Below are 576,716 nucleotides of genomic sequence, written 5' to 3'. Positions count from 1 at the left end.
ATGATGAGGACTCTAGCACTGAGATATTCCACTCCTGAAACCTTCCTGTCTTAGCTCCTAAAATGGTGACAACCAGACCTGTATGCTCCACTAAGAAGCTTCTCCAGAGAATCTGAGCAGCCCATAAGAACTAAAGAAACTGATGTCAAGGCTTTGCACCCTCATCAGCATGTGGATCCTAGAGACATCTTGGTATTACACGGGAGTGCTTGGCCAGGAACCCCCTCATACGCAATGAAGGGTTCCAGGACATAAGCAAACAAAACAACAACAAAACCAACCAACCAAACAATACCAGCAGAAGCAAAGGTAAGAAGTCTAACTCAAGAGTGAAGATAGCAAGCAAAAATTACTCATACTTTTTTGTCTGAGTTTTATGTCAGTTTGACACACATAAGCTAGAGTTATCAGAGAAGAGGGAGTTTAATTGAGAAAGTGCCTCTAAAAGATCAGGCTATAGGCAAACCTGTGGGCATTTTCTTTTCTTTTTTCTTTCTTTCTTTTTTTTTTCTTTCCATTTTTTTTTTTCTTTTAAAGAAGGTGTTTCTCTGTACAGCCTTGGCTGTCTTGGAATTCTGAGATCCTTCTGCCTCTGTGGACCACCACACCAAGATGGGCGTTTTCCTAAATAGTGATTGGTGTGGGAGGGCCCAGACCAGTGTGGGAACCACCCCTAGGCTGGTAGTCCTGGGTTCTACACAAAGGCAAGCTGGGCAAGCCATGACAAACAAGCCAGTAAGCAGCACCCTTCCAAGGCCTGGGCATCAGCTCCTGCCTCCAGATTCTGGCCCTACTTGAGTTCCTGTTCTGACTTCCTTCAATGTTGTGTAAGCCAAATACACCCTTTCCTCCCCAACTTGCTTTTGGTCATGGTATTTCATCACAGCAATAGTGACTCTAAGTAAAACACTTTCAGAGGTATTTCCTCAACTATGGGAGGAAGAGGAGGAGGAGGAGGAGGAGGAGGAGGAGGAGGAGGAGGAGGAGGAGGAGGAGGAGGAAGAGGAGGAGGCAGAGGAGGAGGAGGAGGAAGAGGAGGAGAAGTTGTTTTTACAAGGAAACACTTAAACTTGGAGAGCAAAGGCGTTCTTGGAACTTCAAATATAATCACAGAGGCCTGGAGATGTCAGTCACTCGGTTGTCCCAGGGTTTTGTGCTTGCTAGGCAAGCTCTCTGCCAACTGAGCACCATCCCCACCCACAAAAGGTGTGAATAATACTATGTGGAGCCTATACATTAACAATTCTACTAACAGATTTCCTTCTATTAGTCTTTGGGACTAATCCTTTCTTGTTTCTTGGGTTTGTTTTGTTTTGAGCAGGGTCTCCCTATGTAGACATGGCCGATTTGGAACTCCCTACATAGACCAGGCTGGCTTTGAACTCAGAGAGATCTTCTAGCCTCCTGTGTGCTGAGATGAAAGACATACTTGACCATGCTTTGCCTTTTTGGAATCGTATTTGAAAATGTTATTCCTCCCAGCCTGGTCCTTTATTCCCCCTTCCTTTAGACTTTAGTTCTCTTCACTCTTTTGGAAAATATCTTAAACTTTGAAATCTACAAACACTGGTGAGGAGCTGGGAGTATGGTTCAGTGGCTAGAGCACTTGCCACTCATGCATGAAACCATAGGTTCAGCTCCCAGTCTGCTGTAAACCAACTGTGGTAGCACAGGTCTGCAGTTCTAATGCTGGAGAAGCAGAAGCAAGAAGATCAGAAATTCACAGTCATCTTCAGCAGTATAGGGAGTTCAAGGCCATTACTGCATGGACACAGGAGGAGCTATACTTCTAAAGCAAAATGTATCCATTTTACTTCCCTACTTAAAATATCTGGTGATTCATTGTTACCAAATTGCTGTGTTTGCATCTTGCAACAGTGGCTTTTTTTTTTTTTTTTTTTTTTTTTTTTTTTTGGTAACCTGGTCCAAGTATATCAAACACACATGCCTAGTCACTGCCGAACCACACAACACGTGACAAATCACCTCCCTCTGTTCTCCACACTTGTTATCAATACTGACAGGTTCTTCGTACCCTGAATTATTCAGGGTGTGTCCTGCCCCGGTTACTAGGTAACCCAAGCTCACACTTGTTGCTTGTTCATTCTTACTAGCTTAATTTTTATCTTCTTTCATTTCTTCGGACTGAAGCAAGTTTGAAGCCATCTGAGATGCATGATGGGTTCCAGACCAAGACCACCCAAGGTTACATATCCATGAGGCCTTGTCTGAAAAAAAGAAAAGAATTTAGGTTTGCTAGGCAAAATGAGAAATGCCTGTAATCCCTTGGAAGGGAGAATCAGGAGTTCAGAGTTATCATTAGCTATATAGCAAATCAGAGGTTGGTAGGGTTACATAGAGTCTGTCTAAAACAAAAGCACAACTGAACAATAGTTACTTTTATTTAAAAATTGTAAAATTAGTGATTAATGATAGCTAGGTGTGGTAGCACACAACTCTAATCCTAGCACTTAGGAGGTTAAAGCAGGATGAAGTCAGGGTGGAGGACAGTCTGGTCTACATAGACATTTCCAGGCCAGGGGGCTGGGGAGATGGTTCAGTAGTTGAGATTACCGGGTGCTCTTCCAGAGGCCCCAGCACCCACATCAAGTGGCTCACAGCCTTCTGTGACCCCAGCTCCAAGGGATCTGATGTCTCTGACCTCCGTGGGCACCTCCACTCACATGTAGACACAAACACCTACAAATAATTAAAAATGAATGAAAACATCTTTTTTAAAATTAAAAATGAGTTTACTTTTTTTTTGTAAGCTTCGACTGGATGATATTTCATATTCTCCATTTGCCATGGAATGGTGGCTTAAGACACATACCCCCTTTTCATTCATTAATTAATTTTTTAAAAAATCTTAAAAAGCTCCAGGCCGACAGGCAGTGGTGGCGCACACACCTTTTTTTTTTTTTTTTTTTTTTTTTTTTTGGGTTTTTCAAGACAGGGTTTCTCTGTGTAGTCCTGGCTGTCCTGGAACTCACTCTGTAGACCAGGCTGGCCTCGAACTCAGAAATCTGCCTGCCTCTGATGTGGCACACACCTTTAATCCCAGCATTTGGGAGGCAGAGGCAGGCAAATTTCTGAGTTCAAGGCCAGCCTGGTCTACAGAGTGAGTTCCAGGACAGCCAGAGCTACACAGAGAAACCCTGTCTCAAAAAAAAAAAAAAAAAAAAAAAACCAAAAAAAAAAAAAACCAAAAATAACAACAACAACAACAAAAAAAGTCCAGGCCAACAAAGGCAACATAGGAAGCCTTGTCTCAAGAATAACTTTTATTGAGATAAAGCCTCACTGTATATCTTCAGCTGCCCCTGAACTCACTGTGTAGACCAGGTTGGCCTTAAACTCAGAGAGATTTGCCTTCTTCCTGGGTGTTGAGATTAAAGGTGGTGCCACCACACCATTAGTAATTTTACAAGACAACTGTCGCCTACATAGTTCTATATAGATTGAAACATTACATGACACATGACTGAATAGACAAAGGTACATTTCTTTACAGAATGGGAGTTGATACTTTAAATGAGATACACACTATAAAAGTTGTCAAACATATAACCTTATAAAAAAAGCTGTACCAATTGGTGTTTTTACCAGTTGGACACAAATGCCTGCTTTCTGTAACCTAGACTTAACTGGGTAGTGCTGGTCTCTTACATTGGCCTCTCTAGTACGTAAAAACGTTTTCTCACTGACACATTCATTCGTGATTTTAAACCATGGATGAATTTGAAAACCCTATACATCAGCTGGTTTTGGTTGTTGCTGCTGGTGGTGGTTGTTGTTATTTTGTGTGGTGTGTGTGTGTGTTTGTGTGCTTGCATGTATGTATATATGTGTGTGATTATCACATACATACTTTGTGCACAAGGAGGCCAGAAGTGAATGTCAAACCCCCTGAAACTAGAGTTTTATGGACAGTTCTGAGTTCATATACAGGTGCTGGGAAACTGAACCTGGGTCCTTTGCAAGAGCAGCAAATGCTTTTAACCTCTGAACCATCTCTTTAACCTCTTGTTGCCGTTTGGTTTGTTGTTTCAAGACAGGGTTTCTCTGTGTAGCCTTTGTGTCCTGGGACTTGCTCTGTAGACCAGCCTGACCTCAAACTCACAGAGATCCTCCTGCCTCTGTCTCCCCAGTGCTGGGATAAAAGTGTGCACTACCACACCTGGCCCTTTTATGGCCTCCTTACTTATGGTTTTCTCCCCTACTCCCTAGTTTTCTTTTAAAATACTAAGAATATTCTTTAACTAGGCATGGGGTGCACACCAGAAGCAGAAGGTAGATGGATCTCTGCAAGTTCAAAGCCACCCTGGTCTGCAAAGTAAGTTCCAGGTCAGCTAGAGCTTCATAGAGACACATTGTCTCAAAACAAAACCAAAACAAACCCCCAAAAAGGCTCCTCATCTTTTACCAATCGGTCCCATGTATTTTCCCTGGGTTGTTCTTTAAAATTTATTTTCATTTTGCGGCTATTTGGGGGTGTCTTAAGAAATATTTAAAATGTATGTTACAGTCTTGTTTTTAATGTTTTCTTCTAATGTTTTAGACTTGAAGTCAGTAGACAACATTTTCAGAATCTGTTTATCAGTTCTTGCAGGAACACAGTGTAACCAGCCTGGATCCTCGGGACGAGATCATGGTTGTATCAGACAAGCTCTTTCCGAACTCCTTGGGTCAGTCTTCCTGCCTCTGGCCAGGGCCACTAAAACAAGCACACTAGCTTCTCAGGCCTGTTGTGAATGCTGCTTTGACACAAAGCTTTGCAGACAATTCAGGAGAACACTCACATCTGTTCTATTCATTAGCATCGTTCTGCACAGAGAGAGCACTTACCGATTCTTTTTCTCAGCCACGTTTGCACAGTTGACGTATTAGATGCCACTGGGGTAACACAACACCAGTTTTGTGAAGCTTTAATATTTGAAGTAGCATATTTTCCCCCCTTTATCTTTAAAGAGAAATCCATATTTCCCACTTGAGCCACCTCCCTACTTTTTTTTTCCTCAAAAAAACATTATAATCCCTCAACTTCCACATTCCCAATTCTTCTTTCATGGGGAGTGTAGCTGGAGATGGTCTTTCCTTCTTTCTAGATAGAAGTGGCTTTGTCCATCTCCTGCTGGATGTAGATGGTCCCTCCATCTTTCCGTGGGATGTTTCATCCCAGTTCTGCAATTCTCTGAATTCTGAAAGGAGTCAGGACAGTGAGCCAGCAAAACACATTTGCCCACAAGGCTTCATTTCCCAAGCAGTCCTGCTTTTCTGTAACTAAGTGCGACCATCCACCATCGAGTCCACAGGCGACGTGCCAGTCATTGTTCATCAGCAGAAGCCGTGTTGCTGGGGGAGAAAAGAGAGACAAAGAGACAAAAGGTCTTTGTTTTAGATTTGCTGGGAGTGGTGTCTGTTTCTTCTAACTACTGACAGCTTGCACACAAGAAGTTAAAATTCAAGTTAAAATTCAACTGAAACCTGGTACTTGCTTGTTATCCCAGAACCTCAGAGGTGGAGATAGGAGAATCAGGAGGCAAAAGTCAGCCTAGGCTACGTGGCAAGTTTCAGGCCTGTACGTGAGACTCTGCTCCAAAACAGTTCAGTTGAGAGGGAAAAAAAAAATATTTCGAGTGAAGCAGTACTGGAGCATGCTTTTTAGAGTTCAAGGCCAGCCTGGTCTATAGAGTGAGTTCCAGGACAACCAAGGCTACATAGAGAAACCCTGTCCCCAAAAAACCAAACCAAACCCAAACAACAAATATGTATATATATATTAATATAATTTATATATTGATAATTTATATATTTTGTATTTATTATATATTAAATTATGTATTCACTATATATTGCTCTATTGTAGAACTCTGGCTTGGGCAAAGTCCTGGGTTCAATCAAAACACCACAAAATTAATGGACAAATAAGTAAAAGTAAGTCAACTGGAGAGAGAACGCCTATAATAACATGTACAGCACGGTGTTCCTCGTGGTGGAGAAGAGGTGTCACTCTCCAGCTCAGCTCTCCAAGACATCACAGTGCTGGAGCTGTGTTTGTACTGATGGTAAACCTCTACTGTCACAGCGGCACTTGGAGTTCTCTTTTAAAATTCGGGGGCTGAACACAGGACCCTGTGAGTATCAGGCGAGTTGTCTGCCACTAAACCACATTCCTAGACTCAACTTTAGTATCTTCGCAAAAATGAATTAAACAGAGAAACCCTGTGTTGAAAAATCTAAACAGAAAAATAAAAATTAAGGAAATTGAAAACAGTTATTCCTAAAACTCCCTCACCCACGGTCTGTCCTGTGTTTAAACAACCCACAGTCAGAGCCTGTAAGGCGGCTCCTGTGGTTAAACTGACAACTTTCAGTCTCTAGGACCCTCATGGTAGAAGAAGAGAATCTTGCCTCCTGAAAGTTGTTCTCTGATCTCTCGATCTCTCTCTCTCTCTCTCTCTCTCTCTCTCTCTCTCTCTCTCTATCTCTCTCTGTGTGTGTGTACACTGTACCACTTGTGCACACAGACATAAATAATATGTTTTTGTTTAAATGATTATCATCCAACCTTTCCCATGGGGAGTATTCAGTACACATAACAAAAACAACCAAATAGCAAGCCGCCCCTCACCCAATCCCACCGCGTCCCAGCAGCCAGAACTTCACAAGACCAAGCACAGGGTCCTCCACTGGAATCTTATTGTTGCAAAAGTGCTGCAGAGATGAACTGCAGGTCAAAATCCATTCACAGGAGGAGATGAAGGGTAAATACTTGTTGATAAAAGATAGCTGTGGAATCTGCAAGAGTGGTGGCTGGTCCTCAAAACCACCAGACCTGTAGGACCAGAACAAACCACCACAGAGCACAGGCAAGAAAAGGACTTGCAACCTCCTCTCCTTCAAACACCAGAACCCTGAGAACCCTGAGAACCCTGAGGCTACAGAGGCCACTGGGTCCCCTTCTCTCCCACCCCCCACAAAGCACCACATGGAATTTGCTAGTGCCAGAGGGATATGAGAATTTAACCTTTCAACTCAGTGCAGCAGGTCAATCCCTGGGGATCTGTTTTATCTCATAGTTCCTACTCTCTAAATTCCAACCCTGTTTCTGGCCTTTTAAAGATGTTAGGGCTGGTTCTTTTCTCCGTCTTGTTCATTATACAGCATTCTTCCCTCTTCACCACATCTCATATGCTCTTCCTCTTATTTTTAATCTTTTCTTACTTATTCCTAATCTTTCTTTTATCTTTCTTTCTTTTCTTTTATTTTATTTTCTCTCCAAGACAGGGTTTCTCTGTGTAGCCCTAACTGTCCTGAAACTCACACAGTAACAGACTAGCCTGACCTGGAACTCAGAGATCCACCTGCCTCTGCCTCCCAGTGCTAGGATCCAAAGCATGCACCCCCACCCCAGCTGTTCTCACTTTAGAGTTCACAATCTCTAAAATCTGCTGGCCCTGTGGGCATCCCAACTTCCTTACCAAATGCTTTACCCACCTTGATTTTTTTCCTTCTTTTCAAAGTTGACTAATATCTAATCCTTAGCCTTACCCACCCTACTTTCTTTCCACTCCTAATCTTATTAACTAAAATGTGTGCAAACCCCATAATCTCCTTGGTTATTTGTCCTCCAACAGTTACTAAGGCCGAAAGGGCCACTGATGTTACTGGGTTAGAACGTTTGCAGAGCAGTGATAAGCAGCCATGGCTGTTCTTCAACTCGATAGCGACCTCAGGGAATACTATAGAGCTAACCAGGCACTCTCAAGTTCCTCAGCTAAGGGATTGTTCTCTGAATTACACACTCACTCAAAACTACGTAGTCAAGTCTTGCTTGAACATTTCAAATATTTCAACTCTAAGAATATGGCCATGAAGAAAAAAGTTGAGCAACAAAGTAACAGATGTTTAAATCCCAACACAGTAACATAAGAAACAAGAAAAAAAAAAAAAAGTCAAGACACTATAATCCCTCAAAAAAACCAAGAACCCTACAATAATGGTATCTAGTGAAAATGAGTTACATAAAATCCCATACAGAGAATTCATAATGGTTATGAGTATGTCAAAGACACAGAGCTGCCTGAAAGAAGGTAAATCATGTATGATCTGAAAGGAAAGAGAAATTCAACAACATAAAATAATTTACGCTGTTCTCTCTGATCACAGTGGGATCAGGCAACAAAAACCCTGGAGCACACACAAACTCATGGAGATTAAACAGCACACTATTCAGCAATGAATGGATCTTTGAAATAACAAGAAAAGGAAATAAAAACACTCCTAAAATCAACTAAAAATAACAACAACATACCAAGCAGAATCTATGGAATACAAACGAAAACAGTCTAAACGAGGAGGGTTGTGGTTCGGTGCTCAGTCAGGGGAGTCAAAAAGCAAGAACTCAAATCAGGAACTTAATGGTACACCATAGAGCTCCAGAGAAGGAAGAACAAAGCAGACACAAAATCACAAGATGGAAAGAAGTTAAGATTAGGCAGAAATTGATGAAATGGAAACAAAAGAAGCAATACAAAGATGCAGACTTGGTTCTATGAAAATATAAACAAGATACTCAAAACCTTAGCTAAAGTAACCAACAAAAGAGAGAAGGCTCAAATTTTAAAAATTAGAGATGAAAGCCAAGCATGATAGACCACATCTTTAACCCCAGCACCTGGGAAACAAGGCAGGTAGATCTCTGAGTTCAAGCCCAGCTTGGTCTATGAAGTGAGTTCCAGGACAGCCAAGGGTACATAGTGAGACTCTGTCTCAAACCCCACTTCAAAAAAAAAAAAAAAAAAAAAAAAAAAAAAAAAAAAAAACCATTCACCCATGATTAAGTTGGCTTTATTACGGACAATAGTACAGGTCTAATATGCATAAACCAATACATGTTATGAGTTACATAATCTCAAGAACAGAAATCACGTGATCATCTCCATAGATGTTGAAAAGGTTTCTGACAAAATCCAACTCCCTTCACTTTAAAAGTCTTGAAGGATCCTGAAGTAGGAGTATATCTCAAGATAAGAAGAAAGCAAAATGGGAGGAGCTATTAACACGTGTATATCTGAAAAGCTTTGCGTTCAGAGAGTAAAAAGTCATCTTATTACTCAATAGGAAGAATATATGCAATGTCAATTAAAACATTTTAATCATGTTTTATGTATTTCATGTTTTGTATTTGTGCCATGAATATGTGCTTTCTCCCCCACCCCCATGTGTGCATGCGTGTGTAGGTCAGAGGACAACTTGCTAAGTTGGCTTTCTTCTATTCTATGGGTTCCAAGAATTGAACTCAGTTTGTCAGACTTGGTCACAAGCTACCTTTCCAGCTCCACAACCAGATTTTTGTTGTTGTTGTCATTTTACTATTTGTTTTAATTTTACGTATATGGGTATTTGCTTTCTGTATGAGTATGTCCCAAGTGTATACAGTATCTGGGGTGGAGGGAGCAGAAGAGGATGTCATACATGGTTGTTACCCACCATGTGGGTGCAGGAAATTGTACCCAAGTCCTCTGTAAGAACACCATGTGCTCGTAACAGCCATCTCTCTACCTCGTAATTTGTATTTTTTACATTTTTATTTACATTAGTATTCTGCCTCCAGGTATGTCTGTGTAAGTGTCAGATTCCCTGGAACTGGAATTATAGACAGTTGTAAACTGCCATGTGGGTGCTGGGATTTGAATCTTGGTCTTTTGGAAGAGCAGCCAATATTCTTAACTGCTGAGCTGTTTCTCCAGCCCCATGTAGTTTGTATGTTTGAGACAGGGTCTCACCTTATAATCTCAACGTGGCCTGGAACTTATTGTATAACCTAGATTGGCCTGAAATTCATGGCAATTCTTTTGCCTCCACCTCCCAGTACTAGAACTAGAGATGTAAACCACCGTAGCTCTCTTGCAAGTTCTTATCTTACAAGGTTATAAATTTATGATGCCTGGAAGGAAATCAAAATTCAAAGACAGCGTATATGTTTGTATCTGAGCTGTTCTTGTCCTTATCAAAATTTGGAGGGTTGTGAGCTAGCTCTGGAAGCCAGAGCTTGCCCAGTGTCTTCATTAGTGTTCCTTGAAGACCAAAGGGTTTATTTCAGCTTACAACTCTGATCACTCTCCATCACTGAGAGAAGCCAGGCCAGGAGCTCAAGGCAGAAACCTGGAGGCAGGAGCTGATACAGAGCCATAGAAGAGGACTGCTGATTGTCTTGCTCCTCGTGGCTTCCTCAGCCTGCTTTCTTGTGCACCTCAGGACCACCTGCCCAGAGTTTGTATGACTCACAGTGTGCCGGGCCCTTCTGCATCGGATATTAACCAAGAAACAATGCCCCTCAGGCTAGTCTGGTGGGGACATTTTCTCAGTGGAGGTTTCCTTTTCTCAAATGTCCTTTTCTTGTGTCAAGCTGACAAAACAAACCAAAAAACAAAACACCCCCAAACTAGTCAACATAGCCAGCAAATCTGACCACCTGGGGTGGATCCCCGACTTGAGGTGGATCCCTGTCAACCTGTAACAGAGACAGAACCTACTCTGACCTGCACATGTGGGCTGAGGCATGTGTGTATCCTGTCTCCTGTAATAAATAACATTTAGAAATCAGAAGGCTCGAAGGTCTGGGAAGTCGCGATGAGACCATGACAAAGGACAGTTCTGTGTTGCTCAGTTCACAGACCTACGAAAGGGCAGCTGGCAGCAACATTGTGGTTCTTCGGGTGGAAATCCAAGGACTATTCTCTCTGCAGTCCTCACTTATGTTGCAATCCTTTCCACCAGTGTTTCAGAATGTGATCTAACTTAGGAACAGAAGCAATCAAGCCAAGACAAGGTGACAATGGCTTAGTGGAGACCCTCCTCTAGAGACTAGTCATTTGTGCCTGCAAGTTAGGCACAGAGACACCCCAACAAGAACACCATGTGCTGACAAAGACAGATACTGGAGTTTTCCATCTAAAACAAGCCAAGCCAAGGACTTCAGCAAACACTAGGAATTGGAGCTAAGGAAGAGCTTGCTTTTCAGCTCTGGCCAAGGAGGGCTGCACACCCAGAAGAGCTGGCCTTTGTGTGCGGAAGGAGGGGTGGTACTCAACTTTCAACATGAATGTGTAGCTCTTTTCTTCACCATATGCATTTGTTTGTCTCCTTGCAGAACTTTCCCCAAACCCAGAAATCTGAATTTCCCATTGTTTTGGGAACGTCCGGAATGAAAGCGAACAAATTTTGATTCTTACCTTCAAAAGCTGGTGATTTGTCACAAGGTCAAACATATCAGGCCAGAAGAAAAGGAGATTAAGAATTTGAGGCAGTGGTGGCGCACGCCTTTAATCCCAGCACTTGGGAGGCAGAGGCAGGTGGATTTCTGAGATCGAGGCCAGCCTGGTCTACAGAGGGAGTTCCAGGACAGCCAGGACTACACAGAAAAACCCTGTCTTGAAAAACAAACAAACAAACAAAAGAATTTGATCTCTCTCCCCCTGTCCCCCAACCCCAGTGAAAAGGCACCAAACCTAAACACAATGCATTTTCTTCCTTCCTTCCTTCCTTCCTTCCTTCCTTCCTTCCTTCCTTCCTTTCCTTCTTTCCTTTGTTTTATTTGTTTGGTTGGCTGGTTTTTCAAGACAGGGTTTCTCTGTGTGGCTTTGATTGTCCTGGAACTCACTCTGTAGACCAGGCTGGCCTCAAACTCAGAGGTTTGCCTACCTCTGCCTCCTGGGAATGCTGGGATTAAAGTCATATGCCACTGCTGCTGGGCTTCACAATGCGCTTTCAGCCTGGGTTGAGATCCAGTTGAATTTGTAATTAATTAGCAAGATTGTTTTCCATATCAGCATGGGACTCAAGGACAGAAATTTAAGATTAAATTGTTAGAAAAGTTATATTGTGTACATACTTGCACTTCCAGGTCCAAGTGGGGCCTTTAAAAAAAGCACATTAAACTTCATTCAGTTAGTTAACGTGTGTGTGTGTGTGTGTGTGTGTGTGTGTACGCACACACATGAGAGCACACCCATTCTTTTGTGCATGCCATGGCACATGTATGAAGGACAGAGGAAAACTTGCCAGAGTTGGTTCTCTCCTTTCACCCTGTGAGGAGTTCTGGGGATTGAACTCAGGTCTTCAGGCTTGGTAGAGGCGCCTTTAACTATTGTGCTTTCTTGCCCTGTCCCCTTTAAAACATTTTCTATTGCATTGTCTCTACTTTATTATTGAGTGTGGGTACACTTGTGCCACTATGCACATGTCAAGGTCAGAGGAGAAGTTTCAGGAAACATGTTTTTTTTAATCCCCCCATGTGTGAGCTCGGGATTGAAGCCATGTCACTTGGGGGCAAGTACCCTCAACACAGCTATTCTGCTGGCCCATCCTGCTCCATAACACTGTTCTTACTATGTCTCCCTCACCTCCATCTTTATTCTCTGATTACACTGTGAACCTTTCGACATTCCCTTTGGCTTTCCCTCAGGGACATCCAGCTACATCACAAACTACTTGGCCTATTTTGTGAGTTTCTGCCTAGATCCCAGGCAGCCTGTCTGTTTTCTAAGGCTATTTTTTTTGGCTGTTAGATCAAAGTGTGTACATTTTTTCTTATGTCATTTGTAGGATCATAGCCTTTCTTCTTGATAAGCCCTTTTCTCCCTCATGGTGTGAGAATTCCTAGTCTGTCATCTGTCCATTCCATAGCCCAGGAGACATCTTAAGGTCTAGCTCTTAGAGGGCTGGCAACAGAAACCTCTTTCATCAAGACAATGTGTACACATGCATGTAGTGTGTGTGTGTGTGTGTGTGTGTGTGTGTATGTGTGTATGTACAGCCTTGGGTGTGGTCTTCAGAAACACCATCTACTTCTTTTGAGACAAGGTCTCTCATTGGCCTAGAGTTCATTAATCAGACAAGTACTGCCTGGCCAGAAAGTCCCAGGGATCTCTTGTCTCTGTCTCCCCAGCACTAGAGTTATGGGCATGTGCTACCATGATGTGTGTTAGTTACTATTAATGTCATGATGATGTATTGGTTACCATTAATGTCACGATGGTGTATTGGTTACTATTAATATCATGACAGTGTATTAATTGTTATAACAAAATACCTGACAGAAGCAGCTTTATGGATGTAGGAGGAGCTAAGGTGGGAGGAGTAAGGAGAGGAAGAGGAGGAGCTAAGGGTGAGACAGAGAATGAGAGAGGGGGACATGGAGGCTGATGTTCACTTGTCTGTAGCAATCAAAGGTAGTTGGTATATCTAGGTTGGGTATTGGGTTACACCTCTGATTGTAAGGGCATCTTGTTATTGATCATTACCAAATATATAAGCCTTTGATTAATCTTTAAGCATTAGAGTCTCATTTTTCTACCCGGCCTGCATGGTTGGCGGGATGGTCTGGGCAATGCCCAGCCTTGCAGAGACAGCATGGGAGATTTGCAGAGCCATCTCCCATGCTGGCTTCTCGTGGGGGCAGGGCTGGTGTTTCTGGCTGGCCGTTTCTAGCTGTGGCACACACATGGCCTCTGGCCACATGGTTGAGCTATGCAGAGCCGCTGCAGCTTAGCCAGTTGGCTTAACTGTCGGCTGCTTTTTTAAAATAATTACTTCAACATAAGGAAGGTTATTTTGGCTTACAATTCCAGGGAACCCAGTCCACCATGGTGGGGAAAGGTTTGGTGCAGGAGTGTGAGCTGGCTGCTCACACTGTGATCTCTACCATGCAGAGGTCCTCATCTTGCCTTCCTTTGTGTGTACTCCAGCCCATGGAGTAGTTCCACCCACATTTAGCATGGGTCTTCCCACCTCAATTAACCTACTCTTGAAATATCCTCCCAACTCCATTCATGGATCCGTCTCCATGATGATTCTAAATTCCATCTACTTCACAGTCAAGCTTAACTACCACACCCTGGATTTGGGAACTGAAGTAAGCACGTTACTGACTGAGCCATCTCTCCATTCTATAACAAGTGTTCTTTTTTTTTTTTTTTTTTTTTTAAAGATTTATTTTTTCCAGGCAGTGGTGGCGCACGCCTTTAATCCCAACACTTGGGAGGCAGAGGCAGGTGGATTTCTGAGTTCAAGGCCAGCCTGGTCTACACAGAGATACCCTGTCTCAAAAAAAAAAAAAAAAGATTTTTTTCTATTTATATGAGTATACTGCAGCTGTCTTCAGACACACACTAGAAGAATGCATCAGATCTCATTACAGATGCTTGTAAGCCACCATGTGTTTGCTGAGAATTGAACTCAAGACCTCTGGAAGAGCAGTCAGTGAGCCACTGAGCCATTTCTCCAGCCCACAGCCTTAAAAGGATGATTTTTTCATGAAGGGAATACCCTGTCTAAAACCAGCCCTCAAACCTGTAACTTTGGATCATTCTCCAAAGAATACTACTTGCTGCATTACTTTATGTATTGCACTCTGGAAGCGCCCCCTGGTGGACATATACAGTGTTGCTTCTAATGTTACCCACTAGTCACAAGGGTTACTGATCATAACCATCGCTGGAGGGAGCTCAGGGGTGAACAGAGCCTCCAGCAAGGTCCACTTTGTTAAGCAAACCAGCCATTATCATCTGTCTTAATGCCACCATATCTTTTCTTGCTTCCTTACCTACATATTTTAACTACGATACAGTCGTTAATTAAAAAAAAAATGTTCATTTCTCCAATTCTTATTTTGCTACCCATGTTGTTTGCTGCTTGCCTGGAGTGATGATATTTCAGGGATCAATTAGTTGTGGTGGCAAAATCGTGTAATCCCAACACTTGCAGGTGGGGGTAGGAGAATCAGGAAATTAAGGCTATCCTCAGCTACATAGTAAGGAGCCACCCTGGGCTACATGAGACTCAATCTCAAACAAAACAAGTTTAGGAAGTATATAGCACTCAGGTGCTAAGCAATATGGCTGTTCTCTATCAGCACAGAATAAGTCCAAACAGGAAAATTTCTAAACCAAAATCCCATAGCTCACACATGATTTGAATATGTGTGTACATAAATCATGATGTACATTCTCAGCGAAAAAGTAAGAAATGCTGCCAGGGTTCCTGTCCTCGTAGCAGCTTCCTCAGGCACAGGCACAGCCTGTTGCTTATAGGAGATGCCCTTAGTGTCCTTGCAGACAATCCTTTCCAATAGTCATTACGAAGCCTCTGATGTGGTGCTTTTCCTAGTCTGGGCTCTAGTCAGGTAGGCAGGATGCCTTTGGGAAGGCCCAGGGCATGGTGGCTATGGTCCACACTGGCCATGTCATCTGAGCCATCTGAACTAAACTGTAGGACAAAGAGCATGTGGCAGGCCCTACACAAGGCCGACATCGGACTCCTGGCTGTGTGCACAGCCCAGAGAAGCGAGGCTTCACAGAGGGGATGGGGGAAAGTCAGGCGCTGGCTGCTTGATTGTCTCTTTTTTGATGGCTGTGGGGTTAAATACTTCTGGAGTCATGGTCCCCTAATTAAGTGGTGGGCCCCACACTACAGAAGGCTTCTCAAATCTGTCTTCTCCTCCTCCTCAATCATTCTGACCAGTGAATTTTACTTTCTCTACAAAGGAAAAAATAGCAACTAAACCGTGGGACCTGAGGATGAATCAGCTGTTACGAGGACTTGCTGCTCTTATATAAGGCCGAGGTTTGATTCTGTCACCCACATGGTACTTCACAACTCTCTGTAACTACAATTCCAGGAGAGCTGACACCTTCTTCTGGTCTTTGTGGGAGGCATGTGATACACAGATCAAAGTAAATCTTTATACTGTACCCAGAAATATTTTTAAAAAAATCTAAGAAGTCTCAAACATAGAGCACTTGAAGATTAAAACTTTTTATTTCTTTTAAGAATTATTTATTTATTTTATGTATATAATTACATTGTGGCTGTATTCGTACACCCCAGAAGAGGGCATTGGATCCCATTACAGATGGTTGTGAGCCACCATGTGGTTGCTGGAAATTGAACTCAGGACCTCGTGAAGAGCAGTCAGTGCTCCTCGCCACTGAGCTATCTCTCCATCCAGTTAAAACTTTTAAAAAGATTTATGTTTTATTTCAGTTTATATGCATGTTTTTATACCTAAGTGTGTGCCACGTACATGCAGTTACCCACACTGGCCAGAAGGGGCATTAGACTCCCCGGCGCTGGAGTTGCAGACATTTGGGAGCAGCCACGTTGGTTTTGGGATAGCAACCTAGGTCTGGAAGAATATCATGGAACTATCCTTTTATTTCCACACATGAACTCTTTTTTAAAAAATATTTATTTATTTTTATGAGTACAGTGTCGCTGTCTTCAGACACACTAGAAAAAGGCATCAAATCTCCTTACAGATGGTTGTGAGCCACCATGTGGTTGCTGGGAATTGAACTCAGGACCATCTGGAAGAGCAGTCAGTGCTCCTAACCACTGAGCCATCTCTCCAGCCCCTGAACTCTTATCTTGAGAAATGTGAGATCAAACTGAAATCCCTATTTCTGAGTTTAGACAAAAGGGAGTGATCAAATATTGAACTTTTGAATTGTCACCTCTACTGAGCTGTGGGAGCTCATAGTACAGCCTTTGCCATTCTTCCCTCCTTGTTCGTCTGTGGTTTGGTGAAATACCACATCTCCTTTTCTTGTCTAGCCACGAGATGTACATTTGAATGTCACCTTATGGAAAGAACACAAATAGACAGCTATCAGAATTTATCTAGTGGGGTTGGGTAGTTCATTGATAGAGCACATGCCTATTATTTGAGAAGTCCTAGGTTCAAATTCCATCAGGAAGACGGAGGAGGAGGAAGAAGAGGAGAAAAAGAAAAGGTTATTTTGTAGCTAATGATTTCCAGTGAGAAAGTTGTTTTCACTTGCTTGCCTGGGATCGAATCTAGAGCCCTGTGCTTCTTAGACAAGTATTGTGACACTTGGCTGTATATCAGCCCTCTCATGAGGTGGGGGTTTTAGTTAGAGCCACTATTGCTGTGAAGAAATGCCATGACCAAAAGCAAGTTGAGGAGGGAAAGGTTTATTTGGCTTTCACTTCTACATTATAGTCCATCATTGAAGGAAGTCAGGACAGGAGCTGATGCAAAAGTCATAGGGGCAGAGTGTTGCTTACTGGCTTGTTTCTCATGGATTGCTCAACCTGCTTTCTTATAGAATCCAGGATTACTAGCCCAAGGATAGCCCCATCCACCAATGAGCTGGCTCTCCCTCATCAATCAGTAATTAGGAAAATGCCCTACAGGCTTGCCTACAGCCTGATTTTATAGAAGCATTTTCTCAACTGAGGATTCCTCCTTTCAGATGTCTCTAACTTGTGTCAAGATGATATAAAACTGGCTAACACAGTGGGGGGGGGGTGCCCTGTTGGAGATTGAATACAGGCTCTCAAACATGCTTAGGCCAGTACCCCGACCACTAAGCCCCTACTGTATTTTGTAATTCTCTCTGTCTCTCTGTCTCTCTCTCTTTCTCTCTCTCAAATTCATTTATTATGTGGAAGGTGGGTTTTGGGAGATAGTTCTCTCCTATTCTGTGTGTCCCAGGGATGACATTCAGGCCACCAGGCTTGGTAGCAGGCACCAGGTAGCTGAAGAGCCTACTTGCTGGGGCCTTGTTTTGTTTGTTTGTTTGTTTTGTTTTTGTTTGTTTGTGACAGGGTCTTTTGTAGGCCAAGCTGACTTGTAAGTTACTATGTTATCAATGTCGACACTGAACTTCACATCCTCCTACTTCCATGTCCCAAGTTCTAGGGTTACAGGTGTGTGCTGGCACGCCTGGGGGTCGGCATCTGAACTCGATCCTCCTGAAGAGCAGCCTGGTCTCTCAGTTGTTGTCTGTGTTGCCAGCTCAGGATAACATATTGACTCCAGCCTGTTCTGTGAATGAAATGGAGACTGTCCAGATATGAATCTTGTCTTGTTGTGGGGTTGAAAGACCAGTAATGTTGATGAAGAGTTAAACAGCTTACATTCTGGAGTGCTAGTGCACTGAAGTTATTTGGTTGCTTTTGACCCATTTGCACACCTTGGAACAATTAAAGAACTTCCTTAAGACTAATAACTTGAGCCAGGCATGGTGGTGCACAACTTTTATAACACACTTGGAAGGCAGAGTCTGGATGATCTTTAAGAGTTTAAGGCCAGCTTAGTTTACATAGGTAGTTCCAGGCCAAAAAGTGGGGGAAATCCCAATCCACCACCACCACCACCACCACCACCACCACCACACCACCACCACAAATATTTGGGGTAGGAAAGCCAGCCCAATTGTTAAGAGCACTTACAACTACTTGTAACTCCTTTCCAGGGGGAGCCAATGCTCTCTTCTGGCCTCTACTGATAGCCCTCCAACTTCTTTACACACAGTTTAAAAAATTATTTTTAAATAATATAATTCTGATAAGTGGAAAAGGTCTGTCTGCCTAACCAAGACTCATTTTGAATGTTGACTAAAGATCCGTTCCATATCATGCTTGGATGCCTGGGTAGCTCTGTGGACTCTCAGGTTGGTGACAGGCAGGCCAGGAGGTCTGTTGAGAGTCTCATTCCTGGGTTACTCACAAGGAAGAAGGAGGGGAAGGAAGGAAGGGGGAAGGGTGGGGCCATGCAAGCTGCTTGGTCTGTCATCTGCTTTGTGGGTAAGGCTGTGGAGGCCTGACCCTGGAGGTTGAGAATTCAGCTCGACCTCTAGGCCTGTGATTCCGGCCTGTGTAGGGATTTCTTTCCTCTTGACAGAGTCCATTGTCTCACCTCACCAGATCAGTGGTAACCATTGTGCAGGCAGTGGCTTCTCATTCTTGGAATCCCCTCCACTAGAAATGTTCCTCAGATGAGTGAATCTGGACTGTGTTCCATAGCTCTACAGTTTGGCTGGTTGTGGGTTATTTTTATTTGTTTGGCTTTGCTTTTCTGTATTTTTGAGACAGGGTTTCTCTGTGTAGCCTGGCTGTCCTAGAACTCACTCTGTAGTCCAGGCTGGTCTCCAACTTAGAGTTACTCCTGCCTCTGCCTCACAGTGCTAAGATTTTAAAAGCCACCACTCCTGGTGGGACTTTTCAGTTGTGAATTCCCCTCCACCAGACAATTATTGCTTTTCTTCATGGATTTTCCTTTTGTCTGAAGAGCTAGTACCTCAGTGACAAAAATCATATCCACCCAGTGTACAAGGCATTCCAGGTAATGGGATGGCGGCATACAATTTATGCCTGAGGTGAGATATATTCCACAAATGTGCCTGTTTTTCAGATGAGGAGCTAGCAGGAGGTTTGGCTCAGTGGTGGAACAGAGTGTTTGTCTCCCCCCACCCCCTGCACTGCTCTGGGGTGTGTGTGTGTGTGTGTGTGCTTATGAATGGAAAAACAGCTATTGGGGGAAGGGTTAAGATCTGTGCCTTTGGGGGCTCATTGCTTAAGAATGCATACTGCTCTTCCAGAGGGCCTGAGTTCAATTTCCAGTGCTCCTGTTGGACATTGCACAACCAGCTCTAGCTCTAGCTCTAGGGCATCTACCTCCCAGGGCACCAGCACTTGTGTGCACAAACACACACAATGAAAAATAAAGTAAGTCTGAAAAAAGTGGCTGGGCAGTGGTGGCGCTCACCTTTAATCCCAGCACTTGGGAGGCAGAGGCAGGTGGATTTCTGAGTTCGAGGCCAGCCTGGTAACAGAGTGAGTTCCAGGACAGCCAAGGCTACACAGAGAGACCCTGTCTCAAAAAACAAAACAAACAAACAAACAAACAAACAAAAAAGTGAAAGAAAAAAGTGTTTTGCCCTTCCTAAGACAGGTATGGTGGCAATGCCTCCAAACCCAGTCCTGAAGTAGGAGGATCCCAGGTTGGAAATTCTGTGTCACACACACACACACACACACACACAGAGAGAGAGAGAGAGAGAGAGAGAGAGAGAGAGAGAGAGAGAGAGAGAGAGAAGAAATGAGACAAAGAAAGTCTGCAAATTTTGAGCCTAAGACTTAATTGGAAGGAAAAATGGGTCATGGGGGAGGGGACAGGGACATCTGGTTGTCAGAGAGGCCATTTTGTGAATCATGAGAATGGTATTTTTAAGGTATTTCTTCCTCATGGTTAGAGGAGATTTTCCCATGCAATCAGTGAGCAGCTTGCTTTTGGAGACATCAAGGCACCATCTTGCACCTGGTGGATTTTTCCCCCTCTGGTGATAAGGGACAGATGCACTTCGTACATGGTTGACAGAGGGTTTCTGACTTCAAGGCTTGAGAACTTGACAGGTTCAGTTTGGATTTTTTTGATGTTTGGGGTTTGAGGGTTTGTTTTTTTTTTGTTCTGTCCCCTGCAAGGTCACTATTTTTATTTGAGTCTGAGCTGAGCTGGCTGAGTTTACTCAGAGATTCTTTTCCTTTGTGTCTCTGATCAGGTAACCACACCTTGTTAGGGTAACTTGCCCCACGACCCCCACCCCCAGACAGGTTTCTTTGTATAGATCTGGCTGCCCTATAAGTCAAAGGCCAGGCTGGCCTAGAACTCAGAGGTCCACTTGCCTGTGCCTCTCAGGTTCTGGGATTAAAGGCGTGAGATACCACACCCAGTTTAGGGTAAATCTAACAAACTAAAACCAGAACATCTAGATTCAGGAATGTCTTTTAAAGAGAAAGCCATGGCTGAGATGTGGCTTTGTGACCGACCTGTTCCTCAGCAGCAGCCAACAGTGGTTCCAGGAGCAAGGTTAGGTGGACCAGAGCTCCAGCCTCTGTCACAACCTCTTCAGAGAGTTGTATGAAGGGGGTGTATTATTTGAGTGAGTGTGTGTGTGTGTGTGTGTGTGTGTGTGTGTGTGTGTGAGAGAGAGAGAGAGAGAGAGAGAGAGAGAGAGAGAGAGAGAGAGAGAGAGAGAGAGAGAAACAGGAGCTTTGCAAATTAACAGGAGACCAAAACAGGAAAAATTATACCTTGCAATGTTAAGAGCTGTTTGCACTTAAGACAGTTAAAAATAAATTCCTGCCGGGCAGTGGTGGTGCATGCCTTTAATCTCAGCACTTGGGAGGCAAAGGCAGGTGGATTTCTGAGTTCAAGGCCAGCCTGGTCTACAGAGTGAGTTCCAGGACAGCCAGGGCTACACAGAGAAACCCTGTCTTGAAAAACTAAAACTAAACTAAACTAATAAAAATAAATTCCTATTTGTCCTGTGTTAAGTCCTTGCAAGTTAAGGTTTATATTAGTAATTAACAAGAAGTTCCTGTTTGTCCTGTCTTAAGTCCTCGTTAAAGAATAAGTTGTTTGCCTTGCAAAATAAGGTTTCTGTTTGTAATTAAGAGTAAGTTAGATCTTACATCTGATGTAAACTGCTTGCAACCCCATTCACATGACTTAATCGTTGCCTTTGTTTCTTCCCTTTCATTGTATCTTTCTAACAATGTACAATAGTCAAGTCTCTGGCCCCCCTGAGGGCCTTATCTCTCCTAGAAAATGGGCTTCAAGAGATCAGGACGACAGCTGCTCTCTCAAAGCTGGACTTAGGGTGAGGTAGCTATCTGGCCAGTCCTGGGTGTGTCTCAAATTACAGCTTGCTTTAAGTGAACAGTTGTGGAACTGGTCTTTCTCATTGGGATTTTCAGATTTAACAATAAATCGATGGATATAAAGATGGGTGGACGGTTGGATGCATGGATGGATGGATGGGTGGGGCGGGAGTGTGGGAGCTTGCTACAGCACCTCCATGAGGTCTAAAACTCCATGGAGCCAGTTCCCTCCTTCCACCTTTATGTGTGTTCCAGGAATCAAACTGAGATTGTCAGCCTCACACAGACAAGTGTCTTCACCTGCTAAGGCAGCCTCCTGGCCCATATTGAAGTGATTTGTTTTGTAAATTCAAATACTCTGGAAAGGACACACCGAAAAATTCATTACCGTGGCCTTTGGGGTGGGGAACTGAAGGGTTGAGATTGAGGAGACACAGAAACTGGACGGGAGACGTAAAGGTTCTTCAGAAAGAAAGGATGGCGTTGTGAGGGGGCAAACGTGTGAAGGGACGTTTTGTTAAAGTAGACACAGGAAGACTCATGCATGAAGGAACATTTTACTGAAGCAGACACAGGAGAGAGGATGTCGGGCTAAAGCAAGCACGAGAAAGGACACACGATGAAGCATTCTTTGCTAACTACACGCATGTATTGGTCTGCCTTACATTGCAATGTTGAGCTGCATCTGTCGGGAACTCATAGAGAGAAACGCACCAAAAAAGTCTGGTTGTGTACGGCAGTTTCTTGCAGATTCCTTGGACATGGGCTGATTGGATGCAGGTGCTAAGACAAGGCACATGGAGGACATGTTGGAGGGTATGAATAGGACTCCACAGAGTGACAAGAGAGAGCTTGGCTCGCTGGTACAGCTAGCTGTGCAACCCTTGTGGGTCTGAGTCTTTGTTGATCTTCACTTCCCTGAGAGAGGCACAGCCTAGAACTTCTGGGGTCCCTCAGGATCCCTCCTGCTGACTCCAGCTAAGACTGTGGCCTGGCTGTCTCTGCTAGGTTATGCCACTGCTGCTGATTCATGTTTGCTCTGTACCAAGCTGGACTGCTGGCGTACCCATGAGGTGTTTGTGAGTGGACTGAGCTGCCACTGCTGACGTGTGAACTGAACTGCCAATTTCCAGACAGCACAGAAGGGAGTTGCTCCTAAGAACCTTTCTAAACAGGTCCACTCCCCATTATCCTTTTTTTTCCCCCCACTACTTCTGGTGGGTGGTGGGCTACAAGAGAGATTAAAGTGGTTAGGAACCATCATTAAAAATAAGGTTTGAGGGCTGGAGAGATAGCTCAGTGGTTAAGAGCACTGACTGGCCAGGCAGTGGTGGCACACGCCTTTAATCTCAGCACTTGGGAGGCAGAGGCAGGCAGATTTCTGAGTTCGAGGCCAGCCTGGTCTACAGAGTGAGTTCCAGGACAGCCAGGGCTACACAGAAAAACCCTGTCTCGAAAAAAAACAACAAAACAAAACAGAGCACTGACTGCTTTTCCAGAGGTCCTGAGTTCAATTCCCAGCAACCACATGGTACCTCACAACCATCTGTAGTAGGAGCTAATGCTTTCTTCTGGTGTGTCTGAAGACAGCTACAGTGCACTCATATAAATAAAAAGAAACAAATCTTTAAAGAATCAAAAAATAATAATATTTAAAAATATTTTAAATAATATTTTTAAAATATTAAAAAAAATAAGGTTTGAAAAAAATGAAAGTTACATTAACCCTTTCATTGTGTATGTTTGGAGCTTCACATCCCCACATAAGTATATTAGGTTCAAAATGTATTTAAAAGAGCAAAGCCGGGAATTGTAGCCTGGCCAGGATTTTGAGTTCAGGCCAGCCTGGGGTACATAGAGGCACTTTGTGAGAGACAAATTCTTGGAATTTAGGCAGTATCTCTCGCTCCCCCCAATACTCCTTCTCTACCTCTGACACTGTGCCCTTCTCTCCTGTCTGCCAGGCAGATTTTAAGGCAGGTTAATCAGGCCAAGCACATGAATAGACTGTCTTTTTTTTTTTTTTTTTTTGACTTATTTATTTTGTATTTATGTGAATACACTGCAGCTGTCTTCAGACACACCAGAAGAGAGCATTGGATCTCATTACAGATAGTTGTGAGCCACCATGTGGGTGCTGGGAATTGAACTCAGGACCTCTGGAAGAGCAGTCAGTGCTCATAACTGCTGAGCCATTTCTCCAGTCCCCCAGGCAGATTTTTCTAGATGCAAGGTGGTGTTGGAAGCACTTGGCTCACGATAAACCACACCAGGCCAAAGGTTTATTCAGGAGATAGGGCAAAGGTGACAGCAAGAAGAGGGCGGGACAGAGATTGAGAGAGAGGTCAGGGGGCTCTGCCTATTTATATGGATAGTGCCATAGCCTCTTGCAGGTAAAGGTGAGAGGTGAGCCAAGTGGATCCTGGGAATGTATGGCAGTTGCCTTGGCAACAATGTGGGGGTCACCTAGATGAGATGTCACTGGGTTCGGAGCCTGATACCAACATACCTCCCTTTTTCTTACCATAAAGAGACGAAAAAAGGTGGGGGAGGGGAAGCCGATGGTGAAAGGGGAGTAGGGGGCACCATGTCTCTTTAACTACTTCCTGCTGTGTAGGGGTGCAGTCCATTTTGGGGTGTAGCTGACTTTCACCATCGGGGTCCACTTGGTAAACATTTGCATCAGGGTCCTCTGTGGACAGCGGCTGGTAATCCTGTAACAGGAACTGATTAATAGTTTGGTTAGGAATTTTTTTGTATTTGTTGTTGAAGAAACGTAGAAACAAGATTAATGAGGCAGGAAGCAAATAATAATTCCAGGAGAATGACCAGGAAGGGTGTTACAAAAGGGAGTATCCACTTCCATATGGGGTTTTCGAAAATCCCAGAACTTTAGGTCTCATGTTCCCTGAAATTCTGCATGTCTGACTGTAACTCCTGGATTTTATTTCTCACTATCTCAGATTGGTTGATGTAGAAATAGCATTCTTCTTGGAGGAACGGGCTAAGACCACCTTCTTTAGCTCTCAGGGTATCCAGCCCCCATTGGTTCTGAAGCACCACAGCTGCCAAAGAGTTGATCTGTTTCTGGATGATAAGCATGGTTTCAGACATTTTTTTGAAAATTGCTTTTAAACTCGAAAGTGAATTTATCATATTGGGTCATGGAAGTCGTTATCCCTGCAATTCTAGTACCAGCACCTATGGCTATTCCTGCAGCGACCAAGAGTGGCATGACCTGAACCACCCTCTTATGTTGGGCAGCTATCATATCTACAACTGGGACTGGCAGGGGCTCATTTCCCTGGATTACTCCTAGTTCAGGGAAAAGGAATACCAACGTGCAAACTCCTGACCAGCTGGTGGGTAGGCAATGATATACCTGAGTGCCACAAAAATTGACGTGTTTTGGACTGCAGGAAACTGTGGCAGAGATGATATATCAAGGCTTGTGGTTTTATTGTAGTCTACGGAGCTTAGCGTGTCTACAGAGCATGTCTTGGAGGTCCTAAAACAGTTTGCCATGCTAAAGAAAGGGATAGAGGAGAGGTATGGAGTCATAGCAACATTGGAGTCAGGGCAGCTGACAAAAGGAGAGGTGAGGTTTCTTGGCAATATCACCAGAGAGGCTGTAAGTGGCACTTGTGAGTTAGTTCCAGGGGGAACACATAGCCAGCAATTTTTAAAGTAACCAGGTCGGGTGACATTAAGGAGTTGGTAAGCTGAGGTCAAGGTCTGAAGCAAAAGGTGAAATGTCAAGTTAGAGCCATTTATGAGGGGTGATGTGAAAAAGGTAAGGGCCTCAGAGGAGTGTTTGATTACTTCTCCTACTTTCCCAATATCCAGGGGTTGGGCAACTGAGACATATTTTCTCTGGATGCGAATAGTACTTACTGGGGACCCGGATTGATTTTTATGGTAGAGTTTACCAACAACTCCTGTCTCTCATCTGAAATCCCATGGGTCTTGTATGTAGAAAAAGAGTGTCTTGAAGTATTGGTAGAAGAAATGATTGGTCCATGATCTTAGCATATGTATCTGACAAGACCAATATGGGCAGCCCCCATAATCATCTGTTCATTTTCTACAATAATCTTCTGTCTGGTCAAAGAGAAAGCAAGTATAGAGAATATAATATTTAGATAGGATAACAGATACAGGGATGATAGCAGTTTGGATTGGTTCCTGGCATCCAGCTATGGAGCAGTTTCCTGACCCTGTTTGGAAAGACTGCTTTTTATCTGTGGGGGTTTCTTGAACCTTGAATCTCCAGATGTAGGGGCTGTCCTGGATGGAAACGAACAGCAGGGGAGGACGAGATACCCACGTCTGGTCCAGTGATGTCTGAATACCAACACAAGGTAAGTTGGCTGTTTCTTCTGCCAGTTCAAATTTGTTGACTACCTTCAGTGAGTTTTCACTTTTGTAATTACATGTACTCTGAAAGTTCGATTGTGAGCTGATTTCTCTCTCTCTCTCTCTCTCTCTCTCTCTCTCTCTCTCTCTCTCTCTGTGTGTGTCTGAGTGTACATATGTGCATCACTTGCATGAAGGAGCCCACAGAGGCCAGAGAGTGTGTCAGATCCCTTAGACCTGGAGCTACAGATGGTTTCAAGCCACCAGGTAGGTGCTGGGAGCCGAACCCAGGTCCTCTGCAAGAGCTACAGTGTTCTGTACCACTCAGCATCTCTCCAGCCCTGTGGGTTGATTCCGTCCCGTGGGAGGTGTCCTATGCTCCTGCACCTCTTTTATCATGGTTTCTTTGTATTCTCTAAATCGTTTTGGAACAGTGGATTTAAAGTTTATAGGCCTCAAATCTAGAGCTCTCTTGGACATTTTCCATCCAGTTCTTGGCCCTGTGCATGTGACATCCTTTCCAAGATAAGTTTTTGTTCTTTGTATTTTTTTGATGATTCTCTTGAACTAACTCTGTGGCAACTGGGTTCGCTGTGAGTTACTAATTTTTATTTTAAGGCATGTATTCATAGGGCAACATCCTGATCAATATAATTTGGTGGTCAGCCAATAACCCCTAAGAGGAGTTCCTTATGTCATGTGCTTATGTCAGCTATCCTTTTGTAAGAGAACATGCCTGCAGACTTGAGACAGTTTACCAGATAGCCTGAGTTCAAATTTAACAGGAAAGAGGTTTCTGGGGCCTTCCCTGTTACCTAATCTTTCCTGGGTATGTGATTAGCTTTGTACGTTCAAAAACCATTTAGATTCTCTGAAATATGCTGAGGTTTTTACTTTTGCTTTTAATTTTTAATTACTTTGTATGTATCTGCTGTGTTTTGCCTGTACACATCTTGTGTTTCAGAAGCATGCAGTGCCATCGAACGCCAGAAGAGGGCATTATATCTCCTTGGGACTGGAGTAACATTACATTGAAAGCCTTCATGTGTGTGTGCTAGGGATCAAACATGGATCCTTTGGAAGGTCAGCCAAGTTCCAGAATCCATGAGGAAGCTTTTGAAAGCCCGTGGTTGTCAGGTTCTGAAATATGTGGTTCATCTTCTCAATCTCAATGACTTGCTCACCCCAACTGGAAGCAGAGTCTAGAAAAAGTTTTTGTTGTTTTGGTTTGTTTTGTTTTTTTTTGTTTGTTTTCTTGAGACAAGGTTTCTTTGTATAACTTTCCTGGCCGTCCTGGAACTCGCTCTGTAGACCAGGGCAGCCTCAAACTCACAGAGAACCCCCTGCCTCTGCCTCTTCAGTAATGGCATTAAAGGCATACACCGCCTCGCCCCTCCCCCCACTAGATAACTGTGTCGGAATAAGACTTTTTTTTTTTTTTTTTTTTTTTTCTGTTCCGCTGAGTTCTGAGTCAAATCAAATAGTTACAACTCCCAAGGAATAGAAAATTTCCAGGCAGCTGCAAGTTTGAACAAATATTGACTGTGCTCACGTTGTTTCTTTTAACTAAGCCACAAGGTGTCTGGTTTAGCCCCTCTGGCTTTGTGGCCGGCTCCTGCAGAGCTGCTGAGGGAGAGGTGCTGGACAGCACCCCAGCCAAAAGCTAACGCAGCACAGACTCCCGGGGTTACCAAAGGCTCAGTAATTACCAAGGTCAGACAGTTTTCAGTTTGTTCTTAGGCTTTGGTTAATTTCCAAAGTTCCCAAGCAGATTTCAGAGGCATTGTGGGTAGTTTCATTGCTTTTGTGAGAGAATGTGTATCCACCGAGGACCCCGCTCGGCTCTTTTGGAAGTCAATCTTCTGGTTTTCCTAGAGCTCCAAAAGAAAGGTTTTATCTTGGGGGCTTGTTCTGTTTCTTAAAGACTTATTTACTTATTTATTTTGTGTATATGAGTACACCATTACTCTCTTCAGACACACCAGAAGAGGGCATCGGATCCCATTACAGATGGCTGTGAGCCACCATGTGGGTGCTGGGAATTGAACTCAGGACCTCTGGAAGAACAGTCAGTGCTCTTAACCTCTGAGCCATCTCTCCAGTCCACTCACCCTGTTGTCCTGTTTCTATCTAACTTGAATCAGGCTATAAACCTTTTAAAAGAAGTTGCAGAAGGGCAAGTGAGTGACGTTTTTTGAAAAGTTAGAGAAACAACTTCACAAAGCAAGGAGGTGACTCCAAAAGGAGTTGCCAAAGACTGTGATGAATCTTTTTTTAAAAACGATTACATTTATTTAGTGTGTGTGTGTGTGTGTGTGTGTGTGTGTGTGTGTGTGTGCTGACCCATCTGGAAAACATGTTTATTGCACAAGCCAGGTTACTTCAATTCAATCCCAGAACAGAATCTGTGGTCCCAAGTACTGTCAAGTTCTCTGTACAACAGGGTTACCTGAAACAAAACATAGTGATACTATTGGGTTTGGAGGGTTTTGTTTGTTTTTGAAACAGAGTCTATGTAGCCCAGGCTAACTTTCAAGTTCCTGTGAATCTGAGAATGACCCTGAACTCTTGTTTGTCCTGACTCTACCTCAAGAGTGTTAGCTTTACAGATGTGTATTACCCTGCCTGGGTTTAAGCAGTACTGAGAATGAAGCCCAGGGCTCAGTACAAGCCAGGCAGCCATTCTACCAACGGGGTCTTCATTCTTAGTCCTCAATTTAAAAATTACATATTGTACTGGGAATTGAACCCAGGGCTTCACTCTTGCTAGGTAAGTACTCTGCCACTAACCTACATCCTCGGCCAACACCTTCACCATTTTGAAATGTTGAGACAGAGTCTGGTAAGTTGCATAGACTGGTCTACGTAGTCCAGGCTGGCATTGAACTTGTGTTCCTCCAGCCTCAGCATTCGAAATAGGTGCGATTCTTGCCCCATTGGGTATGGGTTTGTTTAGTTTTTGTGTGCTTGGTTGGGTTTAGAGCTAGTGATTGAGGCCAGGGCTTTGTGCATTTCAAAGAAGCATCATCAAGCTACATCCCAGTCCCATGGATCCATCATCAGTGTCAAAAAGCACTGTGGTTTTCTTGGGTAGAATGCTAATATATTTTACTTCATTCTTGCCTTTTTTTTTTTTTTTTTTTTTTTTTTTTTTTTTTTTTTGCTGTTGTCCCTTTGTTTTTAAATTTTTGAAACAAGGTTTCTCTATGTAGCCCTACCTGTCTTGCAACATAGTTTGTAGACTAGGCTGGCCTCAAACTCACAGAGATCTGCCTGTCTCTGCCTCCTGAGTGCTGGGCTTAAGGCAAGCACCACCATGCCTGTCTCTTGCCTTTCATTCTTCCCTGCAGTTAGTGGAGTCAATCAACAATGCTTGTCCTCTAGATTTCTCAGTCTGTACTCCGAGACTCGGTTTACATCGTCCCCAGTCATTTTATGACTTTACCACTGAGACTTGTACTGTGCCTATTTGGGGTCCAGGTGGTAATCTAACATGAAATCTTTGAGTTATTGAGACAGGTCTCACTTACATTTAGTCTGACCTTGAGCTCCTGATCTTTCTGCCCCCACCCCCTTGCTGAGATTACAGGTATACACTACCACATCCATTCAGCTCGAAATATACTTTCTATAATACCTGTTTATCTATTTTTATTTCATGTGTATGAGTATTATGTGTATGTGAATGTCTGTGCATCATTTGTGTTCCTAGTGCCCACAGAGGCCAGAAGAGGGCATCAGATCCTCTGGCACTGGAGTTACAGATCACTGTGAGCTGCAGGTGCTGAGAGCCAATTCCAGGTCCTTAGGAAGAGCAACAAGTGTTCTTAACCACTGAACTTTCTCTCCAGTCCCCTTCTACAACATTTAATATGTTGTCCTCTGAGGATCGAGCAGAGATGAGGAAAAAGACTGTCTCTACACAGTGGGTTAAAATGATCAAAGGAAAATTAATATCAATGAGAATACACATCAGAGATGGAGTGTGTGTGGGGGGTTGTGGATCCCAGTGGTAACTTCTGCTTAATAACTGTCATCCTGTACCCAGTGCTGCAGCAAACCCCATATACAGTCATGTGCCAGCTAACATTTTAGATGAAGACAGACCACTGTACCATGGTGGCTCAGGAAGACTGTGATTGGGCTGAAAGAGTCCCACTGCCCAAATAATACCCCATCCTACAATCAAGTTATTTATTTGTAGTATGCATTGCTTGTGCATGTGAAGTGATGCTGGTGTGAATAAACCTGCTGGATTGCAGGTCAAACACAAGTGTACACATGCACGGGCGTGCACCACACATGACACCTGATAGTGGCAACAAACGATGGTTACTGGCTTTATTAGTTCATATACTTTAAATTTTTTTCCAGGTTGAAAATTAAGCCCAGAGCCCCACACAGACTAGGCAAGTGTTAGCTTGGTTATTTTCTTTATCATCATCATCATCATCATCACCACCACCACCATCACCACCACCATCATCATCATCACCACCACTTTAGGGTGTAGTCCCCTTTGTAGAAGAATGTTTATTGCAGACTAGTATGCCACATGAAACCAGGAGCTGTCTCATCTCTTGGTTATGCCTCATCTGTGGATTGCACTGAGAGGCTGAATCACCCAGGACTGACATGTCCAATCACACTCTACAGTGTTTACATGACAGAGTCGCCTAACAATGCACTCAGTTCTCACAGCCTTTCGTTAACACCACGTGACTCTATACCTGTTCCCAAGAGTGGGGTGTGCTTTCTTGGGAACTAAGTGCAGGAAACCTCGGTACAGGCCCTGCCAACATGCACCAATCACAGGAGCAAACTCTTCCAGAAAAAAAAAAAAAAAGCTAGCCCACATGCGTATATATGTGTGTCATGTGCATGCCTAGTGCCGTACATCCCCTGGAACTGTAATCATGGACAGTTATGATCTGTCATGTGGGTGCCGGGAATTGAACCTGGGTCTTCTAGAGGAATAGGCAGTGATCTAACGGCTGAGCTATTTCTCTAATCCCTGGAATTTCTCTTAAATTAAAAATTTTCTTTTAGATTTATTTTATGGGTCTGAATTTTTGCCTGCATGTAGGTGTGTGTACACCTTGTACATGCCTGGTGCTCTCAAAAGTCAGAAGAGGGCATCGGATCCACCGGAACTGAAGTTAGGATGTTTGTGAGCTACCACGTGGGTTCTGGGAATTGAAGCCGAGTCCTCTGAAGAGCAGCCAGTGCTCTTAACCACCGAGCCATCTCTCCAGCCCCCATGATCTCTCTTGATCTTGCAATTGATAGTTCCTGAAGGTAAATAATTGCGGAGTTGAGGACGGACATGGGTGACACAAAAGCAGAAATGTCTATGGTAAAGTCCTCCCCTGACAAAACATCTCATTAGAGCTGGTAGCTCATTGCAACACTCGAGAAAGCTCCTTATCTCAGGAATGTTTTCCCGCAACTCGGCTTACACCATCAGTAATGACTCATGTATGTTCACAATGCCGAAGCACAGACCAGAAAATCCAAATGAGAAGACATATACACAGTATCACAACAACAATATAGTCTTGTTAAAAAAAAACATATATATGTGTGTGTCCATGCATAAATACATAGCAATCTGTAATGTCGGAGGCCCCTAGGTGTTGGTTCTTGCTTATGAGGCTAACTGGCCCACAAGCCTCAAGGAATCCTCCAGTCTTAGTCTCACACGCTGGACTTATGAACGGCTGTTTGTGGGTTCTAGAAATTCGAATGCACATCCTTTACCCATTGAGAGCTTTGGTAAGAGCTGTACCTGCTGAGCCATCTCCTCAGCCCAATTTGGTATTTCTTTATTCATGTATTTATTGAGACAAGTTCTCCTCTGTAGCCCCAGCAGTCCCAGAACTACACAGCCAGGCTGGTGTTGAACTCATGGTACGCTTCCTGCCTCCACCATCTAAGCTGGAATTACAGGTGTGTGAGTCTCTCCATTCCCCCCAAATAGACCAGCAATTTGAACAAACAATTGGAAGAAGCCCACACTGGCAAACTTCTGGAGGAGGTGACCCATGCCTCCGGTTTCCTTTGAACTCTGTGCAGGATGTTGAATTGTTGAACTGGTTATTACAGTCCATGTAATGAAAGACTCCATCAGCATTCAGGTCAGAGTGAGAGGCCCTGGGAAAACAAATCCAGAGAATTTTTAGTTATCATGCCAATCTAATCAGGAAATGGAAAAGTATTTTTAATAAGGAAAAAATAGGTGAATAGTTTAGGTATTGTGGGTCAACAGGCACAAACAGGGTTCTTGTGTAGCTATTCACACGTTTTAAAATGTAATAAGTTAAAAACATAAAAACTGTGCTTAATGTGTAGATACAAAAAGTCAAATTAAAAAACAAAACCCAAACCTGAAGCTGCTAGGCTGGGTTTGCCTCCTGAGACGCTGTTTGTTGACTCATGACTGTAGCTTTATCTTACCAGACAGACACAGATAATGAGGCTACATGGGGTCTGTGATTCTGAGACAGAAGGAAAAAAAAATAGGACTGGAGATATGGCTGAATGGTGAGGGCTTGCTTAGTCTGTATAAGGCCCCTAATAGAGAAGAAGAGGGAGGAGAAGGGAGGAGGAAGAGGGAGGAAGATGGAGGAGGGAGGGAGGGAGGGAGAAGAGGAGGAGGATAACATAGACATAGTTGGCATGGTGGGGGCTCCTTGGAATATTCTAGCACTTAGAAGGAAAACTACCATGATTTCAAGGCTGGCCTTGGCTCCACAGTAAGTTTAAAAACAGTTTTAGACCAGCCTGGGCTATGAGACCCTGCCTTGAAAACAAAGCAAAAAAGACTGTGAGCCAGATACTGTGGTGCATCTATAATCTCAGTACTCAGGAGGCAGAGACAGGAGCATTGTGAGTTCAAGGCCTAGGCTCCACAGCGAACTCTTGAATCAGACAACATACAAATAGACAGGAGTGTAGCTGTGGAGGTGATGTGGTGCTGCATCCCTGAAGGCTCAGACTGGGAGGTGAGTTTAAGCAAGATCACTGGAGTGCATGAGTTCCAGCACAGGCTGAGCAGCACCACCAGGTTCCATTTCAAATGGGAAGACACAGTGGCTCTTGGATGCTCTTCCTCCAGACCGAATGAGTCAGGATCTGTACTCAGTGGGAGTACTGGAGGGGTTCAAGATCCCCAGGTACTGTATAGCATTTTATATAAAAGGCTATTTTGGGGTCCATCTGGTAGGTTCCTTCTCTGTTTTCATTGTTCTCCATCTTCTGTGTATGTCAGCAATTTTAAATCATGGTCACTGGGCTGGAGAGATGGCTCAGGGATTAAGAGGATTTGGGCCCCAAATGTGTTTCTTGTAACCACATCGGGTAGCTCACAATGGCTGTAAATCTGATGCTAGGGTGATCTGCTACCTTCGTCTGGGCTCTGAGAACATGTGCACACTCACCTTTACATGACCAGCACACGAGGGCACACGTGTATATAACTAAAATCAGTTCTGTTCTGGTTGTCCTTTACTGCCTTTCTCCTGTTCCCAGACAAGGGTCCCACGTGATATTTGTGTGTTGGAATCACAGTCTGTTCCTTGTCACCTCCCACAGACCTCACTTCCTCACATATGATTTGTCCACACTACTCTCCTGGAACATCTTGGGCAGAGGTAAGGAGTAACCCCTTTGGATACATTCATTGGATGATATTTCTGCCTTCTGCAGTACTGAGGGGAGTTGAACCCAGGGCCTTAGTGCATGGTAAGTAAGCCCTCTACCACTGAGCCACGGCCCCAGTGAGTGATTTCAGGTGATAAGTTGTCTCTGTATCACTTGATACTCCTGATCATGTGTGCTTCTGAAAATCTTCCTCTGGCTTTGAGGACATTTTTTTTTTTTCATATTTTTTCTGCCTCTCTAGCCACTCATGACCAACTTCTTCTGGTTTCACCCAGATTCTAACCCTGTGGGAGGCCTCAGCAGGGAGAAGGCTTAAACCATTTGTTAAAAACCATTTTCTAGCCTCAGTATTCTCTCTCCACTGTGGGAGATCACCCCTGTATTCAGCCATGCTTAGTAACTCCAGCATCTACCCATGAGATGCCAGTAGCTGTTTCTCCCAATTGTGACAGCCAACGCTGTCTCTAGATGTTGCTAATTGTTCCTTTGGGGAAAACACTGCCTGTAGTTGAGAACTGTTGGCTTTGAGATGTGGGTTGAAACCAGGAAGTGGTGGTGCATGCCTGTGATCCCAGCACTGGATAGGTGAATCTCTGAGTTCAAGGACTGCAAGGTCTACAGAGTGAGTTCCAGTATGGCCAGGCATATACACAGAGAAACCCTGTCCAAAAAAAAAAGAAAGAAAGAAAAGAGAGAGAGAGAGAGAGAGAGAGAGAGAGAGAGAGAGAGAGAGAGAGAGAGAGATGTGGGTTGAGAATGTAGCTTAGTGGCAGAGCTCTTGCTTTCCCTGTGTGAGGTCTGGGATTTTCTCCCCCGTAACTGCAGAAAAACAGAAAGAGAAAATCCATCTGACTATCTTGGCAGACACACAGGCTTGGCAAGGGTTTCTAAGAAAGTTCTTTGCTTTAAAAAGAGCCAGGGGACCAGGAGGTGGTGGTGCATGCCTTTAATTCCAGCACTTAGGAAGCAGAGGTAGAGGCAGGTGGATCTCTATGAATTCGAGGCCACCTTGGTCTACAGAGAGAGTTCTAGGATAGCCAGGGCTACACAGAGAAACCTTGCCTCAAAAAAAAAAAAAAAAAAAAAAAAAAAAAAAAAAAAAAACCAACAAAAAAAAACAAAACAAAAAACAAAACAAAACAAAACAAAACAAAAAACCAAACCAAAAAAAAACCAACCAAACAAACAAAAAAACAAAACAAAGAAAAGAAGGAAGAAAAGGAGAAAGGCAGAGAGAGAGAGAGAGAGAGAGAGAGAGAGAGAGAGAGAGAGAGAAGCTGGGGGGGGGGGCTGTTTCTTTCACATTACCTGGCAAGGTACATAATGTTGGAGCTGCAGGTGACACTTGACATTGGATGAAGCAGGACAGATTCTGATAGTGTCACTGGATCAGTGGCCCCACCAGCCCCACTGCTTTGCTTTCTCTGGATTCCATCTGGATCCCATCTTCACTAATACACCTTCCCAACTTGCTCGTCTCCTTGTCTCCAGGTATCTTCGCTTCTCTTTGTGTCTCTCATTGTGCTCTCCTCAGAGGGACTTTGCACTCACACTCCTTGGCTTTCTGTTTGTTTCCCCAGAGGATACTGACTTTAACTCTTTCCTTCTCCACATTCAGCCTGGGGGACAAGACCATCACCGCTGTCAGGATGGCCCAGCTCTGTATCCACCTGATATCTTACAGATATCTGTGTGCAGCTGAGGTGTCCCTGGAGCACAGAAGAAGAGACATTATTTTGCTGGGATACAGCAACCTTTCCCTCACCTGTGGCACAGTGGTCCCTGGGACTGTTTCTAGGTCAGGGGCTGGAATAACCCCAACTTAAACCTTGTAACTGGTTGTAGCACCTCTCTTATTAAGGAACTAGAATTGAGAAGCAGAAACAGGAAATTCAGACAGGGCAAGTCTTTGGAATTGAAAGGACCAGTAGGCTGGATTCCCTTCCTTCTCTGCACCCAGTACCTGGGAAAGTCCTAGCTCACAGGAGGTGTTCAGTAAATACTTGCTGAGTGAATGTGAGCCAATGGGCAAGTAAAACCTAGTCATCCAAGGACAGCATAGTTGAGACTTTACAGGTGCCTAGAGAGACAAGGAGAGTAACTTCCTTGGTCCCTGATCAGTTCCATCAAGATTCTCATTGCGTCTGGTTGGCTTCCTGACCGCTAGTTCCACAGGACACTCAGGAATCAGAATACCAAGTCCCATTTTGTTCACACTGTTCAAGAGGTTTAGCATACATTGCCAGTTTCTTCACATAGCAACAAAGGTCTTAATCTGAGCATATGACCCGCTCACACAAATGAATTAATTTCTCAGCCTTCTGTAAATTAGATATGGTCATGCGATTCAGATCTGGTTGACAGAATCCTAGCAGAAGTTTTCTGAGTTGGTTCTGCAAAAGGCACAATGTTAGACAACCCTTGAATGGCTGCACACGCCTTAAAGATCAACCTGATAGAGTGGTTAGTGTTGTTAAAGATCAAGTTGACTGATCCAGAGTCTAAGCTGGAGGAAGACAGGCATAGAGACTCACACTTGTAATCCCAGTACCTAGGATGCTGAAGCAGAAGGATCTGAGATCTGAGGTTATCCCAGGAAGGAAGGAAGGAAGGAAGGAAGGAAGGAAGGAAGGAAGGAAGGAAAGAAGGAAGGAAGGAAATGAGAGAGGGAGGAAGGAAATGAGAGAGGGAGGAAGGAAAGAAGCCTGGTGTGGTACTGTGGGGAGTCGAAAGAAGGCGGCTGTCATCCTTGCAGCCATCTTGAGCCATAAACCCTGACCAGAGACTTGATTGCATTAGCCTACAACAGCTGAGCACACTCTGATAACATCTTGCTTTAGATACCCAGGATTTTCCCTTGGGTGTGTGAGACTTAAAGGTGTGTGACTAAGGGTGTGACTTAGAGATCAGATTTAGAGACAAGACCTAAGGACATGATTAGACTTAGAGGCGTGGCTTAGAAGTGGGATGTATAAAAGGCGAGAGAGGCAGACAGAAGAGCATATCAGAGGAATCGGACACTTCAGAAGAGTACAACTTGGAGGGAGAACAGAGAATTAGGCATTAGGATTAGAAGAGTACAACTTACAGTATAACTCGGAACTAGGAATTAGGTTAGAGAGTACAACTTAGGACAGTACAACATGGAGTAGTTATTAGGCGGCATTAGGTATTAGGCACTTGGAAAGAAGCTTGGAACTTGTAGGCAGTAGGGACTAGGAACTAGGGACTAGGAACTCAAGACTTGGGACTTAGACTAGGAAGAGAGACTGAAGAATAAACGGGATTGAATCACACTCTGTCTGGTCTCCATTCCTCGAGTCCGTCCTCTCTCTCTCTCTCTTGCTGAACCCCGACCCGCAGACTGGAGCAGCTTGGGGCAGTGCGGGCTAACAAGTTAGTCCCCAAAGCTTTTGGCAGTGCGGGTCCCAACACTGACAGGACGGTCCGAGACATTTTGGCCTCCAAGCGTGGGGCAGCTCGGGCCGCGACATGGTACAGTGCTTGGGAAGCTGAAGCAGGAGGATTGCTGTGAGCCCAAAGCCAGCTTGAGCTTGATCAATATCAAGACCCTGCCTCCAAAAGAGCAAACAGTACAGGCCAGGCACGGAGACTCACACGAGACTGAGTGAGACACGATCTCAGTATAGGCCAGGCATGGAGACTCACACGAGACTCAGTGAGACACGATCTCAGTAAGATAAATGAATAAATAAACAAACAAACAGAAAAGGAGAAAAGAGAAGAGGGAGAGGGGCTGGGGCTGGTGCAGCTCAGGGGCCAAGAGGCTTGACCCTCAGCACCACCAAAGAAAAACAAGGGGGACGGTGCACAAACCCTTTAACGCTGGGTGGCTAGGGTGGGTCCCTCTGTCTTTTGGATTTGAATCCCTTCATTCCCACACGTCCCTCATATCCATGCCAATCCACACATCAGAAAACTGCTTGAGGAGTGTTTTTCTGTGTCCCTTTACACACAGGGCAGCCTGAGGTCAGATTCTTTTCCTGCAGCACTATCTATCCTACCCCTGGGGGTGTCTGACCTGGGGCTTGCCTCCTCTGCATAGGGTTAGGAGCTTGGCAGCTGTGAACATTCTGCTGATATTTTCCCTCTAAAGTTTCTCAGTAGGCTTTGCCTTGTGTTTCAGGTCTTCAGCAGTTTCCCCGAACCTGCTAAAGTATGCATGACAGGACCATCCTCCTGAAGGCTCTCTACGGCCATTGCTCTCCAATGCATGGGCAAGCCTGCCATGTGACATGGACAGTCAAAGATGCCCAAGCCACATCCCTCCTGCTGACACAATGGCACCCATCCGTGCTGCCCATAGAGAATTCATATTTAACAAATTACTACCCTCCTTGAGGAATAATACCTTGTTCGGGATTATAACGTTTCAACCTTGCTATTTTTCTATAATCTTGAGATCATTTAAATCATCTCTGGAAACCTTACTCAGAATCTGGATAAGCTGTAGACACCGCTGACAACCACCAAGACTCTCCAGCACAAGAAAGTACAAGGAAAGGACACTGCCTGTAATCCAAGAACTGGGGAAGCAGAGGCAGTAGGATTGGTATGAGTTTAAGGCTAGCCTGGGCTACACAGTGAGACCCTGTGCCAAAAATTCTGAGAACCAGAAGAAAAGAAAAGGCCATTTGAATACGAGTTACTATTCAGCCCCCATCTCTGTGTGCACTGTCTCCTCAAAGTAGAAAGAACGCTATGGTGGATTTATTGAAATACTGAGCAGTTTATTGCTTGGTCTCTCTCATTGTGTGTGTGTGTGTGTGTGTGTGTGTCTATGTGTGTGTGTGTCTATGTGTGTGTGTCTATGTGTGTGTGTCTATGTGTGTGTGTGTATGTGTATTTTTGCTTTGAGACAGTCACACAAAGCACAGGCTGGTCTTCAACTCTGTCTGTAGCTGAAGCAGTCCATGAACTTTTGATCCTTTGCCTCTGTTTCTCAGGTGCTGAGATTTCAGGCGTGCAGCAATCTACACAGATGTCTCTGGCTTCCGGATAGTAATTCAGAAATAGGGTTTTAGAAATTCTTCTCTACATACATAAAAAACCCAAAAGAAAGATATTTTTTATATTGTATTGCTGAAGTTTGGGGCTGAAGTTTGGGGAGAAAGATAGGTAGGGTCAGAGAATGAGTAAGGAGCCTGAATTGTTAGGGAATGCATGCCTAGGCTCTGGTCAGTATCTGAAAGAAAAGGGACTCTGTAGTGTTGCCTGATGGGAGCTCTGCAAGTAGAAAAGTACCTTGAAAAATAAATGTAAAAGTCTGGACATGGGGCACTTACCTGAAATCCCAGTACTTGGGAGGTACAAGCAAGGAAGATCAGTTCAAGGGCCAGCCTTGGCTACATAGCAAGGACAGCCTGGGCTACATGAGTTCCTCTGGAGGAAAGGGAAAGTAAAAAGAAAAGGAGAGGGAAGGAAAGCGGGAAGGTGAGAGAGAGAGAGAGAGAGAGAAAGAGAGAGAGAGAGAGAGAGAGAGAGAGAGAGAGAGAGATATACTGTGATAATAGAGCATATTATATAGATTCACTCATATTTTAATTAATTAACTAATTAATTAATTAATGGCTTTTGGGGGCTAGGTGTTATAGCCTTGGGTGGGCTGGAACTCCATATGTAGACCAGGCTGGCCTTGAACTCATAGAGATCCTCATACCTCTGCCTCTTGCGTGCTAGAATTAAAGGTGTGAGCCACCATGCTTAGCATATAGATTCACCCAATCTATTTGAGGAAAATGCCCCGGGAGAGAATCAAGGGCGTGCTAAAGTACTGAGTACACAATATCAGATTTACAATAATTTTAATTTAAAGCTGACATGTAATACCTCCGTTTTACCAAATATTGAAAAATTAATCTCAAGAAATGGGTCGTTCTTTTAAAATATTCACTTAGTTGTCTCCACACATGAAGTCCACATGTGAGTAGTGACTGGGCCAGATGTTGAGTCACTGCTCTGTTCTGGCATCAGCTGAGGTCGACTTTTCCACCCTTTCTCAGGACACATCAGGACATACTGTTCCCTGCAGAACCATGACATTGTGTGGGCTTATCGCTCAAAATCCCAGAGCACCAAGACTGATGCCTTATGACACTGGGAAAGTTAGACTGAAGACCTAAAGGCTGCTGCCTACCCGGTCGGCCTAAGGAAACCAAGTTTACCCTTTCTGCACCCGAGCCCCACGTCATCCGGGTGTGTCTAGTCAGCTCTGACAGTCAGAGGCAGGCACAGAGTAGACGACCTTTAGAAACAGCTTTCTACTTGCTTCTGTTTGTTTTCTAGTTCATCTGTCATATAGCCTACAGATTATTCCTTTTTCAAAATCTCATTCAGAAGCTGCAAAAAAATATATAGAGAGACTAATATAATAACCACCAGCTGGGTAGAGTGGATATGCCTGTAGTCCCATCTCCCAGAAGGCTAAGGTAGGAGGATCAGGCAGAGCTCAGCAGTGTCAAGGCCAGACTCTCCCTCACTTTTCCCGGGTCTGCAGGGAAGTTGGTTAGGCCAATGCGTGTGGCTTCAGAACGTCCTATAAACTCTCATTCTGCCCACAGATTACCATTTTCCAGTGGCCTGTGTGCAGTGGAGTTTAGGAAAGGGGTCAGTAGGTTGTTCCCTACCTACAGCAGAGATGGTAGTGAGTGAGCCAGGAGTGAAGGCTGCTTGACGGGTCAGCCGATGCATGTCTCATAAACCTAAACGAGCATCCCCGTCTGCTGCTGTTAAGAGCTGTGAATGGGCCATACTCTCCTATTAGTTCCACTATTTTAGGGGTTTCATTTTTATTAGTTATATGAGGGGGAGCATGGAGTACAGAAAGCATGACTGGGTCTCACTGAGCTCAAATTATACAAGCAGTTGCGAGCCACCTGTTAGAGCTGGGAACCGAACCTGGGTCCTCTGCAAGAGCAGTATGTGCTCTAACCACTGAGCAATCCTACCTATTGCCTATTAACTTTTGAAACTCAGTGTGTGTTCATGTGCATGTGTGTGCATGATTGGATGCCAGTACTTGACATCAGGTGTTCTCAATAGTTTCTCATGTAATTTTTTGAGACAGGGGTTCTGACTGAAACAGGAGCTTGTAGATTCAGTGAGACTGGCTGGCTAGAGAGTCCACAGGATCCTCCTGTGTTTGCCCCACCTCCCACACCCTAGTGCTAGAGATGCCTGGGTGCCTAAGTTTTTTACACTCATTCTGGGGACTGAACTTAGATCCTCACGCTTGCAAGGCAGGCGCTTTATCACCTGAACCATCTCATGAACTGCCTTCTTCTGTTTTGGTTTGTTTTTTCAAGACAGGGTTTCTCTGTGTGGCTCTGACTGCCCTGAGACTCACTCTGTAGACCAGGCTGACCTCAAACTCAAAGATCAGCCTGCTTTAGACTCTCAAGTGCTGGGATCAAAGGCGTGCACTTCCAGTGCCACGCCTCCCCCCCCCCCCGCCAAAAAAATTATTTACCTTTGGGGTGTGTGTGTGTGTGTGTGTGTGTATGCGTGTGAGCTCATGTTTCCCACACCACACGTACACAGGATCCTGTGGAGTCAAAGAGATCATCAGATCCCCTGGAACTAGAGTTACAGATAGTTGTGAGCTGCCACGTGAGTGCTGGGGTTGAACCTGGGTCCTCTGCGAGAGTAGTCAGTGCTCTAACCACTGGGCCATCCCTCCAGCCTCATTCATTGCTGTTTTCATATAATAAAAGCAACGTTTTATTTTTCCAAATTAACTCTTACCAGTTGCACAGAATAATGGGTTTCCTCAGGACTAATTTTAATACATCTATGGATCATACTTTCTTCCTCCTCTCTCCCTCCCCTCCCTCCTCCCATCTCCTTCCTTTACTCCCTCTGCCTTGAGATCATTGCCATTCCCCCCCACCCCCAGATCATAGGTGTGAGAGAAAACATTATTGTCTGCTTTCCTTAAATTTGTATTATCATGTTAATTATACATAATAAGTTTCATTATGACATTTTCATACATATACATAATGTATTTAGAACATATTCAGTCCCCTTTACCCTCAGCTTGTCTCCCTCCCTTTACTCTCCTTCCTCTTCCCAGTTACCAGCCCCCCTTCTACTGTGATGTACCCACACTTTTTTGTGAGTGACTCAATAGTTTCATTAGAGTTGTTTACAGGTGCGTGGGTAGGAGTTTGTTTATACAACATGAACTCCATGCCAGTGCCTGCACCACGGAGGAAACCGTCCTTCCCTTGAGCAACCATTATCTGCATATAACTCTTCAGGAGAGTGTGGGGTCTCACGAGCCCCTCCCCCTTCCCTGGCACGATATTAACCAGCAAGATCTTGTGCAACTTCTCTGAGTTCAAGAGCACAATGGCCTGGTCATCCTGGAAGCCAGTGTGGCCACTGGTAAGGGTCACATCTTGCTTTGACGGTTGGTATTGCTGTCTTGCTGCCGGTAGGGAGGGCCCACAGCTGAGGAAGACGGTTGATGGCATGTCTCTCCTCTGCAGCCCTCAGAGATCCTTGAGGCACATGAGAGGGGAAGTGGGGAGGAAGCTTTTAACTCAGCTTGTTTTCTATGTCTTGTGTCTTAGTCACTGTTCTGTTTCTGTGAAGAAACACCTTGACCGAGACATGTAAAAGTAATTATTGGGGGTTTTCTTAAGACCCCTTTGCTCCCCCCCCCCAAAAAAAAAAAAAAAACCCAAACTGAAGGATGTTTCTATGCTTGCTCTATCCCATTCTGGCTCCTGATTAAAGACATGGAGACCTGGTATTTTTATTAACAAGCTTCAAGCACTAGCTGGGCAGGTTCTGAGCTATTCTAATCCGTCTAGGCTGGTACTACCTGGCCACATAGTCATTTACCTGTAATCTGAGTCTTGCCCTGGCTTGCCCTGGTCCCATGTTGTCCTCATAGCTGCTTTCTCATTGTGACTGCATGGCAAAGCCTTCTGGTCCAGCCACATGATCTCTCTACACCTTTTCCCCCTCTTCCTCTTCTCCCCCTCTACTCTGATCTCTCTGAGACCTCCTCCTCTCTGTGATTGGAAGTCCTGCCCTATGTTCTTCTACCTGGGTAATTGGCTGATTATTTATTTTTACTTAACATTGAGACCAGAGATGCTTGACCATGCCATCATCGGGAATGCAAACAGATGTCTGGGCATAGAAATCAGCATTTGAATACACAGTACACAGAACCATCCTCCAACATTTCCCTTTTTTAGTTCAATAAAAGATTCTTTCTCTTATATTAATAAACTATATACAATAAGAACAATTATAAAAAACTTATCAAATAAAATTGCATTCAAAATGTCCAGTCCATTTATATTTGGAAACTTTGGAAAAAATATTATCTATCCTATCTTGGTGAGTTTAGAGTTCTGTACTGAAATAATTTTTTGTGTTTATTGACCTCAGAATATCTTCTTAGACCTCAAAAGATGTTCTCAAGCCAGGCAGTGGTGGCGCACGCCTTTAATCCCAGCACTTGGGAGGCAGAGGCAGGCGGATTTCTGAGTTCGAGGCCAGCCTGGTCTACAGAGTGAGTTCCAGGACAGCCAGGGCTACACAGAGAAACCCTGTCTTGAAAAAACAAAAACAAAAACAAAATAAAACAAAAAAAAAAGATGTTCTCAAATCCTAAACAATTTAAGCTTAATTGTGAAACTACAACTATCTAGTCTTCAACCCCCATCAGAGACCTGAGAAGGAATAAATATTATCTGAGTATGTAGGAAGTGCAGAGCAAGCAGCTTCCAAAACCACAGAAATGACAGAGGTGCAGGCTGCCTGGACAGTCCCCCCCCCCCCCCAATTTCTCTGTGTCATCAGAGCATCATCTTCAGCCCTCTGGCTCAGAATATATGACAGAGTAGTTTTCGAAGCAGGAATTATGATGGACTACTTACCTTGTCTTGGCAAAGCTTGGCAATTGACTTCGCTGTGTCCATGTTTGTCCACAGCTTGGATGGCACTCTATCTGTGGTTGAAGCAAATATAGTTTTTTTGCCTGGTGGCTAGCTTGCAACATGTGAAGCAAACTCCAAAAGGAGGTTCTTTGATGCTCATTGTCTTTGAAGTAGAATGGGGGTGCTACCAGGAGCTGACATATCTCTGTTATGAAAAGTCTTTTATTAATAAAACATCTTTAAGGCCAGGCAGTGGTGGTGCACGCCTTTAGTCCCAGCACTTGGGAGGCAGAAGCAGGCGGATTTCTGAGTTCAAGGCCAGCCTGGTCTACAGAGTGAGTTCCAGGACAGCCAGGGCTACACAGAGAAACCCTGTCTCGAAAAACCAACAAACGAACAAACAAACAAACAAATCTTTAAATGCTGTATTCTGTAGATCTCTGAGGTTTTTGAAGACCATATGTCTATCTATAGTATATCTGAACAGGCAAACATTGCTTGTTTCTAGGAAAACCTATTTTTGTAATTAAGTAAACAAGTATCTAACATGACCATGAGTTTGACTGACTGAATTCTAATTTCACTCTCTTAATTATCCTAAAAACAGTTTGTAATGGCAATTTTCAAAAGGACCAGAACTTCACATTGCATTTATTAATGAGTTGCATCAAGTACGTTAAACAAGAGATGAAACATGAATACAGTAGGCAGTAATAAAATATAATCTTAAATCTGTATCAATATACAAAGTCCATACCGAATGTAAAATATTTGGCTTGTTAATGCTCTTTGGTCTAAAAGTAGATTCAATAACCCACCCTTTAATTCATTCCTATATCATCCTTTTCCCTTTTCAACCCTTCCCCCTGATTTCCCCTAACCAAAAAAAAAAAAAAAAAAAAAAAAAAAAAAACCTCTTATAAAAGAAAGCATTAGATTGGAGGGTGGCTTACTGGCTCAGATGCTTAGTTCTTTATCGTCGTGGCGAGGAGCATGTGGCAGGCAAGCGTGATGTTGGAGAGGTAGCTGAGAGCTACACATCCTAATCTGAGAGCGAGGGACAGAAAGGAAGAGAGACAGACCAGGTCTGCCATGGGCTTTTGAAACTTCAAAGTGCACCCTAGTGACACATTTCTTCTAACAAGGCCACACCTCCTAATCCTTCTAAGCATTTCAAAGAATCCCTCTCCTTGGTGATTCAGCACTCAGATATATTGACAGGGAAAATCTACCCCATGTTGGCAATGGCATCCATCTTAAAAGAAAAAGAGCCTGAGAATTTGACCTGTAGCAGAACCCAACCTACACCTGTGTACCAGGAAGGACCCCACAGCTTGTCCTTTGTCAGAGTTACTCCCTAGCTACTTCCTAGCAACAGTCAATTAAAGATTAGTCTGATTGTTTCAGATGTACTTTCAGACTGTTTGTAATGGTTTTGCTTCAAAGCACCCACCTGTTGGCTTAAACACCTTTGCTTGCTCGCCATTCCCTATAAAACCTTATTCTAATGAGGGCTTGGGGCTGCTCCACCTTCCTGTCATCAGGGTTGGTGGAGAGCAGAAGCTTGAGCCTGTAATAAAGAGACCCTAATGTGCTTGCATCAGAGTTGATTCCTTGGTGGTCTCTTGGGGCTTTTGAACAGACATGGCAATATGTACCTGTGGGGCCACTCTCAGTCAAACCACCACATCCTTCATACAAGGCAACAAGATCTTACTAGCTGGTTCTAGTGGGTAACCCACACCAGTGGCAATTGCCTGTATTGTATTGGAGGCTTGGAGGCCTCCTCATGGACTACTGGCACTGAGAGTTTTGTTTAACAACCTACAGCTTATTGATTATCTTAAAAAAATGGTACTAGGTATTGAATCCAGGGTCTGGCACATTCGAGGTAAACTCCAATCTTTCTGTGTTTGGCTTGTTTTACTTAATGGATGAAACAGTTCAATATTTTCTTACAAGTGACATTCTTCTTTATGGCTCAATATTCTCCTTTGTGTATACACCAAATTTTCCTAATATGATCATCTAAGGATGGACACCGACCGACTTGATTGTTGTAATTACCATTGCAGTGAACATGTACATGTTTTTATGTATGCTGATTTCTTTTCTTCTGAATGTGTATGTGTGTGTGTGTGTGTGTGTGTGTGTGTGTGTGTGTGTGTGATATAGCTGGATTGTCTTAGGATTTTACTGATGTGAATAGATACTATGACCAAGGCAACTCTTCTAAGGACAACATTTAACTGGGACTGGCTTACATGTTCAGAAGTTCAGTCTGTTATTGTCAAGGGAGGAACATGGCAGCATCAGGCAGGTATGGTGCAGGAGGAGCTGAGAGTTCTATATCCTCATCTGAAGCTGATAGAAGACTGGCTTCCATGTGGTTAGGAGGAGGGTCTCATTACCCACCCCCACAGTGCCACACTTCCTCTAAAAAGGCCACATCTCCTAATAGTGCCACTCCCCTAGCCAGCCATATTCAAACTACCATATGGATCATATAGAATTTATTATTATTATTTTTTAGTGATTCCCCATCCTGTTTTACTCGGTTACATCTCCACCAACAGTGACAAGGGTTTCCCTTTTCCCCAGATCTACTTGAGCATTTATTATTTGTTTATAATAGTTATTCTGACAGAATATGTGAAATAGAATCTCATTGGAGTTTTGATTTGCATTTCCCTGATGGGCTAAGGTGAGATCTAGAGTTTTGAAACAAAAAGCTGAACATTTAACATACTTTTCCTGAGGCCTAAATACAAGCAAGAAAGGGAAGGGTCACGGGGTGGTAGACATGTCTGCGTGTGCAAGACTGGTAAGCACAAGAAACCAATAACTAACACTTAAGAGTTTAAGTGGCTGGGCGTGTTTCCTCAGGCCTGCAATCTTAGCACTGAGGAGGCTGAGGCAGGAGCAGTGCCATGGGTTCGAGGTCAGCCTTGATTACATGAGTTCCAGATCACTGTATGAGGCAGAAGAAGATGGTTTTCAGAAACACCAAAACCACAGTAAGCAAACAAAAATAACTTTCTGGTGATGATGTAGATAAGCAAGTCTAGAACAGACCAGAATGGCCACGTGGAATGCGAGCAACACTAGAGCAGGCAAACCCCTGTAGTTCCCCACTAGGAAGATAGCCCCAGAACCGCTGCAAGTCTGAGGCCAGCCTGGGAACAGCAGGGATGGGACTTCCTCCTGACACCGGTTCACCTATGGTAGCAGAATGGTGGCAGGGGTCAGTTTTATATCTCTGGATCTCAGAGTTCTGTTTCTGGATCTCAGAAGCCTGTTTCTCTGTCAGTAGCTCTGCTAGTAGGAATGAGTCCCCTGTTCCCATGAGCTCCAGCACATGTTCTGACACCTCATTGGTTTCTGGTTTTAAGTTCACTAATGAACCAATCCTTAAAACCACGGAGACAGAATGTGTGGACTGGCCCAATGTGGGCCTGTGTACCAGAGGCTTTCTATGGAGATCTCCAGCCCGGCCAGGAGCGAAGGTTCAGGCAAAGGGGAGAGAGTACGAGCAGGGAGGGGGAATCTCACTGCCTCTGCCACAGCTACAGCTGCCTCCACCCCTGTCTCTGCTGTCGCCGCCGCTGCCGCCTCAGTTGCTCCAAGATGCTGTACCCATCGCTCTGCACTGAGTCAGGCCGGGCTGAGCCTGCGAGAGGCCAACTAGCCAGCAAGGAGTGAGAGAAGCTCCTGAAGACCTTTCGGGAGAGCAGATCGATCTCTTCCCAAGTGGCAGTGTTACAGCTCTTATGACAGAAGCTCTCAGACGATGGAGTAATTCTTGCACACCTTTGTTCCTTCTGGACAGGATTCTTATAGTTTTGGGGGTGGGTCAGGATCTGGCAGCATATACGTCCTACTGGCTTGGTCTGAGAGCTTGGGGATACTTTATTTACATGTGGGAGGGCCTGGGTTGCTGTTCCTATGTGACTGATGGCCACAGACCTCTCTTCGGGGGAGACGGGTATTACGGGGGCTTGTAGCTATGTGAAAAGAGCCAGGGGCCGGGAGCATGGCCAAACTCCTATGATCCCTTGTAGGGGACCCTGTGGGGTCACCGGGGTTTAAAACCTGTGCTCCACCAGGTACCCAGCTGCCTCTCACAGTTTACTGCCCCACAGCCATGTTTCCCAAAGCTGGAGGTGGGCCCATTACTCCTCAGCCTCTTGGCCTCAGAATGGCACAGGGGGTGTTCACTTAGAAGAAAATAGATGAATAGTTGCTGGATAGGGAAATAAAAGGGGCTATCAGAATAGAACATACTTTATATAAGTTTTAATTTATGTAAGTAGGCAAAGTAAAGCGTATTATTCTCATTAGAAATGCATCATTAGTCACTATCTGTGAGTCTTCTGATTTGTGTTGGTGTGTGTGTGTGTGTGGGGGGGTGTTGTTTGTTTTTGTTTCTTTGTTTGACACAGGGTTTCTCTGTGTAACAGCCTTGGTTGTCCCGGAACTCATTTTGTAAACCAGGGTCTCTGCCTCCCAAGTGCTGGAATGGAAGGCATGCGCCACCACGGTCAGCTGGTGGTTTTTTTTTTTTTTTTTTTTTTTTGTTTTGTTTTGTTTTGTTTTTTTGGTTTTTTGTTTTTTTGAGAGCCTTATTTACAGGTTCTACAGGAAGCACAGATACTAGTATACTAGTATACCCTTCATTGAAGACTGGTCCTCTTGGACCAGCACAGCGTTCTGGGGAAGAGGGGATACCTGCCTGGCCAGCTGGATCAGCTCAATCAGCCCTGCCAGATAATGGGGTGGCAGCCAAATTTCCCTCACACATATGCAGTTTGAAAAACAATCTTATGTATCACAGCCTGGTTTTGAACCAGTTGTATAGCTAACTAAGGATGACTTTCAATTCCAGATCCAGTTGATCCAGATCCTGAATGCTGGGAATACAAGTGTAGGCCTACTTCTGGCTCCTTTTGTTTGTTTGTTTTGTTTAAAGGCTCCAGGGTCATGGGCCCATAGGCAGCTCTCTGCTCTGCCCCTATTCTCGGTGCCGAGATTGAGTGTGCCTGCACTCCTTGTGTGGCTTCACAGCTCAGGAATGCAGGCGTGTGTACATTTTGCAGCAGGCCATTTTTGTCATGGTTGTTTTGGTGGAGGTGGAGCAAAGGTGGCTGGGTGGTGCCATTATGCAGGTGCAGCGCCACCTGCATATGCAGGTATGGACTCTTTCTGGATGATGCAGGAGGACAGAGTGCCTGTGCCCTGCAGCTGCTTGCCTTGACTGTCAGCATTTGAACGGGGTGTTTTCCTAATCTTGGTTCTCAGCCTCCACCTTCTGACTCTGGGCTCTGCCTCAAGGGTGTGGCTTTTGGCAGGGGAAAGAGGCTTCTTGGTATCCACTCTGATACTTCATTGAAGAAAAGGATGCTTTCTTTTTCGCTTTTCCTTTTTTTCTCTTTTTCTCTCCCTTCCTTCCTTTATTTCTCTCTCTTTCCTTCCTTCCTTTCTTTCTTCTAATCTTTATTTTAAGACATAATATCTTATATTGTCTGGAATTCTTTTGGGGGTTTGGGGAAGGTTCATGGGGATGTTAAGACCCACGTAGGATCTCTCTGTGTGGTCCCGGCTGTTCTGGAACTTCTAGCTGTCTAGACCAGGTTGGCTTAGAACTTGCAGTGATCTTGACTGCTTCACCTCATTACTGTTAGCTCCTCTGGAAGCAATCCAGTAGAAGTTCCTTTAAGGAGTCACCATTTGGATGACTCAACAATGCTCTCCACTGCCTTGGAAGTGATACTAAACCCCAGAAAACACTGAACCTCTGGGAACAGACTTTAGCTGAGATATACTGACATACTATTGTTCCCATATGCTGGGTGAATGCTTGTGCACAAACCGGTTTATTTCTAGTTATTCTTGTTTTAAGTGGATATTTAATTAAATGTTACATAACATGTACAATGTTAATGTAGGAAAAATTATTTCTCTTTATGAAAAGAGAATAATAAATTGAATACTTTTGGGAGACTTCATAAAGCTAAAGCAGTCTTTTGATTAAAAAAATGTTTAGATTTACTTATGTATGTGCATGTTTTGCTTGCATGTCTGTGCATGCCTATGAAGGTCAGAAGAGGCCTGTTGATCCCTAGAATTGGAGTAATGGATGGTAACGAGCCACAATGTTGATGCTGGGAGCTGAACTGGGTCCTCTGAAAGAATAAAAAGTTCTTTTCACTGGTAAGTCATCTCTAAGACCCAAGGCAAGTCAATTTTTTTTTTTAAATGCAATTGAGAGTCAGGGTTGGTGGTACAAGTGTGTAATCCCAGCTCTTAAGGAGGCTGAGGCATGAGAATTGCAAGTTCAAAGCCTGTTTGGGTTACAGAGTGAGTCAAAGGCCAGGGTAGGCAACATAACAAGACCCTATCTAGCTCCCCGCTGTTTTTCAATTGAGTCTAGGTTGCCTTTGACATTATTAAGGAACTGAGAATAACTGAATTCTTGGGGAAAATAAAAAGGCACTGATAGCTCAGCAGGGGAGAGTTTCTTTTGAAATTGGGAAGACCTGAATTCCATTTCTCAGACTTGTAAAAAGGCCATGCATGGTTGCCTGCATCTGTAGCCCCAGCACCATAGAAGAGGCAGCAACTAGAGGACTGATGGAGCTTGCTGGCCATTGGCCTAGTTCCAGGCTCAAGGAGGGACCATGCCTCAGGGCCGTGAGGAGAGTGATAGGGGAGGACCCTCAACTTAGCAAGACACTCAGCAGCCTCCTCTGCACCCCACATCCCTGTGTACATACTACACACATGTAACACACTCACTCACACACACCCCACAGTGCAGCTGCTTAGGTTCAGGTGAGGCTACTGATAAATAATTGTTGGTAGAATAGGAAAGTCAGGGGCTGAAGAGATGGCTCAGTGGTTAGGAGCGCTGGGTGCTTACCCAGAAGTTCTGAGTTCAATTCCCAGCAACCATATGGTGACTCATAACCATCTGGAACGGGATCTGATGCCCTCTTCTGGGATTCATGAAGACAGGGGACTCATAAATAAATAAATAAATAAATCTTAAAAAAAAAAGAAGAGAGAAATCATAAAATCCAAGTGAGTTTGTGTTGGAAGCACACAGTGTTTTAAGTTCTTATTCTGATTTAAAGAGATCAAAGCTGAAAGATGTAGACAGCTTTCTATTGGTATGGTTTACAGTAGGAAGGGGGTTGCTGAACACCAGGGGATGCATCTGAAGTAAAGTTGTTGGAGTGTTGGTACTATTAGTTAAGATAAAACAAGACACCTAAAAATCTATGTGACAAAAGTTGTCAAATGAAAAGGAGAGGGCAGACTTGGAAAATAGGAAGTAAGTTTATAACCAGGAGACAGCATCTGGCAATAGAACGTAGAGGACATGGAGGTCTTATCATAGGAGAATACAAGAATAAAGCTCTTGAGAAAATTTAATTTAAAAAAAGTAATAGAAAAAAAAAGACTATTACTAATGGTAAGAGCTGGGGCTGGAGAGATGGCTCTGTGGTTAAGAGAACTGGCTGCTTTTCTGGAGGATCTGGGTTCAGTTCCCAGTACCCACACAGTGGCTTATAAGTGTCTCTAACTCTAGTTAGAGTTACTCTAGTTACTCTAGTTAGAGTTAACTCTAGTTAACTCAGCAGATCTGACAATCTTCTGATCTCTCTAGGACTAGGCACGCATACACAGTACATAGATATACAGGCAGGCAAAACACTCATTTAAAAAAAAATGAGATGAGCTGACACAGCTTATTGTATAAGAGTACTATAGTAGAGTGATTTTTCTTTTTTTGTTCGTTTGTTTCTAGACAAGGTCTCACTTTATAGCCCAGGTTAGCCTCCAGTCACACACAGACTTTTTGTCTGCCTCTGTTTCCTGAGTGTGGAGGTTAAAGCATGCAGCACCATGCATTACTCCTCCTTGCATTTACTTGGGCCAAGCCAAGGAGTTAGAAGGTGAGGTGCAGATGGGCATGGTGGCACTTGTCTGTAATCTTAGCATTTGGGAGGTGGAGGCGGGAGGATCAGGAGTTTGGGGCCATCCTGGGCTAAATAGCAAGTTTCTTTTCTGCTTTTTTCAAGACACTATGCACAACGCCAAGTAACTTTAAGTTCCTTCTTTAACAAAAAAAATTGTGTGTGTGTGTGAGAGAGAGAGACAAAGAGAGAGATGGAGAGAGAGAGAGACAGAGAGACAGAGAGAGACAGAGAGACAGACAGAGAGAGGTGAGCACCTGGGCCATGTGTGTATGAAGAGATCAGAGGAAAACATTTTTGGAATTGGTTCTTTTCTTCAACTTTTAGGTAGGTTCTGAGTTTTGAACTCAAGTTACCAGACTCAGGTGTGTCATGCTTTTACCTGCTAAGCTGCTTACCAGCAGGGAAGTTCGTTCTTAAGTTCAGCCACGTCTCATAAATTGGATGGAGGCAGAAGAAATGTTCTTGTAGCTTAACACAGAAGAGGTAGTGAGCGGCCTGAAATGACCTGTTTCTATAGTAGTTCAGTAACAGACTTACTGAGTTCACACCTTAAAGCAAATGCAGTGTTTAAATTTGACTACACTGGATGTGGCTTGGTACATCTGCGGTCACTGGGAAGGAGGATGCAGGAAGACCACCCAAGCACAAAAGCTGACTTAAGCAACACAGGGAGCCTTTTCCTCAAAAACAGACCGGGAGTGGGGGATACAATTTACTAGTTTATATTTTGAAGGTGTTCTTTGCTAATTTTGTATCAAAGTTTGAAGGGCACATTCCTCGGGGCTTAAGGCTTTCTGCAACAGAAGTTTAATAAATAATACTACTGAGTTAAAACGCTCCATAGTAGAGGCTGGAGAGACAGCTCAACAGTTAGGAGAATTTCCTGCTCCTGTAGAAGATTCTTTTTTGGTTCCCATCACTCATAACAGGCAGCTTACAACCTCCTGTAAATTCAGTTCCAGGGGATCTGACTCCCTTTTCCGAACTCCTTAGGTGCCTACATTCACATATACACAAACTTCATATATATATATAAATTATTTCAGGAAAATACTTCTCACTTCTTTCTTTCTTTCTTTTTTTTGGGTTTGGTTTTCTCTCTTGAGACAGGGAAAGTCTCTGTCTGTCTCTCTCTTGAGACAGGGAAAGTCTCTGTCTGTCTGTCTCTCTCATACACACACACACACACTTTTTTTTTAAAGAAGGAACTGCAAGTTGGTTGGTATTGTGCATAGTGTCTTGAAAAAAGCAGACCTAAGCAAGCTCAACATGTATTCAAGGATGTCCTTGAACGCTAGGTGTTCCTGTCTCCACTTTTCTGATGTTCTGATTTCAGGCACATACCACCAAGCCTTACTTTTAAATTATTTACACAAAGCTTTCATTATTCCAGTGTTGGGGACTGAACCAAATCCCAGCACATGCTAGTCAAGTATGGATGGTTCCACTGAGCTACTCCCATGGGTCACAGGTAGCCAGTGCCACCGGAAAACTTCTGTTTTTCACCGGCTAAACGCTGGGATTACAGGCCTGCACTAAATGCTGGGATTACAGGCCTGCACTACACTACACTTGGCTTGAGATTCAGGGTCCTCACTGTGTTTCCTCAGTTGTTTGCAGAACCTCTTATCTCAGCTGCCCAATTAGAAAATGAAGTTTTTGTTTAACTTCTTAGAAAATGAAAAAACGAAAAAGAGAAACGTATCACTAAGGAAAAACAATAAATTTAGCCAGGCCTATAATCCTAGCCCTTTGGGAGAAGACTCAGGAGGATTGCTGTGGGTTCAAGGTCAGCCTGGGCTATAGTCTAGCCTATATTACAGTGAGACACTTTCTTAAAAAACAAGTAAGACACAGGAGTTCAAGCTTTTAATGGAAGGTGTGTAAGTCAAGCTAGCTGAAGAGAGAAGGCTTGAATATTCTCATATTATTGATTCAACGCAGCTGTCTGTAGGGAGCATGACATTGATTTTCCCTAACTGGGAGTACAGACAGGACTGACCCCTTTGGCAGTCTGGCCACAGCAGTTCTGTGTGTCTCCCACTTGTTTATGTTCATGTATGATGTGTGTGACAGCAGTAGTCATATTAGACTGACTATTTTGTTAAACACTGAGTTGCACACACAGCGGGGCTACAGTAAAGGCAGACTGACAGAACTTAACTACTTAACTTCTTCTTCTTTTTTTTTTTGTTTTTGTTTTTTGTTTTTTCAAGACAGGGTTTCTCTGTATAGCCCAGCTGTCCTAGAACTCATTCTGTAGACCAGGCTGGCCTCAAACTCAGAAATCCACCTGCCTCTGCCTCCCAAGTGCTGGGATTAAAGGTGCGCGCCACCCCGCCCGCAAGAACTTAACTTCTTGACACACATTCATCTCATCTATTAATGAGATAATGCCCTTGTTAATATCTGGTTGGCTCTAATGAGGAACTATAGAGTTATGAAAAGAAACAGTAGCAAACAGATTAGATTTTTGGTTTTTTTTTTTTTGTTTTTGTTTTTGTTTGTTTGTTTTGAGATAGGGTCTCTCTGTTACGTAGTTCTGGTTGTCCTGAAACTCAATTTGTAGAATAGGCTGATCTTGAACTCACAGGGATCCTTCTCTGCTTGGCGTTAAAGGCCACCACAGCAGCTTTGATTGAATTCTTATACTAAAATTGATTCTTAAAGTACATGTTTAAGAAAAGAGTGTTTAAAACAAAACAAAACAAAACAAAACAAAACAAAAAAAACCCAAAAACCTGAGGCGGCTGTGCTCCTGCCACGGCCCACACATGACCTGCCTGCAAGAAGCCTGCGGGCCAGTGAGAACCTCTCACCTGGCTCATAGGAAGTTAAAAAAAAAAAAAAAAAAGTGTGTCTGCCAATTTTGTTCCTAATAGTTAGGAACACACTAAGAGATCATGAAAAGCAAGCCATGACTTTAAAATCAGCCAATCAGTAGATAAGGCACCTAACCCTGAAGTAGATCCCAATAGAAAAAAATGTCACAACCAGTGGATAAAAGTGGGCAATTTTACAAAGTATGTCGGGAAATATGGCTACTTGAAAGAAGGTCAGCAGTCCAGAGAGATAGCTCAGCAGGTAAGAGCACTTACTGCTCCGGTAGAGGACCTGGGTTTGGTTCCTAGCACACACACAAAGGCTCATAATGTCTTTAACTCCAGTTCCTTGGGTCTGCTGTCTTTTTCTGGCCTCATTTGAGCACAGATATACATTCAGGCAAAACACTTATACACATAAAATAAAAATAAATGGGTCTTAAGGAAAAAAAAAAAAAAGAAATTCAAGACAGATGTAGTGGCACCTGCCTATAACCCCAACACTCAGGAGGTGGAAGCAGGGGATGAGTTTAAGACCATTTTGGGGTTATCTAGAAATATTCTGGGCAAAAAGATAGGGAAAACCAGGCAAGGCAGGGCTTCTTATCAAGATCCTATATAAAATTAAAACAAAAAATAAACAAAAACCTAAGGAGAACGAAGCTTGACCTGTGTGACTATGATCCAGTCACTTGGGAGGCAAAGGTAAAGGGATCAGAAGTTCACAGTCATCCTCAGCCACAAGTTCAAAGTCATCCTCAGCCGCATGTCTCTCCAAACAAAAAACCAAACCAACCAACCAACCAAAAAACCAAAAAGGAGACAGTGGTGCATGGCTGCAATCCCAGCAACCCATAGGTGCAAGCAAGAGGCCTACCCTTTCCAGGCCTTCCTAAGCTCAGTGAACCAAGTCAGATGTGTGTGGTGGCATGTCCCTGGAATCCAGGGACTCAGAGACTGAGGGAGGAGGACTGTTGTGCATTTGAGGTCAGCCTGGGCTACATAGTGTTTTCCAGGCCAAGCCATATAGGGAGATCCTGTCTCAAAAAAGTTATTTATTTATTTTTTTTGAGCAAAGGGCCAAAAGATGGCTCCATGCATACAAATGGTTTTTACTCAGTCTAGTGACCTGAATTCAGTCTCTGGATGGACCCCATATAACGGAGACATCCAACTCTGGAAAGCTGTCCTTTGATCTCCACACTTATACAAACACAATCACACACCCATGTACACACATTTGTGTATTCAAGACCCGGACACAAATAAATAATTAAAATAAAAAAATAAAAAAACCCGCCGGACGGTGGTGGCCGGGCGGTGGTGGCCGGGCGGTGGTGGTGCACGCCTTTAATCCCAGCACTTGGGAGGCAGAGGCAGGCAGATTTCTGAGTTCGAGGCCAGCCTGGTCTACAGAGTGAGTTCCAGGACAGCCAAGGCTAATAGAGAAACCCTGCCTTGAAAAACAAAACAAACAAACAAACAAACAAAAAAACCCCAAAAACAAAGAGCTAGAGAAATAGCACTTGCTGAATAAACACAAGAACCTGAGTTTAAATCTAACACCCATGTAAAGAGTTGGGCACGGCTGTGTCTGGTGCTTTGGGAGTGGGACGGGGTGGCAGAGACTTGATAGTTAGCTCTAGAGCAAGACCCTGTTTCAAAGGAATATGGTGGAGACTGCTAGAGCAGGATATCAGAGTTCTTCTTCTGGTCTCTGCACTAGAGCACTAGAGTGCACAGCCACACCCACACCCACAGCCACACCCACTTCTCATGCCCAGAATTGAACACAAAACAAGAAGAAAAAAAAAAAATCCAAGGCAAGCCAAACCAAACCACAAAAGCTATGATTAGTTATGGAATCAGGCAGATCTAGCTGTCATAAAACCTTCACAGTCAGATGGAGTGGTTGCTTGATTGGAAGTAGTTTAGAGTCAGTTATGACATCATAATTGGAAAAGACAATGAGATACAAGACTTTTTAAAACAATTCTTTTTAGCTCTAAAGAGGAATTAAAAAAAAAAAGAGCTGATATAAAGAGGTAAGTCTGGGGTGGTGGTACAACTTGTAGCCCCAGGAGTTGAACTTGAGCAGGAGGGTACTGAGTTTAAGGCCAGCCTGGGCTACACAGAAACACAGAAAGACACTTGTCTTTTTTCTTCTTCTTCATCTTCCCCCCCTCCTCCTCTTCTTCTTCTTTTTATTTTTCGAGACAGGGTTTCTCTGTGTAGTCCTGGCTGTTCTGGAACTCACTCTGTAGACCAGGCTGGCCTCGAACTCAGAAATCTGCCTGCCTCTGCCTCCCAAGTGCTGGGATTAAAGGTGTGTGCTACCAACCACTGCCTGGCCACACTGTCTTTTAAAAAAGAGAAATAAGTCAGGCGTGGTAGCATAGGTCTTTGATCCCAACACTTGTGAGGCAGAAGGTGGATCTCAACGACTTTGAGGACAACTTGGACTATACAGAGAGCTCTAGGCCATTCAGGTCTACAGACTGAGAACTGTGACAAAGAGTGTGCAGGGTAGGCTAGTGTGTGTGTGTGTATAATATAGAACTAAGCATGGTGGTATTTATTTATTGTTGATATTTTTAACTTAGGCCTCACTTTGTTGTCCAGGCTGGTCTCAATCTCACTGTATAGCCCAGGCTGGACTTAAACTTGTGGCAATTCTCTTGTCTCAATTTCTTGAATGTTAGGTCTTCAGGTGTGTGCCACCATATTAGGCTGAAAGCATGCTTGCATGCAAATGGAGAAAATTCAGTTAAAAAAAAAAAGCAAAACAAAACAAGAAAATGCTGGGCAGTGGTGGCACATGTCTTTAGTCTCAGGACTTGGGAGGCAGAGGCATGCAGATCTCCAAGTCTGAGGCCAGCCCAGTCTACAGAGTGAGTTACAAGATGGCCAGGGATAGACAGAGAAATCCTTTCTTAAGCAAAGAAACAAACTCAAACTAAACCAGTTTTAAAACCAGCCAACTCGCCGGGCGGTGGTGGCGCACGCCTTTAATCCCAGCACTTTGGAGGCAGAGGCAGGTGGATTTCTAAGTTCGAGGCTAGCCTGGTCTACAGAGTGAGTTTCCAGGACAGCCAGGACTACACAGAGAAACCCTATCTCAAAAAAACAAAAACAAACAAACAAACAAAAAAACAAAACCAGCCAACTCACCAAAACCAATAAACTGGAAAACAGAAATGGCAGGAACAAGAATGACTTAATTGTTGATGGGTTTCTGAGGTACAGTTTCCTGTAACACTCTACCAACTAAGATACATTCTTAAGTAGAGAATGGGGCTGGAGTATTGGTTCAGAAGTTAAGAGCACTGGCTGCTCTTCTATTCCCAGCACCCACACGGAGGCTCATAACCATTTATAACTCCCTTCTCAAGGGATCCAAATGTCCTCTTTTGGCTTCCTCTGGTGCCAGGCACACGCATGGTACACAGACATACCAAGACACACATACACATCAAATGAGTAAATTTAAAAAAAGAACTTAAAAAGAAAAGTAGCTGAGCAAGCCAGTAAGCGGTCCTCCATGGGCTGCTGCAGTCCTGTTGGGAGCCAACTTTAGTAGAAAGCGGCTAGATCAACTTTGCAGCCATCTGGAACCATATACCCTGATGAGAGACTTGGTTGTCAAAAGCCTATAACAGCTGAAGCACACTCTGATAAATATATTGTTTATCCCACATAGCTTGTTTTGCTGTTTAGTGACCTCAGCTGTATGGTGCAGGTGGTAAAATGTTTTCACCTGTGTTCTCCTGCTTGTGTATATAAATACCTCAGAATTCCCTTCAATAAGAGAGACATGAGAAAATAGAAGAGAGACTGAATCACACCCTGTCTTGTCTCCATTCTTCGCGTCTCTTGCCCCAAGAGCCACACTCTCTCTTGACCAGAGCACTTAGCCCCCCAAAAGTGTTGAGGCAAAGTGTTGAGGCAGAATGTGGGCCACAACACAGTCCAGCCCCTCAGGTTTATGCCTTGATCTCTTGCCTCGCTGTTTCCTCCCCAAGTTGGTCAGTCAGTGTTTTATCACAGCAGCAGAGAAGCAAACTGGGACAGATAGGAAGCCATGAATAAAAGACCTAGGAGGAATGAAAAAGGAGTCAGAGCTTCAGTGATTTACAAAGGAGGTGTGTGTGTGGAGGTGCTAAGAGGTGAAAGATATAGCAAAGAATGCTGTGAGGGAAGAAAATAGAGTCCCATACTTGAAAAGTGTCTGGGACGGGAAGTTAATTGATTCGAACACTTCCAGATGAGCTGGAGATAACGTGGAGATCGTTGGCAGCAGAAGTTGAAACACTTAGGATGCCTGTGCAATGAAAGCCGTGGAGTTGGAGTTTAGTATAGAGATAACGGTTGACTGGAGGAAATGTGTCAAGGTTCATGATGGAATTGCCTTCTGGTGTACTCTTGGGGCAAAGGTAGGCAAGCTAAGGTGGCTAATCTAAGGGGAAGTAAATAAGCTGTTCTTTCTTGAAGGCCTCGTGGGACGGAAGCTGCTGAAGCAACTCTGCTACCATCTCATTTAGAATTTTACAACTCCTGTATAAAATATGGCCTATACATGTGCACTTTTGTTAGGTTTTGATAATGCTATGATCACCTATTGTAACAAGATGAGATTCCTTCTTGGACCTAAGCATTTTGTTTATTTATTTAGAACAAGGTCTCCTTACCCTGTGAGGGGCTGTCCTGGAACTCACTATGTAGAACACTCCAGCTTCCGATCCAGAGATCCACCGCCTAAGCCTCTTCTAAATGCTCAGATTGAAGGGTTTGTTCCCACCCTTCAAGCCCAGCATTCTTGTTACTCAGTTACCATCTTAGTCTAGTCTTTCTTGAGAAGGTGTTATTTTGGATTGCATCTTAATTTTATTTTGGTGTGTATTAGAATCCCACAGCAGTGAAGTGGAGGTCAGGGAGGAGTGTGCAGGATCGGTTCTCTTCTACCCTCTGTCAGTGGGTTCCAGGGATGGAATTTAGAGGATTGGTGAGAAGGGCTTTTTCTGAGATAATTGAAGATGAAGATGACTTTGAACTAACATATTCTCTCTCTCTCTCTCTCTCTCTCCCTCTTTCTCTCTCAATTTGTTTTATGTAAGCACACTGTCACTGTCTTTAGACACACCAGAAGAGGACATTGGATCCCATTAGATGGTTGTGAGCCACCGTGTGGTTGCTGGGAATTGAACTCAGGACCTATGGAAGAGCAGTCGGTGCTCTTAACCACTGAGCCATCTCTCTCACCCTGACCTTGAACTCTTGATCCTCTTGCCCCTGCTTTCCAAGTACTAGAATTATAGATTTGTATGGGTACATCTGGCCTACAGGTTTATCTATCTACTTAGACCTTTTTCTGTATATTCTTAAATTGATCATGCCTATGGATACATTAATTATATGATATATATTATATGAATAATCATATATATATATATATTCATATGAGGCCAGAGGCCATAAGTTTGTGGAAGTGACACACAGTGGGAGTTAAAGGGAGGAAAAGAAGAGAAAAATTATGTAATTATATTTAATTTAAAAATAAAAATAAAAGATGTATTATATATATAAAATCTCTTTTCTTTCCTCTTTCTTTCTCTCCTCTCTCTTTCTCTCTTTCTCTCTTTCTTTTCTTTCTTTCTTTCTTTCTTTCTTTCTTTCTTTCTTTCTTTCTTTCTTTCTTTCCTTCTTTTTGAGACAGGATTTTTGTGTAGCCCTGACTGCCCTGAAACTCACTCTGTAGACCAAGCTGGCCTCACAGAGATCCTCCTGCCTCTGTCTCCCAAGTACCATCACTGCTGGGGCTACCGTCCTGTCTTTAGTTTTTGAGATGAGCCAATAGTTTTATTGTATGTATGTAAGCTTGAGAATGCCATGTTCTGACTCTGGATGTCTGAGGACAACTTACATGTGCTATTCTCTCCTACTGTGCGGGTTGTGGGGACAATTCTCAGGTTGCCAGGCTTGTCACTGAGCATCTTTACTGGCTGAGGCATTTTGCTGGTTCCCAGCTTTACTCCTGTAAAAAATTGCCCAAGTGTAAGTTAGGTGTGTTACACCCCTTTATTCCCAGCACTTGGGAATCGGTGAGTTTGAAACCTGCCAGGACTATATAGTTGCAGGCTATCCAGGGTTACAATGTGAGATCTTGTCTCAAAAACTTAGGTGTTTGTTTGTTTGTTTGTTTTTTCAAGATAGGGTTTCTCTGTCTGGCTGTCCTGGAACTCACTCTGTAGACCAGGCTGGCCTCCAACTCAGAAATCCGCCTGCCTCTGCCTCCCAAGTGCTGGGATTAAAGGCATGTGCCACCACTGCCCGGCCTAAATTTTAGTTTAAAATAGTTGCCTCTGTTGGTCAGTGGTGGCATAGGTCTTTAATCTAGCACTTGGGAGGCTGGATAGGCAGATCCGAGTTTGAGGCCATCCTGGTCTACAAAGTGAGATACAGGGCAGCCAGGGCTACACAAAGGAACTCTGTCTCAAAAACAAACAAACAAAAACCCAAACCAACAAAACTAACAACAACAACAACAACAACAACAACAACAACAACAACCACACACACACACACACACACACACACACACACACACAACTTGCCCCAATAATTGTTAAACATCTTGAGGGTTGGGTTCAATTCTAACAAATAAATGAATTTAAAAACTTAAAGGAACTGGGGAGATAGATGGCGGTTGGAAGCACTGGCTGGCTTTCCAGAGGACCCAGGTTCAATTTTCAGCACTGACATGGCAGCTCACAACAGTCTGTAACTTCTGTTCCAGGGAATCTGACTCCCTCTCACTGCAGGCAAAACACCAATGTACATAAAAAATAGTAATTTAAAAAATGTTAAGGCCAAGTTATTTCTGAATGCTGTTTTAAGGGAGTGGAGAAATGGCTCAGTGGTTAAGAGCCAGAACTGCTTTTTGCAAAGGAGTTTGGTTTGGAGCACCTGCATATCTAGTTCACAACCACCTGTAACTCCAGTTGTAGGAGGAGCCTCTGGCCTCCACACTCACATAGAGATACACATATAATGAGAATGAAATAACTATTTAATGAAAATCTTAAAAGGAATTGTCTTGGGAGGTATAGGAATTGTTGCAACACCATGTTGAAAGGAAGACCACTGTAAAGATTTTCCTTGTTTGTACTTCCTGTGCTGCTGTATATAAATTTCCACCACTCTTTTGTTACTATTCCATGTGAAATCTCAAAGGCTGTACAGAAAAATAACAACAACAAAAAACCAAAACCAAACCAAACCAAAAAAACAAGTTAACTGTAAGTTGACTCCTTCAAAAGAATACGGTACTAAGAAAATATTAAGTTGATCACTCGAGGACTTATTTCAATTTCGTGGAAATCTGTCTAAAAGCAAGCTTTTTGCTGTTCGGACTGTCAACTTCTGTGTGAACAGAGGGAAATAACCGCGTCCTTAGGGCACGAGATCCTGTTTATGTTCTTTTTCCAAACGGTAACTTAAGATTCTGCAGTAATAGCTGTATTCAAGACTAGTCCGAAAAAGTATTTACGAAGCTGAAAAGAGGAAAAATAAGCAAAAAATACTTTTTAAAAAGTGCTGTAAAGAATTGTTAGGATTTTAATTCGCCGACAGGTCTCCCACAGGACCTTATCGCGGAAAACAGGACTGCGCAACTGGCGATGGAAAATTCCAAGTCTTCTTAAGTAAAATCGACTGCTTCCCTAAACTCCCGGCCGGACATGTCCCACCCAAGCCAGTTCACGCGTGCTATTCTGGTCCAGCGCACAGAGACCAACGACTTTGCAGGGCATTTTCGCGCCATTTCGCTTGAATGAGTGGAAGGTCAAGTCCACCCTTGACCTCTGCAAATTTTCCACAATCGCAGAAGGCCGGAGCCTGCAAAGCTGGCTCTACAAGAGGACCGTGGGGATAAAGCCAGAAGTCTCACTCTAGGGATTTAAGGGGAAAAAAAGGTGACAGATTGAGGCGTTAGCCGCTTAGTAATAGCGGAAAACCCCCAGGGCACAGAAGCCCTCGGTTGGAGAAAACAAACCCGGCGAGGTGCGCGCTCGCGCAGTCGGCGGGCGGAGCTAGAGCAGCGGTTGCAAAGAGATGCGGGGGTGGGAGGAGGGAGGGAGCGAGTTCGCTCTCCTCGACTCCTGATTGGTCTTCCTCAGGGAGCCTGGTGACGTCAGCAGGCGGAGGGGGTGGAAAAGAACGCCCGATTTGTATGGTGGGCGCGGGCGGGCGGGGAGCGAGTGCAACGCGCAGGCGCAGCTGCTCGGCTCCTCTCGCCCGCGACTCGACCGGCCCAGCTCTCGCGGACAAGTCCCGACATCACGCGTCCCCCCCAACCTCGGGGACCGCCTCCTCCTCGTTCTCGGCGTCGTCGAAGATAAACAATAGTTGGCCGGCGAGCGGCGAGTGTGTCTCCCGCCTCGGAATTCGGCGGGCTGCGTGGGAACGGCGGGATCCCGGGCAGCCGGCCATGGCGGGGCTGTACTCGCTGGGAGTGAGCGTCTTCTCTGATCAAGGCGGGAGGAAGTACATGGAGGACGTAACTCAGATTGTGGTGGAGCCCGAGCCGGCAGCGGAGGACAAGCAGGCGCTGGTACCGCGGCGGGCGCTCGGGCTGCCGGCGACCCCCGCTCCCGCCGGCCTCGGGCCATCGGGAAAAGGCCTGGCGGCGGCCCGCGATCCTGCCTCGGACGCCGCGGCCTCGCTACCCGCTGGCCGCTGCTGTCGCCGCCGCTCCTCGGTGGCCTTCTTTGCAGTGTGCGATGGGCACGGCGGGCGGGAGGCGGCACAGTTTGCCCGGGAGCACTTGTGGGGTTTCATCAAGAAGCAGAAAGGCTTCACCTCGTCCGAGCCCGCCAAGGTGTGCGCTGCCATCCGCAAAGGTTTCCTCGCCTGTCACCTCGCCATGTGGAAGAAACTGGGTAAGTTCCCCGGCTTGTGTGGCGCCCGCCTCTTTTTTCTTTTCTCCCTTTCCCCCCCTGGGCTTTTTTATAGCATCAGCACCGCGTGGGCCTCCCCGGGTACCAAGAGCGCTATCCATCAAGCGACGCTGTCCAACAGGGGATGCGAGTGAAGACTGTCAGGCTTGGAGTTCTGGGCGCACCGGGTGGCCTCGGAAACGCTAGGATGGCTTGTCTCCCAGCAACCGCTCCTTGAATTATCTCCTCCCTCCCACGATCAGGGGGCAGCGGTCCCCTCTCCCTTCGCTAATTCATTTTGGTAGCAGCACGCTCGGAAGTGTTTGAATGCCGGCGCCAAATTCTAACCGAGGGATAAATTTAAGAAACGTTTCTACATGGGCCAGGTGAAGGAAGCAGGAGGTGGTAAGAATTGGAGCGTCCCCTTAGCATCTGTCATAATTTTGTTCTTGTTGAGCTTGTTCCTCTTGGTTGCCTCCTACCGGTGGTGTGACTTCTTCAGATTGACCCGAATGGCTCTGTGTAAGTCAATTTAGAAGGGCTGAAGTGTAACATAGGCAGCTTACTTTTGGAAGCAGTTCTGTTGTGGTTGTGTTTTAGAGTCACTCCTTGAATTGTTTATGAGAAAGATGTGCAATGTGTTAAATATTAAATTGGCCCTATTTTAGGGGTATGTGTTAACTTCTTGGTGTGTGTGTGTGTGTGAGGGGTTACTTAGCTAAAATGAATTCAGTTTCCCAAAAGTTCCTAGTAAAAAGCACTCATGTAAATACTCATTGGAGTAGTTAGTAAAAGGTATCTTAATTCCTAAAAGTTCAGTGTAATTGTAGTCCATTGAAATTTTGAATGTTTGTGAGATAGACAGTACTTCTGTATGTAACATAAATGACCAAGGATTATATGGTTGCTTATTCATTACTCTGGGTATATGGTGCATATCTTTATTACAGAAAAGAATTTATGCTCCTGCCACTAAAAATTCTTTGTTTATAGTGGTGTAAGAAAGTAACTATATTTTCATTAAAGAGACAGAGAAACAGAGAAAGCTGTAACAGATTTGTAAAATACACAGTATTTTTAGAAAGGCATTGTCATACAGTATAGACTAGCTGGTTTCAAAGTCTGTTTTCCATCTGTTGGGATTTTTGCCAAGTATTTGATTGACTTGAAGACCAGCCACTAAGGTTTTTGGAGGCAGTTCCCAGCAAATCCCTGGGGCCCCTATCATGGATTTATTTTGTTTTCGTGTGGGCAGAGTAGAGCTGAAAGCATTGTAGTTTATTCTAGAAATGCATTATATTATTGGCTGAAGAGGAATTAAAAGTGGATAGGGAGACAAAGAAGATTAAGATTAGACACAAAGAACTATTACAGAATTCATTTATTTTGCAGTGCACTTGGGGCATGTGAATTTCCCATATGCTTTAAGAATCAAAAGCCATTAATATTTGAATTTTAGCTAAGTGTGGTGAACATGCCTCTAATACTAGTACCAAGGTAGGCGGGTATCTCTGAGTTTGAGGCCAGCCTAGTCTACTCTACAGAGAGAGTTTCAGGACAGCCAGGGCTAGTAGAGAGACCCTTTAAAAAACAAAACAAAACAAAACAAAACAAAAAAACCCCAAAGATCGGAACTTTATTGGAGTGTGGTGGCAGGCCAAGGAGGGTCAGTGCAGGTTCAGGGCCAGGACAACAAAGCAGACTATCACAAAGAAAAGAAAAAGGTTGAACTTTATATTTGGTTTTATTTTAATCTGTTTTGTGCTGGTGTCAAAGTGAACACAGGGTCTCTTACATAAGCGCAGACTCTACCTCTGTGATCCCCAAGTGTCCTTTAATAAAGCAGAGGTCATGCTGTTAATTGTAAATGTATTTTTATACATGCACATACTTAAAAAGCTTCAAAAATACTTTGTATTTTAAATTATATGTATGTGTGTAGATGTGTGCATGTGGGTGAAGATGCCTGAGACAGAAATCAGAGGCATCTGAGAGCTCAGGTTACCGGTGGTTATGAGATGCTCGCTCCATGTGGCTTCTGGGAACTGAGCTCTCAGGAACATGGTACTTCCTGAAGAAAAACAGTACAGCTCTTAACCCACTGTGCCGTCTCCAGCCCTACGTACACTTTTGAGTCACACTTTTATTTTTGCTGAATGAAACCTTAAATGAACTCTATCTTCAAACCTTAAATTTAAAAGAAGAATCGATCAAAACAAGTATTTTGAGTAAACTAGAATCATGATATAGGAAATACAAATTAAAAAATTTCAGTTCTTAGTTTTTGTTCAGCTCTTCATTTTCTACCAATTAAATAAAGTTAATGTTTGTGGCCTGTCATCCACAGGCCAAGTCCCTTTCAGGCCATATTCGGCCTCCCTCTGCACTTATGTTAATTAGCCTTTTTTTTTTGTCTTCTTTGACAAGTTACCTTTTCCAGGGCACATTAAAATATTTCACTTTTAATTGGCATAGTGGCTCTTGTCTTTAATCCTAACAAATGGGAGGCAGAAATAGGTGACTCTCTGAGTTCAAGGCCCAGTCTGGTTTACAGAGCGAGTTCCTGGTCAGTCAGGGTTTCATAATGAGACCTTGTCTAAAACAAAACAGATATACACACATCTAGAAAACAACACCTCCCTCCCTTCCTCCTTTGGGTTGAGTGCCTCTACACAGATGGCTCAGTGGCTAAAAACACTTGTTTTTCAGAAGACCTGGGTCTGTTCTCAGCACCTACATGACAGCTGTCAGCCATCTGTAACTTCATTTCCAGAATGACCTTCCTGGGCACCAGACATACACAGATCACATATGTACATGCAAATAAAACTCATACACATAAATAAACATTTTTCATTTTTAGGCTTACTGCCCTCCAAACCAAAAATATATTGATCATATAGACTGTCAGACAGTATTTTCTTATGTAACACTACAGTCTCTTTTGGAATTGGGCATTCTTGTTTCTTTGTTTATACTCATTGGGTTAATAGCAGTTCTTAAATATTTTGCCTTTTAGACAGTTATTTCTTTGTGCTGGGGACTGAACTCAGAGCCTCATATGTTATGTACTGGGTTTAGTTCTGAGCTATTACTCCAGGTTCCTGTACTATTTTTATTAAGTTATTAACGACAGAGCTGCTGTTTATGTGGGCAGCATCTGTAAGGATAATAATGCATGTCGTTAATTCCAGCACTTGGGATGCAGTTGGATCTTTGTCATTTTGAGACAGCCTGGTCTTCCTTACTAGTTGTAGGCCATGCCAGGTTACACAATGAGAACCTGTCTCAATAAAGTGGTAATAACCAGGCTTGGAGAGAGAGCAGAGGACCAGAGTTGGATTCCCAGCACCCATGTTGGGCAGTTCACAACCACTTACTACTTCAGCTCCAGGAGAATCCAATGCCTCCGACCTTCACAGGTCCCGGCACTCATGTGTACATATCCACACACAGCCTATACACATATGTACATATCCACACACAGCCTATACACATATGTACATATCCACACACAGCCTATACACATATGTACTTATCCACACACAGCCTATACACATATGTACTTATCCACACACAGCCTATACACATATGTACTTAGTTACAAGTTAATATCATCTTTTTTAAAAAGTAAAAAATAAGAACAATAACAAACTCATCATTCCTAAGTATATATTATTTCCAAAATAAGAATTCTCACTGTAAAGGGTCTTTTAATGTATGGCTTAATAGAAGACATCTTAATTCTCGTCTGTTTCTGCACTTAGTTTCTTGTACTATTTGCTTGAAGTAGATTTTTAAAAAAGGACCTTCATATACAGATGTAGTTGGAAAAGGAATGTTTTCTTGCTGTTTTCAGATCATGGAATATTCTGTGTCAAGTGGTTGCATCTTAAGTTTAGTTGAATTATGATCTGACACCCCACTAATGAAAAATTTGTGGTCTTACATTAAGATTCTTACCTCATGAATTCTTACCTCATGTGTGTGCATATGGGGGGGATTTGGAGGAAGGAAGAGGGGAAAGGGGAGATGATGTAATTATGCTGTAATCTAAAAATAAAAATTAAAAAAGTTACTGAAAAAAATGACTTCTCCAACATCTGTCTTGTTTATAGCTCCTCAGTATGGAGTGAACCTGGAAATCACTGCCCCATCTATTACAAACAAAACAAACAAGACATCCTTCCCCTTATCAGACTTGAGGGCTTGTACATGTTAGCAAGTCTTCTGGGGAATAAGTGGGCTACTCTCATTGATGCCACAAGAAAAGATTTTATTGGGAAGCTGTAGGCTGCTCTGCCGGATATGCATGTTCCCAGACTGAGTCTTCCAAACAGCAATTAGAAATTCATCATGCTCTAGCCTGCTCTTCTTGAGAGAAAACTCACTTTGTTTTGAAGAAAATACATATGAAATAACCAAGCTTCTTGTCTTCTGGTAGGATATTATCTGTCACATAGCCCAGGGGCCTTGACTTTGCTTTTCCTTTCTTTGTCTTAGGGGTGCTGGGATTTCAGACAAGTACCACCATCTTTTCTGTCTTCTTTTCTTTTTTTCTTTTTTCTTTTTTTCTGTGTAGCCCTGGCTGTCCTGGAACTCACTCTGTAGACCAGGCTGGCCTCGAACTCAGAAATCTGCCTGCCTCTACCTCCCAAGTGCTGGGATTAAAGGCGTGCACCACCACTGCCCGGCATCTTATTTTCTTTTCATCTTTTGTGTCTTGTTTTTTTTTTCCCTCCTGAGCCACGGTTTCAGATAGTTGAGGGGGGTATCTCAGATTTGCTGCACATGGATTTCTGAGCCTCTTGCCTCCACTTCCCAAAGTTGGGATTACAGCCCTGGGCTACTGCATACTTTTTTTTTTTTTTTTTTTTTTAAAGGAGATAGGGCTGCAATATGTAGCCCAGACTACCTTTGAAGTTTATGGCATGTGTGTACTAGAGGATAGCCTTTGGTATTATTCCTCAAGTGTACTGTCTGTCTATAGTTCCTTTTTAAAATATTTATTTATTTATTTATTTTATTTTAAGACAGGGTCTCTTGCTGAGGTAGAGCTCACTAATTAGGCTAAGCTGTCTGGCCATAGACCCTAGGAATCTTTTTCTGTCTCTTAGGGATGGGATCACAAGCTCTTAGTGCACCTGACTTTTTTTTTTTTAATTAAAGCTTTGTTTATTTTTATGTTTATGAGTACTCTATTAGCATGTGTACCTGTATGCTAGAAGAGGGCATCAGATCCCATTACAGATGATTGTGAGCCACTATGTAGTTGCTGGGAATTGAACTCAGGACCTCTGGAAGAGCAGCCTTAACTGCTGAGCCATCTCTCTAGCTTCCTTCTGCACCTGACTTTATGTAGGGTCTACATCACTTTACCAACTATCTTCCCAGTCCCTTAGTTGTAAAATTTTAATACTGTTGTTTTACCTCTGGTGTGCTAGGCTTACAGGTATGCCTTACCATGTCTTCCCCCTCAAGCCCAGCTATAAGGGTGTGGCTATGAAGAATACAGTGACAGCTAGCTCACTTTGTGGCTTCTGCAGTGACCACTGATAAGGCACTCGAGGTTTTACCAAGCATTGCTTTGTCCCACCAACTTATGAGTCAACACAGCACAAAGGGCAGATGAGCTCTTAGCATCATTATGAGGAACTACTCTAAAGATCACATGGACCACTTAGAGACCAGCATGTCCTTATGTCAGCTTCTTAGCTGAATCTTGAGGTTTCTGGCTGCGTAGATAATTGCTCTACTTGTAACTAAGACTCTTAGGGTTGTCTTTATGGAGCACATGAAGTAAAGCAGGTGCTCAACAGTCAGTTGAAGTTAGTTAAATTTCTGTCTGGTATAGTGATGAAATAAATCAGCTTCTTTATATTTTAATAAACACATTGATCCGTTTGTTACTTTATTATTATGTGTGGGGTGTGGGCATAGGTAAGAGGACAGACAATTGGTAGGAATAGGTTCTTGTTCCTCTGTGCTATCTGAGCTCTGAAGACAGTGCAGGTTGTCAGAAAGCACCTTTACCTGTGGAGCAGGTGCACTGTGCTGGGGAGGAAAGCAGGGCAGGTGTTAGCAGCAGCCCCCTAGGCTGCTAGGGACCAGTTCTGGCCTCCTACATGTGAACATGTGTACACACATGTATGTGTACTGCACATGTGTCCTTATACATACACTTAGACATACAAAACTAACTGCATTGGAGCAGCAAGATGACTCTGGATGGCGGCACTTGCTGGAAAACCTGATTGCCTGGGTTTGATCCCTAGAAACACTGGGCGGAACGAGAGAACTGACTCGTTCAAGTTGTCTTAAGACCTCCTGTAAGCTGTGGCTCACGTCTCCTGCCCACAAAATAAATCAGTAAATGTAAAAAGCGAAAACTCATTAGTGAAAATTTATGCAGCAGAGTTATGTTAGCTTCCTAGGAATGCTCTCTTGAATAATCAATAACTGGGTGGTTTGAAACAATAGAAACTTATGCTTTTATGGCTTTGGATGTCAAAAGTTGGAAATTAAGAAGTAATATGAGTAGGTTCCTTAGGGAGACTCTGCTCTACGCCTGCCTCTGGTGGCTGTCAGCCATCCTTTGCCTTTCTTGGTTTGAAGATGGATGTATCTGTGTGTGTCAGCCTCTTCTTTCTGTATCCCCGTCTTTCCTAAGTGCCTACTCTAATCCAGGATGATCTCTTTAAGGGTCTTAACCTACTTTCATCTGCAAAGACCCCTTTCCGAATGGTCACAGGTTTCAGAAGGATAACAGCCTACTAAAAACATATTTTCATCTCCTCAGAATACCTTCCCCCCAAAATAGCTAATTCCAAAGGAAATAGACTACAATGGAAAGCCTGACAAACACCTCTTCAGTTATCAAATGTAGCAGTAGTTTACATTTTTTAAAATGGATTTATTTTGTAAATAGGGTCTCACTATGTGGCTGTGTTTGTTGGTGAATGCCTGGAATTCTAGCTCAAGGGTCCCTGGAAGTTTGAGTCACTTTGGGGTAAGGAGTGACACCCTTTTTCAAAATGAAATAAAATAATCAATTACCCACTCTTAAGCATTTGTTATAGTAGTAGAAACCAATTTAGGATTAATGATGTAGATTTCTCCTGCTTGTAGGAATTAGGTATTATGAGTACTTACTCAGTATTAGTTCAAGAAAATAAGTTGACCTTTTTCCAGAGCCAAAAGGAAAATAAGAAACTGAGGGAACAGATCTCAGAAAGATCAAAAACCTGGGGACTTGGCCAGATTCTAGGATAGTTTTGTTAAGGTCTTTTTTCTGTAATAGTCTATATTTCTTTCTTTCTTTATTTTTTTTCCTCATTTCATTTTCTAAGTATCATTTGATTTATAATTGTGTCATTTTCCAGGGGTTTTCAGACTTTTTTCTCCCTCCCTCCCTCCCTCCCTCCCTCTCTCTTTCTTTCTTTCTTTCTTTTTTTTCCCCCCCTGAGACAGAGTTTCTCTGTATAGCCCTGGCTGGCCTGGAACTCACTCAGTAGACCAGGCTGGCCTCGAACTCAGCCTCTGCCTCCCAAGTGCTGGGACTAAAGGCCTGCACCACCACTGCCTGGCTGTTTTCTTTGTTCTTTTTGAGACAAGCATTCACTCTGGAGTTCGGTCTGTCCTGGAACTCACTGTGTGTCCTAGGCTAGCCTTGAATTCACATGATGATCTTCCTCCCAAGTGGAGTATTACAGACTTGAGCTGCCATGCTTAGCTACCTCTCACATTGTTGCAATGGATAAACTTTATATATGAATATATATGATCATCTGCTCTGCTCCTTTGTGTTTTACTATCACTGCCAGTCTCTATGATTTTTAGAGACTGTGATAATTGCTCTTTGTATGTTTTTGGAGGAGAGTATTACTGTCACCATGCCCCCAAAGACCTATACACAGTCTAGTCTCTCCAGAATAGGCTTCCTAACATGGCAAGAGCTAGGAAGGAATTTTTGGCTTGTTTTGAGTCCAAGCTTTTCTTTCTTGTGTTGTGACTTTGCATAAGACTGTTGTGTCCTTATCTGTAAGGTGGAATTGATGACAGTACTGTCCTCCTCCTAAGAGTTGCATGAGTATAGTGCTAGCAGGTATACAATATGTGCCCCAAGTTTTACATTTGCCACAAAGTTCACATAGATTTTTGCTTGTTATTTTTTCTTTATTAAAATCTATCTCTTCCCCCTTTCCTCTCTTTCCCACTTCCTTTCATCCATTGCGTGTGACTTAGATTCTTCTTGAACCTGATTCCCTGACTCTTACCTCCCAGGAGCTTAGATTACAGGTGTATGGCACCACTCCAAGCTCAAAAAGGTATTATTATTTTTTAGAAGACTGAGTCTTAGCTGAGCAAGATGGCTCGGGAATGTAATCCTAGCACTGTAGAGGCTGAGACAGTAGTATTACTATGAGTTCAGGGTTGGTCTGAGTTGCATAGCTAGCCAGTGCTATATAATTAAATCCTATCTCAAAAATAGGGCCTAGTAGCTGGGCAGTGGTGGCGCATGCCTTTAATCCCAGCACTTGGGAGGCAGAGGCAGGCGGATTTCTGAGTTCGAGGCCAGCCTGGTCTACAGAATGAGTTCTAGGACAGCCAGGACTACACAGAGAAACCTTGTCTCGAAAAACCAATAAATAAATAAATAAATAAATAAATAAATAAGAAATTGGGGCTAGAAAGATGGTTCAAAAGTTAAGAGTACTCACTGCTCCTGCAGAGGACCCAGGTTTGGTTCCAGTTCTAGGGGATCCAATGCCCTCTTCTAGCCTGTGCAGACATGAGACATACATGTGACTCACAGACTTGCATGCAAGCACCCACACATACATAAAAGTGAAAAATCTTTAGAAAACAAACAGACACTGGAGGTGATTCACTTGCCTAGGATGCACAAGATCTTGGGTTCACTCTCCACCACCACCATAACAAACAAATATTTAAAAATAAATGAATAAAAAGAAGAGAGGTACCAGAGTCTTACCTGGTTCAAGGTAAGGCTGAAATCCCAGTTTGTAGGGAGGTTGAGACAAGAGTATTTGGTGGTTGTTCCCAGTCTGGGTAATAGAGGAGAACAACAGCAATAACAACACTCCCCCCCCCCACCTGCCCACCCGCAAAAAAATGCCCTGTTGCTATGGTACACAGACTGAAGAACAGGGTTCTTTGCAGGTGCACACACTTGGTCAGCTCAGCATAACGTAGCCTTGAACTCAGGGACTCCAGTGAGCCTCCTGCCTTAGCCACCCATATAGGTGTGAAGCTAGTTCTGTTATATATTTATCCTGGATCTGGTGCAGTGGTGCTTAGCCCATGATCCTATTATATTTGTTTGGATGAGGTAGAATGATGGTGGGTTCCCTCTATCCTGAAAAACAGTGAGATACTTTACCTTACAAACAAAACCTTCAGAAAACACTAAAAACCAGGTTTATAGGTGTTTGTTTGTTTGTTTTTGGAAAGCATATGTAAGAGATATTAAAGAACAGGTGGAGGATTGCTTTAGCTCAGTTATCAAACACTATAAATAGATTAGTTTAAATTCAGAACTCCATCTGAGACAAATTATAACATGATAAAGGTGGCATTTCAAGTGAATGTCATTGTTTTTAGTCCGTTGCAGAATGTCTGTTTGTTCATACAGTTTGTTTATGGGGTTCTTTTATATGTGTCTGTGTATTTGTTTTGTGTATGTGTGTGTATGGATACATGTGAAATGGCAGCTTATGAAGTTCAGAGGGCAGTTTGTAGGAGGTGCTTCTCCTGGCCTCATGGATTCCAGGGACTTGGGGGCAAGTACCTTTGCTTGCTGAGCCATCTTTTTAAAATCCCCCCCCCCTTTTTTTTTTTTTTTTGAGATATGGTCTCTCTACATAGCCCTGGTTGACCTGGTACTCACCATGTCAACCAGAGATCCACTGGCTTTTCCTTTCTAGACTATTCCGTTCACCACTATGCCAGACTTCAATTTTTCTTTTTTTTTGAATTAGAGGTTCATATAGCCCAGGCTGCCCTGGAATTCTGTATGTAGCTGAAGATAACCTTGAACTCTTGATCATCCTCCTCCCTCCCAAGTGCTGATATTATAGGTGTGTACCATCAAGTCAGATTCAGAAATGTGATTTAAATAATATTGTGGCTTCATTATTTGCACTGTCTTATTACTGTGACTGTCTTTTTGTACACACACCCATTTTATTTTAGGTGAATTTTGAACATGACTCAATTACTTGTATGCCTTTAGTAAATTTTTGTTTTTCTGAATTTGTCTTTTGTTATTGGTTATTTATTTATTTAGACACACAGGGTCTTTCTGTGTAGCCCTTGTTAGCTTAGGACATGATATGTAGACCAGGCTGGTTGTGAAGTCATCAACTCTTCTGCCTCTGTCTCCCTAGAGCTAGAATTACATGTCTGGCATGACAGATGACTAAATGTCACTAATGAATAAGTGTATATACTGTCCAGATAGAGAAGAGGACATTGCCCGAATTGTACACGTACCTGTATATCTATGCTGGTCTTATTTGTGTGTCCCTGTGTGTTGCTGGGTATTGAATATGGTAGTGCATTCTAGGTAGGCTTTCCATTTTACTTTCTTGAGATAGTCTCACGAAGTTGCCTAAGCTTGCCTTGAACTGTTGCTCCTTCCACTTCAGTCTTTTAGTAGGTAGGATTAGTTTTCTGCCACCGTAGCTTCATGTTTCTATCTACTTCCAAGGAGTAACCATCACTTGAACCTTAATTTTCTGCTGCTTGTTGATGTTTTTAGTAGTTTGATCAGGTGTATTGAATACATTGTTTTTGTGGTATGTCACTGTATATCTCCTTTAGCTCAGGAGTTTCTGAGATTCTTAGACATTTCGTAGAATCCAGAGGGCATCAGGATTGATGTTTATTTTCTTCACCCTTTGTGAGCAGTGCTGCTCTGGCCATGCGTTTCTGCCGTAATGTGTGGTGTATTCCTAGGGGCGGTTGAGGAGGATGCCTGTCTTCCCATCTCGCACAATACCCAGATGCTCCTGTGGTGTTCTGGTCTACGCTCACACTCTCTTCAGTACTTGATTGAAGTCTGTGCTGCTCCGCATTCTGACCACATTTGCTGTGTCATACTTTAAGCAGTTGTACCCATGCTGTGCTCTCTTGTGTTTTACCATATGATTGAAGAAAAATCCAGTGCCTTTGCATGCTTTTTTGTCTGAGTTTTCTCTCTGGTTCAAGGCCTATTTAGGCATATTGTCTTTTTTTCCTTTAGGTGGCCTGTCTGATTTCGGTTGTAGGAACATTTTGTATACTTTCTTTTGTTCTGTGAAGTATTTCTGATTCTGTTCCTGGTAATTTACTAGTGGGTGTACACAAGAGGTCAGAAGGTGTTGGATCCCTTAGGCCTGGAGTTAGAGGTGTGCACGCTGATCCTCACGGTTGAGCAGCAGGTGCTTGGCACTGCTGAGCTGAGCCCCAGCCTGGCTCTACCACACATCTTTAGCCTTTACTAGTTTTCTTGAACTCAATTAAGGAGAACCAATTTATTCCTTCTTATTAACTTTTCTCATCAGACGACTGCCTTCTGCAGTTATCCTAGTATAACTGTGTGCTCAGACTTAACAGGACTCCATATTTGCTTGTGACCTTTACTCTGCTTCATGTCTGCTATGGGGTTACTTTTATATTTTGTCCTTTCAGTAGTGTTTTGGTGGGCAGAATATGTGAGTAAGGGATTCAATCTGCTATCATGAATTTGCAGTTATAGTTTAGTATTACAGAATTGTTGACTGCCACTTAATTTAACTAGACAGTATATAGTTTGGAATTGATTTGAGAGTTCTGTTATTTAACATTTAAGCTTTCTTAAGCAAGCTTCTTAATCATGCAAGGTATTGATTTCTTCACTTGTAAGATGAAATAGGAATAATCTGTTTTTGTTTTTCAAGACAGGGTTTTTCTATAGCTTTGATTGTCCCAGAACTTACTTTGTAGACTAGGCTGGCCTTGAACTCAGACATCTGCCTGTCTCTGCTTCCTGACTGCCGGGATTAAAGGTGCATACCATCACTGCCTGGCTAGAGAATAAGTTTATGTCTTACAGGGTACTGTAAATATTATTTGAAGTAGTATGCGGAATCTTCTTTGTATAGAACCTTGTCCATGGTGTTCAGTAAAGATGGTTTAGAAGTTAAGAGCATATTTTGCTTTTGCAAAGGACCTGCCTTCAGTTCCTAGCACCTACGTCAGGAGACTAACAATTGCCTATAACTCTAGCTCCAGGGAATTTGACAGCCTTTTCTGGCCTGTTTGGGCTCTACACACACACACACACACACACACACACACACACACACACGAATGAAAATATAGGAGGCAGAGGCAGAGAGACAGAGAGGAGCAGAGGCAAAGGTAGAGTCTCTGAGGTCAAGATTAGGTTAGCATGGTCTACATAGCAAGTTCCAAGCCAGATAGGGCTACAGAGTGATACCTTGTTTCCAAACAAAACAAAACAAAACAAAAACAGAAAACAACAACAAAAAACAAATACTTGAATATTTAAAAGTTGTTTAAAAATAAAACCAAATGGCTATTTCTGGAAAGCTACACTATTACAACCAGCTGTACTGCAGAGCTTGATGGTTGCTTAGTGGCAGACTTGCGTGGTGTGTAGGAGGCCTTGGGTTTGCTTCCTAGCAAAGAAAACTTAACATACCTTTGCTTTTCTATGTAGTACACAGAACCAGAAAATCTAGCCTGTAATTTTTTCTCTCAGTATTGGTTTATAGTTTTATTCTAGTTATATTATTTATAAATTTATTGATTAGAGGATTTAATTTAAATCCTCAGGTAGTGTTCTAGTTAGTTTTATGGCAACTTTACACAAGATAGAATAATTTTGGGAGAGGGAACCTCAGTTGAGAAAAACCTTGACCAGATTGACCTGGTCAAGCCTGTGGTGCTTTTTCTTGCTTGATGGTTGATGTGGGAGGGCGCAGCTCACTATAGGCAGTATCTTCCCTGGGCTGGCAGTCCAGGCTTCTCTAAGCAGGCAGGATGGGAAAGCCACGAGGAGCAAGACCGCCATGGTCTCTGCCATCAGTTTTTACCTCCAGGATCCTGCCTTGAGTTCCTGCCCTGACTTGACAATAGAGTATGATGTAGAAATGTAAGATGAGATAAGCCCTTTCGTGAGACTGGAGAGATGGCTCATAGATTGAGAGTGCTGGACTGGAATCCAGAGGTCCTGAGTTCAATTCCCAGCAACTACATGATGGCTCATAACCATCTGTAATGGGACCTGATGCCCTCTTCTGGTGGGCAGGCATGTATGCCGGCAGAACATTACACAATAAATAAGCAAATCTTTAAAAAAAAAAAAAAAAAAAAAAAAGCCCTTTCTTTTCTTCCCAAGCTTGTTTTGGTCATGGTGTTTTATCACAGCAATAAAAACCCTACCTCAGACAAGTGGATTCTAAGCTTTCCCTCCCTCCCTCTCCCTTTTGTTCATTCTGTACTAGGAATTGCATTTAGGATCTTGAGAATACTAGGCAGGTGCTCTGCTACTGAGCTACATCTCCAGTTCAAGATGTTTTTTCTTAAACTTCTTGCTTTATAAACTCAAGTGTTAGCATGCTAATTCAAGATATGTTGCTTTTTATATTCTAATAACTGTTCTAATGTGTATATCTGGAGAAGTAAAATATAAAATGTTTGTTTTCTTATTACAGCAGAATGGCCAAAGACTATGACAGGTCTTCCCAGCACGTCCGGGACAACTGCCAGTGTGGTTATCATCCGGGGCATGAAGATGTATGTAGCTCATGTAGGTGACTCTGGGGTGGTCCTTGGAATTCAGGATGACCCAAAGGATGATTTTGTGAGAGCTGTGGAGGTGACACAAGATCACAAGCCAGAACTTCCCAAGGAAAGAGAAAGAATTGAAGGACTTGGCGGGAGGTAATCATTTGTTTTGTCTGTCTTATTTTGGTTCTGGTTAGCTAACTGTGTACTCTGTCTTTTGTCTCCCTTTTAATTGAGGCAAGGTTTTTTTTTGTTTGTTTGTTTTTTTTTTTTAAAGTAGCCAGCCTGTATGTAACTCACTGTATAGCCTAGGCTGGCCTACAACTTGTTATCCTCTGTTTTAGCTTCCACAGTTCTGGGATTATACATGAATCCTTCCTCTTGCCTCCTCCACTCTCTTTTTTTGAGATAGAATCTTATGTAGCTGAGCCTGATCTGGAACTCTTGATCTTCCTGCCTCTTCCTCCCAAGGGCTTTGGGCTTTGCTGGGATTACATGCATAGGCTCTGTTTCCCTTTTAAAGCAGTTAATCTTCTAGTATTATGAATTTTCATTTGCTTGTTGCAAAAATATATATTCATATTTACCTTATTATTTTGAATTGTTTTATTTATGAAAATGGTTCTAAAGGAGAAGTAATATCTCAAGTAACAGTAGGTAGAATTGCTGGGCAGTGGTGGTGTACGCCTTTAATCCCAGCACTTGGGAGGCAGAGGCAGGCGGATTTCTGAGTTCGAGGCCAGCCTGGTCTACAGAGTGAGTTCCAGGACAGCCAGGGCTACACAGAGAAACCCTGTCTCGAAAAACCAAAAAAAACAAAACAAAAAAAAAAACCAAAAAACCAACAAAAAAACCCCAAAACCAATAGGTAGAATTTTATTGTAAGCCTTTCAAATAAATACTGACATAAGACCTTCAGAATCTGGACAGAGCAGAACAGTTCTGCCATGTGCCTTGCAGATACTCTTTTTACAATTTATCTTTATCATAACCCTAGATATTTAGAAAAGTGTTCTCCTTTTTAAGTCTCCTGGGACATGTATGTGTGTGTGTGTGTGTGTGTGTGTGTGTGTGTGTGTGTGTATCTACACTGAGAGAAAACACTTGATTGACAGGACTGGCCTACTTTTTCATTTTTGCAGAACTCAGCAGTGTTTAATAGGTGACAGCTAGTCTCTCATATCTTCTGTCTTTAGACTGTTGTGGAATGTTACCTTTGGTTGCAATAGCTGGATACACACACATTTTAATATAATTGTTTATTTTTTGAGACCCTATGTGAGCCAGGTTAGCCTCAAACTCACAGAGGTCCTCCTACTTCTACGTTTCAAGTATTGGGATTAAAGTATGTGTCACCAAGCCCTGGAACGAGTAAATGCAATATCTGGAAAGCAGTTTTATTGTGTGTTACCAGCCACGAGGGTTTGTACCTGTAATTTGAGCCCATCTTGGGCCATATAGCATGAGCTACATAGTAGAGATACTTTTCCAAAATCCAAAACAAACATCATCTGTGCACTCTGCCTCTTCAGTGCCCATTCCTATTGTTGTTAAGTACTGATCTGTTCATTGTCATAGTTTTACTTATTCCAGGATAGTATACAGTTAGGACTTGTAGAAGCCCCCATACCAGGTTTTGTAGTACATGACTTTATCATTTAAACACTTGCTCCTGGGGTTCTGTAGCATAGCCAGTCATTCCACTGCTGAAAAACTCTCTCTATACTTGGCCCTCGAGATGAAAACAACTGACTGCACACCTGCTCAGAAAGCTTTGGCATTTCTTGAGGAATCTCCAGACTACATTTTGAGAGCCACCTTTCTAATGTGCATTCAGCTTTACCTTTTAGATTTTAACCTAAAACTTAGAATTTTTAAAAAAATCTAAGCAATGTAGTAGAGACAAAGGCTAATTTTTTTCTATGTGGCAGTGAGCAACTGCTTGGACAGTTACACACCTCTATTGATTAGGAGGCTGACCCGGCTTATGTCTTGATTTTGCTGAAAAATGGCCTTGAGTTTATCTTCTTGTACTTTTTCTGGTTAAGATAAACAAATGTCAGCTCTGTTGTAGGATAGCTTTGCTTATTGTAAAATGACCCTGGAATGAAGGAAGCTTCATCTGGCTAGAGACTTTGCATACACTACACATTTCTATTTGCAAACAAAGCTGTGGCTTCCAACAAGTGTGCAATGTAACTTGTGTACAGACCTTATAGTTAGGTTTTTATTTTATGTGTATGTATATATACATTTGAATGTATGCTGCATATATGCAGGTGACTGGAGTCCAGAAGATTTCCTGGACCTGGAATTAGAGTGCCTGTGAGCCACCAATGAGGCTGCTGGGAACGGAACTTGGGTTCTCTGTAAGAGCAGTAAGTGCTCTTCTGTGCTGGACCACCACTCTAGCCCTGAAGTTACAGTTTTTTGAGAAGATGCTGAATTCCTGGGGCATAGGAAATTTACTTGATTATGTTGGGTATTGGGGCTCATGCCTGCTATCCCAACATTCTAGAGGGTAAAGCAGGATTGCCATGAGTTGGTAGCCAGCCCAAGTTGAATAGTAAATTGTAGGCAGGCCTGAATTACATAGTGGGGCCCTGTTTATTGAAAACTTATCTGTTAAGCCAGCCGAGGTGGCATTTGCCTGTAATCCCAGCATTTGGGAGCAGAGGCAGGGAGACTGCTAGGTTTGAGGTCAACATTATTTACAAAGCAAGTTCCCTTATAGCCAAGGCCACAAAGCAGTCATTTTGGTGGCTACAAAGGGACTCCTGAGAATCTTAAGGATTGCTTTCAAGATTTCCTTTGTCTTTGAAATCGCTGTCTTGGATATTTTTATTATTTTTGTTCTATTACGTGTAATCTTAAATGAATCTGTTTTCAGGTTGTAGTCTGTTGAATCCTATGAGAGATAGTTGAGATAGTTGTACATATACTTGTTTTTTCCACATGTTTGTTTATTCTGTCTTTCACTTACTAGTATTATACTCCTGCTTCCTCCAATTCTCTCCCTCCCTCCCTCCCTCTCTCCCTCCCTCCCTCTCTCTTTCTTTCTTTGTGAGAGAGACACTGTAAGAGTGTGTGTGTGTGTGTGTATGTGTGTGTGTCTGTGTGTGTGTGTGTGTCTGTGTGTGTCTATGTGTGTGTGTGTGTGTGTGTGTGTGTGTGTGTGTGTTAGTTACTTGGGATTGAATTGAGTCTTATACATGCTAAGCAAGCACCCTACTGCTGACTTGTATTCCCAGTTCCCATAATTAATTAATTATTTAAAATTAAAATTTAATTAATTAATTAATTATTTTGAGACAGGGTCTTACTTAACTCTGGCTATAGACCAGGTTGGCCTTAATCTCACAGAGATTGTCTGTGAATGCTTCCTGATTGTGTCACCATACCTGGCCCTCACAATCTTTTAAATTGAGGCTTTTTTTTTTTTTTTTTTTTGCATTTCTGGAAGTCAGACCTAGTCCTTGTACATGTAGGCAAATCTCTGCCACTTAATTGTACCACTGGTCTTTTTCTATACGTTTTTAATATCGGTGGACTGGATGCTTTTTATTTACTTTATGTATATGAGTACAGTGTTGCTCTCTTCAGACACACCAGAAGAGGGTATTAGATCCCATTACAGATGGTTGTGAGCCACCATGTGGTTGCTGGGAATTGAACTCAGGACCTCTGGAAGAGCAGTCAGTGCTCTTAACCTCTGAGCCATCTCTCCAGCCCTCATTATATTTTTAAGAAGATATTTTTTCTTGATTATTTTCTTATTTTTTAACTTGAAATTTTAAATTAAAGTTATTTTATTTGTTTTTTTTTTTCTTTGATTTTTTTTTTAATAGCATTTAAAAAGAAAGTGTAGTTTTTGCCTTTTCACTTAAAAATGCCATCTGGACAGTTGGACACATGCCTTTCGCCATTTGGGAGCAGGTGTATTTTTGCAAGAACTGAGCCATTTTATGATAAGTTATTTCCTGACGTCCCTCAGTCCTGACCTAGGCTGTTGGCCAGCAGTCTTGTTTTTGCAGCCTTCTGTTGATGTGTAGTCAGCTCTGCATGTCAGGCTGTTCCTCTCCATTTGCCTTTTAATACAGAACAACAGCAGAATGTGCAGAAAAAATAGTGTCTTGTAACACTGCTTTGGTTTTAGACTTTTTTTTTTTCTTAAACAAACAGTACCATTATTTGTCTTGTTTCTGACACCCAAGGACCATAATATCCTTGCCAGTGAAATATCGGGAACTCTCAGTACATTTGTATTGGAGACAGCTTACTGGAGTTGCTCTGTGCTAAGGCTCGCCTGTCAGGTGTAGTCTTTTAGAGAGAACACTTGGGCTTTAAGATGGGTTTGGAGACAGAATGCTGGCATTCATTCTCAATGCATTTCTCCTGTTTGATGTTCTTGTGAATGACCGGTTTACTTCATTTTCCTCATTTGAGCTTCAGCTTTGAAGAAACAGAAGAATGCTACTGCCTTTCGTCTCCTACCTCTCCTTGGTTTTAGAACTGAAAGATGAACTTATTCTCAAAGGATGGTGAACAAGGGACTTTTTGCAATTATGCTCTATATTGACATTTTTGGTTAATGTGTTTCAATCTGTTTCAGCTGTACTGTCACCATATCAGAGATGACCACTGGCCACATGGTGACTGCTTAAGTTGAATAAAAGTTAAACTGTAGCATCAGTGTCCCATTTCCTACTGACAGTGTTTCCTAGCACTGTGTTAATGTAGGACAGTGCACATTGACCATTTCCCACTGTTGCTCGGCTCTCCTGGCTTGGCCTTTGTTTCTTTTGCTTGTCCTCTTTAGGTGAACTTGTCTACTCACTCTTGCCCTGTCAGTCTTATCTGGGTGTGTGTGTACCACGGAAAGTATGGAGGTCAGGACAACTAGGGCATTGCTTTCTGCCTTCTACCTTGTGACACAGGGTTTCTTTGCTGTGTTTCTGCTGAATACACCATGCTAGGTGACCAGAAAGCTTCCAGGGATTCTGCTATCTCTGTCTTCTATCTCCCTGGAGGAGTTCTGGGATTGTAGACATCCCTGCATTTATGTCTGGCTTTTGCACAAGTCCTGGAGATCTGAGTTCAGATCGACAGGCTTGCACTGTCAAGTGCTTCAGTGCATCCAACCATCACTACTATCCTTTCTTCAGGGTTTTGTGTTTTTTTTTTTTTTTTTTTTTTCCTTCTGTAGTACTGGATATTGAACCTAAGGGCTCATATATGCTAGCCAAGAGCTTTACAACTGAGCTGTATCCCTAATCTAGTTTTCCAGACTGTGAAGCCAATTGACTCTCAGTGCACATAAAGTTAGTTAATGTTCATTTAGTTTAGGGAGATGGGGTCCTGCTACTCAAATACAATAAACTAATTAGAAGGTGACATGTGGACCAGTGTGTCAGATTTCTTATTAATAATGAGGCTACCTGGCAAATCTGTATGTTGGGCTAAAGGCAAATCAGGTGGGTGCCTAGCATGCTCAAGGCTCAGTGTTCCCACCAATGGGGTGGGGAAAGTCTTCATATCAACTGGTTTGTTTATCTTCTGTCAACTTTTAATTTTTTTTATTACATTTATTTGTGTGTGTAGGCATGCATAAAGGTCAGAGAACACCTTGCAGGAACCAGCTCTTTCCTTCTAATATTTGGACCTTGTGGATTGAACTTAAGTCATCAGGCTTGGTGGCAAGCCCTTTTCCCTCCGGAGTACCTTGCTGCTCCCCTTGGTTATATTTGGAGATGAGATTCTCATTATGTTGTCCAGGTGACCTTAAATTTTATGATCCTCCCACCCAGTCTCCTTAGTAGGTGGGATTACAAGTACTCAGGCCACCACACCTTGGGAACTGGTTTGTTCACCTGGTGTTTGAGCAGTCTCTCTTTGACCTGGCCTTGCTGCCTTGTGTGGGCTGAATGGCCAGCGAGCTCCAGGGATCCTTCTGTTTGCCTCCCCAGCCTGCATTCACCTTACGCGGGTGCTACCAGCACCAGCATGCTTTGCTTTTATTTGGTTCCTGAGGATAGAATTAAAGTTCTCCTGTTTTCACGGCAGGCACTTTACAGACTCAGCTATCTTTCTAGTGCCTCTATTGATATTTAAAAAATAAAAATCAGAGAAGCTTTATGTATGTGTGTGTGTTTTGGAGGGCATGACACAGGAAAATCATGGTTAATTTGAAATAAGGGTATTTCTTTTATATAAGACCCATTCAGTCACACCAGGTACAGAATTAGCAATCATTTCCATTATTCTTTATTATTCTTTGATTTCTTTTTAAAAAATAATTAACCATACTTACAAAAGTTTTAGGTACCCTGAGGTGACTAACTCCTTTTTAACTAACTCCTTTGGCAAAGTTGTAGGAGGATTTTTCTATCCTGTAACTCCCAGATATGTATCTATAAAGCTTTTGTGTTCTTGAGGTCTAGTTTCATGCTTTGAACTACAGAAACATTTACATATATAGGAATCTGTTCTCCAAGGAGGCTCTGAGCCTTCTGCCACGGCCTTCCAGGGGCCTGAGGTCTGAGTCAGCATGCCCAGCTCCTGTTCTCTTCTAACCAGAGACACTGCAGTTGACATTCTTCTGTGTCCCTCATCCCCCAATGGAACTGGAAAACCTATTTATCAGGGCTCTTTTTCACCCTCCTTACTGTCTGAGTCCTTCTGTCCTGTGCTTTTCTTTGGCCCATCCCTTCATTTTCATATTATTTGCAGGTGGTTCTGTTTGGCCTAATCTAGTCAAATTCCTCTCATGTAATTCCTACCCTGCTTTGTCTGTCTTTTTATAGCAAGACTTATTATATCTTTGCACTTGAATATATGTCATTATTTTGTGATAATATAGTCTCATTTTATTAATTTCTAACATATCAGGCTTAGTTGTATTTTAATCATGTAGACTACTTATGTACTCTATTCACTTTTTAGTGTAATGAACAAGTCTGGAGTGAATCGTGTCGTTTGGAAAAGACCTCGGCTCACTCACAGTGGACCTGTTAGAAGGAGCACAGTCATTGACCAGATTCCTTTTCTGGCTGTAGCAAGAGCACTTGGTAAGATGGACTTACATTTGGTAAAATCATGCTGTATTTTCTGCTCTATCTAGTGGTGAAATAGAAGATGATATGGAGAGATGAGGCCTTACATGGTGAGATTAGAGATGATGGAAGTGTATGGTAATACTTTAAGAGCGAGGGAAGAGGTAAAGTCTGTATTGTTCTTTGCTTGTGATTGATGGCTATGGGCTTACTCATTTTCTTCCTTTTCTTTCTTTCTTTCTTTCTTTCTTTCTTTCTTTCTTTTTTTTTAAAGATTTATTTATTTATGTGAGTACACTGTAGCTGTCTTCAGACACACCAGAAGAGGGCGTCAGATCCCATTACAGATGGTTGTGAGCCACCATGTGGGCGCTGGGAATTGAACTCAGGACCTCTGGAAGAGCAGTCAGTTGTATTCATGTTCATTGTAGGGATATTTAGAGATCTGTGTGTCTGTCAGTACTCATTCAGATATAAGCCTGCATGCTTGTCAAGGCTTCATGTTATGATTAAAACAATTTTCAATATTTTTCTTTACTTTAGCCCTTAGTAATCTTAAGCCTCAGAGGTTTGGTTTTTTTGTTTGTTTGTTTGTTTCCTTAGCAAAATAAATTGTTGATGCCAAAATAAAAATAGTTTTTTCCTAGTCTTCTGGTTTTAGAATGAAGATTAGATTTTTTTGTTTGTTTGTTTTGGTTTTATTTAATTTTGAACAGAATGAAATTGGTTTATTAAGTAAAATTGAGAGAGAACTGAGAGTAGGAGAAACTGAGAGTGGGAGAAATATTCTTGTTTTGTTTTATTTTTGAGATCTCATTGTAGCCCAGGTTGGCCTGATATAAATGTATGGCCCTGTGTGGCCTTGTCATCATAATGAACCTCCTGTCTCAGTTTGCCAGTTGGCTGGGATTACAGGGCTTACCACATATAGCTGCGACCACTGAATTATAACTAATGAGATACCTGCTTTGGCTCTTCTGCATAGGGGTGGTTTATCTAAAGAAAATTCTCGGGGCTGGAGATAGAGCTCAGCAGTTCAGAGCACTGCCTGCTCTTCCAAAGGACCCACTTCAGTTCCCAAAATACACATGACAGCTCACAACTGTCTGCAACTCCAGTTTCAGGGGATACGACATCCTCATACAGACATGTGCGGAGGCAAAACACCAATGCACATAAAATAAAAATAAAAGAAAATTCTGTGAGGAAATAACAGCTTGTTTTTTGCTAGATAGTACCCTAGTGTCAGGTGTTTTGGTAAGCCTTGGATGTGTAATGCAGGCAGACTGTTGTCATGTCCCATGTCCCATCTTGCTGGGAGTGGTAGGCAGCGAAGATGTAAATCAAGTAACTTTACATTAGGAAATCCCTTGAAAGAAAGAGACAGTGCTGAACTAACTAACTTACTTACTTTCTTTCTTTCTTTCTTTCTTTCTTTCTTTCTTTCTTTCTTTCTTTCTTTCTTTTAGAAGGGAAAAATATACATTGTGACAGAAATGTCACTTTTAGGGATTATTGTGTTAGCTGCATCTTGGAAGTGGAGAATGGACTAGCCTTATGAAAAATATTTCAGGAGTAGATCCTGATGTGGGAAAGATCATGTAGTGTATCAGGAATTGTCACAGTGCTGGAATTAGGCTGGGCATGTGGCTCAGATTCTAGAGCACCTGCCCAGCATACACATAGACTGGGTTATATCCTGGTACTGAATAAACTAGCTGTCATAGTGCACACATGTAATCCCAGGACGTGAGAGGTGGAGGCAGAAGGATCAGAAGTTTAAGGTCATCTTCAACTACAGAATGACTTTGATTCAAGGTCTATTGGCATACAAGACCCCCTGTCTCAAAAATAAGCAAAAAGGCTTGAGTTGGTAAGGTAGACCTGATGAGTTTTAGTCAAGGCTTAGGTGTACTAAAAGTATTATGGTCTTTAGTCTGGAAATGAAAATTATACAGGTATACACATGCCACAGTGCTCTTGAGGAGGTTAGAGAACATCTCCCAAGGCATCCCCCCCACCCCCCCCATCATGTGTGTGTTGGGGATTTATTTCAGGATATCAGGCTTGGTACAAGTGCTTTACCCACCAAATCACTCATTGACCTATTTTTTCTAATTCTTTTTATAAAAAAATTAAAAAAATTTTTTTTAGATGGGGTCTCTTATAGCACAGGCTGATTTGAAGAATTGGATGTGTAGCTGAACTGTCTTTAAACCCCTGATTGTCCTGCCTCTACTTGACAAGTGCTGCTATTATAGTCAGTGACTATTCACCATGACTGGCTTCAAGATTTATGTCATAAAAGGTTATTTTGATTATAGTTTTGATACTAGATTACTGAAGCAGGGATTGGGAACCCTTGTGGTAGGTCAGCCACAGAGTTGATGACAGTTTGGGGGAAGTTGGTTGCTGGTCTGACAGTTGCTGCTACTTGTGAGCTGTCAGGTGTTTTGGAGCAAGCCCTGGAACCAGAGGAGCTAGGTGCTCCTGGTGTCCTTTCAGCACCCTCTACTGATGGAAAGGGGAATGACTACCAACAGGCAAGCAGCTGCCAGTACCGAAGGCTCCCCCGTTGATCTACCGAAAAGACATCCTGTGATGCTATTAGGGAGCTGGCTATAAATATGTCGTGATGAATTTAAATTTTCAGACTATAGGGATTTTTACTAATAAATTCAAAGCAGTTTCAAACCCCATCTCAAGTACCTTTTGGGTAACTCTCTTCAGAAGCCTGTCATCTGTGTATTGGGTGTGTACTGCCCTTTTTCTGAGTGCCTCTTCCGTAGTCTGCTTTAAATTTCATTTTTTAAAATTTTATGTGTATGGCTATTTTCCTTGCATACATGGTTCTGTACCATGTATATGTGCAGTGTGCCCTTAGAGGCCAGAGAGGGTTTCACATCTTATAAGACTGGAGTTATTGTTGGTTTTGAGCTACCATGTGGATATTGGGACTTGAACTCTGATCCTCTGGAAGAAGAACCAGTGTGTTCTTAACTACTGAGCCATCTCTCCAACTCCTCTTTCTGTCTTCTTAATGCCCATTCTTTATATTTTTTCTCATTTATTTATGCATTTGTATATGTGCATGCATGCCACAACACACACGTGGAGGTCAGAGGACAGTTTTTGAGATACAGTTCTATCCTTCCAGGATGTGGGTCTCAGGGATCAAGCTCAGGTTGTCAGGCTGTTCATCAGTCACCTTAGCTACTGAACTATCTCACTGGCCCAGTGCCTACTAAATCTATATTATCCATATGAGAAATTTCTTAATTAAGAAAGAAGAAGGCACCGGGTGGTGGCGGCGGCGGCACACGCCTTTAATCCCAGTACTTGGGAGGCAGAGGCAGGTGGATTTCTGAGTTCGAGGCCAGCCTGGTCTACAGAGTGAGTTCCAGGACAGCCAGGGCTACACAGAGAAACCCTGTCGCGAAAAACAAAACAAAACAAAACAAAACAAAACAAAAGAAAGAAGAAGGCATTCTCTAGGGAGGAAGTGGGCTGAGAAGAAGATAGCCATTCAAAAGCAAATGTCAACTGTGTGTCATTTAAAAAATATTTATTATAAACATGTTGGTACACGTACTTGGAAGGCAAGAGGCAGGCAGATCTCTGAGTTTGATGCCAGTTTGATCTGCAAAGTGAGTTCCAGAACAGCCGGGCTATACAGAGAGACCCTGTCTTGAAAAAACATATATGTATCTATGTATATATTGACTATTGACTTCTCTCTGTTGGGTTTAACAAGTTTGCAGAGCTGTTTGTGGTGCTGGGGTTTGAACCCAAGGCCTCATATGCTAGCAAGCACTCTACTGCTGAGCTGCACTGGGAGTGCTTTTCAATTTCATAATGGGGTCCTACTGAGTTGCCATATCTGGCTCAAACTTGGAATCAATTCTCCTCCCATCCTTCAGAATAGTGGGATTCTGAGTGTGTGCTACCATACTTAGCTTTATTTTAATAACTTATTTGTTTTTTGTGTGCAATGAAATTACCCATGGATAATTTCCTCCTATTCAATTCATCCTACTGGGCTGAGAAAGAACTCCAGCATAGTATTGGAAGACAAGTGGCAGTCAAGACATAGTATTCTTTTGTTGTTGTTCAAAAAGAATTAATGTCCTTAATTATTTTCTTCTGAATCTGAGGCTCAAACCTAGGTCTTTGTATGTCCTAATCAAGTACTCTTATTTCTGATGTATATCTCTACCCCATGTCATAGTTATAATTTATATGTTTTCATCGGTATTTAAATGGTATGTGGTGCTGAGTTACAAGCCCTGACCCTAAGCTCTAGGTTATTTTTTTGTGTTTCTGTACTTTGAGTATATTATCCAGCATGCCCTCCTATCTCATTCCTGACATCCTCTCTTTCACTATTTTGTTTCCCCTAGATAGTTTCATATCTAATTTCATTCTATAATTACATGAACTTACATATCTGCTTAAAATCTCAGAAACTCAAATGAGAGAGAACACGAGTATTCTGAGAGTGCTTAGTTCATTTTGCAGTTTTCTTTAGCACTACTTTAAGGTTAAGGAGGGTGTTTGCTGCAAATCCCCATGCTGGTTCTTGAGCATGTTGAGGGAATTCTCTTGTTCCTAGAGTGATTGTGTGGGTTTTAAATACTGTTAGTTGTTCTGTATTTATAGGAACGGATCTAGGGACTCTGTGCTTTAGTCAGTGATGTGACTCTCTTGCAAGTAATAGTTAGTGCTTCTTCTGCCCCCTTTCCCTAGGTGACTTGTGGAGCTATGATTTCTTCAGTGGTAAGTTTGTGGTGTCACCTGAACCAGACACCAGTGTCCACACTCTTGACCCCCAGAAGCACAAGTATATTATCCTGGGAAGTGATGGACTTTGGAATATGGTTCCACCTCAAGATGCCATCTCCATGTGCCAAGACCAAGAGGAGAAAAAATACTTGATGGTGAGAAGTGACTTAGTGGTTTGATGTTGTCTGAAGTGTTTGAGTTTTGTTGTCCATGGTTGTGAGTCTAGCTAAGGAGGTTTGTGTTGTGTCTTATTCTTTCTCTGAACAAACTCATAACCATTTCTAGTGACTCTCCTCCTTTTCCAAATGCTTTGCAACTTCTGGGCTTTTCTGTTTCTATGTATTTGTCTATTTTGGATTTTTCCTATACATATGATTATATACCAAATGGCCTTTAAAATCTAGCATTCACTTAGCACAACATGTAAAGTAATGTTTGTTTTCTGGCACTAAGCATTGAATTCAGAATGTAATAGAGGCTAGGCAAATATAGGGTGTCTCCTAGATTGCATAGGCTGACCTACATTTTGGGATTAATTCTCCTGTCTTACTTCCTGATAGTAGAGATGACAGGCATGCATCACTTTGCCTCATGCTCAGTCCTCAGCACCTAATCTGAAATAAAGACTCTAAATGTCAATCCTATCAAACTGAGTTTGTTAAAGCTAAGAGTTGTTATTTCACCATTCATTCTATTACCCAGACTTAGTGTTTTGCAGTTAGTGATCAGATAATAACAAAGATGAAATAACTTGTTGGGTGGTAGTGCACACCTTTGATCTCTGGACTCAGGATGCAGAGACAGGTGGATCTCTGAGTTGGAGGCCAGCCTGGTCTACATGGTGAATTGCGGGACAGCCAGAGCTATATAGTAAGACCCTGTCTTAAGAAACAATAAAAATTAAAAGAACAAATGAAAGAAATAGCTTGTATGGAATTATTTTTCTCCATGGAGCTTTGCTGAGTAGTAAAGTAGATATGCTGAAAAAGTGAAGGGCAGAGGAGTGCTTGACAGTGAGTCTCGATGGCTCGAGTTGCCTGATGGCTCGAGTTGCCTGCCGTGTGAGCCATGTGCCCAGAAGAGTTGGGGAGTCAGCAATTAGCAGGAAACATGGACACTGCCCTCAGTCAGTTTACATGCATACTTTCTACCTTTTGTTATGTTTAGGTTTTTTGAGACAGGCTCTCATGAAGTCCTCTGGTTTCACACTTAGGCAGCCGAGTCTAGCCTTGAACTCTTGATCCTTGTGTCTAAACTTTGCAAGTGGTAGGATTACAGGTGTGCATCCTCATATATGGCTCTTCTTTTAACGTCACTAAAATTAAGATCCTTTTTCCAAATGGTGTATTATAATTTGATAGTGATTTTTCTTTTATGGCACACAAAATGTTGTTTTCTATAACTCAAAGCTTGTGATATTCCATATCTGTAATCATAGTACCTAGGATGTGACGCAGGAGGACTACCAGTTCCAGACCAGCCTGGGCTACACAGTGAGCTCTAGGATGTTCTGGGCGATCTCTGTGTTGTCAGTGTGTTTCCTCCTTCTTGGGCACCAGTGGTTTCTTGGGTAGCTGGCATTCTGGACCAGGTCACTGTGGTGGGCTCCTCAGTTGTGTGGAAGTCTGTCCCTGCAGCTGTTTTTTTCCCTACCATGACTAATTGTCTTATATGTTAATTATATTTATAATAATTTAATTCCTCTTAAAGAAAGATGACTTCTCTGTAACTTTCCTTACTTCTTGATTAAAGAGATAAAAACATCCTTTATAGCCCATCCTGGTAGCGATCCTCCTGCCTCAGCCTTGTCAGTGCTGAGATTAGAGTTTTGTATCATTATACCTGGTGAAACAGTATCTAATTTAACCACCAGATAAAATAAAATTATCTATCTATCTATCTATCTATCATCCATCTTTTTGAGGCAGGGCTTATTAGTGCTGACTGTGCTGGAACTCGATGTGTAGGCTTTGGACTCAGAGATGCATCTGCCTCTGTCTTGCAGTGCTTGAATTAAAGGCTTGCAATACCATGCCCTGCCCTAAACTGTATTTTTAAATGATTATAGAAATTTTAGATCATGTTTGAGAAATTGAATTTTATTAATTTATTTGGCCACACTTTAGCTTTTTTATTTTTAAGTTTTTGTTTTATTGTGTTTATGTATGTGGTGTGTATGCATGTGTGTTGGTCAGAGGGTAGATTAAAGAGGAGCTGGTGACTCCTACCATGTGGGTCTAGTGGATTAAACTGAAGGCCTGGAGTCATCAGGCTTGGCACAGGCACTCTTACCTACTGAGCCATTTTACCAGATCCACCAGGGGTTTAATTTGAATTATATGTAATAGTAAGTAACTGAGAGTTAATGTTCTTCCTTCTTGTTCTCTTAAATATAGGGTGAGCAAGGACAGTCCTGTGCTAAAATGCTTGTCAATCGAGCACTTGGCCGCTGGAGGCAGCGTATGCTTCGGGCAGATAACACAAGTGCCATCGTAATCTGCATCTCTCCAGAAGTAGACAATCAAGGGAACTTCACTAATGAAGATGAGCTCTTTCTGAACCTGACTGATAGCCCTACTTACAACAGCCAAGAGACCTGTGTGATGACTCCTTCTCCAAGTTCTACACCACCAGTCAAGGTACACAGTGCTACAGGGATGGGTGTGTGTGTGTATGTGTGTGTGTGTGTTACTTTTTTTTTTTTTTAATTTTAAAAAATTTATTTTTTATTTTTTTGATTTTTCGAGACAGGGTTTCTCTGTGTAGCCCTGGCTGTCCTGGAACTCACTCTGTAGACCAGGCTGGCCTCAAACTCAGAAATCCGCCTGCCTCTGCCTCCCAAGTGCTGAGATTAAAGGCGTGCGCCACCACTGCCCGGCTGTGTGTTACTTTTCTATTCCTGATAAAGCACAATGACCAAAAACTAATTTATATAAGAAAGTGCTTACTTTGTTAATCTGGCTTATGGTTTCAGAGGGTCAGAGTCTATGAGGACCATGAAAGAACAGCTGAGATCACTTTTTTTTTTTTTTTTAAAGATTTCATTTTATGTGTATGAGTGTTTTGCTTGAATGTATGTTTGTTTACCATGTACGTGCCTGGTGCTGGCGCTGAGCTGCCATATGGGTATTGGGATGTGAACCTGGGTCCTTTGCAAGCACAAGTATTCCTAACTGCTGAGCCTTTTCGCCAGCCCTGAGAGCCCACACCTTGATCCGCAACCAAGAGAGAGAGCATTGGGAATCTCTCATGTCTTTTGAAATCTCAAAGCCTACTCTCAGATACACACCTCCCTCAACAAAGGCCACCTGTCCTAATTCTTTATAAACAATTGTACCAGTTAGTTGTACCAAGTGTTCAGATATCAAGCCATTCCAACACATCTTGTTTGCTTTTGAGACGAAGTCTCATTGCTGTGGCCCATGGTGACCTTACACTGGCTGTGTAACTGAGGATGGTCTTGAATTCCTGATCTCCCTACTTTTATCTCCCAAGTGCTGGGATTACAAGATTTACAATCATAACTGGTTAATTAAGACAGAATTTTGGATTTAAATTAAGTTCAAGAAAATGATGGTACATAAAATAAATCTTAAAAAAAAGGGGAGGTGGTGGTGGCTAGAGATGGCTCAGTAGTTAAGTGCATTGTCTCCTCTTCCAGAGGTCCCGAGTTCAATTCCCAGCAACCACATGGTGGCTCACAACTATTTGTAATGGGATCCGATGCCCTCTTCTGGTGTGTCTGAAGACAGTGACAGCACATAAATAAAATAAATAAATCTTTAAAAGAAAGAAAGAAAGAAAGAAAGAAAGAAAGAAAGAAAGAAAAGAAAGAAAGAAAGAAAGGAAGGAAGGAAGGAAAGAAAATGATGGATCTTTGCTATATAATCCATTGCTGGAAAGAACCCCTTTCTCCTCTGCCCACTTAGTGACACTGAGTGCACTGCCCCTAAACCATATCCTCCAGTTCTTCAAAAGCCATCTGCACACAGGACCAATTTAAAGTCAGGCATATGTATATAACACAACAGAAAAATTATTGTGGTCACTGAAAAATGTTAATACGTGGAACTATTGATTCCCCTCTATGAATCTATGAACGTTGTAAAACATTTATAAATCTGTGAACCACTTGTATATATAATAGTTAATTTAAACTTACAATACAGAGCTTCTTGATATGATCCATGTTATGAAAAACAACACTGAGAAATCAAATATTTTGAGCAAAGTCATACAGAATCAAGATTGAACTGACCCTTAGGATATTGGGTCTTTTTCTTAGCATGGCTAAGAACAGCATTATCTTCGTATGTATTTGTTTGACACATTATTTCAGGCCTCCAACCTGATCCTCCTACCAGAGTTCGGGGATTACAGAAGTATGCCACCATGCCTGATTATTCAATTTCTTAGTGTAAATTAAGATGGAATGCATTTGAGATGTGCTGAGTTGGGACTAGAGAGAGACAGTTCACTGGTTAAAGTACTTGTCTGGGGCTGGAGAGATGCCTTAGTGGTTAAGAGCACTGACTGCTCTTCCAGAGGACTTGAGTTCAATTCCCAGCAACCACATGGTGGTTCACAACTATCTGTAATGGAATCTGATGTCCTCTTCTGGTGTGTCTGAAGACAGCTACAGTGTACTCATATACATTAGATAAATATTATGCTACATCATCTATTAAGTAAATTTTCAAAGAGTCAGTGAATTGTTTTGTTTTTAGATAGGCTGTCATGTAGCCCAGGCTAGCCTTGAACTCCTGCTGGGATTATAGGCCTATTCTAGACATTGGCTTTGGAAGGACTTTTAATTTGGGTACTGTGATTGTGTAAGTAAGTGTCTGGAGTTTATCATTACTATGTTACCTCTTACTTCACATAGATGGCAAAAATACACACGCAATGAGGTGAAGTGTACTCTGTCATCAGTAATTGACAATGAGCTTTTTTTTTTTTCTTTTTTTCTTTCTTCCCCCCTTGGCCTAGTTTGCTTGTTTTTGCACTAGGATAGACCTCAGGGTCTAGTGAATGAAGCATAAGCACTCTACTGCTAAGTTATATGCTAGTTCATTAGTTTTGGCTGGCCTTGAACTTAACGTATAGCCTAGGTTCACCTTGAATCTGTGGTTCTCTTGCCTTAGACACTTGAATAACTATGATCACAGGCTTGCTTCATAGTTTGAGCTGATTCATAACACTGAGTTTTTCTGTGTTGGTTATCAAACCCAGGTAAGCATTCTGCCACAGTTACACCCTTTTTTGTTTTTTTTTGAGACAGTGTCTTTATATATATAGCTCTGGCTGTCCTGAAACTCACAATGTAGACCAGGCTGGCCTTGAACTCACAGAGATTCACCTGCCTCTGCCTCTAAATGCTGATTAAACATGTGCAACTCCATGCCCAGTTTCTTTTTGAGTTCACCACTATGTGAGTGTGGGTGTGCATGCCACAGCGTTCATGTGGAGGTCAGAGGATGATTTTATGCTGTTTTCTCCTCTTGCTTTTATGTGGGTGCTGGGCATTGAACTCAGTTTGCCAGGCCTCATGTTGGAAGCATCTTTATCTTACATACTGAACCATCTCAACAGCCCATAGTACTTAAAAATAAAAATTTTTGTTTATTTGATGTTAGTGTTTTTTAAATAGGGTCTTCTGTACCACAGGCTGGCTTCAAACTCTTTATATACCAGAAGCTGGCTGTGACCTCCTGATTGTCTTGCCTTCATCTTCCAAGTGCTGACGTTACAGGCGTGCACTTGTACACTTGGCTTTCGTAAAAGAGACTTTACATTAGAGGTTTCTTTTCAAGCCAGGCATGGTTGTGTGTGCCTCTCTGACAGCTGGGTTAGGAGGATCATGGGTTCAAGGCTATCTTGAGCTAAGAGCAATACTTTGTCTCAGGAGGATTGCCATGAGCCTAGCTTTACATAGATCATGTAGAGCTAACAGATTAATATGGGTAGTTACATACTAAAGTCATATCTCAGGAAAAAAAGACTTTCCATTGAAAAGTTTAAAATAATAGAACAGAATGACACCTATTACAGTTTCATTTATTTAAGGCTTTGAAGATTTGTACCTATTTTTGATTAGTGACTATGTTTATTACTTTCTTGTTCCCTAGTGTGCTTATGGAGTTGCCATTTAGGCAAATAGAGAAGGGTTCCTTATAGTGTTAGGGATCTAGGCACAAAGTGACTCGTGCTGTACTCTCCAGATCTGGGGGCTTACACAGGAGGATCACTGCAAGTCCGATAGTAGTCTGGACTACAGAGTGAGATACTGTCGCAGACAGCAAACGTTTCTTACCACTGGAACTCTTGGAGAGTTATGGGTAATGTTATCAAGATCCTCTATAAAAAGGGAAAGGAGGGGTGATGTACAAGCAGGATCACTGGTGTCCTAACCCCCAGAATCCATATGTGAGCTGGGCATACAGCAGGAGCATTTGTAATCCTAGCACCGCCGTGGGGAGATAGAATGTAGAGAAAGGGGAATCCATGGAAGCTTATGGGCAGCTTAGCTCGAATACACAACAGAAAACAGAAACAAAGTGACCTTATCTCAAACAAGGCTAGGACCAACACCTAAGGTTATCCCCTGACCTTTACCCATGCCATGACATACAAGCACCTGCATCCACACACATAAATGTACACACACACACATATGCCGTATATGCACATACACACTCAGAAGTATTGTGCACATGTAATCCTAGTGCTTGGGAAGCTGAGATGGTGGGAATCTCAAGTTCGAGGGCAATCTGGAGAGTTTGAGACGATTATAGGCTACATAGTGAGACCCTGTCTCAAAAAAAGAGGGTGATCTATTACTATTCTTACTGAGGTCCCTTCGTGACCTGTTTTTTTCAGTTGATGTCTGGTGTCTAATGTTCATGGGACAGGGAATTACTATCTATCTTCCTATTATGACATGGTTGCTTTACTGTTTTACTTCACAGTTCCTAGATGGATAATAGTCACAAATTAGAATTTAGGAAAGAGAACATTTTTTTAAAAGAACCCTCTGGAAAATTTTCACTTATAGTTTTAAGCTAACTAGTTTTAACTAGTTTTAGTCAGGAAGGCATTTATAGGACTGGGGATCTAGAGTTGAGTTGATACAGAGCTTGCCCATCATGTATGAAGCCCTAGGCTCGATTCCTTGTACTATATAAGCTGAGTATTGGCCTCTATCTGTAACCTAGCACTAGAAAGTAGAGGCAAGAGAATCAGAAATCTACAGTCGCCGGGCGGTGGTGACGCACGCCTTTAATCCCAGCACTTGGGAAGCAGAGGCAGACTGATTTCTGAGTTCGAGGCCAGCCTGGTCTACAGAGTGAGTTCCAGGACAGCCAGTGCTACACAGAGAAACCCTGTCTCGAAAAACAAAACAAAACAAACAAACAAACAAACAAAAAGAAATCTACAGTCACCCCTAGTTATATAGCAAGTTCAAAGCCAGCCTGGGTTACATGACACACTGTCCCAAATTTTTTTCTAAAAAGGCCATTGAGAGGCATTGAGGTAACTTGGTTGATGACAGTGTTTGCTGCCTAAGCTCAATCCTGGGATCTTCACAGTGTGAGGAGAGATCACATGTAACTTACCCACTGACCTCTGCATATGCATAATATGGTGTGTGCACTCTCATATACACACAAGTTTTTTGAGAAGTGTAAGTTAACAAAAATTTTAAATTGCATTTATTTTGTGTGTCTGTATTTGTTCTCACACATATATGCCATGGCAGGACAATAATGTAAGTCTGTAGGTCTTAATGCATTGAATAGGAATTTGCTCTTTCTCACCCCAATTCTGTCATCATTATGTCACATATGTCATGCTTCAATTAAAATTGGAAACTAGTTTATGTAGGTAGGCATTATTTAATTTACTAGAAAGTTAGGATGTCAGCTTAAGTTTTTCATGGGCTTATGTCAAAAAATAAAGATTATATGTAAAATAATTAGAGCTAGTTCATCAGTAGTATATTATTGTACATAAACTTAAAATACAGAGTTTTGGCTGGCAGCGATTATATATAACTTTAATTATAGCACTGGGGAGACAGAAGCAGGCAGATGTTAGAGTTTGAAATCAGCCTGATCTACATAGCCAGATTCAGGACAGCCAGGGAGGGCTACAATGAAAAATTCTGTCTCATTAAACAAATGAATGAATAAGCAAACACAGTAATATGGAGTTTGGGTAAAGAAATTAAAATATCTGGGCGACCCGCGCCCTATTCTCCCAGTTCGAATCCCGCATCCCCCGTGTGACTCTGCCCGAGTCTCATGGGGGGAAAAGAAATTAAAATGTCAAAAGCAATAATTTTGCCCTTTTCTGCATCTGGGCACAGAGTGAATGACTTGGTAGAATGTGTGCTTGTGGCTATTTGAAGGGATCTGTTTTGAAGCCTTAAAATATTTTACTTGGTCCCAGCTGTAGTTGGGAAATAACCTGTGAGCATGTGGTCTTCTCCCCTTGGATACATGATGCTATTTCTCTTGTGATGCGATGGATCTTTCTGTGGTCCTTTGTACTGATTGCCTCTTTGTAACTCTCCACCCCCAACTTAGGGTGAAGGAAGTGAGTGCATGCCATGCTTTGCCATCTGTTTGTTTGTTTTTGAGATAAAGTTTCTCTCTGGGGCCCCGGCTGCCCTGGAACTTGCTTTGTATACCAGGCTGGCCTCAAACTCAGAGATCTGCCTGCCTCTGTTTCCTAAATGCTGAGACTAAAGGTATGCGCCACTACCTCCCAGCTGGTTTTACTATCGTTAACAATCTCTTAAGAACTTACTGTCTGTGTCAGTTTATTGTGCATAGGATAAATATTTTTCCTTTTTTCCCTTCTAGTCACTGGAAGAAGATCCATGGCCAAGGCTGAACTCTAAGGACCATATACCTGCCCTTGTTCGCAGTAATGCCTTCTCAGAGAAGTTTTTAGAGGTCCCAGCTGAGATAGCTCGAGGGAGTATCCAAACTGTAGTGATGACCTCAAAAGACTCAGAGACCCTTGAAGAAAATTGCCCCAAAGCCCTGACTTTAAGGATTCATGATTCTTTGAGTAATACCCTGTCAGTTGGCCTCATGCCAACCAATTCAACAAATACTATCATGGACCAAAAAAATTTAAAGATGTCAACTCCAGGTCAAATGAAAGCTCAAGAAGTTGAAAGAACCCCTCCAGCCAATTTTAAAAGGACATTAGAAGAATCCAACTCTGGCCCTCTTATGAAGAAGCACCGACGAAATGGCTTAAGTCGGAATAGTGGGACACAGGCTTCCAGTCTCCCTACAGCATCACAACGCAGGCACTCTGTCAAACTGACCATGAGGCGCAGACTCAGGGGCCAGAAGAAGATGGGAAATCCTCTTCTACACCAGCACCGGAAACCAGTGTATGTGTGCTGAGATGGGCCTGGGAAGTGTAGGGATCTACCTACCTGCGACTCGAGGGCTTTTTAAACTTGGTGCCGAAGTTGAACATTTTTAAGGGGACAAAATAAAGAGTATACACTCTGACTTTTTGGAATTTAACAGTTTTATTCTGGCCTTGTACTTGCCTGTATTATAATGTGAATTTTGTAGCTGTAGGGAATAAGTTGCTGTAAGATGTGTGTAAATTTGTATCCTTTACAGTTTAGTCTCCTACTCTGACACACAGTAATTGTGACAACAGGGCTAATGTTGAAGAAAAGTCAGAAGAATCTTTACAATTTTAAAAATGTCTTTAAAGTTTTTAAAATGCTTATTACACACTTGTATACACCCCTTGTGAAGAAAACATGACTTTTTAAAGAAAATTACTAAGTGAACTGGAAGAGTGAAGTATTTTCATAGTGATCTGTGCTCCACTTAATGTCTCCTAGGGACCATTAGTGTCTTTTTACAATTACATTGTATTTCACATTTCCTAATTCAGAAGTAAACCTTTCATAGAAAAAATACTGAGCTGTGCTAACGTAGCTGATTTTAGTCTCCTTGTCCCACTCATACTATGCAGTATCTCTTAACTTCAGTAGCATTCTTCTAGAACAGTACATCTGCTGTGGTTACTGAAATCTGTGGCACGGAAGGAGGTGTGTCTGCCTAACACACTACCAGTCGTCCCAGACCAGTGGCATTAGGCCATCTAGTTACTCTCTTCTAGTGTTTGCTTAAAATATGTGAAGTTTTTCTTGCTATTTCAATAACAGATGGTGCTGCTAATACCCAACATTTCCTAAATTATTTTCTATCATACAGTTTTCATTGGTTATGTGAGTATGTCTATCCAATAAATCAGTGAACTGATGCCCTTATGTTGCTGGTGTTTTGTTGGTGACTCTTCATGGTAGGTACCAGCAGCCAGATATGTGATGTAACTGTGCTTTTTTGACTTGAAATACATACAGTGCTCATTTTTATTTTAATACAGAACACATAGAAACAAACTAAATATCTATCAACATGATTCAGTTATCACTTTAAGTGCTCGGTAAAGCTCTGCCTCCATTCCTCGGTGATACAGTAAAACCTAATGGAGATACTGAAGCTCTAAGATTCTATAAACGTGTTCTGTGTGCAGTTGTGCTCTTTAGAATATCTTAAGCTCTTGATTTGGAACAAGAAGCCTCACTGAGGGCATTGGATGTGCCTGAGCTGGGAGAGTGCTTGCCTCACACACAGGAAGCCCTGGGCTTGATCCCACCACTGCATAAACTGGGTATGTTGCACTTAGGACATAGAGGCAGGAGGATCAGGGATTCATAGTCATCCTTAGTTAAAAGTTTTCAGTTAACCTGAGAATCATGAGACAGTGTCTCAAAACAGTAGTGGATAAAACAAAACCAGAGAGATAAATGAGGATCAGGAGAGATAAAAGGACTAGGGGTTTAGTGTGAGGGTTCAGTGTGATTGCACGCTTAACAGGCGCAAGGCCCTGCATTTAAAAAAATAATTAGGGCTTGGGGATTTAGCTTGGTGGTAAAGTGCTTAAGGCCTTGGGTTTGGTCCTCAGCTTTGTTGGAGTGGGGTAGGGGGAGATAAATTCATTAATATTTTATATGTATGATTATTTTGCCTGCATGTAAGTATGTGTACCTTGTATATGCTTAGTGCTCTTGAGGTCTAGGAGGGTGTCAGATCTCCAGGAACTGGATTTAAAGGCAAGTTGTAAACCAGTAAGTAGGTACTGGAAATCAAAAAAAGACCCCCAGGAAGCCGGCTAGTGTTTTTGACTTCTGAGCCATCTGTCTAGACATAAGGCCCTGCATTTGATCCCTAACACTAGCAAAATGAAGACTGACTTGGATATGCTATGCTGCCTACGACATTTGGATACTGTTTTCTGGGATGGCACCGTTGAATAAAGAAACTTTTAGGAAGTGGACCCACTAAGATAACTTTGGGAATGCTCTTAAAGGGAGTTTTAGGAACCTCTTGATAATTATTAAATATGCTAATTGTGTAAATTAGTTGATTCCATTGACATGTCTTCATGAATGTACCCCGTAATTTCAGGTCTGTCTTTCAGCTGCCTTTCCTTACTGCCACTCCCCAGTCCTGAACAGTTCTAGTTAAATTCTTTTGGTTGTCTGGCCTTGGATCTGTAGGTTTGTATTCTTTACCAGATTTAGGAATCTTTTAATTATCAACTTTTCTTGTTAACTTTTTACTGATTCTTTATGAGTTTCACATCCTGCACCTCAGTCTGGTTCATCTATCAGGCCCCTCATGTTCACTTTTCAAACTTGCAGCTTTCCCCACAAATAAAAAAAAAATAAATAAAACAAACAAACAAAAAGAAAAACCAAAAGCACAGAAACCATCTCGTCGTGGAAGCTGTATCCTCTTGTTGCCCTGTGTCTGTGCCATGGAGACCCTGCAGCTTTGGATCATCAGGACTGGCCCTTTTACACATCCCAACTGTTGGCAGATGGTTGGGATTTTGGGGTAGGCCAATTCAGAGATCTAGATCTGGGCCTGGGGTAGTAGCTGAGGTGGTTATCGAGTGGGCTTTCTCTTACCTGCACCACCAGGGTGAGTTACGTAGGAGGCAGGGTCAGCTCTCATGCTCTCTCATGCCCTTCTGAGAAGGCTGGCTCACTGCTGCCTTCATCAGGGCCAGCTCCACTGTGTTGCCCAGGTGAGGTGCAGGACCTATGGCCATCCAATCTAATACCACATTTAAAAAAAAAGATTTATAGCCGGGCGGTGGTGGCACACGCCTTTAATCCCAGCACTTGGGAGGCAGAGGCAGGTGGGTTTCTGAGTTGGAGGCCAGCCTGGTCTACCGAGTGAGTTCCAGGATAGCCAGGGCTACACAGAGAAACCCTGTCTCGAAAAACAAAACAAAACAAAACAAACAAACAAACAAAAATTCCCCATGCCTCCGAGCCTTCTGACTCAGGCACCATGGGAAGCCTGAGGCTTATTTATTTATTTCATGTGAGTACGCTGTTGCTGTTTTCAGACACACCAGAAGAGGGCATCAGATCCCATTATAGGTGGTTGTGAGCCACCATGTGGTTGCTGGGAATTGAACTCAGGACCTCTGGAAGAGCAGACAGTGCTCTTAACCACTGAGCCATCTCACCAGCCCTTATCTTCTTATTTTATTCTTTGAAACAGTCTTGGTATGTAGGTCAGACTCACTTTGGATTTGCTATCAACCTGCTTCAGCCTCTGGACTGCTGGATTATAGGCATGCACTACCACACAGGTGGGCACTTAAGGGTTTTATTTTGTAGTCATTTGAAAGGCAATCTAACACACTAATAAATCTTACACATGCTCAGCTAGTAATTTGTTAAAATACTTGGTAACAATCAGAACAAAGCTAGCTCTGAAAATGGACGCCGTAGTCTGGCTAAGAAGGAAGTATCTGGATGTGGTGTAATGCTTACCTATAGTCTCAGTATCTTGGGGGTTGAGATAAGAAGATCAACCAGGCAGTGGTGGTGCACGCCTTTAATCCCAGCACTTGGGAGGCAGAGGCAGACAGATTTCTGAGTTCAAGGCCAGCCTGGTCTACAGAGTGAGTTCCAGGACAGCCAGGGCTACACAGAGAAACCCTGTCTTGAGAAAAACCAAAGAGAGAGAGAGAGAGAGAGAGAGAGAGAGAGAGAGAGAGAGAGAGAGAGAGAGAGAGAGAGAGAGAGAGAGAGAGAGAGAATATGAATGAGAATATGAATATGATGATCAAGGGTTCAAGTTCATCAGCCCTTTAGTGAGGTCACCTTGCTCACCAAAGTCATGTGCTATCTATTACAGAACAATGCTATTCTGCTTATCAAGTATACTGCTTATCAATGTTATCTCAGAATGATGATGAAAGAAATTCCAAAGCAAATGAAGTGGGAGTGTCTATTCTGTTTTCCTTTCTTCTTTCTCTTATTTTTTGAGGTATTGTCTCATCAGATAGCCCATAGCATGGGCTGGCTTTAAATTCACTGAGGATCTGACTGTGACATCCGATTCACTCAGGTCTCAGCTTCCTAAGCATAGCAATTACTCGTGTGAGCCACCAAGACTATGACTATGACATTCGTTTAATCAGATTGAACCCCATGTAGCCCAGGCTGGCTTCCAGCCTGCATAATCCAGGGTTCAACACGTAGCCTTTCCACCACTACCCTTCTCTAGCCTGTAACTCTGTTCCCAGATCTGGGTTTTGATTTTCCCCCAGCACTTCCCCTCTGTCCACCCACACACATAATCACATTTCCCTCAAGAACTGTGGAATAACAGACCTGGGAATAATTAAAAGTGACACAACCTTCATTGGGAAAAGATTTTCCTTTGCAGGGTGGCCACTGGGGACCCTAGCACCAGCTAGGCTCATGTCCCCTTACTCATGCCTGCTTGCAAGCACATGATCACCTATCTCATTTATATATAGTTATATATATTAAGGCCTTGTATAGCAGAGACTGTCTTGAATCCCCTATGTTGGGAAGAATGGCCCTGAACATCTGGATTTTGTCTTTTCCTTCTATGAATAATGACAGAGAGGACTGGTTTCTTTTTTTTTTTTAAATCACCATGTATTTGTGGGTGTGGGGTGGGATGCTGTTACATGTTTGGGGTGTGGTCAGAGGACAACTTAATTTCTTTTTCTATGTAAGACCAGGGGATTGAACTCAGGTGGTTAGGCTTGGCAGCAAAGACCTTTACCTGCTGAACCATCTCACAAGCCCTAAGAGGTAGTTTTGAGACCCCAAAGGGTTAAACTAGAAGACGAGCTGTACCAGTTCATCACATGGCTACAGCAACTGCCCATTTTCTGACTATCTCAGGAAACCCTAGAAACCCTTCCAGAGACAACTTGCTTAGTCTGAGAGAACCAGAAGAGGAAAAAAAATCCTTTCCTGCTACGATTGTGGTCAACTAAGACATTTAAGTAGCTTGTAGCTACTGGGCTGTATGCCTCTCCTGGGTCCTTGTCCATACTGCAAGACAGTATGGAGACAGACAGAAGCAATGCTCTCATTCATAAACATTCTCATTCATTCCCTCTTCTTTTGTTTCGAAGCTATGAAAAGCTCAGTAAGGGAACAAGTCCCTTATCATTTGGAGAAATGATGTGGTACTTTGAGGGGGAGGAAACTTCAGTTGAGAAAATGCTTCCACAAGGTAAGATCTGGATATTAGGCAGGTCTATAGGGCATTTTAATTAGTGATTGGGGGTGGGGGGAGGACCCAGCCCTTTGTGGGTGGTGCCATATCTGGACTGGTGGTCCTGGGGTCTACAAAAAGGCAGGTTGAGCAAGCCATGAGTAACAAGCTAGTAAGCAGTACTTTTTCAAGGCCTCTGTACCAGCTCCTGCCTCAAGGTTTCTGACGGGTTTGAGTTCTGTCTTGGCTTCCCTCAGTGGACTTGGGATCTGCATGTCAAATAAAACCTTTCTTCGATGAGTTTCTTTTGGTCTTGATGTTTCATCACAAGAGTAACCTGGCCTTGTAAAAAGTCTACTTTATTTTTCCTTTAACCTGTCTGATAGGCAAATGTCCTTTTACTCATTCCTTATTTGTCACACCTAGCTCCCTGTTTCATGTCTAGGCAGGAACATCACGTCCGAATTCCAGGCCCATTGATGATTTTTTTTTAAAAATAATTATATTTTATTAAAAAGATTTTTTTGGGAGGGACAATATTCTCAAACTTGGTGGCACTGGACTGGCTTAGAGCTTGTTATGTACTTGCTGGGATTATAGGCATGTTCTACCGGAATCCCATAAAAAGATTTAGGTACAGTGTTAATAGTTGCTCAGGGGAAAGATAAGGTAGTGTGTGTGCGTGTGGGTTTCTCAAGCAAGAGCTCCCGGTCTATGACTAGTTGAGACTCCAGGGACCCTCAAGATCCTTCCAATCCCATCTTGCAAAGCCCCAGATAGTCTTCTTAGAATCTCTATGGATCCCTGTAATGCCCAACAAGTTCCCTTCAAAGTCTGGGGTCTCTCCATTTCTGGATGTTCACGAACATCCATCCCTACGACAGTAACCATTAAGAACCCCAACAAAGTTTCTTACAGGCCCCTTATTCAGATCAACACATACTCAGCGGCTGGACTGAACACGGACTGTCAGCCTAGACTCCCGGAAGGTAAACACAGCGCCGCGGGCGGGGCGGAGGGCGGGCTTGGACAGTCTGAGTGGTCAGATAAAAGTGATTGGCAGCTGCCACGTCCACGTGCTTTTAGCTTCGAATCAGCTGTCGCGAGAATTCGATGTAAACACACCAGTGTACCTGGCTTCGGGCTCCTCGCTGGAGACGCCTTCCTGAGGTCCGCAGGTGTTTGGTGCATGTAGCGTTTTCTTAAAACAGAAACTCCACCAAGGTGCCTCTTCCAGGCCCGCAGACACGCCTGCCTTTTCTCCCCTGCTGCCTGCATTCACAACCGAACCTGACCAACCCGCTTCACCCGAACTTCCATACTGTTGTGTTTTCCTTCCAGCCCCAGCGGATTGGATGGATTCTGAAGGCGGGTCCGCCTCTTTCCTACGTGCTGGTTGGCGAAGCTGACCTCCAAGGGCGGTGCCGCGCCGGGGCCAGTTTGCTCCTGGGATTGGCTGACGCGGTGGTTCCGCCGAGGCGTGGTAGGAAGTGGTAGCCGTCAATCACGAGGGAGACTCCAAACAGTGAGCCTGGAGCTAGAGAACAGCGTTTACCGGCGGAGCGGCCGGTGAGAGGGCTGACGGGTCCTTGCCTTGGGGAAGGATTGGAGAGGGATAGGGACAGGCAGCATGAGGGAACAGGGCTGACCAGCCCCAGTTGACGGGGGAAGGTGCAGAAACTGGAGGAGAGCTGGGCAAGAGGCCAGAGGGCGGCCGGGGGCAGTAGTGGTAGGGCTTTGGAGGTGAAGTGTGGAGTGTTGTTCCCGTGACTTTGGGGAGAGTGGGGCCCGAGGGGCTTTTGAAGAGCTGTTCTCAGGTGACAAGGCCTGAGGTGGACAGAAGTGGGGAGACTGGTTCGGGTAATAGAGGGTGGAATGAAGATGAGAATACTGAGGGATCTGGTGAAAGGTACTGCCTAAGAAAGGGGTAGCTGGACCAGTTTGGGCAAGGGGTGTTTGGGTTGTATAGGAATGCGGGGATCAACAGTTTGGAGAGTTTTCATATGAGGTAGCACAGTGAACCCTTCTTAAAGTGATGCTTTTAGGCTATGGGCTTTCCTGAGCCTTGTAAGAAATTTTACATGTTGTCAGTCATGTTGTCAGCCCCCCTTTAACCTTAATTGAGTAGACTCTATACTCTCCAAAACACCTCTGTGATTCAGAAGCTCATTAGATGGTCAAGGACCAGGACTTACTTAGACCGTGGGAAAAGCCAGGGGCTCCTTATATCATATGAGTTTATATTTCGTATTTGTTTACACGCTGGTCATTATGTTACAATAGCTGGAGGTTAAAATATTATTTAAATGTGGCTACCCAGTTTTACTCCTTAGTCCTTAACAGATTTATCTGAAGGCACAGTGATATCATGTTATGTGTATTTGTACTTAGGCTCACATGGGCCATCTAGCCTTTACATCGTGGCGGTGCCCTTAAGGTTGACTTTGAACTCCTGATCCTCCTGCCTCTGCCTCTCAGGCATGCATATGCTTCACCACCTATGGCCAGCTTATTATTATTATTTTATTTTCTAAGATAAAAGTAATACTAAGAATCTCAGGCTTACATCGCCCTTGAATTCATGGCAATTCCCCTGCCTCAGCCTCCTGGATTGCTGGTATGTTATGTCACACTGAGCTTTATTTTGTTTTTCTAAGTGATCCTGCATTAGATAGTACTCATTTAGTTCTCCTTCTCTTATCTTTCTAGTTTTGAATTATATAGCAAGAAAGATTCAGCAAAAGAGTGAACTGTTTTGACTTTCAGATATTGGGCAGTTCAAGGCCAGCCTCCATTATAGGGTGAGACCTTATCTAAAAAAAGACCTATCTAAAAAAAAAAAAAATTCCTGGGTGTGGTGGTACACACCTGTTATTCTGCCAGTCTGGCCCTCAGGTCTCTAGGAGTTCTAGGTCAAATGGAGCTAAATAGTGAGTTTCTGGGAAAATTTATAGTATGTCACAGTTTGGAAAAGGGATATTTAGTGAATAATCATATAAAACTCTCCTTTCTGACACTAACGGTGGAATTTTCTCTTTTATTCTGGAAACAGGTCTCATGAATGAAACGATGGCTACAGATTCTCCCAGAAGACCCAGTCGCTGTACTGGCGGAGTCGTGGTCCGCCCTCAGGCCGTCACGTAAGCTGAAGAAAACAGTGTTCTAGAAAACAGTTCCCACTCAGAATATCTGATGAGCTGGATGGTGGTAGCACTTGTCTTTAATACCAGTGATTGGGAGGCTGAAGCAGATGATCTCTGAGTTTTTGGCCTGCTTGGTCTACAGAACAAGTTCCAGGACAGCTAGGACGACATAGAGAAACCCTGTCTGAAAACAAACAACCCCTTCTCCAAAACTCCCAGAATTTCCTTTTGGATAGTGCTTGCTTCTATAAACATTTTTTTGCTTTTTGGCTGTGCAGGTGAAATGAATGTCATTGTCAAGGCCACATAAAAGAACAATTGGAGGGTTAAGTTGACATATTTGACACACATCTATATATGGGGGTGACTGTGTGAGGGTTTGGGTTGCATCTCAGTGCTAGAGCACTTGCCTAACTTCGGGGAGGTACTGAATTTGGTTCCTAGCATCAGCAAAAAGGTAAAAATCTAAAAGTCAATGTAAAAACTTCTGGTTCTGCAAGTTAGTGGGCCACTCAGTTTCTTTAGAGGGTCTTGATCAGTATTTGAGATAGAGTGAAATAGAAATTGGGGGCATAAGTCATAGTTTGAGTGTTCTAGCATATTCAGATCCTGGGTTCCATCTCTAGCACCACAGACAGACACAGACACGTACAAAACAAAGGGAAGTTAGATTGTTGATATGTGCAGAGTTATACTCTCGTACTTATGTATGTGATTACTAAACTGTGTTGTAAAAGTATCTCTTCTAGATCTCAGTTTAAATGTTACATGAGTATTTAAAGGGGATATGTTAGTAGTGACAAGGCTTCACAAGAAGGTAACGTTTTGGGGTTGTTAAATATCTCAGTGGGTACAAGCTTGCCATAAGCCTGAGGATCTGAGTTTGATCCCTGGGTCCCACATGATAGAAGGAGGGGATCCACTCGTCCAAGTTGTCCTCTGACCTCCATATACATGGCCCATGCCCCCCAGACACACACCAGTAAATAAGTAGATAGATAAATAAAAAAATAGTATCACTTAAAAGTTTTAAAAGAAGGTTAACATTTTGAGTTTATCTTTAAAGGTTAAAATTTGGACACTTGGACCCAATGGTGCTTTTTTGGCAAAGACAACAGAACAAAGATAAGGAGTAGGCAAGCTGCTTTTTCTTTGGGATTTTAAAAAAAGATTTATTTATTTTATGTATATGAATACGCTGTAGCTGTCTTCAGACATACCAGAAGAGGGCATCAGATCCTATTACAGATGGTTGTGAGCCACCAAGTGGTTGCTAGGGATTGAACTCAGGACCTCTGAAAGAGCAGTCAGTGCTGAGCCGTCTCTCCAGTCCTTCTTTGGGATTTCAAGATAGGCTCATGTTTGTTTTAACACTTTTTTATATAGTAGAACTGATCCTGCCTTCATCTTTCAAAGCTGAGATTCCAAGTTTGTGCTGCTAATCCCTGCTCCCAGATTCACTCCCAGATTATTATTATTTTTTTGAGACAGGTTATTTCTATGTAGCCCTGGCTGGCCCGGAACACACTATATTGAACAGGCTGGCCTCACAGAGGTTAACCTACTTCTACTTCCAATTGCTGGGATTAAAGACATGCACTGCCATGTTCAGCCATTTTATTTTTTTGAGAAAGGATTTTTCTGTATGGCCCTGGCTGACCTGACACTTACTCAGCCCAGGCTGTCCTTGAACCAGTAGCAATCCTGGCTTAGCCTCCTGGGTGCTGGGATTACAGACATGTGCTATGCCATCTGGGTTTTTTTGTTGTTGTTATTTGTTCATCTTGTATTTTTCAAGACAAGGTCTCACTGTGTAGCTATGGCTGTCGACCATGCTGGCAGCAATCCACCTGCTTCTGCCTCCTGAGTTCTGGCGTTAAAGGCATGGGCCATTATATTCATCTGTCTTTTTTTTTTTTTTTTTTTTTTTTTTTTTTTTTTTTTTTTTTTTTTTTTTTTTTTTGGTTTTTTGAGACAGGGTTTCTCTGTGTAGCCCTGGCTGTCCTGGAACTCACTCTGTAGACCAGGCTGGCCTTGAACTCAGAAATCCGCCTGCCTCTGCCTCCCAAGTGATGGGATTAAAGGCGTGCGCCACCACCGCCCAGCATATTCATCTGTCTTTTATTTTTTAACTGTTTTAGTATGTAGTCCATACTATCTTCAGGCTTATACCAGTCAGCTGTCTTCTGCATTCATAGTGCTGGGGTTACAAATGCAGGCTGTATCTTGTGTGTTTTAAAATTCTCTCAGCAAGCAAGGGACAGTGGCTCAGACCTGTAATCCTAGTACTAGGGAGTCTGTATAGTGAGTTTGAGGGCATCTTGGACTAGAGAGAGAGTTCTAGGCCAGTCTGGGCTATGTAGCAAGATGCTGCCTCAAAAAAAATTGCTTGGAGGGAATAATATTTTAGATTGTTTCCTTTGGGATTTAGTATATTACAAAGGACAGTCTTCACAGACTAAAACGTCTATGTACACAGTGATATCACAGTGCTTCTGTATTCTCTAGAGCTGAGTTTCTTTGTGATATTTGCTGTGGCATCAAGTTAAACATGTTATTAGCTGTGAGTTAGGCTGCTATTTTTATCATCCTTTATAGGTAGGTGAGAGAAACAAAGCAGAGAGGAATTAACTTGTCATTGGGACTAGGCAGGACGGGAGCTGGGATGGAGCCCAGCTAGTGAGTGGGTCTTCAGTGACTTGTATTCTCAGTTAGTATTCTTTGCAACCCTACCATATGGTGTTTACATCATAGTGAGTATTTTTTGTTACATAGATATTTTTAGGGTTAGAAATAATAATTTTGGGTACAGCATCCTGCGTTCTTTTGACAGATAATGCTTGAACACCAACTTCTCCCTTGTACTGGTTAACAGGTTCTGATATAAAAGGTAAATATGAGAGCTAGGCTACCTCCCTTAAGGGAGCCTGTATTCTGCCTGGAGAAATAGATAGGGATGCTGTCTGAGCCTTGGTAGAGGGTGGAAGGGAATACATGTATAAGGGTGTCCCGAGGAAACCACACAGAAGCTGAAAATGTGGGTAGAAGGAAGGGGTATTAGAAGAAAAGGAGCAGATGCCAAGGTGTAAGTAAGACTGCTTCAGGGCAGAGGATGCTGGGTTTTAGGAAACGGAGCTGCCCATGACTGAGGGCAGTGATGAAGAGCGAGTCTGGCAGAGTTGGCTCAATTGATTTTTTTTTTTTTTTTTTGGTTTTTCGAGACAGGGTTTCTCTGTGTAGCCCTGGCTGTCCTGGAACTCACTCTGTAGACCAGGCTGGCCTCAAACTCAGAAATCCTCCTGCCTCTGCCTCCCAAGTGCTGGGATTAAAGGCGTGGGCCACCACCGCCCGGCTCAATTGATTTTTTTGATTTTGTTTTTTCTTAGCCTACTTTTGTGGATGTCTAAGGCATTTTGTTTTGTTTCTGAAGGGTTTAGGAAAATTCTTATTCTTTTCTTCTCTGAGGTAAGGCCTCATAGCCCAGGCTGGCCTTCCTGAACTTCTGATCCCCCTGCTTCTACCTCTCAGTGCTGACATAACAAGTGTGCATTGTCATGTCCACTTTATATGGTGCTGGGGATGGAACCCAGGACACACATGGTGCGAGCCAGCCAAGCACTCTAACGCCTCACCTACATGCCCGACATTTAAACATTTCTTTCTTTATTTGTATTCCACACACATTGGTGCTTTTCCTGTTGTGTGTGTGTCTGTATGAGCATTAGGAGTTACAGATGGCTGTGATCTGCCTTGTGGGTGCTGGAGAAGTAGCCAGTGCTCTTAACCCTTGAGTTTTCTTTCTAGTTCCATTTGTTTTTTAAAATTTGGTTCTTTGAAATAGCATCTCACTATGTCACCAAGACTGGCCTGCAAACTAATGGCAAGCCTCCCTCAGTGCTGAGATTGTAGGTGTAAGTCATTAAATTATACTGAGCCCTATTTTTTTCAGTGACAATTAGATGTTTCAGAAGATTTTAGTATTTTGAAGATGTCATTTTTCTCTCATTGCTTACATCCATATTCTTATTATTTCAAGTTTCTTCAAAGCTGGGGCTTTCATTATGTGATAGTCTGTTGTCTGTTTTCCTAGATGTATAAGGCTCTGATTCCATCCCTAGGACTGCAGAAAGGAAAACAAAATATCATCACTTAATGTCCTTAACAGTATTATTATTTTAAGATTTATTTATTTTATGTATGTGAGTACACTGTCGCTGTCTTCAGGCACACCAGAAGAGGGCATCAGATCCTATTACAGATGGTTGTGAGCCACCATGTGGTTGCTGGAATTGAAGTCAGGACCTCTGGAAGAACAGTCAGTGCTTTTAACAGCTGAGCCATCTCTCCAGCCCAACATGATTATTGCCTCCCTTCCTTCCTTCTTCCTTCCCTCCTTCCCCCTTCCTTCCTTCCCTCCTTCTCTCCTTCCCTCCCTCCCAACCTCCCTTCCTTCCTTTTTTCCTCTTCCTCCTCCTCTTCCTCCTCTTCTTCCTTCCTCCCTCCCCTCCCTCCCCCTCCTTCCCTCTTTCTTTCTTTCTTTCATGCTGGATGTTAACCCTAAGGCCTCGTACATGCTAGGGAAGAGCTCTACCGTCTTATGCTTGTTTTTTTTTTTTTTGAGACAGGGTCTTTCTACATAGTCCTGGCTGTCCTGGAGCTCACAATATAGATCAGGCTACCTTGAACTCACAAAGATCTGCCTGCCTCCTCAAGGCTGGGATTAACAGCATCTGTTACCATTCCTGACTGTTTTAGTTTTTGATACAAAGTTTAGTTATATAGGCCAGGTTAGCCTGGAACTTGTGATCCTTGTGTGTCAGCTTTCTAAGTGCTGGGGTTATAGCACATGCCACTCTACCCTCCCTTTTGTACTGTCCTCCTTTTTGAGACAGGGTTATACTATCCTGGACCTAGCCGGGTCGGCTGCAGGGGCTGATGAGTGAGCCCCAGGGATCCTCCTGTTCCTCCTCCAGTCTGGGATTATATGCCTGCACCACCTTGCCAACTTTTTCTTTTTTTGAAATGTGGGTTCAGGGATTGAACAGGTCTAAGCACAGTAGGCCATCTCCCCAGCTGCTATAAGATGATGGACTTTTGAATATTTGTTCTAATGTCTTCATCTATAGGAAAGTGCATTCAGTTTGTCGCACAGAGGTAAGGGACAGGGTTCATAGCCAATTTAAAGAGAGGTCAGGAAATTCTGAGTTAGCAGCAAGTTTACTCTCTCTGGCTAGGGCATGATCATCCAGCCCTGCCTTAGTTGGGTCTGTCGCCACCAGCCCTCCACAGTTCCCTGTATCCAAGCCTTTAGACATGTGCTTTATGTGGGGACTGCAATAGACTGCACACTTTATGTGCAGACTCATGGGTGAGACGATGGGTGAGACGGCTCACAAGATGAGAACTGGCCTGGTGGTTTTTTTTTTTTTTCCTCCTGTTGAAGTTATTCTTGGTTCTGCCTCCCAGTGATACATAGGATCTCTCTACGTCTTCCCCGTCAGTTTATTGTGATAGTGAATTTATTAGGCTTTGTAAATTGTGCTTCTTTCTGACAGTTTTTGCCTATCTGTCCTTTGCCAGGGAGCAGTCCTACATGGAAAGCGTCGTGACTTTTCTGCAGGATGTTGTGCCACAGGTAAGCATGTGTGAGCACAGAAGTGGTCGTTTCACATTTGGGTCAGAAAGCACTGGAGTCTTGTTTCCTAACATTGACCAAGAGTGAGTAGTTTTGGAAGTCTTATTTTGGGATGCTGAGGATCAGGAGGGTGGGGCTGTGCTGTGGCTGGGAGCTGTGGCTCACTTTCCCGGCAGTGCTAGGAACCAGACCTCTGTAAGTGCTGGTCACATGCTTCTACAACCCTTTCCGTTTCCTGAATATTTTTCCTGTGTAAGAGAGACTCGGGCTTGGCATGTAGCTCGTGATAGGCCATTTTCTAGTGATACTCTTTCAAAGACAGCAAGTAGCTTTGGCAGGAATCTGGTGTATTCAGTAGTATGTAGTAATGCCCACATTTAATTTGCTCAAGTGTTAAACACTAGAAATGTTCAGGCCTGTCGGTCTGTCAGGAGTTCTGAGAGCCCAGCACCTGTATTGTAGGAGGTGTTTGCAGTGGGACACAGATGGCCAAGTGCTGTTCTGGTGGGACTGACTGCTCAAAAGCAAGCTTGCTTTTCTTCTCCATGTGGATGATAGTCCTCCCTGACTGCCACAGCACCTGCACCTGAGCTGTTTGGAGAGGACCTTTCATGGACTCTTACACCAATTTTACAAGGATACCCAGAAAGTTCCAAACTAGAGTTTTAGTTGTATTTGTAAAATGTATTCTTCAAACGAGGACTGTCAGCACAGCTTTATTGTATATAGTTAATTTGAATGACAACAAGCCCCAGCATTGAGGTCTGTGGTGCATGTGAGGACAAATGCTCCCTTTCCCAAGGCACTTGCTTAATAAGTCAAATTGCTTGAACCAAGCAGAGATTATTAATAGCAACAAATCAGCACTGTTGCATTGTAGTGCACATGGAAGGTTTGATTGGTGAGGGGATGCAGAGAGAAGGAGGGACTTTGGAAGCACTGTAGAAGCACTGCTAGTGGCAGTGAGGGAACGGGGCAGCTGCTCAGGGTGGCAGTGGAGGGTCTGATGCCTGCGTTGGCCAGGCTGATGGGGCAGTGGGTACACTGAGGCTGGTGAGCCCTGGTGTGAGGCTCAGTTCACAGAGAGTGATTTTGACAAAGTTTACTTTTACATTTTGTTTGCTTCTACAGCACTTCTCAAACATTTATCAGCAGTTATCAAATACAATACAGGTGAGCTACTATACAGGTGTCTGATGTGTGGCCGAGAACCCTGTGTAACAAGGAGGCAGGCTGATTATTTTTTTGGCTGGAGGAGAAATGCTGTGATCAGAATCTTTGAGGACTCTTTCCTCATTGAGGGCTTGGAGTGGGACAGGAACAGAGAAAATAGGGGCTAAACTGATGGAGAAAATGACATAGTGCATCAGGAAGGAGATGCTGTGAAACTGCCTGTCAACATTTGGTTCATACCATCATGAAAGTAAATCTGAGACATTGATCTAACAATTACAGTGTCCAGCCAGAAATTCTATGTTGTTTGTGCTCTGTCCATGTTGAAGGTGAAACTTGACCAGATAGTGTTTACCTGGCCTTTCAGGCCAGGCCCTGAGCTGAGTTGAAGAGTCTCAGTCTGTTCTTCAGACTTCTGTGCTTTCCTATAAAGTTAAGGTTTTTCTTGTTTTGAAAATTTATTTGTTTATTTTATGTTTATGAGTACACTGTAGCTGTCTTTAGACACATTGGAAGAGGGGATCGGATCCCATTACAGACACTTGGAAGTCACCATGTGGTTGCTGGGAACTGAACCCAGGACCTCTGGAAGATCAGTCAGTGCTCTTAACTGCTGACCCAATCTCTCCAGCCCTAAAGCTGTCTAGTTACTCAGCACTCTGTATAAAGGAACCTGCATGGTTGTTGCTTCAGTAAACCTTTGTTCATCAACACAGTTTCTGTATAATCAATACCCAGCTAAGATACATGGCCAGATATAAGCACTATAGTAAAAGTATAAAGTGCCCAGTTATACCATTGTAACACAGAAGGAAGAAAGTTTATCTGAGCCTGGAGGCTGGGTGTGGGTCACTTGCCTTTAATTCTTGTACTTAGGGAGGCTCTGGCACGACGATCCAGAGTTCAAGGACAGCCTGGGCTGCATAGTGAGAGAAATAAGCAAGCAGACAACCAGGTCTGATGAATCAGATGCTGCTTGAATTGAGGAATAAGGGAGAACGTAAAGGGTGAATTTGGGTAGGAAATAGGGATAGTGGGGTTGTTTCAGGCTGAGAGTGTCTTAGTGATTTAAGAGCACAGCCCTGATGTGGGTTGGCTCTCCATCTCAGGTGGCTGTGTTACTAGCTCTGGGCAAGTTATTGCACCCTTCTTCCAACTCACCGTCCTTGTTTGTACAACAGCTCATTGTATTCACTGCCGGCTTGTGTGAGGTTTAAAGGAAGCTATCTATGTACATAGAGGATAAAATAAAGCGAAACAAATATTAAGTTGTTTCTCTTGGAAGGAGCCTCAGGAGACTGAGAATCCAAAGACAGAGATGTGGGTTTATGGTTTTTATTTAAGAGGCTGCAGCGATCACACGAGCCCAATCAGGAGAGCCCTCTCCTCTTTCTTCCACTTTCCCCCCCTCCCCACTTCTGCTTCATTTTCCCCCCTTTCCTCCCTCTACCTCCCCCTCCTTTTCTCTCCCTCCTCTGTTTCTGACATAGAGTCTTTGTATTCCAGGCTGGCTTCAAATTCTCAGCCCTTCCCCACTTAGCCTCCTAGAGGCTTGGTTACCGGATCTGAACATCACATTTTTTTTTACATGTATTTACTGTGTGTTTATGTTTGGGTGTGCAGGGAGGTCAGAGGACAGTTTTCAGGAGGTTCTTTTTTCTCCTTCCAGCAGTGTCCTAAGGGTCCAGATGAACAATCTTACTGTCCCTTCAACACTATAATTACTTTTTTTTTTTTTTTTAGATTTTTAAATTTATTTATTTTGAGAAAGGGTCTTACTCTGTAGACCAGCCTGGCCTCAAATTCACAGAGATCCACCTGCCTCCACCTCCAGAGTCCTGGAGGGTAAAGGCAGAGGCTAGAAAGTCCTGTGCATCTGCAGATGTCCCTGTACAGAGAGGGTGAGTGTGTTACTAGATACTAGCTCTGTTGTCACCACTCACGGGGTTGGGTTGAACTGATAGTGTTGCTTACTAGGAGGAACCATTTGCTGTGCCCTTTGATCTGCTAATTTCAGTTAGGAATACTTATTTTAAATGCAATACAGAAATGTGCTAAACTTTTACTCCTGTGTGTATAAAATTTTTCATATTTTCCGTGTAAAATTGTAGCCAGCCAAGTGTCAGTGAGCAGTAGCCTTGACTCTGACTGTCATGCGCCTGCTGCAGGTTCCTTTACCCGCTGACCTATGTCCCTGGCCTCTCTTTACTTTATTTGAACTAACTCTGTAACCTTAGGATCTATTTGCCTCAGCCTTGTAAGCAGCTGGGTTTACAGGTTTACAGCTGGTCCCGAACTCTCAATCCTTTTTCTCAAGGCCTCCAGAGTCCTAGAACAGCTGTGAGCCACTATACCCTTGCTTAGTTCTAGTGTCTCAGTGTCTCAGTGCTAGACATTACACTAGGCCTTACACATAGAAATCATTCTCTTCCTGAGCCACACACCCCTCCCCAGCTTCCTACTCCTCCAGCTAAAAACTGGTATCGTCTGCTTTCCGTAGCTGTGATGGAACACTGACCAAAAGCAACTTGGGGAGGAAGAAGTTTATTTGACTTACAGGTTGAAGTCTGTCATTGAGGGAAGCCAAGGCAGGAAACTGAAGGCAGAAGCTGTGGAAGAAGGCTGCTCACTGGCTTGCTCCAGGCTTCCATTCAGCTACCTTTCTTCACAGTCCAGTCCATGTGCTCACAGTGGCCTGGACCCTACACCCCCCCCCCCTTTTTAAATCTTGCATAAATAATTTTTAAACAATTTATACAAAAATAGTTTTTCATAATGTAAGATGTAACAAAACCAACTAAACAAAATGTGTCAAGACAGCTGCAGATGGTGTGTGTGTCCCACTCTATGTTGACACCAGAAGCTTCAGCATTGCAAGGAACAAGGTACCCCAAACAAAAACTACTGATAAAACACTAAGCTTAGGCTTCTAAGAGGATTTCGCCAAAGCTCATCTTCCTTCCCAGTTGGAATGTCTTCTAAAGGCCACCTTAGAAACGGTCCAGAAAGCAGTGCAGCTGTGATACAGAAAGAGCAAAGGAAAACATCTGGCTCACTCATCCCCAAATGGCTGGTTGAATGGCTTCTCCCTTGGCAAGACTTGCAAAACAGAACTGTGTCCTGTAGTCTCCGAAGGGAAATATAGGCCCACTTGTTTTTGCAGTCTTTCCCCCTCCCTTGCTGTATGCCCTCCAACTCTCCATATTTACATTCTTGTCCTGGACTAACTTAGCTTTTTCAGGAGTTTCTTTTCCACTTGCCTAAATTGGACACGCACAGACATTTCAGCTATGAATTGCTCACAGCCTTCCTTGGTGACTTGCTTGCAGTACCTCAGGTCAATATGACAGATATTTCCACAGCGTTTGAAGAAGGACAGGCACTGGTCAGTGACCTTATTGCAGCCTGATAGGTTGATCTCTGTCAGAGAGTCTTGGGTGGTGCTGACTGCAGTGAGCAGGTTGATGGACTGATCAGTGATGTGGTTACAGAAACTGAGCTGGAGCTTGGAGAGCAGGGGCATATGGTGAATAATGAGCCACAGGGAGGCGTCTGTGATGTCCAGGCCAGCTAGGCGCAGTTCTACAATGTTCCGGAGCTTGCTCCGATTGTCCGTCTGACCTGGTCTGTTGTCTGTGGGTGGAGACAAGAGATCCCACATCTGGGCATCTTTTAGTCCTTCTACCCACTGGACATCCAGGGTCCGGAGCAATGGACAACTGGAGCTACAGAGGGCTGAGAGAGTGATCCATGAGCAGCCTGACAGTACCAAGTCTCGGAGCCTAGGCAACCGATTGATGAGCCAGCTCAGCTGCTTCTTGGAGATATTGGTCCAGCTGAGGTCAAGAGAGACAGGCTGACGCCGGATGATGCCACTTAGCATCAGGGGTGTAATGGACTTGGAGTGGTTCAGGTCGATTTGGGTCCACAACTGCTTACAGCAGCACCAGCGGTTCCAGGTCCTGCAGACCCGCATGCAGACACACAGGTCTTGGTGGCTGAGGTAGCTGAAGACTGACATCCACATATCTCTATGCATGACATGGACTCCTCCATCTTCCAGGGGCAGCGAGTCAGGTGGGGGGCTGATGGGTGGTGGCCGGACCACGTAACACTCCATCGGGATGCACTTGGGTGGGGATGCAGAGGGCCGGGCCGGGAGATAACAGAGGTGGGCTGCACAGGCCAGGTCCCAGTGAGTGCCGCAGCTCCTGAGGAGTGCTGTTGAGTCCTTTGCTGAAGCGGTGGGGGTGCTCGAAGTGGCTTAAGGGCCTCTTTGGTTCCTCGTTCTCACTCTCTGGCTCGGACTTGATGGACTTGATGGCCTGGTGGTTCTCGTGGGCCAAGGTCCTCTCTGTCTTTTGGGTCTCGTGGTTGAGCTCCTTGTTAGGAAGCTGCTGTTTCTGGTGCCTCTTCACCTTTTCCTTATCTTCTGGGCTCGACCCTCTTATATTAGCTAGCAATCGAGAAAGTGCTTCACAGGCATGCTCACAGGGCAGGCTCCTAGGGCAATTGCTCAGCTCAAGTTCTCCTTTCCCAGCTGTGGCACAATGACCACCACAGCTGTGCCTGGAGTCCCATCACTGTGAGACTGAGGCAGGCGCCTTGCAGATTTGTTCCAGCCTGAGCTCCAAACCAAATTATCTGAGGAGATAGCTCATTTGGTAAAGTGCTTGTCATGCAAGCATGAGAACCTGAGTTTGGGCCCAGGACCCACATTAAAAGGCATGATGGCAGGTTTGGTGGCAAGCACTTTAGTCCCAGCACGGGGAAGTGAAAACAGGATATCAAGGGTTTGATGGCCCAGCCTTCTCTAATTGGTGAGCTCCAGATTAGCGAGAGGCTCTGTCTCTAAAAACAAATAAGGTGGCTCCTGAGGAAGACAAACACACACATGCATGCGCATACACACAATTTATTTTCTTGTACTGGGGATTTAACCTGGGGTCTTGTTCATCTCTGGCAAGTTTTCTACCGACTTATGTATCTAATGACCTCCCCTCTCCACTTTGAGATGGAGTTTTAGATTACCTGGGTTGGCTGACATCTTTCCTCTCCTCTCGGCCTCATTTGTAGTTTTGGATTTTGCAGTTTGGACCGCTGCACCTCTGTATGATCTTAATTTTTTTTTTTTGTGTGTGTGTGTGTTTGAGACAGAGTTTCTATGCAGCCCAAGATGATCTTGAACTTGTTTGCTCTTCCTGTCTCTTCACTTCCAGCCCTTGTTTTATATAGCAGCAGGAATCAAGCCCAGGGCTTCATGGAAGACAGAGAAGCACCAGCTGAGCTACATCTCCAGCTCCTGAAAACTTTAAATGACAATGTGTTTTATGTGGAGAGATGAGTTCTTTTGTACACTGATGGGCATTGACAACACTCTTTATCCATGAATGCTTATCTTCTAATTCTAGGAGGCTTGCAAGAATTACCTGATGCTTGGGTGTGGAAGCCAGATAGCTGACTAAAAAAGCCATATTCTTGAGGAGTGTAGGTGTTGGGTAGAGTTTGGTTACTCTGTAAGCCTTGATGGTGAGATGGTGATGGAAGGCTTACTATTTATTTATTTATTTATTTATTTAGTTTTTTCAAGACAGGGTTTCTCTGTGTAGTCCTGGCTGTCCTGGAGCTCACTCTGTAGACCAGGCTGGCCTCGAACTCAGAAATCCACCTGCCTCTGCCTCCCAAGTGCTGGGATTAAAGGCGTGCGCCACCACTGCCCAGTGGAAGGCTTATTATGATCACTGTATTTAGGCATCTGTAATTCTGTGCAGGTTAAAAACTTGTCTTTGACTGATATTATTCCTGAACAGACATTTTTTGAGAGTAATGGCATTCCAGAATGCTCTGGTCACCAGCAGGGAAGGACAGAGAGGAGTAGAATTGGTTGAGTTGGTGTCATTGTTTGCTTTGTACTTCTGTGGTATTAGAGCCATACTGTATTTTAATGAAAACATTTCTGTTTAATCTGCAGGCTTACAGTGGGACTCCCTTAACAGAAGAAAAGGAGAAGATAGTCTGGGTCAGATTTGAGAATGCAGATCTGAATGGTATGACTAACTTTTCTGGGATGTGTGTATTAAATGCTCTTTTGGGGCTGACCTGATTTTCTAAAGGGAACCCAAATTCAGTCAGGCTATTTTGTTTATACTAAATAAATTCATCTTTGGTTGGGAATGGTAGCACATGCTTTAGTCTCAGGGCTCACAAGGCCGAGACAGGAGGATCCCTAGTTGGAGATGAGTCTGGGGCACATAGCAAGTCCTGTCTGGAAACCAAACATGCTATAGTGTATAACCATTGTGGTCTTTGATCATCAGTCTGTAGAGCATTTTTATCTTTGGAATAAACTAGATTCCTTGAAGTGTTCTGGATCCTCACACCCAGTACTTCTAACCACCATCCTATTTTCTTCTTTAAGGAAAGTTATTTTGTGTGGATGGGTGTTTTGCCTACATGTATGTCTGTGTACCATGGAGGCTAGAAGAGGCAGTATTTTCCCCTCTAAGTAGAGTGACAGATGTTGTCAGCCACCAAGTGGATGCTGGGAATAACAACTCAGTTCTCTGAAAGAGCAGTGCATCCTATTAGAACCCTGAATCATCTCTCTAGCCCTTCTATTTTCTTTGTGACTGACTGATGTAGGCATCTTATAGAAATGGTTTCATGTTCACTCGCAATGGAGAATATGTCAGAATGTCCATGTTTCTTTTTAAAGGTTGACTAATATCCCACTGTGTGCATGCCACCATCCATTTATTTTATTGTAAACTGGGGTTGTTCAGGATAACATTAGACTTCTGGCCCCAAATAAGCAAGTCTCTTTCCCCAGACTCCTTAGAAACCTGAGTTATGTGAGTAATGCCTTTTTAAAAAAAATGTTGGCCAGTGAACCAAGAGCAGTGTACGATCTGTGTAGTGGACTACCACTGAGCTATGCCCCAGTTTTCCTTTTGTTTCTTCATTTTTTTGAGGCAGGATCTCATTTGGTGCAGCCTGGTTTTGATCGTCTGATCCTCATGCCTTTACTTCCCAAGTGCTGAATTTGCTTGTTGGCTTGGGACTCAGGATGTAGTTCAGTATGGCCAGTAAGTCACAGAGTTTCACTTAACTTCTCTAGTACAGGGATTAAATATGTGTTCCAAGTGGACAAACTGTTTTTGAGACAGGTGTAGCCCAGGCTATCCTGAAACTGGAGAAAAGTAGTTGATGACCTTGAACTTTTGATTCTTCTGCCCCCATGGCCCCTTTTTGGGGTGCAAGGAATGAATGTTGGACTCTTGTGTGCTAGCCAAACATTTAACAACTGAAGAACATCCTTAGCCCTGGACTGGCTTTTCATTTTGAGGAAAGGACTCAATAAATTGTCTTTTGGCCATAACTTACATTGTAGTCCAGGCTGGCTTTTAACCTGCTTCAGTCATCCTTTCTCAGCCGCCCTTGAAGCTAGTAGTATAGGCTTGTCCCACAAGGCTTCCCCCAGCTTGTAATTATGTGAATAGCCATTGGTGTCTGTCTCAAGACTGCTTCTGTTTGGCTTATATCTAGAAGGGAAATTGCTGGAATCCATGTGGTAATTCCAATGTTAATTCTTGAAGGAACCACTATGTTATAGTGCCTGTCTAGTATAATAGGTTTCTTTTTCTTTCTTTCTTTCTTTTTTTTTTTTTACAGCCCCATTCTGAGAGGTATGTCTTTTTTTTTTTTTAAAGATAGATTTATTTATTTATTTATTTATTTATTTATTTATTTATTGTATCTGAGTGTACTGTAGTTGTCTTCAGACATACCAGAAGAGGGTGTCAGATCACATTGCAGATGGTTGTGAGCCACCATGTAGTTGGCTGGGAATTGAACTCAGGACCTCTGGAAGAGCAGTTAGTGCTCTTAACCACTGAGCCATCCCTCCAGCCCTGTAATAGGTTTCTAATAGCAGTGTGCAAGGGTATTTTATTGATGTTGGTGACTGAATCTCCAGGTCATTAAGCAAGAGAGGCACAGTCTGGTATTTAACTGCCCTGTACCCCCAGCTCCTCAGACCTCAGTACATTCTACATGTACTATTTTATTTATTTATTTTAAATGACTTATTTATTTTATGTGCGTTGTTGTTCTTGTATGTGTATATGAGGGTGTCAGATTCCCTGGAACTGGAGCTACAGACAGTTGTGAGCTCTCATATGGGTGCTGGGAATTGAACCAGGGTCCTTTGGAAGAGCAGCCAGTGCCAGTCCTCCAGCCCCTCATATGTACTGTTTTATAATGTAGCCATCTTACTGGGTTTGAGCTGTATGTAGTTTTGATTTGTTTCCATCATGAACAGTACAGAGTGCACACTGCTCACTTGTATGCAGTGCTCCTTCCCTTCCTTATGTGTGGCATTGCTCTCTAAGGTTTCAGCTACCTTAAGTCTGTTAAGGTCTGTGTGCTGTTCTGGGTAGTCTGATGGAATCTCGTGCCATCCTGCCCAAGCCTTTTCCTTTCTGCCTGAGATGTGAGCCACCCTTTGTCTCCATATCCATGCTGCTCATCACACAGCAGCTTCCTGCTGCACTGACCCCTGTGGAGCACTGTAGGGCTGGAGTTCAGATAACCCTTGGGCTCTGCAGAGGGAGGACGGTGCTGTGGTTCTTAGGACCACTGACCCTAAAAGGAGTTGTGATGTCTTTAGACCTTTTTAGTCTTTGTTCTGATCACTTGAACATTTTTGACTTTGTGAATGGAGAAATAAATCCAACTGAAACCTTTAATTGTATCTTTTATCAATATTAATAAAATGAAAACAAGACAAGTGCACTGTCTCCTCCCCGTGGGAGAAAGGAAAACAGCGTGCTGAGTTTTAAGAGTGAATCTACTTATGTGCACACGTGACAGCACACACGGTGACATTCAGTCCCAGGTTTGGTACTGAGCTTGTCTACATCAAGAGTGTCTGACGGATGTCGTTAGAGAAATGTCTGCAGGTCCTGTGGGATGGACAGAATTGTCCTCCTTTTCAGTTTTTAAAAAGATTTTATTTATATTTTATATGTATGAGTGTTTGCCTGAATCTCTGTCCCTGCAGCACTTATGTGCAAGGCCAAGTGGCCAGAAGAGGGCATTGGGTCCCCTGGGTCTAGAGTCACAAAAGGTTGTGAGCTGCCATGTGGGTGCTGCCATGTGGGAAGCGATCTCAAGTCCTCTAGAAGAGCAGTTATCCTAACAGCTGAGTCGGCTTTTTCTCTTGCCCTGCCCTGCTTTTTATTTTCAATTAAAAACAATTGTTACTAAGAGGCCATAACTGACAACCTGAATTTTCTCCCTGGGACCCACATGGTAGGATTGAATTGTCAGTGTTTTCTCTGACTTCCACACACCACGCCCTCCCCCAACAACTAAATGCATGGAGTTAGGAAAAGCAGTGCTGGCTCCAGGCCAGTGTCGAATTATAAACATTTTCTGCCTTATTTTTTCTGTGTACCTTTTTCAGTCCTGGGCTTTGGACTCAGAACTTCAGCAAAGGTAGGCAGGCCCTCTGCTACAGCGTTACAGCCCTGATCCGAGTCTTTGGAAGGATACTGTAGTTCATTTTCTCTCTGCTATGATGGGCTTCTGTATTCTTTCCTAGTATTTTGTCTTGTTTTCATTTTATTAATATTGATAAGAGATATAATTAAAGGTTTCAGTTGGATTTATTTCTCCATTCATAAAGTAGAAAATGTTCAAATGATCAGAACAGAGACTAAAAAGGTCTGAAGACATCACAAGCTACACAATTCCTTTCAGAGTTGTATGTGACTTCCACCATGTTGGTCAAACCCAGCAAGTGCCCCTCTCCTACCTAGCCACCTCACTGTCTCCTCCCCGCAGTGGGAACAGATTAAAAATAACATACTTTGACCTGGAAACTGAATATAGACCCCAAGGTGGCTTTGAATTTCTTAGCTACCAGTTCACTACATCCTTAGACCTCAGAATGGTGGGACTCCAGGATTGACTTACGAGTCCTAGCTTGCATTTTTTTGTTTAGTAAGTAGTCACTTCCAGGGAAGAATTTGGCCATTATCTCCTTCAACTTGTCTTTTAGTGTGATTGTTAGTAGTTAGGACATTCACTGTTAGCCAACACAATGGACAGTGGTTGGTATTAATCATCAACTTGATGGAATGGAGACGCACCCCTACCCCCATAAATGGGCCTCTGGGCGTGCCACTGAGGATTCTTTTGATTAGTTAATTTTTCAGGTCATTCCTTCCTCCCTAAGGGCTCCAGGAGAAGGGAATGAGCAGCTGGACACATTCTTCCCTCTCTGCTTCCTGCCAAGATCAGTTGTAAGCAGCTGCTTGATCTTCCTCCTGCCTTGATCCACTATACCTTGAACTGGGAACTAAAGCCCTTTCTCCTGTTGTCATATAATTTATCAGACCAACAGGAAAGTAACATGAGACAAAGGATGTTTTCCAGCTACACAGCAAGTTTCAGGCCAGCCTGAGTTAGACTTGACTCTGTCTCAAAAGAACAAGAAAACAGCCGGGCAGTGGTGGAGAGGCAGAGGCAGGTGGATTTCTGAGTTCCAGGCCAGCCTGGTCTACAGAGTGAGTTCCAGGACAGCCAGGGCTACACAGAGAAACCCTGTCTCAAAAAACCAAACCAACCAACCAACCAAACAAAAAAACCACCAAAAAAAAAAAAAAAAAAAAAAATCCAAAGCCAAAAACAAAAAAAGAACAAGAAAACAAGCAGAAAATTGTGTTTTTTAAAAAAGTACAGTGTTAACCCTTAGTGTACACCTTTAATCTCAGCAGCAGAAGCAGAAGGATCTCTGAGTTCAAGGCCAGCTTGATTTACATAGGGACCTCCAGGACACCCTGGGCTATACAGAGAAACACCCCTTCCCTCCCCTGTTGAGGCCCACATTCTGCCTCAACACTTTGCCTCAACACTTTTGGGGCTAAGTGCTCTGGTCAAGAGAGAGTGTGGCTCTTGGGGCAAGAGACTCGAAGAATGGAGACAAGACAGGGTGTGATTCAGTCTCTTCTATTTTCTCAAGTCTCCCCCAAAGATCATGCAGCCAAATAACCCTACCCCCACCCATTCCTTAAAGTAAGAAAAGACAGAAGAGATCCATGAGGAGAGTCCCTGGGTCAGGGAGAAATCCAAGCGAGTAGAATTGATCTGGACGATAGCAATCCGCAATCGTCGCATGGTCTCATCAAAATCAGCCGTCCAATTCTGCAATAGCTGCTGAGATAAGGTTCTTGAAAGGTTAGCTACCCGAGTAAAATTTTCATATTGAATGGAGGTATTTATATACACAAGCAGGAGAACACAGGTGAAAACACTTTACCACATGCACCATACAGCTGAGGTCACTAAACAGCAAAACAAGCTATGTGGGATAAACAATATATTTATCAGAGTGTGCTTCAGCTGTTATAGGCTTTTGACAACCAAGTCTTTCATCAGGGTATATGGTTCCAGATGGCTGCAAAGTTGATCTAGCCGCTTTCTACTAAAGTTGGCTCCCAACACTCCCCCCAACTGAAAACCAAAACCAAAACACAGTGTGGCTACTAGAATGTTTAGAAGTCTTTCATTACTATTGTCTTTTGCCTGGCTTCTTTGCCTAGTGTCTGTGTGAGTCTTCTGTACAGTGTAATCTGTAGTAATTCATTATTTTTCTTTGATGGAATTCCATTTTATCTATGTACCATGGTCTGACTATTATTCCTTTGTCGAACATTGGTATTGTTTCCATCTTTTGGCTGTTTACAAATAATACTACTATGAATCAATTTATGCACCTTACCCCAAAGCTAGCATGTGAAATTTGGGTGTCTTTCTCACAGCCAATAAGGAAAAAGCAGGCTGGGGATAAAATTGAGCATTAACACACTTGCCTAGCACATGTGAGGGTTCAATCTTCAGTCCTGCAAAACCCAAAACAAAAGAGAAGTCACTGTGTAGTTTGTCTACTATGTAGACAATTTATGTAGACAACTATGTAGACAGCTATGTAGAATTTACTATGTAGCCCCAGGATGGATTAGAATTTACTGTGTAGTCCAGATTGTCTTTGGTGATCTTCCTGCTTCAGCCTCCTACCTGTTTGACTTCCAGGCCAGAGACACCATTTTAGCCTCTGACTTTTTTTTTTTTTTTTTTTTTAATTGACAGGGTTTCTCTGTGTAGCCCTGGCTGTCCTGGAACTCAGGAACTCACTCTGAAGACCAGGCTGGCCTCGAACTCAGAAATCTGCCTGCCTCTGCCTCCCAAGTGCTGGGATTAAAGGCGTGCGCCACCACTGCCTGGCTTGCCTCTGACCTTTTTAGAAAATTAAAAAACAATTGTTCTGTGTAGGTCTGTCCATGTATGTGCATTGCCTCCAGACTTGAGAGGCTTTGATGCTCTGCGGGTGCAGTTACAGGCTGACTGACATGGGTGCTGGGAACCCAACTCTGCAAGAGCAGCATGTGCTCTTAATCACTGAGTCGTTGTCGTCCCTCAAGTGCCATGCTCTATTGTCCTAACCCAGTCTAAACATTATTAGGGCTAAAAAGTAGTTTTCTTGGTTCATACTGTCTTTTTTATTTTGCTTCTTATCCTAATGCAGATACATCACGGAATCTAGAATTTCATGAACTGCATAGCACTGGAAATGAGCCTCCTCTGTTGGTTATGATCGGCTACAGTGACGGAATGCAGGTCTGGGGCATCCCTGTGAGTATACATACAGAAGTACCTGACTGCCCAGCATATTCTCTGCAGATGTGTTTATACATTACTACTGCTGCTGCTGCTGCTGCTGCTGCTGCTGCTGCTTCTCCTCCTCCTCCTCCTCCTCCTCCTCCTCCTCCTCCTCCTTCTTCTTCTTTGTCTCTGTCTCCTTCTCCTTCTTTTTCTCATTATTATTATGATGATGTTTTTCGAGACAGGGTTTCTCTTTGTCAACCTGGCTATCCTGGAACTCCCTATGTAGACCAGGCTGGCCTCAAACTCACAAAGATCCTCTGCCTCCTCAGTGCTGGGGTTAGTAATCTTTACACATTATTAAGGCCTCATGAAGAGTTAGGTAGAATGAGAGGCAAGTGGCAAGCAGGTCCTCCAAAGGATGACATAGCAGGAGTTGTGAGATTCATAGTATACACAGGTGTCAGTTTTATTCAAGGTAATCCTGTTAAATGAGGTGTTTCTCTATTTTCTAATTTACAGAGGAGTAAACTGAGACTTGGGAGAAAAGTTTTTTTTTCTTTGAGACAGGATTTCTGTTTGTAGCCTTGGCTGTCCTGGGCTCTGTAAGCCAGGGTACATTCAAACTCTCAGAGATTCACTTGCCTTTGCCTTCTGAGTGCTGGAATTAAAGGCATATGCCACCACATCTGGGAAAAGTTTTTGTAATTAGCAAATGTTAACAATATATCAATTATTTTGTGTGTGTTAAAGAATTTACAGGGACCAACAAGATGGCTCAGCAGGTAAAGCAGTTTGTTGTTAAACCTCACAACTTGAGTGCAGTCCCCTGCCCTAATCCCTACAGAAGAGAACTCCTGCGAATTTTCCTCTGACAATTTCACAATGTGACATGCACATGCTAGGACAAATGCACCCTTGCCCACAAAGATACACAAATAAAAATAATATAGATAGTTTAAAAGACAGAGCCCCACATAGTGTTCTATGCCTTTAATCCCAGGCAGAGTCAGGAGGATCTCTTTTGGTTCAAGGCCAGCCTGGTCTATATAGTTTCTGGACAGCTATGGCTACACAGAGAAACCCTGTTTCAAAAGAAAAATAAATAAATAAATAAAGAAATACATTCCCTGCCTCCAAGTAGAAACCTGATTCCTGGAGGTAGGAGGAGCATAGGTCAGTGGCAGAAGGCAGCAGTCTCACTCTGGTACCACTGAATTTACCAGGTGAATTTTAAATAAAATATTTAGGAGATGGATAGACGGCTCATCAGTTAAGAGCACTGGCTGCTCTTTCAGGGGACCTGGGTTCTATTCCTAGTACCCACATGGCAGCTCACAACCACCTGTAACTCTAGTTCCAGGGAACCTGACATTCTTTTCTGGCCTCTGAGGGTACCAGGCATACATCTGGTGTACAGACAAGCATGCATGCAAGCAAATATTTGTATATGCAAAGTAATGATCTTAAAACTTAAAGGACTTTCATTTATTTTGTGGTGTATCCTTTTATTATTTTTTAAAAATATTTATTTTATGTATGTGAGCACACTGTTGCTGCCTTCAGACACACCAGAAGAGGGCATTGGATCTCATTATAGGTGGTTGTGAGCCACTATGTGGTTGCTGGGAATTGAACTCAGGACCTCTGGAAGCACAGTCAGTGTGCTCTTAACCACTGAGCCATCTCTCCAGCCCTGTGGGGTATTCTTGCAATTCGATTTTATGCACATGCATGAAAACGCTCTCTCTGTCACTGTTTCTGTGAGTTTCGCTGTCTCTTCTTTATGTTGCTATTCATGAGCTCTTTTATTTTACCACCTATTATTCTGATTTTTAAAAGTTAAGTGTTTTTTAATAGTACAAATACCATAAATGTCCATAATTTTGATATTAAAGTATTGTATTAAGTGTCTAGATGTTACAGGTTTGTAATCCCAGTTACTTACTAGTCTGAGGCAGGTGGATGGTAAGCAACTTAGTGAGATGCTGACTCAAAAAACAAAACGATGTTGTAATGAACTTGAAGATACACGTGTGTGTGTTTGCCTTTCTGTCCACCTATTTATCTATGGTTTTGGTATTTGAGACTACCTTTGCGATGTTGATTGTCTTGGCAATCTCTCTGCAGCTCAGCTGGCTCAGGCTTGTGGGTGCTCTTTCTGTCTTTACTTAGAATTCTGGGATCTCTAATGTGGGCCACTCAGCCTGGCTCCAAACTATATCTTATGCCTGCATATTTTTGTAGAGTCATCCCCTCTTATCTTTGAAATAGGATTTTACTGTGTACTTTAGGTTGGCTTTGAACTCATAGCAGTCCTGCTCAGCCACCTCAGTGCTTTGGTTAATGCTGTGCAAACACATTGTCCTGCTTTGCTTGGGTAAATTCTATATGTGGAGTTGCTGCCTCAAAAATTCTGAGTGCATTTATAGTTTAGACTTTGTTATTTTGTTTCACTTTTGTGTATGGGTGCCTGCCATGTGTGGGTCGCTGTTCTAGGAGGCCAGAAGATGGTATTGGAGCCATTGGAGCTGGAGTTCCGGGTGCGGTACTTGAACCTGGGTTCTGGAGGAATAGCCAAGTAGCAAGTGCTCTTAACCTCTGAGCTGTCCCTCCCTCCAGCCCTGCCAGTAGGATATGTTTATATTTTTGTTGTTGCTTTTTATGCTGCTGAGGACTGTACTTGGATGCGTGGCAGGCAGCAACTCTACCACTGAACTCTACGTCTCCAGTCCTTCAGCTCCTTTTCTTGTCATATATATGGAGATTCCTGAGGTTAGTGATAGTTGCCTCTCTAATGTAGGTGGGAAAATGACACATAAAGTAAGACAGGAAATGGTTCAGTACTAAGTTTGGTCCTCAACCTCCAAGGGCTTTTTGTCACCAACAGGTGGTGTTTAGAAAAGTGCTGGGATCAAAGGCATTCAGCACCAGGCCTGGCGTTTTTATTTTGTCTTTGTTATTGTTCCCTTAGGTAACATGATATTTTATGAAAACATTCATTAGCCATATCTTCCTTGAGATTTAATGGAAGCGGGAATGCTCTAGAGCAGCCGTTCTTAACCTGTGTGTTACGACCCTTTCACAGGGGTCAAAAATAATTCATTGCTTGGGGGTCCAACCACAGTACCACGTGAGGAACTATATAAAAGGGTCTTAGCATTAGGAAGGCTGAGAACTGCTGCTCTAGAGAACAGAATTTGGCCTAAATGACATTATGGTAACAAACACATTATACTCATATTTCTTTAACATTTAGATCTGAAAAATTTGTTTATGGGCTAGCAAGATGGCTCCTCAGGAAAAAGTGCTTGCTGCCTCGCCCCTCACAGTGAAGGAGAGAACCACTTCCCATAACTTGTCCTGTGACCTCACATAATTGCCCAACACAATAAATAAGTGTAATAACAATTTCAAAAGTTGTTCCACACACTGTTTATGCGTCATTCTGGTTGTAGGAGTATCATGTTGAAGAGTTTGTGGGGACAGGAGAATGCAGGAGAATACTTGCCAGGAACAAGTAGTTTTCTCTTTTGCTCCCCAGTGATGTGGACAAATCCTAGGGCTGTTTTCATGTTGGGCAAGTATTCTTGGTGTACCAGCAGCTCCATTCTTGTCTTTAGGTCATGCATTCAAGGCCTTGCCTTGTTTTTGATTCTATCAAGAGGAAACACACAGGTAGATTAGTGTGACTTCCATATTAATGAGGAAGTGACTCCGGTCTGCTCCACATGCTGTTTGTTTACAGGCAGGACAAAGTGGGTGCTTTGACATGATGGTCCAGCCTGCTTAGTGGTGTTGACTGGATGGAGCACATTCTTTTGATGGAACTCAGTTGGCTCTGACGCCCACTTGTTTTGGTTATAATTATAGGTGTTACTCTGAACAGTTTCAAAGGTAGTTTGTATCATCTCTGAATATCTTGAAAGTATTTAATCCTCCACTTCCCCAATTGTATTTGGGGAGGCCAGAGTGTCTTCTCTTGGTGGACTTGCCCCTGACCAGTTGCATGCTGGTGAGAAAGAAGTGAGCTCACTTTGGTTGTGCAGAGTTTTTAAGGTCATTGTTGGACATTCCCAGGTAACATATTCGGTGAGGTCAGCTACTCCCATTTGAGTGGGAAGGTCCCTCTGCTTATGAGTGGGGCATTATATTTTTAATCTGATTTAGCCTGATCTCAGATTCACAGCCCAATCCAACAGCTGTACATCATTACTTCCCAAGTAGGATAGCAGAAAATAGGGCATGACAGAAAAGTCATTCTTACTTTCATTTGTAAACCAACCAACCTACCTTCCTTTCTTCTTTCCTTTCCTTTCTTCTTTCTTCTTTCTTTCTTTCTTTCTTTCTTTCTTTCTTTCTTTCTTTCTTTCTTTCTTCTTTCTTTCTTTCTGACAGTACTGGAGGTTGATGAGGCAGGTCTCTACTGCTGATCTAGCACTGCCTCTGAAGGGCTGGGCTAGACTTGCACACAGTCCCTTCAGTTTCTACAAAGTCTCAGCATGGAGCCAGAGCTCACTGTTTAACAGTCTACACAGTGAGGAGCTTATGTTGGTCAGAAAGTGGCTTTCACAGATCTTAGCTGATGTCAGCTGATGCTTTTCTTTTTTTTTTAATTGGATATTTTATTTACATTTCAGATGTTATCCCCTTATCCCATTTCCCCCCCACCCAGGAACCCCCTATCCCATCTCTCCTCCTGCTTGTATGAGGATGTGCTCCCACCCTCCCGCCCACTCCCACCCCCACCCCCCCTTCGAATTTCCCCACACTCAGCGTCCAGCCTTCATGGGACCAAGGATCTCCTCTCCCACCTATGCCCGACAAGGACATCCTCCTCTACATGTACAGATGGAGTCATGGGCCCCTCCCCATGTGCTCCCAGGCTGGTGGTTTAGACCCTGGGGAGCTCTGGTTGGTTGGTATTGTTGCTCTCCCCATGGGACCACAAACCCTTTCAGCTCCTTTAGTCTTCTCTCTAACTCCTGTATTGGGAACCCCATGATCAGTCTAATGGTTAGCTGTGAGCATCTGCCTCTGAATATGTCAGACTCTGGCAGACCTCTAAGGAGACAGCTATATCAGGCTCTTATCAGCATGCACTTCCTACCATCCACACCAGCGTCTACCTTTGGTAACTGCACATGGGATGGATACACAGGTAGAATGGTCTTCAGACGGCCCTTCCTTCAGTTTCTGTCCCACACTTTGTCTCCGTATTTGCTCCCTTGAGTATTTTGTTATTCCTTCTAAGAAGGACCGAAGCACCCACACTTTGGTCTTCCTTCTTCATGAGCTTCATGTGGTCTGTGAGTTGTATCTTGGGTATTACCAGCTCCTGGGATGCTTTTCAAACCACATCCAGACTGTGGGTCACTGTGCCTACCGTTTGCATACCACTACCATTGGTTGATTTTAGTCAATTATTTTATGACTGTCAAGGCCTCATGGATGTAGAGACCCATTCACTGAAGTGTATCCCTGGCCTCTTTTTGCTGGTTTTATATCATTCTCCTAAGTGTGAGTCTCTGGCGTGAGAGACTGTGCAGAGCTGAGGACTGCTTGGTGGTAGAGGACAACATGGCAAACGGAGGGTCTGCATCTGAGTCTCAGTTGACCCGACCATCACCAAACATCAGGTTAAACTTCATTTTTTTAGAATTTATTTTATGTATATGGGTGTTTTGGCTGCATGTATGATTGTGCACCATACCTGATGAAATGACTGGGCACAGTGGCCCATACTTGTAATCTGCTACTCATCTGAGGTTGAGGCAGGAAGATCAGGAAGGGGTTCATTACCTTGCCACATTACTAGTTTGAGTACTGCCTGAGATCTTTTGAAAACAAAACCAACGCAGAAAAAGGACATTATGCAGAAAAAAAATTTATGTTTTGTCTCCATTATTGCAGAGCTAGGAGAAAGACTTTAATAAACAGAAATTGACACATAATGTATTATATAAAGAAATAGGATTTTGTCAGTTAAGCTGTACATGGTGGCTCAGTCATGTATTTCCAGATGTTTCAGGAGGCTGGGGCAGGAGGATCATGAGATTAAGGTTAGCTTTGGGAAAATGAGGGGGCCCTGTATCTACATTAAATTTATGAAAAGGCCGGGGACATAGACCCATTGTTTAGCACTTGCCTAGTGCCCCTTGAAAGTTATAGTGAGCTGAGATATGACAAGAGATGATGGGTCAGGCGACTTTTGCAGTAATTTTAGCACTTGGGAGATACAGATGTAGTATCAGGATTTAAAGTCATCCCTGGCTACTTCTTGAGTTCTGTGAACCAGCTTATTTAGAAAGCCATATACCCAAAACCTCAGGTTTGGTGGGTTATACATGTGATCTAGCACTCCAGAGGAAGCAGGAGGATCAAGAGTTCAAGGTCCTGGAGCTATAAAAGGCCCCATCTCCAGAAACAGCCTTTTCTTTATAAGAAAACATTGATTTAGATTTCTAATTTTGTTATTTTAATTTCAGTAATATTGAGATAAATATCTCTATGGTTTTGTAATTTTGGGAGATCAATACAACTAAGGCCCTTGTTAGTTTGCCAAATTGCATTCTTGTAAAGCCATGCCATTTATATGTCCTACTCATTCATTACTCATTTACTTAGCAAAGATTTATTGATTGTCTATTATATGCCAGACTGCATTGAGAAGGTGCAGGGAAAACAAGATGAGCAAAACAAAGTTCACTGTGTTTTTGGAATTTCTATTCTTGGTACCTGGGAAATGGGGAAGAGAGTTAGCAAATGTGTGTTCTGTGTAGATGCTGACCAGACCAGAGTGATACTAGGAGTGCACAGGCACTCAGAGTCTCAGGTGAGCAGGGGAGTCTACAGGAGGGTCATTCAAAGGCAGTGCAAACCACTGGGAGTACACTTCACATTAGAACCCATGAGACAGGAGGCAGGAGGCTAGTGAGTTCCAGGCTAGCCTGTGCTGTACAGAGCAAAACCCTGATTTGGGAGAGTGTGCTATACTCAAGTGGTAGAGTGGGTTAGGGCTTTGATACCGTTACATGGACTTCAAAAATTTACATATAAGATGTAAGTTGAAACATGCACATCCAACATCTGGATTAGGCCACTAAAATTTTATTATACTGGGGCCAGAGAAGTGGCTCTGCATAAAAGTGCTTACTATTCTTTTAGAAAAACCCATTTGGTTCTCACCATCCACATATTTGTTCACAACTGCTTATAATTCCAATTCTAAGGGGGTTGGAATCTTGCATACATATGGTGCATGTAAAAGCACACAGGTACATATATACATATATTCAAATAAAAATTACTGTGTGTTCTGTACCTTATATTTTATTTGCTTATTTATGTGTGTCTGTACGTGTGTGTGCATATAGAGCATGCCTAGTACCCTCTGTGGAGGTCAGAGGATAGTTTGTAGGAGGTAGTCTCTCTTACTATGTGGGTCCCAGAGATGAAACTCAAGTCATCAGGCTTGGTGGCCAAGTACCTTCACCAGCTGAACCATTTGCCAGTGTTTCTAGCTTATATTATTAATTTTTGTGTGTGTATGATTGTTTTGTCTATAGGTGTGTCTGTGAGTGAGGTGTGTGCCCGGGGCTGGAGAAGAGGGTCTCAGGTCCCCTGGGACTGGAGTCACAGGTGGTTACGAGCTGCTGTGCTGGTGCTGGAATTCCCGGAAGCCAGTTTTTGTAACCACTGAGTCACATGTCCATCACTAGCTTATTATCTAGTGTATCTTGTGTATCTTACTCAGTGTCTTATGTATCTTACTTAGTATCTTATGTATCTTACTTAGTATCTTGTGTATCTTACTCAGTGTCTTTCAAAGGAAATGCAGACATCAGCTTGAATTCTTAGAATTGCTATGTGTATTTTCCAGTATTTAATATTTAGCTTAAGTTTCTTAAGTAAAATTTACATATAAATATATGAACACCCCCCCTTTTCTTTTAAAAGACAGTGTTTTAGTGTTTCCTTAGACTTAACAGGCTAACTTCTAACTTACGATTCCTTTGCTTGAACCCTCCACATGTTGGGATTACAGGAATACACATTTCTTCTGGCTCTTTCCACAACTCAAGTACAAGTTTTTCTGAGTTATGACAGGTTCTTGAACCTAGGAATCCCACATCTCTGTCAAGATGAAGAATAAGCTGGGTGAGGATGCTCAGGTGTAATCCAGCACTTGGGAGGCAGAGGCAGAAAAATCCTGGGAAATTTGAGCCTTTTCTGGGCTACCTAAGGAGATCCTGTCTCAAGGAAGAAAGATGTTATTCCCTGTCCCCAATGAACTTAGGCTCCACTCTGTCCACTCATCCTTCCTGTACTCATGTATACCCCACTGTAGATTACTTTTGCCTGTTGTAGAGTTTCTTACACCTCTAGTTATTATTTTTTCTATGGCATTTTCTCTATGTGGTGTTTCTGAGCATCAATCATGTTGTTTCTTTTAATTCTATTAAAGTTTCTCTGATTACTAAAAAGAAAAAAAACTTGTATGTTGGGGATTGACCCTAGACCCACATTCCAGGTACTCTACCACATAGCATCCCTCATCCCCCAGTCCACCTCCTCGGAGCCCTACCCCACACCCCACAGAGCCATACCCATAGCCCACTCCTCCCGCCCACACCTTTACTGGTTTTCAGTTTCTGGTTGTTATGAATATATGAAGTCTTGAGGAATCCTAGACTTATGCATATGCATCCATCTCTCTTAGAAAACTACCTGTGTGGGTTTGCTGAGTCATGTGCTTGGAGTGTGGATAATTTAAGTAACTTGTGAAGACTTTTCCACGGTTACTACCATTTGACATTTCTCATAACAGTGTATGAATTGTTCTACATCCTTGCCAATGTTTGATGTCATCTATCTTCAAAATTTTCTGAGTATTCTGATAGATGGTAACTTGAGAATTTAATTAGACTTACTGTTTACCTGATGAATGATAATATTGAGCACTTTTTGTGTGTTTTTCCTCACGTGTATTTTAGTAATGTTCTGCACAAAATTTTCCCATCAAGAAATGTGTTTTTCAGGGGATAGTCATGGCTCAGTGGTTAAGAGAACTGGCTGCAATTCCAGAGTACCCGGGTTCAGTTCCTAGCACCCACATGGTGGCTCACACGTGTCTGTAATTCCTGTTCCAATGCTTCTGACACCCTCATACAGACATACGTGCAGGCAAAATACTAGTGAACATAAAATAAATTATTAAAAAGAAAAAATGTGTTTTTCCTTTACTACTGACCTAAGGGTCCCAATCCACTCTGGGCCTTAGAGAACATTGCAGGATTTTGAACAGAGGAAGACACTGCTAATTCTAAAAGTGAGAAAGCTGTGGACAGAGCACATTTCAGTGGCAGGAGAGTGAGTCTGATGTGCATGTGTGGACTACAGTCTGGTGAGTGACTTGTTGGTATTGGTCACAACAAAGTTAAGTGCAGAAAACAGTACCTGCTCTCTCTGGAAACTTGTGACTGTTTGCTGCTGCGTGGCATCTGCCTATATTTGTAGTTTTTAGAGGTGTCTGTGCTAGGTAGGAGAGGAAGCAGTCACACATTTGTGCTGTTATAGAAAGGGTGTGAAGAGCACAGTGAATATGTTGTAGGCATCTTTTAATACTTATAGTGGTATTTATTGTTACTGTTTGTGTACTTGGTCCCTTTAAGATTTTGTTACTTTTTTCTTTTTAAAATTTATATATATATATATATATATATATCATATGAGTGCTGTATCTGCATGCCAGAAGAGCACATCATATCATATTTTAGATGATTGTGAGCCACCATGTGGTTGCTGGGAATTTAACTCAGGGCCTCTAGAAGAGCAGGCAGTGGTTTTAACCACTGAGCCATCTCTCCAGATCCCTTGATTCTTTATCTTATTGGAAACTTATTGGTAGTCAGGATTGCATGTAGCTCAGTCTGGTTTTGTTTCTGTGGATGGCCTTGAACTTCTGCCCTAGTACTGAGATTGCAGGCCTGACCACTATGCAGTGTTGGGAATGCCACTAGGGCTTTGTGCATGCTAGGCCAGCATTCTACCAACTGAACTATACTCCAGTTCCTATTTGTGTTCTTGGATTTGAACTGAGGACCTGGTAGATGCCTTGTATCTTGTGTATCATGGAGGGACATTTCTAGCTCCTGTCTAATTTTGTCTTAACACCGAGAAGTCCCTTATGTCTATTGAAACATGCTTGTAGTTAAATGTTAATCGTGCGCATAGGAATAGGATATTGAATTTCGGGGTAGAAATGTTATTTCTGGGAGTATGGGCTTATTTATAATCCTTTATTAACAGATTGTCAAAGCTGTTGTGCTGGTTAGAATGAGAGTGGCCTCTGTAGGCTCATGTATTTGGATCCTTGGTCTCCAGTTAGTGAAAGTGTTCGGGAAGGATTAGGAGGTGTGGACTTTGTGGAGGAGGTGTGCTTTGGGGATGGGCTTTGAGGTTTCAAAAGTCACTTCATTCCCACTTAGAGCTCTCTGCTTGATGTTTGTGGATCAGATGTAAGCTGTCAGCTATTGCTCCAGCACATGCCTGCCTGCTCCCATGCTCTCTGCTCTGATTTTCAAGGGCTCACCAACTGAATTGTAAACTCAAAATTAATTTTTTTTAAATAAGTTGCCATGGTCATGGTATTTTGCCACAGCATTAGGAAAGTAACGAAGACCCTGTTATTAGTAGACTATGATCTTGTAGTGTCAAAAATAAAAATAAATCATTATTTGAGCTGAGTCACACGATTCAGACCTATAATCTCAGCATTGAGGGGGCTGAGGATGGAGGATTGCTGCAAGTTCAAGGCCATCTTAGATTACAGGTGAGACTATGCCTTGATGAACCAGAACAAGCTAAACAAAACGTGTCCACATTAGCAACTGAACATATTGTGTAGCCTGTCAACAGTTTTCGTTGTCCAGGCATTAGGTTGGAAGATTTGTTGTAAGAGGATTATGAGAAACTTGAGGTTTAGAAGTCAGTTTCTCCAATGTCCTGGCTAGCATTGGTGCTGTGTGATAGGAGTTGGCATGATGATAATGATAATAGCAATAATAATAATACCAACAATATTGTGTATATGTATGTGCATGTAAGTATGTGTATATGTCTGTTGTGTTAAGTATGCATGTGTGCTATGGGTGCATGTTTGTGTGTTGCATGTGAGTAAATGTTTAAGTGCTCATGCCTATGTCTGCATTCAGAGAGCAGAGCCGGACTTTTGGTGTTTGCCAGGATAGCTCACTAACTGAACTTAGGTTTTGGAGTAGGCTCGCTGGCCAGGGAGCTCTCAGCTCCTCCTGTGTCTGGCCTGCACTACAGTCACACACAGCACAGTTGGGTTTTTATGTGAGTACTGGGGATTGGAACTCAGGTCTTCATGCTTGTAGAGCAATGCTCCTGTCCAATCTGGGACATCTTTTTAGTCTCTGGTATGGCATCACTTTTGAAGAAATAAAATTGGAGTGCCTATAATTCCAGCTACTCAGGAAGCCAGGACTGGAAGGTTCAGAGTTTGAGAGACTTCCCAATATTTTCTTTCACCTATGTCAAAGACCCAAGTAGGGTTGGGTGTATGGTATACACATGTAATCTCAACATAGGGTGGTGTGGCAGAGGATTGTGAGTTTGAGGCCAGCTGCAGTTAGGTTGTCAAGCCCTGTTAAAATATAACAAACAAACAAACAAACAAACAAACAAAAACAGGAGAGCCAAACATGGGCTAGACAGATGGCTCAGTGGTTAAGACCACTGGCTGCTTTTCCAGAGAACTGGGGTTCAATTACCAGCACCACATGGCAGCTCACAACTCTCTATAACCAGTTATAGGGGATCTGACACCCTCACACAGACATACATGCAGTCAAAACACCAATGCACATAACATAAAAATAAATATATCATTAAAAAAACCTTCTGGGTTTGCTAATGTAGGCTTGCCACAGCTACTTTAGAAGTTTAAAGCCAGCCTGGCAATTTTAGCAAGATCCTGTCTCAAAACAAAAGTTACGAAAGTATCTGGGGATGTTGTTCAGTTGTAGCGCACTGGCTGTGTACATGTAATACCTCCATCTGAATTTCCAGGACCACATAAACCAAAAAACCTCCCAAAATGCTTTTGTAAAACTGGATTTTTTTCCTACTCATTTTGCTCATTGTTTAAATGGCTACTTGGGTTTCTTAACATATTAATAAATATCTACTATTTTAATAAAGTCAGAGATAGTATTCTTTATAGTATTTGAAAGGTGCTGGTTGTGTGGGAGTTATTTGTGGTGCTCTCTAGAGCCTCAAATGTTATTGAACATTTTTTTTTCTTTGAGCCAGAGTTTTCCTGTAACCCATACTGGTGTCAAACTTGTAGCCTTCCCAAGAGTTGGGGTTATAGGAGTGTTTCACTGTGCCTGGTTCTATTTGCACGTGCTTTGGCTCTTGGACACTAGGTGTCACTGCATGTACAGAAAGCAGACCCAGTTAGGCTTTAAGTGAAGCTTTACATACCAAACACTTCAGAGCAAACACGTGAGGGCATACTTGAGGTAAAAAGCAATTAGTCCGTTATTTATTAGAAGCTATATGCCAATAGACCTTGCCACGTTGAGATTGTTAGCCAGGAAATGTTTTTATAGGTTTCATTTGGGAATAATATTAAGTCAGTGATTTGAGTGCATTGGTAAGCAGAAGTTTGGAGTCCATTCAGGGTACCTATGCTGTTGGTGAGCACAGGGCGTAGTTTGTTCTATACCTTTCTTACAGGAAGGAGAAGTGATGGGCAGGTCTGCATTGGGTGTCAGGTAAAATAAAAGCATAGATGAAGGATCATGTTGAATCTGCCCAGATTATTGAACTGAAATAGTTTTCCTATGTTTTTCTTTCTTTCTTTCTTTCTTTCTTTCTTTCTTTCTTTCTTTCTTTCTTTCTTTTATTTATTTATTTTTTTTAGCCAGACTTTCCCTGTAATCCATACTGGTCTCAAACTTTAGGCAGTCATCCTGTGTAACCTCCCAAGAGCTGGGGTTATAGGCTTGTGTCACTGTGCCTGGCTCTATAATATATTCTTAAAATTTTATTAGTTTATTTTATTGATAAGCATACAAAGTAATGAATGTCATTTCTGGCATCTACAGACATATGTCTTTGTTCTCATTTCTTCCTTCCCCTGTAGTATGATTCTTAAGGCAGTCCTTTAGGCCAGGCAGTGGTGGTGCATGCCTTTAATCCCAGCACTTGGTAGGCAGAGGCAGGCAAATTTCTGAGTTGAAGGCCAGCCTGGTCTACAGAGTGAGTTCCAGGACAGCCAGGGCTACACAGAGAAACCCTGTCTTGAAAAACCAAAAAAAAAAAAAAAAAAAAAGAAAAAAAAAAAGCAGTCTTTTAGACAAGCTCGCCTGTGTGTTCTAATAGCATTATGCAAATTTTGCTAATTTGATGTAGGCTGGCTGATACTTCATAACTGAAATTTATCCTAAGTTGGGATCTTTTTTTGAATGAGTGCTCCCCTTCTTTGACTTTCTAAGGATATGTATATGTAATTGGTTTTTGATTATTTGTATGTGGATGTGTGGTGCATGTTGTTGAATGTGCATGAGTGTGTGTTTCCCTGGGAGTGCGTGTAGAGACCCGAGGAGTTAAGACGTATGGGCTCTTTTTCTCAGTTGTTTCTCTGTCTTATTGCCTTGAGACAGGGTCTTTTTGAACCAGAAGCTGCTGTTTAAGCTCTACTGTCTGGCCAGGAGGTCTCCACATCTGCCTGTTTCTGCCTGTTAATGTTGGGAGTAATTGGCATGCATGAGTAAATACGTCTTGAAAAAGTGGAATGGAGGAGAAGGACGGAGTTGCTGTATGTCCCGTGCATACACATGACTCCTTTTTACCAACAGTCTACAGCAGAGTGATGCAGTTAGAGTCTCTGAACCCAAGTTTACATGTTATTGCCACCCACAGCCAGGGTTCATTTCAGTGCTGTACGTGGGGCTTTGATGAATGTGCAGTGACATGTGTCACTGAGCATTGTTCACTCATGTTCTCACACCTTGAATAAAAGCCATCAGTCTTCTCCTTACTTGATATTGTATTTGGCAAATGTCATTTGCCATACTTGGAGTGCCCGTTTCAGATTGGTTTATGTTATATTGCATATGCATGCAAGTTTCCTCTGTGTCTTCTTTCTTGGATTGATAGTTTATAGATGTCATGTACCATTGTAAATATAGTTTGTAATACCACAAGCTATATAAACCTCATGTTTATAGTTTAACTTTTTCCTGTGTATGTGTGATTGTGCATGTAGGCACACAGACAAGTAAGTGGAACGAACGCCCTGGATGAAATTTTAAGGATCCTTTTCTTTCTCACGTAGTTCCCTTTTCCACAGGTAAGACAATCACTGTCCTGACCACAGATTAGCTTTGCAGTTTTAAAACACAACTTAAATTTCTGCAGTACGGAACCTCTTGTCTGTCGTCTTCTGCTCAGTGTATATTTTAGATTCACCCCTTTCAAGCTGTAGTGAAAAGCGGGAATTAGAGGCAATCAAGTTTGTGTGCCTGAGTGACTGTGATGTGTTTATGACAGCTGCTTAGGCCAACACCCTCTGTAATGGTGTTGCATTGACTTCTGAGCACCTTCCAGTCTGCCTCCTGGTGCATGGGTCAGGCTGTCTGAGTGGTTTTGCATTAACATCTACCCCAAGGAAGATCTTTTGACTACAGAAGTGTTAGTTGTCAGTGGAAGATACCATTAGAGCAGCTTCAAAGGCCTGATCCTTAGATTGGTGTGTTCTGAAGTCATGGCTGGGGCTGTGAGGTCTGGATCAGCCAAGGGCCACATGCTGCTCTCCTTTCATTCTCTGGAGAAGCAGGCTGGAGGGAAAAGGTCAGAGCTGCCTCAGTGCTTTTTCAGTGTGTGTGAAAATTTGGAAGTATGAAAATACAAGTAACAGTTCCATTCATTATTTATGTTCTGTGGTTTTCATTCTGTTCCCGAGACTCACTTCCTTCTTGCTTCAAGTTTTGTGTTTTGTAGTGAGTGTCAAGACCAAAATACAGACTGGCTTGCTGTCTCCTTCATGTGGTCAGCAAGTATCTCTTCTTTAAGTTGTAAGTTCTCACAAATACACATCTTAGGTGGTTTTTGTGGTTTGTGTTTTCTTCCTTGCTGGCACACAGCGTCTGCTGTGCAGACACTGACACTCTGGCATCAGCTGAATCATTTGTAGTTGGGCAGCTAAAATAAAATAGAAAACACATTCTCCTCTTGCCCCAGTCATAGGCGCTTGCAGGACTGCCCCTGACCTGTAGGGATGTATTATTCTTCAACCATGCTATCTAAGGTTCGAAATCCTCAAGGCAGAGCTGTACCATATGTAACGCTGGTCACACCTGGTTAAAGCAGAAAGCCTCCCAAATAAAAGCTATTAGGTTGACTTTCAAGATGGCTTCTCACTGTGATGCCAAGACATGGTAAATTCTCCAGCTGTGGTGATCCTCTTGCCTCAGCCTCCCTAGCTGGGTATTACACTTATGTGGATCTGCCTGACTGAGAACTATAGGAGATGCCAGTGTCTTTTGAGGTTAAAAGTTTTGGGCAGTCTTTTTCCTTTTTCCTCTTAATTTTTATAGTGTAAGTATAATCCCATGGTCCATGGAAGGATCGGTTGCAAGATACCACACCCCTTCCAATACATGTAGAATTTGTAGATACCTCTGTCTCCTGTGCAGTACCTCTGTGCAATTTTTGTTGTTGTTGTTTTGAGACAGGGTTTCTCTGTGCAGCATTGATTGTCCTGGAATTTATTCTGTAGACCAGGCTGGCCTTGAATTTAGAAATTCATTTGCATCTGCTCTCCAGTGCTGGGATTAATGGCATATAACACTCCTGTCTGGCAAACTGTGCTATATGCATATAACCCAGCCACATTACCCTTAGTTCTTTAGGTCACTTTTATGTTCTAATACCTAGTACAATGTCAAGCCTATATTGCTAGTTGTTAGGTGTAATGTTAACAGTAATAACAAAGAAGTTATTTGTGGTTAGTACAGATGTACGCACACCTGCTTTGAGATGATGTTGGAATGCAGATGATGCTGTGGGCACACAGGACTGACTGTAGAGCAACAAGGTGACACAGGGTTTTCCAAGTAGAGTCTGTGAGCTGCTATTATTTGCTTTGTGATTGCTCTGGCTACTTAATAGCTAATTAAAATCTCTTGAGTCTGTCACACTGAATACCTGGTCAGTCTGCCTCAGACTCCCTAAAGCTGGCATTATAGGTATGTGCCAGCTCATGCCTGCCATTTTGGCTTCTTTACTGATGATGATGCCCACCATTGCCTTACCCCATAGTGATATATATCCATTTCTCCTTAATGCAAAAGATTTTTGTTGTTACCTTTCAAGGTAAACCATAACATTATAGTTTTCCTTTTCAGCAGTTTTATTCAGTTCAATTATTGTATTCAGTTCAATGTCTTATTGTTACCAGTTTACAAATTGATAATAACACAGTTTTCTATTTATGTGGATTGTATGAGACTTTTTGTTGCTTTATAAATTTAATTAAAACATTTTTAGGTTTTTAAATTTTTATGTTTATGGATGTTTTGACTACATATTTGTATGTGCACCGTTTGAATGCCTAGTGAGCCTATAGAGTTGAGAATAGGGTATCCAGTCCTTTGGAACCAGAGTTGAGTCACCATGTGGCTGTGGGGAACTGAACCTGTGCCTTCTGGTAGAGCCAGTGGTCTTAATCTCTGCAGCCCCAAAATTGAAGTTCTGAAATATAAAATTTTCTTTGTACTCTTTTCTTTCATCTCTAGTTTTTGCTTTTCATCTCCTTCCCCCCTTTGCTATTAGGGAAATATTAATTTTGGGTTTATAATGATTTTCCATCTATTCTATATACATTTAAGTTATAATTTTCAAGTAGTTTTAGGTTTACATGGGAATTAAGCTGAAAGCAGAGTTTCTGTACTAACCTCACTCCATCTTTCTGTTAGTAACATCTCCAGTGACTGTGCTGTGCCTGTTCAGGTAGATGAGCCAATGTTCACTTCGTTTAAGAAAAGAATTTTTATATTTTCATTTTGTGTGGCTGTTTTGCCTGAATGTCTGTGCACTACTGAGTGCTTGGTTTCTTTAGAGTCCAGAAAAGAGTTTTGGGTCCCCTTGGACTGATGTTAACAAAATGCAGTGAGTCACCATGTAGGTGATGGGATTTCAACCCAGGCTTCTGGAAGAACAGCCGATGCTTTTAAACGCTGAGTAAACTCTCTGGCAGTGGTCTTTTCTTGTTCTTTGAGGCAGGATTGGTTGGAACTCGCTATGTAGACTTAGGTGACCTGGAACTGACAGATCTTCCTGTCTTTGTTTCCTTTGAGATTAGAGGCATGTACCACCACACCTGACCGAATATTGATCTTTTTAAAACCAGGGCTTTAAAGCTTAGGTGATAACATTCCTATAGGTCCATGAATTAGGTTGGTCTTAATAATGTGTTCTTTTATATATTTGGACACATCTATAGATATTCACAACAGGATCTAAGAACACTGACTTAAAGCAACAACCTGCTAAACACTATATAAGTGCAGTTATTTGTCATTTATTCGCACAAAAAAATCAGATCCTTGGTTTAACAATCATTTAGTATTAATTATGTATGATATGCTTTCAACACATAACCTTATAATAGTCATATTGCATATTTCAAGGCTATTCTGATGTAGCAAATTTATATATCTAATAGACATAGTCCAGTTGTGCTGACCTTACTGTGTGTTGTAGATGCTCTGCACTCTTAGTTGACACGGGGTGTGGTTTGGGCAGTAAGAATACAACTTTAAGGAACACAGATGTTAGCTATTTTGTTGTCCAAGACTTCCCCAGGTGGGGTTAGAGCTGTTCACTTCACTAGACCACTCTGAGACAGAGATTTTGATTTAAAGGCAAAATGTGCTTGAGATAACCTGAGAAGTTCTTTCTGTGTTCCAAGTCTCATGGCTCACATAAAAATTCAGATTTTAGATGCTGGGGAAATAGCTTAGTATTTTCCATGCAAGCAGGAAGCCCTGAGTTAAATCTCAGGCACCCTGTATACTTGCAGTTCCTGTGCTGGGGAGCAGAGAAGGCAGATCCCGGGCTTAGGCTCAGAGGCCAGCCTAGCCACCCACTCCCTCAACCCAGACCTGTCAGAGGGCGGGGCCTGGGAGCTAGCTCAGTTTAGGATTTATTTAAACCCTTGTCCAGTTTACCTTGAATCCTGTGTATCTCAATCTGGTTTTAACACTGTGTCAGTCCTCCAGCCTCAGCCTCTGAGTGTTGGGGTTATAATGATATGTCGCCATACAGAATCCATTCTGTATTCCTGGAGGGCCTGAGCTCTGCGTCTTCCATCTGCCTTTCAAGTGCTAGGGTTTTAGTAGCGTGACAAGCTTGCTGTTTCTTAGACTGGCTACAGTCTTTAGGATTTTATTGATCTTTTCTCAGGACCAGCTTTTGGTTTCATTGATTCCCCCCCCCCCCCCATTGATTTTCTTTTTTCAGTTTTATTGATTTTATTTCTAATTGATGTTTACTTGTGCCTACTTGCTTTGATTTGGTTCTTTCTTCATTTCATAGGTAGTTTTAAGTTTCATAGTTGGGTCCTCTTTTTTCAACTCAGTGCCTTTAGTGGTATGAATTTCACTCTGTGACTGCATACCACTAGCTTCAATTGGATTTTTATTTTCATTTAGTTAAAAATGTTTTATAGCTCAGTGTGGTGATACATGCTTATAATCCCAGCACTTGCAAGGGTCAGGAGTTTGAGGACAGTGTGGGTTACATTAGACCCTGGCTCAAATAAAAACAGAGAAAATAAACCATAAACAAAATATTTTTTAAAAAATTTGAGACTTTCTTCTTTGAACTTTGTGATGTTTATAATTTGGTTGCTTAATCTCACTAGTGTTTTGTTATTTTCCAGATGTCCTGCTGTTACTAATTTCTTATGTAGTTCCATTGTGGTGAGAGGGTAGTCTGCGGTTTCTGTCCCTTTAAGTTTGTTTAGGTGTATTTATCATCTACAAGGTGAATACCTCAAGTTTTACAGTTTCTTCATCAAGCACAGTGTCACTAAACCAATCCCCCTATGTCAGGGTGGCAGGAGATTGGTTCTTACTGTATTCAGAATTGAGTTAAGGATTTGTCTACTTCAGAGATGCTGAGATGAGTCGCTGCATCTCATTCATGTTCTGCGCTGTCAAATCTGCAGATGTGACACACACAGTGTCACACTTGAGAATCATCTGGCATCACAGAAACTCATTGTAGTAACTGCTCTTAGCTTATGTATTTGGTTTGGGGGCTGACTGGCATACCCACAGGTTGACTTCACGCTTTTCCTTCATGAGCTACATAAATCTCTCCTTTTAGCACTCTATTAGATTGGCTTACATCAATGACTGACTAGAGTGCGACGTAGAAAGAACCCTCATACTTTGCTAGTGGAAGTGTGAATTGATGGAGGACATTGGGAAACAATCTTGTTAATCTATGAAAGCTGCATCTATGCCTACCTCTAATTATGTTTTAAAAGCACTGTTGATTTGTGTTTGTGTCCTGCCTGCTTGTATGTCTGTGCACCACTTGTACAAACTTTTGCTTATTGAGGGCATTAGATCCCCTGGGATTGAGGTCACAGACAGTTGTGATACAGACAGTTGTGAGACAGACAGTTGTGAGAAATCGTATTGGTGTTGGAAATCAAACCTGGGTCCTCTGTGGGAACAGTCAGTGATTTTAACTGGAGCCTTGTCTCCTGCTCTTTTATTTTTTGTTTGTTTTATATTGAGACGGGTCCTCATTATATAGCCCAGGCTGGCCTGGAACTCAGTGGTCCTCCTGCCTCTGCCTGAGTGCTGAGATTAACAGCATGCTTTACCATGCCCAGCACATTTTAAATTTCTATTTAAGTATCTCTGTATTTATATGTACATGCTGATGTTCACAAAAGCCAGAAAAAGGCATCAGATAACTCTATTACAAGAGCTATGTATGAGTCCTGGGAATGGAACTGTAGTCTTCTGCAGGAGCAACGAGTGGTCTTAATACCTGAGCAGTCTCTCCAGCCTCTTTGATTATCTTGAACATTGAAGCAACTATATTAATAGGTCTCTGCAAAGGCCTACATACACAATTCACTGAAGCACTCTGTAGTAATAGTCATAGTTGTGTAATCTGTGTCTAGACGCAACTGTAAAATAGTACAGATAACTAGATCTTACTTAACTTTAATTAAGGAACAAATTGAGAACTTGTTATAAGTAGTTCAGAGGACAGTGTGAAGAAGATCTGGAGGCAGTTAGGGATGCAGGCATATACTCTAATAAATGCAAATCTTATTAATATCCTCTTTGAAATAACATGTGTTTGGGCTGGAAAGTACCTTTGCTGTCTGTCCAGTGACTGCTGGGCAGGGGTAGGGGACTTGCTTTCCTATCTGGGATCAGTCTCCAGTGTCCTCCCTTCCCCTTTGAAGGTTAAAAGCATGCTAAAATTTACTAATGGCAGTTTGCTTTGTGTACTTGGGTCATCCTGTGTTGCCAAGGAGGGTTTTTAGCTTATATGTAAGAGATTCTCCTGCTTCAGCCTTTCAGTTGTTGGGACTACAGGTGTGGGCCTGTGTCTGGCTTAGAATCACTTTCTACAGAACAGGTTCAGTTGTCTTTTTACCAAAGTTTTTTGCTTGTCTGTTTAGCAAGGAGTTGCAGGACAAAGAGATGTGGCTCATGGTAGAGTCCTTCCTGGTGTGTACAAGATCCTGGATTCAATTTCTGAAAACTCAAAAATAATCATTACTGTCAGTTTAATATTGTAAAAATAGCCCACATAAAATCATATAGATTGCTGTGAATTAGATGACCACATGGTGGATGGTAGGTAGTCCATTGGAAGAATTAGTGAATTCTTATATAGTTTTTTTTTTTTTTTTTTTTTTTTGACTTGTAAGATTGTTTGGTGGGATTAGATATTGATCCTAGGGCCTCATGTTACATAAGCATTCCCACACTGAGCTATGTTCTTGCACTGTTTATTCTTTAAAAATTTTGTTTCTCACTAAGTCATCTTTGCTGATTTTTGACATCACTCTGTATAGTCCAGCAGGCAGAGCTTGAACCTGTGACCAAGAAATGTAAGACTGGGGCCTTAGTCTTCTGAGTAAGATTGCAGTAATGCTTAGGAGTTCGGCAGCGTTTGTTTGTTGTTTGCCTTTCTTTCTTTCTTTTTTTTTTTTGGCAAGATTTTGCTCCACAGCCCAGGCTGGTCTTGACATTGTAATTTCAAAGGTTTGAGCATTTGAAGTACTGGGTTATATGTGTGTACCATTATGCCCAGCTTTCTCTGGTGCTACTGCAGTGGCCAGGAAGCTGGAATTCTACTGGGTCCAAACTAGAAATGTATTAGAGGCCTGTCAGTGTGGGATATGCAGAATCATAGTGTTTTCATCCAATGGTAGTCTTATAGCACCAGAGAAAGAAAAGCTTATGACCCCATGCATTGACATGAATTAATCTATTAATCTATAACTGTAGCAATGTGGAAGAGGTTCCATAGGCGTATAGTCCCCAGGTAGACTGTGCCCAGCGTGTGCCTCGTCTTAGATTGTGGTTATGGCCGAGGAGGAATGTGGCTAGCCTTCTGAAGCCTCATAACTCTTTGTTGTTCATTTATTAATTTTTTGTGGAGATAGAGTGTCACTTTTCAGCCCTGGCTGGTGTGGAATTTCTTGTGTAGGCAAGCTTGGCCTCCAAGTTGTGAAGATCCTCCTGCCTCTGCCTTTGGTAGCATTTGCTACCAGCCTAACTCTAATTTTCTAGAGTGTATGTCAGTAGCATAGATGCTTTATGGAACATTTATTAACCTGTACATGTGTAACTAATGACATGTACATTTTAAATAGAAAGCTGCCAGTAAAGTTTGCCAAAAAAGGTCTTTTGGAATCTGTAGTTCTCTGTCTCTGCAGGGCAGGGAATTGTGTCCTGCAACCTTGCTCACCTGGTGAGCCACTCTGTTGTCAGTTGCACACCAGGATTTGAGAGCAGGCTGGCTTCTGGCTGGGTGACCTTCATTTGATTTTAGAATCCTCTGAAAGCTTTCTCCAAGGTCTCCCAGACCATTCTGTATGTGGATTGCTGTCTTTCCAACTGTAATTTCCTTTCCTTCAATTGAGTTGTGAGATTCTAAGCTTGTATGCTTGTATGCTACCCCCTTCCAGTTTGGTATGTAATTTGCATATTTTCACCATGCGAAAGCTATTTTCTATGGTTGGAAAAGATTTTTTTTTCCTACAGTGTGAACAAATCATTCTTTGTTCTCCTTATTGTGCCTTCAAACTGGTACGTCCGGTTTATGCCCTAAACAACAAAAGTCTGTCATCAGAAATTAAAATGCCAGCAGGAACAAAGGCTGAGTCCAGGAGGAGCTCCTGGAACAGTCTCCTCTGTGCCCTCCTCTCTAGCCTAGAGTTCTGGGTCCATTCTCTCTCCGTCTTGCCCTTGCTGCTAGTTTAGTTCATTGAGCTTGCAGCTCACTTTCAGGCTGCAATGTCCTCGTCATTGAGATTCTTTGCCATTTTCCAAGCTTTTTTTTTTTTTTTTTCTGGGAAACCCAAAAGTAATTTTGACTGAGTTAACATTGTTTTGATATTTATTTGAAAGCAAAGTTACCCATGAACATGCTGGATGAAAGTATTAGAAGCAGCTGGGACCCATCCCTGTCTGTCTGTGTGCTTTCTGATGTGAAGGCTGTGTGGATGCTGAGCAGTGCTGTCTTCTCTCTCTCAGTATTGTTCTTGTGTAGGGTTCTCTCCTGGGAGGCTGATACTTGTGACTTACATTCCTCAGTTAGAATTACGCTTCTGATTTCAGCAGAATAGAATAAGGTGTCTAGGATATTCCCTGTTCTCTGTATTTGACACAGTGGCCCCTCTGGTCCCCTTCCTATGCTACACCTAAGGATTCTAGCTCCCTAACTCAGTGCGCGGGCTCGGATAGTAAATGTGGTGGTGCATTTTCAGTTTTTCCTCCTGGTTTTTGTTCTCACCTGCTGGTGTACATTTAAAGATGTGTTCAGGTTAGAATAAGAAGTTTGCTTCATTTTGAAAGTTGTTCATGTGTTTGGATTTTTTTCTGTGTTTTCTGCTTTAGTGTATTAAATTCAGTGAGGACAAACTTATATTGTCATTATGTCAAGAGAGATTTTAAAACACTAGTATATTGAAGTATAGAGGCTCGGGGAAATAAGATTATATATTTCTAACATTAGAATTTTGTTAGAGCCAGAAACTAAATGTCAGTTCGGGCACATGGAAATAATAGTACAGAACAGGAGATTTTGTGTTCACATTGTAATTTGTTATGTGTGTAAATTTCACAAGTGAGATTTATACAACTTTAAGTTTTACCTTACTTTTTAATTAATTTTTTTAATTATATGAAAGTAGACTTAATTATTTTTTATAGAGTAGATACTGTAGTTTTTATAGAGTGGATACTGTATTTTCAAAATGTAATTGCTTGCTCAACATTCTCTGCTTTGCCCTGTTTTGTTTATTTTCAAGAGGTGGGGACTCAGAACTTAACAACACATCTTTAATAGAAGTAGACAATATCATTTCTTAGTCTATTCACATATGTGTGTCAAGAAACCAAAGACGTGGTACATTTTAGATTTCAGAAAAATGTATGATTGCTGTATTTCATGGAAAATTTCACAAAATGATTTCTTCCAGTTTTTTTGTTAAACAATTTACTTCTTATTTGTTATTATAAAATGGAGACTTGAGAGAGCCAGTGTGTTTTGCTCATGGGTTTTGTTATTGAAGTGAAAGCCATGAAGGCTTGTGGAGCTCAGGAACCCAGGCCTGCTCTGCTGACTTCCTAGAGCCTTTGGGTAGGTGGTGCTGTTGTAGCACCCTCCGTGCTGGGTCTCCTCATGGAAGTATTTACAGGGAAGGAAGACCCTGCAGCTCATAGCTCTAAAGGGTACGTAGGAGTGAGGCAGAAGATGTGATGGGAGGTTGGCCAGCCTTTTATAATGGATACATTCTTGGAAGTCTAAGCCACTTGTTGAAGAAAGCCTATTAAAACATCAACAGTATGTATCTTCTATGAGATACTTCTTATGTCTATTAGATTTCTTGAGTTTTTAGGACCAGTTTTATAATGTGTACAGTTTTTTTTTATGATACTGTATATTTTCCCATCAGAGTTGGGTAGTTACTGCAGTGTGCTGGAGATCATATTAATAACACCTCTCACAGTCAGTGTAAAAAGTTGTTATTTGTTAATTCTATTTTAATCTGCTCGTCAGATCAACTAGCAGTTGAAAGGCATTTTTAAAAAAAAAAAAAAAAAAAACTTGATGCACACTAACATACCCCCTTTGCCATTTGAAGAAACAGAATACTGTTATCTTTATGTCTAAGCATTGAGTCTGACCTTACCAAGGGAATGATAAACAATGCTTCAGTTTATATTAAAATCTTTGTTTATATTAAAAGAGATGGCTTCCAAAGTTGCTTACAACTTTATTAGTCTCTTATTCACAGAATATTGTAGTCAGGGAGGTTCTGTTTTTTTGTTTGTTTGTTTTGTTGTTGTTGTTGTTTGGTAGCCTTGTTTTATAATTGCAAAAGAATGTAGCTGATAGATTTTAATCATTTTCTCTAGAGTAACAGTTCTGGAAAGATAATTGCCTTTAATGACCAAACTTGAACAGAACAGGCTCCTAGCTCCCTGTCCCTAACATGGAGAGTGAGCACAGGAACTGCACAAACTTCCATGAAATTATAGACTTACAGAACAGATCTTTTTTCAAGTTCATACCAAGAATGAATTCTAATGTTTTCCTGAAAATGCTTAAGATAATTTAAGATAGTGATGTATTTGATGTGCATGACCAGCCTATAATTCTAAAGTAGTGTGTGTGTATGTGTGTGTGTGTGTGTGTTTCTGGCTAATCACAACAAAATTTGGATGTTGTTTTTGCTTAAAAGTGTTGTGACCCACAGTTTAATATACTGAGATGTTTTTTGCTTTCCCTTACACAGATCAGCGGGGAAGCCCAAGAGCTCTTCTCTGTCAGACATGGCCCAGTCCGAGCAGCTAGGATTCTGCCTGCTCCACAGTTGGGTGAGTGTAGCCCTTAAGAAAAAGCAAATCACTCGGTTTCTCTTTTGTTGGTTTTGGAGTACAGACAGCACCAGTGATAACCCAGGTCTGCTTTGCTGCAAAGGTCTATTCTGTCTCGCTCCTCCCCCAAGACAAACCCTTAGTGCTCTCAGTTGCAGTAGAAATAGGTAATCTTAACCATTTCAATATGGCTGTTCACTTTCTGTTGTGGTTTTGATTTGTCTCCATCCTCTTTGATCTCTATTTGGCCTGAGCCTTTGCTAGCTATTTCTCCAAGCCGTCTGCTTTCTCGGCTTTCTGAGCATCCTTCTGGGCCGCCTTTGTTCTGCTGCTGGCACCCTTTCTTCTGTGGGTATTCCCCAGGTCTCCCCTCGAATGCCTCTCCCTTCCCAGTTGGACTGGCTGGCTCAGAGAGCTTGGTGTTCAGTCTTGTCTCTGCTGTGGGTCAGAGCCTTTGCTGTGACAGAAGGGCAGTGTGGGCTTTTAACCTTGAGACTCTTGCTTTTATGGCAACTGCTTTTTAAAAATGTTATATTAGTGTATAGTCATTGTAGAAAAGAATGAAACGTTTTGACATCTTTGTGTATACAGTGTTTTTTGAACCTATTTCCCCTCCATGTTTCCAGCAAATACTACTTAATGTTACATGTGCTATATTTATGTAGAAAGGTCCAAATGTATGTTTATATTTAATTTTCTTAGTCTTTCATATTATGAGATCAGAAAAAGTATTTTTTCCTTGTTTCCCATGTTCATTAAAATTTCATTTGTGTAGCAAATAATTATATTAATTACATGGGAAACTTTAAAGTTTATTTAAAATAAGGATATAAAATATCTTAATTCTATTTTCATCTGAAAGATTATCCTGAAATTAAATACCTCATTAAGACTTGATGTAGCTGTTAATTCTCTAAATTGGTGAGAGTGATGCTTACTAAAACTTAGAGCTTGTGCATAAATAATTTTAGGGATGATGTAATTAAATTTCTTTAATGAATCAGAAGGACTACTGGACACTACCCCATAGTCATGGATTTTCCTCTTGCAGTTCAGCTGTGTGCCCCTCAAAGCCTTCATCTGTACAGTTCCCCCACCCACCTCCCTTTCTCCTCTCCCTCTCTTCCCCCTCTCTCCCTGACCCGCACCCCTCCCTGCTTGCCCTAGACTTTCTTTTTTTTTTTTCTTTTCTTTTCTTTTTTTTTTTTTCTGTGTTGCATTTATATTTTTGTGCAGTGTTTTGACACGGAAGGTTCTAGCAGACTGTCCCTCTCTGTTTGGAATACTTAGGGTTGTCCACAAGGACTGTAACAATAACAGACTGTTCTTTTTCTCATGTGTAATTAACAGAAGCAGATTTCTGCCTTTTTCATTTTATTTATAAAGTTCTTTTATTAAGTTACTAATAAACATTTCTCAACTTTTACTTGTCTTCAAGTAGCTTTAAATTGCTTTGTTAGTCAATAAATTATTTCTTCCACTAGTAGACTTTTTTAGTGGAAGTAAAGTTTTACAGGATAAATGTACTAACAAAAACTCTTTATATGTCATCTTAATGTATTTGGTTAAGTTTTAATATTTGTTTTTATTAAATGTAATACATGGGACAGAACTCATAAAATTTGTATTAAAAAATAACAGTCCTCCCTGGGGTTGTCTCATCATGCTGTGTTCCTATATTTTGGGGGTGGTCCTTCTGTAGCTTCCTGAAAGCACAAGTTAGGGAGAGCTCTGACCCATTGTGTGAAATGTCTTTATTCTCCCTGAACGCTTGACTGCTCAGCAACTGCTTGGTTATCATCACATTATTTCAGAGTTTTGTGGGCATTAGTTTTGAGTTATGTGGAGGAGTCTGAAGCCATTTTGACATCTTTTCCCTTTTTTGTACCCTGTTACTCTGTCAGGAATGTGGGCCTTGTTCCCTGTTTTTGTACACCTTCAGTGTGGTGATGTGGAGCCTGTAGTTGGGGGAACTGCCTTCAATTGGAGTGCATGTTTTTTGTCACCTAGGTTTTTTTTTGTTCTGTAATTTTAAACCCTATATATGTAGTAGGGATTAAATTCAGAGCCTCAAGCATTCTCAGCAGGCACTGGGCTGCCGAGCTATCTGCCCAGTTGTCCTGTCCCATTTGTATTTTGAGGCAGAGGCTTACCAAATTGCCCATGCTGGACTTGTAGTCCCAGCAAGGTTTGTTTGCTCTATGTTTCTGTAATTTATATTCTTAATTTTATTTTCTAGACTTCCAGGGCTAAGGACTGAAACTCAGGACTGAAACTTGTGCTTTTTAGGCAAGAACTTTCCCATTAAGTTAAATGCCTGACCCCTGAGTAATTCCTTTCTGCTGTCATGGACTTTTATTAAAAAGTGTTCCTTTAGAGCACTCATGTCCTGTTAACCCTCCTACTCCTGCTCTCTGTGAGGTGTGTGTTCTCACAGTGCTTGCTGCTCTTGCATGCTCACTTGTAGACTTTTCATTTCTTTAAAACAACGTATTATGTGTATGTGTGCACACACATCTGCTTTATGTGCCATAGCATAGATGTGGAGGTTGGAGTTGGTTCTCTCTTTCCACCTTTACAGGTTCCAGGTTCTCTGCTTGTTTTGTGTGGTAAATGGCTTTTTGGATTGACTCATCTTGCCAGCCTGTTACATTCAGTCCTCATTAGAGTGCTTGCTAGGAAGTCTTAATGAATATTTGTTGAATATTGTTAAATGCTGTACTCTTGGAAATTAAGGCCTAATTTCTTTGGAAAAATTTGCCCTCTGGCTAAAAACAAAAAACCGAGCAAGTTGAATGTGGCTTCATCCCATAGGAGATGAGCACTGTGGTGGTGTAAGGGTGTGACAGTTAATGGTCGGCCCTCTGGTGCTGCAGGAGGTGTGATGTGTATGGTCTGCACTGTAATGGTGTAATGGTGGGGTAGGTGGGTACTTCTCTGTGCTCGTACAGCATGTCTCTGCTTCTTTGGATACTATTGGGATTTAGTATCTTTTTGAATGACTTATTGTTTATGTGTATGTATGTTGTGCCTGTGTGTAAGCATATGCATATCCATGTGCGTGTAAGTGTCTACAAATGCCAGAAGATGTCAGAGTCCAGGAGCTGTGAGCATCTGATTGATGTAGGTGCTTGGAACTGTCCTTTGAATGAGTAGCAAGTACTTTTAGCCAGTCAGCATGTCTCCTTTCTTCAGTGATCCAACACCTCCCCTCCCCTCCCCTCCCCTCCCCTCCCCTCCCCTCCCTCCCCTCCCTCCCTCCCCTCCCCTCCCCTCCCCTCCCCTCCCCTCCCTCCCTTCTTTCCTTTTCTTCCTTTTTTTGTTGTTCTTGTTTCTCTGTGTAGTTCTGGCTGTCCTTGAACGTACTCTGTAGACCAGGTTGGCTTTGAACTCAGAGATCCATCTGCTTCTGCCTCTGGAGCGCTGGAATTAAAGAGCTCTACCACCTAGCTATCAACACATTTTTTAAACTAATAGTTTTTTGTTTGTTTTGTTTGTTTGTTTGTTTTTTGTTTTGTTTTGTTTTTCGAGATAGGGTTTCTCTGTGTAGCCCTGGCTGTCCTGGAACTCACTCTGTAGACCAGGCTGGCCTCGAAACTAATAGTTTTTAATAATTTGTTTTATATGTATTGTTGTTTTTCTGTATGTATGTCTATGTAAAAGGGTTGAATCCCCTGGAACTAGAGTTATAGATAGTTTTGAGCTGACAAGTTGGTGCTGGGAATTAAACCTGGGTCCTCTGGACAAGCCGCCAGTGCTCTTCACTGAGCCAACTATCCAGCTTGTATCTTCAGTACATTCTTAATGAATCTAAATTTGTTCAATTAAAAGTCACATAAAGCAAGGCTGTAGTGTAGTTAGTTCTGTTGGTGGTGAGCTTGTTCAGCATGTGTGGCCCAGGGTCCTGCAAAACCAGATATGGTTTACACACTTGTAATCCCAGCATCCAGCAAGTGTAGAGAGTTCAAAGTCATCTTCAGCTATGTAGAAAGTTGTATTGCCAGCCTGGGGTGCATGAGATCATCTGTCAAAGAAATGTAAAAAGCTATAACCAATCACTTGGCATTTTTATATTAATAAAATTTGAAATAGGTGGGAAATAAAGGGGAAGAAGAAACTGCTAAAACACAGTCTGTTTGAAAAATGTTTTAATGAGGCTGGGTGGTAGTAGTGCTTGCCTTTAATCTTAGCTCTTGGAACGCAAAGGCAGGCACATCTGAGGCCAGCTTGGTCTACAGTGTGAGTTCCAGGACAGCCAGGGCTACACAGAGAAACCTAAAAGAACAAACAGACAAACAAAACAAACAAAAATACTTTAATGATTTAAGATCTTTTTTTTCCATTTTTCTTTGTTTGTTTTTTCGAGACCGGGTTTCTCTGCGTAGTCCTGGCTGTCCTGGAACTCACTCTGTAGACCAGGCTGGCCTCGAACTCAGAAATCCGCCTGCCTCTGCCTCCCAAGTGCTGGGATTAAAGGCATGCACTACCACCGCCCGGCAATTTAAGATCTTATATGTTAATTTAAAATAATTAAAAAGGCTCTTTTAAGGTCCACATAAAGGTAAATAATACCCTCCAGACTGTTTGCTAGGTGATTCTAGATCCTGTCAGGTTAACAGTTGATATTAACCATTATGGAGGCTCTCCAGCGGCCATGTGGTGACTATGAGACAGGCTTGGGCTACTTGAGACCCTGTCTCAGAAAACAAAAATCTGGGGGCTGGGGTAATGGCTTAGTGTTACAGCATCTGCTGACCTGGCAGAGGACCTGGATTTTGTCCCCAGGATCCCTTTTTGCTAGCTTATAATTACTATCTCCAGGAAGGAAGGAAGGAAGGAAGGAAGGAAGGAAGGAAGGAAGGAAGGAAAAGAAAGAGAGAAGGTTGAGGGCTTGTGCTGTTCTTACAGAGGTTCCAGTATTTAGGAGTGAATCACAAATGCTGTAGTTCCAGCTCTAGGGAACCAGTGCCCTCTTCTAGACTCTGCAAGAACTCTGTTCAGGCACACACAAACACACACACACACACACACACACACACACACACACCCACACACCCCTCAAACAAAAAACAAGAATAAAAATTGTCAATAGTGACCCAATGAGTTATTTCTGGGGAATAGAGCAGGAGGAGATAGGTGTTCAGAGCCTGAGCAGAGCATGTGTAAACTACTTACTGTCACATCAAACAACAACCAAAGTTATGAAAATTCAGCTCCTGGAGTTGAAGGGTCATGTAATTCTAGGTTTCAGGCCAAATTTTTCTCTTTCTTTTTCTTCTCTCCCTTTCTTGCCTCTCATTCCCCAGATACTGAGCACATGTACCTAACAGCTTAGAATATGGATGGCTGGATTTTCCCTCTTATATATTCATGCACATGTAAAACTAATTTATGCACTTAAACCACAGAACCTGTTTTAGGTTCTTTATATATATGGCTAGTGGTGTTTGTGCATGTGTGTGCGCACGTGTGTGTGTGTGTGTGTGTGTGTGTGTGTGTGCGCGCGCGCGTGCTGGTTTTTGTATTGTGAGCCTTGTTTTCTTTCAAAACCTAGACTTTTTTCGTTGTTTCTAAAAACTGTTAAATTTCATCTTTTATACAACTCATTGTTTTTAACTTTTTTCTTACTGTAGTTTTCTGATCTCCCAAACTTCTGTATACAGCTGTATTAGTTATAAGTTAAATCTGTTTTTTGTCATGTTCAAAGAAGAATCATTTGATTTGTTCAGCTGTATGAAGTCACAATTTATGACTAAATTCTCAAGAAATGTTGATGTGATATTTTTGATGTAACATTTTGATGGCTGTGGTTAAACAAATGTGGTTAAACACATGAATGCATACACACACACACACACACACACACACACACACACCCTCCAAAAGTAGGCCAACTGACATTTGCTCACAGTTATTAGCAGTATGTTACAAAGAAGAGGAACAGGCTTATTGACATTTTAAATGGCTGAACTCTGAGATTTGGGGCTTCCCTGATGTTTTCTGCTCTAATTACTTCTTTGCATCCACTGGTGGTGTGTGCTTCTAACACCTCATCTTTAGCATGGAAGCCATGCTGGTTGGGGTCATTTAGGATGATCCGTTTTCCAAGCCTGTGCTTTAGGTGACTCTGTTCAGAGCACAGCATTCCTGAGGCGAATGTCTGCCAATTCTGTTTTTGGTGGGATGTGGTACGTGCATTGACATAAGGTATAACCTATGTAAATGCTGTGTAAATGCCCTTCCTCGGAACTTAGTGACCTGTGTGAATGCTTTTCTGTGGTGTTGAAGGCTGCATGTACACATTCCCCAGAAGCTCCAGTTTACCTCTGTGTGAAATATTTTATTTATATTATGTTAGTGTTACTTTGAGGCCAGATACAGTAGTATCTGTAGTCTCAGCACTAGGTAGACTGACCCTGGTGGAGCTCTGAATTTGAGTCCAGCCTGGTCTACATAGCAAGTTACAGGCCAACTGGGCCTCCATGTAGAGGACTCTGTCTTTTTAAAACAGTAGCTTAGTCTGTATTTCTTTTTCACTGTGAAGATGTAAAATACCTTCAGTGTCTCTGTTACATTTGGAGGGATGTGAACATAAAGGACATAGGGACAAATACACAGAGAAGCCATTGTCTTCCATTACTGCATTTAAATGTCACAAATACAGCAGTGTATTTTGTTTGTTTTTAATAAGTCTCTAGAAGAAATGTTTGACTACTTTTTTCTGGCTTGAAATGAACTCACAGTATACAGTGGCTCTCTCAGTCCAGGTTTAGGAAAACAGGTGTAATGAATGGCTGCTCAATTACTGTGGCCTTAATGATAGTGACCCAAATAAATAGATGACTGTCATGGGTTAAATGCTCTCACAGAGACTGGGTCTTGGTTCATGGACATCTCATTGTTCCTAAAATCTGTATTTGTTTATTGTGACATTTCCTAGGCATGAAACCTAAAAGTCAACATTTGCTGAGTAATAACTTGTATAAAATAAGTAAAATTTACCTTTATTGAAATAAAATGTATTTATGTCAAAATTAATGAATTTGAGGAACATTGATCAATAGACAAGTAGATGTCGTGTCATTGTGATCACAGTCAACATGCAGCCTGTCATGACTGCAGAAAGCCCCACTGTCAACCTAGAATGCCCTAGGACATTTACAACACACAGCAGAGTAAAACACATGTGGGAAGGATGTGGAAAAATTGGAACCTTCAATCATGGTCCTTGGGAATGTATCATTAGTGTAGTTATGTTGAAAACTAGTTTGAAGTTCCTTAAAATGTTATATATAGAGTTACCACATGAACCCATCAATTCTGTTCCTAGGTATACAACCAAGAAGTGAAATATAATGTCCATATAAGAATGAAAATATATGTCTATTCAAGAATATATACATGAGTTTCATAACAGCATTATATAAATTTGGAGATTATCTAAATATTTATCAGTTGGTAGACTGTGGTATGTCCACACAGTCTGTTATTTGGACCATTACTTGGTCATTGAGCAGATTTCTACTTGGTTTTGTGTAGTAGCGCTGTGCACTGGCCTAAGGTAAAGCACTCACGAGAGTCTCATTTCAAACTAAAGTTCTCGTATGAGTTACCAGTGGCTGAGTCATTTCTCCTTTCCTCCTCTTCTCCTTCCCCTCTCTGCTCCTCCACCTCTGCTGCCTCCCTTCCTTTCCCCCTTACTCTTTGATCCTCCAGCCTCAGCTTTTCAAGTTAAGAGCGCAGGCATATATTATCATGCTTGTCTAAATTTTGTATCATGCTTTTGGGAGTCATTTGTGTTGTACCATCTAAAAACTTTAATTTTAATATGTGCGTTTGTGAGGTGCTTGCACATTGACCAGCTGGCTGGAGATGGTCTTTGGGTGTCTTTCTCTGTCATGCTTCAGTTTACTCCTTTAAGATTTGGCTTCTCACTGAACCAGAAGCTGACTGGTTAGTGAGTTCCCAGGATTCACTTGTCTTGCCTTTTCTCCCCATCCTGCAAATACTGGTATTACCTGTAGACACAGCCATGACTTACTTTTTATATCTCTCATTCTCCTTCTTGTACAAGCAAACACTCATACTGACTTAGACATCTCCCTTACCCTGTATTAGTCTTTAGTTCCCATTTCATTTTTGAGTAGTATTCCACTGTTTGGATATGCTGTACTTGCCAGGGTATTTTGGTTATTTCCAGTTTAGTGGTTATGTTAACCTGCTCTTAGTGCTGTTTAATGTATGTATTGATTTCTCATGGGTCTTTCTTTAGAAGTTGGATTGCTGGGACATGTAGGTATATGCTTGGTTTTATTAGATAGTGACAAACTATATTAGAAATCTTGTTAATTTATCAGCAGTGTTTCTTTCCTCAGTGATGTTGAGTTCTTTCTGGCCTTGTGAATCTAGATAAGTGCTATGCCTTTGAGCTTTATGCACTGTTGCCCAGTTCAGAGTTGAGCTGGTTCTGTACTCCAGCAAGTCTTGAACTTGTGATTTTCCTGTCCCAGCCTTGAGAGCATTTGGATCATGGAGATACACAGACCCCCATTGTTGAGGCTCTTTTCTCACATACATGGGGGTACATCTGCACCAGTAAACACATACACTTAAGTAAACATAAATCCCTAAAAAATGGAAGTACTTGACTAATGTTTCTTTTTTTAACTGTGTTTACAAGTTCATAATCTTGCCTTTCCCTGGAAGTCACATGGCAGGACTCATGTAGTACACTTGCTTTCCCCTCGGTTCTTTAATGGAATGAAACATAGTTAACTCTGCTTCATATTTGATAGCTCATTCCTTTCCTTTTAGTTCTGAATAATATTTTATCACAGCCAAGGGTAGTTTATCCACTCACCTATAGGACGACATGCTGGTTTCATCCATGTTTAGCTCAGTATGTTTGTTAGTAGTATATATAACCCCTGTAGGCATTCAAACTTCTACAAAAGTATCCAGGAATTGAGGTTATCGGATGGCAGAGCATGCTTAGTTTTGAAGGAACTGTCACACTGTCTTCCATAGTGGTGACACCATCTTTTTTAGTTGTACAGTAATGCTGCATGTCTGCCCACCTGCTGGTGTCAGCTTGGCCCCTAAAGGAGCCGTGTTGGGCACCTTACAGTTGTAATAAGCACTTCCACAATGACATGAAGCCTTGCTATGAAGGTCTTGCTATGTAGCCGTGGATGGCTTATAGTTCCCCCTCTCTCTGTCTCCTAAGTGCTGGAGTCAAAGGCGTTGATTTTCCAGGTCTTTTGTCCATTTTAAAATAGCTTGTTTTTTGGTTGTTGATTGAAGCTGTTGATTCTAGGGGCTTAGCCTTGTGGTAGAAGGTGTGGTTTGTATGTGCAAGGCTGTGTGTGTAGTCTCCAGCAAATTTACTTCAAAAACCCAGAGAGAAATACAGGACAAAGAAAACACCAAACCAGCCAACTAAACAATAATTCCCAGACTCCAGTTCCTGTGTGTTTTGACCACTGGTTCCATGTCTGCTGTGTTTTCTGCATGTATTTTCTCATAGTTTGGTGCTTTTAATAGTGTACTTTTCAGAGCATGTTAAATCATTTTCCCCCTTTACCTACATGTACTTTGGTCATGTCCATTTCATAGTCCACCCATGCTCCTGCTTCTCTTGCTAGGGCTTCTGGCTTCCTAGCCTTTACTCTGGCACATCTGCTGCTCGCAGTGTGCTCAGCTCTGTGTTAGGACATTCACCTGCTGTTGGTGTCCCCCGACTGCTGATAGCATTTCTTACTTGCGTATTGTACTTGGTAGCATGCAAATACAAAGCTTTGTGTGTCATAGTTTCAAGCTTGGTTTGAGGAGGGGAAAATGAGCTGGCTCTTATAAGCCACTATGCCTGGCTTCAGTGAATTTTGATAGGTGTCTTAGTTAGGGTTCCCATTGCTCTAAAGAGATACCATAACCAAGGCAACTTTAACAAAGGACAACATTTACTTGAGGCTGGCTTACAGGTTCAGAGGTTTAGTCCATTATCATTAAGGCAGGAAGCATCCAGGCAGTCGTGGTACTGTGGAGAAGCTGAGAGGTCTACGTCTTGTTCCAAAGTCAAGCAGGAGAAGACTATGTCTTCCAGGCAGCTAGGAGGAGGGTCTCAAAGCCTATCCCAACAGTGACACACTTCCACCAACAAGGTCACATCTCCCAATAGTGCCACTCTCTAGGTTAAGCATGTTCCAACCACCACAGCAGCTGTACCCTTTGTATTCCATATCTCTGTGAGGACAGAATTTACAACAACCCAGAGCTTTCTCATTTGTTTGCTTTTCCCACCCAACTCATCTCCAGTGCTTGCTTTCTTTTGTTTTTTGATTTCCTTTACATCAGAAGAAACTATTTTCCCTATTTCAGGGGTGGTTTTAACTCTAGACATTTTTCCTTTTTATCTCTGAGTAATTTTCCATTGAATGGTATAATACCCTTACCTCCTGGGATGGGCTTAAGCATGTTCTTTAAGTGAGAATATAGCTATTGTGACATGGGTATGCTGCATAGAGAAGTAGATCAACAATGTAATGTGTGCACTATGAGGTATAGGTGCCATGAAGAAATAAATTGGGGTTCAAAGATAGAATGTGGTAGAAGATGGGGGACAGGGAGGCCTTTAAGATGTGGGGATGTTTTGGCTAAGATGTTTAAGACATAAGTGAGAGTGTTGAGCAGAGAGTAGAACAGGCTGTGCTGTGAAGCAGGAGAGCCTGGGAAAGCCCAGTGTGGTGAAGAGTGAGTAGCGGGGATAGGCATCAAAGGATCATGGTACTGGTCAGAGCAGGAGCAGGGCTGGCATTACACAGTCCCATCTGTCATCCTTGGCATGTGTCCCCTCTTTCAACAGTCATAGTGAACCTCTGTGATATATTGGTGGTCATCCCCTTGTACAAGAGCAGTAAAGAACTGGGTAGTTCTCTACTCAGTTTCAGTGACTCTACTCCAGTAGAGTAGTCGGACATACATTTTCCTCGTTATCCCTCCCTGTTTTTCTCAGTGTCAGAGGCCAGAGTTGAGGTGCTTTCAGGGTTAGATATAGTCTTTGTTGTACAACAATGTGCAGAAACTGTTCTCTCATGATCAGCTAAATCCTCTATATAACAGTGGAGGAAGGAATTGGTGGCTTTGAACTTGTAACAAGTCTAGTCTGTGAAGGAAGGCCTGGTTGTCAGTGTGAAATACAGGGTACCTCGATGGGTTAAAGGACACCTCACATGTGAAGTGCTCAGACGATGTTTTGGGCCAGAGCGATGCTTAGGGACTGAGGGGGACATGAACAACATCACATGAGAGCCTCACTTCAGCCCTTAGACTTAGAAGAAGTCTGTGTCTGCTTTAGCACAGTGTTCGGGTTCACTGGGAGACTAAAAAATCTATGCATATATTTTGAGTATTGAGGGCAAATGCCAAGGTTCTTTCCATGATCATATTTAGGTTGGATAGTTTAAGACTCTCTTATGCCTGGTCCAGATCCATGGAGCCACAGGGTCCTTCTTCCTTCATGTGTCATCCCTCTCTTCTCTGTTGAAAAAAGTTCCTCACTCAACATCTTCCTGTTTAGATAAGAAAAAATATAAGAGGATTATCCCATTTATGTTGGAGATTATTTATGGAAAATCTGGTAAGAAAATAGAAATTGCACCATGCAAAAATCCTGAGAGCCTCTAAGCTGGCACACAAGTTTTTGACAGTAGAGTCATCTGAACTTGCACACCCTGTCTGTCTGAAGTGCTCCTATTGAGGGACTCTGTAAGTGAAGAACCTTAAGGACAACTTGGTCTGTTACAAAGAAAATGATTTCAGATAAAAATAAAAGTACCCTCAGTGTGTGGGAGGTGAAGGCAAGAGGATTCCGTGTTCCAGCATCACTATCAGCTGACTGTGTCCTGAGGTTGAAGACAGCCTGGGTAACATGAGACCCTGGCTTTAAGAGAGGTTTTTAGGATATTTTAGCTGAGTGGTTTAAATGAATTTAGTTGTTCAAAGAAATCCTTCTGGAAAATATTTTCACAGTAAAAATTTATTAGTGAGGACATACTGTTGTGTAAAGTCTTTATATGCAGGACATCATTTTCAACATCAAAAGGGAGAGGCGTAATATTTCATCACCAGTTGGGGTTTTATTTGCCTCTGGATCTGCTTTTGGACTAAGGTAGAAGCTGTTTCTAGTTGATGTCTTGAAATCTCAAGGCTGATTTATGAGCTTAAGCTCTTTGGTTTAAATGAGTTTACAGTGGTGTTCATGATGGGGGATATTAGTTAACGTTTTCTGACAAGCAAACTGTTTTGAATTTTGTTGAGTGGTGGAGGAGGACTTGGTGACTTGGTGTGCAGGCCCATTTTCATTACTTTAATTGTGTGATTTATTAGGATTTTAAGCTTTTTATAAATGTTTTAGTGTTATAGAACAGAATTAAAAGGATTTAGAATAAAAGGAGTTTAACAAAAGGACTTTGCAACAGGATTGCAGTAGTTCTTGTATTTGATGGATTTAGTGAGCCGCATTTCATTTCAATCATGGTGCGTTCTGTCAAGTGCTGTGGAGCAGGTGTGTGCCACGTCATTCTCTATTGTGCATGCAAACACACACACAATTTATATATAAAACATTAATCCGCTCCAATTTAGAGGATTACATTACCGGAAGGCGATGACTCCATTAGGCTCAGGAAGAGTACAGGCTGCTATTATACCCGTAAAACAACAACAACAACAACAACAACAACAACAACAACAACAACAACAAACCCCAAGTGAATAACACACTGTTTATGAGTGTGTAAAATTTATATGCTTGCACTTCTCCTGTTTGTAGAGGGCTTTGCCTTAAATGCATTTAGACATTTTGGGGATCCTTGTTTCTTGTGGTCCAGTTAGTTCAGCTTACATTGACACTTGTAGTGGGCACCTGATAGGCTTCTCTTCTGAGTCTTACAAATTTGGCTTCTGACTGTCCAGGAAGAGCATAAATCTTAGGGGAGTGTTGTGGTGAAGCTTGCTGCACTGTGGCCAGCGGACAGCAGAGGAGTTCTTCAGGTGCACCTTGAGAAAAGCGATCAGTGAAACCAGTCTAGCCAGTTGCACTTTTAAACTTGATGTTTCCTCCATTGAAATGACATACTGGTCTGTACCGGAAAGACCAGGAAATAGACCTGCTGTTGAAGGAGTGAAGGATTGGCTCTATGTAGATGGACTTCAATTGTAATTAATTTTGCATAGAAATAGTGTAGGCTTTGGATCAGTTAAATTTTAACTCATGCTTGGATTTAAAAGTCAGATTATTAATTGTTAAATCCGATTTGTAGCAGAAGCAGAAATAATCCATTGTAAAATATGTTTGAGCAGACATGTTATTTTATTTAAAATTTTTTATGTAATCACATAAAACATGTATTTTGGGGCACTGTGCAATGTTTTGAATTTGAACAAATATTCTTTTTTGTTTGCTCCTTTTTTGCTTTTGTCCTGCCTCACTCAGCCTCCCCTGTGCTGAGGTGGAGAGGTGCTTGGCATACCTGGCTTTTGGTTTTTCTTTTTGGCTCCTCATCCACGTTGAGTTTTTGAACTCAGAATTTGAAGATTTCTTGTGCATAGTTTATAGTATTCTGAAAAGCTTTCTTCAATTTATCTCTGGAGCTTTTTTCAAGTTTAATATCTACTGTTAGAAGTTTCTCAGAAATTTCTTCTCTTTCTTTCCCTACTTTTTCCCACCTTCTCCTTTCCACATCCTCCCTTCATTCCTCTCTTTTTCTGTTTTTATTTTGTAGCTGAGGATGACCTTGATCCAATCCTCCTGCCTCTAACTTCAGAGTGCTAGGACTACAGCCATGAGCTACCAAGCCTGTTTTACACAGTACTAGCAATAGAACCTGGGGCCTTGAACCTTCTGGGCAGGCAGTGCTGACTGAGCTCTGGCCTCCCAGAGCTCCGTCAAGGTTTCAGTATCCATTTCCCAGTTTTTCTTGTCATCACAATCTGCCCATTTCCTGGAAATCAGTAAAGGTAATATTATAATTCTCCCTGTTGAGAATCTCTTTAAAGCTACTGTAGATCCTTGGCTGTCTGTGTACAACTGTCCACGCCAGACTCACAGCTGACTGCCAGCTTTAAAGCTTCCCCTTCATCACCCTGTGTAGCTTGTTTCCTGGAGTCTTCTGCTGGACAGTGCTTTTCTGTCCTTCATCCTGGGGCTGTTCTGTTCCCCAGAGGAGACACACATGATAAAGATCTGACACTAGTGTTTGGGAAGCTCAGAGATGGAGGAGTCCCAGGCATGGGAGAGGCAGGTTCAGTATTAAGCATTAATGCTGTCATTTAATCCTCACTCACCTGGAGCTGCTGGCTCAGCTCTCTAGAGAGCTGCCTTTCAGTCAGTTGGGAATGGGGAGGGTGAGTTAAGTTGTCTGGAAGTAAAGTTTTTGCCATCTGAGAGTTTCTCAAGTAGTCAGTGACAAGCCAGTCCTTTTTATTTTATTTAGATGAGTTCTTTCACATCCAGTCCCAAGTGTACCTGGTATAATCACTTACTGTGCCTTTTATAATCCTGTATATAAAGTCCCTTTAATCTTGTGGGGTGTTTTTCCACCACTGGGGCCTCCAGCTTTTACTTAGGGCTGCTAAATTTGTCAGTACTCATCTCTTTGTAAAATTTGTTGGGGTTATTACATATTTTAAAACTTTATTTAGTAATTGCTTTCCTAGAATTTTTAGAGAGAATAACTTAAGTGCATGTTTTCATCCACCCAGCTTGTGTTCCTATTTAAAACAAATACTAGCTTGTCTCCTGGCATTTGGCTTCTTGTTTAAAGTGAACATAGACACTTTACAGTAAGTTTATATATCACATGGGCTGAAAACCAGAAGGCAGAAACTATTTCCGCACTGAAAAGTTTCTTTCCACTTCCCTTGTCTTCTAATTTTTGTTGTTTCTCCTGTCAACAGTGATTATGACTTTTATGTGCTTTGGGAAGTGTGTACATCAGAATAGATGCTGTGTAGGTCTGTGTCTTTCCACTGTTGTGTGTTCCCCCTTCCCCATTATAGCTGCTGCCTCGACAGTGTTTACAGTCAGCATGTCTTGTTTGCAGCTGTGGGGCATGGACATTTCCCCACACATTTGATTCTTTCTTCCTTCCTTCACTATTTTAAACATTGCTAGAGTAAGTAATCATGTATGCAAGTTATCTCTCATCCCTGAGTGTACATGTAGGATAAAATTGCAGGGGCAATATTTGTGCATTCAATAATTTTTGAATTTATGACTTTGATTAATTAAATTTTGATAAATTTATCAAAATTTGAATCATGTGTTTGACAAATATAATTTCATAGGACTAGTTATATTTTAGTTGGGAAGTATTTAAGAGATTTGTTTTATATATTGTTTACACGATTGTGTGTATGATTGTGTGTGTGTGTGTGTGTGTGTGTGTATGTGAGAGAGAGAGAGAGAAGGGGAAGTAGGGAGGGGGGGAGAGAGCGTGCATATATGTCCCTTGGAAGTACATATGGAGGTCAGAGGACAACTATTAGGAATTTGTTCTCCCCTTTTTGTGTGTTCTGGGGATTTAGCTCAGGTGTTAGGCTTTCCCAGCAAACAAACTTTTATCCAAAGTATTAGGAATAATATATATGAAGGATCAGTTGATAAGCCATCTGCTGCATTACTGTCTATTCCTCTCCTATGAGATCATTCTAGATAAGCTATTAGTTTTATTTATTTATTTTTGATCTAAAGAATCTAAAGAATCTAAAGAATCTTGACCAGGTCAGTGGCACTCAGGAGACAGGGGCAGGCCTTGTGCTCAAGGCCTGCCAGGCTGGTCTATAAAGCAAATTCTAGGCCAGCCCGAGCTATACAGGGAAAGACCGTGTGTCCAAAATAAGCAAACACATACATACATACATACATACATACATACAAGCAAACATACCAACACTTTAAAATATAGCAACTGTATTATGGGGGACCTCCTGACCTCATATAGTTGGTACCTGTGGATTAGGATAGTGTGAGAGACAGGCATGGTAGGGAAACTTGCACATGCTGTGTGATAGAGTTTTGCAAGCATGTTGGCATCTCCCCAAGAAAGTAGAGACAAAAAGAAGTGGCTAGGCCGACAGTCCTGCATGCGGTTGGCATTTGTGGAGCCAAGGATTGGCTTAACTGCACTCAGATTTGCTCGTCTTTCATTCTTTCCTCCCAGTAAAGTAAGGGAGAGTCTGCCATGTGGAATTTCTCTTTTTTTCAGGAAGTATGAAGAGGAAAGTCTGATTGTCCTCATAGCTTTCTGTTCATTAGGTGATTTACATTAAAATCAGCAATATACATTCTCCTAAATATATATACCATCAGTTATAGGAACTTCTCTTGTGTGGTTGAACATCCTTTCATGTCATTTAGACCCATAGTATATTGATATTAAAATAATATATTTTTAAAAGTTTGTTTTTATTTATGTTTATGTGAATCAAATGTATGCCTGGTGTCTGATGAGAAGGCTAGTGTGAGAATTCACGTCCTTTGGAACTGGAGGTACAGAAGGTTGAGAACTGCCATGCAGGTGCTGGAAACCAAAGCCAACAAGAACATAAGTGTGAGCCGTCAGTCTATCCCCGTATGCTGCTGTTTTTAATGTGGGCTCTGGGAACCAACCTCAGGCCCCTCATTCAAGGCAAGCAGCACTACTGAAGAGTTTCTCCAACTCTGCACTCAACTTTATAGGAAGGAACAGTGTTCATTTAGTGTCAGTGGACTGGGATTTTGGCATAGATTTGAATGGCAACAACAGTGATGAGTATTCTTGTGTCATTACTGACTTGAATGGGAATATATGAACTGTTAACTGTTATTTTAATCTCAATCTTGTGTAAATAGTCATTATTAAGGAAACTTAATAATGCATCCAAGGGATGTAGAGGCCTTGGCTATGTAAGACCTTATGAAAAAAACGAAAATTTGGGCTAGAAAATGGATCAGCATTTAAGAGTATTGGCTGCTTTTCCAAAGGATACAAGTTCAAGTCTCAGAATCCACATGGTGGCTTACAGTTAATCATCAGTAACTCCATTCCAGGGAGCAGACACCCTGTTCCACTCTCTTGAGTATTGCAGGCAATGAGTGCGCAGACATACAGGCAGGCAAAAGACCCATATACATAGAAAATAATGAATGAAAAAACAAGAAAATTGGAAACTAGTGTGGTAGGATAGTCTGCACATACAGAGACAGTTGCTGTCTTCAAGGCAAAACAAAGCAAGTTAATTTTGTTGTTGTCTTTTGTTTCGGTGTAGAGGTTAGTCAAATGTTATTCTGTGTATGCTAACCTGGCAGAATTTGTAATCTGAAGGTATTGGGATTAGTCTGATTTCTTGTGCATTTATACTCCTTAACATCTAGCAAGGTTGGTCTAATTTCTTAGGTGATTTTATGTAGAGTTTACTTGATGGACATAATTTTTTCCCCCCACCCTTTTTCAAGACAAGGTTTCTCTGTGTAGCCCTGGCTGTCCTGGAACTTGTTCTGTAGACTCTGAGATCTACCTGCCTCTGCCTCCTGAGTGCTGGACTCAAAAGTGCGTGCCAGCATTTGCTAGTCTTAGGGAACGCATCATCACTGTGAGATAAGTTTTCTTGATCTCACAGAGAATGCAGGTAAGATTGAAACACATGCCAATTCAACAAAACATTTTAAATAAGATATCTGTCACTATATTTAATGTTTAAAATACTTATTTTGTATAGCTAAATGTTATACTGAATACACTTCTGTTGTGAGTATATATATGTACACAAACATGTATAGATATATACACATGTGCACATTGTTTTGTACATTGCAGACAAGTGATGGGCCACTCATCCACCCCATCCTCTATTGGAAGTATTTTGAAGTAATGGGAAATCTTCCAGAGTTTCTCAACATACATTTTGTTTTATGCTTTCTAACAGGTCCTCAAAAGTGTGATAACTTTGCTGATAAAAGACCTCTTCTTGGTGTTTGTAAGAGCATTGGATCTTCAGGGTAAGGATATTTAAGTTGAAGCTTTAAAACATGTAGCATTTGCTGTGATGCATGTACTGCCTTCCTTCCTTCCTTCCTTCCTTCCTTCCTTCCTTCCTTCCTTTTTTTTTTTTTTAAAGATTTTTTTTTAAATATGTATACAGTGACCTGCCTGTATGTATGCCTGCGTGCCAGAAGAGGGCACCAGATTGCATTACAGATGGTTGTGAGCCACCATGTGGTGCTGGGGATTGAACTCAGGACCTCTTAACATCTGAGCCATTTCCCTAGCCTGCACCTTCCTTCCTCTTTTCATATGTGATGATAAATCACAATGCAATCTCAGGGTAAAAGATTGTCAGCATGGAGGAAAGAGGTCATGCATTTGTAGCACATTATTATTATGCATGCTTTTATTGCAGAAATCACTATCAGGTCTTAATAGTAACAATGTTATTTCATCTTATTATTAATTTTTGGCAGTATATTGATGCTGTGGTTTGTGTCTGAGTCAGCTGCTGTAGAGGTATTGCCTGCTTCTCCAATTTCTTGTGACTCTATGAGTACTATTCTTCCTGCTTCACACATTCAAAGCACTGATTTGCTGACTTCATTCAGTTGTGAATCAAGTGCTGTCATGTTCGTGCTGCCTACTGTGAATGAGGGTCTGTTTTCAGGTGTTTTTCTGCTTCCTGCAGGTTTTAAATGATAGCCATACTCTCTCTGGTGACTTTTTAACCGTCTGCATAATTCCAGTTAGGAATATGTTTAGCAAAGCTGCTGAGCTGTACAGAGTTACAGAGAAGTCTGTAGATAGACAGCTCAGAGCTGGTGCAATCTTTCCATGATGCTCTAGTGACGTACGTTTTCTATAGCTTTGACATTCTTTCAAACCAGTTTTCTTTTATAATGATCTGAAATGGCCAATGTATTCACTTGGAATTCTCAGTTGCAAGCAGAATTGAGAAGCATTTGTTCCTTTGTTGGTAGGAAGATGAGCTGATGGATATTAGATAGGCAGCTGGTAGTTGCTGCCATGTGCTTCCAACTCATGGTGTACACTTTATGGGGCTTTGGAAAAGGAAGATCTTCAAATGACATAACATATTTAGACATAGAATTATGTTTAGATAAAATTTTTAAATTATTTTTATGTGTATGGGTATTTTGCTTACATGTATGTCTGTGTACCATTTTGTGCCTGGTGCTTGAGGACGCCAGAAGACTGCGTCAGATCTCCTGGAACTAAAGCTGTAGTTACTTATGGGTGCTGGGGACTTGAACCTGGGTCTTTTGAAAGAGCAGTCAGTGCAGACATCTCTCCAGCCCCTCTCCCTTTCAAGACATGTTTGTAGTTTAGGCTAGCTATGAACTTGATAACATCCTGGGTTGGGATTACAGACTTGAGCCATCTTATCCAGGCAAATAATGAAGTCTCGATTGTTATTACTTATGAATATGGTTAACTTTATGGAATATGTGCTAGGATTCACTAGAATTGCAGTACTGATAATAAGTAAATGTATATTAGAAATACATTTGTTAGACTAGCTTGCACAATACGGATTGGGCAGTATGGCTGTCTCATACTGGAAAAACTGATAAGCCGTTGGGTGGGTACATCAGCAGTCTCAGTCTGGTGTTGAGGGCCTTGAGGATCCCTAGTGATAGTCTAGGCTGGAAGACCAAAGAAGCTGAGATTCTGAATCAGCTAATGATAGCAGCAATAGCAGTAGCAGTAGGACAGATGCACTTACCAGGGAGAATGAAGGCAAGCAGGCAAAACAAAGCTGCTTTCTTTCTTTGCCATCCTTTTGGTTGGGCTGCTGCTGCCAGGTACTGTACACATTTAGAATTGGTCTTCAGATTTCAGATAACTTGATTGGGAAAATTCTTCACAGGTGTGCTCAAAGGTGTGCCTTTTAGTTGATTCCAGATCCAGTCAAGCTGGTAACTAAGATCAGCCATTACAAGTCCACTCCTTGTCAGTTTTACATACAATCACCTTTCCTTATGCCATGCTTAATTTCCAGGTCACCAGAATATAAAAACATAATCCTTTCTAACATGATACAACTATCTTAGGTATGGCTGCAAATGCACTGTTTTCCCTAGAATAGACATGTTACCTTGAAGAATTTTTAGTCTCTTAGTATTTGAGAGCTAAATATGTAGGTATAGATTTCAAATTCTTTACCACTGAAACTGTCTTAATCAATGTTATCTTACATGATAAAGGGATAGAGGAAATAAGCCACATCTGTTTAGCATATTTTTTTTTTTAAACAAAACAGGACAGATTTACTCTTGGAAATTGCAGTCTTCATTTCTATAACTTGTCATCACATGACCTTAGCTGGTATTTATAACTGACATCTCTACTCCCCATTCTGTGTTTCCTCCACATCCAGCAAACATGTCACAGGTCTTGGTTCTTTCACTGGAGTCATTCCTGAAGTGTCGGAGTGGGCCATTTATATTGCCTGGAAGGTGTTATAGTTTTTATGGTTTTATAGTTTAATGCCAAGAGATGTTCTAGAGATCCCCTGGACTCTGAAGCAGCCCAGTTTGTTCCTGGTAGTCTGAATTAGTCACCTCTCCAAACATATCTTACTGAGCCTGTTGACTGAAGTTCATCAGGAATCCATAGTGACTGGGAGAACCTTAACTTTCTGTTGAATGGGATGTTTGCTGTTTCCTGACAAGAGTACTCCTCCCTGTAACCCAAACTTCTATTTTAGCACAAAGTGGAGGGAACAGGAAGCAAAATTTTGCTCAGTGGGTAATGGTGAGTGGGACCATATCCATATTTATTCCTTGATTCCTAGATCTGTGGGTCCTGGCTATCAAGGAAACAGTGCCATGTACTAGATGGTGATTCATAGAGAGACTTCTGGAAAATCCTACCTTGGGTCTCAAGGCTACTGCTACCTAGTTTATTTTATTTTTATTTATTTTTAGTAATTTATTTTTATTTTATGTGCATTGGATTGGTGTTTTACCTGCATGTACATCTGTATGAAGGTGTTAAGTGCTCTGGAACTAGAGTCAGACAGTTGTTGGCTACCATGTTGGTGCTGGGAATTGAGCCTGGGTTCTTTTGAAGAGAAGTCAGTGCTCTTTAACCACTGAGGCATCTCTCCAGCCCCTTAATTTTGTTGTTTAAAAGATGGTATTTCTCTGTGTATTTTTGACTGGCCTGGAAGTTGATATATAGTTCAGATTAGCCTCAATGAGATCTGCCTGCCTCTTCCACTTGAGTGCTGGAGTTAATGGCAGGTGCCATTATAGCCCCTGATTGGTATTCTGTGTCTTCAAAAGGTCATTCTGTGGTTCAAGCTAGCTGTTTCAGGGTGGTAGGGAGCATGGTAAGATTGATAAAAATTACATGATCATGGGCCCAGTGTCACACTTTTTTGCCCATAAAGTATTGCTGTGCGGAATTTTGTGATGGTGGCATTCTGTAAGTTCATAGGACACAGTTTTGGAGAAAGCCTTATGTACTGGTTTTGCTAAAATTTCTTCCCTGGGGGATACATAAAGCAACGTCTTCCTTCCTTCCAAGGTCCTAAATGACAGTTCTGCGAAAGTTCATTCCTGGGAACCTTTGTTACAGAGCCTGGGGTTATATGGGTGTAGGCACAACTTCTCCAACTGGCCACACATTGAAAGCTTACTCTACAGGCAATGAGAGCTTCCCCCATAGTCCCAGAGATGGAGCCCCAGCTTTGGTCTTTCCTGTCCTCTATTCTGGCTCTTCCCCCATGTTGAGTACACTGCTGTCAGTTGGAGGAATCCTCTGAGTCTGATGTCCTACTCTACGTCTCTGTTCAGGGCATCTAAGCCCAGTTTGTATGATCTATTCCTGTAAGGACAAAGTGCTGCCTTTTTTGGTGGAAGTGGTCCAGTGTAGTTAGTTGGCCCCCAGGTTGCTGGTTGGTCACTCCAGGAATGGTAGTGTACAAGGCTCAGTTTTGGTCTCTGCTTGGAGGCTTAGCAGCAGCCATCATTGGGTCAGGTCAGCCTTGGTGAGTGGATATTTATGTTGTTGAGCTCATGTATGGTCTTCACTTCCACACCATTAGTTCCTTTTGTTCATAGGCCTGTTGGGCTGTGGTACGGATGGCTGGAGAGAGAGGCTGACTACACAAAGAAAGGGTTGTCTTATCTACTTGATTGTTGACTCTCCCTCTGCTAACTTACCTTCTGATGAGAATTTATATGGAACACAAATATCTTTCCATCTTTTGCCCAATTGTAGATATCCATGCACATACTTCTTCCCTAAACATTGTTCTCACCAGTTTCCATGGATGGGTCTTCCATGTCCTGACTATCCAGCCAAATCAAGGAAAACGTAACACCATATGCATGTCCAGAATTCTTCCTTGTGAAGATGTTCATTCACCAGTGAGTGTCCTTTAGAGATGTTCCAGAAAGGTTGTAAATGCTTTAGTTGTCCATTTCTGGGTGTTGCCTGTATAGTACTCAGGGTGGTCTATAAATAAACCAGGCCCTGGTCTTCTTCATCTTTAGTCAGCCATTCACAGGGCATACCCCATGAGGCCGTAGGCGTGTGTTTGGAGACATTATAAAAGGAACTGGAACCACAGGCAGAAACTACAGTGTTGACAGGGTGGACTCTCAGCCAGGGAGAGCAGCAGCAAATAGCCAGCAGCAAAGCCGCCCTTTCTTTCTTTGACCTCCATTAATTTGAGCTGCCACTGGAAGGTGCCACCCACATTTTGGGTGGGTCTTCTCATTTCAAGTAACCTGATTAAGAAAATCTCTCACAGGTGTGCCCAGCAGCTTGCTGTTTAGTTGATTCCAGATCCAGTCAAGTTGAGAACCATTCTGTTTCTTGAAGTCTAAACTTCTTTTTATTGCTGTCATTAAAAAATGATGTGATGTTTACTTGGTATGGAGCATTTTATCAGGTCAGAGCATGAAAACCCAACCCATTTATCCAAAGACATGAAGAGGCTATGTAAAATCCAAAGCACAGTGTATGCAGATAACTAGGATATTGACATAGGGAGTAGCTAAGATAAGAGAAAGGGGGTAAAGGTGGGTTAATGGCAGAGGCCTCAGGAAAGGAGCAGCGAAGCTAGGCCTTCAGAATGAAGAGTCTGGAGTAGATGCTGGAGACTGAGTTACTTCTGCAGAGGGTTATGGCATTGCAGGCAGACAAACTGGAGAGAACGGATTAAAAATGACTATGTTCTGTGGTGTGAGTTAGAGCATAGCCATCTGCAGAACAGGTGAGAACATTGGTTGCCTTGGAAGTCAACAGAGACATCAGACAGTCTGGGCAGCTGCCAAACTTTGTACAATACCAATGGGATTGTGAGAGCTTCATGCTTGGAGCTTCTCCTGTCCCCAGCTAAGCCTTTTCCTGTTGGTTGGTGAAGAGGGTCTACCAGGGCCCTTCCCCGAGGCCAGGAGATGCTAAGCTTTATGTGTCAGGCGGTGCCCAGGCAGTGAAACTGCTGAAAACTTCTGGGCATGTGAGTCTCCAGAGCCCATGGATGGTGCAGTGTAAGGCGTCACTAGTGCAGGCTTCACGACTGGAGAGCAGTCACACAGGGTACAGGGCTAGAAGTAATCTAGGGGTACAGAAAAAGCAGGAGGGTGTGGAAGCTTTGTCAGAGGCCTAATCTTGGCTGATTCATGAGTTTAAGTAAACTTTCTACTGAGTCCTTGACTGACCAACTAGTTACTTAGATACAGAGGCAGATCCCTGAAAGCCAGGTTTTAATATAAAGCAAGAATAACGTAGCTGAGTGTTTTGAGATATTAAATCTTGCAAATATTTTATAGTAGTTAATCTAAATATTTTCTAAAATTTTAAGGGCAACAACAATCCAGCAAGTCTCAAAAAAAGATTTATAAGGAAATAAACTCTGGAGAGTAACTCAGCTCTATATTCAAAGTAGCACAAGAAAACCTTACAAGGTGGCTGAAGGTGGACTTGGGGTGGGGTATATGGCATTGAATTCAGAATTGGTGGCTTTCGCTTTACAGATGTTTATAGACATATGAAACTGTGTGTGCATGTGTGTGTGTATGTGTGTGCATGTGTGCACCTATGTGTGTAATTGAGCTCTCAAGAAACTTTGTCTTCCTTTCCAATTTAAAAAGTATTTTTCTTTCTTTATAAACACTGCCAATGCTGTGATTAAGGGATTTGCTTTTAACACAATTCATTGATGCCAGTATTAGAGAATGTCCTAGAGGAAGAGCAGTGTGTCATACTCCATGATGATGTAATTTACTGAGAAATGAATTTTGATTATAAGGGGCGGGCTTATTTCTCAGGATCCTTCAGAGAAATAGAATCAGTAGTGTAAACCTTTTGATTTGAGAAGTTCTTTGGATGTTAACTGTTTTAAAAATTTATGTGTATGTTTCTGTCTGTAGGTGCCCTTGGGAGCCAAGAGAGGTAATAGAGTAACTGCAGTTAGAGTAACAAGTGGTTGGGAGCTGCCTTGTGTCCATGCTGAGAATTGAACTCAGGTCCTCTGGAAGAACACCACTCTAAAGTCTGAGCCATCTCTCCAGCCCCAAATTAACATTGTTCTGAGCTGAGTTCTGTAGCTCAGGCTGGCCTTGAATCCACAGGCCTTGAATACCGCCTGAATTTCATTACAGTGTTTTATGTAACCTTGATAAAGGTTATATTCATTAGAGGTTGGAGGAGATCCTTGGGATAACTGGAATGTGACTTTTTTCTTTCTTTCTTTCTTTTTTCTTTTCTTTTCTTTTCTTTTTTCTTTTTTTTTTGCCATGAAATGCCCTTTACAAATAATGCCTGCCACTTTTAATTCTTCTTGAATTGTGTTTATGAGGTCTAGTGGCATCACAGATTAGATGATATTACTTCTGCAGGCTACACAAGAGTATTCCAGCAGTTTTGCTGCTTCTAGATGAGAGCTGTTCTGCTAGGCCCCAGCTCCTCCACTTGTCTGTCGTCTGGAATCAGTCAGGCCTGTTGCAGGGACTCTTCTCCTAGCTCTCTGCCCCTGGATTTCTGCCTCTCTTCACCCATCAAAGACTGGGTTTACTTATTTTTGGTGTAGCATATGCAAACCACTAGCATGGCACTTATGATGGGACTGGCCAGCAGATTGACATGGGTGATTTGAGACCTAGATTCTAGTACAGGTTGAGGAACTAGGGATTTAGCTCAGTGTAGCTAGCTTGCCCAAGTAAAAGGCTCTGTCCTGCCTTTTGTATTGTTAACGAGCTGTGTGTCTGGGAAGGGGGTAGGAGAAGAGATCATAAAATGACAAAGAAAACTAGATTTTAGTACAGAAGAACCAGTATGATGCTTACATTTTTGAGATTTTGTTTTGGGCTCATAGCTATGCTGTAGAGTGTTTGTCTAGTATGTGCAAAGCCCTAGGGTTGACTCCCAGCACTACAAACAACCACACACAAAAGACTTCTACATTAGTAAGTTAATGAATAAAGAAATCAATTTCTGATTTTAGATTGTAGATGATTAAATGGTAAAATCTATGCCAATATCGTTTCATGAATACTGAGTGTGAAACACTCCTAAGATGGTGTAACCTTTGACCCTCAAGCCATCTTGCATGAGATGTGATCACAGATAATCTGACTGTGGATATCAGGAGATCTTGAGAAAAGAAGAGGACTGAGCTATTACTTTTCCCTTGGCTTCAGATATGGTCTTTATAAGCTCTTGAAAAGTTTAAGTTGTATTAATAAGCAAGAGGCAGCATAAATGTATATATATCCAATATTTATCATCACCTAAGTTCTCATCAGTTAAAAAAAAAATCATAGTTTCCACGAGAGGGTACGGCAGAGAGCTAGTACATTATACACTTGACTTATGCTTAATGTAGTTCTAAAATACCCAGTGGACAGATCTCAGGCTGAGGTCAGAGTGTATATTAGAGTAAACTGAGAATGTACTGTTATACTATCCTGCAACCTCAATTGTATTTATTTGTCTAAAATTATAAGTTTAGTGGTTAGAGAGATGGCTCAGTGGGTAAGAGCATTGACTGCTCTTCTAGAGGACCCAGATTCAATTTCCAGCACCACATGGCAGCTCACAACTGTCTGTAACTTCAGTATCCAAGACTCTCATACATAACATACATACATACATACATACATACATACAAAACAATCCATATAAAGATAGATTAAACTGGGGGAAAATAAAAATAAATTAAAATGGAGGCTGGAGTGATGGTTCAGCAGTTAAGAGCACTGACCAGTTTTCCAAAGCATCAGGGTTCAAATCCCAGCACCCACATGGCAGTTCACAACTATCTGTAATTCTAATTCCAGGGGATTTGACACCTGTACACAGATATACATGGAGGCAGAGCATCAATGTAAATAAAATTAAAAAAATTAAAATGAAAAGTTTAAATTACAAGCATACCTAATAAGTTTGTCCAAATGTTCTATAGAGTATTTGTTAGCGATCATATAGTAGGAATATTTACTTTATTTATTTTTTTTAAAAAAATTTCAAGATTTTTATTTTAGTCTGTGAGAGTTTTACACATATGTATATATGTGTTTCACATATATCTCTGGTAACTGGAAGTCAGAAGAGGCCTTGGTTCCCCTGGAGTTGGAATTATGGGTGATTGTGAGCCACTATATGGGTTCCTGGAACTGAACCCTGATCCTCAAGGAATGCAGCTAGTGCTCTTAACTGCTGAGCCATCTTCTCAGCCTTGGCTCTATTTTTTAGTGGTAGCTCTCACTTGCTACAATACAATACATTCCTGAGAGTCTGTGCTTTCTGAGACTTGGCTGGAATGGATAAAACAGTCACCAATTTCAGAGGAGTTCAACAAAAATCAAACATAAAGAGCTGAAGTCTGTTGTTTTCTCAGTGAAGGAGAATCATTTCCAGAATGTGCTGGGTGAAGAGTGGCTTTAGGAGGACTCAGAGGATGGCAAGGCATTGTGGGTGTTCTACACATTCCCACTAGCCACTCGCCTGCCTGCGTTGTAAAGTTGAGAGTTTGAGATAGCAGTGATGCAGTTGACATGATGATTGCCCAGGGAGCAAGGTGCATAAATAAATGCAGAGAAGTGAGACCCTGTCCCAAACAAAGGAAGTTCATTGTGGGCAAAATTTCTCAGTGAAACTGGCATCGTTTTAATAAAAGCGAATGTAACACTGTTGTTAGAACAGTAATGTGTGTTTGTGTGCGTGTGTGTGCGTGTACATGTGTGTGTGTGTATGTATACACAAATTGCATGAAGGTCAGAGGACATCTTTCAGTCTCTGTCATTGGGTTCTCTCTTGTTTAGAGCTGCATCATCTTTTGTGCTATGGATGCCAGGCTGTCTGCTCCACAACATAGCAACCAAATACATGTATCACACAATGACTTCTGAGTCAGGCTCAGCTTTTCATGCTTCTGTGGCAGACACTTACTGATCCCCAGACCCATTATTGGAATTTTAATAAATATCTTAGCCTTTTGTTAGAGAATATCACAGCATAGGAAATGTCCTCTGCTTCAGTCACTTGCAGGCAATCCTTCCTTGTCTTTGCACTTGCAACGAAGACTTGCTTGACACCACCAATGGATGCTTGATTCATGGCTTCATCCTGTGTGTGCATGGTGTATGCATGTCAGTGGATGAGCGTGTGCCTCATACACTCATGTGTGTGACATTGGGACATTCCTTCTTTGTCTGTTTACAGGGCAGAAATTGATGTTGGGTCTCTTCCGTTGGCATGAATATGGAACTCTTTGATTAGGCTAGTCATGCTAGTCAGTGAGCTACCAGCATTTGCCTGTTGCCACGCACGTGTTTAGAATTGAACTCGGGTTCTCACAGTTTTGTGGCAAGCCCACCACTTTTTCCAATGTTCTTAAACAGGAGCTTGACTACCTCTGTCGTGGTCATATGAGGGTGAAAGATCACTTAAAAAGAGAGCCAGACATCCTTACTTACCAGCCAACCCCAAACTGGAATATAGATATTTAAATGTGTGAAGGATCGCTCACAAGAACTACCCTTCCTGTCCATTGAGCAGAAGTGAATGGTTGTTGTTCTAAGCCATTATGATGATTTTTCACTCAGTAACTGTTTGTATTGAAACTAAAACTATCAGCTCTGCTACTGTCTGGCCAGAAAGGATGGCTGTGGTGACATCACAGCTCTTGCACTCACTGATTGCATGTGTGTCTGAGTATTCTTGATTTTAGCTTACATTTTGTCTAAGCTGTTGTGTAGGTTGTGGGTGAGGGGTTATGAATGAGCAAGAATGGTGCAGATAAAAAGAGAGGAAGGAAAAAGGTTGGGCAAAAGGGACCTCTTCCAGGATTGAAATTGCACCTAGAATAGGAAGTAAATTAACTGGAGAGTTGATGGATTTTACAGAGCTGTTTGTGGGACCTAGAAAATCATCTTGAGGTCATCAGTGGTATTTAAGAAACAAAATATTTGCAGTACAATAAATGGATATCATAACCAATGGCACATTGGTATTATCATCTGAAAGGCTTTTGGTCTTTTGTATTGTGCTGATTTCACTGGAAGATTGTTTGTGGTTATGGAGTGTGTGTATGTGTGTGTGCCTTTGCATTGATGTGCATGTATATATGTATGTTTACGCGCGTGCACGTTCACACACATGATAATTTTGGAATCAGAGGACATTCAAAATATTTTTTAAATGTTTTATTTTCTCATATAATACATGATAACTGCAGCTTCCCCTGCCTCCACTCCTCCCAGTCTCCCTCCTCCAATTCCATCTCCACCAGATTCACCCCTCTTTTTCCCTTCAGAAAAGAACAGGCCTCCCAGGGCCATCAACCGAAGAAGGCATGACAAGACTAGGCACAGACTCTTAGGCTGAGTGAGGCAGCTCAGTAGGATAGTCTAAAGAGCAGGTGAAAGAGTTAGAGACACCATCACTCCCACTGTTAGGAGTCCCACAAAATTACCAACCTAACAATCATAATATATGCAGAGAACCTAGATCAGACCCTCGTAGGCTCTGTGAGATCCTGCAAGCCCTGCTTAGTTGATTTTTGTGTGGGCTTTGTTGTTCTGGTGGTGTTGGCCCCGCTTGCTCCTACGACTCTTGTTTTTCCTCTTCCATGGGTTTGCTGAGTTCCAAGTGCCAGGGACCCGGTGGAGATCTCTAGTTTGGATGCTCTCTGTCTTGTGTTTGGCTATAGGTGTATGCATCTGCTCCATCAGCTGCTTATCAGACTCCTGTGATGTTGATATTGAATGTCTACTAAACAATGGATCACATGATTCACATACTTCGAAAAGGGATTTCCCAGCACTCTTTCTTTTTCTGATAACAATCAGGCTATACGAGTGGGGTGGACTTACATCCTTCCTTCCTCCCTTCCTCCTTTCTTCCTGCTTCCTTCCTCCTTCCTCTACTTTCTCTCTTTTCTCCTTGTCCCTTCTCCCCTCCACTCTCTTCTTTTTATTTTTTCTTTTTCCTCCCTCCTCCTCTTTCTTACACACACACACACACACACACACACACACACACACACACACTTACTTACTTACTTCACACTTCAAACTGTGTATCCTTAGCTGACCTTGACTCTCTGTGTAGACCACGCTGGGCTCAAACTCAGACCTACCTGTCTCTTTCTTTTGAGTACTTCAGGTGAAAGTGGGAAATAGAACCAGGTTTTGTTATATTTTTTGTCTTGAGGCATGGTCCTGTCATGTTGTTCTGGCCAGCCTGAATCTCATTTTGTAGCCCAGGGTGGCTTTGAACTCATGGCAGTCCTCTTGTCTTAGCCTCCTGTGTTTTCTGGGATTATAGGTGTGTGCCACCATACCTGACTTCATATATTTCCTTTTTGATTTATATTTAACATACAAACATACAAAAATATTAGCATGCAGCTAATATTTTTTTTCTCTGAGAAAATTTGAGTTATAATACAATTAAATTAAAATTCTCATGGAACGTGATTGGATTTTCTATCTGATATCTCTTCATTTAGAGCCATTTTAAAGGAAAGGATTCAGGTCACTGTAGATCCACAAGTATAATTATGGTGTTGTTCTCATTTCAGTTTTTTATTGTACGTATTTAAGGGGATTCCCCTCTTCCTCCTTTTTTCTCCTTTTTCAAAGACAGATCTCATATGTACTCTTAGTTGGCCTGAAACTTGCTATATAGATCAGCCTACCTTGAATTTAGATATTCTCCTGCCTCCATCACTTGAATGCTTGGATTTGAGGCACACCCCTTTTAACTGACTGACTGACTGACTTATTGTTAGTGTATGTATGTGTGTGCATGTACACTTAGCTGCGAGCCACATGTGTGCAGGTCAGATGATACTTCCTGGCATTTGTTGTCACCTTGTCCTCCCTTGAGACAGGCTTTCTTGTCATTTCTACCTTGTGTGTCCTGTGTGGTACTAGTCAACAAGCTTTTCAGAAGTTCTGTGTGTCTGTCTCCTGTCTCACTGTAGGAATGCTGCTACCACAGGTTTGAGCCACTACCTTTTGGTTTTTTTTGTTTTTTGTTTTTTTTAAAATAAGTTCTAGGGACTGAACTCAGATCTGAATAAAGATGTTTTTGAAGGAAACTTGGATGTACTGACACAGCAGATGCTGACCCATCAATGGTGAATCTTGTTTTCCTTTCTGCTTGTTCCTTGTTTTACAGTTTTCTTCACAAAGGATTAACCTAAAGTTGGTGCTTAATAGTTAGTCCCCATGCTCTTGAACTCTATGGCTGAATGTGTAGGAATGATAGAAACAATGAAGGCTTTAGAGAAAAGATACAGGAGTAATTTGTAGATGAAGAGCCAGTGGTTCTTGACAGTTTTTGGTCTCGGGATCCGTGATGGAAGTGTGTTAGTGATCCAGGCTGCCATGCTGATCCTGTGAGGATTAAGTGAGGCAAAGTTGTCACTGCAGTCTGGTGTGCATTAGGTGTGGCCATAGTCGTTTATTTGAGTCCCAGGTTAGGAACAGAAGAGAGAATTCACTAGTGGGAATTCTTTTTCTGTATATTGATGAGTTATCTGATTTTGGGTTGGGATAAAAGCTTATGCTTTTTGGGGAGTTGTGGGTGGAGCTTGCTCACCTCTGCTGTTTTTGCTCTAGTTTTGCCAGTCCTCGTGGGCCGAGCTAGGACTGCTCTTTAGGGATCTTTACTTCCATGGAAAAATTGTAATTTGTTTATATTCCCTACAGAAGCTCATGTGTATAATGCTGTACATATATCTTTATTGAGGCATAATTGAAACATGATTAACTGCACCTCCTTAATGTGTGCAGTTTGATACATTTTGACATCTGTATATACCCGTGAAACCATCACTCCAATCAAGATAATGAGCATGGCCACCCCCACAATAGTTTTCTCATGCCCAGCTGTAATGCATCCTTGTGTGTCTCTCCCCTTGGTAGAAGGAGCTTGCTTCAAGGTAGCAAGGCTCAGAATAGCACTTGAATTTTGACTTAGTAATAAACTTTAGAAAAGTTTCTTTGCTGTTTTCTAGTTAAGAATAATTTCAATGGGTAGTTAGAAATATAAAATAAGCATCTTTGTGTTTCTTGCTTCCCTTCCGCTCCATAACCTAAAGGCCCTTTAAAAGCATAGCTTTCCTTTTAGAAGCAGTTCATAAAACTACTAAAGGGCTTGCAGTTCCACTGTGTAATCATTTCAAAACAACAGTTTTTTCAGCCACCAAAAAGGATGCAGTCTTGACATTTAAATAGAAAACAGATTGAGTTTTTGGCTGATACTGCTCTGCTGGTTTAAATGTTGGTTCAGTCAACTTCAGGCTTAGATTACAAGATTTGCAAATTAAAGGAAACCAAACGGGAAGGAACATCTGCATAGATTCTGACTTTGTGGAATTCTACCCAGGCACGCTTATTCTCTTGGCAGAACAGAGCATGTGTGCAGTGAATAATTCTGCAAAGAGATCACTGCTGTGCTTCGATTATCTTAAGGATACAGTGGAGAGAGACCAGCAGTTAACATGAGCAGCATGGTGTTTTCACATGGTTTAGTTTTAAAGCCATATTCCAGGAAGATTTGTGGTATGTGTGTTGTTGTTGTGATGAAGGCCCTCTTTGGTGTCCTTGCTGGTCTTGAACTCCCAGGCTCTAGTGGTTCCCTTGAATATATGGAACAACAGGAGTGCCCACAGCGTCACTCCCAGCAAGATGTTGTGCTGATCTAGTATATGGTATTTAACCAGAATAAAAGCTTTCCAAATGTCACTAATTGTGTTACTTGATGATTTTATTGTATTAGAGAACTAGGGTTTTGAGCAAGATAATTTGCTTTAACTAAGGTTGAAATCTGTTATAATCAAAGACTATATGGATGTAATTTACTGAGTAAATTATAACACAGACATAGTAAAATATAAGGGATCTTTGTTTGCTACTGGGTTAATCATACATTGTGTATACGATTTTAAGATGTTTGTTATAGGTCACCTAGTATGCCATTTAGATAGCAACCTCAAAGAACTGCCTGACTCAAATGCTTGCTCCTTTTATTCTAAGAAAGGGTTTTTAATGTTGTTTCATGGCACAGTGGACACTCTATCATCTACTTCTCCAGCAGTAAGACAAGGCATTGTTTCCACATGGGAAGAAGAAAAGGTTATCCTTACAGGTTGCTTGGCAATTTCTTCTGACAGTTGTTTGCAGGGTAAGAGGAGACATGTGGCTTCTATAATGGATAGAATCAAGGGTGCTGAGAAACATCCTAGAAAGTGAAGATCAGCCCTTGAGAGCAGAGAATTACATGTGCTAGTATCATTAGGGTTAAAGACACCTTCATCTTTGCAGGCAACACGCTGTACAGAGATAAAGAGCCAATAGGGATTGGAACTAATAAAACCTAATAGTGGTATGAGCCACTTTTAAATATCTTGCTCTTCCTAGCTCTCAAGTACCCTCTTTATTCATTTCTTTCTGGTGGCTTTGAGTACCACTTGCTAATCCCCAAATACATGCATGCACGCACGTGCACATGCACGTACATACTCACACATAGTGTTCATTTCTGAGTCTTTGGCATTGATAACTAGGAACAGAATTGCTGGGTGTTGCTGCTTTAGATATATGTAAGTAGTTTTATGCATTTTAGGAACCTCGATTGATCAGTATGGGATTCCAGTAGCCAGGACAAGTAGTGAGTATGTGTCCTTGCCTCTGTTCCAGGAGCTTTCCCATGAGACTGGGTATTGAAATCACGGAGCAACGTCTTTCTATTTGTAGTCACTTAGAATCAATGACCTTTGCTGTTCCCTACCAGCATTCCAGCCACTGAATGCTGTCAATTAGTGTCTCCTTATGTTTGAGAAATGTCAGTTCAACTGTAATAGCACAAAACATGATTTTGTGGCACAGGTCTGGTCAGAACAGATCTTAGATGGTGACATACATCTTCAGTGTCTTTTAGATCACGAGTGGGAAAGAGGTGAGATAGGAAGTTCTGCATAGTCACTTTGTAGGAAAGGTCATCTGTGTGAAGTGCTGGGGCCATGTTTTTTTGTAGGAAAGGTCATCTGTGTGAAGTGCGGGGGCCATGTTTTTACAGGCCCCTGAAGCAGTGTTCTTTTCTGGCCTCCACAGAGCCATGCTGCCCCTTTATGTCTCTGTAGCTCTTACTCACACCTCATGGTAGTGTGGACTGAGTAGTTTGAATTTTGAAAAAGAATTATTTTGTATTTTTCTTATTTTCTTGGAAAACAGTAACAACAACATAATTCCATTCAAAGTATTGTTTTGTGTTCATAAACTAATGGATATTATTTAAAATATATTTTTGTATTCAAAGGTTATTACTGTTATTCTATCATAAGGCAATTTTATTCCCTTTAAGTTCATTGTTTAAAAAGGCATTGGATTGAGTTCTTGACACTGATTTTTTATACTGTCACAAAATCATGGTGGTGAGGGTTGTGGCTTAGACTCTGTTAGCATTTTGTTTTTTAAACACCAATGAGAGTTAAAGCAGAGAGCTCACTGTCCTGTTAGCACGTCCTTATGTGGGTGTGCATGGGAGAAGGCACTTGGAGGCATTGGGACACTGAACTGGAAAAGGGGCTTTGATTGCCCTGTAGTACTTTTTTAAATTTTCGAAACTCAAATGTCTAATATATTTTTTTTATTATCCGCTTGAATATAACAGTTGATATTTCTCTCTGTGGAAAATATGAAACACTGTAAAAACCAGTGAATACCCATTCTGCCTTGACTGTAAGCTCAGTTTACTCCCGAATCATTTTCACTTTTCATGAGAATTGGAAGGATATTTCTGAATAGGTGTGTCAACTTCATTTCTTTCTCCAACAGGGGAAAAGTAAAGCTTTGGGTAGTAAGGACCAAAGACTGGGGTAGACAGCTGCAGTGCATGTCTGTGAGTCAATCGTCAGACAGCAATGTTGGAGGAATGATAACACACTCATCTACCATGAAAGATAAAACTGCTGCGATCGCAGCAATTTTAAATTATTAAATGCTGTAAACGCCATAAAGTTAATTAGAAGAGGAACAAGCTCTACAAAGATAAATGTGTTTTCAATATGATCTGTAGGGAGGGGTCCAGTGAATAGGGAGGAAATTTATTTCTGGCAGGACTCTAGCCATGGAACTGTGGCTGAACTTTTTACCCTAATTACCTCCTGCTAATGCCTGCAGCGGTCTGGAATCAAAGCGGCGCTTCAGGCCCTGGAAATTCTCTGATGTGGCGAACGTTTGTTGTGTGAGGAGGGTTTCTTAAGAAAAAGCAGAATATTGTGACAGAATTAAAAAAAAATTTCTCAGTTACCACCCACCTCACTTGTTGCCTGCAAAAATAGAGTAATTGTTTGCATCTGTGTCTTCCTTTCCCCTAAGAAATAACTGTCATAAATCAACGTGACAGAGAGCCAGTGAGCTGAGGCGTGCTAGACATAGGTTTTTATTTTAATTTTTTTTTTCTTTTCAGAGTTTCTACTTTAAGATTTTGGTCCAAAAATATAAAGAAGTTTTGGGTGTGTGTGTTGTTGTCATTGCTGTTGTTTAAGAAGAAGCCTTCTGCCCTCTTTTAAAAAGGAGAATCCAGGCCCTAAAGTGTGCTTTATGAAATGAATTAGTGTCAGAGTGACCACAGTTTGCTGGCTTAGTCCTAGTAGCAGAGATGGGAATTTGTAGACTCCATTGTTAGTCCTCTGGTGACTGAGAAGGAGCTGAGGAAAAGCTCCTAGTCTACATCCCCTGAGATACAGAGTATTTGTTAATCTTGCAGAGGATTTCTGGCCTCCTGTATACATGCATGGAACATCCTCTGCAGAGAGCATTTCTGTGATGTATGCTACAGGTATGGGTACCAAGGTGGCATATTGTCTACCCTGCTGTCCAGGTCTCTGTGAAGTTGGAGCTCCAGTTTCAGTCTTTACCAGTCTTCTTGAAGGACTGTTTAGGTAATTCATGGTGGAAGGAAGAGCAACAGTGTTGTGGCTTCTTAATGCCAATGAAGTCATCATTTCAGGTAGAAACCTGGTTTGGCAGCCCTTTTTCACCATCCAGAAAGGATGGCTATAAGTTTTATAGTTAGGATGCTGTGAATTTTTTTTTTTTTTTTTTGATCCTGGGCAGTAAACTTTTATTCCTTATAACAGAATATTAAATTTCATTCAAGGCTGTGCTGAGCCCCACATCCATCTGTGATTAGGTTATGGTCACTAATTGCTCCAGTGTCACGGTGGTATTTTGCTTATTGTATAGTTACACATTTGTGTAGCACCTGTGACCATGCATCTGCATGGTTTTGTGTATATGAGGGTATTTCTTTGGACTCCCAAGTTTCAAACCATGTTACAAATAATTACTGTTTTGTTCTATACCCACACTAAGTTGTATTCAATCCCAAGACAATGATATGTGTTCACATTTAGTGAATTACTTCAGAATTAAATTGCTCACTTTAATGGTAATATGTAGCTTACATTCCCCTTGTTATTTTATCTTCCCATGGTTTGTTCAATTCTACCTATCCTTACAAGAGATAGTGAGTCAAACTGATAATATCTCTGTCTGATAAGAAAAGTAACAATATTGTTAAAACATTGCAACAAGCTTTATAGTTACTTATATATCTCTTTCTATAAAATTTTTAAATAATTATAAAACTATTTATTTTAAGACAATCTTACTATATAGTCCTGCTGAAACTCATTGTGTAGACCAGACTAGATCACAGAGATCTCCAGCCTCTGGCTAGAGTGCTGGGATTAAAGGTGTGCACAATTATGCTGGGTGCAAAATCATTTCATGAAGAGGAACTAGTTTTAACATTATATATCCGGGTGTTCCTCAACAGCAAACAGCTAACATTTGTGTATTCAATACTGTTCAGTAGAACTGGTTCAAGTTCCACAGGCATTTAAAGTACTGTTATTCTGGCACTGTGGCATAGATGCTAAGAATAATCTCAGCATTCGGGAGAATTGAGTATGAGACTCTTGGAAAAGAAGAGCAAGTGAATCTGTTAGGCCTCTCAAAAGGTATAGCTAGTGAGCGGTTTTGAATCATGCCCAAAATAGAAGTAAGGCATCAGTGTGTGAGGCACAAGCAGCTCCTGACCCACTATGTATAAATAATTGTTTGTGGGTGCTTTACCTGCAAACATGTCTGTGCACCACTTATGTGCCTCATGCCTAGTAGAGCCCCAAAGAGGGTCTTGGGTCCACTGGCACTGGAGTACAGATGCCCAGGAGCCACCATGTGAGTGCTGGGAATAGAACCTGGTGTGTGTTGATTTCATTTATATTTAGCGTCATACACATTATTAGATTCTGTAGTTTTCAGTGACAGTGGAGTAAGAAAGTAGACAGATTGTTCCATGGTATGTTATACTTATGGTCTGTAAGCTTGCTTTGCAGAAGTTGGTACCATGAATATTCTCATTTCAGCTCTATAATATTTTTTATTTAACTATGGAAATATAAGACTGTTGATGAGCAAAATGATTTCTGGTTTTTATTTATAATAATAGAGAAGCAGTTATAAATTACCTTGCTTACGAAAATAAATCTGAAAAAGATTCTGTCTATATGTGTATGAGATTTCTTTCACTATAACCGATTCTTATATTTTTCTGATTATATTTTATTAGTTTTCACTTTTTCTTTAAAATACTATGACTCCAAATTAGTATACCAGTGTCCTACCTGGGTGTGGGGGTATACACTTGTAATTTCAGCACTCACAAAGAATCCACACAATGAGATCCTCAAAACCCCCAAACCTTAACTGTGAGGCAGTCACATCTTACTGCTTGTTAGACAAGCACAGGCTTACATTCTTTGTTTTATAATGTATTTCTTAGTTATGAAGACTTTTGCGATGGATTGTCATGTTCTACCTCAGGGTTCTGTGAATTGAGCCTGGACAGTTTGTCTGTATGGCAAGTAACCTTAACAGACTGAGACATCTTTCTCTCTTTTACAGAGTCTCACTAAGTAGCCTAGGCTGTCTCACACTTGTCATATGCTTCTACTTCAGCCTCCCAAATCTTGTGATTCTATGTCCAGATTCTTTTACTTTACCTTTTTATGTGTATGAATATTTTGCCTGCATGTACGTCTGTGGACAATATTCATGTTTCATGCCCCAAGAGGCCTGAAGGGGGCATCAGTTCCCTGGAACTGGAGTTACAGAAGATTATATTCTTCCCTGTGGGTGGGTGCTGGGAACAGAATTCTTGTCTTCTGGAATAGCAGCCCACACATACTCTTAATAGCTGAGCCATATCCATCTCCTCATTATTGGTTTTCCATATTTAGTTGTCTATAAGAATTATCATTTAAAATGGGAAAATAAATAGAACTGTTTTATGTTTTTTAACTTTTTCTAGAGTGTATGTGCTGCTGATGTGAGCATTCTAATAGAACTTCCTAATAGATGCATATTGCTTCATTTTATTTAGGATGAAGGAAACTCAATGGATGAATTTCCTAGATCTGTTCTCTCTGGGGGCACGTGTGTAGGATATTGTGCTAATTAATATTTTTATTACTGGTGTAATCTTTTGTCCTTTTCTTTCCATAATTTATTATTTTTATTCACATCACATCTGAGTCACAGCTTCCCTCTATTACTAGTGTGAACTTGTCATTGTTTACTGAAAGGGAAATTTTAGCAAAGGGAAATTTTTAGTATTCCAAATTTAAACTACAGACAGTATTAAGTGTTGTTCATTGTAATAGTTGCTACCTGACTTCCTGGCAATGTGTGAATTTTCTCTGGTTCTTTGGAAACTTGATGCTAATGAAGCTAGGGCTGTAATTTCCTTCTATGTTATTTAGCCCAGGATAGCCTCAAACTCAGAGTAATCCTCCTGCCTCAATCTCCCAAGTTCTAGGATTATAGACATAAACCATTATAGCAAATCTACAAGTTTAGTCTTTTTATGAATAAGGTTTTTTTTCCCATGTCTGTCACCATTAAATGAATGTCAGCAATTTAAATAAATAGTTCATGTTGAGGAACTAAAATTTATGTTCTTGTCAAAAGTAATTTTCACAATATTTTATGCAGAGAATTATTCTATCACAGTTTTCAGTGATGAAGAATGAATCTGATATTTAAAGAAAACATTTCTTCTATGAAATTTTACCATTCGTAGGAGTATGGTAAGAATTAAATGAGATAATACATGGAAAGGCTTTATAGTGATATCTGGGGCCATTCAAGTGCACAGTTTTCATTATTGATTTGAATATAGAATATCAGAAGGTTTATGAGAGAAGTTAGGATCACTAGGGGCAGGATTTAAAATATCAGGGTATTTCTTTCATAGATAGAAATTTACAGAGCAGCTGTCTTGACTTCATTTGTTCATCAGTTCTAAGGTAGACCTTAAAATAGATTTTTAAAGAATGTGTTGTATTTACTGTTGTTTTGAGAGATCATCTTACTATATAGCTCAGGATGGCCTTTACCTGGCATTACCCAGCCTCAGCTTAAGTGCTTTGAGTTTAGGCATGTATTGCCATGCCCAGCAAAAAGAGAGATTTATTTGAAAGGCAAGTTCAAAATATCAGAAAAGTAAATTGAAGGTTGTGCTGGTTAGGTTTTTGTCAACCTGACATAAGCTAGTGGGAATCTGAACTGAGAAGATGCCATCAGACTGGTCTGTAGGCAAGTCTGTTTTCTTGATTAGTGAATGATGTGCTAGGTTTGATCTCCGAGCCTCCATTTACACACTTTTCTTACCCATGGTCTGTAGGTCACATCGGGGACCCCTCTTGCTGGTGTAGTGACTTTCTGTGAGTTAGGATGAAAGTGTAGTGGCATGGTATGTCCAGAAATGTGTCAGACAGAGCAGCTGAAGTCTTCTAAGATGCTTAACAGTAATCCTTTCCACTCACATAAAACATTCTTCATTCATTCAGTGAGCAATTCTATGTCTAACAAAAGAGAACCTCTGCAAGCCCACAACTTAGTGGAAGGCTCTATAAATCTGAGAAATGTACAAATGGTACTAACTGGATTTGTTTAATCTTTTTGATTACATTCTATCATTGAGAATGTTTTAATAATTTTTGCATAAGCTAAAACATGTCCATTTGGATAGCAGTTATTTGATGGAACAGCTTGAACTTGCCTCATTCTCTGCTCTTGAGAATGTTGCAGCTCTTTATCAGTAGGCATCCTCTGCACTGTTTATATGTGTCTCCCTTGTTTACTGAATTGTGATTTATTATGTAAAGCATGGACCCATGGATTGGAAATGCTTCAAAGTGAACAGAAAAACTACAATGTTGCAAATCTTAGTTCCAATATCACTTTCCTAACTACTCTTGTTTGCTCCTTCCTGTTGTATAATATTTTACTTGCACCTTATTGGTCTAAAACTAGGTGAAAGGTTTTTTAAATGTGCTATATTTTATATTTATGTGTTAATTTTATTTCATGTACATATTATACATATAATTGGTATGTAATACTTATAAGTTTTAAAAATCACTTATTCATGTTTATGTATGTGTGTGTGTATGTGCACTCATGCACAGAGCATCAGGAGGCCCAAAGAAGAAGTCCCTTGGAACTGTAGTTACATGTGGTTGTGAACTATCAAGTGGTTGCTGGGAACTGAACTTTGTTCCTATGGAAGAGGAACAAGCTCTTCCTATGAGCTTCCAGTGAGCCATCTCTAGCCTCCAATTTTTATACTTTTAAAATAATATTTGATGGTAACCAGTGTGGTGTGGTATTTTCCATCTGTGGCACCAGGTTATTTCCAGAAAACTATCAGAATCCAGGTGTGACTGTGCAGGCTTTTAATCCCAGTATGTGGGAGTCAGAGGTGGTCTACACAGAGGGGGACACAGAACACCCCTTTTCAAAACAAAACAAAGAATGACTATTTTGACTCTGGCTTCACTTCTAGCTCCCCTCCTGTTTGTGTGTAGAGGTGGTGTTGCTCACTCCTTGGCTTGAGCATTCTTTGTGTCAGCATCCTTATTAGCATGTTTTGGAATCAGCAGGTCTTATTCAAAATAAAGAATTACTAAGTAAGCTAATCACAGCCTTAGCTTTTAATATGACTAAGTTTCCATCTTCCTTTTTTTTTTTTTTTTAAAAAGTACTAGTTAATAAAGAATAAGACCAACACGCTTTAGCTCTTCCAGCTCTGAGTAAAAATACAATACTATAATGCTATCAAAATTTTCCTTACATTTAAAGGATTAGATTTAGTAACACATGGTGAAGATTGTGCAGCTTTTTCTTATTTAAAAATAAGTGTTTCCATGCTTCTTACAATTCCTGGTAGATTTTAAATGTCTTTGCTATTTTGTATTTTTCTTAAACATTGCACATTCTTGGAAAATGTCACTTTCTCAGATACTTTGTTGCACTTTTTCTAATTTCATTTCAATCTGTTAAATATCATGAATGGAAATAATGATGGTCTTTGTAAAGGAAATGGTATTAATTTTTATGATTTTGAAATCATAAAAGCCATATTTCACTTGGCATTAACTTGATGGTCATTGTGTTCCATTTTTTAAAAAGCTGTTTTGCAAACACGTTCCAGGTTACAACATGACTATGACTCTCATGATACCTGAATGTAAAACAAGAGTTATGGTGTCCTAGTAATTCAGAAATAGACTCGAGATAAAGTTTGTGTATTTTATTGAATTTAGGAATTAAATTTAATATGCAATGAGTTGTCATTCCTACTTCCTATTGTGCTTTAAATTATTTTCTTTTATCTCTTTGTCTCCTAATTGTATGTGCCCTTGTGCTGGGGCACATGTGCCTTAGCATGTCAGTAGTGGCAGAAGACAACTTGTGGGAGTTGCTTTCTCCCTTTTATCCTTTGTGTCCCAGCTCCAGCTATCTGGCTTGGTGGCCAATGCCTTTGCTCGCTGAGCTGTCTTGCCTTCCTCTTTCTTAGGCTTAAAATGTCTCTTTACATCTGTCTACTGCCCCTTCTTTGGGCAATATTTAAAATTTGAAGGTACAGTATTAGTTGCCATGGATTGCCTCATGTATTACAAGAAAAGATTCGGAGGTCCTCAGCACAATAATAATGTTCCCAGTCTTAGTGATTCCTTCTGTAGATTCTTGAAGCCTAGTTTATGACCTAGAGATAGATTTTCAAGCCTTCTAAAAAATTATTGCACAAGAATGCTCAAGTATATAGTGTGTTTAACTTAAACTCCTATTTAATTTCTAGCTTTTGGTCTTTTCCCATTTTGGGTTCTTTGTCTTTAATTTAAACTGGAAAATGTCAGTATATTTTAGTGTGTACAACTTATCTAAATGTTATCTCATATATGTTTGATAAAATTATTGAACTAATTAACTTAAATTCACTAATAATATGTTGCTGGCATGAGTTTCAAAAAGTAGAGTGACTTTGGATGAAAACTGTTTGCTGTGCTCTGAGATTTGTCCGTGGACAGCTCCTGTGTAGTGAGCTCTAGGACCCAGGGTTAATTCCTGGCACTACATGGTAAATATCAGACAAGGTGGAACTGCTTATGCTCAGTAAGCATGCTCCTTTTCCTTTGAAAATTGGTTTTTTCTTTTATTGCTACAGTAAATGTCCACATAGGAAAAAAAAAAAGTCAGTCTTTTTCAAAATAGCTTGAATGATATAAGTCTGTTTAGGTACTTTTGAGAATAAATTTTATGTCTAAAATAGTGTTTATTAATAGTTTTTGACGAGTTACTAAGCTTAACCTTATTTGTATGCTCAGATTATTCTTCTCATCAAATATGGTAATCTGAACAAGCATATCTCCACTCCCCCATGCTTGTGAAGTGGCTTAATAACAAGGATTTAAATATTGCTGAATATCACTCTAAGACCTCTGCCCTCACTGGAAATTGAAGTGCATCCAAAGATCGTTTTGTTTTGTTGATGGTTGTGTTTGTTCAGAAGAGGGAACACTGTTACTTAGTGCTGGGCAGTTTGTTAGTTCAGAGTTAATCTTTCTTACTACTTCTGTGTGAGGGGTTCATGCTGGTTTATGGGTTTTTCAAAGCTTTATAGGCTTCAGTCAACATGTCCAAGATTCATCTGGTGAATTTTTAACTTAGTTTATTTCCCTAAACAATTATGGAAGATGTTGTTGTCCTATGATCTAGAGGCTACTTGTAGTGTCTAGAATTGGTATCTGCAGTGTCTCCATGGGGACTTTCCTACACACATCCTTTGGCACCTCAAAATGAGTCTGGTGACAGCCTTTTGGGGTATGAGGATAAATTCCAAGATGCTGAAAATATATTTTTCTCTCTGCAATTTATGTTTAATTAAAATACACCCTGTGCACAGCTCATTTCGTAGGTATTTTAAATATGCCTATCAGCAGTGCCCTTTATGTTTTCCGTTTGGGCATGGATGCTGGGCACTGAACTCAGGTCCTTAAAGAGGACCTTTTTTTGAGACAGGGTTTCTCTGTGTAGTCCTGGCTGTCTTGGAACTCACTCTCTAGACCAGGCCGGCCTCGAACTCAGAAATCTGCCTGCCTCTGCCTCCCAAGTGCTGGGATTAAAGGTGTGTGCCACCACCGCCCTGGCAACCAACGAGTATTTTGAGTGTGATTTAATTCAATAGATGATCCAGATGTTTCATACTTTGATTCTTAATTTTGGGCATTGCATCTTATTCAGGAATACTTCTTTTTCTCCCCCTGAATGTTTATTTATTAACAGCTTATTGTATTCTACACACATTTTTTAAGTACACAAAATGGATGATCACTGTCTTGACTATGACCAGTGTTGAAAACTTCGAAGGCAGTTAGACATGCCAAAGCTTGTTCTTCCCCAGTACTGCTAGGGCTATGGACTCTTGACCAGATTGACAGTAGCAAGCATGAATTCCTTCCCTTGGAACAGGCTTCAGATGTAATCAGCAAGTTGTTGGTTACTATCTAAGAGTCATGCCACCATTGTGCCAGTGGGCATATTTTGCCTGGTGGGTTAGTATTGAACGATAGCCAGCAGGTAGGAAGTTTCCTGGTTGTTTGAAATTGTTTTCTTTATGCCATGCAGCCAAAGTGTGTGATGGTATCATTGACAATAGGGTTACTTATCATCTTTATTTATGGTGGTAACTGAGAGCAGTGGCAGTAGCCTCTGCTTCCTTCTGGACCAACAATTCGTAGGGAGGTTTCTGTGACTGGGCACAAACAACTCATGTCTTCTGGGAGCAACAGCGTCCTCCCTTGTAAAGGATCCACTTCTGGATCTCGCTTCTTGCTCTTATCCCTCTGGCCCCATCCTTTATCCAGAATTTTACCCCTGCCGTTTTTCATATCATATGTGCATTTAGCCCCTCTTGTTTATTTAGGTATGTATATAACTTTTAAAAAGACAGGATCTCACAATGTAGCTCTTGGCCCCACTCAAACTCAGGGAGATCTGCCTTTCTGAGGGCTGGGAATAAGGGCATATGCTCCCATGCCCAGTCCTCAGATTTAAGTTTTAATTGGGTTCTGAGAGAGCAGGTTTCCATATGGCCTACCATAGATTCTTCGGCCTTTCATTTCCTCTCTTCCGTGTTTCCCCTTTGGTTGTCATGTTGAAATCTAGTATATTAATGTCGTTCTCACTTTCTAGGTTTGCCTCATGTCTTAACAGTTCTGTTGTTTGGTCCAGTTGTCTGTGTCTTCCCAAGTATTGAAGCACTTGCTGTTATATCCCTGCCCTCAGTTTCTGTAGCTTTTATTAGCTCTGTGGTTTATTTATTTTTTATTACTCTGTCAGGCATGCACACTGCCTGCTTTCCTTTGCTAAAATTGAATTCATAAAATCCAACATACCCTGCTAATCTGTAGTTCGTTGGAAATGTTGCAGAACAGTTACCTGTTGTCAACCCTCGCTCCTCACACTGAAGGAAAGCACACCCATTTTGAAGTGACTCCTTATTCCCTCCTCCCTCTGGTCAAGGCAGCCCCCAGTCTGCTCTTGTCTCAATGGATTTACCCTTTCAGGACACCTTAGACAAATGGATTTCTACACTAAGATACTATTTCAAGTCTCTGCTTTTTTCACTTAGCAAAATGTTTTTGAGGTCCATCCACATGGCAGAACATGTTAGTACTTTTATTGCAGGATAGTTTTCTCTCTGCTTATCCTATTGTTTATCTGTGTATTATGGGCATGAGTGTGCTCTCGCTTCAGTTATTATGAATAATGCTGTTGTGTGAATGTACCAATATTTTCATAGACATATGCTGTCACTTCTGGGTGTGTGCCTAGGAGTAGAGTTGTCACTTCTCAGATGATACTGCTTTATGTTTGCGGATCTGCCAGCCTGTTTCCCACAGGCGGTCCAGCATCCTCGGTCCCACCTCTGGAAGTTACTTTTGCACTGTTTCACAGCACCTGTTGGAAGCTGCTTTGAGGCTCATGTCAGCTGAGGGATTTCAGTCCCTCCAGCAGGGAGTGCTTGGTTAAGTGGCTGCATCTGTGGTGGCAGGTGAGTCAGTGATGGGAGCATGGGAATCTTCACAGCTGCCACCAGCAAGCTCAGACCCAAGGCCAGAATGAGGGTGAGGAATAAATACCTTTCAAAGGCACACCTGCTCGTGACTCGGTTCCAGCTGTAGTCCCCACAACTTTCAAAATAGTACCATGGGGTTGTGGCGATGGCTCAGTAGCTGTTGTGTAAGTGTGAAGACCCGAGTTTGGACCCCCAGCACCTATGTGAAAGTGGGGTGTAGTATCAGGGGTGAGAGGCAAGCTTATTCTTGGTGCTCACTGGCATGTAAGCTAGCCAAATTGATGAGCCATAGGTTCACCAAAAGACTGGCCTTGCCAAAATAATGGGGAGGATGATTGAGGTAGATATCAAACATTGACCTTTGGTTTCCACATGTAAGTATACACACATGTGCACACACACATAGAAGTATATGTACACGAGCATATGGGCACAAGGTAGAAACCAGGTACTCGGAACAGAATCATATTGAGGTCATTTCAAATTCAATCTACATCACCAACACCTGTGGCCCAGATTTCCAGTTTCTCTTACTGAGAGTTTTTTTCTTTATTTTTTACTTTCAAGAATATGCCCAATCTAGTTAGAGTGATATTGTGCCCATTTTATTGTTTTGAGACAAGATCTTTGGCTGGTTAGTTAAAAAATTCTTTTTATTCATTCAGTTTTTAATATTTATTTACTTTTTGTTGTTGTTTTGAGGCAGGGTCTCACTGAAGCCCAGTTGGATCTGGAGCTCACTCTTACTGCCCAGGCTAACCCTTAATTTCAGGTTATGCTCCTGTCTTAGCCTCCCAAGTGCTGGAGACACAGAGGTTTCCACCATGCTGGGCTGCTGGGCTAGTTAGGAAGCCTTCACAGAGACCACCTATTATAACAAATGCAGTGATTGCTGAAGGGGTCTTAGCTAGGATGACAGCCGATACACTGGACAACTATATGACTTTATTATGGCATCGGCTTCTGTGGTGCACATCTGGTGGGTGGCAGTACAAAGAAGAGCTTGTCTTGCAGCATAGCAAGTTGTGAGATACATTATAGACCCAGAATTTAATGGGAACCTTCTCTTCAGCTGTCTGTAAATAGAATCAAGACTGTCATTGCTGTGTTCTACACAGTTGGGCAAGGCTTTTCAAACGATAGCGCTGAACAAAGGAACATGTCGGGCAAGCACATGGTAATGTCATTGGCAGGAAGATTTTGGCTGCTTCATGAGTTAATAAGAACTCTTACTTTAAAGGATTACTACATTTACTAATGGTTAAGTGGTTCTCTGGTATGTACATTGTTTATAGTGTTGTCTTGTTGGTTCAGTTAGTATTGAAGTGAGGCTTTGTGGCATTTTTCCACCTATCTGGGGATTTTGGAAAAAAATCCTTTGCATGGGGCCAGTGAAGTGGTTGGAATTTCAGTGCCATGAGGACTTCAGTGGAAATGGCACATTGCTTCTTCCCCCTGGTAGTTTCATTGGTTGCTAACTTGTCCCCTTAGCAGTAGAGGGTCAGATTAATTTTGGGTGTAATATTTTAGCTTTGTTAATTTTAGAAACTAAATTTTGAGATTTGAGAAAATTTCTCAGTCTTGAGTTGCCCCGGGAACATACAAGGTGGCATCTTTAGTGCCACGGAGGACAGCATTTCTCCAAAACCAAGTGTTGCTCGGTCCACTTACTGCTCTGCGCCACACGCTCCTGGCCATCACTGATGAACTGTTCTGCAGTTTTACACAGAGAGGAAGCCAGTTACTAATGGGTCTTACTAAATTTTGATTTTGTGCCTGAAAATGACATTTGTTTTACAATTTTAATCGTATTTGTGTATGTGTTTGAACAGTATCTTTGGTTCTCTTGTGGTACAGGGTGTAGGTGTAGGTCAGAGACAACTGGGGGTGGAGCTTGGGTTCTTAGGCTTGTGGCAAGTATGTATCAATCACAGCAGTTTTTTTTAGTTCAGGGACATCATCTGTGCCTTTCTCTTCATACTTTTGAGATTTATACACATACAACCAGTTTTCAGTAAATGCAGGCAGCTTTCTTTCAGTTATGCACAGAACTGACCTCCTGTTTTGAGTTCCCTTGAGATAATGAGCCTTTTCTCTACTACTTAATTTTTGCATCATATTCTGCAGTATTTTACATTCATATATATTATCTACCAATTTTATTTGTTCATTTTGAAATCATTTTAATCCTTTAATCAAATTTAGAAAACATTTCTTACCATGAACATGTTACTAATCTATTTACAAAATCATAGTGTTCTACTTCACAGTATTAATTCTACAACCATTTATGGCCTGGAACTCATATAGATCTGCCTGCCTCTGCTTCTAGAATGCTGGGACTAAAGGCTTGGCTCATCCTCCTGGGCCTGATGCTACATTTTATATTAATTTATTTATTTTATGTATATGAGTACACTGTTGCTGTCTTCAGACACACACCAGAAGAGGGCATTAGATCCCATTACAGATGATTGTGAGCCACCATGTGGTTGCTGGGAATTGAACTCAGGACCTCTGGAAGAGCAGTCAGTGCTCTTAACCACTGAGCCATCTCTCCAGCCCCCTCTGATATGCTACATTTAAAAAAATGAGTTGCCTGGCTGTATTAGTTTTATTTGGTGTGATAACCACTGAATGTATTTCTTGGTATCATGTACTAAGAAAATGTTTATTGTGCTGTTCTTTTCTCTTTAACTTAAAGTAATGTTTATTTTTTAGCACGACACCACCATACTGCTGTGTGGATCTGTATTCACTTCGTACTGGGGAAATGGTCAAGTCCATTCAGTTTAAAACACCCATTTATGATCTTCATTGTAATAAGCGGTAAGTATTTTTCATATGCTTATTTTCAAATTGTAATGTGACTCCTTGACATGTAAAAGGCATGTGATTTCTAGTCAGTGAAACAGTTAAGATTTCACATTGAGTCCTTTCCAGCCTCCTGACCTAGCCATGAGTTGTGATTCAGTGTAGAGGGATATGAGTGAAATTTATATGAACAACAAAATGGAGGATTGTAGGCAGTATTCCTGAGTACAGGAGATCAAGTATTGGGATAGGGCATGTCACTTCATTTTCAGTGCTAAGGTCAAACCTGGTTGTGTATATACAAATACTCCTCCATAAAACTTCAGCCTGAGCCCTTAAGTATTAGTTTGAGAATAATTCTTAGTTTGAGGACTGAGCTGCCCTCTGCCCCCTCTAACTTTATATTATTTTGTTACAAAGGCTAGGCAGGTTGCACAGGCTGGCCTTGATCTTGTTACCCTCTTGGCTAACCCTGCTTCATAGAACTGTGTGTGGAATGTGCAGCCGGGAAATTTCCAAGCTTTCCCAGATTTATTAGACCGCAACATTAGGACATCCTAACTAAGCTTTCCTTATATTATAAATTCATGGAAATTCACACAAAGCAGCAAAACTCTGACTCTTTTTTTGGTTAAAACGTTTGCGGAGCATAAGTTAGAGAGGAAATCAAACAATATGTAATTGCTGTTTAAAAAATAATACCAAACCCTGTCTCGAAAAACAAAAAACAAACCAAACAAACAAACAAAAAAATTAATACCATACTATATGTGTAGCCAAGAGCTCATAGAAAAGCTTCTGATTACCCCAAAATGCTCACAGTCACCTGTGTCTGGACCTGCTTTTCTTTAGAAAGCACACAAATCTGTTAATGCTGCGCATAGAATCACCACAGCTATATTACACAATGATTCAGGAGTGAATGCCTTAACTGCATAGGACAATTCTGAGTTTAGCAACAAGTGTTCAAGAGACTTTTTAGGAGATGATTGGCAGGTATATAGCTGACAGGAATGGTGGCTGTCAGGAATGGTGATGGTTAGCATAGGGTAGATTTGAGCAAACCTGAGTTTACTCAGAGAAGTGTAGGTTATGGCATGAGGTAATCCTCAGAGACTGGGGATTCATGCAGGACCAGATGGGTGTGTGTATGCAAACTCCTTTTCTTAGTGCAGTGGAGCGTTTTCTGGGCAAAAGTGTCCAGATAGCAGATGAGTACAGCCCTGTGGTTCAGGGTAGCAGCACTGATACAGGGGACCCTGCTGCTTTCCTGAGCACTCTGCACCCAAAGTCTGTGGGCATTCTGGGCTGCTTCCACCAAGGGCTCTTGACCTTTTGAGGTCTGACTAGGTATCTCAGTGTATACTTTTGGGACTATACACAAGGAGGTTTATTTAGGGAGTTCTAAGAATGACTTGCCATTGTCATCTCCATCTGATTTTAGTGATGAGACCTCAGTCTGGTACTATAAAGGCATGGGAGAGGAAGTACAGACATTGTTTCTGTGAAGTCATTTCAGTAATTACATATTTTAAATAAAGCAACTATTGTGACTTAAAACATTCTTGGTGCTGTTACACATTTTCCTTTCTGCCATCAGAATCGAATTTCTCTAATCCTGTCAGAATGCTCACAGGCTCAGGTGACAAGAGCAGTGTGAGCGTGCCAGTGGTGACAGTGTGGTGTGGTTACGGTGAGGGAGTGACAAAGGTGATGTAAGGACAGGAGGGAGGGAGGAAGGATCCCATGCTGGGGTGTGGCAGACATAGTTGCAGTTGGAAGCTTTAGATGGACTGAGATAGAGATGCAGCACCCAGCACTGGGATGCAGGGGAGAAACCCTCTTTTGGCTCCACAGCCCACAGTGTGAAGGAAACAGAGATCAGGCACGTCGATGTCAGTCCTGTTAGTGGATAGAAGTAAACTGAAAGCACAGATAGCCAAAGTTTCAGATGTGCTCAAGGGTTAACCCACTTGATGCTGAAAGTTGTTGAGAGTGGCATGCACCAAGCACATATGGTCTTCCAAGGCCAGTCTGTGATAAATGACACAGTCTCATAAAACCAAAAGAGGGGAAGAAGAAAAAGAGATTACTAAAAATAAGAAAAAGTTACTGGAGTCCATGAGCAAATGAAAGAACAGTAGAAATTTTAACAAGAAGCTAGATGTATCTATACATTTCATAAAGAGCATACATTCATGTATACAGAGCCAAGAGAAAAATTATTATCAGGTAAAAACTGAGGCCAATGGTGACAACTCAGCTAAGGGTATGTCCAGAGAGAGTGAGTTCTGGGCAGCGGGCAGCGGCGTGCTGTGGGTCTCTGCATCCCACCCTTGCTATCTAATTCCACTTCTTATTTCACACATGCTTTTACATGGTCTCACTTGTGCAGGATTGTAGGCTACCATGCTTGGCTTCCCACTCTGTGGTGAATGCTGTTTTACTTGTGCCCACACCTGTACATGTGCGACAGATTTCCTTGGCTTCCATACATCCTTCATCATCATCATCATCTTTACCCTCATTAATAATTTTAAGTGCTTGGGATCAAACCTATGGCTTCACAGATGCTACCCATCCTGTTACCATTAGTGTCCTGGCCACATCTTTTTTTCCCCTCAATGTGTAGCTTAGGCTAGCCTTGAACACCTTATTCTTTTATTTTTGCTTCTGAGTACCTGGGATTATAAGTCTGCCCCATGGGCCTAGCTGTCATCCATATTTTTCCATCCTATTGAGATGTCCTTCCAGATACTCATCTCACGATCTGAAAGTAGGAGCTGATAGGTTATTGCTGTGCAATAAATCCTAGTTAATCCTCTCTATTCCCACAAAACCACTATTTTTCCCTAGAAAGACAGCCCAACATTTACCACCTTAGTCCCCAAGCCCAGGGAATAGAGGTGCTGACTCTTCATTAGCTTCTTCAAGCTGATTATGGGCTTTGAGATATTAGAAGAGGAGTGGGGGGAAGAGTAAATTGATAAGCCTCTGATGCTGTGTCTTCACTGCATCCAGATGGAATTCCAGGACCTCAGAGGTTTGAGCAGGTCTGCCCAGCTTGCTTGATGAGTAGATACACCAAGGCTGATCATTCTGCAATATACAATTCTCAAAACAAATTTTAGTATCAAGATAATTTTTTAAGAGGGCTGACATTTTATTAAGGATGTTGGTTCTAACCGCTTTTCTTTTTTCCCCTCTTTTATTGGATATAATATTTACATTTCAAATTTTATCCCCTTACCGAATTCCCCCCACCACCCAGGAACCCCTTATCCCATCCCCCTCCTCCTGCTTCTATGAGAGTGTGCACCCACCTACCCCCCACTCCCCCTCCCTACCCTCAGATACCCCCCCCCCCCCCCCAGTGTTCAGCCTTCATGGGACCAAAGATCTCCTCTCTCACCTATGCCCAACAAGGCCATTCTCCCCTACATATACAGCTGGAGTCATGTGTCCCTCCATATGTGCTCCTAGGCTGGTGGTTTAGACCCTGGGGAGCTCTGGCTGGTTGGTATTGTTGCTCTCCTCATGGGGCTACCAACCCTTTTGGCTCCTTCAGTTTACTCTCTAACTTCTCCATTGGGAACCTTTGATCAGATTAATGATTAGCTGTGAGTATCTGTCTCTGGGTATGTCAAACTCTGGGGGACCTCTAAGGAGACAGCCTTATCAGGCTGCTGTCAGTTTTCCCTTCCTGTCATCCATATCAGCGTCTACTTTTGGTGACTGCACATGGAATGAATACCCAGGTGGAATGGTCTCCATACAACCTCTCCTTCAGATTCTGTCCCACACTTTGTCTCCATATTTGCTCCCTTGGGTATTTAGTTACTCCTTCTAAGAAAGACCTAGGCATCCACACCTGTTCTTCCTTCTTCATGAGCTTCATGTGGTCTGTTAGTTGAATCTTTGTTGTTTCAAACTTTTGGGCTAATATCTGCTTATCAGTGAGTAAATACCATGTGTGTTCTTTTGTGATTGGGTTACCTCATTCAGGATAATATTTTCTAGTTCCATCCATTTACCTAAGAATTTCTCGAATTCATTATTTTTAATAGCTGAGTAATATTCCATTGTGTAAATGTACCACATTTTTTGTATCCATTCCTCTGTTGAAGGGCATCTGGGTTCTTTCCAGCTTCTGGCTATTATAAATAAGGCTGCTATGAACATAGTGGAGCATATGTCTTTGTTATATGTTGGGGCATTTTCTGGGTATATGCCCAAGAGTGGTATAGCTGGGTCCTCAGGTAGTGCTATGTCCAATTTTTTGAGGAACCGCCAGACTGACTTCCAGAGTGGTGGTACCAGCTTGCAACCCCACCAACAATGAAGGAGTGTTCCTCTTTCTTCACATCCTCGCCAGCATCTACTATCACCTGAATTTTTGATCTTAGCCATTCTGACTGGTGTGAGGTGGTATCTCAGTAGAAATCTGTATAATTGTTAAGATGAAGATATAATTTCTTAAATGACACCAATTTACTTTGATTACAAATTTTAAGGTTTTCATTGCTACGAGCTTCTTATTGATATAAAAGTGAGATGAATATTGTTACTCTCATAGGCATTGTACCAGTATAACACATTTAGGAATACAAGGCTTAGACCCAGTTTTTCTTTAACTTTTTTAAACAGATTTGAGATGGTTAGCCTGTGAGTTAAGGGACTATAGCAAATTCATGGCTTGAAGTTTATTGTTAGGGTGTTTTCTATGTTTTATTTAGAAATAGCTGAGTGGAGTTAACAGACAACAGTCTAGATTACCTTATATGGATAGTTGGTTTTCAAAATGTCAGAAGTCCATAGAATTGACGTAACAAACATTTCTGTATTAATGTTCATTTTGATTGGAGACCTGTCTGCTCCTGACAGCTTCCTGTATTGAATTCTAAGAAGAAATTGAGCATCTTTGGAGTTACTCCAGTTGTGGTGAGACAGCCACTAGACAAGAATTGCCTCTTTCCATTTACAGACAAATTACTGTCCAGAAAAGGACACACTTGCAGAATAGTCGACTAATTATATCTGCCTAGACAGAGTAATCAGCCCTTAATAATTCTGCAGCACTAAGGTCTGTCAGATGATCCTGGGCCAGAAGGCAGAAGAACAGATGCTCCAAGGTTTTGTAGTAGAGGGAGTGTCCAGGTGTTCAGCGGTCTCTATAAATTGGCTAAGTTTTAGAAGCTATGTTTTGTGCTTCCCACAATTATAGTTAACTCAGTCATTCTGGATTTCTGACGGGGTTGAAAACTTATAGCCTCATAGCCAATCCTGGCTATTTACCTTGAGAGAAAAGATTTGAGTGGATGGTCTTCAGCTGACAATCACTCTAAAGCCAAGGAAAAAGCCAGGTTCAGAACTAAGTGTTTTAGTTAGGAGAGATGACAGAGGCTCTGGTTAGTCAACAAAATGATGGACTGGATATTAGGACTATCTTGTACCTCACTGGTACAAATTGGCATAATTATGCTCTAATTGTATTTTGAGAGAAAAGTTTTATTTTAACAGAAAGGGTGATATGTAGGAGGAGCTAAGGTGGGAGGAGTACTGAGAGGAAGAGATGGAGTAAGGAGAGGAGGAGAAGAAGGAGAAGAGAAGCTAGGTGATGAGAGAGAGAAAGAGGGGGGAGACAGGGAGTCAGATGTTCATGTATCTCCACCAGTCAAATATAGTTGATATATCTAGGTTGGGTAGTGGGTTACATCTCTGATTGAGCATTACCAAACTTATAAAGCCTTTGATTAACATTTTTAAAAAAATGTATAAGTGCAAAAAGGAAAAGGGGGAATGGGATAGGGGTTTTCTAAGGGGGGGGTATGGGGAAAGGGGATGGCAACTGAAGTGTAAATAAAATATCCAATAAAAAAATGAAAAAAAAAAAAAAAAAAAAAAAAAAAGAAAGTAGGAGCTGTCCTTGTTTGAACTCCGCTCCTGCCATAGTTGACAGCAGTTCCTGTGATTCTATGTATCAGGGTCAGTCTTTACATCCAGCTCACTGAGCCTGCCTTCCAAAATCATTGGCCAAATGTTTGTTCCGCCCACCTCTTCTTTCCTATTTCATATAGAACTTGATTAGTTCTCACGATACCTGTTTCCATCCTGTTCTAACCCGCTGTCTGTACACTCTTTCAATGTCTGCATTCCACCAGGCACTTTTATTATAGTGCCAAAATTTATCCCTTGAGTTTAAGGTGGACATGAATTCTTTCTGCTCTAAATTCTCCTGTAGCCTCCTGCCTATAGCTGACAGTAACATGTGTCAGACCTTTTTTCCTTTCACCTGACTTTACTGAGGGTTTCTTCCTTGACATCTGGTGTCCTGTTTCTTGTAGATGTACAACTTTTTACCTCTGAATTGTATATACACTGGGGTTTCAGTTTAGGCACTTTTTGTGATTTCAGTCTTACTATTTAGTCATTATTTGATCAAAATTAACTGTGTATTGGTCAGTGATTGCTAATGTCTGACGGGGGGGTGGGGGGAGGAGAGTGTGGTGGGGTGAGAAGGCAAGTAGAACATTTTAACAGCCAGATCTAGGACCAGAGCCCAGGCTAGCTAGTATTAAAATTCTTTTTGTTGACCCTTGGGCACTAGGCTGTTTGTAACAATTGTGTTTTGTTCATGTGGTGACTGGAGTGTCTGGTGATGGACCAGGAGAGATCTCTCTTCCTTTCTGTCATCATTCCTGTCAGGTTTATTTTTAAGTGTAGATTTCTTTTATTGGAGCTGGATGCATGACAATAAAGTTGATGTTTATTTGTGTTTTTAAGTAGGGCCCTACTAGACAGCACAGGCTATCTTCAGACTTCCCTGCCTCTTTCAGACCTGCCTTCCTCTCCTTTATGGTGTGTGTGTGTTTTCATGTGCCTGTGAACAGATGTACTAAAGGGAGTGGAGGTCTAAAGCTGATGTCATCCCCAACGTTTTTGCACATTATTAATTGAGGCTGGGTTAACCCAGCACTCGTGGTTCTAGGTAGTTTCAGTAGCCACTTCCCTCTGCCTCCCTCTGGGGATCTCTTGTCTCTTCCTCTGTGAAGCTGGAATTGCATAAAGGCATTGATATTCTTGTGAGTTCTGGGGATTCCAGCTCAGCTCTTATGTTTACACAGCAAGTGCTTTACATTCAGAGCTTAATGCCCTCACCCCTGCCTTCTTCTTCCTTTTTTTTTCAGCACCCATTTGCTTATTTTAAGTTTCTGTCATTGGTCTCATGTACATGTATGATTAGTTTTCTTATTATGTGACTAGTGGCTAGTACCGCAGGGACTTGGATACTCTTAGTGTTTACCTTATCTTTCTTTTGGTTACTATTTGTATTCTTATTCTTCCACTTTATAGTTTTAAGGTATTTTAAAAATAGGATACTTGAAATTATTTCTGTTTTTATATATTGATTTACATATAATTTGATTATTTTGTAGTTTCATGGTCTCTTGATTTTATAATTTTTATTAAAAAATATGAAAGACCATGATGTAGCTCAGCGGGAGTGTTTCTGTTAGATGTGGGAAGGTTTTGCATTGCATCCAGCATAGAAAGAATTTTTAAAAGATAATTTAAGAGGAGAGAGATCACCCAAGCCCCTGCAAACCCTCACAAATAGAGAATTCAGAACTCTTTCTGTGGTTCTGGTAATCATGGATGTATGTGTCTGTCTGTCTGACTGTCTTTACATTCATATCATTGCTGATTTTCTTCAGATAAGATCCTACTATATATAGTTTGATCTCACACTCCTGATTGTCCTGCCTTTGCCTGCTTGGCTGCTGATATCACAGGCATGCTTCAACCACGCCTGGGGAAGAGTCTACTGATTTAATAGGTTCTGGGGGGTTTGTTTGTTTGCTTGTTTGTTGGTTGCTTGTTTTTTTGTGCACTCCGTTATTTGACTTTTTCTTAAATGGTTATTGTGTGTAAGGAAATAACAGGAACCTCTGTGAGGTGCTGGGAAAGCGAGGATGTGAGGAAGGATGTGCTAGGGTTTGGGGCATTCTTTACAGATAGCACAAATTGTGTATTTTATGGGGACAGTGTCTCTGTCTCTTATCTGCACAAGTGTATATAGAACGTTCCACAGATTATGGACTTAGTAACAATGAAACAGCTAGCAAGCAGCAGAGGAGTTTTCAACAGACAGAGCTGAATAAAAATAACAATAGCATAATAGGATTAATAGTATTTAGAATTCTTCTGCATCAGCAAATGGAAGTTTTCTACATTTTACAATACTCATTTGCTATGTTTTTACACAATAAATCATATTATTTTCCTGATCAGTTTTTAGTATTTATAAATTAGTTTTACATGTTAAATTTAAAAAAGATTTATTTGGATTATCTAGTAATAAGAATGATTTTTTTGAAATAATCACTAAGTTTGGGATTTTGTATTTCTATAAGAAATAGTAAACTCTAATTCAATATTTGTGATGTATTTTAGCAATTTTACCTTAGAACATTAAAGTCTTAGTGGAATTATATGTTCCTTATTTTATAAATTATTCCTCTGATTATTTGCAGACTTTGTTCTCTGGAATTATTGTTCATGCTGTTTGTTACTAAATTCTAATATATTGACTCATTGAGAAATGCTTACTTATGCTCAATGGCAAATGTCTCAGATTTTGTTAGGTATGCTGAGAAATTCTATAATCTTTTAGAGCAGTAGATTACATAACACCATTTTATATTTAATGCCGACTTTAAATATCATTGAACACTGCTTTTAGTAAGTACCCAGCTGGTTAATATTATTCATCCTCAATGCTGCCTGTTTAATTTGAGAATATGAAAATGAAACTGTTCGTAGGCCACTTCTCAGTTGTAAAATATCTGTCACTTTCTTTGCTTATATGAAACATTTCATTTTTATTATTTTTAGATTTTTGGAGTCTGATATTTCTACTCTACATATTATAAATATTTTATTGTAAAAGTATAATTTAATTATTTTTGATTTAGTTCATAGAATTTCACATTTACTCACGTTTCCATTCTGGTTTTTTCCTCTCTAATTTTAGGATCCTCGTCGTAGTCTTGCAGGAGAAAATCGCTGCCTTCGATAGCTGTACTTTCACAAAAAAATTTTTTGTCACAAGTATGTACCAAATTGTTTTACTTCCTGTCTTGTGCGTTTGTGTTTTTGTTGCTGACTTGATGCTGTCAACCATGGGTTTTAGCCAGTCTCCTCCTGTGATTCTTGTGGGCACCATTACTTTACAAACTTCTGACCTCCAGAAGGAATTGACTAAGCCATAGTGCTTTCCTGGTCTTTTTGTATCTAGCATAAGATTTTCTCATGCCCTTGAACTGACCAGTTCTCACTGTTTGATGTAGCTGTTTTTATGAAGCTGCTGTCACATCACTAAATATTGTGCATACTTTAAAAAGTGACAGGGTTATGCTTTGTGAAGGGTTCTACATTTGCACTTTTTACTCTTCCCTCTGTCTTGCTCCATGCTTCACTGCTATCAGGAGCTCAGAAATTAGCATAGAGTCTATTTTCAAATTGTTTTCAAACACAAATTCAGTGCTAGGTTTTAAAGAGAGGCAGAGGATTGAAATGGGAGGGGGAGGTGGGTGATATATTGATTAATATTGAAGAGCTGCAATGTGCACACTTGTCATGCTCAGTTGTGCAGGACAGAGACAATATGAACATGCTAACAGGGTTCAGCTAGCTCTCCTGTACCCTAGTGAGTCTGTGACAGAGCAGTTTTTTAATTTTGTTTTTCCTGCAGCAAACTAAATTAATAGTTTTCCCCCCTATTTTTTCTCTTTGTTTTCCTAATGAGTCCAATTTGTATATCTTACAGAAATAGCTTAGTGGGTCTCCATTTTGAAATGAACTTGAAACACAATATAGACTTAATCCTGTTTGCTGAGTAGCTACCCTGTGTCAAGCTTCAGGTAGTAGTGTGTGTAGATATTGTTCCTTTACTATATGGGCAATTTCTTTGTTATAACTGTATTATATTACAGATAATTATATACATCTTATGATATACACAGTAAGATATAATAATTCTATATAGTTAGTACATGTTTCACATTTTTTGGACCATAAAGAATTGTAAGACTGTCCCATCCCCTTATGCCCTTAATTGTTTTCTCTGTCATTTTGTTGTTGTTATTATTATTATAAGATTTCTTCAGTGTTAGGGATCTTTGTTGAGTCCCTTTTAACTTGACTCCAGAGTATATTCCTTGGTTGTTACTTGTCTATCAAATCAGGGTCTTACAACATTAAAATGAAGTGGTGGAGACTAACATGATAGCTTTTCTTTTAAAGGTTTATTTATTCTTAAAAATGTATATATGGGTATGTACACTCAAATACAAGAAGAGGGCATTGTGCCTTGGAACTATGAGGAACAATTTGAGCAATGACTGAGATATGTATCTTTTTGAGGTAATTTTCTTATAGAAACTGCTGTTGTCTTCTTTTTCTCGTCCTCCTCCACCTCCTCTTCCTCTTCTTCCTTCTTCTCTTCCTCCTCTTCCTCTTCCTCCTTCTGGCTCTTCATTTTTTTAAAAATTTGGGCTGCCCATAACTTCATGCATGTGACAGGGTCAGGCTTGTCTTGAACTCACATGTCTCCAGCTGGCTTCCTACCTTAACTTACTGAATTATAAATTACTTTTTAAGTGGAGAGTTAGCTATAAAAATCAGTAGCTGATTTAACATGCACTTTAAAATATACCTTCATTATGGACAAATAATTAAGCCAGGTAGGCTCAGGATATGTTTTATTGGTAGAATACTTGGTTAGCGAATACATGCAGCCTTTGGTATGAGCTCCAGCAACACATACAAAAGTAAATTAATTACATTTTTATATTATTCACAGAGGCGTAATTATTTTGTAACATTCAATTAAAATAAAAAAATTACAATTTTTATTATTATTAGCATTGGTTACTTAATATTTGGATGCACTGAAGAAGCTAAAGTTGGTGATTTGTATTAATGTTATAGTATTATTTATTTATTCATTATCTTTTCCCTTCTTATCCCTTTCTCTCCACTCTCTTCCCTCCCTTTCTCTCTTGTCTTATTCTGTCTCTTCCCTTTTAACAGAATCTTTCTCAATTTATACCCACAATATAGTAAAGTTGCCATCCTTCTGGCTCAGGTAGTAAATATTCCTTACTGTTTTTTTTTCCCCCCTCTGTATTTCTCTGTTTCTCTGTCGCCCCCACCCCACCTCCATCCCTGTTTGTGTGTCTGTCTCAGTGGGTGTTCTTTACTGTATATTTCTAAATGCTTAACCTTGAGTTTCTGGACCCTTGCATAGTATGTGAATTGTTCAGAGATCAGCAAGTGTCTGAAGTGTTTCTGGTCCTTTGTAAGTGGCATACAACTGACCGCTAAGTCATCATTGTTGTGTATTCTGTCGCCAGGGAATTCTTACATACTCTCTCAGAGAATATGTGTAATGGCTCTCATGTACTGGGGATGCCTTAAAGCCTCTATTAGTAGAGATTTCAGTCATCCTGACAACTACTAGAGAGACGAGGCAGGAGGATTTCAAGTTCAAATCCTGTCTATGTAATTTAGTGAGAAACTTTTAAAATAAATAGTAAAAAGAAACTGGGTTTGGATATATTAGGGCATTTGTGTAGCTTGTGTGAGGCACTGGGCTTAGTACCCAGTACTGAAAAAGAAATAAAAAATCCAATCTAAACCAAACCAAACCAAACCAAACCAAACCAAACCAAGCAAGCAAACAAACAGAAAACAAAGAAACCATCAAGTGTACAAACCCCCTTGATTTCTTGTTTCCTACCGTAAATAATGCCAGCTGCAGTCTCTCTCTGCGGTGTGAGCTTCCTTAATAAGTGATTCCCTGTCCCCATCTTATACTCCACTGGGAGCTGTAGTTCTCAGTCCTGTGTATTAACTAGTGAACTTGAGGGATTGAGTGTATGCAAGTGATTTGTAGTTACAAAGATTGATGACATTCAGCAAGAATTAGGGTCATTGCATTACAGCTTCATTAAATAGATTTAAGTCATGATTTTTGGCATGGTGGTGGCTTCTGCCAGAAATTCTAGCATTTCAGAAGCTGAAACAAGATAACTGCTGTGAACTTGAAGCCTGGGCTATATAAGTATGTTCTAGGACAGCCTTGGCTATTGAGACTTTATTTCAAACAAAACAAAACTTAACATATCCTCACCACTCATAAAAAACCATTTCAAACCAAATTCAGTGTTGTTAAATTCTTAATCAATTGGCAAACAGTGCCACTGCATAACATTATTGTGCCTTGTTTGTCCTCCAGTTTCTGCACTATTCCAAACTTTTAAGTAATGTCTTAACTGTATTTAAGTTGATACAGATTTCATGTATTTTTCTGTGCCTTAAATTGGATTGATACACAGATTGACAGAGTTGTTGGGAGGCAGGCACACTGCATTGGCCTTTGAGGCAGCTCATTTGCCTGTGGCGTGTGCCTTCTCTTCATTTATTATACCCACTGTAGTTGATTGATTTTCATATAGTCCAGGGTGGCCTCATCCTTATCCACATGCTTCCATTTTTGGAATGCTGGGATCGTAGGTCTGTTGTGCCTAGTTTTGCAGTGCTGTAGATTGAGCTTGTAGTTTGGCAGGAGGAGGGAAGCTATTTACCAACTCTGCTGCATTTTCAGCCTGGTACTCTGTTCTGAAAGAAGTAGGATTGTACCTTGTGCAGAGTCACAAGATCTCTACTTAATGAGGATGTCATTTTGATCATGCAGACATTTAGCTTCTGAAGTAGAATGGGAAGCTTTTGCATAATGCATTCTTAGCTGAAGGCCTTAGTTATGCATGAATACAATGTGAGCATTGTAAAATGAGCAGAGTCCTCTGTGCCCATCAGAGCGGGCATCATGGGGATTTGTGCCAAAGCATGGATGCCCAGGTAAAGGGAGCTGATAGAGAACTGGTAACAGAGCGCATCCAACAGGACGAGAAAGGAGACACCTGTGTGTTCGGATGTACACAAAGGTTGGGCTTAAGCAGCTGTCCAATGAGGAAATCTGAAACCCAGGTATGATTAGGAAAACAAAAGACAAAGACTGATAGATGTCATTAGTAGTCATTTTAAGGATCCTTTGAAGTTGAAAGGCAGATACAGAGTCTCCAGAGAGACCAGAGTGTCTGATAAACAGTCTCCTTGCATCTGCCTGTGTTTTCAGTTTGTGAAGGAAAGTTATTCTGTGCAGCACTAATGTTATTAGTGTTAGAATGTCTGTTCTTTGTTTATGTTAATGATGAGCAACACATGGAACACATGGAAATGAGTTTAAAGTAGCTTTAAAATGCAAAGTTATAATTTTGGGTAAGAGAAGCTTGCTTGCTTCATATAGTTTTCATTTTGGGAAGGCAAGGCCTTGGTATTTATCCAGGCTGGCTTGCAACTACCACTCCCTACGTTTGTAATATGAATCAGAAAGGATTGATAAAGTCCTGTCTTCTGGGTCAGTTTATATGTTAAATTTACCTCCATGTCTTTGGGTTATTCATAAGGTAAGAGGGCTACCCTGATGTTTCCTGGTCCTGTACAGATATGGGTATGTGCAGATATGGTGAATTAAACTGTTGTTTTCTGTTTCCTGCACATGATTCTCACCTATTGAGTTGCTGGCTAGCAGAGCGCTCAAAAGCATGTTTCATATAATCACAAAACAAACAGAAAATAAAACACAGGTTTTCTAAGCCGATAGAACCTTAAAAGGCCATTAATCAGAGGCATGATGTTTTAGCAAACCCACAAATTGTTATTTAAAGTATGTGTGCATATTTCTGGGTTGCACTCAGATTTTCTTACTCTGATCTAACATTTAATCTTATTTATGGCTGCTGTCTAACAGAGCTTAGCGATATCCTTCAGCCCTGTTTGCAGTCTTCATTATCTCTCCATAGCATTCATTATCCCTCCACCTCCTGACCCTCTCACTGTCTTGGCTAGTGGGAGGAAGAGGCAGGCAGATCCTCAGAGTTTGAGGCCTTTCTGGTTGTCTCAGGCATATAGGCCTGAGAGTATTGAAGTCTTGTTTTCCTGTATTCAAGTTGTACCTCTGTTCTAACAGCTTTCTGGTCTGGTTTCTGGTAAAATTGCATCAGTTTCTTGTGCCTTTAAGATTCTTTACTCAAACAAGAAATTAGGCCAAGCTCACAGCCGCCCTCCTTCCTCAGTGCCCCTAGTGTTCCTCCGGTCAACGATGTGGCCACTACAGTTTTCTGCTATGGGATAGGAGCTGATGTGGGGCTCTTGGATTCTGTCTCTTGATTTTGATTTAAAAGCCTTAGTTCTGGTAATGCCCAGTTGCCTCTGTTTACTTTTTAAAATGGCATTGTAAACATCTTTGAATTCTTTGTGATATTTCAGTTTTAGATCTTCAATCTTGACACTGTTCACTTGTTTGTAGAGTTTAGCTGGAGGTCACAGTTAATCCTTAGTGGAGTTATGCTTATAAGTCTGGGATAATGCTCTGTGGCTGATAGTAGCTATAAAATATTGTTCTGGTGAGCAGAAAACAATTTGCTTTTACTCCACTACTCTGAGGCCCTGGAGCCAAGCCAGTAAGTGTCTTCCTTAGGTTGCAGTCAAAGAAGATATTTAAAAGCATCTAATATCAGTAGGATTGGTTACAGGAGTTGATTTAAAGTTAGATTGTTCAGATTTCCAGTTTTGTTTTTTTGAGACAGTAGTCTTCCCTGGCTTAGCTTAGTCTTCAGTCGTGGCATGGCCTGTATGTCCTGACGTTCCTTTCTGAACCTTCCTTCTTGGCGTTTAAAAGCAAACGTGGAGAATAACTGCCTCTAACACTGTTTTAGCATTTAGATGTCTCATTATAATAGAAACAATGCTAATTTCAAATCTATAAACACTTCATACTACAGAGTAGGAACTTGTGTTTGTGTGTGTGGTCTTTGTATAGTCTTCAGAATGCCCGTGTTTTATGTGCCAGCACAATATGCCTTCAGTCATGACAGCACCAACGTGATTCCCTAGACACCCTGATAGGCAGGAGAGATCCAACAGTAAGGAGAAGAGGGCAAATCCCTGTGAGGCCCTATCTAAGAGTACAGATATAATTAATAGTAGACACATCCTAACACACTTGTTGGTTTCAGCAGCTGGCACTGGAAGAAGTGGATGCTAACAGACTATGTGACATCATCTGGTTTTCCCGCATCCTGCTACAGAGGCATCCTTTGATGTTGCTCTCTGCTCATTGCCCACGTTCCCTCAACCTCCCTTTCTACCACTGTAGCATCATTTTCTTTCTGATATGTTTGTACTTGGTTATAATTGCTCTCTCACCCTTCTTGCATCTATTTTAGGCTTTCTACCCTCTCCAAAATGTATTTTTAAATTAATGAACTTTATACTTAGGAACTTGAGTCATTTCCTTGTAACTTTATCTTGTTCTTTAGGAATTACAGTATAGAGGCTTAGTGAAAAGTGGTTTCCAGGTCTTCCTGCTTTAGTGGCAGGAGGTTACTAGAGATGTGGGGAAAGTATAAGTCATTTAAGAATTAAAATAAGGAATACTGGACTGGGCATGGTTGTGCATGCATTTGACCCCAGCACTTGGGAGGCAAAAGCAGGCAGACCTGTATGAGTTCAAACCAACCTGGTCTACATAGTTCCAGAACAGGCAGGAGTAGATAGAGAGACCCTGTCCAAAAGCTAAACAGATTAACAGATACCATTATTTGAATTTTAAGAGGTTTTTTTAAATTTTTAAAAATTTTCCTCAAGAAGTAATGCATTCATGGAAAAGGTATTATGACAATTCTTAATACTGATTTTTAAAATTTGCAGGTTGTTATCCTTGTCCTGGGCCAAACATGAATCCCATTGCTCTTGGGAGCCGCTGGCTTGCTTATGCAGAAAATAAGGTAAGGTTTGGCCCAGGTGTGGGTTAGTTGTGGTTGACTGTTGATGCTGAATATTGGTATAGTTGGTGAATACTAGCTGTGAGTGTTTTGTTTTGTTTGCCTTTACTTTTACAACTGCTACTCTGACTGTTAAGGATTCATAGCTGGGCCTTGTGGCCACATCTGCTCCAACAAAGCCCCATCTCCAAAGTGCCACTTCCTGGGCCAAGCATATTTAAACCACCACACCTGGGGTGCCCAGGCCAGCTTTATATGGTGAGCCCCAAAATGGTCCATTATCTAATTAGAAATTAGGTAATTTCCTAAAACAGAAAAATTTTATTTTCTTCCTTTGTTTTTGTGACAGGGTCTTTTGAGCTCAGGCTGGACTTGATGTCCTGAAGTACTGGGACTAGCAGCATGTGTCACCACATGATAGCTGTCCTTAAACCAAGGTTTTGTAGAGCCTTTGTTGTTCTAGCCTGGTTTCTGCACAAAACTTTTGCCCAGAGATTTTTTCAATATTAATTAAAGCATTGAGATTGATCATCACAGAAATGCTTACTAAAAGACAGTAGTTTCCAGGAATAATCTTGAAGCCTTTTGCCTTGGCTAGATTGGAATCATGGGACATGGGACAATTCTATTGGCCTTATGGTCAACAACTAGATTCTACACTTGTTGTAATAATTAAAGCACACACAAGGCCTTGTTGGATACACACACACACACACACACACACACACACACACACAATTATTACCTTGGTTTGCCATATTATTAAATGTTGTTATATGTATTTTTACATCTTAAAGCTTTATTTATATACAGTCCAATACAAATCATAAATTTTGAATTACAAAATAAGGTATAAATTCTTCTTAGGCCATTTAGGACTCTACCTGTAAATGTAGAATAAAGTCTAAAAAGTCCTGTTGGCTTTGCGGATTAAAATTCTTGTTTCATTTTTCTTGGTTACTTGGTTATTTTGCCTTGAGAATATATGAAATGGTACAAAATAGTTCTTGACAAAATCAGGATGTGGTGCATAAAGTAAGTACTTTGTAAAGCCACAGAACTCATAAATCAACTGGCCTCTGGAATGCATAGAATCAAGGATGGGCTAATGAAATCATTTTTCTAGATGAAGTCTTTAATTCCTTTTCCAAAATCCTGTCTGCAAAAATTAAGATATTTTGCACGTTACTGAGTTCTCTATTTATACTCTTTCTCCTCTCGGCTCTTCATTTTCTCATAAAAATAGCTCTTTTCAAACGATTCTTTTCAAGTAATGCAAGAGCCGTACAGTTAAGTAGGGTGACATAATGGTGTCTCCTAATGTTTATATTTGTCATGCATTTCCCCTGAGTGCTGGAGACATCCATGAAGAAAGTGTGTAAGCTGTCTCTTGGTACTTGCCAGTATCCTCCCACATGTGGGGGGAAGCTGCACATTAACAGTGGAGCTACAATTAGTTACATACTGTTATGTGGTGAAGCAGCTCCCTTGATAGTTGCATGGCCTTTGCAGACACACACTTGAATGTTTCCTGTCACATACAATGAAGCAGCGTATGTATGCACATGATGAACAGAAAGAGATGCAAAGAACAGCACTTACACAGAGTAGTAGTACTTTCAGTTCTGGGCATTTGGGCCATGAGGCCTACTTTGACATTATTGCAATGTTGAACTGAATTTTAGAAGAGCAGTTTCACTCAGTATGTTTGAGTATATGCATGTGTGGTTGATGTAAGTCAGGTGTCAACTTCTGTTTTTTTGTTTGTTTGTTTGTTTGTTTGTTTGTTTGTTTTTGAGACAAGGTTTCTCACTGAACCTAGAGGTAGGCTGGTGGCCAGCATGCTGCCTGTCTTGACTCCTCACAGTCTGTTTCACAGAGGCATGTATGACCCTACTGGGTATTTTTGTGGTTCCCTGAGGATCCTAATTCAGGTCTCCATAGTTTCAAATGCTCTTGCCTACAGAACCATCTTGCCAGATTTTTTTTCTCCTTGTATTTACTAAAGGTTTTATTTTATTGTTTTTATTTGTTTGTGGTGTGTGTGTGTGTGTGTGTGTGTGTGTGTGTGTGTGTGTGTCTGTGTCTGTGTCTGTGTCTGTGTCTCTGTGTGTATGTGTGGGTATGTGCACATGACTGCCTGAGGAGGCAAGAGATGTTGAATCTTCCTGGAGCCGAAATTACAGGAGGCTGTAAGTTACTTGATGTGGCTGCTGGGAACTGAATTCAGGTCTTTTGAATGAACAATATGCTCCATCTGTCCCCAGGCTCCTTCTGGTTCTTTTTTCTGTGGGTCTTTGTACTGTGGTGTGTGTCTTTATAGAACTCCTCAATGGAAACATCTAGTATATACATACATGCTACCTACATATAGAAATAGGAAAGCATACATATTTGTTCATCTATATATGCATATTCTCATGATATAAAAATAAAATATTGTGTTGATACTTGCCCCAAGTTCTCTTCTGTCCCCACTTCATAGTTGTATGTCTCTTCCTTTACATGGTACATTTTGATGTCTGCATCTATTGTTCAGTTCCTGTAATTCAAAAGTAGTACAGAGGTGCTTACCTGTTCCACCTCAACAGGCAAACCAGAGGCATATCTACTGCCACTGCTGCCTGAAACTGCAGGTGTACACTTCAAGTGTCTTCCTGGGGTACAGTTTGTTATCGTGTGTATGTGTATGTGTATATTTGCATGTATACATGTTCACAAGCGTGTATGGAGCAGAGAACAAGCTAGAGGTGTCATCTCTCTCCCTTTACCATGTGGTTTCTAGACATTGAACTCAGGTGTGGCAACAAATGTCCTCATCTGCTGAGCTATGTCATCAGCTTTCTTATTTATTTTTTGGTCATCTTTTTCTTCAGTCTTCCTCCTTTTTTGATTGGACTTTGATTTTATGTGTTAATGTGTATATTTCCTTTATTCATATTTTATGTACCAATACCATATGTATGTAATATGTACATGTAGCTATTTATATTTTCCTTTTACAAACATAAAAATAGCTTACTTGCTCATTAATGATCATATTGCTTAAGATTATTTTCTAGTCTACTTTGTGGGCTAATTTGGTTTAAAAATGATATATAATTTTTTTGTATACTGTTTCTGACTATATTAGCTATTCTATTTGTCTTTAAATTTTCTTTTAGTCTAATTTAAATATGAAAACATTTATTTTTACTTTTTTGTAATGTTTTTATATATGTATTTACTTTGCTCTTGTTCTGATGGTGAGATGGTTTAGTGGGCAAAGATGTTTGCTGTCCAAAAGTATTTTGGTAACTTGTAGCAGGGAGTAGGTTTCAGCCTTTGCAAAATCCTGCCTTTCTCTTTTTAAGCAGCAGGAGGCAGCAGAGGAAAAATTTTCATACTTCTTTGAGCATGGATGTGTGGTTGAGTGAAGAAGCCGTTCTTTCTATTAGCTAAAATAGTCACTTTCCACATTGTAATTTGTGACAGATACGTTTACTGATCAGACACCTTGAAACCTACTCATTGTGATTCAGTAATAGCTCAGCTCCATGTACCAGGTGTTCTGGTCTGTTATATTCATGTTACTGTGAGGAATGAAAGGATTATATGTGAATCTGTCACAGAATCTGATACACATCATATAAGGCTGCTAATTTTTCTGTATTAATTTCATAGGCCTTGAAATACCTGTCACAATACCACACAGTATCATGCTGTCCTAACACCATGCCGTTGACCGTCTACTTTAAAAATGTTCACTTGAATCTTAGTTATCATCATTTTTGGTAAATATAAGTGTGTTGTTGCCAGTGGAGAATTAGCTTCTGAGTTTCTGCTGAGCACATGAGAATCAAAATCATGATTCACTTTGACAGTTGGAAGTTCAGTCTGTTCCAGGTGGCAAATGCAGTGGCTCTCAGACGTGGACAGTGTGTCCATATGTATCCATTTGTTTATACACATTATATCCACTTTTTCAGGGACACAATTGGATATGCAGATATCCTAAAATATTTGCTTGTTGTTTTGGGTTTTTTTTTTATAATTTTTGTAAGAAATTAAGAGGAGAAAACATTCAATTTGCTAGTATGTCAAATATTTAATGTTAGGAAGTTATATGTAAGTCCTTTGATTATGTTTTTTTAATTTTATTTATGGAAAGGCTGCCAGACCCTGCATCCTACCATTTCAGAGTTTATGAATTCTTAAAGCCTGTTCATCATGTAATTAAAACCATAGTTGAGCATGAAACTGCCTTAGCGGCACCAGAAGAATATATAAAAAGGGGTAAGTGTGTCTCAGCAGGGCTTTTAGCTGTTTTGTCTGTAATACTCGTATGTAAACATTCCCACCCAGCATCCTTGTTATGCTTGTTAAATAGCTGCTGACTAACAGGACGTAGACTTCAACAGCCTCATAGAAAATAACTGTGGTGTTCTCCCCTCCTCATCCCAGCTGATTCGCTGTCATCAGTCCCGTGGTGGAGCCTGTGGAGACAACATTCAGTCCTACACGGCCACTGTCATTAGTGCTGCTAAAGTGAGTACCTCACAAGTTTCTACAAGTTGTGATTGTGTGCAACAATTACCAGGTTTGACTGCTTAATCATGACAAGATTGTCCATTCTGGTTTCATTCACAAGTGTCAAATAAATGTAAGAAGCCCGAATGTTTCACCATTCATAAGAATTTGTGATTTGGAAGCTAATCTTTTGAGGTTAATAGTTCCTTTATTGTGAAGATTGTATGGTTTGTACTTAATCCATTAAAAAGTTGGGTGTATTGCAACTGGATTCAAGTTTGGTAACTAATTAATACCATATTGCAACAAACTGTACATGGTTTAACTGGAGACTTCTGTGATTTGCATTGTCCCATCTATACTGACAGACTCATGGACATCCCTGTACATTTTTGAATATTTTCGAGTCTTCTTGACTTCAAAAATTCCTCATGAAAAATTGAGTTGGTTCCCTGACACATTCAAAGATTCTTTCATATCTAGAGGCTGGCCCCTTGATGTTTGCCCAGTGAATTCTCTGTGTATGTGAGGGTTAATTTTGATGGTGCCTGTTAAACTTTGAGCTGATTATAAGGTATTCTTATAACCACCATCCTTTTGAATTGTGAAGTCTACAACAGAGCAATTCTAATAATAGTGATGACAGAGTGAATCTGAATGACAGCATGTAATCGAAAGCACAACTGCTCAGAGGACAACAGTCTTAAGTCGACCACAGAGCAGGAATCAAAGGTCACACTGTTTCATGTTAAATACAAAAATACTTGAAGATTGTCACAAATGCTTGCACGATGTGCATTAGAATATGTCCCTGGGCCCGATGAGAACCATTACATACTTTCCAGTCAAAAGCAGAATTAGGAAATGTCTTATATACATTTATAGTACTGTATGTTTATATCTCTACTTTTCTTATATAAAAAGACAGTAATTAGGCAAACTCATGAGTATTCCCCCTGCATTTAACAAGGAGACAGTGTTTTGAATGTCGGATTCTTGAACTCAGCTGTCTTGTACTACTGGATCTGGCTGAACATCACTTTCAGTGACCTACTGGGGCTGCAGTTTGTTGTTAGAGGATTTATTTATTTATTTATTTATTTATTTGGTCCAGGAAGGGGCCTGCATTCATTTAAGAAAATGTTTTGTTGTGGATTTATGGAAATGAGGCTTGATGTAATGAATTCAAAATTACAAGTCCAAACCCTGTACATCCCCACCTCCACACTGGGCTATGAGGTGTGTATTCAGGCCATCCTCTTTTAGGCTCTAAGAAATTATGTTCAACAAGTCTTGGTGTCTTACAGTTGTAATGCTTACCCTTGGGAGGCTGAGGCAGGAGAATCACTGCAAGTTGAGGTTAGTTTAGGGTATACAATGAGACCCAGGCCAGCCTGGACTATAGAATGTGTCACTGAGTATTCCTCTGTTTGTCTCCCTGAAGATAATAAATTTAAAACACGTTTGTCTGATTAATTTTCAAAAGGGGCATTTATTATTAATTGAGTGGACTTATGTGTGATAAGCATGTATTCCATTTCTGTTCTGTATCCACAGCTTTACAGGTTAAATTTTTAGGTATATTTTAAATTCAATCGTGTATTAAATCCTGAGTTGTTAAGTTATATTTATAACCAACTTAAATGTCTGTCATTAAATAGTTTTGAAAACTGAACAGTAAAAACATCCATATATAGCACCTATTTATTTGGATTTATATCTGAAAGCATGAATATTTTAAAGTTTCTTCAAAATATTGTCAAATCATTAAAAAATTCATTTAATGGTATTTTTATTGTTTTTGAGATAAGCTTTCATGTAGCCCCTGCTAGTCTCAAACTCAGTATGGCTGAAGATGACCCCAAAATTCTGATTCTCCTCCACCTACCAGACACAGAGTGGTTTTAATTTATATCCTTTCTGTGGGATTTTGTACATAGAGAGAATTGGAGTGTTGCAGTAATTTCTACTCCAGATGATAGTTTTCCCTTGTAAGGCACTGCATATTATCTATTGTTAAACTGACCTTCCAAGGAATGCAGTAGTTTCAATTTTGCATGGTAACTGTATGAATTAGTATAATCCAGAATTTTTCCTTTGTCTTCTTGCTATTATATTGTTGGTATAGGCAGTGTACTTTTTTGGTCCAGAGTGTATTAAATTTACTTGAAATAAAGGGGCTAAGGAGATGGCTCAGTATATGAGATGCTTGTGTAAGCTGGAGGACTGCTATCCCACCTTGACGCCCTGTCACACAGAAGCGCCTCCACTTAAAGGCTGAGTGATAGCCTTGTATGTACTCCATTGCTGGGGAGATTGGAAACAGAAGCATCCTGGGGCCTTGCTTGTCAGGCATTCTGGCCAAACAGCAAGCTCTAGATCCAAGCGAGAGATTGCGTCCCAACCATAAAGTAAGGTGGGCAGCGGCAGTAGAGGAAGACACCTGATTCAGCCTCTGGTCTCCATATGAATTCTAGCCATGGATTCTGCATGCCTCTATATACACAGAGACATAGAACTTCCGAAGATTACTTTAGTGTTCTTTCTGTAATTTAAGGATAAATAATGATGAGGCAGTATGGTGGTGTATACCTGTTGTCTAAGCTATGTGGTAGGCTGAACTAGAAGGTTCATTTGAGTGCATACGCTTGAGACTTCCTGTGCATTAGAGTGATACCGTGTCTGTCTGTTTCTGTCTGAAGATAGAATAAGTAGTGTAGTTAATAAGAAGAAGAGCAATAAGATTATGTCTAATTTTTTAAATGATCACATGTTACCTTGATAAAAAAAATTGATAAGATTATGAAAAATCAAACCTGAGATATGTCTGGCAACTGATATGTGAAAATATCAGAAAACACAAATAATGGCTAGGAGATGGAATACATCACATTTCCTGTGGACTCTTTCTACAGAGTGACCATGAGTGTCATTCTCAGCTCAAAAGTGATCTTTGCCACAATTAACAAAAACATGGCTGAACTCTTTAGCAAGTAAAGCTTGTTAGTCCTGGTTTGAGTTTTATTCCTGTCAGTCTTGAATACCTGCATCTTCACGGTCTCATTTATGATGTTTACTTCCATATATTTTTCAGAAGTTATCCTAAGATTTGTTTAAAAGCTCTATTGCATACAAAAAGAGGTTAATTCTTCTGTTTTAACTACCCTTTACCCCTCAAGAGATAGAACCCTAATCACATTAGGTTCACAGTCACAGAGGTATCCTGAAATCCATCAACCTTTCACTGAACTCGGTGCTATCAACCTACCTTAGTCCCCCAGACTGCTAGGATTACAGGCAGGTGCCAACACCAGCTATATTGTAGGTTCCTTTATGTTTCAATCCAAATAATGAAAGGAGTCTAATCAGGTGGTAGTTTCTAGCAAGGCTAATTACATTACATTACTTCCTAATTCTAAAAATGTGGTAAGTGTGTCACATAGTATCTCTAGAACCTTTCTAGAAGAACAGATTATCCCTAGGCCTGGGTACCCCAACTGGGTGCCTGGATTTCTTTGATTTTTTTCATTCTAGCACATGGTCTCAAAAGTTACACAGTAAAATATGCATGAGAAAGATGACCAGCAAAGTTCTGTCTGCTGAACTTACAGACGACCAAAGCCGAGGGGATCACAATCCCACAAATCAATTACAACTGTTTTGTTTTGTGCTAAAATCTCAAACTGCAGCGATTATAAAACACATTAGTGTTCCTCAATTAGCAGCCAAATGTTTGTTTCAATAATTCACAAGAAATGACTTACACCAAGTCTGTTAGTGTTGTTGAGTAAGCCTGTAAAGGACCAAGGGACCCGGCGCCACAGTGTATTGATGTGAGAGCAGAGCAGGAAGCCTGTTAACCTCTGAGATGCCTCAGCTGCCGCACTCACGCCATCAGTGCTAATGGAGCTGTTCCCAGGCAGGCACAGCCAAGCCTTTATCATGCAGGGCCTTTCACTGTGAACGTGTTTGGTTGTATATCCTCTGTGTTTGCCCCTGAGCATATTGGCTCATGCTTTTATGCCAATGAATAGCACTAGACCTGGGGCATGTAAAAAGTGCAGAGAAGTGCAGGGGAGCAGAGCAGAAGGTAGAGGAAAAGTCAGCGAGAAAACACAAGGAAAGCAGTATGCCTCAGCCATGAGGGCCTGAAGAATGCATGTGCCTCTGGAAAGAACAATGACTTGATAAGACCATCTTTAAAACAAAATGCACCTCTTGAACTTTACAGTCACCAAAGTGTGATAAAGCCATTTAAATTAGAGGTAAGGAGAACAGGGAAGGTGAGTGGCTTGTACATCAAGGAACACTATGCTTTAGAATTGACACAAGCAACATTTTAGCAGTCTTTTGTGACATCTGTAGTCTAGTAGAATGAAGTGTGCACCATTAAGCACTTGTTCCATGGGTAGCAGAAACGATTCTATAGTCTGCGGACACTGGTTGTCTGTCTGTCTTTCTACTTTATTTAAGTAGTTAAGAGGCACAAAGACTTGCTACAAAAACATGGTTTGAGCAAGATATAACCTGGGAATAAAACACTATTGATGGGATGGAGAGAGGTGGTAAATTAATTGTATGATGTCTTTTGCACAATCTGGAGTATATTTAATATATTTAAATTTTTAAAAGTTTCTTCAATCCTTGATTATTTTGAAAAAGTGCTCTCACAGAACAGTATTGTAGCAGTAAGGCAGCTGACCATGTGATTGTAGTAAAGTGTAGACATATTATACGTTCTCTTCCATTGCAGGCAGGTCTGTCACAGGGTCCCCTGCTGTTTTGAACCTTTCTCTGCCCATCAGTGTTCGGTTTCCATTAGTGCTAATGGTGTTGCTCTCTTAAGAGTGTTGTCGTTAATTTATCAGATAACAAGAAGAAACACTGAGAATTTTTATTAAATCAGTTGACCACAGTGGAGAGAAAACACATGAATATAAGACTGTGAGGAGAGAACTGGTAAACACCTATCAAGATTTGATAATTGTAACCAGAGAATCTCATTTGGACAACTTCTTCCTGAGGCTCGCATGGAGAGCTAACTATCTACATAGGAAATTCAGGTGGAATGGGTGAAAAGCAGAGGGGAAGAAACCAAAAAGTATAAACATTGGATTTAGTGCTTCTCTGAAATCAAGAAAGTGTACAAAGTCTTTTTTCCTTATTGGGGTTCCAAGTATCTAATAGGTTTATCTTTATAGTAGTCTAGTAAGACAAAAACAAAACAAAAAAATAAAAAAAAGAAAAGGGCAAATATCTCTGAACCTAAGTAAGTGACTACTAAGAAACACACACATACACACACACACACACACACACACACCCTCAGAGAGAGAGAGAGAGAGAGAGAGAGAGAGAGAGAGAAGGAGGGGGGAGAGGGAAGGGAAGGAGAAAGAAAGAGAGCGAGCATATATTCCTTATTACAGTTAGAGTTATTTTCCCCGTAATTACTTTAGAGGTTATCTCTATTTTAATAAAGCATTTCATCAGTTAGAAGAACTGTTCTTTAATATTGTAGTCTAGACTGCCTGTTCTATGAGAATTATCTCCTTCAAACATTTGTTCTTTGTATAACTTTCTCTATAGTTACTGTCATTACTCTCTGTGTGTCATCTTTTATAGTAGCACAGGTATATTTTAGAGTTATAATGTCTTCCCATTTAGAAATTGAATTACAGTATTTAAAAACCATTGTCACAGGGCAAGCTCTGTTCTAAGTCATATGTTCTAAAACATGTACATTAAGGGGATGCAGTAAAAGAAATATTTTTGTAAATATATAATTGTACCCCTATTAAATGAAATAGCTCTGTGCTTGTAATTATTATCACTTAATTATGGTGACTTTTGGTGCTTTTCTTCCCCTGATCACGTAGAATGGTTGACTGAACATCTGTGGGGTTTATTGCTATATAAGATATTGTAAGAGAATAAAGGCTTGAGGCTAGGAAGTTGACTCAAATGCATATTCTTGTTTTGACTTCACATTTTTTTGTAAGTCATATGTTTTGTCTTTTGTTATATAGACACTGAAAAGTGGCCTGACAATGGTTGGGAAAGTAGTGACTCAACTGACAGGTACACTGCCCTCAGGGGTGACAGAAGATGATGTTGCCATACACTGCAACTCCAGACGGAGCCCCTTGGTGCCAGGCATCATCACAGTCATAGACACTGAGACGGTTGGAGAAGGCCAGGTAAGTACCCCAGATGAACGACATTGTGATATCTGCAAGGTGGAGCCCATATTAGAGTCAACCAAAAGGTACTTTGCCCAAAGCGATTTGTAGTTTTAGAAATCATTTCTTGTCAGATTGTTTTCTCCCATTCTAGGAAGGCAGCGTTATTGTCAATTGGTTAGTTCAATCATGAATGTTCAAACCCTAAAGGGAAAGCTGAAGAAATCTCCTCTTACCTCTCACTACATGTGTTTTATAAGTACTTTCACACCTATTTGCAGTATTATGTTTACACTGGTTTTTGGCAAAATATCATGATATAATCTCTACCCCATGATTAATATATTTCTCCTAAGGACATGAAAAGATAGAACAGCAGTCTGGGGAACTTACATGTGTGATGGCAATAAGAAAATAAGTACCGGTAATTGCCTTAGTTTAGTGTGTTGTTTGGAATTTTATAACATTTTCATTATTTTAGCTTTTGAAGGACAAAGTCTCACTGCCCCCCAGCCTGTCAGTGACAGTCCTCCTGCCTCAGTGTTCCATGTGCTGGGCTTACAGGCAAGAGCCACCATGCCCAGCTAACATGTCTCAAGCCAGATGATATGTAAGACAATTTCCTGCTGTAAAATCCTGTATCTTCTGACAGTAAGTCTAGTTAGAATCATTTAGAAGGGTGGCTCAATGAAACACAGAAGAAAATTTGCCTTTGTATTGTTGATCATAAGATGTTTTTGGCAAAACGTCTCCAACCTATCTCTTCTCTTCAGTTTCTTTCATTTTGTAGTTAAAATATTTTTGTAATGGCATAATTTTAAAATCTTATTGTTTAAGGTTATCATTATAACAAATATAATCTAAGGTATTTCTAGAAGGAAAAGTATTAGGTTTGTTGAACACACTGTTAATGTAGAGTGTGTATTTATATTACATTCAGAAAAATAGTGAGTTTCTAAAGTATTGGCTTTAATATTGCATGTTTTGTTGAGAAGCCTGCTTCCACTGTATATGGGTCAGCATCATGATGAAAAATTGCTTTTGGCAGCTACTTATGTGCTGTGGAAGGATCAAAAGGGACTTTGAAAAAGAGTAGACTTCAGTGCAATTAAAACAAAAAATTCTTTGAAATTCTGTGTTGAGATTGGTTGTGTTTTTTAAAATTTAAATAATAGTAATTTTCTATTTCCTTCTTAATGTTGAAGTTAATCAAATACATTGTATTGATTTTTTTAAGTATATGTTTTTCTATTGACTATTAGAAAAAATATTCAGAGAGATAGAAAAAAAGAACTTATATGGATTGGCATATCTTATTCTGTCTGTTTGTCTGTCTGTCTGTCTGAACCCTGGATTTCAGGGCCTACTCTCTAAAATAGTCAAGGGATATGGGAATTTTCTATGGTGAACAAATGGATAGTCCTTGAACCAAAATGCTTAAACCAGAAGTATTACAAGAAAAATTGGTTTTTTTATGGTTTTTTTTTTTTTTTACTGTAGTTCAGAGAATACCACAGTTTTGTTGTCTGTCTGTCTGTCTGCCTGCCTGCCTGCCTGCCTGCCTGCCTAATTTCTAGGACAGGAAATAAATAACATGCCCGTTTCACAGAACTATATTTTCAAAGCAATCAGAATTCTGTAGTACAATGCTGCCTCTTTCTTTCATTTACGTGAATCCTTTTTTTCAGCAAGACAGCTTTGTGTGAGATAGTTCGGAGAAGCAGACTGCTTTCCACTGTACTGCACAGCATGAGAGGGAACACAGCACCGGTTCTAGCAAGTTCTATTGCTCTGTAACCATCTCTGCCATGCTCTTCCCTCCCATGCACATCTCAGCAGTTATACATTGTCTTCTGTGATTTAAATCCACTGAGACTTTAATATAGTTTCACATTCACTCTGGCAGCATATAAGATCTGATTCCCCATCTTTCTGTTGCTGTATTGATTAATTTGATTTTATGGCAATGGGATCATCGCATGGGAACTGCATTAAGCAGGAATGGATTTAATTGACTTTGTGTCCATTTCCATCTTTGTTACTTTCATGGTTTATTTAAAAGCATTTCTTGACTGGAGAAGTTAAGTGGTAAGATTTGCCTTTTACACATTTATGAAATCGAAGTTAGCAATGTGGCAAAACCAATAAGTGAAATCAAATCCCTTAGAATGGCTGTCTAAAGCTGAGCTGGGTTTTGCCTCTGACCAGGTATCCTCACGAAGCTTTTATTAGTTAATTTGTTTTGTATTGTTTAGTATAGTTTTCGATGCAAATTATGGCTTCATTCTGCATAGATAAGTAGTCAGGTCCTATTGTAGGGAAATTATCCTGGACTAATGATGGTTTTAGTGGTTTCAAGCTTTAGGCAGTAATGAAACAGTGCAAAGAACCTTTTCAAGTGTGTATTGTTGTTTATCTTTGTGCATTCTATACGTAGAACAATCATGTGGGTTTTTTTTTTTTTGTATTATAGCTTGAATTTGCTCAACACTAATGTCATTTTTGCTGGAAGCTTCTGTTTTTAGTGTTGATATCTAGTTGAGTATGCAATACTAACTGCCTCCCAAGGACATGTTTAGGGCCTAGGGTTTAAATGTATACAAGTGATGCAGATGATTCTGGGCCAGAAGGCTGAAGATCAGATGCTCCAAGGTTTTGTCGTAGAGGGAGTGTCCAGGTGTTCAGTGGTCTCTATAAATTGGCTAAGGTTTAGAAGCTATGCTTTGTGCTTCTGATAATTTTAGTTAACTCAGTCACTCTGGATTTCTGACAGGGTTATAAACTTATAGTCCCATAACCAATTCTAGCTATTTACTTTGAGAGAAAAGATTTGAGTGGATGGTTTTCAGTTGACATTCATTCTAAAGCCAAGAAAAAAGCCAGGTTCAGAACTAAGTGTTTTAGTTAGGAGAGATGACAGAGGTTCTGGGTTAGTCAACAAAATGATGGACTGGGTATTAGGACTATCAAATTGGTACAAATTGGCATAATTGTATTTTGAGAGAAAAGTTTTATTTTAACAGGAAGGGTGATATGTAGGAGGAGCTAAGGTGGGAGGGGTACCGAGAGCAAGAGATGCAGTAAGGAGAGGAGATGAAGGAGAGGAGAAGCTAGGTGATGAGAGAGAGAAAGAGAGAGAAAGAGAGGGGGGATATGGAGGCAGATGTTCATGTGTCTTCACCAGTCAAAGATAATTGATATATCTAGGCTGGATATTAGGTTACACTTCTGAATGAGCATTACCAAACTTATAAAGCCTTTGATTAACATTTTTAAAAAGTGTAGAAAAGCAAAAAGAAAAGGGGGGCATAGGATAGGGGTTTTCTGGAGGGGGGAATGGGGAAAGGGGATGGCATCTGAAATGTAAATAAAATATCCAATAGAAAAATAATAATAAAAAATAGACAGATGATAAACATCTCATAGAAAAAAGTACATAAATGAAATTTTCACAACTCATTGAAAGAAATTTATAAGTTAAAACTACATACTAGACTCTGAGAAACTCAAAAGTTTTTTAATATAGTCTATATTTGTGTCCATTAGTTTTAAAATAATTTACTCCCATCCTTCAACCCTAACTATATCCTATTTTCTTCATTCATATTTGGAGGCTACTTGGTATTTATTTACTTAATTTTATTTTTTTTGAGACAGTGTCTGATTTTGTAGCCTTTTCTGGCCTCGACTTTTCTATGTAGACCAGGCTGTCCATGAACTCAGAGACAGCCTGTGTCTGTCTCCCATGTCCTGATTGACTTGTATGTCGTTGCTTCTGATTGCCACCTCCTTCTCCTCACAACTATGAATATACTTCTCCATATTGTTGTCATTTTGAACATCTCACATAAACTGAGTCAAATGTTTGATGTATATTTTTAGAACCATCATTTTGTCAATATTCTTTTCTAATATTTCTGTCTGGCTGTAGACTTAAGAGATTTTCCACTTAGAGAGACTCTTATTTGAGTTGGACTGATGACACCACCTCCGCCCAGCCTCCAAGTTCTTTGATATGTTCTGTAAAGAATTCAAAATTGGCAGGTAAACTGTGTCCAGTACTGGCATTCTGAGGTGCAGATCATCTTCTGACTCTTCCGAGTATGGAACATGTTGCGAGGGTTAGCCTGGAAGCCTCTGCAGTGATGCTGTGCACGTTGGCACTTGCATTTGAAATCTCGAAAAATATGAAAGAGAAGGACAGAAACAATATTTGAAGAAATAACCACCAGTTGTAGTGCATAGTTCTTTAGTTCCAAGAGTCACAAGGTGGAGTCAGGAGGATCAGAATTTCAAGGTGATTTTTGCTTAAAAGTGGATTGACTCTGTGAGTTACACAGCAAGACTTTTGTCTCTAAACACAGAAAGTACAACAGTAATTATCTGTGTCGCAGAAAGAAAGATCTATACATACACATACATGTCCCCCTTTGCTTCATTTCTCCTCTTTTAAGATTTATTTTAGTTTATGTATGAGTGCTCTTTCTGCATGTGAGAAGAGGGCAGTAGATCCCCTTACAGACCCCTTACAGATGGTTGTGAGCCACTAGATAGTTGCTGGAAATTGAACTCAGGACCTCTGGAAGAGCAGCCAGTGTTCCTAACTCCTGAACCATTTCTCCAGGTCCTTCATTTCTTTAATATTTGGAGAATATCTAAAATGGGTATATTGGCCATCTTTTGACTTGATATTAAACATGAGTGTTATATCTCTGGTGGAAATGTGCCCTTGAACAGGGTCTACATTTTACTAAAATTCATTCAGTATTAATAAAAATATATGTTGGTATATATATCATGGTCTACTCAGGGACCACAAAGAAATAGTAACACTAATGTATATACGCATACAAGCTCTCTCTCTCTCTCTCTCTCTCTCTCTCTCTCTCTCTAAAGAAATAGTAACACTAATGTATATACGCATACAAGCTCTCTCTCTCTCTCTCTCTCTCTCTCTCTCTCTCTCACACACCCACACACACACACACACACCCACACACACACACACACACATGTTGTATAACCTAAGTTTGTCTCACCTTTCTGCGTTAGCCTCCTGAGTCGAGGGATTGTAGGTTTGTAGTGGGATCTCTAGCTAAAGCTATTTTTTAGAAATCACAAAAGAGGATCATTGGGATAACAACTAGTTTCAATATATTGAAATACGTAGCATATTTAAGTTTAACAATATCAGTAATCTTTCTGTTACTACTATAAGTAGAATCAAATTCAAAGGTATCTAGATTAAGAAAGCCAACCTTTTATCAAAGTGCAAATATCCTGAAAATAACAATGGTATTTGAGTATTTATATTCATGCTATTCTGTGGAGAGTGTCTTGTCTGCTTGCTTTATGTCTGTCTTCTTGCACCCACACAAATGCATGCTTGCTATGTCACACACATAGGGGTCAGAAGACAGCTTGAAGGTGTCAGTTCTCTTTTCTGTTGTGGGTTCCAGGGCCGGACCTCAAGTAGTCAGGTGTGTGGGACAAGGATTTTTACCTGCTGAGCCTTCTTGATAGCCCAATACATGTTTTCTTTGCACAACCAGAATAATAAATAAACTTAGGAAATCTATAAATAGTTGTTAATTAAAAGTGGATTTGTAAATAAATCACAGGCAGATAAAAGACACTTAATAAAATAGGAAGTATTTTGAACTTGATGAAGATAAACTGTCCTGAGATTTCTGGTAGTGGGTAGAACAAAGTGAGTAGACTCCAGCTTGTTAGGAGAGGGAAATACTTCCTTCTTAAGGAACTAACACAGAGAAGAGGAGGACAATGTTGAAAAAATGAAGCGAGAAATAATAAGCTGAACAAAAAAATCAGAAAAATAATAAAAATCATAGAAAAGAAATCTTTGAAAAGATAACAGAATGATTATATTCGAAGGCTGAGTTAGGGGTTTGTCCAGAGTAATATGACAAGAAATTTCATGATAAAATTGAAGACATTTTATGTAACAGCTTATTTTGATAGTTTAGTATTATTTAAAATTCATTGAACTTTGAAGTTGAAATCAGTGACATTTATGGCATGTGAATTGAACCCAAGTAAACTGTCAATGTGCTTAAGCCCTGCAACGGTGCCGTCCTTTCTGTGCCTATTAGGCACAGAATTTACTTTGTATCTTTCAAGGCAGGGGTTACTTTTGGTAAATACTTAGGCTTCTACCAACATTCTTACAGGCAAGAATCTTGTTTTGTCCCCAGGCTGGCCAGGAATCTTCTTTCCTCATCTTCTTTTGTGTTTGTAACATGGTAGACCAGTATATTTCAAAATCCAAGAAGGCTCAGCTGTTAAAGGTGCTTGCTGACCGGAGTCTGATCCTTGAGATATACTTGATAGGAAGGAACTGACTCTTTCAAGTTTTGCTCTGACTTTCACTTGGGTGGACACACAAGTATATAATAAAGGTGTAAAAATGTGAACTGTAATTTATCATTACTCCATTATTATTTGGCTTATTTTTTGTATTTTTAATTCATTGATCTCTTTATAATAATGGGGGGAAAGTGATTTTTTTTCAACAAGTCTCTATCTATAGTCATGTCAAATGTCTGTTTTGGAGTTTATAAACCATCTGGGAGGGGCATGGATTGCTGAAGTTGAGTTCACTTGGATGAGAACAGCCTTTCAGTGTAGTGTGGGCATTTTCTTTAAGGAATTGAGGAGTGTGTCCTGTGGCTGCACGCTCTTAGTGACTGAGGTTAGCCATTCTTTCTCTTTCTGCAGGTGCTTGTGAGTGAAGATTCAGACAGTGATGGCATTGTGGCCCACTTCCCTGCCCATGAGAAGCCAGTGTGCTGTATGGCTTTTAATACTAGTGGTAAGTTTTTTATAAAAACTGTGCATCTCATAGTTTTCTAGGTAATAAGTTTGGACATTGACAATATGTATTGGGGTTGGGCGTTGGAGAGAGCGCCAGCAGTTAAAGCCCTTGCTGTGCTTGCAGAGGGCATGGATTCAGCTGCTAGCACCTACATGTAGATTCACCAACTGGCTATATCTCCAGCCCAGGGGATCTGACACCCTCTTCTGGTCTCCATGGGCACTGCATGCCTGTGCACAAACCCACAGGGAGAAACACATGGTGCATGTGTATCATAAATAATAATAGGACCAGTAAGTGGTCTGTGAATGACTAAGGCTACAGTTCATTCCACCACATCCATTCAGAGTTTCACCACTCGTGAAATGATGTTTGAAATGCTGCAGTTGGCAAGCAGTGCTCCTGAGGTAGCAGTAAGTTTTGCCTTATAACCATGCCTCAAATTCCAGTATCCAGTAACAAGAGTTATTTTTTCACATGACATTGTACTAACTTTCTTTCAGTTTTCTCTCTTTTTTCCCCTCACTGTTCTGCCTTCTTGTTGCTCCCAAAGCATGCGATGATGACTAATATTAATAAAAGTGTGGAACGCTCTATTATCTGCTTTTCCTCTAAACTTGTTTTTTAATAAGAAAAATACTGACCTCTGAGCTAGAACAGTAGTTCTCAAGTCCTCCACTCTTAGGAACAGTTCTTATCCAGCAAGAACAAGCCAGTTTTTACTGTTAGCTTGAACAGAGCAAATACCAGTTTCTTGGTTTGCGGTCTGCGCAGGATAATACGGATGCTGGTGGAAATGAGAGAAGTCTAAACTACCTGGTTTCTAAACAGAAGATGAAACTGCTGTTTGTTTCAAAGCTGATTCTGTCTTTGCTAATGCACAGGCTTCAGGTCCTGCTCATTTGGGTGACATATCTGAGAATTTTAGCATTCCTATCTTATTTTTCAGAAATGATTGGATTGATGGAAAGTTCTGTTTTCCCCCTATTTTCAAATGAAGGGTGAAAACAAGAGAGTCATGTTGAGCACTTTTGATTAATATCCCATCTGATATCCTAATTAGTTGTTTTTGATGAAAAGAGATTTTTATTATAGTTGTTGGTGATCAGTAGGATTGATTTAATTAGCACAGACAAATATCTATTGACATTCTCTGAAAGTTTGAGTTACAATTGGAGACATGCTTTGAAAGTTTATTCTCTTGTGTCACTGTCCTTTGGTCTCCAGAGTGACTTTTTTAAAATTCTGTCTGTGATGCCCACTTCCCTTTGGATTGTCGTGTATTTCGCTCACCCGTGAGTGCTTCTGACATGGGAAGCTGCCTTTTTTCCTGTCTGTGAAGTTGCACTGACAAAGAGAATACTACCTGATGTAAAGATGCCTGCAACACACCACTCTGCATGACCTGCCATACATGTAGATTAAAATGGAAATATTTATATTTACTTTTCTGTATTTGTAGAGCAGTAATGTTTATAAGTATGACACAATTTATTTTGAGGTGATCACTTGTCTAGGTGTTTCTTACCTTTATGAGCTTGCAGTTTGCTTCCAGCTAGGGCTTTGTCTCATCCACCTTTATGTCTAGTGCTTGGCAGGTGTCTCAGTGTATTGACATGCTTATAGGCTACAGGTATAGATTCATGGCACTGGAATTTATCTTCTGCTTTGGAAATAAAAGCGATCAGTCAATAGATTACTTAGGTTTTTTTTGGGCGGGGGGGTTGAGGTCCTGGAGGTTGAGGGCTGGGTATGTGCTAGGCAAATGCTGTCACTAAGTTGTATACATGGCTCGTTCTTTTTTTTCCTCCTTTTTTTAAATTGATATTTTGACCAAAGCCCTCTTGAACTGCTTTGAAATTTACTCACTTTGATATGGTTCATGTATCTAGAGCTTTCTTATACTGGCTTCATATTATTCCACAGAGGCCGTCTGTGATCTTTGTTAGTATCATTGGAAATATTTCACAAAGAAGCACTGATCAGATAGGCTTTTATTATATAATCATCTGAATATTATTGAAAATTACTAAACAGTGTACACACACAATATACACACACCACATGACATGCTCAGTATTTGTTTGTTCTTATCTTTTTGGAGATGGGGGCTGTAACCAGGGCCTCTGAAGTGCTGAGCAAGGCTTTTGTGTTACTAAACTGTTTAAAACTGTCTATCAAAAAATACTGAGTTCTGATTATACTGGTTTCATCTCAACGCACTTTTAAGCCAGTGCCTTCCTACCTTGTCTTGTTAAGACTTGGTGATTTAGTTTTCTGAAACCCAAGTGTGTTAAGTGTGGTATCAACAAGGAAGGTGAATGCTATCTGGTAGAAGGACAGGATACTGGTTGAAAAATAAATGCTAGTCTGTGTTGGGCGTGTGTTGTGTGATGGAGAGTCATAATTCTTGAAAAGGAAATCAGCTCTTAAGTTTTGACTAAACTTATACAGAGCTGGCTGGGACATAACTGTTCCTTGTATAGAAGCCAGTGCTAGCTCAATGGAGGCTGCCTCTGGGAAGCAGAAGCACTGGGCAGTGAGACTCTCTCTGCTCAACATATAGAAGCTTTGCTTTACAGTTTTCATAATTTTGGTAGGTGTCTTGGTCAGGGTTTCTATTCCTGAACAAAACACCATGAAACAGAAGCAAGCTGGGGAGGAAAGGGTTTGTTCAGCTTACATTTCCACATTGCTGTTCATCACCAAAGGAAGTCAGGACTGGAACTCAAGCAGATTAGGAAGCAGGAGCTTATGCAGAGTCCATGGAGGGATGTTACTGGCTTGCTTCCCTTGGCTTGTTTAGCTTGCTTTCTTATAGAACCCAGTACTTCCAGCCCAGGGATGGCACTGCCCACAGTGGGCCCTCCCTAATTGAGAAAATGCCCTACAGTTGGATCTCATTCAGGCATTTCTTCAAGGGAGGCTTTTTTTCTCTGTGATAACTCTAGCTTGTGTCAAGGTGACACACAAAACCAGCCAGTACAGTAGGGTTTTGAAAATGTTCTCTATGTGTATAATATTTGACTTAGGTGGTGATTTTTATAATGAAATCTTGTTCAACTAGTTAGGTATGTTGTAGTTTGTAGGCAGAGATTTTTTTTTTTAAAGTGTATTTGTATGATGGTTTTGCCTGGATATGTATCATGTGTATACAGTGCCCGTGGAGGCCAGAAGAAGGTGGTCCTTTAGCATCAGACTTACAGCTAGATGTGAGCCCCCATGTGGGTGTTGGGATCTGACCCTAAGTCCTTGATAAGATCAATCAAGTGCTGCCTCTCTCTAGCCCCTGAGACAGAGGTGTATGCAGTTGCTTACATTCACCTGAGATCTTTACTGTTTGACTGTGGATGCTTCCGTTGTGAATGCTGCTGTTGCTTAATGAGGCACAAAGGGATAGAAAACATTCAGTTGTCTAAGATATGTAAAACATCTAATTGTCAATGATTTGGATGGAAATCTTGATTGTTTTTTCAATTGTAAAGCAAGTACTCATTAAGAGTTACTCAGTCTCTTATAAAGAGTCACCTGGTTAGCCATGGCTTTCTTTAGTAAGCACTTGTCATCAGGTGACCTCCTTTTTTCTCTCATATGTAGCCCAGGTGGCCTCCATTCTTATTCTGGGTTGGTGGGGCATAGGCTTGGCCACATTCCCAGATTTCATTAATGTTCTGTCTGGCTTCTCAGTGTTTTCTCTTCCTTCTTGTATTTAGATGTGTGTGTTCACACACACCATGTTACTGCACATGTGTCTAAATAGATGGCTGTGATTCCTTTTCCTCTGTTTAGTTTAAATGATCAGGATAGCAGAGATAATTTTTTTTTACTTTTCATTTGAATTCTCCTTTATAGATTCACTACTAAGCTGGGTATTATGCATAATGATATAAAATAAGATTTTCTCCCTTTGCTGGCAGAATTCTATTGTTAGGACTTGAGTTGTATAAATTGGATGGATCTTAATGCAGTATGCACCTTTTGTATTTAAATTGACCTGTTTGGTGTATTTGATTCTTTAATTTAATTGGCTTTTATTGAACAGTAAGTTTTAAATTCTTTACTAAATGAACCAGTTCATCTTTACCCAAGCATTTTTCTAAATTCATTTATATCATGAGATTTTACCTCTCTAATTTTAGCCCTCTCTATGCTTTGCCATTTAAAACTAACATTTTCATGGGGCTTATAATAGATAGCAAATAACAATAGTGCTTGTTGGAATATTACAGTTTAGGGAGGTTCTTAAACAATCAAAACACATAAAAGAAGTTGTTGGCATTTTGTTTCTAACACTGGGTCTTCTCAGGCTCTTACTTTATGACTCATACTCAAGGATATGATATATGTAAACTTGTTTTAGTTTTTTTCTTTAAAAAGAGACAGTCTTAGATGACAGTTATGTGATATAATATATGTGAACAATATAAGTAAGAACAAACCAGACCTTTGGTCATCTCCTGGGTAATGTAAAAATTCTGTCAACCATGCATGGCGGAGTACCACCACAGTGCGGGTTAGTGAGGAAAGTTGCCCTGATGTCGGGTCGCTGCCGGCTCTGTTTGTGGGACCTTTCAGAAACGAAATTAGGGATGCCAGTAAACAGGCTTGTGAAACTTCTTGTTGAGCAGCTGTGTTCAGTTTGCTTTTTAATTTCACATTCCCACACTTGTTTATTAGCTGAGACTCTGAGTCCAGAATCAAAACAAATATTTTAATGGTAGTATTTATGATTTGTTTGGAGATGCCTTGCTGAGACCTTTGTAGATTCAATATGGGTGGTATATGTCTGTTGCTTTCAATTATTTAGGTACAAAATGAGTTACATTTTCAAGAGAACTTTTGTGTTCTGCTTTTTAGGGCAGTTTTAGGATTTTAGCACAGTTGAGCAAGAAGTGGAGTCCACACAGGCCATCCTCTCCATGAGCGCACCCTTTCCTGGTGTCTTTCTGCATTACAGGGTACATTACAGGGCTTGGCCCTTCCCCAGGTCAGCACCCACTCTACAGTTTAGCTTATGGCCCACTTATTCTTACCAAATTCAGAAGTTTTAAGCTGTTGCTTTAAGAAAAAATGGATGTGTTTATTTTATGTATATGGGTATTTTGTCTCCATGTAAGTATGTGTACCATGAAATGCTCACAGAGGGACAATTGTTGGCCACAGTGTGGATGCTGGGAGCCTAACTCCTCTGAGCCACGTCTGCAGCCACTAAGCTGTTGTTTCTTACTATGTTCTGCTCATATGTATGCGTTCTAGCCTCTGGGAGATTTTGGAACCCTGCTTTGTTGCTCACAGGTCTCAGAGGCTTTCCTGAGCTGGATCTTCACATCTGATCTTCTGTGTCAGGTCAATCTATGGTTAGGACTTTACAGAGACTTGATTCATTTTTGTTTTGCTCTTTTCTGACCTGTCTCTCTCCTTCCCTTCCATATTCCTTCCCATCCTCCCGCTCTTCCTTCTGTAATGTTCCACCTTTAATCAGTACTCTCTGCTTAGTGGATTGTGTTCTCCTCCTTTCCATTCTTGTTATAGACATATTTCTTCTTTTCTAAGCAGTAAGAAATTGCATTATCAGAGGAAAAAATGGCATTCTGTCCCTACACCTCCCACTTCTGCCAAATCTCAGCTATAACCTGGTATCTTTCTGCCTCAGTCCAGGAATCCCATGGTAGATGCTGTTTCTAAAAATGAAGTGGACAGGAACAGAGACAAACAACGTCAAGCTCTCTCTCTCTCTCTCTCTCTCTCTCTCTCTCTCTCTCTCTCCCTCCCTCCCTCCCTCCCTCCCTCCCTCCCTCCCTGCCTGCCTGCCTGCCTGCCTGCCTGCCTGCCTGCCTGCCTGCCTGCCTAATATATTGAACCATATGTTCTCTGGCTGTGTGCCTCATTTCAGGTGACATACAAGACGCCTTCTCTGAACCTCATGAAATACTATGTCCTCCATATTCCTTCCTGTTTCAGTTCACATAAGCAGTTACTTTATCTTGAATAAATGAAGTCTTCCTCCCTTTTCTAATCAATAAAAGAGGGTATAAAATTGCCATCTCAAACAGTATCTGAACACACAGTGACACCTCACCAGATATTTTTTGCCCCTCTTTTTACCTTCTTCACTGTGGTATTTTAATATATTTTTTATCATTAAGGATATCTCCTTACGCATCTGATTAGTAGTAAGCACTAGTGAGCTGTTAGCTTAGTTCTAGATGAATTTACACTGAACAGATATTTATTAATTCCATTAGAGTTTTTCATAATTATAAAAAATTTTATAATTATGAAAAACTCTAGCATTGCTAAGTTAGAATATTTTTTCAATTAATATATTGAATAAAATCCACTCGTTTCTAAATTATTCTTTAAATAGCAGTTATTTCCTCCTCTAAATTGTTCAGATGGTCCATGCTGGCATGTGAACATTATATTCAAAATTAAACTCTAAAATAGATGCGAAAATATCCTATGCAAATTACATTTTATTCGAGAAGTAAAAGCAGTAGGCGAGTATGTTCCACAACATATGACCTTTGCTGTCAAGAGAGATGTACTCTCTACTAAACTGGGAGTCAGAAATGACAGAAGGAGTTCCCCAACTGGGTGCATTGATGCAGACACCTGTGAGCTAAGCCTCTTGAGTGGCATTCAGTGAAAGGTCCAGAGTCGTCCTCTTCATTGCAGAGTGTCATGCTCTGCAGAGGTGTCACTTCTGCCAGCTCAACTTCTGGAGCTATGAAATGTAACACTTGGACGTTTTAATACTTACCCGTCCTCAGCAGGGACAATGCTTTTTCATGCATTAATGAAATGAATGTCAAGGCTCCAGTAAAACATTCAGCCTTCGGATGGTTAGCTGCATCTTTAAAAGAATAGAAATTCTCCTGGTTACTCAAATGCTGTGTTTTGAGAGGAGGTGGCTGTTTGGAAATTGATTGTTAAAGAGGTTTTAATTTGATTTTTTTTTTTTTTTCGCCACAGAAGCTCTTCCCATTGACCATTGCAAAGTGTCAATGAAACTCCCTGTCTTTTTTTTTTTTTTTTCTAAGACAGGGTTTCTCTGTGTAGCCCTGGCTGTCCTGGAACTCACTCTGTAGATCAGGCTGGCCTTGAACTCAGAAATCTGTCTGCCTCTGCCTCCCAAGTGCTGGGATTAAAGGTGTGTGCCACCACTGTCCGGCCCTGTCTTTATTTTTACTAATGTCTGTAAAGACTCACAGTTGTATTTTTAAGTTGTATTTTATACAGTTTCACTCTATACTCCAAACTACTATGTACCTCAGTTTGTTTCCTAGCCTGGTAAGAGGTGATTCTTTAAAACTATTTGTTCTTTGATGATTTCATATACACATTTATTATTTTTTCTTATCTTAATCTTTCAAGGGTTGGGGTTACAGCCACAAGCCACCACACTGGCTGTGTCACAGGATTTTACAGAATAATAAGGTATGAGAACTTTCATCTGACAGCACTGTTTATCAGTATTTTAACATTGCAAAGGTGGCTTGAAGAATATCACCTGCACTACCACTACACCCAGTGTGGGGTTGTTATCTATTACAAATTTGTATTTACTGTCTTGTTTCAACAAAGTGCTGTTTAAATCAGGGTTAGAGTTACTCCAATTTTTTTTGTTCTTTTTCAGTTGTCATCCTGTCATCCTGTGAGAGTCAGAGTGAGAGTTAGTGGGAATTAGGATTAGTGAGTATAGTACCTGACACTTTGAAAAGAAAAAATAGTATTTTTGTTTTACATTAGGTAGTGATGTATTTATCTTATACATTTTGTACATTATAGGATGTACATGGATACATTATACAATGTAAATATCTTATTACATTACCATAATTTCAAATATATTTTCATGTTAGCACTATGCAAATTCTAAAGCAACCCTGAATTTGCAGTAGCTCATCCTTACTTCATTGAGTAGCTATGGTCAGTTAACACTGAAGTAGTAGGCAGTGTGAATGCATACAGTTGGGCACTGTGTAGAATTGAAAATACAAGGCACTGGTGGATGGCTCAGTCAGTGATATGTTTGCCACCGAAATATGAAGAATCAAGTTTGGTTTCCTAGCACCCATATGGATAAAGCTGAATGTGGCAATCAATATGTGTTTAAAATCCTGCCACTGCGACGGCAAACACAAGAGGATACTTGAGGATTTCTGGGGTGTTAGCTGTGGTTGAATTGGTAAACTCCAGATTCAATGAGAGACCCTGTCTCAAAAAATACAGAGAGAAACTGATTTAAATTCAGAGATAACCAATTTCTGCTCTTCAGTGAGAGGTTTCGGCCTGGAGGTTTTGTAACAGTGAGTTACAGTTACAGTGAGTGCCTCATTCAGAGTAGTCTGTTCTCTTGCCAGCAGTTAAATATTACTTGAGGCATTAACTTAGCTGTAGTTGAGTTATATCTGTGTATAATTTTTTATGGGATGAAATTTCCATATTGTTATGTATTGAGCACACAAGCTCTGGGTTTAGAGGTGTAATCTCACCAGGTCTGGCCACCTATAGATCTTAAGGACCTAGTATTACTTTGTTCCATACTAACAGAGGACATAAACGCTTTTCTCCTTAGACTTCAGAACATATGTTGCCTGTGTTTCCATGCTTATGAATGTTGATGGCAGTTAACCATGCTGTTCCTCAGGCTTTACAAATACTTATACCCATCTTCTCACACCATAGTTACCTCCCTGGATTTACCTTTTCTACATAATTTCATATTTCTGCCTTCCCTGCAACTTTTCTTTAGTTCCAGTAGGATATGGACATTTTTTCAAGTTTATTCCTTGATACACTTCTAATATTTTTTTCTGTCTTTACTTTTGTCTAATGGTTAATTTTTGAGAGTGTCTATGTTAAATATAATCGATTCTGTCTTCCTGCTCCCTTCTCTCACCTGTCTTCCTGCTCCTCTCCCCTCTGTCTCCACCACTCCCCTCACCTCTGTCTCCCAGCTCCCCTCCCCTCTGTATCCACCACTCCCTTCCCCTCCCCTCACCTCTGTCTCCCTGCTCCCCTCCTCTTTCTCTCTTTCCTGTCTCTGACAGGGTCTCACTATGCAGCTGTGGCTGACCTGGAACGTGCTTGTAGACTGAGTCAGCCTTGAATCCACAGAGCTCTGTGCCTCTGCCTCTGCATATCCTGGGACTGCTGGCATGTGGCATAATGTCTGGCTGATAATAGTTTTATATAGAGTCACAAAGAATATAAAATTAGTCAAATTAATCATGTAAAAGATGAATACAGATCTAAACTCTTTAAATTTATAATACAGAAGAAAGGACTGTATGGTTAAACACAAACATATTGAAATAGACTAAACTATTGATTTTTTAAGAAAAATAGGAATTAATTTATCAAGGCAAGTATAATGTTCTTGGCTGGAAAAACAGGATATTCCTTTAATTAAAAACATGCACGTAATCAACTTGGAATAGATCATAGAATTTTAAATCTATGACAGGGAAACTTCAAAAAAAAAAAGAGAGTGCAGGTTTTATACCCCTTAACTCTGAGACCAGGGAAAAATGCCCCTCACTGTTACAAAATTTAACCATCATCAAAAATTAAAGGTAGCTCCATAGGATCCAATGCTCTCTCATGGGCTCAGAGGGCACCCGCAAGCATGTGTCTCTGCTTGCTCATAATTAAAAATAATAAAATAAATTTTAAGCAAATACGTGATAAGAAAACTCAGTTTGAAATTTGTGAAAGTCATGATGTAAATGTCCATAGAGTGGAGCAACATGCAAACAAAAACCAGGAAACATAACATTGGAGTGACTACAATGTACAAAGACGTACAGTGGTTGAAATTTCTAAGCATCTGGGAAATGTAAGATGATTGTCATTTTCAGAACACAGTATGGCATTGTCTAGTAGAGTCAAGCATTTAATATCTGACCACAGCATCTTGCTTTTACATAATCAACTCAGAGAAATGAAACATAGCCACACAGAAAGTAGTGTTAGTACTGAATAAATAGCAGTTTGGGTGACAGTGTTCAGAGAACGGGAACCACTGGAGAGTGGGTACAGACATGGCAGCGTGTCCTATTCTGTGATGTCAAGCTGCACTTGCTTTTGGTGAATAGATCCAGAAAATCCTTTGTGAGTACTTTTGACAAGGTCTTATATACCATCTCAGTTCTAAAGCAGGTGGTATGAGTACATTTCAGGAAAGAAATCTGTGGTTATCCTGGGTGATGGGGAAGGGATGGACAATTGTATACACTGGGGATACATTTCTGATGCCTCTATCTTAGTTTTGATACCTGTGTTGATATATTAGACTCATATGCATGAACATTTAAAAATGAATGCATTCATTGTATGTAAATTTTGCCTTAATAAGGCTCAAGAATTAGGAATCTATTGTGATGAATAATAAGAATAACTTAAACATTTGGAAAAATAAGGAACTTACAAACATATACTTAAGTATAAGTATATTAAATTTTCTAGTTGATATCATAGGCATATTTGCAGATTGTAACATTACAGTAATGATTCTGGGGGTTATGGGATAGGCTCTTGCTGTGCAGCTCAGGTTGGTCTTGATCATGTGATGTTGCTGCCTCAGCCTGAGGCCTGGGATTAGGTTTGTACAGGCATGCCTAGCTCACAGTGCTCAACACTGAAACCTAAGGGAGAGAGCCAAAGCCATTTCCAGAATCCAAAAAATTTCAGAGTTCAACCTTTTATTCTCTAACTGCTGAAGTGGCTGGATGTAAGTTAAAGAAAAAGTGAGTCAGACTTGTCCCTGTGAAATGTATGTGTATAATATTGTCTTTATTTTTAACCTATGTTCATTACGGATATAGACAACTCTAGGATGGCATCAAATCAATCATCTCTGTTGTTTTCCTAGCTCTGTTTACTTCAGTGTTTCTCACAGGATGTTTTGTAGTGTATTTTATAAAGATTTACATTCTTGTCTCCTAAATCAGAAGAGTACATTGATGGATTTGATTATCAGTGTCTTTTAAAAGCCTAAGCAACATGCTTCTCTGACTGCTGGAGAGACTGATGCTCTGGGGGCTGGGTGTGTAGGCCAGGAACAGGGAGCGTGCATAGTATGTGGCTCCAGCCACAACATGGCAAACAAAAACTAACAACAACAAAACCAAAGCCTGAGGGGGGGCAGGGAGGGAGGCAGAGAGGGACAGATGGAGAGAAAGGGAGAGAGAGAGAACTGGGGTAGTAGGAGAGAAGGAGGGGGTAGTTAAGAAAGGGATGCTGTGTATGTGGGAACTTTGAGCTTTGAGACCATTGTGATGACCCTGAGCTGGACAAGGATTTCTAATAATTCTGAGATTCTATTTTTTTAATTTATTTTACAAATTTGACTATATGCCGTTGCAAGTTTGCAACTTTACAAGTATAGACCAGAAATAATACCTTGCAAAAATAATGGTAAAATATAATTGGTGAAACTTGTTTTATGAGTACTACAGTGTGACCCATAAAGACCTCTGTCTGACCCTGTTTTCAGTGCTTATGAATCTTTTGGAAGAGTGTGAATAACGGGTAATTTGTCTTTGAATTTTTGTGTGTGTACATGATGAAGAACCATTCAATTAGATAGGTGTTATAAATAGGATTTTGGAAAAAAAAAAAAAAAAGACAAATCATGTTTCCAGTGGAGCCTGTGCTCACTGCTGTTTTGCTAGTCTTTAATTTCACTCTTTGGTCTAGCCAGCTTCTCCCATTTGAAAAGACTTAGCTCTGAAGAAGCCACAACAGCCTTAGCGTTCATTCTTCTGCAGCTCCCTCAAACTCTAGAGGACACCACGTTCCATCAGCGGCTTCAGTCCCCACCCTCCAACACTGAAGCTCATCTATCAAACTTGAGGCTGTGAGTGAGGGGAGGAAGCTTCCAGATAAACACACAGCAGCGCCTAAATCGCTAATCACTCTGGGCTTCCGCTTCCAGGCCCTATAATTAGAAGTCCTTCTTTTCCTTGTATTCCCAGATGACGCAAATGCTTTTTGTGGCTTGGCACCTCGTTTGGGGCGTGGGTTTAGTTTATGGCCAGGCCAGTGTCTGGTTTAGTCTTCTGATGCTGCATAAATAGTTCTCAAGCCACAGTCTATGCTGTATGACTTTTTCCTTTTATGTATATGTGCTTTAAAACTTGTTTTCCAGAAAAAAAGAGCTTACTGTTTCCTTTTCAGTATGTATGTAAAAGAGGAAATTGTTTAAAAAAAAAAAAAACCTTGATTCTGTAGAAGTACACTAGCTGTTTCTTCCTTTTCTCTCTGCCTTTTCAAGTTTTTACATTCTAAAAGTTTTGTGAAGCATGTAAACTCCTTTACTGACTAGAAAGCCAAGTTTGCTTGGATGAATGGAAGAGGACAGCATCTGAGGTAGGATCTGCAGGCATATAGAGGTACACTTGGTAAGGACTATTGTTCTACTAGAGTGGTTGACATAGGAACAGCTAGACAGATCAGTATTTAAAGTGCTCATGTGTGACTGCCATTCACATATAGAACAGGAGTGGTCTGGTTTGGTCAGCCTTTCATTTAAATGCTCATTCTGAGGAGAATGCTGATTTTAATGTTCATCTGAAGTTTGTGAGCATACATTTACTATAAATACAAGCTCCTCCTTTTTTCCCTCCCATTACAGTGATGTTTCTGTTGTTTGTGAACTGCTCCAAACTGATTTTTGTGGAAAGGCAGAGTCAGAAGATAGCAGTTGAGTTGTAGTTATTCAGACTTCCTGTGACTGAGCATAAAGTAGGTGTGGGAAAAGCATGCCTTGAATACAAAGCATGGCTGTAACGGGGCATTGGTACACATGCCTTGGCTCTCAAGAATACAGGTGTGTGAGAGGACCTCATGGCCATGTCTAGGTATGGTGGGAGAGAAGCGAATGTGTGTATTACGTAATTATTACCCATTATTAAATTAATGTAATAGTTTCTACTTTTCATGTATTAAAATGTATATAGCCAGAAAAATGGTATTTGATTCATAGTGTATTACCTAGAGCTACATTTAGCCAGGGAAATCTTACCCTCAGATGGACTGCATCCTCCTGTGTTAGTGATAGACCTTACCTCTATGCCACTCATTTTTGCCCTTTATTCTTGTATGACACCAAAACAATCTACACAGAAATGCAAAGGGACAGACCCTAGAGCTAGGTGTGTGCAGGGTACACCCAGGAACAGTCAAATTAGAGTGTAAAGGGATCAGTCCTCAAAACCACAGCTTAAAGCAAAAAAGCTCAATATTAAAAAGACAATTTTTTTATTTCCCTGTCAGGGGAGATACCATGATCAGGAAGGCCATTTTCATCTACTAATCACATGGGTTTGCTAACCCCTTTGATTTTCCTCAAATATTTTCTCAATATTATTTCCTCAAATATAGGAAACTCAACTGCATAATTTGTGGTAGCTGGAAACTGTGTTCTCATTCTTCCCCAGCCCATTTGAAAACAATTCTACAGATCCAGGCTGTGTGGTACATGCCTTCCCCCAGCATTCTATGTCACTAGTCTAAAGATTTATATGCTTTGGGGATGAGGCAGAGGCAGGAGGATTTCTGAGTTGGAAGCCAGCCTGGTCCCAGAGTGATTTCCAGGACAGCCAGGACTACACAGAGAAACCCTGTCTGGAAAAACATTGTCATCAATGTCATAGTAGTAGTGTAGTAAAGAATCCAAAATAGAAATAAAACGTTCTCCTACTCAAAGCCAAGCAAAGAAAAAGTAAGGAGACAAGCAGATAAATTAATCGACATGAACCTAAAATCCACCCCTCTAATTAATGTACTATATGAGAATGTAGTAAATGAAATAATTAAAGTCATATTGGATTATAGAGAGATGCCAGTGGTCGGTAATCTGACAAAGCGGCATGCAATAGCTTTTCCTGTACTCCCAGACCGTAGGATCAAATTTCAGAATTCAAGTTAGCAATTAATACAGGGACCCCTCTACATGATGGAATAATATTCAGGAAAAAGATGGCACATTGTTGTTCAAAGTAGGCAGGCACTGAAGCACAAACGATAAGCAGTCTCCCACGCAGCATCTACAGTCTCATATGCATTGGTTACCAAGACTATCAGGAGGTCACTGTGTAGTATAAATGCAGGGGACAGAACAAGACTCGTTCGTGTTCACAAAGATTGTGTTAAGTCTTCCCTGTGAAGACATGATGAAGGGTCAAGAGTTTAACCTGATTTAATTACATACCGTATACCTGTGTCTGACCATGCAATTTCTGTGTTCTATGTGGGGACAACAACTTTGTTTATTAATGTATTTTTCATGCTGGAGATTTAACCCAGAGACTTCTGTGTGCAAATTAGGAACTCTGTAGACATGGTTTCAATATCCAGACAGATAGATGCACACACACAAATCCTGTTTACTAAACAATAGTCCTTGGTAACTTTTTCCTTTGGCTGTGGAAATTGGATAAATGGATTATTTCTTGATTCACTGGCTTAAAACCAGGACAACTTTTGTAACTCATTACCATGACACCTTTTCAAAGTCAAGAATATACTTTATAGAAAGTACTGTTAACAATTTCTATAAATATCATGCAAGGATAGAGATTACTTTTTACTGTATTAATTACTAAAATTATACCTATTTATGTGTACTTTTGTGTGTGTGTGTGCCTTTTGTTTATTTTAGGTGCAGGGCCTCAGCTTTTGTCCAGGCTAGTCTTGAATTCCTGGGTGTAAATGATCCCTTTGCCCCGTCTCTTGACTAGCTGGGAGTAGAGAAGTGTGATACCACACTAACTCAGTAATGGCCATTTTTAATTGAGTAAATTATACTTGTTTCTTAGTTTCATTAGTATCTGTTGAAACATATTTCTTTTTTAAACTGTGTTTTGGGTGCATATGTGTATCTAAGCTAGAGCAGCATTGGCCGCTATGCTCAGGGTGCTGTCCACCTCCTTTGAGGCAGGGTCTCTCGTTGGCCTACAGCTCACCACATAGGCTAGACTGCCTAGTGAGTTCAGGTATCCTCCTATTCCGTGTCTTCAGTGCTGCATCACCAGACTGGGCATTTTTCTGTGAATTCTAGGGGTTTGATCTCATTCAGGTAAAGGCCATCATATCACCACAGCAGCCCTGCTGTCTTCCCAGTCCTCACACGTGTCCTGACGATTGCTGAGAACTTTGTAATTTCTGTAAATAAAACATCTTCCTACTGATAATAAAGGGCATCTACTCCCCTTTAGTAGCTTCACTGGTGGGACTGGTGTGATGTCATAGAAACAATGTGCTTTATCTTAATTATTTTATAACTAATAGCCTTTCCCCCATTCATAATATTTAAGAATAGGTTGTTCTGTAAGTATCTTATACACATACATAATCATTTTTATTTGTATCCTTTGCCTTTTTTTATCTTCCAGGAATGCTTTTAGTCACAACAGACACTCTTGGCCATGACTTTCATGTCTTCCAAATCCTGACTCATCCTTGGTCATCATCACAGTGTGCTGTCCATCATCTGTACACGCTTCACAGGGGAGAGACTGAGGCTAAAGTAAGTGTGTGCTCTTTTTGAAGGGATGGATTTTTTGGTGCAGTTTGGCATTTGAGGTAATTGGAGATTCATATCAATTTAGAGATCAGTGTTTATGAGGAAACAATATTCTGTGTAGTAGAGTAAGTTCTAGTAAATTATGGAAAGATAAGAAGTCTACCTAGTGAATACATAAGAAAAAAACCTACCTTATTGTTATTGAGGACCAGAAAAATGGTTCTTGCTTCTCTTTAGTGGACCTATGTTCAGATCCTAGAACCCACCCCAAGTAGCTCACAACCTCCTGCATCCACCGGCAAAGATCAAGGAGAGCCAGTGTTCTAAGTTTCTGTGGGCACCTGCATGCATGTGGTACTCATACACACAGTTAAATAATAAAGTTATCTTTTTAAACATCTTGACACGTGAGCAGATCAGCTTATTCTTATCCTTATCCATTATCCTATCTCCCTTTTTGACTCTGAATGAAACCCTGTTGCCAGCTGTTGTCTGTTTCTGAGGACCTTTTTACTAGGCACTTTGTGTTTATTTACGGTTTTGTATGTAAACTGGCCAGTGTTGTAAATACATACATATTTTCTTTTAAGAGCTAGTTTTCATTTATTTCTTTATATATTTCAAGACAGGGTCTCATTACACAGATTGGCTTTGAACTTGCTGTGTAGCTATGTCTAGCCTTGATCTCTAGTCTTCTTTTGCCCAGGGCTTGGGTTACAGCTTTGGATCCCCATAGTGTATGGGAGTCAATTTTTAAACATTTATGCATACAAATATATAAATGCTCTGCAAGCATTCATTTCACAATACTTTCCTGCATAGAATCTAATGGTTATTTTATTAGAAACTATACCAGGATCCTTACATGTATTCAGTTTTGGTTTTTGTTCATTTTGTTTTTTGAGACTGGGTTTCATGGTGTTACTTTGGCTGGTCTGGAACTTACTCTGTAATCAGTCTGGTCTTGAACTCACAGAGCTGTTTGTCTGTCTCCTAAGTGCTAGAATTAATGATATGCACCACCAACATGCCTGGCTAATATTCTATTTTTAACATCACAATGCAGGCACCATGTTTTCTTTTTTTTTATCAGCATGAAATCTCATGGTGATTTGTTCTCCCTAAGCTGGTGGCTCTGCACATCCCAGCCATCACCACATAATGCTACATTTTAGAATTCATTCATACTAGACATGGTGACAATATCTGCATTCTCACCACTGGAGAGATGAGAGCAAAGGGAAGCAGCTGAGGCTCCATGATGTGTTGACACCAGGTTGTTAGTCTGCGTGGGAAGGGAGCGGGAGGTGAGGAGGCCCAGTAGAGACGTTATTTTGTAATATGCAGAATATTTTAACTTTATGATACTCGTCTGTCTCAATAAATACTAGGATTTTATTTTAAAAATAAGTTGTCCTTATTGATTCCCATATATTTTAGGCTTTTAGTAACCAGACATATTTTCTCTCAGGTTTTTATTTATTTTTATTTTTTTGCTGGACCAGCAGTCAAACTCAGGACCTCTTACAATGCTTGACAAGCACTCTGCCCCTGAGCTGTGGCCCAGCCCAGCTCTTAATGGTCAGCATGGCCCTGCATCCTACTGTGAGCATGCGTCCTCTGCAAAGGAGAACATCTTCTTCCATAGCCATAAGAAGCCTCTAAAATATTAAGTAAAAATAGTTCTATCCTTTTAACTGTCAACCCCAGTTCAATGTCATTTGTTGTTGTTCCAACAAACAGCAGAGGGATTTAACCAAGAACAGTAAGCTGTCATATTTTAAGTCTGTTTCTTTCAGGAACTGCTCATTATTTCTTGGCTCATTATTTATGATTTCAGCACATTGAATGTCACAGCCCATTTCTTCTGTGGAGTCTTCCTCATTTGTGACCGGTGTTGGCATTCTCATTTTATTCTGAGGTAGACTGTGGCTTTTGAGACAGGTTCTCACTGTGTTCTCTAGGCTGGCCTGGAAGCTTCCTTCCTCTTGCCTCTGTTTTCTGGGAGAGCAGGTCAGTTCTGCTAATTATTTGGTCACTGTATTTTCTCTTTTTAAATTTTTCTTTAAAAGGCATATATTTGTTCAATAGTTATTTTAGCATTTAGAGTGGTCCAGATTTGGAAAGTGGGCAGCTACTGACATGGCCTCGAATATATCTCAGACTTGTCTTGACATATCTGTCATGTCTTGAGCATTCTTTGCTGTGGAACTGACTTCTTTATGTCCAGCGTCATGCTTTGCTTTGTGCAGTGGCACAGTGTGAGATGAGCATATTTTGTGTAGAGTTCATATCTCTAGACACAGTCCAATTTCCTATTCTCTTATGAAACCCGCTTTGCCTTTAGGCATCCCTCAGCCTCATCAAAACCATTGAGAATGTGAATGTTTAAGCACTTAACCCGTTTTTTAATGCCTTGTTTCTATTAGTATTATTTTTTACTTAACGCAAAACCTAGAAGTTCAGTGAGGAATAACAAATCTTGTAAATCTTAGGGCACTGCCCCCCCCATTGATATTTCCTATTGCCAACCATTTGTCTATTTATCAGGTAGGCAAATGAAATAGAAATTACTAACAATGCTTTTGCTCAGGGTCTACCCTGTAATTGAGAATTTCTAAAAGCCAAACATAAAGATACAAAGACCTAAGTTGGTAACCATAAAATTAATTGTTATAAAGTCCTACTGAAAATTATTTTGAACTGATAAAATTTAATACCAATCATGAAATCTGTCTGGCACATGATTTATCTGGCCATCTTTTAGTACTTGAAAAATTGTATTATTCTGAATTCTTCCAAGAACTCCAAGGGCACTTTAATCAGGCAAGGGAATAAAAAAAAGTATATGGATCTAATTACGTTGAATTAAGTTGTTTTGTGGTCTTTGACTGGGGATATCCTCTGCATCTGACAGTAATTTTCCTCTTGAAGCACATATGCTCTGTGGAGAATGCCCTTGCTCCGGCAGCAGTGTGAGTCTCACTGGTACCTTGTCAGTAGGCTCCAGTGTGCCTTGCTCAAGTCCCCTATAGCGACACTTTGTTCATAGACTGTGGCATGTCTTACTCAAGCCCACTTCTGTAATTTATTTGATAAATAGCAATTTTATTTTTGAAACATGTAAATATTCGTGTTTTCACATTAAAACAGTTTTACAATGTAGTATGATTTATACCTTTTTAGTTCTGAAGTTGAAATAGGCTAATTATATTATTACTTAAACTTTGTGAGAAAATTTAATTTTTAGTGTCTAGATGTTCCAAATACCGTGTGCTAATGCTTATGCAGAAATGCCACTTTCCTGTGGTTTTGGTTTATTTGGTTATGCCATATAGAAACCTCCATTTTATTAAGATATTCTTCACAAACTATTGAAGTGTGCAATTCCCAGGCATCTTAGTGTATTCCGGTGGTCTAGACTGTCATCTGTGCTTGCTTTCTGTCCTTTTTTTTTTTTTTTTTTTTTTTTTGGTTTTTCAAGACAGGGTTTCTCTGTGTAGTCCTGGCTGTCCTGGAACTCACTCTGTAGACCAGGCTGGCCTCGAACTCAGAAATCCGCCTGCCTCTGCCTCCCAAGTGCTGGGATTAAAGGCGTGCGCCACCACCGCCCAGCTCTTTCTGTCCTTTCTCATCTCTGAAAACACACACTTTGCCATAGCCCTCCTTCTGTGTCCTAGTGCCTCCAGCTTCCCTGTGTATTTTGCTGAGATAAGTGGATTACTTTCTTTAAACTTCAGGTTAATTATCCAGAAAAGTGGACGCCGGTACATGTTTCATTGAGGCTTACTGAGGAGAGGGAAGGGGTACTCCCGTTGGACTTGCTGTCTCCCTTTGTTAATGAGATTCAGCTCTAGGAGACTATGGCCACAGATTCTGAGGACAGAGAACTGGAAAGAATGATAATGCCTGGGACATCTAAAAATGTGAAAGGCATATCTGTCATCAGGAAATGAGAGAATAAAGCTATATGCAAGGAAGACATGATTGGTTTGGCAGAAAATATAAATTTCTCTTTTAAAATATGTACACAGTAAGTTGTTTTAAAAACATTAAAAGGTAAACATTAGTGCACAAAGACCAAGTCTGATGTGTAGGCCTAAAATCCCAGTGACTTAGGAGGACAAACCAGAAAGGCCCTGCCTCAAAGCTGAAAAGGGGGTTGGGGTGGAGGTTAGCAGTTACAGTGTTTGCCTAGCAAAACCCTGAGTTCACTCACTGTTATGGATGGGCTCACTCTCTCTGTCTCCCTCTGTCTCTCTCTCTCTCTCTCTCTCTCTCTCTCTCTCTCTCTCTCTCTCTCTCTCTGTCTCTCTCTCTCTCTTTCCCTCCATCCTAACAACTAATTAAATATATCTCAGTATCCAAAATACTATATTATATCCATACTGGGAGAGCTAGAAGCACTGCTGAGAATCAGTAAAGGCCTGACTATGGAATACATTATAGCTTTGCAATGTCAGTTTCCTTTAAGTGTGTTTGTAATTTCTATGAAAATCTCACTGAGATTTTTTCCCCCTGTAGTAATATACCTGATAGAAAGACTTAATAAATTTACATAAATCCAGTGTGGTATGATGCATGCCTAAAATCGCAGCACTCAGAAGGGATAGGCAGAGGAAAACTATAAGTTAAAGGCCACCCTTGTCTTCATATTGAGTTCTAGGCCCACGGGGGATACATAGGAAGATCCTGTCTCAATGCAAATTAAAAAAAAAAACCACCAAACAAATGCAAATAATTGGGAGGGATTTGGGAGCATTGTGACATATATGTCTACTTGATTGTCAACTAAGTATCTTACTCAGAGGAATGATGGACAAGTGTGAAACCAGTAACACATAATATTTATAAGGAAACCAAAGAAACTAATGTCCCTTAGGTTTGGCACAGATTTTAAAAATGTGACACTAATATTAAACTCCATCAAAGCACACAATTTATAAATTTTGGTTCATTAAAGTGGGAACACTGGCCCTCCGAAAGAAGCCATTAGGAGGGGAAGACGCAAGCTGTCCTGCATCTATGATTCCATTTAAGAACCATCAGCTAGTTCAGTTGGCAGAGTGCTTGCCTAGTGTATCAGTTACTCTTCTTGTAGCTGTGACAAAATACTGACAAAAGAAACTTGAAGAAGGGAGGCTTCATTTTTGTCTGGAAGACACAATCCATCTCGATGGGAGAGAGTTAGCCTCAGGAGACTGAGGAGGCTGCTCCTGTATCCATAGAGAGCAGCGAGTAATGAATGCCTGTGCTCAGTTTAAAATATTTATTTAGTGTGTGTATGTGTGTGTGTGTGCGTGCACATATGTGCACGTACGTGCACGTGTGCATATGTGCTTTCTCTTGGCTAGTTCTTGTGGAAATCAGAGTAAGTTCTCTACTTGTGTCTGTGTTTTTCCATCAGGGCTGGTGAAAAGTACCTTGACCTGCTGAGCCAGTTGGCTCTTTCTTATTCAGTCCTGGTCTCAGACTTTGGAACCATGTGTAGATGGCCACAAGCTCCTCCTGATGCTCACACCCTCACCTCTGGTGTGCTGGGATACAAGATGTATGTCCCTGTGATCATACCTTGCATAGAAGTGCAAACACTTGAGTTATGATCAAGGTGCCATTCCTTGCAGTTCTCTCCAGTTCTACCTGTAATCTCACTTTGGGTCTTCCCAGTCTGTGTCATCGTCCCTTCTTAATTTTGTGCATAGATTAATTTTACTGGACTTATTCTGCACATCTCTGCTTGTCTCTGCCTTTGGCCTCACCCATTTTCTTAACCCATAGCATTTGTAGACAATATTAAATGAACTGGCATGCTTGGCCCAATTTCACTGTTTGTCTTTCTCTGATTCAAATAGGTGAGACAAATGTCCATTATTGATTCCCCAATGCTAATTGCTGCTTACCCCAGTCTTCCTGAGTTACTGAGGTCAGACAGCTCTCCTGACCATGGGGACACCATCATGTCCATCTTAGTCAAGGCATCATGAGCTTTGGGGAGGAGCTATGTCTTTTAAGAGAAGATAATGTAGGAGCCTGGACCTTGAGATTACCCACTCCCCTTTGAGCCTTTGATCCCACTCACTTCTCTGACATCTTTCACCTTTTCACCTTCACAGTTACCCTTCCCAAAGTGGAACCAGTATGCCGCTGGCCCCTGGCCTCTTTGGGTCAGTTCTTCAGTTCTGGTTAGAACTTAGTAACTCCTTAAATAGTTAACCTCAAAAAAAAAAAAAAAAAAAAAAAAAAAAGGCAAGCAAGCACATGTACTTAGCCTCTCCCTCAGGCAGGTGGCGATGTTGCACTGAGATAGTGCCTCAGGTCTCAGTAGTCTGAGTTCCTTATGGAACTGTTGGTCTTGCTGGACAGCACAGGAAAGAACTGGAAGGCTGCTAGGTGTTCAATTGTGAACCTGTAGGTGGTGAAGATTTCTGAAAAAAAAAAAAAAATTAAACCAGTTCAGACTTCCTCAGTGGTATATAGCTGCTTGATTTGAACTATGTGATCCCACCCTTCTGCCTACACAGTCCTGTGTGTGTCCCTGATAGAAACACAGCATATTCAGTGTGAGCTCTAGTCTCTGTACCAGTGACAATTGTAATGAGGTGATGCTATCCACTCACTGGGCGTCAAGTGAATCAAACTTGTGGGTAGGTTGAGGGTTTTGCTCTCAGAGCCACACCTCCAAGATGCTGGGGTGGGGTCCAGGGAACATCTACGCACAGCAGGATCTGCCTTCTTTCTGTAAGCCAGGTCTTCTCTGGTGACAAAGCCGTGTTTCAACCTCAATCTCTGGCATTTCTGTCTCCCCTTCCTTCCTTTATGTTTACCATGGACGATGGATAGTTGGTCACAGGAACCAGGTCTATGGGAACACATTCTGTTTTGAAATAGAAAGGACTATAGTTTTATGTGCCCTGATAATGTTCACAATTTCAGAGAAAAATGTTCCACAATGTTATTCAAAATTGTATTGATTCTACCATTCTTGTTTTGATAAACCAGATTTACATAGTCATTTGTTCCAATGTGTGTATATTCAATTTTGTAGCATTTTTTGTATGTGTAGGTTGTGTGTATACCACTGATTTAAAATACTTAACCAATCTCTCTTTGTACCAGGTTTATCTCTCGTCCTTCCTTACATAGTTTGTGGGAGTGTTCACCTTTTAAAGGTGTTTAGTTGAGTTTGTTGATGTGTTTGGAACAGGGCCTTCTATATCCCAAGCTGTCTTTGAAATCTCTTCTTGTCTCTACCTCACAAATGCTGAGATTATATGTTTTATACCACCACACCTGCCTTGTTTTAATTTTTTTAAAAGACAATGTCTCTGTGCAGTTCTTGCTGTCCTGGGACTCAGTTGCAGACCAGGAATACCAGGAATTCTCTTGTTATAACTTTTAAAATTTTAGTTATTATTACATTTATTCACACACACACACACACACACACACACACACACACACACAGAGAGAGAGAGAGAGAGAGAGAGAGAGAGAGAGAGAGAGAGAGACTCTCTTCTAGAAAGAATGTATGTGCCTGGCTGATTGGTCTCCCCAGTCCTTGGTTTTGTTTTTGATGAGATTCCTTAACTTTTTCTCCAGCAATGTAAAGCAAGTGGTTTGCAATCTCCCCCCACCCCCACCTAGTAACATGTTTCTTGCTGATGTTAGCTCACACAGCAAAACTTAGTTTGATGTACATAGATTGTGAGTGGACCATTCTCATGTTAGTAGGATGAAGAATGGTTACCTGACCTTAAACCTGAAGGTTTTTCTCTTACACATTTTACACAGTCAGGGTGTAGTTGGTTCAGAAAAATCACTGTGGGGACTGTTCTTTGTCTCAAAAAGAAGGTTAGAAGCTCTGAAGAACTGTGTTTTTCTGACTTTGTGAGTTTATTTTGATACGAATGTTCAGGTTATGGCTGTTCTTTGCGTGGGGCCTCCTGGATTGTGGCTCTCACCCCTACACTGTCCTTTAGTTGTAAGTGCTCTTCTGTGCATTTTTCAGTCAGCTAGGCATTTTCTTTTCTTTTTTCAATTTTGAATAGTTCCTGATTTGTTTGGTGTTGTCTGTTTTGTATACCATTGTTTTTTGCTCTCACCCTGGCCCACTCCTACTTGAACTCTTGTTGTGTCTTTTCTTATTCTTATGATTCCTTGAATGTAAGAGCTTGCTTACTGAGTCCTTCCTAGGTAAACAGTTCCTGGCTGTGAGTCTTCCACACTGCACTGGGGTCATGCTGTGTATTCTGATTCATCTTCATTTGTCCCCATGTGTTATCTAATGACCATGCTAGTCCCCCTTTCTTTTATATTTCTGTTAATTTGTGGTTAGATTATTGTCAGAAAGCATGGAGGATTTCATGTCTTTGATGAAGAAAATTTTAATAGTTGTACTAAAGAAAATTTAAAGTCACTGCTTTCTATAATGTTTTTTTATAAATAAATTAATGTCAAATATTTAACCTCCTTGGGGGCTAAGCTCATATTTCTAACTTAGAAATGTGAGAGTGTTGAGCTCCTGGTCTGCACTGTGGTAAAATTGTCTTTTCCCTTTTTCCTACTGTTTATTTGATACCCTTCCCCAAGCCTTCCCAGGATTGGATTTTATCTATCTCATTAAATACAGGGACAGGAAAAGTAGCCAACAAAGTGAGTTCCTTATTTGAAGCTCTGCTAAAAGTCTTTAAGACCAAACAGAATTAACATCTCTATTCACTTTGAAATGTTTACTTATGAATTAAAAACAATCCAAGCCTGTCACTTAGCACAGAGACTTCATTCCTAGGGAAGTGTTTTGAACTTTGAGGTTTATGAATAGCAGCATGTTTGTTACAGTGGCATAACTTGCCACCATACCACTGAAGACAGCCAGGTACTATTCTATGTGCTTTGCATAAATATAAGCTTGCTGACTCTGACAATACTGGCATCAATTAACTATTCTCTATCTTAGAGTTGTGCAGTATTTTGTCAGGTATCCACTTCCATGGTTAAAATCTAGTTCTTTCTTAGGCCTCAGCAGGACAGGAGAGGCTTTATTCCTCCTGCCACTTCCCTCCTTCAAACCATTTCCTACTTCCATATCAAATTTTTAAATGAAAAAAAAATCCATGAAACACCCAATGTTCTTTTTGTCCTCTATTGAGCAAATAAACTAAGGAGGAAACAAATACAAATAATAAAGAAAAGGTCTGTGTAGATCATCCATTTGCTCATATACCAATATTGTCTCCTTTAAACATGCTTTTATTTCCATTAAATTGGTTAAAATTTTTGCACAGATACAGCCTTATGGGGGAAAGGTGTTTTTCTGTAGCATTCATGTGTTACCACCAACTATGAGTTATTTTTCTCATTGCTGTGATGAAACTCCTGACAAGGAACAACTCAGAAAGGGTTTGTTTTGCCTGACAGTTGAGGGTGGATGGAGACCACGGTGGGAAAGTCAATTTAGTAGGAGTGGGATATGACAGGCCACAGTATGGCCTCAGAGAAATCAGAGACTGAGTATGGGTGCTTCACCCCTCTTCTCCTGTGTATAAGTCTGGACTCCAGACTCATTATACCCACGTTCCCTATGGGTCTCCTTTCCTCAGTTAAACATCTTTGGAAATACCCTCTTAGGCACAGCTTGTGGTGCATCCCATCATTTAGAGTCAGGATACACTCTCCCACACCTTTACTACAGAGCATTTATGGCTGTTGAACTTTTAGATAAACCTTCCTGTCATTGGCCTCCTGTTCTAACTCATTGCAGGTCTTCCTGTCAAAGCTTTCTATGAATTAAGAGAGAGAGAGAGAGAGAGAGAGAGAGAGAGAGAGAGAGAGAGAGAGAGAGAGAGAGAGGAGAGAGAGAGAACGAGAACATGCATGCTGTGTTGAATCTTCTAAACTACAGCCACCTTAAGTCCTGACTCTTTTATATAGAGTTCTGAGGCCTGTTCTACTTTCAGTTCCTCAGTGATCACAGTGAAGATGGTCTAACAGCCCAAACTGTCTTCTATTAGCCATCTCTTAATATTTTCTGTGTTTCTGCAAGCATATACACAATGTCTTTATAGAGGGAAGCATTACTGTCTGGCCTGTTTCAGACAGAGCTTGCTAAGGTCAAGCTTGTTGACCTCAGATGTAAAAGACTTGTGTACTCACAGAAACGTCTTTTCTCTGCTGCATTTCTGTAGCATTCGGGGTTTGCTTTCATAGTGTGGAGCTTGTGTTGTTTTGAGACAGAGTCTCACTCTAAAGGGGAAACCCTATTGTCTGCAGCCTCTTCGCAGTGTTGCAGTCCTAGGCATGTACTACCATGCCTAATTCTTAATAGCATATACTATTATAGCATATATTGTATATGCTATACAATGCTGCTTAGTTCCTGAGTTAGAACAGTGCATAGTGACCCTTTTGGTTATAGAAATGTTGTTTCTTAAATCTCCACAGACTCAAAAGCTGCCTTCAGAGATGGACCCAGAATTACACTGTGAAAACAGGGGGTCTATAATGAATTCTTTAGTTTTTAATATATTTGTTGGATTTAAAAAGTTTCACTTTGAAGTAGTCTTGCTATGTGACCTTGAAACCATAGCAGTCCTGCCTCAGTTCTTGAACACCACACATACCAAACTGTGTTGATGGCATCTTGTATTGATACACAAGACATGTTAGGCCTGACTTTTTGTTTTGTCTTATTTGTTGAGACAAGGACTCATGTCTCCTGAGAACCATATCCACAAACACTTCTCTCTTCATTCCTGGTGAATGGTGTGATAGGCCATTAGTATTTAAGCAACTGATTGAATAGTAACATTGACTGCATTATCTACTCTTTTGTACTTAATAGAAAACCTCTTTGGTTAATGAACCATATGCATGTGTATAGTTTTTACTCGTTTGTAGACCGAAAGTAGATTCCAACTATCCTTCTTCTCCCCTTTATCATTTGAGACAAGGGGCACCACTGAGCTGGTGCTCACTGGTTTGTTAGATCAGTTTACAAGCAAGCTCCTGGGATCCACCCAGGCCCCTCCTCTCCACTGTAGCACTTTGTTACAGCCATATACCGCCATACCTGACTTTTAATTTTAATGTTTCTGGGGCTCTGAATCCAGACTCTCATATTTTTCTGGCAGACCCACTACGCAGAGCCATCCTCCTGCCTTGGAACACACGGTATCTATTTCATAAAGCTCTATGGGTCAGTTGCAGGAGACCATGGAGGTCCTAATTCCTGCCTCTCACTTTAAATAGCAGGCAATGGAACCCTCCACTCCAGGTTTTATCTGATCCCCACATGGAGTCCTGGTGACCTATAAAATATTTTATAAATTTGTCATTTATTCTTACACAAATTTGCTAAGGAGGTGTCGGGGCCCAGCAAAATGTTGAGGCCCGGGCTGCCCCGCGTTTGGCGGCCACTGTATCCTGGCCCAAGCTGCCGCTCCGGTCTGCGGGTCGGGGTTCAGCAAGAGAGAGAGAGAGTGAGGACAGACTCGAAAAATGGAGACCAGACAGTGTCTTTCAATCCCGTTTATTCTTCAGTCTCTCTTCTTAGTCCAAGTACCAAGTCTTGAGTTCCTAGTCCCTAGTTCCTAGTCCCTAGTGCCTCCAAGTTCCAAGTTACTTCTTCCAAATGCCAAGTGCCTAATGTCTAATAACTAACTCAAGTTGTTCTCTCTAAAGTGTCTGGTTCTCTGTCTTCTCTCTGCTGTGTCTCCCTAATGTCTGCTGTGTCTGATTCTGATCTGTTCTGTCTCTGCCTTTTATATGTCTCACTTCTAAGCCATGCCTTTTGGTCACACCTATAATCATGCCCTTAGGTCTTGTCTCTAAATCTGATCTCTATACTTCTAAGTCATACTCTTAAGTCACACACCTTTAATCTCACACACCTTTAATCTCAAGGTATCTAAACCAAGATTATCGGAGTGTGCTCAGCTGTTGTAGGCTATTGTAATCCAAGTCTCATGTCAGGGTATATGGCTCAAGATGGCTGCAAAGCTGATAGCTGCTTTCTGCTAAAATCGGCCCCCAACAAGGAGGCAAGCATTTCTATTTGTATTTTCATTTACGCCTGTCCTCAGGTACACCCAAGTGATTACAGCTGTTTTTGTCTCTTTCCTCCTTCCTAGGTTCAGGACATCTGTTTCAGCCATGATTGTCGTTGGGTGGTGGTCAGTACCCTCCGGGGTACTTCCCACGTTTTCCCCATCAACCCTTATGGTGGCCAGCCTTGTGTCCGCACACACATGTCACCACGAGTAGTGAATCGCATGAGCCGTTTCCAGAAAAGTGCTGGGCTGGAAGAGATTGAACAAGAGCTGACATCTAAGCAAGGCGGACGCTGTAGTCCCATTCCAGGCCTGTCCAGCAGCCCTTCTGGCTCCCCGCTGCATGGTAAACACACTTCCCTCTCATGCTACTTCCCAAAAGCTTCTTACTCTATCACATGGGATCAGATGCAAATTTTTATTGTTTGTACTGAGCATAGTTAAGAAATTCATATTTATTAAATAAGTTAATAAGTATGAACCACAAGGATCATGGTGATCTTTTTCATGGTATTTTATCTACTTTACTTTTTCAGTATGTAAGGGATATTTAGTTTGAGATTGAGTCTATTTTCATAACATTTGAAGTATGTATTCCAGAACTTAGTGTACTGGCCTGGTATGGCCGTTCAGTAGGGAATATTTGTTGTTCCAGTGGACTTGTCATCATCTGTGTATTTGTACTTCATGTTTAAGTAAAGTTCTCTGTGATTCCTCCCATAGATTAGAGCAGGACAAAAAATCCTACTCCAGTGTCATCATCCTGTTCACTAAATGAAACATCACCAGAGTCATTCCCTGTTCACTTCTTTATAATACCAAACCACAGTTCTGGCTTTTATGGTATCCACTTGCATTTGAAAAATACTTTTACTCCAGAGCAGTCCTTAAATACGTTCTATTTGATGTAAATGAAATTTATGTTGTTGATGTATTTTGTTTCTGTAATGTCATTTTTTAAATTCTGTTCATGTTGGAAGCTGGTTACCCTTCAAACTGTAGCCTTGGCTCACTGTGAGTCTGTGCTTTGCACCTTAGACTCTGGGATCACAGACCATGCCCTGCCTCCTTCCTGTTCTGAGAGTTGTTTTCTGTGGCAGACAGTTAACTCAGTCAGTCTGAAGTGTTTGAGGCTAACCTTTTTGATAGGTTCTACTTCTTCTGCTCACTCATTTCTTTGTGCATCCATGCTGCTGTTGGCTGTTGGTTATTGTGCCTGACAGTACAAAAGTACACTCATGTGGTTTCCGGTTTGGAAATTATTAATTCTGATGATGCAATGAGCATTTTCTAATGTTTCTTGTTAAAAATGTATATTCATTTTGGATTGGAAATTCTCAATCATTCCATATGTGGAACTTTTATGGTGTTTTTCTTCTTCTGTTGCAACTTTATAAGGCCTCACAAATATAGCCCACAGTAGCCTGGAACTTATAACCCTCCTGTCTTACTCTCTGGAGGGCTATATCATATGTACTTCAGCATAACCAGACAAGTGGATCTTCACTGGATCATTGACCCCAGTGTGGCCGTGCCATTTCATTCCTTCAGGAAGACTTCACATGTTGATACTTATTTTCTGGAGAGTTGCATGGTCTCCTTAGTAGTGTCTGATTTTTAGACTGTATTTTAAGACTGAGGTATTTAACATGGAGAGATTATGGCAACCACAATAGAGAGTTCTGTAAAATAAAATATCATTTAAATGTAAACTCATTCTGTCAACTGATACCCCTGCCTCTCAAACATCTCCCTCTGCAGCAGGGAGTCACTTATGCTTCAACCAGTTTCTTACTATTTATTCTTCACCCTGACCTCCCCCCCTTTTTTTTTCTGTGCCTGTACCTGCAGCCTTTTCTCCTGGTACCACTGTGTGACATTTTCTTGTAGCTCACCCTTCCTTGTTTTAGAGGAACAGACCCAATCAGAACAGTGGTTGTTTCTCTTCATGTTCTCTTTGTGTCTTCCATGTCAAAACAAAATGGGTATTGTTGTTGGTTAGTTCTAAAAATGATGTATTTACAGTTTGTGTGGGTAAACAGTCTGATGCTGGTTAAAAACAATGTAAACCTTGGAGCAGGGAGGGATTCATCTTGAAAATGAATCATGTCTTGGCTGCATTGCGTTGTTTGTCTGCGCTCTTTTTAGCAAAGTAAAGGAAACTGTTAAATAACAATTGATATAGGGTATTTCCTTTTAGTTCTTTGGAGCCAATCCAGTTTAGGTTAGGATTATGTTATCTATTTTTTTTTTAATTTTCCAGAGGATGTTTATTTACTTGAAGTATTTTATTTATAAATCTTTCTTTCATTTCCTATCTCATTGCCTGGCTTTGGAATAGATAAGGCATTCTTATGTTGAGATTCGTGAGGAGGCATAGCAGCCTTTAGCGTTCATTATGAGTATGGAAAGCACATGACGGTGACATGAGTAGTGTCTGGAGGCAAGTGCCATAGTCCCTTAGCACACTGAATCTTTGTATGTGAGGTAACACCTGAGTGTTTCCAGTTACTGTCTTTAGATGCTGTCTGTGCTTACCACTGCTTTGCAGTTACCTTTGACTGTACTACTGTCACCTCTCACTGTGCCACCATGATAAAATGTAATGTGACTATACCAGAGCACCATTTTCCTTAATAATTATATTTATTTATAACTGATAAGTATTATTCTCAGAGCACACAGCCTTTTCTAGATTTGCAAATGGTGTGTCATTTAGAAATAGTGAATCTTTGACGATTATTTCTTCCCTCCTCCATTTCAGTAACCTCTAGCCTTATTTGAAAGACGCTAATGAAACTATTTCCTTAATTAACCATCCTCTAACTCTGGTGAAAATTGTGACTCACCAAGCTGTTAGCTGGTTAGGGTGGTCAGTGTCCCAGTCTGATTTCCATCCCATCTTACCAAGGATTCGGCCCCACTTGCATTCACTCTTAAGAAGCTCCCTCTCGTTTTCTGTTTCCCTACCTGCTCCGCTGCTTATCAAACTAGCCACCTAAAGCTGCATTTCTTAAGTACTACTTAGTGCTATGGCAGGTGTAAGTCTCAGTATTGTTCTTTCTTGAATAAAGGAATTAATTATTGACATGGTGGTATCTCTTATTGATGTTAAGGATGGCAGAATCTTCCTGTTTTCACCTGTTATCTTGGCCCCTTGTGTATCAGGTGGTAAAATGATTCTACAAAGAAGTTATTCCTAGAAAAACAGTGTATTTTGTTATTTTTCTAAATTATTCTTTAACATAGCATTATGGTGTTTTCATTCATGTATTAAAAACCAATTTAGATTTAAATAATAACTTGTCAAACGGAAGAGATTTTTATTCATAGTAACATTGCTTTTCATTTGATGCATGTAAGATGGTCACTTACTCAGCCACTGTGAATTCATTATTATTTTAACATATGTGCTGAGGCTCTTCTGAGAGTAAGTAAATAATGGTGAACAAATCAAAATAAGTCTGTTTTCTTGCAGCTATTGACAAATTTAAAGAAGGGGAGGGAATACAAGCTGTGGTATTGCATACCTTTAATCTTGACAGATGTATGTGGGTTCAAGGCCAGTCAGGTGTATATCCTGAGACCCTGTCTCAAAAAGAATAGAAGAAATTAGGAAATGTCTTGAAATGATTTCAACTTTAAATTGCCATCCTGTTTGTGGATGTCACTGTGGTGATATTGAGCAAAGACCTGATGGTTATGAGTGGGCAGCAGAACTTCTAAATCCTAAGCTGAGAATGTGCCTGCTGTACTCGGGACAGTATGACAGCTGCTCTGGCCAAGCACAGTGGCCCCCATGTAGTGACGTATGTACTCAGTTGATGAGAACTCAGTGTTGGGTTCTGGAGGTAGGAGTGATAGAAGACTGGTTTGGGTGCTCCCAGGGGAGATGTGTATGGAGGACAGCACAGTCTGAGAGTGGGACAACAGTGATGAGCTGACAAGGTTCAGCAAGAGAGGGCAGGTGGATCCAGGCTGCTCATTAATGGTTTTGTTAGAGGGCCATAGACATTCTGAGTGCACATGTATTTGTGTGTGTGTGTGTGTGTGTGTGTGTGTGTGTTTGTGTGTACATGTGTTTATGTGTCACAGGGTCTCTCCTTTAGCCCATGCTAACCTAGAACTATTTAATAAACCATTGTTCTCTTACACATGGCCGTCCTCCCTCTCCTTCCCCAGTGCTGGATTGTAAGTGCTGGTATAAGCCACCACAGCCAGCTTCCATACTGGTTCTATGGTAGAACAGTCAGGGTTTTTTGTTACATATTATGTCAAGTAGGAAAGAATGGTTAAGACATGGTGACTAGCCATGGTCCTGGTTCGAAAAGCTGGAAGAATTGAGATGATCAATTGAAACAGAAGGTTTGGGCATAGGAGTAGGTTGAAAGTTTTAGATGTGTTCAGCTTAAGATCTCTGCCTCCCACCTCCTCCCACCCATGGCCGTTTTTCTTCTTTCTGTCTAGTCACTTATCCTGTCTTTCTCTGTCTCTTTGGAGACAGGGTCTCCTTTTGTAGCCCCAGGTGGCATGCTGGGATTACAAGTGTGTAACTGGACACTGGGTAAGATGTCCTATGTTCCTAGCACAGTTGGAATTGCTGGGAAATTGTGCATCTGTATGGGGATAATGATCGGAAGGAAAGCCTCAGTCGATACAGGTGACAACACCTGCAGGATTGTTGCTCCTGGTAAGAGATGTCATCCAGAAGTCACTAATACGTGATGTGAAATGGGAAATTATATACAGGAAGTAGCCAGGAGGGAGGTAGTGACTGTGCTAAGTTCCAGCATCTGGGCAAGTGAAAGTTGGGGCTGACATTCAGTTTAGTGAGAGAGAAGACTGGCAAGAACAGTTTGCTCGGGTGTAAGGAACTTGTCTGAGATTTTAGTTAGACAAGAAAATCTGCACCACATGTATTGGTTGTGTCAGGTTTTTATTACTTCTTTTAGAATGTAATATAAACAGGAGCAAGATAGTGGAAGGAAGTTAGGGGCCACAGAAGTCGTCATTTGTTTTCCATAGATGTAGGTGCTGAGGATGGATGGTGACCAGTGGAGCTGAATGACCAAGACCAAGGTGGTTCGCAGATAGGTTCACCACTCACTTAAATTATAATGTGGCCTTGCCTTCAAGCTTCACTGTCTGTCTGTCTGTCTGTCTGTCTGTCTGTCTGTCTGTCTGTCTTGCTGCACCTGGAGTTGCACTCTTACTTTCTGTAGTTATACAGTCCTGCTTTTTCCTAAGAAAAGCTGTCTTTTCTGTTCACTGCATTGATTGCTCAGCACCCCATTAGGCTTACCCATTTATTTGTGATGCTGAGATGAATCCCAAGGCCTTTTGCCCCACTGCTGATGATTTTCATGGTCTCTCTTACTGAGCTGTGTATTGCAAGGTAATAGAGGACCTAGGATCAGACTTCCTCATGGTGGACTCTCTAGGATCAGACTTCTTCATGGTGGACTCTCTAGGATCAGACTTCTTCATGGTGGACTCTCTAGGATCAGACTTCCTCATGGTGGACTCTTCTCTATGACTTTTGGGCTATTATCTTAGACAAATTGCTCCCTCTGTCTACTGAGACCTGTTTTTGTTTTTTTGTTTTTGTTTTGTTTGTTTGTTTGGTTTGGTTTTGGTTTTTTTGCTTATGTAGCAGGGCTAATAATATGCCCAGTCTTGCAGGGTTACCATTAAAATTGTAGCATTAGAATAATACTTAGTGCATATGGAACTCTTAGTAAAGATCAACTGGTGTCACTTAAACCTTGCTGTTCTTTGTCGACAGTGTGCAGGATTGATTCATTTCCCATGCTTTAAAAAAATAGTGTAAGTAAACAGTTCAATGAATATTATTGGATGAAATAAAATTTTGAACTTATTTTGTTGAGGCTTTTCATTGCTTTCAATATGGACATTGGCTTGTGACTATTTCTGAAGTGGGAGATGATACGAATCCACAGTTGAAAGTGGCACTAGTCATGGTTTCACACATGAGCTTACAGAATTGACAGATGTGCACACCTTCTTCTGCTTTTTACATTTTCCTTAGGTGCATGCTTGTGTGCATTCCTGACAGTCTTTGGGAGTTGCCTGTCTTCCCTTCACCATGTGGGCCCTAGGGATTGACCTCAAGGAAAGAGTCAGACTTGGCTGCAAGCCTTTGCTCACCCACCCCACTGGCCCTGCTTATTTTTGCCATTTCTTTATTTTGTAAAATAGTTTCCCTTTAGGTTTAGGAATATAATGTCCACCCTGTGTTGAGACTTTTAAGGACTGATTGAACTCCCCTTGTTCCTCTGTCCCTTCCTTTTTCCCTCCCTCTGTTTTTCCTAGTGTGTATAGTTCAGGCTGGCCTCACTATGTAGCTATGTATGTGACTCATTACGTAGCTAAGGCTACCCTTTATCACTGACTCCCCCCCTTCCTGCCACCACCTCCCAAGGTTTGAGTATGCCCCCCAACCCAGCTTCTTTCTCTTAAACTGGTTTGGTCTGGGGAAGGAGTTGTACTTAGCCTGCAGCATTGGACAACTGAATTCCAGACTCTGCTCCCTCCCAACCTGAGATTTGAGGGCTTTGAAGGAAGCCTCATTTCTTGGACCCAGAACTGCTATGTTTCAGCAAAAGGTTTACAAGTCCAGCAGTATTTCTTCCTTTTTAGCATCTGTGTGTACAGCATTCATGTCTTACCACTTGGAGACTGTTTACAGCCTTCATTTGATGGTTTATTGTAGTTATTTACTTTGGTCAATAGGGAGTTTTCTTGATACAGACCGCATCACATTGTAAATGCGAAGCAGCCACACAGCTCTGCCTCATATAGCTTCACCTTCTTGGGAGAGTCAGCACCGTGTCTTGACTGTTCCTCCGATTCACTGTTTACTTGTGGACTGAAGTTTCCATGAGTGTTTTAATTTTTGCCAAGAAAAATCAATCATGTGCACTGAAGTTCTGCTTTAAATTTCATGCCTCATCTGACACAGAGTATATAAATGGTGCAGACACGTCATGTGGGAGAGCCCTCCTTGGGTCGCTTAGCACCTGGGGTTTGCTCACTCCTTGTAGCCTGTTGCCTGAGGTCAATGCAGCCTTGCTTCTAATCTGTTGTTTTAAAAACTTAATGTTTTCCGGGCTCCCGAGGCATCCTCTGAAAATGTTGGCATAACTCTATACTCATTTTGACATTTACTATATAACAACACCATCCACATTTTAAATATTTTCTTGTCTTTTCTGTCATTGTGCAGAGATGGCAGATGAGTTCTTTATGCAAATGTTTGGAAAAGGGTGACCTCACACAGCAAGATGTCTAATTTAAAAACCACATAGGAAGCCAAGATGTGGTGACACAGCCTATGATTAAGTACTCTGGAGGCTGAGGCAGGAGGATTGTCATGAATTTGGGACCAGTGTATGCTGATGTGTGATATCTCATCTCAAATTTTTTTTAAACCACTAATTGAAAAAACTATCAAAGAAAGATAGCAGCTGTAGCCGCTCATATTCTTTATAGCGGTTTGAAGTCCACAGAAGTGTTCAGGGACACATAGTGCCTTAGATGGCTCAGTGTGTAGTTGTTCTACATACATGCAAGTTTATCCTGCAGGACCCACCTCTAGTTCCAGCACTTGGGAGGAGTGGTCAAGAGGATCCCTGGAGCAAGCTGACTGGGTATCCAGTCTTGGTTCTTCAAAGCTTCAGGGTCTGTGAGAGACCCTGGGGCAGGGAAGCAATAGAACAAGAACCAGGGCATGGAACTTCTATTCCCGGGTGTGCATGGACAGACAGATGTGCATGCACACACACAAGCAGGCACTCATTCACACTAGCAAAACACAGGTGTATGTAGTGCCATGAGTGAGAGAAGTAAAGTAGGCTGTGAAAAGCCTCAGAAGCCTGGTAAAGTACACACTGCACACACTAAAGTGTTTTAAAAATAAAATTAAACCCAGTTTAAATACTGTAATCTTTTATGTTGTTTAGCTAAACTTCTTCAAAATAAATGCCACAAGAAAACATAAAATAAATACCAATGTAATGTAATTAGCACTTGATGCAAATACAATCTTTCATTTGCTTTTTTTCTGCTTATGAATACAAATTTGCATTTGCAAATCATGAACAGTTTAGGTTTATCATTTAAAAGTTAATGAGACACGCCTCTAGAGGGCAGTGTGCTCTCAGCTTTTCAGTTACTGTAAGCCAGGCTTGAACCTGGGTACCCTGGGAGCAGATGCCATGGCATCTCTTCGTTATTGTGTTTTCTTGTGGTTTATTCTCCAAATTCTCCATAAGCAATTGGATTATGTATTATTATCAACTTCAGCTCTTTACAGTACTTTGTGTAGATGTTCAGTTCCTATGTGTGATTCCTGACGGCTGCTGTCTATAGAAACATTTTAGTTGTGTTATTTTTTAAGTGCTAGCAGTATGGTCCCAGCCTTCCTGTCCCGGAGCATGTGTGCCCTGCTTTTTTGTAAACCAGCCATTGACTGGATGCCATGATTCAGGCACTGTTAGAACTGTTAATTTATCTCTCTTTTCTTACCACTGATTGGCCCTGTCTGTCGCTTGCTGCACCGTCCATTCCCCAGTGGCCTCTGCTTTCAGCACCTCATAATTTCTTCTCCACTGTTTTCCTTTATGCCCCTTTCTAGAAATCCTGTGAGATGAATCTTGGGTCTCCTGTCTTAGGCCTGGAGCTCCTGTTTGTGCTTTGTATTTTTGTATTTGTGAGGGATTCCCCATTGCTACATTCCCATGTCCTATTGCATTCTTGTACCCACAGTGTATTCTAACAGAGACTTTTCTTTGAACGTTTCTCTTGTCATCAAGTCTTTTTCTTGTGTTACCTATTTTGTATTGTTTAATGTTTTTAGAGCTTTTTGTCTTTTTAACTGTTATCTCCATTGTTTTGTTCTTCTTTCTTTGTCATTGTTGTTTTAATTGTTCTTTCTAAGTCCTGACTGACACTGTTTTCAGACTGGATAGATTTTGAAGTACTGCACCTAGATTTCATTGCTGTGATTAAGCCAGAATACTCACTTCAGTGTCCTGGAATCCTTGACTGACTGCTACATAAAAATTATTGTTTCAGTCTTCAGTTTTATAACTGATTTGCTTTTATTTCATCATTTAATTTTATTAACTGCCGAGCCTTCTTTCTAGCCCCCCAACTCAGTCGTTATGAGTACTGTCTGATCTTTCAGAGTACCTGTGTTCAACTCCTGTTACCTTCGTGTTAACTCACAATTGTCTGTAACTTTAGTCCTCAGGAATTTGATGTCATTGCATGTGGTGCACATACACATACACACGCAAACACTCATACATACGAAGTAAAAGTCAATACAAAATGATTAATTATTTTCTCTGTAAAGGGATCAGTCTGTCTTCCATTTTAGGTATTAAAAAAAATAGCCGCTGAAGTTGGTTTTGATAATTGCGGGAGGTAAAATATTTCACTGTATAGAATAGAACAAAGGTCTGGAGAAACTATTATTTCCTTTTCTAAGAGTAAGTAGGAATTATGTTCTAGTTCAGTTGCCCTAGAGGTATTTCTGGGAATCACAGAGGCAGATATTTTGTTTGTTTATGTGATAGACAAAATGTTATATTGATAACTCGTCACAGAGGAGACTAGGAAGGTTGTTCTCTTATTACTCATGAGAATGAAATTTGGAAACAATGTTTCTAGTATTTGGTCTTGAAGAAAGTAGAGAAGGCAATGAGAGTCAGTAAACTTCTCAGGACAGATGCCTCTTAGTGCTGTTAATTACTACACCCAAGTGACCAAGTTAAAGTTGAGTGTAGCAAGCAGAGAAGTATTGAGGTTGAGTGTTCTGAACAGGAATTGTAAATCTGTTGTTGGTAATTTTAGTTTACAAAATGGTTAAAATAGGAAAGACAAGAGAAGCAGAAGAGTGGGGTCACACTGTGCCATGGTTACGTAGACTGAGAGGTGGGAGGTAGGATGATTCCCTGTGTCAAGGTGGATGGCGTGGAAGCTGGAAGACGACAAGGAAAGGAAAGGAAAGGAAAGGAAAGGAAAGGAAAGGAAAGGAAAGGAAAGGAAAGGAAAGGAAAAAGGAAAGGAAAGGAAAGGGATTTCAGGTTCATTGGAAGAGCTGCTCACTTTGGCTCAAGTGTTTGTGCAGGTGAGAATCTTTCAAGCCACAATGAGGCACCAGAGAGAAGCATTTCAGAGTGGACAGAGGAGTCCTGTGAGCATGGCTTCTCTGCTGACTGCAGAAGAGGCCAGCTTTTCATGTTCGGTGTCAAGATCTATCCTGGGTAGCAAATGATTCAGTTGTTCATTATAGTTGTTCACTCTAGCATTGACATGGCATGGGTTGAAATAGGTTCACCTTTTATAAAAATCATGGATGTGGAAAAAAGATTAGGTGTCAGTGTAGATAATGAATACAGTATTCCGCAAGTGATCCAGGACCTCGCAGTTGAGAATCCCAGGGAGACTAGGGCTTGTTCCCTTGTAGGTGTGCTGTATCCAAGGCTGTTCATGGAAACACCCCATGCTTCTAATGCTCAAGGAAAGGGTTTTAATGTATAGAGGTTAATTTATGAATGCACTTTTGCAAACTTGGAGCTAGCGATCTAGATCTTGAATTAATTCTACTATTCATAAAATGTGGTAGATTTATAATATTTATTTTATTTTTGCGAACAGTTTGATTTTAGGAATTCTTGGTTATATAAGGAGCTAAAATTGAGCATTAGTTTCCTGTTTGTTTGTTTTTTTTCTTTTCCTTAACTGTTGTATGTAAGCACCTGTTTTCAAGCTGGAAATGAAAATACATTTGAATACAAATGGGTTTATCTCCCTTTCCATCAGAAACTGCTGATGTGGCACTTTTGCACCACACTCCAGTCTCTGTATGCCCTTGAGATCTGGTGTTCTTTCCCATCTGAAGGAAATGCATCTTTGACACTTCTCATGACCTGAGTCATGATGCTGAAATAGAGCCAGAAAATATTCTTAACAGTCATGGGTAATAAGCAGGAAGGCTTCCGTTAGCAGTGGAGGAGGGTAAGGGGCCAAAGAACAGTAGTTAGTGCCTGGGGGATGTGCAGAGAAGAAAGTCTGCCACTTTAATTTATAATCTTTAATTTTTTATTATTAGGAAAGTTGGTTACACTTTGTAATTATGTTTGTTATTCAACATAACATTTATTTACTTTTTGTAAAATTATTTCTAAGAAAAAGTCTTGTAGTCCAGGCTGTCCTTAAACTTTCTGTATAGCCAAGGGAAGGAAAGATCAATCTTTGATCCGCCTGCCTCCCCCTGCTGAGTACCAGGATTACAGGTGTTGTCATCATGAAAAACTTTCGATTTTAATATGTAAGTGTCCCTCAAAAGGAATGGTTAAAAAAGTTCATATTGTCATTTCTGTAGTTTTCCATATGTTACTTAGTGCTCTTCTTCTTTATAGGGCTTTGTACTGGCACTTCTCTGCAGTCTCTGAACTTGGGTAATAGAGAAAAGAGGGGTTCCATCAATTCAAGGTCATACTGGGAAAATGTTCAAACAAACTGGCATAAAAAAAAAAAGGTATACTTTATTGATTGCAGCTAATTTGGTGCACAGTGTGGTTGCTTGTTTGTTTGTTTTTGTTTCTGAATGGATTCCTGATACTTTTATACATCATGTGTGTACCTGTGTAAATGAAGTTGTGTTTGGTAAATCTGGCTCCTTCATTGTCATGGTACAAATCAATTGTGAGATAAAGAGTGGGTGCCCAGGGTTGCTGAGGTGTGATGCTGTGCTTTGCTTTTCTTTTGCCGGTCTGGTCTCAGGAATGTCAGGCTCTGAATTTTAAAATATGCAATTTTCACCTTTGAACTGAGCTTGCTTCAGAAGAGAGTGCAGTATTCCATGGTTCTCTTTTGATTATTTTGAGATGGATTATTGCTGTGTAGCCCTGGCTGGCCTGGCACTGGCTGTTTAGCTATTGCTTGCTTCAATTTCAAGGCGATTCTGCTTCAGCCTCTCAGGAGCATCTTAATAAATTTCTTTGCTCCTAAAATGTAGGAGTGCTCTGAGATAATGAACTAAAGTAGTGAATGTCCACAGTTTTTATTCATTTGGTTTTAACTTGTTTTGATTGTGTGATCATGAATAGATCATTTACTTTAAAATGTTTTTCATTAATGTTAAAATGTTTAATTTTTGAAAAATGCAATAGAATTTCTCACATTTCCTCTTTTGTGCTCTTTTTCTCCCTCTGCATCCCTGAGCTGTGTAGCCACCAGCTCCTCGAACAGCTCCCTGGTAGCTTATTGTTAACCTCCCTCCCTCACCCCGCACTTCAGCCCCAGACTGCCCTCTGGGAGTACATTATACTTACTGTGTATACAAGCTTTGTAATGGTGACTTTCTTCTTAAATTTTACTCTTATATATCAGGCTCCTAAGTCCAACAAATTCATTTTAGCTTCCAGGAAGTGCTTGCATTTACACATTAAAATAGCATGCAGTTCTTAAGAGTAAGGAACAGGTGAGAATATTCTGAGAATCAGGAAAAACAGCTAGAGAATTAATTGATGACCTATAGACACAAGTATAATGTGTTAGTTATAAATATATGTTCAAAACAATCACATGATGGCATAATACCAGTTCTCTTGCAAGTATACATTTCATTTTCCTTGATACTGGGGAGCACTAGATAGTGAGTTACGGGCCATTCTGTGTGCAGTAGCAGAATATCATTAATAACTGTCTCCACCTGAAAAACATGCATTGTTTTTCCCCTAAGTACCTGTAGTCATTACTATGGAAGTTTTCTTTAAAAAAGCAATAAATGTTTTTGCTCCTTTTCTTAAAATGTTGCAATGTTTTGTCATCTGCTGCCTTCCCAAGAAGCAACAATTACTACAATAAGAACTGAAGTTGAAATCGTCCTTGGATATTTTGTCTCTGTTTAAGTCTGCACAGTTGTTTGGTAAAGTGTGTCCAGCCTCCATGTCCAGAGCTAATTTTCTTTCCATCTCCTGCTGAGCTCCCTGGCCTGTACAGCCTCGTCTGTGGGTCAGAAGGCTCTGTCTCTCACCAGGGCACTGCACTTTCCGTTTCCTACTGAGTAGATTGTAGAATATACTGGACCGTGCCTGAGAAAAGGTCAGAAAGGAGGCAGAGAGTCCAGGAACTGCAGCTGGGAAGCTTGTCATCCTCATCTAAGGGAGGGAAAGGAGAAGGGTTAGGGGCCTGGGGGAGGGAGGGGAGCCACAGACACTCCCATTCTGACCAAAAGCAACCCATATGCTAGAAAGTCCAGTTTGCACTGGGCACTTAAAATATATATATATATATATATATATATATATATATATATATATATATATATATATGGATTTTATTTGGTTTTGATTAAATAATAGTTGAGAGGATGCTTTAATGTTAAATTAGACCACAAGCAAGAGCTAAGCAGGCTTTCTAGCTTTGCAGAGCCCTACTATCCAGTGATTATTTTAGAACAAGCTACCATTGTGCTTTTTTTAACAGAGTCAAGAAGTCAACTTTTCAAATTCAGAATTAACTTAAAACTCCTTGGTAAATTTTGCTGTTTTATACCCATCAAGTTCATTGTGGGATATTAAAAGCAGACCGGCAGTTTTGATTTTGTGTGGAATGGACAGTGCACATGCACAGAGGCTCTGAGAGCTTCTTACCCAGCTTTCCTTCCTTGGAAATGGGTAGACAGGAGGACATCTCTATGACGTCTTAAGACATGCTCAGGTTCTGCTGGATCTGGATGTTGCCACGGCCTTTCCCGAGAAAATGGCAGGGTTCAGGTGTCCTCTTTTCTCAATTAAAATGATTTAAACTTAAAAAAAAAAAAAAAAAAAAAAAAAGAGTAGGGAGAGTGTTGGGAGGGGGATGGAGATAAGGAAATATTTGGTGAAAGGCTGCTTTTCTATAGATTTGTTTTTTGTGGAGTGCCAGGAACCCACAATAATTTTGGATTTGAGGGTGCCCTTGTTATATTAATTTCCAAATACAATTACCAATGCTTGCAGCCTGGGACCTTGAAGGAGTGAGAGGCAGAGCCCCTTAACTCTGGCAAATTTCTTTAGTGTTTGGAGATTGATGAAAACTGACCAATTGGACTGAGAGGCATCTGGTTTACTGAGACATGGATGGTGCCTGTAGTAAGCCCTTTTAAATAGCCTGCCTGATGCCTGTTGTGGGTTAGGGCCCTGTGTTCAAGGAGCACAGGAAAACCCAGAAAACTACAGACCTCCTAACTATGCTGTCCCATGGGCACACTAATTTGCTCTTGTAAAGGAATCTTAACATCTCTGTGCCTGTTTGTTCTCAGAGCCCTAGTGACCTCCTAAGACTCTCCTCTGGACACCCCATTGTTCCTTGTCTGTGTTCTTCCTTACAGCTTTCCTTCTTAAGGAATCTTCCTATGGCTCCCACTCATGACCACTTGTATCTCGTGATTCTGTTAACCTGTGATGAAATGGGGTTTTCTTGTGTCTCCCATTCTGAGCTTCTCCTTACAGGAGATTTCTGAGATGTAACTGATGAACATAAGTTTTGTGGTTTTCTTTTCCTTGCTTCATGGTATGATAGAGCAGCAAAGAGGATCGTGAGGAGGGATGGCCTTTTATTCATTTGTTCATCGGTTTCCTCTCACTCGCCCTGCAGAAGTTCATGCACACAGTGTGCTGATAGATAGTAGCTCAGTTCAGCAGAATGTGAAGTGCTCAGCGCTTTCAGGGTCTTGCTTCCCTTAGAAATGTCTCGAGCTTGGCAGTTTGCCTCGTTCACATGTTCTCACATCCCTGCATCCAGAAGCTGGGAATCCAGTCCTGGCAGCTTCTGCACAGAGGGTAAAGATAAACCAGAAAGGAGCCGAGCTTCCTCCCACATTACCTGGGAGTTGCTGCTGATGGCTTTTCCACAAATGTCCTAGTTTGTCAAAGCCCAGTAAATCTTGGAAAGTTTATTTTCCTTGTAGCATCTGTGTTTTATAATGGGTCTTTTAATTTGTTTTTACTTTGTCTGCAGGGATTTCTTTTGTCCGGAGTTTTCAGACTCTTGGCTTTTTTTTCTTTCCTGTGGAAGTGAATCCATTAATGATGACTGGTTTGGGAATATGACGCTCTGCAAACCTGCCCTGGTATGCTGCTCCTCCAGAGCTGCCACAAAGCACACTGGATTACCCACCCACCCCCATCCATTTTCATCCTCAACATAATCCATTTGCATCTGAGTTTTTGTAGTATAAAATGTTTGAGGAAGTGCTATGTGAGACAGTGATGAGAACATGTGGTTCCTAGCCCACCTCACCTGTGTCCGTAGGACCTTGTCTCTGCATGAAGGATAAGCCATGTCTCTGAGCACAAGCTTCCTGCTCTTTATATGCAGGTAGCAGGAGTCAGGAAAGACCATCTGAGGTGGTTTCTTTCCAGAGATAGAGATTTGTTTCCGATAAGCATAGTAATTTCAGTGCTGTAATTCTGAAGCGACTCTATTTCAGTTCCTACTATAACAGTATGATCAATGACAGTATACACAACTGGAAACAGATCAGCCTGAAGAGCCAAAGCTGCAGCAGGATGAGATTCTTTTGTTTTTACAATTCAGATTTTTAAAGGATTTTCTGTTTTGCCATAGAATTTCTGCTTTAATTTGTCACGAAACCATCTTATTGGAATTTGGTCTTTTCCTCCCTCCCCCAATGAGATGCCCATCTATCATGGAGACTGGTTTCCCTCTAAGGGATCAAAGCTCTGGTGGATTTGGATAAAGATCCAAAAGCCTGAAGGCTTATATGCAAGTTTATCTCTATAGACTAAGCCCGAAAAGCTGGGGTGGGAGCTTTAAAGGCGCTCACTTTCTCATGAGACTTGTGGGACTTCCTCTGTCTGGTTGTGCAGGAATCCTGAGAAGATCCATTCTCTCTCACAGTGTTTCTCACTTGCAGGGCTCGTGTCAGCTGGAATGGGAAGTATGATCGTGTGCCAAGTGTTTTGTAGATCTTAAGGCTTTCACTAAAGCTGCTGGTAGGCAGTGTCTGTTCTGTGATGGTGAGAGACGGGGACAGAGAGGAAGGAGCCTTGCTGATGTGAGCACTTGTGCAGCGGCCATCTTCTTGAATGCCTCAGTTTTCCCATTTTCCTAAACTATTTCCTGGAGTTTGCAGGAAGAAAGGGTAGAGTAGATGGACTCTAAGTCTATAGATACTGCACTTAGAACACCCCTGTGTTCACTCTCAATGTGACACTTGTGGCACAGAGAGCTAGCCTCGGTTTACTACAGACAAGTGTGCACAAGTCTTCCTTAAGTATAGAGTCGGCTCCTTCCCAGATCAGCGTAAGTCTGAGCAGGGCCCAAATCCATGGACTCTCTCATCTGCCCCTTTATCTCCTCTCCTTTTAATTGAGACAGCACTCATTCTATAGCCTATGTTGGTTTTGAACCCCTGCCTGGGCCTTTCAACTGCTGAGATTTTTGCCAGCGCTACCATGTTTGGCCTTTTCTGAAGTATTTTGAGATCTTTTCCAAAAGTGTATTTTCCCCTATTGGTGTGGGGGGGGGGAGAGGGAGGGAGAGAAATCTCCCCTTCCTCCTCTGGAAAATAGATTTAATTCATTTGGCAAATGTTTATTGAACTGTTGATTGCATGTCTGCTACTGAAACTTGTCTGTGCTGTCCCTCGTTTACTAACCTGATACCATCATTCATGATTCTTTCTTTTTATCCTTCAGTTTCTGTTTGACAAGGAAACTCCTGTATGTGCAAAATTTATGTGCTACATCTCCCTTTTTAAGTTGTCCTTTAAAACAATAACAATAACTCCTTCTGTTTGTCTCTGAGCAGTTTCTCAGATGTCAGTTGTAACATGTTTTTCCCATCATCTGTTCATTTTCTTCTCCTTCCCTCCCCCCACTCCATCACCATGGACTTGCTGATCAGGACTGATCCCAGTCAGCCTCTGACTGTGGAGTTAAAGAAGCAAGAATGCCAAGAGATACATCGTCTTCCTTGTTAGTACCTTCTGCAGTCGCAGTCATTTAATCTCATGTCTACACAGGTTACAGGGGCGTTTCCTATGTGGGGTTTCTTTTTCCTAACAATTGGGTTCTCTACCTGTGCAGTAGGACCTTGCTGTGGAAGCCTACCAGTCACTAACTTGCCTCATGGTTGGTTCATGTGGTAACATTTGTAGTCTTCTTTCTTAGTTGGAATTTTATTCATTTGTATTTCTATGTACATATGGTGGTGGGTGGTGTATGTGGCCATCAGTCTGTCTCTAGGAGCACAATATACCTTCTTTGAGTATCTCTCACTGGCCTAGAACCTTATCAGAATGACCACTGTGCTTCAGCAATCTTCCTGCCTCTGCTTCCCCTGTGCTGAGGTTATAAGCCCCTGCCATTATCCTCACCATTTTTTTTTTCATCGTTTTGGCGGATTGAACTAAGGTCTTCATACTTTCTGCACAGAGCTACCTACCAAGTCCATGAAAATATAGAAGTTATGGATGTTTACAGGTGCCAAGTAGAGCTTTACTTTTTATTTATTATTTTATGTGTATTTTTATGAATGTTTTTCCTGCATATTTGTTTGTGTACCATGTGTATGCCTGGTGCCCATGGAGGCTGGTAGAAGGTGTTAAGTCATTTGAATCTAGAGTTATAGATGGTTGTGAGCCTCCTTGTGGTCAAGTTAATATCCAGATGAGCTTTCTTATCTTTGCATCCTTACTTTGTATTGCTTTCTACTAGGTTGGTTTTGCTTAAGAAGCTGTTGGGTATTCATTGTTTTCTGAGAATCCTTAGTATTGGAATTCTCATTCCTTGCTCTGAGAAGGACGTCATAGGTATTTAATAGGCATTGTATCAGATTTGCTTTGGGAAGCAGGGTGTTTTAATGATAATGAATGTTTTAAACCACAAGAATAGATAGCTGTCTTTTCTAATTTTCTTGTTTCCTTTTCAAATTACCTAGCATGTTGTATCCTAGGCAAACACTCTACCACCTAAGAGGTCTTTCTTCTCTCTAGCTAAATTTATTCTTTTATATTTTTCTTTCATTCCCCTTTCTTCTCTTATCCCTTCCCCCCTCCTTCCCTGTCCCCATTTTCTCTTCCTTTCTATCTTCATTTCTATGGTTTCTGATAGTGTTATGTAGCCCAGATTAACTTTAAACTTAATATATAGTTAAGAACAGCTTTAAGCTTCCTGGTCTTCCTGTCTCTTTCCCAGTGCTGTGATCCCAGTTGTGTGTGCCTAGTCTGGCTTATGTGGTGACGTGAGCAGCCTCAGCTGCGATAACTGAGGCGATTCTCTGCCAGTTGAACTCCAGTCCCAGCCTTTAGATATTTTTTTAACAGCTATTATAAATAGGATTTCTGATTAATATACTGATTTCTAGTTCAGATAGTCTACTTGGTAAATATAAAAGAGGATTATTGAGCTTTTGTAGAACACATTTAAGCTATGCTATTAAGGAGATATGTTTATAAACTTGCCAAATCTAGTACTGAGTAAGACAGACACTACCACTCTTCCTCCCCCATTAACATAAACACAAATGTAAAGTCTACACAACTTTATGCACCCCTGCCTACTGTGTTGCCGATGGAGGCTGCAACTTAAACACACAGTACAGCAGAAGGACACTCCGGACAAGTAATGCTTGAGGATGCAGCAGCAGGCTGAGGAGACTCTAGAACCTTCTGTGCTGTTCTGTCTCCTAGGGAGACAGTGAAGCTGCTGCATGGTGGCCAGCTAAAGCATCACATTGGGAACATCCCAGGGAATCACATTGTTTCTCTTTTACTCATTGTTTACTTGTCTTTGTTTTATTTCCTGTTCTAGCATTCCATGCCAGGCAAGCGCTTTACCACTAAGGTATATTCCAAAGCTTTAAGATGTCTAATCAGTAGTGTTCAGTGAGCTCACCATCTGTACTGTTTGCTTGCTGTAGAATTTTTGTTAGTGTGTACTGTTCTTCCTAGGCCTGGCAACATAGGACACATTTGTAACTGCAGTGCTAGGGAGGCTGAAACAGGAGGACCTTGAGCTAGAGGCCAGCCTAGGGTGCATAGTGTTGGAAGAAAGGGAGGAGTGAAGGAAAGGGTGGGAAGAAGGGAAGGAGGAAGGAAGGAAGGGAGGGAGGGAGGAAGGGAGGGGATTCTGAAAGGGAAGTAAATTTAACACCCCCCCCTCCCATAGTGTCATGGTATACCTCCTCAGTAGTATTTAGACACTCCCATCATGGCATCCCTGCACACTTCTTTCCTTTATGTTGTCCTTTAGGCCCCGAACTGCCCTGCTCTCCCACTCTTATCTACCCAGGTTACTTCCCATGTGGTCTGTGAACCCATTTCCAAGTAATTGTTGTCACATGTACTTATCTGCATTTTGAGTGCTGTAAGATTTGTGATTAGAGGGATAACTCGAGCCCCCTCTAAGATATCTTAGACTGGGACACTCATCAGATCTGTGCTTAATAGCTGACAAACGTATATGACATACACAGATTCTGAATTTTATTACCTTGTGACATATTAATGTTGGATCCTCGTTTCAGTACAATCACAGTCGTCTGATAATGAATTGTCAACTATTGTCTCTATTGACCTTAAGAATATAAGTCATTTAGAGTGACTCAACTGTTAAGTTTTCTTCTTTATTGTATTACAAATATTCATTCTTCTTTTCTTTAAGGCTCTCTCTTATGTATGTGTAACATAGTTGTAACTGCTGCCTTTTGTATCACAGCTAAGGTGTGAATTGCTTCTACTACTTTTATGAAATTGGAATTTGCTAGTATGGGGAGTCAGAGATTTTTGTGCCTGCCTTTCTTATCAGCCCTAGCATGGCTTAGCTAATTAATTCCAGGGAGTGGACCTGAGTCTGAGGGAAGCAGCACTTTGTTACCCATGTCTGCATGTCTTTCAGGGCTACAGAGGTAGTTTGATCATTGATATAGTCATAGGCCTCTTGGTCTAACTGCACAAAAAAGGTCATGCGTAACAACAGTAGAGAGAAACTCTAAAATTGTGGGAGCCTACCACAGGCTATGGCTACATACAATTCCATTGACATGTCTTCAGGTAGTGCTCATTGCATTGTATATATTCAAGTTTTAGGGCATGGAACTTTCTGGAATTCTCTTCCTGACACCATTTTTCATTGAATCTGTAGATGTTATACAAATTAGGGAGAACTATCCATACTTCTTAGTACCTTTCAAAAGACAAACCAGCTTCTTTTACAGTTCTCATAGTAAGGTGAAATAGTTTTTGTCAGAACAGTGGCCTGTCCAAGGATGAGCAAAAAAGAAGACTGTCTTTAGAAACAAGAATTCTGGGGGCTATGAAATCTTGCTAATTGCTGATGTATACGTGTGCAAACCTGAGGTTTGATCTGCAGCACTCATGTAAAAAGCCATGTCCACCAGCACAGATAGATATTCTCAGTGTTGAGGGTGAAGCATACCAGAGAGCTCACTCTCCAGCCTACCTGAGTCAGCACGTTGGCTTCAGTCCAAGACCCTGTCTTAGAAAGTAAAGTGAAAGACGACTCAGGAAGATGCCCGACGTGGACCTTTATGTGTACACATGCATGCATGTGCCTGTGTGCACATGTACACAACAGAGTGAGAAGCAAAAATCCATCTGCAAGCTCTAATACTAGTTGCTATGGTTACTTCTGTGACCTGTAATGTTGGCTTCTTCTAGTCTATATGAAGTTTTAGAATACTTGTATTAATTTCTTTTAAATTTTGTCTGGCTTGTTTATTGCTTGTTTATTTGTTCATTTGTTCATACATTCATTTGCATTTCTGTAGCTACTAGACAACAATTTGTAGGAAGTTGATTTCTTTTACCCTGTGGGCTCTGGAGACCACTCAGGTCATCGGGGCTCTGGAGCAAATGCCTTTCCTCTCTTAGCCATCCCACCAGCCCTTGATTTCTTTCTTAAATGAAAACCTTTTCAGAGGGAGGGATGCTTCCATCAGTGATGCTCTGGTTTCTGTTTCTTTTTGTAGGGAAACTGAACAGCCAAGACTCTTACAATAACTTTACCAACAACAATCCTGGAAACCCCCGACTTTCTCCGCTCCCCAGCTTGATGGTAGTGACGCCTCTTGCACAAATCAAACAGCCAATGACATTGGGGACCATCACGAAACGAACAGGGTAAGGCCTCAAGCTTGATGCTGTTTCCACAGCCACTGTAAAGGGTGGGATGGATAGAAATTGGATGTGCTTTTTTTCATTGTGTGTTTCTTATTCTGTGACCTGTCCTTCATTTCCAGCCCACATGACACTCAATGGCAGTGAGTTAGTACAGAGTTCAGAATGCACACAAGCATGCTCACTCACACAAGCATGTTCACTCACACACACAAGCATGCTCACTCACACAAGCATGCTCACTCACACAAGCATGCTCACACACACAAGCATGCTCACACACACAAGCATGCTCACACACACAAGCATGCTCACTCACACAAGCATGCTCACACACACAAGCATGCTCACTCACACAAGCATGCTCACACACACAAGCATACTCACACAAGCATGCTCACTCACAGCTGTGTACACAGATCCATAGTAAGAAGCAAAGCATTGACAAGTTGTGAAAAACAGTATTGGCTAATGAAATCCAGACTCCTTCACACAGCCACACTTTATGTTTTGTGGCATGGCATTTTCTGATCGTACAGTTGATTTTCTTGGCCTTTGCCAACACAATGCCTACAACACCATGCATTTTGATAGATTCAAATATTAAGGAAAGTTTTCTAGATGACAACTGAAGTTTATGAGAGTCACCTACTCACTTTGTGTGGTGTATTACCACCCCACACACATATTTACACTCCCCATCTATTGCTAGAGTCTGGAGAATGTACTAGTCCACACAACTATATGTACTATAGTTGAAAACCAGAACAAGATTGTTCCCTGACACTCTTAAATATCCTCCATAGCATTCTTGTATTTTTTCCAGTGTTTGTTTTAGCTGTTTCTCTTCCTGTTTGGAATGTGTGGATTTGAGCCTGTAAATTAATTGCAGTGTTCATTGACATATGATATTATTAGATATTCAGTAGCATGGTAATACTGACTATTTTGGACTATTGAATTTGTATTTCTGTAGTCATTTCTATAGCCATATTATTTTCCTCAATGTATAATCCCAGTATTGTGTTAGAAGTGGGAAAACATGTATATTCAAATTCTGTATTAAAATAATGTAGAGAAAGCCCTGTCTTTGCCTCAAATAGTCCTTAGGTTCTCCCTCATGAAAAAAACAGACTAAATTATCTGGCCACTGTGTTGACACAACGCTAATATAAAAGTGTTTATAGAAATCACTTTTCTTAGAAAAACTATTGTGGTCCCCAGGTACCAGATTGCACTGTCACATAGCCCCTCAACCTAGTTGACATGGTGTTTATGAGTAAGGCAGGTCTGTAGACAGAAGCAGGCTGAGTTTATAATGTTTTAAGGGGAATAAAAGGGAAAACATCCTGAAAACCTACTTTCCAAATCACAGCTTATTGCACCATTCTTAGATCTGTATATCATGTAATTTAACTCTTTGTGTTCAGTAGAAATGTAATTTTAAGTGGTATGTTAACTTTCTTCTTTGTTAAATTGAGAGATGTTGACCAGTATGGTCACAAAGTTTGAAAGGTGTGTGTCCTTGACTCACCGCTAGTTGACTCCTCCTCCCCTAAACTTTGAACCAGTGTCTTCCCTGGGTGTAGTATCAAGTAAAAATGGTTCTTAGCCTTGAACAACAATTTTAAAGTGTATTGTTTGGCACACTGAAGTTTGCCTTAATTTAATGTTATTTAATGTTATTGACTCCAGCACTATATAATTCTAGGTAGAATTATATATTTCCTGGATCTCAATGAAAACATATTTTAAAATGTTCCTCTAATTTGACTGTACATTTAGAGTGAGGGGACTATCTGAGAAGATGCCCCAGGAGCTTCCTGGGGACACACAAGCATTTTCTGATGTTTGTTTCTGGAGACTTATTTCTTGTTGTTATTAGCACAGGACATACTGTATCCACTATGACCTAGCTCTCTTCTCCCATAGGCTTTTAAAACAGCTTTGAGATTGGTGTAGATATGTTAGACACAAGGACAGATGTTAGCATTTAATTACACATATTTATGCATAGTGTTTGAATATACATTTTCTCTTCTCTGTATTTGAAGGTTCCCTAATGAGACTCTTGTGCTCTCCCACCCTCTCTGCCAGCACAGTGACAGGTGTAGATGTTAGAAGATTCTACACTTCCTTTCCTTTTAAAAACTTGTGTGGCTGGAGAGATGGCTCAGTGGTTAAGAGCACTGACTGCTTTTCCAGAGCATCATCACTCAGCATCTGCATTCCCAGATCCTCCAAGCCATTTGTAACTCCAGTCGGAGTACCCAGCAACTTCTTCTGGCCTCCGTGGGCACTGCACTCATGTGGTACACAAACATACATTCAGGCAAAACACCCATCCCTATAAAAAGAAATAAAAAATTAAAGGGCTGGGTGTGATAGTGCACACCTGTAACCTCAGCACTGCAAGTCTAAGGCAGAAGATCCCTGTGAATTCCTAGACAGCCAGGGTTATGTAGAGAGACCCTGCCTGAAAACAAAACAGAACAATAAAATAATCAAAAATGTTCAGATTTGTAGTCCATACATGCTACGTGTCTCATGATTGTTTTTATTACTACCCCTGCAGTGTCAGACTGTACACTTCATGCAGGCATGCAAAGCATTCTGCCACTCAGTGCTCCCTCTTACAGCCCTGTGCTCCCTCTTACATATGATTAACACTCACTGATGAATGCACTGGGGATTTGAGTGACTTTATGTGCCTTGAAACCAACATTAGTGCATGCCACAGTCACTGTTCTGTTCCTGTGAAGTGACAGCCAGGGCCAAGGCAACTCTCATTAAAGAAAACATTTAATTGGGGCTGCTTTACAGTTTTAGAGAATTTGTTCCTGGTAACTCCAGGCAGGATGGGTGGTGACAGACAGGCTGGCATGATGGTACTGTAGAAGTAGCTGAGAGTCTTACATCCTAATCTGCAAGGAGAGAGACACAGTAAGCTTGCTTGGGCTTGAACACCTCCAGAGACACACCCACTCCAAAAGGACACACTTCCCAATTCTTCTAAAATCGTTCCCGGACTGGGGAAAGTGTGGGTCTGGGCAATGTTCTCATTCAGACTTCCACAAGTGTATGATGCTTGAATTTTCCAGCATTCTCAGAACTTCATCGGTTTTCTTTTAAATTGATGAATTTTAAAAGAAATTTCAAATTTATTTCAGTATGTGCTGTCTTCAAGTGTTGTTGCCAAATAATTTTAAGTTGTCTCAAAATGAACCTTTGGTTCTAATATTTTTGACATAGTTTCTATTTCAGCAATATAAGCAAAGTCTGATAACAAAAATTCTTATATTCCCAAATCTCCCAATGTTAAAAATGCTAAATTTATTATTGACATTGTTTATGCATTAAAACATGATGCTTTTCTAATTGTTTCAGAATAAATTTCAAGTTAATGACCCCTCCTTCCTTCTTTGTCTTCTATCCTAAACCTGGAGGAAATATTCTAAAATCACTGAAATCATCAAAAGAAGAATTGTATTCATTATTTTTATTAAATAATTAGTTTATTTATTTACTTTACACCTCAATCACAGCTTCCCCCGTGTGGTGATTTGAATATGCTTGTTCCAGAGAGTGACACTATTGAGAGGTGTGGCCTTGTTGGAGTGGGTGTGGCTTTGTTAGAAGAAGAATGTCATTGTGACTTTGAGCTCTGAAGCTCCACCCAGTGCAGAAGATTCAGTCTTCTCCTAGAAGCCTTCAGATGAAGATGTAGAACTCTCAGCTTCTCCAGTGCCATGCTTGCCTGGACACTGCCATGCTCTTGCCTTGATGATAATGGACAGAATCTCTGAACCTATAACCAAGCCCCGGTTAAATTTTGTCCTTTATAAGAGTTGCCATGGTCATGGTGTTTCTTCATGGTAACAGAAACCTAAGACATTCTTTTCCTCCTCTTCATTCATTCCCCCTCTTCCTTTCTCCTCAGAAAAGGGGAGGCTTCCCAGGTATATCAGCCTGTCCTGGCATGTCAAGTTGCAATAGGACTAGGTCCATCTTTTCCCACTGCAGCCCAGCTAGGGGAAAAGGATCCAAAGGCAGGCAACAGAGTAAGAGATAGCTTGTTCCTGCTGTTAGAGGACCTACATGAAGACCAAACTGTACAACTACTACATATGTGCAGAGGGCCTAGGCCCGTCCTATGCATGCACTGTGGTTGGATGTTCAGTTTCTGTGGGGCCCCTATGGGCCCAGGTTAGTTGATTATGTAGATTTTCTTATAGTGTTCTTAATGTCTCTGGCTCTTTCCCCCAACTCCTCTCTTCCACAGGAAATCCTAAGCTCTGCCTAATGTTTGGCTGTGGCTCTCTGCATCTGTTTCCATCAGTTGCTGGGTGAAGCCTCTCTGATGACAGTTATGTTAGGCTCCTGTGTCCAAGTATAGCAGAATATCATTCATAATGTCAGGGATGGGCTCCCTCTCATGGCATGGGTCCTGAGCTGGGCTAGTCATTGGCTGACCCTCAAGTTCTGCTCCATCTTCTACCCCTGAAGATCTCGTTGTCAGGATCAAAGGTTTGTGGTTGTGTTGGTATCCCAATTCCTGTATTGGAAATCTTGTTTGGTTACAGGAGAAGGCTATTTTGAGTTCTATATCCTCTTAACTAGGGTCACCTCAGTGGGCCATCAGCTTGAGTCCTGGCAGTTTCCATTGTTCTAGGTTTCTAGCTTGTCCCAGAGATTCAGCCCCCAAGGGTTCCAGTTTTCTTTCTCAGTTTTCTCTCCTTCCTGCCTGCCCCTACATGGTCCCTCCTGTTCTCCCCGTCTCTTCCCCTACTCAGGCCCCTTGCTCCATCCATTCCTGATGCATATTCTAATTTTGCTTCTCAGTAAGATCCAAGTGTCCTCCCTCAGGCTCTCCTTGTTAGTCTTGTGCTTTATAGCTAATATCCATTTAGTATATACCATGTTTGTCTTTCTGGATCTAGGTCACCTCACTCAGGATCATCTTTTCTAGTTCCATCTATTTGCTTGCAAATTTCATGATGTCATTGCTTTTAATAGCTGAGTGATATTGTGTAATTGTACAGCATCGTCTTTGTCCTTTCTTTGGTTGAAGGACATCTCGGTTGTTTCCAGTTCCTGCCTGGGTATGGGATGCAGTGCACCACTGCTGGGGGTGCTTTCAGGGGAGTTGGTGGGCAAAGGCTTGGAGGGGTGATTGTCTTATCTGGAAAGGAGGGAGAGTTATGGGGCAGGAAATAAAGCACAGGGTATGGGGTGCAGTTTACTGCTGTAGGTTGTGCTTTCAGGGGAATTCTTATTCATTATTTTTAATAATTACAAACAATTGCTGTCTGCAATAAGTTCTTTACTTCTGTAGTAGAGTTCTGGGTTAGCATAGGTTGCCCTTAATTTCTTGATACTGACAGCTAGCATAGTGACTGATAGACACCGTGATTGTAGTTTATATATGACCATTTGCAGATTGCAAGTTAGTTCATAGAAGACACTTGTTTTTATGTTTTTTTCCTTCCTTCCTTCCTTCCTTCCTTCCTTCCTTCCTTCCTTCCTTCCTTCCTTCCTTCATATCCATCTATCCATCCATCCATCCATCCATCCATCCATATTTTATTTTTCACAGTGTCTTGTTAATTGAGACTGATCTTGAGTTTGGGATATTGCCACCTCAGTACTGAGTTCTGATATTACAAATGGCCACCATCATCACACTACTTTGTAAAAAAAATACCATGTGTATCTGTGTGTGTGTGTGGGGGGGGTGCACATGATTGTTGGGTGTGCATGGCTGCTAGTGGAATCAGATCCCCTGAGCTGGAGTTACAGGGTTTGACTTGGGTCCTAGGAACCGAACTCGTGGCCGCATGTTCTCATAAAGGCCAAGCCACCCCTCCAGCTTCCATCATAGCTACTTTCTATGCCACTGTCTGAAGTGTTTGTTGAATACACTCAGAAAGTGCTGTTGTCATTTTTTTATTGTTTTACTGCATGCCAGCCACATATTTGTACATAGTTTTCTGAATGTGATTTTTAATTTTTGTCTTATAATAAGAAGAGTTCATTAAAATGTGTATTTTTCCCTGTCAAGATTAATGTTTGATCATAAGAATATATTTTCTGTCTGGGCTTGGTGGTGCAGATTTGTAATCTTAATCCCAGCAGGAGGATTTCAGGTTCAAAGCTAGCCAAGATCAGATACAAGAAAAGCCTGGATGTCTTGCCTAGCATGTGTGAGGCCTTAGTTCAGTCCCAGCTCTACCAGTGAATAGAAAACTTGAGAATACAGTCGCTTAGTTTGTTGCAGTCTGTTTTGAAGTTAATGCCAGATACAGTTTCATCCCTTAGATTTTATACAGCCAGCGTGTTCAGCACTTATTTATTCTATTGAAACTCAATTTCCCAAACTGTGACTAACCCTCAACATGGCAGGCAGCTGGCTATTTACCCTGAATCATTTCTATCCCATTTTGTTTTATTTACTGGGAAATGTGATTTTTCTCATGAAGGTAACCAATGTAATAAGCAAGCAGAGTTTTTCATTCCCAGATCTTTTCATTCCTAAAATGTTGAGTCACTGTGCCTTTCCTAGTGCCTTTAGAGTGTGACTGAGATGGAGCCGTTCCCATGGAGGATTAGAAAGAGCACACAGAGCTCACTATTGCAGACTGTTGCTGACTTTCAGATACACCTGGTAATGTTATCTAGTTGTTTCCTGGAACAGTTGCCATTTGTCTTGTGTTGGTATTCTGTGTAAAGGCATAAGATAGCCACAGTGTTAGAATTTTGTTGCAGAATTATGAAGATTGCCTAAGACACAAGAGTTCAGACATCCAAATTTGACATACAAACCTCAGCTTAACTCTTGAGGGTACAAAATAGGTCTTTACCACACTTAACATCTGCCCTTTTATTTTTGCAAATCTATGTCCCTGAAAGCCTGTGCAGAGCTGGGGACCATCTGTCTCACTCCTCTGCACACATGAGGCCAGTATAACTACAAATGGCAGAAGACAGCTGTATTTACACCTTCCTGTTGAATACCTCGAAGCATCTCTTGGAGGAAGGACAGCCTCTGATGGCAACAGCTGTTGCTTAGCTCTGATGCTGGGCTTGGATGAAGGCAAAGGAAGCGCTAGGAATTATTTGGCTTCAGAGATCATTCATGTAAACAGAGTCCATTTTCTGTCAGTTTAATTCAGGAGTACTGGAAAACCCCTTATCACATCATCATGTTTTTATAATAAACATAAATAAAGAAGAAAAGGTTTAGTTTAGTGGAATTTCGTTTTCCTTGCATGTGTGAGGCTCTGGTGTTCAGTTCTGTGAACCACAAGGAAGTAAAGAAGGATGAGAGAGGGAGCATGGGAGGGAGGGAGAGAAGAATGGGTCTCCATGAAGTGGGATGATTAGGGACTGTCTGTTGGAGATGAGGTTTTGTGGTAGAACATATGAGCAGCATCTCACAGTCATTTTTTTTCAGTCGTATCAAATGAGAGAAAAATCTAAATGCTGAGTAATAATTAACACTTTGTCATATCTTATTTTCTTTATGTCTAAGATGATATATTGAAATTTTGTGACCACAAGAGGAGAACAGAAAATGCTAGAATGAGGTTGAGCAGTTTCATGGGAACAAAGACTATTAAGATTGATAATGAAGTTATTCCTTGCTCTTAGCTTGTTGGATCCTGTTGGAAGTGACCAGAAATATAACTTATTCTTTCATAGCCATCTAGTCTCTGCTCCCCCCACCTTCACATGTACTCATTGCTCTGTGAGTATCTGGACACCTTGGGCCCTGTCCTTGTAAAACAGAATGAGTATTCTGTAGCTCTGGCTTCTCATGTTGTGCTTGTACTTACTATCCGTGTCTTCAGTTAAGTGTTCTCATATGACGAGAAGTCCAGTGTGTGTGTGTGTAGGCTCTTGATCTCACTGCCTCATGTAAACCTGACTCACTGTTGAGCCCTTCTGAGCCACACATGTAAACAGGTATGTGCTTCTCAAAGACATTGAAGCACTTAATTGCATTTATTTGGACATCTCAAGCTGATATTTGTAAGACAGATTTATCATTAAATCTTGTTGTCACAGTAAATGACATTTTCATATAGTAAATGAAAAAGTCCATTCCTTACTTTAATACATTGCAACTCAGTTCACCTTAACCGTTGCATCTGAGCCTGGAACCTTACAGGCCAAGTTCAGATAAGTAAAAATGGAGGAATTGACCAAAGTCCCCTGTATACTGTAGCTCATGGAAATTTTCCACCTTTTGTCTTTGTCTTCTGTAGCCATTCCTTTGTTTAATTAAGCTCTGTGTGTTTGGTTCCAGATATAAAATAATAGAGTGTGTGTTCATTTGTGTGTGTGTGCTTTGTCTACATGTGTAATGTATTTACTATAGGTTCAGTTTCTAGGTTTTGCACCAAATAAGTAGAGTACTTAAACCATACGATAGTTTATTGCATTTTGCTGTAAATCTGGGGATTTCTTATTTGAAAGATGTCTACTATATACTGTATTGAAAGTCAGCAGGCGTAGCAGTCGACAGAAGGTTGACATTATTTATGCTATGCTAGTCTCTCTTCTGTTGCATATGGAAGAACTTCAACATTATCTTTGTTTTTCTAATGAAAATCTTTTACGTCTTGAATCTGTAATTTAAATTGGCATGCCAAATATGTCTCAAATTAGTCAGCTGTCTGTTTCAGCTCCAGTTTGTCCTATAGATCTGCAGATTGGAAACCACCAATGCTATAGACCTGTCTGCTAGGGAGCAGTTAAAATTTGATTAATGAACAAATTAAAAATTGGGGCTAATTTTCAGGATTGGGAGAGGAAATATTTGGCCACATCATTTGCTTAAGAGAAGATTCACAGAAGCACTAGACACTTTAAATATCATCTCACTGAAGTGTTACACAATATGTTTTTATAGCCTTTTCCCTTCTGTTCACCCTTCATCTCTATGTGGTGATCCCTGCTTTTTCAGTTCATCACAGAACTTGATCAGCCAAAGAATAGCATGATGTGTGTGTATAGATTCATCTTGTAAATTCCAGTTGCTGCTTTAGCTCTGGAGAGGGACAAACAAGCTTGAGTAGGCTGGTTGTACACTGTGTAGTTCCAAGACTCAGGAAGCTGAGGCAGAAGGATTACAAACTTGAAACCAGCCTAGGAAATATAGAAAACCACTCTCTCAAGGACTCAGCTAGAGCCTGTTGATTATTGATCAAATCTTCATAGTTACCTTTTACCACTGGAACCAGGTTATAGAGGTTTGAGTATGTTCAAATGAGATCCCTTGGAACTGGAGTTACAGGCAGCTGTGAACCACTGTGAGTGCTGTGAACAGTAATGCTCTAACCACTGAGCGACCCCTCCAGCCTCTCTTTAAATTACTGTTCATTACCATTTCGTGAGATTCTCTGAGAATTCTCTTGAGAATTAATAGGTAATTTATATTAGTCTCTACAGGATTATAATTCTCTAATAACCACTGCTGGGTTTTTTTGTTCATTGAGTAGTTGTGACTTGGTGCCTGCTTTCTGTGGTGAAAAGAACTGATAGTGACTGCAAGTACTCTGAGCCCCCTGCTGACAAGAGCCTGTCTTTGTTCCACCCAACACTCCCACTCGTGCACTCTGTGTTCTCCTACCTTCCTGCACTCCAGTGGAAACCACAGCTGTAGGCTTTCAGAGGCGGGTGTGTGAGGAGGACCGCAGGGGAGGACAGCTGGACTATGGGCCTGGACTTTGTGACTTCATATTTTCATTCTTTTGCTCCTGAAGAAAGATTAAGCAGCAGCATTTCAAAAGAACAGCTGACACTACCCTCAGTCAGCAGTGATGTGAATCTCTGTGTTTGTAGGGTCGGGAGATCTTTCATATGTGTGGCAGAGGTCCAGTTTGCCAGACTGGGCAAGGAGTTGGCAAATGTGAGTCGGATGCATGCCAGGTCTACATACCAGACAAGGGTCTCACCCTGTCCCCACATGCCAGGTCCACATGTCAGACTAGGTTCTCACCCTGTCCCCAGCTCAGCCTCATCCTTTCTGTGGAACTGTTGGCCAGGGCATCTTTCAACTAAAGCCGTTGGGCCACGTGTGAGTCATGGCCGGGTTGTCTGGAGAGGACTGCGACGTTGCTGACCGAGGGCCTGCTCACTCGCTGCCACTGTGCATGCTGGGCGAGTGTATGATGGGAGACACTGGGAACATGGTATAACTTCCCGGGAAGAAATCAAGGGGGTTGGTTGGTTTCTTTGTTTTGAAGTTTACTTGTTACTTTTTGGGATGAAGCATGTTTCTGTTTTATAAATCAGGAAACTTTAAATGTTGGGAACAAATAGTTTATATTCCATTTTTGTTTGTTCTTGTTGGGGTTTTTTGCTTTTATTTTTGACACTTGGAGAAGTCTTGAGGTATAGAGGAATGCGTAGACAATTTCAAAACAAAGTTTCAAGTTCTTTACTTTGCAATGTATCTGTGAATATTCAAGTATTCAGTGTGCCTGGCAGTATTCAGGTCAGCAGTATGTTGAAGTTTGAGCCCAGTTGGAGGGCTGTCCAGAGGCCCTGCAGTTGCACACAAGGGCAGCATGAAGCTGTTTTAGGTGCCAGCATTTCTACCAGAATCATTCAGAGTATAAGAATATTTTGGGTGTTCTTATAATAATTGAAATGAAAGGTGAGTACTGTCTGCCAACAAAATTCACTTCATTTCTGAAGTATTTCTGGCATTTAGAAATGGCTTTTCCCTCTTGTTATTCGCTCAGTGATGCATGGTGTTCCTATGCTTTGCAGACCTGAGACAGTTCAACTTCTTTTCGCAACAGAGTGAACTCTTGTGAGTAAATCTTGGAATTAGGGTGGGACCAGAATTCTTCCATCAGTAGCATATAGTGGAGCAGACGGTGGAGCTACAGTCACTGGCTCAGTAACGGTTTGCAAGTTCAGCAACTTAGAATCCCGATCCTTAGCTGTGATGGTAAAAATTACGTTTACCCTGCACTGTAGAAAAACCCCAACATTATGTTCCCGAAACACCGAGAAAATAGTAAATTGTCTTCCAAACTATATTCATTCATTTGGTCTTCCAGTGATGTTTTTATGCAGCTAAATGATAATGTTCAGTGGGTCACTGAGGAAAACGATGGAAGGCCACACTGTTGATCTTCCTGGTGTGGTCAACAGTAACTAAACCTTTTGTTTTGTTTTGTTTTTCTATGTAACTCTGAAGATGAGGCCTCAGGAGTTCCCCTGCCTCTGCCTTTTGAGTGCTGGGATTAAAGGCACCAGGTGTCTGTAACTAAGCCTTTAAATTTTGCCAGAGTGCTCTTTAGGTTAGCCCCTCCCTTCCCGCTGTCCCTCCCTCTGTCCCTCCCTCTGTCTCTCCCTCTCCCCTCTCCCCTACCTTTCTCTGATTGTCATGGTTCACTCTCCTGTCTCTCTTTCCCTCCAGTAACTGCCCATGTCTCTCAGTCTATCTTAGTATCTGTTGCATTTTGAATCCCAGAAGTGCTCACTGTTATGAGAACATTTTGCTCAACCTTTAATTTGTTCCGAAATGTACTGTTTGTTTAGAAATTAATATTAATTAGCAGGATTATGTTTCTTCTTAATGTTCCAGTCTCCAATTTTGAAAAAGGAAATAACCATGGCTTACAAATATGTGTTCCCCTTCAATTTCTTGTCTTTCAAATATCAAATACCATAGTAAAAATTTTTATGAATATAATTAAATCACCAAGTCCTATTTGTGCATAGCATGTCTTAAGTAACTGGGAATTTTAAGCAGAAATACATGTATCATTGAATTCTGACTTTTTGTTGCCAAACATGCTGTCTGCTCTAGCCACCTGCAGGCAGGTGGAGGAGGCTATTCTCTTGTAATTTTCTGGAACGTGACAAGAATTAGAAGTGACTCCATCGTTCTTGCTAGTGACCCACAGAACAGCATGCAGCTCAGCTCACTGCTGGTGAGCAGCTTGAGAACTGTGACTGAGAGGCAGCGGCTGGAAGCACGTTGTCAGTCACAGTGCGCTTGTCTTCACCTGACACTGGGTACTCTGTGTGTACGCGTCCTTCTCCATCTGATTACTACATTTAATGCCTACTTTGTGTCTAAGGGCTCCAACCATTAACCTTATTTTCAGTTAGAAGTGCTGCAGGGGTGCTCCAGAAAAGGGGGAGAAATAGAAAAAAAACCAAATCTACATTTGTATGAAGACTAAGGGCCTTGTTTCTATACCTCATATATTCATTGGTTCTATCACAGCATATGTGGCAGAATTGCAAATGATAATTTGCGTTATTTTTATCGTACTCTATAACAGTTCTATATACATGTATTTACTAATGTTGAATGAGTTTTCCTCTAATTTTTTGTGCATTTTCCCCCCTTTTCCACCAAGGCCTTATCTCTTTGGAGCGGGGTGTTTTTCCATAAAAGCTCCATGGTGAGTTCCCGTTCCGTCCCGCATGCCTAATTCATTTGCTGTACTCTCAAAAATGAACTGTTTTATAGTGTGTTTTCAGTTGCATGGCCTGATCACAGATAGATGCACCAAGCTACTGGGCAAATAGACATGAATGGTGATAGTTAAACCTTTAAAAAGCAGTTTCCTTGGTCTTACTTTAGTCAAAACAAAAATCAGATTTGTTTTGTTTTTCTTTTAAAGAAGGCAGAATTCTCTCACCATGCTGGTGAGTAGTTGGGCATGTCTAGCCCCAGGTCGAGAGCCTTTAATAGGAAGTTCCTTACATACACTGGTTGCTAATAGAGTATGGCATTTGTTTTTGAATGCAAATATATTGAGGGCAAAGTCGAATTGTATTTTATTTGGTCACAAAGGACTCTTGAGCTCTGTTTGGATAGATTAGTTATTTAATAAGCTTCAAGGTAAAGGAATGCGTATTTTGATAAAGACTTTTCCGTGACATTCTGTTGAACCATATTAGGCAGATTTGTCAGTGAAAGGCATGATAACCATAGAAAAGACAGAATGTATTTCATCATTTCATTTAAAGATACCAGTTAGAATGGGTTGAGCTTCTCATATCAAATGCTTTAGTAATTATTCTGTGTTCTAGAATAGAGCTGCTTTTCCCTTACATATCAGCTTATATGTTTACAAGCACTGTGATCTCAGATACCTAGAACTTTCTGCTTCCTGTTTTCCTTATATATGTAATGAAATGTAATGTATAAATGCATTGCTGTCCATAATGACAGTGTTCATAGTAGCCTCTCAATAAATAATAACTGCTCTGAGGACTGACTCTTCCAGTGCTTGGGGTGGATACTCTGTCTGAAAAGATGCTTCTTAAGAGTAGGTCATGTGCTTTCCCTCCAGACAGGGTCTCTTTACATAGTCCTGCCTAGCTAAAACTCTTGTATAAACCACAGTCCTCCTGCCTCAGCTTCCTGAGTGCTGTGATCAGAGGCGTATGCCAGCATGCCCACCTATCTTTATTTTTTTAAGAACTTATGAGCCAAAAGGAAGTTTTTAGAAATGTAAGGTATGTTAACTTTTGTCTGGCCCTCTTCACTGTGCCATGTTATATTTTGAGCAGTGTTTATCTGGGCATGTGTTCCAAGCACATGTGATTGCAGCACCCAGGAGGAAGCTGAGGCAGGAGGACAGCAAGTTCAATCCAGCTTGAGGCGTGTAGTAAGATTCTGTTTCCGCAACCAACCAGTTTTTTAAGGTTGACTGTTGTTTCACAGAACACATTCAGTCTCCTGTGATCTGGGAATGGCAGCTTTTATTGTCACATAGAGCTAGTTAACAGAAAATGAATCTCCGTCAAATAGTCACCTTTATAGTTCAGCATCATAACTAGAAGAATGTCAACACAACTGTTCTTAACAAATTCAGAGTATGCAGAGACAAATCCTCTGAAAGTTGAGCTTGCTTTTTATAAAGCAGGTTTCTTCTCAAAACTAGTAAGATACATGGATTTTGTTGGCTTAGAGTGAGCAGGGCATTTTAAATGCCACGTCCAAAATATTATTAAATGTCCTTTTGTAGTAAATGTGGAATTAAATTCCATTTGAGGATAAATTCCTCACTGTGAGTACAAAGCAAAGAGTTTTAGCATGTTAATAAAGATTGAAGTTTCGACATGCAACTAAAGATGGAGTAACAAATGTATGTTAAATAAGAAAAGTCCATTCCCCAACAGCTTATGTCTTCCTCACATTTAAGCAAAAGCACTTGTCAACCAGAAATGATTTGAGGTTGAAACAAGATTAAAAGAGCCAGATTAAAGAAGGGATCTATGAAATACGGTCGACTTTTAAATCACTGCCTGTCCTTCAGAGGACTGCTTTGTGGTTTGTTTGATGCCATCGTTAGCTCACGAGAAACTCGTTTTTAGTCACTTACACTAGACTGAAAGGTCCTCCTTTTAAATATGTTACATTACCAGGGTGCATGTTTTTTCCATTAAGATCTTAATGAAACCTCAAATTAAGGCAGCAAAATGAATATAGATTTGACAACTTCTTCCATGTTGTTTATGAGAGCTGCTTTGTTTCCACGGTGCTTGCTGCTTTTCCATGAGACTTAACGTTCAACCAGAGAATGTTTTTATTTACTGGTCTAAAACAAAACATTATGCTAAATAAGTATGTTTATAGTACTTTCAGTTGTAAGGCAATACATGTATGTTGGATGAACATGAAATCTTTACAGCTTCTTTTAGAATGTAAATTTCTTAGAATTTTCAAAAATTAGTTTTGGGTTACAACATTTGTACCTAGTTAAGGTTTTTGCTTTTGATATACCACAGTTTGCACTAATTCTTTATTCTTCAGTAAAGGACTTTTCAAAGTCTTTAAATAAATGCAGTTTCAGAGGAGTCTATTTTGAAATAGCATTTTCCCCTTTGATATCACAGCAGGCTGGTAATTAAATGGTGCAGCCACCTCTGACACGAGTAGTCAACCTAGTACTTTCTATGTTTATGTAGAATATTTGATTTTTGAATGACCATAGAATTTTTTTTTGTTTTGTCGAGACATAATCCACCCCATATTGTAGCTTATGTAGTCCAGGCTGGCCTAAACATTTTGAAAGTCCTTCCTGCCTCAGCTTGTTGTGATACTCAAAATGGAATTTTAATTTTCATGTTAACAATATTGTGTTAGTGCATAGCTTCTGTTTCTAAAGTGCTTTCCACAGGTCGTATGTATCCGTAGCAGACTGTCATGGTTGTGTCCCAGAAAAACCACCATTGTTTATGAATGGCCTGTGTATTACTTATGAAGAAGACTTTAAAGAAGTAAAATTTATATATAGAATTGTAGTCAGTTTTGTTTTGGTAAACATTCTCTGAGAGTGCTTGGCTGAACTGTAACCCTGCCAGTACTTCACAGCTTCACTCTGTGAAAGGTGGTGTTTGTGTAAGGGAGATGTCTTACTCCCTGTAAGGGAGACATCTTATTCCTTGCCGCATTTTCATTTCTCTTACACCTTTAAGAATAACTATGATTTCGTAACATAAGCAGATTTGGGTGGATTAGTAATGTTTTTAATTATTTAAAATAAAATAGTTCTAATTACCTCTTAAATCTAATTTGAGGGGGAAAATTAGAGAAATTTTCTAAATTCATTTTAAAAGATTTATCACATGGAAACTAATAAAGCTCACAAAGAAAACTAATTTTTATTCCTTTTTTTATCTGTTGAAGTCCTTAATGTTTGTTATCATTCAAACTCAGATACTGACAGTTCACTTTTGATTCGAAAATAAAAGAAATCTGACTGTTTCAGCTCCTACCACAGTGCCCCGCTCAGCACCTTGGGCTTCCTTGCAGCTGAGTGTGCCACCCTCTTCTGCAGCCTCAGGTCCCTCGCTGTGGTGTATGGCACAGTTGTCCAGGTGGAAATCATTGCCCTTTATTTAGTATAAAACAGGTGTCTCTAGAAGTGAGGGTTTTGTTTCTGTTTCTTTCTCTTATGTGCATTTGATTGTAAAGCAGGCAAGAGAAATTCGGTTTCATCTAGATAGTGAGGGAGGATCTTAAGATTTCGAACATTTGGGAAGTGGTGGGATATTGGTGAGCTGGTGGTGAGACTGGTTTCCATTCTTAAGCCTTTTCTCAAAGGATGTAACAGAATTAAATCATGCTTTTTATTTACTACTGTGTTTATTTTGCTTTGTGCTTGTGTTCTGTTTTTCTTGTGGATTCTTAGGAAGGGCTTGTTGCATGTAGAATCTTATGACTATTATTTTGTCGTGATTGGCAAATGTTGTGTTCATTTTATTTTTTTTTTATGTTTTGCTGAAAAGTTAATCTAAACTAAACACTCAATGTAGTAAAGAGGCAGGAGATATCAGTAGGATGCCGTCTAAGGGACTGTCTCTGTGCTGTGTTCTCCCATATGTCTCTATAAACTGTCAGCATGCATGCTGTGTTCTGCTCTCTGTCTCTTTAAACTCATGAAGGAGTCCATATAATCAACCCAGTTCTGTGTAACAATTAAAACAGAAGTATTTGATATCATTGTGTTTCAATATAATAAGTGTATAAGGTTAAGTAAATTGAGAGAAGTTCATTATACACACACAAGAGTCCAGTGTTTTCTACTGGGATTTGTTGATACCCCTCACTGAGGAGAAATATGTTGAGAGCAAACAAGAAACAAGGTTCCTGCTACAGACTTTGCTGTGTGGGTCAGGCCAGCAGTCTGTACTGCTGCTTGGTTTACAGGGCAAGGCCTTACTGTCCTGTTACTGGCATAATGTCTTTCTGTGTTTTGTTCTTCTGTCAACAGAAGGTTATTTGTGATGGAAATGCTCTGGGTCTTGTAGAGAGTCACGTGCAGCCTGTTGCAGATGCATACCGAGAAAGACTGTTTTTCTCCTTCAAGGCATTCTTGCATAGTGTTTTTGTTTTTTTTTTTTTTATCAGAATAGGAACAAAAAAAGCCAGAGTTAGAATCTCTAACTTTTGAGTAGATCACATCAGAAATGTTTTCCAAGTAGCAATCTTTTTATTACATTATCTTTTTATTTCTCTAGAAGATTTATACATGCACATATTTTATGTTTCTGTTTTGCATAAATGACAAAGCCATGCCAGATGTAGAGTCATGGTGGAAATAACTTGGTAGAAAGGACCGAGCTCCCTCCAGTGTGCTTCTTCCAGTGTTCAGCGCTGCAGAGCGTGATGAGCATGGAAGAAAAGATCTTTATTCAGCTTGACATTTCAAGTCATGAGATTGTTTGGTGACTTATCAGTGGATAAAGGATAAATGATAAAATACATGAATAAAGTTATAGATTTTTTCATAAATTTAACATAATTTTACCATATAATACCCTTTCATATAGCACATATGAGTTTGTATAAAATGTCACTGTATTGGTGCTGGCTTTCAAAGTGGAATAATGTGAAGGCTTTGGAAGTATATTAAAATTTGGTTGTTGCTAGGCTTTTTGGAATGTAAGATCATAAATATATAGAATGTTCTAAAGATACATTGATGCCCAATAATTTTTCCACTTCTCATGATTCTGTTAGAAAGCTGGTCTTTCTTTTTTTTTTTTTTTTTTTTTTTTTTTTGAGTCTGTTTAAGTACTTTAGAGGGGCTGGAGAGATGGCTCAGTGGTTAAGAATACTGACTGCACTTCCAGAGGACCTGAGTTCAATTCCCAGCAACCACATGGTAGCTCCCAACCATCTGTAATAGGATTTGATGCTCTCATCTGGCATGTCCAAAGATAGCAATAGTATACTTAGTGTACTCACATACATAAAATAAATAAATCTTTCTTTCAAAAGGTACATTAGAAGAACTATAGTAACTATTCTCAAGAAAAAGCATAGCGACTTGATATTATTACATGGTTAGATAATGCCAACCACAACAAAATTTCATCCAGTGATTTGCAAATTTGAACTTGTCTCTGGGTGGCTTGCTCTTAACACTGTAGCATCATGGGCACCTGATGCTGTAGTCCCACAACTGCAGACACTCTGCTAAGAAACTCTTTAGTGGAGGCTGGGGATTTAGTGCAAGCAAGGGAACCAGAATTCTGATTCCTAGCACCCATATAAAAAGCAAAGCATGGCATCAAATATCTGTAATTCCAGCTTGGGGATGGGGCTAGAGTGGGAGGTGAGGCAAATATGTGGATCTCTGCACCTTGCTAGCCCACCGTTCAGTTGGTAGGCTTTAGGCTCTGTGAGAGAACTGTCTCCATAACAACAATGACAACGTTGTAGGGTGCAATAGAGGAAGACTCCAGATGCTAATGTCTGGTGTCCAACATGGAAGTACAAATGTACATACACCTTTATACACACTAATAAAATTAAATTAAAATTTCTGATTGGTTTCTCTCTCCTCTTCCCCCTAGCCCTTGAATTCCCTAATGGTAGTCAGAGGAGCTTGTCAATTCAGTATTAGTAATTCAGTGATGGGGTGAGAAGTGTTGGAGGGCAGCGCATGCTTCAAAGTAATTCACAAGGAGAAGTGCAGCCAGAAGACTGGTGATCCAGATGTCAGAGCAGGGCACACATGTGATTGCCTACCTGGTGCGTCAGCAGAACAGCTATGTAGAAGGGAAAGTGTAGACCATACCCATGATGTCGCAGAAATTGTTCTTTAAAGACAGATAAAATGTCTTTTTTTTTTTTTTCTGTGAGTCTGATCACAATTGGTTTTTACATTTTGTCTGGATTTGGTGTGAACAATGTGTTCAGTATTAATAGTGGGTGAAAGAAGTAGACTTTTTATACACTATAGTGTGTACCACCATGGATATGGTTCAAGATGGAATGCCAGCTGGGCCAATCAGGGCAGCATCTGTTATAGTACACACACACACACACACACATGCACACGAGTCAACACAAGACTTTAGGAGTCTGGAGAGCGTCTCAGGTGTTGCAGGGACAGGGATTACTAAAGTGCTGTCTGTTAGCCGTATGTGGAATGTGCATTGAGTTCTACCACCTGGGAGGCCCACCCCTGGGATCCTGGCTTGCTTTCTCTAACATAGCAGGTTCTTAATCTTAAACACACAACAAGGGGACAGAAGATGCTTAGAGAATTATATTTGTAGAAGTTGTTGCAAATTTTTGCTTTATAACATCTGGAATGGGGCCTGATTTGCTCATGTATCTGAGAAATTCTCAGTGGTTGTACTGTTTGGAGATCATACTGTGAGAACAAATACAGCCCTTAATTCTACGCAGTAGGCAGACTTACCTAACAGTATCATGACTAAAGAACGGCAGTGTGGGACATTCCATTTCAGGTTTCATCTTGACTCCAGAAACAAGCTTTCCCATTCCAACACAGCTAGTAAGAGATAAGAAGATAAAGAAAGGCAACAGAAGGTGGCAGATACATTGGCCCACAGTAGGACCCACTGTAGAGCCAAGCCTCAGAGAACTACCTTTATGGTATCAATCCAGGCCTACCCTCTTGCCAGTAAGGTTGTTTTCTGGGTTAGGAATTAGAGAGATAATCTATGGAAGGTGGTTGTATAATTTCTATTTAGCTTTGAGAAATTTGATAATCCACAAGAGAACAGAAATCCAAGATTTGACAGAAGATGAAAGTTGGAAAGGAGAACCCCAAGGATATGATAACATGTTGTAGACAACAGAGGAACTCATGTTCTTAGTGGAAATCACTTGAAGCAACCTCAGTTAGAATGACCATTCTCCGCCATAGCAAAGAGAACAGATTTATGTTTGATAGGCTATCAGTATTTAGCTCTATCATAGTCTTTTCAATGAACAAAATAGTTAAATCAGGGATCCAGGAAGAAAAGAACCGACATCCAGGAATGTGGCTGACTCTCATTGCAGGAGGTCACTGCAATGAACTTGTAGCATGATGACACTGTAGCAGCAGAGTGTCAGGCTCTGCCAAGTCATCAACATTTCATGCATGCTGTCTCTGTGTGCTCTGTGGGTAGTCTCTTGTCTTGATGTCAGAAGGAACTTTTCATGCCGGAGGTGTGTCTGCCCCTTCTTTTACTCCATCTTTAAATATCCACTGAAATGTTAGACATCGAAAGGATTGACCATAATTCCAAAACCAGCACCTAGTGCAAAAGAATTTGTTTTGTTTTGTTGATACACTGTCTTACTCTGTTGCCTAGGCTAACACTGGAACCTGGGCACAAAAAAAGTATCTTTCCTGCCTGGGTCTCATATAGCTGGGACCACAGGCATGTGCCAGCATTCCCAGCTCTCTTAACAAGACTTTAACTTTGATATAATTTAAATTTTACCCCTTGATGTTACTGGTCAGTCATTCTTTGAGGGGATGTGCATGACTGTGCCTTAGAACTTGTGGGAAAATCTTTTCATGATTTGGAAGAATGAGGATTCACATGGTAATTTCTAAATGTTCTTTTGCTTTTTAAGCAAAGTTAAACCACCTCCACAAATTTCACCAAGCAAATCGATGGGTGGTGAGTTTTGTGTGGCTGCAGTGTTTGGGACCTCCAGGTCGTGGTTTGCGAACAACGCTGGTCTGAAACGAGAAAAAGGTACGTGATTTGCTGGTGCTCAGATTTGCTACTCAGCATTTCTACACTGAGGACAGGATGCTGGGAGCTCCTCTAGAATGATTTTATAACTAATAGCCTAGTAGTTTTTACTAAGATAAAAATTAATAAAATAAATAAATACTAATACCCTTTACTAGTCAATTCTCTTAAAGAATTAAAACTATTTCCTCACACAAATGGGAAATAAGTTTGCCCTCAACTGATATTTTCATTTTTTTTTTAAAGCAAAGTCTCTGTGTACCTTGTTTTTAAATTCAACATGTAGCCAAGGCTGCCCTTGAACTCCATCCTCTGCCTCTCTAATGCTGGCAGTTAAATTTGTGCACTCCCACACCTAGGCACATTGACTGGTTTTACTTTTCATTTATTTATTTCTAATTATGTTCACATATTGATCTCAGGGCTGACAGTGCTGTGACTACTCTATTTCTTCCACCTCTGCACAAGCTAATTCACACTGTTGCCTCTGATCTCTCTCTCTCTCTCTCTCTCTCTCTCTCTCTCTCTCTCTCTCTCTCTTCCTACACAGGGTTTTTCTGTGTAGCCCTGGCTGTCCTGGAACTCACTCTGTAGACCAGGCTGGCCTCAAACTCAGAAATCCGCCTGCCTCTGCCTCCCAAGTGCTGGGATTAAAGGCGTGCGCCACCACCGCCCCACTTGCAACTATTCTTTTTTATTTCAGTATGTGATTCTCTGTCTGTCTGTCTCTCTCATACACACACACACACACACACACACACACACACACACACACACAGAGAGAGAGAGAGAGAGAGAGAGAGAGAGAGAGACCGCGAGCGAGCCAGAGAGGAGTTTCTTTTATTTTTCCAGTTGTAGAGCTTGACTGGGGTCTGTGCACTCTGTACAGAAGAGAATGTCTACATTTATACACCAGGTGTATAGTTTTATATGTTAGGATTTTCCCCTGATTACTTTATTATGATTCAATTAGGTCACACACTGGCTTTCCTCTGATGTTCCACAGTTGGCTTTGTTCTTGGCAAAAGTGGCTCTCCTCCCTGTTCCCCATTGGCAGTCAGACCTCAGCCTCTTCCTTTGCTATCACCTTTCATGACCACTCCCTTGTAATCAGACCTTAGCACAACTAGTCCCTTCCCATGGGAAGGGCTGTGGAGCAGGCAAGCCTCCCATTTTCTTATCCAATCTTATTTTTTTGTTACTGCTTTTGGTTTGATGATGCTATCGGAAGGACTTTTTGTTATTCATTAAAACCTTCTGCAAAGCTCGATTTCAAATGCTTCTCCCGTCTGTCCTAATTACCCCGTTAGCTTGCTACTCCTTTATGTTCCACTGGCTGGTCATTGGCTGTTTCCTCAAATCAGCTGTAATTGATTCCTCTGACACAGAGATAAGATGACCCACACAGCTTTCATAAGACAGTCTCCTTGGTTTACTGTAAAACCTGAGATTTAGCATCCAGCCTGCTCGGGCAGCGAGTACATGTGTATTCCTTATAAAGTCATTTGATTACATTCAAACCCAGCACTGATTTCTCTAAAGATGGCTGGCCTTCCTTTACTACAGGAGACAACAATCTCATTGAGAAATGAGGAGGGAACTTTACTTTTTTTTTTTTTTTTTTTTTTTTTTTAATGTTGTTCCTTGTTTACTGGAAAATTTCGGTTTGCTTCTTGGCTCACTCATTTTTTTTAGTTGTATTTCAACTGTTGACCTTCCACAGACAAATAATGTGTTTTCCCATTTGTTTGTTTGTTTGTTTGTTTTGATCTAGATATTTTCTGAGTGTGTACTGAGTGTGCATTTGTGTGCGTGTGTGAATGTATGCATGTGTGCATGTGTGTGCTCAGACACTAGAGTGTCCTGCTCTATTTTTCTCTGCATTTTCTTCCCCTTTTCAGCACTGGGATTACAGACTTGTGCTTGACTGTGCCTTTTGATGGTTTTTTGGTTTTTTTGTTTGTGGGTAGGGGGTTGTTGGTTGGTTGGTTGTATTTGGAGGATTTTAATTCATGCTCTAGTATTTGTATAGAAAGCATTCTTATCTCCCCAGCAGCCAAACTTAATTCTACCAAGAGAAGATAGTTGAACTTTTTGGATAACTTAGTTCCACCCATATCTTTTCCCGCTGGTCAGTTCATTGTGTAAGCCAGGGTAATTAAACTCTGTGGCTACATTATTCACTTTCAGGTAGTCCTTTTGTGTCCTACTCAATGTCTTATATTTTCATAATATGTGGAAAATTTATAGTATAGAAATACAAAAGTTTACAACATAGTTTTATCTATACTATAATTTTTGAGCATAATGGTATAATTGTTAAAACTAATTGATGTATATCCCATAATGTTGGTGGCATGTTCACTGGCAGCTGCTTATGCAAGGCATCCTCCAAGGATATGCTGACACAATGGGACAAAGCTGTCCCCTTTGTTTTCATCTTTTCATGTCAGACAGCAGGGTCAGCACAGTAGAGGTCCCCCTGTGACTGCTCTGTGCTGTCTTTCCACGTCTCACTCTGATTCTCTGTTTGCAGATCAGTCCAAACAAGTTGTAGTTGAATCTCTTTACATCATCAGTTGCTATGGGACCTTAGTGGAGCACATGATTGAGCCCCGGCCCATCAGTACCGCTCCCAAGATAAGTGACGACACACCACTGGAGATAATGACGTCACCCCGTGCCAGCTGGACACTTGTTAGGTAGTTCTCCATCCCACCTCCCCCCGCCCCCCAACCGCTGCTTTGAAAAGATAAAAATGTGCCCTTTGTGAAATCTCAACATAAATACCTGGCTCTGAAGTATATTCATCCATAAGGATATGTTTTCTTGACCTTGGCTCTAGAATCTTGTACAAGTGGGATTATACACTATTGCCTGGCCCTGGCTTCTATAACCTTGGAAGCCCTTAGTCCCTTGCATTTCCATTGGATAGGGTCTGCATGCAGTGAAAGGTAAGCGCTGCAAGACCTGTGTGCACCCTCGGAATCATTCTTCTTTGTCAAGGAAAGAAATCCTGTGCCATTGCTTTCCATTTTCCCTTCAGCTGTAGCCAACTTTGTGTTACCTGCCTTTGCCTGCTCTGGTCACTAAGTGAATGGAATCTTGTACTATGCTATCTTTTGTGTCTCATTTCCTTCAGCATATTTTGAAGACCCATATTGATGCAATGTTATGTAGCTGTACCACATTTTGTTTGCCCATTCATTAGCTGGAGGACTTTTCCACTCTGTAGCTGTCACTAATATTGTTGCTTCAAATATTCACATGCACGGTTGTGCCTGGTGATATTTTGCACTGTCTCAGGGATGTAATCAGAAAGTATCTGTATTCGAACTTTCTGTGTTTGGGGTTGTGAGCCTCACCTTTACTCTCCAGCCTGTTTGAACTTTTTGTTGTCCCTCTGTGTATCCATTTCTTGGTTTTGTGTTTCCCTTATTGTAGTGTCAAATGCTCCTTGTAAATAATACCATTAAGGGAAATATAAACTAATACAAAGAGATCCTAATGTCTCCTTTAGGTGATAATCCAGGATCCAGTGGCGAGGCACTCTATAAATGTTTAAGAATTATCTTAATACATCTAATGAGTAGAATTTTTATAAGCTAGCAGAAAGAGGAAGAAATGAAACCTAGCATAAAACCCATTTAGTCTAATGAATTGTGCAAGGGAAAAAAAAATCACCCGGCATGTATAAAAGGAAATAGATAAAAATGGATATGAAAATGACCCCTCTCCTTTTGACATTTTAAAATACTTTATTGATTTTCTGGAGGCTCCAGCAGTCTTTACTAGTATTCACTGTGCTGGATTGATCTGGTCAATATCTGATTTATGGTCCTTATTCAAAGTTGGGCAGATGTGATTAAACTTTGGCAGTCTCACTGTTAAACTAGCTAATTAGGTCCAAAGGAAGTTATCCATTCATATAGCTCCTTTCCTCTTCCCATCATTTTTAGCTACTTTGCTTCATGTTGACAATGTCTGACGGTGGTCAAAAATGAGATAAGATGGCCTCCGTGTAGTTGGCATTTGAATACTGATGTTTCTCTTCTCTGTCTGTCTTACCAAGCTGACTGCTCTCTAGCTCGCTGAGGATCTACATTATCTGTGCAGCACATTGCCACATCTGTAGTGTATAAAGTTTTCCTCCTTTTGTGTGTCAAGTTAAAGAGCATTGATTTTTAATGGTTACACATTGATTTGTGTGAGTCTCTGTCAGGCTCTGTGGCTGATTTACATCCCATCTCTGAAGGTTGAATATTAATACTCTTCTGCTGTTTCCTTTAGAACGCCTCAGTGGAACGAACTGCAGCCGCCATTCAATGCGAATCACCCTCTGCTCCTCGCTGCAGAAGCAGTGCAGTATTACCAGCTCCTGCTGGCCGGCTGTGAGTACTTCTCATCAGCTTGTGCTTTCTTATCTTTTGTTTTTCCTTCCATATGATTGTCTCAGAATTTGCTTAGTAAATGGACCACAAGACCAGTTCATGGGCCATAGGGTGTGTGTGTGTGTGTGTTTGTTTGTCTGTCTATTTTTCCAGACAGGGGTTCTCTGTGTAATCCCGGCTGTCCTGGGATAGCCAGATTCATCAAGAACTCAGATCTACCTGCCTCTGCCTTCCCAGTGCTAAGATGTGGGCTACCAATGCCAAGCTAGGGCCATAGCTTATGCTTGTGTATCTTCAGCTAGCATTTTCCAAAAAACAAAACAAAACAAAACAAAACACTCATAAAACAAGCAAACTGCCTATAACATGTGACCTTGCAGGATATGGAGAACAGCTTTGCAGAGCTCTTCATCACAAGACACCACGATAGCAGCTTCTGCCTGTGGTGCAGCATTGTTTGGACTTCTTCATGCTCCTAGCTTTGTTGGGTTAGTCTTGATACTGGCATTAGAACAGGGTCTTGCACATGCTCTCTGACTAAGCTGGGATTTTGTGTTCCTTTTGCATTTGTAGATACTGATAGAGATACATCCAACCAGATGGAGACTTTATGTGAGAAGCATGAAGAGATAATTTAATATTTAGTATCCAGTTTGTCTTCATAGACTTAAAAATGCTTTACAACTATAATTAATTTTTTGTAGAATACAATGAATCCTAATTGAACTTGATGGCTCTGAGTATTGAATGCTTTTAGAAATTTCCTGTAAATCAACAATGGCATTTTTTGGTTTTTGGTTTATTTGTTTTTCTTGTTTGTTTGTTTGGGTTTTTTGAGACAGGGTTTCTCTGTGTAGCCCTGGCTGTCCTGGAACTCACTCTGTAGACCAGGCTGGCCTCGAACTCAGAAATCTGCCTGCCTCTGCCTCTCAAGTTTATTTTTCTTTGAGACAGTTTCTCTGTGTAGCCTTGGCTGTCCTGGAACTCATTCTGTAGGCCAGGCTGTCCTCAAACTCACAGAAATCCTCCTCCTCCTCTGCCTCCTCAGACTGCTGGGGTTCAAGGTGCGCACCACCACCACCCAGCTTTATTATTTCTTTATAAAAGGCAAAAGCCTAATTATTGAATTAAGTGTAGTTGGCTCAGTTAATCTTGGTTGATCTTGTTGATTTGATAGCTGTTAGTTCTGATTAGCTGACAGACTGTGATAAGTACCAAAAAGATAAAAGAAAGCTAAGCTAAAACCCACAACTGCATCTCTTCATTTTTCATACTAGAGAGTAAGCTAGTTGGTATCATTCAACTGTAGCTCCCCCTGACACTTTTGTCTTGTTCAATAAAGCCTACCTCTGCTGGTTATAACTGGGCCATCCAGGTCTTTCATGCACAGTAATGACACCATCAAAATTACTGTGTGTGCACAGGAGATTGAGCCTAAGGCTTTGCATATAGTAAGTGAACACTTGGTGAGTGTTCTACCACCAAGTGACATTTTTAAAGAGCTCATTCCTCTGGCTGTCAGATACTTAAAAGACAGGGATTGGGGCAAGTACTCCTGAAGTAAGATAAGATTTTCAACTAAGCAGGCCTGTGAGATGCTGAAGGCAGTCTTGGCACCAAGAGACTTTCGCCAAATGAACCATCTCCCATGCCTCTATTGCCTCTTTATATTGATAGAAATGATACAGGATCAACCTGGATTTTAAAGTTTTACATGCACACTTTGCCTAAAAGTGTGCATGGTATTTGCCTAAGAGTTTTGGGTTTGCCACTGTGTTACATAACTGGAGCTACTAGCTGCAGAATATGGACATTGGGACTCCAGTACAGTGAGGCAGTACAGTATCAGTTTAAATAGTGCCTTGATACACACACACACACACACACACACACACACACACACACACACACCATTTGCCCCTGTGAGAATCTCAGTCAGAAGCCTTTGTGACTCTCTTCATCTGCAAGTCCCCTCACAGAAGCCATCTGAAAAGATATTCTACACAAGTTTAATATTTATGGTTCTTTAGGTGTGTTTATTGTGTTTTACTTACCCAAGCTTAAAACCACCTTTGAGCCAGGGGCTTCTGATGTGTGATAGAACCTTCTTTTTCAATGTGCTGGACTCTGTGATTGGTCCTTAGCAATGACCAGGTGATGGTGGGGAGTTACCTTTTATTTTCCAACCTAAAGAGTTTGATAAATTTCTTTTAAAACTATTTTTACTTGAACTTTGTAGTCTGATATACACTTCATAAATGTTGCAGGGTTACTTTGGGTTTTTTGTTCTTGTTGTGTTTGTAGAAAAAGTGTAGCAAACTTCCATAAACTCAGGAAATGATATACCAATAGGCAAGGCTGATGTAAATAGAAATAGGAGAGAGACTATGTTGGAGAGGAGAGCAGTGCAGCAGGATGCACTACTCTCATAAACAGTTTGTTCCACACTGAAGCCTGGAGTCTCTGAGTGCAGAGATTGAAGACCTGTCCCGCGTACCGATGGCATCTCACCTACCTTTGAGATGAAGAAAGCAATGTAGCTTTTCCCTTTGCATTTAGAATACCAAAGTTAAGGAGCCCTGACAGTGGAGACCTCTGTGTTCATGGTAGACAGGATGACATTGAAATGGTTCATTCAGGTGTCACAGTGAAGGCTAAGAGGACATTGAGTTGCTTCATTGGAACATTGAAGATTGCTGTTTTTAATAATTTAAAAATAATAAGCATAATATAAACCAGTTGGTGTTGGCACATGCCCTTGATTTTAGCACTTGGGAGGCGAGGCAGGCAGATTTCTCTGAGTTCAAGACTAGCCTGTTCTACAGAGTGAGTTCCAGGACAGCCAGGGCTACACGGAGCAACCCTGTCTCAAAAAACAAAAAAACAGAACAAAAGGTTTTTAGGTAGTAGAGGTGGAAATCAAGACTATGGATATTCTGAGTGGGAGAGATCACTCAGTGGTGAAAAGCACTTAGTGCTATTTCATAGGACCTGAGTTCAATTCCTAGCACCCTCGTCAGGCAGTTCATAAATGCCTGTAACTCCAACTCTGGGCATCCCTCTTTTGGCTTCCAAAAGTACCTATACATGGTGTGTGTGTGTGTGTGTGTGTGTGTGTGTGTTATCTAAATATAAATAAATAAATTTATAAAAATTAATTAGAGATTAGGACTTTATTATTCATACTATGGTTTTTTTTTCAAAATCAAGCTCATTTCATTGTATATTTCTTTGCCAAAACTGAAACCAGCCCTTACAGTGCCCAGTAGCCATCAATCAGATTTGAGTACCAGTTCAAAGGACTTAGTAATTTGTTCTTAATCTGCTCTCTCCCTTCTAACTTGTAGATTTAAATCAGTGCCTAAGGATTAGATTTTTTTGAAAGCTTATTTAAAGGACAAATAGTACATAAAAAGTCACTCAGCCACAGAGTGTTATTCAGTTGCTTTAGTGGTCCCAACTCTGTGGTGGTGTAGGTGTCAGCCTTTGGACCACTTCCTAAATTATCCATGGTCATATGATTTCATGTGAACCCATCCATACTCCAATGAAAAAAATCATAACGATTATAAAGCATATTGAACTGAATGAAATTTATACTAGAGTATATCCATATTAGAATTTCATATCTTTTAAATAAAAAACTTGATTGTTGTAGTGCCATAGTTTGATAACTCTTAAGAAAATTATACAAAAGAGAAAAAAAATAAACCTCAAAATTTTGCACAATTGGTAGCTCCGTGAGGCTCTCTTTGTGTGGGGTGGAAGAAAGAAGAATTTATTTCTGGAAGCTTGGTACATGGTAACTCTTCATTTTGATGGAACAATTTAATACCTTTTTTTAAAAAGTAAGAGAGAGAGTGGTGTGTGTGTGTGTATGTGTGTGTGTGTGTGTATGTATGTGTTTGCACAAGCCCATGCATTTGCACAATTACATGAAGAACCCAGAAGAAGGTGTTGGATTCCCTGTCGCTGATGTTGCAAGTGGTGTGAGTCACCAGATGTGGGTACTAGGAACCAAACTTAGTACTTTTTGAAAGAACTGCAAGTGTTCTTAACTATGAAATCATATTCACCCACAAATGTGATAACAAATTGAAAAGAGCCTTTGTACAACTTGAATGCATGTTGCTGTGATAAATAGCATAATCATAAACAACATGAAAGGAACAGTTTATCATCTCAAAGATTACAGCCCACCATTGAGAAGCCAAGGCAGGAATCACTGTTTATGGTCTTGCTCAGCTATCTTTGTTATACAGCTCAGGCCTACCTACTTTGGGTGCTACTACCCACACCTACAGGCTAGTCTGATGGAGGCAATTTCTCAATTGAGACAAACTTCTAGGTATATCAATGTGACAACTAAATTTAGCCATTGTAAGTTTAAGCCTTCTCAGTGTGACACAATGATATATCCTATTAAGCTGAAACCTTTCTTTTCTTATTGATCCCCATGATCTCACATTTATATTGTAATATAATGTGTGATACAATTTTAAATTTGATTCATAGCCTTTAAGAATTCCAGTATTTTAAAAGTTGAATCCTCTTCAAAAATCTTAAGTCTCTTACAAGTTCTTGTAAAATAAAAATTAAGCCATGTGGTTTCTTATTTAAAAAGTTAAGAGTGAGAGCACAATTCTTCTGATACACTCAGGTCGCATCAAGCCCAAAATGTAATGGTGTAAAAAGAACCATATTTATTATCTGGAGCTCCCTCATGATATTTCAGGCTCCAAAGGGCTTGGGCAGCTACTATTTTCTTGTTTTGCCACCTGTAAAATACACATAGACACACACATACACACACATACACACACACACACACACACACACACACACACACACACACACACACACCCCTCTTGTCTGTGGTTGACATTGTCAGTGCCAGGGAAAACCAGCTAGCTATGCAGCAGTTTTCTTCTGTGCTGCCCTTTCTCAATGTCATGTTGTGTTGGTCTAACATCCTGGGTTGCCTCACAGTGTGGTATATGAAGTGTGGAGGAGCTCTCAGCAGTATTTCCTTGAATTGTTCATTATAAATGTTTGCCCAGTACTGGGGAGAGGTGGAAAAGGAAGGGTAAAGTGTTTTTCTCTTGTAGAGGAAACTTGTAATGTAGGGCTTATTTACAGAGTATTTATAGTCAATTGTTGGCCACAGGGTGTGTCATGGTGCCCTGTACAGTTTGACTCTTAATTGTGAATTACATTGGAATATTTCACTTATTCAAACTGTTTAGTTGGCATATGCTATTTCACAGAGGGATTATTTTCATAAAATGGCGTTTATTTTCTGTAAGAAACTAAATTTGGAGACCTATAGGGTCTCAGGGTCTCATTTGAACTACATGTGTTCTATAGCCTGATGAACCTTAGGAAATTATAATTCCCATTATGAAGATTGTATGAAATGGTTAACTTAGCCGGGCGGTGGTGGCGCACGCCTTTAATCCCAGCACTTGGGAGGCAGAGACAGGCGGATTTCTGAGTTCGAGGCCAGCCTGGTCTACAGAGTGAGTTTCAGGACAGCCAGGACTAAACAGAGAAACCCTGTCTCAAAAAACCAAAAAAAAAAAAAAAAAAAAAGAAATGGTTAACTTAAACTATATAAGTTTAAAAGTTTGTATTATATCCGCCCCGGTCTTGGCACCCATGCTTCCATTCATTTACTGATTTTACTTAGAACATCAAATTAATCTTTATGCACACAAATCACATTCCTGTCATTACTTTATTTTAAAAAACTGAAACGAAGTAAAAAGACAGTGTCTACAAGAGGTGTTGTCTAACCTGTAAGCATCTGTTAATGTTACAGAATTCCTCTTGTGCTCTCACAGGATCTCAGTGTTCTTTCAGATTCTTTTACAGTCTGTGATGTTTCCAAGTATAGTTCAGAGTAGGCTCTTTTCTATTGATGATATTAATATTTATTGCAGTGACGCGGCAGATTTCTCTGGTACAGGACATCGATCGAGAGAAAAGAAAATATTGGTCAGAAGTCTGTAGGCCATTAAGATCTGTGCATCTGATGTCATTTACTTTGTTCTAGTGACATTTATGGTTCTTAAATAGATCATTCTGCCATGGATTGTGCTTTCTCATAGGTGGGTAGGAGGATAGAAGATAGAGGGTATTAGCAATATGTGTTAATCGTGTTCTCCAAAAAAAAAAAAAAAAAACAAAACAAAACAAAACAAAAAAACCCACAGGGCTGGAATATAACGGCAGGGCTTGGCTTACCTGCAGTGACGTAATTCGTTGGTATTGGCAGGAGCTCATGGTTTGATGTGCCATCACTTCCATCAGTACAGTTAATTGCTAAGAAATGGCTAAATGGGAATTTGGGGGAATGCTTCAGCTGTCTGCTCTGTTAGTGTTAGCAGGAGCTCTGGCGCCATTTCAGGATCACTATTTGTATGTGTCTGTCAGACTTAGAATACAGTCGTTTCTCTCAGTTTCAGCCTTCTCTATAGAATTTCTGTCAATTGTTTGACTCCATTAAGTGTGCAGAGGAAATAAAAGCCTGAACAACCAATCCACCAGGGGCTATGGATAGACCCTTTCTTTGTCCATCCTCAGAGCACTGCATTAGGTCTCATTATCCATTTATAATAAGTGACCTCTGCCCTCTGGGTCATAGAAAAATATTCAGTGTGCTTTTCTGACACATAGGCCACCGTTCTCAGCAGACATAAAACAATGGCACATCTGATAGTCTAGAGGACTAGTTTACACTGCAGATTTTTAATAAATACACAGCCTGCACCAAGTCAGTATGATCAGTTTTCTTCCTTGCTCTTCCCTGATTCAGAATGGCGCTCTTGAGAACCTAATATAAGGAACATGAACTGAGTATTCAGTGTCGCTCTTTTTCATTCTAATTAAGAAAACATTGTCTTCTAAAAGTGTTTGTTTCCTTTATAATTTCACATTTACTGGTACAGATTTAGATATACTTAGATGCTGTTACAGGCACTGGTTTTAGATATAGTGAATGAACTGAGCTGCCATACTTCATAGACTTGGGATTGTTCTTAAGATTATTGGTGACACTTAAATCCAGTCTTTTGCCCAATTTCAGGTTTCTTTTATGCTATGAATTTGAAGCAGCTCCCAGGAAGCACTGCATAGCTAATGGTTTTACTTCCAGTTCACAGTTCATAGACAGACATGGATCATGAAGAAGATAGAAGAGTGATTTGATTTTTGTCTTAAGCATGGCCTTGGATCCAGGCACAGAATTTTCTCTCCAAACAAGTTACAGAAAACCTAATAGTTGTTACCATTCTCTCCATGGCAAGAATTAATATATTAACTAGATTATAGCACTGTTTGACAAACTGCTTACTAAATACATCAAAATTGATTGGGCATTCTGTTTTTGAATTGACAAATGGCTGCATTAAGAAGGGGAGGGAAAGCCATTAATTATAGGTGCTCTCAACTATGGGAAATGTAATCATATAAATATGGATCTCGCTACAGCTAAGCTCTCCCCTCCCAGCTGTGCTCCTTACATGTGCTCCTTAGGTGTGCATCCACACATCTGTCCTGTAAATGACTTAACATTCTTCTTCTGTGTAAACACTATGATGTTCTTTGACTAACATCATAGTACTTTTTTTTCTTCTGTTATTCCGGAAACTCCAAGAGAGCTATGTAGCTCAGCACTTTGGCTCCATTCTCAATTGTGCCCTGCTCTAAGTTTGTGTCTATTCTTGTTTAACTCTGCAAAGAAGGTTGGGCCTTCCTTTTGGGAACAGGACATTTAGAAAGAGGTGGTTCCATTTTCCTTCAGTGAGTACTTTGAGTTAGTGTTTTCTGTGTTTTGCATTTCTTTATAATTTATATCTTTATAATTAGACAATGAAAACTCCTTGACAGCTCTACAGCTTGTACAATCTTTATTCATGATTTTTGTAACTTATCCTGAAACTCGTAATAATTCAGAACTTAGGAGGCTGGAGAGCAAGCTCGACAGTTAAGAGCATTTACTGTTCTTGTATAGGACCTGGGTTTGGTTCCCAACACCCCCACATGGCAGCTCCCAACCATGCACACCAATTACAGGGTGTGCCTTCAGGTATACAGGCAGAACAGCCATATACATAAAATAAACTAAACAAACCTCTAAGTAGTTCAGAACCTAATCTAGTAAAAAGAGAAGAACATGGCACCATACACAGTGGAGCAGAGTCCAATCAGCCACCTTTTATTTTTTAACAGAAAATTTTGATGTAATTTTAATAAAGTGGACTCAAAGGTAACTGCTGTGCATTTTAAACAAAATCTTCATACGTTCTTTAATTTCTAGGATTACTAGTGTTAGTTCCTTCTTTTCCAAATTAGAGTGGAAAGCTGGCTAGCATTGTGTAGGTCAGCAGTAGTTAAGCACTTGCTTAACAGACTTGAAACCCTGGGTTCCATCCCCCTAATAATGCCAAAGTAATGATAACAATCATTAATTTAAAACTTGTCCTTTTAAAAATGGGAATCGCCAGCCGGTGGTGGCGCACACCTTTAACCTTAGCACTTGGGAGGCAGAGGCAGGCGGATTTCTGAGTTCGAGGCCAGCCTGGTCTACAGAGTGAGTTCCAGGACAGCCAAAGCTATACAGAGAAACCCTGTCTCGAAAAACCAAAAAAAAAAAAAAGGGGGGGGGGAATTAATGAGGCCTTTGTTAGAGGTTTGTTAGATTAAATGGGATTGCTCATTTAATAAAACACTTCACATAGAGCTTGCGCAGGGCAGAAGGGTGCTGTTGTTACAAGCCACTGTGGAATGAGTCCTTGGCTCTGCCAGTTCCTCGGACTTTATAACAGACACACTTGAGTGTCTCAGTCACCATCTCTGTGGTAAAGCAGCAGCAGAACAGAGAAGGCATCTGTGTGAGATCTGAGTAGGTCACTCAGCAAGTGTGGCTCTGTAGTATTCTGTGCATTTTCCAAAGTATAAAACAAAAACCATTTTATCAACTCTTACCTAAAATGCAAATTTCTTTTCCCTCTTTTGTCTTTATGCTTTGATTGTCTTCATTCTCCTAATAATTTGGAAGGAGTTTTGCTGTCCGTTTATCCTGAAAGTTTAATTTCTAGAATGTTCTGCTGATATTTGCCTGAAGACTTGAAAACGTTCTTCTAAAATGAGTAGAGTGTTAATTTTAAAGTTCTGAAGCATCAGAAAAACATTTGTTTCATTGAGTGAGGGGGTTAGAACAGCTTTCATTTTTAACTCAATATTTTTTAAGTTAACAATGAGTAAATTTGTATTACACTAATAACTTATTTTCCCAAGAAAATTAAAGTTTTATGAAGAAAAAAAAGAAATGTATGAGAAATAGTAAACATGAAGTAAAGAACAGGAAAGGCGTGGTGGAAGAGGAAGGAAAAAAAGGTAGTTAGAGGACAGAAACTAACTGTCAGTGCCATGGGGATGACCACCATCAGACAGCAGGCATGGGGATCACCACCGTCAGACAGCAGGCATGGGGATCACCACCATCAGACAGCAGGCATGGGGTTCACCACCATCAGACAGCAGGCATGGGGATCACCACCATCAGACAGCAGGCATGGGGTTCACCACCATCAGACAGCAGGCATGGGGATCACCACCGTCAGACAGCAGGCATGGGGATTAGAGCTGATGGGTTTTTTACATAAAGGCATGGAAGTCACACAATAGTGAGGGTTACACAAAGATGTTTTAGAAAGACATTGTTCTGATTTAGTTCAATTGTGGCTCTTTGAATAATCTAGCCTTGTTCATATAGCTCATTCCATAGCTAAGAAAAGATGACGTCAAGATGACGGTTGGTCTTCCCATGCAAAGTCACAGATCCTGTTTGGAACAGGGATGCATCTCAAGTTCTGTGTTTTATCCCCAGCATTGGAAAAAAAATAAAGTTAGGAAAAATAATCATAGAAATATTCAAGCATGCACAAAATACAGCAGATTGTTTTGTGGATCTACCAGGTACCTGTCCTTGGTTTTGTTTCTTAAAAGGATTTCTTCGTGCATGTGCGCATGGTGTGAGAGGGAAGTCTTTTGCTGTGCTTTTCTCCTGAGTACTTCACTATGCATCTGCTGATAAACTTTATAGCTACAGAGATGTGGACACAGTGGTTTGGAGAGCTCCTGGTGGGTGGCATTGTGTCACAGTAGAAGATCAAACTTTGAAGAGTGCCCTTAGGTGATTGTTAGTCAGCATGATTTTCTTGCTTCTGTGTTTTTAACTGATCTGTTTGGACTTAAAGGAACACATTGTGTATCTTTAATGATTATTTATAAGGATTCTGAATATGTTCCGTTGTATGGGTTAAAAGTATTGGTGTCTTCCAGGTCTAAAAGCTTTTTCTTTTCATGCCAAGATAACTTTGCCTCTTTCACTTAGGCAAGAGAAAATGTCTATTTATTTCTCCCTGCTGTATAATGACCTAGACTTTTCTAGAATAGTATTCAGCAATAAACAAGTAATGTATGGAAGATACTACATTAACTCTGTGCAAAATGATGTTTGCTTTTGTAAATGGTCCCTTTGCTCTGTTTTTGTTTTTGTTTAGTTTTTGTGGGTGAGTTTTATGGTGCTGGTGATCAGGCCTAGGCCACTGAGTTTCCAGGTGAATTTTTTTTTTTTTTTTAGCAAAATCTTGATGTCTGATTATTAAAGAGCCAAATGAGTGTTTCTTTCATTTTTCATCAGTTCAAAGTGTATACCATTTCTTACATAATTCTATTATAAAATCTGGCACATTTATAGTCTTTGGCTGTAAAATTAAGAATTGATTATTGGTGTAAGAAATGCAACTGTAAAGCATATGTGTGAATTTAAGTAATTGGTTGTGAGGCTGTAGCTACTATTAAAGATAAGCTACTGTTACTGATCTATTCATAGGTCAGTCTCTGTCTCTCTGTCTCTTCCTCTCTCTCTCTCTCTCTCTCTCTCTCTATCTCTATCTCTATCTCTATCTCTATCTCTCCCCCTTACATCTTTCTTCTTTTGTCTCCGTCTGCTCTTCTTTTAAAATTCAATTCCTGGGGACTAGGTGCAAATCTTTGCATGTGCTAGGGCAACACGTTACTGTTGAGCTGCACCCTAGGCCTCTTTTCCCCACTGCTCACATCCCCGTGGTGGGGCTTTGAATGTCTCTGAAGGTCAGAGGACAACTTTCTAGAGTCTCTTCTGTACACCATGAGTCAGTAGGAGGAGCCTCAGGTCATCTGTATTGACAGTGAGCTCCTTTATCTCAGTCACCACCCCCTTCTTTTTTTACTTTTATAAGTCTCATCCTGTTGCCCAGGCAACTCACTCTGTAGTCCATAATAACTTTGAACTTACAATTCTCCTGCCTCAGCCTCCTATGAAGCTAGGATTACAGGTCAGTGACACCAGGCCTAAGTGTAGCTCTTGGTTCTTTATAGAATTTAAACTTGGGTGCTTCTACATCTAGCAAGTACCTATTTTCATATAGATACATGGTCCATACAAACTCAAATGCATCACAATCTGTTTGATGGAAAAATCCTCCCTTGTCCCTTAACCCTCCTCAGCACTTCCCAGGAGGTTAGTGGTGCATCCTGGTCTAATGCTGCTCTATAACTGTAATATGATAGTGTTAATTCAAAAGCTCTAAGCAAGATTTTAGTTACTGAAGTAAGGGTGGACTTGTTTTTTAGTTATCCTGCTGTCATTGCATTAAGGTACATGTGTTGAAGTTTTCTGCTGAGTGAGTTGCAGATGCATGTATTAAGTTGGCATTGTGGACATCTCATTGGGTAGCTGTTCCTTGACCTTAGTTGCAGGTGTCTTAAATACATTGCCAAAGTCTGCCTGTTCCGTTCCAAGTTGTGTGTTGGGATGGTTTTGAACTTTGCTCAGCAGAGTTGCTGATCTGGCCAGAACAGCAGTCCATTAGGCTCTGTGATGTTCTTCACTTGATGAGATCTTTACGGTCATGCTGAGCCCTGCCATGCTGCCTCCAGATATCACTTGTCAAGACAACACAATGCAAAGTGACCTCTAGGGCAACAAGAATAACAAACTAGAGGTCCTTTGGTCATGCAGTGGAAAGAGACTTTCGGAATCTGGAAAAGGAAACTGGTGAGAGAGGGATAAGATGTACCCGGAGTTGAAGGCTATTCAGGGAAGTGTATTCTCTTGTAGACAATAAGTATATGTCATTTTTCTAATTATACATTGCTGGTGACTGTACTTCTGGGAATATGGAAGAAAAGGAAAGTGAAACCAGAGATGAGCAATGACTGAATGCTAGAAAACTTTAATAATTAATCAGTGAGCCTCCATGGTACCCCAGGGCCAAAGTGCAGGGAAGATCATTGATCCACTTAATATAAATGTTGGAGAAGCTTGTTACTGTATGTATTGTCACACCACTGTTGTTGGGCCGCTGTAAAGCATTCTGGCTAATAAGCAGGTTCTAAATGAGCTTGCACCTCAGGAATTCAGTTTGCTCCTGGTGCTCCACTCAGGGTGTCTGTAACAGTGGCTTCTAGTTATTTTTTTCAGGTATTTTAGCTGTGTTATTTTTTAGCTGATGACTTTCTCCTTTTTTTATAGTCATTGAAAAATAACAAAATGTGTTACTTTGATAGGTATAAAATGATTTATTTAAGTGTTAGCACTCTGGTTACTACTTTAGACACAGATTGGTGGTGGTCATGTTTTCTTCTGGGATGGTTGGCTCATTGAGAACAGCCTTTTCATTTTGCTGGTTGTTTGGTTGTGCTGGAGACTTAGTTTTTAAAGGCAGATTTTCATTTTTACAGTAAGAAGCTGCATTAGTTCGGCCCACCAGTTCTCCCTGGAGGCCAAAGTACTTTCTCACTGGATGCAGAGTTTGCTTCAGAGCACTGTCCTATTGTATGTTCTCTAAATAGACGCTGCTTTTAATAAGAACCAACTATATGTGAAAGTTTGTCCTTGAATGAGAGTTTATCACCATTGCCCTTTGGGTGAACCTTCAGTGGGAGCTGCTTCGTTCAGAGCAGCATGATGTCATCGGAGTCACAAAGTTTTCTGTAGCTAGAAAAAGACTCATTGTTTCCTGAAATAGCCTAAAGGAATAAAATCTTCTGGCGCATTATTGGTTTCTTAGGTCCTCACTAAGGACCTCAGCATGAAGGGGCTTTTCATCATTTCTCTGGGGTGGGGATTTCATAGGATATGAAAAACATACACTGTAACCCTGAATCTAAAGTATATTCACAACAGTCCGCTGCCAGCCTGACCTTGCTGGTGCTCCTGATACATATAGAATGTGGATTTCTAATTGTTCTGTATGTTCTTAAGTTGATCTTAATTTCGTTTAGTTTTTCAGCATAGCTTTAAATTTGTAGGACCCTTCACCTGGAAAGTAAGGTTGTGTGAGGTCAGCACTTCAGTTGTGTTTGATGAGCCTTCCTCCCTTATCTCAGTCTCTTTGCAATTCGTTTATGTGTGTACACCTACATATCACCATCTGACATTAAAATACACTAGGTGAGGTTTTGTTGTTGTTTTTGTTTACTTGCTCTCTGCATGTCTGCTTCTCTGAGATCACACACTATAAACAGTCTGCTTCACAGTTACCATATAATGATCTGCTCATCCTGTGCCTGCCTGGTGATTTCTAAGTGCTATTTGAAAGTAAATTGACAGTATTTCCTTTGCATGTAGCTTGATAAGATGCACTGTTAATTCTTGTAAAAATAGTAGGGGTACACACAGGGAGCTGTACATCTTGAAGTGTCTTCTTTTTTTACTTTATTATCTAAAAACATCTGATAAAAGACTAGAAAGACTGCATGGTGTTAAGAGCACTTGATGCTCTCATAGAGAGAGGTTCCAGCTTTACAGTGTGGCTTACAACTATGACTCTAACTCCAGGGGATCTTACTCTCTTTTCTTATCTCCATGGGAAGGTAACGGGCATAACATGTGGTACACATACATACATGCAAGCAACACACTCATATAAGTAAAATAAGTAAATCTAGAAAAATAAAAAGGCTGATAAATGTTTGTAAAAGTGCTAACAATTTTTCTTCAGGTAGTTGGTATGTATCTTGTTTCATTCAAGTTGGGTTTGCAAGATACACAACTTTAAGTAGGATCAAGAATAGTCTCATTTTTGGTGCTATAGAGACAGCTTGATTTATAACAATGCTTATGGCCCTTGCAGAGGACCTGGTTTCAGTTCTTAGCACCCACATGGCATCCCTTGTTGCCTATAGCTCTAGTTGCTAAGCATCTATTCGTACTTCTAAGCTCCTTTTTACCTCTATCGACTCTTGAATTTATGAGGCTAACATACATACATATACTCAAGTACACACACATGCATAAAAATGAATTAAAAGAAGAAAACTCTCATTTTAAAATTAAAAGGTTCTTCTTTATGTACACATTATTAGAAATGTGAAAAATTAATCATTATAATCTTTTCTAATGTTGCATCTGAATTCTGTATAAAAAAAAAAGCTATAACATGAAATACGTGGTGACATTTCATCCGTTTTTGTTATCCACTACATGGCCCAGTTTCTAATGAGATTATTGGTTATTAATAGACATAGTACACCCTAGCATTCATTCTAGTCTCTGCCTCCTGTTTTGTGTTCCTCTGAACTTCACCTGTTACTTTTACACATGTACGTAATGCTCTGCCTGCCCAAGTGAACATCTTGACATGGTGGTAGACCAGATGTTTTTCTTGCTTTTCTGAACTCCATTTAGCAGTGGTGCAGTTTCTAACCAAGAAGTTGAGATTCTGTCATCTCCAAACCACATTTCATATCACTCAGCATAGGATTAGTTTCATTTCTAATCCTAAGGAGTGGTTAAAAAGTGTATAGTCCTGGTTCAGTCAGACTTCCTTTTGACTTTTTTCTTTATTCCTACTAGGTTCAACATTTGCAGTTATTTTTCCCTGTGACCTCCGTCCTAAGACATAAATGTCTCCTGTGTTAATTTCCTCCCTAAGACATAAATGTTGAATATCCTCCCTGCTGGGATTGGAGAATGTCCACAAGTATAGGGGAGAAAAAAAGAATACTCATTTATTTTTTATAATAAATTTATTTTTAGTTTTTATATACATTGGTGTTTTGCTTGTGTGTATGTCTGTATGAGGGTGTTGGATCCCCTGTTAAGACAGTTATGGGCTACCACATGGGTCCTGGGAATTGAACCCCAGACTTCTTGAAGAGCATTCAGTGCTCTCAATGGCTTAGCTATCTCTCCAGCCCAGATATTCATTTAATATAAAAAAACAGTTTATTTTTAATTTTCTATATTGTGATATTTCCAGAGCAAACTGGTGAACAAAAGGCCTTCTTAAAATTTCCATGAAGGAGATTCAAATTCATGGTTTCCTTGTCTTTCTTCTGGCAGTTTAAAGGAGACTTATTTATTGTCACTTTTTCGCATATATGAAGAATTCATTTCTGAGTTGTATATTTGGAATATTTACTACTTCCTTTGTAAAGCAGACAGGACAGAGAGACTCCTCCTCCACCCCACTTCCTCATCCTCCCCGACCCCTGTGGGAAATTCCAAGCATACCCGTAACCAGATAACAATAGCACAGTAAACCAATAAACTGCCAACTCATGACCCAGTGTTGTTCTGGCTGTAGTTCCACTCCATCCAGGCCCTAAGTCCATCCCTGCCACCATAATGTCCACAATTTCATGGAGTCCTAGTAAGTGTCAAACCATTCTGTTCCCTTCACTTACTCTAGAATACAAAGCTTCAGCCTTACACTTAAGGCAGGACAGGAAATTGAGGGTTCCTCTTGGTTCTGTCTGTGACAAGAATTAAACAAACATCAAACAAAGGTGATGAATGATTCAGGAACATTGTTCTTGAAAACATTAGTTGACTTACCATCTGTACAGTATATAACAGAATTAATTCCAAATGAAGGTTGGAACAATGGAAAATAATGGAAAGTTGTTATGTTACTCTTTTGTTTAAATGATGTGGCTGTGTGGCTTTGTATTTGGGCTTCCTGATAAACAGCAGCATGCCTGTCTGTGCTAGAGAGCCATGATTTTGAAGAGCTAGCAGTTAATGGTTTGGACTATTGCAAATCTTACATTTCGACACTATGCTTATGTCTGGCCATAACCGCTAAGTTAGATCTCATTTCTTTTCTTGAAACAAGTTCAGATAAAATTTTATGGGCTTGTGTTTTTTAAAATCTTGCCTTGGGCCATACCTTGTTGGTCAGTCGGTCTTCCTCACCATTGTCATCATCATCGTTCTCCTCATCCTTCTTGTCATCCTCCTCCTCTTCTTCCTCCTCCTAATCTGTTTCTTTATGATTTTGTTCTCTCCATACTCTATCTGGCATCATAAAATCAGATTGGCATTGCCTTTACTGTTCATGGGAATATGTATTAAGTATTTCATGGAACTTGTAGGAAGAATATTTAAATTGCTTGTTTTCTTTTTAGCAGTTTAGCCTAAGGAAATTTTGGGTGTGAGTTAGATTGTTTCCTGTCAAAATCTTTGCTTCTTTATTGCTCATCTCCTGCCTTCTTTCCCCTGTACCCCATATCCTTTTTTTCCTGTTTCCCAGTTAACCCCGTTGCTTGTTTTCTCTGAAGGGAGAAATCTAGTTCTACTGTGAACCTAAAAGTGCTTTTAAATAAATGAAGTCATTTTGAAAGTAGTAATTGTACTGTCAAGACGAATGTGAGGATGTGGACACAGGAGTTCAGAGACTCTTAGACATGTCCTGTTGTCTGTGCAATGCTTATTTAGCATGCAGGAAGCCCTTCCGAGCACTGCAGAAACCTAGTGTTGCTTCAGATGCTGGAATCCCAGCAAAAAGTCAAGCCTGGGCATGACATTCAGAAGGCAGAGACAGGAGGATCTCTATGAGTTCTAGACCAGCTACAGGTACACAGTTAGACCCTGTGTAGTTTAAAATTATGCTTAGTTTAGCTGCATAGTGACTTTGTGGCTAGCCTGGGCTGCATTTAAAAAAATGTTTTTAACAAGCAGTCACCAATAAATGAAAAAAGCATCTATTGCTTTTTACTAACTAAAGGTTCCCTTTGTAGAAGAATACAGACTAATTTCAACTGTATCTTAGTGCTGAAGAATTATGGAAATTACTTGACATAGCCGAGAAAGAGAATATTTGAATAAATGAGTTTCTGCTGTGATTGAAAGTGTTTCTCAATCAAGTGTCTTGCATTTTTATGCTTTCACTGTAGATAAAAGTAATGAATGGGTTCTGGGTTCTTTGAATCCATAGCTGGCCACCCTCTAACAAGTAGTTGTATTACCTCAGTGAACTGTAGGTTGTGGGTGTTCAGATGGATTTAGTTGCTCTTTTCATGGTCTTCTCATCACTAAATTTCTACAACTGTTGTTTGCTTGTTTGTTTTTGTTTTAATGAAGCCTCTTCCTGTTGCCCCAGCTGACCTCACAAGATCCCCTCCAGCAGCCTTCTGAGTAGCTGAGTAACATTTACCAAAATGTCTGGCCAGCAATTACTGTTAATTGGAAAATATTTCTACGAACTTGCTTGATCATTAGTTCTTTGAATTGCTCCTGTGTTTTATGTTATAGAATTTATTTGAGCTGATTGTGTTATTATTTGTATTTTCAATGAACAAAGGTTAAGTTCCTTTTTCTTTTTCTTTCCCCTTTCTCTTGTAGTGCTTCCTCCTGGAAGTCCTGGCCCCATTACTCGACATGGGTCCTATGACAGTTTAGCCTCTGACCATAGTGGACAAGAAGATGAAGAGTGGCTTTCCCAGGTAAATATATTGGGTCTACTACAATAAGGGAGAACAGAAATCTGTGTTTATTCTTTTTCTTACTGGAAAATGGAGAGAATTGGTCACTAGGTATTATGTGTATTTCCATATTAAGAATGTCTCAAGTTGGGGGAAGGTTTGAGTGATCAGGAGGGGATAGGGACTCTATAAGAAACCCATCAGAGTCAACTAACCTGCACTCTGTGGTGCTCCCAGAGACTAAACCACCAACCAAAGAGCATACATGGGCTGGACCTAGGTCCCCCACAATTAATGTAGTAGATGTGTAGCTTGGACTTCATGTGGGTCCCCCAATAACTGGAGAGGGGGCTGTCCCTGACTATGTTGCCTGCCTGTGGATTCTCTTCCCCCAACTGGGCTGTCTTGTCTGGCCTCAGTGGGAGACGATATGTGTAGACCTATGGTGACTTGATTTGCCATGGTTGGTTTGTACCCATGTTGTTCTCCCTTTCCTTAGAGGAGAAGGGGAAGAGGGAACTGAGAGAATCTTGGGGCTGCAATTGGGATGTAAAGTGAATAAATAAATTAATGGGAAAATAATGTCTCAAAAATATTGCTGGAAGTTTACACACATTGGATTATATTGACATTTTTCTCTGCTCATGCAAAGGTTTGCTTTGATGTAGTGCATACAAAATGTCCAAATACTTTTTGTAAGGGAAGTTGAGCATGATTTTGTGCATAATTCCTGCTGGGATCCCTTTCCTTGCCGTGCTGCTATCATTGGCCTCTAAACCATTCCTAAAACAGCTTCAACCCGCCACTCCTGGCCTTACCAGGTGACTGTGTCTTCAAGTGAAGCGCTTTGAAATAGAAGAGACTGGGGCAGATTTCACAGTGGAGCGATTACAGTGACTTTCTTACAGATGCTGTTGTGTCTGTCTCCAGTCTGACATCATTGGGGAGGATAATGACCTGTATCACATTACCAGTATGGCAGCTTTTATCAGACAGGTGCCTCTGAGAAGTGGAACCCTTTGTGGTGTTCTGAAAGCTGAAGTGGCTCTAGAAACTGGAGGAATAAACCATTTCTATGTAGTGTGTGTTTATTCCATTACCACAGCTATGTTCACAGATGCTCTGTAAACAGTGGTCCGGCTCCCCACATGCTGAGGTCCTTCCTCTCCTTGTGATGGAAAATCAAAATATCCCATTGTGCACAAGCTTGGTCCAAGAGTTCTGGCAAAGAAACCACTGTCCTTCACTTCAGCTTTTCTATCAGAAGCAGGGGTAATGTGTGCTGTCAGTGTTAAAGTGTATACAATATGTTTGTCCTGCACACAACAGGAGCGTGAGCATGGCAACATCTGGCTATCGCCTCAGTGAGATTGCACAGGCATCTGTTTACCTCTCGGCTCTGTGACACTGTTGGTTTTGAGCTTAAAATACACACAGTTCTTTATCTGTGGCCTAATTTACATTGCTCAATACAACTCCCAGAAACAGAAATCACTGTCCTTGATCTGCATCTTTTCCCCTGTCATTAGATCGGGTGCCTGCACCCTCTCAAACACGCACACGCATACGAACACGCACACGAACACGCACACAGTCGCACTCCAAACCTTGTCAGTTGTGTTTGTTCAGACTCAATTGTCATAATCTGAGAAATGTAATTAAATAAAAAATCAAGACAAGGACTCAAGGACTATGGGAAGCCATGTCATAAAGCCTTTTCACAGAGGTGACTACAGCAGTGTCAAGTCTGGCAGAAGTATATAGTTGATTTTTGCTGAAGATTTGTATAAGCTGTTATTTATAAGATCGTTTTTATAATGATATTCAGGTTCCTCCTGTCTTCAATTTGCTTTTTTTCCCCACACTATTGAGTATAATCCTGGCAACTCCCCCACCCTTTACATAGAGTGTGATGCTTATAAAAGTTTGAATTACTGTTTTACTGTGTGTAAATTCCTGTGTCAATGTTTATGACATTTGAGAAAACATTTTGATCAAATGTCAGTTACATGAGAGAAAACATAATAGCTCCTCTATTTAAAAATAGATGTGAGGGTTGGAGAGACAGCTTAGTGGTTAGGAGCACTAACTCTTCCAGAGGTCCTGAGTCCTCAGCTCCTGCATCAGATGGCTCACAGCTGCCTGTAACTGTGTTTCTAGGGATCCTGTGCTTATCTCTTGCCCTGACTAGGCACTTTAACACATGTGACATGTCCTCACACAGATACATACACATAAATAGCAATTATATAAAAATTAGATATAAGAATAATTGAAAGAAACATCAATATATATTACTGTATTAGTCAGGGAAAACAGCTTCAACTGTGAAATTATTTGGGACCTTTCCTTAGCATTGTATAGCCAAGAATAACTGCACAGTTTGTAAGGACTTGAAAGGATTGCCCTTAGTTGCTGTTTTTGCATGCCCACATGGGGTAAATACTGACTTAGCTGAATTTACAAATGTGTCAGCCCCTGAGGATCTGATGGTGGTTCCATGAGGCAGACAGCCCATGTTTGCAGTTCTACAGCTCCTTTTGCTTTCATGGAATTTTTATGTTTTGGATACATGATGTGGTGTGTATATTGTGGGTATGTTAATGTGTGTATATTTGTACAATTTTGGTTAACTTTTTCTTGAGATAATATAACTACACTATTTCCCCTTTCCCTTCCTTCCTTTCAAACCCTCCTATGTACAACTCTCTTCACCTTCCATTTTCTTTAAACTTCATGGCCTCTTTCTCTTTAATTGTTGTTGTTGTTGGTGGTGGTGTTACATGTTTTATTCACAAAAACATAAATACCATCTGTTCCATCTGTATAATGTTGCTGGTGTGTTTTCCAGGCTGACCATTTGGTATTAGATAATCATTTGTGTGCTCTTTCTTGTGAAAGACTGTTTCTCCCTCCTCAGTTGCTTGTAGTGTTTTGTGTAGAGTTAGGCTTTCTGAACACTTCCCCTTCCATACTACCATGGCTGTTGGTTTTATCCTTGTGTAGGTACTGTTTAAGCAGTCATATTGGTGAGACTTCATGGATATACCCTTTGTAGGAGACAGAATCTCACAACAAGCTTCCTGTACCTCTAGCTCCTAAAATCTTTTGGTCCCTTCTTCCATAATCATCCCTGAGCTTTTGATGTAGAGATATGTTGTAGATATATATTCATTGGGACTGGCTCCACAACTCTGCATTTTAATATTTTATACTTTTATGTAATGGTATTACCTACTTACCTGTGGGTAAGTTAGTTGAAAATACAGTTAGGGATTGTGCTGGCCTAGCAAAGTGGAAGCCATAGGTTGCCCTCAAAATTGTATGACTGTTTTAGTCCCAGATAGTTGGCTAGATTTTCGGTACCAGGGATCATTTTCCTTTTTAAGCAAGTCTTAGTCCAATTAGTGAGCAGTTGCTTGACACCAAGGCAAATGTGCCACTAGTGTGTCCTTAATTTTTTTGTACCATGCTGGTTGGTCATTTTTGTGGTTCATAGGTGTCATAGCTGGTTTGTATAGCTGGAAACTCAGATGACAAATTCTGGTACATGGAAGCTAGTCCTCAGGGAAGACACTTTCAGGTCAGCTCAAGCTCAAATCCTTTAGGTCATATGTCTGAAGTATGTGGTAGCTTCCTTTCACATCCGGGGCACATACAAGGGCAATAGTAATAGTCTAAAATGTTTTGTGAGGCTCTTGGAGGACTCTGACCAACAATTCAAAAGACTTCTTATCCCTGTTATTGGAGGTTTGGTTATAGTATGGCTCTTGTGGGAACAATTTGGTTGTTTTAAGATTTTATTTTAAGTTGTTTATGTATGGGGCTTATATGCTTGAGTATAGCTGCCCTGAGAATTCAGAAAGAGTACTGGCATCTAGAATTAGTGCTGTAAGCCATTGTAAGGCACCCATTGTGGATATTGGGAACTAACTGAAGTCCTCTGCAAGAACAGTGCATGCTCTAAGCCACTGAGCTGTTTCTCCAGCCTCCTACAGTTTATTCTTAATGTTGATGAAATCCAGTAAAGAGATTTCAGAAATGTCCATGTAGGTCATAATGTTGATTGTGTTTTGCTCTGGGTGCTCTAACTATCTTGATTTCACGTAGATGGAAAGTGGGTGTTAAGGCCATAGTACCTTGAAACCATGACTGTTTCTCTTTTTCAGGTTGAAATTGTGACACACACTGGACCCCACAGACGCCTATGGATGGGTCCACAGTTCCAGTTTAAAACCATCCACCCCTCGGGCCAGACCACAGTCATATCATCTAGTTCTTCTGTGTTGCAATCTCATGGACCTAGTGACACACCACAGCCGCTCTTGGACTTTGATACGGATGATCTAGATCTTAACAGCCTCAGGTAGGAGAGGGGAACCAGGAATTACCTGCAAGACAGGATTCAAGTCTTCCTTTGAAATGAGTGTCCTCTCAGTATTCACGCTTCTTTTGACATAGTGTCTTGTTGCTGACTCCATAAGTCATTTGTTGTCACTGCTTAGGAGCTTATCAGTGCAGCACTTATTTTAATTCTGAAACAGAACACTTTAAAAAGCCAACCAGTTTATGCTTTGTGTGCATACGTGTGGATGTGCTGAAGGGCTCATTTTAGTGTAATACAATATCCACTTATCTTCTTGTTCAAATCAGACTGGGATATGGCTAGGTGCTAGTGGGTTACCTTAAATGAGTCTAGTTTGTATCTCTGTCAGGAGAATTATCCTTCAGTTGATAAACTTTGACTTGGTATAGTTAAGAATACCTGCTATACATCTAGATTTGGCTTTAAAATAGCCTTCTGACCTTCCTATTGCATAACTTTTAAAATAAAATTATCGGAAATTATATTTCAATCACATGACAAACATGCTTTTATTCTTTGTCAAGAGCAGTAACAGTTTTTAAAAAATAATAAAACTAAGCTAAATGTGATGGCACATACCTTTAATTCAAACACTTGGGAAACAGAGACAGCTGGATCTCTGTGAGTTCGATGCCTTCTTTTTTGAGACCCTTTCTCAAAAAATTGCTACCAGGCTAAATTAAATTAGACTCTCAAAATTTTAAATGGGATCTATGTGTAGAGGGGCAGAGCCAAATCGAGCATAGCAGGTGTTTTTAAATTTTGCATAGGATGTTCTTAAGGCCTTGTCCTCACAAACTAGTCTTGAATGCCGAGCTTATCAATGCATGCAACTACACCAAGTCAAAGTTTATCAACTGACTGGTGATTGTCCTGACAGAGATACAGATTGGACTCATTAAATGCCCTCCTGACTTTCCCTGTGGTGCTCTCCAAAGCATTGACCATTTAACCATTTAAACATTAACTCTTTCCTCCTCTCCAGGCTGTCTTGCCTTCACTATCCCCTCAGATCTGCCAGTGAAGTCAGAATCCAGGCTGTCTTCCTGAGTTTTTAATTTTTATTTGCTTGCTTGTTTGTTCAGCGACTGATTCTGTAGCTCGGGTTATCTTGTAGTTCACTGTGTGTAGTCCACATGGTTTTGAACTCAGGAATATCCTCCTGCCTCAGCTTCCTATTGAATGCTGGGATTTAGGGTGTGATATAGTTCACCTGGACTAGGCTTTTTCTTCACTTCTCTTTTCTCCTGTAACACGTGTTCAATGAGTTATTCCATTTATATCCCACAGTATATTTGGGAATTTGAGACTCTGTCCCCTTCTGGGCACCATGGAAATTATGTATGCTTTTAGTCCTTCTGACATCGCTGGTTATATGGCAGGACATTGACTTTAATGTTTTTTTCAAACTGTGAAGTCCTTTTTAAAAAAAATTACAATGCATTCTTTTTGTTCATTACTCTCTCCTTTGCTCTATATACCATTAAGGTTGGTATTGTACTGAGTGTGGTTGCCCATTTACCTCTAGTTCTAAATGTATGGTTGCCTTTAATCCTAGCAGAAATGCAGTAGATTTCTCTGCGTTCAAACCAAGCCTGGTCTGCATAGCTGAGCAGATCCAGATCCTGCCTTGCCTCTAAGAGAAGCCCATCTGATGTGAGCAGTAATGAATTTTCTTGGTGGGAAATTCTTGTTTGGTGACTTTGTTGTTGTGAACAACAGTAGCTGCACAAACTGTGACAGCCAGGTCGCTATGTAGTGTGATCTGATTGACCACCGTCTGTCATCTCTCTTCTTCATGCCCTGCACTTTCATTACCTAGGACATCTCATTCTGAATCTCAGCTTTCTTTAGTGGCAGTTCATGAGTAATTGTATCTGCAAATACACCTCATGTTTTACATTTCATTTCTGTTGCTCCTAAAATAACACTGTGCATACATGCAGTGAAATTTCACTGTGTGACTTGCCAGAAGTGCATACATGTATTGTTCTTCTACATCGCCTGGCATGCAGGCCTTACAATAGTAGTTATTATCTTAATAGTAGTTGTTCTAAAGCAGGTGGAGACTCAGCATTTATATATTATCTTTCTTTTGATAGCATTTTGATATTGTGTTTAATAAGCCAGTTTGCTGAGGTTCAAGTTGATTATTACATTATTATTGATAATTTTATGGACATTAGTACCTGCATTGTCTGACCTCTGTGTCACAACACAGCCTTTTATCCTGTCTTATCCTTCTAAATAAAGTAACCATCAGTAATGATAGGTATGGTTGTCTCAGTTCTTTAAAATCATGGCTGAATGTGGTTGTGCACATCTTTAATCTCAACTCCTGGAGGGTAGAGTCAGTATAATCTCAGTGAGTTTGAGGCCAGCCTGGTCTACATAGAGAAAACACACACACACACACACACACACACACACACACACACACACACTCACTCACTCCTGATTTATTGCTGTCTTCTACTGAACTTAGCTTTGATGATGTTCATGAATTTGAAGAGTGTCTGAGCTGTTCATATGTTTGCTTTGGAAAATATTCACTGTAAAGTATTTTGCTTCTTTTCCAGTTCTGTTACTTTTTTTTTACTTCAAGTTTAACTTTTCAACTCCTTTCTTAATCCACCAAACAACACAAGTTAGGAAGAAGTAGTAGAGTAGGGGTGGAAGGTGAGAACGGCTTGCTCTCAGAGCTTTACTGTTTTGTAGGCGTTTGAGACTGTAGCTCCTTTTTCTGTCTGATATTAGAGGCTATGGTTCTTTAATAAATTGAGCCATACCAGCATTCATGATTTAAGGTCTGTTGTAGGAAGTGACAGTTTCCTTGCCAGTAACATATGTGAACTAAATTAAATTGCATTGCAGGATCCAGCCGGTCCGCTCTGACCCAGTCAGCATGCCAGGGTCATCCCGTCCAGTCTCTGATAGAAGGGGAGTTTCTACAGTGATCGATGCTGCCTCAGGTAGGGTGCTTACAGAGCATTTCTTTGCTCTTAAAATTTATTTTCTTATACGCTTTAGAGGATGATGCTCATTTTCTTTCCTCTTTTGTCTTGTTGTTTGGAGTTTTCTATGTCTTTATACAGCAGTGTGCCTCAATTTGCTACTGAAAACTGCCGGGCACTGAAACATTCCTAGTGTTTGTGAGTGGGGGTTGGAGGGTGGAACTGGCCCTTGATTAAATGTAATGAACATAGTATCGAAGGCTACGGGGCTGATGACTGTTTGCCTTTGATCACTTGAAATGTCAAGCAGCAATCTCGACAGAGAGCATAAATACAATGTATGGATTCAATTGACTCAACCTGTGGAGTATCAGTGTGCCTGATGTGTGGCAGCAGAGACAGTCCAAATGCTGTCTTAGCTAGTTTCACTGTGGAAACCGTGAAGCTTAGAAATTCATCAGCTTAACCCTGCTGTGTCTCCTGCAGTTACTCATTTCCTAGCGTTGCAATCAGCCTGTGCATGTGTCACATTGACTTCTGGAACAGGAACCATTGCTGATTTTTTTGGTGATGGTTTTATCCTTTGTATCATAGAGATGTTCTCAGCGTAGCCTGGTGAGTCCCTGAGTTGTTTGTGGTAGTGAGCTTCCTCATGTCTAAGCTCAGTGAAGAAAGAGAGAACATTGCGGAGGTGGGGAACGTCTGAAGATCTCACAGGAGGGTTGTGTCCCAAGTCTCCTACAAGTGGGTTCATCAGTAATTCCACAGTAGTCAAAAGAGTTGAGTTAGAGCAAATTTTAATTTTTTGGTGGCTTCACAATCACCACAAATGGCTGATTTGATTGAGGCTTAAACTGAAAGAGGGAGGAAACCTTTACAGAACTGCTGCTTGCTCTAGCTCAACATGCATAGACTTTGTCTGTTGTCTTATTTTTATGAGTTATTTGTTCATTTTGGTTCACTGATTGTACTTCAGATTTTATCAAGCTCTCTGTATCCTGATTTATACCTTAACTTCAATGTAGGGTTTTGATTAGAAAGCTCATTCTTGGTTTTCTGCTCAAAGTTGAAAAATATGCCTGTTGCATGCAACAGGCAGGGAGGTGGGTGAGCGCTATACTGGCATTTCTGCATCAGACCATCAAACAACTTTGAGAGCAGTGGAACAGTCATTTCGGTAGTCTTGATCTGTCAGTGCTGACAGAGTGTGCTGGTTAAGATGAGGCCTTATTAAGCCTTTATTATATTCTTAAACTCTACAATATTATTAATTTTGCTCTCAAACTATTAGGTACTAGTAATGTGTGTTGATAAAATCATTACCTTGTGTTAGGCATATTTGATATGGTAACCTGAAGTAATAATACATATTATATAGATCATAAAAATAATTTTTTGCTCTAGGTTGTTTTATGAATACAGAAAAAGTTCAGTGAACCATTTAATCCATTGTATTAGATATTGTTGTTTGTTTGTTTAGCATAAACAAAATTTAAGTTGGTTTTTGAGTAGCATTGAGTAGTAGGTTTTCACACTTGATCACTTCCATCACTGTCAAAGCCTGAGAGTTTGTGGGTTGTTGTTCTGTGGCCTTGAACCTCTGAAATTGCCAACCTTCTTGGTGGAGAAAGGATTTTGGGGTGGCTAAGCCCTGTTGTTCTAGGCCCACTTTCCCCCTTGAAATCTGTTTTCTTCATGAAGCAGCCAGAACAGTAAACATGTATGCACAACATGTATGCAGCTCTCTCCAGCTCTGAGCAAAGAGACCTTGTGCCAGATCAGACTGCCGTGGGTAGTTCTCCTGGCCTACCTCACGTGGTTCGGCCCTTTTGATGAAGAGTCTGTGTTGTCCATCACTTGGATTGAGTGTATAATATTCTGTTATCCGGCCTCCATCTTCTGGAATCAGACCACTGCTATTAATGGAAATCCTGTTCTGCCATGTTTAGTACACTGAGACTAAATGATTGTAGTTCTTTGTAGAAAGATATTGATGGGTAAATTCTAATAGAGTCTATTTTTTAAGGCAATAAATTTGCTGAAATTGTCCCTGAACCAGGAAGTGCTGATTTCATTGTAGCCCACACATTTGAGTTGTGTCTTTGGAGTTTGATGAACTGTAGCTTACAGAAGATCCCCATCGTGGGAGCTCCTTCTTCAGGCTTCATTGCTCTGTACTTCTTTTTCCATTTTATAGTGCTTCGTGTGATGTCTTTACAGTTTTCCAATGGCGTGTGTTTTAGCTGGCCTTCAGTTTCTGGGATAGAACCTTCTCTATCTAACTTTGTGGTGGTGATCCTTTTTTTATATAATAACCTAGTGAAGATAGAGAAATAAACTTTAATATGTTATATATCTATATCTATATCTATAACCTTCTGACAGATAATAAATTTCAAAGTGAAAATATCTTATTTAAACCTTGTAATTGGGAGCTGGAAAGATGTCCCTTCTCTTAGGAGCCCTTGCTGCTCTTCCTGAGGACAGGTTTGCATCACCCACATAGCATTTCACAGCCACCTGTCAATCCACAGGATCTAGTGTTCTCTTCAGGCCTCTGTGAACACTGCACACACTTGATGCAGGGACATACATGCAGCCAAAATCTCATACACACAAAATAAAATAATAAAGGAAGAAGTTTTTAAAACCTTGTATGTGGACTTTTTACTTTAGCTGTCTGTGTGTGATTGTGGCACTGCAAAAAGGACAGTGTGTTGAAACCAAAAGAGATAATCCGGGTAGTATTCCAATTTGCTTAAGAGTTTTCTTCACAATTTACCATGTACTAATTGCCATTTTATTTCTTCATGTAGAAATACATGTAGAAAACAACACATGCTTGCACGCACACACACACACTAAAAGCCTGTTAACTTCAGTGGTTTACGCACAGGGAAAATCTTCGAACATGTGCATGTTAGTTTCTCATTGAGTCCACAGGTGATTGATAAGCAGACATTATTTTGATTGTGAGATGTTTCCCTCTTAAGATAAAAAGAGCACCATTCTGGAACAAAGTCTTTGGGGTTTTACCCTAAGGTGTGAGCTCCCAGAACAAATAGATCTGCAGCTGATTGCTCATAGTCACATGCCCAAATAATTGAAGAAGCTCTGCTTTTGAATCATAAATATTTTTTAACAAAGCCTTAGGTTAATTTCTTCACATTTTCTCTATAAATTCATTTTTCTTTAAATACTTAAGAATTTTTCTCATTGTTTATACCTATTTTAACTATTTTAATTGGTGTCTCATTTGAACTTAGTTCCCTCCTCCCACACTCAGTCTTTCCATGCCGAGCCAACCGTCCTGCCTCAGCCCTCCCAAGTCAGGGAGCACAGACACATGCTTGTTTGTTCCTCAGTTTGTCCATCCTACTTTAAAGACAGTGTGGTGTTATCTTGTCTTGATTTGCATAGTTAAATTGAAGCTCCTCTGGAGATCCAGGTCATCCTGAGTGTGTCCTGGTTTGCACAGAGATTGATGCTTACCAACAAAGAATTCCAAAGACTGAGATTAAAGAACAGCCATTCCGGCTCTACATGCAGAGGAGACGGAGCTTGTAAGTTGATGCACAGTTGCCATTTGGATCCTAGTTTGACCGAAAACAATCTAAGGTGCGAATGAGAAGGTCTGCCAGTGCAGCCTTGTGAAACAGTGCTCACAGAGCTACACTGACGGGGAGAAGCTGCTGCATTTATATTCATGGTCTTTAAATTCTCCCAAAATCTTCAGTTAGTCATCTTTTCTACCTATCTTGTTCTCTGAGTTCTCAAGTGGAAAATGAGAATTCCTACACAGAATTTGGATTCTCTTTACTTCTAAGAGATGTATTCAAGTCATTTCCAAAGGTGATTCCCAAATTTAAAATACATAATGTTCTTTAGCAATACAAAGGTAGTTCTTTGAGTAAATGATAAGGCTTGCAAGTCACATTGCATGTGATTATAAAGTGACTAAAACTCTAGGCTTGTCTCTGGATCTTCTAAGGTTGTGTTGAAACAATAAGAGGGTTAAGGAGAAGGGTGAAATTAGAAGATGGCTCAGCGCTTATCTGTGAACAGCCCTTCCAAGGAGGAAAATATCAAACTCAGTTAAGACTAGTGTTTTAAATTAGGGATGGTCAAGTGTGGGCAACATATCTACTCTCATTCTTTGAAACCTACCATCTGTATAAAATTTAAAAGTAAGTTTTAGAGAATAGGTCAAAACAAAGCAAAATATAAATTTGAGCCTAAGAAAAGCACGAGGTTGGAATGAACATGTAGGTGGAGGCCTGAGGCAGTGTGACACACCAACATTGAGACTGTTGATCTTAGTGATATGAGTGTTAAATTGTTAGTGCAATGCTGTTTTAAATGGACTCCGAGACAACCCACTGGAACCTGGGCTCCTGAGACTCTGCTGCGTGTGCTTGAGGATGGCCAGACGAGGCTGAAGTAATCAAAATGAAACCGGTTGTTCTGAGAAAAGACTAGTTCTGGAAGCTTGTGGTGCCAAGAACAAGGACAGCTGTGACTCCTTTTACAGCTCTACCTATAAATAAGTGATTTCAGAATTAAAGCACTTCCTAGGTGTGTGTCTCCCACAGCTACCTGTGAGGGTGAAGCAGGAAGATTGCTAGAACCCATGAGTTTGAGATCAGCCTGGACAACATAACTTGAAGAAAATGGATGGAGTTTGAAAAGGAACTGAAGTGATATTTTGTGAGTCAAAGGCATAAAGTATATTACCAGAGATACTTTACTGATCCAGACATGGTGGCATATGTCCATGACCATATGTCCATGTGAATGCACCTACTGTCTTTTTCTTTTCCCAGGTTTGGATGATGGCTTTCAGTTTTGATAAAACTGGACACTGGAAAGAGGAGCTGATTTTTCAAGTGTCTCTGTCAGCATGAGACCCTTGTCTCACAGTAGGTTTGTAGGATCTTTGCCAATCTACAGAAGGAAACACTATCAGAAGCAGTTCATAAGCATCAAGATGCTCACCATTGTGCTAAGTGTCTTCATGTGTCTCATCTCATTTAATCTGCCTTAATTAGGATCACAGGTCCATTTCCCAAATATCCCAAGAATAAATCCTAAGACACCTTTCTCCTGATACTTGGAATTACTTAAAAGTGCATTATAATGACACCTCAGATAAGTCCAAATCTCTTTCTGCCCTACCTGATCAAATATTCATTTCAAAACCGTGTGTGCTGAAATGAGCCATGTGGGAGTCAAGAGAATCAGCTATTCAGGTGGTGAAAATGTGTGAACGCAGCTGGCAGATGACATTCCAGAACAATGAATTCCCATCTTGTCCTTGTTGCTTCAGGCAACAACTGACAGGCCTGACTTGTCATTGGCTTTCTAGTTCTGGCACTTATAGGAATGAAATTCTTAGTGTCACAGATACTTAAAGCCATCCCTGTTAGGATGGATACAAAATATCCTGGAGGGTCCTTCCTCCATGGAGATGTAATCAATATGGTCTGGAGGTCTTGGAGTTCTTGACCTGAACCTATCATTGTTTGGGCATTCTGTGACAATTCAGAGTACTGGGGCTCAGTTATGCATGGAGACCAAAAACAAAGAAACAAAAAAAAAAACACACACAAAAACCAAAAAACTAGCCTTTGTCTATGTTTTTCTTCATTGCAATTAAGAGGCTTTGAGTGGCAGTGTAAGATTAGATGAGATTAGAACATTGTACCTTTGGGACATTGGGTGCAGAAGGAAGTTTATGCTTACCTATCAGCTCTGAAACCGTTTTGACACATGCACAAGTTATGACTTTAATGAGTAGCTTGTAGTTGTGAAGTTTTCAAATTTCACTGATCCAAATATCTAGATTTGAATAGAGGCTTTAATAATACTTTTGATTTGACATTCTCTGTACCATCAAGTGCCACACTGAAAAAGTGAGTTGGGAAATCAGACTCTGTGGTGTGATCCAAGGGCAGCCACAAGGATAAGGATGGGGTTCCTTGTTCTGTGGACCAGTGCTGTGGATTAGTGAGGATTACCAGTGATCACAGGATCACTGGGCCTCATGAAATAGTGAAGCACAGGGAGCAAAAAAGGGTGGAGAGGGAGATGCAGGTGTGGACTCTGTTCTGTCTTTACTTACCTTATGATTCAACCTTGGGCAAAGGGTAAGCAATGCCTTGTAACCTCTCTGGGCTACCAAGATAGTTCAGTGGATAAAGGCCCGAGTTTGATCCCCAGAACTCACATGTAAAAAGAGGCAGTCGTTCACCATTTCCACACCCCGCAATACATGCATAATGCGTGTATTTTTTTTAAACAAGAAAATCTATGAGAATAAGAATTTCTTCATACGTTTTACATGCCACTGAGCAAAGATGGTTTGAGCCAAGTCATTGATTCCCGGTTACCATCAAGTGATTAGAAGTTTGTAATGTGGAGTCTCCAGCTCCATTACACCACTAAGCTTGGAAAACTCTCGTGGCCTATATTCCTTTATTAATTAGGTTTGCCATTGTACTATGGTCATTTTTCCTTTGTGAACAACAAATTGCAGAATGTTTCAAGTTATATTTTTATATAGTTCTTTTAAAGCTGCATGTGCTGGGACTGGACAGGTAGCTTGGCTATTAAAAGCTCTTGCTGTTCCTTTAGAGGCCTGGCTTCAGTTCACAGCACCATATAGTGGCTCACAGTTTTAGGGAATCTGACACCCTGTTTTGACTCCAAGGACATGAGGAACATATATGGTACACATATACACATGTAGGAAAAACACTTATAAATAAATAAAATTTTAAAATTAGGGAAAAATTCCACTTATTTCCACAGACCATTTCCTATTGCAAGCAACAATAAAAATGAAGGTTTTAGAGCACTGCACTCAGTGGAGCCTTAGCATCCGGGTACCCCATTGACTCTAACACACTTCTGCTTTCTAGGATCTGTGGTCAGGGCTGGGAACATCCAATAACGTAAGAGATGTGTCTTTTCTGGTCATGTTAACTTGACTTTCAGCTTTCCTTGAGGGATTCCAAAAACTATCATTTCAACATCATGGCACAGAATGTTGACATTGAAATCTGATTCCAAGTTCCATTTATCTCAAACTTTTTTTTAAAGAACTTTCCAGAATTAGTAATAGAATTACAAAATTATATTTATCGGTGTATGCTTTTGTTTTAGGCAACACCAGGAGAGAGTGTGGTTGGGTTTTGTAATGTGTGGAATCTTGTTTGTTAACCTGGGCTAATCTGGAAAGTGCCTGTTACCCTGTAATGCTCATGGTTAAGACTTGTCCAAGAAAATCACGATGGTGTCCCCTTGGCTCCTCAAGCTCAGACGGACAACATGGGGACACTGCCTCAAAGATAAATTTACATGCATGCAGATAGATATGGAAACAACCCTGGAAGTTACGCCTGACATTTCAGCAGAGCTCCCCAGATAGTCTTCTCTAGATCATACTATTTCAAATGAAGAATGCATGCATGCCAGAGACTGGGTTTACCCATGGTTTTCTCACCATGCAGAAGTCTCATAAAACCCCTTTACACACCCCTCCAACACCCCTGTGTCTGATTTTATTACATGAGAAGGGCCTGGTCCTGAGTGAGAGGACCTCAGCCAGCGGTGGTGAGCTCTGTTCTCAGCCTGACTTGTTACTCTGCTGCCTTGGTTGCTGCTTCCTCTCTTCATAAATAGTACTCTTGCATTCATCAAATATTAAAGTGACTGACTAGGTCATCACCTTCTTTATGTTCTGTTAACCCCTAAATAGTTCCCACATAACCATAAAGATTAATTAATTCAACATTTCAGGATAGACCATTGGAACCAAATTTTTACATTTGATGCAAATAGTAGTTACCTCTAGAAGGGGAACTGAGAGACCACTGTGCAGCAGTGAGATGTGGAAATCTTCCTTCTCTTGAAGTCTTTTAGACTACATACATGTAGTATTTGGGTAAAACAAAATTTAAAAGTTTTTTAAATGCTTATAGATTTTTTTTATTATGTTTTACAAAAAAAAGCAGCCTAGGTCAAGATACATGAAAGGACTGTTGCCTGCTATTCTGTATAACTAATAATTCGGATTGGTTATTCACCAGTGTGCTTCTTGGACTTCCTTGCATCCTCTAGGATCTTGGCTAATGTGTTGATCAAGACAGTCAGTTTTTTACTCCTGAAATAATCAGCGCGTGTATGTGTGTGTGTGTGTGCGCGCGCGTGTGTGTGCACGCGCGTGCATATGTATGTTTAACACATACACATGCACACACACATACTTTTAAATATTCTTTTATTTTTATTACATGTGTACGGATATTTTCCTTTAGTGTATGTCTGTGCACATCATGAATGTCTGATGCCTGAAGATGCCCAAAGAATCCATAGAGGACAGTGGGTCCCCTGGAACTGTAGTAACAGAGGGTTGTAACCTACCATGTACATGCTGGAAAGAAAGAAAGCCTGGGTCCTCTGGAAAAGCATCCAGTGCTCTTAACTGCTACTCCAGCTCCACACACCATTTTTGTTACCCAGTTTCTCATGGCCTTAGCCACCCAGTATGCTTATACTCAATACTATATATAGTGTGTGTATCCTAGAAGGAAAAAAGTCAGATCAGTTCCACCTCAGACAACCATTGACAAACCTAACGTTCTGATGATGACAGCCTCCTGTATTAATGGCTCACTTGGGTTCACATACAGGTCACAGGGAGACCTTTAAGTTAGGAACAGTTCCTAGTTCCAGTTAGCACTGTTATACATAAGGGCTCTTCACTCAGACAAGATTTCCCATTGAAGTAGTGCTCTCAAGGTCACATGTCTTCTCTTTCACCCAGTGAGAGAATGCAAACTAAAGAAATAGCGGTGTCTGAAGCTCACAGTTCATTCTCTCTAGCAAGGGCCGAGGGCAAAGTAGGCAGTGATGCTGCTTCCCTGAGAAATATTAATTGCTTTTTCAAAATATGTGTTAAAGCTTTCAAAAAAGCCAAATGCACAGTGATTCTAAATGGAGCTGACACCTTGATCCTCAGTTGTGGAATAACATATGAGCGGGAAGTCCCAGTGGACTGCCAGGCCCTACAATATTTATCACTGTAAAGATCTCAGAGCTCTTAGCCACTTGGATCCCATCCTCTGGACCTGTGTTTTCACATGTTAAAATGATGGTTGCTTTTTGTCTTGTTGTAGTGTCTATTCAGACCTGTTCTACCTCGTCCTCAGAATATGTGATAATACTTAGCTTTTCATTAAGTTTAAGAAAGAAACCAGGGAAGAAAGTATACCTGGGTTGTGTGTATGAGTTTAAGCTCAGCATTGGGAACAGAGGTAGACATTTCTCTCTGAATTCAAGGCCAGCCTGGTCTATGGGCTGCAGAGCAATACCCTCTCAAAAGAAACTGAAAATAGACCAAAGACATAAATACATTCATTTTTCATTTCCTGATCATTGAAGTTTGGCAACTCCTAGCCAGTTTTAATTTCTCCACTTTTTTATATTTGCAAAAGGCTAACTACTTGGTTGATGTGTTCAAAATATTAATAAGCCTTAGGGCTCTGTGGTAATGTCTTCATAGGCCATTGTTACTGCTGGTGCAAATCCCACTGTAGTTTGCTTTAACAAATATAGTTTCAAGAATAATTGTCCTAAAGAATCTCTGAGGCCTCAGATGTAGCTGAGTTTGAAGAGTACTTCCCTAGAGTGCAGAAAGCCATGGGCTTGATTCCCAGAACCAAAGAAACTGCATGGTCCAAGTAAAAAGGTTCAGAAGTTTAAGGTCATTCTTGTCTTCATAGTGAGTTCCAAGCCAGCCCAGGATACAGGAGTCGCTATCTAAAAAAAAAAAAAAAAAAAAGCATGAAAGCACACACCTTTAATCCCATCACTTAGGAGGCAGAGGCAGGTGGAGTTTGAGGCCAGCCTGGTCTACAGAGGGAGTTCCAGGACATTCAGGGTTACTTAGGGAAACACTGCCTTAACAAACAAACCAGCAAAAGAACGTATTGATATATGCAAATTAGTAGATGTCCTTTTAAAAATGAAAACACTGGTTGTTTTTTTAAAGCTTTTAAGTTTTTATTATCTCTTCATATTAATGAAAAATGATTTGGGCTGGCTTATTACATAAAATATTAGTGTCTTGCTTATAAGTCTTAGTTCTGTGTTATATACTAAATTATACATGATAATTATGCAAATAGCACATAATAGCAAATACTATCAGGATTTACCCAGCATCTCTTCACGTTCTTTCCCTCCTTCCGTGTAAAATCCCCTGAGATAATGGCATTGTTGTTAGCTGTGATTCAGGAGCATTAACTTCATCATACCACCTCCTTTGAAAGGAGAATTCAAAGAAATTATAATTTATTTCCCCTGAGTGTCTTTACACAGGTTTTCACAAAAAATACTGTTGATGAATGCACTTTTAGAATGGACAGATCTGTAGTGTAAATATGTGATTTCTGTAATTAGGTGTAGGTTTGATTCTGTTCCCATACCTGATGAAGTTCAGGATTTTAGTTCTTAATACAAAACAATGGCAGTTGACAACTGCCATGACTTCAGTCTCAAAAGCTCTGACCTCCTCTTGTGGCCTCCGGGCCACCAGACAGGCTCTTGGAAAATAAGTTCATGCACTAACATACACACATATATAAAATAAATATTTTTTTAAGAATACTATCTGTCTCTTGTGTTGTGATGATTATTAGAATATGACATTTAAAAGCTTTGGCTCACAGTTCAGACACCTAAAGGGCTCATTAAAGGTTGATCCCACAATGATGAGCTTCCACTTCTTGTGCGTTATATGTGTATAATACAGTCTATTCTGTTGTCCCAGCTAATCCTTGAGAAAACAGAGATGTGGCCACTCTATTTAGGATGGTCCCTGGGCAGTTCTGTCCTAGAGCCAGAGTTAATCCCTATGTCATTTGAAGATGTCTTCAAATGAGAAGAAACTGGATTCAAGTCATACCTGTTTTAAAACATAAATACAGTTTTCTCATCCTACAACAAGCAAATCTAGGGTGCCACTAAGATAACGGTAGCAGTGTCCCCTCTGCTGATGCACTGCTTGAGTTTCTGTGTCTTTGTCCCAACCTTGTTTATCTTCTCTCCGTCCCCAGTGCCTGTCTTTGTATTTTGATATTTTTGTTTTGTGTCCGTAAGGAGAAGTCTCTTGAGGATGCTGGATGTTTAGTATCTGTCCCTAAATGGACAGATTTTCCCTGGGCTGTAAGTAAAACTCTGTTCCTGGCATGTTCTTGGCATATGGTTTTTGCCTGGGCGGGGTTGTTGAGTGGGATCCCAGTGGTGCCAAGGCGTCAGTGCCCTTTGTTCTTGCTGGTGAGAGTATGGCATTAGTGGTTTCAGCTCTTGTTGACCCTGCTCTAAGCCAAAGCTTTATGGCCTTTAAAACACAGTGTGGAGTTTTCTTGTGATACATTGGAATGAAAGGAAAAAAAAAACTTGTCTAAATTTACAACTGGTTTCATTTACCAAAATGACTATTTCACTTGGAAAGTTTTGTCTTTTCTGAAGAAACTTCAGGAGTTGGGTGGGCTTGGTGTCCTCTTTCACCCTCCACCTCCCAACCCACACATCCGTGTTAGCAGATGCTAAGAACTTTATTCCAGGCTTGGGAGAGGCAAAACTTTGAGAAGGAATAGTCAAGCCATGTATTTTTGCTTTTGTTTAAAGAAACATTTTAAAAATGCAATCTCTAGAATGTTTCTTCACTTTATATAACTGAATAAAGGAAAATATTCCAATTGAGATGAAAGTGAGAAAGAAGATCACCATAGGATTGCTATGTCCTGATGGCAGCAGCCAGGGCAGCTTCAGGAAACCTGGATGCTACTGTGATCTGTGTCCTTCATATTTGCACTTAATCTCATATTTGAGTTTTTAGAGTAACTTAAAGTCTTGATAACTTAGGATTCATGTTAGTGCCATGACCTTCAAATTAGATGTTGTTGAAGAATCTTTAAAGTGCTCCAAATTATTACTCTTCTAAGACATCTTAGGCTCTAGAGAAATTAAATGTTTCTTTTGTGCATAAAAAAAGAAAAGAAAAAAAAAACCCTACTTTAGACTTAGAGCTTAGGTTTAAGGAGATGGTTTGGCAGTACAGAACACTTATTGTTCTTCAGTAAGTCCCAGGTTTGATTCCCAGCACTTCTGTTGGGTGGCTTGCAATCACCTGTAACTTCAGCTCCAAGGGGTCCAGCTTCCTCTTCTGGTCTCCTTGGGCACTGCATTCACACACATACACCCATACCTATGTACACATAAATACAAATAATAATAAGTAAGTTAAGTCCTCTTGACCCAAGCTTCTGAGGAGACCCCTGTAACATTTTTGAGTAGCATAAGTCCTGTTTGTATCATAAGGAGTAGCTGAGAATTTGAAGCTTTGTAAAGCTTTGCTTCCACTCTTGGCTCAGCTATGGCTCTTAATGGGGCCGTTCTTCCCTCCATCTCTTTCTTCCCTCCTTTCTTATGAGAATAAAACAATGAGTTGGGTAGTATTTAGTAATATTTACTGAAAACTGCCCTGATATAGGGTACAGCTTTTTGGAAAACTGCCTTGCTCTGGCGTGCTTTTCCAACCAGGTGTTTAACCCAAATCTGAACTTGGCATCCTTTAGGCCTGCAGTTCTTTTAAACCAAATGATCACAGTTGAACCTGGGTGGAGCCTAGTTTCATGTGTGAGGTTTTCAATAAAACCAAAGTGGGTAGAAAACCAAAGCCAGGAAAAGCGGTGACTGTGCTGACACCAGAGGAAAAACCTACAGGCCTCTTACACCTCGTGGGTTCAGAGTTGGGGCAAAATGCATCAGAGGAGGTACTTTGGTTGTCCTGGACTTGTGGAGACAGAGGCAAGCTGGGCTAGAGTGGTGAGTTTATTTTTAACATATGCATGGGATTTTAGTTTTATTAGTGGAAGAGGGGTGTGTGTGTGTGTGTGTGTGTGGTGTGTGTGTGTTATAAAATTTGGAGTAGGAATGCAACTCAGTTGGTAGAGTATGTGTCTAGAATACAGAAATCCCTGAGTTTAGTGCCCAGCACTTTTTTTTGTTTGTTTGTTTTTCCAGACAGGGTTTCTCTGTGTAGCCCTGCCTGTCCTGGAACTCACTCTGTAGACCAGGCTGGCCTCAAACTCAGAAATCCGCCTGTCTCTGCCTCCCAAGTACTCGGATTAAAGCTGTGCGCCACCACTGCTTGGCTTAACATTCAGACATTCTTGTCTTCAGTTCATGGCAGTTTGAAGTAAAACTGCTCTGAATAGCCACCTAGAGGTTTTCATTTGCCTGATATTGATTTATAACTCTGTTTAATTTCACAAAACTGCCTAACCATTATAGTGGCTCTATTACCTTCTGTTCCCATGAGCAATACGGGAGTTCGAGATGTTGCATGAGGCTTACTGAAATGAGTTCTCTGGCAGAAGCTGTGTGCATTCCTCTTCCTTCCAGCCCTGTGTGCATTACCCATGACTGCAGCTTTGTTATTTAGTGCATGCAGATGCAATGTATTTATCTAGTGCTTATGTTGCATTTCTTTATATAGCTTTGTAGTTATGGGTATTGTAACATAAATACTTATTTTTTCACCATCTACTATTCATTATTCACCAATTTGGGTAATATTTTCACCTTTATGGCTCTTTCCTCCACTATTTCTAATGTAGTTATCTTTTAAATTACCTTATATAAACTTGGAATGGCATCAGAGAGTGATGTCACATGTAATTTAGAAATTGAAGCATAAGAGGAAAGCTTGTTTTTATTAACCTTGGCCTCGCTGTCTGCCCACCCCATCCCACCCCCGCCCCACTGGGCTCCTTCCTCTGGGTTCTTTGTGTCAGGAGAACTTCTGTAGTCATTCTTCTAGAGCACGTATTCTGGGAGTAAACTCACCTAATTTTTCTTTATCTGAGAAGCTCCTAATGTGCCATTAATTTCTGGAGGATGTTCCAGCTGGGTATGAGTTCACTGTCTTCAGTTCTTGCCTTTCAGCACTCAAAACATCTTGTCATATCAAAACATCACTCTGTATCCCATAAATATGTACAGGTATGTGTGAGAAAAAAATAAAGCATTGAAATATACATGTTGTGGCTTCCTTCTATCCTGCCCTTCCTGATAAGAGTCTGATAGCATTTGGAGTGTGCCCATCCGCATCTGTCTCCTCTCTGCCTTCCACTCTCTTTCCTTGTCCTTGGTCTTCAGAAGTTTAGCACTTGGGATGAGGCAGTGGCTCAGTGTTAAGCTCTTGCTTAACTTACACAGTGCCCTGGGCTCAATACTCAGTACAGCCACAAACTAAAGCTAGCAGCTGAAGGAATGGCTCAGGATGGGCCCCTGTTGCTCTTCCAGAGGGCCAGGGTTCAGTTCCCCAAATCTGATTGAGCCTCTCTGCAAACACCTGCACTGGCATACACACATCCACACATCTCTATGTGTAGTTCAAAAAAGAAACGAATCAGAATTCCATTGTCTCTTCTAATGGGCTTTTTCTTGAGTATCTGTTTGGCTTTTTCAATATGTAGATTGCCATCTACTGTGAAGTTGGGTAATTGCCCATCGTTGTTTTCCTCCTATCTTTTCACCCTACATCTTTCCTTAACTCCTGCCATGCATGTGGTGACTGATAACTAGGACTGTTTCATTTGATGTTTTGTTGTTTCCTTTGTTTTGTGTTTCAATTTGCCAATTCTTTCCTGTGTCCCTCCATTCTGCTGGCCTATGACACCTGCACTGAATGATTCTCCTGCCTCAACTTTCCTAGTAGTCACTAGTACAGGATTGTGTGCTGTCTTTTCATTCTAAAATTTGAAAATGTATTTATCTATTTCTCTTCCTCAGACTCTCAGGAGAAAGGAATTTTCTATACCCCTGCCTCAGCTTTCTGAGTCCTGGGATTATGCATGTGCTATCACACATGACTAGGTGAGCATTCGTTGATGGCAGCAAAACCATAGGTGAGGGTGAGCTCTAGAATGTCCATCCATTCTAGGGACTGCCTTCTTTAGCCTCTGGTGCCAGCTTTTGAGATAAACATTGTGGTTGGTCTCTTCTTACATGTCTTGTTTCTTAGTCTACATTAACCCTATAGTAGTTTAGCATGGGTTTGTAATTATCTCCTCGAGTGTTGACAGTCTGACAGTAACTTCAGTAATCTCTGCCCTTAAATGATGCTTTGCTGGGAGTCTCCAGACACAGCACTTCAGGCTGAGTGAGACCGACAGTGAAGTGAGGTGGAAGCCATTATCTCACCTCTGTGCGCACAGCCTGTGGCCTTTTCCGGTCCCATAATAAACAGTGTCAGCTCTGAGGAACTTTTCAACACCTATTGACAACAGTGTGTCCCTAATTCATTCTAAGCAATGCCTTTAAAAACAAGCTACAACCCTAGAAAAGAAAAAGGGGAGCTATACACCAATCTCATATGGATCTTCATGTAGAAACCTCAAATACAGTTCTAACCAAATTCAACATTGTAACAAAAGTCTTATCTACCATGATCAAATAGGACTTTTCATATTTCCTGTTACTATACTATATCACTTTTAGTTTGTGCAATAAGAAAAGTGTATTCTCAATGCTAAAAGGTCCTTTGATAAGATTAGCACTTCTTCCTGTAAGTTATCTAAGATAATTAGGAATAAAATCATGGATTCCTAATGAAGACTTGACACATTAAATCACAGATCAATATTGACTTCAATGGGAGATCTGTTTGAAATTCTTCTTTACAATTATAAGAAAGCTAACCATACAATAAGCATTATTATATAATTACTGTGGATGTTCCAGATAATGTATTAATATATAAAACATAGAGGATGCTAGAGAGATAGCTCTTGTGGAGGACCTGGTTTAGGGTCCCAGTACCCACATGACACCCACAAAGCACCCACATCCATCTGTAACCCTGATTCTGGGGCTCTGGTCTCTGTGGGCATCTGCATACACATGGTGCATAAGCTCACGCAGTCCCAAATTAAGTAAGTAATGCATTTTATAAAACCTAAAAGATATAGCTATATCTTTTATATATAACAAAACTCATCGTTTGTAGACAAAACATTTTTTTTTACCTTAAACATTCAAGACCATCAACTTTTAAAAACTTCTTAACTGGTCATATTATCACTTTTTCCATATAAGTCTAGATACTCTAATGTTTATGATCTTATCATGAGAGTACCAGAAGACCATTATTCTTAGGAATGATCCTGAAAAAGAAACCAGAGACTATATAGTGAAACTATATATATCTTATAATTGGATGCTAGTTTGTTCTAGCACTAAAAAGTTGAAATAGGATCATGAATTCAAGGCCAGCCTGGGCTACACAGTGAGTTGGAATCTAACCAGCCCAGTAACTAATGCCTTAGTTAGAATTAATATTGCTGTGATGAAATATTGCCCAAAAGCAACTTGGGCAAGAAAGGGTTTATTTAGTGTTCGTTCCTATCCCAGATCACAGTTCACTGAGGGAAGCCTAGTCTGGAACTCAAACCAACCACACAGGAACTTGTATGTAGCAGCTGACAAAGAGGTCATGGAGGAGTGCTGCTTACTGCCTTGTTCCTCGTGGCTTGCTTAGCCTGCCTTCTTCTTCTTCCAGAACCCAGGACCACCAGCCCAGGAGTGGCCCCTAATGGACAGGGCCCTCCCCAATCACTCAATCACTCACTGAATTAGAAAATGTCCTCCAGGCCTGCTCTCACCCTCTTTTGGAGGTTCCTCCTCTCAGATGATTTTTGTGTCATGTTGCTGTAAAAACTAGTGAGCACAATATAAAAATAGAAATAAATACTACATCTCTTCAAAGTAATATATATGTATATAGTACATTCTGAATATACAGGCTACATTTTTTAATGCAGGTATTTCTTAATTTAGAACTTTAATGCATTCTCTATGAAAATACCATATTTAGCCGGGCGGTGGTGGGGCACACCTTTAATCTCAGCACTTGGGAGGCAGAGGAGAGGCAGGTGGATTTTTAAGTTGGAGGCCAGCCTGGGCTACAGAGTGAGTTCCAGGACAGCCAGGGCTACACAGAAAAACCCTGTCTGGAAAAAAAAAGAAAGAAAAGAAAATACCATATTTAGATTTCTGATAATCCTCAGTGCATCTAAATATAAATAAGTATAAATAGCCAGCAATTGATAGCATGACAGTGAAGAAGACATTTATTTTCCAACATTTTATGTCAAATCATTTCATTTACAAATATAAACAAACAAATATAAACAGGACAACAACAATCAAAACCAGTGTACAATACAGTCTGTGAACTCTCAAGATTCAAGGCTATAGCTTTGTATGATAGCTCCTCAGAATAGAACTTAAATTTATGAATGAATGAATGATGAGGTATATTTTCAATGTCATGTTAATAACATCATGAATATAATCAACAGCCCTTGGTGTCCTGAGTGTCTGAGTGTACACACACACACACACACACACACACACCGCATCCTGCATTAATGTGAGCTGGGTGGCACTGTGCACCTATACTCACAGCACTGCCTGTACTTTGAAGGCAAAAACAGAAGGATCACAGGTTCCCAACTGGTTTGAACTGTTTAACAAGACATCAAATTTTAAAAGCAAAGTAAAACTCCTCCCTACCAATATATTTTTGTTTTACCTTTATATTTTTCAAGCTATTTTTACATAATATACACTTAATACTTTTTTATTTGGATACTCATAGCTATTTTTTTTTTTAAAATATGTTTATTTATTTGTATGTGTTGATGGAGGGAAGACTTTTGCACATGAGTGCAGTGCCATCAGAGACCAGAAGAGGGCATCAGGTCCTCTGGAGCTAGACTTACTGTAAGGCAGTTGTGAGCTGCCTGTTTATAAGGGTGCTTGAAAAACACGCTTAACCACCAAGCCTTTTCTGCAACTCCTATTTTTAGCACTTCTAGGTGTCCCTTTTTCTTTTTCTTTTTTTTTTCTCCACATTTAATACAGTCATGATTTTAAATAGCTAAAAATCATGTATGTGACTCATTCTAAGCAGACAAATTTTGTTGCTTTTGAAATGGCTTGGTGAGTAAGGGAAAAGTTAGCAGAGTGTGATGTGGCTTGAGAATTACAAGCACAGGAGCCTCCTCTTGGCTTTGAGCCAGGTAACAAAGTCTTCTATTGATTCCTGTGTCCAGACTAGCTTAAAGGAAAGTGTAGTGGACTTGGAAGCATCCTATGGCTGTTGGCTCAAATAGCCTTATGAGGAGCATCCTCAGATGTGAAGCCATGAGGGAGTTCTCTGAGTACATGCATTTTCACACATCCGCACCCAGCCAGGCCCCAGAGTGAGCATCAGGAATGCAGTGCAGACCAGGATGAGTGCCGCAGAATCTTGGCAGGTTAGGACAAACATTATCTTGCTCCCATATGGTTTTTTAGGGTCTTAAAAGGGAAACCTTACCCATTTCCTTAAACTGACATGCTGAATTTCCCCACATACTCCAAAATCACTCTCAGTGAAAATAGATTTCAGAATACATATTTGACATTCATGTATAGCATCTGTCGTCAGTATTACAGTGCAGGCCATGGCTGGTGGGGATCACAAGCAGTTTGCATTTATGTTTAAATGGCTTATCTTTGAAAACCTGGCCTGACAGATGAAGACTGTGAAAGACTGCATATTCTGAGCCTGTCCTTTCTGCTTTTTCTCTTGTGCCCCTTCTGAAGTGCAGTGTGCACATCAGCTTCTCTGCTGATGATGTCCTCCAGGTGAACACACCTCTCAACATTTTTCTTGTCTCTGATATCCATCTTGCACATGCAGTATGAAAACTGCTAAGATGCCCTTGTGCAGCTGAAAGGCTCCTACTTTCATAAGTAATGATGACATGTATGTGGAGAGAGAGTCTGTTTTTTATCGCTTTTGAGCAAGCCCAGTCATTCTCACAGGGGACTCGACACACAGTAGGCACTCATTAAATGTTGACTGACCTTTCTCCTCTGTTGCCTCATTCTTCAGTTCCTTGTCCCTCCAGAGAACCGTGCATAACCTGTCCAGTAGTTTGGTTTCTTCCTTACATGTTTATTATTAGAAGCTAAATAAAGAAGCAACACCTATATCAGCAACTTAGGGGGCCCTGGGACAAGGGTAGCATTTTTTTTTTTTTTGGTGGATTGTCACAGACACACAGATGGACAGACCTGCTCTTAATTCGTTCTGTACCACACCCTGGCCCTCCTGATTCCAGGGAAGCATCTCTGGATGAAGCATGATGGTTGGTTTGCAGGCTTTAAGACTGGTTGTGGTGGTGTTTTCAGCGTATCAGATGTTGTTGTTAACTTGTATCTGCGCCTGTATCCACTCCCTTACACATCTGGACACTCAGTCTGGAGCCAGGTCAGGTATTTTTGACCTCATTTTTTTCACATTGTTTGTGTTTATTTATTTAGCACCAGTGGTTTCCTGTTGGATTATTTAGATAGCAAAATCATTTCTCAGGGCAATAAGATTTTGTTCCACAAGTTGAAACAAGGGATGGTCTTATTAATAATTTAATAAGTCAACAATGGTTGGTCTGGGGTTCTTTGTTCTGCCATGTTTAACTACTAAAGCCATGTAGCTTTCTTGGTGAGAATGTATCAGTCTAGCAAAGGAATGATAATTCAAAGCACATAGTTTGTTAATGTCATAGTGTTTAGAATGTTATTGTCAAGTACTTGATGCAGAGGTTTGTCTTTTATTTCGGTTCTTTATATTGTGCAGTTTGTTGATGTTGAGGTGTGGCTCTCACATGCCCTAGTTTATTGGGGGTGGAGGGTGGAAGTGGAACGGAATGGGAAATTACCTTGATTTTACTTGTTTTTTTGGGGGGTGGGGATCTAATGTTCTTTAGTGAAAACTTACATGAAGTTGTTCTTCGTTTTTAAAACAAGGGCAGGTTTTAATGCTCTAAACATCATAGTTCTAGTCCATTTTCTGTATGTTGCTCAGCATCACTGATCTGCCTGCCAAGTGATCCTCAGGTGTGGGGTTGCAGCAGGTAATTTCCTCAGCAGTCAAGTACAGATGCTTTTCTGTGTTAGAAGATGCTATCGGCTCACCTGGCCTCCAAGTGACAGAGAAATCCTTTGTTTATTCATTTAGTAGGCAGATTAACCCTAATGAAGATTGGCTTCCTGGAAACAGATACAGGTGATAATAGCAGATCCAGCAGAAAAGGAAGAGCAATTCCCTTTTCTTTCTTCACTTTTAAATAATGGCGGCTTTCATGGGCGGGTGCCTTAAAGGAGAAAGGAATGCAAAATATTTGAACCAAAAACACAGATTTGAAAAGTCCACCTTTAGGTTTTAGTTTGTATGTCTTCCTATGCAGAGAAGACTCTGATTTTGGAAAACAGTTGGAAAGCCTTTCTATTTTCATTACTTTTTATTCTGAAAACTATTTCATGGTGTTTGCCCAGGGTGGCCTCAAATGTTTTACATTTAAATGAAAATACTCAATCACTCTGTGGATTTAGGCAGAACTATCCTGTGGAGATGGCAAGTGCGTACATGTCCTTGTACTTAGATAGTTCTGTGAGTGAGACTGTAGTGTCCCCAGCCTCTTTGCATATGACCTTAAGCTGGACCATTGTGTGCGTTTCTTTTTGATGTGCATGCTGCCTCAGTTCCACTACTCTGTCTTCTCAGGAGCAGATCATTTATAGAGGTGCACCAGGAGTCATCAAACGTTCACTTAGGGCTTTGTTGTAGCTCTTGGCGACTTTTGCTGAAGTCATTTTTACAATACAGTTTCTTGGATATTTGATGTAATTTTCAGTAACATCTAATGAAATACCAGAGCTGCAAATGCAACTGTTTTCCTGGTGAATTACAGCATTTTTCCATGAATGGCTTGGGAGATCCATTATTCCCAAGGCAAAAATGTACAGGCACAGATGTAAAACTTGCTTTATGCCCAACCAAACTTTTCCAGGTCTCACAGCTATGATTTATTCTATGTTCTCTCCAAAGACTTCCAGAATGTCTTCTTTTACATAACTTTATCCATTGGAGGAAAAGTTAAAATTCTTGCCCTCCCCGTGCTAAATGCTGGGGATGAGCTTTTCAGTGCGCTTTCATGGCTGCCTGTAAAATCTCTAGAATTTCAAGGAAGAAGTAGAAAAACAGAGTTCACCTTTGCATGAATGTTTAAAATTTATGATTTCTCTAGTTAGGGGCTTGAGCTTCTGCTCGACTGGTGCTATGGAGAGTTGTGTATATGTGAGATGTGTGGAGTGGAGCAGTAATAAATTCTGAATGAATCTTTTGGTTTTTACTTAAGATTACTTTATCCTTAAAACTAATGTTTCTGTAACCTCTGACCAAGTACAGACGATCCAGCATACTTCCAAGGGTGAAATCTCCCCTTGCCTGTTGCAAGTAGCTTAACTCATTCCAGTTGTGCTGGTGACTGCCTTGCGTGCATCAGAACTGTATTCATAGACTCCAGACTATCACCAGGCCAAAACACTGTTCTTTAGTATTACTTACCTTCTGAGGGGGAGAAAAAGAAAGGAAAGTGATTGTGGCCCGTTATCTTTGTGCAAACCACACAGCCTTTTATTAAATGTCTTTTCCACCACCACCACCACCTTTTGTGTGTGTGTGTGTGTGAAAAACTGAAGGACAACAGTCATTATACGATTTTGTATTTTAAGTATTTTCATAATCCAACATAAATTGGCCCACCCAAGGATTATGTCTGTCTTGTAAGATGTGTTTATATAGTCATTGGGTGAAAGATTGCAGAAGTTGAACCACTGGTTTTGAAAGTTGAGCCAGACCAGGGAAAATCAGGATACAATTTGGCACTTACGGAGACGAAATGATTTCCTTTTTAGCTGTTGATTTCTACTGGGAAATGTATCCTTGGACTGAAAATTGCATCCGGAAAAATGTTTATGTAGCGTTTTTTCAAGTGACTGATTATTCTTCTAACCTTTAACATGAACTGTGTCTAATTTTGGTCTCTCTTAACTCTTTCAGGACTGGGGCTTTTCCTTTATGGGAGGCAATACAAATTCATGTTATCACTTTGGATACAGAAGCATGTTATTTACACGGCCCCAAGATTGTCAAATGTGTTAGGATTTGTTTCTGGGCTATTTTCCCAAGCAGTCAGTAAAATACCCTATATTATCTTCCCTTATCACAGGCTCGCAAGTTTTATATTATGGCAAATCTTCAGAGAATAGGTCAGTCCACTTGAACAGCCGTATGTCCTGCATCTCTCCCTATCTAACCATCACATATGAGGTAGAAACTCTTTGACATTTTCATGGGTGATATTTGACCTATGTTGTACTGACAAAGATCAGTACCAGCTAGATTTCCTCTTGTACACTTCGTGACCTCTCTGGCTAAGCTTTTGCTAAATATTGTCTATTTTGGGCTCTATCTCTATGCAAGGGTCTGGGTTGATGGAAGATTTAGTGTTCAGTTATCTCGGATGACTATGACAGGGTGGTCTTGGTGATTGTCTCTGTCCATTGCTCCTGATCCAGTAGGTGCTGTACAATGAATGGCAGCCAGCTACATTGTCTACTTGTAATTAATTCCTCATTCTCATCACGATACCATATCATATCCTTTTTTTGTTTTGTTTTTGTTTTTGTTTTTGTTTTTGTTTTTCGAGACAGTGTTTCTCTGTGTAGCCCTGGCTGTCCTGAAACTCAGGAACTCACTCTGAAGACCAGGCTGGTCTCTAACTCAGAAATCCACCTGCCTCTGCCTCCCAAGTGCTGGGATTAAAGGCGTGGGCCACCACTGCCCAGCCAACCATATCATATCCTGATGATGAGCAACACAGTGTATGCAAAGCCCTGTGGGATCCAGTGGAACTCAAGCTTCACAGGGATTCCAAGGCCCATTTGTCTGAATTTCCCAGAGATGGAAGTAAACAAGTTGCCATAGTGCAGAGTAGGCTAAACCCTAATCTGAAATCTACCAGTGTACTGTTCAAAACATTGGGGTATTGGAGTATTTAGGAGGCTTTGATTAGGAAATTTTCATTAATTAAGCCTGCATATATATTCTAGAATGCAAGCAACTCTGACCCTGAGCTTTTTAGATTGAGGACTGTTAAGGCTGGCATGTTCACCATGGTCTAAAAACCATGCTCAGAACCTGCTTAAATGTCCTTCCCTCCCTCCCTTACTGCCCTCCCGTCTTTCTCTTTTTGCTTTATTGTTGAAGAAAGGAGACAAAAACGAGAATTATATTGATAATTGCACATTCACACACTACCTCTGCTATCTGAAAATAAGCTAAGAAGCACACTCCTGAACTCTGTGTACAGGGGAAGTCCTTCTGTTAGGTACCCCTTTGAAAGGAGAACCTGCACCACATTTGTGTGGCATTAGGGAAAATACTCCTCAAAGAAGCACCATAATTCCCTCTGAGCTTGGAAAATGTGATTAAAGAATTCGAACGTTAATTACCCCAAGTTTGGCTTTTGTTTTAAAGAACTCATTCATCTTAGAGATTCACTGATAATCTAAGACTGACAGCTAAATCCGGGTTTGTTTTTTTTTTTTTTTTTTGGAATCCTTCCACCAGTAGATGTGTGAGCAAGGATAAGCACATAGAAGCAGTCCTACAGGAGGCCTGAGTGGATTTGGTTTTGAGTTCACTCAGGTTCTATGCATGGCTCAGAAGCAGGAGGTGGGATTAGTGGATGTGGAGAACCTCATTTAGGTCCAGGCTTGACTCCGTGATACAGAGAGTGAAGTGCCGAGTGTGTGAGGCACCAGGAGGCATTCAGGCAAATCACACTGCTTCTATTGCTGCATACAGCCATGCAGTTGTATTTCAGAGACAGAGAAGTGATGGACAGATCTTCAGTTCTTCTCTGTTCTAAGTCACTGGATGGCCATAGAAAGTCCCCAGCACTTGAAGAAAGGATGTAGAAAAAGAGCAAACCAGTGAGTCTGTAGAGTCTGCAGCAGAACCTCTCGGCTTCTTTGTGTTGCCTGTGCACCATCATGTCAAACATCTGGAAAGCAGCGTGTCTGCTGTCTCCTCCAGCATGATTGTGCATCTACATCATTGTGCTGGCTGGTACATTTCTTTTCTTCTTTTTTTCCCAGGGGCGAAAAGGGCAACTTTTGGTCTGTCACAAGGTCAAGTGATGATTAGTGATTCCATCTCCCCTAAACACATGGCTTGCCCAGGAAAGCTAAGTCAGTTTCCAAAAATTTGGTAACCATTAGAGTGCTTCCTAAGTCACTTCCGGATGTCAGGCCCAAGGTGGAGAGGGGACGGGGCTGGATTGAGCGCTTGCCAGTTCTCCACCGAAGGGATTTGGTTTGGCAGCTGATTGAGCCTAGGAAACACTCACGCAAGTGCAGAGCTAGACAGGAAACGCTTTTGAAAGTGCTGTTTTGATAGAGGATCATGAGATCAGGCGACTAGCTGTGAACTTTCCATGTTGCCTAGGCCTTGCAGCACTGTGCTGGGGACCTGAGGGGAGAGATAAAGAAAGGAAATCAAAGCAGTGAAAGGCCTAGGAAATTTTCTGGGGAGTGTTAAAAATTACAAATTTCTTTGAAGTAGAGGACCTTACTAGATGATTCATTTCTTGTTTGTTGTTCACTATTCTGAGGCCACCATTCACCTTTCCATTCTTAACATGGTTGTAAACCTAGAAAACAAGCAAGCCTCATCCTTTCCAGCCATGTTTTTATAGCTCTCAGAAGATCGCTCTTCCAAAGGAAACATCACAGTGAGCAAAGGTTGTACTTTTGGGAGATAGACGTTTTATAATGATCAATTCTGACAACTTGGCCTGGCTGCCATGTGTCTCCCAGTCTTGTCGGTGGGTGGGTATTTGTCAAGAATGAGAATATGTCTGAGTCAGGCTGCTTTATAGCAGCCAGATTGGATTTTCAACTTCTAGGGTTTTCGACATCTTTGAAGCCCTCTGGCAGTCTAGAGGGCTGTGCTGTTCACTGGGACCCTGTTGGAGAAGAGCTTCCTGCCCACGCTTTATTCACCAATGGACTTTTAAAAAAATTATTACTACTTTTTAAATGTCTTTTTTTGTCCATATTTTAGAAATAACTCTTTGATTCATCCCAGTCTCTCAGAGGTCTGCGGGAGCAGACTCCACTGTTGCTCATAGCTGACGTTTCAGCTGTGTAAGGCAGGGTTGCAGATAAAAATGAAGAAGAAAATCCCCATCTGCTGGCAGGGGGATGTGCAGCTCTGCTTAGACCAGCAGTGTCTCGTGCTTTGTTGGTTTCGTTCATAGACCTGATGCCATAGTGCATGGCCTCATCACCCACACTGACTGCTGCCCTCCTGCAGACAGCTGGCATTTCCCTCATGGAGGTATGTTGGTGCTGGCCCATGGTATCTGCAAGTTGTAGCCATACTTGGGAGACATCTGAAAGACCCCTTCACCTTTATCAAGTTTATGTGACCAGTCTTTAATTTACTGTGACACCCCTTGGGTAATGCTCATTCAAATGCTTATCAGTACTTAATCATCATCACACAAGTATTTGAATTCTGACTCCCAGTGCTCCTTAAAAAGCCAGCAAACAAAAATATCTTACCAGTTAATTATGAGAAACTATTTACTATAATTTCCTTGTCATTTTTAACTCTCTTGTATCCAAAAGAATAATCAATACAACCCATAGACCCCATTCATCAGAATAACCACACAACTGATTCTTAATTACTTGTTGCCTGTAGCACCATATCCAGATTGGTCCCTTGGCCGTTAGTCTCTGTAACCCTGCCGCTTTCCACAGTTCATCATGAATAACCAAAAAACCTTCTAGCCATAAGGTGGTGTTTTTCAAGTCACTTCTGCTGTTGAGGACCTTTGCTTACCTGCTATTTTAAAACCTGACATGTTTGGAGTAGAGTCTAGATGGTGCTTGCTTTACACCCTCCCCAGCACCCTAAGATCTTTGCAGAATTTTTCATCCCAGAATCACAACAGATATGAGTTTCAGTTCCCAAGAGGAAAACAGGGGCTGGTTGTTTGATATAGATTTGAAGGTGGCCTTGCTTTCATGATTTTGGGTCCTTGGCTGTTTGTTGTAGGGTTTTCAGTAAAATTGTAATAACACACATACTTGTGCCTCTAAACCACAGTTGGCTGACATGGAATAGATCCCCTGGGTGTAAAGGGCAAGGTCTGTGGGGTGCCCAGCCATGTAGGAAGTGTCACCTCCATGAAACCTTACAGACATGAAGGAGCAGGGTACAGTGTAGTTGGATCAGTGACTCTTAGCTCCTACACAGGTGTGGTGACATTTATTTAAACAGTAGGTCTTTGGCTGAAGGCTACCTGTGATGTCTTTGAATATCAACATGTGTACACTCTTTAACAGACAGATAGGTTAAGAGTGTTTCAAATTTCACTTAGGAAAGCTAACATTTATTTTGGAAGTCATGGCCTCAACTTTTAGCTTGCTTATTTGCATAATCACCATCTCTGGTGATTTTATAGCAGAATTTTTATTCTAGCACCCTATAAGGATTTACCACTATACTAATTTGTTTTCCTTCTAAAAATAAAGGAAGTTAGTTTTCAGTATTTATATAAATCTTTTTAGCACTGGAGCCCATTAAGACACCTAAAAAAAAAATGTTCAGAAATTGAAATTTTCTTGAATTTAGGGAAGTCTTAGCAACTCGATAGTATGCATAAGAAATAAATGAAGTATGTTTTAGAGATAAAGAAATGGAGCCTTAGAACCTGGCAGGTTAGGGCATGTCTGTGATCCCAGCGTGTGGGAGGCAAAGGTAGGAGGACTGTGATGGTGAGTTCCAGTCTGGGCTACACGGGGAGAAACCAGGTTAATAAATAACTCATATTCAACTTTGTGCCTGCTACTACTCCATAATTCGTATTTTTTCAGCTTTTAACCCATTCATAAGACCTGAGATTCTGTGTGGGACATAGAATTCTAGGTTCTAGAACAGCAGTTTTCAACCTGGGAATTATGTATCAGATACCTGCATATTGGATACTTTCATTATAATTCATAATAGTAGCAAAATTATAGTTATAAAGTAGCAAGAAAAATAATTTTATGGTAGGGGATTTGCCACAACATGAGGAACTGTATTAAGGGGTCACAGCATTAGGAAGGTTGAAGGTCACAGTATTAGGAAAGTTGAGAACCACTGTTCTAAATGATCTTCTGCAACCAGCCAGCTCAGATAACTTGAATAAAGAAATCATCAATGATCTTTAACCAATTATATTTAACTTGGTTTATTTCCAAGATACTTTTCAGTGGGGGAAAATACTATGTCTTTATAACTTTATGATATTGATTATACTTAAGTAAAGTAAATACTAGAAGGCTCTTAAGACATAATGGTTTCTTTCTTAGTGATGTCACTGAATACAGGTAAGAAGGAAATTTTGATGGTAATAGTCTAATTTATCCGAGGTTTCATTCTCTATGGGCTACCAAGTTTTGATTTAGGTATGAAATTATTGAGGCTACAAATTATAATCTATTAAACAAATTCATGATCATTTTGTAGTTGAAATGATATTCCAAACTCCTATAATTAAGTCTGTCCAATTTCTGTTTGCCTTGGTGTCCCGCTGCCGCCACCCCAGCTTTTTCCTGCACTGGGGCCTTTCCTTCTTGCAACCTCTGGGCCTTTTCAGCCTGTGGTGGGCACTTGTCTGTTTTTCTTTCCCTGAGAGTGCTGAGTAGTGACTTGCGGTGTGGACTCTGATTTATCACAGAGCAGAGCTGCCCCTCAGGGCCTGAGCAGCAACACTCATGAAGGAACCCTGATTAAAAAGAGTGGTAATGAAGACAAATGCTTCAGAGGGAGTTGAGAGAAAACCAGTCCTTGGCATTCCCCACAGCCCCTCTGAGCTTTTGAAAAGGAGGTAGTGGTAGCCAAAGGAAATATTTCTTCTTTGTTGTTTATTTCTCATGGTGATGGAGCCGGCTCTCCTTTCCTCCTGGGTGTTCTGATTCTCACTTGTTAACTACTTTTCATGCAGGGTTGCAATTAACCCCTGGCAGATGTCTTGCCTGCTCCCCTCCAAGCCACTCCATCCCCAAAGAAGTTTTAATACTTCGACCTATAACCGGTTTAAAATTCTTTAGACTTGACACTTCGCCTACTTTCTCAGATCATTAAATCACACTTCTCCTCATATTTTCTCTAGTGATTTTTTACTAAATATGATGTTAGATGCCCATAATCACCTTCCCTTCTTAGTATTTTTACAAGAAAGAATGCTGACAGAAGGAAAAAGAAAGAAACAAATTCTGGTCCACTGACAGTTTTCAGCCTGACTGGGTCAAAGCTTCACAGGTAACAGTATGCCAGTGACTAATGACACCGTCCCATAATTACTTGAGAGCACAAATGAGAACTTTTCAGATAAGTGCCATTTCTTGAACTTAGCCTTTGGGCATCTTATAAATCAGTAATTCCAAGTCTGTTGGTGGGTGGCCCCGTGCCTACTGCTCACCAAATGTACGCCAAACTCTGCTTTCTCTTGGAATGTTCTCTAACACTGGCATACATGGCAAGGTCAATGCTAATAGAGATTAATTGTGCTACATTTGCACAATGAATCTGAAGATTTCGTTGAATGGTCAAAATTTCACCTACAGCTCTACCTGGGGAAGAGTGGGTGTGCCTTGGAAGCCTGGCAGTATTCTAAGGAGAAAGATGAATGCACCTGTATTAGTGGAGATAGACAAAGGAAAAATCAATAGAAGACATGGTCCACCCCTCCCATCCACTGTGAAGAGACACTACCTTCCACAGACAGGAAAATGCCCAATCCTGGCCTAGGACCATGCATCCTAAAGCATTTGAGTTCCAAAGCAGGCGGTGGTTCTGATTGTCTTTCTTTCTTATAGAAAAAGTCTCCTGAGTTTGCAGAACTCTGTCAGATAGCCAATGCTCAGATAAACTATAAATCTGATCCAGTCTGATGAGCACAGGAAGAATCATCAGCGTGAAAGATGCTTTGCAGGTAGGCCTATGGTTAAAGTGAAAGAGGACACGCCTTGAGGGTCTGGAGACCTTTCAGGTTCAAGTGGATTCCTACCGGAGTCAGGCCTGTCTGTAGGATTAAAGTCTTCCCAAGTGTAAAGGCAGGGTCAGCTAGGTCTGAGTGTAGGGTAAATGATGTCAAGTGGGAGGTCTGGAGGAAAAGTCAAAACTGTGCTTGTCTATTACCCTGCAGATGAAGAGTTGCTACTGGACAAATAACCCAGTTTCTGGAATAACACCAGGAGCAGACTCAAGGGCAGCAGAATTCCATATAAATTTGAGCAAGTTTGCTTCATTCTCTTCTCTGGGGAAGAAAGAATTGGTCATTTTGTACTAAACTGAATTTCCCCTCAAGTACTTCCAATCTGAGATCTTAGTTTACTACTGTTTATTTTTCCTGGCTTCAGACTGGCATAGTAAGATTTCAGGGATGTCTGAATCTGTCTTTGAGAATCAGAAAACCCATAAGAAACCCAGCTAGAAAAGAAGGAAGAGGAAATAGTTTGTTTTTCAGCCTCTTCAGCAATTGGATTGGAAGGATGCCTTCTGTAATCTCCCTTTCCCTGAAGATGGATTGGAACCTTCAAAAATGATTATCCTTTATCCCTTAATATATATATATATATATATATATATATATATATATATATATATATATATATATTATATCCTTTAGTATAGTGTGTCATAGACATAGTTAGGATTTCCATGATCCATGGAGTAGAGTTGGAGACAAGAAAACATTTAAAGACCACAAGGTACTTAAAATTGAGGGATATAGCAAAGAAGTGGGAGATACACTCACAAAGGGAAGAAAGTTTGCCTGAATTGGAAAATAAGTAGCATTAGCTTTAGTCAGGTGAGTACAGGTTAGAGCAATGTTAGGAATTAACATAGGTGCTATATACACATGTCTTCTTTTGAGAAATGAGAGACATACAATATCAATATTAGTTAGATTGGTAGTAACAGGGAACATGTGTTATTTTTAAAAATATGTGTTAAGTACAGTGGTCTGTGTTCCCTGGACACTTCTTTATTTAATCTCTATTTTATAAATGAAGAATTTGATGCTCTGAGAAACTTTGAGAAGTATTGTGCCTCCATGACTACCACTGAGGCTGACAGAAACAAGACCCAGAACTATGCATGCCTGCATCTACAACCCTTGTTTAAAAGAAAAAATGTGGGTTAGTTGTCACATAGTAATAAACAGGTAAAGAGATGGCATGCCTTTACAGTAAACACTTCACGTAATGCTCTGGTCGAGTTAACCATCTTATCCATCACTTCTTTCATTGATAATATCTTTGTGTGGGCAGCATTCAAAATCCTCTTTACTAGTTTGATATTTTCAAGCAGTCACTGTTAACTAGTTAGTTTCTTGTGCTTTAGAACACTGCAAGTTATTCCTGCTATCCAGCCAGGCCATAACTCATTAACTGCTCTCTTTATCCTTTTCCACCATACGTCCCAAACTAAGCCTTTGCCTTTTATACCAGGTTGTGTTACCTCATCTATGAATTTGTCAATTATTTCATTTTTAAAATGAGAATATGGGGCTTAATAGTTAAGATCATGTACTGCTCTTACCAAGGACCTGAGATTGATTCCCAGCACTCATGTAAAGGAGCTCACAGCCACTTGTAACTCCAGCTCCAGGACACCTGACACCCTCTTCTAGCTTCCAAGGGCAATAGCACTCAATATATTTGCAAAGAAAATGAATCTTTAAAATGAGAAATTCTGACTAGACAAATATCTGTATTTTTTTTTTTTGGTTCTAGAATTATAGAGAAATATTACAAAGTTGGGGAAACCATCATGGGAGGCACATTTAGAAAGAGGAAGAAACTGAAATAGTATAATTACAAGTTAATGAGAGCCAATGTGAGTTGAGTATATACTTATGTATAATTAATTAAATGTAATTAAATTTATAAACATCTAATACCATTTCTTAATCATTGTGCCCCTAATAAAGACTGGGCTGTATGATATAGTAAGAGCATTGAGATTATTAAATAACTCCAGGTGCCCTCTGTCAGATTCATATAGGTCATTCATTCTAAGGTGGTTAGTCTTCTCAGACTATAGCAGGTGATCCTGAATGGTTTCTCATTGGCTGGTGCTTTGTGACACTTCCCTAACTCTCACAATTCAAGGACATACTATGTTAGTTCTGGGGAGCTTGTTTAAGGCTGACTTTGCCCCACTAATCAGATCACATCAATGTCAAGTGCCCACTAATTAACACAAAATTTGTGTCTGCATTAGGTAAATGTCATTTCACCACAGTGGCCTGAAATAAGCCCTTCTATTCCCCTGAGTAGCATACCATCTCATTGTAAGTATCACAGAGAAGATAATGACAGGTCATGTGTCATGCTCATTTGTTCTTCAGCACAAAATAGCTGCGAGATACCTGGTGCTCCCAGAGCTCTGGGGGCAGCTGCACTGCTGTGTTTATTATTTGACCACTGAAGTTATCACCTTGAAGTCCTGTGTGCACACTATAGCAGGGACTGGCAAGCTACCACCAGTTCATATTTAGCCCAGGGGCTAAGAACAGTTTCATATTTTTACAGGGTAGGAAAAGAAATCAAATGAAGAAGAGTTTCACAAAACCTGACAATTCTGTGAGATCAGATGTTTGTGCTCATCCCTAAAGGTTTGGTGACAGCAGCCACAGGGTTGGCATTCATGTGCTGTCCATATCTGTGGCCACCCTCCACTTGCAGAGTTGAGCAGTGTTAACAGACACCATATGGCCCAGCTAGTCTCACTGTCTGGATCTTTACATAAAGTGCTTGCCAAGCAAAGGTCAGCTCCAGACTTGATGTACAAAGCCTCTTCCCTTTTCTCCCTCCTTTTCTCTCCCTTGCAATTCTGAGTAATGGGTTCATCCTAGACTCCAACACACTCTCTGTATGTCTATGTCCATGTCATCCCGTCCTGTAATATGGCTTCCAATACTTTTGGCACAGCATCACTTACTCTGTGCATCCTCAGCCAGCATCCTGGCTACAGTTTGCTTTGGCTATAAACATTTCAAGATAGGGCACATGTTTTGTCATGTTTTTGTCTCTAGAACAACGCGAAGAACCACCTGAACATGAATGTAGGGTGTTTGGCATCCATTTGCTTGTGATGCTTATGTCAGAATACCAGATCTTGTGTTCCCAGACATCAATATAAATGTCTCTTGATGTCTTCCTTTTGAAAAACCACATAACTTCAAACCTTCAGTATGGCTCATGTGAATGCTAAATAAATGAGATACTGTGATACTCAGTTCTCAGGAAATTGTGTACTTCAAATGTGTCAGTCATGAATTATATGTCAATAAGGCTGTTTTTAAACACCTGGTATACTGGCATTATTGTGGTTGGTTTTGTTTTTCTTTTTTTCTTTTTTCTTTCTTTCTTTTTTTTTTTTTTTTGTTTTTCGAGACAGGGTTTCTCTGTATAGCCTTTGGCTGTCCTGGAACTCCACTCGGTAGACCAGGCTGGCCTCGAACTCAGAAATCCACCTGCCTCTGCCTCCCAAGTGCTGAGATTAAAGGCGTGCGCCACCACCGCCCAGCTGGTTTTGTTTTTCTAAAGTCATTGCTAGTATGTCTGATTATGTTACATATTATTCACATGATGTCAGATATGCAGCATCTTATTTAGAATTCCAGATGCAGGAAGATGACCTAATTATTGCTTCTTATTTGAGAGAAAGCACACAATCCAGTACATTGCTCAAATGGCACACAACTAGCAAGTATCTACCAAGGCTCAAAGGACTCAGTGCTTGTTTCCACAGCCTGGGGCTGCTTGACCCTGTTATGTATTGTTCAGATGTTTGCCATGCAATAAAACCTTTTAGGTAAAAATACATGTACCTATTTAACATGGCATATGTACATAGCAGATCTGAGCAACTCATATCCCAAACTACAGTGGTATTGATTTTGTTCAAAAATATAAAATTCCATTTCTTACCTGGTCAACTGTGCACATATTCTGTACATAGTTCTGTCACTTAGATTTCCATCCCTGGAGCAATTGCCCAAGAAAATCAGCTTCTAAAGAGAAAAGTTAACTGGGGCTCATAGTTTTGGAGTATTCAGGACTTTTTGCTTTAAGCCTATGGCAAGGCTGGCCTTGTTGGCAGGAGCATTTGGCAGGACAAAACCTCCTGTTCGAGGGAGCACGGGAGGAAGAGTCCAGGGTTTCAGGATTTCCTTCAAGCACATGTCTACAGGGAAGCCCATCACAAAAAGTCTCCATCTTTTGAAAGTGCTTCCACCTAGCTTTTAGCAAATAGTCTCAGGGACATCACCATCCAAACTAGGACAATAGAGATGGGTTCTTTCCAGTGGCATGGTGTCTCAGTGGTTTGTTTTGAGTCCTCAGGGCTGATGTTCTATTGCATGTCTTGATCTGCTTAGGTGGTAGAGAATGAACAGTCTTACTCTCAGTGTACAAAACTTAAAAGACAATGAATGCATGGCATTATCAGTGGTGCTTTGGGACAGTGGTGCTAAGATGTGACCTCTGCAACTGGTAGTTGGGGTGTCACTGTCTCCTGGAACTTTCTGTAATGATGGGAGCACTCTGCTGTTTGCACTGTCCTCTGTGACAGTGCCACACACCATATGGAGCAGGTTTATATCATTGTGATTACATGTAGCCATAAGCAGCTAATAGCTATCACATTAGCTAACATAAGTGTTCAGATCTCTACATCAGCAGAACCACAGACCTTAGTTCTAATAACCTGGGGAATATGTTAGAAGCTGGACACGTCCATGCTGTAGAAAGAACAGATAGCAGTACTGAGTATTGGTGGAAAGCTTGGAGCTACCTAGGTACACAGTACTGATTTCCTAGGTACACAGTACTGATTTCCTAGGTACACAGTACCGATTTCCTAGGTACACAGTACTGATTTGAGCCTGCTCATGGAGAACAGGGCTCTGGCCATGCCACATGCATGTCTAGGGTTTCTTCAACATTTTTTAGTCTCTTTGAGTAAAAAGTTTTGTGTGTCTTTGTATTTGATTATTAATACAAAGTAATGATCTACTTAGTGGAAGTGTTAATACATTGAAGAAAATTTGGATTATATGATAGGTATGATTTATGAGACACATAAGAAATATTATTGCCATAAGAGACTTCCTTATTTGAAGTTTAAAATATGTTGTTTGAGCATTTGGGGGTTTTTTTGGCTTCTTGGCTCATGTGGTGACTGTTTATGCATTCAATGGGAAACTAACAGTTTTTCTTATTGGGACTTTTTTCCCTGAAGAATTTCAGAGGATCCCATACCTTGGAACATTCTTTTCATGCCCATATTATTTATTCCACAGAAGCCAATGGAAAGTTACCATTGTGATATGCTGTCGCCAGTACTACAGGCTTAAAAGGAAAAAGGGCTTTATATATACACACACACACACACACACACACACACACACACACACACACACACACACATATGTCAGTCATTGTCCTAATTTCACCATACTCTCTGGTAAGTTTAATTTTGTTTGATTTAAGGTAGGGTCTAATTGTGTGTCCCAGGTTGGCCTTGAGCTCAGTGAACTACCTAACTCCACCTCCTGTGTGCTGGAAAGTGTGCATTCCCTTACCCAGCTGGAAGTTACATGGAAACTCATTTTATATTTTTGCTTAAGAGCACTCATTAAATTATTATGCCTAGAAAAAAAAGTATCTAAGGTATAATGTAAACATGTTAGCTTTTGAGTCTTAGATTCTCAAGAATAAAGTAATATCCCTTTTATTTGTATTTTCTCCCAGGCTGACTTCAAATAACTTGCTTGTGTTTCGAGTTCTGGATTATGGATTTATTTTTTAATCTAAAGAGTACACATTTTTCCTTAGAGTAATAGGTCATTTGATCTAAATTAGGGGGGGGGAATCTATGTATAAACCAGGTGTGCTGGCTCATGGGATTATGAAATCCCAGCACTTGGAAGGCTAGACCAGGGGAATCGCTGTGAGTTTGCCAGCGTTACATAGCAAGACTGTTGTAGAGACAGAAGAGAGCAAGCACAAAGACCCTCCCTTCTTTGAGGTAATGCCAGGAGGTTATAAGCAGCTGCAGTTGGCCTGAGAGGTTCCCAGTACCATCTCTGTATCTGTGGGGTTTGTGTCTTTGCTCACACGTGCCTTCTGCTTCAGTTTCCCCTTTCTCAAGAGAGGATTGGCTCTGTTCTAATGACAGCTAGTAAGGTGGGATCAAGGTGAGTGGGGGGATTGGGAGGCTTTGGAGGAGGAGAGTCGTAATCAGAATATAATGTATGAAAAAATCTGTTTTCAATAACAAATTATGAGAGGAGAGAGATTGGCTGCCCCTTTCTTTCTATTCTGGACTTATATCACCTGAGGTGTGAGCAAGCCTTGTCTGTAACCTGAACCATAACGGCCTCTTGTTGGCAAAGCTGATGTAGGGGTTCCATTAAAGGAGTCCCTGTGTGTACTCAGCCTGAACAGAGGTGTGAATGGTTTTACTGATGAGCTTTCTCAGTGTCATAGGAGAAGCAGAGCACAGGTCGGTGAGTCACAGAGCCATGGTCCTTGCTCTGGGAGGCAACTAAAAAGAGAAGAGGGCATAGTGTGTGGCAACAAAATCCTGGTGACCATAGAACAGGCTGACAGAGCTCTCTCAGCATAAAACAGGCTGACAAGAATTCTCTCAGCAAGGGAGGGAATGGCTGATCAGAGCCTTTCCTCAGTGGGAAAAGGGCACCACTGAGAGCTAGACTGTGAGGGATGGGGGATGTTGACAGGTGAAAATGAAGATTGAGGAGAACTCCTGCTGGCGAGAGCTGCACATACTGGACTAATTTGGCAGAAGGACAGGCCTGCCTTGGATGCATAGCAGAGAAGATGAGGAGTGGGATCTGAATGTCAGGGGAGGTTAGGACCAGACTGGATGGAAACTGCTAGAAGCATGGGGATAAGGGACAAGAGAGGAAGGTTTGGGAATGTGGAGTATCCTAGCAACAGGATGGGATACATGTGGGAAAGATGTTGAGAAAGAATGTCCATTTAAGAGCTTAGTGTATTCAGTTACCAGATAACCAAAGCTCCTGAGTCACAGCTTGTAAAGCCACATACAAGTTCCTTTTTCCAAATTCCTTTGTCTTTTGGTCTTTGGCCATTTCTGAAAGTTAGAAATGTTTAAAAAAAAAAAAAAAAAGCCAGAGAAATCAACTTTCTCATTGTACAGTCAATGGAGAGCTTCTAGTTTGTGGTATTTAAATTAATAGCCAGGTAGATAATTCTTGGACAAAATTTATATCCATTTTTTTCTGTGAAACATCTGCATAACATTCAGCACCCCACGGGTTACACCTGAGTGGCTTGATCATGGTGTTTTGTTGCTACAATAGAAACCCCACTTTAGACAATGACAGTGTCGGGTTTCAATGTCAGAAGGTTGGGCTGCCTTGAGAAAGAAGTGAGCATAACTTTTGTATACATTATCTCATTTAATCCTCTTGCCCAGCTTTTGAAGTTGGAGGATTACGTTTATTGTAGAAAAAAGACTCCAGAGGGGTATATAGTGTGACTAAGGAGACAGGGTTAGTCATCAGCAGGACCAAATGTCACTCAGATGGGAGTGACTGAAGCTGGTGCCTTGCCTCCTCTTTGTCTTTACATGGCACTAGGTGACGGGGTTTGATAAGGGGGGACTGAAGTGGATTTTGGCACTAGAGAATTTTAGGAATGGAAGAGATGTTGACTTTATCAGTCTTTGTATAAAATAAAAAATCTGGTGTATCAGTTAAATGGCCTCTGTTTTTATGTTTCCAGGAATACAAGTTTGTACTAGCCAAAGAGTCTTCAGTTGGGGGTGGGGGGTGATAGATGATTTTGGAATGCAAGTGAAGGCAGGAAGGGGAAGCCAATATGAAATAGTGTGCTTGGGTTATCTGTAGTGTTTTGTGTACTGTATTGGACAAAATGGAAGTGATAACATGTGGATTTGGAGGCTGAAAGAGGGGTATGGGTGGCCCAGTGTAGCAGCTTTTGGGGTCCTGTTATAGACTATGCTTTATCATGTTTTGTTTCTATCAGTGTATTTGTGAGCGTCGCTTGAATCTGTAGGAGTGTCTGTACTCAGTATATTCTTACAGGTTCTTAGAGATTGCTGTCAGAAGTATTTTCTCCAGCATTTACTCTTGACTTCGTCATTGGTGAGAGTCAGGTAATAGTGTCTGGCTGGGATGGCCACAGCATTCTGACACTTGTCCAGTTTGCCTTGTTAGTAAGTTCTCTGACTTTATTTTTTGACTGCAGTCCTTGGTTGCATTGTTTCCTTAGTAGAAAGCAAGGTTAAGAGTGCTTAGTAATTGGAGGCAGCTGCACTTGAGAATGCTCAGCCAGACTGTTATTTCAGCCTTCACTAGTAGAGTTCTTAACACCAGTTTGACCTTACTTTGAAACATTCTTAAAATACCATACTTTAATATCAATTTATATACTTTCATATTAAGGCAGGTCAAGGTCTCAGAGTGGGGGTAGGGATAAAATTCTGACTTCCCAGTAATACAGAGTAAAGATACATTCTTTGATTTTGGTTTTCAAAGGTATTTAGGGGAAAGAATTTGGCTAAAATTTTCCTCTGGACAGGGTATAGTGCTTGCAAACGCCTGTTAAAGTGTAGGTCACAAAAAGGTACAAAATGTACCCAGACTGCTGGGCTAGAGACTGATCCTCATCCTGGAACATCAAGTTGGGACTCCGTGGAGTTTTTCTATATATTAAATAATGAATTCTCTTACTTATACCAATTCTATTTTAGGCAGTTAATAACCAAATTTTGTTGAAGAAAAACATAAAAATTAATTTTTTTCTAATCTTCCGTGCAAGATTTCCTAGCTCCTCCTTTCTAGCATTTCTGTGTTGCCCTCCCCCCACCCTGTTTAGTTTCTTGGCCACTGGCCATCTCAACTCTAGTGGAATGTATAAGGCAGGGTAAGTTAGGACTGAGACTGTTTTTGTTTCAGTAGATTGAGGGTCCTGAGGGCACTCTTAGGACTTTACTTCTCTTTCTGAAGACATAACAGCAACTCGTATAAGGGAGGCAAGGGACTCTGCATGTCCAGTGAACTTCCACAGATGTCCAGATACTGTGGCTGATCCTGTGCTGGGAAGACTTAGGGCAGTAGCTCAGACTTGTTTACATCTGCTATATATAGGAACCAAGCAGGAGTTTTAAAACAAGGCATCCCTCCAGGATTTCTACATTTTTGGGGATTGTGGAATTGTCAGTGACCCAATAAACAGGATTTTTTGTTTCGTTTTGTTTTTTAACATTCAAAATGTTGATTCCATAATTTGTTATTTTTGTTATTAATTCTTTTATAAGAAAATCTCTGAAAGTTTGCAATCTGATGACCGTCAGTTGTCAGTACCTCACAGAACTCATTCGGCAATACAGTATTTTCTGCCTGTTTGTTCATGTATCACCTGTAGCTATTTTAAATAACTTTATTTTCTTGACATTTTTATACCCCCTTGGAAGTGCTTCTTACTGGTTGTTGAGGCAGCCAAAGGTTAAAGCTATTTTCTTAGTAAGTTGATTTATATCAAAGAATTACTTCATATGGATGAGCCGAGATCCTGATATTGGTAAGACTTCAGTCCCAGGTCAGCATAGCCTTGACAGGAGCAGCTGGGGATGAAGTGACCCAAGCCTGTGTGGCTCAGCACTGTATGTTTTAAAACATAAAAATGTGAACGTGTTTAAATTTTTCCTTCTCTTCCCTTATCAGAAATATTCATTTAGACCATAACAACTGTTAGAACAAGATAACAACTCAGGCCAGCTGTCAAGTGTTTACCATTATCAAACCTCTCCCTGGAGGAAGATGCATCTTTGGCTCGCCTCACCGGCAGTAATTTAATTTTTCCTTCATTCTGACTCGGAAATGGCAGCATTTTTCAAAGCTTCCTCCCACTGATGGCTGAAATTTTCCTTGTGAAATGATTTCCACCAGTCTTGCATCCTTCTTGCTCCTGCCGTCCTCACCTTTGCTGATGGCTCTGCAGCTCATCACCAGCTATGCAAACTGACAGTTCACATCCTGGGGCAGCAGCAGGGTCTGGCCTGCAGAAGGGAGCAGCCTGACCAAATTTACGCTCACGAGATCTCTTAATTCACAAAAGCATTTGCTCTAGTTCCTGCTCTCTGCTGCGGGGCTCTGGAGAGACGTGGGGGCTGGGGAGGACCTTGGGGAGAGGGTTGGGAGGGGGGAAGAGAGGCTCTCTTCACACTCTGCTGAGTACACAGACTTTGGAGATGAAAAACAGACGGAGAGAGGCATCTCCAGCCATCTCGCTGATCTGTGCAGGAGTTCACTCAACTGTATAGTGTAGCACCAGGCCCTTGTGTCATTTAATGTTGCTTTTAACAATGGTGCTTAAATGTTTGGCACAAATAGCCCTCCACTTGACTGAGGGTTGACCAAGAATATGAAAATTAAAAGGAAATCATACTGTTACATGTTATAAGCAGAGAATAATCAGAAATTGTGTTCCCTAGAGAGTTGTTGATTTTTGAAAGAATTTTTTAACCAGAGTAGACAGAGGAAGTTTCAGATTTGATTGAACTTCATGTATATGAGACATTTTTTTTCTTGCCTGACTTATTTGAACCCAGGCCACTAGTTTGCACAAACCACCAACTTCTCTGACTTCTTCCAGGCTACTCCTCCAACAAAACTGCCTGTTATCTTCTTGGGTTCTGAATGGTATTTGTTTTGTTTTTGAAACAGGGTCTGAATAGGAAACCCTGGCTGTCCTGGAACTCTCTGTGTTGAGCAGGCTGGCTTCAAACTCAGAGAGATCCACCTGCCTCTGTCTCATGAGTGCCAGGACCTTATATCCTCCAGTGGAGCTGACTTTTGTCCTTTTTCCAGCAGCTGGGCTTTTCCTCCAGGAGAAACTGACTCCTGTGTGTAATCACCACAAAGCTGGGAAGTTTAGCTCCCGGCCTCTTACTTGTACTAGTCTGGGCTTCCCAGAAACTTGCTTTCCAAGGCATATTGTCTAATGTCACAGTCACCAATACAGTGCAGCCCACATCCTCATAGCATTCCCAGGCCCACTTAGTGCTGCCCTCCACTGCTGAGCTCCCCTGGCTGACTGGGCTTAGAGGCTGTTGGTTTTTTGGCTTCCATATGGAACCAAAGTTCATGAAAAAGTGAGAGAATCCTGAGATTTGGGACAGATTGGATTCTAGACTGCTTGACTGCTTGTACACTAGTGTTCTGCTTTCTCCTTTCTCAAATGCAATACAAAGATGAAACTGTCAGTAATGGACAACCAGGCCCCCAATTTGGACCCCACATATTGAGAATGTGTGAACTGTGACAAACACTATTTCTAAGGGAAACCAATTGAAGGAAAGGAAACTGCACAGTGTGCTCCTATGACAAGACTCTCTCTCTCTCTCTCTCTCTCTCTCTCTCTCTCTCTCTCTCTCTCTCTCTCTCTCTGTGTGTGTGTGTGTGTGTGTGTGTGTGTGTTTGGAGGGGCATCCCAAGAGAGTATTGGAACTTCCAGAATGGTTGTTAAAGGTAGTTCTGAGTCACTGAACATGGTCTATGGGAACCAGCCTTGGGGCCTCTAGAAGAGCAGCAAGCTCTCTCACCTCCAGCCCTGTCTTTATCAAGGCAGAGCTAATGGGCACCTACTTCTCAGTACCTGGTCTTCAGTGTCAGTCACCTGGTTCCTTGGATCAGAAGAGCTATCGCCTACTGTCTGAAGAGAGACTTTCACATTCCCAACACACCTGAGGGCTAAGAGTACTTATTCCCAAACAAATCTAGTTATTTACCAGATTTCACAAGAAACATTATATAATTCTTACTGCTGTGGAAATTTTAGGCAGAGACACACTGAGGTTTTAGGAAACTCTTGAATATAGAGCTGGGCATCATGGCTCATGTATGTCCTCCTCAGACTCAAGACACTGAGGCAGGAGGTTTAAGACCAGCTTGATCTACAAAGTGAGATCCTGTCCTAGTTAGGATTACTATTGCTGCAATAAAACACCATGATCCAAAGCGAGCTGGGCAGAAAAGGTGTGTTTTTTTGTTTTGTTTTGTTTTTGTTTTTTTGTTTTTGTTTGTTTGTTTGTTTTTTTTTTTTTTTTTTTGTTTTTTTTTTTTTTTGGACTGCTGTATCACTGTTCATCGTTGAAGGAAGCCAGGATTGGAACTCAAGCAAGGCAGAAACTTGGAGGGAGGAGCTGATCATCAGCCATGGAGGGGTAGTGCTTACTGGCTTGCTCCTCATGATTTGATCAGCCTGCTTTTTTAATAGAGCCCAGAACCACCAGCCCAAGGAGGGTCCCACCCACAGTAGGCTGGGCTCTCCTCCTCCCATCAAACATAAATTAAGAAAATGCTGTACAGCCTTGCCCAGTTGTATAGTAGCATTTTCTCAAATGAGGCCCCTCCCCTCTGATGACTCTAGCTTATGTCAGATTGACATAAAACTTGACAGCACAAATCCTGCCTCAAAAAAATAGTATAAAATAAAATGAAAACTTATTATGTGCCCCACACATTCTACTGTGTCCAGAACTTGGTATATTCTCTGCCTCATAAGTATCCTAACCATCTCTATGCTTTCCTCAAATAGATTTGGCATTTCAACTATTGAAAACCCCCTTTTGCGTGCTTACTGTGTACTGAATGTTATGTACTAGACAGTTCTTGAAGCATGTGTAAGAGGGTTAGAGCAGGGTAGGCCAGGCTTAAGTGGCAGGGCTCTAGCCTGCTGCCTGGCCATCCCACAGTGCTGGTGTGGATTTGTAGGCCCAATTTTGCTAGACCCTCTATTAGTCAAGAGAGACAGGGGATTCACATTTTTATAGATGGTCTCGTTTTAAAACAGTTCAGTGGGTTTTGTCTTATGTTCTCCCAGCCTCCCTATAGGCTCAGTGCCATGCTTGACTGCTCACAGAACAGTGAACAAGGAGCTTCATGGGGAATCTACCACATTGTTCTGACTCCCTCCAGACTACTGTGCCTCCCTCCGTCTCTGCTCTTCAAGGCTTGTAGCTTGGTGCTCTTTTAGTACCTGCTGTTTTGTCCCATGGAAGCCCTTAACCAAACTGCCAGATCATACAGTATTGCACCACAGAGTGTTATCTTTGTAGAAGCAGTTTGGTATAGCTTCGGTGTAACTAATTATAAACATATCGTGTTGGTGACTGTAAATATCAAACAAAAGCTCTTTCAGCTTTGCTACACATTTGTTCGGTCAACCCCATGCTCCTTGTCTAGATCTCAACATGAATACTCCGAATCATTAGCAGAGTTCTTCAGATTTCATAAGAGTGGCAATTTTCCAGGGCTTCACATTGCCAGGGAAAGAGGAGGCTTCCTAAGTTCTCAGGATCTACTAACTATTTAATCACTTTTATTAAAATCCTAAATGAACCCTGTGGCCTGAAGGAGTTAACACGCCTCCACAAACCTGCTGGTAAAATAGGCCCATGGCTGCTGTTGTCCACAGCTGTACAGGGCTGGTTACACAGCATAAATTGCATAGAAATACACAGGCTCCACGATTACTGAGAAGAATTGTATTGCTTGCCCAGTCATATATTTTGATCTTTATTGCAAGTAGTTTATTCCTGTGAGAATTGAGGGATTAGCCCTGCTTTTAAGGTAAAAAGTGTATCTGCAAGGGTAAAAATATAAAATGAAAATAGATTTTTAATGACAACTGGGGTTCTTAGCATTCGTTTCACATGCATTTTTCATCCTGAACTTTTAAACAGTTTTGAAAAACATGAGAGAGATTTGTGAACAAGGGCAGGAGAGGGTCAAATGTATCAAATCCTTGAGTTCCAGCAAGCGTAGGCTTCATGGAAGAGCAGAGGGAGGACACACATGCTTTGGGGATGTAAATTAAAATAAGCCCCATTCTGTGGTAGAGAGGAGACTCGGGTGAGTCCTGCTGTGGCCCAGCATCTGTGGCATTTGCCTTCTTAATAAATTAAGCAAATATTAAAATAAACATTAATTTTATCAGTCTGCATTTTTCCTCTGTGGATGAAAGTGTCTCAGGAAAAATCATAAAAGAATCTGTGGTAGCTCAGAGAGGTTAAACTCAACAGTTGTTTTCTTTGAAGTCTCTGGCCATGAGGTTAATTGCCAAAACTGCTTGTGGAAAAGGTGGTAACAATTTAACAAGACTGTACAACTGCAGGGACTTAGATGAATATCAGGTGTTTGCAGATGTTTTTTCCTAACAGGAAAGGGGGTGGGTAGGAGAGGCGGAACAGAATGAGAAGCAGGGGAAGAGAGGGGTCTGAATAAAGTTCCAACTAAACAGCCAATAATTCTTTGTTTGCTTAGGCAATCATCCTGTAATTGGCCAGGAGGTTAATAGGAGTCTATTGATTGGCCAGGAGGACTGCTTACTGTGGCTGTTTTTACAGTATGCTCCTAGACAGGAGGCTGCAATTACTGGAGCGCTCATTGCCACTCTGTAGGGCCATTGCTGCTCTGATTTATGAAACCCGATCAGGTTACTGTTGGCAGTTTATGTTTTAAGTGTTGCCTTCTGGGTCTTTGCTGCTTATGGGCCAGTGTGCTACTTCGCATCATTTATTGTGGTCATTTGAATAGGTAAGCTTATTTATGACTTACTGCAGTAGGAATACATTAAAAATAATAACCACCACCCAAGTGGACTGGAAAGTGGGAACAGTCGTAGATGTATGAGAGAGTTCTACCTGTAAAGCACCACCAGTACCATCTCCAAAGATGAGGCAAGTCTGCAGTATGCCTTGTATCTGACCCTGCAGAGACACCAGCTCCCTAATGGATTATTAGGCTTTGCTTCCTCTTTGTGTAATTAATAGTAATTAGGTTTGGTGGCAGGTATATTTAGAGTTAAGGAAACTGAGGCCAAGTTCAAAATGTTTTCGAGTCATGAGGCTGCCTCCAATCCCATGATAGGCCTCCTCTGTCTTAACACATTCCGACCTGGTCCTGACCTTAGTGTCACTAATATGTCTCTACCTCATGATTTTATTTCATTCACTGACCATGACTATAAATCCTTCCCATGGGCTCCGGATCTCGAGTCTTCATCCTTGCTCAAACCTCCTTTTGTAGTTGAGTTCTTTGGAAGCCTGGTGAAAGGGGGGTGAATCGCAGATGTGACCCTCAAGCAAGAGCTGTCTGTGGCGTCACCTCTAGACCATCAGCTTTCACCTGCCCTTCTAGTGTGTCCCTGAGAATGACAGTGACAGTAAACACTGATTGTTCCTGCTGTTACTAATAGTTCCTCCTCCTTTCTAAATCTTCCATTACCCCTGTTATTTTAAAGGTTAAGAACTTGTCCACACCTCCTCATTGCCTCCACAGACCCACTGTTCAGCACCTGTGGATGCAGCGCTCCTGTCATAGACCACAGGATTCCGGGGCTCTCTTCCTGCAAGACAGGGAACTCTTTTTTTCTGTATGAAGTATGGCAAGTACCAGCCTTAGGCAACATAGTTCAACAAGGTCAGAGAGCCTCTGCCAAAAAGTGGTTGAAGCCCCCTCTGGGGCTGAATGACCCTTTTAAAGTGTTGCAGCATTAGGAAGCTTGAGAACCACTGGTATGGAGGATTATAAAACCAAGAAGATGTGGCTGCCATACACATGCCTAAAGAATGCTGGCCATGACATCATTTGAGCAGTAGGAGAGGAGAAATGCAGATAATTCTAAACTTCACTAGCATTGTCCTGGCCTTGCCAAGATCCCAGACCCAGGGAGCACTCTACAGTGCCACATCCCTGAGGGAGCACACTCTACAGTGCCACATCCCTGAGGGAGCACACTCCACAGTACTATATCTCTGAGGGAGCACACTCCACAGTACCACATCCCTGAGGGAGCACACTCCACAGTGCCACATCCCTGAGGGAGCACACTCTACAGTGCCACATCCCTGAGGGAGCACTCTACAGTACTATATCTCTGAGGGAGCACATTCTACAGTGCCACATCCCTGAGGGAGCACACTCTACAGTACTATATCCCTGAGGGAGCACACTCCACAGTGCCACATTCCTGAGGGAGCACACTCCACAGTGCCACATCCCTGAGGGAGCACACTCTACAGTGCCACATCCCTGAGGGAGCACACTCTACAGTGCCAATCCTCAGCCTCCCCTGTGCTTGTTTGTTTGTTTAGAACTCAAGAAGGCAGTAAAATATTGAAGTTATCTTTCGGGGAAAAGGCGGAGGGAGGAAGCTATAGCTTCCGAATTCATGGGTCCTTCACAGCATCCTGTCTCCCTACAGTGAGTGACAGTGAGCCTGGCTGAGGCAGGCCTGCCTCCTCTTAGAATAGATGCCTTCTTTAGGGAACCATTGGTTGATGACCCAGCTTTGTTGTTGTTTTAATACCACATACTTCATACTTCATACCCTTCCTAATTCATTTTTAAAACACTTTCTGATCAGGCATGGTAGACACTCCAGAATTTCAGTGCTTGGGAGGCTGAAGCAGGAGGATTACAAGTTCTGGAATAGCCTAGGCTGCATATAGAATAAATAAAACAAAACACCTTCTGTCCTTCTATATCAAGGCACAATTTTCTTGAGCTTCTGGCCTTCTTAGCTCTGGAAAGAACTGTCAGTGTTTTCTCCATCTGTTGGTTTCACAAAATAAGAGGCCTTTCCTTCCTGACACCATTACTACGCCCTAGAAGCCCCTCTCTGATCAGGGTTTTTCTTCTAAGGTAACCTAGCTCCAGCCACACTGATCTCAAGGGCACCACTGGAACTTTTCCTCCTGGTTCATAGGCAACAGTACCTTTTCTCTCTGTTTTCTTAGTTTTACACTTTTTCCCTAGCTGTGTGGTAGTGGCCAACACTTTTAGTCCCAGCACTCATAAGGCAGAGTCTGGCAGAATTGTGTGAGTTTGAGGCCAGCCTGGTCTACAGAATGAGTTCAGGACACTACACAGAGAAACCCTTCTTACATTCATTTGTTTGTTCAGGAAGGGGATGCAGCATCAGGGCTGAGGCACATGTGGGAAGATCAGAGGATAGCTTGCAGAAATTGGTTCTTTCCTTCCACCCTGTGATTCTGGGGATCGAACTCAGGTCGTCAGGTTGTCAGACTTGACAGAAAGCACCTTTATCTGCTAAGCCATGTTACCTCTCACTCATGCTATTTTAACCACTGTTTTTATTCTGAGCCTCAGAAAGGAAGAGGAGGCTCAATGTACTTAAAAGATGTTACCCCGAAACATTCCCAGTCTCACTAAATCCCAGTGCTAACCACAACTTCTATTCACTCAGTTAGGGATGGCAGAGGTTCCCTAAATGAGTCCTCTCCACCATATAATACATCCTCTGTGGCCCTGGACCCAGTGTTGCTCCTGGCTGGCCTCAACCCCTCAAGCCCATGTCCCTCCAGTTCAGCCTCCCAAGTGCTGGCTGACTGGCATCTTGTGCCTTTGCAATCTTCCGTCACTTTCCTTCCTCCCTCTTTTCCTTTTGATTCATTTTCCTAAACCTCACAGGCAACTTGATAGCAACTCATCAGCTTCAGTAGTAAATTGTTGTTGATACGGTAATATCAACTGCTCTTGTCCCGTTTGGGGGCAGAATCGCAGAATCTGCTACTATTTTCCAGGGAAATAAGCAACCAACACCAAAACTGGACAGTCCCTGTTCTAAGAATAGGCGCTTTCCATGCCTCGCTGTTGTTAGTCTGCTTTAACACTTCATCTACTTGGGGAAGCTCAGGGGCCGCTCCTCTCTGTGGACCACCCTGGCCGCCTAAAATACTTGTCATGCTGCCTTTTTTTTTTTTTTTTTTTGAGACAGCTTGACCTCAGATGGAAAGCGGAAGGAAGCTAAGAAGGAAGGGAGGGAGGAGGGAAAAAATAAAGAGAAAAATTCAGTGTTGCTGACATGAGCTGAGGTTTGAACGCACTTAATATTTGGAAACCTGAGTTTAAAAGTTGGTGTACTGGCTGAAGCACAATATATTCATTTTTGGGAGACCCCAAGGACTTGTTGGGGTTTTTTTTAAACCAATATATATGATTTGATTTGCAAAGTTCTAGGATATAACCACCACCACTGGCTTTTGAGCTTTATTGTCTTTTTGTTGTTGTTTTAAGAAGAAGTCACTATGTAGCTTCAGTTAGCATAACTCTGGTTTGTCCTTATAGACAAGGCTGGCTTTGAACTCACAGAGATCTGCCTGCCTTTGAATGCTGGGGTTAAAGGTGAATGCCACCACCACCACCCAGCTTCTTACATGATGGGTTCAAGTTAAAAGAAGTGAATTGTGTCATAAATACAGACTCTGGCTCTAACTGCATCTCCGTCCCTGAAGTGGTAATGCTGACCTGTAGTTTTGACTGGTGCACTTGCTAGTTTCATTTGCTTTGGGTTTTAGTTTGCAGAAGACAAAAGAATTCATTTCAGAAGCATACCCTTTGAATTAATTGTCTTCCCAGCCTGGAAAGGTGAGCTACAAACAATGAGAGGATTTTTAATAGGACATCAAAGGACATACAAGTGATTCATGGGATGACTTCAACAAATCCATGTTACTGTATAATGAAGAAAGTATAGGAGACTTACCTTTAGAGTGTGCGTGTGTGTGCACGCGTGCATGTGTTCGGGTTGTAAAATGTGGGTCCATGCATAAACCACACTTTGGGTTTAGCAAAGTGTGAAAAAACTCTTAAGTGTTAGTTTAACAATGGTTCCTATGCTGTGTCTCGTGGAAAACTTGGCCTGGAGCAGTCACTAGTCCCTGGGCTTTGGTGCTCCGTCAAGTATTCATTTTTTCTTCTTTGGATTTATTGTTTGATCAAGAAACAGAATTTGTATTTAGAAATGGATAATTTACACTTAAATCTTGTTTTTCTTCATTTAACCAGGCCTAAGCCACAGGTTAAAGTGGTAAGGAGAAAGGGGGCTACTGAGGAAGGGTGATGTTTAGTTTGAATTTCATCATAGATCTGCCACCCAGGGCCGGATTCTGATGTCTGCCCCAAGGCAAACCTTTCTGGTATTTGTCAATAAGCAGAAGGGAGATATTGGCTCTCGGATAACAGGCATTTGGAGAACTGGCGACAGTCATGCAAGTGAGAACGTTCGAATGACTTCAGCTCTTTCCAGCTTCATTAGGTCAGGCTGGCAGATCACATACGGCATTATGGAAATCAGCAAATGAAAACCATATTGATCTGCATTGAGAACAAATGTAAAAAAGGTGGTCTGGGGGAGGAGCAGGGCAGAGGAACGCTTTCCTGGTCAACCTGATAGGCCCTTGTTAAGGCCTTTTAATCATTTATTAAAGCAACCCTCCTCCCTCTGCACTCCGATTACCTCAGCCTAGGAGTGTCCTGTGCCATTTATCTTTTAATGTTTCCTTTATTTAATTTATTTTTAAACTCTAACTTATACTCTTATTTCAGAATTGAGTTTTACTTTTCATGGGATTGTCTTAAGTGACTTAAATGACTTTTCCCAACATGCTCACCAGGCATTCAAAGGAAGAAAAGCATTTGCTGAACCTCACCTATCAGCAAATCATTTACGTGGTGTGTACCACAGCCAAAACCAGAGACAGTCAGTCAGCCAGACACATTTAAGAGAGAGAGAGAGAGAGAGAGAGAGAGAGAGAGAGAGAGAGAGGAAGGAGGAGGAGGAGGAAGAGGAAGAAGAGGAGGAGGGAGGGAGGGAAGGAAGGAAGGAAGAGAAACAAAAAAATCAAAAAGAAAAAAAAAAAACCTAGAGCTGCTATGAAGTCTGAGTCTCTGATTAAGGCTTGGGTCAGTGATATTAATTTAAAGTCTTCTATCTAGGGATTGGAATTTAACTGGATAAAAATACTTCCAGCCAAAACCTCGAATAGCAGTCTCCTGCCCTTTTTTCTTTTTTCTTTTTCTTTTCTTTCTTTTTTTTTTTTATTCTGTAGCTTCAGGGAAGGTGACATCTCTTCTATCTGCTTTTTTGAGCTTAAATGTAAAGCAGTGTCTGCTGTGTACATACAATGTGGAGAACTGGAAGCTGGGGCTTGTAGAGGCCTGCTTCCTGGATCCCCACCAGTGGTGGCATCTCTCTTGCTGGCTCCTTTCCCAAGCCACCCTTATACCTGTGTTTGACAGGTTGCCCCTCCCAGAGACTCCCTCTCTCCAGCTCCTTCCTCCACTTTTATTTTTATGTCCAGGTTCAGCATTTGGGAAGAAATTGCAGGGCTGATTTTTTTTTTCTCTGCAACTGTGTCTTTTATAGCTTATGGGTAGTCTCATGGTGTGAAGCGTGGGGTACTAGCTGGCAGATAATGGATTATTTTTTCTCTTTATTGGAGCATATATAACACAAGTCTCACATGCATTCAAGAATCTGGTCTGTGGATACAGGTTAATCTTGGGAACTGGTGGCATGCAGACAAATCAGCAGTAGGTCACTTCACAGAGTATTTAGCTGATTTAATATTTGTGGGGTTGTTCCTCCCACCCCATTTGAAAACGCTTTCTTGAAGAAATAGTTTCTGCAGTGTCTAATCAAGTATACCATCACACAATAATTGAGCATTGAGTTCTGAAGTAGATATTCCTAACAAGACAGCAAACATGTCCATCTCTTGCTGCTGTGGTGATCAGATAGATCATTGACCACTGTCTTAGCTCTGGACTCTAAGTCTGAAGCCATTTGGGATTGATTATTTTTAACTCTGCATTCCTCTTTCTTTGCTTTTCTTGTGCATCTTGTGGGGAGGGGGACATCTATCTCCTATTGATTTGGATATGAAAAGATGCCCAGTGTGGAGGTCTGATTTATCTAAGTAGAATTCAGGATTTTTTTCATTTTGGCTCTCCCTGGAGACTCCAAAGATCTATTCAATAATATATTTGAAAAAAATCCATATATGAAACCGGCTCTCTCTCCTTGTGCATGAGTACTCATGGGCTTCTAAGTGCTTTCCCTTTAGACTTGCGTTACTATCCCATGTTTCTTTCTGGGCGCCACATCAAACAGTGTATGAATTACAACAAGAGTGCCTTGTGGAGGACCTGCTGTCCTTGTTTGTTGCTGAAGAGCAGGACATGAAACAGTGAGTGGGCTGTGCAGAAAGCAAGCTTTCCCTCCCTCCCTCTTCTGTTTCACTTGTTCCTCTCATTCTCTTCCTCTCTCCCTCTCTCTTTCCCTCCCCCATTCCCATTGGGAGTGTTGTTTATAGAGCATTATAATTTATAACTGAAGAGAGTGGATTTAATTTCAGAGGAGAGGCTCGCCAGCAGGGCGCCAGCCTGCAATCATATGAATCAGCAAGCTGCAAACTCTATTGAATGGAAAGTATTATCGCCGGCCACAAACGGACACTGTTTCTCCTAAACAACTCCCTTGGTGCAGGAAGACCTTGTCTTCATTCATCTATTTTACATATCTACTTCTGTTTTAATTTTGCCATTTCCTAAAAGTGTTTTCTCTTTAGATTGCAACCTTTCTTTAACTACCTTATTTCCTGACCCAGCATTAGAAACTGCTCTTGTGTATTTCTGACTGATTTGATGTCTCTCCTGTCCTGACTGACTCCTTACCATGTGTGGCTTGACTTTTCCATTTACTTCTCCTTCCTGAATACAGCTCCTTTTTTCTTTTTTAATGGGAGCTGTTAAGTATGTAAATGAGCCTATGATATTCCATTAGCATTAATATTGTAAAATGCTAGTCAGTTTCAATCACCTAAAATTTTATTTAATCATGGATATTTTGTTTATATGCTTGATTTATTTATTTTTTTAACATCTATGAGAAGATTTGTTTCCACATCTTACGGACATCTGAGAGACGATTTCTCATCCTCTGCAGAGTCCATCAAATGTCTCATTGTGTTAGTTCGTTTCCCTTTGTGCCATGTTTTGCCCAAGGGTTTCAGTCATGTCTCAGAGAGTGATAGAGTGTTCACATGACTTTTTGTGGTTGATATTTGTTTTTTGATTTAACCCACCATCGACTGCTATAATGTAGTTAAACTAAATCTCTGAGTCATTTTTAAAATCAAATTAGATTTTAGCAGGGTTGCCACCCTCTCCAAAGTGTTTTACTGAATTTGAGGAGCTGATACAGTTGTTGGGAATTTAGGAAGTGAATCTTTGAGATTAGGCAGATCACATTAATATTATATAAAATATCAGGTTATCTGCAACCAGACTTCTAAGTATTTTCAACACTCAAGTCTTCACAAGAAAACTCAAGTCACACAAAGAGCCAGTTAACTGACACTGGCATTTGTTTGAAGAGGGGAACCAGTCCACAAAAGCAGGGAAAGGCTGCTTTTCAAAAGGAATCCTATGTAGATGGTAGAAGCCAGCCTAGCCTTTTCAAAGGGAGGGTCTTATGTTTTTTAAATAACAGAAACTAAAATACAAAAGCCAGGAAATGACCAAATTCTAAGCTCAGATATTTCACATGAAGTTCACATTTTATTGTTAGAAATACATCCCTCTTTGTGTGTATAGAGGAAAGTCACATGTCGGCTTATATATTTTCATGGCACAGTTTAACAAATTAAAATATGTTGCCATAACTGTTTCCATTTCAAGAACAAAGCTGTGAGTTACTATGTGTCCATGATCTGTGCCCTTTAACTTCTAAGAAGCAGTTACAGTGCTCACGGTCGAAACTATGAGTAGCCTCTTTTTTCCTTTAGCCTCTGATTACTCAGTAAGAATTACACATAGGAACAGAAAATCAATATGTTTTCCTCTACTCATTTTCAAAATTAAATGTTGCTGTGGTTTGATATCAGAGAGGCTCTCCCCACTGTCAGCGTTGAGAGGTTGTGTTTGGCTTATTTTTACATTCCTTCTACATGTGGGAGCTACTTTAAACAGAAATTAATCATCAACAAAAGTAAAATTTACACACACATAAGAAATAATGCATGAAATGAGAGCTCAGTTTCTGGGGTGATTTCAAGGGAACATCCTAAATCTTTTTATTCTGACTTTGAAAGCAGTTGTGAGTAAACCCACACGTTGTGTCTATGCATTCAGTGAATTGTTACAGTTATAGAAACTGCAGTAACGGGAGAGTGCGAGAAGCCCTGTGCATCGCTGAGGAAGTGTGGAGTGTGGCCTGCCTGGGCTGAGGGTCGATGGATGGGGTGGGTGGTGCAGAGGCTTCGCAGGGAGGCCTTTGTGTCTTCACTTGTGTCCTGTGCTTCATGTTTTGCTTATTTTATTTTTTTCTAAAACATGTCCCTTTCTACCTGAAAATCATCGTACTGTTCAAAACCAGCGTGGTTCATCTGAGCCTCATTCTAAATTATTCCCATTTTCTAAATAAAAGCTGCCACAAGAACTGTCAGCGCAGTCCTAGAGTAGTTCAATTCTGATGCTTTGTATGTTGGTTCTGTAGATGAGTGCCTATGATTTAATCAGCCCAGCTGAGAAGTTTTATGCAAAAGTAAAGGGAAGTATGTAGTTGTTATCTTTAAGTAAAAAATTTAAAAGGTTAAAGTGAAATCTATAAACAGTTATGCAAAATCTTTCTGTTACTAGAATCAAATTTCAATTCAGTGTAGGAAAATTACTTGTCACCTATAAATTGCATTTTATCATCTAAAACTGTTTTTGTTTTGCTTTTGCAGAAATAGTTGAATGTTTCAGTGATCTGACTTCTTAGCATATTTCTTTCTTCCTTGATCAGAAAAATATTCTGAGTAGATTTTTAGAAAAAAATGTTAAGTGACCTGGCAAAAGCCTTTATCATAATCCCAAAATGACTCTATCTCATTTAAGCTCCTGACATTGTTGGTCTCCCTGTTTATAACATGGGGTCTTTGAACACTCTTTGGGAGAAGCTTACTGAGCCGTCATGGCAGACTCTTGTGTCTCCCTCTCTGCTGCCATGCACCATACAGGTCTGCATACATAGCTAACTTAGACATCAACGTCTGTGCAGTACAGCCTTTGCTTTCATTTCTAAATATCAACAAAGTTTTATTGGACATTCACTAGAGCCCCCCCCCCTTTTTTTATCGCCTTAGGCTGAGGTTTACCAGTGTTTCAGACATCTAAGCCTCCAAATATAGACATTAAAAAAAAGGGGTCCTTACTACTGACTCTTAACAGATAACACTGAGATCACTCTGGTTAAAACTGTGACCTTGAAAGGGGCTTCTGGTGGGAACGACCTTCCTAGTGTCTGCTTTTCTCACTTTTTGGAACTTTGATGTTTCCCTGTGGCTGATATAAATGGTGGGTGGGGGTGTCTGGGAGAGGTGACTGACTGGCAGCCACAGATTAAAATACTTCTGACCCACGAAAGTAACCAAGTGCCCATATTTCTTCATTTAACATAATTAATACCTTGTATTTCCACTGACTTTGATAAAGTGGCCTTCTCTCCCCACCCAGCCCCCTCCCCTCGGTCAACTCTGGGAAGGGTGAGAAAGCTAGAGTTGGAACATTGCAGCTGCTGAGGGATAGCAAGCCTTAGGAGTTAACATCAGAGGTCTCAGTCAGGCGGCTGCCTAGCAGGAAGCTTAGACCACATTCAAATGGATGTTATTTCACATTTGGAATCTGTACCTCAGCAGAAAGGCTGCAGCCTCAGCCATATGAGCACGGGGGTTTGGCTACCACGTCAATCCTCAGTTTGTCATAAATGTATAATTACAGGAAATACATGAAGCGTGCTAAACATTTCTTATCAAATATTGTTTCAAGAGCAGTGATATTTGCATTTGGAGTTTAGAAAAAGTCCTGGGGTGGATTTTGATCACGTTACAAGGTCCACTTGTTGCATTTAATGTAAAACAGTTGTCTTACTTTCATTACCACAGACCATAGTATTTTCTAGTTTATTCTTGAAAAGTCAGAGGTGGCAGCACAGAGTGTGCTGTGGGTTCAAACAGTGTTGCTCGATCAATTGATAAAAGCATTTTATTTTCTTCCATTTTGTTCCAGTATGCACAATACTGAATAGAAAGATAGATGTTGTCCCCAGTGTAGACACTGCAGTAATGGGTTAGAGGGTCACCTGGGAAGATGATGTCAGCAGAGGCAAAGGTGTGGCAGGTCGGTGGCCAGCTACCCTCCACCCCTCCTGCAAATCCAGTTTCACGGTGCCTGAGCTGCTCTCTGGCTGGTTGAACTTGTCCTCCCCAGCTGATAGTTAACCAGTCGCTTGTGCTGGGCAACATCAGTTTTGTCTTCTCGGCTAGAAAAAGATGAGCAGCATGGTCTGCTGGGACGGGAACAATCTAGTTACATTACTCTCCCAGAAGGGGAAGGCGCACATTTGATGCCATAACTAAATTTACCCTCACTAGTAAGAAGCCCTAAATTTATGTTTCGTAACTAGCTTATTGCAGAGTTGATTTACATTTACAGACTGGCTGTGTGTCTGATAGAGTGTGAAGTTGGGTCTGTATGTAGACAGTTTACCATCCTAAATGGATCTTGGAACCTGGTTCTGTACCATTTAGGAAAAAATTAAAGCTCCTATTAGTAACTTTGCTGGTCATGTGACTGAAATGCATACAGACCCATGCCTGGTGCAGGGACAGGTACACTTCTTTTGTAATATGAAGCCCCAAATTTACTAAGGACTCCTCAACAAGAGGGCATAGCAGAAGGAGAACCACTCTTAGGAGAGGGAGCTGGGAAATGGCACTCCCAGTGTTCTTGCCAGGTAGGCCTCTTCTTATCTCCAACAAATGAACGTTTGAGTAGCTTTCACTGTTGCAGAAGACAGCAAAGACAGACTGGTGTGTGTCTTTTTGGAGATGTCCTGACAGACTGTTTATGCCTTTCTCTCATGCTGCAAGTGATCAGGGTCATCCCAGTAACAGACCTTATTGGTATGGTTCAGTGGGTTTTTTGGACTCTGCATTTATTTTAGCAGACTTCTCTGATAGTGTTTTGCAGCTTTCAGCTATTTGTGTTGGAAAGACAAATAATAAGTAAACCAGTCCAGGGCTCTGTTTCTTTGTGCAACTGACTGTGTGTCCTAGTGCCCTGCCCTGGGGGGATGGGGGGGAGGAAGGGAGGGAGCATGGGAGGAACAGTGAAGGGCTCCTGCCAGATGCCAGAGGAGAAGGTATTGTTCACACTCTTAATGTGCCTCCCTTTCTTGTTATTTAGAACATCAGTAGAACCAAGGAGTGTTATAATTGTTCTTTAACACTGTGTAGACATGAGCCTCTCCACAATTGTTGAACATCTTTCTCTGACCTTAGTCACACCTATCACACTTTTCTCCTTACATTGGCTAAGAAAGTTTTTCTTGAGTACCTAGAAACATGGCAGTGCCCTAAATGGATTTGCCAAGCTCAGTGTTTCCATCATGTGAATGAATTGCCACTGCACATATAGTAAATAGTATTCAATTTTCTTCTGCACTAAATTTACTAAGGACTCCTCAACTATTGGACAAGAGGGGGATAACTTCTATTTTCTTAACATTTGAGTGATTTCAACTCCTTAAGTTTGAAGACATAACTACAGATTATAACTTTCTAATGGGGAACTCTCCTGAGTCCTCAATTAAGATTGTTTTGTTCCAAAGTCCTTTGAAGAGTGGGGCTTAAAAATTAATGATACTCTATTTATCCAAGTTCCACATAAAAAGACAGGAAAAAAAAATAAAAGTTTTAATCGATGTGTCTATATTGTCTGGCTGTTGATCCAGCAACAAAATGGTAACTTTGGAAAACATCAATATTGATGAATTTATAGAACTTAAAACAAGGAGACAAAGGTACCATGAAATCATATGCCTGTGTAATCTGAGACACCAGGATGCTGAAGAGTAATCTACATCACTAAAGATGTGTTACATGATATTCAGTATGGTTTTTGTATTAAGGATGTTTCATCATTTTCTAGTTCCTGTGAATTAGTATTCACATACAATAGGGAAGTGTGCCATTAGAATGTCTGTTAGGTCCAGTGTGACAATATACTCTTTTGTTTGTTTTGTTTTATTTATTTTAAACAGGATTCTTCCGACTAACAGCCCTGGCTGTCTGGAAAGTTGCTCTGTAGACCAACTCTTCTCTCAAACTCACAGAAATCACCTGCCTTTGCCTCCTGAGTGCTGGGATTAAAGTGTTGGTTAGAATAGTGTGTGTGTGTGTGTGTGTGTGTGTGTGTGTGTGTGTGTGTGTGTGTTGGTTAGAATAGTTTCATGGACCGTTAAGAGGAAGCTGAACCTAAAGTCCCCATCCTGAGTGTTTGAAACAGACAGTCATAGTCCATAGCTGGTTCTCTATGGGTGGTGTCTGCACTGAGCCTCCTGGGAGAAGGCACACTGTAATGGTTTCCACTCTTGGGGTCTTACTCCACTGTAAGCTGGTTCCTACATTTACCTGGGACTATTTCAAAATGAGTCCTGTTAGTAACAAATGTGCTTAAGTTAGAATCTTCTTTCGGGGGGAAAAAAAGTAAGTCTTTGGGATCCAAAGCAATTAGACGAATTCACCTAACAAGCCAAGATCCTCTCTACAGTATGATTTAGTGCCCACCGTTAAGCATGGCCACTCAGGACATTTGCATGATTTTAAAAAGAACTCTTTACTCTCATTACCTCCAGTAATAATAGTTGAAGGAACTCAAAGAGACAGAAAGTGCATTTGATAGATGAGTAAACTGAGGTCTAAAGATGTTAAATTACTCTAGCCCAGGTACTAAGTGACAGGTGGCTGGCAGTCCAACTGAGGTTGTGTGGGATCCTACACCTCTAGTTTTTAAGATGGTTCCGAGGATTGCTTTTTTCTTTTTTTTGTTTTTTGTTTTTTTTGTTTGTTTGTTTGTTTGTTTTTTGATGAAGCTAAGTGATAAGTTTTCTCCATTATGGCTATTTCTGTCTTTGCAAAAACAAAATGCCTTTTCTCCAGCTCCTTCTGGTCAAATATGAACATCCAAAGGCTTATATTCCCCTGTGTCATACTTCTACACCATAAAGGAGCTCATGTAACTGATACCTTTCATAGAATCAATCCTCCTACCTCCTAGGTAAGAGTGTGCTTGCACCAGAGAGCCTGGTCCCCTAGCCTACAGCCCTGTGAACATACATTCATCTTGTGAAATAGATAAATATTTGTCAAATGCTTACTCTGCTCTTCACCTTGTGGGACATGAGGACAGTGTGTTTGTCAACTTAAAGCATGAATGTATTTGCATCACTTAGATGTTGAAGAAATAGCCCAGCATGCTGCACTACTAGTAAATAATTTGCTTCCAAGTAAGAGGTATTCACACACACACACACACACACACACACACACACACACTCACACACACACACAGAGAGAGAGAGAGAGAGAGAGAGAGAGAGAGAGAGAGAGAGAGAGAACCACCTACAAACAAGTCATTCTTAGCTTCTCTCCTGAACTGTCTCTACCACCTGTAGAATCTTCCATTTTTGAAACTTGAGTATCACAATGCAGGAGCTCCTGCAGTGCCCAGGATGTCAGGGACTAAGCTTTATCAAAAGTATTCCCCAATTTAACTATTTTATGTTCTAATAGGCTGTTGATGAAGGGAGAACTAAACGTTAAAGGTAACTAAATTTCAAAGGGAAGCACATCTTTAGTGGTTCTGTCAGACTCCAGAGGTGGAAAACAAACACTATTTATGAAGCCTAGGACTTCTCCAGGGGATATCCCCGAGCATGGGCATGGGCAGGAGGCTCACCTGTCAGTTGCCTCCCCTTTAGCACTTGAATGTTTCTTTATTTCCCACCCCACCCCCAGTCTCTTTTTTTCTGTGTATCTCTCTCTCTTTTTAAACCATCTTAGATACACATGCATACCTTGCTGCTAGAACCTACTTTCCAAAACTTGCTGTAACTCATTTCCTTATACTTTAATATGTTCCCTGTTTTTTGGTATAATGTGACACTGCCTGCCCTTAAGAAGAACTTAACTCTTGACTTTTCATACTTCATCTCCCCCCTACCCATCCGGGTTTCCTGTTTTCCTCTCTAACTTGGGTCTTCTGCTCTACCATAGTTTCTCATCTGTAACTCTCCCACACCTCGAGGTCCTTTGATGATGCTGACAGCAGGCCTGCTTCTGTTTATATCCACACCAGATTTGGTCCTGCAGCCTTTTCTGTCTTTCCCTTCCCACACATGCTTGCCTTTGGTCTATAATCACCGTGCTTCTAGATGAGTTTGTATCATTTTCTATTAGAAAGCAATCAAGTGGAAGTTAATTTCTTTTTAACAGCAACTTTGAACGTATGGAGATTAGATCTTAATATTCTCACTCTTTCAAATATTTATGTTAAGTTTTTCCTCCTGCCAAACTCTAGAATTCCAGAGTGTTTTTTTCCCTCAGTAATTTAATTAGGCCACAAGTTTGAGGCCTAATGTTAGATCAAAAAATGCCTGCTATGCTTGAAAGATCAAGACAGCAAATTGATTACTGTTATAGCAAAGGTTGGCAAATGCAGGCGAGGGAGCAGGTACTGCCCTGTGCTGTAGGATCTGAGTCAGTGATCAAGGTCAGTCTCAGTTCATTAACTTGTAAAGGCTTATGGTCATTGTACATATGACTACTCACTCCTTATATTGCAATCACAGTAGAGTACACTTACGGAGCGACTTAAGGTCACTTCACTATGTCTCTAAATGTGTCAGGTGCTGAACAACCTGTAACATTAGCTGATTTCTGGCCATTTTGCCTAGTTTCTTACTGTTCACAACTGGATTTTAAAAAAAAAAAAAAAAAAAAAAAAAGAATCTCACCTCCAAAGGTGTCCTTCATTCTAAAATTACATAGAGTCTAGTTCTGATTCAGTATTTCAAATTCATGTTTTTTGAAAAGGAATATACATAGGTCCCCATTGTTCTTTCATTTAACATATCACTTAAAATGGAATATAGTAGATGTAAACGCCGAACCACTAAAAATATTTTTTCTCAACAATTCTAATACTACTTTTGTTCTTCTCAGATAGTACTGTAAATTATTTTGACATTATTTGCTAGTAAGTTTACTTTTAAAAGACCTTTGGAGTATTTCACTTGAAGCAATATAACATAAATATAACCTTGGTACTTTTAAAAAAATCTAGACTGAAAATAGTTACTATATTTGTGCTCAGTTCCTTAACTAGAGGCATAGCTTTTTGTTGTTTTTGTGCCTAGATAAGCTAACTGTGCTATGTGATCAGACTGCTTTGCTTAAACATTCTTCATTGTAGGAAACTCTCCATGCTAATCTTTCTAAGTAAATCTAGCATCTGAAAAATAGTTTTTTTTTCATTTGTAGACACATGTAGTGGGAAGTACTGATGAAGCTAGGTAATGTATGCATGCTGTAATGCCGAGAACTCTCCTGTGGTAGACCATTTCCTGCTCTCACATATGGTGCACTTTGCTCCTTCCAAGTTGTATGTTAGTTTTTCTAAAATGAAATTACTACTATGCATTTTCTAAGCATTTATAACTTTATATACAAAACTGTATAGACCTGTATAAAACTGTATAAGTGCAGAAAGGCTTGCCTTTCCACCTGGTTAAAAAAAAATAGACTATCATATGATATAATGATTTGAAAAGTATTGGATGTCAAACAATTAATGATAACCCCTCCCATAAGAGGGGAATTAGATGAAGTGGACCCTGAATGGACAAAGGGAAGCTGGTATTCCAGGGCATCTAAGAGTTTGTGAGCAACATGTCTAAGAGAAAACTGGGAAAGAACATAGGCAAGAGCAGACTCACTCACACATGCTCTAGAACAGTGGTTCTCAACCTGTGGGTCAAAGGACTCTTTCAGAGGGGTTGTCTAAGACCATCAGAATTGACAGATAGTTACATTATGATTTATAACAGTTATAACATAACAGTTATGAAGTAGCAACAGAAATAATTTTACGTTGGGGATCACCACAACATGAGGAGCTATATAAGGGTCACAGTATTAAGAAGGTTGAGAATCAGTGCTCAAAAGAGTCACAGACAGGATCCTATAGCCTTCATCTGAGTGCTGATCATGGTTTAGCATGTGAGAAACTACCCAAGGCCTAGGAGAGAGCTCTTATTGTAGAACATCAAAGGAGACATTCACTGGCTCTCAGATAGGACTGCCATTTGTGTCATCCAGAATAGAAAACTTGTAGTTTATAGGCAAACAGATAGAAGGTTTATGTCACAAAATTTGTGAATTTTTTTTTCAGCTTTCCCTAATGCCACTTAGAAGGAAGACATCATAATTAAATTGATCTAAATTAATGATGAAGTGGAAATATGAGCTTCTCGTATGTTCTGTGGTTCCATAAATCCCACAAAAGACTTGATAAATTACATACGTTTTCTATGTCTGAGAAGGACTACCAGTGTATGGATACAGGCTCATAAGTCAACACATGTTAAAGGGGACTCTTAAACACACACACACACACACACACACACACACACACACATGCACAAATGTATATGCAATCTCTCTTTGTGTATCTCTTTGTCTCTCTGTTTCTCTGTCTTTTTCTGTCTGTCTCTCTCTTACACACACACACACACACATGTGCACACACAAACCCATAGCCAAACATGTTACCCAAAAGTTTGATTTGAAAAGGGTATGGGGTACAGAGCTAAACAAAGAATTCTCAATTTGAATGGCCAAGAAGCACCTAAAGAAATGTTCAACATCCTTAGTCATCAGGAAAATGCAAATCAAAACAACCCTGAGATTCCACCTCACACTAGTCAGAATGGCTAAGATCAGAAACTCAGGTAATTGCAGAACCCAGATGTCCTTCAACAGAGGAATGGATACAGAAAATGTGGTACATTTACACAATAGAGTATTACTCAGCTATTAAAAACAATGACTTCATGAAATTCTTAGACAAATGGATGGAACTAGAAAATGTCATCCTGAGTAAGATAACTCAGTCACAAAAGAACACACTGGTATGTACTCACTGATAAATGGATATTAGCCCAAAAGTTCGCAATACCCAAGATACAACTCACAGACCACATGAAGCTCGTGAAGAAGGAAGACCAAAGTGTGGGTGTTTTGTTCCTTCTTAGAAGGAATAACAAAATACTCATCATAGAGGCAAATATGGAGACAAAGTGTGGGACAGAAACTGAAGGAGAGGCCGTCCCGAGACTGCTCCACCTGAGTATCCATCCTATGTGCAGTCACCAAAGCTAGACACTGTTGTGGATGCCAGGAAGTGCAGGCTGACAGAAGCCTGATATAGCTGTCTCCTTAGAGGTCTGCCAGAGCCTGACATACACAGAGGCAGATGCTTACAGTTAAACATTTAACTGATCATGGGGTTCCCAATAGAGGAGTAAGAGAGAAGACTGAAGGAGCTGAAGGGTTTTGTGGTCCCATGGGGAGATTAACAATACCAACCAGTCTGAGCTCCCAGGGTCTAAACCACCAGCCTGGGAGCACATAGGGAGGGACCCATGGCTCCAGCTGTGTATGCAGTGGAGGATGGCCTTTTCGGGCATAGGTGGGAGAGGAGATCCTTGGTCCCGTGAAGGCTGGATGCCCCAGTGTGGGGAATTAAAGGGCGGAGAGGTGGGAGTGGGTGAGTGGGTGGTTGGGGGTACATCTTCAAAGAAGCAGGAGGAGGGGGAATGGGATGAGAGGGTTGGGGGGAATGTGGAAAGGGGATAACATCTGAAATGTAAATAAAATATCCAATAAAAAATTAATTTCGAAAAGGGTACAAAGAAAGAAAAAGGAAACACGGAACACGGCTTATATACAAAAAGGAAACACACAGCAAGATGGCAGATGTAGACCTAACTGTTTCAAAAATCATGCTATGTGTAGGTTACCTCACTTCCCAGCTAAAAGACAAGAAGTGTCAAGTTGGATACAAAACATTAGTATACAACTATATGCTTTCTATAAGAAATCCACTTAAATAAAAAGAGCAAAAAGATATATAGAAAGGCTGGAGTATGTGCTTATATACCAGTTTTAGGAAAGCAAGTGTAGTGATATTTAAAGAGTCTTTAGAACCAAGACTGTTATCAAAGAACAAGGAGGTACTTCATAATTATGAAGATGTCAGCCCGTGACACCTGCATATCAGCACTGCATGTCTGTGCTCTGCTTACATAACTGTAAACCGCGAGGGAAAACTCATGAAGTTGTACTTAAAATTAGGTAAATGCTTAATCACCATCAGAGATTTCAATGTCCCTTTCTCAATATTTGATTGGACTAACAATTTTAAGAAGGAGAAAAAATGTTTTAGTAACTCCAATCACCAGCCTAATGAAGTAACATTTATTTAAAAAAACAAAACAACAAAAATTTTTAAAAATTCACTACAATCAGCAAGGTCAGGTCCTTCTGAGGGACACATATTGTTTTCCACAGGAACTCCTTTCCTTAGCCAAGTAGCCATGATATATTTAAATGAAGGATTGAAATCAAAGAATTCTCAGACCATGGCGAAGTGAAAATAAAATTCAGGACCAAAGAAGATTTTTTTTACTTCAATTTAAATGAAAACAAAATGTAAAATTTACCAGATATAGTAAAATAGAATTTGGAGAAAATGTTTGTACTAAATGCTGCTCTGACACAAGAAGATAGGTCCCAAGGGTGGCCTCAGCTCACGTCTCAAAATGACTAGAATAGGAGTTGTTATCAGCTCACTGAAACAGAGTGTGCTTGATGTATCACAGACCCTGGGTTCAATCTCTAGGACTGAATTTTAAACATCTAAAATAAGGATCAAGATATACACACACATGTGAAATTAAATTTCATCAGTTTTTAAAACACCAGCTCCTAGTGATTGACCACTAGTAATGGAAAGTCACACTTGTATGCAGCGTGACTTTGTGTGTTTAATGGAAACCTTTGCAGTATCTAATACAGCATAACAGCTACCATGCTGCCCGAAACTCTATCCTCCCGGATCAGCGTAGCCACCGTGTTCCCTGCTTCGCTGACCTTTGGATTCTGTGTCTAAGATCAGGTGGTTTTGTCTTTCTGTGTAGCTTATTTCACTTAGCATAATGTCTTCTTTGTTCATTCATGTGGCTGCAAATAACAGGACATTTTCTTTATCCTTCCATGCATTAATGGGCGCTTAGCTTGACTGTGGGAACTAGCACTGCCCCAAATATGGGAGTGCACATCTCTTCAACACTAATTTCATTTTCTCTGGGTATGTATGCAGTTGTGGTATTGCTTTTGTATGTTTGAAATTAAGGAGATGATCAAAGTAAGACATTATGAACATTTAGCTTATTGCCATAAAAATAGATTCTTCTTTCTGTGTTCAAAGGAAGGGAGAATAATGAGAACAAGTCTTATGAGGACCCAGCTGATAGATGAGGCACATTAAGCTCCTACAGTCAGTCCTAATTTCATTTAGCCTCTAATTTTTAAAATCCAGTTGCCCAATTAGGGTGGTAGCAGGCCTCCATGGACATGAAATCTGCAAGAAGTCTTTGGCAAAGATGGTTTGATAAGCACCATGTGGCTCTCAAGCATACCAGATCTCTTGATGGTTTGGAAGGTGGCTGAGAGCCTCAGAGAGTGAGAGCCTTAGAATGAGAGCCTCAGAGTGGCCCTCTGTGGCTGAAGCTCTCAGTGTGTTGTGTTGGAATCTTGAGTTTATAATTGTTTTGGAAGCCAGCACTTAAATGGTCTGATTAGATACATGGTGCAGAAATTCTCAAGGAGAGGAATATTTGACACCCCACCCCATGTTCATATCACAGCAAAGCCCATGTCATTAAGGTAACAAATTATGTGTTTGGAATCATTTCACAAGTGATGAAGTATTTCTTCTTTTCATGGTGCTTCTGTACTGGGTTAACTTACATCTCCACCAGTAATGTCTCTGCGTGTCCTAGAAGAAGTCACTAACACAAGGCAAAACACAGGTACTGCTTTTCTCATTGCTGTACCTGAATACCTGAAAGCACCTTGGGGAGGAATTGTTTACTTTAGCTGATAGCTGCAGTCCATCATTTGGTGGCAGGCTGGTCAGGTCACCTTATAGTGTACATAAAACAGAAGGGTAAGGACCCGAGGAGCACGGACATAACCTTCTAGGGGATGTGCCAGGTGACCTCTGTCTTTCAGTGAGAGCCTCAGCTCCTAAAGTTTCAACAACCTCCCAAAATAGTGAGCTGGTGAGCAGCTGTTACATAAAACCATAATGCAGACTAGATGCGTATGCAGAACTCCATCAGGAAAAACAGTGGCCACTACGTTTATAACAACAGAAACAAACCAGTTAACTATAGGATAAAAGCCTAGTATGCTGACCATTTAAGGAAGAGATGATAATGATAGCAAAATTGTGCACACTTCTTATTCCCTTGTTACTCAGTGACAGCTTTTACTATTATTTCCTGATAGCAAAAATCTAAAAGAGAAAGAAAACCCAACCCCAAGTAGCAAGTCTACTTTTCTCTGTGTGGCAGTTTATTTTTTTCTGAGATATTGATGACAGTTTAGTGATAAACTTGTTAGCATTTTTAAACTTTGTGTTTATTTGTTGTTTATATATTTATTTATTCATTCATTTTCACTCATCTATGCTGAGGATCGCCTACATACATGAAACATACATTCTACCCATATGCTGCTCAGCCAGATCTTTATGTATTTGAAAACATTAGACATGTACCTTGTGTAGGCTCTAGCCATGACATTCCCAAGTCTATAGCCAAGAAAACAATGGGTGTGTGTGTGAAAGGGCAACATCTGGTCTATCTGGATAGACCTGGAGCAATTCAGATCTTCATGAGCAGGCAAATGGGTAGAGAAATTGGCATTCATCCAGGAAATAGAATACTACTTAGCAATGAAAATGGCTGGAACGATATTTTTGAGATGTTCTCATGGTCTGGGACTTGGACTTTGATGTTCCTACTGAAGAAAGAACTTGTGAGGATACAACAGCATATGTGGATCTCAAATAATTAAGAAGCTGGGATATGTGCTATCCAGTTACATTTCTATAAAGTACTAGAAGAAGGTAACTAATCTATGATAATGGAAATAGATGAATGGCTCCTGGATTTGGCCATGGGTATGCTCATTATCTTTATAGTGGTCATGATTTCATAGTGTATACCTGTAAACTGTACATTTTATATATATGCAGTAGATCTGTTAAACTGGAATGCTGTTTTAAGATTTGAGGGTTTTTTGGACCAATTGAGCCAGGGGGTCTTTGAGCTTCTATTAAGTAACGTCTAGCCATGGTGCTTGACTTGATAGCAAACCCATCCATCATAAGACAACTCAAAATACAGAAATTTTAATTCTGAATGCATAATTAGTATAAACATTTGAGGGCTGGAGATGGCCAACATCAAGATCACTTGTGTTCTTCCAGAGGACCTGGGTTCATTTCCTCTACCCAGGTCAGCTGACTCCCATCCACCTAGATCTCCTCTTCTAGGAGGTCTGATACTTTCTGGCATCTGAGGTCACCTGCTCTTATATGCATATACACGAGAAAGATGGAAATAATAAAAATACGCTTTTTTTTTTTAAAAAAAAAAAAGTATGACAGTATGCACCCAAATCCCTTCACTCAAAGGGTGAAATTTTGTTTGAAGCCATTCTGGGATGTATAGCATGTTTCAAAAACAAGAAAAAAATAGAGATGGACACAAAAATAATCTCTGCATATTACAATTAGTATATGGGTAACCTTTTTCCCTCTGTCAGTACATTCTATAAAACAGACATTGGGCATGTGTCTGTGAACGTTTTGGTTTGTTTTGCTTTGGACTCTTCAAATGCAGCTATAAATTCCAGTCATTTTTTTCAATTACTCCCCCAAAATGTGCAGGCTCTGCTCTGTGAGCCATCCTACCCATCCTGCTATTGTATTCCATGTGTTCTGCTCAGACATTGTGTTTTGAAATCTGTAATTGCAAGGTCTTTTATCCTTTTATTGGTTTAGTACTTTAAGCCCGAGACATAAAAAAGAAGACTATCAGTGAAAATCAATTGAAATGTAGTTAGATGAAGATCTGAGGCCCAAGGCAGGAGGCTTGAGTTGCAGCACAGTGTAATCAATTAGGACCTTCCAGCTGCGTTCTGACTTCCCCCAGCCAATCACTTTTCACACGTTTCCCCCATTAGCTTGACTTGAGTTCTTCTTTTTTTTTTTTAATGTGAATTATGATGAATGAGATGTTGTTATGAATGTGGAGATAGGTCATTATCCTACAGAAGCCAGGCTGTGCCAGCGTCCGCTGTTAGAGCTCCATGGGCCCACTCTCAGTGCAGCCCAGATTTGTCTGTCTCTGGCTATGATTGGGAAGCTGTAGTCACTGTTAGCTAATTTGCTTAACAATATTACAAGACAAATTTGTTACAGTACAGAATTGTTTTGTCCATCTGCGTAATTTACATGAATTTTTAGTTGTAAAATGAAAGAATATAATTTATCAAAGAAGTGTGAGATGACTTTTTTATGGAGTAAGGACACCTGTCTCCCAGGACTTAGTGCCACCAAATGTATTGACCTCATTATGCCTTTTAAGATATCAAAAAGTAAAAATAATAAATGATGTTTAAATCACCTGCAGAAAGAGGCTGAAGCTACAAATGGGAATAAGTGTAGCTTGTTATGGGCCCCACAGGTGGTACCTACTTTAAATAATACTGGTTTTTCTGGTCTTGGGGAGTTCCTAAGAGCTGGAAACAAATCACTCACTTTGGTTTAATGTACTACATGGCTAAGATGTCACCATTGGAAATATTGGGTCAGTCAGCCAAACATTAGCATCTCTGATTTTAAAACACATATGTATATCTTATGTATGCATAAATCACCCCTTCCAAAACATCCATACATCCATGGGGTGGCACTGTAAGAATGGTGCCAGGGCCTCTCCTCCAGCCAAGCAAGATGCCCAAAGGAAAGAAGGCCAAGGGGAAGAAGGTGGCCTCGGCCCCCTGCCGTCATCAAGAAACAGGAGGCCAAAAAGGTGGTCAATCCTTTCTTCGAGAAAAGGCCCAAGAACTTCAGCATTGGGCAGGACATCCAGCCCAAAAGAGATCTAATATGCTTCGTCAAACGGCCCTGCTACATCAGACTGCAGCGGCAAAGAGCCATCCTCTATAAGTGGCTCAAAATACCTCCTGCCATTAACCAGTTCACCCAGGCCCTGGACAGGCAAACAGCTACTCAGCTGCTTAAGCTTGCCCACAAGTACAGACCAGAGACACAAAGCAAAAGAAGAAGCAAAGGCTACTGGCCCGTGCTGAGAAGAAAGCTGCTGGCAAAGGGGACGTCCCAACTAAGAGACCACCTGTCCTCCGAGCAGGAGTCAATACAGTCACCACTGTGGTGGAGAACAAGAAGGCTCAGCTGGTGGTGATTGCCCATGATGTAGACCCCATTGAGCTGGTGGTTTTCCTGCCTGCCCTGTGTTGAAAGATGGGGGTGCCCTGCTGCATCATCAAGGGAAAGGCCAGGCCTGGTCCACAGGAAGACATGCACCACTGTTGCCTTCACACAGGTTAACTCGGAAGACAAGGTGCTCTGGCTAAGCTGATGGAAGCTATTAGGAGCAATTATAATGACAGATATGACGAGATCCACCGCCACTGGGGAGGCAACGTCCTGGGTCCTAAGTCTGTGGCTCTCACTGCCAAGCTGGAAAAGGCAAAGGCTAAAGAACTCGCCACTAAACTGGGTTAAATGTACACTAAGTTTTCTATACATAAATATAATTACAAAATTAAAAAAAAAAATAGTGCCGGAGGCCGCTGGTGAGTGGTACTCCAACTTTATTCTCTTTGCCTTTAGTTTTATTTTACTGTTCACCTTCCACATCATATAGGCACAGGAAAAAAAAATGCCATGTTGCTTTTTTCTTTAATCTGGAATATGTGGTCAATACTACCCTGCCTTCACAGCCATCAGCCTGTCAGTAGAGTATTTATGTTGTCTAGACAAGTGCATGACGTGAGGTGGACAAGCAGGAGCTTATGGACACTCTTCTGGACCCCAGGTGAGGTTGGTGGAGATATACTCCATGGGGACTCTGCTCCTGGAAGCTGAAAGTTAAAGTGGGCTAGGCTTTGAGACGCCTTGACAGACATCTCTGTGTTGGGTGCAGAGAGTTTGGGGGAGGAGTCCTCAGAGCTAGAAGAGTTAATAAACACCAAGAGCTGTGTTCATCTTGTAGCTTTACTGAGGCTTAATCTGTAAGCTTGATTGCCCCCTAACCCCTCTCCTGTGTCTCCCTCCCAGTGTTTCAGGGGCTTTATGGCAGTATTAGTGGCATCTTGCCCACCACTGGCTTTAGAAAATCATCCTCATGGGAGAAAAGCAGAGGCTGCCGTGTGTGATCATTACCCCAAGAATAAATATCCTTATGGCCTCCACTGGGCAGCCCGGTTCTGTTCTTTAGTACAAAACTAGGGGTCAAGTGTCACTGCCTGTTTTTCTCTCCCCCTACCTTGTTCCTGCCCTGGTGGCCTCATCATGAGGAGCGGCCTCACCTTCAGGAAAGTGTTTGCTCACATTTCCTTAGAGCCCTTCGTGTATTCTGCCATATTTTATAAAAATGGACCTGCAAGCCGTGACTTGGTGGAATTCCTTGTGAACCATGCACACAGATTTTCTGTGTAATTAATTCTCGGTATTGAGATGGAGTCAGAGACCAGATTGAGTGTTCCCTATTTTGCCAAACATCGTTAAGTCATTAGTGTGAGAGACTTGTTGTGAAAGACCGATTAAGAGCTCAGAAAAGCCAATGTACATCTTTCTGTTAATCCCACAGGCTTTCCAGTATTCTCTTTTCTCTTTCTAATGAGGAGTCTGAGGAAATGATGTAGTATTTCATATTTTAAAATCCTGAAAGACAGAAAATGATTATGCCTACAGATGAGATTAAACTGTTCAGCCAACAAGCTGCCATAAATAAGTAAACACAGAGCCAATTTATATTACACTGAGAGCCAATAGGTAGAGGCAAACCCAGCTTACATTTGGGCATGGTAGTCAGAGGGACGGAAGCAGCCAGGCTCTCAGAGAATCCCAGAGCTGATTGGCAGGTCACCCGGAGAACAGGTGTCTGGTACCAAGTGAGAAACGTGGGTGGCGGGTGATGTGTGCTTCCTTCATCAAGATACACTGCTTCTAGGAGACAACAGCATGATTTTTATGGTGACTGGAAAGAGCCCACAGACAGGTTAGAAGGTCTATGAGGCTGGGACCTCACCTTCTCTCTTAATATTAGCAACAGTGGGAACTGTGCCCAATCAGTGATGATTTGGTTTAAAAACTTTTTCAAAAAGATTTATCTATTTATATGAGTACATTGTAGCTGTCTTCAGACACACCAGAAGTGGGCATCGGATCCCATTACAGATGGTTGTAAGCCACCATGTGGTTGCTGGGAATTGAACTCAGGATCTCTAGAAGAACAGCCAGTGTTCTTAACCACTGAGCCATCCCGCCAGCCCTTGGTTTAACTTTTTAAATGTATTATTATGTGTGTGAAAGTAGGAGTGTCTGCTGAGGGACTTTATCTCAGTGAAGGAGGAAGGCCTGTTTCTTTCTTGTTTGTTTTTGACCCTTCACCTCACCTCAATAAAATTTTTTATTTTACTTCATTTTTAATTTAACTTTAATTTTAATATTTATCCTATTCTAATAATCTTTTGTAGGTATATAACAATAAACACTCAGTGCACAGTTTTATTTATACATAACCTTTCAGCATCATGTAACTGTACAACAGAGTCTGGGCACATTCCTTTCACACTGTATTCCCCTGTGCCCTTTACTGCAAAGCCCTGAGCCTGTCCCTCCCTGGGCAGACACTACATGGATTTCTGGCCCTGTTTGTCACTCTGGTCATTCCCCAGACACTTTTGTCTGTGGAACCATACCATTTTAGTCTTCTGCTTCTGGCTTTTCCCATGCTATAGAGTGCTGCATAGCGTTTGCTGCTTCCACTGCAGACCCACCCCATCAGAGATGTTGGGCTTTAAATTTGGCTGGAATTTGTAGGCTGTGTTCTGAAAACCTTTCCTTTTACTTTCTATATCAGTTTAGGGGGAAAGGACGTAATTATTTTTCATGGCCTATTTCCTCTGAGTTCACACTGAAAGTTATATTATACAAGGACATATCTCCCTATAAGGGATTCCTTTATAGGAATCTATAAGAGGAATTCCTCTATAAGAGGAATTGTTAATTACTATGGTCATTGTTGTGGTCAAATCATCTGAAGGAAACATCTCGAGGAAAGACTTTCATGTGTGCTTACAGGAGAGGAAAGAACTTATCAGGGCAGGGAAGGTACAGCAGAGTCTGTGGCCCCAGGACACCGGACTGGGAAGAGCTAGGAGCAAAACCAAAGAATGCTGGTGTCCAGTGACTTTTCCAGAGCATTCTTTCACATATGCAGTCTGGGACCCTATCCTATGAGACAGTGCTGCCTCCATTCAGAGCAGGTCTTCCCTCCACAGGTAAATCTATGAAGGAATGTCCTCACAGACACACCTGGGACTGTATCCTAGGTATTCTGAATCCAGGCAGATTGACAATGAAGATGAGCTATCACAGGTTTTCTCCCACTGACCTTTTAGTTGAGATCCTGGGGTAGAAAATGACTTTGAGTGCTCTCCTGTTAGTTACTCTTCTAGGGTTTTTAGATAGAAGGTTTTGGTTTTTTTTTTTTTTAATTGTCATTAAACTTTTACAAAAAGAAATTTTCCTTCATTTAAAAATGTATAATATCTTGTTTTTAGAAAAGAAACGTTTAACATCTTCTTTTTCATGTTTTGGGTTTTGTGTGGTTCAAGTTCATTATCAACAGTTCATTATGGCCAAGCACAGTGGCATGCATTCCCTTTCAGCCCTGCTCTTAGGAGCTGGAGGTAGGAGGACCATGATTTGAGGCTGGCCTGGGATGCATAGAGACAAGCTTGTCTCAGAACAGTAAAGGAAAAGACATTGTTAGAACCATGGACTAAACCTTGACTTAGTATAATATTTAGATAACTTTGCTTTCAAGTCCATGTGGTTTCAAATTAGTGAGAAATTTCCTTTGTTTCTATAATTCAAAAATAGATGTATCTTATTTGCTGAAGCTGGGGGGGGGGGGCGGGAACTACATGTGTTAATATCCGCCTTGTGTAGGCAAAACTCAGAGCTGTTGGCTGTGGAGTAGATGTGAGTGAGTCTGCAGTATCTCTAAAGGGACCTTTGACAGTATGCATGGAGGACCACAGGGAACATGTTAGGGAAATGTCTAAAACTTGATGAAACTGCAGAAAAGCAACTAAATCTATGGATTCATGAGATAACAGCTGATTTCAGAAAAACATAATGGCCAGCATTGTTGGAGCCTGGAAGCCGAGTCATTGCCCACATGGCCCAGTCACATGGCCCAGGCTCAGGAAAACACTTTGTCCTTTTCAGCCAGAGCTTGCTTGTTCCAAGGTTTTATACCAAATAAGGTAAGAAATGCCTAGGTTACAGGCAAGACAGGTTCTGAAAATGTGGGGACATCTCAAACTGTCAGCAAGGTCTTACCCAGAACTATATGGAAGAAAGGGTCTTAATTCAATACTGTTGGGACTGGTTGTGTTTCTTGCTGATCAGACATTGGCAGACAAACCAATATGATGTCAAGAGTTAACAGAGTGTCTGGCCAGAGTCTTGAAGGAAGGAAGACCAGTCTTTCCAGTGGAAAACCTGAATATTCACAGTCACCTTCACTGACTATTTTATATGACATCCTTCCTTAGAGAACAAGAGCTGACCATATTCATGAACAAATTGTGTGCAGGTTGAGAAAGGAATCTTTATAACTCAGGAATGACATGATAATCACCACAGAAGATTTTAAGATCACAAGAAAAGTGATGCTCTGTCACTTGTTGTTAGGAAAAATGACACCAGATGCCACTAGAATGGCTCAAATCAGAGCCTGGCAGCACCAAAAGTGGGTAAGGTGGGGAGAATCTTTGCAGTTTTGAATGGCATATCTTCTTTAAAAATAGTTTTGTGTTTTCTTGTGGGACAAGTATCTACATGTATATGAGTTTGTACACGAGTGTCCCTGTTAGCCTCCGTCACACCCTGAAAATATCTCAACACTGCATCCGTGCTTAAGGGATGAGCAAATGCTCTGCAAGCCTGGATTTACATGGAAGCTCTCCTCTGTAGTGTCTCTTCTTGGCTAACACCTTGCCGACAGTTTGATATGCCCTCACATTTTCAGAGCCTTCCCTTCCTGTAACCTTGGCTTTTCTCTCCCACCTTGTTTCTTATGAGCCCTTGGAACTACTCAAGTCCAGCTGTGAAGGATGTGGTACCCTAAGCCTGGGTGAGATCCATGCACAGGTGGAAAGGGGAGGTATGCCGATATGTCCATAAATGTGGACACACTTTAAACATTGTGCTCAAATGAAAAAATACACATAAAGGACTATAATATGTATAATTTCATTCTCATGAAAGTCTAGAAAAAGCAGTGCTGTAGAGGGAAGAGTTATCACCGAAAGTCCAATAAAGGACTATTAAGTTGGTTTCCAAGGGTATTGGTGTGGTCAGGGTTGAGCCGTCTCTATATAAGGCAGCAATCACTCCCTGAAGTTTTCTCTTCTCAAGTAGCTAACAGGCTAATGGTTGGCGTACGGATCCATGTTGTACCATGTTCTTCGCTTCCGTGACCATGCTGTGACCTTGCAAAACAAAAGTTAGGGAACGGAAGTAGCTAACTGACAATTACAGTGGCTGATACACTCCAGTTTAAATAGAAGTGTCCTCCGTTAAAATATGGTTCATTCATCGGTCAAACTGTCCTTATTTCCTTTAATTGAATTAAGATGGACAAATGAGAGATGTGTGCAAGGCAAGGAAAAAAGACCTTTCACAAATCACTGCTATCCTCCCTCTGAGTGTAAAATGAATCAATTAAAAGCATGCCATAGCATTGTTGATTCCTTAGAAGTTTTAGCACAGAAATATTTGTTTAAAAAAAAACATTATATGCCTGGGTGAAAAATTAGTTACCTTCTACAGTTAACACAATTTAGTATCATCTGTTTGAATTGTGGTTAATTTATATTCTGTGTTTCCATTTGACTACAAGTCAAATTATCTTCTTCAAGTTGGAAATCTCAATCTTGGAGAAGAAGCAAATAGCCTAGTTCACAGATGCATGGTTTGGCTCTATATTGTCTTTTTCTAAATAGTATTCCTTGATAAGTGATGTGGTAGGAAGACAGAAGTGTGTGTGTGTGTGTGTGTGTGTGTGTGTGTGTGTGTACCTTTACCCAGATACTTTGAAAGACAGTCTTCTTTTTTTCTAGTATGTTAGGTTATTTGTGAAGTCATACACATTGTATAAGTTTGTTTTGTTTTAAGGTGTATGTTATTTGAAATAGCTGCCTGTCCCTGTATCTTCGCTTTGTTTTTCTGTTTACACACACAGCTTTAGCGTGCTTTGCCCAGAGCCAGCTCTGTTTATAATTCATACCTTTTCCTATGTGCCCGTGGTTTTTCCTGCTGTCTAAATTCAGTCATAGATATGCTTATAATTTGTTCTATTTGTTGCACTGAATTTTTTCCAGAATTGTTTATATTGGTATACATTTGGCTGGGGTCAGGGTGGATGAAACAAGCCTTACTTGTTCAAGCTTTTGAAAGTTTCTAAGTGCTTTTGCTTTCTACATGTGGATTCTTTGCAGACTAAACTTGATAACCAACTCTTAAGATTTGAAATATTATCAGAACATCAGGAGAGACCCTTCACTAAGATAGGTTAAGAAGTCACTCAAAATACTCCCCAATATCAGCCGTTCAGAGCCTCCTGTGCTGGCCCATTCCTCTGATGTGCATTCATTCTCAGAAAGATTTCTGGGCTATCTGTGGAAGTCTCTTGTCATTGTCCTTTAGAAAGGACCAAGCCTATAAAGAGGAGCATGGGTCTGAGTTACTGAGGAACACTACTTGCTGGCACAGCCACCCTTGATATTTCCCCTTATTTTTCTGTCTGAAAATTTTTCATCTTTCAGTTCCTGGAGCTGAAGGGAATGCTTTTCCTCCTTTCACAATAATAAATAAATAGAGTTTTAAACCCAGGGCTGACATGTTATTTATTGATGATTTTGCTGTGGGCAGTATGAAGTGTGTGTCACTTGTCATTAGCAGTAACAATTTCAGCACATTGCATTCTTTTTTATTTACTCTGGTGGCAACATGTTTCTGAACAGGGCCACTGGCTGTGGGTCAAGAGGTCAGTCTTTGAGGTTAAGAGTAGATGGGTCACTTGCTGTTAACCTGAGGTTAGCAGTGTGTGTGTGTGTGTGTGGGGGGGTGTTCTCATCTGTGGTGTTGATTTTCTTCTTAACAGATTTCTTCCTATTTTTGTAATGTGTTGAATTAATTAATCTTGCCCAGTTGTAGACTGTTTCTTCTTTCTGGCCTGAGTTTTTATCATCAAGGTATTTTTCTTTCCCATCCAAGTCCTTTCTAGCCTTTGTCCTAGGCCATGAAGCAGTGTTCACTCAGAGGTTTAAAACCTTTCCTCTCTTAGGCACCCAGATGCCAGTATTCAAATGCAGTTATCCTTCTGGATTTTCTCTGCACTTCACACCAAATAGCCAGTGCAGAGCAGAATTTCAGGGGAAAATTCATGTGTCTTTGGCCAAGACAGTTCATCTCTCTGTTCCTGCAGTTTAAATAGTTTCCAGCTCTTAGACTGGCAGCCCTTGTTACTGTTTATGTTCAACTTTAATGATCTGTTGGTTTGGGTCCCTGACGTATAGGGAAGCTGCTCTAACTTTTCTGCAGGGAAAGGTGTCATCTCTTACAGTGCATTTGTCTTTGAAAGCTGTCTGAATGGAAAGAGGCTCCTTGTATTGTGTGTGTTCTCTGCTATTTCCTTACAAGAGAACTTGCAGACAATGCCTACTTTGTGTATGGATAGGCCACCCTGTAAGGAACTAAGTGGATTTTAGGTCTTTTATACGAACAGTCTTCCTCTTAGGTCTCAGCTTATTTGATTACCTGAATTTTTACTTTTTTTTTTAATAATTGTTATTGGTGATTTTATTTCTCTATATAATTTCAGCAGAATGCACATTTTTACCTGGTGAATGAGCACATAACGTGTGCAGTGTGGGTACAAGCAAGAAACAATGCTTATAGTATGGCTTGTCAAGGCAGTCCTGAGATGAATGTATTCACAGAAGGGGAGGGAGGGAGGGAGGGAGGGAGGGAGAGAGAGAGAGAGAGAGAGAGAGAGAGAGAGAGAGAGAGAGAGAGATTAAACCTAGGGATTTGTGAATGCTCGGAACCCTAGTCCTTATTAAAATGTTAATATATGGGTCTTATTGATAAGGAATTTTTCTTGAAGTTCTATACCCAGTTAACATAAATCATTCAGTTCGTTCATACAGTGGCAAGAGCTGACGACTATTGTACTCCTTCTCAAGAAACTATTTGTGTTGGGTTCTTTTTTTGTCAGACTGTGTATTTGTTGCCTAGACTGGTGTGCAACTCTGGGATCAAGTCATCCTCTTGCTTCAGCCTTCTAAGTAGCTAGGGCTTCAGTACTACTCCAGTACCAGCTGGAGATCTTTTCAAGGTATACTACACTATGACGATGTAAGTGTAAAAAGACTGATAAGCAGATTATAGAATTATATTGATGATTAACTTTAAATGTTATGATAACAATAGTAGTAACTTCAATGTTATAATTTATCCAACTATGGCATTAATGATGAGAAAATGTGGGGATGCATCAGTGACAGTAGATGCATACTCAGAACAGAGAGATGCATCAGTGACAGTAGATGCATACTCAGAACAGAGAGATGCATCAGTGACAGTAGATGCATACTCAGAACAGAGAGATGCATCAGTGACAGTAGATGCATACTCAGAACAGAGAGATGCATCAGTGACAGTAGATGCTCAGTGGCAGTAGATGCATACTCAGAACAGAGAGATGCATCAGTGACAGTAGATACATACTCAGAACAGAGATGGATCAGTGACAGATGCATCAGTGACAGTAGATGCATACTCAGAACAGAGATGGATCAGTGACAGTAGATGCTCAGTGGCAGTAGATGCATACTCAGAACAGAGAGATGCATCAGTGACAGTAGATGCATACTCAGAACAGAGAGATGCATCAGTAACAGTAGATGCTCAGTGGCAGTAGATGCATACTCAGAACAGAGAGATGCTGAATAATCTGGGGAACATGGGCATGGTGATAAAGTATACTGTAATGGCTATTTAAGGGAATCACATACTAGATCGTATAAGCACAGATTATTAGAGGCAACTAGTAGAGTGAAAAGCAGGAGATACTATAAAATCATATGATATTCATTGCCCCAATTTGTTAATAACCAAGGGTCCATAACATTGGAGTTTTAAATTCTTTGGAAAACCATCTGCAATCAATGCCATTTGCTTATACCTGTGGTCGGAAATTTTGAGGCATGGTCTGCTGTTAGCAGCAAATAGAGTCATTTTCTTTTCTTCACTATTAAGAGCACATTGAGTTAGATTAAGAAAACACGGCCTTGGAGTTTCACCAAGTTCATCTTTTGCTAATCAGAATTCATAGAGGCTTCAAAGATCCCATCAGCGAACTCCCTCAGTAGATAAAATTCGCATCTCATGTGGGAGCAGCCTAGACTTCTGAGCTGCCTTTCAAGCACTTCCAGACCTCAAACTTCCGAGGGTTTAACGCTATACAGGGTATGCACCTCTTAACTCATAGCTAAATTTCCTTTTGGATTGCTTTCACATACTAAGAACGCCTGTGTCAGGAAATACCTTCACTTTCCTTCTAGCAGCCCCACCCCCGCCCTGCTTCTCAGCTGTTCTCACTGCCAAGGTGGGGTTTACATTTTTAAGTGCAGTTGCAGATGACAGTCTCCCTCAGCCATGACTAGTTAGCCTGCAGGCTGGGAAATGAGGAGGAAGGAGTTGAAGGTTGCCCTTCTGTCACAAACCAGCTTACCACTCTCTCTGCTCAGTTAGACTCTCAGAGCAGTGCCAGTGACTGAATGAATGGTTCTGAGAGTGAACAGGTACTAAGCCTTTGGTGTAGGTACAACTCACTGTACGCACTCACAAATTTTCTTTTGATTACATTTCTTTCTTCTTCATAAATGTCAGTTGTGCTTTGGGCCAAAAGGACAATATATGAAAGTTGTGAAGATGTGCTATTTATTTTCTTATTCCCATTTAACTGCAAATAAAATGTAAGCTATCCAGGGTAATTCATCCCTAATGGAATATTTATTACACCCTTCTTTCCCATCCTTGCCCCCCCCCACACACACACACACAGTTCTTTCTCTAAAGCTCTTTCAGAGGATTCTGATTCACGGTGACTACAGCTCTCTGCAGCTTGATCGTGGACTTGCCCACACTGCTGTGAGCAGAAGCGATGCTCTGACGCTCTGCAGTGGAGTTTACAGTCAGCAGCAATGATCAAAGCCTAGACTGATTTTTATCTTTGTGTCCTGGTAAAGAATGAGGACTTAAATTTTTTCCTGCTAGACAGCGATTCCAGAAACAGTTTCAACTCCTTCTCCAAAGTACAGAAACAAGTTACAGCTGCAAATCCATCTAAAGACTATCTCAGCTTCACACACATGGACAAGTATCATTTTTACTGCTGACAGAACCCTGCTCTGATTCTCCTTGAAACAGGGAAGTCTGAAGAGAAGCTATTCCATAACATAGTGAATCTCAGAATTTATTTTTTCAACTGATACTTCCAGTTCTGGATTCGGTGACATTTGCCCAAAGGGAAACACCGGTCCCACGGATTGCACTGTGCAGCCATTGTCTGAACTGTCACAAGAACAGCGCGTAAAGCTGTTTGCATAGCGTGCTAACTCTATCAGGGTCAGTTCCAGTCTGTGGCCGCTAAAAATGAAAACCATGCCCCAACCGGGACAAGAGCAGGGTCAACAGCTGGCAAAGGATATGGCAATCATTTATATAAATATGCTTTCTCAAGCCCACAAAAACAAAAAACCCCAACCCAACAGCTGGGAAGGGTTGGAAGTAGCCCCGAGGCTGGTTAGTCCCCTTCCAGATGGGGAGGTTAGACTGGGGCTAGCCAGGCTGCTCCACATAGACTTCCGATTCGCATTAGAAATGAACAGAGGAGAGGAAAGGGAAAAGGAAGAAAGGCTACAAGCATGACTGCTCTGTTTTTCACCTAACTTAATCAAATAAGCGGAGACTTTCCGAGACGGAAGGCTTGCATTTATCGGTATTCACGCTCAGTTTTTTTCTGTTTATCGTAGCGTCTGATACACTCCTTAACTGCTTAAACAGAAAGCATATATGCTGTAAAGTATAGTTTATATATAATGTCATGGTTATTTGTAGACAGATTGAAGAACCAATCTCAGATTTATGTCCTGTTTACATCTTCCAAACACTTATGTAGAACATTCAATGCCAGAGAAGATAATAATTGCGGTGCTGGCTCACTCCCAGAATTTTATCCAAAGGATAGGGTTCGTTTTTGTAATTTGATTTGCTTTATAATGCATCGTTATAGTACATCTAATATATCCAGAGGAATAACAAGGGCCACTTTCCTGGGTTCACCTTAAGGTTGCACACCACAACCACGTATTATCTTTGTAACCTGCCGATGCTCTGAAAGGCAAAGGTGGAAAGCCCTGGGCTCTCTGGCTCTTCTGAAGTGACTTCGTGAAATAAAAGGGACCACAGTGGTTTGGAAAAATTGTCATTATCGAAAAACAGACAGTGTCTCCTCATGTTGGAGAGCTCTGCAGGAGCCAAATGGAGTAGCAGGGAGCACTTTCCTCCCCTCCCCCTTACATTTGCTCAAGGGAAAGCTTCCATAATGAGAGAGCATTTGTAGGTGTAGGATGAGCTCACCATGTCAGAACCCTTAGAGAGACTTTAAACAGGGTTTTTTTTTTTTTGCCAAAGTTGAGCCATAGTCTTAGAGACTGCTACTCTGACATAGGAGTTAAATAATGCATTTTTCTTTTCCCTGAAACAAACATTGCAGCCTTACTCTCAGACTATCAAGACCAGAGGAGCTATGATGATCCTGTCAGAGAACACTCTCCTCACCCTACCTCCGCCTCACACTCATGCTTACATCCAGAGTAGTGGTGATGGGAGAGCTGTTAGTAAGTATGACACAGAGAGGAATGGACTCTTAAATCGGATATGCATCTGCTCACTGAGTTGCTAAGAGAAATGGTGTAGAGCCAGATCATGCAAAGCCTGTGGGACATATATAACAGTGTACATGTGCGCTGCTTCCTAACTGTCTCAGGTTTCCTACACAGTCGTATCTGCTTCTCATGTTGCTTTGTTCTGTTATTTAGTATCAAAGCAAATACTACCCAAGCTCCAATGTTTTAGTAGAAATTCCGATGGCTTCTAAATAATGGTTTGATAAGGTAACTTCCCAGGTAAGCTATAAATTAGTATACTAGCTGCTGCTAAGAGAATTTTTCTTATTATTGATCTGTTTCTAGATTTTAAACCTTCTGTAGAACAAGAGAGGTGAGATTACTGATGTGGTAGCTGCTAGTTTTGGCAAGTAAGAGAACCTCAAGAATGCTTGGTGTGATTTAAGCACGGAGCTTTTTAAACTAAGGAAGGGTCTTCTGTTGTTACATCATTGTATACCAATATCAAGAAAGCCCCTCCCCCACCCCCACAGATATATATTACCTCAGTTTACACAGTAGGTCTCTTATTTTTCAAGAGACAAAGATGGCTCCCACTAGCATGTTTTCTGTATTCCCCTGTCACCTGGCCATGCCTTTATTTCAATCGGTCTATTTGGCTTTAAAACATTGATCAGTTTGCCACAAGCACTTTGGCTTGTATTTATATACTTTGAATATGGAAATAAGGCAGGTTCAGGAATGTGGTCACAACTTGAAAATTGGTTAATTCCCTGGCCTTGTGTCTACACACATGACCCCCACCCATCCACACACATGACCCCCACCCATCCACTCACATGACCCCCACCCATCCACTCACATAACCCTGTCTCCACTCACATGACCCCCACCCATCCACTCAAATGACCCTGCATCCACTTGTTTCCGGTCAGAGTGCTGCTGACTAGTTTTCCTCAGAGAAGTTTGATAGTCACGTGCTCCTGAAGCTTCTAAGATGGTGAAACTTAGAGCTCACTAATGCTTCCCTAAGGACTGATATCTTTCATCCATACCTATATGTTCTTTATGTCTTTAATGTATCTCACTTTGATTACCAGAAATAACATAACTGAAGCAAGCAAGTTCCCTGTTTTGAAATGTCAAACATGCTCCTCGCCTTCCATGCCCTTTCCTCCCCAACCTGCCCCACTTCTAGCTACATCCCTGACAGACACTGGGGAAACAGGGAAGACCTCAGCCTGTGGCTTGACAGTAATGGCAGGCCTTGCTTCCCTTTCTTTAAAGGTCACTCTTAGCTATCAGAGCCAAAGCAAGGCTACGACTGACACCATTCCTTGAGTGTATGTGATTCATTGCAACTATATACTCACATTTATGGCTTGACTGCCTTGTCAAAGGTTTAGGTCTGGGATAACAATAACTTCAGTGTACAAGTCAAAGGGAGTTCTTTTGTATGCACAAATGTTAATTTTCTCAGTGAACTCTAGGGCCAATGGCTTCCTCACACTATCATTGCCACTCCAGCAGCAGTGGCAGTTTCCCCATGACCCTGTGATCTTTGTAAATGTGTTCATGCCAGTCATGTGCTTGGTGTTAGATCCTATCTCCATCTCCTTTCAAAAGCCCTGGAAAGTTGGTTTGCTAAAAACTACCTGAGGATGTCTTTTCAAACATCCACCATACTGGAGGGCACCAAGGTCATGACCTTCTAACCTTATGGGTTAGAGGTCTCTTGCCTTTTGATCTTTCTTGGTTCCTTAGTTTTTACCTACTTCCTTCTAAACATTCAAGCCTTGTTATATAAGGAAATTGGAAACACCATTTTGGATGAGATAAGTTAACTTTCTTCCCAGAATAATGCAAAAAGATGACTTTAAATGGAAACACACTTGGTCAAAAAATTAACAAAACTAAGTTTGGCTTCCACATGAGGCAGTTTGAAACTGGTTCTCTGTGTCTCATATTCTCTTTTAAAATAAGTGAGCAAGCAAACAAACAAAATATCTGAGATCATGCTGTTGACTTAGTTATAACAGTTTTATACAGATTCCAGTGTGACCTGCTCAGGACATTAGAGAAAGTCAGAGCCTAAGAAAATGAGAGCTAAACCCATTAACTGGACAGTTTACTCTGTCTTTGCTTCTTTAGCAGCCACAGTAATATTCTATTCATAAGAGAATGTGGTACTCAACTATGGGTAAAACATTCCCACACTTATGATCTCCTAGGCACAGTAATGCAGTGAGAGATTGTTGTCTTTATTTCATAACACTAGAACCTGAGTTGCACAGAAGCTCTGGTTGTGCTAAGACCATGTAAACCAGTAGCAGCACTGGTGTGTAATGCTGGCCCCTGGATCTTGATCCTAGTTGCAGATTTCTTTTGAGTCTATGCATATATGGATGTGTGTGTGTGTGTGTGTGTGTGTGTGTGTGTGTGTGTGTGTGTGCGTGTGCGCATGCCCAGAGTACAACCTCGGGTGTCATTCTTCAGGTGCTGTCTACCCTGTATTTTGAGATACAGTCTCTAATTGGCTTGTAACTGGTTGGCTAGTTCCAGGCCAATCAGAGTTCCTCAGTACTGGGATTGCAAGACATTACCACTATGCCTATCTTTTGTACATGGATCTGGAGATAGAACTCAGGTCTTTGTGCTTGCCTAGCAGGTGCTTTACAAACGATCTGATTTCCTCACTCCTTTCTGATTCGAAACCATAGTGGTTTTATCTTCAGTTTAGCTGGCTGGCCTTTATTTTGCCTCTGCTGCTGCTATTTTATGTCACAGATGCTAGGAACCACACCCAGGACTGTGTGCATATAGGCAGGTCCTCTCTGTGCCTTGGAGCTAGACCACCCCAGCTTGCCCTCTGCCCTATTGTCTTTTACTACCCCAGAGTTTCTACTTCAGCAGTTATTTGGGTTTTATTTTTTTGCTATAAGCTTACAGACAGGTACAGTTCACCAGTCTAGCTGAATAATGAAAAATATAAGTGGAAAACATAGCCAGGCGCACTGGTGCATACCTGTAACTGTAGCACTTTCTTCAGAGGCAGAAGTAAAATACTTTTGAGCCCAATGCCAGTCCAGGTTACATGATAAGACCTCTCTAAGAAGAAAAGGGTGGATGGGAGCCACAGTGCTGGGGCTCAGTGGGTGGCTTAGTTGCTCCCTACTTTAGCACTTTCCTACATGTGTAAAGACTTGGATTTAATCTCCAAAACTACATAAAACTTAGGTGTGGGACAGGCATGGTGACACACAGGCCTCCATTCCCAGCAGAATGGGACAGAGGCAGGCAAGTCTCTGTGTGAGTTCACAGTCAGCCAGGGCTACAAGTTATCTAAAATAAACAAACAAACTAGGTGTGGCTGAAGTAATCCTCCCAGTAAAATGGTAGAGGCAAGAAGACTGCAAATTCTAAGTCATCCTTTACTACATAGCAAATTTGATGGCAACCAGGTTACATGAGGCCCTGATTCAAAAACCTCGAGCCCTCATATAGGATTATGGAGACACCTTTTGAACTCTGAGCAAAACAGATACAAAATAGGACTGATAACTTTTTAAATTATAGATCATTATTCAATTGTCTTTTAGTTCCAATAAAATTATAGGTTCTTTCTTTTTAAAATTTATATAACATATAAATAAATTAATTTAAGTCTGTGTCAAAATCAATGGGGGCAATGTTTCCTCTTCATTTCAAGTACCTTTCAGTGACAAAGTTGGACTAGGGAAAAGTCATTGTTCCACCCAGCATTTATAAATCACCCATTGTCTGTCTCACAAGCCCATTGAAGTGTGTCTATGTTCTGAACTTGTTTTGGCTGCGAGCTGAATAATGGGGTAATCAGTGTAATGTGGAAACCATCATTTGCTCCTGCAGAGAGGATCCAAGAGGAATTCCTGAAGCTGGGAACATGAGCTGTGAGCAACATGTTTGAATTGCTAAATATCCAAACTTTGAGTCAAGTCCATCTATTCTGCTTGTTCACACTCTTCTGCTTGGGGTGCAGTCCATGGTGCAGGGTGGTAGGTACACTTACTCTGTGTATTCAGCTGAAACCCACAGAAAAGATTTATCTCTGTGCTTCTTGGTAAGGGAAAGAGTTAAGGCAGTAGAAAGTAAGGTGCTGGCCCCGCTGTGCGTAGGCCAGGACCTCTGACATTAATACTATCAGCAGTTCCTAAGGAGATTGTTTTGCCCCATTTTGCAGAAGCTTATAATATCCGAAATGATTAGTGCAACCTAACACAAACAACCCAGATTGTAACATGATAGAGGTTGGGCCAAGATTTGATCCCAGATCTGTCACCCCATGCCCTTCGTCACCTGCCCTGAAGCATTTATTAAAAATCTCAAAAGTACTTGTCTCTCCTCAGTTTTTCTTCCTAGTGATAAGTTCAGTTTGCTTCTGAATGATTGTTTTTCTCAGACTGAAACTGCCTAGATTAGACTATGATCCAATTGGGCCCAAAATCTTGTTTGATCTCTGGACAGAGCAGGGTAACTTTTAGATGCCAGCTGAGAGTGCCGCTGTTACAGGAGAAGCTGGGATACAGGCTGGCCCTGGGCTAACAGATCCCTAAGCAATCGTTAATTGTGCTTGCTGTCTACTGGGGAGAAATAGACTGATCTGCCTGTATCAGGGGTGACAGACCAGTGTCTGTCATGTTGCAATTTGGGAAAATCAAGGTACTGAATTTGCTGTGACTAGGATCAGTATGGGTGTCCTCCAAGCGCAGTGCTGTAACTTGGTAGTGGCCTGTGATTATGGATAGTTACTAATGCCTGTGCCTGTGCCTGTGCCTGTTATCTATGCTCTGCAAAAGCAAAGCTTCCTTTTGGGCAGCTCCTAAAAAGAATGCTTTTCTTCACAATTTCAGGATGACTCCCTCCCTTCTTTCCTTTTTTTCTTCCTGTCATCTTCCCCTTCATCTGCCCTCCCTTCTCCTGTCTCTGCTCTCCATGCCTTCCCTTTTTCCCCTTCCTTCCCCTCTCCTTCAATTTTTTTAAAGGGGCTATATCCTTCTGTCTGTCCCACATTCCTTTCATCTTAAATTTTTAAATACACATTTCATCTGTGCAACCCTTCTCCTTTGAAAACTGCTTTTTATACTGCATTCATAGCCTAGCTTTAGCACACAATAGCAGTTAATGGGCAGACTGCTCTCACTGTAGAGAACAATATGCAGTTTTAGAAGGTATTTTTAGAGAAAGAGAACTGAATGTTAGTCACCAGAACCCTCTACAAGACTAGAGTATATTGGTGCGGCAGTTCTTCCTGGGGAAGAGGAAACCCAGTGAGCTTGTGAACTTACCATTTCCACATTCCTAGAAAATCCTAAGCACCAAGGGAAACCGCATAGCCTCTGTGGGGAAGTAGTGAGTGTACACACTTATTAAAAGGTATTTTGCAATTTTCAGGAACTTTAGTTCCATGTCTACCAACTGCTCTTCTTTTCCCTGGTGGTCCTTGCTTCCAGCTGGAACCCTTAACCTTGTCCCTAGGAGTAGTTAGTGTCCCTCTGGAGAAGTCCCATCTTGGCTTTCCATAGGGGGTGGCAGTGATGAGCCATGGCCACAGAAGCTCTAGTGAGGCAGCAGGGACAGGGCATGAAATGGAGCCGTAGGCCATCAGGAATGGGGTTCAGGCTGTGCAGCCATGCCTAGCCTCTTTCGTTCCCAGCTGGACTTTTGGCAGTCTGTCCTCAGCCGTTCAGCATGGTGACCCAAGCAGCCTGTGATTTACTAACTGTTTTACAAACATTTCCTCACCCTGGGAGGTTTGATGTGTTCCTAGCCCTCCTCAGCTCAGCTGAGCCTCTGAGCCAAACCTGCCTTTGTTTACAACTGTAACGGAAATTTTCACAGAGGGGAAGAAGCCCTCCCTGCTCTTCAGCATTTTATTTTTAAGTCAACACTTTCCTCAAGTTTATTTGCACTAACCCAAGCTCTCCTACAAGGTATCCCTCCATATTCAAATGGGAATTCTGCTGCCCTATAAATAGAAGGAAGGTCATGTGAACAGTTCAGAAGACTCAGATATCCCATGTACGGGACCTTTACATTTAGTGCAAGATTTTTCAAAAATAATATTCCATGTTTGGATTTGTCTTTTTTTTCCCACACGTATCAGACCAAGCATTATGTGAAAAACTTGAATTTGGGAAACTTGAAGTGGAATCTTTCAAACCCAAAATACCCATGTTAAAAATAAAAAGATTGGTTGCTGTGACTTTCTTAAAAGCAGGATTTATAGCTGTTTCATTAAATATTTCTAGAATATAATTGCTTTGAAAACACAGTGGCTTGTTTCCTCTCTTCAGGTCTAATTCCCACAATATCATTTCGTCTTTTTATCAGCTAAGCATGAAACTGTCTTGGAAACTAGTAAATTTTTAAATATGAAAAAAAAGGCAGGCTGATAGAAGAGAGTATTAGCAATGCTGTCCTTCTGAAATCAAGGCCCAAGTCAGGAAGGAGGGAACAGGCACGGTGACATAGACTGTCAGTCACCTGCCTCAGCTCCTCAGGCCACAGTTCAAAAAGCATCAGATATACCTGGCTTAATCTTCAGCATACACGACTGGGAAACACAAAGACAGGTGTGATTTTTCTCCTTTCTACCTTAAAGGGTGTAGGGAGAGGCAAGCAAGAAAACAAACAACAAAAACCAGGAGTCTCTTCCCACCTTCCCACCTTCCCACCTTCCCACCTTCCCACCTTCCCACCTTCCCACCTTCCCACCTTTCCAAGGCAGAGCAGGCAGTGCTGCCTAAGAGCCATACAAAGTGGGGAAAGTGGTTTAGGAAGGAAAATTTGTTTTATTTCAACAAATCCAGCTGATCTTCTGGTGGGCCTCACACAGTGAGCAGCTATAGAACTGTCCATTGGCCAGTGGAAGACCATCAGAGAGAAAGACGGAGACAGAGAGAATCCATTCTAGAGAGGCTGGCATGAGGGAAATGGCAGACAAACACCATAGGTGATCCTGTGTGATCCTCAGGAACTGGTGCAGACTTGCAGTGGCCTCAACAGTCTCCCCAGCCGGAATGTTGATGACCTTGACATACAAGGAACAAATTGCTGTTGGTGATTATTCCCACATGCTGTCAGGCCTGCCCTGCTTCGGGCCCCAGCGATACCTCTTTCCTATTCTTAAGCCCTTTGCCAAGCGGCCACATCCTGCTCTGCCCAGTAGTAAAATGGGAAATGGAGAGTTGCTAGTGCTCTAAACTCACCTCTTTCTAACCGGGAGCCGAGTAGGTTCATGGTCCCTGCGCCCTCAGCGTGTGCTCATATTCAGGAGCAGAGGATCAAAGTCAGCCTCTCCCTCTGGAAAAAGGCAGTTATTCCCCAAAGTTCCTCACAATCTCTCCCTAGCAGACCAATAGAATTTGAACTTCTTCTCCCCTAAAGAGTCAGTTGAGATGAGCACCTAGTACAATCCTAACTTCTGGCTCTCTTTAGCTTCTGTAGGATGTGTCCATTTTCCTGCAGGGCATTTGTGTAACTCATTCTTTCTAGCACTCCTGATTGTAGGCACTTCGTAAATGTGTCAGATGACCAGGTGACTAAACAAGTGAGTCCTGTGTAGATCAAGATGCCACCTTAGCCAGAACCCAAATAATTACAACAAAATCACTGCTTCTAAAACAAGACCCCAAACTGATTTTTAGCCTAAAAGCAATATATTGAGCCTAAAATCAACTCAGTTGAGCTGTGACAGAGAAGCTTAGGTTATAGAAGATTTGTGAACAGCTGGTGTGTGTGTGTGTGTGTGTTTATTCTTCATATCAGAACACTCTGGAAAAAGGAGTCCCCACATACTCTGAAATTGAAACAGTCTCATGGTTCCAGAATAACTTACGTTGAAAGAACCAGAAGCTATGTACCTCTTTACTTGAAGCCTCGGGGCTAAGTTTTTTGCAGTGCCTTTTTGATAATGTGCCACACAGAACCCGGTGCAGTGTGCCTCAGGGAGAGGAGACTGCCCTCAAACATGCTAGCTTCCAGGTTTATCTGTTCTACACACAGAGTGCAGCTTCTGCTTTCTCCCCTGTCCTCACCCTACTATAACAGTGGTTCTGTCACCTGCATTCTATGTCCCTGCTCTTCAGGGACCAACTGAACATATGTTCATTCATTCATTCATTGAATTCATAGACTTGCATGTTGAGCACATTCATAGGCTTGCATGTTCAGACACACTCATGGAGCTCAGAGGGGTCAAGTTCTCCCCCTCTGCTGTGGAATTTGGGGATTGAATTTGGGTCCTCAGGCTTGCACAGCAAGCATTTCAATCCCCGAGCCATTGAGAGATAGCCTTTTAGACAGACACTCTTAATAAACTTCTTGAGCCCAGGCTTTTTTGGGGAAAACAGGTATTCATGTTGTTGATATTCCCTAGAGCAGGCGTTAGACAGATTTTGTTTCTAAACAGATTATACAGAAAAAGTGCATGTAGCTATCTTTTCCTGTTTAAAATGTAGCTGTCCCTAAAGCAACGACCTTGTCAGCCCACCAAGTTCCTTCTGCAGACGTGAGGCACACATCTGACAGAAGTGCACCAAGAGTGTTTTTTGTTGCTACAGACAAAGTGAAAAACAAAAAAACCCAGAAAGAAAGAAAGAAAGAAAGGAAGGAAAGAAAGAAGGAAGGAAGGAAGGAAGGAAGGAAGGAAGGAAGAAAGAAAGAAAGAAAGAAAGAAAGAAAGAAAGAAAGAAAGAAAGAAAGAGCAGAGAAAAACCAAATGGCATCTCTCATGTACCTCAAATACTTTGGATGTTTAATGTGCAGTTTCAACAAGGTACACCCTGAGTAATACCTCACCTTCATGACTGCAGCCTCACCTTCATCACTGCAGCCATGTTAAATATGTGTTCCATCCCTTGAAACCCAGCAGCTGTTCTCAGCTTGCCAACCCCAAGTAAACATTGCCTGTGGAGAAGAGTGAGTCTGGAGTGGCTGAGTAAAAACCCAAAAGCTGTTTGGGGACGAAGCAGGAAAAAAATTAACAACAAAAGGCCACCCTGAAACAACAGCTAGTGAAGAAAAAGAAAATTCCATTCCAATAAGCATGTTTTCTTGTAAGCCTTGCTTACATTGTGCTGTGGAGTACAGATGGCCCCAGAGCGACTTCAGGTTTAAAAGGTTTGGAGGCAACCTTGTCTCCTTACTGAAAACCACGCGATTGTCTCAGTTACGGTGATTACTTAATAAAATGTAATTATCTGAATAATTCATTTATTTGACTACTCGTCTGTGTCCTCCAGTCACAGAGGCCAGAATGCCAAAGATCAAGTAGATTGGGAAAATAGGAAAATTCTCATTATAAAGATGAAGGCTAGGGGGAAGGGATGGAATACTTGGGATTTCAACGCAGTGGTTTCTATTTATCTGAAATGTCAAGGGCAGTGTAAAATGTATTTTTAAAATGTGTTGCTGTATGGTTTGTGCCCATTCTTGGCGAGGCTATGGCTCTACAGAGGCCATTGTTCTTTGAGGAGTATGAGGAGGTGTCTTTGTCCAAAGTGACAAAGAGAGGACTGAGAAGACTGGGCTCCCTTTGTTCCTGTGTGGTGCTGTAAAAGTTGGTTTGAAATTAGGACCTCAGGGAAGGACCTTCAATAGAGAGCTTTCATTTCCTGCCAGCATTTTAATCACTGTGGGGTTTAAAGTGGATGGCCAGCCAGCATAATGGCCCTATGTTTAATAGAACAGCTTGTATTTTGAAGGCCACTGAAGGGGTCTGTCATCCGCCCAATATTCATCTTCTGTTTCCTGTCCATTTACGAAGACTGCCCACCCACCCTTTTAGGTGGCTCCCTTGCACCATTTTGTAGTGGAACTACTGGGGTTCCTTTTTAAAGAGGCTGAGCTGGGGTGAAAGCGATGTATCCAAGGCAGGACAGGTGCTAACTAGACCCAGGGTTGGGAGCTATCAGTTTCAAGAAGAAAGAGTCAGATTTTGCCAAAATATAGAATAATAGAAAGGCTAAACTGTAAGTAACCCTGTTTCATCAGAATTATCAGCACATATTGACTCAATAGTTGACAAGTCACTGCCACGGTGGAAGGTAATGTCCATGGTAAATGTCCATGAAGAGGAGGGGGTCCCTTTGTACAAGGGCATGTACAGTGTTTCTCTTATGGTGGCTCATTGACTCTTAAAGTCTCCCTCAGGGAACCATTTAGAAATTTATCCTCACAGTGTGTTCAGTTATATTCAGTACTCTTAACAGAGTGAATTCTGGGGACAAGCTTTGAAAGAAAGAGCCAGCATTAAAAAGTCAATACTTATAAATATGTACAATATCATGAACCTATAACCTAGCTACTAGAGAGGGGAAGGTAGGAGTAGCACAAGTTCAAATATAGCCTAAGCTACAAAAGATCTATTCTCAAGAGAAAAAAAGCCAAGAGGTAATAGTGCATCACCCAACACTCAGGAGGCATAGAAAGGTAAATCTCTAGAGCAGCCTGGTCTATAGAATGAGTTCAATGACAGCCAAAATTACACAGAGAAACCCTATATCAGAGAGGTGGGGGTGGGGTTGGGAAAGAGAGAAAGAGGAGAGAGAGAGAGAGAGAGAGAGAGAGAGAGAGAGAGAGAGAGAGAGAGAGAGATTGAGATTGATCAATCCATCTCTAGGATTCCTGCAAGTTGTCCTCTGACCTCAACTGGCACACTGCCATGGTGTGCATGTGTGCCTTCATATGTGCATACATACATACATACATACATACATACATACATACAGTGTAATAGAAAAATAAAATCTGAATGTCTTCATGCCTCGTGGTCAAGGGTCAGATATAAGCAAAGCCTCAATGCCACTAAACCAGTGTGTTGAACACTAGGCAGTGAACATTCTCTGACCAGTGGCTGCTGTTAAAGAGGATCACAAGGTGTTTTTCTAGCTGAGTAATTACATAGAGAATGCCTGGAGCCAGAGGTCCTTCTCAGCTCCTAGTGACCAGAGCCATCATCCCTCAGCCAGAAGTGCTAAGGGAGATGGAGACTCTGCTTTCCCAGGACTTCCTTCTTCTCTGGCAAAGATGGGTTCCTCATGGGACAAGGGAGAGGTATGTAGCCCTCATTCCTCAAAAGCAAAAGGATTTTCTCACTGCCCGTCTATCATGGGTCATCGGCTCCCTGCCTTCTGACCTCCTTATCCTGTAGGAGAAAGGGGGAGGGTCGCTGAGGAGACCTTCTCCTGTCCTCAGAGAACAGGGAATGATTTTAACATCCCCTCAGCTCCCCCTTTGCTTTCTCTTCTCTATAATCAAAAGGCACTGCCTGTTAGCTGTAATACAGTTGGTCACTCGTATTTGTGAGTGAAGCCTGTTGGAATACAGTATTAGGGTACAAACCAGATGGCTGCACAAACATAGGGTGTGAATCCAATTTCCCAGAAACCATGAACAAACCTTGTTGTGGCAACTCAGCCCTGTAATCCCTGCACCAAAGTGAAGTGGCACACATAGAGGGATTGTTGGGGCGTTCTAGCTACCAGCCTTGCGCAAAACTGGCAAGCTACAGATTCAGTGAGAGAGTTCATAAGGAATAAGGCAGAAAGCATCCAGTGAAGACTTCCAATTTCTTCCTCTTCATGTATGTATGCCATGTGTATATTTACATCCTCATAACACATGTATACCACATACATAAGCATACATTTTAAGTATATTTGGTAGATATATGTGTGTATGTGTTTTTAAGGTGCTCCAGAAATTGTCCAGAGGTAATATCCTTGCCTTATATGCATGAAGACTTGCATTCAATCCCCATAACCCATGTGTGAAATGCCAAGCATTGTGGTAATCCCAGCACAGGGGAAGCAGAAACAGATCTCTGGTTTACTAGTCAGCCAGTGTAGCCTACTCAGTGAGTTCTAGGCCAATGAAAGGCCCTGTCCCAAACACAAAACAGGTAAACTGCTCTATCCCTTAGGAACAATATATAAGGTTGTCATCTGACCTCTGCACACACAAATGTGCATGTACACACATGCAAATCAGTCTATGTTAAAAATAAAATATAGCCAGGTAGTGATGGTGCATGCCTTTAATCTCAGAACTCAGGAATCAGACAGATAGATCTCTGTAAGCTCAATGCCAGCCTAGTTTATAAAGCTAGTTCTAGGACATCCAGTGATACACAAAAAAATCCTTTCTAAAAAGATAGACAGACAGATAGATAGACACACAGACAGACACACATACATGTGTACGTACATAGATGGATGGATACATACATACATACATATATACATTCATACATACATGGAAACATACATGGATGGATGGATGGATGGATGGATGGATGGATGGATGGATGGATATGGTTTCAGTATTGGAAGCCTCTTCTCTGGTCTCTTTGACTTCATTCCTATGTCTCTGGCTGCAATTGTCCTAGTGTCCAAGTTGACCCCCCCCCCCTTTGTGTTGGCCTCCCTCGGATGAGTAGCTTCTGGAAAGCTAATGTGAATTGAGTGTTGCTCCCAGTAAGAGCGGCGGGCTGAATAGCGTGTTGTGCAGGAGTAAAGGTGGCTGGGGAGAGCAGACAGCCTCTTCCAAGGTCGGTCTTGCATAAGAGCCTTGGTCTAGTAGGCGTCTGCAGCATTAGACTGAGGATGTTCTCTCTGAGTCCAGGCCATTGCCCCCCAAAGTGCCCCTGACATTTCAGCCAAGGAACTATCATTGTCTTCACAGCTGTCTGCTCCCACACAGAAGATGCTGTAATCAACTACTCCACAGTTCCTGTACGGTTCAGAGTATGTTTGCTGGGTTAAATGTTTGGACATAGGTTTAGAAAGAAAGCTGCCTACCAGAGCAGGGCCTTGGCATAAAGAGTGTTGCCAAAGACTTGACTATAATCCGTTTCATTCACTGTTGCAGTTTGCTGTGTGGGTGTTTCCACAATGTGGGAAACTCACTTCATTGAGGAGTCTGAATATTTTGTAAGGATGTGAAGATTATGAATACTCTCTGAGACCATGAGGAGGAACAAAGCAGCTAATGTTAGTAAGAACTGGGATACTGTTGTTCTCCACCATTTGTAGAAATCAATAGGAATATTCTAGACTTGACAGATTTATATCCTCAACTTGCTCCTTAAAGATTGCATACATGGTAACATGGGAAGAGATTTGTTCTACTGGAAAGGCACTCTTTCTTGACACTTAAGTGATTCTAACATAAGGTGTATTGATGAAAGCAGCAGTGTCTATGGAGAAAAAGCTTTGTGGAGTTGGCTGTGGTATAGGAGCATGAGCGCTGTGAGGCAGCTGGAGCACAGACTTTACTGCTGTGACGCAGGGAGACGTATCTTCGCTGCAGTTTTTAGTGCGTCTGCAGGTCTCAGCACCTATTGTAAACTATCATGGGAAATGCACTGGCTTTGTGGATGCTCCTTCTGTAGCCAGGAGCTTTGTTTCTTTAGGCACCCTCCAAGAATTTTGCCTGTATCTCTGTGTTCTTCACCCCCTCCTTGTCCCCATCCTTTCCAGGTGGGTAATTCTTGCTTAATTCTATGCATACATGTGCTCTTACATTTCAGAACAGAATCCCAGCTCAATAGAAACATCTTTGATGCAGGACCCAGGTCATAGCTCTTCTGTTCTCTTCAGAAACATACAGCACTATATAGCACATAGTGTTAATTTCCCTTCCTTAATTGACTGTCTACAAGTTAGTAAAATGAGCCTTGAAGAAAAGTTTACCGTTTGGCTAACCATAGGAAATGTAAAGCAGATTAGTGCCGTGACTATCTTACCTCGTGTTTCTTGAGGGGCTGTTTCTTTTTTGTTGTTGTTTTATTTTTCTTTATTTGAAATTGGGGTCCTACTTTGTTAGCCCCAAACTGGCCTCAGATTCATTATGTGTCCCAAGCTGGTATGAAACTCATGGCTCAGGCTCTCCAGTATCTCCCAGTTGTTTTTTTAAAGTAATGAACATTGGAAAATCATCATTATAGAAGATAAGAGATTAAAATTCACAGATTTAGAGTTTTCAGGTTATGGTTTAGTGCAGCATGAGTATCAGATCTCAACTCCAGCAAGCAGGAAGGAAAAAGTCAGAAAAGAATTGAATGAGGTACTCAAGTCTGCCTCTGTCCTTCTGTAACTGCCCCAGGGCTGCAGAGAAAGGCCTATAGTAACGTGACACAAAGCAAGGGCCAGTGAGGAGTGAGGGCTGCCAGTGATGGTTGAACTTGTGTGGTGCCTTGAGAAATTTGTTACCCTCTCACGGCTACAAAGCTCATTCCAACTATAGGAACATTTTAATAGACCCTCTCTTTAGAATTAACTCATTAGTGCCTTTCCGGGAAAGGCTGAAAGATAAGTACTCAGAAGAATGTGCCCTGCTAACTCTGCTGACAGTGGTGAGCAGCATCTAGCAGGAGCCAACGTGTTGGCTCCATCTCAGACTTTCCACTAGAATGTACTTAGACAGCCCACCCTCAAGAAGCAGCCTGCACAGCAACAAGCGCCTTCACCAGTAACAGATGGAAATTAACGGACTAATCGGGGATCGCTCAAGGACTGGAGTAGATAAGCAGAAAATATAAGTAACCAGGATTAATTTCACATATTGTCTATTATTCTTGTTCCCTTAATCAGTCCTTGAGTTGATCTAATTCTTTTCAGATTAGAGAACTGGCTGAGCTCCCTGAGAAACGGGGACAGGGATAAATTTTACCTCTGCCCAGTGCTTTTACTCTAGTGAGAGAGAAGCAGGCATCTTTTGGAGCACATTCATAGGAGAGGCTATGTCAGGAGTCACTAGGATCACAGGGCCAAATACAATAACTAGCTTGTTGGGTTTTGCTCTGAATGAGGAGTCTACATATCTGACTTTCCTATCTGCCACCCACAGCTTCAGTCCATTTGACACTTCCTGTCTTCATTATCTTTATTTTTATTTGCTTTTCTGCTATTTTGTTTTTGAGATGGAATCTTGCTATGTTTTCTGAGTTGGCCTTGAACTCCTTGGCATGGGTGGTCTTCCCACCTCAGCCTCCTGAGCACATGAGACTTCACCGTGCCCAGCTTCCTCTCTCGTTTTTGGAAGCATTTAAACTAGATGACCTAGTTCACTTTTAGGTCTATAGTGATTTTATTGATGTATCACCTGAGATCCCTCGAAGCGTCAGATACCGAGTAGAAACCAGCAGTTGTTGTGCTGGTGATGCTGCGAGGTGACTCTTTACTGGGTTTAGGGTACTTGATCGTAGACTAAAATTGCTAGAGTTAAGATAAACATGGAAGTGTAACTTCTGCTCTCCACCTCTTCACATGGTCGCGTCTTCTTTGACTAGCCCATCGGTTCTTTTCACTCAGGTTCCATGCATTGCAAACATCATTCTCTAAAAGCAATAATTTTCAACCTGGACTCCACACAGGAATTTTTTAAAGATTCCAGAAAGCCCCCATTCCTAGTCTGCACTTTGGATGATTTGTTTATTCAATGAGTTAGTATTTTGCCTGCATGTGTTTATGTGTACTACTTGTATATGCTGGAAAGCTACCATTAGCTTTTAACAATGTCTTCCACTTTGATGATAGGGGGAAAAAAGTCTAGATTCCTAAAAAGAATAGATTGCTTTTCCACCTGGACAGCTTCCAGTCTCTATAATGGTTTGGAAGCATTTGCGAGGAATACTGTGGCTCAGGAGTTACTGTGGCTTAGACAGTTTGGCTTGCCCCCATAATGTAAATTATATGCAACCTTTCTTGAAAAGGATAAACAGGAAGTAAGAGCGGAAGGAGTCTTCACCGCATCGTGGTTATTTGACCCACTAAAGGAATGGGCAGATCCTGGACACTCAGAATTCCACACTTTATTCCTTTAGGTTTTTGTTTTGTTTTCAGACTTGGTGCTATTAACCAGATTCCTCGGGAGGGTTGGTCTGCTTGAGAAAGGTTTTACTTCATCATGTATCATCCCGGCTGCTTTGCCTGTATTCACCTATGCTTTTCCTCAATGTGGTTATTAAAAAAAAAAAAAAAATCCTAGTTATAGGTTCAAATGTTAGGCTTCTTTAAACATATATTGGTGGCAAACCTCATGATATCACTGACTTTCACAGTTTTGTGTGAATAGTGAAAAGTCACTGATAATTTAAAGAAACTAGAAATTCCTAATTTCCATAAGAAATTCCTGATAATTTAGGTAAAATTTGTAAATTATCTGACCCTGTCCAAGTAGCTCCCCCTTTAGTATTGTGGTTTTAGTTCATTATGGCATCGTAATATTGAGCCACCCAGGACAAGGAGAGCCAAGGCAATTAAAGGAGGAGATGTCCAATGCTGGTTTGTGAGATTTAAACTGGGCCCCTAATTGGCTCATCAAGCCTTTCTCCATTTTCTCCTCTCCTATTTCCCTGAGGGTGGGCCACTGTGAGTCCATTACTACAGTGACTACTAGTAGTAACATTCAGAAAATCAGGCAGTGTGTTAGCTGAAGACTTAAGACTGAGGATTTTCGTCAGATTGTTGTGATTTAGTTTAAGTTCTTGTAACAAAATAGAAAATAATCCACCCAAGTCTGTCTGTTCTTAGAGCTGGAGAAAAGGGCCTTCTGCAATGCTGGGCATTGAATTCGAGATCTCTCACCTGTTGTTCAAGTGTTCTAACTGATGAGCTGCACCACCCAGCCCAAGAGGAAAAGGTCTGAGACCTTCACATGCTCGGTGTCTAATTTAGTTTATGGAAATGCACTCCTGTATGCAAAGCGGCAGGGAGAAGTTGTGTTGCATTTTCTTTCTTTGCTACTTGGTCACTTCTCACTAAAGAGGATCAGTGTCAGATCTACACAGTGTTTCAGAAAGTCTGGCATTTTTTTGTTTGTTTGTTTGTTTGATAAGAAAGATGTCCAGCTGATAGGCTTAATGTCTTCATTCTGTTCTCCTAAAAAATTTTTTGTGATAAAACAGCTATGTCTTGGAGATTGGAGAGATGTTGCCATGATTACGAGCACACATGCCTCTTACAGAGGACCCAAGCTTGGTTTCCTGCACCCACATCAAGTGGTTCACAACTGTCTGCAAAATCCCCAGCCCCAATATACACAAGTACACATACTTTTTAAAAAGCCACCTCTTATGTTATCTGATAACATCTCGGGTGTCCATGTGCTGTGAGGACAGGAACTCAGCTAGGATTGCCATGAGTCCCCATGTACCTATGCCCCAGTGTTATCTTTTCTGCCAATGTGGATATGTCCTTCTTACCACTTCCTGGCCCAAGTTAGGCACAGAGAACTTACAAAAGAGTTACTACTATGTGTTACTGACTATCATGTTGTTGTGTCAAGATACTCTAGACAGACCAGCTTGAGGAAGAGAGTTTCTTTTGCTTCACCACACCAGAGGTATAATGTCTTCAGTGGCAAGGAAGGCCCAGAGGAGGACCAGGAAGGGACTGGTCACATTCCTCAGCACACAGGATATAGAGAACAGGCAGTGAGGCAAGGCTCCACCTCCTAAATATTCCATAACTTTGCCACCAACAGTGCCACCAATTGGGGAGCGGATGTTTTAATATATGTGTCTGTGGAAGCCATTGTGATGTTACCAGGCTCCCTGCATCTACCACATGCATCCTGTTGCTCAGTACAGCATGTTGTTTGACTACAATAGCAGACAGACATCTTCCTTATTCTTTGTTTACTCACAATGGGTATCTAGAATTACACTTCTGAGATCTGTAATGAAATTCTGCTAGATAATCGGAAACATCTAAAGTACAGAAATCAAGTGGGTTATAAACCTTTCAGTGACAGTGGACTTCCCTCTAGGAGGTAAAGGTTAGATAGGTGACGCCCACAAGGCCACACTTCCAGTGGCACCAGCAGTGTCCTGAGTAAGAACTTTCATGTAGTTCCTAACGAGGTACATAGAAAGAAGTCTTGAGTCACCCCGTGTGAAAGATGAAGACTTGGGAGGCAGCTCTTGACCTAGGTCCTTCTCTGCTGCAGGGGCCCTGTCTTGGTCCCTACATACCCACATCAGCAGTGCTGCCTGCTCAGAGAGTCTATGAAATTTTGATGTAGAAATTAGGTTGTTGCTTATCTTGTACCTTCCTGCTCATAGTATTGACAGCACTGGAATTGCTGGAGGCAGATAGCATCTCTGCGATGGCTGGGCTATTTCAGCTTTCTGCTGCTGACAACATCAGAAGTGTTTTAACAGGGTTTTAATGGGCAGCCGCTGTAGATCCTTGGAGGGTTGCAAATAGCTGCCGTGAGAAACCATCTCCGCTGTTCTGGGCTGACATGCCCTCTTTTCTCATCCATCCAACTGTAGCTTATTTAGATGGTCGCCTTTCTGGTGACAAGCACTTCTTATTTGGTCTGTGGAGGGCTAGGTCTTGAATTCCAGCTATGAGAGTGTAATATAAAAATGGAAAGGTCTTTTAAGGACGATTTCTTCCCATCCTGATGAGAGCAGGAAAAAGGGGGGTCACATGGGGTACACATAGGGCAAGAAATAGGGTCTAGTTAGGAACACATGTGCTGTTCCCAGAGAAAAAAATTGGTGTGTTATTACAACTGAAGTTTCCATATTTGATGGAGTCACAGGAATCTACAAACTGTCATTCTTAAAGCCCATATTGTAGCTCACCCAGTTTCCACGTTTATTTAATGGCTGGTAGGCCCCCAAAGGCAGAAAGCTACCTTTCCACACATAAAGGTTTTTGTTTTTACTATAAAATAGCAAAAAAAAAAAAAAAAAAAAAAAAAAAAAAAAAAAAAAAAAAAAAAAAAAAAAAAAACCAAACCCTATGGGTACAATCCTGATTGTTAAAGCATGGTGAATCAATATAGCTGTGCCATGTAAGGTCAAAGGATGAAAGGGGTGGTTTACCACTCTCCCTAGAATCCTCCTTACCAAAACAATTGCGTGGTGAAATTAGGTGAGAGTGACTAAGGCTGATTCCCTGCCAGCCATACCAGCCTTCTCACACCTGTACCAAAGAACAGCAGAGCAGCCAACCAGGAAAGGGGGGTGGGGGGGGATGCAAGAAAACTGTGGCAAAGCCTAACCAAAAGGGGCCTCTGGGAGAAAAGTGTGTGCCCTCCGCTAGGAGGTATGTGCACTTACTGTGGAATCCAGTGTCTCTCTGCATTGCTCTCTTCTCAGAGGCACTGTCTGACTGTTTTTCCAAGAGAGCTAAGAATATTCCCTTCCAGTGTCAGAGCCAGACCCTTCGCTTCAGGCTCTACCTACTTAGAATTGGCTTTTTTTATCATTATCACTCTCAGCGGCATTTTCAGGCTGCCTGAGAAAAGGCTCCTGTCAGACACTTAGGGCCATTTCACAGTGTCCTTGTTCTAAAGCATGCTGACAGTCCTGGGTTATCGTCTGCCCTTTGGAGACTTAAGATTCTTAACTGTTGTCACCAGCAAAGGCATGACTTTAGCTATTAAGAGATAAATCTGATTATCGAGACTGGAAGGCAAAAGAAACCGTTACACCTCTGGGGCATGTTCTCAGATTCTCGGGAAGCCCAAGCCTTGTCTGTACTTCACTTTCTTAGATTGAACACCCCTTCTGAAGCTGGGGTACTGATCATGGGGTACTTCTAGAACTGTTACCCCTAACTATGATCATGGAAAAGGTTCTGTGAGATGTACTTGGCTTGGGATCTTTTGCAAGGCACTGTGTAAAGAAAAAAAGCCAGCTGCTATGGTACATACTTGTTTAATCTCAGCAGTTAGGAGGCAGAGGCAGGCAGATCTCTATAAATTCAAAGCTAGCCTGGTCTACTTAGTGAATTTCAGGCCAGCCAGAGCTACATAGTAAGACCCAAATTTGAGGGGCTGAGGCCATTGTGTGCATGTGACTGGCATTCACTAAATATGAATTTTAGGGAAATTGCTAGCTGTCAGGCTAGTTTGGGCTCTCCTATCCCAGCCTTCCCCACCAGAGTGACAAACATTACAGAAGCAACTGAAATCCATCTCAGTACATCTCCCTGCTGATCTTGGGGAGAAAAATGATTAAAGTGAGAACCCCTTTATTAAAATAGGAACCTTTAAGCCTGCCCACCCACCCACCCAAGAACAAGATCTTTCCAAGTCATGTATACTTCCTAGCATGTCCCTCTAGCTCATCCTGAATCTCAAGAGGCTTATTGGGTAGCTGAGGCTGCAGTGTGTTAATGACTGTGATGCTCACATGTATCAGAAGGCACTGTCGCACAGCTTTCCGCCCCACCTACGGCTCCTGCAGTCTTTTGGCTCCCTCTTCAGTAGTGTTCTCTACAACCTGGCAGAGGTTTCATCCGTTGTAATGTTGTGAATGGGATGACTGTTGGATTGAATTAATAAATGAATGGGGGCAGAAATGCATCAAGAAAAGAGGAACCAATGACACCTTGACTCCAGCAGCCCAAGACAAGGGACGGCAGGGGAGAGTCAGAGGGGAAGGATGAGAACTAAGGACCTGTGAGCCTAAGATAGGCTTGTCAGACCACAGAGTTCACTGTATCCTTAGTTTATAATAGCAACAGGTGCAGGCTTGACTAGTAGCATGGTCTTAGGGTATAGCCCCTCTTTCTCTAGGTCCCAGTTTTCTCTGTAAAAATGAAAGTGTAATCTTGTCCTCCAGAGAGAGGGAAAGAGAGAAAGAGAAGGAGGGGGAGAGGGAGACAGAGAGGGAGAGGGGGGAGAGGGAAGAGAGGGAAGAGAGGGAGAGGGGGAGAGAGAGATCAGCTCTGTTACCTGAGGTGGAAATGTTCTTATCCCCCAATGTCTTCCTGTAAAATGTCAGTCTCCTGAAGAATACCAGTGTAGCATCCAGCCCTCCCTTTTACAAGTGCATTTGGCAATTGTGGAACACATTTCTTGCTAAGATTAATTTTCCTTCTAATATATGACAGGGTACAGAACTTTTTTAAAAATAGAAATATTTAAAACTTATAGGCATTTTTCATCAAGTTCTGGACAGATTGCTGTCAACCTCATCCCTCTCCAGCGTGTCCTGGGGTGTTGTGCCATTCTCCTGTTTTATTTACCACTTGCCAGTGTCCAGGTGAAAACTGTCTTTAATCATGGTTATTATTAAGTGGACATGGGAACATTCAGCCCTTCTTTCTGCTTTGAGCTTGAGTACTAAAGTAGATAACTGACAGCCTGAACTCTCAGATGGGTAGGAAAAATGTGATTGGTTTTGCCTGTCCTGCAGGGTGTGTCAAGAACCAGAGGGAAGGAAAGTTTGAAAAGTCAGAGTGGAGAAGATAGAGCTTTGAAGGAGGCTCTTATAGCTATGGAATTGATCAATAGGGAGTTTGTTTGTTTGTTGATTGATGAGACAGGGTCTCACTGTGTAGCTCTGGCTTTCCTGAAACTCACTGAGTAGACCAGCCTGGCTTCAAACTCACAGAAATCCAGTTTGCTTCTGCCTCCAGAGTGCTGGGATTAAAGGTGTGTGCTGCCTGGCCAGGCTGAAGAGTTTTCATCTTTTCTGCCAGTTCCTTGGTCAAGTCATCTGTGTACTTGAGTTTCTCTGTATACACTTGGCATGTGAAACTGACTTTTGGGGTTTTGGTTGGGGGTTGTTTTGGTGGTGGTTGCGGTTTTTTTTTTTGTTTGTTTGTTTTTGGGGGGGGGGTTGTTTGTTTTTTGTTTTTTGGTTTGTTTTTTTTTTTTTTTTGTTTGTTTTTCACTGAGTGGCTGAGAATGAGACAAGGTCTTTCTATGTTGTTCCTGCATCCTGAGTGCTGTGGTCGTATGGTCGTAGACATGCACCCAGCTCAAGCAAAGTGAATTTTAAGAATGTATTTCATTTAACACAGCATATGTCAAATGCTGTCATGTTGAGATTTAATCAATATAAAAGCTATTCATAAATATGTTGGTTTTTTTTTAATGCTCTGTTTTCTAGCCTACTATGTATTTAGATTTATCGTACATTTTCCTCAGACTGACCTGTTCCAAAAGCTTCGTAGCCACTGTATTGATGAGCACAGAGCTGGAACACAGACCCCACATTCTATTCTCCTGCTTTAGTTTTATGAATGCAAAGGGAAATGCTATGCTCGAACTCAGTCCTGGCTTGCTGATAGCGCTATTGACCATTTATAGATGTTCTGACATGGCAGACGTTAATCCAAATAAAATTTGCTCACCATCATTTACAAGAGATTTGTGAGCAATTCTATGGTGAACAAGCCAACACATGTAACAAGTGTCTCCTCGTGGACTTCACTTGGCCTTTTTCTTTTTTTATATAGAACTAAGACTTTCTCCTTTCTTTCCTAGCCATGCCTGCCTTTGAGTTCGGGTCTAATGACCTTGGAAAAGCACAGATTACATGCTAAATATGCTACCTCTCTTCACTTAGCAAGTGACCTTCTGAATTGCCAGCACTGATCTAATTCCAGTCACTTCTAAAGTTTACCTTTTACACTTGTGTTGGTTTTAGCCAGTGGCTATTGTGTCAAAGGTCATGAACTTGTCCACTTCCTCATAGAGATTCTCAGTATGGTGTCCAGGCGCCAAGATCATTCTGTGTCTGCTTGTTTGATTCCACTGCCACTGATCTGCTCATAAAATCAAAAGGACCTTTATTATTTCAGTAACAGCAGTGGGTGGGGGGAGGAGAAATGAGAGGAACGGAGCACCTCAGCTTCCTTGGCATCTTGATTATTATTAAGTCTTTCTATAACTGTGTCTTCATGGATGATATTTTTACCAGTTTAGAGCTTTTAATTGAAAACAGATTCCTAATCTCTGGATCAAGAAGCAGCAGTAAAGCTCAGAGCATCCTAGCTAGAGTCATTCGGAGACCCTCAGGTGTCCTTTTCTTATTTTAAAAGAGGGAAACCAAGGCAGAGAGGGTATGGATTAGTTATTAGCAATAGCTCAAAGGATTTATTACTTTTATTATTATTTTTTAAGTTGCCCTCACTAAGTGTAGCTCTGGCTAACCTATGACTTGCTTTGTAGCCAAGGCTGGCCTTGAACTCACAGAGATCTGCCTGCCTGCCTCTCCAACTCTTAGATTAAAGGTATATATTACCACACCCAACTATTTTCCTTTTATGTGGAATTATACATAAAACAAGCAAACAGAACAGACAAGCCATCTTGTTCTTAGCTATCAGATGTATTAGATTACACACTGGAAACAGATTCACATTTTCTACATCACATGTTGCTCCTACTTTGATCATCTGTGTTCAGATACAGTGAGCAGCCCTAACAGGACTGCTTCCACAACTGTATGTACCTAGGTCCCACTTTCTCGCCCTGTCAAATATTCTATGGAGAATTCAGGAAATCCTAGTGCTTTGCTACCTGTTTTTCAAGTGAATCCAGCTTGCTCCTCCACCAAACAGAGCAATATTGGAAGAAGTTAAATTATGCCAAATAGTTTGGGCTTTTATTTTCATAGTGGGAAAAGAAACTTTCACGTAATTTTTAAAAATATTTTAACCTGGAGCACTCGCTGCTCTTACATAGGACAAGAATTTAGTTCCCAGCACCCACATGGAGGAGGCTCAAAACCACCTGTACCTCCAACTCTGGGGGATCTCACTCCTTCTTCAGACCTCCTAGGCATCAGGCATGCATGTGGTGCACAGACGTGCATGCTGGTAAAACCCCAAGCCCTTACTCCAGTTCATGCTTGGCTTCCCCCCATTTCCCCTTCTTTTCCTGCCCTTCTCCCCATCCCTCTAACAGACCTTGACTTCTATTTGGAGGACCTGGGCTTTAGTTGAACTGTTTTAGTGAGAGGGAAATCCTTTACTGTTTTTCTTTGGGATTCTCTTAAGCCCAGTTATACTGAAAACCTATGGAGATTGTAGGCATTCTGGACTCTCTAAACTGATGCTGCCTGCTCAGGAAACTATAATTTATCACGTTTTTTGAGGCAGGCCCAGTCCAATTGGTGAATCACTATCTTACGCTTCTTAATTCTTCATTTAAGTACCTCTGTTTGGTTCAGACCCTGGGACAAGGGACTGAGGCACGTGTACCTAGCCTCCAGGTTCTCCCAGCATCCCTCAGTTTCTAGCATACCCTGCCCCCAACCTTGAACTTTCCAGCCCAGGGGTTGGGCTACCCAGCACTCAGCCTATATAATTTTCCCTATATAATCCAGACATTTTGGTCTCTTTCTCCTCCTCTTCTCTCTCTGCTCGCATACCCTTCCTCTCTTTCTCTTCTTCCCTGTCCCCCATGGTGGCTTCCCTGAACTCAGTCCTTGGGGCCAGTAAACTTGCCAGAGAGCAGCTTCCCCATAAACCTGCCTTTAATATAATCTAATCTGGGTTAAATTGGCTCATTTCACCAGCAGCAGAGCAGCAGTACCAGAGAGCTGCTAACCGTGTCCCCTTTGACCAGACCCTGATTTTGAAACCATGACCTACTATCAGGGGTTTAGTTAAAAAAAAAAAAAAAAAATCCTGTTGATCCTATATTACCCTCACACACATTTATAGGAATTACATTTATGTTACTGCCCCATTTCACAGACCAAAACCAAGTTTGTAAAGATTTTTAGAACAGCCTTAGTTCCCTGCATGTGGCAAAGCCATTTAATCTGGTCCCTCCTTCAGGTCTACATCTGAAATGCAAATCCATGCTAGACATTTCTGAATCACATCTTCAGAAGGGGCAAGGAGGCAGTGATGGCTGTGGCTTGTTTTGCAGCCTTCTGTGCATTCATGCAGCCTAGCGGTTCTTTATTCTGGATGGGGTGTACCCTGTGTGACTGTGGGGATTTTAGAATTAGATACACTTCAACAAAGGGTCATTTTCCTAAATATTATTATCTGACAGAGTAGGAGATCATTTTCTATAGTTTTGTAACTCCTTGGAATATTACATTTTTCACAGTCCCTGGTACATAACCCCTAGCTTCTGACAACCCAGGACCAGTGTTCTCTTAAGTGGAGAAAGGCCTATGGGTGCCTAGCATGTGTGAAGCCTTAGATTCAGTCCCCAACACTACAGAAACCAGGCCTGGTGGCACATGCCTGTGACTTTAGCACTTGGAAAGTTGAAGCAGGACAGTTTGGCTACAGAGTAAATCTGAGGCCAACCTGGGTTATGTGAGACTTTGTCTTAAGAAAAAGGGGGCTGGGACCAGAGTTATGGGCAGTTCCTTCAAGCCTTACTTCAGTCTGGGTTGAGTGTTCCTCTTCCTGCTTTATGCGCATTTTGAACCCCTATGGTGCCACCTGCAGAAAAGATGGTTATTATTGTTATTACAGTATCTTCCTTATCTGTTATTTGAGAATCAGGTGTCTGCTTAACATATCACTACTGCAAGACTTGAGCTAGTAAAAGTACTTTGTCTGTCTCAGTTGGGAATTTCATGGAATTTGCTTCAGTCTGACTGTGTTTCCAGATGGAGCCCTTTGCCTCTGTGGTTGTTTCAGGCCTAGAAGTCATTGCTTTGCAATGATCTGCAGCCCAGTGACACTCCCTGGGGACTAAAGGAGTGACTATTTGGAGTAGGAGTGTGATAAACTTCAGTTACTACTGAAGAAGGCTCTAAAAATACTTCCCCCACCCCTCTGTATTATCTTTCTGAGCTCTTAAGGAAACAGTAGAAGTGAAGAGTGGGGTAATGAAGGTTAGAGCTGATGGAGCAGGGCCTGAAAGCCCAAGTCTCCTCTCGGAAGCTTCACACCTTTGCGCCCCAGGGAAGAGTTTTGACCCCCAAGCTTTTACAGATTTCCTAGTAAAATCTGAGTTTCCCAGATCCTTGTGTGGCTAATGGCTTTTGCAGAAACAAGTTTATAGCTGAAGCCAGCCCATCAGCCCAGCTCCTCATAGGTCATCATCCAGTTCTAAAATAGAATGTTAGCATGACTTTCTGTGCTAGGTAAATATTCCTATGAAGTGTTTCTATTTCAACTGTATCTTCCCTGTCCAGGCTGAGTAAAGAGAGGACCAAAGCAAGGTATAAGCCCCCTGCTCCAGATCTGAAACCTGAGTGGGGCCAGAAGACTGGAAAAGCCCTAGGAACCCTCCCTGTTCACTGAGGGACTCTGGGCAAGCCGCAGCCTTTGTCCCTCCAGTTTTTGTTTTGTTTTTGTTGTGTAACTTAAAAATGAAAGATCGGCAAATTTTTTCACTTTTGAGCCTGCCTGTCATCCTATCTCTCTGAACAACAGATGCTGTTTTCTGATAAAGTTTTATGCAGGACCCCAAACAGGCATGAGAGGAGATGCTTTAGTTAAGTGAGTGCTGGGAGAATCCCTCTCTGGCTCTGCTGTAGCTCTGGGTGCTTTCTTGCTCCAGCTTAGGGCGAGCTTTCTTCAAGCTATGCCGTTCCATAATTCTGATTAATGTGAATAGAGTCTTAGTCATATTTTTTTTTTATTCTTTACCCACATCAGGGAGAAGGAGAGCGAGATAGGTGTCTTGAACTACACTGTGACTTAAGGTAGTGATCGCTGTGATTCATCAACACAAAGGACTAGCATGGGTCTAAGCATGTGAAGTCACAGACTTAGAGCAGAAACCCTGTTCTCCATGAAGAAAGAGGAGATGGATACTCTGGAACTTGCTGCACTCTGCCCACTGGTCCTAGTTTCCATCTCCCTCCTTTGTTTTCCCAAGGTCCTGTGTCTGCAGCACAAGGAGGGCTTTGGCCTTTTGATCTAGAAGGGATTGCCTTAGTTCCCCATGTCTTCCTCTCCGACGTGAGCACACTGATGTATTCTGATTCCTACCCATCCTCTCAACAAAGACCTTGGAAACTCTTTCTTGCAAACTGATGAATAAGACTGAAATCTCAGCCTTACCCCCAGGGTGTAAAAGGCTCTCCTTCTCTGGGGTGCCCTGTGGCTGCCCACACAGTGCTGCTGGGAGGGAATGGATACCATGTCCAGATCGTCTTGCAGTCTCACTCGCAGTTTCCTGGATTGTATCACTTTTATCAACCATGTTCCTGTGGCTGATGATTCCGGCTCACCCTGAGCTGTGGTGTTGGCCAGCCAACAGCTTTTGCATTGATTGTGAGAACCACATGTCTGACTCAAAACTTCCCACCAAAAAGTACTACTGTGTTTTCTAAGTCAGCCCCGCACCCCCCACCCCCCACTCTGTCCCAGGCACTTCAGATGTGTTGACTTTTCCAGGCTCTGTGACTGGCCGGGTGAAGGCTGAAAGACAGAATAGGTACAGGGTTTCCACAGTCATTCTCAGGTATTTATAGCCAATGGCTTGCAGACAGGCAGGCTGCGCTGGTCCCAAATGAGTATCTTTTGTCTGAAATGGACAAGTTTGAGAATTTGGCATTTTTGACAAATGAGTTAGCTACTTGAGTTGCTCGTGCACGGATGTGATGGTTTGGCAGGTGGAGTTATTCTATTATGTTAAAATTTATTAACAAGGGCTTAATTTCATTCCAAACAGATTGTGTCAAGGCGCCCGCGCACTGCGGAATACAATGAAATATGAGAGTCTTGAGCTTTTAGTGGATGTTGAGTGCGAGACCCTGGCTCAGCCTACCTCTCTCTAAGCAGCCACAGCCACGAAACTTTCTTGACCTTTTCACCCTTCAACTTTGTTTGAACTTGGAAGACTTTTGAAGAGAGAGAGAGAGAAAAAGAGAGAGAGACAGAGAGACAGAGAGGTGGGGTGGGGGAGAGGTTGGTTGGTTGGTTGGTTGGGGAAGGCTGTGGAAGAGAGATGCAGACTGGGGTTGGGGTACTGATTATATGTTAGCTAACAGTAATACCAGGAAAATAATCCTCCTCTGTGTATGAGTTTCTGCTACTGGGAGCTGGGGTAATCAGCTCACATGACATACTCAGAGGCTAATGCTAGCCTGTGCTGTTTGTGAGCGTATTCAAACAAAGGCTGATTATCCAAACAAGAATTTGGACTGCAGCAGTTGGACCAGTTAAATTATAGTTAGTAAAACTTGGCGCCTTGTGAGCTTGGAATGTTTCAATTGCAGCTGGATCTTCGTTTGTCAGGCAGCCTCACTAAACAATAAAACCAGAGATTTTTATCTCCGCGGGACTCCAGTTAACTCCTTGGGTGCAAAGAGCTGTGTGCCAGCTATCATAGTTTGGACTGCTAGCAGCTTTGCATCCTGTGGTGCCTGAGGTGATGACCAGTAGCATTTTGCTGCTACTCTGTGAGAAGGTGGAAGGCAAGACCAAGAGGTTCTTTTTCTTAGATTTTATACTAGAGAGAGAATAGTTGCTATTTATTCTATTAACTGATTTTATTTATTAAGTGCTATGATTGAGAAAGCTTGCTGCTGGATACTCTAGTTTTTGTATGGTCACAATAGATGACATATAATAACCAACTGGGCAGTGGTGGTGTACTTCTTTAATCTTAGCCCTTGAGAAGCAGAGGCAGGCAGATATCTGAGTTCAAAGCCAGCCTGGTCTGCACAGCAAGTTCTAGGCCAGTGAGGGTGACCTTCCCTTAAACAAAAAATGCTTTAGAAATAATAAGAGTCATTTAGTGATATGGTGATGAAGGTGAGGACTTTTGGAGCAGTGTTTGAGTCACTGTGGATGGAAGGTAGGACCAACCTTTGAAGGTCGGACCAGACATGATTTTATGAAGAACAAATAAGGACAAAGGAACTGAGGCAGGAAATACAGACGGCAGTGTGAGAGGGTAGCTGAGAGCCTGCATCAAGGTCAGGGTCAGAAGAGAGCTGCCCCTGGTAATGGAGGAAGCGACTATCCACAGTTACCTTTCTTTTTTGATATAGCATATTTAATAAACTAACATATATTGGGAATGTACTATATGTCTCAAAATAATTCTGAGATACTCAAAGAAACCTAGTGACTTTCCCAAGTCCATGCAGCAGGAGTGGGGTTTTAAACCTAGATAACATCAGATGCTAGCTTCTCAGCACCAGACTCTCCCCCTTTATCCTGCTGACTTTATGATCAAAATGTAGCATGGACTAGGCATGCTTTCACACAGAAGTCTCCATGTAGAATGGTGATTGTGAGAATTCTGTGCATGGGTGACCACCACACTGGAGAAGACATGGGCAAGATAATTGCCACACTGCACTGGTTTAAACTTGTGGGCTGCAATGAGATTCTGTAAAAGGTACTGCCATTTGACTGAGTGTCACAGTCTGGTCTTATAGTTACTTCCCACAGAGGTTTTAAAGCAGTAAGAGCTGACTTTGGCAGGGCATCGGCCTTTACGGCGTAGCCTTTCTGGGAAATATATCTGATACCATTAGCTTATGGCTCTATGCTTCCCAGTTTCCATGGGGTATCGGCACCATGTTCTTGTCCTCTGTTGACCTTGCCACTGTCTTGTTTTCTTTCCTGTCTTCTTTGATATACTCTGTTATTGTAAGCCAGACTGTGGCTTCTGGGAGGGGTGATTGGCAGGGTCAGGGAGACTTAAGCACTGAGACGTGTGTCCCAGGGGTGGAAGCTAGATTTCCTCTCAGGGTCCCAAGGCCAAGCTCCCGTGACGGCTTTATGGACTAGAAATAGCAAAATCAAAATGGATATTGCAGAGTCCAGACACGCAAATAAGAAATCCAAACGCTTGGAAACCTAAGACTTTAAATTTTTATTGGTAGATTCTTTTTTTTTTTTTTTTTCACAATTGAAGCAAACTAATATACCTCCAAGTAAGCGTCTCCTCTGAACAGTAGACATGGCGGGGGTACAGTTCCTCCACTCTGTTGTGAAATGTGAAGGTGCAGACCACCATAGAATTGATAGATGTGTTAATCGGCACCCCATCTTTGATTAGCTGAGAGGACAGCTCCTTGCATGTGGAGTTGGAAGCACAGATCTTTGTTTCCATGGCAGTCCCATTGAAGATGCCCATTTACCCTAGAGGAGAGCCTGACTGTGAGCTGACTGTAGCTCTACACATTTCCAGGTTTGGGTTTTTGGTTTTACTCAGTCCACAAAGCTTTTAGCTGATAGCTCTGAGCCCCTCAGAAAAGCTATTAAAGGTGCAGGGAGCAGGTTTCTGTGCCCTGCGGTGCTGATGGAGTGTGGTGGTCTAAGGATGAGTTACTTTCCCTGTCTCATGTTCATTATCTCTCTGTTATCAGTGGCTCGAAGATTAGCACAGAAAGAACTTGGTTCCCTCTGGTGATCATGTTTCAGCACGTCTTTCCAGAGTAGCAGAGGATAACATACAACTGTTAAGATCTCGATCATGCTAAAAGTATTAAACTTGGCTTTCAGAGATTAGCTTTTTTCCTACTTAAAATTAAGAACTCAAAGATTTTAATCAAGATAATTCTAAAATGTCTTAAGGTGCAACTTACTCTAGGGGTGATACACTTGGAGTAGTAAAGACCAAGGGAGAAGTTGTGGGTTAATGTTTACTCTTTTATTACTATTTTAATCAAATGGCTTTACAACCTGACCTTTTAAATGTGAATATGCTTCTTTAAGAGAACACTCAGGTGTGGGCACCATCATTGCTGTGTTGAAGGTTCATAGCCCTAAAAGCCTTTCCTTACACCCTAAATATTTTTTGGAAAGTACGTTTCACTTGGGGTTCAGTGTGAAGATCACATTATCCTGATATTTGGGGGTAAGTAAGAATACCTTCTGTCTGGGACCTCGGAGCATGCCACCAAAGCAATGCATACTGTGAGACACACACACACACACACACACACACACACACACACACACACGCCCCGCTAGTATATAGTTCCTTATTTTCACGGTAATCCTGCCGGATAAAATACTGTTTTTGCTTCATAGATAAGAAGGCTGAGCCTATAGAGCATACATAGTAGGGACAGACTTTGAAGCTGGGTTCTAGAGACTCAAATCCATAGACTTTTCACTACACAGTGGTATTGAAAGGAACCCATTTGAGCTTCTGTTCTTTAAGCTCTGTAGTGCCAGCTGGTGCCACGTGTCTGTCATCGCAGCACTCAGGAGACTAAAACAAGAGGCTCAGGATACAAGGGGGGAAAATGATAAGGAGGAGAAGGAAGATGTATGGGATTTTTGTTGAACGAGGTGGGTAGCTTGTACTGCTTAGGAGGTTGAGGCAAGAACTCAGGAGCCCAGGGCCAGCCTGTCTGCTTATTGTTTTCTGCTACAATTTAAGTTGTAGCCATCCAGAAGCTACTGGATTGTTGAATTAGTTAATGGTGGATTAAATATAGTAGTCAGTAAACCTTGCTGGGCAGTAACCATGCCTCAAAAAACAACAACAGCAACAGACAATCAGTTTAGATCTGTACTTGTACTTCCCCTGCAGTCCTGCTTTTTCTACTGTCAACTTCTCGTAGCTTCGGTTGCTTCTGTGGTGGTTTGAGTGAGAATGTTCCCATAGGCTCAGGCATTTGAATACTTAGTCCCTAAGTAGTGATGCCATTTGGAGAGGAGCAGCCTAGCTAGGAGAAGGACATCACTGTAGGTGGGCTTGGAGAGTTTAAAGTCCATTGCACTTACGGACGCTCTGCACTTCATTCTTGTGGTTAGGTATGTGGTGTCAGCTTCCCTCTCCTGCCATTATGTCTGCCCCTTGCTGCCATGATGAATGTGTCCCTCTGGAACCGTAAGCCAAAATAAATTCTCTTGTTCTTAAGTTGCTTTTGGGCATGGACTTTTATCACAGCAACAGAAGGTAACAAAGAATATCTTCTGAAGAGAATCTTTAGACCAAACATTTTTTAAAAATCTTCACTGCTTTATTGAGACAGGATTGTTTTCTTAATTTTTTTATTTTTTGTGGGGGACTTTGGAGGCCATCTTTTAGACAGGGTCTCACTCCATAGCTCTGCCTGGATTAGAACTTACTGTGTAAAACAGGCTGACCTGGAACTCACAGAGGTCTGTGTCCCTCTACCTCCTGAGTGCTGGGATGAAAGGCATGTTCTACTGTACCTTGTGAGTTGTACATTTTTAATGTATATAACTTGAGGAGCTTAGCAGTAAATGTGCACCCAATGATTCTTTGGTATGCATAAATTTTATAATTTATTAAAGATGAAAGAAGCCTGAGGGATGTAGCCCAGTTGCCAGAGTGTTTGCTTTGTGTGCATAGCCCTGGATTTGGTTGTGAATACCACATAAAACCTGGTGCACACCTGTAAGTCTAGAGTTGTGGGTCCAGGAGGACCAGAAGTGCAGACCTTTTTGTTGTTTGAGACCAGCCTGGAATACAGGAGACTGTATCTGAAAATTTTTTTAATCAAATTTCCATATGAATTAGATTGATGTGCCTTTTAATCTTTATAAAATAATTGAATCATGCCTGAGTAGGTGATACTAAAGAATATCAAGTATATGCAACACTTTCCAGGTTTCATCAGTGTTTTATAATAATCAATGCTGAGAATGCTGCTCCACATACAGAATGGCCTGTGATGGCTGCCCTTGTTTGTCAACTTGATTACAGTCTGGAATTAACTGAAACCCAAATGGCTAGGCACACCTATGAGGAATTTTTTTTAGTATATAGTTTATTTTTATTTTATGGTCATTGGTGTTTTGCCTTCATGTGTGTCTGTGTGAGGGTGCTAGAAGCCCTGGAACTGGAGTGATGGACAGGTGGGAGCTGTCATGTAGGTACTGGGGATTGAACCCAGGTCCTCTGGAAGAGCAGCCAGTGCTCCAGCCCCAGAGATTTTTTTTTTCCCTTAAATCATTCAAAGTGGAAAGACTAACTTCTAATCTGGATCTCTGAGGTAGGAAGACTTTTAATCTGGGCCACACCTTCTGCTGGCAGCCTCTATAAAGGATATGGAAGAAGTAAGCTGGCTTTCTCTTTGCCTGCTTGCTCTCATTCTTGCTAGCGAGTCCATTTCTTCACTAGCATTACAGCCTACTTTTTGGGGATTCCTGCATATGCTGAAGACCAGCTGAGACACCCAGCTTCTTGGCCCAAACAACTACTGGATTGTTGGATCTTCTGTTGATAGACGGCCATAGTTGGACTAGCTGTACCACGGCCTATAAGCTGTTCTAATAAATACTATATGTGTGCACACACACACACACACACACACACACACAATACAGGGCCATTTTAAATATTGGTAGAAGTTCTGCTCTAAACCTAAAACAAAATCTCATTTAATAATTTTTTAATTCAACTCAATTCAACACCTTAATTTTAAAATTTTTCATTTTAAAATTAATGTTCTAACATAATACAATCCAAAGACTGATTAATTTGTACTTGTATGTTAAAGAATGATGATAGGAAAATATTAAAATTTTTGTTTTCTATAATTAAACAATTATGTTTCTATAAGAGCAGAACACATCAGATATTCGGTAAAATTGGTGCATGCTATAACACAGCTGTCGGAAGTCTTAGCTGACGATTTCAGACAGTGTTCCTTGGTGCGTGGTTTCTGTTCAGAAGCAAATTCTCAGTGAAATCTCACTGTGCAACACAGGAGAGTGCTGACAGAAACTCTTCAGATTCATTCTGTGTTTGACATTAAATTAAATCTTAGTTTTTACACATTCAGAAGCCTTTTACTGTTGCTGAAGATTTCACAATCCCTATATTCATTTACGTGATCCCCATGTGAGGTTCTTAAATCACAGTTTAGGAAGCAAGGCTCCATACCATAATCTGCCCTGCTCTCTCGCTCTCTCACTCTGTGTGTGTTTCTCCATCCTCATTCCTTACTCATCTTTTTGTTTGGTTGGTTGGTTGTTTTTTTTGTTTTTTGTTTTTCAAGACAGGGTTTCTCTGTGTAGTCCTGGCTGTCCTGGAACTCACTCTGTAGACCAGGCTGGCCTCGAACTCAGAAATCTGCCTGCCTCTGCCTCCCAAGTGCTGGGATTAAAGGCATGTGCTACCACTGCCTGGCCTTAGTCATCTTTTATAGCCAACATTTTGTGCCCTGTGAGTAATGCCTCCTAATCTTCCCTTTACTAGGTCCCATGTAATCACCATGTAGATTTTAGATTTATTATATAAATGGAATCAGGTAGAATTTACCCTTCTGTAACTTGCATACTCCATTTCATTTACCTTACATCCAGTTTGTCATACTAGAAATATTTCTCTCTTTTTTAGAGATGGATGTTTCCTTGGATCTATATATTTTCATTGTCCATTATCCTCTGTAAATAGATATTCATTTTGCCTCTGTGTTCTGATGACTGTGACAAATGTTAAGCTGAGGGGAGGAAGACAGGTTTCTCATCCAGATCCAGGTTTCTGTTCTTTTTTGATAGGTACCCAGAAGTATAGTAACTAGATTTTTAATTTGAAAAAAAAAAAAAAAAAAAAAAAAAAAAAAGGTGCCCTATACAGTTTTTCACATGACTACACCAGTTCACATCCCCACCCACGGTCTACACTGAGTCCCTTCTCTATGCACACTTTTCAGAATTTGTTACTTTTATGGTTTTTGTAATAGCCATAACAGATAAGAGGTAAAAGGCAGTAATCATGCTTTGGGTTTGGGTTTCCTCGATTAGTGATATGGAGCACATTTTTTTTCTTTATTGGATATTTTATTTACATTTCAGATGCCATCCCCTTTCCCCATTTCCCTAGAAAACCTCTATCCCATCCCCACTTTTGCTTTTATACTATTTTTTAATGTTAATCAAAGGCTTTATAAGTTTGGTAATGCTCAATATCAATCAGAAGTGTAACCCAATACCCAACCTAGATATATCAACTATCTTTGACTGGTGGAGACACTCGAACATCTGCCTCCATATCCCCCCCCCCTTGTCACCTAGCTCCTCCTCTATGGAGCACATTTTAATACTTATTTATTTACTTCATGAACCTAGGAGATGGAGGTGCTAAAAATGACTAATGTCTCATGCAAAAGCCACCTTTATTCAGAACATCAGACAATTTATACCTAGAGGATTACAAAAGGTCAGATGAGGAGATCTCATGAGTTCACACTGTCTGCAGTCACAAGGATATGAGTAACAGCTGCTGTGAACTCACTCTTTTCTACAACACCTGGGAGGAGCATGAAAACACAGTCCAAGAACAGTTCTGTCATTTGAAGAAACTGAGGTCACAAAACTCTTGTAGCTTGTCTTGTTTTCTTGTAGCTTTCTCACAAGCACTAAGAATTGACCTCCCACGAATTCATCCTTGGACTCTGTCCCAACACTTATTGGCCATTTTTTTTAAGCTGGGCTTGTAGTCCAGGCTGGCCTTGAGCTCTCCATCCTCCTACTTCAGCCTTCAGAGTGTAGAATTACAGAATCAAACCAAGCTGAATGTGGTGGCACACACCTGTGGTCACAGCACTTGTAACTGTGTTAAGCGCATGTCCCAAACAAGCTAATATTCATGACAGCTGCACTCTAAGGCTTTGCTGCGCTTCCTTTGTCACGGCTGCTGTTTCTGTTCCCCTTCTTTACACGCACACCCAACATCCATTGCCAAGGCCAGCACCACTGCCTCTACTGGTTTTCTTTTATGACTTTCACCTTTTCAGGCCTTATACTAAAGGCAAGTTGCCAGTCTTTTAAAAGGTATTAACTAAAAGACAAAGAAATGGTTTTCAGTGGGTTAAGATGAAAAGTAATAGAGAAACCCATTCAATCTCAAGAGATGGCATGAATAAGTGAATGAGTTTGGAGACAGAGTGATTAGGAGTTACTTTAAAAATTACATCATCTAAAACAGCAAGGAAATCGCCTCATTCTCATATTCTTCACTTATTCTTCCCTTAAAAAACAAACCTCCCTTTATGTGTGTGGGTACACTTGAGTACTGGATGTATATTATATGAATGCATTACCTGTGCAGTCCAAAAGAGGGCGTCAGATCCCCAGGAATTGGAGTTACAGGCAGTTGTGAGCCACCATGTGGGTGCTGGTCCTGTGCAACAAGTGCTCTTAACCACGAGCATTTAGAAGAAAAGGATACTAAGTTAGACTTGATGGCACATGATTGTAAATTCTAGCACTTCAGTGTAAGAATTTCGAGGTAACCTTGGCTTTATGAGACCCCATTTTGAACAGGCAATAGTATGTACAAAGAAGTAACAGGATATTATATCTACTTCCCATTTGGTGGTGTTTCTGATTTGCTATTCCTCTTTCTCGATGGAGCCTGGCAGACTACAAGGAAGTATTTAATCAAATATTATTGATTTGCATAACACTGATTATTTTAAAAAATTTGTCCCCAAACCATCTGGTGTCAATGGGGTTTTCTCTTTAGTAGAAAATTTTATGTGCCCAAACTGAAGTCATCCAGGTCTTCTGTGCCTACCTGTATTCATTCGTTTCAGAAGAGGCGCTTTAACTTAGCCCTTAAAAATCTCAGCTCCTGAAGAGGTTTGCAACCCCATAGGAAGATCAATAATATCAAACAACCAGACCCCCGCCCCAAGAGCTCCCAGGGACTAAACCACCAACCAAGGAGTACACATGGAGAAACCCATGGCACCAGGTGCATGTGTAGCAGAGGATGGCCTTGTCGGGCATCAGTAGGAGTCATCAGTGGGAGTCCTTGGTCCTGTGAAGGCTGGATACCCCAGTGTAGGGTAATTTGAGGGCAGGGAGGCGGGAGTGGGTGGGTGGGTGGGGGAGCACCCTCAAAGAAGCAGGGGAGGGGGATGGGATGGGGGCTTCAGGGGAGGGAGCAACCGGGAAAGGGGATAACATTTGAAATGTGAGTAAAGAAAATAGCTAATAAAAAAAAAAAAAACAAAATTCAGCTTCTAAGGGAATCTTAAAGTTATGTCTTTTATTTTTTTAGTCTCAAGGTGTTAAAAACAAAAGCAAAAGGACACTCTTCCTCCCCTACCTCCCCCCACTGACTTCTGCGATGTACTGCAGTCTAGTGGGGCGGCTCTTAGGGTCTGTTGCATGTTAGGTGTGGACTCACTCCGAGGCTAAACATTGACGAGTAAAAGAAAAAGGACATTGAGGGTGGGAGGGGGGGAGGTGGGAGTTAAGTAACCTATCCAAATTGCCACTGTTATGTCTGAGGAAGTCTGGGACTGAGCCCTGCAGCTAAGGTGACCAGAAAAACTGATCTGTCTCCATGTTGGTTGGTGTCTTTGAGGTAAAGTCAGGGCTGGTTAAAGTGTTCTCCTTGTCTTCTCTTCTACTTCCAAGACTATTCAGCTGTGTTCTAGGAACTGTGGCATGCCAGGGTGAGCTAGGGAAAGATCCAGAACATGCTGGACATAGCTCACCTGGCCTGGCCTCATAGGAGCCCATGTAGCTCAGTTAGGCCAGTTGTTCCAGGTGAGGGCTTGTTAAAGAGAAGTTCTGAGCCTACTGCTGTGGGTTCAGGCCTGCAGTCTCAGCTACTATGCAGGGGATTGAGGCAGGGGGCTCATTTGAAGCTAAGAAATCAGCCAACCCAACCCGAGAAACACAGCAGGACCCTTTGTCCAGAAGTAAAAAGAAAGTTAAAAAAACATTTAAATTGCAAGTCATGCCTCATTTTGATATACCATCAACCGATCAACTTTGACATGATTTACAGTGAAGGAATGTGTGTGTGTAATAACCTAATTGACAAGCAATCGTGCTGTTCCTCGCCCAGTGTTACCCTAGCATCCAGAGGGAGGCCATTTTGTTTAATTTGTTTCTTCATATCGTTTCTGGTGGGAAAATGCATTTCTCTGATACCCAAATTAACTTGATTGAAATGTCTTAGACTTTGCCATTTTCCAGTGGCTAAAAAGGTTATTTCTCAAGTGTTTAATTTTTTAAGTACAGTATATATTAATTTAACTGCTACTGTCTGACAGTCTCATTCCATGAAAAATTATCACAACTCAGTACCGTAAGCAAATGTTTATTTATACTTCACTTTCCACCCCAGTGTAAAATGATTCAACTTTGAAAATATATAAACTTTAAATTGAGGTTTTTAAAAAACTTGAGCTACTTCTTCATTTGCTCAATATAATTTTCATAATTTCTTTACAATGTTCTATAACATATATCACAAAGAAAACATTTAAAAACTGATGTGGTCTATAGGAGCTATCTAGTCTGAAATGATTGCTGGGAGGCTTCATTCATCAAACACATATCACTTAAATACTTGGATATAAAGAGTTTTAGTCATTTAACATGAGAAGTCCATCCATGAAGAGTGCAGACTGCATTGGGCTTCTGATTTCTGTATAATGTGTCACCATTTTCTTCTTTAGGGACTGAAGGTAGAAGGTAAAATAAAAATATTCTTTGTCCATTTAGTTATCCTTGACTCCATGAAATTCTCCAAAGTAATTACTGGTGACCACAATACCACCTACCAGTGGCAGCGGCGGCGTTGGCCCTGGACCAGCTGCCTTACTGCTGACCACAGCTGCTCCTAAGCAGAGCAGATGTTTCTCCTTTCGCCTTGGCAGTAAAATTTTATTGAGGAGCTTTGCAAATACAGGGCAGCATATTCTACCTGAGGAAGGCTGGAGATCGCAGGCACTTTGTGCAACACCATTGGATCCGTCTGGGCTACCCATAGGCCCCACCTCTAGGGCATGTGCATCTCACTTGGCAGGCTTCAGGACTTGTCTACGGAGCTGTGGTAGGTTTGCTTCTCTACCCACCCATGTACTGAAAGAGGAGTCACACTTGTGGTTTTGATGGCTGCTTTGCAAGACTGTTGAGTTGGCATTGTGCTCGCCCTTTGCGGGTTGACAAAGGGAGAGAGGGTGCTTTGTTGGGCTGTTTTGTTAGGACACTTCCCTGAGTTCCACATCTCTTCTGGTTTGGATGTGGGCTTGCACATCTCTCTTGAATTAGCTTCTTTTGAAGAACTCTCTGCCTCTCTGGGCACTTCTTAAATCTTGCCTGTGGAGGTCCTAAAGGAAACAATATAGTCTAAGACAGTGTCTTTGTAGGTGGGACCTCTGGGGGTCCATTTGACACTGGCAGTTCAAAGGTCTGCTTCTGCTCTGACATGCTTATTCTGAGTTCCTTGTCCCTGGATAAAGGGATGATTTTGTGACTTGTGGCTGATACTTTACAACAGTAGGAAGAAGACAGAAAGATCCAGCCATGCCCAGTTCCCAGGAGGACCTTGAGTTTGATGTTCTAGGTCAACCTAGGCTACAAAGCAAGCTCCAGTACAGTGGGAACTATTTAGTAAGACCCTACCTAGAGGGGGGAGTGGAGGAGAGGATATAGTAGTGGTGGAGGAGGAAGAGAACTCTCGATGGTTACAGACTATTTCCCAAGAACTTTTCAAAAAAGCAAGATTACTAGCAGTTGAGGGTATAAGCATGGCATGAATTCCCACAGAGCCTCAGGCCTTTAGAGGAAGGGTCAGATATAAGATCAGAGGGCAGAGGCCATTTAAGAATGTGCCTGGTCTGTGGTTCCTCAGCAGACAGGAAGTGTTAGTGACACTCAGTTCCAGAGCATGTCACTGTGGGAATTGATCTGGCCAGCTTTCTGGCAGGCAGATGACCAACCCTGATAGCCTGGTAATAAGGCTTCTCAATGCATCAGACACCAGAACTTCATTGAATATTCTATGTGGTCTGTACGAGGTGCATAGGATATGTTGAGTGGCTACTTTAGATACATAGGTCAAGAAGCTTAAAGTAGAACATCCACTTTCCCAAATGTTCTCATGAGGGCTGGGGATACAGTTCAGCAAGCACAAGACCCCTGTGTTCAAGCTCCAGCAATAGTCTCCTCAAAAAATGTGTACTTATGAACACTAGAAACGTAAAGCTTCATTCTCCCATGACCTTTTGTAGATTAATATTTTCCTCTTTTTTCTACTACTCCTGTAAAATTGTATTTTAAAACTACAGACCTTAAAGCAGTGCCTGCACCCTGCTGCACTGGTGTTTGACTCAGGCCTGCTCTCCCCCCACTTTATTCTGTTCCCAGAATGAGCTCTTCTTAAATGGGGATGAGAAATGTTAATTTTAATCCTCCAAGGGCTTATTTGCTAGCACAAAAGGTCATGAAACACACACCCAAAATGGCATTGCTGAAATATGAAGCAGAGATGTTAGCAGAGTCCCAGCAGAACTGTTGAGTCTTTCTCAGAACCCCCGTTAATTCAAAAGTTATAGAATGGAAGCAGTCTCCCCTTACTAATGTAAGGGGAAACCCCCACCCAAACCCTCTATTATTTCAGGAATTTCAGAAGATAATTCTTTTCAAGATTTATAAAATGATGGTGTGTTATGGCCAAGAATCTCTAGGTAACTGTTCTCTGCCTGATGTTTTGGTTTTAGGGGTTTTGAGAGAAAGCCTCACTATGTAGCCCAGGCTGGCCTTGAATTCATAAAATTCCTCTCACCTCAGCCTCCCTAGAACTGGGATCTACCATACCCAGCTCCCAGTGTTTTTATAACTTGTTAGGTGCCCTTTCTATATCTAGCCGATAGATTTAAAAAAAAAAAAAAAAAAAAAAAAAAAAACTCTGTGTGTGTGTGTGTGTGTGTGTGTGTGTGTGTGTGTCTGTGTGTACACATCCACACTTGGAGCTCTTAAAGCTTCTTTTTGGGATGGCCCAAGGCATTCAGATATCACTGCCACAAAGATTCTCAACTGAAATTAAATAGGGAAAGTTTGAACCCTCCCCCCCCACACACACACAAATCGAGGTAATTAATATGAGCAGCGGCAGCTACTGTGGAAGGAAAGAAGGTTATGAAATGGGCTGGGATTCTCCTTGGGTTGCTGGGAGAAGCTTTCTGGAGAGCTCATAGCCTGGGCCCTAGAGAGAGATGTATCTTCATGGCTGAATGTATTTCTGATTCATTTGTCTTCTTCAGTATGTATGGAAAGTAGCAGATTACTTTTAAAAAAGGGGGGGAAGAGAAGACAATCTAATTTAAAACACAAATTCTAAGGTGGTGCTGCAGGCCTATAATCCCAGCAAGAGGGAAGATCAATTTAGAGCCAGCCTTGGGCACAGGTTAAGTTTGGCAAGCTTGGTGGCATGAGACTCTGCCTGAAAACAACAACAGTAAAACTAATACACATAAACACAAGTCCTCGTGGTTCCAAACATAGATGTATAAAAAAGAGTGCCTCAGTACACTGTGAATGAGGATAGCCATCGGGTCTGCTGAGCTGCTGGACAGATCTTAGTGCTTTGTGAGACAGGAAAAGAAAAGAGACTCTGCTTTGGAGAACTAGGCCATAGCTCAGCACCTCTTTCTGTGCCAAGGCCTAATGCACAGTGGGTCAGAAAGCATGAGGGAGGGCCAGAGACCTCAGCAGAAGAAGGGTGATGGTACAGCCAAGAAAAAAAGGAGCCTCCCATTTTAAGACCACTGTAAGACACTCCCAAGACCTGGGAACCAGGCTCCTGAGCCGAGCTCCAGATAGTAAGAAACACACAGAGATCTGTGAGAGTTATTGATCTCAGATTCTGCTCCCAACTCAAAAGTGAGGTGGGCCAGATAATCACTAGGAATGTCTTTCTAGCTCAAGGAGTCTGTGAATCTGGCCTCTACTGATTGATCTCAGAAGGCTTTTATGGCTGAGGGCTCCCTTGAGATGCTTCAGAGCAGTAGGCACTCTTCATGCTAGAGACGACTCAAGAGCCCAACACACAATCCCACCACTGCTTCCAGGCCCTGGCCCCACCCCAGCTAACTCGGCTCAGAACAGCCATGCCATTTTCCTATATGCCAGTCTCAGATAACTAGTGCTAGATCTAGGCATTGGAAGCCCAATTGGTAGGCAAAACAACCAAACTCTCGGCTCCCGCAGACACTGGCAGTGTGACCTGACTTTCCAAGGATCTGTCAGCCTAGTGGCAGGCTGGTGGAGATTTTGTGGATACTAGGCCGAGTTCTAATGAATTTGGGATTCACTGCTGGAAAAAGACTAGATTCTGGTGCATCCAAGACTTTGCTTGTGAAACCTCCCGAGTTGTTGACTGATGTGTTAGTCTCCTGGGACAGGGCTGCACAGTTGAGAAAAGTAGCAAGAGCATCAGATCTCTGCAGGTCATCTGGCCCCCATAAAAAAGCCATCGCAACTGGGGAAAAGGCTAGACTGCTGGGTCCCAGCAAGGCTGGATTATTGTACAAAGCCACCCAGTTCATCTTTGTTTATGGAACTCGTTTTCAGGCACACGTGTTTTATAGCGAGGCGGAGGCTGTAAAGAAGCTATTTATAATGAAGACCCCAAATATGTGAGCTTCATATTAAGCTTGATCTAAAGGAACTTCCCATGGGTGGCAGTTTAGGAGAAAAAGGGAGCAAAGGATGAGAAATGGGGGGGGGGGGACAACTAATAAAAATAGCTGAGATCACTCAGCAGTTATCAAGAAACAGATACTACAGTTTTATAACATGAAGTACTAAAAGTATATGCACTCTTAAAAGGCAATTAAAACGTATGCTCCAAAACTATAAAACATTTTCTTTTCATCTGCAACATAGAGGGCAGATTACAACACATTAATAACGTTTTGTTTAGAGTTCAGTTTCTGATGGTTTCCAAATGTAGTCTGTGTAGATTAACCAGAAGGAGTCCAGTTCCCTTTTTTAAGAGCGCTTGTAAAGGAAAGCAATGTGGTAAGATTGTTATGAAAAGAGAGTGTATTTAGGAAATAGCACTTAGCAGGGTCTCTCTGAATGGCTGCCAGGTCAGGAAGCTGAAGTGCAAGGCTTGGCCCTTGTTCAGCCCCCCCAGTTCCAGCTCCTTGACCACACAGTACGTCAGGAGCCTGTCACAAGCCAGCCAGGAAGGCTTAGCCCCGCCCCTGGACCAGCTTGGCACAGCAGTGTTCACATAACCCAGGGCTCCAGAGGGGCCAGAAGCAGGCATTCCAGGGCCACGGGAACAAGCAATTTTTAAAATAGAAATGAAGAACTTTTTTTTTTAAGCCTGGGAATTAAACAGTTCCTGGATCCTTACGGAACAGGGTCCCTTGTGTCAGGGGTAAAACAGCCCTAAAGGTTATCTCATTCTCTGTCCTCATTCCTAGGCAGTGACATGGGAGCAGTCCTGAAGTCCCTATCCCTGAGCTCTCTGACTGCTAGACTCACTGTCACTGGGTTCAGCCTGGTGCCCTATGAGCTCTGTAGTGTCCTCAGGGGCCAGCCTCACTGCTTGTCTGTCCTCTCCCTCTTGGTTTTGATTCTAGGGGTCCATCCCATGTTGTACCTACAACCTCTGTAACTTCTCAGCCTCAGCTGATGCTTCACTGTTATCAGGATAGTTAAATAAGTATGTGTGACAGTCTCAGCACCTGGCTCCATATGAATCTGTTGTTAGTAATAAATACCATTCAGGCTGTGCAACATTTGTGTTTTTCACTACTGTTACCTTGTGCACCTTTAGGAATGTGGCCTTGTGAGTAGACAGGCAGACCCAGGTTGCAGAGAGAGTAAAGAGCTCATAAGCCACCAGAAACCTAGGCAAGGCTGCCAGGAATCCTGCAGTCAGATGTCAGCCGAGGAACCGGGATGCTGTCCTGTTTGTTTGGTTCTTAAGTTATGTTCATACTTTTCACTGAAGTGGACCTTGGAGTTGTGGGATATCTTTTGTAATTCATTCTCCTTGGCTTCCTTGGGAAAGTTGAGGCTCAGAGACAGGCTTTACTTTTGCTAGCCTAGCTTAGTCATTGTTGGAAGCCTGTTTAATTTACATATAGAAGGAACTCTGTTAGAGAAAGAGCCTTCTCTAATATGTCTACGGCCTAAATCTGTTAGGCTTTCTTCTCTGTTTGGCCCACTGGGACCCCAGTTAAAATCGCAGTTGTACCCTTGTTCCTTAGTCAACATAGAGACAACTCTGCTGGAAAATTCAAGAGAGCCAGCCGCCTTCCTCGTGTGTTATTAGGGAACAATCCCCTATAAAAGTTAAGTGGATGTTTTTCATTTAAAACCTTGAAGAGGCTTAGCCCTGCTGGGCTGCTGCCGGCCCCCCTCAGCAGGGCTCTGGAGGCCTGTGGTAATAACACTACTCTGAAGATGACTTAACTTTCGAGCTGCCTATGCAGCTATGACCAGCATATTTCTTTTTAAATACAAGACTTGTGGGTTTAGAAAGTAGAATTGTTACCTCAGTCAATGCCTCAGTGACCTTCCCTTTGGGCTCCTATCCCTCTGCCACCCCCTGACAGCAGGGCTATAACAAAGCCATCATTTACCTTAAAAAGTCAACTGCAAGCTCATGTGACTTCGGTTGTTTGTTTGTTTGTTTCATCTTAACCATTCAGTTCCTGTATTTTGCCTGCTCACAATGAAATGACCTATTTTGTTACCTCACTTTTGTTTTCTGATACCTTTCTCTATGGGCCTCTTGTTTCATTACATTAATCTGAGTTTGTTCTGAAGGCATGGGTAAACATTTTTCTCAGAAAGATGTAATTGTCTCGGAAGAAGCACAATGACTTATTGAAGTTTCGTGTGTTGCTTGCTCTCAACTACCAGAGATCAGCAAATATCCTTCCCCTTTTTCTCCACCCCAGAAGTGGATGAGAATATCAGTGGTTTTCGTCTTCTAACACTTGTCACAAATACTTTCCCAAGCTAATCTCACTTAGGACTTGCCAAGGAACGGAACCAAAGCACAGAGGGTCACTACTCACCTCTGGGTTACCTTGGACAAGGTAAGAAGAGACCTTGAGGTTAGACGTGGTGCAGAGAACCTGAGGCTGAATGCCCTGGAGTGGGGATGTATTCCCAGCAGCTGGGAGACAGAAGCCTTGGATCACAGGTTACAAGCCTGCAGCAGGTGTGCACTGAGATACTGTCTCAAAGAGTGTGTGTGTGGGGGGGGGGAAGTTGGGGAAGGGAAGGAGGGCAGTTGGATGAGCAGGACCAAACTGCTTTCCTAGTTAAGCTCTATTTAGTTTCCACATGCCACTGTCTCCAAAGCATCACATGCAGCTTCCCAGGAGGCTGAGACTTCTATCTTCTTACTCCTGCACCCACAGTGGGCATATCCTCATGAGCAAGAAGTGTCAGCCCTGATGTCAGAGCAGACGTGCGTGGCTCTGTGCCTCTCCCTGGTTAGCTGGCTTTACTTCTGTGTCTGTAGAGAGTGAAACTTTTCCAACAGAAAGGTTGTTCTTTGGAATTCTTTTACAGACTGTTTTAGCCATACTGTGTGTAGGGTTTAGACACTTGAGGATTTCTGCTGTAGCTGCTTATGTGGGAAACTCACCACAGTGTTCTTTTTCCTGTGCTGTTTGTGGTAACATCCTAGCAATTTGTTTAGATGTTCAGTGAATGATACCTTATTATTTTATTAAGTGATGGGGTTTAACTTGAAGGAAACTTGAGTTCTTGATGGTTTTCTTGGCAAGCTACTGTATACATATTTCCTCCTAGACTTTAAGGACTGGAAAGGCTATACCACCCTTTCCCCTTAAAAATGAATCTTGGTTAGACAGATTTCTGAACCTCCAAATCATAACTATATCCTTTATATTTTATTTTCTGACTTCTTCTTAAACCTTTCATAGTGAGTATATGTTACCCACCACACCCTCAACCTCTGCTGGTAGGCATAAGCCAAGTGGCCCAATAGCTTTATGCAACAAAGGCACTTTCTGACAAAAATGTTGTAGACTTTTTTCAAAAAAAAAAAAAAAGAGGCCCTGATCTAGACCACCCTACAGAGGTAATTAAGCCTCTTGCCATCAAGCCCAAAGCAGTTTCTTCTCTGGTTGACTTTCTGTGAATGTCTTTTCCTAGGGAATTCAAGATGTCAGAGATCAACGTCTGCCTCTTGACTTGGAAGACACCGAGTCAGGAGAGCATAGAGGAGTTAGATGGTAATGCCAACTGGAGATACGGCCACATAAAACAATCACTTCATGAGGAACCTGAGAGGTTTAGGGTTAGTTCTGTTCTGTGGCCTGAGAGCCACTAATAACTGCAGGCCTCGCCCTACAGAAAGGCAAATACTCAGTGCTGCTCTTAAGCCGGGTTCCATGAGAGTCCTCAGGTCATCTCAGGACCGATAGATGTTTGCCTTAAGGCTTAGAGAGCAGCCCTGAAAATGATATGGCTGATAAAGAGAAGGAACCTGGCTTTTGACACATTTCTTCAATCATTTCTTCACATGCACTCAGTCATTTCTTCACAAATATACTCAATCCTAACTAGAATACTTCAGCAGTCATGCAAGAATCTTAACCAAAATAACTGAAATTTTCTCATGTCAATGTATTTTTTTCCTCAAAACCTTAATGAAGCCAGATGGTGGCCCACACCTGTGAGCCTGGCACTCTGGAGTTGGAGGGAAGGATTGTCAGCTCAAGGCCATCCACACTGGTTCTCAAAGCCAAGGGTTAGGGACTTAATTCAGTGGTGAAGTTTTATCTAACATGTTCAGGACCCTGGGTTCCATCCTAGAGTTGAAAACAAATTAGAAAGACACTTGACGTATATGTTGCTGCCTTTAAATAATGTCTCAGTTAAGGCATGATGGAAGAAATGGGTCTGGGACCACCAGTCAAATAATCCAAGAAATGACAGCCTTGCAACAAACATGTGGCCTTCATTTAGCCTGTGGCTTAGTCTGTTCAAACATGAGCAACAAACCGCTCAGAAAAAGGTACTTGCTGCCCCTTTCCTCTGACAAGTCTGCCTTCCAGCAGGTTCTTCCCCTAGATTCCCTTGATCACATCACAAAATGGATTAAGTATTATAATAGAAAGATGTTTATTCCCTATGCTCTGGCTTTCTAACAAGGGTGATCAGACTCTCCTAATGTGCTAGGACTAGGAGATGCCCTTTGTCATGTGTTTAGGAAGCCGGTCTTACAGGGGAGGAAGCAGAGAACACTGACCAAATATTGATCACTGACTGTCACAGCCATCCTGTTGTAGCATATGGATTTGTGTTTGTAATTCCTCTGAGATAAGATTTTTACCATCCCTTGTCATTTTATTAATCCCTTCTAGACTGACAGATGTTGCAGTGAGCCTTGAGCTCTTGAGGATTCTTGTTTCATTTCTGATTAAATGATGAGTTTCCTTCTTAAACCCAAGGGTCCTTCTCTCCTAAAGAGCTTGTTTGAGTGCCAGAAGGAACCTTGTTATTCTCTGGTCAGTACTGGATGTCACTTTCTATATCTGGGCCCTTTCTAAATGTTTCCTTCTTGCAAAGGTAGCACCTGGTACACTGTCAGTGCTGAGATAATAGCAGCTGGTATATGGGTTTTACTTTTACTTGTGTTTTTATTTTGAAGGGGCCTGAGGATAAGGGGTGCCCAGAGGACTAATCTGTGTGGATCTCTGTTCTTCTTGAGGGTACACAGAATTTGAGAACACTGAAACTGAGCCAGATAATGACCCAGAGGCCTGCTAACTGTTCCAGGGTGGTTGGTTTTTTCTTCTCACGTATTAGACTCCAGCTCCGCCTCTCATAGCACAGAAATTGCTGCAGGGCTTGAGCCCAGGTGATCTGCCTCACAGTCCAAGCTGGGGTTGTCTGTTACCATCCTTTAGGGGTCTCCGGCAACAATGGGAAGTGCTACCCCAGAAAGCAGATTAGTTAGCATCTGGATCTCAACGAGCCTGTTGAACTTTTCCAGCCATTTTGTTTTTTCCTTTCCATCAACCTACTTCTAAGAAGAGGCTCATGTTCTGTTCCAAGGGCACCAGCCTTCGAATGGGCACTTGTCCATTCCTGGCCTGGGACAATCATGTTGGAGATCTCCTGTAGTCACCAGACACTCCCTATCGCTCCTGCTCTCCTGTTGGCTGATCCCCTTAGTGCTTCTAGGGCACTTGAGGTCATCTTTTGTCCAAAGGAATGCCACTGTGGCATCTCACCGAGCGGGACTGTGGGTACTCTCCCCATCACTTTGGACAGACTTGACAATAACTCTCTGTGTGTTAAGCGCTGTGCAGCTCCCTCAAAATAGATTATCTTCAGTCCTCACAACAGCCCCTGCCAGCGGGTATTCATACCCATTTCACAGGTAAGCGTAGGAGAAGTAAAGTAACTTGCTGATGGGTTAAATAATTTCTGTCTGCCCAAGCTGAAAGAACTGAAAAGTCTCCTTCTCTCCCTGTTACAGAAAGCCCCTGAAATCCCTGTAGTGGTTCATTTACACCACTGTCATCAGAGACCCCCAAGGTTGTTAATTCAATGATCTGAGCCGAATGAGTACAAGAATTAGTCAGTGTGAAAACAGATTGCCACAGCTTTACAAGAAAGTCAGAGAAGCCAACATACATTCTACAAATTGGAAGTGAAAAGCTGAAGTAAAAATATTCAGTTTAAGATCCTGTGTTGGTACTGACATGAGGTCTATGGAAAGTAAGGGAGCCAGCGTCCAGTTTCTGGAGTATGCAATTTTACAATGGGAACGTGTTATAAAATGTTCAACCACTGTTGTCTGCCTTGGAATTTAGGGTGAGAGACATGAAGGCTGACAACTCTCTTCCTGTTGTAGGTCAGGGCTTCAAGGAACTCTGTAATCTTCCCACCAGCTTTACTCTCTCCTGGAACTCACGGGTAAAATTAGATGCTGGCTGGACTTCAGTAGTTGAATTTGAAGGCTTTCAGAAGCCAAGTCAGACAACTGCAGCGGGCTGCTCTCTCAGTCCCACGTCGAGAGACACTCTGTACAGACTAAGACAGTTTAGTAAACTGATAAGTGTCATGACAGTTGCTGCATAAAAAACATAGCAATGCCCACAGGAGTGGAAGGGAGTTTCCTTCCTATGGGTAACCTCAGAAACACGCAGGCCTGGTCGTCCTTTACCAACAGACTGCATTTACATCTCTCTGTTGCTCCCCAAATGTGATCTGTATACTAAGCTAAAGAAACAGATACCCCATGTGAAGATTCAGTTGGAATTGTTTTATACATTCAAGTAGACTCTGAGAAGCAGACATGGTGAAGGGGGTGTGGGAAGAGACCGTTTAAAGAGTGAGTGTGCTATGCTCCCAACCCAGCATCGAACACATTTATCTAATTTGACACATTTTGCCTGGAAGTCACAGGAATAGACTGAGGTCCCCACCCCCATCCCCTTACCCCGTCAGAATATAAAGAGCCAGAGACTAAAACCAGACTAAAAAGGGCTAACCCATTAGGGAAGTACCTCCCTGGGGAGCGGGTGGGCAGGGGAAGGAGGTTAGATGGCAATTATTAAACACTGAATCAAGAATCTGCTCTGAAAAGCTGCTGCCCCGGGAAGTCTTTCTTCCCAGACTGAGGACCGGAGCCAGCCAGGAGCAGGAGCTCTGCTTATTCTCCGCTGCAGGATGCTACCCCTTGACCCTTCATAAGGCAGCCTTGCTTGATTACTCCTTTTAATTCCAGGCTCAAAACAGCTTGTAAAGTTGTGTTGTTTTTTCTTTTTATCATTCCTCCCCAGATTGTGTGGGCCACACTGTAGCAAGATCTCCCCCCTGTCCACATCTGTTTTCCAACCTCATTACTCTTCTGTTATTACATTCATTTTTAAAAAAAGCTGTTTATTTCTTCTCTGCATGTTTTCCCCCCGAGTTTCAAAACCTAAAATGGTAACTGATGTGCTGTTTGATGTGACCATCTTCATGATCGTCATGGTCTCTAGCCTACATGCTGATCTTTGCATACATACACAGGAATAGATTAAACTTTATTGTTTAAATTAGCTATGCCTGAGTTGGGGGTTACAACTGGGCTGGAGCTGGTCAAGGCTTTTCATTCTAAAATCTGGACACAGAGAGAGGTTCATGCTTAATAACTCTCGAATGTGGGAGGCTGAGACAGGAGGATCGGAAGTTTAAGACCAGCTTGGCGACATAGAGAGTTCTAAGGTTAACCTGAACTACCAACTTCTCCTTATGTATTTGAGTGTGTTCTCTCTGAGGCCTCCAGAGATGGCATAGCTACTGTAGTCAGCTTGACTCCTCAGAACTTTAGGATGGGTGTAACGATTCAAAGATAGAAGGAAACGGGCAGACCTTAGTGTTTAGTGTGGGCTTGGTTTTGGTTTTATGAAGCCAGAGGTGTTTTTGTTTTTTAGGGAGGTTGTTTTGTCAGTTTTTCAAGACATGGTTTCTCTCAGTAGCCTTGGCTGCTTGCCTCTGCCTCCTGAGTGCTAATAGCTAACGTGTGTGCCACCGCCTGTCATGTGAGGCTTCTTTTATGAAGGGAAATGAAACAAGGGTATCTATTCACACAGTTTCTAATGCAAACTATACAGTATATTGAGAATAAGAGATAAGAAATGGAGAGAGACAAAGCTACCCATGGTGACTTGAATCCCAGCCCTGAGGAAGCAGAAGCAGGCCGATCTCTGAATTTAAGGCCAGCCCTCATATACATAGTAAGTTTTAGGCCAGCCATGGTTGCAAAGTGAGACCCAGTCTCAAAAACAAAACAAAAGACAGAACAAATGGAAAGGGCAAAGCTACACTATCACCTTTCCGCCTCGGCCTCTCCGGAGCCAGGATTACATGTGGGCACCACCACACCAGGCAGCAACCCGCCTGTATGTAGCCACTGCTTGGAAGATCCGGAGAAGAGAGGCTGGGTGTGTAGCTCAGCAGCTGAGCACATGCTGAGCGCATGCAAGTCCCTAACTCTGCAGTGATGGTAAATAAAAGGATGAACCCAATAGAGTGACTCAACTGTTACAAATGATAATCCTATAGTAAAGGGAGGAGATGAGACCCCCTGCTTCTAAGAGAGCGCTCCCCCACCCATTCCCGACTCACTGCCCTGCCATTCCCCTACACTGGTGCATCAGCCTCCACTGGACCGAGGGCCTTCCCTCCCACTGATATCTGACAAGGCCATCCTCTGCTACATATGCAGCTGGAGCCATGGGTTCCTCTATGTGTACTCCTTGGTTGGTGGTTTAGTCCCTTGGAGCTCCGGGTGGTGGTGGGGGTCTGGTTGATTAATATTGTTGTTCTTCCTATGGAGTTACAAACCCCTTCAGCTCCTTCAGTCCTTCCCCTAACTCCTTCATTGTGGTCCTTGTGCTCAGTCTGATGGTTGGCTGAGAGCATTCACATCTATATTGGTCAGGCTTTGGCAGAGCCTCTCAGGGACAACTATACTTTAATTATAGATTTTTTTTGTAAGTACATATGGGTCTGCATTTGTGCATGCCATAGCATGTGTAGAGGTCAGAGACCATCTTCTAGGAGTTGATTCTCCTCTTCCACCTGTAGGTTCTGACAACTCAGGTTGTCAGGTGGCAGTAAGAACCTTTACCCACTGAGCCATCTTAGTGGTCCACGTCGTTTCTTAATGTTAGGTACCTCACAGGGACATCTTGAAGATTAGCTGAGGCAATGCATGCCACCAGAGGTAACAGATTCCTAGCAATTGTTTCATTCCTTTCCTTCAGGGCCAATCAACATTTCCTTTATGCTGTAGCACGGGTGTCTGCTTGACTAGGACACATGTTGACTTGATATGAGGATCACTGATCCACACCTAAAGAAATGAACTTTGGGGCCCCTGAATGGTGGCCCAGTAGGTAAAAGACTTGTTCCATTCCCAGCACCCATGAAGGCAGCCAGATGTGGCCATTTGTGTGTGACCTTAATAAAACAAAAGGATATCTGGGGCTTGCTAACCAGCATCTTAGTTCAGGTTCAGTGTGAGACCCTTACTTAAAGGAATAAGATGGTAAGTGCTGGAGCGGGGCTTCCAGTATGTTCCTATACACGCATGCATGCACGCATGCACACACATATAATGTCTCTCTCTCTCTCTCTCTCTCTCTCTCTCTCTCTCTCTCGCTCTCGCTCTCTCGCTCGCTCTCTCGCACGCACACACACACACACAAGAAACGAACTACTTCAGGATCATACTGTATAAAGCTATCATTCACCAACAAGTTGTATATTTTCCTGTGTTTGGTGTACAGCGTTGCTAGGGCCTCTGTGTATAAAATCTAAGTATCTATGGTCTGACCTTCATCCTCACAGATTCTCATAATAAGCACTTGTAAACATACACCTTCACTTGCTCACTGAGCGCATGTCCTTTTCCTCTGTGAAGGCAAAGCCTGCATCTTGTGGAAGCCCACGTGCTTTGACAGAGGCTCACTAAAGTACTGTTTAGTTAGTGTTTGCCCATTAGTGAACAAAGAAATGGCCTGTGAGTGGGTATTTGAGAAGAGTGGTCACCATCCATACTGGCTCCTCAAACAGGGAAGTTCTCCTTTGCAGAAACGAGTTGGAGAATTCGTTTCCAGGGGAAAGTGTGAGAAGTGCCCCAGGCCTGAATGATTTAACATTCAGCTAGGATGGGTATCTGAGAAGCAGTATCTAAGAGAGGAGAGATGAAACAGGAGGCTTAGGAAAATGTTCCTGCCTGTGTCCCCGGGGTTTACTCAGCTGACCTCACATGCAGATTCTGTCCTCTGACTGCTGCAGGGAGGTGACTCAGTGCCCTTTGCACCTTCTGTTGTGCAGCCCGTCCGTGCAGTGTTAGAAATTTTGGGTAATCTAAGCCTATTTAGTCTGTTTTCTTCCACTCTGTAAACACCCTTTTTCCATAGTTGCAAATGTCTCCACTATTATTTGTTTCAATTTGTAAATTGTGAGAAGGGCCAGAGTAAACAGTGTTCTCACACGCATTTTCCTGCACTGCTAAAGATGACCCAGAATTAACAAAAGCAGGGTCCTTGTCTTCTTGTCCCCTTTCAGAGAAGACAGGAAGGCTGACTTTTCCATGGCCACAGTGGGTGGTGATGCCAAGGCTTTCGTTTCTTTGGAAATAAACAGTGATTGGCCACAGACATGTCCAGACACCACCAGCTGCAATGACCATGGCTCCTCTATCTCAGTTCCTGTGGGAGAGCTAGTGACTGACTGAGTGGTGTGTTACTGAAAGGCGTGATCATTGGCAGGAAGCATGAGATGACCGTAGGCTTACAGTTGGATTCAGAACTCAAGGGAAGGTGGCAAGGAAGTGATATGTGGAATTTTCCAGAACAAAATTGAGAAGGATTATGCAAGAAAGAGATATTTGACCTGAAACCTGACCATGGGATGAAAGACTCTACTCTCTCCTGGTTCTCCTCCTCCGTGTGGGAGACCCTGTCCTACATAGGTGTGCCTGTGCTTAAAGCTAGTTGGAAGTCCACACCTGACTCCCACCAAGCCAAAATGTAGGCCATGGAGCTCTTGAATACTTAATGTCATGGCCTACATTTTGTGCCTGTAGACGTCACTCGGGCCTTGGATGTGTTGTCATTGTCTACAGATTCAGTGTCTTCCTTCAGTTATATTTAACCTTGAGTTCTTTCTATACCTCAACTCCTTTCACCCTTGGCTGTTCTGTATTTGTCATTCATTCACTCATGCATTCATTCATTCTTCATTCTCTTATAAGCTGAAGATTCTCTTAGCTGCACGTGCATGAGAACTAGAGTTCAGATCCTCAGCGCCCATGTAAGAAGCTGCACTTGGCAGTGTGTACCCGCAATCCCAGTGCTGAGATAGAGTGGCAGCAGAATCCCAGGAGCTCATTTGCTGGCCAGTCTAACCAATAAGTGAGTCTGAGCGAGAGACCCTCTCTTTGAAGATAAGGTGGAGGGTGACAGAAGACACTTGGCATATTCCCACCTATAGGAACTCTGTCCCTGCTGAATGTAACTCCCCATTTTCCTCCCCACTCCCTCAGTCCTGCATTCACAATCTGCTTTATAATTCTATGGATGTAACTAGATCCCATATAGAAGTGAAATAATAATGCTGGCCTTTTTGTGACTGGCTTATTTCACTTTTTATAATGTCCTCGAGGTTCATTCATTCATGCTGTACTTCATGGCAGGATTTTCCTCTTACATGGTGAATAGTATTTCACAGTCTGTCTGTCACTTAGGCAGTAGGTAGTTTCTGTATCTTGGCTACTGTGGGTAATGCTGCCATGTGTGATTTCTGTTCTTTTGACTATTTGCCCAGTAGTAGGCTTGCACTGGATTATATGGTAGTTCTGTGGCTTTTGATACTGTTTTCGACAGGACCTTTGCTGGAAGTATTTTACATTCTTAACAACAGTGCATAAGAGTTTCACTTTCTCTAATATGCATGGGTACTTTCTGTTTCCTGGGTTTTTCTTGTTTATATTTTGATATTGGTGGGAAACGATATATCTTTGTGGTTTTAACTTGTATTTCCCTGATAGTGTTAAGTGTCTTTTTATATTCCCATTGCCCATTTATTTATATTCTTCCTGTAAATATCTTTCTGAGTCTTTAAAATAGAATCTCATGTCGTCCAGGCTGGCCTCAAACTTGCTGTGTAGTGAGGTCCTGGCCTGAAGTTCTGGACCTTCCTGCCTCCACTTCTCCAGTACTGGGATTGTAGATACACATGCATACCAGTCCACTAGAATCTCTTGCTTGTTTTTTAATAGTTATTTGGGAGTAGGTTGTGCTGTTAAATGGTATGTCTTTCTAGATTCTGTACCCTTAGCTTGTCATCATCCTTGGGGCTTAAAGTGTTTCCTCACACCCCATGGGGCTTTCACTCCTTGGCTGCATGGCTTTTGAATGTCATGTGACCCATTTTCTATTTTTCTCTTGTTACCCATACTTTTGATGTCATATTTTAGAAGACATCAGAAATCCTATGATAGAAAATTTCTAGTCACTCTGCTATTTCAAATTTATTGTATACTTATCATCCATTTTTAGATGATCTTTGCCCATGGAATAGGGAAAACATCAAACTTAATGTGTGGGCCTCTAGTTTTGCCCATACTGTGGATGGAAGAGATCCTCTTCAGACTGTTGTTTAAAAGAAAGCTAAAATATCTTTGTTTTCTGTAGAAAATTACTGTAAATGTCCTGGTTCATGCAGAGACAGTTGATGAATGTGTGTCCCAAAGTACAGGGAAATGAAATTAATAGACTCTATTTGGACAATTGGGAACAAAACACTAGGCTATTGTCTCACAGTGTAAGTTGCTCATTGCATTGCTACTAGTTACGCCTAGAGCGCCGTATGTCCAGCGTTTGGGAGGCTCCTGTTAGTGTGACAGTCTGTTTTTACAGACATGATGGATTCTGACCAAACCTTTGACTGTGTACTATGTCTTTGTTGTCTGTGGCTCTCTAAAGAGTTATCTCTAACCTGTTACCCCTCATGCTGTCTACATGCCCTAGCACTGTCTTATTTATATGTGTCCTCTTTCTCAACTTGTTGAACCTAAGTTTTTGAGTTTATAATTTTCATCAAGTTTTACATTTGTATGGCTATTTTTTCAAATAGTGTTCATACTTAACACTTTTTCCAAAGAGTCCAGTTTCATGGCTTAGGCTACTGGTGCTGTCTCCAGGTCTTTCATTTCTCTTATCTGTGTTTATTTGTGGGCTGGTCTGTGTCTCTGTGATTCTGTTTGTGTGTGTCTGTTACAGTGTCTCTATGTCTGTAGATCTCAGTACTTCATCAGTTGTTGACTCTATACAGTGAACTCCTCATGTTTGTAAGGTTGTATATCTCCTATATGTCTTCATTGTGTTCTTGTAAATCTCTGAACATGTATTAAATACTATTAGAACTTCATTTTATGAAAATTCTATAGCAAATGTTATATATAATGAAGAAAATTTGAATATTTTCTCTATGGTCAGGAAAGATGTAATGATGTTCATTATCCCTCCCTCCCTCCCTCCCTCCCTCCCTTCCTCTGTTTCTTTTTGAGACACAGTTTTCCATGCAGCTCTGGCTGCCTGGAACTTGCTCTGTAGAACAGGTCGGCCTCAGACTCAGAGATACCTGCCTCAGGCTCTTGAGTGCTGGGATTAAAGGTGTGTGCCACAACTGCTTGGCTGCCTCCCCCCTTAATGTTAAAAATATTTAATTTATTCTTATGGGTATGGCTATTTTCCTGCATGTATATCTGTATCCTATGTGAGTGCCTGGTGCCCACAGAGAAGGAAAGAGTATTGGATCCCCTGGAACTAGATTTACAGATCATTGTGAGCAGCGATGGGGGTGCTAGAAATGAAACCCTGGTCCTCTGGAAGAGCAGCTAATGCTCTTAACAACTAAGCCACCTCTCCAGTCCCCACATCTCACCAGTCATGTGCTGGGTATTCTAACAGTAAGGGGAGACAAAGACATTAGAGCTGGCAGAGAGGAAGTGAAGCTGTTTTTATACATGGATAACACTTTACCTAAATAGAAGATCTTATGGAACATATACTTAAACATTATTATAACTAATAAAACTTATCAAAGGTATGATGTCAGCTATCTGAAATAGAATATTTCTAATAGCATATATAGCATGAGTCTTTAAGTATATAGAATAAAAAATTCATCACAGATATTATACCTATGCATAATATATACATGCAGACAAAATGCTCAAACACATAAAATAAAAATAAAGCTTGAAAAAGAACAATCTATGAAGTTCTCAAACAAAATTAAATGACAAAGGAAAAGACTCAGTGTGATTAGCCATTGGTGCCGTTCAGCTCAAGACTCCCTTGAGGTGCCATAGCTTGGCACCAGGTGTCTGTGATCAAAAGATAGATGATGGTGGCAGCTGTCATTAATGACAAAGAAGTTGTGGCCCTCATGGTTTACTAGCAGATATGTGAGATGGTGCTGCCTCTGGAGCAGACTCTCTGGGAAGTCTTTCAATGGGTAGGGGGAGTTACCAAATTATACAACAATTGAAAACATTTCACATATTCACACAGACACTTGTATGAATTTTCCTAATACTATTAATTATAATAGCACCTAAAGAACTAACGCATACCATCAATTGACAAGTGGATATACCCAAAGGAATTGAAAGTAGACATAGAAATTATGTGTGTGGTGAGTGTGTGTGTGGTATGTTGTAGTGTATGTAGTATATAGTGGTGTGTGAGTGGATGGGTGGGGGTTGGGGAGTGTATGTGTGTGTGAGGTGTGTGAGATGTGTGTGTGTGTGTGTGTGTGTGTGTGTGTGTGTGTACACACAGGGATATTTGTTTCAGTATCATTGAAGTAGCCAAATGATAAAAACAACCCAAATATCTGTCAACAGATACACAAAATGTGCTATGTCTCTACAATGGAGTATTGTTACATATAAAGGAATGGAGCTCAGTTTCTATGGTTTTGGGTTGACTTTGATGTTTGTATGGGTGATAAGGAGGGTTAATCTCAGTGCCTTGCATATTCAAGGCAAGCACTTACCAGCCACGTGTGTTCCCACCCCTCATTTTATCTTGAACCACACTGTCGGTAAGTTGTTCAGTCTGGCCTCAAACTCGAGATCCTTCTAGCATCAGCTTCCTGCGTGGCTGGGATTACGGGTGAGCAGTACAGAGTTCTGACCCCTTTTCAATTGGCTTCTTTTTGAAGGTACTTCTGCATAGCCTTAGCAATTAAGACATCCACAAATGGCTTCATGTTTCTACAGCTTCTCTCCTGGAGCTTTAGCAGAGGTTATTCTTAGGAAAAACTGTGGTTCTAATTTTGATGTGGCCTGTGTCTGTTTATTAGTGCCCATCACTGCCACTAGGGTAAGCATACATTACATTCAGTCCTAATCCTGAAGCACACAGCGTTGTTCAGTCTGTCCTGGTATAGACCACAAACCATGCTTAAAGTAGTGGGTCCAGCCATCAGGCCTCCATGGTGAGGTGGCACTGGTCCCTTCTGCTTGAGTTTTGAAGAAGAAAAAAAGAACCAGGCAGGTCACCACAAGCCAAGTTGGGCTTGGCTGTTGCAGCTTCCTGGCTGGCTGTGGCAAGGCAAGACCACTAAGCCTCCTTTGGCTCAAGTCCTCCCTCTGTCTCTCTCTCCACATTAACTCTTTATTTAGCTTGGCTTTAGAGCTTGAGTACTTCCCTTTAGTGAAATGTTCATCTCTCTGGTAATTCACTCTCCACTGTCGGCAGAACTCAAGAAACACTCTGGCTTTAAAAAGAGTAAGTTGTGAGGGACCTCAGAACCCTCTCAGTCCAAACCCTTGGTGCAAACTACTTTGCACGTCAGATTTATCCAACAAGTTAAGGTAAATCTGAGGTTGAAGGTAAATCTGAGGTTGGTGCTGTTAATTCTGGCTCTGTCTTCGGCTGCTTTGTCTCCCCACCACTGAGTGAATTGTGCCCATGCACTTTATCTTAATAGACCTCTTGAGGATCAGACCCTGGACCTTGCACATGCTAAGTGCTTACCACCTACAAAAAAAAAGATACACACTCTATTGAAGAAGAAGAAGAAGAAGAGGAGGAGGAGGAGGAGGAGGAGGAGGAGGAGGAGGAGGAGGAGGAGGAGGAGGAGGAGGAGGAACAGCAGCAGCAGCAGCAGCAGCAGAATTTGGGACTGGGGATTTGGCAGAGTGTTTGCCTAGTTCACATAAAGTACTAAATTGAGTGACTAAGCACCACATAAAAGCATGTGTGGGTTAGCACAAGCCTGGAATTCTAGACTTGAGAGGTAAAGACAAGAGGGTCAGAAGGTCTAGGTTGTCTTCAGGTACATAGAGAGTTCAAGACTACCCTGGGCAACATGATACCTTGTCTAAAAGTGGGCATGCTCCCGCCACTTGCAAGTATATCAGAAGATAAGGATAGGCAGTAGCACCCCTCACAATCGGTTATGTTCCTTGTGCCAAGGCCTGTTGGGTACCCCTGACTGGTTACCAGAGAGTGACCAGATTTGTCTCTGGAAGGGAGCATGAGGTTTTAATCTGATATTGTACATGCTCAAGTCACAGCTCTGCCACTTAGAGATTTTACGTCTTGGGTAATAAGTTGCCAGATCTTTGTGACAGGAAGGAATGCTGGTACTTACTTTGGAAAGTGTCTTATGGATTTGATGAACTGATGGCTGTACAAGCTTTTTGTTACATGAAATGAAAGGCTTGTTCACATGGAAACTAGTGTCTCTCTCTTTCTCTCTCTCTCTCTTTCTCTCTCTCTCTCTCTCTCTCTCTCCTCTCTCTCTCTCTCTCTCTCTCTCTCTCTCTCTCTCTCTCTCTCTCTCTCTCTCTGTGTGTGTGTGTGTGTGTATCTTGGAAATGTTTTCCTTTCTTAGTATTTATAAGATTTTTCTTCTTTTTGAAGATATTGTGGTTTTTCAAGATTCACTTAGTAGCACATCTTGTTGGACATACAGTGAGTGCTCAATCTTTTTTTTATAATAGTGTTAAATGGGTGTCATTATGCCCATAGCTTGTCAAATACATCATTATTTAAGTCTGAGTATTTGTGTTATTCATAACAAATTTGTAAACATCTAGTCACCTCTACAATTAGTTCTTAGAAGCAGAATCTACAAAGTAAAAGATATGTGGCCACAAATTTTTTTTGTAATTTCACATAATAGTATCATTTTCCCATCAGATACTAGATATTAGCTCCATTAGCGTATACTCCCCTGAGCAATAGACTGTGGTGCTCACTGAGCCGTCCCTCTAGCCCCTGCTCATTTTTCTGTGGGTTTATTGGACTTACATTGATTTGAAGGAGATCTCTTCAGATTGGCTCTTAATTTGCTTTACATGATTATATTCATTCAAGTTGGTCACTTATCCTAGAGCATATTTCTAAGATTCTTGCCACAAAACATTTTAAATTTTCAGTAGCTTTAATGATTTCTGGGGTTTGCCTCACATTTGGAATGGCATTTTCCATTTCTCTGTTGTTGAAAGATTGCTTTCATGTGCGCCTTCCCTTCCCTCTTCCTTTGTACGCGAACCTTGCACATGGAGTGGAGTGTCAAAGACTTCAAACAGCCGTCCCAACTCAGACTGGGGAAAGAAACGTTACAATTGAATTCTGAAGTCTTCACTTATGAACACACACACACATCATGCTCTGCCTATTCGATTTCTGTACATAGCACGGACGATCTCATAAGCTGCTAAATGAGAAAGTGCTTTTAACGTCTAATGCATAACTTGGAACCATTTTTTAGTGAACACATTCACACATGATTTTGTTATTTTTTTCCCCATAATTGGTCTCAGGTTTGAAGTAAAATCTGTCTCTAGAAAAAAAGCAAATCTCAAAAATGTTGAATCTCTTCTATTGTTTTCATAGGACTCCCTTATCAATAGGAGGGGTTCCTGAGCCCTGGGTGGGAGCTGAAAAATGAGGGGTGAATGAGCCTGTAGAGACTTTCCCTGAATGCCAAACCTTCTTCAGAGCTGGAGGAAGTCAGGAAAAGTGGGTGGAGCATTTGGGAACTATTTAGGATCAGAGAGCCCAGTTTGTTTGTATTTTGCTGAAAGAGTTCAAAGGCAGAATCTTGGGAAGTTGGTTACTCCGAGATGGGACTTCCTGTGTCAATGAGGGAACATTCTACAACTTGACCTGTGGGGATTTCAAAGATGGCTTGAACAACAAGCTAAACATTGGTGTTTGGATTGGTCCTTGTGAATAAATATTGTAAAGGAAGGATGGGTGTGGTGGGGTATGTCCAGGATGCCAGCACTGATGAGGCTGAGGCAGAAAGCCAGCCTGAGCTACATAGGAAGACCCTGTTTTGAGGAACAAAAAACAAAATAATGAACTAGAGAAGGAGGTGGTCACAGCACAGGAGATTGTGGAACAGGCCCTTTTACAGTCTTTCAGCTCGCACTTTGGGAGCAGTAGTCATGTCTATTGATCATTCAGATGAGTGAGTTGTTCACATTACATTGTATCTTCATCTACCGAAAATGTGCGATTTAAGCACTTGGCTGAGTTAAGACTTTATTGAATGCATTCTAACAGGCTGAGCGGTACGTGACTGTGTCTTCCACACTTCCCTCTTTATAAGGGTTTCCTACCCTGACTAGCCTCAAGCTCACTATGCAGCTAAGGACAACCTTGAATTTCTGATCCACCTGCCTCCAACTTGAAAGGCCTAGTATTACAGACCAGTGTCACCATGCCCAGTTGGATGTGTTGTGAGTGATTAGATGTGCTAGATAAGCCCTCTGCCAACCAAACTACACCCAAGTGTCCCGCCCTTCTGAAAAAGCTGTGTGCAGACAGTACTGTAGTGTGAGAATTGGGGTTATTTTGATGCACTCTACTCTGTTGTGTATTAGAACCCTGTGAGCAGCCAGGACATTTGATGGCACTACCTATTTCCTTCTGAGATCTTACTGTTCCATTTTTATCTTAATACAACTGTGATAATTCTTGCTGGAAAAGTACTATAGAGTTCAAAGTCTCAGCTTCCAATAATTCATACATCAAACACTTCGCCCACCCTCCTTCTTTTTCCTTAGATTTTATTTATTTATTTTATGAGTACACTGCCGCTTTCTTCAGACACACCAGAAGAGGGCATCAGATCTCATTACAGATGATTGTGAGCCACCGTGTGGTTGGTGGGAATTGAACACAGGACCTCTGGAAGAGCAGTCAGTGCTCTTAACCACTGAGCCATCTCTCCAGCCCGATAAGCACTTTTCAAGGATTTATTTTCGAAGTCCCACTGTTCCTCCTTGGAAGGAGTTGGGACGACTGAGGGATGGCCAGATGAATTAGAGGACACGTGTGTTCAGATGTGGTCACAGAAGTAAGAAGTCAGTGTGGTCCCCTGACAGCTTTAACTGTAGGACTGGAAAGATCTGGAGACCTGATGGAATGGTGCCACTCACGTTTGGGCTCTGCAGTGCAGTGCAGGTCATGGCTGCACTCCTTCCTTGTTTAGTCTTCACTCCCACAGGCTCTTCAGAGAGCCTGCTCTGTTCATTTGTCCCCAAAGCCATGGTGATGGTTGCAGCCTTAGGAGAATAGTCTGTCTGTCTGGGACTCAGTCCCCAGGAAGAACTCTGCCTGGCCAGGCCTCACAGGGACCCAGAGCCTGTTCTGAGGGGTTGCAGCTTTCCTAGCTCTTAGTTCATTTGCTAAATGGAATGTGAGAGAGGTTTTGAAACAGTTGTCACCAGAGCCCTCTGCAGGCTATGGGACTTTGTGTTCCCAAAGCTCTGCTACCCTGAATTCCTGTCCCCATTGATGTGCTGTGGCCCTGAGGCCTATAGCTGCCAGTGACCTCAGGGCATCTTCTGCCACCCAGTGATCCAAACCAGCTGACCTGAAAGTGTTGGCCAGGGCCTGCTTTACTCAGGGAAATGGACTGTTAGCACTCATCAAGCCCGTTGGGTTCTTTGATTCACCTACTTTCCTGGCAGATGCCAAAACCTAAAATGCAGAAGAGGAAGCAAAACCAAACGTTACCGTTCAGTGCAAGCCAGAGGTGCACATGACAGGACAGTGGCACCTTCTCATACTAGGCCTGACCCTTATCTCTGTAGGTGTTTTCAACAGGTATCAGTTAAGCTTCCTTGGCCTTGAAGTGAAACCCTGCAAACTCAGTTTGGACTCTGGACTAGACCAAGAGATCACACAGTGAAAATGTTTACTTCTCTAATTAAGCAGAATTAAGGTCTGAGCTTGGAACTGTCTTGGGCTATGCTAGGTATAATTGAGATGCATGGGCTTTGTGTAAATAATGTACCTCTAATTGGCTTTGATTAAGTGCAAATTAGGATCACACTTCACTCCTGTGTGATTTACATTCCTAAGCCCTTTTACAAACTGAAGTACCCTGGGTGGCCGATAAGGTTTGTTTATCCGGGAGTTGAGGCTAGAGCAGGGATCTGAAGTTTCCCAAAGGTAGAGAGTCTGGAGCTGACACTCTTGACGTCTCCCTTCCTACTTCATGTCTCACCTCTGGCTGAGCTCTGTTACTGGAATGCTTACCCAGCAATGAATAAAGCCCTGGGTTCTATCCTTAGCACCACATAAATTAAAACCCAGTGTAGTGGTGCATCCCTGCAAGGCAGGGGATCAGGAAGTTCACGGTCATCCTCAGCTAGGCAGTGAGTCCAAGGCCAGCCTGTGCTACTTGAGGCCCCGTCTGCAAAAAAAATTAAAATGAGTAAGTAATAATGAGTAATAAATAATTGGATCTTTGGCACATTGATGTCTGCCTTGTGAGACCTTGGAGACTAAACCAGCTCCAGGCCCTGGCTGTCACAGTAGCACAACACCTCTTTTCCTGAGAAACCAGAAATGTTTTATAAAGGCAAACAACTGATGGGAAGATCTCCCCCAGAGAAGTTCCCAGTGGGTGGTGTGAATCAACAAATTGCTTAAAACAGCTTCCTCTGAACAGCTTCCTGCAGGGTGGCTTTGCACAAATTCAAGGGCGTGTCTTTGCATTGAGGAGCTTGGAATACAGTACATTTCATCAAATCCCCAAGATCTCTGAATTTGCATTTGTAGCAGATCAAAGCAGCAATCAATAGCTGCACAAGTATTGGTGCGGATTCTTTCTGTCCTGGGGAAGATTGGTCCCATGAAAGGCCTGGAAAGTAGCAACAGGGTTGGACTTGGTGTTTATGACCCTGGAGGCCTTTCACAATTAGCTCTAGGTGGGGTTTCTCCAGGTTTGTCTTGCACATTAGCATGCTACTGCTTGGTGTGGGCCCAGAAACCCAGCATGGCAGAGGGATTTTCACACCAGGCAAGAGTGCTAACAGTTGCCAGCCCCAGTGGGAATGCTGTTAGCAGGGCGAGTTAACTACTCAGTTCACACCCTATGAAAGTGGCGCCCAGAGCAGCCAGAGGGTTCCTTGAGTGTGTCACCTTCAAAGACATTCAACCATAAATATGTTGGGTCTCTAAACTCTGCCCTAGGCTTGGCGTGAGAAGGCAGAGCCTATTTAGACAAGTTACACTGTAGAGATCCTGGCCAGAGCTGGTAAAGACAAGCCAGGAGTGCTTTCCAGGTCCACCAAACTCCATCCATCCTTCTCAATCAGTGGCTGCTCACGAGCCACCTACTGAGCCATTAGCTAGAGAGACAGCTAGGAATCCGCTGACAGCAAGTGTGGTGTGCTGTGTGCTGTGTGCTGTGTGCTGTGTGCTGTGTGCTGTGTGCTGTGTGCTGTGTGCTGTGTGCTGTGTGCTCTGTGGCAGAAACCAGGAGATTGTGGTAATAGGCTGCTGTCTGTCTAACTGCACAGGTTCAAAGAGTCAGCTCAGGACCATGTGCTATTCCAGAAGAGTGCACTTGCTAGTCCTTGAGTGGGTCCATTTTGTCTCTGAAAAGTCATAAAACACTATTTTAGTATCTATTTAGTGTGCAGATATGTCTGATAATGTTCTTAGTACTTTCTTTCTCCTTCATGACTTCAGAGCATGAGACAGTGTAGTTATTATTCTTGTTTCAAGGGGTCTGATGACGTCAGAACTGATGAGTAACTTACCAGTGGTCCTACAGATGTTGAGGAGCAGAAACTTGAACTCAGCTGCACCTGGAAATCACTGTCCTTCCTGGAGGAGTGATGATCCCAGGCCACAGCCAGGCATCTTGAGCAAGTCAGTCCCCATCTCTGCAGGGTTCCCTCTTCAGATGAGGCCAGGGCTGGGCTGTGTGAGGGCCTTTCACTGCTTGCCCTTGCTGCTGCAGCTCTGAGTTTTGTGGCCTCAGCCTGCCTTCTGCCTGGCCTAAAGTATGCAATACTGATCATTGTTAGTCTTCTTGACCTGTGTACTTGATTCCAGAAAGCCTCTTTAAAAGGACTCAGTGTCTTTTCTTGTCAGAAATAGACTAAGCTGTGAGGCCCCAAGTTACCAAGTTCAAGAGCTTTGTTCCAGGGCCATCTCTGCAACAGACTGCCCTAGCCTCGCCTCAGGCTAGCCTGCACCTCCTCCTTCAAACCCCAGGTCTTACTGGCAGAAGTGACACTCTCATCTTTTAAGAGATGCTGTTCAGTCCAAAACTTTGCTAAGGTAAGTTTGTCTTTCCTGGTGGATTAGGAGCTGTGACTCTTCATCTCACTGTAAAGATGCCCCGTGCACACCTGCAAGGCTAACCTGTGTTGTGTAGCAAGACCCCCATGAAGGGAGGAGGGAAGGACAAGGTGCCAAGTTCACAGCAGTCACAACATAGGATTGACCCAACCATCAAGACACTTCCCTGATGGTTTTACTGCAGGACTCTTAGAGGGGACTACGCACTGCCAGGCCTCACAGCAGGCCTTGGGCTGTGCTGTGAACTACCACATCCTGGTGAGGCTCAGGTTTGGTGATGCCTTGGTATTAAAGGCCCTGGCCCAGATTAGGGTCTTGAAGGATATGGGTGAGGTGAAGAAAGAAACGTGCTCATGGTATTTATCAAGCAACAAGACATTTAAATTCACCACTCTCCACTTCCTAGCATCTCTCCTGCTGGAAAGACCACACAGGGCAAGCTTACTACTTTCCCACCCCTTAGTCTGAATGGTAGAACAAGTTGTTTCTGACTGTCCGTGTTCTCTGACCCCTCTAATGTCATTTTGAAACTTTAACTTTGACCTTGAGTTATATTTCTAAATGTTGTGGAGGAGAGGGTGTCTCCATGCCTCAGCTGGCTCCTTGAGACTGTGGGGTGGTCATTCCGGCTACAGTTCTGATCCTCTCCAGCCCCCGTTTGGTTCTAAGTTTCCCTTCTGCTCTTTATTTGTAACTCCTCAGCCTCCAGCGTGGATGTTTACCTCCCTGTGCATTACTGCAACACAAAACCGATCTGTCTTCTGAAAGCAAATAAACTGGCTTTAATGGGTGTTCGGCTACAGTGGCAGCTCCAGGGTTAAAAGTTTTAGCAGGCAGACTGGCCAGCAGGAGTTAGTGGTGTGGAGTACAAGGGACGCCAGGCTGTCTCTAAACTTTTTGGCCCTCCCCAAGTACAGAGATGAAGGAAGAGCCTCTATAAATCACTGGAGATTAGAGGCCCTGTTCTTGCCGACTCCGCAGGGTTGCACTGCTTAATGTCAAAGCCTCACGTATTACTTTAACAGCACTCCTTTCTTTATTAAATCCACTTTGAAATATATATATATATAAAAGATGATCTTTCCAGTAAGGGGGAGAAGGCTAAAAGGATTTAGAAAGTATCTGTTATGTTACATTACGGAGACTAATAACTGTTTAGGGAATAAGTAACATTTTTGCACCATCTTAAGCCATAAAAGAAAGAGCAAAAGAGAAGTATAAAGGTCCATTCCTTAGAATCAACTTGTTTGAGAGTTTATGTCACCCTGTGTCCTTGCCTTCTAGCTTCTTCAAAGAGTGAGCTGGGGCACTGGGAAAATGGCGTGAACATTAGTGAGAGCAAGCGAGCGTGTCTGGGAATACACTTTTGTGGCTTAATGTTTTAGAAAGTAGGAAGGGCACGAAGAGGAGAAGAGGAGGGGGCTCAGGAGGGAGTACAGTCAGGGAAAGAGTTCTACTTTTATACTTAAAAGAAAACATGCAGACTGTGTTGGTTTGAGGCTAGGCTTATCTCCTTCATCTGACTTTAATGAAGACATATTTCAAGCAGCTGCAACCATGTCAAATGTCATATTTTGGCTCAAAACTTCTACCTTCCAAGTGGGAGGTTTCTCAAGACCTAGAAGTCCATAGTAATTATAAACTAATTGGCTGGCACTAGCAGCATTCTGACTGTCACAAAGCTGACGTCGGAACTAGTTTCTATAGGTGAAGTCAGAGTGACGAGAGCTGCTAATTTGTAAAGCTGATGCTGAGTGCATGGCCTTCATTACACCATTCTCTCTGCTTACGGATTCGTTAAAACGTCATAACAGAAAAACAAATCAGTTTGAGTAAAATACTTAGCACTAAATGCAAAAATAAACTTAATATGAGCTAACATCTTAAATCACCAATTATAGCATCTTAATTTATAATTTCAGAGAAGTCTTAGGATGAACAAAAGCCACACAAAGAATTTGGTTGCCTCTAATTTTCTATTAGTTAGAGTCTAAAGGTTCTTTGTAGTTTTTTCTCTTTCAGTCAAATGGCAATTACTTAAGCAGAATTATTTCAAGAGGGTAGGATTTCTCATTAAAAGCCTTCAGAGTCTAAGGAACAAAACACGTGTTCAAGGGATTTTGTTAGCTTGCCTGTTTTAGCCAAGAGCATTTTGGTTTTTAAAGTTTCTTTTGTTTATTCAACAAACATTTGACTAAAAACTACTATGCCAGCAGACTCTTTGCTAGCTGCCAGCGATAAGATAGCTCATAGCCAGAGCTGCCACTCTATGAGAGGCTTGCAAGCTTCAGCAGGCAGGTAAAACTATAAATCAGACTGGTTAGGGTAATCTATGCCTGTAAGCTCAGGAGGCTGAGGTAGAAGACCAAGTTCAAGACCAGGCTAGCCTGAGCTACATAGGAAGATTCTGTTTCAAAGGTGAGAAAAATTAAATGTAGATTAAATGTAAAGTCACAGTGAAGCTTTAAAAATAAGGGTCAGTTTTAAATGTTGTGGTACTCAATTGAAGGAAGACTATTGACTCTATTTGTATAGTTCCCAGAGTGTGAGATTTGAGAGGGGCTAGGAATCGCTGTTCTTCAATTTTTGTTTTATTTAGTATTTGGTCATTTCATTTGTGAATACAGTGTGTTTAGATCTAGAGAACCTTTTCGAGCCGATTCTTGCACTGTTCCTGGTATGATATGATTTCCATCTGCATTTCAAGGGTAGGAGTTCACACCTTTGCAGTGTGGTTCAGGTTTGCCAAAGAGGGGGGAAACTGGCCAAAATTGCAAGCGTTTCCCATCTACTCTCAGGCCAAAGCTCTTTCTTCTGAGATACACCTTGGAGATGCCATTTCTGCAGAGTCCTGCCACAGTGAATTTCGGTTCTTCATTCATGGCAGGTTATGCTTCACATAAGCTTTCATGGGTCTAGGATGGCTGCCCAGTTTTAAAGTAGCAGCTCTTAAAATAGCTGGAAATGGATGCAGAGTTCAGGTTTAGTTAAAGGGATTTGCAGGCGCTTGCATGCACATTTGTGTGCTCACTTGCATGCCTGTGTGTGTGTGTGTGTGTGTGTGTGTGTGTGTGTGTGTGTGTGCACGCTCCAGAGGACCATTTACACAGGGTCCATTGTGAGAGCAAATGCCGGGTGAGGAGGGCCAGGAGGAAGGGGGGAGGCCTGCATCTAACCATCCTGGACCAGTTGCTTGGAGCAGCATTTAGTGTTTTATTAGGAGAGAACAAGTCTATAAAAGGAACAAGAGGTTCAATCATTACAGAGTGGGCGACAGGAGGCAGCTGCCAGGATGACTTTGAAACCCTTTGAGATTATAGAAGAGTTGCCACAAGTAACACACTGCAGCTGCTGGGATCATTCAGTGGAGATGCAGAACTTGGCACCCACTCCCCCCCTGCAATGGGACTCTAGGGTCACCAGTGTTTTCTTTAGATAAGTTTCTACCCGGCTCCCACTGTGGTGTCTCTTGTGTTTTCAGGTGGGTTTGAGAGAATTAGAAGTGGACAACCCCCTAGATGATTTAAAGAGAAAAGAAAGATCATGTGTGCTTGGGGGCTGGGCAGGTGAGACTGGGTTGGAGAACTCAGGGGCCCACCCACTCTTGCCCACAGTGCTTATACTAAGTGAATAAGTTGCTGTAGTTTGCAGACCATCACTTGCACGATGTCATGAAAGTAACAAAGTGTGTGAGTTTCTTTTTTTGAAATCTACCTGGCATGTCTGTTTCTCATCAGCACATGCAAAGTTGAACCCCTCAACTTTAAATCTTTCCAATTAAATCCTATAAAGTCAGGCAATAAGCATTGTTCATATAAGCCAGAAGAAAGGTTATTTATGATGGGTTATTCTTGACAAATGCATTATTTGATATGTGTGTAAAAATTTTTTTGATAACGCTTTCTCAAAGAACAAATGCTAAAGAATGAAGGTTGTTGGCTGAGAGAATTCCTGTGAACTGTGAGCATGCTCAGAGACCAGCAGCAAGTCACAGTGACTGCTGATGGGACCCTGGAAGTGATGGGGCCCCAGCCTTATGGGCAGAGGACAGATTGGGGAGGGGTAGGAGATGGGTGTGGTAACAGTCACAATGTATATTTAGAAGGGACTCCTCTCACAGCCTAAGAAACCCTTTCTGTGCTTCCAGCCCAGAGAGGCTGGTCTCTTTTCTCCTTCCTTTCTGGTCTACTACAGTTTAAAAACCATACCCTCTCCGACTCCTTGGAGAGCTGTATATACTTTGGACATGTTAAGATGGAGGGACAAAGAAATCAACAACTATCCTTTAACACCCCACCCCCACCCATAGCAGTGTCAGACATATATAATGAGTTTTAGTCATCTTTACCCTGTTTCCCTCTCTCATCACCCACCCCAGCACCGAAGCCCTTCTTCCCAGCAAGTTCTCCTCCCACCACTTTCAAGTCTGTGTGTATGTGTGACTCACTGAGTTGAATGACTGCTGCTTACATGAACATGACTTAAAGGTTATTTATTAGAGCATAGACACATGGTCACTTTCTTCAGTTTTGTTTGTTTGGTTGTTTGGTTGTTTGTGGCAGGGTCTCAAGCTTCAAACTTCTTATATAATAAAAGATGACTTTGAATTCCTTTTGATGTGTGGTGGGTGTGGCATAGTGTATACATACATGAATATGCAGGTGTGCACCCTGTGCAGGTGCAGGCAGAGCCACAGGAGGATGTCTGGGGTCTTTTCTGTTCTGTCACTAAAGCCTGAAGCTCACCATTACTGATAGGCTGCCTGGCCTGTGATCTCCCAAGTTTTACCTGTCTTTGTTACTTACCACTATGGTTACACCTGGCTTTTACATGTGGGCTGGAGATTTTCACAGCAAGTGTCCTTACCCACTGAGCCATACCCTAGACCTTGAACCTCTGATACCCTTACTAGGAAAAACTCATGTAGGAAAGCAGAAGAAGTCCTCCTTATTCTGTCCCTTGGAGCTAGGTATCCTCAGATGATGGCTTATATACCCTCAGGCATTACCATGTAGTCAGGGAGCAGCAATGGTCAAGGAAGCCGGAGAGAAGAATGGTTTGGGGAGACAGTGTGCAGAACTGCACATGGCCATGTGCTCCTGCTCCAGCCTATGCAGTAGGATTCAGGAGATCAACTAGTTCTACTTTGGTAGGTCACAGTGTCTGTGACCAAGACAGCGTAGTAGTTCACTACAGAATTCCAAGCACCAAATTTAAGGCCCGTTTGAAAAAACAGAATAAGCTAAGCATGGAGATATGTGCCTTTAATTAATCCCAAGTACTTGAGAGGTATGCCAGGAGGATTGCAAGTTTGAAATCAGCCTGGGCTACATAAAACTAAAGAGGCCTCAGGTTAAGAGCACTTGTTAGTCTTATAGAGGACCTAGATTCAGTTCCCAGCACCCACAGAGTGGCTCACAACTGTCAGTAATTTCAGTCCCAGGGAATCTAACACCCTCTTTTGGCAGGCACATACATTAAAAAGCAGGCAAACACTCATGCACATAAAATAAATAGATAATTTCTTGTGTTTTTTAATTAAATAAAGACAATGACTGTATAGAAGAAATACCAGCTCCTAAATAGAATGCTTGTGTTTTCATTCTCGCTTCCCATGTTGCAGTAGGACCATGGTGTCTCTACCCTGATGGGGGTTGTACCTGTTTGAAGAACAAAGAACATCCTCCCTGCCTGGGAAAGCTCACCCATCCAAGTCTCTTTAAACATCAGACTAAGCCCAATGAGGAACAAGCAGAGTTATGTTAGCCACAGCATGGCATTCAGAATTCCTTTTGTTATTAAAAAATTCCACACTGGTCGTTTGGGTTCAGGAAGCCTGAGCAGGGATAAGAGGCAGGGCTTTTGTCTGGTGCTGTTTTAATGAACTGCTTCAGGTGTTGGACAAGCTGGCTTTGAAAGGCCATGAGAAGCACAGATGGCTCTCAGACCCAGGTTGGGTGGCAGCAGTAGTTGGTCCCACTGGGTAGTCCTGTGGTTCATCTTTCCTGCCCCACAGTGTGTCAAGATTCTTGAATAAGAATAACAAAATGGAGTGGGGCATCCAGCCCCACCCATTGGGACTTAGGCGGCACCATCCAGTCCTGCCCTGAGAATTCAGCCTGCATTTGATACAGCCTGAATGATATGAGACTTTCCCAAATACATAACTTCTTTTGAAACTGTTCCTTGCATTTGAGTCCTTTGCCCCCAGGCTTGTCCACTCTCCTCCACTGGGGTCTACAGAATGGCAGAGCAGTTCAGCGTTCAGCCATACTGGTGGTATAGAGAGTTAAAAACATTTTCACCCATGTGGCCAACGCCATGGTTATTGCTGATGACTGTGAGGGGCTGGTACTTTAGGGAAGAGATGAGCTGAGAATCCCACCTTTTAAATAGCACCTTGCTTGGCAAAGCCTTGTGTGGAGACCACAGTTCTCCCCAAGGTGTGTTTCTAACCTTCAGAGGGTATGTGTCATGGCAGCTGCTGGAGGCAGGCAGTCTGGACAAGGAACATCTTTAAAGTGGGTCACAACATCTAGAGTGATGGTGTGGTTGTACAGTATCCTGTCCTTCCTGAAACCTAAGTCTCAAGTAAAGGGCTTGTGATCTAAGAAGCAAATGATCACAGCCAGAGGTGTGTGTGACAGTAACTTGGTCAGAGCAGTCTGACTCCTTAGGGGAGAACAAGAATGAAGAGTTCTGTCATTGAGACTACCATTGCTTAGCACTGTCCTCAGGTGAAGGACAAGGTGAGAAGTCTGTTGCATGACTAACTGTGTCTCTCTGGGGGAAGCTACTGTGTCAGTTCTATGCCTGGGCAGCACCTTCCAGATGAAAGTTCTTTGTCTGATTCTTCACATTTGTGAGTGCTTGGGAATGTGCACAGTAGTGCAGACCAGCGGTCCACATTATGTGCTCAAAGGAGTGTGCACAATGGTGGAGACCAGAGGTCCACAACAGAGACATTCTTAGTCCCTCCTCACCTTATTGTTTGAGACAGAATCTCTCTCTGAACCTGGAGCTAATTGATTCTGGTAAACTGTCTGTCCATGGAGTCTGAGGGATATATAATGCCTGTCTCTGCCCCAGCCCTGGGGTTTCTGGCATGTTCCACCCCACCCAGTTCTTCACTATTTATGTATACACTGGGGGATCTAAACTCAAGTCCTGTTAATACAACAGGTACATATTCCTACCTCTATTGTCTGAAATTTCTATTCCAAGCAAACTTCAGGTCTTCTATGGAGAAACTTTCCTACTTTCCTTCTTTCTCCCTTCTAAGGGAAAAGAAAAGAAAGATTGTGGCATAGGTGCATGTGCCCGCCCCACCTGGCCATCATCTCAGCTACACTGCTCTTCCCTAAGCCTATCTGTGTTCTCCTCCCTCTGCAGCTTCTGTAGAATGAGAGGCATTTACTAGAATGGGTCCTCCAGTCCCTCTGGTTCATTCAATTATTCAGCAGCAATTTGCTAAGCACCAGGCATGCACCTAGAGGGGTTTCCTTGAGAAACCAAGACTTGAAACAAGTCTTAAAGAACAAGTTAGGATCAGCCAGACAGCAGTTACGGGCCCAGCATGGCCTGCACAGTGAAGAAAGCCAGTGTTCAGGGCGTGCATCCTTGCAGTAAAATAAATAAGACAGTAGCAAGTTGGTCATGAGGAGCTTAGATGTCATGGTAGTGAGGCTTTAGGCCCTCATGGGATTTTAAGCAAGATAATATCATCTGTGTGTTTCAGAAAACCTACTTTGACTAGAGTTTGAAAAACGCATTGAAGAGGATGAGACCAGATCCAGAAAATCCGCTCGGTACAAGCTACATTGATCTTGGTGGAAAGTAATGCTGCCCAAAGTTAAGAGGTGGTTGTAGGAGCAGAGAGGAGGAGCCAGTATGTGAGCAGACTCCATGAGAGCCTATGGCATGGCAGAGCGGACAGGAAGAAAGTGTCCAGGAAAGTTAAGTTCTGATTTCACAGCCCAGTAGAGAGCAGAGGTGCACAGAGAAGGATGGAGGGAAGATGTTTACTTTGGAACACAGCGGATCTAGAGATCTTAAAGGAGAACTCAGAGCTGAGAATGCAGCCCAGCGACAGAGCACTTAGTATGTATGAGATTCATGGGCAGTGGATTCCTCACCCAGCTCTGAAAAATCTGAGAGGAAAAGGGGGAGTACCATCATCACTATTAAGAGAAATAGAGGGCAAGGACACACACCTTTTTTGACTTTTCCTTATTCGTGTAGACTGTGTAATGCTTTGTTGGGGGTGGGGCTGTGGAGGAGGACATGTGGGAACTCTTCAGCATCTAAGAGAAGTTAGCATAAACCCTCTTGTTGAGATTATTTTCCAAAATTTAACCAGATGTTTAAGCAAATTAGCAAATGATTAAAGCAGCAGTCGGCTTAGACCTAGACCCCTGTGGGAATCAGCAAAGAAGCAAGACTAAGAGAGAGCCTTGCCCTGTTGTTCTCACTAGTAGAGAGCTTAGTCTGCTAGGGGTCGCTGAAGGTAAATGGGCAGAGCTAAATCCAGGCAAGCTGAATCAGGAGAGGGCTGAACAGGGAGACCAGAAAGAGTGCCAGTGTTGTGTTCACTCTAAGAATCTTGTCTGTCCAGGGGCTAGTCATTCCATCTATAGTTAGTAACACATTTTAAGCTATTTGAGTACTTTAAAAGATGGTGTTTGTTGCTGGGTAGTGGTGGTGCACGCCTTTAATCCCAGCACTTAGGAGGCAGAGGCAGGTGGATTTCTGAGTTCGAGGCCAGCCTGGCCTACAGAGTGAGTTCTAGGACAGCCAGGGCTATACAGAGAAACCTTGTCTCAAAAAACCAAAAATAAATAAATAAATAAATAAAAAACCAACCCAAAACAAACAAACAAACAAACAACAACAAAAAAAAAAAGACGGTGTTTGTGCTAGGGAGATGGTACAGTGGGTGAAGCTTTTGCCACAGAAGTGTGAAGACCTAAGTTCAGAACCCTAGAATCCACATACAGCTTGCTGTCTGTAATTCCATCCTTTCTACCTGGAGATGGGAGGTAGAGGCAGGAGACTTACAGAAGCTTGCCTGACATACAAGTTAGCAAGCCATAAGAGAAGAAAGCTGAAAAACAGTGAAACAGCCAGTATCCTATGGGTTCCTCTCACACATACGCATAACACATACACAAAGAATAAAACAAGTTAAATATTTCTACCATGTCCAAGCTGGATATAACTAAATGTGTTTAGTGTAGTCCTAACATTTTGGAGAACAGACACTAGAATCAAATGTTTAAGACAGTCTGGGCCATCAGGTAAGACCTTGGCCAATCTTCCAAAAAAGATGGTCTCCAAGTGCTACAGAGAAACAATTAATGACATTTTGTCAAAGTAAAATAAACCCATAACTTCAGACAGGGCCATGGGCAAGTAAATTATCCTTTGCTCCTCACGAAATTAATCACCCATCCTAGCAGATGTCTAGGGTTCAGTTCAACACTTCATTCATATCTGTCCATCTCTGGTTTGAAGTCTATGAGTCCTACTTAGGAGAGTAGATTCTCCTTTCTCACCAGAGATGCAGCCTGGACATCAGCACACCACTTCAGTGACTGTGTGCATGCTGTGCAGATGTAAGTACTGGGGCTGGGAAGTCACCAGAGACTGTCACCAGAGAAGTCACCAGTTCTGAACCCACTGGGGTTCATTAAAATGCTAGAGTTAAAAATCAACTGCAGACCACCACCACCCCAAAATAACCAACAATAACAACAGCAGAGATACAGTCAGATTTCGAATCAGTTTTGTCTGTGTTGCTTTATAATCTTAATGTTTAGATTAAAAAAACAAGTGAACAGAATGAAGTTTCCAGTATAGGGGAACAATGCCCAAAGCATGTGCCTGTGTCTCTGTGGACTCCAGCGGTTTTCACTCTCTCCCCTGGGAGTGGTGTTGATGAAGACTGTGGATGACTAGTTAGTTTCTCCACATTCTTCCAAAGGAAGTTCAGAACCCAGACCTCCCCAGAGAGAGCCCTGAGACATGGTGCCTGTGCCCTGTCACTTTGTGCATCTAAGGATGCCTCCTCCATATCTATTTGTGTGGCTCCTCTGCTTCTGTGGCAACAGGCAGTTTAGTTAGTGCCCTCAAAATACAGGCCATCTCCCCATTTAAAAGTCACATACTTTAAGACATAACATTGCAAACGGGGCATGGTGGTAGACACTTTTAATCCCAGTCCTCAAGTAGAGACCCAGAAGTCATCCTTAGCTACATAGTAAATTGAGGGCAATCTGGGATCTAGGAAACCCTGTCTTAAGGGCTGGGCCATGGAGGGGGAAAGAGAATGAAAACCATCTTACATTGAAAAAGATGGGATTCTGAGTAAGATTGAGATAGTGTTTGAATTCATTCATATAACAGGCCATTTCCATCTTTAGAGGGCCTGGGATTCTTTTCAGAAGAAGCCATTGATTGTCACCTTCTGGTGGCAACTACCCTGTATCAGATGTTTGTTTCTCTCACACGGCTCATAGGTCCAGAGAGGTTGCACTACAGGCCTGTGGTCACACAGCAAGTGATCAGACAGGATTCAGGTGGTAGTGAAACTGAAATGTTTGGACTCTGACAGCACAGTTCAGGAAAAGGATATCAGTCCACAGAAGGGGCAGCATCACCTCCAGGTCCCCTTGCTCTCCCAGGGGAACTGTATTTTCTATTTTTCTGAATCCTATTATGACGGGTTTGGTTTTTTCTTAAAATGATGTAAGATTTATGTGTATGTACGTGCATGAAAATATGTGGCCACTCATAGATACATATATAGAAGATGAAAGAGAAAAATGGACAACTTATAATTACAGATATTTTCGTTCATCTGGTATCCAGATGATCCCCCTTGATTCTGACAGTTTTGACAAATCAGTTTATTAAAATTGTAAATGTAACCCAGAGCTGTTTAGTACGGCTCCAAGCAGAAGGTGCTTTTCTTCTCCCATTAGATTTTGTGTCACATTATTAGAAGTAAATACAGCTAAAGACAAAAGAGCCGGGCTTCAGAGAAAAAGATGGGATGCGCTGGCTGCAGTCCCACAGGGTTCTGCTGTCCAAAACACTAAGGATGTTTCCATGTGACTTTAACCTTGATCAGGCATAGACAGAGTCTGGTCCTCATGCCTCCCTGCAATTCCTTCCTGACCCCTTCAAAGAGTGAGCTTGCTCCCTCAGCTCCCACCAGGCTGCAGGAGACATTATTCAGGTGATTCTTGAGGCAGGAAATGACCAGCATGGTGGATTTTGATTTGGGATCTGTAGGACATGGTGTGTAACGGCATGGACAACGCCGTTGGGAGATTGCATGGCCACAGCATGGCATGGGGAGGCAGGATGGGAGAAGAGATGTGCAAAAAGGGGAACACAATGCAGCTGCTGAAAGTGGGGAGAGAATTCCTGCTCTTCTAGGTCTGTCACTGCCATAGAAAGTCTGGTGAAGTTTTTACTTCTGGTCTGATTAGCTTCAGCTGCCTCAGCTCAAGCCACTCTGATTCTGTCCTGCTCTGTTTACTCATCCCTTCTCTGTCTGCAGTCATTCATAAATCAGCCATTATTTCTGTGATGAGGCAAGGCATCTTCATACTTGGAATAGTGTCTGTCTGTCTGTCTGTCTGTCTGTCTGTCTGTTGTATGTCTGTTTGTTTTGAGACACGATCTCACTTTGTAGACTAGGCTGGCCTCAAACTCCTGTTTCTGCTTCTCAAGAACTGGTATTAAAGGCATGCCACCACATCTGGCAATATTTTTTTAAATTTATTTTTGTAATTATGTGCACGGCAGGAAGGGATATGAGGGCATGCATGCAGGTACCTGGGGGGCAGAGTTGTCAGTGTCTTCGGGTCTTAGAGCCAGAGTTTCGAGTGGTTCTGAGGCACCTGGGATGGGTGGCAGGGATACTCGGGTCCTATGCAAGAACAGTATAAGCTCCTAACTGCTGAGCCATCTCTCTAGACCCTAATTGGTTATTGATTTTTGAGGCAGATTTTCACCTCTCCCAGGCTACCCTCAGACTAGCATTTTAGCCAAGGATAACACTGATAACCTCTCTGCCTCTCAAGTCCTGGGATAATGGACATATACCTGGTTATGTAATGGTAGAGGCCAAAGCCAGAGTTTTGTGCCTGCTAGGCAAGCTCTCCTTCAGGTGAACTATATCCCTAGTCTTTCAGAATTTTTTAAATAAATAGAATTTTATGAACATAATTACTAACATATTTTAAATAACCACATATTTATGAAGTAGTAATATATGCACTTGTTTTTTTTAACTTGGTAAATGAGCAGAATTACATCCATAGTTTCAAAGTTGTAATTTGTGAACACCAAGAATGAGCAAACAATAATTTGCAGTCTGCTTTTATAAATAAAGTTTTATTGGGATGCAGCCATGTACACATCTATGTATATTATTAGATCTGCTTTCATTCTACAAGAACAGAGTTCAGTATGGTCCTCAAACCCTAAAATATTTGCCATCTGGACTCTTATAGAAAAAAAAAAAACCCTTTCAATCCTTGGTTTAAATTGCAACAATAATAGTACGCAATAAACATACCAATTTTTATTGCTGACAGTCACAGGGCCTGCTAGCTACTGGGTTTCCCCCACATTAATCAGTGATATAAATGTTCAACTTCAGTGAGAAGCTGGTGAAAATAGAGGTGTGATTTGTTTTCCATCTGAGACCACCTGAATTCCATTCAGACATCCCTTAGAGGCCTGTGGTCCTGGGTTAGGGACTTCTGAATGGAATTAAAGTTGAGTGGGTGTTTTCACAGAAGGAAGTCTGCCATGTAAAACATCTGCACCTTTGCTTTCCTCTCTGTTCAGCATATTTTCATACAAAGGAGCTTTAGGTAGTAAGTCAAAGAGAAGTCAAGTCTTCCCTAGGATTAGGGGAGCAGTGCCAGTGCCGCTGTGGATGTATGCTGTATGCCACAACGATTCTGTCTTGCTTGAAAAAGTTGAGTTCTGTCATCCAACACATAGAAAACACATAGAGTTTTGGAACCGGGGAGCTGGCTCAGTCAATCAGGTGCTTGCCACACAATCATGAGAACCTGTGCTTGCTCCTATAATCCCAGCACTGTGGGAGCAAAGCCAGGCATCCCCAAAGCTCACTGGCTAGTCAGCCAAACAGAATCATTGAGAGATCCAGTTTCAAAAGTAAGAAGATTGAGAAAGATATCCAACATGACCCCCTGTCTTTTGCACCCAAATACACATGCACCAACACACATGTGCATGCACGGGAACACATATACACACAAGGAATAGCCTTGAGAGTCTTCACATGATTATTAACAACAACCCCTGTTCCTCCCATGCCAGGAGACAAGGTCAGAATTTTCCCATGCTGCTCCTTTGCTCTCTGATACAGAACTTGGTTTTTCTCATCTTGTTTCTTAATGTCACATCGAGATGTACCACAGAACCTGGTTTTTCATTTATGTGGCTATGATATCTTTTTCCTCTAGAGATGTTTCTAGTAGTCATCAATAACTATGTTCACCTAATGTGAAAATTGGTACCATCTACTAGAACCTTCAACATGCTAATGCACGGTTTCACTAATAAAATGCAAATTTGTCTCCTTTCATAATATGATTATTTTAGATTCTTTAAAAATTATTTGACAATGTTGTACATATATACAATGTATCTTGATTACATCCACCCCCCCCAAGTCTCCCTCCCACTCCTTTGGACATCTCCCATCTTTGTGTACTTTTTTTTTTTCCTTCTATAATCTACTGGGTCCAGTCAGTGCTCCCTCCTTGAGCATGGCTACCTTACCCTGACTAAACCCACCCAACAGCCACCAGTTTTCAGTAACATCAGTAACATCTTGGCTAGATATGAAGCCTCATGTGCTCCTCCAAAATCCATGCTGAAATTTTTGACTGATGTGATCTGGTGTGCATTTGTGAAGGAGACTGTAATTGCTGTAGTGAGGTCATAAATGAAAGGCCATGGCATGTCCAGAAGACGACATGTCTTACATTCTTTCTGCTCCCTCTTTTGTGATGGTCCCTGAGCCTTATGTAGATTGATGTAGATGTACTGGTTAGGGCTGAGCGCCCAGCAGTTTCTCATTCTCAGCACTAACAATATACATCTCTGCATCAACTTGGCCCACTACATAAAGGTGCTACTCTAATGGAGGCTGAAAACAGCACAAGTCTATGAGTATGAACATCAGCTGTTTAGGAGGCAGTTTGATAGTGTGTTCACTTGTCAGAACAGTCATGGCAGATTCCTCTCCGAGGGCAGTGTCCTCTCCAGCCACGACTTTTGACCAAGTTTATAATACCAGGCATGAGTTCCTTCCTGTGGAGTCGGCCTTAGATCCAAACAGAAAGCAGTTGGTTACCTAGGAGCAGTCATGCCAGTATTGCACCCATGTGCACATTCTGCTAGCACATTTTAGACTCTTGGCTGTTAGAATATTCTCTTTAATGTAAATTTAGAGGCAGGAGTTGATTCACAATATTCTTTTGCTAATTTTATTTTATTTTGATTTTTTTTATTATTTTAAGATATATTTTATTTTCTATTAGAGGTGTGTATTTATGTCTGCACTTAAGCGCAGGTACCCATGGAGGCCAGAAGAGAGTGTCAGATCCCCTGGAGCTGTGTCCTCTGAAAAAGCAGTACATGCTCTTAGCTTCTAAGCCCTCTCTCCAGGCCCTTACTTTGTTTTGTTTTTAGATAAGCTATTACTCTGTAGATTAGCCTGGCTTGACCAAAAGTCTTTCCTCCTCCCTAATCTTGCAAACTTAGGGATTATAAGGTATCTGCCACCATACCTGACAACTAACTTTAGTGTGATAATCAGCTACATCAGTGTGGTTAATATAACACATATGAACTTATAAAGCAAAAAGATACAGTCTGGACCCGTTTAGGGGTCCCATTGCTTTGGGGCTGTGGTGAGAATGCATGGTCAGACATAAGTCTTCACCCCAGGAGTTGTGAAACAGGGAGAGAGAACAGAGATTAGGGTTTTGACCGTAATGACCTAAGGATCTCCTTCTACAGAGTCCATCACCTCCCATATGGCCACACTCCTGTGTTGAAACCATAAGGGACATTCTACATCCAGACTACAACAGATAGCCTCCATTAAACCAGTATCTGGTTTAATCTACAAGGTCCCTGCTATTATTGCTCCCATTGTGCTGCTCAGAAGAGGAAGGTGCCTAGGAGCTTAGATGACAGTTTTACGTGCTGAGTTCTAGACTTTTTTTTCCCCAGCTTTCAGGGGGAAAAAAGCCAGCCTTACTTTTAGCTCAACCTTCATTTCCAGGATTAGCTGTCATCTTTGGCTATGCTTTCCTCAGAGGATCCTGTAGTTTAAGCCTTGTGGAGAAGGCAGCAAGACGGACAGTCACTGCCCACTGACTAAGAGATCTAGGGTCTTCATTGCACCCTTCCTTTCTTTTCTACAAATTAAGGACTTAGAGAGGGAAAACCCCCGTAAGATCCCTCCCAGGACCATGTGATCAGCTGTGGTCCTCAATATTTGAGACAGCCCAACTTACAGAAACTTGCCCAGCTTTCATACTGCCTAGGAAAGCAAGCCCTTGCCAGATAGTGGGTCCCTGAGCTGGGCCAGTAGTGGCCATCCTCCCAGGCACTGAGTGATCCTGCTGATGCAGCAGAGCTCAGAGAGTATTGATTTTCTAGATAGTATTTGAATGTCATCTCACTGAGATCAAATAAAGAGGATTGATGGGAAGCTAGAGCCGCAGGAGCCCTTCTCTGTTGGCGTCTTGTCTGCTGCCTGAACACAAGTGGGAAGGAAATCCTTCATGTGTAAGAGTGGGGAAGGGATGTAAGCCTGCGCTGTGCTTGGATCTGCAACAGCCTGTGACGGCTGGGCTGCCGTGGGCAGCAGAAGCCCACAAAGCTCTCTGAGCAGTGAGTGTCACTGATCCACTTGTATCTGAGACCCATCTAGCTGTGGCTCCAGCCCTGCCCCACTCAGGATGCTGATTTCAACTGACAGCCTTCCCACCTGCTGCTCATTGGACGCCTGTGTTCTCTCCTCCTGCTGTCATCTCTCATTACTGCCCCTGACTTCCTTTTCCGGGAGTGGGAAAGCGGGACCTGGCCAGCTCCGAGAAAGAGGGCACAGGTACAAGTGAGCACTTTCTCTTGAGTTGCCAGTGTCTAACTGGGCATGGCTTGAAGCAGCAGTATCATTCCCATCCATTTCAGTTCTCCTTGTGTTGGGGCTGTGGAGCCAGTGCTGTGGTTTTCTGTGAATGTCTCTGACCTCCTGGATCCTAAACTCCTAGAAAGCTGAGACTACCCAGCACCATATTCAGTAGGTGGATGAGGGAGGTGTAATGTCCCTGACTTCTCCATTCTAATCATTACCTACACCTCCTCAGTACCCTGTGGGTTAGGTCTGAATCCCAGGCCCAGCTGATAACACTGAAGCCCATTTGTTTGTCTCAAAAAAACAAACAAACAAAAAAGAATACAGAATATAGCTGTTGGAGAATTGCAAACTCTTTGGCTTTTATTCGCTTATTTTTATTTTCTGTGTATAGGTATTTTGTCTGTATGGATGCCAGTGCACAGTGTGCATGCACAGTGCCCACGGAGGCCAGAAGAGGGATCATCTAGAGTTACAGACATCTTTGAGTCCCCATATGGGTGCTGGGAGTCAAACGCAGGTCTTCTGGAAGAGCAGCAAACTATTAACCATCATTCCTGCCCACCTTTTGTCTTATAAAGGAAAACAAATTTTGGCTTAAGTATTAGCACATGCAGCATTAAAACATGACCTGGGAAGGCTGTTCTCTAAGATACTGCCCTAGGCAAAAAGCCTGGGTACTTTTTGCTGACTGCTATTTAGTGGAACTCTGGGTTTCTCTTCAGGCTTCGATTAGATGATTATTTCCCAATCTGTCATTTTTCCTGCCTCAGATCTTTCTAGAACAGTTCTAGCAGTTTCACCAGCTTTGTGATTCTCTCAAAGACCAGCTAGCTTGATCAGAGAAAAGGGGCCAAGTCCAGGGCCTGGCTTAAGCTGACACCCACCGCTGGTACTTGCCCCTTGTGCTCTCCGTGTTTTGTGCCTCAGCCCTGGGGTCCCTTGAAGCTACACCCAAGGGAATGTTTCTGGCTGTTTTCAGGTTTCTCTTTGAGGAACAAAGAAGCCTTCCCACTTCTCGCTTCTATTACAAGATACTGGAGTTCGCTTGAATGTTTGGGGGCTTAGTGTGGAGAAGAGTCCAGCCTTTCCTTCCCACAGGGTTTACAACAACAGAGAGCCTAGCCAGAGCTGCCTTGCCTCTGTCTGGCTCCCAGCTAAGATGCAAGCAGTCCCTTTGAACTGCATCTTCTTCTATTTGATGTCTGTCTACTTGTATAAGATGGAAATAATTCTGCTCTTCCTCAGTGGGAGTGTGCCAGAGTACACTAGTGAAGTATTCAGAAATAAAAGAAACTATAATTCTGAAAAACCCTGGAGCAGCCTCTGGCTAATTTCACGTCTAAGTGCTCTACATTTCCCCAAACATTCCTGGATAAGGACTTAATAAGTAATTCAGGAAATAACTAGATAAAGTATCTAATTCAAAGTTGTGATTAATTTTATATGACCTATTACAGATTTTTAAGACTGTTTATTTTTAACAGTGTGTATCTGTGTATGGATTTGTGCACCAGAGTGCAGTACCCATGGAGGCCAGAAGAGGGCACTGTATGCCCTGGAGCTGGAGTCACAGGCTGTTGGGAGTCACCCTACGAGAGAACTGAACTTAGGTTCTCAGCAAAAGCAGAATGCACTCTTGACTGTTGAGCCATCCATCTCTCCAGCACTCGTTTTCTTTTCTTATTCCTCGTTTTTAGACAAGGTCTCCTATGACCCAGGCTTGGCTCTAACTTGCTCTGTAGTTGGCCTTGAACCTCTATTTCTTCTTTCCTTTACCTCCCAAGTGCTGGGACTGTGGGCATGAGCCACCAAGCCCTATTGTTAATGCCTTCTCGACCCCCTGGGGACATATATCAGATACTGAGCAACCACTGTGTTAGATGCTTGCATCTATCTAGATAAAGTGCATTGCAGAACATCAGCCGTTTTCATACAGATGTGACACAAATGTTAACTAATGCACCTTTATACCATTGTGACTTACAGCTTCCAGACGGGGATGAAATTGAGAAACAAGTAAGGTGTTTTGTCTCATTGATTTTTGTTTTACCTGTTAAAAAAACACTTGGAAGAGTGTGTTGTGGGACCAGGGTATTTGGGTCAGAAGCTGGCCAGGTGACAGAATTTGTGCATCCCAGTGCTATAAACAGCAGTGATACAACTGGCCAAGCCCTGAAGCGTGGCTGAGTGTGTGGGGACTCATGAAGGTGTCGCTTATGCCATTCGGTAAATATTTCTACTCGGCCTTCAGTTGGTTTATAGCATTTCATTTTACAGCCCATCATAATGATAGTAACCCCAGCAAACATCAACAAGCCGTTAGAAACCGTGGTGTCAGAAGATGGATGTGACCCCAGAAGCCCTATCCCATCCCCTCCTCCCATCACACCCCCTCAAGCATTTGGTGAATTTTTCTACCCATAGTGGTTGCCATGGGTCTTAGGTCAAAGGAGGCTTTGGAGGACCTTTTCTAAATGCACACTAGTAAGTGTTGAGAAAGCACGCTCTGAAAGTCAGGAGGCGTCCACAGACCCCTGGCCCCTCTCAGTGAGCAAGACAAAACGCAGCAGGATCTGTAAATACAGTAGAGTGCTTTAAAGGATGCAGCTTCAGAGGACAGCGGAGGGGGAGCAGGAGGGAGCGCTCTAGGACACTGAGCATGCTCTCTCCCTGCAAGCACAGCCTCCCAAGACATTTTCCATTTCTGAACAAGGAAACAACAATTACATTTTAAGTTGCATTGGTTAAGAACAGAGAAGTGTAACTTGGCATGAGTCCCCTGTGCTAGCCTTCTAGAACAGATTGGTCTGTAACACCACACTAAGTCTGTTTTCTATCAGAGATTCCAAGCCAGCTTATTAAATAGATTTATACAATGAAAGAATCTAATAACAGAAACATTCACCTCCTTTATTACTTGGCATTATTTATGGTTTGAGGTTTTTTTTTTAGCTACTTTTTTATGCACTAGAATCTGCCAACATTATACTTATAAAGTTTATGTACCAAAGTGCAAGTAGGCTGGGGAAGTGCTGTGCATGACTCCCTCTGTCCATGTGGCTTCAGGCAGGTTCTGGGGATTTTTCCCATCCTGTCCTCTGAGTGTTTTCAGCGTGGGATCCTGTTGCCTTCGGATTCATGACTCAAACAGTGTTAATGCCACCCACCCTCCTCATCCCACTGTAAGGAATGATGCTTCTCTCAGCCTTGCCTGAGTGTAAGGGGGAAAGAGCCTTAGCTTGTATGGGGATGTACAGAAAGGGCTCAGCTGATCCTTCACTGGCTCGTTGGCATCTCTCAGCCTCAATCTTCCTCCTCATTCAGAACAGGATAATGAGGGATACTAGATAGGCAGTGGAAATGTCTGGAGAAAGTATGGGCAGACAGGACATCTGAATGCTAACCTCAGTATTTCTTCTCCAAGTCCGCCTTTTCTCAAAGAGATATCAGGGGCCATTCAAAAAGACGCACCTTGTGTGTCCGACATGGTGACAGGAAGGACGTAGCATGGAACTATGTCCTTGGCCTTCTTCCTCTCCCAACTCCAGCTTGCCTGTCTAGCCTATGTGTGAATCATCCCTTAATTAATATTTCCCATCAGCTCAGTTATTGAGGCAACAGATTAACCAAAATTTTGAGGGGTGAATGATTTAGAAGACAAACAAGCCTGTGCTACCTGACAACACTCTAAGTCTAGTTCCAGACACTGGCATCTGAGCAGAGGAGTGTGGTAGATTAACTTCTTCTAGGGGATGACTGTCAAGGCTGTTGGCCCTTGTGTCTGCAGCAGGGCAGCCAGAAGGAGGGAGGTGTGTCTGAGAGAGAGGGCTAAGATCCACTGTGACCTGTGAGGACCTTCTGGCTCCTTAGTGGACAACACCTAGACCCTGGAGCAGTCCCCTTGGACTTCAGTTCCCAGCTCTGCCTTTTTCTTTTTATATGACACATAGTATTTATTATGTATTCATGGGGTAAATTGTGGTAATTAGGTAAATGTAAACATAATGATCAAATTTGAGTAATTCACATTCCTATCTCCTCAAGCATTTATTGTTTGCTTGTGTTAAAAATCCTGAGGACAGTATTAGATTTTAGTTATCTCACAGTGTTTCAGAATGCTAAAACTAATTCCTCCCACCTAACTGTAGTTTGCTGTCTATTGCAGCCCCCTTTGCATCCTCTCCCTCCCACCCCACCCCCCCCCCCGTCTCCTTCCTAGACTCTATTGGCCTTTATTCTACTCTTTTATGAGATCAGTTTTTTAGAATACAGCAGAGCTTCATCCATTCACCCATCAGTGAACACCCTGGTTGATTCTGTCTTGGCTATAGTAAAGATGAGATTATATCTTTTAAATGCTAATTCCATTTTCTTTGGCTACAAATCCAGTGGTAGAATCACTAAATGATGTGGTGGTGGTTGTTTGGTTGGTTTTTTCCTGAACCTTCATATTATTTTCACAGTGGTTGTACTAAACTATCCCCGCATAGTGTGTGGGAGCCCCACTTTCTCCCCACCATGTGTGAGAGCCGTCCTTCTTGCCCTCACCAGCATTTCTCTGATCTGTCTGAGAATAGCCATTCACACTAGGGTGAGATGATGATTCCATGGTGGTTTTGATTGCATTCCCTTCCCCAGCAGAGAGCAAGCACTGTTTTTGTTTTTGTGCATTCACTGCTCACTGGTTTCTTTTAAGATGTGTCAGATTTGGGTCATTTGCCCATCTTTAAAACTGTGTCCTTTGTTCTCTCCCTTGCGTGGCTTGGGGTCCTTATGTAAGTTTAGCCATTACCAGCTAGCCCTACCTCTACCAGTTGTGTCTTCTTAGACAAGTTATTTCACATATTTGTGCTTCCATGTTTGCATCCATAACATAGTATACCTTCATTCTAGCATTGTTAGGAGGATTCAGTGAGTTCCTGTGTGTATAACACTTAATATATTGCCTGAAGCCACCTATAAAAACTTTCTTTGCAGAGCTGGAGAGATGGCTCAGCTGTGAGGAATATTTGTTTTTCTTGAGGCCCCAGACTCAGTTCCCAACATTCACATGATGGCTCGCCACCATCTCTCACTCCAGTCTCAGGTCCCTCTTCTGACCTCTGAGGACACTAGGCATGCACAAGGTACATACAAATACACGAAGGCAAAACTCATACACATAAAAGTAGATAAATCTAAAGTTTTTAAAGTTTAACTCACAGTAGTGTTAAATATTTTATTCGTATTTTATGAATATACAAATTGTCACATGTATCCTTTTCCTCATATTTGCTATATTATACATAGAGAGTAGATGCTGATTAAAATGCTGACTCTGTCCTGAGGAATTTAACAGCTAACTCTAGCAGAGGAGAGAAATTCTATACAATAGCATATCTCAAAGACTAGACTTTTACTGTGGTTGATGGGTGGACCCTTCACTGTCTGCATTTAGGGTCTCTCTTGAAGCTGTCCGGCTTGTGAAAATATTACATATTTGGTTTGAAGTCCATATTAGGATATGCTGTTCACTGTTTGGAGTAGTTCATTGTATAGTAATTTCTGTGTTGCTTAAAGAACTTGCAGGTATGGGGGAATGCTGCTCACAAATCCCCCTAAAAGAGGACTGGGGACGTGGCTCAGTCATCAAAGCACTTGCCTTGCCAACACAAAGACCCAAGTCTAATCTCCAGATCCCACATTAGAAAGGCCAGGCATAGTGGCACAAAGTTGCAATCCCAGCACTGGGGAGGTGGAGGCAAGCAGATGTCTAGGGCTTCCTGGTCATAATTCAGTCACATATAAGGTAAATAGGTCATTTCACATCTCATCTGCTAATGGCTATCTATGGCTTGGAGTAAGCTACTCAAAAAACAGGGACAGATATTTGATCTCTTGCTTCTGAAGCTTACACCCTCACTCATCATCAGGATGGGCTGTTGGTCCTTCTGAAGGCCACTGTTCTCTCACATTCACTCTCACACACACACACACACACACATTCTCTCATACACACACACACTCTCACACACACTCTCTCTCTCACACACACTCACACACTCACACACACTCTCTCTCTCACACACACTCACACACTCACATACTCAAACCACTAACAGTGGATCTAGTACAATAAGATGAGTCCCAGATCTGCATATTGCAGAGATATTCATTGGGCAGATGCACCCAGGAACAAGGAGGATGGTGGTGTCCACACAGATTGGCTAGCAAGGCTAGCGGACAGCCAGTCTCCCAACAGGCAGACCCTGTGTATCTTATATCTGTGCTGAAGTGGCTGGAATGGTTGGTACACTGCAGAGTGACACTGACCTTGGTCATGCTTTGGGGGTAACCGGACTTTCAGGATGAACTCTCTGAACAATCTGCCACTGTAATTGGCACAAACAGGCTTTTCTTTAGCAGCAGACATTCATGCCTTCTTGCTCCAACTTTTTTTTCTTGAACAAACATGTGTATTGTAGCCAATGCAAGGAAAATCCCACTCACCGTTTTGATCTGAGTTGCTGCTGTCCAAGAACAATGGCCTAGTGTGTCAGCAGCCTTCGAGAATCTGGGTTCTATGCCCTAGGCTGGTTGTGTGAGTCTCTTTGGAAGACCCTAAGGCCAGGAAGCCATTGGCCTGATGAAGACACTCCTGCCACCCTGTGTAACATCAGTACATAATCAGCCTTTTCCACTGCCAGCATAGGCTCCAGTAATAGCTGCAGAATCAGCGCTAACATGGGCAGATAACACTGCACAATCAAATCGCTTTCTGGTGCTTGACAGGACTTTCTGAAGCCTAACAGTGTAGGCCTGTAATCCCAGATACTCAGGAGGTTGAGGCAGGAAGATTGCAAATTGGAATTTGTAGCCTGGGCTACAAAGCAAGCTCAAGGCCAACTGAGCAACTTTGTAAGATCTTGTCTCAAAATAAAATAGTAAAAATAGGGGTCAGGGGATGTTCTAAGTGGTGGAGAGCTGGTTTAACAGCTCTGTTCTTAACACCACAAAGAAAAAGGGTGGGGGGAGAACAAAAGAGGAGGAAGGAGGGAGGGAGAGAAAATTTTAACTGTATCTTTCTCCCATGGGATGACCCCTCCCTAAATTCCATGGTTACAAGGAAAGACTTTCTTCTTCACTGAGCACCCACCACTTGGATGAAAGAATTGGACTCCTCTAAGATGCTAGACACTTGGCATCTCTGGTCTTGTTGACCTCACTGGTTCAGTAGCCGAGGAACCCATCAGCATTAGACTGCACAGTGTTGGACTAAACAGTCCTTGTGGTTACTGCCTGACAGAAAGGGAAAGGCTGTTATTTTGCTAGAAGAAACTGGGCTTGGAAACAAAAACTCCACGGCACCTTCTGAAGGCAAAGCAGCTGGCAAAGGGTGGAGTGGCTCAAACGCCCAGCCGTGAAGACTTACTGTCCTCCCCGCCCGTGCCAGACCATCTTCCTATAGGAAGCTTAATCTGTGGTTCAACTTAAAATCTGAGGAAACATCTGGAATATTAGTTTTCAACCACATTTCAGACACAGAAAGTGGAGCCTAAGGAATAGCCCAGTTGGCTCCTCTCTGGGAGTGGGTAAGAGTAGAAAAGAATTGCTGATCTCAAGCATTTTGTTACCAGAATAACCCCACAGGAGAGGCCTGGCTGAACTGGGATTTGTGTGGGCCAGACAGTGTGGGGGATTTATTTCCGAGGCTGGAGGACAGCTCTTGGATTCTCAGCATCCTCCCTGGAGGCCTGCTTTGCTGGAGAGGCCCTGCATCAGCGATGACTTCCTGCGAAGCACCTCAGAGCTGAGGCGGTTAACGAGAAAACAAGCAGCGGCCTCTGGCTATAAACCTCAGGGTTTGGGTTCTGGGCCCCAGGATAAAAATACACAGCTGGGAAGGCAAGCTCCCAATTAAGTGGAAGAGCTCAGGCAAGAGAGGTTTCAAGGCAGGGTAGCCTGCAACCACACGCGGCCCTCTGTCTCCTCGAGCTGCCCCACTCTCCCCGTCCCAGGCCAGCCCCAGAATCCTGTGGGGAAATCAGCTGGCAGCACAAAGCCTGTCCCCTTTCCCATTCAAAGAAAAGCCTGCTTGCCTTCAGCCCACTGATTTATCTCTCTTGGCATCTCAGAATAGGAGAATGTCAAAACGTGAAAGCTCCTTAAGAATCATCTGTGCTGGCCGGGCTGTGGTGGCGCATGCCTTTAATCCCAGCACCTGGGAGGCAGAGGCAGGCGGATTTCTGAGTTTGAGGCCAGCCTGGTCTACAGAGTGAGTTCCAGGACAGCCAGAGCTACACAGAGAAACCCTGTCTCGAAAAACCAAAAAAAAAGAAAAAAAAAAGAATCATCTGTGCTGTCCAGCTCCTCACACTTTGATGCTGTGGAAACTGAGGCCCACTCAGGGCAAGCAGCTAGAACAGCATAGCTTTGTACAGTAGTGGCAAAGAGGACATCAAATTCCACATCTACCTTCTCCCCTTTCGTACTAAACCTGTACCACTTGGCACCCTGCCAGTCACCCTTGCTTTCTCTGACACCACCCACCCTCACCCCAGGCAGAAGAGTTCTCCTCACCCCTCTTCTGAAAGAAAAGAAACTAAGGCTGGTGGTGGTGGGTGGGAGGCAGGGCCCACAGAATTGCCAACAGTACATGGCAGGCAGGCAGCCACAGAATCCCCATGAGCAGGCCGGGCCTCTACCGTCCAACCACACTCCCTCTCTAAGAACATGTGGGAGGACCCAGTTTGGCCTCCTCTGAGCCATGGGCCTGCAGCAGCCATCCTAATAGCTCTATGGCTCCTGGGTTCCTCCTGCCCTTCTACCACTGCCTAGGACATTCACACAGCTACAGTGGCTTTGAGCCTTGCCAAGAGAAGCCCAATAGTTACTTTCAGACTCCAGTTCCTGCCAAGCCTGAAATAGTAATTGCCTGAAGGGTTCCAAAAAGCTGGGTTTTATCTGCAGCAGAGACTTAGCAAATCAAAACACAGGTCTTATCTCTGTAGTCTCTCTTCTCTGTTGTGTGGTCTTCTAAATGAAAAATGTTACCTAATTGCCTGAAACAGCTGGCCTGATGTTTAATTGCTTCAGCTTGCTAACTTGATATTCAGGACCAATAAATTGTAGACAGGGAGAAGATAATCCTCTTCACACACCATCTTCATCCAGGTTTCCTTTAAGAGACATTACTCATTTGAGCCACTATGGGGGTGGGGGAGATTCCAGATGTGAACACTGTCGGAAGCTACCACATCTGTCTGCTGCTGTTGAACTTCTGCTAGGACATGCCTTAATCCTCTCTCAAGCATCCCAGTGTCGCCCCCCCCCCCCCCAGCACACACTCTGTGTTCACAGGCTTATCTGCCCCAACTGTGCAGCCTCTGTTCTCACCTCAATTAGTGGGCTTCCCAGAGAGCAAAGGAGCCCCTAGGAAAGGTGGCCCAGTACCACCTATTAATGACAAAGCAGGATTCCAAGCCTCTCCCTAACATCTAGGATTCTGTAGCTTCTACCCTCAGCCCTCCCTGACATGGAGCCTGTGTTCTTCCCACAACCCTGCTTGGTACCCCATGCCTTTGCTCATTCCAGTTCCTAGGATATCCCTTGCCATGTCCTAGACCTTACCTTCTCTTTCATTGCCAGATGCCACCCGCTCACCGTCTTAGTCATTGAGGGTCTTGTGTCTCTTCTTCTCTGACTACTTCAAGGCTAGGGTTTTTCCTTTTAATTTGGCATCCTGTGCTCCCTAGAATAATGTCTCATCCAGAGCCCCACAGCTCCTTGCCCCAGTGGGAGGTACACTTTGAAGAAAGATCTCAGCTGCCATTCTGAGAGCAGCAGAAGGCTTGATCACAAGGCTGCACTTGGAGCTGTGTATCATTGGTTTCTGAGAAGGAAGGGGGAGAAAATGAATAGAAGAGGCTGCAGCCCCTTCTCTCCTCAGCATCCATCTGCTCAAACTGGCATGCAAGGCTATGAACTGGGCTAGGCTCCTCTGGTAATGTTCAACAGTTCTGCCATTTAAGATGATTACATTAATATTTTCAACTTAAATTGTGTTTCGCCATTATTCCCTGTAAGGAATTTGTCATGTGTTCAATAGCAAGAAGCTAACTCCAGCCACTGCTGATCCTTTTATGAAACTGCTCTCACATGGTATACAGACTCTGGTGATCCTGGTGTGGTCTTAGAATCCTTCTACAGTTCTAAGGTGGATATAGCACACAACTTCTTTTTACTGCTTTGTGTTCTTAAAGATTCTGTGTTCCCTTTTCTTTGTTTGGGGCTGCAACTGAGGTAGTTTCTCTGCTCAACCCTCCCAGAGTTTTAGAATTACAGGAATGCCTTACCACAATCCACTAGTTTGGTTTTGAAACAGAGCTATATGGATCAGGCCGGCTTCAAGCTTTTGGCAATTCTCCTGCCTCAACCTTCTGAATGCTAAGATTATAGACATATATGTTCCACCATACCTTGGAGAACTCTAAGTATCTAAAGACTACTACTGTCTTATCTCTGAATCTAATTTATTAAAAAAAAAAAACAAACTGGGCATACTAGTGCATGCCTGCAGTCCAGCACTAAGGAGACTGAGTTAAGAGGACTGTCCTGAGTTCAAGGCTAGCCTCGGATCCAACATAATAAGACCTTGTCTCAAAAGTGATTGATCCCTTCTACATAGGGCATTCCAGGACAGCCAGGATACATAAAAACCCTATCTAGATGGATGGATGGATGGATGGATGGATGGATGGGCAGACATATTTGGGGAAAATGCATCTATATAGAAGTTTAAAGACTTTGCTTCTAGTAATTATTTCCTAAGTAATACATCTTAACAACTATTTACATACCATTCATGTTGTATTAGGTACCTGAGGCCATGGAGATGTGTGCGTATACAGGAGTGTATGCATAGATAACATGCAAATATTCTACTGTGTTATATAAGGGTCTTCCACAGCACTGATTTTGATCTCTTCGGTGGGGCCTGGAATCACCCTTGCAGAACACAAGGGGCAACTGTATATGAGTATTGTATTCAGTTTCCCTGTCTTGTCCCCACTCCTACCCCTATATTTGATTAATTGGTGCATACCATTGCCAGGCTTTTATGAGTAAGGCTCCAATCCCTGTCTTCCTGCCATCCTTGGCCTTTCCAGAAGCCCTCCCAGGCAGCACCATCTCCCTCTCTCTTTGTCCGCTGCAGCCACACTCTCCTCTAGATGGCAGACATAGACATTCGTCAGTGTCCTGTGGCGTTAATAAGGGGTACACAGCTTAAGAGCACATTGAACCACAGACTACGGGACAGTTCCCATCCACTGACCCCGTGGTAAGGGCCAGTTGGGGCTTCTGAGAAGAACTCCTGCTCTGGGGCTATATGCTATTTCCAGCCAGAGATGTCCACCTGCAGTATTCTCCTCATCTCAGCATTTTCATCCCCATTATTAGAGTCCAGCTGCAGTGTCTTTGAAGTTGTTTCCATGATGTTAAATGTTAACCATCATTCCCCTGGCCCATGCTGGAGAGTGCATTCCTTGCTGTTGGCATGATAATCACCACAGCTATATTGGCTGTGTTCTGGCTGACCACCTTAGCACAGAAAGGGCTTTGTATCAGGCATCCTGAAACCTGGGTCTTGACCTGCTTATACCAGGAAGCCATATGACCGTGTGCATGTCTTTTCTCTCCTCTGGTCCTCATTGTCTTGCACTGTGAAGGGCTGTATAAGGGCTTGCAGAGCTTTGAAACTGTTGCATACATAAGCTGTGGTCCCAAGAGTTAGAGAATACACATTAACTCTCAACCCCCATGCCTTCCTAAGCCCCAGTAGCTCGAAAAGATCTGGGCATGAAAGTAATGCACTGAGAATCAGTTCCTGGGATAGAGTGCTAGTCTAGCATGAACAGAGCTGGTGTGTGATCCCTAACATGCAAAAACCATGGTGGCACTTGACTGTAGTACCAGCACTTGGGTGGCAGAGTGGGAAGGATCAGAACTTCACAGTTATTCTGGCTACATAGCCAGTTTAAGGTCATCCTGGGCTACAGGAGACTTTAGAGAGACGGGAAGGAATAAGGACCTCCTAAACATTTGAACTTGTAACTCTCTGCTTCTGGTTCTTTACAGTGAGTACAGCATTGGTGCTCTGGCATCCTGCATCAAACTCTTACTACACTAAGGTGACCTTGGGGCTCACATCTACAGTCTGGCTTGATAACTTACAATTCTGCTATATTAGTAAGAAGAATAATCATATCTATTCATTCTACTGTAGAATGTTGATGCTAGGTTTTCATACTGTCTCTGTCACTAAAGATTGTAATTAAATAATATGTCAAGTATATTGATCACATCCTCATACATTTGCTTGATATGCTGCAGTGGTCTTCTGTTGTTACACTGTATCACAAGATTAAAATCAAAAGTTTGCCAAGCCAGCTAAGTTCCTTTAAGAGATTTTTTTTCTGAATAAACCACACTTTTTTTTTTTGATGGTTTGTCATTTTGACATTGACTAAAGTAATTTTTTTTTCTCTCTAGTGCAATACTATTTAGCCTTTGCGCAGACTAAGTAGCTGCAATGACATTAGAGGGAGACATGGGAAGACTCTCTGAAGGCAGATTTAAAAGTTCCTTTTCTATGCAAAACCTCACAGTTTTTCAGAGAGCAGTCAGGGTTCCTTTTCATGTGCATTTATTACACAAATTTTCTAGTGGGTTTTGAGTGTGGGTCCTTCACTGTCAAGCCCCACCTTTCTTCTTCCTAGGATAAACTATTCCTAGAGAGCTGTGTTATGAACCAAAAAGCCTTTGGGTTCCCAACTCATCCCCCTAGGTCCCTAGCAGGGAATGCTGCTGAAGGAATATATTTAACGATACATTTTCCAGCCTGTTTCTCTTCAGTTTTCTTAAGTCACAAAATACTTACTGACTTTAATGACAAGACCCAGAGGGTGCAATTAGACTTTTTGAGTATTTGTTTTGGATGTTTCTTGTGTTTTCTTAATTGGCAAAGAGGGTTTCCTCAGCTGCCTGAAGCACATGTTATCAGCTCTTCAGCCATAATAACCATATTTCACATGTTTAAATGTTTTAGCCTTCACACAAAGCTCAGGTGAGTCTTAATGAATGCTGGGTTGTGGCAAAATTTAAGATTTTTTTTCATATCATACAGTTAGTAAATAGTAATGCTGAGGCTAGAACTCATGTCTTCTAAGTCTGTAACCTGGTTCTTTTTAGTCCCCCTCCGACCCCCATGATTCTTACAAACATAATTAAAAACATATCTCTTATTTCTGACTTCCCTTTTCCCGTCTATTTTTAAAAGTCAGGTCCTCAGGCTTGGTGGTGTATGTTTATTATTTTTAAATTGTTTATATATGTCATGGTGCTGTGTATACTCCACCTCAGCTCTTCCTTATCCTCCTATCCTCTGGCCTCTTGAAGGGAAGCTCCTGACCTCTGTCTTCAGAGCTTGGTTGTGGCTCTGGACTGGGAGAAAATGCATGCTCAAAAGCAGAGCTGGTGAGTGGCTGAGGGCCCTGAGAAGAGGCCCCTGGTTGAGGAAGGTCAGGGGCTGTGACCAAGAAATGCTTTCCTCCTCAAGGCTGTCTGCACAGCCCTGCAACCCAAGGGCCTCTTTGTGTCCTTATTCCTTTGCCTTCAGGGAGCCTGACTCTGTTGACTGTCGCTTAGGTTGATATTTGGTCCCTGTCATCAGGAACAGTTCACACTGAAACAAGCTGTAGGCTTGTGACAAACATGGTCTCTGCCCTGGACTCTGAGATTAGTCTCTCCACACTGGCCCAGACTTTAGATGTGAGAAGAGAGAAAAGCTTTTGGAAAACCCTGGAGGCCTAGACTTTAGTGCTTCAGACTCTGTGACCTTGGGCAAGTTCTTTGATCTCCTAGCTTCAACTGACTTTCATCTAAGACACAGTATGGATAACTGTACCAATCACTACTTATTTCTTCAGGCTGAGCTCTTGTGTGGAGGCAGTTTGCTGATTGCTGAAGTTTGCAGACCCATTCTGTGTAACTTCAAGGCTCTAGGCATCTAGACTCCTCCCTCCATGTTCCCAGGTTGGGATCTAACCCAGGACTTGTTGCACTCTAGGCCAGAGCTCCACCATTGGGCTACTCCCTTAGCCTAAGGCGGTTTCACACAGCCTGCCAAACCGAGCAGTTCTTAAGATCAGAAAGAATTCCTTTGTCTCCTCACTCCTGTGAAAAGACGTGTTACTGATTGTGGTTCCCACCCATCCGGCCAAACCTCCACCATCTTCTTAGGAGAGAAATTGTGCTTTGGCCACTATTCGGCTGTGACAGTTCTTCAGAACTGAGGCTTGGCTAAGAACAGGGGCTCACTCTCCCTCCCACTCCCTGTTCCTTTCCTTCCCTCCTCCTGCCTCCACTTCATTTCAAACAAATGAGTTGTGTTTGTGGGTTTTTTTAATGAGGTTTTTCCAGCCTCTTGGGTTTTTTGTCCTTGACCATAAAGAACACCCAGTTACTCAAAGCTGGAAACAAATTTGGCCAGAAGTAAGCATTGGTGCTGATATTTTTAAACCTCTTTTTTCACGGGGGGGGGGGGGGGGAAACCATGGAAGTAAGGGAGGGAGATGTACTGTCACAGAATGAATATTTGTTTTCTGATCTCCGGGTGATGACTTTGTATCTTTTCTTGAAAACAAGGCGCCTGCCTTCTTTTTAGGGAGAATTGTAGCTATTTTGATGCTTTTGAAAGTGCCACAGTTAATTTGATTGAGCTACAAAGAAGAGAGAAAGAGAGGATAATAGTCACATGGACTTAGCACCACAGGGGGAGATTCACTGTGACCCAACAGCCTTTCAGACAGCTGATGACCACGGGCCAGATTGTTCATTTTACAAAAGGAAGTCTTTTAAAAGATGAGAAGACTTTTGTCTAGAGCCTAAACTTCCCCAGGGGGAAGGTCTCATTTATAACCCATTCTGATGATTCTTTTCCTCCTAAATCTCAACAGTTCACTATGCAGCATTGGGCTACACCATGGAAATATACAGAGCTATGAGAAACTGGCATGAGGGACCTAGCCCTGGGTTCTGGTTGAGGATCTGACCTTACCCAGAAAGCCGCCCCATCCCAGGAGTGAGCCTGACCTTACTTTTCTCCCCTGAGAACTGAAACATGGGGAGGATGATTTAGAAGGAAAGGTTAGTTGGAAATGTCTAAGTGCCTTAAGAAGCAGCATAGATATTCTTACCATCTTACAGATGTGCAGGGTTGATGAGTATGGAGAGGGAATTAGTGACTAAGCCCTCCCCTTCTCCCCAGCTCTTTCTACCATACGGCATCTCAGTCTAGAAGGTGGGTCTCAGTCTCCTGAATGTCTCCTTTCCTCCCAGGACTCAGATTGTTCACAAGGCTGTGATCCACCTGACTGTAGTGCTGCCCAGCTCAAGAGTCGCCCAGCTAGTAGGGCAACCCCTCACTTGTCCTCAGAGGTCCTGTGTGCTTGCATAGGTTTCTCACTCCTTTTTCCTAGGCACTTCTCCATTCTCATTTCTTTGTTTTACCTGGAGGAAAGTGATGCTTCTCTGTGAAAGGATCCTTAGTGTCTGCAGTGTGAAGAACATTCCTTCACCCTAGCTTCCAGAACAATGGGCATAAGCTAAGCACCCTGTAATGATGAGAACAGTTGTCACAGGGTCAGTAACCCCTAATGCTCAGAACAGTGGATACATGGCTAGGAGAAGGGCCCAGCCTCTTCCACTGTACACATCAGCAGATCTCAAGCCCACAGCTGACATGGGAACTGACCACAGAGAAAATTAGAACAGAGAATTAGCTCTCCTGCTTTAAAAAAAAAAAAATCAAACTGAGGGGCTGGAGACAATAGTTAACACAGTTCTAGTTCCCAGCATCCTCTCATGGCACCAGGGGATCTCATGCCTCCTTCTGGCCTCTACAGGTATCAGGCATCCACATGGTGCACATACATAGGCACATAAAATAAAATAAATGAGTGGTTTTTTAAACGTAAAAGTGAGAGAGGCAGAGTAGTTCATGCCTGTAATGACAATACTTGAGAGCCTGAGACAGGAGGATTGCCATAAATTCAAAGTCAGCCTGAGCTAGACAGTAAAACTGTTTCAAAAAGGGATTAGTTAATTAATCAATTAAAACCTAAGTGAAATATTTCCCAAAGGAGGGCAGTGTTTAAACAGTAAATAAAGCGAAGATCAGCCTAGAGTCCCTTCCCGCTGCCGACAGCCTGCCAGGTCTGTTCCAGCTGCCTCACTTACAAAATTAGAGTTTTCTATGTTCAAAAGTCTGATGTTCTGCAGATATCAAAGTTGAGCTTCTTGAGGAGGAGAAATAGAACATTTAAAAACAAGTAGAGGGTAGACACGTGAAGCCCTGGGTTTGACCTCCAGCATGAACCCAACCTGCAGGCACACACACCTGTAATCTCAGCACTCAAGAGGTGGAAACAGAGACTGACAAGTTCAGTACATAGTCCTTTTCACTACATAATGAATTCTGTGTCATCTTGAAATGCATGATAGGCCCCCGGGTATACACACACACACACACACACACACAGAGAGAGAGAGAGAGAGAGAGAGAGAGAGAGAGAGAGAGAGAGAGAGAGAGAGAGAGAGAGTTATTACAAAGAATAGTTTTTTATAAAGATGTTAAAATTTCTTATCTTAAACCCCATAGCCTGGCTTGGTGGTGCACACCTGTAATCCCAGCCCTTAGGAGACTGAGGCAGGAGAATCACCAAAAGTTTGAGGCCAGCTAGAGCCACATATCAAGTTCATGACCAGCCTGAGGGACAGAGTAAAGCTTGTCTAAATAAATCCACCTCCAGCATATACAAACAGTTTGCCTATGTTACAGAAGCCACTCCTTCCCCTTGGCTGCCAGCTGAGTTTATATTGGTCACTTCTGACCTCGTACCTGTCTCTGTGGTTCACAGCACTAGCCATTGGCTACATCACTGTCAGATTTAGAGTGGGTTTCTGAGGTCCATAGAGACCATTACTAAACCCTCATGACCCCTCCCCTCATACATGCAGTCTATGACCCTTCCATATCTGTAAAGGCCAGTTCTCATGTTCTACCCCAACCCACTCATGCTTGGGGCAGCTTCTCTGTGACTAGTTCTCAAGCTTCGAGGAACATTGCCCCAGGGTTATGATCCTTTCCCAGAAGACCTGCACTGGCTCAGTGGCAGGCACATTTCACACTGAATTTTACCCCACAGGACTGTGTCTAATTGGACAAATTTGAACAGCAGGCAGCACAGCCATGACCTCAGGGAACATTGATATATAGCCCCAGCAAGGGAATGAAATCTTAAAATGACAAGGGTTTCTTTCTTAGAAAATGACTGGCTAAACTCCAGAAGTACCGGCTTGTCCATGATGGCATGCTGGTTCCACAAAGAGGATCTCCCAAGGAGGTAACTTTGAAGAGTGTCTCCATTTCTTCTCTGACAGGATAAACAAAATAGGGTAAGCCCTAGAGACTATCATTTGGACCCAGTTGCAATGAATGTCTCTCACCAAATGTTCGGTGTCTGGAAATGTCATAATAATATCTGAAAATATCATAAGCTCAGTATCCATCTAGTGTCTGTTAGGTACTGCTGTGTGGTACAACTGTACTCAAACAGTGAGAATGTGGAGTGGGTGGATATGGTAGGGTAAAATACATTATTCATGTGAGCTTATAAATAAGCATAATTTATGTGAAATATTGTAAATAAAAACATGTCCATGCAGTCTGAAAGGAGTGCTCAGGGGATTTCTCTGAGGCAGTGACATGCAAGCTGAGGGAACAGGGTACAGAGGTAACAAAAATTAAATGGTGCAGAAGTATCTGTGTTTAGAGCTGGTCACCTGAGGGACAGTGGCAGGAGCTAAACACTGGGGGCTCTCTGATTACCTGGATCTCACTGTTGTGTTGTATTGTGTTGTGTTTCATTGTGTTGTGTTTAGATAGAGTCTTTCATTGTTATCCAGGCTAGCCTTGAACTCACTATGTAGCCCAAGCTGGCCTCAAACTTTGAATAGTTCTTCTCTCTTGGTCTCCCAAAGTGTAAGCCATTGGATCTGAATCTAAGAACAAGGAGATGCAGTCTTTAATCTGAAGATGGTATGGACAGTCCTAATGGGTTTTAAAGATGACTCTAGTGACAGCATGGCAGAGGAGTACTCCAGAAGTCCAGCAGAAAAGATGGTGGAGAGGATTAGACTGGTATCACCCACCAATAGAAATCGATGGCCATGAAGACATTAAGAGGAGATGCCTGTGTAGGGGGAGGAGATATTAAGGGTGATCCTCTTCATTCACTGCCAGTTGCCAATGGAGATGAAGTGGTGAAGCCATAGTTGGATCCAGGGGTCTGCAGAACAGCAGAGGTGTTTGGGCTAGGTATTTCCTTGAGAAGGAAGATTAAAAGGTGATTATTTCTAGTGCTCGGAGGATTGGTTAACATAGGAAGCCCTGACTCAATATAGATATGAATGTATGTATATATACACATACACATACACACACACACACACACACACACACACACACGAAAAGGTAATGAGACTGCTGCAAGGTCAAGGAGACACTTACCAATTAATGTACTACAAATCTGTTATGTTTGCGAGTGTGATGAGGCTGTATTATAGGGGAACCTCATGGAGGAAGCCCCAAGGGATCTGTAGCCAACTGGCTAATCTGATGATGAAGCCAAGATCAGCATTTTTCCTCACAGGCCTTCACAGCCCTACCCTGAAGAGGCCCCCACTCTTCCCAGTTACCCCAGTTACATATGCCAAGGAGCACATAGGGAAGAAACCCAACTGCTAATACCAGCATTACCACTCTGCTCACAGCCTGACCTGGAAAAAAAAATCTATGTTCATATAGTCTGTCTTTCTCCCCCAGTCCCCACCCACCTCTGAGTGGTGATGCTTGCTCTCTGCCAGTTTTGACACCTTACAATCATGAAGAGATGGGGCTGCCATTTCCCATGGTCCCCTCTTGGTTAAAAGTGAACACCGAGTCCTGGGAGTGGACAGAACCTAGAATCATGCTGGGCACATAGCACAGCACCTATTGGCTCTTGAGTCCTTGTTGTGAACTTGCTGTGTGTGCTGAGTGTTGCAGCAGAACAAGGCTTGGGAAGAACTCATCAAATGGTAGCCATCTTAGAACAAAGGGTTTGCATAGTGGAAACTGGGGCGAGGAGTAGGACATGGTCTCTTGGGGTGATTTCTAAGGGTGCTTGCTGACCCTGGGAGATTCACTTTCATGAAGTGTATGGCCAGCCCTGTCCCTGTTTTATCCAGGATATCCCGTTCTCTGTTACAATGTCTGCAAGGTGTAGACGCTGATAATTCTGAAATTCCCTTGGAAGGGTAGAGAAGGTTCGAAAGTAGCCACAGTCCCCCATGCCTTTATTCCAAAGACCCCAAGCTGCCCACCTGGGCAGAGGAGGTTACCTGGGGTAAGCCTGCACTATCTTAAGACAAAGAAAGAGCCAAATGATGTAGCCCTTTTTAACTCCTGCTCTAGAGATGAGAGCAAGAGAAAAGAATCCCTGTAAAGAAAGCCAATGATCAAAGAGCATATCTTAGTATCATTTCAGCCCGCTGTGGGCTTCCCACTGTGGATACATGGCCATGTGGCAGGTGTGCAGCTTATTCTTGTTGGCTCAAGGTGCCCACCCTTCCACACCCTCAACCCCTCACCAGGGCTGACAGAAGCGTTGTCTGCCTATAATTAAACACATGGGTTTGGGTGGTGTGCTTTTTGGTCTGTCCCAAACCAACCGTTTCCATGTATCATCCTGTGCTTGTCTGCCTGTTTGCATGTCTGGGCTAATCTTTTCCATATGTATGTCTGGCTTGGCATGTGGGTCCTGACCTCCCATGAGCAGGGAGAGGCTGCCTCAGATAAGTATGGAGTCAGAGTAGCCACCCATCATCCCACTGACGCTTGAGCCAAGCCTCTGGCCACTCTTTGCAGGGGAAATCTGCCTCTTGCCGCCTCTGTTGCTAAAGGCTCTGTGGAGGAACACCCAGGTGCTCTCTCCTTGGGCCTTTGTGGGCATGAGAAATTGTTGTTTGAACAGATCCTGCCTAGGAATCCACTTCTAGCACAGTGTGGCTAAAGTCTTTTCAGATCTCAAGTAAGGTGACCCTTAAACCAGGAAGGAACTTCCTGCTCAAACCACAAGTTTTTCCTCCTCCTGAGAATTTCTGCTCGCCATGTTTGTGAGGGACAGAGAGGTCATTGGCAGCTTCTATGGCAACATATTGAAAGGAGTTGTGGCAGAGGCCTTTGTGTTCATGCCGGTCTCCACCTGCAATCTTTTTTTTTTTTTTTTTTTTTTTTTTTTTTTTTTTTTTTTTTTTTGAGAGAGAGAGAGAGAGAGAGAGAGAGAGAGAGAGAGAGAGAGAGAGAGAGAGAGAGAGAGAGAGAGAGAGAATATCTAACACTGTATACCAGGCTGCCGTGGAACTCACTGTGTAGTCTAAATTAGCCTCAAACTGTGGCAATCCTCCTGCCTCAGCTTCCTAGGTACTAGGATTACATCCAACTATAATCTTAACAGAACAGACACCATCTGTCATTGGAATGAACTGTCCATGACCTCAAGCCAGACCAAGGACAAAATGGAGACATTTTTAAGGGACACGGGTCCTGCCCCATCATCACCAACAGACACCCCCTCTCACCATCCCCTCTCCCACACCCAACACTTGCATCCTGTGGATTTCACACGGTGTACTCAGCCTCTCTGAGCCCAGGAGCCCGGGTTTTGACCACTCTAGGAGCTCTAAAGTTTTGGCAAGTTCTTGACCGTCTCGGGTCCTTTATTTTCTACTGGAGTGATGAGCCTGCATGCATTTGCACTCATCAGATCATCCACTCATGCATATGTCTTCAGCATACAGTTTGGGGAATCCCCCAATAGAAGCTTCAGAGATGCAGAAAGGTAATTAGACATAATCTCCAGATGTCCATGGCCTAACAGGAAAGACAGATGTGTAAACAGAGGCTCGGGTACAGTAGGAACTCAACAGAGGGCTTCCCTGCACATGTCAACTGTCTCCCTGGGAAGCCCTTGATAGAAAGAGGATGTGGGGATCAATATTTTATTTTTTCAGACTTCAAAGAAAATCATGTAGGGGATAACGCTGAGCTGGACAACATAGGTCAAGTTACAGAGCTTCTGTGAGCCTCAGTTTCTGAACCTGTAAAATGGGATGATATAAGCCTTGAATAGTTAAAATGTAAGGGGAACAACAAATTCAGTCATTGAGCTTTACACATGGCAGGTAAAAAGAGGGCAAAGAGCCACAAAAATACTGTCTTACATGTATGTGTGCTAAATAAATGTGTATGTGACAGAGACAGCTAATTATAATAGCAATTGGAATTAATTAGTACCAGCAGATGTCTGACTCATTCATAGCCTGTGGCTCCCAGGCCCTGAGGCTGGGGCTTTTTCGGCACAACCAGTCTTCCTAAACAGGGTCAATCTCTAGGCAGAGAGAGAGCCTGAGGCAGCATCCAGCCCAGAAGCTCAGGCACAGTTATTACCCTGGGGCACTCAGAGCAAGCCAGAGGATTCCTCTTCTATGGCCCTGCATGATTTTCTGCTCTTCCCTTTTCTCACCCATGTGACACAGGCAAAGTGCCCTTTAGGGAGCTGCACGCTGTGGCCATGCTTCTCTTAAAGCCCCAAGGCTTTATGTCTGTGATATAAAATCAAAGCAATGTTTCTTCCCAGGGCACAGAAGGGACATTCCTCTTTGGCCTAACACACAGAGTCCTACTCTTCCAGCTGGCTAACACCTGCCTTTTTACCAGGACACTGATATTCTCAGAGCAACCCTTCCTCCCTGAATCACCCCAAAATGCTGGGATTTAACCAAAAGGTCTAGCACTTCAGGTTTTAAGAATCTTACAATGACCCTACTATGACCCATAACCATCACTCCTTCTGGAAAGCCCTGGACTCAGAAGCAGCCAGTATGTCTATCCCTGGGCATTTGAATTTACTGGAGAGCAGCTATCCTTTGGCCTGCACCTTCTCCTCTGGACATTGACTGGCTTCTCAGAAAAATACCTTTCTGGATGGGAGCTTTAATTACCTTTCATAAAGCCTGACAGCAAGCAGGAAGACAGCAGTTTTGGGTTATGTTCTCTTCTCCAAAGTCTACAAACTGCCAAGTCCTGTCCCTACCTCTGGGCTAGGTGGAGAGTGCCCACCTCACCTGACAGCCTTGCCTATCTTCTGGGTTGATAGCTATCCAGACCCACGGCAGCCTCTACCTTAAGAAGCTTGGCTGCCTGGCCTATTGGCCTTCTTCCATGCCTGGAGCTCCAGGGGCCCTGCCCCAGTGGTGCAGCTGTGGATCAGGGCCCTGCTCAACTCCCAGCTCCCTGGTTTGCAAAGCAAACTTCAGCCTTTTACTATTTACCTTGGCAAGTCCAGGACCGGATTGATGATCTGTAAAGTGGATTTGTTATTTGGCTGTTTGCTTTGGCAGCTCTTGAAAGCGCTCTGCTGATTACAGCCCCAGATGTCACTTCGTACATTACCCTGCTCTATAACGGGCTCTGAACACTTTAATTTAAACTACAAATACTATTAAGCTTTTTGCACCTCTTATGCCTTTAGTTTTCATGTGTTAAATATCAGGACAGACAGCCTGAGTGCTCTCAAGCTTCCTCCTCATCATGCTTGTTAGCCTTCCTCCTCAGAGCACTTCAGGCCTTCCTCCTAATTCCCATGCCTCTTCCCAGAAGTTTCCCCCTATCTCCAACCCCAGCCCAGCCATCCTGGTATCAGCCAGGACAGCTTTTTACCTAACAGGTGGTCTTAGTCTACTTTGGAAAACACACATCACCCGACCCTGTGCACTTTGCATTTTGTGCTGTAAGTCCATTTGCAAGGGTCTTCTGCACTCACTGTTGAGTTTAGCATCCCTGATGGTTCTTTGAAAGCTAAAATACACCACATCATGTTGCCCAACAAAAAGGCCTCAGCAGATGGAAGACAGCTTCATGCCTGCCACACTCAAAGCTGGTTCTGATGCCATTCTTTTGCTTTATTTAAATCCCTCACCTGAGTGGGAGAAGGAGGGAGCCATGGTCAGGTCTTTAAGTGAGGCCATTACTGATTCATACATCTTGGAGGTTATTGGTAAAGAGTGCCTGTCCTGGCTGATGGTGGGACATATGGCTCAGTGTTCCCCAAGGTAATTGCTTCTTCCTGTTGTAAATAAACCATTAGCCAGGGTCCTCGCCTCAGGAAGCTATTTAAGGCCCAAGGGAGGTGGCCAGAGAAGTCAGCTTGCAGCCTCCAGGATGGGAGGCTCACCTCTGCCTGTGGACTTCTGTGCCACTGCCCCAGGACTTCCCCTGGAGCAGCAGAGGACTCTGTCATCTCTCTGCCAATTCTTGACAGACTCCCCGCTGGCCTTTGATTTGTCAGGCTCCATGTGAACTGCTCCCCCTCTGAAGAAGACCACCATTACTTCTAGGGTGAAGATGGCTGAGATCTGGGGGGAGGTGCTGTCTTTTTATTTTCTTCTTTTTTGCTTACTCCTTAAAAGTTCTTCATTATTCAATCTTCCTTCCCCCTTTGGCTTTAAAATGTCCACAGTGTTTGTGGATGAAGCTTGCTACATATGCCACACAGTTTTAAAGTTCACAGCTGTCAGAATGCCTGTGACCTCTGCCCTTGCTCTATACTTGGGGAGTTGGAGATGATGTGCAGCCCTGGCTTCAGTCCACAGCCTCTTCAGAACTAAGACTGACCTAGCCAGGGCTGGCTCTGGGCAGCCTCTCCCCTCCTGCACCCAAGCTCTCCTTGTATGTTTGGTCTGGGTTTTGACCTGGGAACCACAGTGTCTTCCCTGTGTCTAAGCCCCTCAAAGCTAGGCCAAGAGTCACCCTTGATGTGGTGCCACAACGACTAGCCCTGGATCCCGCTTATTACAGGGGCCCCAGTAAGTGGATGTTGGATGAATACCCATCAATCCGCTCAAGTGGTTCTGATTTTAGAGGACTCTGTCTTTCCTAGGATGGTCTCTGTCAGGGGCATGCTGGGGAGGGGGACATGAACATTTTCAACTTTGAAATACTTCAGACAAACAAGTTAATTCACTTTGCCAGTTTACTTTAGGAATAGAGGTTATTGCAGCATTTTTGGCCAAGGCTCTCATTCTTTTAAACCTTGACTGTAATAAGCAAATTGGGTAGATTAAGGACATACTTAACTGCCAAATGGTGTTCTGAACTGTGTACAGTTACCCAGGGCTTTGTTTTGTTCTTTTTCTTATATAAAAGATCGTGTGGGTTCTCTCTGCTTTTTTTAGCTCTTCCTGTTTTATTGTGTTTGAAGTATCTTGTGGTGACCTGTTGGGACTGGAGTCTTCCATATGGAAGTGTTTCTTTAACTTTTTAATCATTTCTTTGGGGAAGGAGAAGGTTAGGGTTAGCAGATGTTTCTCTCGTGTTGTTGGCTGAGAAGAGGTAGGGCTTGCAGAGCTGAGTTGGGCTCCACCCAGGCTAAAGGAGAAGGCCCTTCCCAGGGCAGGCACCATACCCCTGGGAGGGGGGGTGCGGAGGGGTGAAAGGGAAGCATAGCACCTGCCACCCACACCCTGATTTATGACTTTTTCCTTCCCCAGGAAGGGTACATTTTTCCTCTGGGACACTGACAAAGTTGTGTGCCATTATCAGTCTTCAGAATGGGAAGGCTGACTGAGGGCCCTTAGCAAAAGAATAAACCCTTGTCTCTTCACAAAGCTTTCCCAGTCCTCATCACACCACACTCCTTAGCCAGAGTCTAACATCTTTTAATCTCAAAACAGAACATTGCAAAAACTGGTCTGGTTCTCCCATTTCCTCATGTCTGTCTGTATACTGCCTCCTGGTGCGGTTGTTTGAGGAACTTGCATCAGGCAGTCATTTATAGTGTTTGGCCTGAGCCCACACTCCAGTGGTGGCAATTACTCCTTTGCCCTTGGTCTGATTGACTGCCACACTCCTGGTATCCACCCACCCTCCATCCCTAGGGTACCTGGTGTCCACCCATCCTCCATCCCTAGGGTCCCTAAGAATCTAGTGAAAGAAAGGCTTGGGCTCGGTGAGTAAGAAAGACACTGAGTCACATCAGAAGATGTGATAGGAAAGATGATCTAAGGATCCTGCGAATTCTGATTCTTCCTCTTTTGTGTAATGCTTTTTAGTTATTATAAATTTCTCATTTTCCTGAATATCATTGTACTCTACTCATGTAGCTCAAACATTTTTGGCTTTCTAATACTGTGTCAACCTGACCAAAGCTAGCATGGAAACTTGGGAATCTCAGTATTTGGAGATTGGTATCTCTGACTATACCCAGTTTGGGCTGATCACAGAAGCAAAGCAGATCAAGCCTTGTTAACCCTTGAATGGAAGGCCACCTGGGAATAGCAGGTGCTACAGGAATAGAGAGGAGATCGGTGATAGATAATGAGGTAGGTGTGGATTGAAGGGACAAGCAGAGGAAGAGGGAAGAACAGTGTGTAAATGTGGAATCCTGGCAGCCTAGTCTACTAGGAGTCTACTCCTATGAGGAGTCTACTTTTAGATGCACACATGACCTGCTAATACACCCAGTCAGATGAGAAACTGCCAGGGGATTTAAAAACAGCAATCAGAAACTTAGGAAGAGTACATTCAAGAGAGGTAAAAAACCTGATTGGAATGGATTCAAAGAGAGAAAGGGAAAAGAGAAAGAGAGGAGAGAAATCTTTGACAGCAAGGCCAGCTTTCTGTTTCAAGGGATTTTCATTAGAGACAGAAGAGACAGGAGGCAGTAGCTAGAGGATGAGGAAATGGGATCAAGACAGTCTCTTTTTCTTTCTCTTTATTAATGGAAAGAATTCCAGTAGTACATTGATGGCCTAGTGCATTGTGGGTGGGGCCTAGTGCATCAGTGGAGAGGTCAGTGAGATGGGAAAAGGGGCACAGTTCTCTGATGCAGACTCCAAATCCCTCTCTCCCCTCCCTCCTTGTCCCTTCCTTTTCTCAGTGAGGTCATGGTCTAAGCCCTCAGTGAGAATGGTAGAGAGGTACTGAGAGAGCTCACCTGAGTACAGAGGAGACAACAGAAAGTTAGTGCTTGGGCAGATCTGGTAAATAGGCAGCCTGAAGGTCACAGTAAGTTGATACATAGGGGGTCATCAGTCCCTAGAGCCTGGTGTGCTTTCCCAGCTGTGAGTGGCCGCACAGGAATAAGGGTGTTGGATTTGAACAAGCTGTGCTTTCGCTAGGCAAATATAGGGGCTCAGAGCCGAGGATTACAAGGGCCTAGTTGAAATTGAATGTGTTGCTGGGTTGTGGTGGTGCACGCCTTTAATCCCAGCACTTGGGAGGCAGAGGCAGGCGAATTTCTGAGTTCGAGGCCAGCCTGGTCTACAGAGTGAGTTCCAGGACAGCTAGGGCTACACAGAGAAACCCTGTCTCAAAAAACAAAACAAAACAAAAAAAAAAAAAACAAACAAAACAAAACACAGAAATTGAATGTGTTGGCAAGAGAGGACACAGAATGGGGACGTGGAGCAGGTAGGATCCATGGATTGTAGACTGTAGTGAGACTGGTTAGGACTAGGGTCCTAAGGACAGGGAACCAGAAAGTCAGGAGGTGGTGGCCATTGGTAGCTGTTTGAGACTGAGAACTTGGCAGTGCTTGCTGTTACTGTTAATTGTGTCACAGGCCTGGGGTGGCATCGAGTGGAGAAGTGGAGAAGGACATTGGAGTGAGGATGTTTGGGAACTGAGACACTAGGCTGCTGGCAGAATTGGCTAGCATCGCAGCACTGTTAAGAAGGCCAGGGAACCAAGGACTTAAGTCCTTAAGGGATGTAGAGAGTTAGTGGGCAAGCCCGGGGAACTGGGCCCTAACGAGGAATGGTAGTAGATGGTATAATCTTACAACTTGAGGGTCAAAGTTGGGGGCCTAGGACATAAAGAGGAAAAGTCCTCACCAGTGAGGAGTTAGGACTTTGAGCCACACTACACTGCAGGGCCTGAGGGATGATGGGCACATCCTCTGAGGATTTGCATAAAGTGAGTCCACATGCACTTTGCTAACTCTTAGCAACTTTGGAGTGGAAGGCAAAGGTCACTTCCCCACTGGACCCTGGAAACTGAGGCCTGGGTAGGTCAGTTATTCACACAGAACACTCAGCTATTTGGTGATAGAGCTAGGTCTTCCTACTCCAAATCCAGTGTTTTTAAAACAGCCCCTTAATAGCCTTCTCTTAAAATCAAGAGTTCTTCAGCCCAGTAGATTAAAAAGCACACTGATGCAAAAACACTGGCGACCAGGAACTCCTGGGATCAGGAGTTCAAGAGCATCCTTAGCCACATAGGCATGGGAGTTTTGTCTTGAGCCTCCAAGACAGACTCAGGCAAGTAGGGTTCACCTGGCCTATTCTCTGTCCTCTCCAAACCACCTGAAGTTCCAAAAATACCTTTTTAAAAAAAAAAAAAAAGATTTATTTATTTTATATGTGTGAGTACATTTGTAGCTGTTGTCATGCACACCAAAAAAGGACATAGGATCCCATTACAGATGGTGGTTCCTGGTAATTGAACTCAGGACCTCTGGAAGAGCAGTCAATGTAAAGCCATCTCTCCAGCCACCCCCCCCCCAGTATATTCTAAATTTGGCACCCAGCAAAATCCATAAACAAACATTCACTTTCAAAGATGATCATACAACCATTTTTTAAAAGATCTTATTTATTTGTGTGTTTTTGTTGTTGTTTATTAGTGAGGTTGTTGTCATTGTTGATTGATTGATTGATTGATTGATTTGATTGATTGATTTGAGACAGGGTCTCTCTGTGAAAGCTCTGGCTGACCTAGAACTCAGTATGTAGACCAGGATTCTTCCTGGCACACTGGCCAGGGCCGGTGCTCTACAGGCAGGGATGGTGATGTGTCTAGAAAATGCCATTTAGACCAGCAGAATGAGCCCTTCTATTGAACCCACCATTGTATATGGTGCCATAGTGGCCTCTGTTAGACATTCTCAGGATTGCCCCTGTTCTCTATGCACTAATAAATGAAGACAATGATGCCCAACTTAACAGGAGTGAGATCTGGGCATGGTTTCAGGTGACAGAGAAAAGCACCTGCTGAGCCTTTTATAGACTTGGTTCTTAAACCTAATCCTGATTATGGTCCAGCCCATAGATTTGAGAAGCTCCCTGGATGTGAAAGCGCACACCTCTAGTACCAATTCTTAAAAGGCTGAGACAGAGAGATCCCAGGCTGGAGATAAGCCTGTGCCACATAGCAATACCTTATCTCCAACTACAAACAAACAATTAGGAAACTCCTCAGCTGATGGGTAGCCCAACTTGAGAAGTACAGGCTGAGGGGCCTCAAGATGTATCTCGGTGGGAGAACACTGGGCAAGCCCCTGTCTCAATCCATAGTACTGCTATAATAGTAATAAATAATAGTTATTACTAATTACTAATATTAGTAACTAATAATAGTAATTATTGAGTACAAGAAGTACTGATTTAAGGCAATTATGAGAGCTCATGCCTACAATTGCATCACTTTAGAGCTGAGGCAGAGGGATCACCTGGAGTTTAAGGCTGGCCTATGCTATAAAATAAAAGCAAAACAGAGTACCAGCTGTGCAGGTGCATACAGAGGTTGTGCCCAGCAAATGGATACAAGAGCATGCATACATACATTAATTACATACATTCCACGTCCACTCCCCTCCCGGTTCTGAGTGTGGTCAGATGTCTCCCCTGACAGATTTCCTTCTCGGCATTATCCTCCAGGAACTTGTGATTATCCTCTGTCTAAGTCAAAAGCTGCTTAATTCCTCTAAAAACAGTGCCAGTTGGGCATTCTGCCTAGAAAGAGAAGTGAATCTGTGTCAGGGTGTGTGTTCAGCTCAGCCTCCATGGACGCCTCTCCAGACCACCCCACCCGGCCCTTCTCCTTCCACAGGGTTTGGGACTCTGGGGTACCTGGGTGCTGAAGTCAGGTCATTCAACCCTGACTTGGATGCAGGCTTATATGCAGTTGGCCAATTGAAAATGTGTGTGGGGAGAAAATCCTGGCTGGGCTATGTTAGGCAGGAATCGGTAAGGTTACTAAGGTGACTTGCGCTGGAGGCTGAGGGGGTAAGTAGAGGAAACTGAGGTTTAGCACAAAGCTCCAATCCAAATAAACTTTTTGGTGAAGCCTAGAGGACCCTCACAAACAGCCCCTCTATAATGAGCCTAGTGGTGCTCACATGAAGCCAGCAAGCCTTCTCTGCTTAAAGGAGCCTGCATTCACTGCATTCACTGGTCATCTTCTAATGGTTTAAAAAGGCCCAGCCTGTTACCAGTCGCTTCTTCCTTCAAGCTCCTGTGCCGAGAGCTGCAGCAGCTGTACATGTGAAGCCAGTGTGACTCTGGAACCCTCTCAGGCTCAGTTGTGACCTCACTGAGACGTTCTTCCCTCTGTGCATGGATATGACTGTAATATTGACACGTGGAAACTAACTCTCTGAGACAACCAGACATGAAAGGCAGCGGCTGCTAAGTTTTGGGGCTACTGTAGAGAACAAGGCAGGTGATATCTCTGCTCTCATGATGTTGATGTTCTAGAAGAAGAGGGGGTAAGCCAGTGTAGCCATCACAATGTGTGTTCACTGACATGAACACCTGACCTAACCTGAAGGAGATCAGAGATGACTTCCCAGAAGCAACTGTTTACCTGAGATCAAAAGAAAAGCTATGAGGAGTTGTAAGGTCCAAGGTGGAAGGAAGCATGGTGTTTGGGGGGCTTGCCAAAAGGAAAGAGTGAAAAATGAGCCTGGTGAAGTTCCAGGGTCCATGTTACCAAGGAAGCTAGTGGCCATGGCACAGGTGGCCTGTCACTCCAATCCTATGTTTGCCACCCAGGATGGGTATTTTCTCATTATTAACTGAGCACACACACATTCTTACACCCCTTTCAGAAGCCATGGCTACTCTATCCCTTCTCATTTGGAAAAGATGCAGGGTAAACTGGATTATGAACCCTCTGCCTAGGGCAGGGGCTTGCCTACTGCCATTCTTGTCATCTTAGGACGCCACTTGGCTTCACAGAGCACCAGCTATTTGATGCAGAATGGAAGTGACAAGGGCAAAACCCAGACCTCTGCAAAGCGTGTTCAGTGGGAAGAAGAGGCAGGCAGAGAAGCCCTGTGGTGCCCTGCCTCCTTCCCCCACCTCCTCCTCATCAGAGGTGATTCTGCCATGCCTAGTCGGTTGCTGGGAGATTGTTCAGGGGCTGTGTTCTGGGTTTGTCACTCCTACATTGAGTTGCTTTTAAGATGCACGGACTTCTGAATCTTTAAAAGAAAGAACTAGAAAAGAAATCCCAAAGGCAGTTAGTTGGTAGGTCATCTGCCAAGAATGAAGAGAGAGCAATGACAGGTTTGGGGGACTTGGAAAGAAGGGGGAAATACAGGAGGGAACTGGCCAGAAACAAATGGAAAGACTAAATAAAGGTTGGGAACAAGCAGGGTCCAGCTGATAAATTTCTCATGGTGCCAGTTGACCCAAGAGCAGCTTTCCTCCATCACAGCCCTGGAGCCGAGCAGTAGAAATCTCTGGTTAGATGGCAGACACACCAGGAGGTGAAAAGGATGCAACGGCGTGGTTCCAGTTTTACCAGACTGTCTATGAAGCCTGAACTCTGAAATATAGTTAAGGTTATACTATTGCTGTGTTGAAAACACTATGACCAAAACAACTTGAGGAGGAAAGGGTTTATTAGGATTACACTTCTGTATCACTGTTCATACTGAAAGAAGTTAGGATAGGAACTCAAATAGGCCAGAGACCTGGAAGCAGGAGCTGATGGAGGGGCCATGGAGGGGTGCTGCTTACTGGCTTGCTCCCCATGGCTTACTCAGTCTGCTTTCTTATAGAACCCAGGATCACCTGCCCATGGCTGACCCCAGTGACAGCGGGCCAGGCCTTCCCACATCAATCACTACTTAAGAAAATACCCTACAGCCTTGCTACAGCCCAATCTTATGGAGGCGTTTTCCCAGTTGAGATTCCCTATTCTCCAGCGACTCTAGCTTGTGTCAAGTTGACATTAAACTATCCAGCACAGATTTAAAAACTGTCAAATAAAGAAAGCCAATGGGCTGAGGGGGGTGGCGCTCTAGGAGCTGGCTAGCTCAGTGAGGCCAGACAGTATTATTAGTAAGAGTAAGGAAGTCACAGAGCTGGACCAGTAGGAAGTTCCATGAGGAAAATGTAGGATTTCTAAACTTAACAACAACTAGGTGTGCCAATCGCACAAGTCAAGATCCAGGAAAATGGCCTGCTGGGGTCGGGGGTGACAGGCATCGGTGTGTGGAGGGCAGTGTGTTTCATGGCCAAGTTTATTTATTTTTTATTGCACTTTATTTATTGTATGTATGTATAGGTAGATGTGCCTGCTAACAAGCACGTGCAACACATTTTGTGGAAAGGTCAGAGGAAACTCATAGGAGTCAGTTCTCTTTACACCAGACAAGTTCCAGGGATCTCGAACTCGGGTCAGGAGGCTTGGCTGCGAGGGCCTTTGCCCACTGAGCAAGCATCTCACCTCTTGAGGCCAAATTTAGTCTTGCATCTGAGCACCACACTTCCCTGACTGCTGTCAGGGATGGGTGAGGAGGTAATTATAGTGGAGGTACCATGGTCCTCAGTGAAGTCAGAAACTGACTTAGAAAGTCTACAAAGACCGGTGGCAAGGACAGAAAATGCTGGTCCCTTGCAGATGTGAGCACTGAGCTTCTCTCCTGATTGGCAGACCATCCCTCAGAACAAGGTGATGTAATTCACAGTACATTTGTATTCCCTTGGAAAAGCAAGTCCTTTGATTGATGGATCATTTCAGTGTAATTGAAAAGCCAGGGAGAAAAGTTCCATTTAATGCCTGTGAAAAAAACTGTCTGAAATGCCCATAGGCTTGGCCTCTGAAACAGAGGCCTGTCACAGGTTACCACCCACAGGGAAGGAGCTCAGTGAAGTATTTACTGGATTCCAGAAACATTTCTGAGCCCATGTATCTAAGCTCTAGTATATTTTTGCTAGTCCCATTGTATAGATGACAAAAGTGAGCCCTGAGAGGTAAGGAACTTGTTCCGGTTACATGATGACAGAACAAGAGACCTGGAATCCCAGCAATCACCATTTCCTGGAATGCTCTGCCAGGCTCTACAGAACTTGAGTCAAGTAGATCACGTCCCTAACCCACTTGTGCCACATAGAGGGCAGTAGGCAAGTGGCAGTGGGGGCCCTCAGGAAGAATTCCCAGAGGAGCTGGTGCTGGGAATGAGCTTTGGAGCTGCAGGAGGCACCTTATCTGGTCACCTGGCACCACCTCTTAGACTGATCTGAAATTCACCTGCTCTAGTCTCCTCACTGTGTGCTGCCTTGAGCCACACAAACATCATGATGATGATGATGATGATGATGATGATGATGATGATGATGATGATGAAGAAGAAGAAGAAGAAGAAGAAGAAGAAGAAGATGATGATGATGATGATGATGATGATGATGATGATGATGATGATGATGAAGCTGTTTCCTTCACTATAAAACTGTTCTTCAAATGCTAACTATTTGGATCCTGGTGTCACAATGCTCTTACCCTCTTCTTTGGAATTAAAAACATTGATTTCTTCCTTGCTTTCCCTCTGCCAGCTGCCAGGAAACAAGGCTACATGAGAGGCACAGTCCTAAAAAAAGAAAGAATGAACAGATGTTGTCCTTCAGGGGACTCATAATCTCCTGGGAAGGATGGAGCAAAAACTATTTTATGGTTCTTGCTCCTGTTCCTAATCAGTGACTTTATCAAAATCCTTATCATCATCCCAAGAGGCACCTGAGGTGTTACATTCATCTAAGGCACAAAGTAGAAAGTGAGATGACAATACTAGGGGGCAGTTGGAAAGCCTGTGTCAGCCCAGAAGTGGGAGGCTTCCCCAGTTCATTCAGATTATCAAGAATACATAGGACTTGGTCAGGGAAGAACATCCAGATGCAGAGACAAGGAAGAGGTAGAGTCTGGAGAGCAGGTGGGGCCAGGTAGGGGCTGTTCTGAGAAGCCGTCCTAAGGACTGGTGAGCCAAGTGTTCAGATTTGCATCACAGAAAAGGGCACTGCCACGGCTGAAGGAAGAGAATGGAGTGAAGCCATATTAACTCAGCAGGAGGCTAGTTTAAAGACTTGGAATGATCTCAGTGCAGATCAGTGTCTAAGGCCAAGGCTATGGAGAACAAGAGATAGACTCAAGAGAGCCTAAAAAGGAGCGCACTGCCAGCCGACTAAGGGGGAGGGCAATAGTGAAACTGCCCTGAGGCCTCCAGGTTGGAGGTGCCTGTGGGCATTCACAGGAAGGCATTTGCTCCTACAGAGATGTACTTGGAGTCTGGAAGAGAAGCTCATGAGAGACCGTTTGAGAAGTCTCTAGCATGTAAGTGATTGATGTTGTAACATTGAGGTTGGGGAGCTCATCCAGGAAAAGTGTGCATAGGAGGAAAAAAGAAAAAAGATCACCATTACTCTTCTTACTGCTCCGACAAAATGCCTGACAATCAACTTAAGAAAAGAAAGGTTTATTTTGACACACACAGTTCCAAGGGCCATCATAGTAAGAAAGTCTGGGAGGCAGAGCATAAAGCAGCTGGTCACACTGGGTCCACAGTCAAGAATGGTGAATGCTAGTGTTTGGCCACCCACAGTTAAGGTCTTCTCACCTCAGTCAACAAGCCTAAAATGTCCTCCTCAGACACACCCACAAGTTTCTCCCTAGGGGACTCCAGATGTCTCCTAGTTGCCCTATTAACCATACAAGTGTGGGTCCCTAGAATCACAAACACAAGGCTTTAGAAGAGGCTGAAAAACAGTGAGAGAGGAGAGCCAGGTGGCACAGAAGAAAGGTGGGGTAGCCCACAGGTCCCCCAAACCCTGCTTTTCTTTATAGTTTACAGCTTCTCTAGGGACCCCATTGTGCCCCCTAAGCTGCCATGACTGAACAGACATCCATGGGCTTTTTTAACCTCAGAGATGTTTTTTCCTGTCTTGTTTTTTCTTTCTATTGTACAAGGATTGGCTTGTACTCCTGATCCCTCTGCCTCTGCATCCCGAGTGCTGTGATTACAGGCGCACACCGCCATGCCTGGTGGCTACACCGCCATGCCTGGTGGCTTGGCTTTTCTCTTTAGGGAAGTCTAGGAAAGAAGCCCTGGACCAGGGGCCACTTTACACGGACACCAGCCAACCTTTCCAGTTTTGGTTCCCTTCCAAGCTATGGAGAATTCTCATGGCCTGCACCAGTGTACCTGATGAGACTAGTGTCATGAGTCCCTCAGACTCCTGGAGATGGACATGCTTAAGTTTCTGACCTGCAGGAGAGTTCCGGAGAGAAGAGATGTTCAGGAGTGCAGCAGGGATCCCACACGTAATGACTGGCCCTGCTCTACCTCTGTGGAAGTGTTCAGGCTGGAGCCTCTCACTGCCCTCTGCTGTAGACAGCCTGTTTGTCCACTCTGTCTTTCGAGTAGCCAATCTGAGCATTATCCAGCATTTCAAAAACAAGGCAACACATGTTTGAAAGCTAACTGTAAGAGAAGTGCGGAAGAAGCACCATGTGTAGACAAAGAACACTTTTGGGTTGTTACCTTGCAAAACCCAGGCTCAGTTTGTTTACATGTTTGAGGCCTAAGGTGCTCAGTGTCCCGAGTGGCAAGTTTGTGAAGTATGCCTGATTCATACACTCTCAGGGCTCGTGGGTAAACAAAAGCCTTTGTCTTTACTAAGCATAGACGTGGTTCAGAGGGCACTCCAGAGGCAAAGACAGGAGGATCTTCATAGCCAGGGGCTACAAAGTGGATTTCAGACAAGCCTGTACTAAAAAGCAAGGTGCCACCTCAAAAATAATAAAATAGGTAAACAAACAGTCTAGAAGACATGCCCAGTGTGTGGAACTGAAATTTGTAAAGTTCATATACTGCCATGTATTTTTAATAGTTGGGCTAAATAATCCTTTCCAAACAACTGGTGTTAGAATCTTGTCCTTCCAAGATGCATGGAGGTATAAGTTTTACTTTCTTTAATGTATCAGGAAGTCTGGACCTATGGAATAAAAAACTCAGGAGTGTGCCCCTAAAGTGATACAAGGATTTCCAGGAGCTAGGCATGGTATTACATGCCTGTAATTCCTGCACCTGAGAGGCTGAGGCATATGAGGATTTGTGAATTGGAGGACAGCCTGGGTTACACAGAGAGACCCTCTCAAAAGTAAAGAACAAAACAAACCTAGGGAGCAGCCAAGTGTAGTCCTTGTGTGTCAAGAGTAGACTGACTCAAGAACGACCCTAAGGCCACTCAGCCTGTGACATTCCGATGGCCATGATAGTCTTGAAGGTTTCACAGCAAACACATGCACTTAAACGTCAGCATGATTTAGACTTATGAAGAGCTAGCCATATTGTTCTTTCTACCCATCGGAGAAATCAAAGGTTCCAGAAGGCTAGTCTACACCAGGCCCCACTGTAAGATCCCTCTTTTTACTCCTGCCCTGACTGAGGACTGTGCACAGCAGCAAGCCTGTGGCCTCATCACCACCTCTGTCTCAACAAAGAGCCCACCTCCACCCCAGTGGCTTCAGAGGCAAGGTCTAAGAAGGTGCCCAGTGAAAAGAAGTAGTTCCAAAGATTCAAAGGCTCCAGGCAGCTTCTGTAAGCCCCAAGAGCAGGCTCCAAAGGCAGGGCTGAGTAGACAGGGATGTTCCCCACAACTGTGCATCCTGAGAAGAGGGGGCTACCTCCTGCATCAAGATTCCAGTGCTGGTGCCAGGCCTCCTAAAGGGCTGCCTGGAAGGAATTAATGGCTGGCCGAGGAAGATTGGGATGAGTTTGCAGGTTCATTGAGCCAGTGGCTGGGTATTCCTACACAGATGCTGCTTTTACACACTTTTCTCCCCATGGGCTAAGGAACAGCAGAGAGCTATGTCAGTGGCCTTTTACCCCTAACGGCATTTCTAAAACTCAAATGAAATACAGAAGAAGTTAATTCCCTCACCCAGCTGTTTCCCCTAATTCAAGGTTAGATGGCAGGTCTGTGTCTGACAGAGTAACATGAGGTCTCCAGGCCCCTCCTGAGATGCCTTGGTGCCCCTCTCCTTACGGATGAATCTATTCTTCCTCTAAACCATGGCATGGCATACCTCAGATCCAAAGATGAAAAGAGAGATAGGTGGCTACACGCAACAACAGTCATTCTGGGCTGACTATAAATCTGATCTTTGCCTAGGTGTAGCAGAAACAAAAGATGTTGCTTCCTCCTCATGGGAGGAACTGGCTTTTTTCTTTTTTTTTTTTTTTAACAAGGAATGGGGGGAGGGTGTCTTCTGGCCTTTTTAAACTGGCCTCTTAGAGAGGAAAATGAATAACATCCTGATTGGCCTCCATGGGATAGAAGTGAGGGAAAGCAACTGGGGGAAGGGGGCAGGCTCTGGCCTTAAAAAAAAAAAAAATCTCTGTACCCACAGACATCGAACTTGGCACACAGTGAGGCCAGTGAGCCAAGGGGAAATCATAACCAGGTTCACACCGCAGTTTGTGCATTTTTCACACTTACTAATGAAGTGGGCTTTTTAAAATGCCCTCAACAGGCTTTTGAGTGTTAGCTGGGGTTACTAAAGTCTCCTCTCTAAGCAAGAAAGCCTGAGAGGAAAGGAAGAGAAATGACAGAAGCCTTGGCTGGCCCTGTGTGTGTGCACAGACAGCCCAGGAGCCCTATTCTAGGCCTGGAAAGGAGCACAAGGCTGGAAGTTCCCTAGTTTGTCTAAAGAGAGTATTAATTGAGGTCCCTGAAACCTGGGTTAACACTCAACACTGAGGGCAAGCTGCTACAGGAAGCCTGAAGTTGAGCCTGAGCATACAGTGGGGAGGATAGAAAGGGAGACCCATTGGATGTCAACTGGAAAGCAGCCAAAATGACAGACCCAGGTCTGCTCTCAAGACAAACATGCCTGTCCTGCTTCTGTCTCATCCCATGCCCCAGCCTAACCTAGGCCTTGTTTTTAAGAGTTCTGAGAAGCAGACAGACTCTAGGAGACCAACAGCTGGTAATTACCTCATGGGAAAGCCAGGCTATGGTGAGACACGCAGAGACTCTCCAGCCTCAGGATGTCCTGGGTGTCCTGAAGACAGGAACTCATGTAGCCAAGGATGACCTTAGACTTCTGGTCCTCCTGCCTCTACCTCCCAGGTGCTAGGATTACAGGTTTGTGTCACCACACTTGGTTTATGTGGTGCTAAGGATTCAACCCAGGGTAGGACTTCTTGCATGTCAGACAAACACTCCACTAAGCTACTTACTCGGCCTCTGTCCCAGAGATCTTTTGAGATGCAGGTTCATGTGCAGTAAACCTGGGTAGGATCTGAAGTGGTTCTCCCCTCTCCACCCCCAAGGGTGTTTGTTTGTTTGTTTGTTTTTAACCTCAGATATCACTTTGTAGCCCAGGCTGGCCTCAGACATACAATCCTCCCCCATTTCTGCCTCCTAACTACCAGAATTACAGATAATCACCTCCATGACTGGCTTGAAACTTGTCTAACCAACCTCCAGCTACCACAGATCCCTCTGCAGTGGGTAGACCACACTCTGAATAGCAAAGGTGGGCAGCACAAGACTGGGGCTCTCCAACCTAAGCCCCGCCCACCCTTCACTTCCCTGAGCTTCCCCAGGCCTGGGAAAGTGCTCATTGAAGAGCACACACTTGAGGGTGCAACGGGCCATTGTTGCCATTGTTACAGTTTCTATGCCTGGAAACTCACCCAGTGCATTCCTGCAGCTTCTCAGCTTTTCCCTACACCCACCCTGGCTTCCATGCCTGGATAACTGAGTCAGTGTGACCAGCCAGAAAGCTTTGACATGTCAAGACAGGAAATGACAGTTCCCAGGTACTAGCTGTTTCAGGCATGGAAGGGCCTAGAACACTGCTTGTGTGATAATTCAAGAAATCCCAGGCTGAGCCCCACGCCACACCCATATGTGACCAAGACCAAGAGGTGAGGCTGTCAGCAAAGTCCCTGTAAGACAAGGGCCCAAGCAAGTACCTGTCAGTCATCAGTCTACCCAGTGATCCAACTTCTGCCTACCTCAGGTGGCCACTGGGAGCCTTACAGGTGATTTCTGAACTGCCATGCTAGGTGAGAAAGTGCCCAGAGCCTTAGTATCCTAATCTGTAAAATGGAGCTGACAGCAGGGTCAGCCTGTGGAGGAAGCTGCAGTGATTCCGTAGTCCAGGTGAGGTCATTATGTCAAAGTGTGAGGTGTTGTGAGCAGCATTAGTTCCAGGCGCCTCTCACTCACTCTGTCCCCACTTTTGCCCCAGTCACCCCAGCCCCAGGAAACACCCGTCTATGCAAACAGAGCTGCCTGTGGTATCTCTGCACAGGCCTGGCAACACCCCTTTGCAGTCTCAGAAGCCAAGAGCTGCTCTGATGTACTGTACTTGGCATGTGAATAGCAGACCAGGCAGACCTTCTTCCGCCAAAGCCCTTCGCTGCCACTCAGAACCCACTTCCCTTGTTGCTGCTTGCTTGCTTACTCACTTGATTGTTTGTTTGTTTTGAAGCAGAATCTTTGGCCAATACTAGCCTCAAACTCTAAAATTCCATATGTAGCCAAGGATGACCTCCAGCACTTGCTCCTCCTGCCCTGCATCCCAGGCACTAGGATTCCAGGCATTTGCCACGCAGCCCTGTTTATGCAGGGCCAGGGGTCAGTCTCAGGGCCTCTTGCATGCAAGGCAAGCACTTTGCCAGCTAAACCTCATCCCTAGCACAGGTTTGCTGCAGCTTTTCGCCTAAGAAGAGTAAGAGCAGTGATGGGTTCAGTTGGCAAACAGAGGGGGGAAACTGACCACACTACAGACAAATGTAATGCTGCTTTGTAGTCCTAAGTATGTGAGAGGCTGAGGCAGGAGGATCACTTGAGCCCAGGATATCTAAGACCAGCCTGGGCAACAGACCAAAACCCAGGTTCAAAAGAGAAAAGAAAAGGTAAAAAGGAGGAAAAAGAAATACTGGGAATGTCATGGGGGAAGTTGGTTTGTTTTGTTTTGTTGACAGTCTCTACATAGTCCTGGCTAGCCTGGAACTCACTATGTAGATCATGCTGGCCTCGAACTCATAGAGATCTGTCTGCTGGCGTCACAGGCATGTGCCACAATACCTGGTTGAGAACACAATTTTTAAAATCTATTTTATAGTCAGGTAACTTTTCAGATTAGTGTATTTCAAAAATGAGTGGGCCTCAACCCAGTCAACTGTAGTACCTTCAGCAGCACCCAGGACCTGCCCCTTCCTGCAGGACAGGCTCCTCCCTTCCTTTTCACAAGCACTGCTGCAAGCTTACAGGAGCAAATGACCTTCCCTCCATTTCAGCAGCCAGTTTGCCCGCTGTACCTCCCAGGTCTTTGAAAACCCTTCAGGGCAGGCAGCATCCAGGCAGCAAAGCCAGGCCTGAAGACAACCTCAACCTGCTGAGGAAATAAAGAAGCCTCACCTGAGGGATTGAGGGTTCTCAGAAAAGAGAGTCAACGGTCAAATACAGTCCTAAAGGAAGAGCCACTGTGTCTTGTATGTTGGTTTCACACCTGAAGTCATCATAAATACCTTTTTCTTTTTAACATTTTATTTGGGGGTGGGGCTTGGGAGAGTGCCACATTATGCTTATGCAGAGGTCAGAGACCAATTAATAGAAGTCAATTCTCTCCTTCTACCAGGTGGGCCCCAGGCTTTTAACTCAGTTTATCAAACTTGACAGAAAGCACCTTAGTTTGCTGGGTCATCTTGCCAGGCCAATGCTGATGGTTTTAGAACGTCATCCTTGAGTTTGCAAGCAGAAGGCTTCTGAGCTCCAGGTTTTACCTCAGAGTCTGCAGCTGAGCTTCACATCAGCTTTGCTATAGGGAACAGAAATCACACCCCCACTGCCCAACTGCAAGCACCACTTTCAAACTCTGGAATAGTTTGAAAACTCTGGGGAAACGCTTGCTGCCAAAAGAGGAAATAAACCTCCTTGCTGGCACTGCCGCTGTGTGTCACAAGCAGATTTTGTGTTTTTAGTGGGCATGCTCCAGTCTGACCCAAACTGAATCTAGCTGGAAGTCTTAGTAGGGGAAAGTACAGGCTTTGGCTCTGGGTGGACCTGGAGTCAGAATCCTGGCCGTGCCTCACACCGTCACCTTCTACCTCTCTCTGCCTCTGTTCTTTGGTCTGTAAATTGGAAGTCATAGGGTCAGTCTCAGTTGTAGGTGTCCTCTGATTGAGGTACAACTGATTGGAGCAGCTGCCTGTATCTGCCCCACAACAGGCTCAGCAAGTGCCCATTCTCTTCCTTTGATACCCCTCTGAACCCAGACTTTATTCTTTGGTCTGAGAACTGTCCTAGGAAAACCATCATGGATACTTGCTATCCTGAGAATACGTAGTTCTGAGAAGTTTTTCCATCCAGGGAGTTGCTAGGTTCTAAGTTGGCATAGCAGAGTACTCAGCCTTGCGGTATAGGAACCTGTGACATGGTACATGGTGGACACTGACCCTCCATCTGAGCTGCAGACCAGAGCATACAAGAGGAAATGGTGCCTTTGCAATCTAGCTACAGAGATCATTGCATCCATCTCAGAAAAAAAGCCAGCTACTGCCTGGTTTGGAAAGCTCTCCAGTTCTCTACAGGCCTGGACTGTCTGAGTACAGAGCCAGCAGAACTGTCTGTATTGGAGCTATACTGATGACTAGTCTCAGACCCACAGGCAGACAACAAGGGCTCTGCTAAGTTACCTAGTGGTGTGTAAAAGGCTCATGTTCCTGGCTGGTTGTGAAGAATGTTTCCTTGGTAGGTGTGCCTGGACATACAGAGGATTGGGGTAGGGACAAGACAAGAGCTTCTCAAATCGACTCCTTCCAGAATTGTTCTGGTGCTTCCTGATCTGGCATATGAAGTTTGTACAAAGGTAGAACAGTTTTTGCCATATTTCAGTGCAAGTTGGTTCACATTCCTGACACACATTAAAGAGAAATAATGTGTGTACACAGGGGTGAGTCAATGTTGCGTGCAGCCAGCCGTGGCCACTGGGAGAAGAGTCAGCCATGGAGAGAGCTGAGAGCTCACCTGCCTCCCACTGAGGCAAGCCCTGTGCAGGAACTGCCAGGGAGGCAGCCCAGCAGGTCCAGGCCTCCCTCACATGCTTAGCAGCCTCCTGACCCAGCCTGGGTGCTGTTCTCAGGCCAGTTTTCCCTTCAACCATTTCCCCCTGATTATAAAAACTATAGGAAACACATGTGAAACAGTGGAAAGCAAACAGCAGAAGGATCTCCTATAACCCGACTTACCCAGAGGCAACCGTGCTTAACATTTTGTCCTAAGTTTTTATTATTTGTTAATTCATTTTGTTTTAATTATGTGTGTATCCCACCCCCCAATCCCCACATGAGTGCACATTTGCGTGTTCCAAGGTGTTCTCAGAAGACCAGACTGCCTGAAACTGTAGTTATAGACAATTGAGAGCCACCATGTAGGTATTGGGGCTTGAACATATGTCCTGTGGAAAAGCGGCCCATGCTCACAATCCCTGAGCCATGTCTAGCCTCAGTCTCAAGTTCTATTTGTTTGCTTACTTACTTAAATACGTGTTTATTTAAAACTTTAGGAAGCTGTTGGGAGTGGTGATGCACACTTTTAATCCCAGCACTCAAGAGGCAGAGGCAGTTGGTTGATTCTCTGCCAGTTTAAGGCCAGTGAGTTCCAGGCAAGCCAGGCTACATAATAAGGCCTGTCTTTAAATAAAACAAAAAGACCTAGAAATTTTTGCCTCTACCCTCAGGTGTGGATGACCATTGGATGTGAGAGACAAGGTCTTCGTTAGAGCCACTTCACCTGCCTCTTGAGCCCCAGGCAGATAGTCTCAGTGAAGTTGGGTACATGTACCCACCCATGTGCTCTGACTCCCCATCCAAGGCTCCAGCTGTGCACCTCACACATCAGCAATCATCCTCAGGGGTTCCTGAAGGGGTTCCTGGGCCAGAGGCTGAGATGGGTACCACCTGCCTCAAGACTGTTCCTCAAACTACTTGTCTTCTCACCTGAGGGGTGTGGGGGTTGTATGTGTGTCTGCTCAGATATCTGTCTGTCCTCACTTTCCATCATGGTGAGGCTGGGCCAGACTACCTGGACCAAGAGCTGCCCTTGATTTTCCTAGCTCTGCCTCCTGTCTCTTCCTGTAGGAATGCTGGGATTGCGAACACATGCAGCTTCATACCCGGCCTCAGAATCCAAACCAAGCTCAGAACCTTATGTTTGTTTGGCAGGTGTTCTACCCACTGAGCTATCTCCCCAGCACAGAGATGTTATTTCTAAATAAGGTCACATTTGGAGTCTGCATCTGGACATGTGTTTGGGAAGGTGAATCTGCAGTAGGTGAAGCAACCAAGGTTGCCCACCTCTGGGGAAATGACTTCCCCCAGGTCACAAAGTGTGAAAGTAACAAGAATTGGCATTGGAACCCAGGTCCTCTGCTTATCATGTGCCTTTAATTTGTTAAGAACATGACTGTAGCCCCTTGTGCTTGGTTGTGTTATCTGCTTCGTAGGAAATGAGATTTGGTAGCTATTACCCTGAGATACCTCGGACATCATCTCACCATTGCTCCATTAGTGTGTTATTGACAATGACATCGAAGCCATTAGTGTGGATGGGAATCCCTTAGGTGGGAGTCACTCCCTTATATTCTGTATAGTGACACTCACCAGGCATGGGTGACTTGCCTAGAGTAACCAGAAGAGTTATTGGGGAATTTTGGTTATAACATTTTGATTCATAATCTCTATTCTAACTTTTAACATGTGCATTGTCATCGATATTGCAAATTATAAACGGAGCCTGATTGTCCTAGTGACTACTCTGTGTTAATTCATCACGAAATGCTTAGTGCATCCATCACTGTTTAATTCAGCACCCCACCTCATAAACATGGCCACATATGCCAGGCTGGTCCATGAGCCTCTGACCAGCAGCTTGTCCTTTCTCAAAGTAGTTCTAAGGACCTGTGCAAAACAGGAAGACGTCCCACCAACACACCTGGCAGTCAGTGTCAGCACTGGTGTTTCTTTACCATGCTGGTGTTTTTTTTTTGGGGGGGGGGGTGTTTTGTGTTTTTCTTTTCTTTTCTCTCAGTTCACTTTCAAAGCTGGAAGAGTAGATCTTTTCAAAATAACCTAATGGCCATAGCCCAAACCCCACAACCAAGTGGCTGCACATGGGACTAACATGGCTTACTGACCGTCATAGATCATTAAATAGTCTGAGTAAAAATATGTGTATGTCATGCATACATTTATGAGGCATAGCAGATAGCTGGAGCCCAGGCCCCTTTGCTGTGTAGCATGTCTATCTCTGTGTGTGGATTTGTCACAGAGGTAGGTGCTGAGAAATGTGTTCATCATCTGGCAATTTGTTGTTTGAACATCCTAACCCTACTTACTGGTACAAATCAAAATAGCACACACAAGCCGCTCAATGTTGTCTCCCCCCTGCCACTCCTTTTATGGTTTGTTTGTTTGTTTGTTTGTTTGTTGTATGGCAGGATTTTGCTATGAGGTAAGGAGAGGCCTGGAGCTCACAGTGATCCTCTGGCTTCAGCCTCCCAAGTAGCAGGATTACAGGCACGAGCTCTGATGTCTCTTGGAATTAGGGGATATAGTAAACACAAGCTATGAGAGGCTGCTGCTTGTAGAACCCAGCAAACTATTCTATAGTCAGCTTCCTTTTAATAAATAGAAGTATGCTCTCTAAAGTAGCAATGGTATATAAACTAGTAACAGCTGCTCGTTATCACTACCAAGTCCTTCACTGCACACAGTTAACCGTTGTCCCTCCTTGAGGTATCTTCATTGTACATGGTACTGTGTTACAGAAGGACACTGCAGTACATGCATATAATATACTTAGATCCTGTCCCACCCACTCTTTTCTCTTTTAGATAGGGCCTGTTCTGTAGCCTAGGCTGGCCAGGAAGTCATGGCAGTCCTCCTGAGTGTTGAGCTACAGGCGTGAGCCCTGCTTGCATCATGCTTCTGGGTAACTGAAAGCACAATGGGTGCGCGTGCTTTTACGGACATCCCCACAGACCTGTATGTGATGCATTGCCTTGGGATGATGGCTGTGTGTCACTTGACGATGAGCTGTGGCGTTCCATTAACTCGTGGAACACTCTCTTCTATGATGTGTGGCATGTGAATAGGAGCCAACCTAAAGGATCAAGAGGAAAAGAGGAAATCTTCATATCCTCTCACCCTACCTACCCACCCTTGTATCATGAGCCACTCTGTTCCAAGCAACATACTACTGACATGTTAAAAATATGCTTGGGGACACAGCACAGCTAATAACCAATTATATTAGTCATGGTTCTCTGGGGGAATAGAGCTAATGGGGATAGATTGATAGGCAGGCCACCCAAGTGTGTGAAACTCAAGAACCTGGAAAGAGTGGCTAGCACACGCTGCCAAGCTGGAGCTGCAGACACTGGGCCACCCTATGCCTGGCCCTTTCCTAATGTCAGCATCAAGTCCTAAGTGCACAGAGAGCAGTGGAGGAGACTGCTTTCCCTTCCAACCCACTTCACATCTTAGTCCTTCTCTTTTTTAATCTCAGTCCTATCTTCTGCCTCTCTTGGCCCTGAATGATCAGGCTCTGGCACTCAGTCCAGTGGCTCTCCACTTATGTGACTGTCACCTTTTCCAGGTGAACATGATCACTCAGCTCCCAGATCTGTTGGAGTGAACATGACCGGTGAAGTTTGGACTCCTTGGACTCTAGAGGAATCCAAGCCCCCAGGACTTCTAAACTATCTGGAAGGGCAAAGCTTGTACACAGCATGGGGATGTGGAGGGAATGATCTGTTGGCTCCCCAGATTAGCCTGAGACCACACATGAGCTTCAAGCCATCCCTAAACACCCTGAAGTCACTTGCATAATTTTTTATATTCAAACATCCTGCTTTTTCCCAGTGCTAGAGACCAAAGCCCAGAGTCCCCTTTAGCTCACATTTATTAGCCAGGCGTTCTACCACTGAGCCACATCTCAGCCCTACAGGTGCATACACGTCTGTCCCCTCCTCTGTGTAAGGAGGGGTGTCGAATGTAGAGCTTCAAGGAGGCTGGGAAGGCATCCTGCCACTGAGCCATACCCTCAGACCCAAGTACAAACTTTAATTGGTAAATGCATAGCTTTCACCAGCTCGACTCTGAAAGACTAAAGTCACTTTCTGCACTGTCAGACTCCAGGGCTTTGTGCTCACTGCCCCTTGGGTAGTTGCCCAGGGTCTCCCTGAGCACATCAGACTTGAACCCAACCTTAGAAAATGAGATTTTGAGAATTAGAGAGTAGGAGACAACCCTAGAGGGAACACTTCCCAAATGAAGACCAATTAAAGCCAGTTACCCTTTGTCTCTCTGGCTCAGAAGTTAGTAGCTGCTGCTTCCCAGAGTTTTGTGAACTCAGCTCCTTTACCCCCTTACACCATTTCCCCATTCCTCAGAACAAGGCTTGACTCATATCAGAGTGGACACTAATCAATGTTTGATGAATGTGAGTCAGATGGAACAAGGGGCATGAGAGGGTCTGTAAACAGCTTCAGCACCAGGCCCTGAACCAGCTCATTTGCTAAGCAGTGTACCCTGAGCTCTCCAAATAACCTGCTCTAGGGAGCATTTCCTGGCTCCCTGAGACAGTCCTGTCTCCATAATGGGACACAAACATCCCTGTCCAAAGGAGTGTCTCTGGGCCAATCAAATGACAATGCTGACAAGATAGGCAGTTTCCTAAGTGCCAGAAGTGACCTCATCCTCCAAGGGCTTGGCTCTTCACCCAGCACCTGCTGATCCCTGCGTGCCTGCAACCCTGCTCTCATTCCAGTGTGGGAGGCTCATCAGACAAGGGCTGCCCCAGGAAAGGGTATCAGGGCCTCCTTTGGGCCTCCTCCTAGAAGAATGAGGGAGGCTGTTTCCTCTCTGCAGCATCTCAGGACAGTAGAAAGGACCTTCACTGAGCACTCTTGGGTTCTCCCACACCCTGCCCGTAGCTCCTTAGCTATGCCCATGCTAAGAGACTAGATTTATTGGTTTGTGTTCTTCTGAGTGCCATCAGGTAGACAGGGTGACTCGTGGCCGTGACTGCAATATTTTAAGGAACATAGGCTGGTCTCGGGGTGCACATGCTTTTGAAAGGCATCAGTTGAAGTTGACATGTATATTCTCAACACACATTAGGGAAGATGGAGATGATTTTTACATGTAACTGTTTTCCACAGCAGGTGCCACTAAAAGAAGTGCTGTGGGAGCTAACAGGAATTAAGAGATGTGTTCCAGATCTGTCATTTACTGACTCCAAACGTGTCACTTAAGCTTCCCCTGCTTCAGCTACCCTATAAATTTAGGCAGTAGCTGTTCCACCATCCAGGTCATTGTGATGGTCAGAATGTGTGGCGCTGCCTCCAGTGGTGGAAAGGTGGACTTACTTGGCATTGTTATCATCAAGACAGCTACTGTTGTCATTGCTTGTAGTGCTGGAGATCAAATCCAGAGCCTTCCACATGCTATGCCCAGACTCTGCCCCTGAGCCATACCCCAGGGTGTTAACACCCCCACAAACTCATTCTGTGCTGAGCCCTCATGCTCCAGGTGCTTTTACCTAGCTCAACCCCTGCCTCAGCTCTGAGGCTCCATTCCTTCTGCACTCTAGTGGGGGAGGCTTCTGAGGCTCCTGCCTTGAGTTAGGCAGTTAGTACAGCTGAAAGCATGGCCGGCTGAGGTGGGTTCCAGCCTCCAACCTCAGACCAGCTCATGATTCTTTTTTTCTATAACCTCTTCCCATAGGAGGCTGAGGTCGCTAGTGCAAGACCAGCCTGGGCTACACAGTAAGAGCCTATTTCAAGGACAAGACCAAAAAAGTACATACTGTTCTGGCTTTTAGCATCTGTGGACTGGGCCCTCACTCCCAACCCTTATTTTGTGTTCATTTCCTTTCTTACCCAAACCCTTTTGCTATGACTTTTTTTCTGTTTATTTTTTATTTCTTCTCCTGCTTAAGTCTGCTTGTTTCTGCTTCCAGCTTCCTTGACTGACCTCCAAACACAGCATTCGTGGACACCCTTTTAGAGGCAGGCACCCTGCTCTTGTGACAGGAGAGTGGGTCACTCCATTCTCAGGCTTCCAAGCTCTGAAAGGAAGCTAGGTAAATAGAGAAAATGTGGCCATCTTCTGATGTTATTAAGTGTAGATGCCCCAGGTTGACTCTCCGGATCTTCTCACTGGAGTGTAGAGAAGCTCAGCTTGCTGAGGAGAACCTTGGTCAGTGTTTTCGTTCCTTGAGACAGGAGTAGAGAATACCTCTCCTGTCATTTTCAAAGGGTCGTGGCTGCCACCTCAGACACCTTCCCAGCATTACTGAGTAGGAGTCCGTCTACAAGCTTAGTCTCTGTCCTTAGCCAGGTGTCCTAGAGGACACACTCCTGGGAGCTGTTGACACTGGAGTGTCAGCTGGGGCCTTGGCTCCTGCTAGTGCATAGCTATAGTTCAGTGTAGGCCCTTTAAGGATCCAGTGACACTCATTCCCCACTCCCAAGTCCCAGTGCCTGGCTCCTCAGACCCCCATCCTAACCCTGCCCAATGGAGGGCAGTTCCCCATGTTAAGGTCCCACCTGATAAGTTGGTCGCAAACACTAGGCTCTCCCACCAGGCTCCTTCCTGAGGAGGTTTATCGGCAGATGCTGTCTACTATCCATGTGCCAGGAATCTACCTCACAATTAGGTGAGAAATAAATCAAAGCCAAAGTTGCCTGATGAAATTCAGGAGCCAGCAATGACCCTTGCCACACATATAAATCCCAGCAGGCCGGCCAAGGGCCTTTGTCTGGTCAAAGAGTTCAGGATTATCAGGCCCACTTTGCTGATGTATGGAGGCACCGGCTGTCGGAGTGTTTACTAACGGTTATCACCTCCATGCTGCGACCGTTATCACAGGCAGGGCCGCCCGCCGGGGCCGAGGCTCGCACCCTCTCTATTACCACCTGTCAGTGGCAGCGAGTGTGCGCTGACACTGCCCAGTCCTGCCCGGCAAGGAAAGATAGTTTCTGACGGCTGATCAAAGAGAAGAAACAAGACCTGATAAAGAGTGTACGTTTCATGTACTTTCAACTTTGGGGGAACATCGGCATTTGCATTTTTTCCTGGTCCTCCTGGTGCTGGCAGGAACCAAACTCAATAAATGTAGTGGATACAGTTACCTAATCGCTGGGGAAATGGTATGTGCTTAAAGCAGCAGACCATGACCATAATCTTTTTCCAAGAGAGACTGGATGAAATAAGCTTTCTCAGTGAACTTGCCGTAGAATAAAGTCAAATCACTTCAATTCAGTCTTTGAAGTGATCTTGCACGTAACATCTAATCTTGGCATCCAGCGGAACGCTGTGTACTTTCTGGAACTTGGGAACCAGGTTTGGATTAAGGAAGGATCCTTGTTGAAGATGCTATCACCTGCCTGTATCACTCACATCCCTGAAACGGTACCCCGGATATGCCTTTGTCCCTGACGGCTAGGAGCCAATCTGCAGTGAGGCAGAACGAGCTCCAGACCTAGGCATCAGCACATCTGAGTCCTGGCACCAGGTCTGTCACAGCTGTTTATTCTAAGCCCTTGGCCTCTCTCAGCTTCACCTGTAAATGAGTCTGGGTATAGGTTATAAAGGACAGTGGCTTAGGGAGGTTTTTGCTTTTAAGTTAGGCTGTGCAAACATCTCCTTCATTATTGATCTTGGCAGTGATGATAGTGGGTGTGTGTGTGTGTGTATACACTTTAATCTTGACAGTCTTCACCTTCCACTGTGCTTGATATATAGTATCAAGCTCAGTGGTTTTTTTTGTTTTTGTTTGCTTTGTTGCTCAGTGTGCACCAAGTTAACCAGTCCACAAGCTTCTAGGAACTCTCCTGTCTCTGCCTCTGATCTCACCATAGGAACCCTGGGATTAGAGATGCTTGCACTACTGCACCCAGCTCTACTGAAGTTCTAGAGATCCAAACTTGCGTACTCATACTTGAGTTCAAGGGTTTTAGCCACTGAGCCATCTTCCCAGGCATTTTTTTTTTAATTTTATATAGTGTCTAAAGTATCATAGAATATCATAATCTGGCCTAAAACTCACTGTATAGCTAAAGATGACCTTGGACTTCTGACCCTCTGGCCTCAGCCTCCCAGGTGTTGGGATTTACAGGCATGTGCCACCAGGTCTCTGTATCTGAATTTGGTGGAAAAGACTGTATGACATCATGCATGCTAGAGAAGCATTCCTTGAGCTGAGCTAAATCTCTCACCTGTAACCATTCAAAGTTGTAAGTGGAGAGTGATCATGTCAGGGGAAAGCAGGGTTGTTTGGGTTGAACCTAGGAAGGGGTTCCTTTCCCCTGCCTTCACTCTCAGTCTCTGAACCCCATCACTCCTCAGAGACTGTTTTTAACTCCACATGCCTCATGGATGTAGCAGTCAGCCCTACTTGTGTACTCTCTGATCCAGTGGCACAGGCTCCTAGACTCCACCTACACATTCCTGGTCCTGGGAAGCCCACCCCTCAGTTTTCTGGTGGAAAGACTAAAGTGGCTCTGAACATGACAGGCCACAAGGGTGGGTAGACAGAGAACAGCCTGCCCTCTGAAGGTACAGACTCAACATCGTCTGTCCCCGCATGTATCACAGGTACCTTTGACCGGAGCATGACCATGCTGGAGGTGTGTGGGAGCTGGCCTGAGGGCTTTGGGCTTCGGCAAATATCCTCCGTGGAGCACACAGAGGAGGGCATCCGGGAACGGCTTGCAGATGCCATGGCTGAGTCACCAAGCCGAGACGTTGTGGGATCTGGAACAGGTAAAGGCGTCAACAGACTTGTAGCCTGACTTGGTTGTGACGTTGAGCTGAGGGGAGAGGGCATCTGTTGGTTTTGAACCATGTTTTCATGGCTAGGCACTCTGAGTGCTAGCTGTTAATAGAAACCTCTGGTACTGGGAAGTCTCAGCAGAGCCATCTTCCTACCTAGAGCAGCATACAAAGATACCTCCAAAAATTTAATTGTAGACTTGGGGCTGTAGCTCTACACTGGAGTCTGTGCACGGCATGCATGATCCCTAATACCACATGAGAGACAGATAGACAGACAATTGTACTTGTTAGTCATTCCCAAAACCATCTCCAAGGGAAAGAAGACATAGGAAGCAGCATACCTTTCCTTCATGCTCCAGTCTCCACAGACCAGGACCTGCCAGCAAGCAGGCAGAACAAGCTCAAGTACACACCCCAAGCTCAAGCACCACCCCCCAAGCTCAAGCACCCCCCAAGCTTAAGTATAGCCCCCAAGCTCAAGTACATCCACCAAGCTCAAGCATCCCCCAAGCTCAAGCACACACCCCCACACACAGGCAACTTTTCTTTTATATCCCTTTAACCTGGGACTAGTACCTGAGAGTCCAGTAAGTCCAAAGTGGCTTCCTGCATCCATATGCTAATCATAAGACATCCTTTGACTAGAAATGAGCCCTACCCCACATAAGTGAATGCGCGCGCGCGCACGCACACACACACACACACACACACACACACACACACAGTTACTAATGCTTGCTCCATCCCTGCATTCACACCCACCCAACAGGCCGTGTCCCAATTTGTTGGAGTAGATGGGTTAAATAGACCCTTGTTCCCTGATTTCAGGTCTTCCTTCTCTCTCTCTCCCCTGAGTCCTCTTAGAGCATTATCTCCACTGTGACCTGTCCCATCCAGGCCCCACTCTACTGTAGAAGAGGGGTCCTAGTAAAGAGAAACTTAGAATCCCTGGGTGGCTGGGTATGACATGCTTGACATTGTTAATCTGTCCTGCTGTTCTGTGGGTTCTGGGGTTCAACAGTGAGCCTACAAACACACACACACACATATCTCTGGTCTAGTTCTTCTGTTCCTTTACTAAGAGGACAGAGGGTAGCATCTCTATAGCTTAGTGGCTCCTGCCTAGATAGTCATCAGCTCCTGCAGAGCGCAGTGGATGGACAGGAGGGGTTAAGCTAGAGACAGGAGTACTTACCAGGCCCTCGGTGACAGCTATCTCAGAGGCCTGGACTACTCTAAATGGCATCTTCCCTGCAGGGAAAGGAGATATGGACCTCCAAGGCTACAGCAAACTGTACCCCCTCCATCACACACAGACATGGATAGACCACCTGCACCCTCACACCCCAAATGCATATCATGCTTATTCCAGGGCCTCTGTTCTCCCTCTATACCCAGAGATGGCAGCTCATCCCCTTCCCAGATACCACCCTGGGAGCTAACCCAGTAACAATATTGTTATGTCAGTACTTCTGGTCAACCATGGTTCCCAAGAACTAGAGTCCATGTCCCTGAGCTCACCCCCAGGAGCCTCCCTCTTCCAGGGGCTGGAAGCTCCTGGAATGACCCCATCTGCCACCACCTTCTTCAAAGTCTCGTGGACACCTCAGCAGCACATGTGGGCAGTCCAGCAGGTAAATTTAGTCACAGGCGTTTCAGCTTCTCAGAGAGTAACCTGATTCATCTGTCAGACAGCTGAGGGACTCAGGAGTTTGTGATCTTAATAACCAGGATGTGAAATTAAAAAGAATTTTTAAAAAAAAAAAAAAAAAAGAAAGAAAGAAAGAAAGAAAGAAAGAGGAAATTTAAAAGGCAGGTCAAAAAAAAATTTCCCTGCCGTCTTATTTTCTCAGATATCTTCCCATTGTCTTCCTTACATGGTCACCAGAGGGATTCCATTGGTTTCCCTGGCCATATTAGATGAATGTTTGGTTGTTGGTTTGGTTTGGTTTTAACTTGCCTCCATTTTTTAGGTCAGTAAGCAAGTCAGATAAAAACTTTTTTTTTTTTTTTTTTTTTTTGCTTCTCTGTGGATGACATGCACTACCCACCCCCCTTTTTTTGCTAACGTGTGTAACTGATACAACAAAGGCAGGATAGTGCAGTGTCCAAAGATGAGAATTTCCAGCGAGTCCCTCTGCCCATCACGCCTCTGATCTTCTCCTTGCACTCCAGCTCTGCTTCTCTTGGTGACTCACCAGCGCACAGATAGGGCAGCACTGAGTGCTTGCCTCTGTTGGTAGTCTGGCACTAGATAAGTCTGGCCTCCAGTGCCTTCCGAGGTACCTTCATGTTGATGTATGTCATGTGACTAAATTTACTCCTTATCAGCTTGTGACTGAGGCCATCTCAGAGCTTGCTCTCCAGACCCCTCACACAGTGGCCTTTGTATCATGTTAACACTGTCAGGGGTGGGTTGGCCTGCACTGGGTGTATAAACTGCTTAACAACCAGCCCTCCCTCACACAGACAGTGCCCTGACTTTTAGATATCATTAGTGTGAAAACTCCTATTATCATTGTTTATTAAAAGCTATCAGCATGTCAGACAGATCACTGGGTGCCTGAAAGCGTAACAGTCAGCAGTCGCTGGCTCCAGGGCCTTCCCAAGAGCCATAGGACAAATGAGCTCTCACAGAAGGAAAGGGAAGCCCTGCTGTCCTATGCTGGGAGGTGGGGAGCTGTTGGCTAAGAATTCAAGTTTTGGTTAGCTAGGACAAGTGCATTTGAGGTCTGTTGCACCATGTGTTAGCCATTGAGAATAATAACATGCCAGATTCTTGAAGATGGCAAGGCAAATATGTCCTCACCACTAAAAACCAAGGTAAGTATGTAAGGTAATGTGTGTTAATTAGCTCTAATGTCTTTGTGTTACAAAACATCATGCTGTACATAATGGGAATGTCCTTTTTTAATTCAAATCCTTTTCTAAAGTGCTCTGCAACACCATTCTTGGCTAGGAGCTGTTGGGGTTTACAAAGTTGGCTGAGGGTGTAACCTGTACAAGTCCTTGGGTTTGATCCTCAGAGCCAAAGAGGGAAAAGGAGAAACACAGAATCCTGCCGTGGTTCATCAGCATCAACGCCTGTCATTTTTCCTTCCAGTGCTGGGGGTTGAACCCAGAGCCTCACACACACTAGGCAAACACTTTACCACTAAACTACACCTCCAGCCCAGCATCTGCATCTTAACCTGCATATATTAACATTCAAGAAGATCTGTTTAAAATGAGGTGAACATGAAATGCAGATGTCCGTTCAGCCCTCTGTGGTGGCTGCTGGCCAGTCGAGCTGACTAGCTTCCACAGGTGATTTGCGAGTCTTTGTAATGCAATTGACCAAATTGCTTTCTTGCTGATCGCCCAGTGCCCATCTTACCTGTTACCTCTGCATCATCCTTTCCGTAACGTGGTAGCTTGAGGGCCATCTAGCCCTGCTCTTATTTGGTTCCCTGCCACTGCACTGAGCTATGCAGTTCCTAGTGTCCTCTCTTCCATTCTCAGTTGGCACCTGTCTGCCACAGGCACCAGTGCCTGGAACAGAATCCTGCTTGTTGCAGATACAGCACCTGTCTGCCCACTGTTTCCTGAGGTCCACATCTACCTAAGTGCCAGTTGCTTACTAGTGAGGGTCCACACCCACCTGTATACCAACTTACTGATGTCTATATCCACATAGATACTGACTGAGCTCCACACAGCCCCTTCTTTGTTAATGGGGTTTCTGGCCTTTCCCTTCTTGCAGAGACACACCCCTCCCAGCAGCTCCCCTTCCTATCGTTCTGCTCAGTCTCCACCTTGACATCAGCCACTTTTCTTCTGCAGTGACACTGTGTCAACCCAACCACCACCACCCCAGCTGCCCCACTCTCTTCCAGTCACACTGTCAGAGAATGGTTATCATTTGAGAATTTTGACAGCTTCCTACCACCCAGATCCTAAATATCCCTCTTGCCAAAGAGGGGCATTCTCTGACCCACCATTGTCCTCCCTGGAGTCATCACTGGACATCTGGGGGCTGTATCTGAGCCTGAGAGCCCTCCTAGGGCTGGCTCTCCAGCTCATAGCTCTTCTGCTACCTCTGGCTGTCCTTTATCCCTTTCTGGCTTTCCCCTCCATCTTTCAGAGTGCTTCTAAAGGCCCTTTCCTTCCACTTCAGCACATGGCAGTCTCTGCTTCTGTGGCTCCAAGCCAGCCTCTCACCTGACTTCCAGAACAGTCTCTCCAGTCATTTGCTGGTAAATCCATACTTCTGAGAGCTGTGCCTTCTCGAGGCTCACTCTTCTCTGTGTGTACAAAGCCATCCTGACTAGGTGGGCCTCTCTCCAGACCTAGCCCCACTGCCTCTGAGCTAGTTAGGCTGGGGCACTGAACACATGTAAGGCTCTCTGCATATTCTTTTCCTTCTGTCTGGAATGTTGTCTCCCTGAGCCCCCTCCCCTCTCAACCATCTCCCCCAAAATAACTAAACTAATTCCTGCTTAGCAGACATTCCTTTCAATATTGCCTTTACTTCAAAAACAGCACTTTTTAAATAAACAAAATATGGACTTATCACAATTGCTTTTTGTCTAGGTAAATATATAATTTAATACTCCCTACTAAAGGGGGAATTTAAATAAACACCTGGATACATGTAGAGTCCATTTTAAACTTTAACTCTTCTGATCACTAGTTCAAACTCTCATTCTTTCTTGCCTTCTCCAACACCTGACATCAAAAGCCCAAGCCTCGTACACAGACCACAGTTCAAGTATTATAGACCCACACGCAGCTCTGGAGTCCAAGAAGGACTGTCTTTGCCTCTTGACAGCCTTGTCTCCTTTCCAGTCCCTACTAAATTTTCAGTCAAGAAGCGGCTCATCTTGTTCCATCCACCATCGCCTTAACTCTAGCCAGAAATGCATAATCTCCACCCGTCACGTTCTGTAAATGCGTGTCACCCCTGACCCAGTTTGCTGAACACTCAGGCTTTAACAGAACAGTGCCCCAGATATGCTCGCTGTGCGTACTGCTTTACACTGCTTTCATTTCTGATAATTCACTGAATTAAGATTTGCTACTTGAAAACCAAGGCTGTAGTTAATTCTGCTAGATCCTCCGAGTTCCCTATCCATATGTCAGTGACCCAGCATTCAAGCCTGAAAGACTATTTTCAGTTAACTTTTATTTATTGTGAAAGGACTGTGCTCACCCCTCCCCCTTCTTAACATGAGAAGCATATTTTGAACATCACATAGTTTTTCGATGGTTACAGGAAGTTTCAGTCAGTTCATTAACAAATGTCTGTGATTTCCCATGCTTTGGAAAAGATGATTTTAATAAGCTCTGTGTGCACGTGGAGAGCACATGCTTCACTGCTGACCTTCATTGTAGGGCTGTAGAAAGTAAAGTCTCAAGGTGGCTGAGGCTGGAGAGATGGCTCAGTGGTTCAGAGTACTGGATGTTCCTCCAGAGAACCCAGGTTCAGTTCCCAGCATGTAGCTTATGTATCAGTGTCTGTGACTCCAGTCCCAGAAGATCTGACACCCTCTTCTCATCTTTGCAGCCACCACACACACACACACACACACACACACACACACACACACACACACACACACACACACACACACACACACTGCACAGATAGGTACACATGCAGGCAAAACACCCATACATACAAAAAGTGTATTTTTAACTAGTAAATAAAAATAAATGGGAGCTTTTGTGAGGAGATGGTTAAATGTCTACACTAATTCTAGTACCTCTGTGTGTTGCCGCCCAATGCTGCCATGAAGATTGTCAGTCCCAGTAGGCCATGGACCTCCTGCTTGTCCCCTTGCTGATGACTAGAGATATCTTCTTATTTTTCTGATAGGAGACAATCCCATCACATCACAAGGTACCACACAGGTCGTTGCAATTACAAATACCCAGATAGTGAATTCATTTGCTGAGCCTTCAAGTGACCCGACTTGTTGCTTTAACCCATATTCAAAGCAGATAATTGGGTCATCAGTGTTCTTCATAAAATCTGGCTACTCATACTGGACTTTGTAGACAATCAGAAGGTGTCGAATTTATAGAAAATTGTTGGTGTGCATCTCTGTACATCCCAGAAGGTACAGGCAGGAAGATCAAAAGTTTAAGGTTGTTCTCTGCTATATAGTGAGTTCAAAGCCCATCTGGACTACATGAGACCTTGTCATGCTTGTAAGGGTAGAGGGATGAAGAGATGGCTCAGTGGTTAACAGCACTCGCTGTTCTTGTATAGGACCTACAACACCCACATGGTGACTCATAACCATCTGTAAATCCAAGTTCCTGGAGATCCAACACTTTTTTCTGGCCACAAGTTACAACTCAGGAGAATGGTTATATCCTGGAGAACTCTTTCCTTGCCAGTCATGTAGGAGCTAGCAGTATGCTGTGGGCCCCTCATGTTTCTTTTTTCAATGCTGTGGTTCTCGTTCGTCTCTCTCTCTCTCTCTCTCTCTCTCTCTCTCTCTCTCTCTCTCTCTCTCCCCCTTGTCATTTTTAAAAGAAGAAACAGATATTGGGACTCAAAGTTCAGAAGTTGCCGTGGTGCATGATCTTGTGGATCTGTTGTTTCTAGACCGTGGTGAAGCAGAGCATCATGACAGGGAATGAGAATGCTTACCTTGTGGTAGACTGAGGCAGGGACAACCAGTGCTGGGACTGGGGAGAAGTCTCAGTGGACAAAGTGTTTGTACATGCAAACATAAAGACAAAGTGTAGATCCCCAGAGCCTGTGTAAATACCAGATGGCCATGATGGCGTAACCACAGTTCCCGCACTGGGAAAGAGCATAGGCAAGGAACCCTGAAGTGGGCTGCTAGCCAGACTAGCCATATTGAGAGACCCTGCCTCAAAGAATAGACAGACAGTGATTTAGGGAAGACTCCTGATATCAGTCTTGGCCTCCATGAGCATTTGCAAACACATGTATAAACACAAACATGTATACATGCATGTCACCCACACAGAAACATGTAAAAAAAGAAAGAGACAACACTGAGATGTTAGTGAAAATTGGGCCCTTCTCCAGTCCCAGGTTAGCCAACCTATTCTGATCCTGAGCAGGCTCATGATACCGCCTGTACAAGGCTAAGGTGGCTCCTTGCACCATAGGTGATATGCACTATCTGCCATGCACGATCACCAAGCTGCTCTGATTGCCCCATATAATCTTCCTGTCTCCTCCTCCTTTTTAGCCCTTCTGAGTTTCAATGGTTATCTCCAAAGTACCAAGGAAAAGGTTTCCATCTTTACCCTCTTCATTAAAAATATTTTAAATTACCTTATTTTTGTTTTTAAATTTATGAGTGAGGTGCATGTAGAAGTAGTGGACAACTTGAAGAAGCCAGTTCTCTCCTTCCACCACGTGGATCATGGAAATTGAATTCAGATCGTTAGACTTGTTGACAGGTGCCTTCACCTACTGAGCCATCTTTCCAGGCTTCTTGCTGGTCTCTTGAGAATGACAGTATCTCTCCTCCCCTGACACCCAATGTAGCAGCACATGTGGCCCCATCTCCAGTCTTTTCTTACTTTCTCTATCTCTTAATTCTCCTTATCTTCCTTCTCCAGATGGAAGAGTGTGATCTATCTAACCCACCATTCTCTAGGCTGGGCCTTGCTCTCTTACCAAGGACTCTGAGCATCTCTGGTCTCAGTGCCCACTATTGCCTGGTTTCCCTCAGTAACAGTTTCCTTGGAAAATGCCATTATCATCAAAGTAATTTAGCCAAGTATCTGGTCCTTCTTCTCTGCTTTATCTGTATGGACCCAGGGTTTTTCCTTCTATAGCATGAAAGAAAAGAAGGAAGGAAGGAAGGAGGAAGAGCGGGAAGAAGGGAGGGAGGGAAAGAGAGTAAGAGAGAGAGAGAAAGGAAGGGGGGAGGGAAGGAAGGAAGGAAATAGATTTTAGTGTCTTCTCTCAGTGGCCTCTTTGGTGGCCCCACACACCCTCTCTGTGGTTGCAGTAGGCAAGCTAGCTCTCTAAGCATCTGTCATATCTCTTACCAGAGTAGGCGAGAATAGGTTAGCCACAATTCCTTTCTTGGAATTGACAAAAGCCCCAGGAGAGGTGATGGCACTGAGCCTTGGTCTTTTCCTCTCTGGCTTCTCTCCCTAGCCACAGGGCGTGCATGGTCTCTCTAGAACACAGTATGTATTAGTCACTCTTCTCACTGATGTGACAGAATACCTGGCAGAAGCAGCTAATGGTGAGAAGGATTTATTTGGGCTCATGGTTTAAGAAGGAGGCGCATTCATCGTAGTGGAAAGGTGACAGGAGCATTAGGCAGCTGGTCATGTTACATCCAGTCAGGAAGCAGAGAGAGGGATGAAATGCTGACACTTGTCTCCTTTCCTCCTTTCTATTCATTCCGGAACCCCAGACTATATGGGAAGGATCCCTGCTCAATTAAACCTCGCTAGAAACGCCCTGACAGACATGCCCAGGTGACAGGAATCCAGGTGACTTCAGAACTGGTGATTCATAGACTTAATCATCTGCTGTATTAATTTTCCGATTGCTCTGAGAGATTCAGGAGAACAACTTAAAGACAAAGGTTTATTTTGGCTCATGATTTCAGAGGGGTCAGTCCACAGCTGCTCTCAGAACATCTTTGTGGCCAGAGTGGATGGTAGAGAAGCTCCTTTACCTCCTGTCGGACAGAAAAGCAGAATGAACCACTTCTTGTAGCTAGGACCCACCTCCCAAAACAGCTGGCTGGAAACCCACATGTCCAAAATGTAATAATGAAACAGTGTACTTTGCAGCCACAGATGCCTTCTTTGCTAAGGGTAAGAGAAGAAAATAGCTTCCAGAGGGCAGGGCTGCCATATAGAGCCCTGTCCCCCAGCAGGCCATCAACAGCCCTATACAGTGGGGGAGCACAACTGTGGGGTTGTGGAGAGCTGCAGCCCCAAGGATGAACATGGATGTTGCTATCAGTGCCCCAGCTCAGTGTCCTAACTAGCACCTTTCCCCAGCTCAGTGTCCTAGCTACTGTCCCCAGCTCAGTATCCCAGCTACTGTCCCCAGCTCAGTGTCCCAGCTAGTGCCTGTCCCCAGCTATTTTCCAGCAGGAACAAAGACCAAGTCTTGAGAGCCAGCCCCTTCAGCTCCCAGTACCAATTGCTACTGCTGGGAAACTCACGGTTTCTCTTCTGACCAGATTTGGATTCAAGAAATGGAGGAAAGCATGCGGCCCCTGGTCATTCCTTCTCCTCTCTTACTAGGAGTGAAACAGGCAATCCCCTCTTGATGTGCTTACCCCTGGACACTGCACACAGTGGCCTGTATCACCCTCACTCTGAACAGGGGTTTGAATGTAAGGACTCCTGTGCTGGAGACTCTCCTTGTTGTGCAGTGTCCTCTCAGCACGTTCTGCCTGGTTGTGACGTATTCTTCCCTTCAGCTTCCAAAGCAAGAGACGAAATACTTGAAATAACTTTTTAAGAGGAATTAAGACAGGGCTACAGGGTCTAGGGACGGAGCTCACTACAGAGTGCTGGGCTACAGGGCGCAGCACTCTGAGTTCAATCTCCAACATCACCAAAGAGAACATTATTTCTCAAATAGGAATGTCAAGTTCTGACCATCTTGCCAGTCTCAGAATGTGACCCACTTTTTATTCAAAACAGGGACTCCCATAGAGGAAGGGGACCCCATCCTCAGGGAGACCAAGGTCACTTCCCTATTTAGAAAATGCCAGCTGCCTTCATAGCCCAACCCAGGCTTTTGCCATGTTTTGTTTGTTTGGTTGGTTGGTTTGTTTTGTTTTGTTTTTTAATGTCTATGGCCTTTCCTGCCTTCTACTCCTGCCTGACCCACTGACCCATCTCACTTCAGATCCCACCACCTCCTCTTGTAAGCATGTGACTCCAGCTTCCCAGCCCTGCCAGCACGCTGGGCCACCCTGAAGTAGACCACCCCTCAGCACAGTCATTTCTTTAGACCAAATTCATAGTGTCCTTCTATACCCAACTTCCTTGCCCACATGCTCGTCCCTGAACCAGCTGCATTTAGGATGTTTGGCCTTAGGCAAGGATCTTACTGACTTTTCCATTGCAAGCCATGGCTAACATCCTTGTCATGCCATTTAGGGAAGGCTCAGCTCCGTGGGTCATCCATAGCCGAGAGTGCATCTTGACCCAATTCCGTGGACCCAACCTGATTCCTCTTTGTTACCTTTAACCACAAGTATTCCTTGCCTAGCATCCAGCCCTGGAATGAACTCCAAGCTGAGCCTCAGTTAATGTTTGTTGAATGACTGATTGGGTTTTTGTGGCCTCTGAGAGGTAAATGAAAGGCAGCCAGAGCCATGGGAATAATTATCATGCTTAAAAGACAAGCTTCTTAGTTCCAGGCCAAGTCTTAGATGTAACTCCAGCTAGGTTGCTTTCTCTGTCTCTCTCCTCTGCCCCCTCTGGAGCTGCATCCAAAGAAGGAACCACAGTAGAAGTCCGGGGCTCATACATTTTTCTCCACACATGTTCTACTTGCCCATGGCTTAGCATGCTGATTCTTGTTCACAAAGAGGAAGTGCCAGTGTGGCCTCTTTGGTGACTCTTTGGCATACCCTTTCCACATGCTGCCCCAAGTAAAGTGATTGGAGCATGTGCGGACTTGGGCAGAGGGTGGAGGGCTATAGGACAGTTGCCAGGGGCCTTCCCTGGACGATTACAGTGGGTAAATGGTTAACCCAAGGGAGGATTCTTCTTGGTACCTCCTCCTCTGCCAGATTTCACCTTTAATCACCAGCCCTAGTGTAAGGTGTAAGGTTCCAGCAAAGTAGAACACCACCATAAGGTTTAGGTGCCCAACTTCTCCTCTGCCCCACCTTCTCAGAGGGCCATGGGCTAGAAAGCAGGTACACCCACAGAAAAGGAAGGTCAGAGATGGCCCTTGGTTACATTAACTAGGAGACAGTCTGGATTGCCCGTAGCAAGGGTGAGATGGTCTCCAGCCTTGACTGGTTTTGTTGCTGCTTGCTCTTCCTGTACTACCTATAGTCCCAGGAACCTGCAGGCCTCACTGCCTGAGACAATTTTAAGTCTGCTGGCTGAGTCCTCCAGCAGTTCTCACAGCTGTCCCCTTCCCCATCCCACGTATGTCTTGTTATTGTAGCTAAGTAGCTTGCAGTTCACCCCTCTGTATTTAATCAAGTTTGGGGAGACTGGCCTTCCAATTGCTTCATCCATCCAGGACGACTGTTTCCACTTTGTACCCTCACCTGCCCCGTGCCTATTATGTTGGTGCCTTCCCTGTGTCTCCAGGCCCCTCTGGCCAGGACCAGCATGTCATCTCCACTTTGTGTATGACTGTGTGGTGTTGGCCTTAGGGTGGCTGGGGCAGTGTGAACCAAGCCTCTGGGACCACACCTCCATGGAGCTTGGACCAGTCCTTAGAAAACTTAGAGCCTCTTTGTTTATTCATCCACAAGCACTAAGAACTGACTTCAGGAATATCAGACTAGCTCTGAGCATGTCTCCACAAGCCTTTCCAGAGCAGCCCAGCACACTGTCAAACAGCTTTGGACATCAGGCCTGGGGTCTAAAATCCATAGAACTATGAAAGAAAATCCAAGGAGCTACCCAAAACCTGAGCCTACATCCTCATTCTTCCCTCCTCCCCCAACCCCAAAAGCAGGCAAGAATAGAGGAACTCAGTCCATGGAGATTGGGGAGGAAGAAGGAAGAGATGGAGATTGCTGGCTTTGGCTAATGAAAAATCTAGATGTGCTGGACCTTGGAACACACCCCACAATTCTCCCCTCCCCTTTGATAACAAATATCAGTGGTCAAACCAGATTTGATATCTACTCAGTTTGATCTCAGGTCTTGTTGGACTCTTAGAAGGTCCACTGTATGATGCTCTTTAAAGAACTGTTTTATTTCCAATGCAGACACAGCCCTTGACGTAGCAGTCAAAAACAGCATCCCCGAGAGACACATGGCTGTGAAGTGTTTGGGTATGTAACTTCCTGTCTTTGCCTACACAGAAGGCTCGGTCCCACTGCTGTTCATTTCCCTCACATGGGTGTCTCCCTCCCCCAGAGCTCAGGCTTCAGAAAGCACCGGAAGTCAGCTAGGACAGGAAGTCTCTTCTGCAGGGGACTGGGACTGGGAGTGGTGGCCATCTTTCACCCAACAAGAGTTTCTTTGAGAGTACCACTCCCTGCCCCCCACTCTGAAGATGCAAGTCAAATTTTGGGACTCTGCTGTGCAGAGCAGAGAGGTCACTGGGCTCTAATGCATTTACCATTGACTGCCCCTCTTGTAGTGCGTCTATTAGTGAGTAATTTGATTTGTACCTATTCATTTGCAGTCCCTGCAGGAGCCTGGAGCTGGCCCCTAGTATAATTGGTGCTGTCTCTATTTTTACATCATTAGATTAGCCCCGACTCCTGGCCACTTGTTGTCTGCGCTTGTCTGTCCATTTATACAACCTAATGTAACACAAAATTCATTACTGATCACATTACTTTCAACTCTGAAGCCAGCCTTGTGATAAACATTTGGTTAACCCCTTCCTACCCACGGGAGGGCTGGCAGAACAAATGCACTTCTGCTGGACAGGCAAATCAATATCTTAATACACCAAAGTGGAACTGCATTTCTAGATTTGTTATCCCTCCTGGAGGAGCAAATGGAAAGGCCGTCCGAGCCAGCTGAATTGAATAATGAATAGGGCCCGGCACCAGCAGCCTGTCTGTGAGACCAGCACAAAGGCAAAGAGAGCCAGCTATATCAGCACCGCCTGGGCGGGCTGCAGTCAGGGAAGGGTGGCACCACCGCAGTTAAGTGAGACCCTCCTCCCCACTCCCCTGCTCACCATGGCACAGGCTCACAGGCTCTACAGTGCAGCTTGAGACTGGAACAGAGACCACAGAGGCTTCATCCTGATACATATCTTTTGTCAGACTTAGCATAGGAACGCTGGACAGGGAATTGGGTCCGTTTCCTTAAAACTTTATTCATCAATGAAAAGGCTAGCAAACACATGACCCTAACCTAAATGCCACCAAAAAGTTAAATTGACTCTCACAAAACCACTGAGATTGATAGGTTCTTTGTGTAGACCTGTCCTCTAGGTGAGCACTGTCCAGTCCAAGGTGGCATGTGTGCCTGTGCGTGGTGCTAGGTGCTTGTGAGTACTTAGTGAGACTTTAAAGGACCTCTCTCCGCACAGCTTTGTTTTTAAATCTGGAAGGTTCTGCATGACCCCAACCATGTCATCCTCTCCCCAACTCCCGCTTGTCTCTGGGTTGTACCCACACCCACAAGTCATTAACTCACAGGACAGTTTGTTTCAAAGGGGAAACAAAATACCTCTACTTATTAAGAAACGCTCATAAAGCCTGCACCATAATGATTCAAAATATCGGCAAGAGGAAATAGAATGGAACCCATTACCATGAAAGCCATAAATCCCTGAGTAAAAAGACGCCGTAAACTGAAGATGCTCGTGTGGGAAGGGGGGCTGGGGAAATCACCATCCCAAGAGCCTTTTCTTTGGCTGTGGGGAGGTCCTGAGTGGGAGTCTGGAAAGGAAGTTGCCTGAGGCTGTGGAAAGGAGCAGAGCAGTCTTCCTCAGATTCTTCTATCCCTGCTCTTCCACATTCTTAGGCTTTCCTTTCAGGACATCACCCTTTGCCTAATCTGCAGATGGATGCCTCCCTCATGAGGGCAGCAAGAGATTGGGAAGCGGTACCCACCCACTGTGCAGCAGTCCTGAGGGACAGAGTGAGGGACAGGAAGTGTATGAAGTCGCTTACTCACCCTGCTCTGGGCTCTATGGCTAGTACCAGGGTAGGGAGAGTCTCTTGTCCCAGCCCCTCCAGAATTGTCCCTCTCAGTCACTATCATTAGCATTCCCTTAGCACAGTCTTATAGGACACCCAGTTTGTCCTGTGGACAGAGATGGGCATCACTTATAGGGTCTGCCTCCTCAGGCCCAGGGAAGAGCCTCACAAGAGGAATGGTGACAGTAACCTTCCCCAACCCACCAGCCCTAGTGGATACTTGCTTAGTCTCGGGTCTCTGGTTTAGTCTTCTCAGGTGGGTAGACAGCTGAGGTGTGGAGAAGGAGGGGATCATATGAATCACATACCAAAGCTGGCCCCAGCCTGTCCATTCTAGAAAATAGATACCAGGGGCCAAGCTACCCAAGAGACCAAGGCGGGAAGATCCCTTAAATGCAGGGTTCAGGACCAGCCTTTTTAACACAGTGGGAGCTTGTGCCAAAAGGAAGGAAAAGAGGGAAGGAAAGAAGGGAGGGAGGGAGGGAGGGAGGAAAGAAGGAAGGAAGGAAGGAAGGAAGGAAGGAAGGAAGGAAGGAAGGAAGGAAAAAAGGGGACAGGTAAAGAAGGAAGAATAGAGACAGACAGATGGGGTGGGGTAGGCCTTCACCTCTGTTTAGGGCAGGCCAGTGGCAGGAAAGAGGGTGAGTCTCCTGGTGGAACAAGAGCTGTGATTTCTCGGCCCTCATGGAAAAGGGGTAAGCCACATCTTAGCAAACTCTTCCGCTGCGTCGTAGAGAATTTAATTATGCTTGGACATTTGAATGAGAACCAGATGTGGCTCCAGCCCCCACCGGTCAATAGCATCTCTCCTGTAGTCTGCAGGCTCTGCTATCTCATAAGGCTGGAGACGAGCTTGCGAAGTGCCCCGACTGGAGGCTTTGGATAGGTCTTCCAGCCCCGTGACCTCGTTATGACTGTGTGGAATGGGACACACATGCCCAGCTCACAGGACTCATCCTAGCCCCCCATTAGTGCCTGCATGAAGAAGTTGTGCCACATCACCAGGCCTGGCCTCCATCTCCAAAAAGATGTCTGCCATGGTGCTCAACTCTGAGTCAGCCTCAAATGGCATGAGGACCTAGTGCTAGAAAGAACATTTCTGCTCCCCCTGTGAGGTGTCTGCTCCGGGTCCTTCAGTCCACTGAAGTTGCCAGGCATCTAAAGGGTACTCTCTGTCGAAGGCCCTTGGTACCCTATTGCCTGACAACCTTACACAGCCCATGACATCACTGGAGCACACCCTTTCCTTATAGTCTGCAGATGCAAATGACTTGCCCAAGGTTATTGAGCACTCTCTGACGTACTAAGGCCAGAACAATGTCCTGCTCATAACCCTCTTTTTCCTTGTGGCTCTCTGTAGGGAGCTCAGTCAGGGCCAACCAAAGCTTGGTTTTAGCCAGTCATCAAACATCTCAGAGAGGAAGTGTGAGCCAGGTCAACTCCACTTTTTCTGTCCCTTCAGAGATTCCTGTAAGTGGATGGATCCTGCCTTAGTCGAGATTTAGCATTATTTTAATATGATTGTTGCTGGGAGGGTCACCAAGTGTTGAGTGATGAAGCATGTTACTGATCCTTCTGTCTTATCCTTGGAATCTAAGACTTAGGGAGGGTCTGATGGTGTGGGTTTCCTGGGAATGGGGTACTGAAAGTACCCATACTTGATGGTTCAAGACTTTGACTGCCTGGGTGGGTAGGCTCCAGCCCCCAGACCAACCAGACCCCACCCACCAGCTTGCTGCTGCACCTTGGCACTTCAAAGGCTGTGTAGGAGATGTGGGGCCATGCTGTAATCAGCTCTGCCTGGACCTTGAGTGCCCTGCCCCCACCACACACAAGGATGCACAAGTGCATGCACAGACACATTTTGTCAGCTCTAGCAGAGAAGCTAGAGACCAAGTGGCCATGGGACAGGTCTTCGGGAGGTCTCCTCCTAAGAACTCCTCCCTTCCCCAGATTCTCCCTCCTCTTCACACTCCTGCTTTTATTCTCCTTCTTCTGGTTTCCAATGTACATGTTTCCTCTCACCATGGGCCCCTCTCTCATAGGCCCACCAGAGAGGGTATCAGTTGTCTGGTCTGCATCAGGCCCCAAGCAGTGGTGTTGGTACCTCCCTGGCCTGCTGTTGAGAACCAAGTTCTCAGGGACTCTATGCCAGGGGTTTGGGTTAAGGTAAAGCCCAGCTCTGCTGCTCTCTCCACCTGTCTCCCTGAGTATGGCCCCTTCCTAGTACTGACCACCACTCTCAAGGTCTAAATGCATATGCAGGAGCATCTGAGTTCTTCTGGTCCTGAGTCCCTCATCAGTGGTAGCTGAGGCTCTTAAGACACCATGCATGGCCCTGTGGCCAAGGCTCCCTGAGCTGAAAACACCTGAGATCTGCCTTCACCATTAGCAGCTGCTGTGGCTGGGCAGACAGGATAGGCCCTAGAAAAATAGCCTCATTCTCTCGTGGCGGTCTGTGTCCCTTTGTGTATCTGAGTCAGGACAGAAACTAAGCAGAGAGAAGGGCATGTGTGTTCATGGAGTCTGGAGGGCTGACCTGTCCAGGAAGGAGACTTCTGTTGCCCCAGGCGGCTGCACTCTGAAAGCACTCAGGGCGCCAGGCTGTGTGTATAGTATAAGACACCAGAAGACTGGCGTCAGCCAGCCAGGGATCTGGGTTCAGACATAGGTGTTAAGCCCCAGAGATAAGAGCTGGCCAGAGCTAGCCCTGCTTTTCATCTCCCAACCAGGATTCCTGTGATCTGAATGGGTGGAGCCTTTTCAACCTTAGCCTTGCAGCTTCTAGAAGGCGAGCCTGGCAAGGTCCCAAAGACCTTGTTGGGAGAGCAAGGTGACTCCTGTCTCTGTCTCCACTAGCTTTAGCCCCCAGTTTTTCCAGGCTTCCCCAGGATAGGAAGCCCTTTGACTACTGGCGTCTTTACAAGCTTAGAAGCCTGAGGGGAGGGAAGGCTGGCAAGGGCACTGAGAGCAGGTCTAGAGGAGCCAGGCAGGCAGCCTTAGAGCCGAGAGGTATGCTAAATGCAAGGGAACACTGCCTCCCCATCCCCAGGCTGCTTCCTTTAACTTTGAACTATTAACCTCCTAAGAAAGGGTCTTGGGGGCTGAGGCTGGCTCCAGCCCAGAGTGTTGTCTCTGGGGATAATCACAGTCTCGGCGATCTCAGCCAACACCATCTATGTCCCCACTGAACAAGCCTCTACCTCCTCAGTCACACTCAGGGAATGGCCTTCTACAGGCCCTGACCTGGATAAGACAAGCAACCCCTCACCATGTCTGCCAGGTCCAGCTCCTCCCAGGTGACATGAGGGCCAGTTGCCCAGGTCTGAGCCTCAGGAAGCACTCAGGCCTCTCCATCTACCCCTCTATCTGTCCATCTTTGTTTCTCTCTGTGTGTCTGTCTGTTTCTTTCTGGTTTTTCCTCCTTCTTCCTTCCCCCTCCCCTCCACCCATTTTTCCCCTTCTTCGTTTCTGTACTGTTTTGCCTAGTTAGTTCAAGCCCCTGTGTGCAAGCTTCTTGCTAACAAAATGGCTTGCTTGGGACAGACCCCATCTGAAACAATTTGCTGAACTTTAAACTGTCCTGTGGTCATCGGTCTCCTCATTATTTATCTCTTTAAGGGAAAATGCTGGTCACTCTGACTTCTTAATGAAAGGATACCCCCCATCCACCCACCCAACACATACCTGTCTCTCCACCCAAGAACCCTCAAGCAGAAAGGAAATGAAAGCTGTTTTATTTTTTTACAAATCTTTCCTATATCAGGCACTGGTCAAGACAGGGCATTTAGCTGGTTTCTCTGTATCCATTCACTGCCCTGAGCTCCCACCAAGCCCACCTCAAACAAGGAGGACCGGGAGGTAGATGCAGGAGGAGAGAAAAATCAATGCATGTTAACAGGGTTAGGGATTTATTCTCCATCTTGGGAGAGGGTGTTTGGAAAGAGGGAAGGAAGGAAATGAAAAACTGTGAGCGTGTATCTGCTAACCGCCTCCCTGGGCCATTTCTTGATTACAAGAAAGAATCTTTGCCCAAGATCCAGTGGAGGCAGAGCTGGTAGGGGCCTGGGTGGCAGGGCCACCTGCTAAGGGAGGAGGCTGGAGAGGGCCCCTGAAGTCCTAGGGATAATCATAGTGACTAATTTGATTGCAACAATAATAGTAACTCACATTTGCTGGCTGGAAGCTTCAACCACTTTGTGATGGGCTCCCCATGCATTATTTAATTTCATTCCTGCAGCCAGGCTATGAAACAGACATTGTTACCCTGGTGCTCGGGAACCCAAGGCCCCTGCCCAAAGTCGCCCAGGAAGCGGGTGGCCAGGAGCCTGTGCTCTTCACAGCCTGCCTAGACTGTTTGCTCCTTCCGGGAAGACCAGCCCACCCATCTACCTGTCTTCTCAGGCTGAAATTCTGAGTCAGACAGTTAGGGAAGGCTTACCCCTCTTCACCACAGGAAGTGGCCAGAGCCTCAGCAGGGGCAGACTCCTCCTCCCACCATGTCTAATCCCAGGCCTGCTGGGCTGCTCGGTGGTTAGTTTAGGAGTAGGGTATGCTGCTACAGCCGGGACCTAATAAAAATGCTCTGCTAATCCCTTTAATGAGCAGCATCTTGGCACTCATGCACACAGTAAGGTTGGCAGGGCAGGCAGTAGGTGGTGATGTATTAGTGGTGGCAGAAGTCTCAGGGCTGCCCCAGAACTGAGCCTGGGCCCAGGTACCCTCTTCCAAACACACACAGCATTACCTTTGCAGGTCCCTGGGGGTTGTTCTGGATCCTGGAGACTTGGGATCTCCACAGTGCCCCCGAGCCCTCTGAGGGTCTCAGACTAGACAGATCTAAAACCTACCCAGCCCAAAGAAGAATTCACTTGGGCCTTCTGCTGAAGCCTTCCTCCCACTAAGGCATCCACAGCTCTTCCAGGTCTCACTAAAGCCTGGTATCCTCAGTGTCTCCCTCCCTCCTCAGAGAATGGGGAGCCAGACCTCATGATGCTTAATGCAGTAGTTGATGCATGTCACCCCGACACCCTTCACTCATCGGCTCCCACCCAGAGCTCCCAAGAGCCAGACATGGCAACCCATGCCTGGCCAAGGGCTGTGCCCGCTATAGGATGAGGAACAGGGGCAGCTGTGCCTATCTCCTCAGAGATTGACTATGGCTCCCCTTCTTGTTCCTCATAGATGTTCCCAGGTAACCAGAGACCTTCTGAGAGGCCAGCCACCTCTCTTTGTCCTCATATTCATTAGGGGTTTGACAGGCACAGTGTGGACTGCGGAGAACATGCAGACAAGTTCTCCTCTGCTTCAGGCTTATTTATTTCATGAAAGCAGAGAGGCCTCACCCTTGTCATTGTTGGACCTGCTGTCCACTCCTGTCCCCTGCGGCCTGCCCATCCCTTCCTGTGCCATTGAGGATCAGCTGTGGTAACAAGTCTGTCTTCTAGAAAGACCAGTATGGAGTGGGGACATGGGCAGTAGTAGGTATTAGTGGCCTGCCCTAGGAATAGTTCTCTCTCGGGTGAGCCCAGGGTCACCAAGTCCCTAGAGAATATGAGGGCACAACCTGAGTTCAAGTCCTTGCTTGAGGCTCCTCCTTATGTGCTGCCTTGTTGTGGGGAAGGCTGGGAGGCCAGGAATAGGAGAACAAGCTTTCTTAAAGCAACTGCCCAATGAGCCAGACTCCATGTTGCTAGGAGAAACTCCCTAGTTGACTGGCCCTAGCTGGTTCTGCTAGGCTTCATCTGGAGTCTACTTACTGCAGTAAAGTTGCTGAGAGTTAGAGAAGGTGGGATGGGGGGGGGGGGTCAATGTTGAACTAAAACCAGGCTACTATGCTAAAATGTCCAGGGTTCCCTCCGAAAACTCAGCCTGCCTCCTTCCTCTCCCAGAAACCCACCTGCATGGAGCCCTGTCTGTCACTGCATGGGCCATAGGTCCCTGTGTGTCCCCTTCTAGAAACTGTCATTTTATGCTTACTGTGTGACTCCTTCCTCTTCCCCTACCCCATACGGAAAGATTCACAACACTTCTACCTCTGGGCTCGCCCCTCCGTGATTGGTCAGTTTCCTGCCGCCTCACGTGCATGTCAGTGTCCTGGACAGCAGAGTGTCCCTGCAAGACCGCCCTTTGCCCGTGTGTCACCCCTGCACCTCCCTCCACCTTCTCCTTCTGCTTGTGGAGATCCGTGTACTTCTGGATCATTGTCCATATCTCTCAAAGAAAAAAAAGAAAAAGATTCCTCAATGCTTTTCTTTTCAAAAGGGAAAAAAAAAGGAAAAAAAAAACAATGCCAACAGCCCAGCGTGCGTGAACAGCCCAACAGTAACAAAGCGTGCGTTCGCGACGGAGGAAGGTAAGGCCGCGCGGTTCCACTAGTTCCACTCGCCGCTTGCTCTAGGGCTGGGGGTGACTCGAGTGGGGATTCCGTGTGCATCCACCCCTCCTCCATGTTCACACTCCATACACTCTCACTCTGGTGTCTTTGGAGGAACAAAAGGATTGGGTTTGACAGAAGTCAGTAGTAAAGCACGGAAGAGACCATCCGAGGACCAGCGAGGCCCCGGCCTCTCACTGATTAGTCCATGCTGGAGAAAGTTCCCATGTCTCCACCACATCACTCATCCCAGAAACCATTTTTCAGCACAAGGTACTTTTCAGGCCTGAGGATTGTGACTGGAGAAGCAGAGACGAGGCACACATTTCCTACCACACTCCTCTTCCTGAGGGGGTAATGGACTTGGAAGCATCCAGGGGTCTAACAAGGAATCAGAATGAGGAGTTGAGAGCCTAGGGCCTCTGCAGTGGACACCACGGTTCACAGACGAGCGGACACTCGTGGACAGCTCAGGAAGAGGGGCAGGCATACTGGGGCCCAGCAGCCTACAGCTGTCCATGGCAAGCTCCTCATTCAAACAGGCAACACCAGTGAGGCCAGACAGGGCTGCCAGCTGTGAACAGCCATTTGGTAGTACCAGGGTATTTATACCTGGGACCATAAGGAATGGGTAATGTCTTTAGAGGAATAACAAGATGAGGTCCTGGTGTCCTGGCTTTGAGTGAGAATATGGATATCTTGGGACCCAGTGGCCAGTTCAGACTAGCCAGAGCAATGTTTAAAGGAGACAGTCAGCAAAATCTTAGGTACCCTGAGATGGGGGGGGGGGGGCACTGAACAATCCTGTCCAGCTCTGTCTCTCCCAGGCCTAAGCAACAAAGAGAAAGCATGAGCCAGGCAGCTCAGCCATGCCTGGCCTCCATCTTGTAACCCCTTGGCAACTGTCCATGCACTGCCACTTGATGGATGGGGTGTGTCCACTCAGACTCATGTGGTGTGGTCACCAAGATGGCTGGGGATGTTTCTGGGGCCTACGCAGAGGGATAGCCGGGTGCCGAGCTTGGGCCTGGGCTGCAGATTCCTTAGCTTCCGTGGCAGTGTGGACATGTTGCATTTTGTATCAGGACTGTTGGGGCTCTCCCTCTACTCAGCCAAAGAGCCCCTCTCCCTTACTGGGGGCCTCTCCTGCTCCTTTATATGGGGCTTTCTTCCTTGGGCCTGCATCTATCCCATCTGCATCCCTGAGAGGCCCCTGCTTTTCTTGCTACTGCCTGCTCGCCTCCTACCCTTCTGGCCCTGCTGTCAGCGCCCCCTAGTGCTAGGATGGCTGCGCGGGAGGGCATGGCCTCTGAAAGCCACTCAGGCCCTTGGGTCTCTCTGCGACACTCTTGGGCTTGCTTGTGGGGAAAGGAGGAGAGAGAAGGGACTCTTGGAGGTTCTCCTGAGAAGCCCATTCTGCTCGCCGATGCTCAGGGTCTCCCCTTTGCTCTCTAGCCCTTTCCCTCAAGTGGAACAATGGTCCTGTTCCCAGATGAAGGTGAACCTGATACCAAGCTGGAGGAAAAGATCTGAGCAGCCTTTTGCCTCATCTTTCTGTCTATACAGAGTTATCCATGGCTTTCCCAGGGCCAAGGCCCCCTCAGGAAGCCAGTGTCTCTTGGGGACCAGGCACCACAGCCAGTCCGTCAGCCTGTATCTACAATCCTTCTCCTTCTACTCCGCACAACACTCCTAACCTGCTGGTAGTCGGTAATGCTGTGTACTCATCTCGCCTGGGCTCAGGCCCAGATGTGACCGGCACAGCTTCCATTTCCCCGCCCCACTCTGTAACTGCTGCTGCTGCTGGGCAGCCCAACTTGGGCTATAGTGTGGCCTTCAGAGGTGCGAGTGGCTGGCTGGTGATGGCCAGCAGAGTGGAGGCCATGACCCTCACTCCCTAACCAAAGCCAGCTGTGCTGCATGTGTTTGGCGTCAGGGGCCTGGGGCAGGTACAGGCTGGATACTGAGCTCTGAAGCCATACCAGATGAGTGTATTGCTGGATATACCTTGATGTTTCGAGTAACTTCTTAAGGTCCTGTACTCCTGAGGTAGGCAAGCAAAACTCTATAAAACACAGACAGGCAGACTGCAGAGGAAGAAGCCAAGCCATAGGTCACATCTGAGTTTGGAGAAGGCGCCAGAAACTGCCCATGCATGTGCTTGCCCACATCTTAGAGCCAACAGCTAAAAGCAAAGAAGGGGACAGGAACTGACCACCCTTAGAAAACCAATGAATGAATCCAGCAAGCAGGGACTCCTATTCCCAGCCCCCTGCCTGCTCCACTTGGTTGAAGAGATGGTGAGTCAGTTAAGGTTGTCATAGCTAAATAGGTCTGTCTGCCATATCTAAGATAACAGTGTGGAGGCACAGAGACCAGGGCAGCAGGCCTTGCTACTCTATAGGTCAACTCAGCAGATACATTCTGTGAGTCTCTAGGAAGGTTGGCTGGGGTGGGGTGGGGCTAAGAGGAAATATTGAGGCAAGTAGGAGACCCTCTCTCCAGTGGAAGAGGCTCCCACAAACAAAGGATCCCATTATACAGAAAGGCCATACACTTTCTACAAGGTGCATGCTCAAGCCTGGTGAGCAGGTAGAGTTTGTGAGTTAGAACAGGGGAACAGTGGAGATTAAGCTGGGACAGGGCTCCAGAGAGAAGTCCGCTGGAAGAGCAGCAAGAACAGGTCAGGCGGGTGACTGTGTCTCCTCTCTTGTCCTGGCTTCTTCCCATCTACTGATCCTGGATAGAGTGCACTAAGAAACTGAGGCAGAATGCTGGCAGAGCATGATTGTGTAAGCAGGTGCTAGCCTGTACCCCACGAGAAGCAGTGCCATCACACAGGGCACCATACTTCTGGCCTGAAGGCTTCCCCACAGTGAAAGAAACACCCAGGTCAGAGTCTGCTAGCCAAGGGGGCTTCTCCCCTGACTGATCCCCCTTGTGACCTGAGCTGCCACTTGGCCCATATGGAGAGCAGGTGGGGAGGAGTCACCCTAAGAAAGCATCTGAATGGACCCACAATGGGGCCTCATGGTGAGCGGCCAAGTCCAGGGTGTGCCCCCATCTCCAGCCGACTCTGACCAAGCCTGGCCCTCTCCTCTGTTTTGCAGAACTTCAGCGAGAGGGAAGCATCGAGACTCTGAGTAACAGCTCAGGCTCCACCAGTGGCAGCATCCCAAGAAACTTCGATGGCTACCGATCTCCGCTCCCTACCAACGAGAGCCAACCGCTCAGCCTCTTCCCTACTGGCTTCCCATAGGCACCAGCCACCTGCTTCTGGCTGGCTGGCCTGCTCCCTAAGGGACTAACAGGGGCAGAGGAAAGGGAGAAGTGTCCCCATCTCTCTTACCCCACCATCCTCCCTCCCCGCACGCCTCTGGTCCCACTCTTCTCAGTCTCCTCAACCCCACCTTCCCTAAGCTTAGTGACAACAGCTGTTCATCCCTAACTGGACGAGAAGAGACCTTCAGTGCACCGTGACTTCTCCCACTCTTGTCAGTGGGGGCTGTGGCCCAAAGAGACTGCAGAGACTCCGTCCCTTCTCTCTTTGCATATAATGTCCTGCATTGGATCCGCTTCTGTATTTTCTAAATACCCACAGGGGACTGAAACAGTGGCCAGACCTTAGAACCACGGGTGAGGAAGAGTTGAAAGGTCCAGCCGGGCATTTCAGTGGACATCAGCCCTAGCCCAGTTCAGGCTGTGATGCTCACTGCCCCCAGGTATCCCTGCCAATTCTTTCAAAAACAGGAGTGAACTGAGGCCCAGAGTGATGGGGAAGGAAGAAGGAAAGAGGCCTCCCCTTGCCCCTTGCTTTCCTGTTGGCTCATGGGGAGATTTGTCTGATTTAAGCCCTTGTACCCTGGCCCTGTACTGTTCAGTGAAGGAAACTGCAGTTACTGAGGCCGTGTCAAAAGTGCACGTCTTGTCCAATAAATCTCGCTGCAATTGGTGTTCATTCCTGAGTTGCTGGGGTCAGGGTCCTCTCCAAACACTGAACAAAGTCCTGTAGGTCTGACCACGGGCACCCAGCACCCACACCTTCACTATACACAAGTGTCTCAGGGGAGCCTGTCTTGGGAGGAAAAGGGAAGGAAAATCTTCCCACTGGAATTTAGGTGTGGCTTCACTGAAGTCCAGTCTCTAAGATTCTTGCCTCTGGCTTCTGGGGGAGCCAAGCTTGGACCTCCTTCTAAGTCCTGCGCCTGCTATGTGGTAGGTTGCTCAAAGAAGGGTGCTTGCCCTTGCCTGTTCCCTGTCTTAGGGCACTTGGGAACCTCTCTCTCATGCCCAGAAGATAGAGAGCCTGTTGACTATGGTTGGGTATCCTCTGGAAGTTGGGACACCTCTGAAACCAAGTTCTTGGGTTTTGTTGTTCTGTTTTGCTTCTGAGACCAGGTTTCGGGTAGGTCAGGCTAACCTCTAACTCACTGTGTAGCCAAGTATAACCCTGGACTGATCTTGCTACCTCCTGTGCTGGCATCCCTCAGGGGCTGAGATTTGAGGCACATGCCACTGTATGCCTAAATTCTTGCTTTTATTTCTCCCTCCTATTGTGGACCTGAGTGGTGACAGACAGACAGCTGACAACAGAAAAGCATAGCGATCAGGGAAGAGGCTAATGCAGTTCTGGCCCCTCTTCCTTCACCTGCGCCTCCCAGAGACCCCAGACAAGTCCTGGAAGGACCGCAGGAAACCCACTGAGCCAGGTCTGCCTTAAGGTGGAGTTTTTAATGGAAGGGTTAAGTTCACAGACAAGCAGCCTTCACACCCAACCTTCTGGTCAGAGCTGGGCCAGCTTCTGGCCCCTGTCCTCTCCATAGCCCACATCCAACCTCCAGTGCCTAAAAGAGAAAATTTAATGTTTAGACTCCTTCACAAGATCAACTGGGCATATGGGGAAAAGATCTGAATCACACTGCTCCTTCCTGGGAGCTAAGGAACCCTTTATAAAAAGAAAGCCTGGGAGAAGGCTGGAATGGCAACACAAGGCCTAGCCCCAGCAAGCGGGGACTCCAGAGGAGAGCAGCTTTTCCCCATTTGGGCAGCATTCAACGTAGATAAGTCTGGCACAGCCCCTGTCCCCAGCTGGAGCAGATTTTAGTCAACAGAGGACAGAAGGAGGGTGCCACAGGCTGCTTTGTGCACACAGCTGGTGGCCTGGCTGACCAGGGATAGTACAGAAGCTCTAGAAAGCATGACCCCTGCATCTACCATTGTGCACATAGATGAGACAAAGACATTGCTGCCAGGATCTCTCTCAGCCCTGAAGGGGACCTACAGACCCTGGCCCAGCCCTTCCTTTACAGTGGGGAGAAAACAGATGTGGCCTCCTCCAGCCAGGGAAAGTAGTGGTTGTAGTGCTGGGCTTGCTGGCTGGGCTTGCAGGACAATCTGGTTATTCATCTGCTTGCGGTCAGGGCAATTCTAAGTAAATGGGGGGAGGGGAGGATCAGAGAGCTTAGATAAGCAGGCCGGGCCCCATAGTGGCAGCAGTTGGAGTTCAGGTTATCTGAAAGGCCCTGGGCCTGGCCTCCAGCTAATTGGGAAGGTTAGGGACCCAGCCATAGGCTGTAATCAGCTGAAGGTGAGAGCTAGACCGAGGACCTTACTGCCACTAGCCCTAGAGGGGCCAGCCTCTTATCCTCTACAGATAACATCCGAACAACCTCAGCCCCTCAGCCCTCCACAACCCCCAGACCTCATGATACCATCACTCAGAAAGCCATCAGAACATGAATCTAATTGTGACTGGGCCAGGTGACCTTGAGGAAGGCAAGTGACCTCCTAATTCTCACAGTACTGCCTACTTACTGGGCTCCCTTTCAATCTGGATGGAAGAAAATACCTTCATCATCTGCAAAGAGGCTGCTGGGAACTGGCCACTCAAAAGGCATGGCACTGTCTGGGAGTGATTCGGTAAAAGGCCCAGTGGCCCAAGGGCAAAAGTCACACACAGACATTAGGGCGAGCTCTGCCAGAAGCATACAGAAGACAGCCCCTGGGCTGTATCTGAGGATAAATTCCCAACACTCGTTTGTAAGTTTTAAAGATCAGAGACTAAACCCACTCATTCCACCCTCCTTTTGTTGATGACAAGCCTGAGCCCCAAGAAGGGCAGGGACTTTCCCAGGTCATAGAGTCACAGCTAGTCAGCTGACCCCTGTCTGCACCTTGCTGCTCCATGTGTTCGGTTCTGTTCCTGTACAGCCATCTGAATCCCAGCTGATGTCAGTCTGGTGCCCCTCCAACATTCCCAGACTCATCCCACTTTGGAGCCGATCTCTGAGTAACCCTCTACACACACACACACACACACACACACACACACACACACACACACCACCACCACCACCACACACATGCACGCACGCACACACACACACATCCTGCAGACCCACCCCTAGACCTGGTCCTTAAAGTCAGAGCCCAGTGGAGGTCCTGGAACACCAGGGTGTCTTTGCTCTGAGCAGGACAGCAGTTCCACTACCACCTCTCTAAGGAGTGGATTTGGGATTCCAGTCTTGCTTTTCCACCTGGAGCCATATGACTTTAGGCAAATTAACTTCAGCTCTAGCTAGGCTTCAGGATTCTCATCTGTAAGGAGAGGGACTGTGAAGGGCGTAGCAGGGATGGCTTGGCAGAGGAAAAGGGAACTCTCCGGGTCAGAAAGGTGCTCAGAAGCTACTGCCCCGGTAGCTCATTGGTAGGGGTGGGACTGCGGGGACACCTGCAGATTGTGACCACCACGCTGTTCCCCAGGTACTCTAGAGAACCAACCTGTTAGTGCCCACAGACCAGCCCTGTCCCACTGTTGTAGGTGGGCCTATCTTGGGGACCCTTTTCAAGTCGGTTCTCTCTTGTGAGATCCCAAACACGCACCATGTCCAGGCTCAAGTTCAAGACTGGCACTTCACTTTGCCACCTAGCATGTACCAAGAGCGACAGCTGTACCTCGTGGAACCAAGGTTCAGGGTAGCGCGTACTTAGCAGTTTCAAGGAGTTATAGGATTCCTAAAGCTCTGGGGAAAGTCTCCCCAAATCGACAAGAACTTAACCTATCTTCCTAACCGCGTGATCTCTCAATGTGCAAAGAAATGCCCGCCCACCGGAGCAAGTGTGTCCCCGACAGAGACAGCTTAGCTGGGCCTTGCCTTCACATCAACCTGGAAGGCAGGCAGTGGGCCACATACTGTTCCAATACTTCCCAGAGCCTGATGAGGAAGGGGCCCCGCGGCTGGTCCTGGCACCAGACGAGGACCACACCGTGACCAGGAAGAAGGTCGGGCAGCCCACTCTTCCCGCGTCGCCTGCCGCACCCCAGCCTGTTGGCCAGACCCTGCGCTGGGTAATTGGGACGAGAGAGGCGACCGGCGAGCTGCGGCTCCAGGGAGACTGCGCGCCTGTCAGCCGCAATTTGTTTAAGTGGACGGGACAGGCTGGGCCGCCGGGGGCTGGGGTCACCGAGGCCGCGGCCCCCAGCCTGGCCAGACCCAGGACCGCGGGGGAGCCCAGCCCTACTGCTTAACCGGGCTAGCTGGCGCCAAGGCTCCGGGAGGCGCGGGTCCGGTGGAGAAGCCATGGATGGGAACAACGAATGCGCCTAGTGTCTTCTACGGTCCACTTTTCCTAAGCATAGGGCCACCCCAGCTTTTTCCAGGTACATTCATATGTCAAGGCGCGCTTAGTGCCCAGTTATTGGCGCTCACGTGCCCCTCACTCAACTCTGCCACAGGACCACACATCCCCCAGCGTTCCCGCATCCATTCCATGCGGGCTCAGGCAAATCCACTCCGGGTCATGAATGCAGACACCCACAGGGACCTGTGCGATTTTAAGGATCAACTCTTGAGAGAGGACTTAGCCTTATCTCTTGACCATTCTCGGTGTAACCCGACCAAAAGACGAACCCGGCAGCCCTGCGAAGGCTGGGGAATGCAGTCCAGTCCCCTCTGGCCCAGGCTACTGGCGCTCGATTTGGTTGTTATTTGGTTGTTGCGGGAAGCTAAGACTACGGACCACGTGAAAGGGGCCTGGGACCACGAAGCCAGCGCCTTCCCGACGCCCCCGCCCAAGACTGCCTGGGAGAGGGAGGGGCGGCTGAGCGCGCGTCCCCCACCCGTCTGCGGGTCCCGGCCGATGCGAAGTGACAGGGGCCGGAGCTTTGTTGTGGAGCCTCGGCCGCCTGGCGCCAGGCGCCCTCGCCCGTGCCCTCCCCCTCCAGCCCCGGGCGGCCCGCGAGGCGCCCCCCGGGGCCTCTTAAAGAGACACGCACACTATGCCCGGGGGACTCCCCCAGAGGCGCCTGTTCCTGGGAAAGGGAGACGAGTGGGGGTAGACCCAGGAGGGGGTAGAGCGAAGCAGGAGCCCCGAGCCGCAAGGCGCCGCTCGAGAGGCTGCTTGGGCCGCCCCAGCGCCAGTTTTCGATGATCCAAGGATATTCTAAGAAAGTTTGATTGGGGATGGGTCGATAAAGAATCTTAAGAGCCGCTAAGACAGGTCCTCCAGGTGATTGCGTGACGGTGGGCTGGAGCGGTTGGTGCAATCCCAACCTGCCAGGAAAAAGTCTCTGACCGGTCGCAGGTCCTTAACTCCGTAGGTGGGAATCAAATCCCCTAATGTGGCCACTGGGTGACAGCTGCCGGGTTTCGTGGACCAATAACTCAGACCTTCGTGTTTCAAATCTCGGGCCTAGACGGGTAGCCCAGCTACAGTATGCTACCCAGGAAAATGTCCAAAATACATACTTCGATACATACACATTTTTACAAGGTACTAAAGTGCCTGTCCCCAAACACACAACTTAGCAAACGTATTGCTAATTCAGAAAGCTGACCAGACTATTTTTTTGTTCACCTCACTAACTGCCCAAGTGTGTTCAGACACATGTCTCCTGGAGGAGCCACATCCTGTCTAAATTGGAACCAATGCAGAGCTGCAATGGCTCTCACACCAGCTGCGAACACTGCGAAGCTAGAGCTGAAGATTCATTACGGTCAGAGAAAAGAATGAGCAAAGCCACCTAGCCAAGAGTAAGGTCCTAAAGAAACACCCAGTGGGGCAGGCGTGCACAGGGATATGAAGAATTACAAGCGCCTGGTGTTGGCTCAGATGTATAGGAAAAAAGGTCGTGGAGGCCAAACGACTCCTGCTGGTCTCAACCCCGTACTGCTGGGGGCGACCAGCTTTTAAACGCCTTTCTGTGCGGTCAGCTACCAAGTGCCCAGAGACCTGGTGTATGTATCTGAGAGGCAAATTGCCTGGTGCCCACCACGCCGACACAGGGCTTGTGCGGCAGAATTCGCTTATACTGGTTGGTTTGGTGGGAGTGTCCACTGTGGCTAGTTCATACCCTGCCTCCCCTCCCCAACAAGCACAAGGGTCAGAGTCCCAGCCCTAAATAGGCAACTGTATGATCTTTTTACTCTAGATACACCTGATTATGGCTCTCAATGTGTGCCAAGGGTAACACCACACTGGGCGCAAAATACACCACACACACACACACACACACACACACACACACACACACACACACACGAAGATGCATTGGGGCTGTTGCCAGAGAGAAAACGAAGACTGATCGTCGAAGGAGGTGTTCACACATGCTGCCAGACACTTCGATTCCCACCCGCATTACTCAGCATTCCTGAACTAGGGAGCCTTGAGCTTTCAAAAGATAGAAGCAAATGGACGTGAACGGACGTGAAGAAAAGATGCCGGTGTTTAGGAAGAGATGGGTTTGCATCTCCAGTACCGGATGCGGCGAAAATCTGGCTCGTGTGGAGAATCTGAGTTCTAGGATCAACTAGCGCGGTACCGCCTTGGGCTCTGCAGAAGGTGCGCTCACCTACCTGGCCCCAAGGATCCATTTTCCCACTCGCCAGAAGGTTTTGGCTTAGGGACCTGACACAGACCTACTTTAGACTAAATGCCGGGCCAGCCTGGACCCCCAGATTCCTGAGCCTATGAGGGGAGGAGCAGGTGGGGGGAGGGAGGACCCCTTCATTTCTCCAGTGCAAGGCCGCGTCCCGCTCCCGCCCGTGCCGGCCCCATCAGGGTTCTGCCACGGCTCCCCACTCACCGGCTCCGGCCACCTGAGTTCGGCTCCGGGACCTCGGCCGCCCGAGCCTCCTGACTTGCCCGCCCACCGGCCTCGCTTTCCAGTGCCCGCAGCCTCCCTCCGAAGTGCAGGGACCCGGGGCGGTGACCGGGAGTGGGGTGGGAGGCCAGGCTGGGGCGCAGGCCAGAGCGGCCGAGCCTCCCGGCGCGGGAGGGAAAGGGCGCCCCCTCTCCTCTCCGGAACATGTCAATGCTTTGCACTTGGGGCCGGCATGCGGCTAGGGGTCCTTCCTCAAGGCCCTGGGACCCGGGCGCCCCCTGCCTCAGGCCCTTTCGGCGGGTCAGATCGGCCCTGTGCGCTTTCCAGCCCTCGCCCAGGCAGCGGCCGGCGCGGGCGGCGAGGTGGGGGCCAGGCCAGGGGGAGGGGTCTCGGGGCCCGCTGGCCCGTCATTGGTTAATATTTTATTCTGTTGACATGTTTTCTTACTGCTGAGGCTTCCGACACCTTCTCCCTGGCCCCCCTCCCGTCCAGAGCTTGGCCTGAGCTGTCAAAACCCCGCCCCCGGAGACCCACAATTGGTCCAAAAAGCGTAAAATCAGCAATCAAGGGGGGCCTGGCTCGTTAGCGCAGGGGATCCGAACAGGGCAGGACATGTGAGATAGTCACAGTTTTCCAGAGATCAGGACAAGATCTAACCAGTCGCGCGTGGTCCCCGGCGCCGGAGCCGGCCAGGCCAGCCCAGCCCAGCCCAGCCCCGCGCCGAGCCCCCTCCGCCCCCGCGTCCAGAGCCCCGCGCCCCTTGAGGTGCGCGGGACGGGGAGCAGGGAGAAGCCGCTGCCGCGCCCGCCGCCCGGGCCGTCCGTCCTCCGCGCGCGCCGCCGCCCGGGCCGGGGGTCCGAGGCGCGCGCCCCCGGCCCCGGCCCCGGCTCCCGGGTGCCTGGGCCGGATGTCCCGATGAGAGAGCCGGCGCTGGCAGCCAGCGCCATGGCTTACCACCCGTTCCACGCGCCACGGCCAGCCGACTTCCCCATGTCCGCCTTCCTGGCGGCAGCGCAGCCCTCCTTCTTCCCGGCGCTAGCGCTGCCGCCCGGCGCGCTGGCCAAGCCTCTGCCCGACCCGGGCCTGGCGGGGGCGGCGGCCGCGGCAGCAGCGGCGGCGGCGGCGGCGGCCGAGGCGGGGCTGCACGTCTCGGCACTCGGCCCGCACCCGCCCGCCGCGCATCTGCGCTCGCTCAAGAGCCTGGAACCCGAGGACGAGGTGGAGGACGACCCCAAGGTGACGCTGGAGGCCAAGGAGCTGTGGGACCAGTTTCACAAGCTGGGCACTGAGATGGTCATCACCAAGTCCGGGAGGTAGGGCGGCCCGGAGGCCGGCGGGCGGGCGGGCGGGCTTGGGGACCGGACAGCACCCACCAGCACCGGGCCGATGCTCTCTCGGCTCCCCCCGGCTCTGGCCCTGGCGCCACGCTCCTCTCCACAGACAAGCAAGCTGACTTGTCCCCCCCCCCCCCCAAATTTGGCTCCGGAGCGAATTAAAAAAGAAAAAGAAAAGCAAACATCTCTCGATTGAAATAAAACGAAAACACGCTCCTAAAGAATAGTCCTAACCGTTCTGAGTCTCAAAGCCCCCGTGGCTCGACTCTAGCCGGTCTCCTCTGCCCCTTGCGGTCTCGCTTTTCTGTCTCCTAGTCGGTCTCTGAGTTCCTAAGAGAAGGAACCTTTCCGGGATTCTCTGCTCGGATCACCGGAGCCCATAGTGGAACTAGTATCCCGCCTCTTGCTAGCTCCAGACCAACTACTTGAGAGTTGTTGAGCCGACAGCTAGGCCTTGGGAGAAAGTCTTGCTTGTCCTTGGAGCTTGGAGCTCTGGACCAGCCACCTCTTGAGGCCTTAAAACCAGAAGAAAAACACAATCTCCAATCCTTCCAACATTTCAGTCTCTGAAAGTCCAGGCCTCAGGTTCACCCTGTTCCCCCGAAATTCTAGGTTAGGATTCCCCAATTCAGGCTCTAAAGCGTTTCCCCCAGACAAAGACCTTGCTAGTTAATTTCTTCGAGCCCTGTCCCAAGAGTGTATTTTCTCTCTACGAATTTCAAGACAATTCAAACAAACAAACAAACAAAAACAACGTATCTCTAAAGGGCCTAGTTTCCTTTCCTGGGAATCAACCCTCGTCTCAGATCAGAGTGGAGGAAAGGTCCCCAGACCTGAGTACAGAACTCATCCAAGGCTTTACAAAACAGGGTCTGGCCGGCAGAAATAAGATGTCTTGGAAGTAACAACCACAGGTCGGGTCGTTGGGTCTTCCCGGTAGTAGTAGGAGCACAGCACAAGTAGAGGACATTGTGACAAACGTAGACGGGGCAACTTCAGGCGGGGTGTCATGTCATCGGGAAGGTAAAGGGCAAAGAAGAGCCGGGTCCCAATGGCATGTCCCCCTTCCCTCCCTCCGAGGCGGATGTTCCCCCCCTTCAAGGTGCGAGTCAGCGGCCTGGACAAGAAGGCCAAGTACATCCTGCTGATGGACATTGTGGCTGCCGATGACTGCCGCTACAAGTTTCACAACTCACGGTGGATGGTGGCAGGAAAGGCCGACCCCGAGATGCCTAAACGCATGTACATCCACCCGGACAGTCCGGCCACAGGGGAACAGTGGATGGCCAAGCCTGTGGCCTTTCACAAGCTGAAGCTGACCAACAACATTTCTGACAAGCATGGCTTTGTGAGTGTGGGCAGGGTGGGAAGGTGTTGAGAGCCCTGGGAACAGTTGAGTTCGTAGAAGGAGGCTAGGGTATTTCTAGAGGGGAGCATTAGACGAATCCCTAGAGTGTCCCTGTCTGATTCACTGCTCTGTGGCCCAGGTAAACTGGGCCTAGGCTTCCAGAGCCCTGGTCTGGGAGCCTGAGGAAAAGTATGTCGACAGTTGGTGGAAAGCTCCAGACTGCTCTCAATCTCAGTTCCTATCTGACAGAATTTTGAGAGCCCCTCCTAGAGTCATGAGTGGGGCAGGTGCTACAGGGGGTGGGTCACACTTCCGGGGTCCTGTGGAGGTCACCCTGCTAAGGACTTGTAAATGTGCAGGTTGGACACCCTGCCATGGCTTACTGCTGTAGCTAACCCTTATCTACGGTTAGGGAATCCAGAAGTTAAATCTGCTCTCTTCAGGTCTTCTGGAGATCTCTCCCTCCATTAGGGCAGCCGTCCAGCCAGGGAAAGTAGTGCGGAGCCCCCCATTTCTGCCTGAGCCAAGGTCCTAGCAGATGATGGAAAGTTCATTGGGCAAAGAGAGTCTCCTTACAGCCAGCCCTGAGCACCTCTCCACACACACTGTTCTTTCCTTCTCATCTCAGGACTCAGTAATGCCAAGGGGAACTGTGAAGTCAAAGAATGGAGATGGATTTTATTTGTCTGTCTCTCGTTTGTTTCGTTTCCTTTTCCAACTTGGCGGTGTAAGGGAAAGAAAGAATAGCTGTGAAGAAGGAAAAAAGCATGAGAAAATATAAAATGAAGTGCAGGTGAATGAACAAAAAAAACGAGGAAGGGAGAGAGAGAAAGATGTCAGTCCAATAGCAGAAAGCTTTAGACAAGAGCAGGGAACTGCGCGCTGAACCGCTTGCTCCTCACAGACCATCCTGAACTCAATGCACAAGTACCAGCCGCGCTTCCACATCGTGCGAGCCAACGACATCTTGAAGCTCCCATACAGTACCTTCCGCACCTATGTCTTCCCAGAGACTGACTTCATCGCTGTCACTGCCTACCAGAATGACAAGGTGTGCTGGGGGTGGGGGGAGTGGACTTGGCCCCTACTACATCCATCTATATCCCCCAACAATTACAGGCTCCAACCCTCCATTCAAACCAACCTGATAGCAGCATCACTGCAGAGAGCTTCAAGAACTCACCACCCACTCAGATTCAGAAGAGCAGCACCCACATAACCGACCCCCCTCCCCCTCATACCCACACAGACACACGTACTCCCCCGAGGCACTCAAACAGCTGGGCCGGAGTTGGAGTGGAGATGTTTACTTAGCAATTAGTAGAGACTCAGGCTCCCGCTGACATTTTTACATTTTATTCGTTCATTTCTTGGCTCAGAACTGGGAATTTAAATGAAAAGAGGGCGCCTGGGGCAATTTGCCCAAGCTCTACAGATGCTAGAAACTCAGGGTCCGATTTTTAACTCTCCAAGGGAGCCAAGGAGTGGGACAGGTGGCACAGCCCTGGCGAGCTCCTCTAAGCCACTTGTCTGGGTTCGTCCAAGCCCTAGACCCTTTGGAAGAGGCTAAGAGAATTCGCCTTCAGGTGAAATGGCCCTCATAGACCACCGTGAATTCAATGAGAGGGTCCTAGTGTCTTTGATTATGTCTTTGTAAACCAGGGGTCTGCCTGGCCAGGTAGATTGTATGGAGTGTCTTAACTCTATGTGGAAGCAAGTGAATTCGTTGGATTCTATATGCGTCTGTTATTTATTTATTCTTATTTATTTTTGTGAATTTGCCCTTCTGGGCCTGTGAGTGCAATAACTTGACTTTGCCTGGACCTGCGGACTTGGGTGTGCGGGCATTGTGTTTGTCTGTGCTAGGGTGCGGAATAGCTTAACCTGTGTGACTACGTGAGCCTGTTTGCTTGCTTGGGCCTGTGTGTGCGTGTTGAGGGATTATTTCTTGGATAAGGCTTTTGGAGGTGCAGAGATCCGTGTCATTTTCCTAGATGCTTGCCTGCCGGCCTCACCTCTCTGCGTACTATCTCAGGCGGGTGGTACGACCCCACCCCCAACCCTGGCTCTCTACTGTGTAGCTTGTAGCCGCTGACCTCGGGGTGCCCCCGGCCAGCTTAGAAGAGTCAGGTCTTGACTTAATATCGCTTCCTCGGTCCCACAGATTACACAGCTGAAGATCGACAACAACCCTTTTGCCAAGGGCTTCCGGGACACCGGGAACGGCCGTCGGGAGAAAAGGTGAGAGGCGAGCCTATGGCCTGATGCGCCTACCCCTGGTCGCAGGAAGCAGGGAGGATACAATGTCGGCTGACCGCTCCCTCTGCTCGTCCCCAGGAAGCAGCTAACGCTGCCCACTCTCCGTTTGTATGAGGAGCACTGTAAGCCGGAGCGTGACGGCGCTGAATCCGATGCCTCGTCCTGCGGCCCTCCGCCTGCGCGTGAACCACCGCCCTCCCCCAGCGCAGCGCCCA

General features: G+C 42.5%; 3 protein-coding genes and 1 pseudogene across 15 annotated transcripts in view; 3 read left to right on the top strand and 1 right to left on the bottom strand.

The window, feature by feature from the left end:
- Positions 1-62,412: 62,412 nt before the first annotated feature.
- On the top strand, positions 62,413-99,095 carry Ppm1d (protein phosphatase, Mg2+/Mn2+ dependent 1D). Its single transcript, XM_034507426.2, has 6 exons — positions 62,413-63,152; positions 76,874-77,102; positions 83,889-84,013; positions 88,745-88,935; positions 91,177-91,419; positions 97,648-99,095. The coding sequence occupies exons 1-6, from the start codon at positions 62,444-62,446 to the stop codon at positions 98,203-98,205; spliced, it is 2,055 nt and encodes a 684-aa protein (XP_034363317.1). The 5' UTR covers positions 62,413-62,443; the 3' UTR covers positions 98,206-99,095.
- Positions 99,096-104,808: 5,713 nt separating this feature from the next.
- Positions 104,809-565,416, top strand: Bcas3 (BCAS3 microtubule associated cell migration factor). 13 transcript variants are annotated; one of them, XM_076936102.1, is made up of 28 exons: positions 104,809-104,961; positions 106,445-106,532; positions 112,116-112,170; positions 113,302-113,343; positions 119,315-119,390; positions 125,933-126,039; positions 151,115-151,196; positions 169,161-169,233; positions 198,929-199,036; positions 208,056-208,132; positions 214,859-214,935; positions 219,376-219,459; positions 225,468-225,638; positions 232,359-232,452; positions 247,860-247,993; positions 260,119-260,383; positions 281,071-281,221; positions 293,608-293,652; positions 301,593-301,717; positions 304,254-304,419; positions 306,008-306,108; positions 323,789-323,889; positions 328,038-328,234; positions 331,109-331,206; positions 541,086-541,253; positions 553,184-553,249; positions 561,347-561,437; positions 564,569-565,416. In XM_076936102.1, exons 2-28 carry the CDS (start codon positions 106,450-106,452, stop codon positions 564,603-564,605), a joined length of 2,874 nt encoding a protein of 957 aa, XP_076792217.1. In that variant the 5' UTR covers positions 104,809-104,961; positions 106,445-106,449; the 3' UTR covers positions 564,606-565,416. The 13 variants fall into 13 exon arrangements, with proteins under 13 accessions (XP_076792217.1, XP_076792222.1, XP_076792215.1 ...); XM_076936107.1 differs by lacking the exon at positions 553,184-553,249; XM_076936100.1 differs by lacking the exon at positions 561,347-561,437.
- LOC117711788 (lysine-specific demethylase 2B pseudogene) lies at positions 116,196-118,390 on the bottom strand (annotated as a pseudogene).
- Positions 565,417-571,876: 6,460 nt separating the features above from the next.
- Positions 571,877-576,716, top strand: part of Tbx2 (T-box transcription factor 2) — a 9,372-nt gene continuing 4,532 nt past the window's right edge. The window contains exons 1-5 of the mRNA XM_034507163.2: positions 571,877-572,873; positions 573,975-574,242; positions 575,147-575,293; positions 576,407-576,483; positions 576,580-576,716. The exon at positions 576,580-576,716 is cut by the window's right edge and continues 27 nt beyond it. Of these exons, the coding sequence (XP_034363054.1) occupies positions 572,476-572,873; positions 573,975-574,242; positions 575,147-575,293; positions 576,407-576,483; positions 576,580-576,716 (1,027 nt within the window). The 5' untranslated portion in view covers positions 571,877-572,475. The remainder of the gene's footprint in view (positions 572,874-573,974; positions 574,243-575,146; positions 575,294-576,406; positions 576,484-576,579) is intronic.

The sequence above is a fragment of the Arvicanthis niloticus genome, chromosome 6, assembly GCF_011762505.2.
Source record: "Arvicanthis niloticus isolate mArvNil1 chromosome 6, mArvNil1.pat.X, whole genome shotgun sequence".
Taxonomy (NCBI): domain Eukaryota; kingdom Metazoa; phylum Chordata; class Mammalia; order Rodentia; family Muridae; genus Arvicanthis; species Arvicanthis niloticus.
The sequence above is the reverse complement of the archived record's forward strand: the minus strand, read 5'-3'. Positions and strand labels throughout refer to the sequence as shown.

Coding starts and splice junctions, on each gene's coding strand:
- Ppm1d (XM_034507426.2), top strand. CDS start 62,444: ATGGTGGGCGCGGGCGGGCGGGGAGCGAGTGCAACGCGCAGGCGCAGC. Junction 63,153..76,873: donor CGCCATGTGGAAGAAACTGG/GTAAGTTCCCCG, acceptor TTCTTATTACAG/CAGAATGGCCAAAGACTATG. Junction 77,103..83,888: donor ATTGAAGGACTTGGCGGGAG/GTAATCATTTGT, acceptor TTCACTTTTTAG/TGTAATGAACAAGTCTGGAG.
- Bcas3 (XM_076936100.1), top strand. CDS start 106,450: ATGAATGAAACGATGGCTACAGATTCTCCCAGAAGACCCAGTCGCTGT. Junction 199,037..208,055: donor GATCTTCATTGTAATAAGCG/GTAAGTATTTTT, acceptor CTCTAATTTTAG/GATCCTCGTCGTAGTCTTGC. Junction 541,254..553,183: donor CGTTGTGGGATCTGGAACAG/GTAAAGGCGTCA, acceptor TTTCCAATGCAG/ACACAGCCCTTGACGTAGCA.